General features: G+C 40.6%; 29 protein-coding genes, 1 long non-coding RNA gene and 1 other non-coding gene across 43 annotated transcripts; 19 read left to right on the top strand and 12 right to left on the bottom strand.

Annotated features, from left to right (window-relative positions):
• Window positions 1-8,882: 8,882 nt before the first annotated feature.
• LOC117826236 (cysteine/serine-rich nuclear protein 1-like) lies at window positions 8,883-16,610 on the top strand. The gene is made up of 5 exons (XM_034702168.1): window positions 8,883-9,016; window positions 11,378-11,580; window positions 14,187-14,449; window positions 14,531-14,833; window positions 14,969-16,610. Exons 2-5 carry the CDS (start codon window positions 11,379-11,381, stop codon window positions 15,947-15,949), a joined length of 1,749 nt encoding a protein of 582 aa, XP_034558059.1. The 5' UTR covers window positions 8,883-9,016; window position 11,378; the 3' UTR covers window positions 15,950-16,610.
• A 2,338-nt stretch (window positions 16,611-18,948) lies between these two features.
• LOC117827159 (Golgi reassembly-stacking protein 1-like) lies at window positions 18,949-25,932 on the top strand. The gene is made up of 9 exons (XM_034703656.1): window positions 18,949-19,138; window positions 20,558-20,638; window positions 20,853-21,056; window positions 21,175-21,261; window positions 21,367-21,497; window positions 21,717-21,846; window positions 22,148-22,265; window positions 22,891-23,034; window positions 23,111-25,932. The coding sequence occupies exons 1-9, from the start codon at window positions 19,076-19,078 to the stop codon at window positions 23,620-23,622; spliced, it is 1,470 nt and encodes a 489-aa protein (XP_034559547.1). The 5' UTR covers window positions 18,949-19,075; the 3' UTR covers window positions 23,623-25,932.
• A 42-nt stretch (window positions 25,933-25,974) lies between these two features.
• Window positions 25,975-40,413, bottom strand: LOC117827157 (WD repeat-containing protein 48). 5 transcript variants are annotated; one of them, XM_034703652.1, is made up of 18 exons: window positions 40,290-40,413; window positions 37,309-37,449; window positions 36,009-36,087; window positions 35,709-35,921; window positions 35,539-35,627; window positions 33,539-33,640; window positions 33,234-33,458; window positions 32,925-32,999; window positions 32,524-32,626; window positions 32,325-32,422; window positions 30,760-30,867; window positions 30,549-30,645; window positions 30,363-30,464; window positions 29,026-29,131; window positions 28,825-28,912; window positions 28,231-28,307; window positions 27,953-28,145; window positions 25,975-27,550 (listed from the first exon to the last, which is right to left on the bottom strand). In XM_034703652.1, the coding sequence occupies exons 1-18, from the start codon at window positions 40,335-40,337 to the stop codon at window positions 27,455-27,457; spliced, it is 2,040 nt and encodes a 679-aa protein (XP_034559543.1). In that variant the 5' UTR covers window positions 40,338-40,413; the 3' UTR covers window positions 25,975-27,454. The 5 variants fall into 5 exon arrangements, with proteins under 5 accessions (XP_034559543.1, XP_034559545.1, XP_034559544.1 ...); XM_034703654.1 differs by having other exon boundaries at window positions 30,369-30,464; XM_034703653.1 differs by having other exon boundaries at window positions 36,009-36,084.
• A 5,321-nt stretch (window positions 40,414-45,734) lies between these two features.
• Window positions 45,735-101,385, top strand: LOC117827156 (sodium channel protein type 4 subunit alpha-like). The gene is made up of 27 exons (XM_034703650.1): window positions 45,735-46,373; window positions 54,559-54,865; window positions 57,639-57,757; window positions 58,868-58,957; window positions 60,447-60,575; window positions 62,497-62,588; window positions 62,741-62,983; window positions 63,100-63,163; window positions 69,001-69,142; window positions 71,115-71,312; window positions 71,416-71,598; window positions 71,691-72,062; window positions 72,178-72,307; window positions 74,093-74,331; window positions 74,828-75,001; window positions 75,340-75,696; window positions 83,134-83,544; window positions 89,971-90,088; window positions 90,893-91,047; window positions 92,785-92,958; window positions 94,859-94,981; window positions 95,797-96,069; window positions 96,231-96,284; window positions 96,857-96,994; window positions 97,229-97,333; window positions 97,518-97,788; window positions 98,878-101,385. The coding sequence occupies exons 2-27, from the start codon at window positions 54,599-54,601 to the stop codon at window positions 100,107-100,109; spliced, it is 5,853 nt and encodes a 1,950-aa protein (XP_034559541.1). The 5' UTR covers window positions 45,735-46,373; window positions 54,559-54,598; the 3' UTR covers window positions 100,110-101,385.
• Window positions 101,386-109,160: 7,775 nt separating this feature from the next.
• On the bottom strand, window positions 109,161-114,388 carry LOC117826378. Its single transcript, XR_004634026.1, has 3 exons — window positions 114,305-114,388; window positions 113,818-113,916; window positions 109,161-109,278 (listed from the first exon to the last, which is right to left on the bottom strand). It is a non-coding gene; the product is annotated as an uncharacterized LOC117826378 (long non-coding RNA).
• LOC117826377 (zinc finger protein 665-like) lies at window positions 113,452-123,240 on the top strand. Its single transcript, XM_034702378.1, has 7 exons — window positions 113,452-113,721; window positions 116,899-117,101; window positions 117,208-117,300; window positions 117,539-117,634; window positions 118,945-119,055; window positions 119,144-119,273; window positions 119,851-123,240. The coding sequence occupies exons 1-7, from the start codon at window positions 113,709-113,711 to the stop codon at window positions 121,716-121,718; spliced, it is 2,514 nt and encodes an 837-aa protein (XP_034558269.1). The 5' UTR covers window positions 113,452-113,708; the 3' UTR covers window positions 121,719-123,240.
• Window positions 123,241-125,161: 1,921 nt separating this feature from the next.
• On the top strand, window positions 125,162-158,065 carry col6a1 (collagen, type VI, alpha 1). Of its 2 annotated transcripts, none has more exons than XM_034703217.1 (35): window positions 125,162-125,982; window positions 126,705-126,834; window positions 127,780-127,980; window positions 128,083-128,242; window positions 128,901-129,014; window positions 129,159-129,179; window positions 129,810-129,830; window positions 129,932-129,976; window positions 130,091-130,144; window positions 130,271-130,315; window positions 132,271-132,297; window positions 132,407-132,433; window positions 132,531-132,575; window positions 132,671-132,724; window positions 133,352-133,414; window positions 133,825-133,887; window positions 133,998-134,051; window positions 134,152-134,187; window positions 134,278-134,340; window positions 136,749-136,811; window positions 140,077-140,139; window positions 141,940-142,002; window positions 142,131-142,181; window positions 143,916-143,951; window positions 144,143-144,205; window positions 150,015-150,080; window positions 151,954-151,989; window positions 152,347-152,383; window positions 152,624-152,632; window positions 152,730-152,863; window positions 153,261-153,367; window positions 154,604-154,790; window positions 154,896-155,067; window positions 155,174-155,203; window positions 155,874-158,065. In XM_034703217.1, exons 1-35 carry the CDS (start codon window positions 125,904-125,906, stop codon window positions 156,476-156,478), a joined length of 3,024 nt encoding a protein of 1,007 aa, XP_034559108.1. In that variant the 5' UTR covers window positions 125,162-125,903; the 3' UTR covers window positions 156,479-158,065. The 2 variants fall into 2 exon arrangements, with proteins under 2 accessions (XP_034559108.1, XP_034559109.1); XM_034703218.1 differs by having other exon boundaries at window positions 125,176-125,263.
• An 11,462-nt stretch (window positions 158,066-169,527) lies between these two features.
• Window positions 169,528-187,734, top strand: col6a2 (collagen, type VI, alpha 2). Its single transcript, XM_034702704.1, has 33 exons — window positions 169,528-169,577; window positions 169,646-169,727; window positions 172,399-172,487; window positions 172,603-172,703; window positions 172,817-172,960; window positions 175,150-175,524; window positions 175,701-175,721; window positions 175,815-175,880; window positions 175,969-176,067; window positions 176,177-176,203; window positions 176,439-176,465; window positions 176,569-176,613; window positions 177,104-177,157; window positions 177,250-177,312; window positions 177,400-177,462; window positions 177,554-177,607; window positions 177,695-177,730; window positions 177,811-177,873; window positions 177,994-178,056; window positions 178,166-178,228; window positions 178,630-178,692; window positions 178,794-178,844; window positions 178,931-179,029; window positions 179,118-179,180; window positions 179,353-179,388; window positions 179,492-179,537; window positions 180,099-180,251; window positions 180,352-180,446; window positions 181,434-181,615; window positions 181,717-181,895; window positions 181,982-182,020; window positions 184,210-184,544; window positions 186,696-187,734. Exons 3-33 carry the CDS (start codon window positions 172,415-172,417, stop codon window positions 186,963-186,965), a joined length of 3,048 nt encoding a protein of 1,015 aa, XP_034558595.1. The 5' UTR covers window positions 169,528-169,577; window positions 169,646-169,727; window positions 172,399-172,414; the 3' UTR covers window positions 186,966-187,734.
• A 1,756-nt stretch (window positions 187,735-189,490) lies between these two features.
• On the top strand, window positions 189,491-195,059 carry zgc:162816 (uncharacterized protein LOC571260 homolog). 2 transcript variants are annotated; one of them, XM_034702706.1, is made up of 10 exons: window positions 189,491-189,580; window positions 190,558-190,713; window positions 190,848-190,977; window positions 191,365-191,515; window positions 191,615-191,795; window positions 192,799-192,917; window positions 193,136-193,262; window positions 194,366-194,428; window positions 194,506-194,611; window positions 194,694-195,059. In XM_034702706.1, exons 2-10 carry the CDS (start codon window positions 190,568-190,570, stop codon window positions 194,781-194,783), a joined length of 1,113 nt encoding a protein of 370 aa, XP_034558597.1. In that variant the 5' UTR covers window positions 189,491-189,580; window positions 190,558-190,567; the 3' UTR covers window positions 194,784-195,059. The 2 variants fall into 2 exon arrangements, with proteins under 2 accessions (XP_034558597.1, XP_034558596.1); XM_034702705.1 differs by having other exon boundaries at window positions 189,497-189,621.
• Window positions 195,060-195,728: 669 nt separating this feature from the next.
• Window positions 195,729-201,466, top strand: orc2 (origin recognition complex, subunit 2). 2 transcript variants are annotated; one of them, XM_034702492.1, is made up of 16 exons: window positions 195,729-195,862; window positions 196,142-196,213; window positions 196,369-196,524; window positions 197,241-197,324; window positions 197,441-197,530; window positions 197,617-197,648; window positions 197,752-197,809; window positions 197,899-198,206; window positions 198,292-198,401; window positions 198,489-198,621; window positions 199,586-199,682; window positions 199,767-199,913; window positions 199,989-200,160; window positions 200,255-200,316; window positions 200,416-200,534; window positions 201,082-201,466. In XM_034702492.1, the coding sequence occupies exons 2-16, from the start codon at window positions 196,144-196,146 to the stop codon at window positions 201,163-201,165; spliced, it is 1,722 nt and encodes a 573-aa protein (XP_034558383.1). In that variant the 5' UTR covers window positions 195,729-195,862; window positions 196,142-196,143; the 3' UTR covers window positions 201,166-201,466. The 2 variants fall into 2 exon arrangements, with proteins under 2 accessions (XP_034558383.1, XP_034558382.1); XM_034702491.1 differs by having other exon boundaries at window positions 195,730-195,862; window positions 197,238-197,324.
• On the bottom strand, window positions 201,435-205,171 carry cfap410 (cilia and flagella associated protein 410). The gene is made up of 7 exons (XM_034702493.1): window positions 204,942-205,171; window positions 204,757-204,775; window positions 204,557-204,603; window positions 203,233-203,462; window positions 202,926-203,076; window positions 202,069-202,168; window positions 201,435-201,960 (listed from the first exon to the last, which is right to left on the bottom strand). The coding sequence occupies exons 1-7, from the start codon at window positions 205,016-205,018 to the stop codon at window positions 201,796-201,798; spliced, it is 789 nt and encodes a 262-aa protein (XP_034558384.1). The 5' UTR covers window positions 205,019-205,171; the 3' UTR covers window positions 201,435-201,795.
• A 157-nt stretch (window positions 205,172-205,328) lies between these two features.
• rpl37a (ribosomal protein L37a) lies at window positions 205,329-208,269 on the top strand. Its single transcript, XM_034702494.1, has 4 exons — window positions 205,329-205,451; window positions 206,507-206,635; window positions 206,817-206,899; window positions 208,097-208,269. Exons 1-4 carry the CDS (start codon window positions 205,449-205,451, stop codon window positions 208,158-208,160), a joined length of 279 nt encoding a protein of 92 aa, XP_034558385.1. The 5' UTR covers window positions 205,329-205,448; the 3' UTR covers window positions 208,161-208,269.
• A 1,138-nt stretch (window positions 208,270-209,407) lies between these two features.
• pecr (peroxisomal trans-2-enoyl-CoA reductase) lies at window positions 209,408-213,717 on the top strand. Its single transcript, XM_034703095.1, has 8 exons — window positions 209,408-209,580; window positions 210,917-211,050; window positions 211,137-211,302; window positions 211,384-211,465; window positions 211,547-211,643; window positions 211,727-211,837; window positions 212,797-212,908; window positions 213,009-213,717. Exons 1-8 carry the CDS (start codon window positions 209,469-209,471, stop codon window positions 213,089-213,091), a joined length of 897 nt encoding a protein of 298 aa, XP_034558986.1. The 5' UTR covers window positions 209,408-209,468; the 3' UTR covers window positions 213,092-213,717.
• A 607-nt stretch (window positions 213,718-214,324) lies between these two features.
• Window positions 214,325-216,171, top strand: ndufb3 (NADH:ubiquinone oxidoreductase subunit B3). The gene is made up of 3 exons (XM_034703646.1): window positions 214,325-214,452; window positions 215,720-215,848; window positions 215,934-216,171. Exons 2-3 carry the CDS (start codon window positions 215,721-215,723, stop codon window positions 216,082-216,084), a joined length of 279 nt encoding a protein of 92 aa, XP_034559537.1. The 5' UTR covers window positions 214,325-214,452; window position 215,720; the 3' UTR covers window positions 216,085-216,171.
• Window positions 214,913-220,390, bottom strand: LOC117827149 (UDP-glucuronosyltransferase-like). The gene is made up of 9 exons (XM_034703642.1): window positions 219,854-220,390; window positions 219,059-219,122; window positions 218,833-218,981; window positions 218,600-218,727; window positions 217,399-217,492; window positions 217,133-217,258; window positions 216,977-217,064; window positions 216,668-216,887; window positions 214,913-216,580 (listed from the first exon to the last, which is right to left on the bottom strand). Exons 1-9 carry the CDS (start codon window positions 220,388-220,390, stop codon window positions 216,310-216,312), a joined length of 1,677 nt encoding a protein of 558 aa, XP_034559533.1. The 3' UTR covers window positions 214,913-216,309.
• A 1,537-nt stretch (window positions 220,391-221,927) lies between these two features.
• On the bottom strand, window positions 221,928-229,705 carry LOC117827151 (UDP-glucuronosyltransferase-like). The gene is made up of 9 exons (XM_034703644.1): window positions 229,190-229,705; window positions 224,312-224,375; window positions 224,089-224,237; window positions 223,830-223,957; window positions 223,521-223,614; window positions 223,283-223,408; window positions 223,127-223,214; window positions 222,818-223,037; window positions 221,928-222,730 (listed from the first exon to the last, which is right to left on the bottom strand). Exons 1-9 carry the CDS (start codon window positions 229,697-229,699, stop codon window positions 222,460-222,462), a joined length of 1,650 nt encoding a protein of 549 aa, XP_034559535.1. The 5' UTR covers window positions 229,700-229,705; the 3' UTR covers window positions 221,928-222,459.
• A 1,800-nt stretch (window positions 229,706-231,505) lies between these two features.
• Window positions 231,506-236,091, bottom strand: LOC117827150 (UDP-glucuronosyltransferase-like). The gene is made up of 9 exons (XM_034703643.1): window positions 235,478-236,091; window positions 233,896-233,959; window positions 233,673-233,821; window positions 233,410-233,537; window positions 233,101-233,194; window positions 232,863-232,988; window positions 232,707-232,794; window positions 232,396-232,615; window positions 231,506-232,308 (listed from the first exon to the last, which is right to left on the bottom strand). Exons 1-9 carry the CDS (start codon window positions 235,985-235,987, stop codon window positions 232,038-232,040), a joined length of 1,650 nt encoding a protein of 549 aa, XP_034559534.1. The 5' UTR covers window positions 235,988-236,091; the 3' UTR covers window positions 231,506-232,037.
• Window positions 236,092-239,240: 3,149 nt separating this feature from the next.
• si:ch211-227n13.3 lies at window positions 239,241-246,560 on the top strand. 3 transcript variants are annotated; one of them, XM_034703301.1, is made up of 6 exons: window positions 239,241-239,367; window positions 242,102-242,178; window positions 242,307-242,770; window positions 243,620-243,695; window positions 243,971-244,069; window positions 245,223-246,560. In XM_034703301.1, exons 3-6 carry the CDS (start codon window positions 242,341-242,343, stop codon window positions 245,611-245,613), a joined length of 996 nt encoding a protein of 331 aa, XP_034559192.1. In that variant the 5' UTR covers window positions 239,241-239,367; window positions 242,102-242,178; window positions 242,307-242,340; the 3' UTR covers window positions 245,614-246,560. The 3 variants fall into 3 exon arrangements, with proteins under 3 accessions (XP_034559192.1, XP_034559193.1, XP_034559191.1); XM_034703302.1 differs by having other exon boundaries at window positions 239,262-239,355; XM_034703300.1 differs by having other exon boundaries at window positions 239,323-239,450.
• A 3,313-nt stretch (window positions 246,561-249,873) lies between these two features.
• cxcr4a (chemokine (C-X-C motif) receptor 4a) lies at window positions 249,874-251,466 on the top strand. Its single transcript, XM_034703375.1, has 4 exons — window positions 249,874-249,909; window positions 250,017-250,225; window positions 250,329-250,612; window positions 250,699-251,466. The coding sequence occupies exons 1-4, from the start codon at window positions 249,895-249,897 to the stop codon at window positions 251,292-251,294; spliced, it is 1,104 nt and encodes a 367-aa protein (XP_034559266.1). The 5' UTR covers window positions 249,874-249,894; the 3' UTR covers window positions 251,295-251,466.
• Window positions 251,467-257,445: 5,979 nt separating this feature from the next.
• mcm6 (minichromosome maintenance complex component 6) lies at window positions 257,446-264,599 on the top strand. Its single transcript, XM_034703216.1, has 18 exons — window positions 257,446-257,688; window positions 257,868-258,014; window positions 259,577-259,687; window positions 259,855-259,942; window positions 260,248-260,409; window positions 260,498-260,663; window positions 260,774-260,922; window positions 261,021-261,171; window positions 261,273-261,414; window positions 261,528-261,669; window positions 261,757-261,864; window positions 262,132-262,287; window positions 262,735-262,863; window positions 262,956-263,120; window positions 263,316-263,439; window positions 263,533-263,739; window positions 263,832-263,971; window positions 264,101-264,599. The coding sequence occupies exons 1-18, from the start codon at window positions 257,591-257,593 to the stop codon at window positions 264,209-264,211; spliced, it is 2,496 nt and encodes an 831-aa protein (XP_034559107.1). The 5' UTR covers window positions 257,446-257,590; the 3' UTR covers window positions 264,212-264,599.
• A 1,217-nt stretch (window positions 264,600-265,816) lies between these two features.
• On the top strand, window positions 265,817-269,642 carry si:ch73-71c20.5 (DUF4748 domain-containing protein). Its single transcript, XM_034702255.1, has 3 exons — window positions 265,817-265,928; window positions 266,150-266,447; window positions 267,774-269,642. Exons 1-3 carry the CDS (start codon window positions 265,886-265,888, stop codon window positions 267,946-267,948), a joined length of 516 nt encoding a protein of 171 aa, XP_034558146.1. The 5' UTR covers window positions 265,817-265,885; the 3' UTR covers window positions 267,949-269,642.
• On the bottom strand, window positions 269,594-287,072 carry tmbim1a (transmembrane BAX inhibitor motif containing 1a). Its single transcript, XM_034702254.1, has 12 exons — window positions 286,721-287,072; window positions 276,804-277,151; window positions 274,838-274,905; window positions 274,334-274,398; window positions 274,181-274,234; window positions 274,041-274,091; window positions 273,916-273,955; window positions 272,728-272,765; window positions 272,554-272,641; window positions 272,308-272,403; window positions 272,167-272,220; window positions 269,594-272,084 (listed from the first exon to the last, which is right to left on the bottom strand). The coding sequence occupies exons 2-12, from the start codon at window positions 277,144-277,146 to the stop codon at window positions 271,935-271,937; spliced, it is 1,047 nt and encodes a 348-aa protein (XP_034558145.1). The 5' UTR covers window positions 277,147-277,151; window positions 286,721-287,072; the 3' UTR covers window positions 269,594-271,934.
• A 2,856-nt stretch (window positions 287,073-289,928) lies between these two features.
• On the bottom strand, window positions 289,929-300,614 carry casp8 (caspase 8, apoptosis-related cysteine peptidase). Its single transcript, XM_034702253.1, has 12 exons — window positions 300,432-300,614; window positions 297,810-297,966; window positions 297,169-297,344; window positions 296,959-297,064; window positions 295,408-295,537; window positions 295,242-295,288; window positions 295,092-295,155; window positions 294,849-294,910; window positions 294,640-294,748; window positions 293,486-293,613; window positions 291,219-291,610; window positions 289,929-290,412 (listed from the first exon to the last, which is right to left on the bottom strand). The coding sequence occupies exons 2-12, from the start codon at window positions 297,918-297,920 to the stop codon at window positions 290,277-290,279; spliced, it is 1,461 nt and encodes a 486-aa protein (XP_034558144.1). The 5' UTR covers window positions 297,921-297,966; window positions 300,432-300,614; the 3' UTR covers window positions 289,929-290,276.
• A 1,157-nt stretch (window positions 300,615-301,771) lies between these two features.
• Window positions 301,772-308,971, bottom strand: catip (ciliogenesis associated TTC17 interacting protein). The gene is made up of 9 exons (XM_034703287.1): window positions 308,875-308,971; window positions 307,122-307,307; window positions 306,973-307,028; window positions 306,588-306,674; window positions 306,189-306,356; window positions 305,981-306,105; window positions 302,448-302,524; window positions 302,291-302,358; window positions 301,772-302,214 (listed from the first exon to the last, which is right to left on the bottom strand). The coding sequence occupies exons 1-9, from the start codon at window positions 308,903-308,905 to the stop codon at window positions 302,047-302,049; spliced, it is 966 nt and encodes a 321-aa protein (XP_034559178.1). The 5' UTR covers window positions 308,906-308,971; the 3' UTR covers window positions 301,772-302,046.
• A 935-nt stretch (window positions 308,972-309,906) lies between these two features.
• LOC117826874 (caspase-8-like) lies at window positions 309,907-315,270 on the bottom strand. Of its 3 annotated transcripts, none has more exons than XM_034703281.1 (6): window positions 315,252-315,270; window positions 313,599-313,945; window positions 313,401-313,435; window positions 312,495-312,600; window positions 311,868-312,414; window positions 309,907-310,299 (listed from the first exon to the last, which is right to left on the bottom strand). In XM_034703281.1, the coding sequence occupies exons 2-6, from the start codon at window positions 313,936-313,938 to the stop codon at window positions 310,149-310,151; spliced, it is 1,179 nt and encodes a 392-aa protein (XP_034559172.1). In that variant the 5' UTR covers window positions 313,939-313,945; window positions 315,252-315,270; the 3' UTR covers window positions 309,907-310,148. The 3 variants fall into 3 exon arrangements, with proteins under 3 accessions (XP_034559172.1, XP_034559170.1, XP_034559171.1); XM_034703279.1 differs by lacking the exon at window positions 315,252-315,270 and adding an exon at window positions 314,964-315,241; XM_034703280.1 differs by lacking the exon at window positions 315,252-315,270 and adding an exon at window positions 314,046-314,174.
• A 284-nt stretch (window positions 315,271-315,554) lies between these two features.
• trnae-cuc lies at window positions 315,555-315,626 on the top strand. Its single transcript has one exon. It is a non-coding gene; the product is annotated as a tRNA-Glu (tRNA).
• A 1,549-nt stretch (window positions 315,627-317,175) lies between these two features.
• Window positions 317,176-326,754, top strand: LOC117826242 (interleukin-5 receptor subunit alpha-like). The gene is made up of 10 exons (XM_034702178.1): window positions 317,176-317,268; window positions 317,781-317,845; window positions 320,786-320,835; window positions 320,927-321,087; window positions 321,176-321,351; window positions 324,705-324,838; window positions 324,977-325,121; window positions 325,350-325,452; window positions 325,958-326,039; window positions 326,204-326,754. Exons 2-10 carry the CDS (start codon window positions 317,788-317,790, stop codon window positions 326,276-326,278), a joined length of 984 nt encoding a protein of 327 aa, XP_034558069.1. The 5' UTR covers window positions 317,176-317,268; window positions 317,781-317,787; the 3' UTR covers window positions 326,279-326,754.
• Window positions 326,755-328,243: 1,489 nt separating this feature from the next.
• LOC117826937 (SH2 domain-containing protein 1A-like) lies at window positions 328,244-334,442 on the bottom strand. Its single transcript, XM_034703365.1, has 4 exons — window positions 333,974-334,442; window positions 331,900-331,966; window positions 331,597-331,738; window positions 328,244-329,981 (listed from the first exon to the last, which is right to left on the bottom strand). The coding sequence occupies exons 1-4, from the start codon at window positions 334,189-334,191 to the stop codon at window positions 329,938-329,940; spliced, it is 471 nt and encodes a 156-aa protein (XP_034559256.1). The 5' UTR covers window positions 334,192-334,442; the 3' UTR covers window positions 328,244-329,937.
• A 389-nt stretch (window positions 334,443-334,831) lies between these two features.
• LOC117826151 (uncharacterized protein CXorf38-like) lies at window positions 334,832-340,768 on the bottom strand. Its single transcript, XM_034702022.1, has 6 exons — window positions 340,478-340,768; window positions 337,986-338,120; window positions 337,660-337,782; window positions 335,629-335,778; window positions 335,206-335,397; window positions 334,832-335,099 (listed from the first exon to the last, which is right to left on the bottom strand). The coding sequence occupies exons 1-6, from the start codon at window positions 340,682-340,684 to the stop codon at window positions 334,989-334,991; spliced, it is 918 nt and encodes a 305-aa protein (XP_034557913.1). The 5' UTR covers window positions 340,685-340,768; the 3' UTR covers window positions 334,832-334,988.
• An 11,945-nt stretch (window positions 340,769-352,713) lies between these two features.
• Window positions 352,714-418,115, top strand: LOC117827291 (protocadherin-8-like). Of its 2 annotated transcripts, XM_034703830.1 has the most exons (4): window positions 352,714-352,742; window positions 414,347-416,817; window positions 416,921-417,146; window positions 417,254-418,098. In XM_034703830.1, the coding sequence occupies exons 2-4, from the start codon at window positions 414,355-414,357 to the stop codon at window positions 417,607-417,609; spliced, it is 3,045 nt and encodes a 1,014-aa protein (XP_034559721.1). In that variant the 5' UTR covers window positions 352,714-352,742; window positions 414,347-414,354; the 3' UTR covers window positions 417,610-418,098. The 2 variants fall into 2 exon arrangements, with proteins under 2 accessions (XP_034559721.1, XP_034559722.1); XM_034703831.1 differs by lacking the exon at window positions 352,714-352,742 and having other exon boundaries at window positions 413,287-416,817; window positions 417,254-418,115.
• An 882-nt stretch (window positions 418,116-418,997) lies between these two features.
• On the top strand, window positions 418,998-433,104 carry LOC117827018 (leukocyte cell-derived chemotaxin 1-like). The gene is made up of 8 exons (XM_034703468.1): window positions 418,998-419,106; window positions 420,124-420,211; window positions 420,461-420,601; window positions 421,892-422,032; window positions 425,436-425,549; window positions 431,559-431,709; window positions 432,102-432,211; window positions 432,851-433,104. Exons 2-8 carry the CDS (start codon window positions 420,140-420,142, stop codon window positions 433,073-433,075), a joined length of 954 nt encoding a protein of 317 aa, XP_034559359.1. The 5' UTR covers window positions 418,998-419,106; window positions 420,124-420,139; the 3' UTR covers window positions 433,076-433,104.
• The last annotated feature ends 3,827 nt before the right edge of the window (window positions 433,105-436,931 follow it).

Here is a 436,931-nt window from a genome sequence, read left to right as displayed (position 1 = left end):
CTCTGTTACCGTATCCCATGCCAAAACTCAGCAGCAGCATTTTTATCTGCCCCTCATATGCTAAATGTATCATAACCTCGTTGTCACGTTCATTCAGCTGTCACAACATCACTCCTCTCTGCGCCGAAACAGATCATAATGTGAGAAGTAGATATTTTGCCACTACAGGATGTACTTAGTCCATAGAAAACAGCTGACACTGCATATAAATCTGTCCACTCATTTATGTTGACGACTGCAGTCTGCAAACGTTAAAAGGTGGAGTTACAATTCTATCAAAGTGTTGGTGCAGGAAATATGTCCACCAACAAAGGGGACTTTAAATAATACTCTGATTCAACACAGGCACCTTTATGTGAGTATAAGATTTGTTGTATTCATCTCTTCTGGTAAACAACTCACTTCGTTTCAGGATTCCTTTTAATAAGAGTTATGAGGAGATAACTAAGCTCAAAGGTATGACTGTCTTTGTGCCATGTATTTATTTAGGGGCTGCATTTTTTGTTTTGTTCACATCCAAACAGAGACCATTAAAATCCTTTTTAATGACAGAAAAAATCACAGAACTATAAGAAGTCTATCCAATCATGTCACTTATTTGTACACAGCTGATTTACCCATCCACCTTCCTGCATGACTGCTGTTCCTGTGCACTTAAGACATATGAATACAGGTGTAGTTTGATACGGTTGAAGATGACAGAAATGGGCTGCACTCCTTCAAAAGATCATGTTTTTGGGAAATGGCTTGGAAATTTCTCTAGTGGGATACTTGCTCATTGTAATAATTGTCTCTAAAAGTAGTGTGGGAGGTCAAGCCTTCAGTCATCATGCACCTCTCTTTTGGAATAATTTACCAGTCAGGGTCCGTGAGGCAGAGACCCTCTCTACTCTTAATGTACTCTACTCTTATGATAAAGCTTATCATAAAGGAGAAAGCTTAGCTAGGGCTGGCTCGGGTTTGGACCAGCTCTTAGTTATGCTGCTAAAGGCTTAGACTGCTGGGGGAACTAACACACTGTGATACCCTTACTAATCATAGACCTTTCTGGACTCCCTGAGGTCCAGTGTCTCATAGGTTCCTCTGAGTTGCTGCCATAGGTGGCCTGCTACTGTGGATGTTCCAGACTCCAGCTGCTACGTACAGGCCAACAACGTTTGTTGTGATTTAAGACTGATTTATTGATTACCATCACAGGGTTTGCAGTTCAGCTACCCATATATTGAAGGTCCCTGAAGTCAGGCAATTAGCTGGAAAAAATGTTTTTGAACTGCAACAATTTACTGTTTAAAGATTCGAATTCTGTCTGGATTTGAGAAAACAAAGCCGAGATTCCAGTGTAAAAGAAAAGTTCTGAATGTGTTCCTGAAGCTGACGTGTAAATAAAAGGAGTAAAATAAACTGAAAGAAAAGGAATCTTGTCAGAGTTGTGTTTGTCCGACAAATGAGACTGATAAACGACATTTTTTGTTGGTGTTTGGCTGCCTGTTTCCTGTCAAAACCCCGAGTCATCATGACTTCTCATGATCACGAACATGTTGACCTTAAGAGGTGAAATGATTGACTCCTTCCCTCTTATGGAGGAAAAGAAACCACGGCAATAGTTTTTAGCTTTAATGACATTTAGCTGCCAGGAGATGGCACCAAACAACATAAAACCCTGTCCACAGCTGATGTGGTTACAGGGCAATTTAACTGTGGGTTTGTTGACAAAACATTTGCAAATATAATAATCGAAGTAAGTGCACATGTGTGGCATGATTATAATGATGATAAAGGTATGTGTGGCTTGTTTTGTTCATATCTAATTCACTTTTATGTGATATTACAAATTAATGCTCAGTGCAAACCTACACAGCAGTTGTGGTCAGACCTCAAATAGAGAATAGTATTTGTGTTGTCAGCCTTCAGTGTGTGTGTTTCACTTGCTGCAATGAAAGAAGAGAGAGGCAATCAGAGAGTGATTGAGCATGAAGGAGAGGGAGGAGGGAGAGACAGGGGAGTCAGACAGTCTCACCCACACAGCTCCACAGAACAGTCAGTTCTGGCCTGAACAGCTGAGAACAGAGCAGGTCTCCTTCCTCCTCTTCCTCCTCCTCCTCCTCCTGCTGCTTCTGTATGCTCCTGTGAACCCTCACATGTAGACACATGTGACACACAACACACAGCAGGAGACAGTCTGCTGCGACTCACTGTGAACACAGTAGCTCCCTCTGCAGGCCTGAGAGAGGCCATATGAACAGGGCTGCGAGTTGGCTGCAGCAGGAGCACACAACAACTTTGTTAGTCTGCATAATAAAACGACAGATAAGTGAAGACAGATTTGTTTTTAACACGTTCCTACAGGGAGACGCCCTTTGTGCTCACATTGCATGACACAGGCCGGTTTGTATGTTTTTAAGAAAGGTCACCACAGCTCTCGGCTAATGTTGACAAGAGGCTCATTGTTAAAGGGGGAATGTCAAACCCAATCACACAGCTGCTTGGCTGTTAGAGCCTTTGCTGCTCACATGCAGCGACAGATAAGATCACTGCTGCTGAAAACTGCAGTTGTGTAACCTACTTTGCTCTCCGGGCTGCAGATTGACTTCCTTTTGCAACTGTAGTATAAATCTGATAATGCATGGATGATGTTTTGTAGGTAAACATCAGCACAATAATCCTTCCAGGAATAAAGAAGTCACTGTATAGTAGAATGACATACTTATAGTTAAATGTAGTAAAACAGAACATTAGTATAATCTTAGCCCTGCTGCTGAGTTAAGGCATTTAAATTACACACTGGAGATTTCAGCACATGCATCATTCATGCAGTTTACTCACTACTACACTTATATATCTGTATTATTTTTTGAGCCTGCACAGAGAGCTTTGTGAGTTCAGGATGTTGTATATCAAGCTACACAAATACAGTAACAGCCCTGGACCGGTCCCAGGATCAGGCAGCTGTACACCTGGCATGAGGCCATCAGGGCGCCACAGGAAGTTCTCCTGTGTCAGCCTTGAACTGATACCAGCGCACAGACAAAAGGACGGCGGTTGACACCTCACTTAAGGCGTCACTGTTGTGAAATTTTACCCAAAGTCTTTATCTGATGGCCTTTTCCAAAGTGGAGAAAGTGAGCGTCTCTGTTCAAAGTTTGACACATAGTAGAGGTGAAAGCTGTTTCAAACACACTTCCTCATCAGCAGCAGTGTGAGCACAATATTTGGGTCATTTAGTGATGTGCTGTTTTATGTGAGCTCTTTCCTTTGCAAGGTGCAGCAACACAGGAGTATGCACATATGAACTAAAACTAATGTTAACAATAAATAAGAATAATTTCTTTGCTAAAACTGTTTTTATCACACATTAAAAGAGATGCATCCACTTTAATGCTTTATTTACTTTTTTAATTTAATTTATTCATTTATTTATGTCTTAAAAATATCTTTAACAATGATTTATTGGTCTACTGTCTCATCACTTTATTCTGTTTAAGTTGCGTTTATTCTTGTTCATCTTTTGCACTGTATTTTGTTTTTGCATTGTTAGAATTTCTACACTTCTCTCTGTCTGTTAAAGGTTTATTTTGTCTTCCGAATCCTTCCATGCTTTTCTTGTCAAAGCACTTTGTAAACATTTGTTTTTAAAGGTGCTATACAAATAAAGTTATTATTAATATGATGATGTGTAGTGCTCCTTAAAAAAGATAAACTCACATGAGTTTGTAAGCCATAGTCAACTGAAGTGATCAGGGAAATGCAGATTAGAGTTTGCATCTTAAATACAACAGGTTCAATTAAAACTGATGACATGATGACATGACAAAGCTGAGCAGCAGTGAATAAAAATGATAATTAAAGTAATGTCAGGAATGAGTCTGGATAGACAGACTAATACAGTAAGTCAGTCAGCAAGTTTTTAGTGCAGATATCCACCGATTTATGGACTGGCTGAAGATATATTGAAAGAATAACGGTCCTTTCTTTGTGTAGCGGCAAACATCACTTTAACCACTGGCTGTTTGGGATTTTAGTGGATGATAATCGTTTATAAACCATTAACTATTATTGAAAAAGAGTTCATTTTGGGGAGGGAAATAAATAAAAATCCTCATATAAAAAGGATGGGATTATTATTGAACAGTGAGTCAATATTGTGTAACAAATCAGAAATCTATTACTTTTTCTTTTTTATATACTTTTTAAAAAATATTTTCATTTTAGAAAACAGTTATAGTTCAGTACATGAACATACAAAAACATTTTCAGGGGCACACAGGTCCTCTGAGCTTATTTGGTATGTCAGCTTTTTCATTATAAAGATATCCTGAATGATTTCAAACCAGTGCTCTTTCCTCGGGGGTTCCACTTTGTACCAGTTTCTGGTGATAGCTTTTTTTTTATTGGCTATGAGTAAAATTTTAAACACATACCTGTCTTTTCCTTGAACAGTCTCTTCAATGTTTCCCAAGTACATGACAGCACAACTGTTTGGTATCTTATAACCTGTAATGTCATTTATAGTCCTATTTACAACATCCCAGAAGGGTTTTTATCTTAGAGCAGTTCCAGAAAACATGTGAGTGGTTGGCTTCTTGGCCACCACAGAGCCTCTACATCATACTAATCATCATCCTTATGTAGCTTTTAGTCATTTTTAATCGTATGGTGCTATTTGTGCTTTTCTTTTCTTCTCTTTTTTTGTTTGTTTGTTTGTGTTTTGGTTTCTCCTCTACCTTCTTATTTTGATCTTATTTTACCCTATTTTATCTTTGTTTAATCTTGATCTTTTTAGGGAGCCTTTTTAACATCTGGCAAGGGACTACAGATGTAAACTAGCCTTTTGGCTAACTCTGGCATATTTACAGAATTGTTAATTAACATGCGTGGTCCTTTTAAATAATAAACAAATGAATAAATGCTCAACTACAGACAACATGAAGCATGAATATAAAAGTTTTAATCATAAATTGTTGTGAGTTTTTGTTCCTCACCTAAGCAGTATACATAAGTCGGCTCGAAACCAGTAAGTGAAAGCTGTGGGCTAAAAAAGTTCACTTTTTGATTTATTTATTTGTCTTTTATTTATTTGTACAATTTTTTGTATAAATATTAAAATATGTATATATTTAATCCACGGCACATTATCAGCTGTAGATTCATGATTGGATGATTTGAAACCTCAGGTGTGGATCCTTCCTGTTTTGGTGAGTTATGATTGTGTTCATGTTGCAACAGACAGAGATCAGTTATATTTGACTGGTGACGGGTCAGACCAATATGACATCACAGGCTGTTAAAGAAAGAGAGGTCATCCATCCATCTGTCTGTCTGTCTGTCTGTCTGTCTGTCTGTCTGTCTGTCATCGATCCATCCATCCATCCATCCGTCCATCCATCCATCCATCCATCCATCCATCCATCCATCCATCCATCCATCCATCCATCCATCCATCCATCAGATACGGTGTATAATTTGGCTCCTTCCATGACTTCCTGGCTGTAAATCTCTTCCTGATACTTTCTGATATGTTGATAAAACCCAACACGTTTGGGAACTAAAAAGAGGTTCAATCTCTGAGATAGTATCCAGAGAGAGGAAGGAGGAACTGGGCTACAGTTTCACACGCCTGAAGCTTTGTCAAATCATGTCAGTATATCTCTGAATGTGGGCCATCTCTGCTCACAGCTTGACTCAAGAGAAAACAGGGACACTCGAGCCAGTGGCAGCAACCTGAGAGGCAGCGCAGTGAATGTAGGTTGACTATGAGTTATGTAACGTGGACTCTGGACTGAAGGCACAGTGACAGTTCACTCTGGCAGATATGAACAGGATCATTTGAAAGAAACACAACATGAAGGACAATCATTTGGACTTCAGGAGATGTAATGATGAGGTTAGGAATTAAGGCTGGTCAGACTTTAAAGGCAGTAGGAAATAGTAATAGAATTTATTACTTGTATCATGACCACTGGTGTGCTTTAGGAGTGAAATATTAATTTATGACTGTGACTCATCTCTTTCTGTCTTCCTGCTGCATCAGTGTGGTCTGAGAAGTCACACTGTGCGTGGTAACAGCCTGCAGAAGGAACAGGAAACTCCAACTGTATTGCACAAAATATATTTTTGGACAGGCAGTGTGATGGTGCTAAAAATAGCCACATAGCCTCACGTAGCGCTTTGATCATGTGTTATTTGTTAGTCACAATGATATCACAGAGAGAGGGAAAAAAAACAGAGACTGGATGAATCCTTGGGCTGCAAAATCTGGCTTCACACACTCAACAAAGAGCGCAGCAGTTATTATACACAGCTTCAGCATGTCCTCTCCTGTCCTGCTGCTCTGCCTCTCCTGTGTTTACTCTACATGCAGGTCAGTGGGAGAGAAACACACATGCATTAAAGTGATCCCAGACTAAGTGGGTCCCACTTTCATAACACACCTCCACTGAGCACTGAGGTCACTCTCCTTCCTCAAGCACGAGTATTTGACACAGTTTTAGGTGTCAGAGCTGTTTGTTTTCTGTAAATCTGTGATGTGTAACACGGGGTCAAAGGTCAACAGTATTATTTTAGGCTTGTCCTTCTGTTAAGCCCTTGCTCTGTTGGTCAGTTTTCCTCCTTGCTGCACAGCGTCCTGTGATTATCTGTACTTGCAAAGACACAGGAATGTTAATTCAGATCCTTTCCACTGCTCCCCTGAGTTAACAGCTCAGATAGCTGAAGATGTATGTCAAACTCAGTGCACAAAGAATGCAACATAACAGGGAAGGAGGGAACTTTTTTTTTTCAAAGGCTTTACTTCAAAATCATTAATCCTGCGTCATCTAAATCTTCTCTGCACTGCAGGGAGTTTCCTGGAATTTAGGAGTGTCTGCCTCTCATCACAATCACAGACGTACAGCAGTGAGTCATGTTACAGTGATGTCAGATGAATACCTGGACGTCTGTGTCATATTTAATAGAGGTCTGATCTGCATTTGAAAAGGGTTCTCAATGCAGTTTACACAAACTCAAAAAGACCAGACAGTCTAGTGAAGTCATAACAGGAAATGAAGCGTGGCTGGAATTTAATGTTGAAAATTGAGGACCACAGAATTTGTATATTTTAAAATGAATCCCTACTTTTTTAAAAATGCCTTGTTAGAATTAAAAAGATGGAATGTCAGACTTGCAGAGTCAGTCCTGTGTTTTATGTCATTACCCAAGACACATTTTTACAGAAAAGCTTTTATTGTGTAATTTTATTAAATTTTAGCTCTGATTTTAAGGGTCTTTTTTAAATAAGTATGTATGTTTTTAAGTTTTTACTTAATTGAATTTTTTTTATTGCGTAATTTTGCTTTACATTTCTTCTTGTTTTTTATTGCCCACTTTGAAGCACTTTGTTACCTGTATTGAAAAGTGCAATATAAATAAAGTATTACTATTATTATTATTATTCTGTTACACTTCAAAATGATTGTTCAAGGTAAAACTTTTGATACGCCAACATATATTTAGTTTTATTTACAGTTTTAAGGCACATTTTAGTTTCTGGTACATTTTTCAACAAAATCAAACTACATGTAAAGTAAAGGGTAACAATATAGCTTTAATATGACCAATTAACTTGAAGCAACAACCCTGAGTCTCATTATTATTGTGTTCAAAATAATTACATTTCTTTTTCTATAGGTTAAATCAGGGGTTCCCAAACTTTTCAGCCCGTGACCCCCAAAATATAGGTGCCAAAGTTTTGCAACCCCCACTGTCCCTCAAAGTGATTTAACGTGGCTTAATTTAACTGGTCTCTAGAAAAGAACCTACTGCTACTGATGCTTTTGATAATTAACTGTTCACTAACCCTAAACTTAGGAGTCATCTGGCAAAAAGAAAGGCAGAAAACTCATTACATTTTCTATTTTCAAGGTTTTATTTCAAGTTTAGCTACTATTTTTGTCGATATTTTTTATTAGAAAAAGGCAAAATTGACTATTTTTAGATAACTTTTGTCATTCAACTTATAACTGCATTTTTTGTTCACCACAAGTTAACACATTACATATAAGTAATACAAAACCCAATAAAGAGAAGAGAAAAAAAATAAAGACAAAAAATGCAAAAATAATAATAATAAACAAATAATAATAATTAACATTACAAACAAAAAGGGAGATATACATAAGAAATCAAGGTAAATAAACACAAATGAATAATAATAATAACAGTGATAATAAATATTTTTAGATAACTTTAAAAAAAAAAAAATCTGGAAGACATCTCAGGACCCCCCTATTTGTGTCACTTTTTGGGAACCCCTGGGTTAAATGATAAGGCCTAAAGGAAATTATCAAAGTAAAACAGTACTCTGTAGGTCAAACTAGTACATGTACCCTCACTCGTTATATAACACTGGATGATTCTCCTCACATTATCACCCGCTGGATGTTAAAATGTTCTTTAATTTCCTATCACATCAGTGGTTGTAACGCAAACACAAAGAGCTCTGTGGGAAGCAGTGACAGTTATGTGCGTCTGCTGCCCCTGCGTGTGTCACCGTCTGCGTCAACGCAGTCAGGGGAGCTACGAAGATGAGATATGTGAGGCAAGATGATTCCCTGTAATAGCTACTTCCGGTTTCGTCTGGTGGAATGAGTCGAGATTTACGTACAGCTAAGATGAACTTGTGAGGTCATGTGTTTCCCCTTTATATATAGAAAAAGAAGCTATGTGTCATGATTTGCTTTTGTATTAGTTGGGTGGTCTATGTGAAGTTTATATGAAGGCTACATTTCAATAAAGAAATAACAGTTAGCTCGTCTGACAGTCACACGCATGCGCACTGAAGTTTTAAAAGAAGGTGTCATCTTGTTCCTTATCGTCTTATCTTTGGCAGCTCTGAGCCAGTCCTCTCATGTTCACACTGGTACTACTGTGAAGCTTCACATAAACACAGAGAGCACACAATGATCAGCTGGCTGGACTTTACTCATAACTTCGTGTCAATTACAACCTTCTTCTTTACTATGCTGCAGTAGTTTACCTTGTGGTGAGTAACTAACCAACAATCACTCTTTGAGTACAGTGATGTTTATTTAATGTGATAATGTGTTTTATTTCTAGCCTTATCCTTTTGAATGTGTATCAGAATTCGTATTGCGTTTACTTGGACAATGTTCGCATAGAAGTATGCGTTTCCATAAGAGGAGAGGGCAAATACTGAAACAAACTTTCCCCAACAACAACCAGACTGTCTGTACTTATAATTTCTGAAGTTTCCTCTGCTTTAAGGAGACTGTCAGTGTGCTAGACTATAATAAAGACTATGACAAAGAGGCTGACATACTTAGAAAGAGACAGACAGAAGGGGGTACAGACAGTGTTGTTATTGTGGTGGACCTGATCCCTGTGTGTCTGTGAGGGGTGAAGAGGTCACTCCTCGTGCTCTGCTCCTGTCACATCAGTTTTCATGTTCTGTTAATGGTTATGACATATTTGCACTTACTGTATTGCTTTTTTAAAATGCTCTTTATTTTGTACATGTCCTTTGAGGCATTGTAAAGCACTTTGTAACAGTTTTTGAAAAGTGCTCTTTAAATAAAGATTATTATTATTATATTATTATTAACGTGGGGATTTCAACACTACAGAGAAATTAACATGTACCAATTCTGCATCATGATTCTCAATTGCGTCACCATAAAAAAAGCCCTGCAGCCTTTGACAACTTCAGTGCTTTAATACAGTAACCTCCCCCCTCCTCCTCCTCCTCCTCCTCCTCCTCCTCCTTCTTGTGACTCACGTGAACGCGCCCGTGCACTTTGTGCTTTTGCTGCTTTGAACCTTTAAATTATAGATGTCTCTCAGTGGATACCCACGTGTACAGTAAGACTCCCCTGTCAGACATCAAATGTAATAAATGTAACATAACTGGGACGAGATTCAGCTAGAATAAGAGAGCAGTGCAGCATTAAGTCAAACTCTTCGCTTGTGTTTTTTTAAAGGAATATTTAAGAGTCATGTCACAGTGTTTTTCCTGCACAGATAAATCTCTTAACACCTCACTGCAGCCAGGATCATACAGTGTAAACAGTGTAACAGCACAAGAAGCTGTCTCTTGTTTCACCTCTTATTTGCTGGTGGATCCAGGAAGTGTCTCACACTGAGTGCACACACACATACTTTACACACACAAACACACACTGGTTCAACTATTTGCTCACTATGGACAATCAGAGGGTTCTTAGAGAGCACTTTGTCTTTTTCGAAAACACAGTTGCGGGACTGTTTTTCAGTGGCTCACATTTCTCTTTTGGACCAGAGGAGGGGTCAGTCCAAATCCTGGTCAGCTGCTTGCATTACTGTCACTCACTGGAGCATGGGGGAGTTTAAGGCACCTGAGGTCAAACTGTATGAAAGTGTGGACATTTTAGGATAGTTTAAGTTTTAAAACTTTGACACTGAACTCAGAGAGGAGAAAGAAAAAGTCATGACCAAATGAAGGTTTTTAAATGCTTTAACTGCAGCTAAAACTAAAGTGTTATGAGTTTTAAGGGGAAAACAATGGGATCAATCAAGAACATTGATGTACATTTGAATAATAGTTTATTTCTGATTTATCTGCATCCAATAGTCCGTACCATCCACTGTTCCACAAAAGGACTGAACAGTTTGCACACTGCTCACTTGTGTAACAGTCTATGTTGGAGCAGACTAATACCAGCGTTCTTTTGCTCAAACGGCTCTCTTTTACATCAAAATCCGCTTGGATTCTTTTCTTATCCCCATTAGCTTTGAGCGGCCCTGCTAAGGTTTGTAACCCTGAAATTACTCATGTTTGGATTTCTCTTCCTTGTTCACATCCAAAAATAGCAGCCACTTGAACCATTACACCCCCTCAGTCCTCAGCATGCAGCCATTGGACGCCCCGTTTCCAAGTATTCTCCACAAAAAACTTGAGGAATCATTGGAATGTTAATTACTCCGCTGGGGAAAAGAAAAAGATCTGTTCAGTTTTTTTTCTCTTTTACTCTCTCTTAAGTGCTCAGCTGGTGGTAAAGAGAAGTCAGGATTTCAGGTCATGTTTGTGCACTGAGGAAACATCAGTTTGTCTGATAAATGCTATCAAGATTTAATTAGCTTAAACAAACGTGTGTGCTGAAACCGGCTCAACCAGCAGAGTCGCAGCAGAAAGGAGGCGTCATTACTGCATTACTTTCGTGTTTGAAAGTCAGATTATTTGACTGTGTACATTAGGGCTCAAACAGCAGAGGAACCACATATTTCTTGTTGTGTTATTGGACATTTTCCTCATTGTTAATTCATTTATTTTCCTAGCAAAGCTGCTGTTTGGATGAGTATTGATCTGTGTGCGATGAATACTTAAACCTTGTTGTTTCTGTTTACACAGAATGTATTTCAACCACCACAGCCAAACAATGAGAGGCATCCTGAAGAGAAAGTTCACAGAGGTAGAAGACAATCCCTGCTACTCCTCCTCCTCCTCTTCTTCTCCTGCCTCCTCAGAATGGGAGTCAGATGGGGAGAGCAGCCCCTCTGCAAACAACCAGGATGTCACACCTCACAGCTCGTCCTCACCCACCAGTTCACCCCGTAAGTCTTTTAACCCGCAACCACCATGTCACTTTTTTTTCTGCCCCTCTTTCAAATAATGCAAACCTCTTCCTTATCAGGTCTTTTTTCCATCTGTGTTTTATAGGTGTGTCTCTTATCAGCCTGTGGCAGCGTGGGTATGAAAACCCAAAGCTGAGTGCGGCTCTAGATAATAATACACAGAGAATGACTCGCCTTGACTCTGTCCGCTTGGGTGAAGATCATTTGACTGAGCAATAGGATGTTGTGGAATGGATTTGAATAGAAGGTCCCTTTAAACAAGTAATATCAAATGGCCTCATTAAGATATCACAGGACTGCACAGAGGGCTTCCAATAGTAAAGTAGTCTGCAGGTATTGTTGTCCACAGTCTTAAGTACATGTTGGTTGTTTTCAGTCACATTGAGTCATGGAGCAAACAGTGCCACAGTGTGGATCTTTTCAGACTCACAGAGCAGCTGAGACCAGCTTAGTCAGCTGCTTTTGGAACCAGAGTTCAGCCTCAGTAATGTGTGAGGGTTAGATCATCTGTTGAAGTAAACTGTTAAACAAACAGTGACCAGAGAGATACTGAACACTGAGCTGAGGCATAATTAATAGAGTGACTCATTAAAGAATAAGTTCTCATCATGTTGTGGTTTAACTTCAGTGAACAGCAGGTAGAGCCTGGCTTTCTCATTTCCTCCCTGTACAGTTAATCTGCTGTACGGGATCCTCCGCCTGGTATTTCCTCCTCCTCCTCACATGTATGTTTTTAGACTGACCCAGGCCTCTGCAGGGAAACACTTCAAGTGTGTCACCTGGTGGCCACTCAGAGACCTGCAGAAAATAAAGCCAGAGCCTGTGTTTACCTTTTGTTGTGTTTGCGATAGTTGTGGTTTGAAGAGTTAGTCTGAGAGAAAAGTCGCTGGCCTTTGTCAAAATCATTTTTGTAATCAATCAATCTTTATTTGTATAGCACCAAATCACAACAAACGCTATCTCAAGACACTTTTACAAACAAAGCAGGTCTAGACCGTACTCTATGTTCTATTATTAACAAAGACCCAACATCAAGACAGGATAAGACTCATCTTAATCCACCGTGAGCATTGCACCTCACAGCAGCAAGGACAAACTTCCTTTAACAGGCAGAAACTTCAGGCAGAACCAGACTCGTATTAGACAGACCTCTGCCTCGACCAAGTTAGGGTTGGAAAGAGGGATAGAGGAGAATAAAAGAGAGAGCGAGCGATTGTAAGGACATTTATATCTCCTTGATATTACAATATACCAGAAATGTAAAACTACAGCCATTACTTGTTTTTAGTTATTGATTTTAGCAACTTTAACTGTTATAATAATAATAATAATAATAATAATAATAATAATAATAATAATAATAATGCATTTTATTTATTGGTGCCTTTCTTGACACTCAAGGTCACCTGACATCATTAAACCAGCTTATAACTGTATTACTAATGCAATAGAGGTGAGCTCTTGTACTATACTCTAGAAAAGGATCGTCCCCTCTTATCACTTATCATTATAATGAAGGAGAAATTAAAGAGGGAGGTATAGCTTGGAAAACTGTCACTAACACTTGGAACACGGACCTTTATGTAACAATTAATGATAGATTCATCTGAGTATCTTCTTTAATGAACTTAGTTTCATCCTCTGTCCTCCTATCAGGTTCTGAAATCTGTTTGTATTACGTATCATCGTTGCAAGTGGCTGAACATTTCTGCTCACGACTTACCATCTCTTTTCATAAGATCATATTGAGACTGCAGAATTTGAGGAATACATCTATGTCACTGTTTAATATTGGTAATGATTTGACATGTGATTAATAAATGTTTGCTAGAACTCAAAATTTCCATCTGCTGTTTAATATACAAAATACAATACAAATCAGTTTGCAAATTTAATCCAAAAAACTTTAATTTGTACGTTAAAATAATCTAGGATGGATGAATGGTAGCAGATAGCTCACTTGAACGTCAACTGACTGCTTCAAAATGGTGTGAAATCACAACCATTACACCCTACTAGGATCACATGGCTGTAATATAATAGTAAAAGCATACATGCTGAGTGAGAAGGCAGTGATTGTTTACATACACAAAATATTTTTCCTAGTTTATTGAAATGAATGTAGACTTTTTTCATGTGTTTAACACAAATGCTCACAATGTGATAACAATTAAACTATGATTTTGTTTTTGTGCTGCTCTCTCCCAAATCCGTGACTGTGTTTTTTTGTACAGATTTTCTGAAATGATGTTATAGTTGCCATAGTTGCAGGTGGCTAGTAATGTTTACCTGCCTGAGTATTTTCTGACCCTGCCTCACTGATTCAAGTCTACCTGAACATTTCGTTCTTATATAAATCTACCTGAACCCCCTCTCTTGTTGATTTTTATTTGTTTAGAAAAGCTGGTTCATAAATACTTTTATAATAAGTCCCAAAAGTAAGACCAGAATGCACCACTCAGATTGTTTTCGACCATGTTGGACTGATGTAGCAGAGTTGTGCAAGGAGTCTGACAGACGTGTTCATGTTTCGTTGACCTGACCTGACTCACACTTTTCTGTTTGTGTTTTTCTTGCACAATCAGTCCGGTCCATCCTGAAGAGGCCAAGACTCGCAGGCTCACGGAGCAACTTGCAGTTTGACCGGGTGACGGTGTTCAGTTTCCCGCGATGTCAGGGCTTCACCAGCGTGCCAAGCCGAGGAGGAGCCACTCTGGGCATGGTGCGACAACACAGCAGCCTCCAGAGTTACACGATAGCTGAACACGCTCTGGAGCAGCGGCACAGACACAGAGAGATCCTCCGGGAGAGAGTGAGAGCAGAGAGGTTCGAGGCTCTGAAACAAAAAGTGAGTTTATTTCACTTCTACTTCAGCTTTCATCGCTTCCCTATGCAACTGTTGTCTTACTTTATGTTATTCTGATTCCAGTTGATCATCAGCGGTGCCATTGACCAGATAGAAGCAGAGAGGCTCACGATGGATCAGATCCCAGGTGGAGATGCTGAAGTCCACATCAGTGATGCTGAGCTGGAGGAGGGAAGTTTCCTGCAGCCATACTCCTCCAGACAGCGGCAGGCTCTCCTCCTGGCGGCAGGGGTGAAGCGTGTAGACCGGGAAGAGAAAAGGCAGCTTCATGCTCTGAGAGTCTCCCGAGAGGCCTGCGGATGTGACTGTCAGGGCTTCTGTGAGCCAGAGACCTGCGCCTGCAGTCTGGCAGGAATCAAGTGTCAGGTATAACACAGAACCAAAACTCCATCATTCTCATATAGTTGGATTTGCTATTTCATCATGTGGTATGATTAAAGTGGTCTTTGCACTTGATTACCCTGAGCCCTGAGTTAATGTTGCTGCTGTTTTCACACGCAGGTGGACCGCTTTAACTTTCCGTGTGGCTGCAGTAAAGACGGCTGTGGAAACACTCAGGGACGCATCGAGTTCAACTCCAGACGTGTGCAGACTCATTACATCCACACCGCCATGAGACTGAAGCTGGAGAGGAGACTGCAGAATGACACACTGAGCCAGGAGGACCAGGCAGGACTACAAGAGGACCTTGAGAAGCATGTGGACCAGGAGGAGACCTGTCAGGTGCAGAGTGAACAGGAAAATATCTGTCCCTTTGGCTTCAGCATGGAGGAAGATGCCTTTCCTCTCACCATGCCTGCAACTCCTACCTATCATTTCAGCCCAGAGCGTTTGGTTGAGGAGAACAGCTGCAGCAGCGACATGACCGAGTCCTCTTCATCCTCCTCTGACTCTGACACAGGAGGAGGTATCAACGGGAGTCAGAGTCTACCTGGAGTCGACGAAGCAATGTCACACTCACTCGACATTTGTGACTCTGACAATCAAAGTTACTCGTCGTGCAGTCAAAAGAATCAAACAGGAGAACCAATATCGCTGCACAGCACCAACTCGACCAGCTACAGCACACAGACAGACAATATGCGACCACAGACGGACAGCACATCAACAGTGAACACAAACAGGAACTTACTGACCGATTACCTTGATGAGAACGCAAACCAATCCAGAGACTTCTTTGACGATGACTCTCTTGAGGGCTTCCCCCGCACACCCTCCCCCACTGTGGACTATTCCTCGGGTATGTACATGGACCTGAGCCTCTCCTCCGACTCGGACCTTGAGTTTTTCAACAGTGACTACACCTCTGGACCTCTGCACAGCTCTTTCAAAGCACACAGACACACAGACAGCTTTTACCAGCCTCAGCTGTTTAGCTCTGTTAGCCTGCCACAGTACGAGTCGAGCACCTACCTCCTGGAGTCTCTGATCGGCCTGACTGAGCCAAACACAGAGCAGGTCATCAACACTCAGCTTATGTAGCTGATCAGTGCATTCTGGTGACATTACAAGAGACTGGGTAAAAGATTTTAATGTATGAAGCACTGTATGTATTTGTAATATTTTAATGTACAAAGAACGATTGATGAAATATTTTTCATTACTGGATATTTTTTCTATTGCCTAAAAAACTGCCTTTAACCACACTTGAGAATTAATATATGTCTGTTTTTGTTTTTGTTTTTTTTATCCCTGAGTCTTTATAATGATCTCTGAAATGCTATTTAATGTCTTACACCACAGCCACAGAGAATATGTGGATTAGACAAAGGCCATGCATTACCTTCAAAGGAGTACTCTGCTCCAGTGCAGCTCTCTCATCATGGTTCATTATAAGTTCAAATACTTGTTGTTGGTCTCAATCTAAATTCTCCTTTTTAAAGAGGATCATATTTTTATTTCTTTTAAGTATTTATTCAGAACGTCACATTAGTAAAAATAATTTAAAAAATGTTATTCTGAGAATTATTGCCCAAGATATCAGAATTAAAGTTCACATTCTTCTGGCAGCTGGCCATGGTGTAAGAGGGATAATCCACTTGAACTGCCTGGCTGATTTTGAATTGTCAGACTTATGCTTCACAAAATGTTTGTAAGAACTCTACCAGAGTAAAACTAATAAAAACATTTGTATTTATTTTAATCACTGATTTGAGAGTTTTTTAATTACTGTTATTTTACTGTGCATGTCGAGTTCATGTGACGAAAACAAAGCTGGGAAAGCATCAAGTTATGGGAGCACTCATAATGACAACAGTGAAGACACTTAACTCCGCTTTCTGAGTCCAATGTTTGAAATCTGCTGTGAAATGTTTCAAGATGCAGAAGTCTTAAATAGACATGCATCCATTAATTTAATCTTGAAGTTAATCAGTCGTTTTCTTAACGGTGCAGTGTGTAGGATTTAGCAGCATTTAGCAGAAAAAACTTAGTAGAGATGGAAGATATTCATAAGTTTGTTTTAACAAGTGTGTTATCACCTACTGGTTTGTTTCTGTTACCTCAGTATGAATCATTTATATTTATTTGGAGCAGGCCCTTTCCACATAGGCTGCCATTTTGCACCGCCATGTTTTTACCTTAGCACAGAACAGATATACTATTACCAATTATTTTTATGTTCAGTGAGTGGCTGTGGGAAATGCACCAGTTGTTTTTGATAACTTGTAAACTTGACAAACGCAGGATCATCCTCAAAGGCCACCTTTGCTTCATTGACGTGAGGGGTGTGAGTAAGGGAGCATTGCAAACTAAAGTCTGACCCCAAGATATATCACCATTCCCATTTTTACACACAGTACCTTTAAGAGCTTGACTTGACTGGTATCCCCAGAGATGAGAAGGCACAAAACAAACATAGAGATAAGCTGAACAAACTCATCAGTGTGGGAAATGGCCACATGGCATAATGCAGTCTTGCCTTTTACAGTGACCAGCCTAGTCGGTTGTTTTACTAAGTCATCTTAAAATGATCCTGCTATCAAGAGTAATCAAGCTCTGCTGTCTGGAGATTACAAAGAATAAGTCATGGTCTTAAGAAAAACTAAAAAGGAAAAAAAACCCACATTATAACTGGAAATAATAATAATGATATGGAATTAAATGTAGGGATATGTATGTCCAAAGCAAAGATTCAGTTAACCTGCAAACACAATGACACCAGAACTGTTTCTCTTAACCCTCTTATTATCATTGGGGTCAATTGGAGCCCATTCAGTGTTTAACGTCTCTAAATTAATGATTAACTTAATTTTTTTTTGCCTTCATATTTCATGACTTTTCCTAAATCAATGGGGACAACTGGGTAAACATACAATTAAAATGTTGATATGTTCCAATTTCAAAAACAGTTTTTGCTGTATAAATCATAAGAAATATCAACATTTTACACACATTTGTTTTAGTTGTTTTGGATGATATTGAGGTCCCAATAAGATACAATGTTCAAACCTAAAAAAGCCTCCTTTAGAGCTTTAATCTAACGTAACCATACCTGGAACAGGAGATGGGATCAAACTGCCAACCTTTATATTGAGATATAATATTTCCAGCCACCATGTTTCTAAAGACAGTCATGATGTGTCCTGTGTCATACATTTTGATATCATAGAAACAAGGCAGGGCCGACGAGAGCATGACAAAAGTCCCTCTAAATGCTTTAAATTATGTTTATGCTTGAAATGTATTTTATTTAAAGGGCTATTTAGATAGTCAACAACAGTGGCGGTTCTGGGGAGGGGCCAACAGGGGCCAGTGCCCCTGTAAAACTGAACCTGGACCCACCTGTGGCCCCCCCTCCAAACCAAAATAATATTATACAATAAAAAAAGCTTCGGTATATGTTACAGGCAGAACACATGCGTGTGGCACTTGGTTCCAGTCCCTTAGAGCGCTAAGGGACTCATGTTGAGTGTAAACAGCCAAACATCTGCTGTCAGTCTGCATTTTGATATAGTACACAGTAGTATATATGTCTAGTATATAGGGATGCACTGATGTTTTGCCAGTTTGTTCTCAGCCAGTCCTCGCCCTTCTCAGTCTCTTTTGTCAGGGTTGAATGTGTCCCTCTGACAACACCCTTGGCCCCAGCCTGCCCCCCCCCCAGTAAAATTGGTCTAGAACCGAAACATAAGGTACCTGAAACAAAAACTTGGGTAACAATCAGCTTCTGGTGGTTTAAACTGCTGGGATCAAATTTACCCCAATGATAAAGATGCGACTAAATTTGAGGGTAACATGGTTAAAGGAGATTGAGTCATTTGACTTAAATGGAACCTGTAATTTCCTGAATGAGTCTACAGTGGTTCTTTTGTACATAACACGCTGAATATGTAAAAATCAAAAGGTAGCCCACATAGTTCCTGTTAGTAGAAGTTGCCTTAATATCAGTTTTTTTGTTCTTTATTTGTGAGATGGGACTTTATGGGAGGGACTTACACCGGAACTGTGTTGTTTGCGCATGCGCCGTGTAATCTCCTGCTCGATACCTGCGATGTTCGATTATTTTGGACTGCAGACAAGATGGCCGCGGACTGTCAGGCGAAATAATTCTCCCACTCTTTTAATTTTGTGTTAATACTGGCTAATATTTGACAGTTTCCGGCAGACATGGGTTTATCACAGAGTGCAGAAGTATCCGAGGGAGGGACGTATGGATACCACGTGCACGGCGTAAGAAACCCTCTCTGTTTTTGTGTTTGGGACAGCGTGTACAGCAGATTATCATCAAATCATTCTGGGTGCTATGCTAACCATCAGCTGCTGCTCACCAACCGGACTAACCTGATGAGCTGGCACTGTTCCCCTGAAGATACTGAGAGTTCACACAATGCAACACGAGATTCTGATGCATTAATGTTCATTTTTGAGCTTTTTGTAGAGAAAGACCAAATCTTTAGAGGAGTTTAATTTAAAATGCTCACACTCTTCTGCACAGTACAATGGGGTGCAATGCATTACGTAGTGCATAGATTTTGGTTCCTGTAAGAATATAGATTACAGGCTGTAAAAGGCTGGCATATTGTGCATTATAATTGAATAAGCATGGTCAGATTGATCACATTAGTTGTGCAGTTGATGCACAGAAGTTGAGTCAGTACATCTTGTACGACAGTAATTTGAATCCGAAGCTGACGTGTTTACTAAAACGATGGTTTTCATTATTAGATACTTTAGTTATATTAATGAAAGCTTTTATTGGCATGATGAATGGACTTCTTTAAGATCCTTTTATACTCTAGTAATAAACAAAGACAGCATTCTAAGATTACTGTATGTCACTTTAGTGCTGGATGATAAGCGAGTTGATGGAGAGAGATTAAGAAGCAGGTTTTACTGCTGTGTGATTTAGACAGATTTAACTTGAGTGTTCTTATTTTATTCTTATTTTGTATTATTGATTTACTATTTTATTATTGCATTGTTATGTTTTATTATTTTTTATTACATTATTATTCTTATTATTTTATAATTGTATTATGTTTTAGTATTGCATTATTATGTTTTATTTAATTATTGCATTTTAATGTTTTATTATTTTATTATTGCATTGTTTAAATAATATTTTTTTTCATGTTTTATTATTTTATTATTGCATTATTATGTTTTATTATTGCATTATTGCATTATTATACTTTATTATTGCATTACTATTTTTTATTATTGCATTATTGCATTATTATTATTTTGTATTATTTTATTATTGCATTATGTTTTGTTATTGCATTATGTTTTATTAAATTTTTTTTTCATGATGTTTTATTTTATTATTATGTTTTATTATTTTATTATTATGTTTTAATATTTTGATACTGCATGATTATGTTTTAATATTTTATTATTGCATTATGTTTTATTATTTTTTATTTTTTTATTATTATTTTGTATTTTTGCATTATTATTATTATTTTTTAAGCTACACATTTTATCTAGAAATTATATTCATTAGTTCAAGATTTAATCATGACTAGTTCCAGCTCATTACTGTAGCGGTGCAGTTATTCAGAAGGCTGATCAAATTCCAAATAGTAGTGATCCAAAGTCAAAGGGGGAGCACTACAAGTTGTCCTCATACTTGTGTTGGTTTGACAGGTGCAGCCGAGTTCTCCTGCAGAGAAGGCCGGACTGCAGCCTTTCTTTGACTTCATCCTGTCTCTGGACAGCAGAAGACTGGTGAGTAATAAAGGCTGGATAAGAAGAAAGAGTCAAAGGGATTTGCAAAAGTAAACTTTCCCCCTCCTTTGTAAACTGTTTTAATATTTAATCCAAACACACCTGTCAGGAATTTTATTTTAAATATCTACGATGGCATCTTTCTTTTTAAAAACTGTATGAAACTGTATTACACGCTATTAAATGTCTTGCTTTATCCTCCTCCTGTCAACAGAATGAGGAGAACGAGCAGCTGAAGGAGATCCTGAAAGCCAATGTGGAGAAGGCAGTGAAGATGGAGGTTTACAGCACCAAAACACTGAGAGTCCGTGAGCTGGAGGTGATGCCCAGTAACATGTGGGGGGGGCAGGGCCTACTGGGGGCCAGTGTTCGCTTCTGCAGCTACCAAGGAGCCAACGAGAACGTCTGGCACGTTCTGGTGAGTGTTTAAAATGAAGACCGTGGAAAATCAAACCAACTGACCTGATTCTTACATCAGCTTTTCACTCATCACCCCACCACAGCTTCATCTGCTGTTTTGTTTCTCTCAACAATAGGACGTTGAAGCCAGCTCTCCTGCTGCTCTGGCCGGGCTTCAGCCACACACTGACTACATTGTCGGAGCTGATCAAGTGATGCAAGATGTAAGCCTCCTGTTCATTTCCTTCTGATAGACTTGTTGTAAACCGTATCTATTCAGAAATGTTTGAAGGCTGAGTTTCAGTTAATCCAGAGCTTCTGATTTCCAGTCAGAAGACTTCTTCTCGCTGATCGAGGCTCACGAAGGGAAGCCTCTAAAGCTGCTGGTGTACAACACACAGACGGACGCCTGTAGGGAGGTGGTGGTCACACCGAATGGAGCATGGGGTGGAGAGGGCAGGTGCGTGACAGTACTGATGTACTCTAATAGACTTCCTTGAGAACTCACCTAAATGAAGTAATGTTTCTTTGAGCAGCCCTCATGAGAGCCTGAATGAACAGAAAGATGCATGCACACTGGATTGCACAGAGTCAGTCGGTGCGGCTGTTTCAGATCATATGGTGTGTTGAGAGTTAGTGCTATGGTGGATTTTTAATCATTTCAAATGTTTCCTCTCAGTTTGGGTTGTGGCATTGGTTATGGTTACCTGCACCGGATACCTGCACTCCCTGAAGCTTCCACAGAAACTCCCTCTCTCCCTGTCCCTGAGGAACTCTCTGCAAAGCTGCCTGCTCATGGATACACAGAGGTAAATCTTAATTAGTGCTGCTGCTAAAGAATACGCTCTCTGAATAACTCACTCATTTATATTTTGAAGTGATTAGTCTATGAACTAAAAAAGGAGATATACAAAAATAAACTGAGAAGCTAAAATCAACAGATGTTGATCTCCTTTGAAAGATTAACTGTTTATCTTCTTGTTTCATCTCCATCACATCAATTAATGTGTCTTTGCTCTCTCACTGCTAAATTATCTAATGACTGACTTGATGTCCTGTAAGATGGGATCAACTATTTGAAGAGAGAGTAACGCTCTTTATTGTTTTCAGGCACCTTTGTTGGCACCTTCATACCAAAGTGATGATGCTGATGATATGTTGGACCCGGAGCAGGTCACCCTCCAGGAAGCTCCTCTCCCTCCACCTGTGCAGAGAGTCATGGACCCCGGTCAGTTCACTGATTTTCTACCTGCATCCGAAGTTTTTAATACACACCAGGCATCTTGCATCAATAGAAATAACACAATCTCAACTCCACCCACCATAGATTCAAATCAAACCTTTATGTATAGATACAAATCACACTGGACCACTGCTGGGGAATGTAGTCCCCTAACATAAAGCATTGGACACACTGCACACCTGTGAAGTGTATGCTACCACATGACCTGTATTAACTGCTGCAGCTCGTGCAAAGTGTCAGCTTCTGACAGCCCGGTGTCTTCACACTGAGGAAGTGTAAAAGTGTGTCATCTTTTGTAAATTTGTTTTGTCCTTCAGGGCCACCGTAGTTTAAACAGAACTCTAAAATCATAGTGAAAGATGTGCACATGCTCCATCTAGGCCACGAGCCATGTGGAGCATGTAGGATAAAAAGGTGATACTTGCAGTGCTTGTGGCTCACGCTGCTTTTGAGGCTCTCCTGATCCGTTATTCTGGATGCTCAAATGAAATGGGAGGAGTTCTCTGTTTCACTGCTCACGTGTGCAATGACTAGGCATGAAAAATAATAAAAAGAAGCAGCGTTCATTCAAATAGATTCTCATCAGCTGTGTCTTGTTTTTGTTTTCCAGGTTTCTCAGACTCTGAGGGGGCAGTGATGAACCCTGACCCCTCAGACCTGATGGACAGACTGGATCTGTCCATGTCCTCCATCGACATGACCAACACTGCACTGGCTATGCATGAGGAGAAGGAGGGAGAGATCTCTGGTATTGGTAAGTTCAACCTGTTGTCCTGCGGCTTTGATTTGAAGATAATGAAGGGATTCTAAAGTCTGTATTTCTTGTACAGAGGAACTGGAGGACAGCGTGCTGATTTCATCACCAGCAGCAGCAGAAGAGGATGATCAGGCACTGGAGCTGAGCTCTGAAGCCGCCATGGACCTCTCCTCTGCTCTTGCTTCTAATGACACTTTGTCAGATTCAGGCATCCCCCCGGCTGAAACTTCTCACCTCATCCCAGAGTTCACAGACCCACCGGTCTCCTTGAGTGAGAGCAGCATTAGCCCACCTATGAGTGCATCATCTCCCCCCACTGAGTCCCCTGAGCCCCCTGCAGAGCCCCATGCAGAGACCCCCGCAGAGCCCTCTGTTCCAACTGAAGACCCTCCCTGCCCGTCCCCCCTTGACCTCCTCCCACCTTCTGCTGTGACTGAGCCGATGGCAGAGGACTCTCTCGCTCAGGCCATCGAGGAAGCAACTGGGCCTGCTGACGAGTCTGCAGATCCTCTAGAGTCAGATTGTGCTCACCACTGCAGCCACGAGTGCAGTGAGGAGGAAGCAGAAGAGCAGCATGTTGAGTAAGCTTGTATCAGGCCAGAAGCACAGTGCAGAGAGAAGCTGACAATCACTGGGGCTTTTTTTTTTTTTTTTTAAAGAAACACTAAAGAGAAAGAGCAGGAAAGAGTAAGGGAAGAACTGATAGTCTTACAGACACAGGCCTGTTTGCTCCTGGTATTAACACGTGTCCTGAGTGATCTGATCTGAAGTGGACAGCTTTGCACCCAAGACATACTGAGGGTTGAAGTTGTCTTGGCCCCATTTTTTAATCAATTTGTACAGTAATGAGTGCCACACTGAAGGGCAACCTAATCTCTTTTTATAATTATTTCTAACAAGTCTTCACTGTCTGGTGAAACTCTTTATTTGTCACATTCCAGTAGCTTAATAATTTAGCCAAACATAGATTGTTTACATTTTTAATGTTTGTATTGACATTATGCTTTCCTTGTCTGAGAGTGAGACAGCGCCTGGGATTTTACCCATGAGTGCTTCATCTTTATGAGTAATTTTATTTTATTTTTAAATAAAACATTAAAAAGTGTGTCAGTAATCACCTGCACACTGTCATTAGTTTTATGATTTTGTATTTTATAAAGCTTTGGGTTTATTTGCATCATGAGTGGTGATGTAAGATCTCATTCTGATGCCAGATTCAAACAGCTGCACTCTGAGGCAGTTTTTGAAACCACCTACTATATTAGCAGTGCGTACTGATTTGGCCAAAATTCTGTTTGTAGTATGTAAGAGCAAAATCTGCAGTATGCCAAAATTTTCCCGGATGTCTACTGATTCAGGAAAATTTCACAGTATGCATCGGACCAGTCTGCCTCGCGTACTGTTTCCCACAATGCACAGCGCTCGTTCTGCTTTTTATTTTTTCTTCTTTTTTGATGGGGGAACTCAGTTTTTAGGTACTGTAAGAATTATTAAATTACATAAAAACACTTCCTAACTTTTTAAATCATAAGTAGATGCTAAAGAAGCAGTTTTGCTATCAGCTTGGCCACTGTTTCTGCTTCCTGAAACTGAAAATTCTGTGACGTCTGACCCAGCATACTGCAACACCGATTGAACAGAACAGTCATACTTCCTACTAAATTCAAAAGCAGTATGTAGTGGGTAGTACCCACTGCCTGCTACATTAGTTGGTAGGATGTAGCAGGCTGTTTCGAAAACAGCCAGTGACTTTGCTCTAAATAACGGGCCCTGTAAACACGCTCCTCCATGGGCTCCTACCTGCTTTAAAGGCAAAGTACCCTTAGTCCTTTAGTCCCCCCCCGGTCCAATGTCCCTGCCTTCATAGCTGTCCACTTGTGACTGGACCACTCAGGACACACATTAGTACCAGGTGTTCACACTGATCAGTGAGAGGTTCCTAAGTCAGAACAGTTTCACAGAAACCAGCATTAACATTCAAGTAGAAAAACACAATTAGTTCTATGTGTGAGAATTTTAAGTTACTGCCTATAAGGTCAAAAAGTGAGCTATGTTTCCTGGTGCAAATTTAGAATTTATACGGGTGACAAAATTTGCCTCTGGTACAGTAATGTGGTGCATACTTAAACACTTCCAAAGAGAAACACTAACATTTATTGAGGCAAAGCACGACTGCACCTTCACGTCCAGAACACTATCAAGTTATAAAGCTAACAGGCTGTTGGCAGCTCAGACGAGCTGTTGTAGTCTGGTGCTGCGGTGATGCGTCTGCTGCCAATGTGTTTGAGAAGCTGATCATGAATCCAACATTAAAGTTTTTATATCAACAGCTGAATGAGAGGGAACTTTTCTAGTAGTTTGAAAACACGAGGTTAAGTGTTTTTTTTTCTGTCATGAGGGAAGTTAGTAAAAGTTTGAACCCCAGACTGAACGAGGTCAGTGTCTTTAAACAGTCTTTAGATTCATGAAGCCATGCATCCTGTGATCTGTGTGAAAAGATCTGTACTGCTTCTATCGCTGGAATTATGTCCCCTTCATCTCATTCATAACTATTCTTACTGTGTAATTATGCTGATCTATGCAACAGTAGACGAGTGCTGCCTCTGATTGACAGGTAATGCTATGACTCCGTAGGTAATAAACCTTTCATACACACTGAACACTAAGTCTGGAAACAGTGATGCTGCCGTCGAGTCACGTCTCTTTAGAGGGCTTCTACATGTTCTTCACAAAGTAGGTGCTAGTGTGTGAAATAATGAAAAGTATTTTTTCAGATATTTTATCAAGTAATCGTATGTTTTATTAGGAATGAGTGCAGAGTCTTCTGATGAATGTGAAATGGGTGAATCTGATGGTCAAACAATCATATCACTGAATTAAAAAAAAGAAATAGTCCCTTGTGTTTTTCTGTTTTCTTCACTCAAAAACCACGTCTAATTCTCATCAATCTGTCTTTGTTAAACCATTCCAATTTATTTCTTCCATTGCCTAAAATATACATATTTCACAAATTATTACAACAAGGGATATTGCAGTGTTATGGCCTAATTTCTGGTTCCCGTTACAGTTTTTATTTTGTTTTTTTTGGCCGACTAGAGCTCACTCGACGCGTCCCCTTTATGGCGTTACACACACTCATCATGGCAAAATTAACAGCAGAAATTTTACAATGAAATGCTCTGTGGTTCTGCGTGGCGTCACACCAAGACAGAAATGGTTGTTACTGTTTTATTTCACTTTGGTGAATTTCCCCCCGTGTGATTATTCATAACCTGCTGGATGAGATTCCCCTTCAAGTTATACTCATGATTCTTTGAAGTCCTATTGAAACTAAATGAAATATACATTAGGAACAGCCTCACTGCTCATGACCGCAGCGCAGAGCGAGTAAGCGTGAGTTTCTGTTAAAGATACATATCTTATATATTATTTCCCCTTTGCTAAAATGACTTGGACAACTACTAACATTCGGAAGAGTAAAACTGCAGTTTCAGGGTTGTAGTGAATACAACAAATGCAATTTTTTTTCAACATCCAAGATTTTCCTTCATGACCATGAATTTGCTCGAGGGATTTGGAAAAATAATTGTTGTTTTTTTAAGTAAACTGTACAACAACACAATAAAACTGCTGCAAAACCAAAAAAAAAAAAGTCACTTAACTCAAAAATGTTGTACATATATTTACAAAAACAGAACATTCAGTCCATTTAGAACAGCACAGCTAAAAAGAAAGGACAAAGACGAGTGCTTCCGTCAATGAGGTTCGAGCTCTGCAGTAATTAGAAGTCTAAGCCGAGGTTAAAGATCGGGTTAGGGTCACGACAGAACAGAAGGAGGACTTATTCGAGGAGGACTGTGATGCTACCCAGAGACAGAGTGAATCCTAAAACACGACGCTGCAGAGACGGCTGTGGAGTGTTTGGAGAACGAGGACAGTTTCTGGAATGTGCTAAAACAAACTTGAGAGTCTACTACACCCATGTGCATGAACACACACACACACACACACAAACACACACACACGCGCTCAGACACAAACAAGTACTGCAACATCTGTCGCTTCAAAATCAAATACATTGAGAATAGGAAAGAAAATAACAAATGTAGCAGTAAAAGAAGAAGAAAAAAAGAAACTGGTGAGCGCTGCAGGAAACTGAATCCTTTGTTCAAACTGTTTAAAAAAAAAAGAATCAAACACTTCGGATCACTTTGTCTCCCAGGTGTCTCTCTGCTGCTCCAGACTGTTCTGGTCAGTTCCCTATGATACACCGTGAGCCACATCCTCACACACTTGTTACTGGGTTCTCATTGACGCTGCGACTCTTGACCACACAATGGGGTTTAGGGGACTACATGTCAGAGGTGGGTGGTGATTGGCAAATGACGAAGAGTTCTTGGGTTAAAAATTTGGACTTTCACGTGGACTTCTGCCTATAGTGAAGCGTCAAGTCCCCTCCACTCTTCCAGATAAAATGTTTAACTGTTCGCAGGTCCATGTTGGGGTCCAGAACCTGGTTTTAAAGAGAAGAAAGGACACTGTTAATGCAGGGACTGAAGAAAGGTGGCTCCAATAACCAGAACAACATCCATAAAGCCTTAGATATCACCCAAATACACCGGTGGGTCGCCCAAGCTCAGTTCCAATACCATCGTTTATTTAAAAAAAAATGTCTGCTTATTTTTTAATTCTCCAAAACGGTCGACTACATAGCATTCGGTTGAGGCAGATGTCTGTCTAACATGAGTCTGGTTCTGCTTGAGGTTTCTGCCTGTTAAAAAGACGTTTTTCCTTGCTAAATACTGCGAGGTGCTCTGCTCATGGTGGATTATGATGAGATCAGACTGGATCTTATCCTGTTTTGGTGTTGGGTCTCTTCATAATTTAACATAGAGTATGAAATCGTCATGCCCACCTGGTCTTGACACATTAGTTCGATCTTCTCCTCGGCTAACATGGCCATGTCCTCCTCCTTCTCCTGCTCTCCGGGCTTATCGTTGGCTGAGGAGCTGGTCGTCTGGGACTCGTTGTCTAAGTTGATGATCTTCTCGTACACATGCTCCATCACCTTCCTCACCTGCAGCATGTCACTGGCCGACAGGCGGTCCCTGCAGGACACAAGGAGAAAAATCAGCTCTCTGTGTTGATGTTCTGTTCAATGCGTCACATGATAAAAGTAAAAGCACAACTCACTTCTTCAGAGTTTTTGCACCAGAGGAAGAGTGGGGCTGGAGGTAGAATGGGATTTTGTTGAACTTGGGCATATTTTTCTGGAACAGAAGAGAAAGAACGATAATGTGTGATGACAGGAGGGAACAATCTCAAGAGTATCTCCACATGTACACACACTGTGACTTCGCCCTGTCAGTCTAAATTCTGGTCTTCATTAGCAAAAGCACAGTCGTAAATAAAACGTATGGAGGCTGAATTCAATTAAGCTGCTTTAATGTTTGATCCCACTGTGCTGCATGTTGGCTCCATAGGACTTACTGAGGCACAGAACCAGAGTTAATATTTCCTCTACGGACACATCTGATATTCTCTTGTTTGAAGGGCCGATAATAAGAAACTGGAAGCCTGGCCTTCAACACCAAAACATAATCAAACTTCATCATGCTGCCATTAGAGATGTTCCATCTCTGGGTGTCCAACATAAAGTCTGTTTGTGTTACTTTGACATCACTATCATTATATAATCATAAGTGGAATCAGACAGGCGGTGGCTGTCGTGGCTAAATACTGGTACAGTTTTCAAAAAAACAAATACTTATAAACGACTGTACTCACATCTACAGTTATGTCAATGACCCACTGTGGGACCGTCTCGTTCAGCAGCATAGACTCGGTCTCTCCACCTGAGTCTCGACATAGCAACCTACAATACAAACACACATCAGAGGCAGAGCAGAGGAGCAATGAACCGTCAACAGAGAACATTTGATGTTTATGACGGTTATGTGTTGATACTGGAAGTTCATGAATACTTACCTAAACAGAGTTCTTCCTCCTGCTTCTCCAAAGATGACAGGTGTGTGTGGTGGCACTTGGAAATATCCATTTCCTTTCTGGACCCTGTTTTCCTGCTCTCCATTCACTGTGGGCACAAGAAAACACACCTGCTGTCAGACTAGCTGAATACACACCAAACACACCGAAATGTAGCAACCATATTTAAAAAAAAATCTTTGGCACTGATTATCTTTACTCATCTGAATCCTGCAGCAGCACAAGGAGACCCTGAGAGTTTATTCTGTGATGAGTGCTGAAAGTTGGGATTTTTTATTTGGTAAAGCGGCTAAAGACCCAGCTCTTTAGGAAGCACTATGCACTTAGCTAGACTGTTCTCCACTGTTGTCCCCAGTGGCAGATCGTGTCTTCCAGCTACAGTTGACTCGCACTGTCCTGCTCTACTCTGGGAATCTGTGTTCAGCTCTTGAGTGACCCAGCACTTGGTACTTTGGTCATTATTGTGATGTTAATTGTTGATGATGATAATGGAAGGTCTTAAATGGTTTGGTTGCTTCATTGTAGATGTTCCTTATTTTATTTTTTAAAAAAAGAAATCCCTTACTTACTTTTGTGCATTGCCTATTTCAGTTGTTTTGACCGCTTCGACATGTTGTTTATTTCGGGAGGGTGAGTGTTTGTGAGGAGATGCCCGGGTGGTGCCACGAAGGAGCGGTCCCCAGAAACATTTCCCAACGTTTCCCCTTCTCCTCATGATGACAGCATTTCAGTCACATTATGTCAATTTCCGCTATATTCCATGTTTAACAGATTCCATTTTTATTGGCCAATTCCGCAATTCTCTCCGCAATTCTGTGAACGCTGAAATCATAGGACCCTACAACAACCAATCAGTCAGTCAGTTTTTACTCATATACCCACAAATCATGAAAAAGTTCCCTCATAAGCCTCATCAAAAAGGAGCTCTAAATCATAGTTTTCGTTCCAGCAGCCAAGGACAGATGAATGCTGCTAAGTTCACACATATCCTCAGGTCTGTTCTCTTTCCCTACATGCTGCAACCTTCACTTATCCAGAGCAAGGGCAGGAACAATTACTCTGCCTTGTGCCAACTTTCTGCATGCGAAAAAAAAAGTCGTATCCTAATGCAGCCGCAGCATAACAGCTGAAAAATACTCTGCATCCTAAAGTGCTATCAAACGCTGTGAGCTCAGTGTTCTCAGAGCAGCTCAGTGTTTTCAGCTGGATGAAGGCTTCTCTGCAGACGGAGCCTTAATGTATCCTCAGAGCATCCCTGCAGAGGTTTGACTGATGTAGTTTTACAATCATTTGGCAGTGCATAAAACAATCAAGCTCACCCTTACCGTGGTTCACTTCGTTCTCCTCCTCATCCATGGGGTTGATGCGAGTTCTGGGCCAAAACTCCAGCAGAGCCTGTAGCAGCAGTCCGCCCAGGTTCACTGCAAAATAATGGAAGTGAGTTAGAAGACACGGAACAACAAGAAGAAGAAGACAGGTTATTTGTTTGAGGTCAGACATCTTACACTTTGGGTCTGATCCATCAGAGCTTGAAAACCCAGCATCCTTTGCAGACACCCAGGCGGCAAAGCAGTCGCTCTCATCCAGTGTGATGGTTAGCATCTGTAAAACACAGAACGCACAACTTTGAGACTACAACACAAGCCGTGGAAGGATTTCTGAATTTGAAACAGCTTATTTAAACAGCATATTGTTTTTGCCAGGGTTATGACTCACCCCAGTTTTCAGATCAACAGAGAACCAGTTTGGCACGTAGACCATCTTGAAGCGCTTCTTAATCTCTTCATCAAACTCCACCTTCCCCAAGTCTTCACCCTTACAAGCCTGAGGACAGAGTATGCAGAAAGTCTGTTCAAATCACCGGTGTATCAAACGAAGACTTCAGGGAAGTGGTAGCAATGGTTGAATGACTCTGATCACAACCATATTTTCTGTGATTATCAGGTCATTTGCTTCACGGGCAGGAAATCTGTACACATTAATGAAACATGTGGAGTCAAACTCACTTTGAAGTGTGATACATCGGTGTAGTTTTATTTGATGGGTAGAATATAGATAATTAGAAAGGGTCACAGCAGGGATAATTGGCCTAGCGGTCTAAGTGCGCACCCTATATGCATAGGCCACATCACAGCAGTCGCAGGTTCGACTCCTGGCCTCTACCATTTACTGTATGTCTTCCCCCACCCTCTACTCCCTACATTTCCTTTCTCTCTCCATCTTTCCTATCTCTGAAAAGGCAAAACATGCAACTAAAAAAAAGAAAGAAAGTGGTATGGTTATAAAGATAGCGAGCAAAAAACTGTCACAAGGAAATGGGGGAAATCTAACCCACCCACTGATGATATACGGAAAGAAATAATACATGAAGTATGTGTTGTGGAAAGGCCATCAGAGTCCACAGGGAGAGATTTTACTGAACTAGACTGAGTGAGTCCAGACTATATATGACTTAAAAGAGTAAATGTGAAAGAGGATGATTTTTGTTCTTTTCTTGCATCTGATATGACCTTTAACCTTTTGCAGTGGTGTAAAGGAACAAAGTAAAAGTCCTGGCGACAGTGGAGATACTGCCACACCACCACCTGCTAGTTGTGCTTCAGGAGAAGACGGATACCCGTGGCCATATCTAAAAAACCTTTTCGCTTTTGGCGGGATGAAATATTCATCCTACGAAGTGCCTCCTGTGTTAGCGAAAAACACAGAAATAATGGTAATAATAATAATGCAGTAATAAGTATGGATACCATATTGTCAATAGGCCTACTGAAATCGTTCCCTGCTGTCTGCAAGTTGTGTGTGAAGCTGAACACACCTCTGCAGCCTGTGAACGAATATTTAGCATTGCAGGACTCTCGCAATTTTGAAAACCAACTTCTGCTGAAGATGAACCACAAATTTGTGGGCTTGAATTAAGGAAGGGATGGAGCAGGGGGAGAAAAGGAGGGAGCAAGAGGACAGGGAGGGAGGGAGAATTAAACTTAATAAAGCTTGAGAGAGAAACAACTATTTCTAGCTGTTTTGTTTTTTTGTACTTTTACTTTTGATACTTAAGTACATTTCATTTGAGCTACTTTAAGACTTTTACTCAAATGTTTCTTTTAATGGGTGACTTTCACTTTTACCTGAGTAGATTTCAAGTAAGATATCTTTACTTTTACTTAAGTATGGCTTTCAAGTACTTTATACACCACTGACCTTTTGTATAATCTTAGGTGAAAGCCTTCTATGTTCACATGTTCATTACTAATGCCAATGAAGCTGAACAGGTTGGAGTTTACCTTCAGGACATCCCAAAAAGCCACGTTGTTGTTGGTATCTTTGGTGAGTATGTGTCTCTTGTCGTTCAGAATGTGGCACTGTATGATGCTGGCACCTCCTGCGAGCACAAAACAAAATGTTACTATATAATAAGACTTAAACAAAAACAGAACGAAAGAAAAACAAAAACTGTAGTTTAAAAAACAAACACTTCTTTACCCTTGATGACTTGTTCTGGCTGCGTACACAGAGGTGTCAGAGGGGTAGTGCAGTCGTTGTCATACTCTCCTGATGATCTGAAGTTGTGCATTCCCTTTAGAGACTGTGCACACACACACATACAAACACACGCACACACACAGGAAGGATTCAATATCACAGATTATCCTGGATTTTAATAATCGCTTCCTCGCTCTTCTGTCCAATCATGTAATGTAATTATGGTTTGTGTATCACCCCCCGCATCACAAAGCTGGTTTAAATTTTTACAATAATTACAGCAGGATTAACCATGAATGGCATTAGTCCACAGCACATGCAGGAGTTTCTGTCTGCACTGTATTCCAGAGTCATTCTGCTGACGGGTGAGCAGTGATCTCAGAGGTGTCACGCATGCTTACCCATTTATTAACAGATGACTTGGTGGTGGAGACCCAGATTGCTGGAGGTGGGTCAGCAGTTCTGTCCAGTTCCATCTAAGCAAAAAGAGGGAAACAAAGCTTGAGTGGCGTTGAATGGTCAGCAATGAGCACAGGGATAACTGAGGAGATCAAAATTCAACTGTTCTTTCCTGATTTCCTCTTGAAAGAGAAACTGTTCTATAAAGTTTTCCAGAATTTGCACATATCCTCAAAAGAAGCAAAAAACATCATACGAACTCAAGTATGTTTGAGCATCTGTGCTAGTTAAACAGCGTCCCAGCTTCTTACTTTGAGCACCGGAGCCTTCTCCTCACAGATGAGCACGCGGATGTCGGGGTTACGCAGGTCGGTGCAGTAGATCTTTTTGTCTCTGCCTCCAGAATAAACGTGTGTAAAGGCCTCGTTGACCTGCAGGGCCCAAACCCCTTCATCGTGCACCCGGTAGGTGGCGATACACCTCTGCTGGCCGAGTGACCACAGGCGGATGGTCCCGTCTGAGCTGCCCGACAGACACTGTGGAGGAAGACGATGGGCTTAGATTTCACATCGTCACTGTTGATCTCCTGACACTGCCTGATCACACGATCACTCACCTGAGTGCCGTCTCGATTCAGCAGCAACGACTTGACGTTGTCTGTGTGTCCTTTTAGCTTCATCAGTTTCGCACATGTTCGTGGATCCCACACTCTCAGAACCTGAAGAACAAAAGAATAAAAAGAGAGAGGGTAAGAGGGGCTTTCCTTCACCGCACTAACATTCATACTAGAGCCAGATTTCTGAAATTAAATGAAGTAAAGGAAGAGAAAGTGGGGTCAGTAGGCATCTGACCAGCTCCTGTAACCCCAGTTTGCATCCTATGTGACATAATTAATGTCCACACAGCCCACAGGAAACTGTTGTGGGTGAAACTAAGCAGGCAGACATGCAAAGGGAGAAGTATGAAAAACTAAATCCCCAAAAAAGCACAAAGCCACGTTAGAACCATCTATGACGTCAAGTCAAAAGGATATATCTTAAACAGTTACAAATTCAGGATCTCCTTTTTCTGCATCTTCTTCTTCTGATGCTATATCCGTTGGAGGTGTCTGCGTTCAACAACGCAAGTTCTTGAGAAAGCTGAGTAGTATTTGTAGCCTTGAACTTCTGCACGTAAGCTGATTTAGAGTGAGGAAGAATATGATCCATTGTATACCGGCTGTCTTAAGTCTCCTTCGTGAAGAAAAGGGATTGAGCGGACGCTGAACTAACACAGTCAGATAGAGTCCAAGGTCATTTCATTGAGAACTTGAAGCCCTTTATAAGCAATTTGCAGCAAGAAAAGATAACTGGAGGGATCTTCAAAACACTTTATCAACATTAAGGAAGGATAATCTTCTCACAACATCGTCATGAACAGCACTCCCAAAGAACAGAGGGTTTTTTGAAATGGGTAATAAATCAGGAGCTAGTCATGCACAGAAATGCAATCTGTATTTATGGTGCCCATGTGAAATCAAACACTGAACTAAACGCCTGCAATGTGTAGTGTTGTAATCAAGACCACATTAACCAAGACCAAGGCATGACTGAGACCAGAGTGCACCGAGACCAAGACATTTAGGGATTGAGACCGAGTCAAGACCAAGACCAAGGCGCGGCAAGACCGAGACAAGACCAAGACCATAAATATAAATGAGAGTTAACAAAATAAAAGACTTCTGTTATTTTATTTACGTTTGCTTTAAATACAATTAGCAGCAACAAGCAAGGTTTGGTTTTGTCGTTGTTTCACTTCTTTCTACGCTCTGTGAGACTTTTGACTCCTTCAGTTTTGTTCCTCATTGTTAGTTTAACTTTAGCTTTAGATTAGAGATAAAACTGTTTTCTGTTGCCTGCGATCTCAGGTGAGGTAGGAGGTCATAGTGGTCACTGCATAAGATTATTTTGTTAGGCCTTTTTTTCTCATTAGTTGTGTGCATTTTCTATTTTCTTTTTATTTGTAGTGTTTTTATTTGATGAGTTATAGGTGTTGACTGTGGTAATCCTGTGGGCAGGTTTTTAGCTGTGCCCTTCTCTCAGTGTGCCTCCAGAGTTTGTTATTGAATGTGTATTTATTGCTTAATTAAACATCTTAGCAGACATCTCTGGTCTCGGGCTAACAGACTCTCTCCTCCTGTCGTCTGTCTCTATTCGTTAACGCTTGAGGGCAGGGCCGTGTCACTCACAGTAGCACCACGAAAGTCACAGCCGTAACAGGTGGGAAAAACATTTATTGAGAAGGGAGGGGGGGCTCTTATGACAGTAATGACAGGGACACAGAGGGCATCAATGGTGGTCTTAACTGGTCTTGATTTAAAATACGGAGTTCCCCCAATCAGAGACCAGGCTGAGGAAAAATGCTTTCGATTCCAAGACCGAGACCTTAAACAAGTGGTCTCAAAAACCACGACCGATCTTGAGTACTACAACACTAGCAATGTTTAAGAAATGAGCAACTGTCACTTAAACTAAGTCACAAACATGTGAGAAATGTCCCAGATACAGTGATTACATGACTGTTGTGAACAATCAGGATGGATTAATGTGAGTGTGTCACACTGATGAAATCTCAAACCTTTTCTGTGGATCCAGATACAATGACTGTTCCCATCTGGTTCATAGCCAGACTGTAGATCGAGTCCTTGTTGCCACTGAGTGAGGAGGCTGTGGGAGACAAATGACGGTGAGTAAACTAATAGTGTGTATGGAGCTGCGAATGAGTCTACAGAAACAAACACTACTTACTGGTAACAGTGTTGTTGGAAGCAGTGAGTGCTGTTAGTGTGTTCACATCCCAAAGGAAGATCTGCCGGTCTAGACCTGCAGAGGCCACCAGCTCCTTGTCTTTAGCGTAGGCCAAAGCTTTCACATAGTCCTTGTGTGTCCGTAACGTTGACATGCAGAAGCCTTTATGCGCGTTCCATACTTTGACTGTTGTATCTGAAGAGGCAGATATCACTAAAATGGAAAACAAAACTGTGTTAGATTCCAAACGATGCTTGGAGCATGAATTAAAATGCTGCCCTTTGGGTAAACTGAACTCACATGTTTTTCCATTACAACAGAGAACTATGTCATTGACCCAGTCTGTGTGATGCTCCATCGAGGCAATGTAGGGGTCCTGCTGCAGAGACAGGAGAATTAAAGACAGCCGCAATCATTGAGAAAAAATAAGATATAGATTCCAGTTTCCCCAATTTCCAGCGACCATTTCCTGCACGTCTTCCCCTGCCCTCTACTCCTCACATTTCCTGTCTCTCTTCAGCTATCAAATAAAGGCGAAAAAGCCCCCAAAAATATAACTTTAAATAAACAAGTCATTGCCACCAAACTGATACATGTCTTTGACAGTGTGTTGGACAAAGATGTTCAAAATGTTAAAGATTTTAACGTTTTGTCACTCAATGTCCAAACTGGTTTGTTTGCATGTTTCACAACTGAATGCCTCCTACACCTAGCTGACTTCTTTTCAAGATAACTGACTGCTAATGTGTATGAAAGGGAAGAAACTGACTGAACTACAGAGACCAAGTCTTCACAGTCCATCTCTAAAAAAAAAAGCACCTAGATTTACACGCACATGAGGTTAAGTAATTTGGTGTATGTTGTGTATTTGCATGGGTCAAAAATGTAAAGCCTAAGTTACAGTAAGGAAAAAACAATCAAAGGTACAGCATGGAAGACGAACTTGGGAATTCCACGACACCTTGATGCTGTGTTTGGTCGTACCTGACAACTAGTTGGTCAGATTAGCAGACATTTCAGATACAGCTTATTGCAAAGCAATGAGTCATGGTATCTGTTGACAGTAAAATGGTGAAATCTGCATATGATGACTTACAGCAGGGCTATTCAATTAGGGGCCACATGTGGCCCGGAAGCAACTGCCGAGTGATTGTGACTTGGGTCCGGCAAGAAAAAACATCTTTTACTAACACTGACAAGTGCTGCTCTTTTATTGTGTTTATGCCCTTTTGGATGTGGCAATACATTAATAAACATCCAGTGTGTTTGTTATCTTATCTATATGTTTTTCTTTTAAATGGTTAACTTTGCTCACTGTCTGCTAAAAATGTCCAGCCCAGCTCATGTCCTTAGTCTGAAAATCCGGACAAGCTAGCCCATCTTGATCACAAAGACATATTCATCCAGAAACCAAGAGTCAGAAAATGTGCAAATTAAATTACTGAAAAGTCTTTTGGAATGGTAAAAGAGGAATGTTCCTGTTGTGTCCAAGAAACAAAGTGATTCTGAGGATTTCCCATACTACAGTTTTAATGACCTGAACTGTCATTTTAAAGCTGAGCCAAAGCAACAGACAAACAGACTCATTCAGGAGGTGTACCTTGTGCTGGTAGACGCTCCATATCCGGATGATGGAGTCCCTCCCAGCCGTGAAGAGCCGGTTCAGTGCGGGGTCCAGCTGGAGAGCATTCACCCCATTGCGGTTGTATTTCTCCACCTCATCTCTAATGACATAAGAAACCTGAAACACAAACATCAGTGTGAGAACTAGGGTAGCCAGGACATGCCGTATATTGGGCTAAATTGGTGTGTTTCATATGGGACCTCAATTGTCCCCTATATTGACTATTAACTCTTGTAAATACAGCAGACTGCACTCTACAGATCCTAGATCAGATAAAACAGCAGTGGCAGATCATGTGCCAATCACACTGCCTGTCATCCAATCACAGGCCCCCTCACACGCATCAGTTGTATGGTTGTATACAGCGCAGATTCAAGAAAGCTTTTTTGCCAAGTGAGCTTGCACACACAAGGAATTTGACTTGGTGAATGGAACACTGGTACTTAACAAGGACACAACGAGACTGTAGGGACAACAAATATATAAACCTAAACACAAATCTAAAAATTCTAAATAAAAATACTATCTGTACAAAGAAAAGGTAAAGAAGTACTTTTATGCGCCAAGTCCTACAAAAAAGTGTGGAGAGGATTTTCTCTCTGATGGCCTTTAAATGGTCAGACTCAAGAAACAGATGCAGCACAGAGCTGATCAAAAATTAACTTCAAATATCTGTAAACTGTGACTTGTCATGTAAGGACTTCTCTCTGGCTGTGCAAAAGGACAAATGACTGCTTGAGTCAGTCAAGAGCAGCAAAAAGTATCCATGGAAAAAGTACATTTGGTGAGTCATACTCCTCTTTTGCATTTAATTTTTCTTTCGACTGTTTTTTCATATAAAGAGCCAAATTGTGGTTTATTTGAAGTTTATTCATATGAGGTTACATAATGATACAGTAAGGATTAAAAGGGACTATACACACTTTCTGTATTTCCAGTTGAATCAGAATATGAATATACGCTGAATTCACACATCATGCTCACACCACCATGGCACCGTGCACCTGTCCCTTATTTAGTAGTGAGAAAGTCGGCAACCCTAGTGTGAGCACTGAGGCCAAGCCCGACTCTCAGCTGACCAGTGGTGGACAGTAACAAAGTAAATTTACTTAAGTAATTTACTTAAAGCTCCTGTGAGGAACTTTCTGTTTGCGTTGGCTTTGGCGCCCCCTGTGGACGAAGTGATACCCCTATCGTTGCTGAATTAATTATGTTTCTGACACGAAATCTCCTCCTGCTCCAATTAATAGTCAAATATTTCACTCATTAAGAATATTTGCTGCAGAAAAAGTACTAAAAGGGTTTTTCTTTGATGTGTTGTTGATCACCTCGTCTGACACCTACCCCCTCAGAGCTGTTTTAGGCTTTAAAAATTATAAAACAGAAACTGTTAAAATATTTTCTAATGGTTTTGATGAAGAGGCATGGTTGTTGATTTCCGCCTGTTTCATAACCACTCAAAAACTCCTCACAGGAGCTTTAAACACATTTTTGGAGTATCTCTACTTGAGTATTATTTTGTTGGGGAAACTTATTACTTTTACTCCACTACATTCAGAAGACAATTTTTGTACTTTTGACTCCTCTACATTTCTATCAGTGCTCTAGTTACTCACTACTTTAGCTTTGAAGTCAGCTCATGAATCTCCTTCTCTTTTCTGAAATCTGATTCCTAAGACAGTAAACTGTGTTTGTGTAGTTCTGTTCGTCTCAGTGGTTTAGTCGTACCTGTATGTCAAACACAGAGCAGATTCCACTCAGATCAGGCAGTTCATGTAGAGGTGGTAATGATGGCTATAATTCTCCACCTGAGCACCCACGTCCATATCTCTTCAGCCCATGTTAGAGGTTTTTTAAATGAAGAATGATACGTATCGTTTGAAATGTTCTCCCTGTTTCCCACTCTGCCCAAACATACATTAACAGTCCAACCTGAGAAAAGCATGTTGAGATACGTGACATTTGTTTAATTCCAGATGAACATTATAAACTAAGTTGTCTGTGCTTGGAGTAACTTAGTTGCTGTTTTTATTCCATGGTATAGTTTTTAGAGATTTCAAGTAATGGTTTCAAAATTAACATAATTTAACTGAATGTACTCCTATGTATTCTTGCCTGCCATCATTCTTTGTGAAAATACAATGTTTGGAAATATTTTAAAGATGACTTTGAATACTTCAGTATTTTTAAAAGCAAGTACTCCATGACTTTAACTCAAGTAATAATCTGACAGAGCAACTTTCACTTGTATTGGAGTAGTATTTGACCAGGAGGATCTATACTTTGACTTAAGTAATGAAGCTGTGTACTCTGTCCACCACTGCAGCTGACTGACCCCCTGCTCCATCACAACACACCCACCAGGTCTCAGGACTAACGGTTAACCGTCCTGCACGTCGAAGGTAACAAAACGGACAGTTAGCTCATGAAACATGAAGTAAATCATGTTGTAAAACACAGTTCTACATTATTTCACAATAATAATGGAAAAACTAAATACGCATGAAGTGCTGTCAGGGGGTAGCACTGTACACTAGCAGGATGCACGACAGAATCACCGTGAGAGGTTCGATCCTCCAGCAATTAGACCGAGCCCAAAGTCAGTGCAGCTAAGCTAACTTAAACGCCACGGTAGCAAAGAAATGCTATCCAAGCAGTAAATGCATGACTGGTGTTAATGACTCACCTATGTAACTACATTAGGACACATTTAGCACGTTCATGTTGGTCAACAGTTCTCTTTCAGACGCCAGCGTTAGCAGACGATGCTAATAACGAGCCATCTTGAGCTAAGCTAGCTCTGTTAGCCGGCTTGAGTCATGACTCATAACAGCAGCACTGTCTTTTTCAGAAGGCTCCTCCTGATCCTAAAGTATCCGTGAAACACTGATGATAGCTGCACACCCAGGTGTTGCCACTGACAGAGACTTGGTAATCATGCTGCTGTTATCATTTACCTGTACTTTTCTCCGCCCAGCAGCATTCTGCCTGTGATGCGTGGCCATCTTGCATGTTGACAGTCAATTCATGTGATGCTACATCCGGGGAAGAAGGAAAAACACATCCAGCTGAGCTTTATGGGTAATGTGGTTTTAAGTCTATCCTTTATTTTGATTGGTCATAAGGAGGCCCACCCCACCGGTCCGGTTTGGTTTTAGACCAGTTTCTTTTTGAATACTTTATTTGTGATTTGTTTTGTTTTCTTAACATATACACACTCACATACAATAGACACAAGACACCATGAAAAATAACACAGGCAGGGTATTGCAGATCTAAAGCAGGGGTTCTCAAACTTTTTGGAGCCAGGGACCCCTTACAGGTGAGAAAATTGTCCAAGGACCCCCTCATAATTGTAACACAGATTAAGCACATTAGTGATGTGTCATGATCAAAAGCTGCGGCTCTGAGAGCCGATGCTTTATAGTGAATCAGAAGAGCCGGCTCGCATTGAGAGAGAGCCGGCTCCCAGTTTTTTTCCTTTCGCTGCTTAGCTCTCACAGTGCACAGCCCCAGCTCTGCTCACAGCAGAACTTTGTTTTGATTGGTCAGCATGGCGGCCATGCAGCCAATCACATGTGAGGATAGGGTTAGGGTTAGGGTTAGGGTTCTTCTCAAAGACCGGGCAAATTCTCACTGAGAGGAGAAATCGGATCAGACCATACAAGCTGAGGCATCTGATTTTTCTCGATGACAACCTGCACTGAGGACCTTAATAATGTTTGCCTGAGTTTGGTTCTGGTTCTGTTTGCTCAAGTTTGGTTCTGGTTCTGTTTGCTTGAGTTTGGATCTGGTTTCTGTTTGCTTGAATTTTGTTCTGGTTCTGTTAACTTGAGTTCAGTTCTGGTTCGGTTCTGGTTCGGTTCTGGTTCGGTTCTGGTTCGGTTCTGGTTCGGTTCAGTTCTGGTTCGGTTCAGTTCTGATTCGGTACTGGTTCGGTTCTGGTTCGGTTCTGGTTCGGTTCTGGTTCGGTTCTGGTTTGGCTGAGTTTGTTTCTGGTTCTATTGTGTTTGGTTCTGGTTCTGTTTGCTTGAGTTTGGTTCTGGTTCTGTTTGCTTGAGTTCAGTTCTGGTTCGGTGCAGTTCTGGTTCGGTTCAGTTCTGGTTCGGTTCTGGTCCGGTTCTGGTTCAGTTCAGTTCTGGTTCCGTACTGGTTCGGTTCTGATTCGGTTCTGGTTCGGCTCTGGTTCTGATTCGGTTCGGTTCTGGTTCGGTGCGGTTCTGGTTTGGTTCTTGTTTGGTTTCGGGTTGGTTCTGGTTTGGTTCTGGTTCAGTTCTGGTTCCATTCTGGTTCGGTTCTGGTTCTGTTTGCTTAAGTTTAGTTCTGGTTCTAACCCTAATCATAACCTTAACCCTAACCCTAACCCTAGTCACAACCCTAACCCTAACCCTAATCATAAACCAAAACCCTAACCCTAATCACAACCCTAACCCTTATCACAACCCTAACCCTAAACCGAATCCTTACCCTAATCCTAACCCTAACCCTAATCACAACCCTAACCCTAATCACAACCCTAACCCTAATCCTAACCCTAACCCTAATCCTTACTCTAACCCTAATCCTTACCCTAACCCTAATCCTTACCCTAACCCTAATGCTAACCCTAACCCTAACCCTAATCCTAACCCTAATCCTAGCCCTAACCCTAAACCCTAATCAGATCCCTAACCCTAATCACAACCCTAACCCTAATCATAACCTTAACCCTAATCACAACCCTAACCCTAACCCTTATCACAACCCTAACCCTAAACCGAATCCTTACCCTAACCCTAATCCTTACCCTAACCCTAATCCTTACCCTAACCCTAATCCTTACCCTAACCCTAATCCTAACCCTAACCCTAATCACAACCCTAACCCTAATCATAACCCTAACCCTAATCACAACCCTAACCCTAACCCTGATCACAACCCTAACCCTAACCCTAATCACAACCCTAACCCTAAACCGAATCCTTACCCTAACCCTAATCCTTACCCTAACCCTAATCCTTACCCTAACCCTAATCCTTACCCTAACCCTAATCCTAACCCTAACCCTAATCCTAACCCTAATCCTAGCCCTAACCCTAACCCTAAACCCTGATCACAACCCTAACCCTAATCACAACCCTAACCCTAATCACAACCCTAACCCTAATCATAACCCTAACCCTAATCACAACCCTAACCCTAACCCTGATCACAACCCTAACCCTAACCCTAACCCTAATCATAACCCTAACCCTAATCACAACCCTATCCCGAACCCTAATCACAACCCTAACCCTAACCCTGATCACAACCCTGACCCTAACCCTTATCACAACCCTAACCCTAACCCTTATCACAACCCTAACCCTAATCACAACCCTAACCCTAACCCTGATCACAACCCTAACCCTAATCACAACCCTAACCCTAATCACAACCCTAATCGTAACCCTAATCACAACCCTAACCCTAATCATAACCTTAACCCTAAATCTAACCCTAACCCTAATCACAACCCTAACCCTAATCACAACCCTAACCCTAATCATATCCTTAACCCTACACCTAACCCTAACCCTAATCACAACCCTAACCCTAATCATAACCTTAACCCTAACCACAACCCTAACCCTAATCACAACCCTAACCCTAACCCTAATCACAACCCTAACTCTAATCACAACCCTAACCTTAATCACAACCCTAACCCTAATCACAACCCTAACCCTAACCCTAATCACAACCATAACCCTAATCACAACCCTAACCCTAACTCTAATCACAACCCTAACCCTAACCCTAATCACAACCCTAACCCTAACCCTAATCACAACCCTAATCATAATTTAAACCCTAACCCTAATCATAACCATAACCCTAACCCTAATCATAACCATAACCCTAACCCTAATCACAACCCTTGCCCTAACCCTAGGGTTAGGGTAATCACAACCCTAGGGTTAGGGTAAGAATGGTTTTGTAACAGAATAAATGCACAAAATTGGGCAATTATAAGGTTTCTCATAAAAACGCTGTACGTAAAAGGGTTTTCAACACACAAACCATTATTTTATGCAAAGTAAATTAAAATTAAAGTCAGAATTCCTACTTTAATCTCAGAGTTCTGACTTTTTTTCTCATAATAATAATAATAATAATAATAAAAAAAATAATTGGACCTTATTTTTTTCTTTTTTTTTCAGTGGCCCTAATCCTCTTCCGTAAACTACAGCCATCTCAACCATGAGAAAATAATCTAGTTTGGTTTTGTCACATAGTCAGCTTTATTTGACAGTTACAGGTTTTCTTTTTTCTAGTCGTACAGTCTCACAATAGACATACACAGGACAACACGTTTGACACTGGTATTCACTCACTAAACTACAGCTAATGAGGCCTTAGCCTACTGTTCATGTCGAATTGCTAGAAATAAACATTACTGTTTTGTACACAATGTCACTCACTCAGGCACCTGCCACAATGCAATTATTCTGCAGATGAACTGTGACCGAGAACACTATTTCCTTGGGTTGTTGAAACTCACAATTCGCCCAAAAAAACCTACAAAGAACTCTACTTAGCTAACACTCATTTCTCCGTCTGTCAGTCCCATTACCACCCACTCACTATGCACAGCCCTGCAGCTAATAGCAGAAGAAGAGATGCAGAGCATTCCAGTACAGGAGGAACTCTAACCACTGAGACAGGGGAGGATAGGAAGAATAAGAAGTGAGCCTCAGTAGCAACTTCTCATTAAAAGATGAGTTAAGAGATGAAGCACATTTCCCTCCATTGTGATTGCTGGATCTATTGGGGGCACCAAACGTAATCTTGCCTAAGGCGCTCCATTGGCTAAAGCCATCCCTCGTGTCAGCAATTTGAGGGCAGGTGTGGAGATATTTGCTCATAAATAAACACTAAAGTCCTAAGCACTTACTCCTACTGTTTTTCACTGTTTTTTATCTCCACGTGTGCAGCTCTTCAGGGCCGGCCCGTGGCATAGGCAGTATAGGCAAATGCTAGGGGCGCCCGCCATCCATGGGGGCGCCACTAAATGAGTGAGGAGGAAAGTTTGAAGATAATAGGAAAAACAATATTGTTTTATCTAATTTAATTTTGGATTAAATTACGGAATTATGCTAGTAAACATTTAAAAGCTTGTGATTCACTTTTGGTTTTTGAAAATAATGGTATGCAAATCAGCTTTTGAAGTCTTTAAGTGTTCATGATCTACCTGTTTTTGTTTTGTTGTTGTTGTTTTCTTTACACGTTGGAAGCTGGCTTAATTAAATAGAAAATGTAGTCTAGGCTTAAATAAGCATTTTTATTCTGTCTTTTCAGTCATCACTTAATACACTGTTGGTTTGTTGAAAGTGTCTGCACTGTGAAAGTTATTGTGTTATACAATGACTGAATAAATTCTACTACTATTACATTATGCAGTTTGAAATTGTATAATTATTTTCCTGCTAAATATCAGTGTTACCATTTTATTAATGTTCTTTTAGAGGTCATTTTAATTCATAGACTGTATGTTTTAATTTTAAAACAAAGGAAACCTGTAAAACATAAAGCTGGATGTCAGTTTTCTTTAAGTGTATATGTGATGGGTTTGTTGGAGTTGGTTACAATACAAGGGGCATCAGTTAAAATCTTGCCTAGGGCACCAAGTCGGTTATGTTTATTTATTTGCACAATTAAAAAAAAATAAAAAAATACACACAAAAAAGAGCAAAGATAAATGATATACTGTGCAGGAAGAGGCAGAAAACTCAGAGAGCTTATTTGAAGCCTCCACCCAAATAGTGTTCTAATATCACAAAACAATTAAAAAATATTAAATTGACACATATAAAGACAATAGTTGATACTAAAAATAAAATAAAATAAGACAAAATTAACAATTAATATAAATACAGTTATTACATCAACATAATTCAGAAGTACAAAATATGAATATGATGTGTAGGTACACATGTTCTAGAATATGTGATTGAGCATGATAAGTATAATTAAGTAACAGTAGTTAAAAGTTTTTTCAAGCATCCTTTATAACAGTTAGGGATGGCTCTGCAGCTCTTTGTCATCCTGAATTAGAACTGGGACTGTCTCTGTGGACAACATATTCTCAGGTCATTATTGGCCACTAGAGGGCGCAATAAGACATAAACACTGTACCCAACCCACTAAATCTAAATCTGCTGGAAACAGTAAAAACACTGACAGCTTGTGTTTAACCATGGCCTTTTAGTTTTTAAGTCAGATGTTGGGTAACTTCTACATTCAACAGCCTGTTTTCTGACCCAAACAAACACATGATAAAGGTAATATTTGTTGGGGTATTTTTCATAGTAGAACATTTACAATTCATACACTTAAAAACCTATTCGAATTCCAGGGTAGTCAATTTTAAAATGTATGTTTATAAGTACTAAGTCACTTAAGCCACAGATAGAAGATGAAGCCCTCCCCGCAAGGACCTATGGGTAAACTAATAACCTCCCTGTGTCCTTAATACTGTATGTTTTGCTTACTGTGTGTCAGCTGTTCTATACATCTCAGCCTCTCTGTAGTGTGACATGAGGCAGCTATAGGAGAGCTAATCCTCTGTGGTCCAGCTTCCTCCCTCCCTCGCGCTCCTGACGAAGGGCAAATCGAGGTGCTCATCTCCCCCTCGCGCGCAGCTGCTGGAGACAGCGCAGCATCCTCTGCACGCTCCACGGCGCGCGACCTCTCTCCTGTGGGTTGAACTCGGAAGAAGCACTCGGATGGACGGAAAGAGGACAACTTGTACGTCGCACCTGTGGCACGTTTCAAAATGTCCAACAAGGTGATTAAACCTCCGGAACTTGTCTAGAAGTCCATTTTTTGGCGCTAAACTTTGGATTCTGGTGATAAAGACGCACTTTTTTCCTTGTCCTGCTGCTGGGTCGGAGTTTTTGGATCGTCATGAAGAAAAAACACTGAGGATGGATTTTGCGCGGAGAGTTTGGCTGCTCTTTCTTCTAAAACTCGAACAACTCAACTCTGGAAATGATGCGGTAAATCTCAGAGTTTCACATGTGAGTATACTCGGGTATGAAATCAAAATGGGCATGGAGGATGCTCAGGGCTTTTATTGGGTATACTATTTTTTTTACAACAATATTAATAATAATAATTAAAAAAAACGTATCTATAATATAAAACGTTTTGTTTAGGATAAAACTAGAATTAAAAGCATTCATTAATTTCCCACATTTCATACAAAACATATAAAATGCCAGAGAAAGCATATGGTTAGAAATAATCAGCTGACTTTTTTTAAATGCAGCATTTTCCATTTGAGTTTCAAAAAAGTAAGGTTATTGATGGATCTCTCACAGTGATGACATTCCTTTGAATATGCCTGTCAGATATGTTCTGTACAGGACAGCAGTGCACAATGTTTCTTGGCTTCCCTTAATATGTCCAACGTGATGCCTGACACATTACATAATGAGGAGTGAGGCAGTGGTTGCATGTTTGAGTTTAGTTTCCTCCTCTGAAGTCAGAATAATTCTTAATGTCATGTCCAGGCAATAAAGATCTGTGTTTTCTTTTAAGATTGAAAAGAATGATTCAGGTAAGCACAACAAATCTTTCCTGAATTCATTACCCTGGTCATGGTAATAACTCCCCAGCTGTCTCATTTTGTAGCTTCATACCTTCTGTTTAAGCTATGTGATTCAATTACATTGAAAGGTTTGTGCAACAGAAGTAGGTCATCAGTTCAGTCTGCGCACCTATGATGATTCTGTGCAGCACAGACACATAACACGGTCCAGTAACAACAGGCAACATGTGCAATCCCAAAAGTTTCCCTGTCATTTGCTTCTCATGTTAAGTCTGCTTGTTCCTACAAGTTATCACATCAAGAAAATCAATGCAACATTTCTGTCAGCAGCTCCACATTACAGACTTAAATGTAACAATAAAGAAAAGGTGCAAAAATAGAAACACATTCTTGAAGCAGATCTTTAATCACAAATAAACATTTAAAACATGCAAGTTCTACGCAATCAAATTCATCAACAGTTTGCAGACCTCTGCAGAGTAAACCCAAGAGTCCTGCATGAAAGCAACAATTTAGGATTACATAATCAGTAAACATCAGAGAATAAAATAAATGCCTCTTTATGAGATCCTTCTGTCCTGATATAACCTCCTGCGATAATAATCTGTTCAAGTAACAATATTTATGTTGAGTCAAAGTAGACAAAGTAGACTTATAAATATGAATAAGTAGAACAGATATAGAGCCTGTTCTTTTAGACTGTTTATCCAGTCATGACTTTGTCACGTAACATTGTACATGCTAACAGTAAGACACTGGATGTTTTCCAGAGAGATGAATCCTTTAACCCCAGAAAAGTCTGACAAAGCTGAAAGGAGTTGAAGTGATGTGATGTAACGTGATGTGGGATTGTGGTCTTTTCTGAACTGGTTCAGAGACCAAGCTGCTCTGCATCACAGTCTTCAGATTCAAGGTGTTTTGAAAGGGAGCGCACTGTCATCATTTCTCATTACTTCTTCCATAAAACGATTCATGATCCTTCACTTTTATAAATCAAAAATATGAGACTGATGTTATATAAAGCTATGAAAGTTCAGTCTTTCTGGTTGCGTACTCAAAAAGTATTTAAAAATTAAAATTTGATTCCTTTCCGTGAAATGTGGACTCCTAAAAGACATAAGAGAAAATGTTCTTATTATTTCGGAAACATTTAGGAAATCCTAAGTCTTAACATTTCATCATTTTACACTCATATTAGAGAACATTAAGAGAGCCTGAACTGTTAGGTCAGAACATTTGATTTACATAACAGTTATTCCAAAAATCAAAACAAGGATTTAACATCCAACTGGTTTTGTTCAGAGACATGATGATTATTGTAATTAATAAATGGATTGATTATCAGTGTTAAAGTGTAACATGTGACACCCTTTACACTGTTTTAGACTGCAGGAAACCTTTCAGCACTATAGACATTCTGTACAGAGTCAAATCTCAGAATTCACTGAACATTACATTTCTCGGCTCATTTAAAAGCTGTATCTGTGATGCAGCAAAGTTTTTTAGTTCATATGCTCAAATGTCAAATGTTATCTTCATTATAGATAAGTTTACTGATACCTTTTCCAAAATCACTGTAAAGGTTATTAAATAAGAAACATATTTGCACCAATAGGAAGTATTTCATGACCCATAGGTGAGAGAAAGCGGAGTATTACCTTCTTTCCTGAGAGTTTTCATCAAACTGGTGTGTTGGGCTACTTTTAGGTATTATTATTTGACCCGTAACATTACATCACCTGCTGTCATCCCCTTTAATCCCCCCTGTAAAGTCTTAAAGGCAGCTCTATGTTCCCTTGTAAAAGAAGAAAGACCCGTAGAGAAGAAAGGTGTAGCATGTTCATGATGAGAGGATTTTAAAAGTTTTTTGAAACATTTCATTTATGTTTAGAGATTTAAAGTAGACGTCTATAACACCTACTTTCATAAAAGAAGAAAAGACGTTCATGGAGTCTGTGTTAGATTTTTGATGGCCTGAGATATTAACATCAAAAATAGCTTGCAGAACTCAGAACAGTTCGATGAAAGTTCAAACTTTGATTTTTGAATGCTGGATGCTCGTTCCATCTTACGGTGTTGTGTAATTTGTTGTTTGTCCCTCCATTATGAAAGTCTAAAACAGTAGTGCTGCAGAACATGTGTACTATGTAATGTGTGTGTGTGTGTGCGCCTGTCAGTCCACGGCTCTGCTCTACTTTCATTTAATTATCATAATTATCTGCACCGATAAAGACCGAATCACATCTGGCTGTTATTGGAATTAAATTTCATTCAGCTAAAATACTTTTTTTTTATCTGCTCTGTCTAATTCTTCTCCAATGTTTCCCAGCATGCCCAGTGGCAAATATTCATTCTGTGCATCTGACTCCAGATTAAAACTATTCATGTATAATTTTAGGTCACATACAGGTCATTGTTATTGCTCCTTTACTGACGGATGATATGTCTCGCAGTAATATCATTGCATTGAATCTGTTTATCTGCTGTGTGATGCTGCAAATAGACCTTAACCTATTTATTTTGATAGCAAATAGGAGAGTGCTGGATTCAGTGTATGAGACAAGCTGATCTGAGATCAACCTGGGCCAAATAAGCAGATCAAGTGAAAGCAGATAACTAGCGTCTGGCTGGACGTGTGAAGGGATCAATGCATTTCAGGACAGGAGGAGATGGAAAAGTCACAGAGCTTAGTCAATCTGAAAGGGATACAATGGTATTTCTATGTCAAAAAGGGAACATAGAAATGTAATCCTCTCTTTGGAAAGCATTTTCAGTTATTAAAATATCAGACTCCCTCGTTGGATGAAATGAGGGGGGTGGGATTTTTTTCTTTTTTTATGGAAAGCCTTTCAGTAATGTCTTTATTTAGACTGTGGCTTTATTCTATGATCAGATTACCTTTAAACTGTTTTTTGTGCCTTATTTAAATCCAGAGAAACAAAGTTTTCTGATAAGAAAAGTGTAAATCCTTGTCAAAGAGATTTATGCATAACATGGATAGATAGATGTACTCATTTTACATTCATTCAATAACAATTTGACACAAGGCGACCGATTAAGCTGTTCTTCAAAAGTGTAACGACCTCCTGAAAACATTAATTTGGGTCAGATCAGTTGTGTAGAACATTTATCTGTTTGAGGAGTTTTTGCTTTTCATAGATAAAAGATCCAAAGGCTGTGTGAGTCTAAAGGGGTCCCTCATAGTGATGATGTCAGGAAATCGGCCATTGAGTGAGAAGCTCCTCTCTGCTTTGTCTTTCAGCCAGCTGTTTTAGCTCATGGCCTAGATTTTATTATATTGGCTCTTTCTTACTTCTCTCATCCTTCTTTACAGCTGCAGAAAGGAGCAGTTTACGATTTTAAAAGCTCAGATAAATCAACACCTATAAGCACGCAGATGGCCCATATCAGCAGCTAGTCAGCAAACACAGCAATGCATCTAAATATAAGGGGCTGAGACTAAAACAGAGTGAAGACTTCTCTGAGCTTTCCTAAAGCCAGACTATAAAGACTGAAAATGTGGATCAGAGTCTGCGAGAGTGTAACAGGATGATTGTTTGTTAATTGCCTCACCAAAAGCAATTCTGAAGAGAAATAGGCCATTGTAGTCATGACAGCTTTGTGGGCTGCAGATTGCAGAAACAAAATATTGTGACATGACAGGCTCACTGCTTCATATTGTGAGAAACTCTTACAGTAATGTACTCAAAGGAGGGTGAGGTTCCCAAAAAAGCCCAAATGTAACTAAATTGTGTTTTTTAAATGATGCTTAAATCGTGACATTTATCCTGCAGTATCATTTTCAAAAATCTTAAACTTAAAGCTCCTGTGAGGATTTTTTTTTTTTGCAGTAATGTATCAGACAGAAATCAATATTAGTGCCTCTATATGAGCTGGAAAGCAATACTGATTATTTCTATAAAGTAATTTTGAATGCTTGTAAATGCTGCTGTGGGGTAGATGTTTGACAAGAAGGTTAATAACAATCTGCAGAAACAGCTTTTTAAAATCTGCACCAAATATTTATCATGAGTTGCATGTGAGACATTACAAAATAAAAAGGATACATTTTTTTCTCTTTTTTGTCCTTCATCTGAGAACACTACTCACATTTAACCCTCCTGTTATGTTGCGGGTCAAATTGACCCTTTTTAAAGTCTATTTTAGATAATATGTGGCTTCCAAACCAGCTAAATGCAGCAAAAAAATCTGGGCAGCATGTGACAGAAGAGGTGTTGTGTTGATTTATCAACATCACTTCATAAAAAAAATAAAATAAACATTTAAATAAAATAAACAAAACTCTGTCATGTAAAACTATTGTATTTATATTTAGGGCTTTCCAATGTACATTAAAAAAAGTTTTAATTTGAATTATAATGAAAAACAAGTGAGTTGCTGTTCCAGAGAAACGAACATACCAGGAGGGTTAAAAGGCTAGCTAAGAAATACATTTACTTAATTTGTCCACAGGGGACGCCAAATCCAACATATACCAACAGTTCTTCACCAGGCCTTTAAAAGATGCATAAGGGAGAATTCATTAATCGACTCCGGCTGCTAATAGCACCAAGAATTATGCATCATGTTCCCCCGCTATCTGCTCTGTCTAAAGGTGTAATTCCCAAATGGCATTCAAGCTCAAAACTTCCCACAGAGTTCTGCAGCTCTGTGCAATTTGCTCCAGTTTTGCCACTGACTGTGACTGGGATGAGCTGCCACGCCTCCTCTCTGTGCTGCACAGAGCTGCGCTGTATGCTGTTATCCTGATGTCACTAAATTCTATCCACAGGATGAACTGAATGGAGAGGGGAGTCCTTTCCATTGAGGGAGTCGTTTTATGACATACTGTATGTGACACAAATGTCAAAGTTTATAACTAGCTTACTTCCTGGAGCGAGCTTGCAAAAAGCAGCTTGTTCAAATGAAAAAAACCCCAGTAACAACAGCCTAACTTTAAATGTCTGAACTCAACACTTTACACAGTTTAGTCAGAGAGCTTTGGAGACATTTGGGCTTGAAGGGTTTGTATTAGTTAAAAATGTCATTTTAAAGGTAGCTGGCAGGCAGATGCTCATGCCCTGCAGTTTTCTTGAGTTCATCCGAGGAAAACAAGTGACTGCTGTCCCAAATCAGTGCTTGTGCTCCCCTGGTCAGGGCTACAGCCTGTGGACTTAATCCCTCTGACTCAGAACTACAGCTGGCCTAGTTTGACAGAAACAGTTGGATAACAGGAAGCTGTGGTCAGTGGTAAGGGTAAAACACATTTATAACATGTTTCTGGACCTCCCTCTGTGCCATCTTCCAATCAAAGTGTCAGAGGCCACCCAGCTTTTGACTTAAGCCTTTATACATAGCAATCACACAATGTTTCAAATTAGAAAACATGACAGAGCCTCAGTCATGGAGACCCAGATACCTGTGCCCTTGATAAAAAAACAAATATAAATTCTCAGTTTCTGTCATTACTGTCAATCTGACCTTTGACTTTTAGGGTTATACAGAGCCAATTGTATGTTGTAAGTAGTCTCTGTGTTTAATCCACAATGTTTAGAATATAATTATTTCATGTTTTGCTCCTATATGAAGTGAAATTCCATCTCACCAGGTCTAGTACTGCAGGAGCCAGAAATGTAAAAATGACCCACAAAGACGCTTCAAACCTGTAGAAATACGTTTTTTAGTCCCTTCAGGTCAGTGCTGTTGAAGTTGTATTGATACAGTCACCTCATAAGTAGGCAAACATGTGTCTATTATCTACACATCAGGACATGACAAAACATTAGTATTCTTTCTTTCTTGTTTGTGTCCAACAGGCAAGTAAATATCTGATATACACTCTGCTCTAAGCTTGGTTGTTTGTCTCAGCTGTGGCTGAAAAAAAGGGTCATGAAGGTAAAAATGGCATTGAACACTGAAGTTAAACCAAAACAATGAGCTGGAAGGAGCCAAAATATTTCATAGAACTCAGCGAAGTGTCAAGTTAGGTGGTGTTCAGTAAAAGCAACCTCTTTTGGCTTTTTTATACTGCAACTTCAGCCAGATTGAACACAGGAATATTGATCAAAGCAGTTATATGGTGGGGATTTGGACTAAATACAAAGTAAAGGGTGTTTTGGTGTACGGAGTAATGCATTGCTTTATTAGGGTTTATGTATTTAACTGCATCTTTGAGGACAAATCTGATCTGACTAATCTTACCATAGTGGCGTCTCCCTTCAACATCAGCCTGTTTGAATGCAAGCTGTCCTGAGACGTGAACAGTTTTCTACTTTTACCTTTACCTTCTGTGTACCTTTACTTTTGACAATATTGTAAAGGACATCGGAATGAAACTGTTGTGTAAACTTTGTTAGCTTAGTTAAGAGCGGACACTTCACATGGATCTGTTGGTCGCACAGAGGACTAGGAATTTCTTCAGAGAAGGATCAAGGATATTATAAATATTGGTAATTTTTCCCTCCGCTGAGTGACTGATAGAAGGGATTTTGTTGTTCAATGCCAGGTGATTAATAAAAGGACCTCATTTTTAACTTTTATCTACTTGGGGCGCTGGTTTGGCCGAGCTGCTACAGGCTATAGTCCTCAAGTATGCAGGGTTCAATTTCAACTTGCAGGCCCTTTCCCAAATATCACTCTCCACGCTCTCTTACGGTTTACTGCTCTATCCGCTGTCCTACCATTTCTAAATAAAGGTGCAAAGGCCCGAACATATACATATACAACATATAAAGCTAACATATAGCATAAACAATCAATCAATCAATTTGTATGTGAAATCTAAAGAGTGTGAAGATCATTTGTTTAAGGAACCTTCATCAGAAACTACCTAATGTCTGTAATCAAACTATCTCTGCAGCGGTCACAGTCAGCAGGCAGCAGCAGATACTGAGCTGCTACCACAGTAATAATGGCTAAGGTGGCAGCACACACAAACTGGTCACCTGATTTGTCTCTATGTGTAGTTTTATGTTACTGAATGCACTTTCTTTAATGACACTGCTGTATAGGTTAAGGCCTAATAGTTGAAAATGCACAAAAGCTGTAAACTCTCTGTGCAACACATTGTCCCTGTCAAATTCAGTTCCAAATATGTTGACACGCACAGAAGATTCTCTCTCTCTGTTGTCTGTCATTGCATTTGTGCCTCCTTCTAGCCACGATGACTGCAGCCATTTGTGCGTAACGCTGTGCCAGTGTGCACCTGCCTTTCAAACGTGCTATACACCTACCGCAAACGGTTGTTGCAGGTTTGATAAATCACATTGCGGGTGCTACATGATTATTTTTGCATCTCCTCCTCCCAGTATTATGGGTGTTCTGATAATCTACATGTATTCTGCATATTCATGATGGCACAACATCTCAATAGATTGCGCGTGCTATTTTGTTCATTTGACAGACGCAATCCTTGGTGCGCCCGGTTAGTACATCAGCTTTGCATGTGCTATCAAGTTTGTACGTGTTTTTATACATGTAAACCTTTAGTAGATCAGGCCCTTAGTTTGCTGACAACTTCTTACATGAAGAATTTGGGAAGGAATCTGATCTGTATGCTGATGTTTTATAATCCTTTATGTCTGAATCAAGTAACTTTTTCTCTCTCACACCTAATGCTATCCATTCTATGTTGTCGCTCCCTGTTTCCTCAGCTGTAAGTAAAATCTAGTACAGGAGAATCAGGATGAAAAGATGGCAACCATGCTGTTACCAACGGGTCCTGGTGCCTTGCGGCGGTTCACTCGCGAATCCTTGGCTGCGCTGGAGCAGCGGATTGCGGACGAGCAGGCCAAGAACACCAAGGATCGCCATGACGCTCACAGAAACGCTGAGCCACAGAAACCCAGGATCGACCTGGAGGCAGGCAAGACGCTGCCACGAATCTTCGCTGACATCTCTCCAGATCTTATCGGGGTGCCACTGGAGGATATCGATCCGTTCTACTACAAGAACCAGAGGGTGAGAGCAGATATGCGTGATTTCTTGAGTGGGTTAGATGAAGGTTAAATGGTGATAAGTCAAAGTGTTAAATACTCCTATTAGGTTGGTATGATATAAAACAGACAACTTTTTAAGACCTTACTAAAACTGTCTCACGTTACATTGTTTTTATACTGGAGGATGGCAGTTTAAGGATGTGGGAGCACCAAGTCTTTGTAAACAACTGGAGCCCAGACATAGAAAAGTAGTCCAGAAGAGATGTTTCCAGGCCTTGAATGGATGTTAAAGATCTTTTTCAAAGTCCAGAAACTGGACTATGAAACTTTGTCACAATGATTTTGAGGCCTCACTCTGCATCTAATTTGTCAAGTACAAGCAATGCACCCCTCCGGGCCGAGGGGTGCAGTGTTAATTTGTCACTTCTCTGCAACAAGTGTGTGAGTAAATCCTCACTGCCTCCTTGCATCTTTCTCATTTCCACTGATGAGTGTTTTGTATTTGACGGATGTATTTCTGGTGCATGTCAGTGACAAAGCAGTAACCAGCTATGGGGGTGACGTCAGTTCAAAATGATGGGTCTGACATTTTTTGCTGCTTACAGTAATAACTCTGAGTCAGATCTGTGATTTCTCCAAGTTTACATTAGAGTCATTCATTTAGTAATGATGTTTCATCGTTTTGATTAAGTCTTAGTCATCAAACATGAAGATGTATTTCAGAGTGATCTGAATGTCTGTCACATATAGGCCTGTCACCACACATAATGGTGATAACCGTCATACAAAGTGCAACACATCCATTTTCTTTATGAACACAATCGTGTGTCTTCATAGCAATTTCATTTGTAGTCAAAGAAATAAAATACAGCCACAGGAAATTATTTCTTCTTAACTTGGAGTAAGGCGGATTACCACTTTCAGCTGTGTACAATGCACAGCACAGCAGCATGGCATTGTGGGTGAGTCTGGGCTAACTGTTCTATATTCACAACCTTGAGACTTGTTTCTGATCATCCAAATGAAAGAGTTTAAAACTTTTTGACTGAGAAAGTAATGACTAACATGTAATTACTTTTTATTGGCTACAACTAGACTAAAACTAAGAAGGGAAAAATATACTAAAATGCTAATGACTAAGATGACATCATTATATAAGATGAAATATAAAAGAGCTGCTAAAATTAATACTAACTGGAACTCATTAAAGATACTTGGTTTATATGATTTTTTTTAGGCACTGAAAATGAAAGGTTTTATGCAGCATTACTAAGACCTCCATTGTGGCTCATCACAAAAACAAAGAGAATGTCATAGTTATGTTTTACTTCAAAAAGACATGCTGTCACATTTGAGGAGAAATGAGGAGGACCCAAGATGCAGATACCAAAATAAAAATGATTTAATAAACAAAACGTACTCAGAACATAATCGCTGGAGCACAGAAACACAAGGAACACGCAGGAGGGTAGACATACAATGATCTGACAAGAGACAGGGGAACTAAACACACAGAGTAATTAACACAGGTGTGGAGCACAGGACACAGGTGAAACTAATGAGGTTAATCAACAAGGAGGGAAACACAAGAGCAGAAAGTAAATAACCTGGAAACACAGGGGATTCAGAACTACAAAACAGAGACCACAAGACAAGACTAAGAAACACCAGAAAGTACAAAAAGAGACATGGATCACAAAACACACAAGGGACACAAAGGATAACTGATACCGAATAAACACAGGAGAAACCAAGGCATGAAACACATGGAAAAAACAAACCAAACAACTCATGACACATGCAGTTATGCAGCCACTCTGAAAAAACAAAGCCCTCATACTACCCAGTAACTACAGACTTATTGCTGAATGTCCTCTGTACTGGAAAGATCCAAAGCTTAACTTTGATACATATTTATCACTGTCTTTTATTGCTTATTATCTATAGAATGCCGAACATGAAAAGGAGAATTATCTCATCCAACAAAGACTGAAACACTAGAAATATTCTGAATATACTCCTTAGTTTACATTAATGTAGATGAAGGTTAAACCAGTCATTCTTCATCTGTATATAAGTAGTGTCAGGGATGTTATTGTACTGTTTTCTGGTATGTCTTCCTGCATGTTTATCTCACATCTGGATTTGTGAACATGATATGACAGTGATCCACTGTCAGTGTTTTCACTGAATTCAGCAAGTGGTGTTTTAGAGCGGCTCTTTGAGAGGAGAGGAGAGCGACTGCATCTCTTTAGATCTCTTGTGGACAGAAATAGGATTAGCAAGTTTTGATTTGCAGAGTAGATCAGGCTGCTGCCCGTTAATGGGCCGCTTACAGAGAGATGAAAAAGGACGTGGCAGTCATTCTCAGGGTCTCTTTGTTTTGGCATGTGAAGCGCTGCTGGATGGGAGGATTAACCAAAGACGAAAAAATATTTAAATAAATGCCACATCTGTTGGGGAAAGGTTCAGCCTGCTTTGGAGTTGCCTCCATTATCGCAACTGGCCTGGCATGTTGCGTGTATGTGTGTTCACTGCTTTCTTTGAGGCAGGAGTGCTTGTAGCGGAGGTCAACACAGATGGTAGACAGAGTGGTAGACTCAACACAACAGCAACATTATTATCCCTCTACTGCTGCCTACCTCTGCCATAAAGCTCCCATTCAAAACTGACTAATGTTTGAAGAGTTATTGTTAAAGAAGTATTTTCATCCTGATCACTTGTAACCATGTGTTTGATTTACAGAGTGTAAGCTATTCTATTCACTAATGATTCTTTTTCTGTTTTCTTTGCAGACTTTTATAGTAGTAAACAAAGGGAAGGCCATCTTCAGATTCAGCTCCACATCTGCACTTTACATATTATCTCCTTTTCACTTCATTCGGTCCATAGCCATGAAAATATTAGTTCATTCATATCCTTTTTGATTATACCACACTTGATATTTTTATGCTGAAGTAATGTGAATGTGTGTTTGAAGGAGTGACAAGAGCTTTTTCCTCTCACCTAAATTTGTGAGAAATGTGTTTTTTTGTTTTTTTAGATTTTTAGATTTTTGACTCATGTCAAAACACCATTATTTGGAAAAATGCTTAAATAAAAACAAAGTAGCATGAAGTCATTTGATTACTTGATAAGTATGAGTTGAGCCCTTAAAAAGACTCTAAAGTAAATTATAAATGTAAGTTTCCTTACATCTGTGATAAAACCAATATTAAACTGTGCATTAGGTGACATGTTTAGCACTGAGCATTCAGCTTCCAATCCTTCTACCTTAAACTGGCAGATAAGCCAATTTCTAATATTTACTGTTTTCCCCTGTAGGTTTCTATTGGATTTTTTCATAGTCCCATTTTTGAAACAGCTTTGTAATGGCCCTCTCTGGCATCGCAAAACAAATCCCCTGATATCCCTCTTTTAATCTCTGAAATGAAATAAGAGCAAGGAGATTTCAAATCATGTGACGGCTGCCTGTTAGTTCTCAGACAGCCCATTTGTACTTTACATGCAGGCAGAAATCTTTCTACTGGAGCTCCTCAGTATTAAATACAATAAAATAGCTCAAATTATCTCTTTGAGTTACATTTATTACGGATTGATTCTGTGTAAGTGATGAATCACAACAGCTCTGATCAGCATTGTAACCATCCTCATGGGCTGTTTTATTTTGTAAAATCAAGTATTCTCAAGGATTATTGAAACAGTTTTATCCTGAAATGTTCAGATATTAAATTTAGCTGTCATCAGATCTCTGTCATAGTTTCATTCCTCCATTAATAGAATGATATCAATTCGGATTTCATGAAAAATGGAATTAACTTACATTTTCTATAATCTGCATTTACTTTAGGTTTAATGCCGTTGTCACGCACTGATTCATCCTAATGGGTATACTGTATTTCACCGGATTACATTAAATGTTTTGTCGATGTATGATATGTGTGCTGGCTTATCATGAAACATGTTTGATTTTAAACTGTGAATGACCGTTTTAGAGGTCACTTTCCTTGACCTCTTCCCTCACGTTATTCAGCTTGTTCATAATGTTCACTATCCTGACCAACTGTTTCTTCATGGCCATGTCTGATCCGGCACCATGGACCAAATACCTGGAGTAAGTACACACAAAATTCACTATCAAAACAGACAGAATTAGAAACAGTGCCACCTGTGATCTAATGTTTGCTGGGTTTGTTTTGTCAGTGATGGTTCAGGATTCAGTCAACATGTAAGTTTACAACGCATGTAGTTTTCTGTCAGTCAGAACCTCTAATGGAGATTTTAAAAGGAGGCATGAGATGTGGAATGAAAACTTGCATTACTTCAGAATTAGTGTGATGTGCATGATATGTAAGACGTGTCTAAGCTGTCATCATTAGTGGTTTACAGGTGATTTGAGCATGTAGCATGACGAAAAGACTTTTCATTAACTGATTTACTTTGCATCTTCAGAAATGACTCCCTTAATGTGTTTGGAATAAGAAACAAGTCAGTTTTAGGGGTTAGGTGAAAATAATGGTAAAACTTCATATTTACACAATACCTGTGAAGCTACAACCACAACCTGATTATCTTAGCTAAGCTGAGTTTAAAGACTGAAAACATGGGGAACTGCTAGTCTGGCCATGTCAGTTAAAGCTGCTGTTGGTAGGAATGGTGTAAAAAACGTTTCTTTTTTTCTGCTGGGTTTGGAGAAAAGGTCATAATACCAATCGGTACTCATCTGTAAGTGAAGTAATTTGAGAGTATGGCGAAATCTCTGTGTTTTCCAATGCCTTTGTATCAAGCAATGTTATTATTCCCCTCGTTCCCGTTATCACGGACCAATCAGAGCTACTCCCCAACCCTCTGTCCTGATTGGTCGAGTGGCGGCCCCACTACGTCGCCCTGATTGGCTGGGAAGCCACTACTTCCTCATAGAACGCGCGCAATGATCTTTTGTGGGCGGGGTTACGACAGCAGAGAGGGGAGGGGTAGTGCTGACATTCAAAATCTCTCTCAGATCTGATGTTTATATCATGACTACCAACAGCAGCTTTAAGGTTAAAAAAAAAAGAAGCTGAAGCTCGACACATAAACACAATCTTATCTTTTGAACACTTCAGTTTGCCAAAAAGAAATTGTATATTTAAAATTTTAAACGTGTAGATGTTCAGAAAGAACTAGGCTAGCTGTTTCATGTTTTTTATGCTTAGTTAAGCTAGGAGCTTAATTCTAGGGCTTTTTGCACCGACAGACCTGGAGTGAATTGCTGTTACTGAATGTTTTAATGACTTTAACGTATTGCATGAGCCTACTTAACTTTTCATGTGATTTTATTTGGAAACATGACATGTGCAGTGAAATATATACACATAAATGCTTGCTGTATTATTTTTGAATTATGCATGTAATATTTAAAACTATTTTTAAATATTTTCCTCAACATGCTCAATGAACTCTGATCTGAGTGTTTGCACATTTTTTTATTATTTTTTCCCCATGCGTTTCCAAAAAGATTCTGTGTCTTATTTTGATGCCCAAGTTCATTGAGCCTGTTGATCTTTCACATCTCTGTCTTCAGAACTGACTTTGTTTTCTCTCCATGTCTGTGTCCTTTTCAGGTATACTTTCACTGGCATTTACACTTTCGAGTCAGCAATAAAGATATTTGCCAGAGGATTCTGTATAGTACCGTTCACCTTTTTGAGGGATCCATGGAACTGGTTGGACTTCTCGGTCATTGTCATGGCGTAAGTAACAATGTCATATTTAGTACACGTTAACAGTCACTGTCACTTTTACATTGTACTAATGTGTGTAAGAAAATGACCAGAGAGACATCTGATTTAAAGGTTTATTTAAATGGTCATATTCTAACTTGACTGTGATGAGGGGCAGTAAAGTGTTTTCTGATCTCTGTAATATTCTGGTTCAGTCAAAGTGAACATCATCAGTCAGTCTTTCTGAATGGTGATTTGAAACACCATGATGATAAGCCTATTGTCGAGGTCAGAGGTATGTGTGCCATGACTCAATACCCCTGATGCAGGCAGCAGATTAGACAGGGGACCTCTCAATGCATTAAAGCTGCACTGTTCAAGACCAATCATGCTGATAGGATGTCTGCTTTGTTTGAAAACAGCCAGACAAAATCCTTTTTACCTGCGGGTCGACACACTGAAAGCTGCTATTACCTGCAAAGATCAATCTGTGTTTGATGAATAATGATGTAGTCAGCTAATTCAGAGGTAATTTCTATTCGCAGGCACTAACCAGATACTTTGGTTTAATTTGAACTGTTATAGAAGCTTTTATTTCATTTGTAAACAATGTATTTGTGTATAACCGGAGTTCATTTCAGGATGAATCCACAGGAAATCATCTTCTGTTCCTCACTTTCAAGGCGTTAAAACAACCTAGCTCCTCAGTACCTCAATGACCTCCTCCAAACAATAATACCCACCCGTAGTCCCAGGTCCTCCTCTTCCATCCAACTCACCCTCCCACCTGCCCACTTGATCACCATGGGGTCAAGAGCCTTCAGCCGCTCGGCCCCCCCGCCTCTGGAACTCTCTCCCCCTGGACTCTCCTTTCATTTTTCTAGTATTGAATCTTTATTCTAATGTATTTATGTATTTATTTACTGTTGAGTGTTGCTTTTATTATTACTATGTTGTAAGGTGACCTTGGGTGTCCAGAAAGGCACCTATAAATAAAATGAATTATTAATATTATTAAAATACTGAAACCCAAAGCTCTATAGTGATTTAGCATCCTACAGCTAATTGTTTTGGTTGTTGGCAGCAACTTAACTGACTCAGTTTATCAAAGAAACCCTTATTAAGTTCATACCCCTTGTTTTTCAGTTAAATAGCGGACAAGAGATGTTGGCAAGTAGCTAAAAAACACAGTGAAGCCTCCAACAACCAGATATATAACCCAGGACAGTAATGCAACTCCAAATTAATGCTCATGCTATTTTGGTCTTGTAGTTTGACTCTGATTACGGTTAAGGACCTGTGTCCACTAATAACCTTTTTTGGCAGTGCATATTTTCAGTGCACCAAAAACAGGAGTTGAGAAGTTTTCATCACTCAGCGTCCTGAGCATAAAAATGCTCTATTGTTTTTGAAGTAGTTCAGCTTTTGGATCATGACCACACTTGTTAATGTCACATGTCCAATCAGAATCAACTAGGGTCAGGACCTGTGATATCAACCTGTCAACAACACTGGTAGAGTTCCATGCAGAGGAGAAATCAAACACACTAGTTTGTTCTGGTCTAGAGCTGCTGCTAATACCTTATTGGATTCCTGTTCATTGATTTTAAGTTTTCTATCTGTCCTTAAATTAATGTAAATACTAAGCAGACTTTAATAGACTTAAAGGTCATTATCAAAGGAACAGAAGCGATATGGGATAACTTTTGTAACTTTACAACAATGAACACTGTCAAGAAGTGCTCTGGAATAGAGGTTGTGGGCACTGCCAGCGCAAAAGATGCTGCAAGTGGACCCAGGCCCTTAAAGTCACATTCAATGTGGACGCTATTTTTGTAAATAAGTCCAAAGAGTTTTACTACAATCTCAGTGGCTTTAAATTAAGTGCCTCAAGTATGTCCGAACAATCTCCGTGCTGAGAGTTCTAAAAGCTCCTTTTATTACATTTCAGATATGTGACAGAGTTTGTAGACCTGGGAAACGTCTCAGCTTTAAGAACCTTCAGAGTACTACGAGCACTGAAGACCATCTCGGTTATCCCAGGTGAGACATCCATCAGCTCAAAGCTCTAACAGTGTGTCTTTGCCTTTTCCCTGTCTGAATCAACTACTGAGTCTTTTTCTACATCAGCTAAGCTCAACTCCATTTATGTGTTACCAAGACAATTGATTTTGTATCTCCTCTTTTCCTTCAAGGTCTGAAGACAATTGTTGGCGCTTTGATCCAGTCGGTGAAGAAGCTGGCAGACGTGATGATCCTGACCGTCTTCTGTCTCAGCGTGTTCGCCCTCATCGGTCTGCAGCTTTTCATGGGGTTGCTCCGACAGAAGTGCATCCGCAGCCTCTCGCATTGCATCAACTCCTCCTACAGCTCTAACGCATCCTTCATCTGCAACAACAGAACCTGGAGCTCTAGGACTGATTTCCTTACCAGCGAAGGTCAGCCAAACATTAAAAAAACAATGAATCCCCCAAGCATGATGATCTGAGTACTCTCTTCGGTGCATTCTTTGTGTACATTCATAAATTACACTAATTTTCCTCCTCCCTTCTAGATAATTTTTACAAAGTGGAAGGAGCAAAGGATGCCTTAATATGTGGATATGGAAGTGATGCAGGGTAAGTGAATGTTTGTCCTGCTTTCCCTTGTTAATCATCTGCAGACAATTACATAATACCTAAATGTTTAGTATAATGGCTTTCCATCCTGTGCATGCTATATGCATAGTTGGATACAGAAGCTTGAGCATCAGGCTTGGTGCTGAGACAGCCAGACAAAAAAAACGATGCAGCAATAGATGCTGTGATTAAGGCCCCATAAATAAAAGTGTGACTTAATGGCGTAATGTACAGAAGAATGATCCGGGTGGTTTAGCGTGTGAGAGGCTGTACTCAAGACGACATGTGGTATGGATAATCACCCCGCCTCACTGGAGCCCTTTTCTGAGTAGCATGGAGTTGCCAGCTGGAGGGAGAGGAGGGTCTTTGGAGATTTCATCATCTCAAAAGCTCTATGACATGATTAGGTTCCCCCGAGCAGATCACTTCGGATTGGTTTTCTGTTATTGTTAAGAAGAGATTCCGCTCTGACGTCTTCAAGTAGTTCCTCAGTTTGTTTCTTTGCCACTATTGGTTTTAGATTCAAACATCAGTTTAAAAAGAGACGGTCACATATTATATTTTGTCTACTCAGTGTCGGACTTTGTTCCCAATCAAAGCCACAGTGTGACACCATCCAAATATTGCCTACGCGGAATAATCCTATAAATCCAAATGCTTTTGAAACAAGCACAACAGGATGAACCTGCCTATGCCAGGCCCAGTTCAAGGGTTATTGTGAACTAAATACCCATCTGTGTGAATCCAAAATCCTGCGGCTTCAACAAATGGCTTCCATTAGGTGCTCTTGTTAATGATACCAGATAATGGGTGATAGCAAATAATCCAAAATCAGGATGATATTGAAACTAAATGAGAAGATTTTATACAGACATTTTTTCTAATCGTGTCCCCTTAATTCATGATGTAGTAATTTTACAGGTTTATTTGAGGAGCATTGGTGAACAACAGCAACAGAGGCTTGGTCCCAACCATAGACTGTATAAGTAATGGACGTTGTATCCGTGATGTCACCCATCTGTTCCTGAGCGCTGTTTTGAAGCCAATCGAGGGCGGCAGCCATATTGGAAATGCGGAACTCAACCTGGCATAGGGTGACGTAAAGAGGTGGAGTTTGAGCCTTCTAGCCAACAGCTATGTGTTCCCGTCCAGGAGTCAAGTCAGTCATGTCCTTATTTGGGCAAAAACTTGCGATCTTAATATCTTATGAGCCGTCATGTTTGAAAAAAATTCACCCCCTGTACAGTGTGTGCCGATAGAGAAACTAGCTACGTAGAGCCAAGCCGTTTTTTGAACCAGGCTGTAAACATGTTTATTAATTCTGCAAAGATCATCCCTTTTTGAATTGGTGTGTATGTGGTTTCCGGTGTTTCTGCAGCCAGCCTCAAGCTGGATTCTCAATGAATTGCAGTTTCTAACACTTCCACATGGGCTTCATACTTTGAGACTGGAGGTTGCCACTTGGTCCCAACTCCCCTCTTCCTCCCTTTTAGCTCACCTCGAACTCGCATAGCCTCTACCTTACCGAATGTTAGCTAGCATACCGTTAGCCACCACTAATGGAGGGGGCAGGCTACTCCCCTGAAATAGAAAGGAACATTAAAAGGACTTATAAAGGTGTTCTCACATTGCAAAAACATTCCCATGTGACTATGTGACCCACGGGTTCATTAGAAAGATGTTAACATCTCATTCAAAACATTCCAATGATGGTATGCTAACATTAGAAGGCTTACCATGTGGCTTTTACCTGTAGCCTCAACTGTCATTTAGCATTAAATGATAGCTAAAAATTGAGCTCATGATTTGTCAAAAGTATTAAATGTTAAAATGCTCATACTAAATTAAAATAAATTTATAATGCAAGAGATGAGAATAAATAAACTAGACTTCTGTAAGCCTGGGTTTACCAGTATCAGGGTAACCTCTCAGTTTATTCGCTTCAGTCCATGCTTACAGGTAAGTCGACAAACTGAGAGGATATACAGTATATTGATTTTTTTTAAAATGGCCTTTCCATAAAAAAGTTTATTTGATTTCAGGAAACCTGAAATCTCAAGGAGTGCTTTGTTTTAAGCGTGTTTTGCATTTGGCTAACATTGATATTAAAATGTATCTGATTTATTAGTAGAACTATGGACACAGTGAAGTTTGAACACTCTTATAGAATGCAGGCGAACCTTCAGTCCCTAATCTCCTTCTGTAACCTCTCCTACATAAACACAGGAACTTAATCTCCCAAGAAGAAAGATCTGATTCAGTGTTCAAGTCAAAGCTTAAAGTGGACATATTTGAGGGAATTCTTTGAAATTACATCATTATTCTCTCGTAAACAGTAAGCTAGGTCAGTAAGACTCGTAGCAGGTTGACCTATCCAGCTGTCCCAATGTTTACCTACCAGTCAGTGCAAGTGGATTGTTTCAGATTTGTTTGTTTTTGTCTCTGTGCCTTTTGTGGAGCTGTAACAGTGCACTGTGATCGACCTTTAGTTTGATTCAGTTTTTATCTGTCTTCTTTTACTTTAATGGGTGTGTTTATGGCTGATTGGACTTTAATGATACAAGAGGAATCAGGGATTTGTCTCCCTATAGTTCTAGCTTTGCTCTGTCATCACTAAGGATTGGGTAATTATTGATCTTTTCATGTCTTTGTGGTTAGATTTTGGTTAACCTGGAGACAGAGTGACACAGGTTTATGACAGACTGGCCTTGTTATAGATTAAAGTACGGTAGCTTATGTGTGTGTTGTGCCTTTTAGCTTCTGTGAGATTTTAGAGGGAAACTTTCTGAGGCTGGCTGTGGAGACGAGCAAGATATTAAGCAGGTCAGGATGGAGGACATAAAACATAGAGGATGCTTAATCTTTTGAGTGTATTCCAACAAGTAATCCCTGAGTAGATTTCCAAATTAAAGCTTTGGATACGTTATGATGGCACACACAGTCACACACATGCATGCACACAAACACACACTAACACAAGTGGGCACGCATGCACACGCATTTTCACATGATATTTTCAGCCTGGATGGTTAACAAGTTTGTGATAAATTATTTGCTCAAAGGACCAAGCTGTTTCTCATCGCGCCTACTGTTGAGTTCAGGCAAACGCTTATCCCTCACATCTTAAAGCCACTGTGCATCAAGGATTAGGACTTTCAACTACTGCTCTTGACCACACTGCTGTGGGCATGGAAACCTGCCGCCTCAGCCAGACAGAGAAAAAACACTTTGCTGCTGCTGACAGATGTTTCTCTGTTGTTTTGTTTAGAAAGTAGGAAAATGATATCCCGATCTACAAATGTGAGTTAAAGTATTTCTTTATGACAAACACTGTCGGTGTAAAGCAGAACTTTACACTCTTACAATCATAAAAAAGGTGGGAGTGTCACAATGGGAAAAAATAGAGAAAGACCCATGTGCAGAAAAATAAGGCTTTAATAATAAAAGAACAGAAGATGAAAACAAAACGTATTAAATATATAAGAAACTAGTTTTAAGATAAAACACTGAAAACAAGGATAAAAGAAACACACAGTGAACACGAGGAAGACATACAATGATCCAACCCAGGACAGGGGAAACAGAGGCTGTTTTCCAAACGGCCTGCTACATACTACCTACGAATGTAGTATGCAGTACTGCACACTGCACACTACATACTGTGTTTGAAGGTAGTATGTAGTATGACTGTTCTGTTGGATATGTTTTTGCAGTATGCTGGGCCAGGCGTTGCTTGATTTCCAATTTCGGAAGTAAACAACGGCCAAGCTGATAGCAAAACTGCTTCTATAGCATCCATTTATAATTTAAAAAGTTGAGAAGTGGTTTATATGGAATTTAATAGTTTTCATAGCACCAAAAAACTGAGTGCCCCCTGTCAAAAATAATAGAGGTCATGTGTTGTATGCTTTTTTGAACTGGTAGGTCTTGAGGTGGTTTTTAAATGACTGAAGTGAGTCAGACTTGCGGATGTGTGGAGGGAGAGAGTTCCAGAGAGCCAGGGCAGCGATTGCAAAGGCTCTGTCCCCCAATGTGTGGTGCTTGGACTTGGTGATAGGGGACAGGAGATTGGCATCTGATTCTACATATGGTTCAAGAGATTCAAAGGTCAGAAACATTTCCTGAAAAATACCTCAGGAAATGTAAAACCTGGTGAGGTTTGATGTATTATCCATCTGATGCCTCTCCTGTAGAATGCGTTTTATAGAAGATTAATAATAAATGTACAAAGCAGGACACCATTTGAATGCTTGGAGTAAAAAGCACCGTTATAAGGTACATACTCTGATGTGATCAGCTTCACTCTGGATAATGAGGCATGTACTGTATGTCTGGAGACTGATCAGGTCCCACAGTGGGAGCCTGTGGTCTAGCAGCTCTCCTCCAGGAGCTTAATGTCCTGAAGATAAACCTCTGCAGGGGCTGTCTCTGGGGTAGTTACTCTAGAAACCTGAGGGGCAGTAGTCCTAAAGGTGCTTTTGTTTTTACAGCATCTCAGTAACATCATCAGTGTGACAGTAAGTAACTGCTACAGGAGATGAAGGTGACTCAGACTTCATGAGTAGTTCCTGTTCTCAGCTTGGCTTGTTTTAGAAGTATTAACAGTTAGACTAAGAATCCTTGTCCTCTACAGATGCTTCTTTCTTGTTAGTTAATTGATCTACTTCAATGTACTTCTTAACTTGAAATTGAGCTTCTTAAAACTTTTCCTAATTTAACAGTGTCCATGAAGCTTTTGTTGTCCCTTTTTCAAATCATAGCAAGGAAACTAATTTATCAAATTTGTTTATATAATCATGCAACCTCCATTTATGTTACTTCAAAACTTAAAATGTAATGTTAAAATAGGGGTAATGCTAAACAAAACATGCATCAAGAATTCCTCAAGTCTTCTTCAACCCTCTGACTTCAACTCTCCAGTAAAGCAAAGCAAACAATCCTTTTGCATCGTTTTAATTTGGTAGTATCACTCATTTATCATAAAAAGAACCCTCATGTCAACTCCTGAATTAATTAACTAAATAATTGCAACAATCAAAAACGTAAGTGTGCCTGTATCAAACTCATGAGGCTGTGAATGAGTTCATATGTTCTTTTTATGTTCAAATGTATAGTTTTCTTGATAACCACAAGAACATCAGGTGCTTCACCTGGAGGTTCTGTGTGTACATTTTGTCATCCTTGATCAAAAGAAGGGAACAGGTGGAGCAGCCTGACAGGAAGATGTCGCTGGCCGCGTCCGTCCTCATGCTGAATATTAGCGAGCGTTCCTGCTCAGCTGGCTGGTCGGTGAGATCTACAGCTGTTCTCCCAGCCGTGCGTGGCTGCCCAGCTGTTTCCAGCCATTACAAAATTACTCCGCAGTCTGATTGACATGGGAGTCCAGCTTGCTCTCGGCTGCTGGACTTAAATATATGCTGTAATGCCACTGTACATACAATGAAGATGAGAGATGAAGGCATGGAAAGCTGAATATTTATATTGTATGTTATTTATTTCATTCTCACTGCAGTTTGAAATCCATCTGGCTCAGCGTAATCCTTTTTGCTCCAGTGCTTTTTAGTGCTCCTGCTGGGAACAAATTTCAAGTGCCCTCTTCAGTTGAAGTAATGGTGATGGTGACAGTGTATGTACTTACTGACTCATCCGCTTCTCTCCACTGCGGAGTCAAAGGCCACAGGCCGGCATGTAGGTACTAGGGATGTTTTTAACTCCGCTTGCACGCTACCTCAGTTGTATCTGTCCCAGCTGCTTTAGACTTAATTGTGCACAGCCTTTGTTCACGAGTGTTTTCACATATTCATCTCTACTTTGTCTTTTGACTGTGTGTCTTACAGAAAGTGTCCTGATGGATTTGACTGCCTAAAAATAGGGAGGAATCCAAACTACGGCTACACCAGTTTTGATACGTTCGGCTGGGCTTTCCTGGCCCTCTTCAGACTCATGACGCAGGACTACTGGGAGAAACTGTTTCACCAGGTAACATTTTGAAATCTTGGTTTTAACCTGCCATCACTCAATGATACTTTGCTGTTCTCCCTCTAATTTAAAACACTGTATGATCAGAATCATGATACATTTCAAGTCAAATGCAGCAGTAAATAATCTGTCAGATGTCGCATCATTACTCTTTTTTACAAATTGGGTTTTTATATTTTTCTGAAACTGATCAGAAAGGATATAAACAACTTCTTATTTTAGAAGATTTTCTTTAAACTTCCCATAAAATCAAATATATCGTTTGAAATTTGTATCATCTGTTTCATGCATTTATTGATACTAGCATGCCAGAAACTGTCTCAACAATGACCCAAAGGTCTGTTTTTTTATTTTCCAGAAAGCACAGAAACATGTCAGCTCATCCTGCACATGAGTGGTATACCAATTATACTATTTGTACTAATTAGGGCCAATGAAATGTCATTTTTATGTTGTCTATCCAAGATAATTATCAGTTAGTAAATATTTGTGACCATTCCTCTCACAATCTGCTTCAACAGACACATGTGAATAAGTTATAGCTGTCTGCTGTGTTAAAGACTTCAAGTGTCACCAAATGGACAAAGCTGCATTAATATACTAAAGCTTTCACTTTCATACTGTATTATAAGAGGTGACTGTGTTCAAGTTTGAAATGGGTCGCTCAGCCCACAGAGAATTATCATGCCACATTGTGTTTACCTTTAGCTCAGTGGTGGATAAAGTGTCCTTTACCTCAGTGTTTTGGTAATTTGATGATTCTATCAAAAAAAACAACCTTTGATTAATCTCTTTCACCTTGCCTGCCCAGCATCAAGCAGCAACAGGCAATCTCAGAAACTCACTGATAAAACTGTAGAGGGTTTAGCTGCTAAAGGGACACATAAAATAAATAATGGAGGTAGTATCCGTGACATCACCCATCTGTTCCTGCACGCTGTTTTGAAGCCAATCGGCGACAGCAGCCATATTGGTAATGCAGGACTCAACAAAAATCAACCCCTGTACAGCGTGAGCCGATAGGGAAATTAGCTATGTAGAGCCAAGCCGTTTTTTGAACCAGGCTGTAAACATGTTTATTAATGCTGCAAAGATTGTGTTTTTTGAATTGGTGTGTATGTGGTTTCCGGTGTTTCTGCAGCCAGCCTCAAGCGAATTCTCGATGAACTGCAGTTTATAACACTTCCACATGGGCTTCATATTTTGAGACCGGAGGTTGCCGCTTGGTTGAGACCAAATCTTGTGTAAAAAGAAAGGAGAGATTTGAACTTTAGAGTGTCAGAAGTCTGTATCTGAAATAACTTGATTGGTGTACTTTTATGCTAAATGTTTAAATTAAGTCTGTCATGTTAATGTGTTACAATCAATTAATCAATCACAGGAAAATCAGGGGTTAAAAAATGAAAAGATTGATGGCACTCTGACGCCATACATCACTGATCACGCATCTCTCGGCTTTGTAAATATGATGAAAACATGTGCAATAATTAGTAATGGCTTTAATTGCTAACACTTCCATCCATCCCATAGAAAAATAACCATCTACTATCAATTACACGTACATACATGTCTTAATGGTCTCTCTACTCCTCACGTACCTGTCGTGAGTAGGTCTACAAACACGCTCTACTGTGGCACTCACAGACATGCTCATGTCCAAACTCAAGCTGCAATCTTTACTGCTCAATGTAAATCTACACTTGTTGCTGTTATAAGTTTGTACAAAGATCCAATGTTATAAAAAAAAAAGTACTCTCTGTGAAAACTGATTTGTGACGGGAAAAACTTTGGACATTCCACTGATTAGGGGGGAGGGAGACAACAGAAAAAGGTGGTGAGACAAGCAGCTGTGTGTAGAGAGCAGGGTGTGTGAGGGGGGCAAGGTGATCGCATGTAGTTGAGTGGTGTGAGTGTGTGAGTACCATGAGAACTTGGTCATATAGTGTCCTGCTTTTACATCTGCCCCCCTCAGACTCTGCGCTCAGCAGGGAAGACCTACATGGTTTTCTTTGTGCTGGTAATCTTCTTGGGCTCCTTCTACCTGGTCAACCTGATCCTGGCTGTGGTGGCCATGGCCTACGAGGAGCAGAATCAGGCAACCATCGCTGAGGCCTGGCAGAAGGAGAGGGAGTTTCAGCTGGCTATGGAGCACCTTCGCCGAGAGCAAAGAGTAGGCAAAACACAGATTCAGCACGGATTTTCACTTTTCATGAGTGCTTTTAAACCTGAGACGAGATTGAAAAAGCATCTTTTGTTTTCCTTTCTGTGTAAAGTTAGCAAAAAGACAAGCACAGGAGACAGACTCTGTGTTGTCTCCAGAGATGTCGCCGTTCTGTCTGAAAGCAGGGAGCATTCGAAGAAGCAGCAGCAGAAGAAGACGGTCCTACAGGACATTGTCGGAAGAGACTGGCGAGGAAGCTGCTGAGGAGAAGTTTGACCCCCTGGATGAGCCAATGGTATGTCTCCTGAGATAGTCCAGCATTTACCCCACTCTGTGATCTTATGGTCTTCTTGTCACATGTTACATGTATCTTTTTGTTTTCTCCAGCCTCCATTGTCTCCCCTCCCAGCCCACCCTCTGCTGGCCACGCTCTCCTCTCACCCTCTTAGCACCCGGAGAGGAAGCCAAGTCAGCATCTTCAGCGCTTTCCGGGTACGTAACAACTCAGAGGCCGACTTCGGGGATGACGAGTACAGCATTCATGGGGACGCCTTTAGGAGTCGCGCCAATTCAACAGCAACACCCTGGAAAAGAAGGACGGGCAGTGTGAGGAGTCACTGCTCCCAAATCTTTACCACCAACGTCAACATCAACGGACGGCTCAACATCTCCCTAGACCAGAACGGAGTCACCACTACAGGATTTCCAACCCCTTCATACTTACCTGCCTACAGCATGGAGAGGGTCAGGGAAGACACAGTGAGTGGAAGAAGTTTCTATAAGGATGTAACTCTGTTCAGTCCTAATTAACAGCCCACCAAAGTACAGGAGGATGAAGTTCTGTTTTTGACGTATTGTTTTTTCTGTCTACCAGAAGCCATTTGGTACAGAGGAAACACTTCCCAAACTTATCCTCCAGCCTTCTCCAACCGTGACCGATCCTCCTCCAGTGACCAGGAAAAGAGGGCTGAGCTCTGTCAGCTTTTTCAGTGATGCCATGGAGGGTAAGTCCTTCTAAGCACAAAGTTACAGTAGTAACACTTTTTAAATTTCTTTCTAGAAAGCTGGATGAGAAGATCAGTACTATTCTTATATGTTTTAAGTATAAGACTTGTCATGAAAAAACATAACATTTCTTATCATTCATATGCAGACGATACACAGTTACATATTTCCTTCACATCCAATGATCTCAGTCCTGTCAAGCAACTACTAAACAGCATAAACGATATCAACTGTTGGATGACTTTAAACTTTTTAAAACTTAACTTATCTAAGTTCAATCTCATTAAAACACTGAGCAAGTCAGAGATCTTGGTGTAATTTTTGATTCCAACCTTCACTTTGAATACCACATTACCAATATAACAAGAACATAATTTTCCCATTTAAAAAACATCTCCAAACTCTGATCATTCATATCCCAAACCTATGCCGAAAAATTTGTCCACTCATTCATATCAACCCGGTTAGATTATTGCAACGCACTGTACACAGGTCTATCCAAAAACTCAATAGGACACACAAGAAAATATGACCATATTACCCCGGTTCTCAAAACACTTCACTGACTCCCCGTTCAATACAGAATCTACTTACAAAATCCTATTATCAGTCCATAAAGCACTCAATGGTTCAGCTCCCCAGTACATCTCTAACTTATTTATATTTATTATATTATGAATTATGGCCAATCTGTCGTCTCTGATGGACATTTCTTTCCTATATATATTCTTGTTGGAATTCTTGTACTGTACACCTTCTTGTTTGCTGCTGTAACTCCATGAATTTCCCCCGTTGTGGGACGAATAAAGGAGTTAATTATTTTATCTTATCTTAACTTGCTCAGTTTATAACCCGACCCAGATCCTAAGGTCAGCAGGTGGAAGTGTTTTAAATGTACCCAGAGTCAAATCAAAGTCCAGTGAAGGGGCCTTCAGTTACTGTGGTCCTTCTCTCTGGAACAAACTGCCTGCTGATCTCAGGTCCATCACAACTGTCTCCACTTTTAAAAAAAATACTCAAAACATATTTATTTTCACAAGCGTATGAATGATATGATGACTGTTGTGACTGGATGCACGTGCAGCAACAACTGCTGTTTGTTTGATTGCTGTGTCTGATGTATGTTGGGTCTATCTATTGTTTTTCTGTTTGTATTTATTCTATTTATTTTGGGGGAAAATGTTTTTATGTTTTTAATTCTCCATGTAAAGCACATTGAACTTACTTGTAATGAAATGTGCTTTATAAATAAAATTGCTATTGCTATTGCTGTAAATCTAACATAATATTTAATTCACCTACTTCATTTAAATACTCTATCTCTCTATGTGACTATCTCTTTGCTCAAGCAACTCTTGGACTTTTGTTGTCACACACCTCCTCCCAAAACTAGAAGTTGTTGTTAGTGGAGCTCAGTAAAACAAGATTTGTTGAAAAGTTGAATTATGTCAGTCGGATTATGCCTGGCCCAGCCTTTATGCTAAGCTAAGCTAACCAAGGGTTCACTGAAGCTTCACATTTACTGTACAGACAGGAGCCTGAGATCGACTTCATCTTTTTCAGCCAGAAGGCAAATGTGTTCACAGCCAAAATGCAGGTCCCCCTTCAAAGAAAGCTCTTTTAGCTGTGCCATGCCAAGATCTGTCACAGATTGAAGCTAGCATAAGATCTTCATGCTCAGTGTTTTTTCAATTGTTGTTTGAAAAGAAAGGAAAAGAGTTTTAAGTTGGGATTACATTTCATGTCAAGTCAACAGAGGAACATTTGTTGTTGTGTCTTTGCAGAGCTGCAGGAGTCGAGACAGAAGTGTCATCCCTGCTGGTTAACGTTTGCCAAGAAGTACCTGATTTGGGACTGCTCCCCCTGGTGGCTGAAGATAAAAGAGTTGGTGAAGTTGATGGTGATGGATCCTTTCCTGGACCTGGGTATCACCATTTGCATTGTGCTAAACACCCTCTTCATGGCCCTGGAGCACTACCCAATGACTGAAGAGTTCAACACCATGCTCTCAGTGGGGAACCTGGTAAGGAGATTTGAATGATGAGGGATGCAGGTTTCCAGGATTTGACACGCTTTCTGTTACGTGCTGTTAGGTTAACAGTGGAGAGGGTTGAAGTTATCTCTTAGAAGACAGAGGAAAAATGAAAATTACGTATTTTTATTTCATTTTGTGATTATCTTTGATGTAATATTTCTAGTATGAACTTGAACATCTTCTCTATGCAAGTAGAATAGAATAGAATGTACTTTATTAATCCCTGAATGGAAATTCAGGTGTCTGGCAGATAAAATTATAAAAATCACATAAAACAAGTAATTCAGGTGTCTGTCAGCTCATCTCCCATTGGCTAGAGAGTTATGAAGCCTAATGGCTGCAGGGATGAATGATTTTCTATATCTTATATATATAAAGCAGACAAATTGATGCAGTACTTTGTTATAAAGTGGCTTTACCAACATGTTTAATGTGTAGTTTTTCACCTCTGTGTTTCTGTCCTCGCCTTCTGTGTCTCCTCCAGGTGTTCACAGGGATCTTTACAGCTGAGATGGTGCTGAAGCTGGTTGCTATGGATCCCTACTATTACTTCCAACAGGGCTGGAATATCTTTGATGGTGTCATTGTTTGCCTCAGTCTGATGGAGTTGGGTCTCTCGAATGTAGAGGGACTGTCTGTCCTTCGATCATTCAGACTGGTAACAGGAATATTAAACTCTCTTTCGTACATAGAAAACAATTTTTTGTAATTGCGTCTGTATTCCTTTTAATGCAACGCATCAAATGAAAACTATTACTTTATCCAAAGAAATACGAAGAATGGTTCATCACATGTTTGTTTTTGTCACAGGAGGATAAAAAAACTAGAAATATTCCATGTATTAAACAGAGAGCTGAGAAAATGGAGAAAATTGGCTCATAATTCCTCAATGTTCAAATCCTGACCTCTAAAACATCTTACATCAAGCATCAACTTAAACAGATTCTTATGAAGAAGTTGCTTCGTTTGATTTCTTCCCCTTGTACTCTTTCTCAGTTGCGAGTTTTCAAGCTGGCTAAATCGTGGCCGACTCTCAACACTCTCATCAAGATCATCGGGAACTCAGTGGGTGCTTTGGGGAACCTGACGCTGGTGCTGGCCATCATCGTCTTCATCTTTGCCGTGGTGGGCATGCAGCTGTTTGGAAAGAACTACCAGGACTATGTGTGTAAGATCGCCATAGACTGTCAGCTGCCTCGGTGGCACATGAAGGACTTCTTCCACTCGTTCCTCATCGTGTTCAGGGTGCTGTGCGGCGAGTGGATCGAGACCATGTGGGATTGTATGGAAGTGGCTGGGCAGCCTCTGTGTATCCTGGTGTTCATGTTGGTGATGGTCATAGGCAACTTGGTGGTGAGTAATTGCATATTTTTAAATTATCTAAAACATCTGTCACCAAAATTTAAAGACCAAAACAAGACAAATATTGACTAATGCCATATTTTGCTTATTCTGGAAATCTTCCCTGATGTGCAGTCAATGCACTGTTGATGTGATGTGACCGGCTTGTGCGTTTGCTTGAGCAGAAAATGAAAGATGGACCCTCTGTGAATACTATTTTCTATTTTAAACACAGCTTTTTGCTCGTTGCAATGAGATAATGTGTCTGTAGCTATTTAAGATTATGGCAGTAATATGACAATGCTGAGACTGTGTCAACTTCGATTAAGAACGGGGCGCTGGTGGCCTAGCGGTTTAAGCGCCCCACATCGTAGCTATAGCCTTCGTCGCAGAGGTCGCTGGCTCGATTCCAGCCTTGACCATTTACTGCATGTCCTCCCCAACTCTCTACTCCCCACGTTTCCTGTCTCTCTTCAGCTGTACTATCCATAAAGGCAAAAAATGCCCCAAAATATAACTGAAAAAAACAAACTTTGTTTAAGAACCATTCATTCATTCCATTCAGCCCACAGTGATCAGATTTGGTTGCTAAATAGAGCTCAGTTATTATAAAAGTTATGATGAAAAGATATGGATAAGGTGCTACACCACCCTGTGAGTGTTGTATTCCCACTTTCATTGACTCCAGAAAGCAGATGTATTACGTACCTCTCAAGTAAGAGGAGAGAATACTCAGAGTTCATTTGTGTATCCTTTAAAATCTTGAAATTCTCACTGACTGTTGATCAACCTACCAAGCTTTGACTTATAATTTCCCCTTTTCTAAATCAGTCCGTTACTTCTGTCAACTCTCTGCTTTCCCATTCTGAAGCAATAGCTTTCTCTAAAATTCCTGTCTTTGTTCTTTCTCAAAGCAATGCCAAACAACTCCCCACCAATCTCTGTCAGTAAAAGTGTCAATGCGGGTTCTTTAGTTTGCACTCTGAAAATGTGCTTCTGAATCAGACCAGACTGAAAAGTCATTGCTAGCTGATGGTTTGGTTTGCCTTTATTGCAGGCTACATTTAGAGGCTTCTATGTACTCTGTACATTTTGTCTCAGTGCCAGTGAAAAAGTCCTTACAAAAGGTTACAGGTCAAATGTTCATCTTTCATAGAAGCAGTGGGCTCAGGACAGGCAGCTAAAGATGAGCCCGTTTTTTTGTGAAATGTCAAAAGACAGGCTAAGAGGTTGGGTTTTGTGCTCTCTTTATCGGATTTGTTGGCAATAACATAAATACAGGTTAATGCCAACCTTATCCTTTAACAGTATATGAAAACAGGAAGTCTGCCTCGAGAGAAATCCAATAGCATGTCAATTCAACCGACTGTAACTGCGTTCAAATCTAAATGATGATGTCATAAGTAATCAGGGATTACGTTGCATCAATGATGATTGGTGGTTCCATTTTCTGAGGACAGGACATCCTTGAACGGTTGTAGGTGGCTCGTCATGGTGCATTTTTGCAAACTCACACATCTTCGTAGCTGTTCTTGTTCATGCATCTCAACCTCAGTGCTGTTAGAACATTTGAGAACATGTGTCTGTTACAGCATCATGCTAACGGTCTTGCAGATTAGCATTAGCAGACTTCGAAACAGATAATGTCTGGACGACATGTAAGCCATCTGTTGTCACCACTAAGTATGTGTTATCTGCACATGCTATTGTGCAAACTGTAACCATATCACACACGCTCCCTGTGAGACCAGCTTTGCTGCACCATCACATCAACAGAGTTGAGTGCTTGATCCACTGCTAATGAACTAAGCCTGGTCCCTGCAAATGTGACCCAAGGACTGTGCAAAGGTCACAGTGTTCTCCAGCTATTTCAGCAGGTGTTGAGTTTCACAGGATCAGCACTGCTCAACCAGCATACAGGTGTTTCCATAAAAAAGTATATAATCAATGTAAAAGCTCTCATGCTGTGTCACAGCGAGGTTATGTATATATTCATCCAACCATATGGTACATGCTGTCCAGCTGTGTGTGTTAATCTAACATTAATGAGAACAGATAAAAACATCCTGGTAGTGCTGACAGCCGGGCGCCAGTCAGTTATTTATAGTCAGCGTGCCTTTCTTTGAATGTGGTGTCATTTTAGTGCATATTCTTGAAATTTATGTAATCACATGTCAGAGTGTCTGTTGTGTGTGTAAAATCTTTTCATCATTTTATAATAATCAGGGTTTTTTTTCTCTCTAATCCATTTTCAGGATTTCTATTTCACTCTATTTTGCTCAGCCTTGACGACCGGCCTGACCCATGCGTGTTATGCAAGTCTAGACGACAAATGTGCTATCTTACCTATGTTTTTTCATGCCTCACACATATCCCATTATAATTACACACTGAAATGTGAACATAAGCTACAACTCAATCAGTTCTATCTGTCACACCATGTCAGGCAAAAAATGGAGCAAGGCTTTGAGTGTGGAGTTATTGTTAGTTTCCAGCATGCCTTCTGTAACCTCAGCCGCATTTAATCCTGTGCTCTGAAATTCATCCGTAAGTCAGAAAAGATATTAAAACATTTTCGGTATCCATAATTTTTTTCAGTTGTGGCTCGATGATGCACGACTCTTTTTTAAAAAAATGTCATGTTTATTTAAAGGTACAGTATGTTTGATAGTTGGATCTATTGGTGGGATTAATGGTACATTGATTGGTCTTCATAGGAGAGACAGTAGCCAAAAAAAGATGATCAGAAAACAGGATCCCAATGGTTCTTCACACTTCTCTAGAGTTCTTTGGCCTCAAACATTCAGAAGAGAAAAAGTGAGAGGAGCAAATATCAGTTGGTTGCAATCTACAACTTCACAACACCAAATACCCGTAAAGCCAACACTCTGGTCATCTCACTAAAACTATACGACCTGATAAATCTACAGACCTGTTTAAAAAAACAGATGTCAATGAAAGGACAATCTGTAATTCAAGACAATAACATTTAAATCTACAGCGTTCCTAAGGTGGTCTTTTTTATATTCTTTGAAAATCTAAAATCATACATTATACTGGCATGTTTGCATAGATTATAAGGCTTTTTTACAGTAGTAACTTTTCTGGGAGGCCCATTTTGTTCAGGAGCTACTTGTTTTAGGCATCCACGACATCAAAACCTCGATGCTAGGTGTTTTAAAAATAGTCAGTCATGCATTTTTAAAACTTTAAGCCTCCTCTGCAGCATCAAGAGCCAAATATGTGTTTGAGGTATTACTTTGGCCCAAGAATTCAGTTTTCCTCAACTTCAAATGTCATTGAAAAGAAATAAACTGATTGAAAGATGTCGAAACAATACAACAACAATACAAATACAAGTTTCTCAAGGGTTGGGGTTAGGAATTAAGGGTTGAGAACAGTGTGCTATGATTTACTTCAGGGTTCACTCCACAGATATTGTTAAAACTACAACAACAACAAAAAAAGCTGTCTCTTCAAAAATTTCTGCGGCCCGTAATTTTAACTTCACACATGTTAACTCCAATATAAAATGAGACCATAAATGTATTAAGCTAACCCTTGAAACTCTTTTTTAATTTTCTCTTGGGTTCAGACTTTTGATATCAACAACTTAAAATCCACATGTTTGCGTTTGGCAGCCTCTTAAAGTTCAGAAATACCCTTATTAAGATTAAAGAGTGATACATTTTCCACTGTAGTCTCCAGCTATACCATAATACATCCGATCCACAGAGAACCTTTCTGCCTTTTGAGAAAGTTTGAGACCCAGCTTTGTGAACACCACTGCACTTGTAGTTTGGTGCTAGAGATGACTGCGATGACAATGGCCTTGATGATGATGATGATGATGATGATGATGATGATGATGATGATGATGATGATGATGATGATGATTATTATGGTGTCACTGATGCCTTGGTGGTAATAATATTAATAAAGCATAGCTGCTCTAAACACACTTTGCTTTGCCTCTAGCACTGCATGTCAGCACCTGTCTCCGATTAGACCAAGCAGCAACCTCCGGTCTAAAAATACACACCAATTCAAAAAAGACGACCTTTACAGCAGAAATAAACATGTTTACAGCCTGGTACAAAAGACGAGTGTAGTCTGGATAGCTCATTTCTCGATCGGCACACACTGTACAAGGGCAAATTTTTTTCTAACGCTGCAATTTCAAAGATATTTTCATTACGAGTCTTCCAATGAGAGGCACAGCTGACTTGATTGACAGGCGGGAACACTGTAGCTGTTGGCTAGGAGGCTCAAAGCCCGCCTCTTTACATCACATCGCTCGACAGCAGCACTATGGCTGCGGCTGCCGACTGGTCTCAAAACAGCGCTTCAGAAACAGATGGGTGACGTTATGGATATTACGACCATATTTTTTACAGTCTATGGTTTAGGCTTGAAGCAGTCTGTGGCATTTACTAACCTTGTTCCCTCTCGTCTAGATTCATATTTGTGTTGTACTTACTCAAATGTACATCACTTTGGGAAAAAGTGTCTGCTAAATGAAATTATAACACTGTAATTGTAAGATTGTAGCCCCTGCTAAGGAAACCACGAGTGGAAGAAGTGAAGAGTGGAAGAAGCTCAGTCTGTAGGGTCTCGGCCCAGGAACCAGAGTTGCTTGTACAAGTCTTGTTGCAGACCGAGTCTGAAAACTGGGCTGTAAGCTGGAGAGGTAGAAGTTTACTGGTTCACTGTTAAGGTGGCCTTGAGCAAGTTACCAACCCGTCTGTGCAGCCCCCTCACTCTGACATCCCTCCATTGGTGCATGTCAATAAGGTCTGGTTTGAGCATGTGTAAGGTTTTTATGTCTATGTGTGTGTGTAGCATGTTCTTGCTGCCTCACACATAATCATTATTTATAGTCAGTATTCTGTTTGATAACATGGAGCAGCATCAGCCAGCATCAAAATGTATTTTGCTTGTTAATTGCACTATAGCTGGCTATAACGCTCTTCCCTATAATACAGAAATATTGAAGCACTCTCTTAACCCTCCTGTTAGCCTCAAATCTACTAACATCTTTAGCTTTAGGGTCAATTAGACCCCAGCAATTTAAACCTCCAGAAACTCATTGTTACACAGGTACTTTATGTTTCTTTGTTGACGACTTAAAAAGCCTTTAAATAAAATTTACTTCAAGCATAAAAATAATTCAAAGCATTCAGAAGGACTTTATTTGCAAAACAGAACATCAAACTTCTGTGAGTTTGTCATGCTCTTGTCGGCCCTGCCTTGTTTCTATGTTATCAAAACATATGACACAGGACACATCATTGAATGTCTTTAGAGACATGGTGGCTGGAAATACTATATCTCAATCTAAAGGTTGGCGGTTTGATCCCAGCTCCTGCTGTCACATGCAGAAGTGTCCTTTGTTATAGTGACCTCAATATCATCCAAAACAACCAAAACAAATGTGTGTAAAATTTTGATATTTCTAATTTTATATACAGCTAAAACAGCCTGCGGTCAAATTGACCCCAAGGAACACCAATGCTTAATTTTTTTTTACAGGAAATTGGAACATATCAACATTTTAATTTAATGTTTTCCCAGTTGTCCCCATTAAATTAGGAAAAGACATGAAATATGAAGCCCAAAAAATATTGTTATTCATTAATTTAGAGACGTTAAACGCTGAATGGGGTCCAATTGACCCGAAGGATAATAGGAGGGTTAAGCATGGGTGAGAGCAAGATGGTAACTTAACATGTAGTTTAACACTGAATCTTTAAGGTCAATACATATATTGATTAATATTCAAGACATCATAAACTGGCTCTGAAAAATCGACATATGAGACAAAGTTTTCAACCAACTCTGTTTTCCTGTTTGCATCAGCTAAGACCAGTTAAGGCATTTTTTGACCGCAGGAACTTTACCCCTGAACTGCATGTGTTTTGACCGGAGGAACCAGGGTCTAAATTTAGTTCAGGGGTACATAATCTCCCCCCTGAGAAGCCCCTGCTTGGGGGGGTAGTACTTTTCAAAGGTCCTGGGACTTTCGGTTGAACGTAACAGCGTTTGTGGAGTTTACACAGTTGTTGAAACACAGAGGGAGTTCCTGGGAATGCATGCTAGTTTAGTTATTTATAAAGATTTCAAAATATTATTTAATATAATTGTTTTTCTCCATACGTCACTGGACTGATTTGCACAATCTACCCGGGACTTCAGCCCGCGGTCGAAACGCAGACAACAATGGGGGCACAGGAACCTTTTAGTTCAGGGTAAAGTAATTCTTGGGGCTAAAAGACCCCCAAACTCTTGGTCGAAATGCACCTTTAGCTGAAAATTAGCTGATGACTGTAGCTCTATGTTTGATGAGGAGAAAGAAAGAGTCTGTTTTTCTAGCTTTAAAAAAATGAAGATTAGTTGTTTTCAATGTTGTCAGGGTTATGGAGTGGGAAATCTGCCATCATTAGTCCTTGTGCGACGTGCCAGAAGATCACAAGGCTGGACAGGAGCAGAGTCTGTAAATAAGGAAGCAGCTTAGCCATATCAGCAGCAAAATGCTTTGTCTGCTGTCACTCTGACACCATCATCTATATTAACCCCAGTGGATTTAAACCAGATTACATCTCCTTATACTTTAAACTTAATATACAGTCTCCAGATAGAATCAGTGTTCATAGAATCCCCTTTCAGTAGCACTAAGAGGCTATGAACGCTCAAAGGAGTACAGCGCGTAAAGCAGTTCCTCCTGTTTGACATTACTGGATGCAGACACCTTCAGTGATTGTGTTGTCTTATCGGGGCAAAGAGCTGATCACAACAGCACTCCTTATAGAGTTTAATGGACACAAACCTCCTCCACACATGAATCGTGGGAAAGCTGTTTATCCAAGGGATTATCCAGGATGCTTAGGGGCGAGAAGGTCGTAGGGCATTCATCACTAATCATCTGCTCATGCTCCCCATCGCTGACTGGCTCAGTGGCTAAAGATGATCCTTAACAACTGTGCACATCACTCATGCACACAGGCAGTACACACACACACACACACACACACACACACACACACATACAAAGTGAGAGAGAGAGAGAGAGAGAGAGAGAGAGAGAGAGAGAGAGAGAGAGAGAGAGAGAGATACACACATGCTACTGTGCTGCTCTCTAAGCTAGTAGACGGATTACTTGGGAGTTTGATGTTTGGGGACTTGAGTTCAGTGTAGCTCAAAAAAGCCGGAGCCATATGTTTCTGAGAATAACAGTGTAAAATATCCTACTGAATCTACAATGCAGGATTTGTCAGTGTTGAAAATATAAATGGGATATCAATTCATACTTTAGGAAGGCTTACACTTTTGTTGACAGGCTAAACTTTGCCCTGCCTTAAAACAAGCACAATATATTCAGGTTAAATGGCTATAAAGTGATAACAGTTTTTAGATCTTTAATTCAAACCATGTCAAATTTTCTATCATCAGGTGCTGAATCTTTTTCTGGCCCTGCTGCTCAGCTCCTTCAGCTCTGACAACCTCTCCGCTCCAGATGAAGACGGTGATTTGAACAACATTCAGATCGCCATCGCACGCATCAATGCCGGTGTCTCCTGGCTCGTCACCAACATTTCCAACCTTTTCAACCGCAGTTTCAGGCGTAAAAAGCAGAAGGACAAAGAAGTCAGCCTGGACGTCAAGAAAGTAGGAAATCACGTGGAAAGCAATGGTGGAGTATTTGGACGCTACGGAGAGAAGTACGTCATTCCAGAGGAGGACAGCTACATAACAAACCCAAACTTGACTGTCATTGTTCCCATCGCGCCTGGAGAGTCTGATGTGGAGTTTCTAGAGGAGGAGGAGATTTCTGAGTCATCAGAGGATGAAGACAACAAACCTGTGAGTTATTATTTCCCACATAGGTACAGTATCTACACACTGTACCTGAAGACAGATATCTTAGAGTGAAATCATACTTCCTTCCTTGCTGCCTCCCTCCTCATAGGTTGAAATGTGTGAACATTTTCAGAATCAGAATCAGAATCAGAAATACTTTATTTATCCCCGGGGAAATTCAGTTCTTAAAGAATGCTTTTATACACAGTATGAAAAAGTCAAAATATTGATAGAAAGAAGGAATAAAATAAGATATAAATACGAATTAAATAATATAAATTGGATTAATAATAAGTATATACAGAAACCGAGAATAGTTACAGTTCGCTATGTACAAAAGCACTGGGAATGAAGGTATTATATAAAGGATGTTGAATTGGCAGAGATATTGCACAGAGTATTGCATGTTTTTGCACAGAGTACAGAATATAGTTCAGTCATCAGAGGGAGGAGTTGTACAGTCTCATGGCCACAGGCAGGAATGACTTCCTGTGGCGTTCTGTGGTGCGTTTAGAGGGGATCAGTCTTGCGCTGAATGTGCTCCTGTGATTTACCAACACGTAAACACAATATGAGCACAATATTATGCTGCACTTCAGACGTGTCAGAGAAGGTGTTTTGTGTCTGTCTTATGATGACTGTAACTGCTGTTACATCACACCTGTTGGTGAACAGAGGATCAGCACAGTCAGAGAAAGTTAATATGGCATCATGAGAAACAAGAATCCAAGTTAAACTGTATACTCCATGTTCTTGACATGGATTACTGTCTATAAAAAAAAGATCTGAAATACAAATGTATGGGTTGTGTTTAAGCTTCCTGGACTTGTAGACCAGGGGTTCCCAAAATTTTCAACCCACGACCCCAAAAATATAAATGCCAAAGACTTCAACCCCCACTGTCCCTCAAAGCAATTTAATGTGGCTTCATTTAGCTGGTCTGGAGAAAATGACCCTACCTATATGAGCATGTGGCTGTGTTTCCTGTGCCCTTATGAATTAACCTGCTGCTACTGATGCTTTTGATAATTCACAGTTCACTGACTCTAAACTTAAGAGTCATCTGGCAAAAAGAAAGGCAGAAAACTCATTACATTTTCTTTTTTCAAGGTTTTATTTCAAGTTTAGCTACTATTTTTGTCGATATTTTTTACTTTAATGGGTAAAATGTACTATTTTTAGATAACTTACAGAAAAAAACATTGTGGGAGACATCTCACGACCACCCATTTATGCCTTGCGACCCCCCACACTTGGGAATCCCTGCTGTAGACTGCTGCTATGTGGGCTAAACCACCATTATGCATCTTTTGGCTATTTGGATCATTCCTCATTTTGAAGCCCCAAGTATGGCGTTATGGCTGTTGCCCAGATGTGCATTTAGGCAAGAAGGTTTGGTGGGAGAGGAACAAGGGGTTAGAATTACACATGTCTAAGGCAGGACCAAAAGATGGTTAACTTGGTGGTAGACTGATTTTTTACCCTTTTTGTTGTGGGAGCTGACGGAGTTGTTTAATCATTAGACTATCGAAGCTAAGAGCGCATGTGGAGCGTAGTAGACTGGCTGCTCATTCACACATCTCAGCAGGGAATAGAAGCATAGAAGCATCAACAAACCACTCTCCTCAGAGCATTAAGAAATCAATGCATTACATACACTGACTGAGCTACAAGCGTATTCCTGCAAATCTTAACAATCTTACATTACTACTCAGCCAAAAACATGACTGAGAGTTTGATTTTAGTGACTGAATTAGTATGATGACACCTAGCAAGCGGTGGTGCCTCACAGCTAGAAGTTTCCTGGTTTGAATCCTCAGCTTGACAGGAGCCTTTCTGTGAGGAGTCTGCATGCCTGGGTTCTCTCCGGTTACTCCAATGCTCATCTAAAATCCTGCCTATAAATCGCCCGTAGGTATAAGTGTATGTGAATGGTTGTTTGTCTGTACATGTTAGCCCTGTGGTGGTAGACTCTAGCCTCCCATGACCCCAAATTGAATGAGCCGTATAGATAATGGATGGATGGACAGACACCCAGCAGACAGCAAGCATCAGCCACTTATTACTCAAAGTAACCAATCAGCTGAATATGTGTAACTGTAACCCTAATGTCATTTAAACATGTGAGGTTTACTATTGTCATGGATACACAAATTATACTACTATAAAGAACGTTTTTGTAACATTTCAATATGAGGACCAACGCTGAAAAATGAAGTCAATGCAGAAGGGCTAAAACCTTCAGGACCTCAAGTGTCCACTGACTCAAAAAGCCAAGGAATGCCCATTAAGCCACGTCTTAACAGCAGAATTAAACATGTTTACAGCCTGGTTCAAAAAACCTCCACGGTATCAATGGCTCATTTCTTTTCACACTGCACAGGGGTTGTACTTCTGTAACTCATCTGTCCTGAAGATATCCAGACCAAGAGATTTGCATAATAAGAGACATTGTGGTGGTTTGACTGACAGTTTGGTGCATTGTAGCTGTTTGCCAGAAGACTTAAGTGGACTCCAGTCCACCTCTTAACCTCATGTTTAGACTGATTAAAAGTTAGCTTGAGTCAGCATTTCCATTATGGTGACTGTCATGATTTGGGCTTTATATCCGCGCTTCAAAAACCAATGGATGAAGTCACTGAGACTGTGTACTTGTTCCAGGTTTGGAGCCAGCTTTTTAGTTGAATTGCAGTTTTCAGCAGTTCCTAGTTTGCTCCATTCTTAAGCACCAAAACTTGCTGCCTGTTGTTGTTCAGAATGAAATGGCAAAAAATTATTATTTGTAAATTTTTTAGCAAGTGTTCATTTATCAATTTTTTAAAGATACAACAGTAAAAATATCTTGGTAGTTTGTCTCACTGGATTATTGTTTCTCAATTTTCCAGATAATATTTGTGTAAATGTTATTACTGTGAGCATCTTGAAGGGGCATTTTCATCCTAAAATGCTAAAATATTATTTTATTATTGATTCATTATTTTAAAGTTGATGCTCATAAACAGTATTGACCTATCTTGTTGGTTTTTATGTTTTCTTTCTTGTGATTAAGCTTATTTTTTTGGTGTCATGGTGGGTGTAGAAAATGATAAAAATAGAGACGTAGTTTGTGTCGGTGCGTATTCTGCACATTTAAATGCATGTTAAGGCGGAGCAGCAGGTTGTATGCTGGCTCAGTGCCGCAGATATTTCCAGAAAATGTTCTCGAAAGTTCTTTCAAAGGCTTCATCAGTGCTCGGTGTTTGTTGTGACTCAAGTAAAAAACATCCACCACAAGTTGCAGGATCTAATCAGTTTTTAATCCTCAGCCTCTGATTTGTTGCTGCTCATGTCATTCAGACGGATGAGCGCGGTGTTGGGGGAGGATGGCGGGCAGCAGTGATGGAGGGGGTGGGCTGTGAAAGGGGCCGGCGATGTGGAAGCTTTTCCGGACGCTTAAGCTGTTAATCTGTCAGACAGTAAAGGTGAACTTGATAGAGACTACTGTTCTGTGTGAAACAGACATATCTTAGAAATCCAGATGTTTTATTTCAGTCTGGATTATCAGTTATCGTCGTGCATGAACATCTGGCAAAGCTTTCTTTAAGCTGAGTTGTGACAGAAAGGTTGACCATGATAACAAAAAGTGTAAGACGTTGCTCTTGACTTTATAAAAATCTGGAAATGACTTTAAAGACTCACAGGATGCATTGATATCTAGAAAGTTTTAATGATGGCTGAAGCCCACAGCAAGAGTCACTGTCACAGTGTGATGGATCGTTGATGATGATGTAAGCCAGCTTTCAACTTGACTCCTGTGCTCTTCCTAATAAATCTGGTTAAACAGCCTTTACCTGAAGAAGGCTTGAACACTCTGAGAGATTGCACCAACATTAAAACCCCCTCTTAGAGTTAGAATTGACTAAACTAAGCTGAAGCGCATGCGATGATAAAAATAATCATACATCATTACATGGACTTTGTTGCATTAAAGGAACTGTCGGACAGCAAACAGGAGATAGAGAGGGAAGTCATCTTGCAATAGTTGTTAGGAGAAGTTTTCAGTAACATGGGTTAGTATTTAAATTGGTAGTTATCGCACATGTGCTGACTACAGTCCATGTTTATATTGTGTTAGTGTTTTAGAATAATATACAGTAAAACCAAAGTGGGACACAGATGTTCTCCTTTTTATTCCCTTAACCCTCCTGTTATGTTGCGGGTCAAATTGACCCTTTTTAAAGTCCATTTTAGGCATTATATGCCTTCCAAACCAGCTAAATGCAGCATAAAAATCTGGGCAGCATGTGACAGAAAAGGTGTCATGTTCATTTATTAGCATCACTTCATAAAGAAAAAAATTCAAAATGGAAAATAAAATAAACAAAAATCTAAGTCATGTAAAACTATTGTATTTATATTTAGGGCTTTACAATGTACATTAAAACAAGTTTTAACATTAATTTTAATAAAAAAACAAGTGAGTTATCCTCGTTGAACAATGATCTGTGAGAATTAAAGAACACCAATGGACTAAATCTTAATTTAAATGGGTTTGTAATGGAGTTAAAAATTAGATTTAAAAAGATGTGTTTAGGGATTTTTTGGGGTTCTGACACTTTTCGAAAATTGGTCAAATTGACCCAGGAACATTATTGCTGATCCAGGGAAATGAACATAACAGGAACCGGTTAATGGCTGTTGATACTGACCAAGTTATTGATTGTGTGTTATCGCTTACCTGAAACAATAATCTGTTCTGAGATGATTATCAAAGTGTAGTATGACATTTAGCATTAGCTCTGTTATTTATTCCATTAATTTCATTACACAGTTAGAGGTTGCAGGTCATCACCGGCTGAGAACTCACAGTAAGAAATATAGTTTTGTTTTATTCAAAGAAAACTTTATTCTTCCTAAAGCTACGCCAACATGTTGTAGTTGTCTGTGGACTATCTGCTGCACTGTTTCTCAGGAATGTGCTTTTAGATTTGACATCAACAAGAGGTTAAACTTGTAGGTGGGTCGTGGTAAGGAGGAGTGAGTTTTACAAATGCTGACAGGTGCAATGGTTGCTGTTTTACAAAGCCACGTTTCAACCTTTTCCAGTCTTGGTACCAAGTTAAGCATACCAGCTCCTGTAGCTTAATAGTTCTGTTACAGGCATGAAGTAACACAAGTACTGAGTCAACTTTTAAAACACAGCAACTATTCTTTTAGATATCTCATTGACTGGCACAGTGATTGGGCATGGGAGCCCTGCAGTTTGCAAGTTTGTTATTGTTTGTTTCAGCATAACGTCAGAGACAAACCCTCGATATAAGACATATTTATGAATACAGGCACCTTGATTTGTGATTTTTGTACTCAAAATTAATAAGGTGGTTTTATTTCCTCTGACCTATAGCGTCATCCAGCTACCTTACTCTCATCTCTCTCACTTTTCCTCCATCAGGTGTTTTCACCCCTTCCTATACTCTCAGTCCCCCTCCCTCTTCCCCCTGGATTCCTCTGTCTCTCATTGGCTCAGTGTGGGGGTTTGTTGAGGTAGAGGGTGTGTCTCTGCTGTCCTCTCTGGCAGGCAGACAGCAGCAGGCCAGATGTGGAGCCAGGCCCTGCAGAACAGATTATACTGACACAGCTGAGCAGAGCCAGGCAGGGCCAGGCTGAGCTGAGCAGGCTGCAGTCTGGCGCTCTCTCTTCCTTTTTTCCCTGCCGTGCCCTGCTCCACACCACACCAGAATTAGGCATCAGGGAAAATGGAAATGAAAAACTAACCCTCCTTCAGCCCTCCATCAGCTTAACAGGCATCAGCAGCTGCTCGGCAGGAAAGAAGGATACGTTTTTCATATTTAGAGCTATGAATGCACACAAAATCTGGCAGATATCTGTAAATAAGATGTGAATAATGTATGAAAAATAAAAAGCTATATGAGACAAATCCATAAGCCTACTTTTATGTTAATGTTGAATCACTAAAAAGCCATCAGTGCACATCCTGTCTGCTCGGCCTTGAAGCACTCAGACCAGTAATGCTGGTAATCTTGTCTCCAGGTCTTCTGGATGTTTTTTTTAATGCTGGATTAGACTTCCTACCGGTTTACAGGATTGAAGCTGCACCTCTGTCCTTCAAATCACGTTAAATATGTTGCTGTTACAACACAAGAAAATCTCATCAGACTGTATAAAGAGATTGAAAGGCCAGGCAGTTACATCTAGGTGAGCTGGCTTTGATGGGATTAATACATGCTGGAAACAGGGTAGAAAGTGCTGCAACACTGGTTTAATAAGGTCTTAAAGTCAGTAGTGCATTGTAAACATCACCACGCCACAATTACTAATGTCAAAGCAGGTATTTAACCAGCTCATACAATGTTTTAAAATTAAAGATGGATCTATAATTAGCTTAAAGATAGGAACTAGTTGTTAACAGTGAGACTTTTTGCATTTCAGGAGGAGGTCAGCCTGTCAGAGGGCAGCACAGTGGATCTGAGGAAACCTGGAGATGAGATGGACAACTTTTCAGAGCTGGATGAAGAGAGCATGGAGCCGGATGAATGCTTCCCAGAATGTGAGAATGAAAAACAAAGAGTCCTTTTCCAAACAAAACCACTTACACACCAAACATGACATGTGATCAGAGCTGGTCAGCATGATTCCAGTGAATAGACATTTAAAAAATGAGGATTAGCCACTGGTGAAAAAGCGTTCAACATTGGTTCAAAGGTGAAAGTTTGAAGACAAAGTCTATCACAAATACACACATATGTTACAAGTGATTTCAAGTTGCTTCCCAGGAATAAAGTGGACTGTATAAGTGAGCAGAACATCACAGTTACCATTCAAACATGAAGTTCATGAGCTGGATCCTAAACCGTGACAGCTTCTTTCAGCTCTGGTCCTTAAGACGCTGGCCCATCACAGTCTCTTGATGTCACACCATCCATTAGATATTAAACAACAATGTCCTCATCCAGCGGTCGTTCTGGTGTTGAAGTCAGAGCTGTAAATGTTTCAAACGGCTATCTGAGTCTTCTTGATAACATCACACAGCCCACAATGTGCTGCAGTTAGGATGAAGTTGTTATTTGTAATGAAAATTAAATGCTCTGAAGTTATGTCTGCTCGGAAAGGATTCAACTCATTTTGAGTAAATACTGTTAGATAACCTATTTATCAGATTTATCAGACAAATGTGTCTTCTTACAAGTTGAAATCATAGTAGTATTTTAAACTGTTGATAACAGGTTGAAATGAGGTTCACAGTTATCGATGAAATCCAAGCTACTACTCACTTGGGCTTTGCAACATTAACAAAACATGTTGAAGTTTTTCTTTCATGTGTTGTGATACGTGATGTTTTGGTGTCACTCAGTTTGCATGAGGCACTGTCAGTGCTGCCACATCGACACCACAGTCGGACTGGGACAGGCCTGGTGGAGGCTGAGGAAGACCTGCTACCAGATTGTGGAGCACAGCTGGTTCGAGACCTTCATCATATTCATGATCCTGCTCAGCAGTGGGGCTCTGGTACGACTGCTACTTTGTGTGGTTCAATGCTACAGGTCTAATGATTGTGCTAACAACCAACGCACACAGTTAGCAGCTGTTTTGCTTGAGATAAAGCAGAAGAGTACGGGGTGTGTCTGGGTGCAGTATTGACAAACAAAACCATCATGGTTATAAGATATAAATCTGTTAAAAGTCAGCTTTCTGCCACCATGCCACGGGCAGAGCATTACAGCATGAGGGATTTTTCCACAGCAGAGTTACCTTGAGTGCTTTCTTGATAACAGCTGCAGGGTTTGTTTAGTTTGTATATGCATTGAGTTTATTTAGCCATACACAGCTAATGGGTCGTGAACAGTTAATAATGTGCTCATAAGAAGAGGTGACTGACAGTAAGGCTGGATTAGAAATCAATCAATCAATCAATCAATCAGACTTTATAAAGCGCATTTCATACAATGATATTGTAACAAAAAGTGCTGTACAAAAAAAAAAATTAAAAGAACCCCCCACCCTAATCCCAACCCAGCCCAACCCCGATACATTTCAAAGATTATAAAACACTAAAATATTAAACCATTAAAGGAAAATAAGATGCTATACTTAAAAAATAAATAAAATAGAAAAGAAAGTGACTAAAATTTGAACTAGATGATGAATAATTAAATAAAACTTATGGTTCAAAGGTTCAAAGCTTAAAATTAAAATCTAGTGCAGACAAACTCTGCCATGAACCATCAGATCTTACAGAGGAGAATTTATTCCAGACCAAAAGAAACTAAATCAGTGTGATCAAAGTCTAATCTCAGCTCTATGGGGTTTCCTTGTGATCATATAATCATATTAGTGCCATTTAACAGCTTATGTTTAAGCAGCATCTTTCTTATACCTGGGCCATACTGCATGAGCATGTTAAAAGTTAAAACAGACACAAAGAAAATAAAGAAGGCTCACCTGTTCTTCAGATTCAACATATACAGGAATATCGGCACATTTTTTCCTTTATCTCCAAAAATCCTGTTTGAGTTTAAGATTCCCCTCTAATCTAAACATATCAGGATGTTGTCTTTAAATGAGATGGAGCTATTGATTATGTTAAGTGTTGAGGAGATAGTATAGACAGGAGGCACCACACAACAGGACATGCTGCAGGACGGTTCAAAGGTGATCCAACAGTTTATCCTGATTGACAGGTGTTACATTTAAAACTATAATCTGAAATCACTCTAGTCACTAATTATTAGCTGAAGATGATAATACAGCTTGTTTCCTGCAATTTAAGATATCTTGAAGTTTAAATTACATTTAGATACTCTTATTTTTATGTATTTACTGTATGTTTTTTGTCTCATCATTTCCCCCTCTTATTTGAATTCAGTTTTGAAAGCAGCGTTGGATCTCCTTCTCCTTAAATGTTGAACCTCTTCACACCAGTTAGTTTGGACCTTTACATGAAGCAGTGATGTCAGTCTTTAACTTGGATACAGCCTTAAACACAAAAACCAGAGACCAGCAACACACATCAGCTGCCCTGCTAAAGTTGTTAAATGATCAACCAAAGAAAGAAAAACTCATTGCTGACGTTAGTTAACTGTCCAGACCATGAACTTGCTGGTTCATGGCAGCACCGTAAAACATTTTAAACAGTTTATTTGATGCTTTATGTCTTTGATTGCAAAATGAGATGAATTTAAAAGCTCAGAGGCTCAGAGACAGCCCTGTCTGTGTGTTCACTCTGCTGTCCCCCCTCTGCTGCAGGCCTTTGAAGACATCTATATTGAGAAGAGGAAAATAGTGAAGGTGGTGCTGGAGTCTGCTGACAAGGTGTTCTCCTACATCTTTGTACTGGAGATGTTCCTCAAATGGATCGCATACGGCTTTAAGAAATACTTCACCAACTACTGGTGTTGGCTCGACTTTCTTATCGTGGATGTGAGTGAAGATGTTTCATTTTTTTTGTTGCACTACATGAAAGTAGTGTATTTAGAACAATGACATGCTGAAAATTTAGGATGAATGATAATCCCTCTCGTTGTAGCTGAAAGAAGCTTTTTATGTTTGTGGGATTAACAGCTTGGTAAGTGTCACACTGTTTCTGATAGGACAGCACTTCACTGTTTATTCATGCTTTACAGTAAGGGGCTGCTTTTCGATTGAAATTATCCTTTCCCCGCTGTGAGCTAGTCCTACTCAAAGCACACTCTTCACAGTTTAAAAAGAAACACTCACATTGCTAAGATACTTACATTTGCTTTTAAAGCCGGATTCTGCCGGACAAATAGAAAGCTTAAGTAGACAGAAAACACTTTAAACTGTGCGGGGGAAAAGATGATGCTCTAAAGTGTGTAATCACAAAAGCACCTGAAGCGTGCCGCCTGAGGCCTGACTTGACCTCCTCTGATTTCGCCTGCTGTTACACAGATATCCACAGACCGCTCTATTTTTAGGGTAAGTTGTAGTTAGCAGGTTGCAGGTGAGTATGGGCTCTGGGATTGAAAACATCTGCATCCCAAATGCTTCTGTGTTTCTTCACTCGTAAGTGCTCTCTGCTGTGATATCAAAAGCCACCGTCTTGTCCAAACAAATGCACTTCAGTTGATGAGTGCTATAAAGCCACTCAACAGCCTCTCTTTGAACTACGTCATTCAGGACCTTGGCTTTTATATCAGAAACAAATGCAGTGCCATGTACTCTAAGGCTATCTACAGAAGATCTGGTGTTCTTTATTAATGTTTTTATTCTTTTTAAATGTTGCTGAACAGACATTTCTACTTAACTGTCACTTTAGAAATGCAGAGCTTAAATTCATGTCCGAACTTTTGTGTCTAATTCTTGTACTGCGTGTTATTTTGATCTGTTTTGACAAAAAGTCAAATCCTGTTGGTGATGAATATTTCGTTTTTCCTAAATCAGACAGCCACGTTACTTTCTGTTAATATGTTTCTGTATTTTATTGTCTTTATTTTTTGGAGCCAAAGACTTCTCTCGTCCGGAGAATAAATTCTGAGTATCTTCTTTAGATATATTGGACAAACACACGTGTAAATAGACTTTTATAAAGAAACGAAGACCATTGGGACCTTGTTGGTCCTAAATTGTTTATGATAAACTTATTTTATCAATTGGATGCAAATTGGGTGACAAATTTGGCAAAGACAGATATAAATTCTTTATAAAACTCACTCTATTTGATATATATACATATTTTTATATGCATATATAGCTGAGTATGCATGCATGGACACTATTTGTCTATGTGTGCATACTTGTCTGTGTTTTGTCATCATCAGTCATGACATAAACTTCTTCTTCCTTTCATTGATATCACATCATTTCCATTCATAGCTCTCATCCAAGGGTCATTCAACAGAGGAATACCATTTTGTTCTGTCCGTTTTGGATGTAGAATAGAGTGGAAGTCTAAATTTGTTCAAAGATGAAACCAAAACAAATCCAAATCTAAACTTCAAAATTTAAGTGACTGTGTTCCAAACTGTGGAATGTCCCAAAAATACACAAAAACTCCCAAATATGGCTCTTTAAATGCTTTTACGTCTCTTATATCTTATAAACTTGTATTTAATTTTTACTAAATGTTATTTCTTTAAGTTTCTAAGAGGAAATAGATGCACTTCCTTGACAAGCATGTTGATTAAACTTTATATGTAATAATGCCTCATCAGTGCTTCTTACAATTATCTTCCTCTTGTATTCGTATAAAAACAAATTGCTTCTTGTTCTGCAGAGGTTTAAACTGAGTAATAATTGAGTAAGACATCTGAATGAATGTTAGGATAAAACCAGTGAACATGTCTTTCCTCACTCCACATAGGTGTCCTTGATAAGTCTGGTAGCTAACTCACTGGGGTATTCAGACTTTGCTGCCATCAAGTCCCTGAGGACCCTGCGAGCTCTGAGACCTCTCCGAGCTCTGTCCAGATTTGAGGGCATGAGGGTGAGAAATACATCCTCTGAACTACACTGACACCAAAGTTAGCTGATGGAAGTTTTTTGAAACATTGTTTTCAAGATGGTATGTGTGGTCTGGTCATCTGTCAGTCCACTTCTTTGGTCTGAAATATCTTAAAAAGGACAGTATGAAATAGATTCATGCTCCCCAGAGGATGAATCCCAATAACTTTTGTAGACCCCTGACTGGATTCACATTACCTGTGTGTGTTGGATTGCCATGACATTTGCTCCTCACACATTTCCTGTAGAGCAACCACTAAGGCTAAAAACAGATACTACTCCAATACTTTGATGACGACAAACTACCTAAAGACATTCCAGTCAGCCTCAGCTGATGTACCTTTTGTTGTGCAAAAAAAGCTGATGCTAGTCTAACAAACTAGAATAAGATATTAATATGGTAAACAGTACAACTGCTATTGTTATAAGGTTAGCAGTGCATGTAAGAAAGTTTTTACAGGCTTTTTATCCATATGTATCAGTGTTCTTAATGTATTCGCAGCCTGACAGAGCTGTGAACATGGTTTTAGATTTGATCCTGCGGAGTGTGAAAACAGATCAATGGTTCAAACAGTCTTGTCATCTGATCAGCTCATGTTATTGCTGCTTGTTTAGATCCTTGCTTGTGTTGTACTTACCCTCAGATGTACATAACATCTGTTTAATGAAACTGTAACACCTTCTGCACATTGTAACCACCATCAGCGTAAGTCAGTGTCTCGCTGGGCTTCAGGTAACTAAGCCGACATATGTACTCTGTGTTCGTAGACTAACCTGTATCTCACCTGTGTCATTCAGGTTGTTGTGAATGCTCTAATCGGAGCCATCCCCTCCATTATGAACGTGCTGCTCGTGTGTCTCATCTTCTGGCTCATCTTCAGCATCATGGGCGTCAACCTGTTTGCTGGCAAGTTTGGGAAGTGTGTCAACAGGACGGGTTTCGTCCACAGCATCTCTATAATCAACAACAAGTCTGACTGTCTCAATATGAACGACACACAGTTCTACTGGACCAAAGTGAAGGTCAACTTTGACAACGTCGGACTCGGATACCTTTCCCTTCTGCAAGTGGTGAGTTTGAAAAATCTCCCTAACAGTCCTTCTTCTTAGCAATGTGGAATAAATGTGATCATGGCTTTGATTTTGTAATGTTATTCTATTTGATAAATTAAGTCAGTGGGTCACAATACAACACCATTGACACTGAAGTTGTTTAACATTGTGTGTTTTAGGCAACTTTCAAAGGATGGATGGAAATAATGCATGCAGCTGTTGATTCAAGAGGAGTAAGTGACTGTTTTTACTCTCAGGGTCTGTGTCATTAACGTGATTAAATCAAGCGGGAACCTCCGGTCTAAAAATATGATTTCAATGCGGAAGTGCTAAAAACTGCAGTTCATCGAGGATCCACTTGAGGCTGGCTCTGGAAGTACCAGAAACCACGTACACACAGATTAAAAAAAGCTGATCTTTACAGCAGAAATAAACATGTTTACAGCCTGGTACAAAAGACAGCGAGTGTAGTCTGGATAGCTCATTTCTCAATGGGCACACACTGTAGGAGGGGGGAATTTTTTTTTAACGCTGCAAATTTGAAGATATTGAGATTACGAGTCTTCTAATGAGAGGCACAGCTGACTTGATTGACAGGCGCGAACACTGTAGTTGTTGGCTAGGAGGCCTAAAGCCCGCCTTTTTACGTCACAATCGCTCGACAGCAGCAATATGGCTGCTGCCGGCAATTGGCCTCAAAACAGCGCTTCAGAAACAGATGGGTGACATCACGGATACTACGTCCATATTTTATACAGTCTATGGATTAAATAAACAACTGACGATTCAAACTGTTCTGTTTCAGGTGGAGGAACAACCCATCAGAGAAATCAACCTCTACATGTACCTCTACTTTGTCGTCTTCATCATATTTGGCTCCTTCTTCACCCTCAATCTCTTCATTGGTGTCATTATTGACAACTTCAATCAGCAGAAAAGAAAGATAAGTATTTACAACACCAAAGTCAGACCTGGGTCACCGGGTATCTGCAAGTAACTTTGTCTGTTAGATTGAATTTAGTGGGACTGAAAGAAGTATCAGGTCAAGCTTTTTAAAAATTCTGCACCAGTGTAAACACTTGTAGGCAAATACTGAGTGACCAAGTTTAGAGCAAAGTAGTAGTTTGTTTTGCCGTCTTCTGAATAATGGAATAATGTGAGGTGTTTCGGCCTTTACTTAGGTGGACAGGACATCTTCATGACTGAGGAGCAGAAGAAGTACTACAATGCTATGAAGAAGTTGGGATCTAAAAAGCCTCAAAAGCCAATACCAAGGCCTGGGGTAAAATAAATAGTCCTGAAGTGTGACACATTTTTCAAACCTAGACTCATTGTTATTTTAAAAACATTCATATATACTTTTATACATATTAATGTATTGTCTTGCCTGCCCACATTCTCCATAACACTTACCTAACAATGTGAAATCCTGTGACTGATGTGCGGTTTGTATTTTCCATTCCCAGAATATGCTACAGGCCTTCTTCTTCGATCTCGTCTCCAAGCAAGCCTTCGACATCATGATCATGATGCTCATCATCGTCAACATGGTGACCATGATGGTTGAAACTGACGAGCAGTCAGAGCGCTCGGAGACCATCCTGAATAAGATCAACCTGGTCTTCATTGTGATCTTCACCACCGAATGCCTGATCAAGATCATTGCCCTTCGATGTTACTTCTTCACAGTTGCATGGAACATCTTTGATTTTGTGGTGATTGTTCTGTCTATTGTGGGTAAGTAGAGAGACACTCCATCATTTCTTTTCATCTGCCAGAGGGGTTTAGTCTTTTCGACACAGTGGGTTATTCTGTTGTTGATCTGGGTGCTAGAGTAGGAGTGAAGGAAGAAACAAAGAATCAAGTACAAAGTATTCGTCAAGGCTGCGCAATCACCTCCAGTTTAAGAACTTTAAGAACTCTGAATGAAAAACATCAAAACAATGAAGAATATGTCAGAAACACATTTATCTGATAAGAGCCTCTTCCAGGCCAAACATCCCATTACCATACAGACCCCTGGCTGCGACTGTGACTGGTGCAGCCTAAGAGTCAGCCCTGAAACCACTGCTGGAGTGCTGGAGTATCTACTTTGCCCTCTCCTGACCGGACCTCACAGAACTGGTCTAAGAAAGTACTTGCTACAGGGGTTTGGCCCAATCAGGAGGCAGGTGCACCAAATACAGAAGCTGCTGTCCTTGACTCATCAGTCCTGAGTCTCTGGTTACTCCCAGACCCTACTCCCTTCTCCCCACATGCCCTGTCTTGTTTCAGCTGTCCTGTCTAATAAAGGGCAGATGCCAAAACAAGAAGAAAACCCTTGAGTCTTTCTCCCAAAGCTTTCCAAGCCTATGTGCTGCTCACTGAGGTTGCATGCAGTCTGTCTTGAGATAAAGCAGTCTTCTAATTTCTGAAAATTCTTGGATAAGCTTCCCGACATTGGGTGCCGGGCAAACAACTTTGTGAGTTTTTTTTTTCCTAGTTGGAGCGTAGAGAGCTTCCAGGCTGCATTTGAAGACACACCATATAACGAGCTTCTGAATAGCCGAAGTGTCCCAAAAAATGTGTCAAATGATATTAGACTGATATTATACTTGGGGTTGGGGTTAGGGTTAGCATGTGCTTGAAGGATCATGTCTTGTGATAAGCACTGCCTCCATGGGCAGGGAGAATGAAAAGGACTACAGATTGTCCTTGGCATTTAACATCATCCCTCCTCAACGTTTGCCCCCAGACTCAGAAGATTATACTTGCTGTCTTGTATATTTAAATGGCTTTAGCAATGACACAAACCTACTTTCTACCTTCCTGTCTCTGTCTTTTCAGGTATTGTTCTTGCAGACATCATTGAGAAATACTTCGTATCTCCAACCCTGTTTCGAGTCATCAGACTGGCAAGGATAGGACGTGTACTTCGACTTATACGTGCAGCCAAAGGAATAAGGACTCTACTGTTTGCCTTAATGATGTCCATGCCAGCTCTGTTCAATATCGGCCTCCTTCTTTTCCTTGTCATGTTCATTTACGCTATATTCGGTATGGCGAACTTTGCTTACGTGAAAAAACAGGATGGGATTGATGACATGTTCAACTTTGAAACCTTTGGGAATAGTATGATCTGCCTTTTTCAGATCAGCACCTCAGCAGGTTGGGACAACCTCCTGAGTCCTATAATGTCCAGCCCCCCAGAAGAGTGTGATGTAAACTTTGTCAATACTGGCACCAACACTCGGGGGAACTGTGGCAGCCCCTCTGTGGGCATAGCTTTCTTCGTGAGTTACATTATCATTTCGTTCCTCATTGTGGTAAATATGTACATAGCCATCATTCTGGAGAATTTCAGCGTTGCCACAGAGGAGAGTACAGAGCCACTGAGCGAGGATGACTTTGAAATGTTCTACGAGGTCTGGGAGAAGTTTGATTCGGAGGCCACACAGTTCATCGAGTTCCCCATGCTGTCGAGCTTTGCCGACACTTTGTCAGAGCCTCTGCGAATAGCCAAGCCCAACATGGTTAAGTTAATCTCCATGGACCTTCCCATGGTCAGCGGGGATCGGATCCACTGCTTGGACATCCTGTTTGCCTTCACAAAGCGAGTCCTCGGAGAGTCCGGTGAGATGGATGCCCTCAAGCAGCAAATGGAAGAGAAGTTCATGATGACCAACCCCTCCAAGGTTTCCCATGAGCCCATCACCTCCACACTGCGCCGCAAAGTGGAGGGGGTGTCTGCGGTCATCATCCAGAGGTCTTACAGGAGGCATCTGGTGCGGCGGCAGTTGAAGCAGGCATCCTACCTCTACAGACAGATCAACTATGAGACTGTGGTGGACGTGGAGTATGCTCCAGCAACAGAAGGCCTGATGGCCTCTTTGTTACATCACTATGGACCTGTGGGGCTAGAGGTTGTAGAGACAACAGAGGACCCTCTATTGTCCTCACCACCATCGTATGACAGTGTGACACGGGCTGCCGGTGACTTGTCTGAGGTTTTCAGATCAACGCCCAGAGACTCTGAACCTGCAGAGTCTGGTGAAAACTACGAAGAAACGTTTCTCTGAGACTCCTCTGTGCGGTGAGGGACGGCTTGGCTTCTGTCTGTTTTGTTTACAGAGAACATAGCACAGGAAAACTTATGGTCAGGGAGATGAACTTTTTTTATATGTTAGTCCAAACTAAAGAATGATGTAATATTTTTATAGATCTCAAAACCTCTTTTCAAATTCAGAAACCCAGAATTAAATTTTGTTACACAGTCACAACTTCCAACAGAGAGGGAGGACTCGGAGGTTAAACTTGTCCTCATATCCACTTTAAATTATATGTGTTATGGTTACTTCATAGCACCCAAAAAAAAAAAAAAAAACATTATATATGTCAGGAATGTTTTTCATACTTTATATAAATGGCAGCAAAGATGGGCCTGTCACATTACAACTCCTAGCAATGTTGGATGTTAGCTCAATAACGAGCTTGTATGCACTCAATTGATATTTCTGTTGACACAATTTCACATCAATCTCATCATTAACAAACACTCCTTAACATTTGCACAGTACCCTCTAGTAAATTATCAACTCAATGACAAGGACAGTGTAAAGGGACCAACAAAATTGAGCTAGCTTAGAAAGTAAAAAAGCTAACACAAAACGAGCTAAACATTTTATTTTAGAGAACATCACTTTTTCAGAATAACACTTTCAAGCTGTTGTGTCTGTCGACGTTTTTATACTCTCTGTCAAAGTAATTCAGTCTTGAGGTTTTGAAACACTTTAGCAGGCATGTTTCTCCCTTGTTGACCAGAAATCTGCTTTGAGCTAAAAGCAGAATATTGAACAGGAAAACATTTCCCACATAAAACCTAAACAGCTTATGGCTTATTCAGGTGTCACTAATATGATTTAACCAAAGCTAAACTTAAAACCACAAATTGAAGTAATACACTCAGACAACTTGGGAGCTAGTCCTGCAGAGATCTTAGCTTTTACAAACCCATTTCTAAGAAAAGATGTGGGCGCTGTGTGAAATGTTAATAATAACTGCATTTGTTGGTTTGCAAATCATTTCAACCCTTTATATAATTGAAAATATTGCAAAGACAACATATCAAATGTTGAAACTGAAATATGTTATTGTTTCATGAAAGATATAAGCCCATTTTAAATTTGATGCCAGCAATGTGTCATAACATTTGGGACAGAAGCATGTTTACCATCGTGTTGCATCACCTCTTCTTTTAGCGACACTCTGTAAACGTTCTGGAGCCGAAGAGTTTCTGGCGTTCTGAAAGTTAAATGTTGTCCCATTCTTACCTGATAAAGGATTTTAGCTTCTCAACATTTGTGGGTCTTCTTTGTTGTATTATTTGTGTCACAATGCACCAAATGTTTTTAAAGGGTGACACGTCAGGACTGCAGGCAGGCCAGTTTAGCACCCAGACTCTTCTACAGCAGAGGGACATGATGATATAATATGTGCAGAATATGCTTTAGCATTGTCTTGATGAAATATGTTCTTCCCTGAAATTTTTTTTGCCTGGATGGCAGCATATGTTGCTCCAAAGCCTGTTGTTCAGCATTATTGGTGCCTTCCTAGATGTGCAATCTACCAATGCCATGGGCACTTATGCATCCCCATACCACCATGGTTTTTGGTATTTGAACCGTGCACTGATAACATGTTGGGTGCTTTCTCTTTAGAGTGGAGAACATGTCCATGATTTCCAAATGAATGTCAAATACTGATTCATCAGACCACAGGATAGTTTTCCTCTCTCATATTCCACCTTAGATGAACCTGGGCCAAGAGTGGTTGCCTATTTTTCTGGATCATGTTTATACATGGCTTCCTTTTTTCATGGTACACTTTAACCTGCATTTGTAGATGGACTTATGTCCACAGACACTGTTTCACAGTCCAACCAGTATTGGTTTTGGGCCCTGTCCCTTTTGGACAGAGATATCTCCAGATTCTTTCAATCTGTTGATGATATTTTTTAGAGCTGTGGCAAATGTCTGTTAATCTGTTAATCATTTATTATCAGTGCTACATTTTTAAATTAACTTTAAATGTGGGCTTAAATATGAGAAGCAATAATCCAAACTTTTAACTTTCATTAATCTTTAGCTTCCATTGAATTCAGTTGTGGTCATTTTCATATTACCTTACTTCACTGCAGGAATGCAGCACTGTGGCAGCAGACAGCATAAAGCTGAGGTGGGGAGCATATAGTGATGTGTTGGTCTCAAACAACTCAGCTCAGCTTGGCCTTGTGAGGATATGAGTTGGTTCCTGTTTGAATTTAAGTAAGAAACATGCACACACATCAATCAGTGGTCCAAACAATGCAACAAATGGATGATTTAACAAAAGCCAAAATGGCTGAATGAAGAGCCGTTAGAGAGCAGAAAGAGTCAGATCTTGCTGAGCTGAGTGAAATGATCTGGATCACTGAAAAGAGCTGTTCAGTATTTACACTGAGGTCATTTACCTGAGAAAGAAGGAGAGTCTGAGCCCTGCTCTTATATAGTAAAATGTATCGCAGACAACTTGAGCAGGGGTATACAAGCCTTTGCAGATGACATGATTAAACTGTGCCCACCTCTGGATATCATGAACTGTATATGATGAAATCTACAAATTCTTTGCAATTTTATGCTGAGGAACAGTATTCTGAAATTGTTGAACTATTTGCTCACACAGTCTCTCACAGAGTGGTGAGTCTCCTCCCATCTTTACTGCTGAGACTAAAGATGGGAGCCTCTTACGAGTGCCCTTTTTACCCAGTCATGTTACTAACCTGTTACAAATTAACCTCATTAAATGTGAGATGTTCATCAAAGTGTTTTCTCTTCTTTTAGCATCACACTACTCATGTTGTGTTGCCTCTGTCCCAGATTTTTGAAATGTGTTCCTGGCATCAAATTTAAAATGAGCATTTATAGTATTTTCATGAAACAATAACATTTTTCAGTCTCAACATTTGATACGTTGACTTTGCATTATTTTCAATTAAATATCGTCTTTAAATTATTTGCAAACCATCTTAATCTGTTTTTATCAACATTTAACACGGCGTCTCAGCTCCTTTGGAATTGGGGTTTTATAATGTATGATTCTAATATGCAATTTGATTGAATGAAGGTGCTTTATATAAGAAAGTTATGGTTTAGAAAGTTAAGTGTATTCAGTTCATGACACAAACAGCGGATAGAAAAAACATTTATTTTTATGATATTTCTCATACAACTACTTATATAAAGAAATATATGTTTCTTGTGCACAATCTACAGTTTGTCATCATTTGTTCAAATGTAGCAGAGTACAAGTTTAACTTGTACTCATGTATGGATTACGAAGAGCGACTATGTGTACCTACACTCCCTGATTTATGTGCCTGATTTTTGACTGTTGTTCGCACACTTATCTGAATCTCTTTAGACTGTCAAATTTGATCTGGCGGATGTGGATCGGAAGAGCATGAATGCACCGTGAGCTCATTTTGTAATTAACTTTGTAAAGAGCTTTGAGGCTGTGTAATGTATATAAAGCTAATTTTTACCTATTTTTTGTAAGGTATTTATATTGAAAGAGAACTTCAGTGACTCACATGTCAGCCATAACAAGATATGATCAACATTATATAAATACAATGTGTCCATTTTATATATAAAAGACTATCCTAGAGAACCTGATTGTCTGTACTGCATTTAGGTGGATCATTTCATGATTTCATGAACTGTTTTATCATCTGGTAATAAAAGTCTTTTCCAGATAATATGGGGTTTCCAGCTCTTGGTGCAGTTTGTTGATAGATGTTTCATGTTTTGTGTTATTCTGAAAATTTAGCAGGTCTTTAAATTATTAACACAATGTAACTACCCTGGTGTTAAACATTTTTAAAATATGCTCTACCTCATGAAAACTGCAGCATCTCTCTGTTTTCACATGAGGAACCAGTTAGCTGATTTGACCTCATTACAAGGCAGGGCGCTGTTAAATCGCTCCCTGTGTATAAAAAAAAAACAGGACAGATGTGCAAACCTCTACATCTCTGTGGCTCTCTGTCCCTGTGAGTGTATTGCCCTTTAAAGCTTGAGTTTGTTTATAATTCCTCTACAGACACAGCACAATCACATCAAACCAGTGACAATGTGGCTGAAATGATCTTTGCTGTTTACACCTGTCAAAGTACTGGTTTGTTAAAGAGAGACTTTAAAGTGGGCAAGGTATTAATTTAACTTTTGTTGAAAAAAATACATAAACATAAACTGAATCAAGACAAAGACTGTGATTTTTTTAAATTACTTATTTTCTTTTTGCATTACTCTCCGTTTTCCTTCTCTGTGAGTCTTCTTTAAGACGTCAGTGAGTTATATCACAGTGATGTTTTACTACATTTAAATTTCAGTGCCAAACTCAAGTTAATAGTTGAGCACTGCCACATTTTCAGTTTGGAGAAAAAAATTACCAAGGGTGCCAATTTGGATTTAGCCCCAAAGAGATTTCCTCTCTCTGGTTGTCGGGGTGGTCAAATCCACCTCTGACCAGCTGGGATAGAGGGATAATCTGTGTGTAAAAAAAAATCACTTGTTTTAATTACACACTCAAAGACACACAAATGCACGCACTCTCTCTCTTTCTCTCTCTTTTTCACAAACAGACATGCATACAGTACATACATGCATTCACACTACAACACTCTTTCACGCATACACACACACACACACACACACACACACACACACACACACACACACACACAGAAACTGTACTTCTATCCTCATAACAGACAGATGCTTACTTGGAATTTAATTTGGGTGTATGCGTGAAGTGCCAGAGAAATGTGACTTGACTGAATGGGACTTGGTAATTGATCTGATTTTTTAAGCGTTTGGACATGTGGCGGGGATTAAAGCTTCATCAGAGAGAGCAAACATTTTTTAAAAAGATTAAAATGGCACTATGTCTAATTACAAAATGCACCAGCACACAGTAAAACACTACAAAGTCAGCACAGTGCTTTACAAATCATGTACATATAACGTGGGTATGCTAAACTCCATTACTAAAGAGATTTGATGGATTGCATGTTCTATATGTGTTATTTAACACGAAGTTAAAGGTCACTACAAGCGCCGTCAACATCGGTCAAAGGGGTCAGAGAGAATGCATTTCATTTTTCAACATGATGGTCTCTTCAGCTTTAAATCTATATGCTGCTGAAGTTGTTCTTAACTAATGGAATATGTGTGGACTAATCTTACTTTAATACTTTAATACTTTAATACTTTTTTATATTTTTTGTTAGAAAACACAATTTACTCATGAACAGGACAAAATCAGCAAAGACATAAAAGGCACCTCTTGGTCCACAGGGGGCGCCAGAATCAACACAGATCAAATGTTCCCCACAGGAGCTGTAACTCCTGATGGTATTAAAGAAAGTCTGCTACAAGAAATAGAGATAGCCGCTTGGCATTAAAGTAAAGCTAACAGAGAAGTGGCTTAACCCCCCTGTTACCCTCAAATTTACAAACATATTTTATCCTTGGGTTCAATTTGACCCAGCAATTTAAACCTCCAGAAACTGATTGTTACCCAGGTTTATGTGTCAGGTACTTGATTTTTCGTTGTTGACTACCTAAATATCCCTTTAAATAAAATATATTTCAAGCATAAACACAATTTAGAGCATTTGGAAGGACTTAATTTGTAAAACAGAACATCATGTTATCAAAACATATGACACAGGAAACATCATTGAATGTCTTTAGAGACAAGGTGGCTGGAAATATTATATCCCAGCTCCTGCAGTAACATGCAGAAGTGTCCTTGATTATAGTGACCTCAATATCATCCAAAAGAACCAAAACAAAATAAATGTGTGTAAAATGTTGATATTTATTATGTTTTATACAGCTATAACAGCCTGGGGTCAAATTGACCCCAAGGAACACAGATGCGTTCTTTTTTTTTTTCAGGAAATTGGAACATATCAACATTTTAATTTGATGTTTTCCCAGTTGTCCCCATTAAATTAGGAAAAGTCATGAAATATGAAGCCAAAAATGATATCAGTCATTCATTTAGAGACGTTAAACATTGAGTGGGGTCCAATTGACCCCAACAATAACAGGAGGGTTAAACCGTCATCCTTTCAAAAAGTCAGTGAGCTGTAAATACTTTTAGGTAATGCTGTGAATAACTTGTCTTTTCAAAAGCAGCATAATTTTCTCATTTTATAAAGCTAAGATTTAGAGTAATACAGTAAGATTTACAAGTTACTACCATGGCAGCCTCTCAGCAATCTAGTTGATCCATTTTTTCGGGCATCTGAAATCCTACGTCTACCAGACTGGGCTCTGACCGTGCTCAACCTCAGTGAAAGTGCCTCAGCAGAGGAAATATCAGACGCAACAGTGCAACTTCCAGCCTGTACCTTGTTAGCCCCAATTCTTTATTTGGCAGCTCGAGAATGAACACCGGAGAATTCGTTCAGGTCTCAGAAAACATTTATTGTGGTCACAGGTAAAGAGGTACAGCGCTGGTCTCAAATTGACAGAGATCCTGCAGGAATTCAGCAAAATGAGCCCAAAGTCATGGATATCAGAATCTTTTACAGAGATACATCTTGAAAGGTTTACAGTAAGTACGCAACCAACTCCTATTGGCCTGGAAGTTGGGTGTCGTACGCAGCCATCTCCGTATTGGCTCTAGTCTCCAACATGCGTACCTTAATCGATGCACATGTCTTCAGACAGGCTTTACTATTGTGCATTGTAACCAAGAAATGTGTGTGTATGTTGCTTCTCTGCCTGCAGCTGTCCTTGGAGCAGAGCTGATAACCACAAGTTTGTTCCTGCGTTATCAGGTGACGGTAACACAGTGCTCTCAGCTGACCTACTTAGAGTACTCCTTTAGGTAATACAATATGATGAGGCCTTTACTGGTCATCTCTATAAAGTATATAACTATTTCTATAGGCTATAAGATATTAACAAATTAGTCAAATTAAGTCAAATTATCGCAACCTGCTGTTTGTGGTTGCTCATTTTAATATGGCTTTGTCTGTCGGGATTTCCACTTTGGGCGACTGAAAATGGACACCTACATTATGTGCTAAAGGCAGCATATTTGTTGCCTGTTACCTTCACAAAGAAGCTCTACTCTCCTGGAGCTCTTTGGAAAACACTGACTTCCTGTTTGACATGCTAGCCTACCTGATTTAACACAGTGGGTCCTGTCAATGTGATGAGCTGGGCTAGCTAAGTAACAGCCAGCTAAGATTGACTGACACATGTACAGACAAATCAGTATTGAAATTTGACTCAGTGCATTAGGGATGTTTGTTTATTGGTTTAAACAGCAACAGCTAAGGAAATGACATTAATTGACACAGGTATACTACATAGACGAATCAGTGTCACAAGCATGGTGCATTGTTTGGGTATTTCAATTAGTTAAATCCAGGACAAGGATTGTTCAAAACCTGGACTTATTAGTGTTTTATAGATATTTGTTGAGACTTGGACACAGAGCTTAAAAATAAAAAAATAAGAATGTTAATACTGTAGCTGGCACGTATTGTTAGATCCTCGAGCAGAGGTTTACTGTGTGTTCAAAATACAAATGTGAAAACAAAAGGGGACAGAGCGTTTGCAGTGAAGGGTCCAACACTGTAGAACAATCTGCCCGAGGAGATCAGGACTGCTGAGTCAGTGATCTCTTTTAAATCCATTCTTAAAACAAACTTTTATCACAGAGCCTTTCCTTAATTCGGCTGAACTTTGTTTCATTTTATGTCATTATTTTCCTTCCATCCATCCATCCATCCATTGTCTTGACTGCTTATCCCGTTAGGGGTCACGGGGGGGGCTGGAGCCTATCCCAGCTGGCTTCGGGCGGAAGGCAGGGTACACCCTGGACAGGTCGCCAACCTATCACAGAGCTAACACAGAGAGACAGACAACCATTCACGCACACACTCACACCTACGGGCAATTAAAATTATCAATCAACCTGGTGAGCATGTTTTTGGACTGTGGGAGGAAGCCGGAGTACCAAGAAAGAACCCATGCATGCACGGGGAGAACATGCAAACTCCACACAGAAAGGCACCTACCCGATCGGGGATTCTAACCAGGAACCTCCTAGCGCTACCCACTGCACCACCGTGCAGCCCTGTCATTATTTTGTTATTTGAATTTAAAATATATTTTTTTTTAAATTACATTTTTAAATAATTGTATTCTTTTAAAGGAATGTCATGTTTTTTTTAAAGATGTTTATAGTTTCATGATCCTGCCTTGTGTGATTCTATGACCTGCTTATTTTATTCTGCTGCCCATGTAAAGCACTCTGTAACCTGGGATTTGAAAATTTCTCTACAAATAAAATTATTATTATTATTATTATTATTATTATTATTATTATTATTATTATTATTATTATTATTATTATTATTATTATTATTATGTTGTTGTGTCTTTGTTTGGGTCTTAGGGACAGAAGAAATGCTTGACATTGCATCAACAGTAAGTATTTGATAAAATGAATGTTTTATTTTTCTAAGTCTTTTCTGAGTCTTTATAGTAGCGTTGTTTAAGACCATAAAAAGCACTTTTAAACACCTATATTTTAAAATAGAAACACTGAGGACATGATTTTGTTGTCTGCAGCCCTACTCACCCCTTCTCCCTCCACTGTAATGTAGATTCATGGTAGTATATGCTTTTTGTTTCTATTAATAAGTGTACAATGGACTAGTGGTGGAGATCTAGTGGTTAGGATGCTGTAAGAATTTTACAGTACTTTCAAATTGAGCAGGAAACTGATCCTTTACAGCTACAGTAGCATCCTATATGCCTTGTGTTGATCGTTAGGTGTTTGTTCTGGCACAACAAAATAGGCTAAAAGTCAGATAAAACAGAAACAGAGTAAAAGGAAGTGGCCTTTTTCGGTACATGACGCCCCTTCTGTCAGTGACCATGCTCTGGGGGGATTTAGTTGGTGTCGTGGTGGCTAACGCTGCCCAGATGGTGTGATGAGTCAATATCTAATTACTTTTCCCATGGTTCCTCTTTTTCTGAGAAATACTTACTGACCTCCCGGTTAGAGAGCCTTCACTGCCACCAGCAGGAGAGTCATGCATCTGCAGACCAGAGGCAAGGACGACAGAGAATCAGCTCAACCGATGTATGAAAGTGGAGACTGAGGAGAGGATGAGAGCTAAAAGAGAGGATGCAGACATTATAAACTTTGGATTTAGGTGACTTTGGATCATTCTTATTGACTTTTGGTTGACTGGAGAACAAGTGGTAGACATTTTAGAGAGAGTGATTTTAGAACAGATAGATCTCCATAGATGAAAACAAGTTAAACAAGAAACAGAAATAGTGAACAGAGGAGAGGGAGATGTATTATATAAAAATCTGAGTGACATGTTTTTTCTGTAATGTTTTAAATGATTTTTCATGTTTGACATCTTGATAACGCATGTCATATCAACACAATCTGTGGGAAGAACTCCACACACACGTCACCTCTGCCTGTGAACACTGCAGCAAAAACATTATTTTCCATCTCAGGCTGCTCTTGACCGTCGTAAATAATGACAGTTAGAGGCGCAGATGTGAGAGCAGCCTGAGGAGCTACTGGACCCAAACCATCTCTCATAAGGAAATAAGAAGCAACATCCTGTGCTGCAGTCCAGGCAACAGCAGCACACCATCTCAAACTATAAGTGGCAGGGATAGTTAAAAGTAAAACCAAGTTTAAAGTAAAGTTGTGGCATCTGTATCTTTTGTGTTTAAAGGTTTGTCAACTGCAAAGCTCTGAGAAGAAGAAGGAGAGCTGAACAAGGACAGAAATATCAACATAAATATCCCTGCAGAATTCCTGTTCACCTTCAAACTTTACCTTCAGATGAAATGTTCAATGCATGTCAATTCATCCTGCAAAAAGCTGATTAGTATTTATTACAGACAGTGGCATTGGAGGGACTTTTATAAATCAATTTGAGCTCCTGTGAGAAGTTGTTTGTGGTGATTTGGTGCCCCCTGTTGACAAAACAGTACTTCTCATCTCTTTGCTGATTGTTTCAGGTATATGTGAAAGGAGTTTTTTCAAACAAAAACAGTCTCAGCTTGCTTCATTTTAACACTCACACTTATTAGAAATCTTTGTCATGAAAAGCTTATAAAAGAAAAGTTAGCATAGATCATCAACTTGTCACCTATACGTCACTGTGTTGAAAGCAGAAGTAAGAACAAAACGGAGAGTTTATATGAGAGAGAGAGACATGAGGATAAAACTCAGCCAGTATTTATTTTCCAGTATTAAAGAGAGGACCAAACAATGAATGGTCTTCTGTGTGTAGTATGATGTGATTGCTGAAAGAGTTAACGATTATGACGATGATGATATGATGATGATCCAGATGATATATGGATCAGCAGTTAGATCAGTTATGGATTATAGATGTATGTCTGGTGGATCAGCGGCTCCCATAGTAATTAAAAAGAGATGTAGTTCAAATCAAACCTCTGACAATGTGTAGGAAGGCCTTTTGTTCTACTCTGAAACTTGTCATGATGACAGAAATGGGAGAGGTGGTCCTAAACATTTGGTGACGCTAATTTCAGCCAATAGGCTCCTAAAATATGGAACAGCCTGCCGGAGGATCTGCTGGGAGCTGACAGAGATGTTAAGACCTTTAAACGTAAACTAAAAACTTATTTAGTCAGTCTGGCTTTTATGTAGGGTTTGACAATTGTATTACTTACTTTTTACTGTTATATTGATTTAAATGTTGCTTTATTATTTTACTAATTTTAACTGTTTATCTTATTTTATTTTTATCTATTTATTCATTCATTTATTTATTTTTGTTTAACTACTCAGTTTTATTATCCTTATCCTTACCCCTTTCTAAATGTATTTATTTTAATTATTTATATTCTTAATATTAATTTGACGCTTTTACTTAACACATCTGTTAAAATGCTCTCAATGCCTTGGCCTATTGGTGGCCACAAGAACTTCTGTATGGACTGTCCTCCTAAAAGGGGCTTATCAGAAACAGTGTTGCACACCCTTCAAGGGGCATGGGCCATATTGATAAAGGCAATGTATTCCACAGGATGCCCCAGCCCTGGAGAATGGAGTCTTCACCTGTCCTTGAGTGGTGAGGGACTCATACATCCCACCAGTGATGGACTCAAATCGTAAGGGAAATGTGCCTTCTGTCAAGGCAACCTGTGTTGGGGACTGCAGGCGTTCTGAGGACGATGGTGTCCTCACTGCAGTTGTTGAAGGGTGTCAGGAGGCTCAGGGCTCATCAGTTCCTTCTTAGAACCGGAAGTGGGTCTAGATAATCCACAGTGTGCCTGTTTTGAGCCCCAGGGAGTCAGTATACATAGAGCGGCTGTCAGACAGAGTTTCTGTTGCCAGGCTGACCAAGCCTTTGTGTGCCTTAAACAGGGGTGTCTGAGTAGACCAACGCCAAAGTCTCTTCACTCAGAGAAAACTGTTACTGTGTAACCTTTGAGGATGAAGTTGACGCCTGAGGCCCCCCATATGCCTAGCTCCCCAACGAACCCAAACTGTAAGAACTATAAAATATTTGTAGACATAGTTGTAAAAGAATTCCCCAATGAACGACATGAGTGGGTGTAAGCCAGTGAAGCCTGGCAAACACTGTATTTTTCAGCTTGCCTACTTATGCAGCTAGTCGAATAGCTTAAGGGATTAGCTGTAGTTTAACAGGCTTCCTCTAATCCCTGAAATGAGGATTGTTTTCCCCAAAAATACACCAATTTCACCAGGAAACAGCAGCAGCCTTGTAGCTAGCTAGCTTACGCTTTGCAGTGGGCATCGACAGAGGATACTTGGTCCAAAACTTTATTCACAAAGGTCACAGATGTTTTAAAATATAATTCAAACTCAAAAAACAAAACTAAGAAATTTGTATGTAGGAAACTGTCTCCTGTGTTATCAGTTTGTTGTCACAGTGTTTAAAATAGTTTTAACAATGAAAAGAAGAAAAGTTTTCAAAACGGGGAAAGTTTATCCATATTTACTATATTTATTTCAGTTTTTTCATACAATGATCAGAAGATTGAAGGTTCACATCAAGTTGTTAAACTTCTGGTGTTCTCTGACAAAGCTTCAGTCTAGCCCAAACTATGATAAGAAATAATGATAAATCATATTTGTCCACAGCACATAGACAATACTTTGTAAGAACCCTACAGGCTCTCTTTTAATTTTGCCTTTTTAATGCATATATCTTTCATCTAAGTTAAAGTTGTACTGAGGTAAAAAATATTTTTCTTGAGAGAATAAGCCAGAAAATAAGCATTCAGACACTAAAGACCCTAAAGCACATGAACCAGCCTCTGTTTTGCTATACTCAGTAGGCCTATACGTATTTATTAGTATTTATAGCTTATTTTATTCCTTCTGTTAATATTTTGACTTTCTTCCACTTTGTATAAGAGCATACTGTAATGACTGAATTTCCCACCGGGATGAATCAAGTATTTCTGAGTCTAATTCTGATAATGGAAATAATAGAAATACATCACTGCCTGATCACTACCAGTAATGAAGTTTGTAATTCTAAACTTTCTGTTTTTACGCCCCTAAGCTATCGAACTCTGCCTCTGGACGTCAAAACGGCGAGCTCTCTGGGTGTTTTTAAAGTTGAGTTGAGTTGAGTTGAGTAATTCATATCTAAAAGTAAAAAGGAATTAAATTGGATAATATATATATATATATATATATAATTTGTATTGTACCATTGGACTTGTACTGAAGAGGATTAGGGCCCATGGAAAAAATATAATAAAATTGACATAAAATTTTTGTTATTATTATTATTAATATTCTGAGAAAAAAGTCAGAATTCTCTTTAAAAAAAATTTGACCTTAATTTATTTTTTTCAGTTGCTCAACCTCTTCCGTATCTAAGGAAGAGGAAAAGGGGAACTGAAAAAATAAATAAATTAGGTCAATTTTTTTAAATAATTACTAATTCTGAGAAAAAAGTCAGAATTCTGAGATTACAGTCAGAATTCTGAAATTAAAGTCAGAATTATGAAATTAAAGTCAGAATTCTGACTTTTTCCTCAGAATAATAAAAATAAAAAAAAAATTATTTGACCTTGATACATTTTTTTCTGAGAAAAGGGTCAGAATTCTGAGATAAAAGTCAGAATTCTGACTTTTTTTCTCATAATAATAATAATGATAACAAAAAAATAATTATTATTATTATTATTATGATTTTTACCAGTGGCCCTAATCCTATTCCATAGACTTGTTTCAGTGTTTCAACATAAAATCAGGGGTAAATGAAAACCAATTATATGAGGTTTCCACGTTGCATGTTGTGTTTGTTATCGCACAGAGGGGCGGTGTTTCTCACGTTACCATTCACGTGAATTGAAGTCACACTCTCAGGGCTGCTCGGTGCAGCAAATCGAGCGTCCCCGTTTTAAGCTGACACAGAATGAACAAACTAGAATGAACAACGTGTTTCAGGAAGAAGTTGGCGCCTGAGGCCCCGTACACGGCTAGCTAGCACGCTACATCGAACGATGAAAGCTCGTCTAATGTTCTGATCTTTCTTCCCGTCTTAATCAAAGAATTTCACCATGAACGACATGGGTATGTATTATCCTACGAAGCTCGACTAACGCAGTCTTTATTAGTGACTTGTGCAGGAAGTGTAACAGCTAAAAAGAAGGGTTAGCTTTAGCTCACCAGGCCTCGACTAATCCCTGGAACAAGAACTGTTCTTCCCTGAAATCAGCCGGTGGAACCAGAGACATCAGCAGCCTGGGCTAGCCGGTTTGCACCTTGCTGTGGACACAGATAGAAGCTCCTCTTTATGTTTTGACACTTAGTTTGACTCCTTTATTAAATGCATTAAACGTGAAACAGCTGTTTGGTGGTTTAGATGAGAGATAAAGAGACTTACAGACATTTTGACACCTGATAAGCTAATAGTTAGCATTCAGTAATTATCAACGTTTTTAATTTACTCCTTTAATGTTAAACTGAACATATCCACACCTTGATACACTTCTCTCACAGTTTGAGTCACATTCAGGAGATATGTCAACCACACATGATAATAACATATGGTCAGGATGCTCATGTGTGGTGTATTAAATAACGGTGTTAACAGTGTAGGTTGTCTCCCTGTGGTGGAGATAATAACTGTGCAGAATGAAGTGGCTGAAGTTACCATGAAGTCAGAGACACCGATCAGAGAAGGCCTCTAACTAGACCAGGGGCGGTCCAGACTTTGAAGGACAGGGGGGCTCAACTGGGGCTCAAACTTTTGCAAGGGTGTGCTCAGCTCTTGAGTGACCCAGCACTTGGTACTTTGGTCATTATTGTGGTGATGTTAATTGTTGATGATGATAATGGAAGGTCTTAAATTGTTTGGTTGCTTCATTGTAGATGTTCCTTATTTTGACAAAAAAAAAAAAAAAAAAAAATCCTTACTTACTTTTGTGCATTGCCTTTACACTGCTTGGCAGTACCTGCACCCAAATTGACTTGAGGCACTTTGTTACCCGTACTGATCTTGTTTCCTCTTGTCTAAATCTTTGCTTGTGTTGTTCTTGTTCTCATATGTACGTCGCTTTGGATAAAAGCGTCTGCTAAATTACATTGTAACATTGTAACATTGTAATGCAGTAGTGGCTGTTTTTGAAACCGTCTATTATATTAGTAGTACGTACTGATTTGGCCAAAATTCAGTATGTAGTATGCATTGTGCCAAAACTACATGCTTCTATCTGATCACGCCTGCACTACTGTAACAGTCTTTTTAGCAACCTGCACAACAAATCCCTCGATTGTCTCTAGACTGTATAGAACTCAGCTGCCAGGGTTTTAACCAGAACCAAAAAATATGACCATATCTCTCCGGTTTGAGCGTCCTTGACTCCCTGTATGTTTTAGAATTGTTTTTTTTCTAAAGCTCTTCATGGACTTACCCCGAGCTATATTGCAGACCTTTTAACACTTACAAGCCGATGGGCAGAAGTTTATTGTGCCTTCCAGTTACAAAAATGAAAACGAAAGGGGACAGGTCGTTCGCAGTGACTGTGGTCAGTGGGCTCTTTTAAATCCCTTCTTAAAATACACTTTTATCGCAGAGCCTTCCCAGATTTTATCTGAATTTTATTTTATTTATCTTATTTGAACCGTCCTAAGAAATATATTTTAAAATAATTTTATTCCTTTTAGAGTTTTTTTAGGGGATTTCTATGTCTTTTAAAACATGCTTTATTTCTTTATTTTGTGTGTTTTTATTAACTGCCTGTTTTATTTTGCTGCCCATGTAAAGCACTTTGTAACTCGGTTTTGAAAAGTGCTCCACAAATAAAATTATTATTGTTATTATACTGAGTCGGGAAATTTTCTCAGTATGCAAAAGACCAGTCTCCCTCGCATACTGTTTCGCACAATGCACAGCACTAAGGTTCTGCTTTTTCTTTTTTCTTCTTTTTTGAGGGGGGGCACTCAGTTTTTAGGGGCTGTGAAAATTATTAAATTCCATATAAACCACCTTTTAAAGCTGGGGTTGGTAGTCAGATTTAGATACACTTTTTGTTATACTGGTTAAAATGATCTTTATGTCCCGATGGTAATCAATAGATAATGTGTTCTTAAAAAAGAACGAAAAGAAGCTGCTATCTACAGCCAGAGTAAACCTGGGAAAACACCAACCAATCCCTGCCATCAGGAGCCAAAATATGAAACCAATCAAATCCAGTCCTGCTGTTCTGCCCGCCTCCTGCACGTACATTTCATGTTTGTTTGTGTTTTTAACTTTCACTAAGATAATGTTTTGGTGTTGTCTTACCGCTGAGTGAGACATGAGTTGAAGTAGTTCAAAACACAAACAATGTGCTGAGGACCGGTTTTGAATCAGTCACGATCATATGGTCGCGAATCAGCGGCGCTCGTGCACGTGAGCGGGGGTGCCGTTTTGAAGGAGCTCTGAGGGGAGGGGGGTAGGGGTTAGAAGGAGTCCTGAGGAAATGCTACATTCAAATTCATGCTAGTTTTCCATGACTACCAACCTTAGCTTTAACTTTTAAAATTATAAGTGATGCTAAAGCAGCAGTTTTGCGATCAGCTTGGCAGTGTTTACTTCTGCTTTCCGAAACCGGAAATCCTGTTACTGCAGACCAGATCCAACAGAACAGTCATGCCACATACTAACTTCAAACGCAGTATGAAGTATGCAGTACATACTGCATACTACTTTTGTAGGTAGTATGTAGAAGGTGGTTTCGAAAACATCCACTGTGTGCATACGCAGAATCAAATGAATGCCACTTATTTACCCTTTCTGTCTCCACTTATCATACTTTAATTTCACACTATCATAACTGTCATACATACAATGAGCAACACACCGTACAATAGCTGTGAACTCTGCACCCAATAACTGTTATTAGTTCACCCACTAATATTCAATTACCGGCATCTACTCATCCATTTACTGGGATTGGAATAAGTTGAATATTAACGTATTGCAAAGTAATCAGTGCAATAACTTCATTATAAAAGCCACAGGTATTTATTTTCCCAAATGTAGTCGTGCTGCTGCTACACAGTGCTGAAAGGATTCCTGGAATAACTTGAGTTGCTCAATATTAAAAAGCCACAAGGCAAATCATTTTCTTTCTGCCTTCATTTTATTCCACTCAGCTATAAAACATAATGACGTACGAACATACGAACACATGAACCTCATAAGTGTGCACGTCTCGGCTCCCGGTCAGCGCTTGTTAAACCCAGTCTCATTTCTCTGTGAAGAATTCAACGTGCCTCTGTCCTCGCTGGCCCTCCTGGTCCCTCCGCTCCGCCTGATGTCAGCGGTGATGTGGGAGGTGGTCCGCCAGCGGAACATAAAGCACTATGGGAAACTGGAGGAGTTTGTGTCCATGGTAACGGATGCAGTTCCTGAACTGATGAGTAAAAGAGAAGGCAGACTGCTCTCACTGGGCCTGAGAGCAAGGGTGAGTTTTGTGTTGTGTGTTGATCCTTCACAGATGTAATGAGAAGTGTTAAAATGATAAAAACCCATGAGAGAGTTGTTAACATAATGAATTCCTTTACCTGTAGACGACCCTGGAACTGCTGCGTTCTGAACACCCTGAAGATCTGAAGGCTGTCGAGACTCACCTCAACAGAATCAGGACCTCTTGCATTGAAGAGGTGAGGCTTTGTATTCCATTTGTGTGTGTTATTTTTGTCTTATATTAAATTTGGGATCATTGGGTTTAAAGTTTAAAGAAACAATCCAGTTGAGGACATTTCAGAGAACTCAGAGTACTACCTCATGAATAGATCTTTAAATCACAACCCTTCACTGTTTGTTTCATATTTCTATGTTTTCACGTTCCTCTGCTCTCGGAGCTCAAAGTGAAATGTTCTGTTTTTCTTTCTAACCCAGACAAACGATCCTGTTATTGAAGCACCAGAGGCAAACTTTATGAAGCTTGTGCAAGGCCTCATTGAAGACACTGATGGCAGAGAACACTTCCTTAAGGTGAACATTTAAATTGGACTTCATTTGAACATGTAGTGAAACTAATCACATCATCTGTCTTAAATTCAAATGTTTTGAATCCTTCATGAAATTTGAGATTGTGAGTATGTGTGAATAGATAGATAGATAAATAGATACATAGATACATAGATAATAACTTTATTTATATAGCACCTTTAACAAATGTTTACAAAGTGCTTTGAAAAACAAAGCATAGTTTAAATAGCAGAGTAAACAATTTGACAGACAGGGAGGAGAACATTTTAACAATGCAAAACAAAATGCAACGCAAGAGCTTAAAAAGAATATACATCAATTAAACAGTATGGAGTGGTGTGACAATAGACCAGTGAGAGTTTTTTCAGGGGTAAATAGATAAAAATAAATAAAAATAAATAAAAATAAATAAAAATGGAGAAGTAAATAACAGCATTAAAAGGACAATAAAAGAGTTTTTCAGAGTAAAAGGACGACATCACATCGGGAAAATTAGAAAAAGTGCAAAGGATGAATTGGGAAAAATTAAAATAATAAAAGAAAAATAATAATTATAATAAATTCAAACAATAAATAATAAAATAAAATAGATAGATAGATAGATAGATAGATAGATAGATAGATAGATAGATAGATAGATAGATAGATAGATAGATAGATAGATAGATAGATGGATTGATGGATAGATAGATAGATAGATGAATGGACTTTATTGATCCCCCATTGGAGGAAATTTGTTTGTTCCAGCAGCTTACAATAGGGGACAAGAGAATACAACAATCTGCTTACAAAGTAAAAAAAAAAGAAAGTAACAATAATAGTAATAATGATAAGGTGAATATAAAATAAGATATAGTAAATATAAGAGAAATATACACTATGTACACTTCTACACTTCTATCTTATGATTAGATACTAAGGTATGTTATTACATGGATAAAATTGCACCAGGTTTTAATGAGCATACACAGTATGAAAAGCATACACAGTATGAAAAGCATACACAGTATGAAAAGCATACACAGTATGAAAAGCATACACAGTATGAAAAGCATACACAGTATGAAAAGCATACACAGTATGAAAAGCATACACAGTATGAAAAGCATACACAGAGCAATTTTAATATGAGAAGTTTAAATATGATATACTTACAGTCAGTTTGTGGGTATGAATCGTAGATCGTGACCCGGGAAGACAGAACATAGTGCAAGGTCACAAAGTATCGTCCATGTAGTGAAATGAAATGAAGATAACTAACAGAATATGTTGATGCTATGTGTGCTAAGGTGTTTGATTTCTCTGTGTAACAGAATGTGTTTCCAGTGGAGTATGGTCCTGACTTCGACACAGCTCTGGAGACACTGGTCAGTGAATTCTTCACCAGACTGGAGGAGCTGCTGCCGATTCCAGATTTCAAACAGGTGCCAAGAAGATTTCTGAAAGACAGGTTGAGAAATTGAACTGTTATATCGCTTTAAGTTCTGAAGTTTTTATGTCTTTCTCATGTAGACTGCATCCTGGATCAGTGCTGCTCCTGCTGTCCTGGAGGAGTACATGCAGTGTGTGTCAAATGGAGATGACCTCAAATTTCTTCTCCAGAGCAAGCAGTGTCACGGGAAGCTGGCTAAAAGTAGTGTTGGTGTGTACACAGCTTACATTACATACGAATAGGTCAACATGAGCGCTGTTTGTATCATTATATTTAAAAAATGATGTATTGATTCTTCTTTGGGCATCATATTATAGGCCCAGTTACCACAATTGTAACTTATTTATTATAGGATACCCCCTTGAGATGCAGCATCTCGTTTTCAAGAGGGTCCAAACCAAACACAAAGCAAATTAATACACACAAAACAGTAAATCACAACAAACACAATTACACAAACACAGACAGCTCTCCCCCTCCCTTACTCACTCCTGGACCCACCCAGAACCCCATCATTAAACAAAACCTTGAAAATTGACAGCATCAACCAAACAAAAAGGCATCAAAAAAGCACATTGACATATGTTAAAAACAGGAACAGCTTGTTTTTAAATGATAAAACAAATTTGATTTAAAGCAGTGGATGGGGTGAGGGATTTAAAAGAAGGGGGTAGATTATTCCAATCATATACATGTTTATAGATCAACTCACTGATACCACTTGTCAGCATGTATCACGTTTGTGAAAGGAGAATTGATCGTTTGCTTTGTCATTTTCTCCCTGCAGCTCCGTTTCAGTCAGATGATCTGCTCATCCCCTCTCTGTGTCTCCCTCCATCGCTGGAAGTGGCCATCGCTTCCCACCCGAGTGCTTGTGACGATGAAAACAATGATGTTCCTCAGATCGTCATGTTTGATGAAGAACTGTCCACAAACCCTTCCACATCAGCGGACTTTCCCGAATCCCCCAAAAGGACCGACATGTCGTCCTCTCCTCGCAGGAGACAGACATCGGGGCTGCACAAATGCTCAGAGTGCGACAAATGTTTCAAGCATCACTCGGTCCTCATCGAGCACCAAAGAGTCCACAGCGGGCTTCAGCCGTACAACTGCTCTGAATGTGGGAGGGCGTTCAGGACCGCCACCCTGCTGGCTGGTCACAGGCTGCGGAAATGCAAAAATGCTGCGTATCTGTGCATCAAATGTGGGAACAGTTTTCCAACCTCACTGGACAAATTCAGACACCACTGTCCAAAACGAGGCCGTAACTATGACTGTGGCCACTGCGGGAAGAGTTTTCAAAAGTCAAGCAGCCTAAAGGAACATGTGCTGACTCACGTCCAGAGCCGACTTTTCAAGTGCAGTCACTGCGGGGTGGGTTTCTCAGGAATAGGGGACCTGAAGTATCATCAGCAGGTGGATCATGATAAACCATTTCAGTGCAAACAGTGTGGAAAGAGCTTTATCTCCTCAAAGTGTCTGGCCAAGCATCAGCAGAGGCATGAGGAGCTCGGTGACATGGACACAGTCAAATTAATGAGTGGAGGTAAACATAGGAAGGGCAGCTCAGCTCATCGGACCTCATCTCTGTCCTCCAGAAAGAACCTCAAAGCGATGTACCCCAGAGGACGAGTCACGCACAACTGTCCGCTGTGTGGGAGGAGCTTCAAGTACCGCTTTGAATTTCTGGAGCACCAGAGGTTCCACACGGCGGTGAAGCCTTACAAGTGCTCTCAGTGTGGGAAAGCTTTCCGGACAGAAGCTCATCTGTCCGGTCACAGGAAGAGGAAGTGTAAAAATGCGTCCCACATCTGCACCAAATGTGGCTGTCAGTTCAGGTCCATTCACGAGCGGGTCAGACATCAGTGCGTCCAGCTGCTGACTAAATATGAGTGTTCTCATTGCGGGAAGACGTTCAAGATGGCTCACCTGCTGAGGAACCATCAGATGAGCGACCACCAGCTCCCCTACAGCCCTAACCATCGCTTCAGGTGCCGATACTGTGATGAGACGTTTCCTGGAATCAGTGAGCTCAAGTATCATCAGAGAGTGGACCATGAGAAACCGTATCAGTGTCAGGAGTGTGGGAAGTGCTTCCTGTCCGAGAAATGCCTCAACAACCACGAGCTGCGCCACAATGACGACCGACCAGAGAGCTGTCTGGTGTGCGGCCGCGGCTTCAGGAACCGCTACGACCTGAAACAACACATGCGCACACACACAGGGGAGCGACCGTACCAGTGTACCCACTGCTCCCAGTGTTTTTCCACCGCAGGAGGCCTGAGGAGCCACACCCGGGTGCACACTGGAGAAAAGCCTCATGTTTGTCCTGACTGTGGTAAAGCTTTCTCCCAGATGGGTGCAATGCGCACCCACAGGCTCACCCACACTGGAGAGAGGCCATTCAAGTGCACAGTTTGTGGAAAAGGCTTCACGATGGCACACAAGGTGACAGTTCACATGCGCGTGCACACAGGAGAGCGGCCGTACGTGTGCTCGCAGTGCGGGAAAGCCTTCTCAGATGGGAGTGTGTTGAAGCAGCACATGCTGAATCACTCAGGGGTCAGACCGTACCACTGCCAGATCTGCCCCAAGACCTACACCTGTCTGAACCACCTGAGGAGGCATCTGAAGAGCCACTCCAACATGAACTGACTCCAAGACAGACTGAAGCAAGAACTGTATAATGTTTTACACACTCACAGATGCAGCATTTGGCAGTGAAGCTACTAAATTCACAATGGACCAACTTAACTAAGCAATACATGAAGGTTTACCAGACGACCCTGTACAGCTGCTTTCAAAAGTAAAGTGAAAATTGAATTATTTCTCTACTATAAATTAAATTTAGTCACCTTAGCCAAAGTCTAGGACTACGTAAACACTCGAAGGAATGGTTTGTTAGGTTGAGAAAATGCACTTTTTCTGTTGTGGATAATTAAATGGGAAGAATGATACCACTCTGACTAATGTCTGTTAGAGTCCAGTGATTTGGGGTTAAAGTGTGAAAAACGCCCCTGGTTGTTGCAGCTGTTGTCTGTCTATCAGGTGCAGATCGGTGCAGCTGCACAATCTGGCAGACACAAGATGTGTTTGAAAAAGTGGGTGGCCATAAAAGAGTGCAGACTTCTGCTGCTTTTGCTGCCTTGCTTGCTAACTAGCCTCTCCTTTGATAAAAAAAACTGCACTATGAACATTGCAGTGAACGAAGCATCTCTAAATATGAGTGCAAAGTATGATTATTAAAACGTGTTTGGCTGAACGAGTTCTGTTCAGTCACTCATGTTTATTAGTGACAGCATGCAGCCAAAGGAATGCAACAGAGGGAGGCCATGTCTGGCTTTCACTCCACAATTCATCTGGGTACATATAGGCACTGCAGGCGTGGCACTTTACGCAGAAGAATTCAGCATTCTGAGTAAATACAGCACCAACTGAAGAACTTATTGCCTTATTGACTACATAAGCTATCACAAAATGTGGTGACATTTCCCTTTAAAGCTGAACCCAGGAGACCATTAGCTTAGTCCTTCACAAAGTCTGTCCTCAGGGAGAAATTGGGAACCATCCTCTGTTAGATTATTACAGAAATAAAGCCAGCAAAGAAAAAGAGCAGCACATTAAAACCAGTCTTTAGACGTATCCTGCATTCATTATGTGGCAGATTCATTTTGCTTTGAAGAGTCAGGTTAATCTGTTCTTGTTTTTTACCTCATATTTAATGGATGAATGAGAATGGTATCAATCTTCTCATCTAACACTTCAGGAAAATTTAACCAGGTTTTTCATTAAGTGCCAAACTCTCTCTGACATCACGCACTAACAAATGGTCCGCTCTTCCCTTCTTCCTTCACGGGGTGTTCTTCTTTACTCAAATCAGCCAGTTATGCATGAACACATGGATGATGTCCTGGATCTTGTTTTGATTGGATACTGTATGTTCAAGAGCTGTAATGAAGGTGAAAATCTATTTTTGGAAAGGCGTCAAAAGTTCTCAAGACGAGACTGTAAATATGCAGAGACAATTATCACAAGAGTGCAAACTAAGCTACTATGATGACCCTGTTTATTTCAACATGACAGAACTTTCTTCCTGCAGGCCTTTTATACGCACAACACATGGTTTGCAAAGACTGTGGAGAAGTTCAAATTAAAGACCTTGGTTATACCTTTTGAATTTTTGTTTTATTTATTCGGTGGAGGGAAAGAACTGTGAGAGATGGAGGAGAATTTAAGGTGTCACTAGATGGCAGTAGATCATTAAACCCCCCCCCCCCCCCCCCCCCCCCCCCCCCCCCCCCCCCGGCCTAGCGGTCTAAGCGCCCCACATACAGAGGCCACAGTCCTCGTTGCAGGGGTCGCCGGTTCGACTCCCGGCTGGTTGAGCATCTCCTGCATGTCCTCCCCCGCTCTCTGCTCCCCACATTTCTTGTCTTTCTTCAGCTGTCCTATCAAATAAAGGCAAAAAGGCCAAAAAAAACATGGATGCTGAACCTCCAAAAAGATCTTAGGAGCATTTTGTGCTCACTTCATAGTGTAGCAACAGGAGACTATTTAAAGATCTCAGAGGAGACAGAGATTGATGAGCATTTGTGCCTCATTTCCTGTCATTAACTTCATTTGGTGTGGTTCAGGATCTTGATTGGGCTGTAATTTCCTCATGTTGTGAGTGGCGCCTCTTGGTATCTAAAGCGGTTAAAAGTATGATGAAAGAATTCAGCCGTATTTATTTATTTAGTAAGCTTTTGGTTCCTCTATAGAACAGAAAAGTTGACTCTGAACCACCATTAGTCCAAGTACAATGTCTTCTAAGTTGTACCTCAGGCAGACAGTTTTTAAGTCTCATCCTAACAGACACATTATGATTTATCTCTTCCATCTGTGCTGACTTCTAAGCTTTCGCTGGAAAAAAAAGGAACTGTTCTCATTACCCTCCATTTCTCCCCTTTTTTCCATGTTTCATCTCATCCGTGGTCTCTATGCATCGTAACATCTGACTCACATTCTCTCAAATGAACCCAAAATCTCCACCAGTCACTTGGTGGTGGTGGTGGTGGTGTGTTAAATGTTGCAAGATGTGAAAAAAAAACACAAACCACAAACTGTAGAATACTGTCATGCTGGAGACACTGCATGCTCTCAGCTCTGTTTCTTCTTTCTCTCTTACTCAGAGGTGCTGCTAATCTTCCCTGCTGAACATCAGGCAGAATCCTGTGGAAACTCTGCCGTGTCCTGTATGCCAGCGGGCTGTGCCTGGGACGTTATGCAGACCCGCTCAGCTTTAGGAGGCCTAGTGTGTCTCTGCATGTTTATCTTCATGTAATGTGGCCTTGTGTCGGTCTTCTGAGGACACAACCTGGTTTTGATTCCTGTAGGGGAGGGGAGGTTATGATGACTTCTCTGTGATCTCAATCCCACCTGCCAGTTTTAGGACTGTAAAAGACAAAAGAGGGGGGGCTGCTTTTAAACAAGATCCCCCTAGAAACTGTGAAAACTGAAAACCCTCCAAACTCTGTGGTTAATAACTGTAATAGAGTAATGCAGTCCTGGTGTAGGGTATTGAGACATCTCAAAATGCATGCATTGCATTCAAACGCCCAACAACAGCTGCCAAAAACACAACAGATTTACTATGAGAGCTCGCTAATAAACACTGATCACTACCAGATGCACCCCTTCTCTTCTCCCCCTTCTCCTCTTTTCCTTTCGTCCTCCTTTCCTTTCCTTCCCCCATCCCTCCCTTCCTGCCTCTTCACACAATTTCTCTCTCCCTTAAACAGTGACCTCAGCGGAAAATCTGAGTCCAGGTGCAGAAATCCCCCAGTTTGAGCACAAACACAGAAACACACATGTAGGCTGTATGCATGGCAACGGTGCAACATCCACCCCCGTCCACACCTTGCCAAATTAACACCACACACGCCCACACCTCTTTTCCTTCCTTCGTGGAAATGTACCCCAAATTTTCCAACATCGCCTCCAAGATTTACGCACACTGAGCACTAGATGGCACTGTGTCTCTGTGTACGTTGGAAGAAAAAGGAGTGAAGAGCACCCCTCCTCCCCCTCCTCCTCCTCCTCCTCCAGCTTTTATGTTCGGGGTCAGGTCTGGACGCCGAAGTGATCCAGATGTATTAAAACTCCACCCACCCTCAACTTCCACGGAAAGACGGAAAGAGAATACAAAATGTTTCCAAGATGTACGTCAGCTGCTTTTCATTAAGTTTGATGGAATGACGCCAGTGTGCATCTATTCGTGGCTGCTTTGCTGAGTTTCCTCATTACTTATGTTACCTGGGGTTCTATGCATCTATGATTGAAACTTACACCCCCTAATGTTAAACTGTAAATATTCTGAATTCAAGAAAGTATAACAAAATCAGTGTCTGCAGGTCTGCACGCACTCTCTTCCCTGCACGCACTCTCTTCCCAAGCTCCTCCACAATCAGCAGGTTTACTGTATATTCCTCTGCGTCCCTGCGGACCCTTCTAAGGAAGAATTCTTATCTCTGATTTTGTGTAAACTTTTAGCCCGTGCGCGTTCGTGTCAATTCCCCTTGAGGAAGCGCGTGAACTCCTCCTCCTCCTCCTCTTCATTCTTCTCCTCTCCCTCTTCTTCTTCTTCCTCCTCCTCCTCCTCCTCCCTTCCCGTGCGTTCTGGTCCTCCTCTGCGCGCTCTGGGTCTTACCTCGGACAAACTGCGGCGGAGCGCTGGATTACTAAAAGTTCGTCAAATCCGTTTAGAGCGACCGGGTTTGGAGCTGGGGTGGCTCGGTGTCTCGTTTTAGTGTGCCTGGGAGTTTTATTTTTAATTGTTTAGTGATTTTTGCAGTTTAAACCATGGAGGCACTCAGAAGTCTCCTCGTTCTGCTGTGCGTTTTCCTGGCCGGAGCGCAACAGAACAAAATAAGTTTTGCGGGTAAGTTTGCAAAGAATGTCTTTTACTTTTTTTAACAAAACGCATTGAGTGTGTGGTGTTCCTGACATTATGCTGCACGTAGAGTTATCTTTCTGTGTCTGACGGAATGTGTCATCCACTGAAGTGGTGTTGGCTGCAAGAGTGAGTCCAGATGTTCCTTGTCTCGGGGTTACTTACTTCCCATAATCTGACGAGCCTTAGAAATCAGTTGCACAGATGCAAGTAGAACTGAAAGTATGAGCAGATAATGGAGGTAGCCAGAGCAGGCCCTTGTTGGGTACCATCATTGTTTTAATGGGCCTGATTATAAGTAATGGGTGTACTGCAGAGTAACATCTACCTGTAATGGGGATGCCAAATGGTACCTCATACCTGTTTCCCTGTCTGGGTGCTGAGAAAGTTGTTTTACAGGTGTCAATGAATGAAGCCATATTATGAGTTCAGATGGTCAGCACAGGACTGCACTTGTCAAAGATCTATGTGAGGGAAAATCAATCCGCCATGACACACTGAGGTACAGGATGCTTCATCAAGCATCATGTGGGCCTGATGTGTGATGCTGCTACAGTGAAGAGGATGCTGACATCATAGGATGATGATTTTAAATGAGTTAAGGATTTGTGGCAGTTCATAGACATTTAGAGTGCCCTTTGTTCATTGGATGCTTTTTGCTGACAACCACACCGTTTTTTTGTTTCTTGTTTGTTTGTCTTTGTGATCAGACTGTCCTGTTGACCTCTTCTTCGTTCTGGATACATCGGAGAGTGTCGCCCTCAGACAAAAACCTCCAGAGTACTACATCAACAAGATCAAATCATTCACCAACAGCTTCGTTGATGAGCTGAAGGACATGTAAGACACACACTTTCACCTGCTCACACCTGCTCACACCTGCTCACACTGCTCACACCTGCATATCAACAGTGATGTATTCTACTTAAAAGAGTAGCATTTGGAAGTTATGCCGTTTCAAGTCTACTTTCTGCACTTAAATCTTCAAGAGAAACTTAACTTTAACTTCCCTCCTTGCTACAAAGGTGTACAGGTGTACTTTTCGGCACTATGACATCAGATGTGGGTGTGGTTACTTGGGCAATACAGCACACCTTTGACCAAACCCAACCACACCCACTACTAAATCTAACTCTTATCCACAGGGGGCAGTAAAAAACAAGTTTTCAGCCAATGGGAAGTTACTCTTCAATTAAAAATACGACAACAAATTTAGTAACAAGCTAAATTGTACAGGATCTTAGGTAAACTTTGCTGCTGAGTTAGTCCTTTCAATTTCCCAACACTAGGTCACTTTATATATAACAACTAACTACTCTTTATTCATGTTAGTTTTTTCTACCCTAACAAGTGAATCATGCTCTTTGGCTCATCAGAGGTTTATTTTGTAAAATCAGCATATCCATGAAGTAACTCATGCTGATGAGTGCACAGGTTTGCCTCTGTAATGTTTTGGGGCACAAAGGTGCAGTACAGCCCCCCTTTCAGTGCTGAACTTACAATAAGGGCAGGTCTTGTGTAGATGTACCCACAAAAATCCTCCCTCTGCCTTTTAGTGTTACATTAATGATTCGTTTTTTGAAGTCTGTAATAAAGACATTCAAGTCAAAATAAAACGGTGCATAGTTTTATTTGTTCAGTGTAACCAGGAAGGATCAAGCAATGAATCCATACAAAGTAAAAAACCTTGAAGAAAATCAAACTTTTCACAAAGAGAGCAACCGTATAGATTTTTGGTATTGTATCTGATGACTGTTATTCTACCTCACACCTGTATCGATCCAGGCGCCATAGCTGTGACCGCATCTTGACATGGAACTCAGGAGCTCTGCACTACAGTGACGATGTGAAACTTGTGCGAGAGCTGAGCAACATGAACACCGACCGAGAAGCCCTGAAGAAGGACGTCAATGGCATCGAATACATCGGCAAGGGAACATACACCGATTGTGCCATCAAGAGAGGCCTGGCTGAGCTGCTCGTCGGGTAACAACAGCAAATACACTGTACTAGATTATCTATTAAAAAGAGTGCTTTTTTAAAAAAAAGTATGTGTATGTTTGTTTGTGTGTTTGTGTGTGTGTGCAGTGGTTCACACTACCATGAGAACAAGTACATTGTAGTAGTAACAGATGGACATCCCATCACTGGGTACAAAGAGCCATGTGGAGGCGTGCAGGAGGCAGCCAATGAGGCCAAACAACATGGAGTCAAAGTGTTCGCTGTTGCAATCTCACCCGACCAAGAGGTATGAAAACACACACACAAACACACACACATGAAAACACGAAATCTAGTTAACTCAAAAACACGAAGACACTTTAACTGGAAAACCTCATTCTCTACAAACAGATGCACAGTCCTCATTTATACCATAAGATACAACATACAAAAATGAATGAAGACTCATCCTAACAAAAACTCAAATCTTAGTTTGTGTATTTGTTTCAGTTCTGGTCATAAAGATGTCTTCAGCGTTATCAAAAGCCACTTTCAACTTACAAGTCCAGATAAACATCTTCTGAAACAGCCACTTATTTTCACCCTGACCACTGATTCCTAATATCACATAGGCTACGGCAAAGATGTGGACTACAGTCTCCATAGAATACACCCTCTAACCTTCGTTTTTTTAAACCAGAAGTCCAGTTTTCACCCTTTAACAGTCTTTATAAGAAGTTAAGAGTGATGAAAGGGGAGGATACGTGTAATCAAGTACTTAAAGTTAAGTAAAGAGAAGAGAGGCGATGGAAAGTGAAGTGAGTTTAAGTCAAGTTAAGTAAATGTTGATTGTCAACAGAAGAAGGACAAGAAACAACATGAATCAGTCACATAAGCTTTTATTAGAGAGCATATTTGAGGTTCTGCTTTCATGCATGTAATGATTGTGTTGTGTTTCTGTGCAGGACACCAGGCTGTCTCTGATCGCCACAGATCAGGTATACAGACAGAACTTCACGGCTGCAGATGATTCCAGGTCCACACACATGGGCACCATCAAGACCATCATCGAAATCATCGTAAGCTCCTTCTAATTTCTCCTTCTCTCCTTATCTCCTTATTTCTTTTCTTCCACTCTGCCCTTTTCTTTTCTTCACTTCTCTACAAACAGAATTTAACACCTGGATTTTGAAACTAATCCTGTTTTCTTTCCTTGTTTTCAGACAAATGAGACGAAAGACACGGTATGTCCTTTGAACACATCCCTCTAAGGTGGTAAAATGATTGTGTTTTTTACTTGTCAGAAAGTAATGGAGCAAGAATAACTGAATTGCTAATTTTTCATTCTTTCTTCATAGTGTAATGTATCTAAATTAAAACATAGCTTATGTTAAGTTTTGCTAATTCATTTTGAATCAGACCAAATGTTGTATAGCGACTAAATGGCATGACATTAAAATGTTCACAAACTTAATTGCTCCACTTAACCCAGTTTGAGGCTGCTGGGTTTGTTTATTTAGTGAAATAAATCTTTGAGAAATGCAGCTAAGTTGTTTACAGAGTCTGTTATAGGAACTTTCTCTGCTTCTAGCTGAGTCTCTGTTAAACTAAAACTCAGGAAACAAGGAGGGGTCAGGCTACAGGAAGCTGAAATGAGCTCAAACAAGCAAACTGAGATAAGACCGATACTCTCTAGATCTGGCCTTGTGTCTCCAACAAATCATTGCCCTTTTCATGTTGACTCTGGAAATATTGCCTTCAACAGCCTAAATGATTAATTAAAATAACAGTGTATCCAGATATGACCCAGAAATAGAGCTGTATCTAATAATCATCTAGGATGTCAATAACCACTGTTTTCTTTATTCTTCCAGTGTTGCACCTATGACTGCAATGTAAGTATTCCATTGATTAACTGTTACACACATACAATCTACTTTGTTGCTGTTTTATGAACAATTGTTTGACTTGTTGTGTTTCATCAATTTGTTTGCAGGCTCCAGGAGGGCCTAAAGGACCACCAGGAGAACCTGGCTTTAAGGTATGACTGATCTAATATGAAACATGCCACTTTTTTTTTTTTTCCCCATCAATTCAATGATGTTTCTCCAAAATGCACAAAGGTTAAGACCTCTTTTCTTTTGCATCCGTTCAGGGAGAATCAGGAAGACCAGGGATGCCAGGAGAAAAAGGAGATATTGGTGCTGTCGTAAGTAACAAGTGTTCTTCTCTTCTTCACCAACTCCACTATCACCATTTTATCACTTCAGGTTTCTTCATGTAGGCTTGATGGAGGTGTAATCCATATAATCTCATGTCTGTTTCCGTGTTTCAGGGCAATGTTGGAGATCCTGGTCCTGTTGGTTACAGTGGAATGAAGGTACAAAAGCCATAACTCAACATAGTTTATTGTAACACCTTTAAAACAGGAGTTGAAGTCATTTGTCCATATCATACAATGCAATATGATACCATATAATACATTACAATAGGATTCCATATATGATACAACAGGATATATTACACTAGAATATTAATGCTATGAAATTATACAATATGATATGATACAATATGATAGATTATATTACAATATGATATAATACAATATAAAAATCAATACAATGATATGATGTGATAAAATATGATACATTATGATTTCATTTGATCTGTTACAGTGCAATAAAATAATAATAGCAACACATTTTGTTTAATGCTTTTCAGAAGGTCACTCAAAGTCATTTTACAAAATCGAATTTAAAAAAATCTAAACACTCTAAAAAGTAGATAAAATTAGCCAGACAAGACATTGCATAAAATCATGATGACAAGGATCAGTGTGATCAAACTTAGTGTGCTAGTTTAAAAAATATGTTTTGAGACAGGATTTTTTAATTGAAAGAAAGTGAATGTAAAGGATGTCTGGTGGGAGGGAGCTCCAGAGGCAAGGGCAGACCCCATGGGGGTCAAGCAGGCGGATGGTGCAGTGAGGTGAATAGAAGAAGACCTGAGAGTGCAGGCAGGTATGAAACAGTACGATAAAATACGATTTGATATGATTCCATTAGATACTATACAATGTGATTTTGTACGATACAAAACAATATGATTCCATACATACGATATGTTGAGAAACTAAACGATACATGTGAATCCACACGTATGAAACAATACGATAAGGTACATTACGATACAAAACAAAACAATACGATACGATACAAGATGGTAAGATAAGATACGATACGATACAAAACAATATGATAAGATACGATATGAAACAATACGAAACAATACGAGAAGATATGATACGAAGCAAGACGGTAAGATACGATAAGATACGATAAGATACGATATGAAACAACACGAAACAATACGAAACAATACAAACAATACGAAACAATACGATAAGATACGATACGAAACAAGACGGTAAGATACGCTACGATACGATACGAAACAATATGATAAGATACGATACGAAACAATACTATGCGATACGATAGGATACGAAACAAGATTGTAAGAAACGATACGATAGGATACTAAACAAGACGGTAAGATACGATACGAAACAATACTATACGATACGAAACAATACTATACGATACGAAACAATAAGATACGATACGATACGAAAAAAGACGGTAAGATACGATACGATACGATACGATACGAAAAAAGACAGTAAGATAAGATACGATACGGAACAAGACGGTAAGATACGATACGATGCGATACGAAACAAGACGGTAAGATAAGGTACGATACGATACGACACGGTACGGTACGACACGGTACGAAACAACACGGGAAGATAAGATAAGATACGAAACAAAACAATACGATATTAAACAGTACTATAAGTTACGATCCATACCATAGGATAAGATATCATACAATACGATTCCATAAAAACAATACGATACAATATGATTCCATACAATACGATACAAAACAATATAATCAAATATGATTCGAAACAATATGATACGCTCCCAAACATTACGCTCCCAAACAATAGGATACTAATCAATACAATACAACATTATGTGATTTGATACAATACAGTAAATTATAATACAATGCATTTCACTATGATACAGTATGATAGAATACAATAGGAAGTGATATAGTATAATAAAACAGGATTCTATATGATACGATAAAATACAATAATTCTGATTTGATTGAATATGATGTGATACAAATTGATAGGATACCATTCTATGGTATAAGTATTAATTCAAGTAGTATTATAATACTGTTTAGTTATCGCTCCTTCTCACTGATCACTTTGTAATTGTAACAATCCTAATGTGTGTATTTTTCTGTCTCCAGGGAGATCGCGGTGGCGCAGGAAAGAAGGTATTATCAGAACACACAAGTACAAAAAGTATACAAGTACCTCATCCATTGATGTGCCCTGTAACTCATGGACATTGCTGACTCATATTGCACATTCTTTTCCCTGCAGGGTGAAAGAGGACACAAAGGTTACAAGGTGAGGGCTTCATACATTTATACGAAGCATTCCTATCATTGAGGGCTCTTAAAGCTAGATGATGATAAATGATTGTTATGTCCTCTCTCTTTTACAGGGTGACAAAGGTCTCAGCGGAGATGATGGAATTGATGGACGCAAGGTGAGTAACAGACCTGAAAATATAACAAGTGCTCTAGTTGTCTGCCTCAGATCTACATTTGTTTAATGCTTCGTCTGTCTGGTCGTCCTCTTTAGGGTGAAGCTGGTTTTGCTGGTCTCCCCGGCTGTAAAGGATCTCCAGGATCAGACGTAAGTCACGTATCATAAACTCAGATGAGTCCCCCTGACCCCCTTTGACCTTGACCGGAGCTCCACTCAGGCTTATGTCACGCATCACAGGCTGTTTGAATCACAACCAGATGGGAGACAATCACTTAATACTCACACACTCTGACAATGACATCAGGTTTCAAATACACAGATGTGTAGGACTGAAGACACACCCACACACACTCTGTGAATTTCTATTTTTGTGTCCTAAATTCTCTTTAGAAGCTCAGACAGCCCACTTCAGTCTCTCCCTGAGGCTCAGACATTGTTTACTGATTAGCTGTTAGGCACAGCCCCCTATCTCTGATCAGCCTCACCCCCGTGTCTGGGTCCCTGGGGGGAGAGGAGGACTGTGGCCCTTAGCGCTTAATCACTCTTTGTTTACATTCCCTGCTGTCAGATTGTTTAAATGGAGCCATATAGTCTCACTGTAAACAAACACACACACACACACACACACACACACACACACACACACACACACACACACACACACACACACAAACACACGTACATGAGTGTACATGCACTACAGCCTCAGAGTGTTGTGGCTTCAGCTGCTTATGATCATGCACTGAAACCACCTCTGTGTTTCTCTACTTTCAGGGTATGCAAGGAGAGCCAGGACCAAAGGGAGACCCTGGATCTTATGGACTGAAAGGAGAAAAGGTAAGATGTGAAAAAATGAATATAAATATGCTGAGGACCATGCTACACAAGCGAGAGTTAATATATGAGTTCAAATATTAAATGAACATTTCGGGAGAAGCAGGAGGAGACTCAGGATGGGGATCCCGTCTCAGCATTATTTCTGCCAGAGCTGATCTTGACTTAGGCTGTACCTAGGACTAGACAAGGCCGACGACAAGCTAGCACAAGTTGAGGAAAAGGGGATGAGGAAAAAGGTTAATTGAAGCGAGGAAGGGCAGGGAGGGTGGGTTAATGCATCACAGACAAACAGGTGGAGTAGGCTGGCTACATTAAAGTAGGCTTTCCAGGTGATTGAGAATGTGGTTAAGGCGTGGTCTCACTCCTGAATTGAAGTTCACACCTTAACTTAATTTATGCTCCTATTTCAGGGAGATCCTGGAAGAGATGGAGGACCAGGAAGACCTGGAAACGATGGCCCACTGGGACCTCAGGTAAACCCAAAGAGGAAGAACTAAAAGAGAAGGACAAAAACCAGATCTGTAGGAAGAGTCTCAAACTGAGCAAGAAACGTAGCACATATGAAATGTCTGTGTTGTTTCAGGGTGATCGCGGCCCCCGTGGAGGTGATGGAGACAAAGGAGAGCGCGGTGATGATGTAAGTGAGGAAGCTCCAGACAACGCCAGAAACAACAGCTTTGGTTATTTGAAATAACTCGTCTGAACTCCTGCTGTGTGTGTCTGTGTGTGTGTTTTAGGGTGAACCAGGAACTGATGGACTTCGTGGAGAGGCGGTAAGCCACAATAATAATGACTTTTAAGTGTTATCTTGTGATGTTATAGCCAAATATATGTTAACATTGTTTCTTTAAAATTCCTCACAGGGAAAAATAGGAGACAGAGGGGAGCAGGGTTCACGTGGAAACAGAGGACCAAGAGGAGAGGTGGTGAGTGACAAGGGAAATGAACACACACACATCCATTATTCAAGTAGAAGTATAAATATTAGTGTAGAAAACAGAGTCTGGTAAAAGTAGAAGTACTGAGTCAAGTACTTTACTGATGTAACGGTGACAAAGTCAAGGCTGTCGAGTACTTACAGTATAAAAGTTAAGCTAAGTGAGTTCTGTGAAAAGCTAGGGACACACTGCAAAAACTCAAATCTTAGCAATTATGTAGGTCTTATTTCTTGTCCAAATATCTTCTTAGACTTAATAGAAATCACATTCTAAAAAAGGCCATAAAAACATGTTACTCAAAGTTATTACAAGCCAAAAATAAGGCCAGAATTTCCTGTGGTGAGTCAAATTATCTGACAATGCAGTATGCAAAGTGTTCTTCAGAAGCTTTTTAAAAAGAGATATCACTCTTTTTCAAGAAGCTCATCAAGAACATCACGCTCTGATGTGACTTATCAATATACAGTGAGGGAAAAAGGTTTTCGGACACCCCAAGTATTGCATTGAGAATCAATCTTAGGTCTTCAAGTGCAATTTCTTTTAGTACAGTCACAGCCAGGTTTATTTCTTTTTTGTTCAGTTTTGAACACATTCTCTGTTATTTGTTGACTTTGATACTAACAATGTTGAGAACTGACTTAGTGAAACTGTCAAGGATTTAGCTTTGTTAGTTTTTCTTTTAAACATTAAACAAAAAATATATAATTTGTATTTGTTTATGTCTCTCTAATGCTTGAGATTGTGTACAATTTTAAGGGTGTCAGAACACTTTTCCCCACCACTGTATCAAGTGTAATGTGATGTTTGACTACACATTAGACAGATACACAAAGATTGGAATTCTTTGCAATGTGGATTCAGACTTTTTGAATGGGATGGCCCAACTGGGGCACTGACTCATGCAGGTGTGGCATGAATGGCACTAATTAACCTGTTTGGTCTCCTTTAATCATAACTTTAAATATTAACACAAGAGAGTAAGTTTGAATGTGTAAGGGATAAAAGGGATTATGTTTGTCCAATTTAAATTACTAACTAAAGAAGATATCAGCAAAATTATATTTTGGGGATTTTGAGGTGGGCGCATACCTCCCCAGGACACCCCTCTGGACACATCCCTGAACGTTAACTGAACCTCTCGTCATAGTTGGGAGAGAATTATTCTAATTTCACATAAGATGAAAAATTAACAATAGCCAAAAAATAAAAGATTAGCTTTAGCCTTGATTTGCAATTCAGTTGGATAGGGAACATGTTGCTGCGGATGGTTTGCTGTCATCCACTAAGCTACAGGTTCACTGAAATTACATTCGCTAAACACTTCCTCTCTGCGTTTTAGTTTCCCACTTCTCAGCTTTTTTTTCTATAGATACGCCTTTAACACTGTTTTCAGCAAGCCAGATCCGTAGAGAGTCATATTGAATGCTATACAACAAGACATCTTCTTTTTGACGTGTTATTGTTCCATCCTTTTAGGTTAAAATCTTGATGTTACGAAGGCAGCATACTATGTTGCAATAAATGAGGAATTAATAATACGTCTGAAATGCCTAAAAGATAGATAAACAGGCCTGAAACTGTAACAATACCTTTATTAACAATGCACTTTTTAAAATCCAAGTTGCAAATTGCTCCACAGAGGCAGCAAGATAAAACAATGAGGTTATAAAATTGTAAGGAACAGAGAAGAATAAGATTACAAACACTTTATAGGAAATTGACCTCAAGGGTGCCAGTTAAGCTCAGAGGTCAACCCCTGTACAAAGACTACAGTCCTCGACCCAGCGGTCTCTAGTTTGACTTAGTCTTTGCTACATCTCCCACTCTTTACTCCCCACTTATTTTGGGTTTAATAGTTGTCCTATCCAATGAAGGCAAAAACAGCAAACCTTTAAAAGGACATATCATTATTTAAAGAATATTTTAAGAGATTAAAGTGTTAAAAGGTAAAATATGTTTTTAATCAAGGAGTCACCTGGACATGGTTGACATTTTTAAAGATGTTTTGATTTTCCGGTCCCTTAAACTACAAAAAAAGTACCCACGTAATGATTAAACATTTTTAAGTACAATAACAGAGTATGTGTACACTCAAAAACACACTGTGGTGAGTGATGCAAATATGAAAAGGACTGCTGGAGATTGGACCCCCAGTAACTCTGGCTAAGTCTGAATTCAGCGACTCCTCCTGAGACAGTCATGAGAAACAGTTTTTGGCTTTTTAGTACAACCACAGGGACCCTAATAGATCTCACTGTTTTTATAAATTTGTTCTCCATGTTCTCCTGCTGATCTAACTCTGTTAGACACTTGGCTCCTTCTGCTTTTCATCTCTATTGTTACAGTCTTGACAGAAGTTTTGCTTGTTTTTCACATTTTGTTCTTTTCTTTGCCAGGGCGAGCCAGGACCCCGAGGAGATCAGGGGAGGGAGGGCTCAGCTGGCCCCAACGGAGACCCTGTAAGACACACTCAAAAATAATCACACACATTTATTTAATAGACACACACACACACACACAGGAGCTGCAGGATCCCTGTTTGTTAGGAGGGATTCGGAAGGAGAACCTTCCACCTTCTCTTTGGCAGCAGCCTTTTTTTCCACTTGGAGAGGAGAACTTGTCCCTGAGTGTGTGCAGTGTTTCTGGTGCGTGTGCACATGTGAGCTCTTGTGCATGTGCGGCCATATTTCATGTTGAAGGGGAGGCTTAAACAGAGGCAAACCTGGCTGCAGCCCCACAGTGCTGCCCACTCCTCTGCGCTCCAGCTCCCCTCTCCCATCCTTAGCTCCTCCTGGGAGTGTGCACACTCACTCTTTCCGCTCTGACTCAGTTCTTCTCTCGTCCGCTCCAGCCAAAGCCTCAGTACGGTTTTCTTAACAAGGCACCAGCACAGTAATAATAATAATACGTTACGAGCCTTATTTGTGGTAACCGCTGTGATGTCAGAACTTTCAATGGCTCTATTGTGCTTTCAGATGCACCTCCTTCTTCATCAGAGCTCACTGAATATTAACTGAACTGAGCAGAACAGAAAACATGGAAGAACTGACATGATGGGTTTACCTCACACAGGCAGGAAAATACTGTACCTCACTTGCAGTCATGTGCAACACTTCGTCAAACACTCCAAAGCTTGAATGTTCTGTTTAACATTCACACAGCACTGAACCACATTATGTTAGCAGAGTTTTTCAGCTGGTTTATAACTTGTGAACTGAAAAAAACCCACACTTTTATCAGCTTTAATTTATTCGGACAAATACTTTTTAACATTGTTTTACCTGGATCAAGGTATTTGTAATATTAACTTTAACTCTGCGTCCAGTTCATAGTTAAGTCTGGGTATGTTAGCTTAGCAGAGCCTCAAAACAGGGAAAAACAGTTTGCCGCAGTTAGCCATACACAACAGTAAGACAGCAGCCTTCCAGAAACACTGAAACATTTTTATTCACATAAATGCTGATAAGTGTAGATGTTTCTTTTCTTTTACATTGTCCTTTTATACAGTGTGAAAAACAGCTCTCTGAACTTGAAGAAACAAACCTTTTTTCTTTCTTATGTGTCACATGAGCTGCATACACTGTTAAACTTAAAGCTGCTGTTGGTCGTCGTGATATAAACATCAGTTTGGAGAGATTTCGAATGTCAACACTCTGCTTCCGTAACCCCGCCCACAAAAGATTGTTGTGTGCCTTCTATGAGGAAGAAGCGGCTTCCCAGCCAATCAGGACAGAGGGTCGGGGAGTAGCTCTGATTGGTCCGTTATAACGGGAACGAGGGGAATAATAACATTGCTTGATACAAAGGCATTGGAAAACACAGAGATTTCGCCGTAATCTCAAACTACTCCACTTAAAGTTTAGTACCGATGGGTGTTATGACCTTTTCTCCAAACCCAGCAGAAAAAAAGTAACGTTTTTTACACCATTCCTACCAGCAGCAGCTTTAAAACCTTAAAAAGGTTTAACTTTAACACATCTGTTTCCTCATGCTTTCACTTTCTGTGCTAAGCTAGGCTAATCATGAATCAAAAAAAATAATTAGAGGCTACAGCGCATTATACTGATGCTAGGTCTACACTGTGTAAAAACATGGACGTTGTCTAAGTTGCGTAATCCATTATTTCTACGAGTTTTTAAGCCCAATGATGACGCTCACCATTTTGGAAATACTTACTCGATCCAATTTCAGGCGATCAATCATGAGGAAAAGAGGCGGAGCTTAGGTGGTCCTTTGGCCTCCAGGCAAACAGATTCAATATACCTACCTGTCAGTCAAGTCAGCTGCGCCCCTAGTTATGCTCAATTGTCAAAACTTGTAGACTTTTCTCAAGGAGTGTTAAAAATTAAATCCAGCCTTCAAATAGTTTGAAAGAGAAATGAGCTGTTCAGACCACATTGTTTCGTACCATGCTGTAACCACCATGGTTATTTCTTCTGTAAAGTTGGATCTCTAACATGGTTAATGGGGTCTCCTTGGCTTTTGGAGCCAGCCTCAAGTGGACACTTGAGGAAGCGCAGTTTTCAACATTTCACATTGGCTTCATTTTCAACAGCAGAGGTTGCCACTTGGTCTGACTTTTAAATCATACAAAGTACAAATTAATATGCAAACTTTATTCACATGGATGTCTTTCAGACTTAGTTCAGACTGTTACCAAGCGGCAACCTCCGGTCTAAAAATATGAGTCCAATGTGGAAGTGCTAAAAACTGCAGTTCATCGAGGATCCGCTTGAGGCTGGCTCCAGAAGTACCTGAAACCACATACACACCAATTCAAATCAGACGATCTTTACAGCAGAAATAAACATGTTTACAGCCTGGAACAAAAGGCAAGTGTAGTCTGGATAGCTCTTTTCTCAATCGGCACACACTGTACGGGGTGAATTTCTTTCTAATGCTGCAATTTCGAAGATATTGAGATTACTAGTCTTCCAATGAGAGGCACAGCTGACTTGATTGACAGGCGAGAACACTATAGCTGTTGGCTAGGGGGCTTAAAGCCCGCCTCTTTACGTCACAATTGCTCGACGGCAGCAATATGGCTGCCGCCGCCGACTGGCCTCAAAACAGCGCTTTAGAAACAGATGGGGGACATCACGGCTCCTACGTCCATATTTTATACAGTCTGTGATTGTTACTCTCATGTCCACAAAAATAAAACTTTTACCCTTTTGATCAAACTTAAAATCAAACTAGCTGTCTTCAAATCTTCTAGCAGCTAATTATTTAATTCACTGCAGTACGGCTATGCTCAAACTGTAGCAAGTATAATGTTATCATGATCAATGAAACTTTGTGCCCATATAATATAAATATGACTTGTGTTGTAATGATTACACAATATGAGTCGCAACAGGCTGAAAGTCTTGTTTTAGTTGACCTCAAATGGTTAAACTTCTTTAGCTGCAGGTATGTACAGAGTTGGCAAAGTTGGATTCTGATAATAAAAGCTTACGATAATAATTACCCTGTTATTGTTTTAAAAGAACACATGGTGTTAAAAAGTGTGTTAGTTGGCTCTCCAGTACACAGAACATAACAGAAGTAATGAGAGCCTTGTGAAACTATTTTGAGAGGGAGGTGGGGTTTCTTTAATGTTTGTAGGTTGTGTTTGTAAAACGTTCTCCTTTGCCAGATTTCCTCCTTCAGCAGAGTGAGTTTAATGTCTTTGTTTTTGTTTTTTATTAACAGTGTCTCATTAAAGGTGTTGTTGTTTTTCAGGGTGTGCCTGGTAATGCTGGGCCTCCTGGCTACAGAGGAGATGAAGGCCCAGCTGGACCTGAAGTGAGTCCTACAGGACACACACACACGTACAAACATACACTCACACACACACACATGCACACACACAAAAGGATCATAGATAAGTGTAATTATATTTAACAGCCCTGAGGACCTGATTACTTTTTAAACTTTTATCATCTTGTTGGTGTCCTTCTTAAAAAGACAACTTTATGCCAAAGTTCAGTGCTTTATGTGGAAAAAGATAAGTTTCTCATACTCCTCTAATGCACTTGTTGGCGTATGTGTTGTGTGGAAAGTATCAGTGAATCATTCGTGTTACTTGCTTAATTTCCACAGTTAACAAAAGTTACCAGAAGGGAAAAGGGATTTTCGCAACATACACTTATTGAAAAATCTACTTCAGTGTTTCACACAAACGAAGAATCTTCAATCATGCGGTATAAGCAGGCTGAATAAACTAAATATATCAATCAATCAATCTTTATTTGTATAGCGCCAAATCACAACAAACATTATCTCAAGACGCTTTTACAAACATAGGAGGTCTAGACCACTCTATGTCAAATTATGAACAGAGACCCCTCAGTCTGACCCCACCTCAATCCAACATGAGCATTGCACATCGCAATATTTAGCTAGTTACAGTGGTGAGGAAAAACTTCCTTTTAACAGGCAGAAACCTCAGGCAGAACCAGACTCATGTTAGTCAGCCATCATGCCTCGACCGAGTTGGGTCTTGAAAGAGGGATAGAGGAGAATAAGAGACAGGTGATAGTGATGAGACGGGTAGTAGAAGCTGTTGCCACAAATATATAGTTGCTTTGTTTACTTTGGTTACAGTAGTTTACTCTCCTGCCAAAAAAGACAACTAAACGTCATGTAACACGTGTAAGAACACAAGCATCAGGTCGTGCACCATGGGCCATTTATTTCAGATGCTTTCATGAATTGCCAAGGGTGACTATAACATAGTGAGGGCAGGAAAAGGTGCAGGCAGCAAGAAGTCCCAGTACACCAAGGGATTGGATTTAGAAGTGGTGGTACTGCATTTGGTGGCACTACGGCCACCTAAAGCACTGGTTCTAACAGCTCTGGTTATTTTATTAGACATTTATTTGTATGGGTGATTTTGTGCGACCTGGTCTCACTCATTTAAATTGGGTGGAGCTCAGTTGGTATGTGGGGGTGTCACAAAATTCTGTGCACCAATAAGGATCAAGCAGTGTTGAATCAGACTCCAATGACAGTCATGAGTTGTCAAATACTCACAAAGTCATACGCATTTGATTAAACTCTGTGTAGATAGCAATCTTTGAAAACATATTATCTTATATTGTCATTGATATATTGACGTGTTGTCATTTTGAGTTTCAACCACTGAAAAAAGGAACTACAAATGTTTTTCTTTTAGCTGTGTTTGGCTTATTTAGTCATGAAAATGTGTTTTAAGGTTTGAAGCCTAAAGCATTAGAGAACCAACTTTTATGCAACTTGTTCTGCTCAAGAAACCATGAAAACATGCAGTTAAGAGTGTTAACTACAATGAAAAGCTGCTGTAATTATCAGTCATTTACAGAGAATCCATTAACAACAGATCATTTTAGTGATTTGTCACATGATCCGAACAATCAGTCAGTAATAACCTGTAACAGACTGTGCTGACTGACTGTTATGTAACCTTAGAAAACGCTCTGATACATGAGAACTGCTTTTGTTCCCACACACACAAAACACACACATCCAGCACACGAGCCTCTGACAGAATCCAAATGTTTTCAGCAAACACATGTCCCGCAACATTTCACATGTTTCTAATCTGATGTTCCTTTAATTTCACAGGGACCCAAAGGACCAAGAGGAATCAAAGGAGCTCAAGGAGACAGAGGCCCGATTGGGGAGAGGGTGAGTGTGCAGGACGGGGCGGGGGGGAAGACAGTTGTGCGCCATCCATCATATCCCCTGCTATGAGGTGTGTGTATGTATGTGTGTGTGTGCATAGATCTGTGAGTCTATTTCTTTGTTAATTTCAGGGAGAAGATGGTGTAGCAGGAAACGGCACTGCAGGTTGTCCTGGTTTCCAGGTATGTGTGTCAACCCTTTCAACTCTGCTAAAGTACTGAAAACTATGTAGGTGTTTATGCTTACTGTGACATCATGTCTTGGATTATCTTCAAATGCTTTAGTTGACTTATTGGTAACATGACCTGGTAAAAATGACACTCCTGAGAGGCCAAGTCTCTCAAAAGAAAAGTTGGAAAGAGACTACATGAGCAAGTAGTTAAACATTTCAGAATAAAGTTCCTGAGTAAGAACTTGTGGATTTCATCATCCACAGTACAGGATGTCATTAAAAGATTCAGAGAATGTAGAGAAATGTCTACACGGCTGTAAAAAAATACTTGATGGCAGTGATCTTCAGGTCCTCAGACATGACTCTGTAGTGGAAATCACTGCATGGGTTCAAAATCACTTCCAGAAACCACTGAATGTGAACACAGTTTGAAAAAAAAGTTGAGTAGCTGAGTGTTCTCTTTTTTGCTGATTGAGGTTATTAAGGCTATGTTCACACTGCAGGCAAAAGTGGCCCAAATCCAATGTTTTTGGGGTCAAGTGACCAGGTCAGATTTTTTAGGAAGCAGTATGAACACTCAAATCTGTTTTTTTCAAATCAGATATGTGGTCCTGAATCAGATACAGATCTGATTTTTTTCAATGCGACCTCAGTGTGAACGGCCAAGGCGGATTTGCTACGCATTTGATACTTTCACGTCACTTTATAGCGACACACGTCACAATTCAATTGAATAAACTCTGTCTCTGTGAAACTATTAACGTTGCAGACACATCACTCCTCACTCCGTGTCCACATCCACATAGAAAAAAGCCGAAACAAGCAATTTGGCTCTCTTTTTCCTTTATACTTGACCTCTTCCACACCTGGTCATTCATTCTCTGGCTCCCACTGCACAAAAGCTTTGTAACAAAGGCGAAAATGCTGACTTCCTCCATGTGTATGTTTGTGAAACAGCTGCATGTGACGTCATTGTTACTGTTCTTTTGCACATGCGGGGCAGTTCGGAGCCGCAAACAGTTCACACTGGAATCGGATACAGGTCTCATTATAGATGGTAAGGTGAACAGGCAAACAAAAAATGGGATCTGAGCAAAAAAATCAGAATTGAGCATTAAGCCTTGCAGTGTGAACGTAGCCTAAGAGTAGGACATATTTAAAAAGTACCCAAAATGATTTCTCTACATTTCATTGGTTGTAGACGTGTGTACCTGTTTCACTTTTTAAGACAAGTACATCTTTTGAGTGTAAAGGCTTTTTAATAGTTTCTTTTATATGAAAATTCAGCACCAACAACTGTTTTTCCTTATGTTAATGTTTTTTTTGAGTATCATTGATTGCATAATATTTAGATTAAACAACCAGAAAGTTATTCAAGTTTTGTTAAGTCATGCTCTAGCTTGTTTGGATTTTATTTTCCGGGTCTTTTTTAGCAAATGCATGTTCAAAGTCATGTGAAGAGAGCAGTTTGCTGCCACCCGATTGGAAATCTGTTTGTAATGAAATTTGATGACATCAAGTATCCTTCAACATGATGACAGACAGGGGCCTTTGCTTTCAGCAGCACAGAGAATGAAGCCTGTAGCCTTTATAGCTCTTAGTTCATATAGACTTTAACAGCAGCATGTATGAAACGACCTCCTGCAGCTGCCGGCAGGAGGTCAGTTTTCAAAGGGTACACAGTAGATCATGAGGGTCATGCTCTGCCTAAAATGTACAAACTGAACACTTTTCTCATTTTCAGGGTTATCCTGGGCCCCGTGGAGACGCTGGTGAGCCAGTAAGTAATCTTTCAAATTCCTCTTTAAGAAGTGATAGGCAGTATATTTAAGGTGCAGAGGATACAGAGAGTGGTGAGATAAATGGAACTGGAAAGCATACTTTAGATTTATACATCCATGTTTGACATTCACGACAGCAAGGTATGTTCGATTGTCATGGTCATTTGTCTTCTCAACCTGTGACCTCCAGGGCGGTAAGGGAACCCCTGGACCCAAAGGAGACGATGGAGACGCTGGAGATCCAGGCGATGATGTGAGTCTGTTTGTCTTCTTCTTGCTCTTCATCTCATTTTTATCTTCCCTCAGTTTGTTTTTGGCTGAGAGCGCCAACAGGATGTGAGTCACGTTTCTTGGTTTATGGGCACATTTACATATTTCTTTTTTATTGCTCTCTTTAAACACAAAAACAAATCTATAATAAGAGTTTTCTTCTTTTTAATTTCTGTCTTTCTTTTAGTGTCTGGTGTCAGCGTCGCATTCTTTACTTTGTTTATCTCAGTTCATCCATCTCACTCTCAAACTCGCCTTCTGTTCTGCAGCTGGAAATGCTTTCTCAAGTGTGTGTGTGTGTGTGTGTGTGTGTGTGTGTGTGTGTGTGTGTGTGTGTGTGTGTGTGTGTGTGTGTCATTTGGGAAGAGGGCTTTGAGCTGATGCAGCTGTGTATATGTCGTTGTCAAGGATACCAGGAAATGAGCAGAAACAAGAAGGGACTGCGTTACTCTTTTGGTGTGTGTGTGAGTGTGTATGTGTTTGTGCATGTGTGTACATTTGTGTGAGTGTGAAATCAATACGTCTGTGATCAGCCGTGTCCATATACCACTTTTAACATTTTAACCCTGGGATTAACTCAGTCGTGTTTACATTGACATTTCAGCATTTCCAGGCTCTTGTGTTCGGCGGTGTAAACATTTCAGCACATGTTTGTACTTTTGTCTGGTCTACACTTCAGTGCACTATGACCTCTCTTTTTTGTGAGAGCAGTCACATTTTTTGAGCCTCAGATTTACAGTCTCAGATCAGTTTACCACTCAGTGGGACTCTGCGTTAGATGCAGAAGTAAAATTCACCTCCAGTGTTTCCTTCTTTCAGTTTTTCATGCAGCATGTCTTTGAGTCAAAGCATCACGCAGGAAAAATCCAGTAACAGATCTGTAACGGATCTTAAGGAACCATAAATCATTGCTTTTGTAGAGTTCCCAAACCACCCACTCGATTCTTGTATGTCTAATGAGTCCGTTACAAGAAACCGTTTGTGAGTCCTCCATGAGGTTTCCGCTCCAGTCCGTTTCTGGACTAGTTTTCTAACTGATATATAAATAATGAAAGCAAGGCATCCATCAGGTGACAACAAGTGGGTTTCTTTGGAAAGTAGTGGTCAAAAAGTTAAATAAATGGGCTAAAACCAAGCCCACATGAAGTGGGCCGGGCTTGAAAGTTTATTTGACATGCTGGCCAAATGGTGTAATTACACCTTCGTCTTCAACTCTTGTGACTGAATGGTGGTGAAGTAGATGACGACCTGAGGAGAGGTCTGAACTGAAAATCAATGTATGTTCATCTGGAAATGTTTTACAGATCCAAACTTAAACTCAATCTCCTCAGGGAACACCTCATGTCCTTATTGAATACAGACAACCCAGGGTGGCTGCATTTCCCCAGACTGTTTTGTCATCCAAACTTATGAAGCATCCTTCACTGTGAACATATTTACAGCTGGATGTTGTCAGTCTCTAATTAGTTTACATCTATCACCCTCATAAGATCACATGAGATCATACAAGATCATACGCAGACATATGTTGCTGGCTCTGACACATACCTTTATCATATTGCATCCTGTAGTCAGTAATTATTTAATTTTTATTAATTATAGCACAATTATTTCTTCATTCTTTAGATTAGAAAGACGAGTTTATGTTTTGTGTCTCCTCATGTGAGTGACACAATCCAATCTCTGTATCAGTTAGATTCAACAGTCCTGTGGTCAAACTCTTCTGTCTTGATGTACCACTTAGCAGGTCAGATGAAAATGACCTCTGTTGCTTTATTCATTTTTCCTTTTTAACATAATCTCAACAAAGAAAAAAAAAACCTTCATGTCTAATATCAAATGCAGCTACAACCAGCATCACAGATGAAATGTGTGCAGAGGGATTAAAAATATAATACAGCATACTTTGTCCATCCAGTGGAAAAAATGAATCCGTTCCCCTCGGAGGTCTTCATCTTTTTTTTCTCTTTCTAACAGGCGCTTATATCTGTGTCCCAGAACAGTCTCTTGTTTGTTCCCACAAGTTTTACATCCGGCTCTCACTGTTTTGGACGACACAGGGAAAAAAAAGTCCCCAGCTCACAGCATTTTAGAGAATTTTATACCACTTTCTTCACTGAGAGTCTCTTGTAAACCAGATTTAAATTGTTTGAATATTTTGACACTGCACAGGCATGCAGTTTGTTGCCTGCATTGGCCAGAGGGGACAGGAGGCTATCGACAGGGAGTGTCAGGGAAGATGAAGGTGGAGACGGACCTTTTGACTTTTACACCTATTTAACTTTTAGCTAACGCACGCTCAGGATTGATGATACACACAGATTTGACACGGTACGACAACCAGTCACATCTGGCTGTGTGCCCGTCAAGAATGACGCTATAAAATAAGGTCAGGACATTTGTGAACGCACGCGCGCGTGTGTTTGTGTGTGTGTGTGTGTGTGTGTGTATGTGGATGATATGGCATCTTGTTCTTCTCATCAGCTTGTTTGAAGTTGAGAATGTGCTGCAAGTAATTGGAAACGTGTGTACATACGTATCCAAGGCCCAGAGCAAATATGTGCGTGTGTGTGTGTGTGTGTGCGTGTGTGTGCATGTGTGTGTTACAGACCAGGTGGTTGGCATTACCTTCTCTCCCTGTACCTCTCTTTAATATCTCCCCTCTGTAGGTCCTTAAATGGATCTGACTCAGATCAAAGAGCACAAAAAAAAAAACTTGTAATGATTTGTGACTTCACAGATCGAGCCTGACCTCTGACCTTTCTGCATCTCTTCTCTTTCTGACATGTTGAACGGCCCTCAAGTGTTTATGTGACAACCAATCAGATTGTATTTGGATCAGAAAGAGAATGTTTGCACTCCACAGGGTCAAGCTTGTCGTTTAATGATCTTTAGGGTGTCAGGAGAAAACAGTGACTTCATATGTACAGATGTATGAAAGCCAGGTTCTTGGAGAAAAGCACATTTAGCATGATATCTGCTCTCCTATGGGTATTTATTTGAATCTCTATGCAGCTGTCTGCAGTCTTTCATTCACCAAGAAGCCCACATGACTTTGAAGTGTATGTGTCAGAGTATCTGTGGGAACATGAATCCTGAAGACAGGATAATTTTCCTAAATTGATTTGCACTGTTAAGCCCTTTATTCTCCACACTTCAACAGTCAGGGTCACAATCCCACAGCAACCAGCGGCCAAATGCAGCAGCTGGAGAGGCTTTAGCTGACCTCTCTCCGGGCCAGACCCGGCCTTAAACTCAAATCTGAAATGAATTTGAGCTTTTTCTCAGACTCACTGTTCTCTTGGGAAGTGTTCTGATAAGCAGATTGCTTTTCTGAGAGGTTATATGTCTACTGATATAACCTACAGCCATGAAATACAATAAAAAAACAAACAAACAATTAAGTTAAAAGCACGACACTTCCATGCAGGGACATGCAGGTGTTTTAACTTATCCTGATTAGGTTGAAGTGAGGTAGAGCTCTGCATGAAGGCAATTATTGAAGTCATAAAGCTAGCAGTAAGAGTGGGACAGACGGGTTATTCAAGGAGAGTCTCTACACTCAGTCCTGAGAGGAGGTCCATCCAGGCAGGGAAGTGAAACACCTGTCGTGACATTGGTGTGTAAAATTAAAGCAAAAGAAAACTTCCATCAATAGTAAAATATATATACTCTTCAAAACAGCTCAGACAATTAGACTACAGCTAAAATCTTGTACCCTGTGAGTTTCATGCTGTCAGGAAGACTGAGGAAAACAAAAAACGAAGTGTAAAGGAACAGGAGGGAGATGAAGACAGCAGTCAGTTTAAAAAGGTCCAATACTTTCCTCTATTTCATTTGTTTTCGTAAAAAGTCTTCCTAATGTAAAAGAAAATTGAAATACTGGAGTACTAGTATTTTTAATTGTTTATAAGTACCCCATATTGTCACGGTAATAATAATTATAGTAATAATGATACATTTTATTTACAGGCGCCTTTCTTAGCACTCAAGGTCACCATACAGGGTAGAGTGTAAAAAAGAACAATATAAATATTAGGTTGATAAAATCGACAAGGCATGATACAGTGTAATTAATAAATAAAAACAAAATTAACGGGCGCTGGTGGCATAGCGGTCTAAGCTCCCCACATACAGAGGCTACAGTCCTCGTCGCAGGGGTCGCCGGTTCGATTCCCGGCCGGTCGACCATCTCCTGCAAGTCCCTGCTCTCTGTTCCCCACATTTCCTGTCTCTCAGGACAGGATCAGATACAGTGCAGTGACGAGGTGTAATCAGAGTGAAAGTGACAGTTGAAAAAGATGTGTTTTGAAATGTGATTTGAAAATGGAAAGAGAGTTGATGTTACGGATGTCTGGTGGAAGGGAGTTCCAGAGGCGGGGGGCAGAATGACTGAAGACTCTGGACCCCATGGTTGTTAAGCGGGTGGGTGGTGTAGTGAGGTTAATGTAAGAAGAAGAAGATGTGTTGATGTGGAGAAGTTCAGAGAGATATGGACGAGCGAGGGTATGGAGCGCCTTAAAGGTGAAGAGCAGAATCTTGAAATTGATGCGAGTTTTGACTTGTAACCAGTGAAGCTGCTGAAGGATGGGAGTGATGTGAATAATGGACCGAGTTCTAGTGATGATACAAGCAGCAGAGTTCTGGACCACTGAGGAGTTGTCAATGATAAGTGTGAGACTGTCGAGCTTTGAAATGGTGGATTTGGTGCCAATGAGGAGAATCTTGTTTTTTTCACTGTTTAATTTGAAAAGTTGAAGGTGAACCAAGATTTAAGTGAATGTAGGGACTATTTGCTTCTTTAAATAATCCAATGAGACACTTACAGTTGCTTCTTATGAGTGTTTTGAGATTGATTCATTCTTCTAATTGATCATTTCCTTTCTGTACAGCTCCTTATTGAAGACATGTTTTTTATCTGTGTAAATATACATCTCTATGCTGATGACACCCAGACTTATTACATTGTTTTTTATTATTACATTTTAGTGCTCTCTTACTACATGGAGCATGTTGTTGTTATTAGCTGGTCGAGTTTTATTCCATCTGAACACAAAAAATAGTGAAATCTAAATATAATTCTTCAAACGTGACCCTCAAAACTTTTGAACACAAACCAGTGTGGTTTCAATAAAGTGGTGTTGAGAACATACAGAAGTCTCTCTGGATTAACACTGCCTTATTTAGCAGAACTCAATAGTCTTCACATTTGTTTATGTTCAGGTGACATGTAACTCATCCACACACATAGTTGAATAAGTAGTTGACTTATAAGCTTTCTCTGTAATGATCAACTTCCATTGATACAGTATGTCCAAAACAGGATTGAGTTCTCGCTTGATGTTCTGGGCCCATGGCTGTTTAAGTAGTTCACTCTCTTAAGTCTGAAACACATCTTCAAACAAACTCTCACCCAGTTGTATTGCTGGCTAATGTCAGCCAACATGTTGCATCATGTCAGTGAGAAGTGTGACCACTGGATGGGATCTGTGAGGATACTCTTACGTGGACGTAATGCTGAAGAAAAGCAGTGGTTCATGCTCAAAGCTTGGCGGTCTCCTTGCAGTCGTATTCAGTCTTCTGAATTTGTCAAACACTTTTAAATGACATAAAGCTGTCATCTCGTCTTGAGTATGATCTCAGCTTATGGACAGACTGTGAATGATATTTTCACAGAACACATTCAGCTTTACGCTACATCAAACATTTCAGTTTTTAATTCATTTATTCCAAAGAAACTTGCAAGTAAAGGTTCTGTCTTGATCTCATTTCCTCATCTCTTTTTTTTACAGAACAGTAGTCCAGGACCTGTAGGACGTAAAGGGGCCAAAGGTCACAGGGGACCAGACGGCAGACCGGTAAGAAGACTGTGTGTTTGCATGCATAAGTGTGTGTGTGTCTATGTTGTAGGATTGTCTGCATGGGCATCGTGTTGACACTTTAGAGGAACTGCTGTTCACATGCTCAGAGGACCTTCTCACCTCACTCATGTCACTCTCTAAACTATTTACCTGCTCTCATATTCAGATGTAGTTTGAGGTCATTTTACATTTTTGTCCAAAATATTTACCACTGAGAGTAGCCTGCGGTCAAAGTTTTCCTAAACTTTGATTAGCCAAGCTTAGTCTATCTTTTTAATCTCTCTTTTTTTTAATTATTTGTTTACATATTTGTTCTAGCCTTCGACAGTTTTTTAGTAAACACTAGCCAGTAGCTGTTGTAGATTTAATATGCTGTAATTCAGGATGGGAAAAAAAATCGGTTAACATTTAGGGGGATGTTAACATGGGACGACAGCAGCCACACTGATGAGGCTGCCTGCAGTGTCTGCAGATGTTGGGAGCCCAAGTATCAGCCAATGCTGATCATTTCAAAGTACAGCTAATCAGCCCAACAAAATCATATGTAAATCTCCAGTTTGTACATCTGATTGCAGTCTAAACAAAGTCTGGTTGTCTACATGAAATAACAGATTATCCACTGCTACAGAGGAAGAATTGTGACATTGTTTGGAATTTCCTGAACAACCCTAATAACTGATAAACTGTATATATATATATTTTTAAACCAATCTTCATTTAAACCACTAGGTGATTTGGCTCGCTGCAAATTATAGTCTAATCGAGGAAAACAGTGTACTTCATTGGAACTACTTTTATCTGCGGATTGATACATGATTGGCACCTAAGTTGGTAAATACTGTGAATAAAAAATACCACAGTGCCTGTGTGTATAATAATGAAGTCAAGTCACGCAGAAAAAAGGCCGCTCTATGTAAGGAAGGATAATAGTTAAAGGGCTTTATCCAGTATGAGCTTTAATTAATAGGGCTGACACATTGTTGGTTTTTAAGCATCTGGTGAAATAAAAAATATTATCACCAGTTGTTTCATAATCAAATCGCTCATTAAGCCAAAGTGAGCATATCTAACCACTGAGCATGACATCAAACTGTGAGGAAATAAAATGATGGCTGCTTCTCTTAGTTGGCTCACAGTTTGTAGGAAAGACAGGGTAATCCCCTTTCACCAAATGGGAGGTCAGATCTTGCGGTGTTTCATCATGAGAAAAGAACAGCAAAGATTTGATCTAAATATAACACTGCACATGAAGACACGTTCTCAAACTCTGCCTTTTCACACTCTCCTTACACTCCGTCTGGCTCCTCCCTGTCCTCTTCTCTTTATGCTTCTTCTCTGGCTTTTGTCTCTTTTGCATATTTCTGTAAGAACTGTTTACGTCATGTGTTTTCAGGACAGTTTCTCCCAACTACAATTAAACTCTCTTCCCTTTCCTCTCTTTTTTCCTTTGGTGTGTGTGTTTTCCTTTTGTGCACACATGCAAGCTACGCTGGCGTCTTTGTCACAGAAAAGAATGCTCTTAAACTGAGTTTAATGTCTGTTAAAACAAAACAGATGTTTTTCCTGCAGCTGAGTAAAAAAAAAAAAAACGCTGTGGCAACGAACTTCTGTGAGATTCACATGTTGTTGCAGAAAGATAGCAAATGTGTGGGTGTGGATGTGGGTTCAGTGACTGACAGATTTTGGGTTTCAGTCAAAGGACGAATGGAATCCCACAGAATGACTTTTTCTTCCAGGACAAGCTCTGTCATCCTGAAGTCAGTCAAACCTTTTCAGGCCTGTGTTTTTAACCAGATAAACACAAGGATCAAGGGGATGAATCACTCCGACTCTTATCTTCTTTCCTCACTCATTCTCCTTTTCTCTGCAGGGACCTATTGGGCCTCCTGGACCACCAGGAACTGATGTAAGTATTAAAAAAAAATCCACTCAGTTCACTTTATCAGGACCCTCACTGTCTTTTTTGCTGCTCAGCCCCACAGGCTCACTTCCCTCCTTGAGGCTGCACTAGTTTTGACTCTGAATCTGATACTGTACTTTCAGTCCAAAGCTGCACATCTCATTTCCTGAATACAAAAACCCCTCAGCCTTTCAACGAGCAGACCTCTGAGGGAAATATCCCCGTTATCATGTTTTATTTTTTATTTTTAGAGCCGCCTGAAACAGTCACGGACCTGGCTGGGTGTGTTGTCTTTAAAAGTTATGTAACATGATTTAACAGTGTATAACCGAACTGTATTGCATTCTCCACCTCTCTCTTTAGGAATGTGAAATTCTGGATATCATCATGAAGCTCTGCTGTAAGTGAAACTCTTTCGGCTCTTGAACACACCCTCTCTGAAACGAAGCCACATGTACTCTACGTTAAACACTCTGACCTCTTCAACTCAGTCCCTGATTAGCCAAACATGCAATCTAAACTGGACGGATGTGAAGGTTACACAGGTTATGTTGTGTTACCTTTTCCTTCTGCTCTGTTGATTGACTTACATTTCTGTTTGTTTTTTGTCCTCCATCACCTCACACCTCACTCCTCACAGCTTGTTATGGTGAGTTTGAGCTCAATCTGGAAATCAAACATAATCATTTTTTCATGATCAATAGCTTCAGAGACACTTTGTGATATTTTGTTTTGTACATCTACAGAGTGTAAGTGTGCGACTCTGGACCTGGCATTCGTTGTGGACAGCTCAGAGAGTATCGGTTCCAGTAACTTCGCTCTCGCCAAAGACTTTATCATCACAGTCCTTGACAGACTGGTCAGAGACCAGCAAGTCAAGGTAGAGTCCTTCTCTTAGATCATATCCTGAATTTTAAGACCTTACCACCTTGTTCTTTAGTCTTTGCCAGTTGTCTGTAGAAGAACCCACATGTAACCCTGTAGATTGTGTTGTTTGTTTAAAATTATACCAAAAGTGTTGCAAAAAGTGTTTTCTGGGTTGTTCAGAAACTCAGCAATGAGAGCAGACCTCAAAATAGAATGTGTGAATGGGAGATGCTGTCTCTTGGTTTTGGAACTTGTTTTTATGTCTCTCCAGTGACTCTCCTCTTCCATTTTGGATATAATTAGTCAGGATGGGTGGGACGCAGAAATGTTGACAGAGGAAAACACATGCTTGTAGACGTAACACACACTCACCAAAACACACAGTCACCATGAAACTCTTTTCTTTCCAGTTTGCACGAAACGAGTCCAGGGTGAGTGTGGTCCAGTACAGTGGAGCCCAAACGCAGGAATACGTCGAGCTGGGCACCAACGGGACCACCCTCACTGACTTCAAACAGTGAGTTCACATGCACACAACCAGTCAGGCTTGTTGTCGGACTACACAGTGAGCCACTGCTGCAGAGGTTTGATTTCAGGGTTACAGGTTTCTAGTACAAATATTCTCCATGCCTCAACTTTACATCAATGTGACATTATTTCAAGGAAAGTCTCAAGTGATTAAGTGCTAAGCTCAGAATCTTCTCTTTTTTAAAAAATCACTCAAAAAGCTTATTGATATTCTTGCAGAAATGTTGCTAGGGGGCTGACAGGAAAAGTTCTGGATACAGTCAGGGGTAAAAATGTCAGCTGTTTGTGTTCACACAAGCAGCCAAACCTGAAGAAAATTTGTAGATTTAGGAGTTTGTGCAAGAGACAGGAAGTGATTAGCCTAGCTTAGCTGAGGGCAAATTAGCTAGCCTGACTTTTTCAACTTCTTCAACTAATTAACTTAACTTTCTTTGCCTAATTAATGTTTGACCTGTGTAATTACAGAAAAGTGTTGTGAGGGAGTCAGGAAAGTTGTTTTCAGGTTTGTTTCATTCAACGAATCACTTTATGTGTTTGCTCTGATTCTCACACACACAAATGAGCATGCAGGGAATATTTTTCAACAAAGTATTGGAAAGAAAGCAGTCAGAGAAAATCCCCTGCATGTTGAAGAGCCTTAACTTCATCTGAGTTAGGCTGGGTGATTTTCAGTTTTCTTTCTTTCTTTAATATAAGGATCTTGATTCCTAATTGAATTGCCTCAGTAATACAGGAACAAGTTGTGCTTTTTCATAACATCTGAGAGTACGTTCTGCACACAGCCTTACTGCAACACAAAAACATTACTGGATTTGTTCTTATCTGAAAAACAGTCAAACTGTGGATTCAAGAATAAAACAAGACAATAGATGTCTTTGTGTGGATGAATTGAAACACAATGATTCTATTTGTTAAACATCAATGGTTTCACACACTGTTGAAATTATAACTAGATAATGTTTTCGGCTGAAGCAAAGCTTGTAATAAAAAAATGTTTTCAATCAATAGGCATTTCATTCCTATCTCTTTGAACAGAGGCTAACCATTCCCCCCCTGCTCCCAATCTTTGTGCCAAGATAAGGTCCAGACCTACCTATGTAACTCTAATGGATGATGATAATGAAGATAATGCTCACACACACTGTGTGTGTGTGTGTGTGTGTGTGTGTGTGTGTGTGTGTGTGTGTGTGTGTGTGTGCGTGTGCGTGTGTGTGTGTGCGCACAGGAACGTCAAAAATCTGCGCTGGCTGGCTGAGGCCACTTACACTGGCGAGGCTCTTGGTTACACTCTGACACACACAGTCCAAAAGATGCGAGATGAAAACCGTGTCGTTATCGTTCTGACTGATGGACGTTCAGATATTATAAGAGACAGGACTCCTCTCACTATACTCTGTAATAGTAACGTCCGGGTGAGTTGAATACACCAAGATAGACCCCTCAAATACACCCATGCTAAACTTCAATTGCAAAACTGAAGTGCCCACTAACATAAAAACACATTTTCTCTTCTTCAGGTGGGCGGTGTGGGGATAAATGACTACACAGGACGTATGCCCAACCAGGAGCAGCTTGAGGACTTGGTCTGTAAGACTAGTACCAAACCAGGATTTACTTTTGTCCTGGACAACTTTGCAGAGCTGCTGGATGATACTTTCTTGCAGAACCTCACAGCCCAAATCTGTCAAGGTAAACATCCAGTCATAAATGCAGACATTGTTGTTTATTTCAATTCTAAGTCAAGTTTTTTGTATAGCAACTAAAGTGACTAAACCTCTGTTTCTGTCTTATCCAGATAAGAAAACTTCTGCCCACAAATGTCCCAGTAAGTCTGTTTTTAATCTTCAGATATTTACAAAGAGTTGTTCCAATGTGTAGTGTCTGTATTGTTAGTTTATTGGTTTTGACAATACGATACGATAAGATGTTATACCATCAAGCTGCAACCTCTGGTCTCAAAATATGAAGCCCATGCAGAAGTGTTACAAACTGCAGTTCATCAAGCGTCCGCTTGAGGCTGGAAACCACATACACACCCATTCAAAAAAGACGATCTTTGCAGCAGAAATAAACATGTTTACAGCCTGGTTCAAAAACCGGTTTAGGTCTAAGTAGCTAATTTATCTGTCGGCACACACTGTACGAGGGGTGAATTTTTTATAACGCGACTGTTCAGAAGATATTAAGACTACGAGTTTTGCCCATTTAAGGACATGACTGACTTGACTGACAGGCGGGAACACTGCAGCTGTTGGCGAGGAGGCTCAAAGCCCGCCTTTACCTCTAACAGAGTTCAGCATTTCCAATATGGCTCCCACCGGCGTTTGGCCTCAAAACAGCACTCAGATGGGCGATGTGTTTTCTGTAAACTGAAAACGTGCAAAATAATTAATATCATATTTGGGTGTTTACTCCCACTATCTCTCTAGTCTGTTCATGGGAATCATTGTAACTTCATATTTATCAGATTTGTCGTGGTTATTTGTGTGTTGCAGTCACTTTCTCTGCCAGTGCTGATATTTTGATGATGATGGACAGCTCAGCCAGCGTGGGCCAGAAGAACTTTGAGACTAGCAAGACCTTTGTACAGCGCCTGGCCGAGCGTTTCCTGACCGCTGAGAAGGAGAGAGGCGCGACCATCAGGGTGGGTGTGGCACAGTACAGCCGAAGCGCCAGAATGGAGCAGGCCTTGACCAACAACCTGACCCTGCTGCATAACAAAGCAGGAGAAGCCACCTTCCAAAATGATGGTACCAACCTTTTAGAGGCAATGGAGTTTGGGATGAGGAACTTACGTGGCCGTGGGGATGCATCTGGAGGTGGGAAGAAGCTGGTGCTGTTCTCTGATGGCAGGTCTCAGTCCCTCACTGAGGCCCTGTTGGAGAAGCGTGTTTCAGAGTTGTCATCCGCTGGGGTGGAGGTCTTTGTCATTGTCGTTGGCAATCAAGTAAACGAGGCCAATTTGCGCACAATGGTGAGCAGGGGGCGTCCGGATGACATCACATATGCCCATCGCCACCTGTTCCGTGTCCCAGACTACAAATCTCTGCTCCGTGGGGTCTTCCACCAAACCGTCTCCCGCAGGGTTTCCATGCCCTGAGTGGAGGGCTCGTGGCAACAGGACTCACACGCTTTAGATTTCTAATCCAATCATAAGTATTCAGTCTCACTCATTTTAAATACACTGTGTTAGAGTTATTTGGAGAAAAAATAAATGTCACAAAACGACAAATGATTGTGTGGCAGACAAATGGAAATGTCTTAATAAAAGCAGAGTGGGACTTTTTTTTACCCTGAATTTTGCCTTGAAGGCAGACCATCTCAGGCAGGGGTCATTGGGCTAAAAACAAAGTGATGGTGCTAACATAAACTATTTTAGAGTTTAGAGGTTGTTATGACAGAACACAGCTGGAAGTAAGAGCTTTCTATAAGGCAACGCTCAGGGTAAAACAGTCCTGAATCAAAAGAGGTAGTTTTGGTCCTGGAGAGCTGAAAGTAATGGCCACAAATAAAACAAATTTCTACATTTTTTTTAAAGGCATGGGGCTGATTCATCTCAGGTATAATGTAACCCTGTTACACTCTGAGCTCACCTGACGTACACGTTTAAGTGAAGCTAGTCTGGGTTAAAGAGGCTCATCAAAGCTAAACTATGGTGTCTCTCCAGGACTGAAGCTCCTTGTGTTTGAAGTATTTGTGTTAAGGGTTTAATGTGGACTCATTTGTGTAGCTCTTACCACTCTTTTAAGTGGTGTCCAGTTTGTGGTTTCTCAGTTTTACATAAAAAAAACAAAAAACAAAACACACTAGTAAACCAGCCACAGCTGTGAATCAAAACACAAACTCTTTGTTGCCATACCAAAAAGATTGTTAAGATGATCGCATACATTATTTTAGCTTTTGTCCTATAAAGATAATTCAAACCAACAGCAACACTGGCTGAAACACAAACCCAGACATCACTTGAAAGCTCTGTTAGATCATTAAACCGACAGCAAAAACAGGACATGACATCAGTCAGACTCAAACAAACCCATCAGATCTTCACCTGGTACTAATGAGGACTCACCAGCTGGACTCAACATGTGTGCTTCTGTCTGTGTGTCTGCATATCTGTGTGTGTGTGTGTCAGTGTGTGTGTGGAGGTGTCAACACGTCTGTGTACATCACATGTATACGAGTGTGTGTGGAGGTGATTTTTAATGTTTGGCCTTGGGCGACGTTTCCATAAACAGTTGTGCCGAGGTCACTGGTTCAAATGACAGAATGACAGAAACCTGTTCTTTAATGTCTGTGCAGGGAGAGGCCACACACACACACACACACACACACACACACACACACACACACACACACACACACCCCTTCGTACCTCTTTAGTGAGGTAAGAAAACAGCGGCCCCAGCTGATGGCTGCAAAAGAAACCTATTGCAACTGATGGAGTGATACCCGGCCTCACACACGCAGAAAACACACAAACGCCTTTAGATGCCACCAGTTTTAATTTCCACTCCTTCAGTTTTGTTTTCATCAGTGTCCCAGAGTCACTGTAATGTTGTTATATTCTGTGGTGCTATAAATGTCAGTGTATCAGCCTCTACCCATGTTTTAAAGAAGATATTTTTACCTGAGAGTTACAGCCTCAGTCGTGTTGTAAGAGCTCCTCCAATAAAGGTTGCTACACCAAGATGTCTCTGCTCATGTTTGTCCACACATGCACTCACACAGATTTGACGTACAGAGATGCATGTTTATGTGTTCAGTCATAAAAAATGACTGAAAAGATTATTTTGGTCAAGCAGCGAGTTCACCAGATGTTTTAACTCAATGTGTTAACTCTTACATCCAGTAACTAGGTGACTTCAGTGATAGCAATAGCGACCTAGCATAATGGATGAATCCATCAAACTTTGAGGACACTTTCCAAATTTGTTGAACAACTAAATCTCTCTTCTTCTTTTTTACTTTTTTTTGCTTAAAAAATATTAGCATACTTGCTAATCCAAACAAAAAATGGTGTTCATGATAAACATTGTACTTCAGGGCGCTGGTGGCTGTCGAAGCACCCCACATAGGCTATAGTCCTCGTCGCAGAGGTCACAACTTCAATTCTAGCCTTGACCATTTACTGCATGTCCTCCCCCTCTCTCTACTCCCCACATGCCCTGTCTCTCTTCAGCTGTACTATCCATAAAGGCAGAAATGCTCCAAAATATAACTTTAAAAAACAAACAAAACATTGTAGTTCAACGTAACAACCTTAACTGTTGAAAGATTAAGTCAGTGTGGACGTGTTAAAAACTGCAGTTCCTCATGTGTCCACTTGAAGCGTGCTCCATAAGTCAAGGAAGCCATACTTACACCAAGCAGCAACCTCCGGTCTCAAAATATGAAGCCCATGCGGAAGAGATCATTTCTCTACTGGCACACAGTTTGGGGGGTGAATTTTTTTATAACACAATGGTTCAGAAGATATTAAGATATTCTTATTTTTTTTCCCCATATGACGGGGCATTCAGTTTTTAGGTGCTGTAAAAATGATTAAATTCCATATAAACCACTTCTTAACCTTTTAAATCATAAGTGGATGCTAAAGAAGCAGTTTGGCCGTTGTTTACTTCCGCTTTCCGAAACCGGAAATCCGGCGACACCTGGCCCAGCATCCTGCAAAACAGATCCAACAGAACAGTCATACTACTACATACTACCTTCAAACGCAGTATGTAGTATGCAGTACGTACTGAATACTACATTTCTACATAGTATGGAGCAGGCTGTTTCGAAAACAGCCGGAGACTAAATACTCATAAGCGTAATCACACAGGTGAGACAAACGGGACACAGGTGGAAACATTCAGCACACAATCAAAAAGGAGGGCAAACACAGGAAGTAACACTAAACCAGAAAGACAGGGAGAAACAATAACTACACAAGGAATAAAGAACACAAGACATTGAACATGGGGAAAATGTCCACAATTAAGACCGAGGGAAAAAATAACACATCTTAACAAAAGCAACTCATGACAGTATTCACAGATTTTTGCAATATTCCCGGACTAATTGATTCTCCAGGATCACTAAATTTGAGACCAACTGCAGTATCTGTCGCAGAACAGTCATACATTTTTGCCGTTCTTGTGGTGAGGCTTCAGGACAGTGATGATTGGTCAACATCACTACCACTTATCTCCAAAGTGAAATAAGTGAGAGGTCGGAGATAAACTGAATATGTGTACGTTCATTACCACTCCCCTCGGGATGAATATAAAATATTTGGTGATTCCGTCACTTTATGTCCAGCGTCACAACAACATTGACTTTTTTAACCACATAGGACACTCCCTAAAACTCTGACAGAAGTCTGTACACTTACCATTACTTCAGTGGTGACCATGATCAAAGTTGATTTCTTAAACATCGGCACATGAACAGGGTCTTCTACTGAATGCTGGTATGTTGAGGTTTTCATTTAGCTTAGGCACCTTTGTGCTAAGTCCAGCCTCTTAAACCACATAAAAAGATGGCAGGAAAAAGTGGGTTTAACATTTGCAAACTATTGCACTCGTCAGACTGCTCTGTAACCTTTTGTCCTCTGGTCATTTGTCATTTGTCATGTTGTTTGCAACTTACTTAGTAACCACTAATAAAGGCAACAAGAATCAGTCTTTTTTTTTCCTGTAACATATCATAAATTCTTTGTCAGATTTTGGTGAAACTGTGACCTGTAGTAACCTAAATGAAAGTCTCAAGTAAAATTCACTTTGTCAATGACCAAGATGCCTTCCAGCAACACATAGCTACAGCACCAGCTCCAGCTCAGTCTGACCTTTGACCTCCCTAAAGGTGAGGGAGGGTGAAGGGAAAAATTCCCCCTGTAGGCATTTGGGCTGTGTCCCTGATAACAGTTGTTGCACTCTCAAAATTTGTTTATTCAGAAATATACATAAACACACAAATGTTTAATCATCATCCTGTCTGTAGAAACATGTCCATTACGTGCATGCGTGCATGCGTGCATGCGTGCATGCGTGTGGTAGTGTGTGTGTGTCCGTCTGTCTGTGCTTGTATATGCACTGTGTTGCATCTGTGATGTTTGATACATCTCTTCCTGTGTCTCACAAATTTTCAGTTACCAATCTGGAGCCTGAACTACACTTATCAGCTACCATGTACCACTGAGTCCATGCCTTTCTAAGTGCGCATTTGTGTGTGCGTATGTTTTTTAGCATGTGCATAGTCGTGCCCCCTTTCATGTAGATGCATATTTCCATGCAGGATTTACTGCATATTGCATTTACGATTTGAGTGTTGTGGCACATGTGTGGTGTGCATTTGGAGACTGCTGGTCTGAAATTTGTTTGGCTCCTTTTAAGTTTTTCTTTGCACCAATTTCCTCTTTCCCCCTGTTTTCTGAAGCCTACTGGACCTAGCACCACCATCTTACTCTCAGACCTTGGCACATTACTAAAACAGACTTTTTTATTACACACTCAGTCTTCAGCAGAATTTCTGCAGAATTTCAACAGAACAATCCCAGATTGACTTACTCTCCTGCCTTTTTTCTGTCTTCTTGATTCTGAGCCTTTTTTTTTCAATCTTTTTTGCTTTCTTTTGTGTGCTTGTTCCTGCAAATTGGACCTCACACCACTGTCTTACCCTCAAACCTCAGCAAAAAGGACATTTCCATTGAAATTCACTGGTGGAGTGACATCAGCTTTGCACATGGACTTGGCCCTGAGCCTGTCGGTGCACAGCAGTTTGTGTGTGTGTGTGTGTGTGTGTGTGTGTGTGTGTGTGTGTGTGTGTGTGTGTGTGTGTGATGCAGAGGTAACGATTCCCAGCTGCCTTGTCTGAGCAGAGAGCACATCTGGAGGAAAGGAGGTGAAAAGATTCCAAAAAGAAGCGGAGGAAAAGAGGAGTAAACGTTAGCTTATCATAAGTTTCATGTAATATCCTGTTTGTTTCTTTTTAGATATATCATCTTAAATTCAGGAGCTGCACTGGAAACATCTGGAAAAACTGAATCAGTGGTATAAACACACTGAAAAAGTCTGATTAGAAGCAATGGATATTTGTCTGTGTGCATGATGCTGACTGTATGCACATGCATCTGCAGTTTGACTGTTTGGATATGTGCATATTTATTTGCATGTACAATAGACTTTATTTCATGTTTCTATAGTTACCACATCTATGTGCATGTTTGTAAGTGAAGGGACAGAGTTGTTCATTGTGTGGGATTTTCTTGGAGAAAAGTTGCAGTGATGTTCAGAGATTTGAGCTGTTTATGATTCTGGAACTGATTACTCAGAAAATCCCCCCAGACTGAAACGCTCTTTTAGTCCATGTGAAAGAAATAAAGAAAAAATGAAAGAGTGAGAGAGAGTGCGTGTGTGTGCTTGTGAGAAACCAAGAAAGAGAGAGAGAGAGAGAGAGAGAGAGAGAGAGAGAGAGAGAGAGAGAGAGAGAGAGAGAGAGAGAGAGAGAGAGAGAGAGAGAGAGAGAGAGAGCAGAGACTGGTTTACTCTTTTTTGTGAGGGAGGTCATTCCTACTCTATGAGTCACACTTTTAAGAGAGACCAGAACCCCCCCCTAACTCCATCTCCCTCTGCCTCCACATCTCTCCATCATATGTACGTGCACACACACACACACACACACACACACACACACACACACACACACACACACACACACACACACACACACACACACACACACACACACACACACAATGCTCCACTCTTCTCTTCTTCTCTTTTTAAGGAAAAACCAAACCCTGGCCAAAACAGAGAGAAGAGCTTCACAGAGTAATAACTCTGTTCAACAGCTGCCCTCTCTCCCTCTCTTCCTCCTCCTTCTTTTCTGTCTCATCTGCACATAGTTGTCTTGAATCCTGTCCTTCCTTCATTAACATTAATGGCTGACTTCAGCTCATTAAAATTAAATGAGGGGATCATGAGGGATTGCCACATCAAAGGTTTAGTAAATAAACTCGTTACTGTAAGTGTAAGAGCAGAAATACCCGCATATCTTCAATTTAACAAAACTCTCTTAACCCTCCTGTTATTGCAGGTCAAATTGACCTCTTTTAAAGTAAAAAAAAAAAAAAAAGAAAATTGTTAAAAGTATTATTTTGCTATGAAACATATTCTGCTTGGCTTAATTAGTGTAAATAACATATACAATGAAAATGGCTAATTTCATACATTTGCATTGAACATCTGTGAGAATGAAAGAACAGCATTGCACTATATGGGCTGTGCGGTGGTGCAGTGGGTAGTGTTTTGCCTCACAGTTAGAAGGTTCTTGGTTCAAATCCCCGGCCAGGCAGGTGCCTTTCTGCGTGGAGTTTGCATGTTCTCTCTGGGTACTCTGGCTTCCTCCCACAGTCCAAAAACATGCTCACCAGGTTGATTGGTCAAAATTGCCCGTAGGTGTGAGCGTGTGCGTGAATGTTCCTCTGTCTCTCTGTGTTAGCCCTGTGATAAGTTGGCGACCTGTCCAGGATGTACCCTGTCTTCCGCCCGAAGTCAGCTGGGATTGGCTCCCGTGACCCCTAACGGGATAAGCCGTCAAGATAATGGATAATGGCATTGCACTATATATTGATTTAAATGGTTAATAATGAAATAAATAAAACAATTATTGGGATTTTCTGGATTATTAAATATGCCCCGGGCCAAGTTGACCCAGGAACATTATTGCTGTCCCTAAGAAACGTACATGACAGAAGGGTTAAACAAAGATATAGGTCTTCATCTCCAGTCATCAGTGGAATCTACAATGCTCATCTCCCTTTCCAAACCAACTGCATGTCATGTAAGGGGCAGACTCACCTGTAAAAGCTTGTTTCTCTGTGTTCCAGCCTGGATATCACATTAGTGATAGTGTCACTGCTTAATGCATTGGCAGCTCTGCAGGCCACGTCAGAAAATTCTAATGGACTCGGGACACTGACATAAGCAATACTTGTAAACTTCTGCAGAAATTGAGCACAGATTAAGTCTCTTTCCTGCCTTTTTTTCATCATGCTGTGTCTGAGCCACAGTTTTTGATGTTCTGTGCGTGCATGCGTGTATTTGTGTGTCTGTGCCCGTACATGCACTGTGTGGTGTCTGGGATGTTTGATACATCTCTTCCTGTGTCTCACTAATTTCCTACAATCTGGAGCCCAAACTGCACTTATCAGATACCATGAACCACAGAGTCAATGCCTTTTGTATTTGCACATTTGTGTGTTTATGTTGCCTTGTGTATGGGTTTGTAACCTGACATGATGTTGCATATTCCTGTGCACGATTTACTGCATAATGTGCATTTATGATTTGAGTGTATGTGGCGCATTTGTGGTGTGCAGTTGGGGAATGCTCCTCTAATATGTTTTGGCTCCTCTGAAGTTTTTCTCAGAGCCAATTTCCTCTTTCCTCCTGTTTTCTGAAGCTCTTTGGACCTTAAACCACCATCTCACTCGTAGGCACATTTTTTATACACATTCAGTCTGCAGCAGAATTTCAGCAGAATTTCAACAGAACAGGCCCAGATTGAGGTTTTTTTTCTGTCATCTCGATTCTGAACCACTTATTGATTCTCTTGTGCTTTCTTCTGTGTGCTCATTGGACCTCGCTGCGCACCACCAACTTATCCTCCAACCTCAGCACAACCTTTCTCCAATGAAATTCACAGGAAGAGTGACATCTGTTATGTTTGTTTTCCTTGTGTTAGAGCCTAAATATCACATTAGTGATAATGTTCCTGCTTAAAGTATTGGCAGCTCCGAGGGCCACATCAGAAAATTCCTGGGAACCAGGTGCAGGTTACACTTAGGGGTTAAAGGGATATTTCATTTTTTTTGAAGAGGGGTCGTATGAGTTACAGTACACTATTGCTCCTGGTAGCCACAATGCGTGCCAGTGAGCTCTTCCCCTTTAATGAGAAAATTCCCAGAGGACCGGCAGGTAAGCTAGGCTACAATTTTCTGCAGACGGGGCCGCCTATTTCGCGTAATTTCGCTAAAGTTGAGAAAACACGGTCCAGGAACTCATCACGGTGCAAATGCATGCACCAGTAAAAAAAAATTGGAGCTATTCAGTTTGCCGTCAGAAACCCCCTTTGGTTTGGCACTATTTTCGGACGCACCTCGCAGATTGGTGTTCTTCCGCTGCATGAGCACGGATACACACCGATCAGCTGTTTGGATCAACAAACACGTAGCATTTTTAGCAGAAACTTTCAGGAACAAAAACTACCAACTGCAAAAATGAGTGATTCTGACAGCGATGATGACATGCCGTTTACTGTGGACACAAGAGGATCCCTCTATGAACCAGAGTTTACAGAGCAAGAACTCCTGATGCAGACCCAACATACCGAAGAAGAGAGGGGAGAAAGTTCTGTGCTAACAAGTGAGCAGGAGAGATCCCATGTTACCTGGTGGTGCCCGTGTGTAAACTGTGAGCCCATGTCAACGAACCCAGAGAGCTTCTGCAGTCAGGAGAGGGACTTAGTGACAACAATACTTCAGCACCTTTCTGAATCAGAGGATACCAGCGGCTCACATCCGGCTCCAGTCTGCATCACTCATCATCCAGAGTTCCCTGCCTTACAGGAGGTTTGCTTGTTTGAACAGCCGGGATAAAGACAGATCCCATCTTTTAAATTTCACTCGAAATAATTAATTCACTCTAAAAACCGATACCGCTGCTCATGCAGCGGAAGAACACCGGTCTGCGAGGTGTGCTTGAAAATAGTGCCAAAAGTAACTTCTGACGACATGATGTTGCATATTCCTGTGCACGATTTACTTCAAAACGTGCATTTATGATTTGAGTGTATGTGGCGCATTTGTGGTGTGCAGTTGGGGAATGCTCCTCTAATTTGTTTTGGCTCCTCTGAAGTTTTTCTCAGAGCCAATTTCCTCTTTCCTCCTGTTTTCTGAAGCTCTTTGGACCTTAAACCACCATCTCACTCGTAGGCACATTTTTTATACACATTCAGTCTGCAGCAGAATTTCAGCAGAATTTCAACAGAACAGGCCTAGATTGAGTTTTTTTTCTGTCATCTTGATTCTGAACCACTTATTGATTCTCTTGTGCTTTCTTCTGTGTGCTCATTGGACCTCGCTGCGCACCACCAACTTATCCTCCAACCTCAGCACAACCTTTCTCCAATGAAATTCACAGGAAGAGTGACATCTGTTATGTTTGTTTTCCTTGTGTTAGAGCCTAAATATCACATTAGTGATAATGTTCCTGCTTAAAGTATTGGCAGCTCTGAGGGCCACATCAGAAAATTCCTGGGAACCAGGTGCAGGTTACACTTAGGGGTTAAAGGGATATTTCATTTTTTTTTTAAGAGGGGTCGTATGAGTTACAGTACACTATTGCTCCTGGTAGCCACAATGCGTGCCAGTGAGCTCTTCCCCTTTAATGAGAAAATTCCCAGAGGACCGGCAGGTGAGCTAGGCTACGATTCTCTGCAGACGGGGCCTCCTATTTCGCGTAATTTCGCTAAAGTTGAGAAAATACGGTCCAGGAACTCATCACGGTGCAAATGCATGCACCAGTAAAAAAAAATTGGAGCTATTCAGTTTGCCGTCAGAAACCCCCTTTGGTTTGGCACTATTTTCAGACGCACCCCGCAGATTGGTGTTCTTCCACTGCATGAGCACGGATACACACCGATCAGCTGTTTGGATCAACAAACACGTAGCATTTTTAGCAGAAACTTTCAGGAACAAAAACTACCAACTGCAAAAATGAGTGATTCTGACAGCGATGATGACATGCCGTTTACTGTGGACACAAGAGGATCCCTCTATGAACCAGAGTTTACAGAGCAAGAACTCCTGATGAAGACCCAACATACCGAAGAAGAGAGGGGAGAAAGTTCTGTGCTAACAAATGAGCAGGAGAGATCCCATGTTACCTGGTTGTGCCCGTGTGTAAACTGTGAGCCCATGTCAACGAACCCAGAGAGCTTCTGCAGTCAGGAGAGGGACTTAGTGACAACAATACTTCAGGACCTTTCTGAATCAGAGGATACCAGCGGCTCACATCCGGCTCCAGTCTGCATCACTCATCATCCAGAGTTCCCTGCCTTACAGGAGGTTTGCTTGTTTGAACAGCCGGGATAAAGACAGATCCCATCTTTTAAATTTCACTCGAAATAATTAATTCACTCTAAAAACCGATACCGCTGCTCATGCAGCGGAAGAACACCGGTCTGCGAGGTGTGCTTGAAAATAGTGCCAAAAGTAACTTCTGACGACATGATGTTGCATATTCCTGTGCACGATTTACTTCAAAACGTGCATTTATGATTTGAGTGTATGTGGCGCATTTGTGGTGTGCAGTTGGGGAATGCTCCTCTAATTTGTTTTGGCTCCTCTGAAGTTTTTCTCAGAGCCAATTTCCTCTTTCCTCCTGTTTTCTGAAGCTCTTTGGACCTTAAACCACCATCTCACTCGTAGGCACATTTTTTATACACATTCAGTCTGCAGCAGAATTTCAGCAGAATTTCAACAGAACAGGCCTAGATTGAGTTTTTTTTCTGTCATCTTGATTCTGAACCACTTATTGATTCTCTTGTGCTTTCTTCTGTGTGCTCATTGGACCTCGCTGCGCACCACCAACTTATCCTCCAACCTCAGCACAACCTTTCTCCAATGAAATTCACAGGAAGAGTGACATCTGTTATGTTTGTTTTCCTTGTGTTAGAGCCTAAATATCACATTAGTGATAATGTTCCTGCTTAAAGTATTGGCAGCTCTGAGGGCCACATCAGAAAATTCCTGGGAACCAGGTGCAGGTTACACTTAGGGGTTAAAGGGATATTTCATTTTTTTTTTAAGAGGGGTCGTATGAGTTACAGTACACTATTGCTCCTGGTAGCCACAATGCGTGCCAGTGAGCTCTTCCCCTTTAATGAGAAAATTCCCAGAGGACCGGCAGGTGAGCTAGGCTACGATTCTCTGCAGACGGGGCCTCCTATTTCGCGTAATTTCGCTAAAGTTGAGAAAATACGGTCCAGGAACTCATCACGGTGCAAATGCATGCACCAGTAAAAAAAAATTGGAGCTATTCAGTTTGCCGTCAGAAACCCCCTTTGGTTTGGCACTATTTTCAGACGCACCCCGCAGATTGGTGTTCTTCCACTGCATGAGCACGGATACACACCGATCAGCTGTTTGGATCAACAAGCACGTAGCATTTTTAGCAGAAACTTTCAGGAACAAAAACTACCAACTGCAAAAATGAGTGATTCTGACAGCGATGATGACATGCCGTTTACTGTGGACACAAGAGGATCCCTCTATGAACCAGAGTTTACAGAGCAAGAACTCCTGATGAAGACCCAACATACCGAAGAAGAGAGGGGAGAAAGTTCTGTGCTAACAAATGAGCAGGAGAGATCCCATGTTACCTGGTTGTGCCCGTGTGTAAACTGTGAGCCCATGTCAACGAACCCAGAGAGCTTCTGCAGTCAGGAGAGGGACTTAGTGACAACAATACTTCAGGACCTTTCTGAATCAGAGGATACCAGCGGCTCACATCCGGCTCCAGTCTGCATCACTCATCATCCAGAGTTCCCTGCCTTACAGGAGGTTTGCTTGTTTGAACAGCTGGGATAAAGACAGATCCCATCTTTTAAATTTCACTCTAAATAATTAATTCACTCTAAAAACCGATACCGCTACTTGATCCTGCTACATGCTTGTTGATCCAAACAGCTGATTGGCGTGTATCCGTGCTCATGCAGCGGAAGAACACCGGTCTGCGAGGTGTGCCTGAAAATAGTGCCAAAAGTAACTTCTGACAGCAAACTGAATAGTTCAAATTTTTTTTACTTGGATCATGCATTTGCACCATGAGTTCCTGGACCATATGTTCTCAACTTTAGCAAAATTACATGAAATAGGTGGCTCCGTCCGCATAGAATTGTAACCTAGCTTACCTGACGGTCCTCTGGGAATTTTCTCATTAATGGGGAAGAGCTCACCGGCACTCATTGTGGCTAACAGGAGCGCTAATGTACTGTAACTCATACAACCCACTTCAAAAAAACTGAAATATCCCTTTAAAGTATTGGCAGCTCTGCAGGCCACATCAGAAAATTCCTGGGAATCAGGTGCAGGTTACGCTTAGGGGTTAAATTGCACCCCAGAGGCTATAGTCCTCTAAGCAGCCTGTGTTTGATTCCAACTCACAGTCCTTTACTGCGTGTTATTCCCAGATTTTCTCCTTTCCCTTTGTTTTATTTTCTCAGTAAAAGCATAAAAAACAGAAAGAAAGTTCACAGGAATTGGTCTCTGACCTTCACAGTAGGCCTACATGCTGCAGCCAGAACATGATCAGCAACAATGAAATAAATGAAAAGACATGTGCTTTACATTGTCACAGTGTAAATGTAAATGCAGATGTGTACAGGACATGCTAAATCCTCTAAATGACAGACCTCCCACAATGTGCACAAACACTTCAACACATACAAATATGCAAACAGGCAGCTGCAGCACCTACACGGGTATAAACATAGTGAGCAGACTCATGGACAGTCTGTCGGTGTTTACAGCAAGGATAAACTCCTCTCACTCTGCCTACTAATTGCAACCAGATCACTCACAGCCCAGGGACGAGTGTGTGTGTGTGTGTGTGTGTGTGTGTGTGTGTGTGTGTGTGTGTGTGTGTGTGTGTGTGTGTGTGTGTGTGTGTGTGTGTGTGTGTTTATGAGTAAGGGGGGCAAGTCTGCTCTTTATCCTGTTCTATTTTATGGTAATTCCCCACATGTATTGCATTAACTGTGAAACCTCTTGATGCTAAATGTCAGGGACATAAAATCTCAGTGTGTCCTCATAGTGGCTCCATGTTGTACTTCGAGGGCCACATCTGTAACATTGTCTAAGTGGACAGTACAATCTGTGTGTGGACTTAAAGGCACTTACGAGGGGGGGATGTATTCTAAACTCCAGCTGTGCTTTGGCATCCTCTCTTGCTGTTGTATAGCACTAAAGTTGGTAGGCTACAGTATAATGCCATCGGTACACGCGCGCGCACACGGGCCCCCGGTTGCGGACCCATGGCGCCTCCCAGCGGACGCAGTAAGCACTGGGGTGCGTCCTGGTCCAGGAGGAGGGATCAGAGCTCGCCTCTGGAGCTGGACCGGGACAAGAGAGCAGGCGGGCAGCTCTTCTGCGGGTAGGGAACGCGCATCAAGAGCGTTATTTCCCACTTTCTTCTTCATTTGGACCCCTTTTCTTTCTCAGGTTTTCCTGCTGTGGATATGAGGACATAATCGACAAAGGAAAAGCGACCTACGAAGTGAAAAAGTTGTCTGAAAGAGTTCGGGTAAGGAGAACTTTTACGCATAACAACCTGGAAATGGTTCTATCCCTCTCTGTATTTCTCGAAATTTACATGCGTGTCTTAACCTGTAACTTTGTGGCACTTATGACCTCTTTGCATGTCTGAAAACTTACTCTCAACTGCTGAAATTGGGATTTTTTTCAGTCAAACTGAACTTTGAATACGCAACGACTTCAAATCCTCCAACTAAATCCTCTCCCAAAAGAAGGTCCATCAGAGCATCTTCAGATTTTCTGCATCAGATCTACCTGTGCAGTGTCAAAAGGTTTTAGGACTCAGTTACTCCTCTGTCCTGGACGGGGGATGAGGAGAGGGAACATCTGCAGGAGCGAGTCCTCCGCAGGTCTCAGCTTGTCTGTCCGCTGGAGGGAGCCATAACCACGGCAGAGTGCGTACAGACTCACAGGGCGTTAGTTTGCGTGCATTTTGAATGCTTAAAAGCTGAACTGGGGTGATTGGCCCTCATTAACTTGATATAAAACCAGTAGGCATGTGTAAGGGGACTGTGCTGCAATAAATAGTTTTGAGACTTTGATAAAAATGATGAATGAAAGTCAAGAGTCTCCACTGTTCAGGTGACATCCAATCAAAGTGAATGCATTTGATATGATGGTTGTCAGGGTTGCAACATCTGAGCCGGTATCAAAGACAATATTTATAGGCCCGTTAAACATGGCTGTATCATGGGACCTTCTCACATGAGGGCCCTGAATACTCAGACCCCTATTCCCACCTGGTGTGTCACCCTGAGGGTTGGCACTTCCAAGAGGGAGAGGTTTTCTGTCATTCTTTTCCGTGTGGAGGTGTAGATTTTTTTATACAGTGTACCAACAGGGTTGCTGAAAAAGATGTGAGCTGTTGGAGGCCCTGTGCTGGACCTTAGCTGGTCTACTGCTGATCTTACAGCCAATGTAAGGGGAGAAATGTTTGACCATGTACAGGTCTTGGTGTTGAATGTTGCAGTAAGATGCTCTCTGGAGATCTTACCCCTCTGTACAAGCGAAGAGACTGGATTTGAATGAGCAGTCTGAATTTTGAGGAGCCCTGACAGTCTCCTACAGTTTGTATCACTGATTGTTTTCTAGTTATTTGGTTGATTGTGTTTTTGTTTTGGAGGATGCAACCCTGAGATAACATAACCATCAATTCTAAGGCATGATAAGCTCACTTATGAACATGTGCATGCTGCATACTCCTGTACTTACAAACCAGGGTCAATGTGAGAGGGCACCCTGATGGGTTGCTCCGGCCATGGCAGCCAGTGTGACCCTGGTTCACTGTGCAGAAAAGGAGCAGCCTCTAGAGGGCAGCAGACTAAGGCCTGTGAAATCTTAGGGTGTAAAATCAATGTGTGACTTTATTTAAGCAGCAGCCTCCTCTGTTTGTTTTTTCTCATCACCAAAAACACAAATTTATATTGATTTTTGACTTTAAAGGACGAGATGCTGCAAGCTAATATACTTTTTTTATATCCCAGAATTTACACTACACACATCCCTATGCAATGAGTCCTTAATAACGTAAGGCGTGCAGAAATGTATTTGTTCTTATTCTTGTGTCCCTCTCTCCATGTGAATAATCATTCATGAGACTAAAGTGTCCCTGTGTTAATATGACTCACGTCTTCTAGTTCTCTAGTTTGTGTTTCCACCATTAAACACACCAGGCAGAGGAGCCATGTTTAACTCATGTCATACTCTCAAACCTATTACGTAACTCTGTGGCAGCCATTTTGTTCCCCAGGCAACAGTTGGTTTCCTCAAACGGTTCCTTTGAAATGAAACCAGCTGCAGAATCTGGATGAGGAAATTAGTTTTATTCTCGGATCATTTATTAATCAAAGAGCTCTCAAAGATAAAATCATTCGGTGTATTGATGGATGATTAGACTACAGCACAGTAGAAGGCTTTTTAAGTTGTGTTATTCAGAGAAAAGCTCCTATTCTTCTTTTTCCCTGATTTTGACATCAAACAGTCTCATGTCTTTCCATGTCCACGATTCCATGTTTCTGTTTTCAGCGTCTTTTACTTTCTCTACATGGTTCTTGTTTCCTTAACTGATTAAACTAAGAAATAAAAAAAAGTAGTGATAGATCGATATGTTTTTTTAGGGCCGATAACGATACCGATTATTAGTAGTCAAGGAGGCTGATAACCGATAATTGGAGCCGATATTCATTTGCAGTAAAAGGGAAAATATTGGAGTCAAAATTTTGACTAATACAAACTTTTAACTTAACTTTGTTTAAATGCCTTTAAGAATATGTTTATTAAACAAGGTTTTTTTTTAAATCTTAGACAATAGACATCTTTGTTTTAAAATTCTAACAAAGACTGCAGGGAGCTGCCAGGCTCAGCAGCATGTCTAATAAAGTTAAATGAAAACTTAAACAAACAAATAGCTCCCTAAAGTTTTCTACAGTGAATTAAGTTTTCTAAAATGTCAATATAACTGAAATGTTAATCTTTCACAACTGCAGGGAGAAATCAGCCAAAATAACCCAGTTTTAAATCGATCTCTTATTGGCCGTCGGATTTTTAAAAAAGGCTGATCCGATATACAAAATGCCGAATATCAGCACTGATAATCGGTTTATCCCTAAAAAAAAGCATATTGTTGTCTTATTCGTTTGTCCTGTACCTCTCTGTTTCAGACAGGTGAAGAGGAAGATGCTGGGGTTAAAGGTCGTCGTGCTCTGTCTTCTGTCTGGAGCCCTGACTCACGGCCAGACAACATGCAGGAGTGAGTGTTGAGAGACTGAGCCCTGGTTTCTTTAAGCTACAGTTACATGTTCTGTTCATTCAAATGAACTGTAAAACTCCTCTTCTGATTTATGTGTGGTTGCTTTCTCCTCCAGAGAAGAATGAGTGTCCCATAGACATATTCTTCACAATCGACACATCAGAGACCATCGCCCTGCAGGAGCCTCCACCTGGATCTCTGGTGGACTCCATCAAGGTTCCCCATTTATTAACATACTTTAATTTAATACTGATAATTTTACTTATTTACATTATTTCAAGATATTAGCCAAGTCGGCTTGTTAAACCATGTTGTTGTTGTTGTTGTAGGAATTTGTAAAGAAGTTTGTGAAGCGTTTGGAGGCTGCTGAGTACAGAGGAGCTGTGATGATCAACTGGAACGTAGGAGGGCTTCACTTCTCTCAGACACAAGTGGAGATCAGTAGCATCGGAACTAAGGAGAATTTCTTAAGTGTGAGTAACACGGACACAAACACACACAAACACACGTACGCATACTTGTCACCATCAAGTTAAAGATTACAGATGTCGATGATTAATTACTGCTGTTATGGGGTTTTGACCAGTCCATATCAAGTATTAGACACAAGTATTGAATACTTAACTAACCTATCAGTGACCTTTTTTAAGTATTTCTATTTGTACAAATATTTTTACAGAGAAGTAATAGTGAGAGAAAGCAAAGCCTAACACAGGAGTCATTTACTTTTTACAGCCGTACGTGTCTGCTTCAAATCAGCACAGGAATGTGTTCAGCTGCTACTTCATAAACTGCACTTATTATCACAATTGTCATCATCCATTTCTAATTATATTCAAAGTTATGTTTAATCCGCATCCCAGCTTCAAGACGATGTGATTCTGCTTTACATGTAGCACACAAACACCAAATCTTTTTGACAAAATTCAGGAAAGGAAAAAAAAGAAAGAAAGAAACACACTTTATTAATTCCCAGGGGGGGAATTCAATTTTTCCACTCGTGTTATTTTTTTGGTCATGCTTCACACACAGTTTGGTGTATATACATAAAATTTCATGCACAATCGTGCAGTGGACATGCACTTAGGGAGAAATGTCAGAGTGAGGATGCTGCCATCAACCAGCGCACCCCAAGCAGTGAGGGATTCAGTGTCTTGCTCAAGGGCAGTGCCCAGGCAAGTGAACCAGTATCTCTCCAGCCACCAGTCAACTTGCCAAACTTTGTAAATACTGGGACTTGAACCGGCGACCCTCCAGTTGCCACGCCAAGCCCCTATGGACTGAGCTACTGCCACCCCAAAAACTGTCAAGGAACCTTTTTATGGGTGCCTAACAGTTCTTAGCCAAACCAGTAGCAGCTTCATACCAAGCAGCAACCTCCGGTCTAAAAATATGAGTCCAATGTTGAAGTGCTAAAAACTGCAGTTCATCGAGGATCCGCTTGAGGCTGGCTCCTGAAGTACCGGAAACCACATACACACCAATTCAAAAAAGACGATCTTTACAGCAGAAATAAACATGTTTACAGCCTGATACAAAAGACGAGAGTAGTCTGGATAGCTTGTGTCTCGATCGGCACACACTGTGGGGGGGGCTTGATTGACAGGCAGGAACACTGTAGCTGTTGGCAAGGAGGCTCAAAGCCCGCCTCTTTACGTCACAATCGCTCGACAGCAGCAATATGGCTGCCAACGACGATTGGCCTCAAAACAGCACTTCAGAAACAGATGGGTGACGTTATGGATACCACGTCCATATTTCATACAGTCTATGCTTCACACCCATCATGTTGAGAAGCATCCCAAAGCTCTAATTGTGGCTTGCAGGAGAAAGGATTGAGGAGAGAGGAGAGGAATCAGAAGCAAGGGCGAAAAAATACTTTTTTGACTTCGGTGGCCAAACAGGGCATGAAAATGCCCCTGAATTTGGGAGAGATATAAGTGAGGATACACAAGAGAAGCCTTCAAGGAAGTCTTTTCACTGACTGACACCCACATATTGAATGCAACTCACCACTTGGATGCTGCAGTGCATCAGACTTCACTGAAACCTCACCAGAGCTTTTATAATGGAGAAAAGACAGACCTTAAAACAGACTCTAAGGGGGGCCTTGAAACAGACAATAAACATACATCGGTTTGTGTGATGAGATTAGATTAGATTAGATAAAATTGTTTTCCATGAGTATTAAGAACAAAATATTAAGCATAACTTTCATAAAATAAAAGGACATCTTGTGTCTCTTTAGACACATTTCCTTGTTCCTTACATCTCTCCATGCATCTATTGTGGGAGGGACTAAACCCAAGAAAAAGACACAAGTGGGGGATGCATGGATGCAACTTTAGAGAACTGAGACATAACTAGAGACGCACCTATTGTCATCCTCTACTGCTGCTCCTTCTTCGTCTACTCTGTTTTGTTGCTGGTGGCTCCTAGCGTGAAGAACCACTACAGCCCCCGACTATGAACCAATTATTTACACGGAATTACTGTCTTATTTTAGCACAATGTCAATATTTCATTTTTTAAAAAGATGGTTATCATTAATACTGAGAGCCCTAGTTGTAGTCCATGGACTCCAAGGTTTTTGGATCATTAAATAGTTTCCATTTTATGACCCAGCCTTAACAAAGTACTGTTTTCTTTTCTTTATTTCCAGAATGTGGAAACAAAACTTGGTAGAGACAAGTATCTGGGTAAGGGCACCTACATTGACTGTGCCCTCACCAACATGACCCAGATGATGATGCGCTCACCAACATCGCCCCCAGTCGTCCGGTTCGCAGTGGTCATCACTGACGGCCATGTGACTGGAAACCCGTGCGGAGGCATCAAAGTGGCAGCAGAGAAGGCTCGAGACGAGGGCATTCGGCTGTTTGCTGTTGCGGCAACAAAAAGCTTAGAGGAGACAGGGATGAAGGAGATCGCCAATTCTCCTGCATCGGTCTACAGAGATGAGTTCTTAGCTGTGGATCTGACTGGGGGCAGAGCCGTCATCCAGGATAGAACCATTGACCGCATCATCAAGACCATGGTAACCAAATCCTCTGAGCTAAAAATGTAACATTTACAGTTTGACACAAAAACTGAGATCAACCCTAAAGACAGACGTAGTAGACCATCTTTAAATTAACTTAACCCACAGCTGTCACACAGCTATGATGAATATGAAATCACCTCTGCTCACATCGTCTTTCTTTGTCTTCACAGCAACATGTGGCATATGAAGAGGTAAGACAACATACGGAACAAAATGATCCTATAACTTTATCTCACAGACTCAAACAACTCTAACTGTTTGTCTTCTTTTCCGGTGTGTCCCAGTGTTACAGTGAATCCTGTCTGGAGACAGAAGGGCCCCCTGGTCCTCAAGGCCACAGAGGACAAAAAGTAAGGCTCACTAACACGCTGTATAAAGAATTAGCATGCTACTCACATTTATCCTCACACATAACTCGCTGTAACTCGCTGTCTGCAGGGAGCTAAAGGAGACAACGGAGATCCAGGTCTGAAAGGAGACAGAGGTGGTCCAGGAGACCCTGGTATTGAGGGTCCCATCGGTCAGCCTGGTGTCAAGGTAAGACGCAGAACATAAACCAACCACACTATTCAACATGAAAAATTAAGGCTTTTATTGTTATTGTATATTTGTTACTGATTCTTCCATCATTCTCTCCTGTCTGTAGGGAGCGCCAGGTTACTTGGGCGACAAGGTGAGACTTCACTTTGCTTCTTTGTGGAACAAATGTAGGACGTAAAACTCTCTTAAAATTTCCTGTGAGGAAAATGTAACTAACAATAAAACAAACCGAGTATCACTTAATAATTAAGGTCCTGCTTTGTCCGTCATCACCAGAAACTAGAAACTTCCTCATAAGAGCTGTAAAAGTTCTGGATTTGAATTATAATTGTGCAAAAAATGATCATCTCTTTTCTGTCTGCCCACAGGGAGAGATTGGAACTCAGGGGAAAAAGGTAAGTTTCTTTATTTTTAGTTTTTTACAACCAGATTGTGAGTTATCATTATCTTAAGAAGTAGTGTGTCCTTCTCCTCTAACGGTCTCTCTTTTGTCTTTAGGGTGTAGGAGGTATCCCAGGACGCAATGGGACAGATGGACAGAAGGTAGGTGCAAGAAAATACAAATGAAGCAAGGCTTTAAGTTCGATTTAAACAGCTCGCAGATGACAATTGTATTCTACATACTTTTATGTTTTTCTTCAAAACAGGAAGCTGGAGGGACTTGTCAGGCGTATTAATTGGCCTGCATGGTAGCAAGCATTGCTACAAAGATAAACTCAGTGACAGCTCTTAACTGCTAGCTAGCTTGTAGGTCTTGTGCTTTATAGATGGGTTGACATAAACATTCAAGAAGTCATTTATTAGATGTGACATAAGTAAACCCTCCAGAGTGCAGAATGAGTCAAAATTATAAACTCTACAATATCCTTAAAAGCACCTCTTAAAGTGGTGTTACTGTGTTACTGTTTTGACTGTATTGTTTATTGTTTGTTGATTCTGTGAACAGACCCTTGTGGCATATGAATCCCCCCCCCCCCCCCACAGGGGATCAATAAAGTTCTCTAATCTAATCTACATGTTTTCTTCTTTTCAGGGTAAAATTGGACGGATTGGTGCTCCTGGCTGCAAAGGAGACCCAGGCGACAGAGTATGATTCCAATTATTGTCAAAAATGACAAAGTGAATTAGTACTGTGCTGTGTCATTGTCCATTCATTATTGTGTGATTCATGTTTTATAGGGTTCTGATGGTCATCCTGGAGAGGTCGGTGAACGAGGATCCCCTGGAACTGACGGAGATAAGGTGAATATAAATTTTTGTCTTTCCTGAAATACCTCATCCATCCTTTGGTTAAACTCTGTCTGACTGTCTTTGTGTCTTTGTCTTCAGGGTGATGCTGGTCGTCCTGGAAGATCTGGTCCTCCCGGCCTGTCTGGAGTAGATGGACCAAAGGTAATTAGAAACACAAAAACATTGAGGTTGTGTTAAATGATTCATGCAAAATAAGAAGTAAATCACTAAACTCTTGATTTCTCTTCCAAAGGGAGAGAGAGGAAGTCCCGGGGCACCTGGCACCCCTGGAACGAAAGGAAACCCAGTGAGACTCAAAGCCACAGACAGATATAAATATATAGATGGATATGATTTGAATGGATCGTTAAGCTCACCTTTTTTTTTTCCTTAGGGAACCCCAGGAACTGCAGGATTAAGAGGAGCACCAGTAAGAGTCACCAATTAACTTATGTTTCCCATATTCTTAAGTGTCTGTGTGTTGGTTCTCTGATTGTTCTTGTCTTCTAGGGAAGGAGAGGAGACTACGGGCCAAAGGGTAGTCAGGGGTCACCAGGAACAAAGGGAGACAGGGTAAGCGTCCAAGTATAGCATTGCACAAGTGTAAAAGATTTCTGTGTTCATTCTGTTGTGTTATCCATTCACATCATTCTTTGGCTAAGCTGAGGGTCTGAGCTATTCTGTATGTTGCAGGGTGAGAATGGGCCGGAGGGCCCGAGAGGGTTTCCAGGTGAAGAAGGAAGCAAAGGAACAAAGGTAAGACCTGTTTAACTTTATCATGCTTATATAAATATTACAAAGACTCAAACTCTTTAATCTACCTCCTTTTGTGGCACATGTTGTTAACTTTCTCTCCTCTGAACAGGGAGACAACGGTCTTCCTGGTCCCAGGGGACAACCAGGCGGTCCAGGAGAGCCAGGGAGAAATGTGAGTTACACTTACACACAGAGATGACAAAAAAAACCTACATAATTTTACTCAAGGAGAGGCGCAGATACCTTCTTACAAAAGACTCTTGTAAAGGTATAAAGACTCACTCAGCTAGCCCACTGAAGGTAAAGTTTAAAAGTACAGACTTTCATATCTACCTGCAGAGTAAAAATAAAAGTTAGTCCTCTGAATGATGTTTTAATTAGCCGTTAATTATTTAACTGAACCCTATGTGATATTTAAGTGACAGTTACACTTAATTGTTCAAACTCTAAATGCTTAATCAATCAATCAATCAATCAATCAATCAATCAATCAATCAATCAATCAATCAATCAATCAATCAATCAAACAATCAAACAATCAATCAACTTACTCTAACATTTTCCCTAACACAGGGGACCAGAGGAGACCCTGGTGATGCAGGACCAAGAGGAGCACCTGGAACAGCTGGACCAAAAGTATGTTTCTCATACCTATCGGTGTCATTGTGTTGACATATTCATGTGTTTCTGGCTGCAAAAATTTGTCTTCACTTTTTTTCTTTTCGTTTTTTTTTCAGGGAGACAACGGCAGACCTGGCTTTAGCTACCCTGGACCTAGAGGACCATCAGTATGACCCCATGTACTCCATCACTTTACATTTGCTAAACAGTGTGGCAGACTTAGCTTATAAGACTCTTGTTTACCTCTGTACAGGGTGAAAGAGGAGAGAAGGGAAACCGTGGACCTCGTGGTAGCAGGGGAGACTGTGGTCATAAGGGTGATCCTGGAAACAAAGGAACTCCAGGAATTTCAGTGAGTAGCTCCTTGTAGTACGACATTTTAGCACTGGAGCAAAAAGCGTCTGTTCAGCACAGTTAAGAATTTATTTTGTTTTCAATAGGGCGAACCAGGACCTGATGGTGAACCTGGCCAAAGAGGAGTAAGAGGAGAATTAGGACGTGATGTAAGTCCGAGAAATAAGGATAACTTGCATTCAGGTGCTGATCTAGCTCCTGGCAAAGAGCAAATGAAGCAAAACATTAGATGTTTTTTTACATGTGTACTTGAACTATTTTTGTCAGTTCCAAGGACATAATGAAAGACAAGATGTGATTTTATGTATTTTTTCTTCACAGGGAGACCCTGGCCCTTCAGGAGATCCCGGCCTCACTGTAAGAACCTTTTATCTACTCGCTGTTTTTCATTGGCACATAAACATAAACATGAAGACCAGAAGATGTACAGATATGAAAATGTAATGTTTTTTTCTTGCAGGAATGTGATGTCATGAACTACATCAGGGAAACTTGTGGCTGCTGTGGTGAGTTAAGTTACCACTGTGTTGGCACTCTGATCAAAGGCTGAATAAGAGGTGGACATAGCTAACGTGAAATCCCCCATGCTTTATGAGCTTGCTTTTTGACATTATGAAGCTTTTCATTTGTATTTTTTGTCATCCTTATATTGTTCTGAAGTAAGAAGGGACATTTGAGTAAAGTAGCAAAAGGTCAGCAAAGGCTAAGGTCATAGACTTTGTAAATAATGGACGTAGTATCCGTGACGTCACTCATCTGTTCATGAAGCCAATCTTTGGTGGGAACCGTATTGGATATGCTGAAGTCAACCTAACTTATGTCGAGCCAGTGTGAGGAAAGGAGGTGGGCTTTGAGTGTGTTGAATGTGTGTAGATTTAAAAAAAATTGAAGCTAGGAGTATTAATACAGCCCACTTTAAGGAAATACTCTCTTTTGCAGCCAGCCTCAAGTGCCCAGGAGAGGAACTGCAATCTTTGGCACTTCTCTATTGGCTGCAATTTCAGCCTCATCCTCAGCTTGGCCTCTATCAGCTTCCTCATTCTGATCGTTTTTGTTTTTTTCTGCAGATTGTGAGAAACGCTGTGGAGCCCTGGACATCGTGTTTGTGATTGACAGCTCAGAGTCAGTGGGTCTGACCAACTTCACCCTGGAGAAGAACTTTGTCATCAACACAATCAACAGACTGGGATCTCTTGCGAAAGACTCACAGGCAGATTCAGGTAGACCCACACATACATTGTTCCTTACCTTTTAAATGTCTTCATAACTTCACATGATGCTGCTATAGCTTGATGTTGACACAGTGTGTTGTGTTCGCAGGCACAAGAGTTGGAGTTGTTCAGTACAGTCACAGCGGAACCTTCCAGGCCATCCGGCTTGATGACCCAAAGATTGATTCACTGTCTGCTTTCAAGGTCTCATTCAGACACAGACACAAACACATGCACACTGCTTTGAAGTGTATTTTAGGCTGTAGCAAAAATGCTCTTTTGTCCAGATGTTTCTTGATTAATCAAAGCTCATGCGCTCTCAGATCACATGTGTGCAGCCTGCACATAAAAGCAGATGGGAGTCATCCCACATCTAGTCATCACTTGTGTACACGTTACTCTTATAATACTCGTGACATTAACTGATTAATATAATCTATGATGAAAAGGATGGTGGACCTACTTTTTGACTAGATAATTGAGTTTGTCCAAAAGTCCCATGAACATGCCAGAGTTGACAACAACCACTTTAAAAAGGGCAGCTTAAAAAGAGTGGTCAGTGTAGTCAAAGCCTGATGCAGCTTATTCCTCTAAAGCATTGGCTGCCATTGATATTCCTTTTTAACAATGTTTAACATATTTGACATATTTAACAGTAACAGTGAAAGTTGAACTAGTCTCTACCGAAATCTATATGTGTTCCATCTTCTCCCCAAGTTTTCACAACCTTGCTAGTGCCTCCTGGCGACCCCCCAGGAACGTCAGGACCCTCACTTCTAAACACTGAGTTAGACCTTGCTACCAGGATACATGTTGCTCCCCAGTTATGAGCATGAGCTCTGCATTTGAGTTTGAGTCACTCCCTCACATACACCAAATTTCCTGAGTTATGCTGCTTCTAAACAGACTGTTAGGTTATTGCAACAGCATTTGATGGATCAGATGGATAGCTATTACTGGCTGTCATTTCATAAATGTCTAGTCTTGTTGAAGGTAGCATTTATAAGTTTCAGTTTTTATATACTGCTGTTACTCCAAAACAGTTCACCGCCATGCCTGTTATCTTTTTATCAGAGACAAACCAAATCCACAAAAATGTTGCTGTGCCACCAAACTTCTGTTAAAGCATCTATTTAAAGGCGAAAGAAGCTCTATGCACATCGCTCACATGCTGTCTCCTTCACTGCACAGGATGCAGTGAAGCGTTTGGAGTGGATCGCTGGAGGAACGTGGACTCCATCTGCTCTGAAGTTCGCCTATGACAACCTGATCAGAGACAGCCGCAGAGAGAAAGCCAACGTCACCGTGGTCGTCATCACTGATGGACGCTTTGACCCCAGAGATGATGACTCACTGCTCAACTACCTCTGCAGGTGTGTCACGCTGGAGATACATCCTGAGATAAAAAAAATCAACATTTGTGTTGAGCGGAAAAGTCATCGCTTGTTTCTTTGTGTACCCGTGCACTGAGCAGTGATCCCAGTGTTGATGTGAGTGCCATTGGTATCGGGGACATGTTCGACCAGATCGAGGAGAATGAGAGCCTGAAGAGCATCTCCTGTCAGAGGGACAACAGAGTGATGGGCATGAGGCGCTTCTCAGACCTGGTGGCCGAGGAGTTCATTGACAAGATTGAACATGTCCTCTGCCCAGGTACACAGAAACACACATTATAGACAAGAGAATCACTTTGTTGACTTAAGTAAAGTCTGACGTGCTCTTTTTTATCTTTGCTTTAGATCCTGTCATCGTTTGCCCTGACCTCCCATGTAAATCAGGTAAGATTTAAACAAAACTGCATGATTCAGTGTTTTATCGCTATGATGGTGGGCTTTTTACGCTGTCATAGTGATTACCAAGACTTTGAATATTTCAAGTACCATGCAATTTGCATGTTTGAAGTACACTGAGGCCTTTACATTATTTGAATGATTAAATGGTGTCCTAATAACAAGCCAGGGTGCAAATATCACATTGTGTGATGTAATAAAATGCTCAAATTTCATACTTATGACTTTTGCACTCAAAATCAGCTCAAAGTATAACCAAGATGTATGAGTTTGTGTTCCTCCCACATTCGTAAGGAAAGCACAAATTATGAGTCCATTGATGCTTTATGCTTCTTTGCCAGAAATTATAGAAATTGCGTCCGACAGTAAGTTGGTCACACAAGAACTAGCATGATGTTCCCTACTGGAAATCTTCCAGCTCCACAACTAACATGCTAAATCCAGCTACCAGCTCATTCAAGGTATTGTTGTTATATAAACAGATCTTCCCGTCCAGGGACCACAGATGTAACTTAGCTCATTTAGCTAACTCTGTCTCAGCAGTTGTGTTGTGCGTGGTCCCTGCCAAATAAACTGAACTAAACAAAAACTAATATTGTGTGAATAACTCCTTATTTTAACTTAAATCAAATAAAAGTGAAAGAAAGCGACAGGAGTTTAAAGAAACCCAATATCCAACAGTTCACTGTTGTTGTCAATTAGCCAACACATACAACTAAACTTTCATAGCAGGGCCACTCAGAGTACGTCCAGCCTATCTGTTGGATTTGTGATGCGACGTGTTAGTGGGACCCTGCCCACACTGTTGTTCCGCCCACTTCTTTCAGGAGGGGGCGTCACTGCAGGGCAAGCCCCTTCCCCCTGGAAGCCTCTGGCTGAGGAAGGCAACCCCTCGTTAGTCCCCACCTCTTTGGAGGGCGTGGCCAACCTGATGAACGGCCTGAGTGAGCAGCAGCATGGGGTTGGAGTGGCAACCATGGCGTACACAGCGCAGAGAGCCAAACTCGCCCAGGGATCGGACAGGCAGCAGTGGACCAAGCTGTTCATCGACTCCTTCAAATATGTCTATGGAGACCTTATGGGAGACCCAGAGAAAGCCTTGAGACTCTGCTAATGCTAACACGCTATCCATGCTACCTCGCCATAATGGACGCCAATTACTAATCAGCTTACTGCTGGACATAGAATAGATTTTATTAAAACAGCGGGCATTATTTTAACCCAACAAGTGCAATACTCACATAGGCTGATTAAAAAAAGTGGCATGACCTTGAGCTGGTCCCGAGTTAAAATGACAGAGCAGCCGTATTTTTAGTTCTTGTAAGTGAAGGGCCAAATTCAAAATGTGGATTAATGATGCTCTCTTCTTTCTTAAATATTTCTAAATCCTTGTACAAGGAGCTGTTTCTGAGAAAAGTATACCTGATAGAATATGATTCATTAGAGTAGACTTTTTCCTTTCAAATGGAAAGTGGATGACATCCATCAGTTGAAGGCTGATTGATCTGTAGAGCCAATCTGTATACTGTACAGTGGCTCTTTGATGAAGCCTCATTTCCACTGTGAATCACAAGCTTGATGAGTCAGTTTTTATTTTATTTTTTTGCTGTTTTGCACATATCCATGGTTACAGCTGTAATATTTTTTTCTTGTGACTTAGTCATGGCGGTGAAAATGCCATTACACGTGGGAAATATCTGGTTTTATACATGTCTCAGTATGAGTCAGAGGTAGGAATATGTGGATGTATGGTTGACAGACTTGGCACTGACAATGAAAGAACTGTTATGCCCTTGATTGGTGCATGTTTTTTTTTTGCATGTGGCTTGGCTTGTAAGGAACGATGACAAGAGGAAAACTATGACAGAGTGGTTTTAACCAAATGTTTGGTATCATGTTAGCTCTGTGACTGCAACTTGCTGATGTGATCTATGTTGTTTTGTGTGAAGTGTATTCATTTTTTATAATTTTGTCAAGAGAATAAAACTTGAAGAGCAAACTGAAAAAAGCTTTCTTGATGAGGCCCCTGACAAGGTTTTTATGACTGCAGCAAGCATGTATGGAAGCACGACATGCTTATTTTTCCTGGTCCTCTGAACATCTGTGTTCCAGCTGCAGCTGGCAGAACATTATGTTTAAATCAAAACTTCATGTGTGTGTGCATTTGTCTGTTCCAGAGCCTGCCTTGGCTAGCTGTGTTCAGCGGCCTGTTGATGTGGTGTTCATGCTGGATGGTTCTGAGAGGATGGGACTGGAGAACCATCGCAGGGCCAAAGAGTTCATTGAGAACGTGGCTAACCGTCTCATTTTGGCCAAAAGTAGTACAGACGACAGGAATGCCCGCTTTGCTCTACTGCAGTACGGCAGCCCTGCAGAACAGAGGGTGGAGTTCGCGCTAACACACAATATCACGGTGATATCAGATTCACTGGCAGGGGTCACCTATATGGACTCCTCTTCTGCTCTTGGCAGTGCCATAATCCATGCTGTCAACAATCTGGTGATTCCACAGGTAAAACACTCATACACGAAACATGTAAAGAAATAGTTGAACACATTCATTCTCAAATTAGATGAGAAACTTGACCCAGGCCTCTCGTCTGGTTGGTAAACACAAAGCTATGACCAGCAGGCGATTAGCTTAGTTCAGCATTTTAGCTTAGCATAATCAGTAAGAACACAGGCAAACAGCTTGCCAGGCATTTTCTAAAAGTTACAAGATCCCATAGAAATGTAGTATCATACTTTAGAAATCAAGCGCTCTATAAATAGAATAAATGTCAATGAAATAGTTTGATTTTCAGGGAATTATGCATGGGACTTTTTCTTCATTGCCAGCAGCCAAGAATTAGTCCAGGAAATAAATGATATGATTTAAATATATTTATTTTAAAAGACAAAAAAAAAAACATGATAAAAATGCTATTTATGAATTGAATGGCTGTGAATCTGTGCTTTACCTCGCTGTTGTACCTGTGATAAGCCAAGCTAAACTAAGCTAATCTCCTGTCACTAAAATCAAAGTTACTTTACAGAGTATGGTCTTCTCATCCAAATAAAAAAGAAATGAATAAACAAAAAAAAGCCTTATTTCCAAAATGTTAAAACTATTCCATTAAGTATGAAGACAAAGCCTGAAGTGGTTAGCTTTTTTAAGCAAAAAGATTTGCAGCAAGGTATAGCAGTTAGCCTGCGTTACAACACTATAGACTGTATATATAATGGACAGTGTCGCTCTGCCTTTTCCCATTGTACGGTTATGAAGCCAAAATATCCAATTCAAGAACGGAGTTTCTCTCTACGGCAGCTGTCAATCAAAGTAAACCCAGATGTAAAACCCTGTTTTTTAAACTCTAATAACTAATGAAAACAAAACTTTTGTCTGCAGTTGGACAGAGTTTTTTGACCTATACTGCAGCCAGCCATTAGGGGGAGCAGTTTTTGTGGCAGCCTCACTTCGACCCGAGCAAGATGATGTCCATTTTATATACAGTCTATGTACAACACCTTATAACACAATATGCTCATTATGCTAATCTGTTAAAAAAAGAAGAAATTACTTATAATTGCACCACCTGTTGTTTTCTGCCTCCCATTTTAATGCTTAGCTTATCTCATTGTCCATGTTTACACAGCAGTTATTCTCAACCCATTATGCTGAGTAAGAGTTGTGCTGCTGTAATACAGGTAGCAAGCCATCAATGTTGGGAACGAGTCATATCTTTCTCTTTTTACTTCTCTCTCTTTGATCAATAACTGAGCAGGCAATAAAGAGTGACAATTCAGATTAAAAACAGGCCATAGTAAAGTATAAACAACACTTTTTTCAAAAATGTGAGCTTCAGTTAAAGCTGCTGTTGGTAGGAATTGTGTAATAACATTACTTTTTTCTGCTGGGTTTGGAGATAAGGTCATAATGCTCATCTGTACTCATCGGTAAGTAGAGTAATTAGAGACTATTGCGAAATCTCTGCGTTTTCAATGCCTTTGCATCAAGAAATGTTATTATTCCCCATGGACCCGTTATGACAGACCAATCATAGTTAATCTCCAATCCTCTGTCCTGATTGGTTAAGGGGTGGCCCCTACTACATCCTCCGATTGGTTATGAGTCCGGCACTATCATGGCTGCACACGCCGATCTGTGTTGGGGGGCTAAGAGGAAATCTGGTTGGGAGGGATAGTGTTGACATTCAAAGTCCCTCTCTCTGAACAGATGTTTACTTTGTGACTACCAACAGCCGCTTTAAACAACAGCTAATGCTTAAGTTCAGCTACTTCCCAGCTCAATCACTGTTAACAAAGAAACTGCTAAAAAATAACACTAGAGTCTGATAATATCAGGCTGTACAACAGAAAAGGGTTCAAATGTAGCTACTGTTACTGTTAGCTATGAGTGGCTGAGTACTAAATTACTGAAGTTTTCCACCACATGAAAGAGGACAGTGAAGACAGAAGATAGTGGTTAATGCTAACATTCGCTGCTGTCTGGTCACTAGTTGGTGTCAGATATGTTGTTTTTACACATGTTGCTTGATGATGTTGCCCCTTAACATTTTGATTTGGCCAACAGCACACAGATATGACACAGAAAATGATCCTTTACTCTTTCTCTCGTCACGCAATACGTTTATATTTTCATCCCTTCATTTTCTGTTTTTAGCGGGGAGACCGCTTGGCTCGGCGTAACGCTGAGCTGGCCTTCGTGTTCATCACTGATGGCATCACGTCCAGCGAGCAGCTGGAGGAAGGCGTGTCAGCCATGAGGCGAGCAGAAGGCGTTCCCACAGTCATCGCCATTGGATCAGACACAGATGAAGAGGTGCTGCGGAGGGTGTCGCTAGGGGACACGTCAGCCATCTTTAGAGGAGTTGATTACAACATGCTGAACAAGCCATCGTTCTTTGAGCGCTTTGTCCGCTGGATATGCTAGTCTGGAACTGTAACGCACTACACACCATAGAGTTAGAATCCACAGAATGAAAGAAGGGCCAGCTCCTTCACCGTACACATAAACACACACAGAGGCAACAGCAAACCTCTGTAGTCATCATCATCATTTATGGATATAAGGCAGTGAGGCGGCTACATATCCAGCTGATAAGGATTAAAAGTTATTAAGACAAGTTTACACAATCCAATGTTTTAAAGGCAAACACACAAGCTATTACACTCAAACACATAGGCATGAAACAACGTTCATTACTTGATTGTTTTATTTCTTCTAAATTTATGGTCAGCATTTCCAACCAAAGACATTCACAATAATGCAAGAGGAAAGGTGTTTTATTATTGAATGTGTACCAAAAAAAAGTGTAGGCTCTATTTTGTTTTGATGTTTTATTGATTTAAAGTTTGCAAAAAAGTTTTTCTCTCTCTGTCTTCACAAACCATGATTTACAGAAAAGGTGCTAAAGTAAAAATAAAGGACAAAGCCATGTGAGTGGTTCTGATGACTTTCTTACATCATGTTATGCTGTAATTACTGTAGGTTGTTCAGGGGATGAATACATTACACATGTTCTCCAGGGGGGAAAAAATGTTGCACATAGATATTATAAATGTCCCACAGTCAGCCACATAAGAACATACAAACACAAACATGTGATTAAAACGTAGTTAATTACAAATATACTGACTAACATTAAAGAGACACATTTGTGAACATGAAGTCCAAATAAAGCCTAATTTTGTGACCCCTACACTGTCTTTTTTTTTCCTGCAAAAATAGATGTTGGTTGTGCATTATGTTTTTGAACCATGTGCTATTTCACATCAAACCCTTTCAGCCTTAGCATCAAGAGATTGGCTCTCAAGAATGATTTTCAGAAGACTGAGAGTATAACATTTAGGAGCACAATGTGAGTCAGCACAAAACTTTAATGGTACTTTTTTGCTTTAAAACATTAACAGCTTTACTAGTGTGCAGAGTTAGATAACAGAATACGTTATATGAAGCTGGTGAAATGCTGTGTTATATATCGGATGGCTCCAAAAGTGTATTATTATGACACAACCCCAATTCCGAAAAAGTGAGGACACTGTAAAATGTTGATTAAAACATACTTTGATGATCTGCAACTCATTTAAAGCCTATAAGTAATCGAAAACAGTGCAAAGACAAATAATCAAATATTGAAGTGGAAAAATATAATTGTTTTATGAAAACTATAAGCTCATTTTAAATGTGATACTAGCAATATGTTTCAAAAAGTTGGGACATGGACAACTAAACACTGAAAATGTTGTGTGATGTTAAAAAAAAAAAAAGGAACATCTCCCAACTCATGAGGTTAATTTGCAACAGGTAAGTAATATGACTGGGTATAAAAAGGACACTCTAGAGAGGCCGAGTCCCTCAGAACTAAAGATGAGAAGACATTCACCACTCTGAGACAGTGTGGTGAAAAGAGTAAAAATTCATCTATCTATCATTTATGTCATGAAATCCTCTAAGATGTGAGTGACCACCCAGTCTGCCGTCAATGCACAGTTTGCAGGCCAGCATCCCTGATGGTATCAGGATGCACAAGTCAAGTCAAGTCATGTCAAACTTTATTTATAACGCACATTTTAAAACAACAGCAGTGGCCAAAGTGCTGTACATGCTTAAAAAGACAATCAACATTTCTTTTACATAATTAAATTTCCACCGCTAATGGCCACATTGATATTCATCATAATGTAGGAAATTTAGTGTTAGATGCTCAAAGGTTCCTGGGGGATGACCCCCAGACCCCCTCTTGTTACCTCTTCCTCAATATTTTAGATTAATCCTAAACAATGTGTATTAGGGGTATAAAAGGCACTTCTTTCTTTTTCACCCCCCTGAGTACGCACTGGACTGTGACGCAAATGGGGCACTGACTTACAGAGAGGGGCATTGAGTATGTGGTTACACACATTTATTTATCTGTCTCTGAAAATCATCTACCAAAGGTGAGAACAGGTATAATATAGAGAACAGTACTGTAGGAACTCTTTGTCAGTGCATATTACTCAAGAAGTTAATAAAGATTGTTTCAAAATATGCATATCTCTAACCAAACATAATGAAACAACTCCTGAGTTATTGAACAAGAAAACAGATGAATAATAATAAATATGATATATTTGACCTCTTTTTTTTTTTTTCAGAACTCTGAGATTAAAGTCCGAATTCTGAGACTAAAGTTAGAAATCTCAGAATTCTGACTTTTTTTCCTCATAATAATAACAAAAAATATATATTGGACCTTATTTTATTTTTTTTATTCAGTGGCCCTAATCCTCTTCCACAGAAAGCTTCCATTATATTCTGTATAATTATTTTTCTACTCTTGACAACGCCATTTGCTGACGTGGTTGTAAAAAATGAGAAGCATATACAAAAATGTTTATTAAAAAAACTCCTTTCTGTTGTTCATGTGACTGCAAAGGGATTTCTAACAGTGACGGAGTGATGATTGTCCTGTTTATCCCATAGACTGTGGTTTATCCGGAGGTTTGACCATCGGCGGACACCGTAGGAGGAGAACCGCGAACGCGAGCACAACATCCGCTTTTGGGGTGAGAGATCCTTAACTTGAGGACAGGGCTCTGGTCAAGCGGTGAGCTACCTCACTATTCTATATTAAAGTCTCCTGTTAATGTTCGTTTAGAGTTTCTGAATATAAATGGTGAATACTTTTGAAAGACTCATTTAAAACCATAGCTATATTGTTGCGTATTTGGGGAAAATTATACTATAGCCAGTGATTTAATTTTATTTGCATGACACTTTTGTTAGTTGTTCCTTAATATAATTTAAAGCAGATACGTATTCAATGAAAGATAAGAGTGGCTCAAAAAATCATGCAAAACATGCAAAACGGGCAAAGTTCAAAGTTCACTTTTTACATTGCACACCACTAAACGTGCAGTCAGGTTCAGTTTGCTTTATTTGTACCCATAGGTAAACCTGTTTTGCAGCCAGTGAGATGTTAGGTCAATACAAAATTACAAGATAGATGTCAGACAGAACAAACTACTTAATGTGCAAAACATACAAAAATATCCTAAAACCAATCTAACACTAAAAATGGTAAAATGAATAGACATGATAAAATGATAAAAGTGCTAAAGGTTCCATTTAAAATGCATTTCAGAGAAGAGTCAACCAATCAAAACGATAGAATCACATGAATAAAAAAGGCAGTCCGGGCTAAAGTCATAAAATTGGATGCTGACTGTGTGAGAAAATAAAAGCTATTGCTTGTTCAGCTCAGTAATAGCAGCAGGAACAAATCTTTTCTTGTGACGCTGTGTGATGAAGCTGTCATCATTTTTATATATATATATATATATATATATATATATATATATCATACATATTGTATATGACATACTATGATTAAGATACTAGTGTCCAAGTTGGACTGTATCTGAGTTAAAGTCAGTCATGCACATTAATTTAATTGCATGAGAACTATCCAGTGTGTGTTTGTACTTGTGTGCACATGCGTTCAAGTTTGTGTATATGTGAGTGTTTGTGTGTTTTGTTCCAGTGTGTCCAGTATGGAAGGAGAGCCAATCTCTGCTCTGTTTACCCCTGCTCTGGTGGTGGATGTGGACAAAGTGAAGAAAAATGCCCAGAGGATGATTGACCGCTGTCGGAGGATGGGGGTTCAACTTCGACCCCACATGAAGACACACAAAACTCTGTACAAACACACACACACACACACACACACACACACACACACACACACACACACACACACACACACACACACGCGCTGTGCATTTTAAGAACACTGATTTATTTTGTGTTTTTTGCTCTTGCCTTCACGTTTAGTGAGTGTGCTGACATCATGACTGGTGGATCACGGCGATGCGTCGTGGTTTCGACACTGGCAGAAGCCTGTTTCTATGCTGACCATGGATTTGATGACATCCTGTATGCATATTGTCTTCCCTTTGATAAGGTTCTCTGTCCACACACACTTAAAACATCTATTCTGTCCCTGCAAGCTTTCATTATGTATCTCAGTCATGGTTAGAACGTTTAAATAAATTTAAACTCACTATGCTTTAAAATCACTTTGATTTCTAAACACATTGTAGATCCAAACTTTAGTACCATCAAGCCTTCATTTCAGATGAAGTTCAGGCCTTCATATAAGAAGGATGAGAATTATTGATTAATTTGTCTGCTATTAGAACAGCCATTTATTATTTCGAATATAAACATGCAGTTTAATGTATTTTTATCTTCAGTTTTGATATAATGTCTTTGGAATATATAATTTTTTCTTATCTTCTGACTTAAAATTCACAGTTACTCTTAATCTGTGTGTGTCTGTGCGTGTCAGGTGGAGCGCTGTGCAGCCTTGTCAGAGAGACTCGACCTCTTCCAGGTTTTACTCGATCATCCTGACGCTCTGAAGCAGCTCAAACAGAGACCATTAAAAGACGGTCGACTGTGGCACGTCTGGCTGAAACTGGACTGTGGTAACGGGAGAGGTAAAGAAAGACAGAGAAACAAATAGACAGCTCTGCGTCACCAGCTGAGCTGTGAAATAAAGTTCACTTTCTTTGTCCTCTGTTTCTTTTTTTCTGAAGCTGGTGTCCTTCACTCTGAGCCCGAAGCACTCAGGTTGGCTCAGGCCATCGCTGAGACAGAGGGCGTGGAGCTAACAGGAGTGTACGCTCACTGTGGGAACACCTACTACTGCAGAGGGGTGGAGCAGATACAGGCTGCTGCGCAGGAAACCACCAGTTTAACCTTGCAGTTCATGGAAAAGTAAGACAAAGTGAATAAAAGACAAATGCATGAAAAGGCCACTCATGTCTCTGAGAATGGTTCAAATGAACCCTTTAGAAAAACATTTTCACATCAGGTCGATCATAAAGTTAGATTTTGTCATGTTAGGTGATATTTTTCTGTAGAAAAACACTTAATTCATATCGGTGCCTTTAATTTTACTTCAGAATCTGAGCTTTACATTTAAGGTTCATGTTATTTAACATTTAACATCTGACAGTGTACAGATAGTTTATAAGGTAGTCCAGTTGTCTTTCCTCTCTGAAAGGCACAGAGTCTTTGCATCACAAAACAAGATATCAGGGTAGAACAACAAAGAGACATTTAAAATTGATAAATAGCTTAAAACTACATAAATATTGTATACTGCATTTTTAAATCTCTATCTACAGTTTTGGTTCTTTAAAAAATCTCTAATAGATAATGGAATTTCTTACAGGATTATATGTGAGTATCTCTCTATAAAACCAGGAGAATCAGAGTCTACCTGACAGAGTATGCAGCACAGCTCCTGGTACAGGCTCCAGTAATATCCAGCATTGACTTCTGCAACTCTTTACTGGCAGGCCTCCCTGTATGCACATTCAGACCTCTGCAGATGATCCAGAACACAATAGTGTTGCTGGTCTTTAACCAACCCAAAACAGCACATGTCAGTCCACTGTTCATTTCTCTGCAATGGCTTCCTGTTCCCATTAACATCAAATTCAAAACACTACTTCTTGCTCAAAGTTGCTACAAAGATGGCCCCTGTCTACCTGGAATCCCTCATCCAGGTCTACACCCCTCCTCACCTACTACTCTCTGTCTTTGGAAGGCACCTGGTACTCCCATTACAACATGGCCCTTAAGTCATTAGCCAGACTCTTCTCTGCTGCCCCCCAGTGGTGGAATGAAGTACTAAACTGACCTCTTACATGAGATTTTCTCATGAAATGCTGCCTTGATGTGATCATTCTCCATACTTCCATGTTTCTTGCAGACTGAAGGCTGTTGGTATCACCTGTAAGTCCAGCATCGGCTCCACCCCTTCCTGCAGTCACCCGGTCAAAGACATGGAGCAGCTCAGTGAGGTCCATCCTGGAAACTATGTCTTCTATGGTGCGTGTGTGTGTGTGTGTGTGTGTGTGTGTGTGTGTGTGTGTGTGTGTGTGTGTGTGTGTGTGTGTGTGTGTGTGTGTGTGTGTGTGTGTGTGTGTGTGTGTGTGTGTGTGTGTGTGTGTGGAAGAGGATTTTTCTGTGATCCTGTTATTTGATCCTGTTTTCTGAAGAGAAGATTCACAGACTCGGAGCATGATGGTGTCTCTGATGTTCTTTAGATGTGCAGCAGTCTGTGATTGGCTCGTGCAGTCTTGAGGATGTGGCTGTGAGAGTTCTGACCAGAGTCATCGGACACTGTCCTCACAGGAACCAGCTCCTGATCGACTGTGGATGGGCGGGAATCAGGTTCTTTCATCAATGTTGCTTTTGTTTTGCAGACTAGAGTTTACAGAGAGTTCCTTGACATCCCAAGCTGACATAGTAGCTGGTGATGTGTTCCTAAGCATACCAAGGTTTTATTAGGGTGGTAAATTTAAGGGCAAGGTCTTAGATTTACAAATATGCCACCTATCAGTAAAATCCATGACTGGAGGTCTTATCAGGGCCATCTTCAGTTTTGTCTTGATCCAGTTGAACTCAAAATGAACTTGTTAGTTATTGTTTTGTATTAGATAAGAGTGACTGTAGATCTGTCCTATTGAAGTGAACGCATCATCTTCACAAACACCACCTTATCTTGACATATGTATTATTTAATTTCATTTGAGAGAACACTGCCACCTGTAGTGGAAGATCTTCCCTCCCTCTACCCCATGTGTTCCTGTTTGTTTTCTTTAGTGAGAGAAGCCCTCTGAAAACCACAAATGATTAACCTTCCCCTCTTAATGCTGGCCTACTTCAAATAGCATGCACCGAGCACGCCACCCCCTTCTGTGGCACTCCTCCACCAGTTCAGCATTTTTGGCTTACATCCTCTCACTGGCCTCCTACATCCTCTTTTCCCAGGGCATTGGCAGCTCTAGCAAGACCACCTGTGTAGATGTCTCAGAGAACAGCACTACGTCTGGCCTGAGAGTGGTCTCCATGATATTTTCTGGGAATCTGAGCTGCTTTCTCAGGTCTACCCTCAATTGCCAGTCTTGTGCTGTTCCAAGGAAGCCTTACTGGGCTCTTTGACAAGGTTTTGGTGGTTCTCCTGCTCGTACAAATGAGATCCAATGCCTAGGTGGTTGCTGACACTTCATCTGGCTGATGGCGGTGCCGATGGAATCAGCAACTACCTTTAGCACTTGTTCGTGGCGCCACCGGTAGCGACCCTCCACCAGTGCTTTAGGACAGCTGCCCAGAGGCCACATCGTCATAATTAACGAGATTCCACCAATTGGAGCAACATCTTTAAGCTTCTTTTCACACACCATTAAACATCAGATTTTCTAAGATGCCATTGCAGCTACAGTGTCTCTTGTTTTCATGTTTTCTTTACACCTGTTGTCTCTAACTGCTCTCAGTCTAGACGGGGCTGGAAAACTTCCCACTGGATATGCTATGATTGAAGGACATCCCAGCCTCAAGTAATGCTATCTTTACATCATTCTTCATACAAAAAGTTCATGTAACTGAAGCTCTGATGACAGAATTTTCGCTCCAGGTTGTTGTCAATGACTCAGGAGCACGGGAGAGTGGAGCCCATCTCAGGACCACTGGACTTCAGCAAATATCCTCTGGGCTCAATGCTCACGCTGATCCCTTATCATGTATGTACACTTGAGTCATTCTGTGACACTTGTTGTGACACTGTCTACGTGTTTCAACCACTTTTTCTGTTCATGTTTACAGTCCTGTGCTACTGCGATGATGCACTCTGAGTACCACCTGCACTCTGAGGGCCGCCTCCTGGGAAAGTGGAAGCCAACACGTGGGTGGTGAAAAGATGTCTTACAGTTCACTCATGCAGAAACTTAATCGGCAATCAGTGTTATAGCAACTGCACAACTTGGGTTAAATATTAAAAATATTCCTTCCTCTGTGTCTTTGAAAAAAATCAGAAACATCAGATATAGAAATCTGTTCCTGAAAAAATAGCATAGATGAATTCTATTTTTTTCCATAGGGGTGCCTATCTCCCAAGAGTTTTATATGTGAAAAAAAATGTAAAAACCTGTGTTCTTCTAAATTGTTGAATAAATTAAAATGTTATCACTTTGTTGTGAACTCATCCTTTTATCTATGCTATCTTGCTGTGTTTTTACATTTGTCATGAACAATTGGATTTCCTATGACTCAAGTCAGGAGATACAAATCAAATTAAATAGTGCTTCAGCCATTTCCCTATGTGTGGCATCCTTCTGAGACTTTTGTGTCTTCATTTTCAAAGAGCATGTATCCAAAGGTCTTTTATAATGAAAAATATAGTTAAGATTTAAAGCTGCAGTTGGTAAAAAAAAAGCAGTACTTATTTTGTGCTGTTTGGCAAAAAAAGTCATAACACTCATCAACAGCAGCTATAAATGATAAATGGTGGGGGTTTTACTACTACTAATAGTGCTACTACGACTTTGACTACTTCCACTACTATTATTAACTACTATTATTATTATTATGATTATTATTATTATTTATTTTTAATTATTATTATTGTTATACTTTGTATTATTATGTAGTTATTTTATTTTTCATTTTATTATTATTATTATTATTATTATTGTTATTTTTATTGCTATTATTATTATTTAGCATTGATTACAGGTTATCGATAACCACTTAAAAACTCATTGACGATTGAAACCTCTGCGGCATAGATGTCAAAATCCGAAGTGCATCTTGGGATTTGTAGTTTGTCCCATCACTACCGTTCTGATTGGCCACCGCATGACCTTTCACTTGTCACGTGGTTTAAAAACTTCAGCAGGATGGCGCGGAAAGTTGTCACAGCACCACACAGTGCAGCTCTCAGGCTTTAAGCTTTGTTTACACTTTCTCCTGCTCATACAAACATTAATTATCAGGTAAGTGACAGGTGTTTGGTTTCATCTGCTCTTTGTCTCACTCTCCTTTTTGTTGTTTAGAGTTCAGCCGCTGTTTATCGGCCATGCTCCCTTCTGCTACATGTGAATAACAACGTTACATAGACCTGCTCTGTGCTATTATTACTGAGTTAAAGGACCAAAACCATGATTGGAAGACATATTGCTTTACCAATCTAAATGTGAATGCGTTGTTGTTTCTAAGACAGTGTTCAGTGTTGTATCCTGCTCCTCTCACACTGGACTCTGTGTGTCTTTCAGTCATGAGTGTGTTGGAGGTGAAGTTTATTGGGGATGGAGATGCTCTGGAGCACATCGTGGACAAACAGGAGGGTATGGAAAACTCACCAGTGTTGTATATCCTGTTGATTTGTTTGTGTTAAGGAGTGAGTGTTGAATACCTGTCTGTGTCTCTGTGTCTCTGTGTCTCTGTCTCTGTCTCTGTCTCTCTCTGTCTCTGTCTGTCTCTCTGTGTTTTGAACAATAAGGTGTGCAGAGTCATGGTGGAGCTGTTCAGAAGATGGTGAAGTTTAAGAGCCCTGCAGGAAGACGGGTCAGGGAGGATGAAGAACATGAAGGAGATGAAAACGGTCTCCTCGATGAGCGGAATTACATCCATGCTCTGGGAACAGACAATGCAGAGGGTGAGGACACATTTTGAATATTCCTGCAGTGATCTGTAAACCCTGCTCCCAGTCTCTCTCTTAGTTTTTCAAATGTGTTTTAATTAAAGCTGCTGTTGGTAGTCACAGAGTAAATATGATTGGTCCATCATAACAGGAATGAGGGGAATAATAACATTGCTTGATACAAAGGCACTGGAAAACGCAGAGATTCTTGCAATAATCTCAAATTACTCCACTTACTGATGAGTACCGATGGGCATTATGACCTTCTCTCCAAACCCAGCAGAACATTTATTTTTTTTACACCATTCCTACCAACAGCAGCCTTAAACTGTTATTTAGAATGCTTTTATGAAATGCAATGCATCGTATTACCCATTGTTTTGTTCCTTTTTGAGGAGCGTTGGTGTATAAAAGGAGCCATACAAATAAAGCTGAGTTGAGAAAAGGACTTCTTATCTGCTGCTGATGTTTTTCCCCTTCATAATCCTGTTGTTTCTAAGTCCTACATCAGCTCAGCTTCACTTGATGACACTTTTGTGTTGATTTTGTTACCTATTGTATTACACTCAGGTGCTTCTGAATATATAGATAAACATAGATACAGCTTAATAACATCATACGAGTGCTGGAGTTTGATTATAAGCTTCCTCCTGTTTTTGATTGTTGCTTATCATGCTGAAATTATAATGTTTCAAACTTCTGTTTGATGATGTTTCTTGGCTCTACAGAAGATGAGGAGGGTTTGTCCAGAGTGGCTGGATCGTCCATTTTCACCTTTCAGAAAGCCAAACGAGGACACAGCATGGCCCAGACTGGTGAGAACCTTCCCCCTTTGTCAGACATTTACTCACTATCATGGAATTCTGACTTAAGCTGTGTAAACCAGATGATTATTAACTCTGTATTTAACTTTTTGTTGTTTTATTTATAGCAAGCGAGTTGGCTCGTACACCTGCCAAAAGTGTTACCTTCAGCGGGACCCCCAACACTGAGCCCTGCACTCCCACGCGGACGGGCCGCAGTGAGTTCAAACCTTCAACAAACCTTTTTTCCTACTTCTATTTTCATTCACATGAAACTAAATTTGTTCTTCCTCTCTTTTACTAGACACCAGAGGGGGAAGCAGGACGCCACAGAGGGTGAGGCTAGAAAGAGTGTCTTTTTATGTCCACTTCAGACCCAGAAACCTTATATGACATTGTGTTGCTGTTCTTAGTTTAACCTCTTCTTTTTGTATGACAGAGCAAGAAGGTTCAGTTTGTCTCCACCACTCCCCACAGGCTGAGGAAGAGGATGCAGAGTGAGTTAATCATGTTATAAAGGATTCTCTTATAATAACAGTGTTTAAAGTTTGACTGTATCTGTGATCAAGATCTTTTTATGTTCCAGCTCCGAGCTTACGATCAGACAGCGATAGTGAGCTGTCTCCCTCTGACTCTGGAGAGGACGAGGAAGAGGAGGATGGGATGGAGGAGGAGAAGAGCATAAAGAAAGAGGACAAGGAGAACTTGAAGACCCCAGTAAAGAGCAGTAAAAGTTCATCTGCAGCTCTCTACAAGACTCCTGCCAAGAAGAGTAAAGCTGCAGCTCCAAACCAGCCCAGTATGGTGGAGGAGTATTTTGAAGCTCATGGCAGCTCCAAGGTTCTGACGTCAGACCGCACACTGGAGCGTTTACACACGCCTAAACTGGACAGGGTCAGTAAATAACAGCCTCTGGTGTTAGTGTGTTCACTGATCTGTGTTCCTGTGTTGTTGAGGTAACTCTGATTTTAATCTGCAGGAGATGCTGGTCCAGCTCTTAGAAGGAAAGCCATCCTGCTACTCAAAAGAGATCCAGCAACTCCACCACAAACACAAACAGCACTTTAACAAATGGATGTTACAGTTACAGTGAGTGTCCTTCTTTTTTCTGTGCTATTCTTTTCTTAGTTTGAATTTTGGAGGGGGAAAAAGTGTTTCTATTTTCTGTCTGTGCAGGTTGGGATTTAGCGTGATTGTCTACGGTTTGGGCAGCAAAAAGTGTCTGCTCGAGGACTTCCGTGCATCTCACCTGGCTCAAGAAATCCACCTCGTGGTCAACGGATTCTTCCCTTCTATCACTCTGAAAGCAGTCAGTATACATGAACAGAACTTTTGAAAAAAGGAGCTTAATGCCAACATTTCTCATCAGCTTAACCCTCCTGTTATGTTCGTTTCTCTGGAACAGCAATAAAGTATCTGGGTCAAATTGACCCAGGGCATATTCAATTATCCAAAAGTGTCAGACCCCCAAAAAATCCCAAATACACATTTTTTTAAATCAATATTTCACTCCATTACTAACTATTTAAATCAAGATTTAGTCCATTGGTGTTCTTTAACTCTCACAGATCATGGTTCAATGAGAATAACTCACTCGTTTTTCATTAAAATTAATGTTAAAACTTTTTTAAATGTACATTGGAAAGCCCTAAATATAAAAACAATAGTTTTAAATGACATAGATTTTTGTTTATTTTATTTTACATTTTTTAAATTAATTTCTTTATGAAGTGATGTTGATAAATTAACACGACACCTCTTCTGTCACATGCTGCCCAGATTTTTAGGCTGCATTTAGCTGGTTTGGAAGGCATATATCGCTTAAAATAGACTTTAAAAAGGGTCAATTTGACCCACAACATAACAGGAGGGTTAATTGAGATGTATTCCTCTGTTGCTCCATTGTTATGCATTGTATATACAATACATTTTATTTTTATATAGTGTTTCAGAAAAGTCAAAGACACTTTAGAAATAACACACATTAAAAGACAGAATAAAATAAACTAAATACAAACACTGTGGATAGAGAAACATTAACAGTTAAAAGCAGGTGAGTTCGGATGGCACTAGTCAGCGGAGTTCAAGTAAAAACTCTGAACTTGTACCAACAAGGTTAGGGAACTTGAGAAGTGGATTCACTCTTAGTGGATTTTGTTGCTTTTATTTCTTGACAACATAATGATTATAAAAGAGAGAATACCTGAACATCAGCGGTACATGTGGAGCTTCCTTTGAGTCTTCTTCGCTCAGACAGCTTCATCTCGTTTCAGATCCTAAACGCTCTGGCTTGTGAGGTTCTGGAGCACCAGGGAAGTTTCCGGACACCCTCAGATCAGATCCAGTACATCACTCAGACTCTTAAAGACAGTGAGTGTGTTTACAGTTCATCATTTGTTTTTCTTTAGCCTTTGTCTAAATACTGTATTGTAAAACTGAAGTTTGTCCTCGCAGGCCCAGATCTCCATGTGTACCTGCTGATCCATAACATTGATGGACCAATGCTGCGAGGAGAGAAGACCCAGAGTGCACTTGGTCATCTGGCCTCCCTCCCCAACCTGCACATCGTGGCATCTTTAGACCACATTAACGCTCCTCTGGGTGAGTGAGCTTCATGAATAATGAGTGAGCTTTAATGAAATGTGTCACTGTGGCTAAACCTCTGTGTGCTCTCAGTGTGGGACCAGTTCCAGCAGAGTCAGTTTAACTGGCTGTGGTGGGAGTGTGTGACGTTCCAGCACTACGCAGAGGAGACGTCGTATGAAAACTCTCTCTTGGTGCAGCAGACCGGTGCTCTCGCTCTGTCCTCCCTCACACACGTGCTACGCAGCTTGACACCCAATGCAAGGTACCGTACAAACCCCTCTCTGATCAACTTTCAGAGCTGATATGTGGATTATAACTTGAGTTTTTCATTGTTGTGTGTCTTTTTCTATTTGCAGAGGAATATTCAAACTGCTGGTGAACTTTCAGCTGGAAAACAAAGATAATCCTTCATACACAGGTGCTTAGATACTCAAAACTACAAAATGATGCTGAACAGTGGGACTGGATTTCTGCATGGTTGTGATGTTTATCTTTGTTTTCCTTTCACTGTGTACAGGTCTCTCATTCCAAGATTTCTACCAGCGATGTCGAGAGGCGTTCTTGGTGAACTCTGACCTCACGCTGAGGACTCAGCTGACTGAGTTCAGAGACCACAAACTGATACGGACACGCAAGGTGGAGTCATGTTTCTCCTCATAACTCCCACTTTCACTGAAAGCCATTACTCTTTGCAAAGAAAATTTGCCTTTCTTCTTTATCAGTGTTCATCCTTGATTCCTTTCCTCGACTCCTCTTTTTGCATCCTGGTTTCTCCCAACTGAGATGTCAAAAATGTGAGGAGAAAGAAGTAATGTAGTGGCGTTTCACATGACGCCACATCTGAGCTTCCATCATTTAAAATTGATGACAGTTCAATATGTTTGTGCCATTTAAGCCCCTTTCTGGATTTACTGATCTTTGTCCGATGAGCGTAACCGTCTCATCCCAACTTTCATGCGTGTATTAGTTTTTGTATTCCATGCTGTGTCACTAATCTTGATAAAGATAAGTGTTTTCCTCACTAAAAGCCTCACCTGAAAGCGCCCTCTCTCCTCCAGATGCCTTCTTGGAATTGGGACATTATTCTTGTTGGCATGAAAGAAAGAGGAGGCAGAATTAGAGAAATGAACCCCCCCCCCCTGAAGCATTCCTTGCTTACATTTCTTTTCTAATTCTTCTCTAGGGTGCAGATGGAGTGGAGTACTTGCTGGTCGCTGTGGACGCGAGCACTTTGATGGATTTCCTGGAGAACGAGGAGTGTGACTGAGAAAAGAAGAGATGGTTGTGGACTTTGATCTCTTACACATCATGAACTGATTTAACCAGCTAACTTAGATTTGGGCTTGAACAGTGACTGATGTTCATTAAAAGGCCAAATGACATCTGATCAACACATGATATGATCCAAGCTGACAGGTTCTGCTCAGATAAACTTAAAGGCTTGGAGCTTCTTATTGGTGAAATGTTTTGACTTGTCATAAATGCCCCCCGTAGCACTGTGATGTTCACTTCCTGTGTTTGGTATTTCTTGATACACCTGTAAAAAATAAAATTACTTTCATTTGTTATTGCAGTTTATTCTCTTTAAATACAGAAATAGATTTACAGTTAGTAAAACGTACAATCGTTTGTTCTTTGAGGCAGGTAGGCATGCTGCTGTCGAGAAATGATCAGTTTACTAAGGAAGTCATATAAATTACTCGGTAAAGCTGGGTAACAAGGGAAGGAGCTCAGTCGAAATTACATCACATGCAATGTAAAGAGCGATAAAAAGGTAACGGGTTACAAAAGTAGCAAGTTCTTCAAGATGCTGTTTTGGAGTTCCAAGAAGAAAGCTCAGGTTAAAGCTGGAAAGAGAAACGGGAGGTTTGTCCCTGAGTGCATGCTGAGGAACAGTTCAGTGTTGGATGTCAGCGGTTTTCTGTGTCTGCAGTGAGCTGTTGAGTGTTTCTGAGTTCAGTGTGTAAGTCTGGAGTCTGTTTTGGGCTGCTGTGTATACGACGTGAAGCTCCTCTTCATCCAAATCATTCAGCAGAAGTAGAACCGCATCAAGAGTATGTGTCTGAAAATACAATGGATCACAAATCAATAGAGATTTGATCAAGATATTTTTGCTGTAGAGTATATTAGTACATTTTAGTTAAGGGGAAGGGTACAGAAAAGAAAATACCTTTTTCATGGTCAGTTTGATTTCTCTGGTGGACGGAGAGGAAAGAGAGGGGAACTTGTCCCTGGAGAGGAGCTTCATCCCTAATTCTTCTCTGATTTTGCTGAAAACAAGAAGAGAGAACTCTAGTTCAACAAAAAAGATGTCACCCAATGCACTTCTTAATTTCTGTCTGTGTTGATATCAGTGCACTTCAGATGGGAAGCACCAAAGATCCAACAATATCAATACCTAAAGTCAGGGTGTGATATTGCAATATGCAAATCATTACATCAAAATATATGACAAACTTTCAGATTTTTTACACAGCTAACAAACAAGTACACCTCTGATCATTTGAACGGAATCAAAATAGGATTTTCAAGTAGACAGACTGACCAACATAAAAACCTGCTATACATTTTGCATACATCTCATTAATGTGGTGCAGATGGCTGTCTAACATGAGTCTGGTTCTGCTCAAGGTTTCTGCCTGTTAAAGGAAGTTTTTCCTTGACGCTGTAACTTGCTAAATACTGCGAGGTACAATGCTCATGGTGGATTAAGATGAGATCAGACTCTTATCAAGTCTTATCAAGTCTTGATGTTGGGTCTCTGTTAATAATTTAACACAGAGTACGGTCTAGACCTCTATGTTAGTAAAAGCGTCTTGAGATAACGTTTGTTGTGATTTGGAGCTATACAAATAAATATTGATTGATTGAACGTATCAGTGTTGCACTTCATATAGTCAAGCTCAACTGAAAGTAAACGTGCTCACTTCTGTAGTGTTGCATGAATACTGGAAAATGCAACACATGCAGAAAATGTTCAGCAAACCCTCAAAGAAACTACCATGGATGTAAAAAAAACCTGCTTACTTGGTCTCCTCCATGTTGTAGTTCAGCGGGTCATTCTCTGTCTCTGCATCTTGAAGTCCATTTGTGGAGAGCTGGTTTTGAACACTGCCTGGTGGGGTTGTGACCTCTTCACCATTCATGAGCGCTAGTGCAATCTCATCTTCTGTCACTACTGCAAACACCACGCAACATTTGGTCACATAACAATCGTTTCCATCCCACTCTCATCACACACTCTCTGGAAAAAACAACGCTACATGCAGAGTGTTGCAGTCAGTGAGTCACTTCTAATAATAAGATTCAGAACACAGGATTACTATTTGCTTACCTTGGTTGTCAAGCTTCTGGAGGTGAGGGAGGCAGCGCAACACAGTGAGCCGATACTGACTGGAGTCAGGTCCACAGCAGGGGTTTTCAGCCAACCAGAGGACTTTGAGACGTGTCAGTGGGCGCAGGTGAGAGAGCTCAGAGAGTGAGGGTATCATGTTCCTCCTCAGGTAGAGCTCACACAGAGACAGGCATCCAGACAGAGGAGAGAGAGATGAGATGCTGTTCACACTGCAGAGAGAAAAGAGAGAACATTAAAACCAGTATTTAGTTTTATTTTCAACTCTTATCCTTACTCTTTTAAAAACTATTTTAACTATTTGTATTCTTAATTTTGATGCTTTAACTTATTTTAATAACACATATTTTATTGTTGGTGTGCATTGGTCTCTATTTTAGTCTCTATTTTATTCTATTTTTATTTTTATCTTTATTAGTACTATTTTTATTATTATCATTATTATTATTTTCCCTTAATATGTCTTGCCATTGTTTTACTTCTGCTTCTTTCTTGTTTTTCAATCACTGTAAAGCACTTTGGGTTGTATTTGATTTGTATGAAATGTGCTATATAAATAAAGCTTGATTGACTGATTGGGTGAGGATTCATTGATTGAGTGAACAAGCATCATGTGGATGTTATCAGTGGAAAGAAAAGCTAAAAATAAGGTAGTGTCAACAGGATCAGATGAATACAAGAAATAAATAGATAATTAAATAGGATAAATAAATGTTAAAGCAATATAAATTCTTTGAATGTGGCAAACTCAAGACCTACCTTTTTAGCTTTTAACTGAGTTTATTTTTATTCTTAATAGTTCTATTTAGTTATGTATTTATTATCTATTTCCAATTTAGTCACTTTTATTCTACTGTATTTATTTATGTACTTATTTATTTATTTTAAGTCTTGCATCTTACGTTATTTAAATAGTTTAATATTTTAGTCCTTTATTATCTTAGAAATGTATTTTACTTTGGTGATTTTATTTTCCTGTTTTGAGTTTTAACATCTTATTTTACCTCCAGTGTTTCCTCATTAAGATATCATGAGAGCGTTTCCTCTGTTCGTTCAGCAACTTCTTTTTTATTCTATTTATTTATTTTATTTTTATTGTTTTTATTACTATTGTTGCATATTGTGTTCTTAACCTTAGGATTATGAGGTGGGTTTGGGGTCAGGGCTGGGGGTGGGATCTTTTTCTTAATTTATTCTATTTTTAATTTATGTACAGCACTTCGTGTTACAATGTCATTGTTATGAAAAGCGCTTTCTAAATAAAGTCTTATTGATTGAAAGAATGCAAAGAGTTAAATAGACCAACCTGAGTGTCAGCACCTCAATATTTGGCATTTGAGAGAAGATTGAAATCTAACAAGAAATAAAGAAAGGATTATTTGGTTTCATGCATACATACATGAATACAATTTCCACTACATTAAGTTTTAAAAAGTAACTTTGAGCTAAAATAGCGAAGTCAGTGTCAGATCCAGCATTACATCTGTGAACTATTTGACTACTCACATCAGTCAGGTTGCATCCCCTATAGAAATAAAATGTTACATAACGTTAATACAATTTCAGGGAACATAATACAAGCAGGAATGTGAATATACATAACGTGTATAAACATAAACATATAAACATAAACATAATGTGCAGAAATAAAACCAGCATCATTTCTGGTGAGCTAAGAGTGAAACACTTACCAGCAGTTCAGTTTCTTCACGCTTTCTAAATCGGAGGCCTTAGCCTTACCGAGAACTAGTTTCCGCGTTAGCTTCATTGCATATCCACTGATGTAGTAGATAATAGAAGACTTTCACTGTGCTTTGTTTTCACAAACTACAAGGGCCGCATTATGACAGACGGAGTGGGCAAACATTTTAACTCCTCTGCAGCCGGGGTTGTTGTCGTCCATTGCATGAATACGCATGCGCGTAACCACCGAAGCGTCCTTAGTTACAGCCCCTTCCTGTAAAATAATTTCCTAATATCTCAAACGAAAACTTAATAATTTAATATTCCAGTATTAATTCTTGTAATTGGTAATGTCTCTTACTGTTTAATTTGAAAAATAAAATTGATTCATGTTTTTTGTCGCTGTATTTACATTCAGCAAAAACTCAAAGCCCCACAATGCAACGTGAACGACCGGGTAAATCGCGCCTGCGCACTGTGCACTCTCTCTTTGGACCTACGTCTCCTCTGAAACGATGGTGAGCCCGAATAGTCCCCTTCCAAATCTGTATCAATCTGCCGTTTCTGTGCTCTAAATAATATAAATATATATGTGGGAGCTTTACGGTGACATTTATCTATTAGATCCGTGTGGAATTGGGTCCGATTTGTGGTCATATTCACAGTAAAACGGTGTTTTAATGTCCCATTGAGACAGTAATGGCTGCCACCAGAGCTAAACACTCACTAAGTACCGGGCTTGCTAGCCACATTACTTGTTTGACAGTAATTCACAGAATATGTGCGAGTTTGAATAGCCAGTAGCTTTGAGGCTAAAGTGTGGTGGCATGTTCATGTGTTAATGTAGTTTAATAACCTTAAACTCCCTTTGAGGTTGTGCAATGTATACTCACTGAGCTAGGTGGCTAACTATGTGAGGAGAAGCCAATGCAGCTTCTTTGCTAACTCCTCTGGTGATACCAACTCATTCACCCCATGTCTCTTTGGGTATGAATCTAACTCACCAAAAACAAGATATATAATATTAAATGTTGTTCTCCTTAGTAATAATAACTAAGATTAAAATTCACCAGCTTTAGCATTGTATGCAGAGGGCCCCAGATATGGAATGAGCTCCACGATGGGTTAAAAATGTCACATTCCATCTTCATCTTCAAGAAAAAGCTAAAATTACAACTTCTGGCAATGTGTGATTAATTTACTGACCATATCAATGCATCCACTAATCTATGTATGTAACCACAATATTGGGATTGTCTGTGTGATTGTTGTCTATTAGTATGTTGTTGTATCTTGTCTGTTGCCACTTTATTTGTGGGAAATTGGGCCCCCTATTAAAAGCTTTAAATAGCTTCCTTGGGGTCACCCTTTTCCAAACATCCAACCATTGTGAAAATGTTTACTGGATATATATAGATGTACATTTGTGATGGTGTGTGAATAAAACTAAAATTAAATTAAACTAGTAGGATATATGTGGACGTAATTTCATCCCAGTCTGACGGGAGTGGTTACTGTATGTACTTCTCATTAGTACTGCTGTTAATGTTGCATTTGTTCACATTGTCCCCAGGCCAAGCGTACCAAGAAGGTGGGGATCGTGGGTAAATATGGCACACGTTATGGTGCATCGCTGAGGAAGATGGTCAAGAAAATTGAGATCTCCCAGCACGCGAAATACACCTGCTCCTTCTGTGGCAAGGTAAGAACAACCAGAAGAGTTTCTGTAATGTGCATCATTCATGCTCTTCCAGAGAATGCAGAGCAGTATTAGTTTGTGTTTTTACTGGTTTAAATGAATTCCATAAATGCCTGATGTTGATGTCAGGATAAACTGACAAGACTTTGTCACTAATGTCGTGCTCATATGTTTCAATCAATAGACCAAGATGAAGAGGAGGGCCGTCGGCATCTGGCACTGTGGGTCCTGCATGAAGACGGTGGCTGGAGGTGCTTGGACTTACAAGTAAGTTTCATTCCTGTAATCAACCTTCATCTGGCAAAATGTTTTATCTCCAAATGAACTTGATGCTGCAAATGTGTGCTTTGTCAATGTTTAAGTCTGCAGTGGCAAAACAAGTTAAAATTATTAGCCTGATTAGCTGAATGTCATTTATTTAATATTTAACAAAAGTTGTAAGTGCCACTCAGGTGGCTGGCAGTAAGTGATTAGCTTGTTTTGATTGGTGCAGTTAATATAAGAAGTTACAGGTGTCCCTTTTGAAAGCTGGAGTTGAAGTGGTGAGGTATTTGTAATGACTCTGTTCACAGCAGCAGTGTTTATTTTGGTGAATGAAGTGTCCCTTTGCTCCCATTTACAGCACATTAACATTTCCTCAACCATTTCAGCAAGATTTTGTAAATATGAACATTATCCAGCAACTACAGTTTAAAAGGAGTTCTTAATATGACCAGCAATAGGTTTACCTTGATGAGTTTGAAATGTTTGCAGTGTTTCCCACGTAATGTTGCTATACCTATAACGAGAACATGGCACTCTGCAGCCTGCCCCCCACCATCACCTACAGTTTCTCTTTGCTTTGTGGGTCTAATGTTTTCACAAAGTTAAGTTTAGAAAGATGTGTCAAGTACAACTTGAACTAGACTTGTTGATGATGATCCATTTGATAACTAAGGGTCCAGAACAACATTGACAACTGCACATAACTTAAAACAGCTGTATTAGAAGATTAATATTTAACATGAGATATCTCACTTAAATGTACACACTCCAATGTCAACTGGAGGGACATACTGTAGACCACTCTCTCTGATCACCTTCAGCAGAGCAAGTGTCAGGTGCTGCAGGTTATCAGACCGGAGGACGGAGAGCTACAGAGAAGTGTTCTAAATTGACAGTGGATGGCATTCTTATACAGATAAAAGACAGAGGAATGTAAAAATTTAAACTTGCACAAATATAGTTGGTTGGCCTGTCCTGGTGTCATCCATGTGTGAGAATGACTGAGTTGAGTTCTTGAATCTCAAACAGAATACAGATAAAGTAGAAACCCACAGTTACATGATCTAAACTTTGCATGTTCCTCACCTTCAGCCAAGTGCATCATCAGGGTGAAGTTTTTTCTGAATAAAGGAAGTCCACTGACGATACTAAAATGCTATTACTTAACAACTAACCCAGTGTTTCTGTTTTTCCTTTCAGCACAACTTCCGCTGTCACAGTCAAGTCAGCGATCAGGAGACTGAAGGAGTTGAAGGACCAGTAAACCACGTGCATCGATCACTGGTGGATTTGGGACTTAGTTGTTTTCTATAATTTAACCAACCGGGACATGACCAACTCAACATCCCAAAATAAAGTGGTCTGGAGCGGAAGTCTTTGTTTGTGTCTTTTTATGCATGTAAAATCTTCACTTTGTCAATAAGAACTACAAAAAATGTCTTCTGAAACCACCATGAGTGAAACACAAAAAGTTGCCAAAATACTAAAACATACAGAAGAGCTTCTCCTAGCCTGAACTTGGCTTTTGTGTGCATTAGATTATTTTCACTGACACAAGGGGGAGGTCAGTCTGTCAGTGAGCTTAGAAGTATGCTGTATTTTCACATGTGGATGATGGCGGACCTTGATGAACCTACAGTTTACAACCCATTAGCACGTTGCTGAGCCTTCTCATTACACCTGTAGATTTTGTGAAATCTTCAGTCAGGATGTCTGCTGTGTAGGCGTCTGATGCAAGTACCAAGAGGATCAGTTTTCTGTGAGCTTACTTAGAATTTGATGGACTTTTCTGACACAGTTCAGTCTGATTCCATAGATCCAAGCTCTTGTTTTACATGCTGATTGGAAAGTGAAATGTTATTGCATAGAGATCAGAAGTTGAACTGACTGGTTTAAAAAACAAACCTGAAGATGGCACGTAACAAACGATAATGAATTACTTTTAAAAAAATTCACATGGAAAAAATGTGATCAAGGGTTAAACAAATTAGCTTCTTTTTTGAAACTCAAATAATTTAGTTTCATTAAATAACTTTAAAAATTTAGTATTAGATTAAACACCCTTTTCATAATATGATACCCCATCTTTATAATTAGATGGCTCATTTTTACAGTGGTCCTGAAGTGCAAATAACAACGGCAAATTTAGAAAACACTACAACATTAACCAAACCGTAAGAAAAAGTAGTTTTCTGATTTGCCTTATTGCCGTAGTGTTTTCTGATTTGCACTTCAGGGTCACTACATTATTTTGCCAAAAACAAAACTGGCAAGTCAAGTATTCCTAAAGAATATTTGGAAATGTTTTACCATGAGTTATAAAAAATAACATCTTAGTTGTTGAATTACTCAAAGTATTATTCCAGGTTAACTTCACACCACTGACTGTATTTAAATATTTTCATGCATCATTTATGACTTTATATAGTTGAGCTGTAAGCTTGAAAAATACTCATGACACTTTTCTAACATCAACTATTTAGCAGCAAACTTGCACAATAAAGAACTGCCGTAAAACGTGCAGTAGGGGACGAGGTGTCGTGAATCTTCTCAGCAGGGTGAAGATACAAACATGGCGGCGGCCAGTGTCTTCAGACCGGGCTTGTTTACCCAGAAAGTCGCGATAGTCACAGGAGGAGGAACCGGGATCGGTAAAGCTATCTCTGAGGAGCTTCTGGAGCTCGGTAAGTGGATGTTTTGCCAAACTGCAGGAATTCGTAATCACTGTTGAAATAAAACAAACAAACAGCAGAGGACTGTCGTGAAGCAGCCAGGTGAACTTCGACACAGATACATGTCTGTAGGTGTTTGACCATGATCAGCAGTGTCTTAAAACTGTGTCAAAATGTGTAAGTGTGCGTGTTGGTATGGTTGGTATTGTAATGTTGTCTGTTACAGACAGTTACAGATGATTCCACATCTTCCTTTATTTCTCAATTGCTAGAACACGTCTTGACATCCACCAAGCTTTTCTCAATACTATAAGCTCAAAACCCAATTTTCAAACTACATTCACCAAACCTCTGACTCTTCCTGCAAAACCAAACAATGTTGTCAGATCACACCCTAAGTCAATCAAAATTAAAACAATACTGACCAGTCATTACAAACTACATACAAAAAATTGAAAACACCATGCTCAGAACATGAAGCTGTAGAAATACTGTTCATCACTCACAGTAGGCTAAATTAATTTGGCAAAAATAAATAATAAATCCTCCTTGAATGTAGCTCCTATTTCCAGTAAAAATAAAGTAAAACTAAAGTATAAATAAGAAGCACATTTGCAATCCACAAAATCAAACTGAAGTGCTTACAGTATCTACAATCATTCAGCCACAGCATCCGGTCTATGTGCTGGGTCAGGCCACAGAACTTCATCCACATAACAGGCCACATTCCCCCTGGTCAGGCAATGGGGGAAAAAAAACCCAGGTTTATATTGGTTTCTTCACATCATTAGCCACAAGTGTGATCAGTTTTGAGTGGTTGTGTTTAAGCTGTGACACCTGTGATTCAAATGTATTTCACTTTTGCTACCTGTGCTTACCATTATGCAACACAAGTGCATCACAGTGCAACATGTGTTTTAGGGATTGAGAATGTGTTTGCAAGTGGCGTCTAACCGGTGAAAAGTGCTTATGGTTTTTACCAAAAGAGTGAGAGATTCAATACATGGGTTCAGGCCATTAAGGAATTTGGTTCAGCCAATAGGGTTTAGTGTTTTAGCAACTGAGAAATACTGTAACAGTGCAGAATAATCTCTATATTATCTCATCATTACAAAGAAAGGCTCACTGAATTTGGTGCAACACCTTTGTAAAGTTTTGCTTTTGCCTTTGGAATAGTTTGTAATATTCAAATGTTCACCTTACATGATCATAAAGTGTTACTGTGAATTTCCCTGGGTATATTCAATGCAATGCTTCTTTCCATTAATGTTCAGTTTGGAGAAATTCAATTTTATAATGAACCGATGAGCTTGTCATATTTTGTAAATTTGAACCGTTTTGTCTTCAGGCTGCAGCGTGGTGATCTCCAGCAGAAAGGTGGACAGGTTGGAGGCAGCAGCTCAGGAGATGAGACAGAAGATCCCTCCATCCAGCCCTGCACATGTCACTCCTGTTCCATGCAACATCAGAAACGAGGATGAGGTTTGTCTCCCTCGGCCTCTGACACTGCCTCGTGTTGTCGGTTCACGATGGTTTCATTGGTCTATTTTTGATTCTCTGTGCGACAGGTGAAGGCTCTTGTTTCTACAGTGCTGAAGAAATACGGCAGGATAGACTTCCTGGTGAACAATGGAGGAGGTCAGTTCAGCAGCCCAGCAGAACACATTTCTTCAAAAGGCTGGAAAGCTGTGATCGACACGAATCTGACTGGTACCTTCCACTGCTGCCAGCAGGGTGAGGAACAGACCGCTAACACGTGTTCAGTGCGAGTGATGGAGCTCTCAATGTGACTGTGATGTTTTTCTATCCACACAGTCTACACTGCATGGATGAAACAGCATGGAGGCGTGATCGTCAACATCATCGCTGACATGTGGAAAGGCTTCCCTGGCATGTCGTAAGAAGCACCGTGCATGAATGTACACCTCACACATTCACTTCCTGTTCATTTTATCACTGAACGTCTTCTTCTCTACAGTCACACCGGAGCAGCGAGGGCAGCAGTGGACAACTTAACTAAGACTCTGGCCATCGAGTGGGCAGCCTCAGGAGTGCGAGTCAATGCTGTTGCACCTGTAAGGATAAATGAACAAAGATTGTGAACAGGATTCTTGTATCATGCAGTCATTTTAACACCTCTGTAACTGTCTGGTTGCAGGGCATAATCTTTTCCAAAACTGCAATGGAGAACTACAAAGAGTATGGCCCTGAACTCTTTAAGATGTCTGTCCCATTCAGCCCTGCAAAGAGGCTTGGAGTACCAGAAGAGGTGTGCAACAATGTTTTGTTGATTACAACATGTTAATGGAGAGAACACGTAAAACTAAGAGGATCTTTGTTGGTTATAAGATTTCTTTTTAGCTGCACTGAGGTAACCTTGGAAGCATAGCATGCAGAACAACTTGAAAACATCTATTTAGGAACATGTCATGCAGCTGAAGCCTCCATTTCACATACATGCATCTGAAGTCCATGCTTTGCTCAGATGAACACACACAAATCTGTAGTTACAGCCACAGTATCTGATCATTTCAGAATAATAGTCTATTAAATTGTTTGTCTCATTGAAATTTTTCAAAGACAAACCAAACAGAAAACATCTTATCACTTAGTGATGACCTCATCTCAGGCAGAGCTTTGTTTTGTGATTGTGAGAAGTTCCTTTGCAACATTAATTATACTCTATACTAAAGTGTTTATCTATAACACTTGAAGTGCACATTCAGTAAATACAGTAACTAATAACTAATTCCATCCACATACATTCACACACCAGTCTGGTTTGCCACCAGGAGAAATTAAAGGTTCAGTATTTTGCCCAAGAACACTTTGACATGTGGACTCAACATGAGGCTGAAGCACCAACCTTCTAACTAAGAGATGACTGACTCTACCACTGAGCCACAGTTGACCCAAAGTGCTTTACTAAACATTAGAGATTAACTATAAAATATGGAACAATGTAGGAAAATAACAGAAAGACAAATCAGTGTGATAGGAAATATAACTGTCTGTTGGAAGTAAAGCCATATAACACAGCACTCTGAGTTGCTGTCATGAGGTGTGCAGTCCAAACACCAGAAATAGAACAAAAGTGAGAGAGCTGTACGCTGTTGTGTCTCTTAGTTTCTTTCAATTAAATCAACAGCAGTAATTTTCTCTTCTTTTACTTCACTCTGATTTTTTGGTTGATGATCTCATCATAATTATTTCTTCTTTTATGTCCAGATCTCATCGACTGTGTGTTTCCTGCTCTCTCCTGCTGCCACCTACATCTCTGGGGCCACTCTGAGGGTTGATGCAGGACAGAGTCTGTATGGCTCCATGTGGGAGATACCCAGTACGGATAATCTTCCTTATTTCTCCACACCTAAACGCAGCACATTATTCCACAGTACAAAGCTTGATAAATTCATGTGTGTGTTCTTTTTTTCCCCCAGACCACAGTGCCTGGCCTGAGGCTCCAGAGGGGGAGAACATGGAGGCTTTGAGGGAGCTGCTCAACCCAAAAAGCAAACTATAATTCCATGTAGTGATTAGAGGATGATGCCAGTGTAAGGATATGCTTAAGTGTCATGGACATGGAGCTCTATGTGCACAACAAGCACTGCTAGAGAATCAGGATACCTGGTTATTAGATGTTGTGATTTCTATTGAAATTCAGGAACATAATTGTGTTGTGTGTGATCAGTTACCTGTATGTAAATGGTGTAAGTAAACAAAACAGCCTTGCTATATAAATAGAACAGAGTCCTTAACAAAAGGAGACCCAAAACATGTGAAAACAAACACATAAAAATGTCTTTTTCAAGGGGGGTAGCAATGAAGTCAAGATCACCTTAAGTTTTTTTTGTTTTGTTTTTTTGCCTTAATCTTGTTTAAGTCTCCTAAAGTGATCGGGGCATTTTTAAGCCCCACATCTGTATTTTTAAGGCCTTCTCATGAATAGCTCATGTTGACTGTCTTATGTACAAAGTAGTTAAGGTAATTACCATTTTACACATCATGTTGATACATTACAAAAAACACAACTTTCTACTTGTCAAAGAAACCATAAAATGCACGATTTTTTTTAATGTTATTTTTTCTTTTAAGAGTGTACAGTTGAATAATATGTTGTGAAAAAATATTAAAATAAGAATCAAGAAATCTTCATTGCCAAGTGAGCTCGCACACACAAGGAATTTGACGTGGTGAATGGAACACTGGACAAGACAGTAAGGACACAACAAGACAGTAAGGACAATAAATATAGAAACCTAAAAACTAACCTTAAAAATTCTAAATAAAAATAAAAATACTATCTGTACAAAGAAAGGTATAAAAGTACTTTTAAGACATATATAAATGAATTAGCTTAAGCCAGAGTGCACATTTCAGTGGATGAATATAATAAATAAATAATATGCAACTAAACTATTTTTCTTCCTAGTATTTGTAAGTAGATGAAAACTTGAAAGTGTATCAGCAGTATGATTGTTGAATGAGTTTCAGTTGTGTTCAAATAATATAGTTATATCTTGTCAACATTAACAGTTGACAATATTTAAAGGAAATGAATAATTATAGAATAATTTTACTTGAGGGTTGAACCTTATGGTGTAACATTCACTGTCACAGATCATAATCAATGTAGATGAGCGAGTGTGTTCATGAAAAAGGGAATACTGACTCGATATGTTTATAAACACTATAAATACACACACTGACTAAGAACAATTAGAAGTACACTCACAGTTTCACAGATAGTAAAAGTAATCCTCCCTGTATTTTTGCTTTGCGCTTGGGGAAAATTGTCCCTAACGATGTGCCGTAATTTGCCGTGAAGTAACATTCACTGTCGCAAATCCAGTCCGGCATCAGAGGTCACAACAAACCACTCAGGTACAGTGTTTCTTATCTACCATATGTATTTTTTACTGTATATTTCATTCCCCTGTTACAATGTGTGAATGTATAATCCTTTTACACATGCAGGGGGACATAATGCGTCTTTGAAATAAAGCCTGAAACGTGTTCGTCTTATGAGAGAACGTAGCTAGCTTACTGAATGCTAGATTAACGCTACTCACCAGTTTGTCTATAATTTAAGATTTAATGTTTCTCTAAATTGAATAGAGTAAGTAACCGTGCGATCATACAAGTATTGTTTGTTTTGTGACTAGTGATAAATATTTGATTTACTTATCTTATCAATGATGCCCAATGAGATGCTAATGTTTATGATGTTTATGATGTTTATGATGTGTAACTCAAGTGATCTTTGGCAGACTACAAATCAGCAGGAGTACAACCACTTTATGTCTTTGGGTCTTTATCAGAAATCATTATAATCAGTGACAACATTTGAAAAATCCAAAAGATACACCACAACTTTACCTTTCTTATTATGAAGAATGTAAAACTTAATTGTTTGTTATGAAAGAACAACACCATTCACTAAAAAGATGTCTGTGTGACTTTAATAGTGAAATAACTAGAATCCCTTCATTGACATTTTAACACTCATCTCTTCTTCCACTATAAACCTTGAGACTAAAACAGACCCCAAGAAAATAATCCTGAGGAATCTGGAATACCTAAAATATCTTCAGTCAGTGTCATGTAAAAATATTACTTGTTTAAAAATAGATCAGAAATCATTAAATTCTTCTTAGAATCAAAATAAAATGTGTTAAAGTTGTATTACTCATGTTCCAATCTGACATTAATCACCCATTAGCAGTCGTTCTTTCATATAAAAGCCCTTTGTATTGATTAATATCTTGATGTGACAGGAATTAAATACAGTGGTCAAAATGACATAAAATTAGATCAAGAGATACACAGCACTTTAAGTGTGGCATGCTTAATTTCACAGTGTCAAAAAAAGAAATAGAAAAAGACCTTCAACTTATATTTGATAAAGAAAAGATGGCAGGGAAAAAATAAGCAGTCAGTATTGTTTGGTGTTGGTTGTGATCTGTGATGTGGTTCAGGTATGGAAATGCAGCATGTTAAAATAAATCTAGACTTCACTTTACATCAGAAGAAATGTGTTTCAGCTGGATTATGAACTCAGTACTGCGTGTCTATTTGCATAAAATAATAAAAAGTGGTTCTGAGTGCCACAAAATAATGCTTCAATATGTATACTGTCATCTGTGTTTAGGATGGGAGGTGACCACGGCCCCAGCAAACTGGTGATACCAGACCCAAAGCAGTGGAAGGTGGAGGGAACACCGATGGAGTTCACACAGCAGAGGCTGGCAGCCAGAGGCCTCAAGGACCCATGGGCAAGGTCAGTATTTACACATCCATGGCACCTGGCTGATATGGTAGTTATTCTTCTTCCTGACCCTGCTTCATGTCTTTTCACTTTGCAGAAACGAAGTGTGGAGGTACAAAGGCGGCTTTGCCCGTGCTGTGACTCTGTCTGATGTACTGCTGAAAGGATTCAAGTGGGGCTTTGCAGCCTTTGCTGTCGCTCTTGCTGTAGAGTACGCTGTCTTCCCTCCCAAGAAGGGTGGTCACTAATCCTGATTATTGTACCTTAATCCCAGAACATGATGTATCTATTAATATTCTGTATTTTCTGTTAATTAAACATCCTTTCGATCAGTTCATGGCTTCCTGCATTCTTTTTACACATCTATCAATCAGAAACATCTCTACTCTCTACTATTTTAAATGATGACTTTCTCTCCCTTTCTCTAACAAAGGGAGTTGTAGCTGAGATGAATGTTCAAATGCAGCACCCGGTTATTCCTGCTTCCTCTTCCTGGCCAGTTTACGGAAGCACAGCTTGAAGCATTTTACAGTCACTATCACACAAATCAGCAGCACAGTCATTAGAAACGCAATCACATCTAGGGAGAAGTACTGGAGCCAGTTAAGGTCATGGACAGCAGGTCTGAGATGTTTTGCTCCTTTATGCCGCATCACAAACTCGGTCCAGTACACAGAGAGGTCTATGGGGTCCATTGGTCGATCTTTATGGAGAGCTGAGAGTCTCTGCACGTTCTCTTTGTACCTGCACATGAACAGATCAACCACACGAGTTAAAGAAGACAACATGTAAGACAAGTAGGCGGTAGATTGAAAACCCTGTTCCCCTCACCTGCTATCATTGATGACCTCATTCAGACCCTGCAGAAGGCTTTCTGTAGTGACAGTGAACAGGTCCATCACAATTCCCACGTCTCTGCTCGCCAACCTCTTTGCATTGTCAGGCTGGTCCCCCGCAATGGGCAACATCAACATGGGAACAGCGTGACACAGACCCTCATAGAGGCCGTGTGAGCCGGCATGAGTGATGAAAGCCCGAACTCCAGGTTGTGCTAACACACACAGATATCAGAAGTCATTGCATGTGACACATCTCTGCTCAGTTTTGAGTATTTTGTATATAATGTCAGGATTTACAAACCTAGTAGATCATTCTGAGGCACCCAGTGCATCATCTTCACATTGTCTGGGACATTATCAGGAACCTTCCCGCCATACCTCCATATAACCTATCAAAACATCAGCAGTGATTAATGCATGTTTGTTAGATTTATTCTACATGATGATACTCCTCTACCTTCTGAGGGATCTGTCTGAAGGCTTCAAGGAAGATGGACGTTGTCTCTTCTGGCATATCTGACACCATGCTGCCCAGAGTGAACACGATAAAGCCATCTTTCCCTGACACCCAGGACTCCAAATCCTACAACACACACACAAACACAGGGCCTGTAATCATGTCTCTCAATGTATCACTCTCCTTCCTCCAATACAAAAAGTAGAGGGATAAAAAAGGAAGATACGACATAAAGTCTACACTTTGACTGTTTTTTGAAGCCTTACTTTTGGCAGAGGATTTCTCACATTGCAGTTGATTCCACCAATTAGAACCATGTTAGGCATGAGAGGCCGCGGCAACTCCAGAGTGAAGTCAAACCTATTCAAACAAAGTTACACAAGATATTTATTTAAAAATTAGAGAATAATATTTTGTGGGTGAGATCAGTGGAGTGACAAGATGAATCGAAATGGGACAGCACTGAGCTACACTGTTTGTGTAGTTTTTTTATGTTATTAACTCTTGGCTGCTACCTTGGCCAGGTCTCTCTTTAAAAAAAATATTTTTAATCTAAATGGAGCTTCCTGCTTAAATAAAAGTTAAAGAAAAATAAATCATTCCCTCAGACGGGTACAATACACGACAGGACAGATTCTTGTGTTGATTTAAAGCAGACAGTTGTAGTAGAGTTTGTTGCGTTTCCTCTCGCAGTTCCTCCTCAACTTGGCTAATCCAGTAAAGAACACTGCAGGAACCTCTGAACTAACTACTATAAAATGAGAGAAACCATGTTTAAAACAAACATTTTATGTATGTAAGTGTATTTAAATTTTTTATAGTGGGACCATTCAAATTGGCAGTGTCCTCAACCTAAAGCTTCTCACCAATGTTAAATGTGTGCTGTAGTGTTCCAAAATTTGAGCAATCTTCTAAAGGCCTCTGACAGTGAATGTGTTTTTGGCCTGAGGATGCTGAGTGCTAAAAGCAAGTGACTTCATTTAGTTAGAATATAAAAAGATGCTGCCAGCACCAACATTGTGTAAAAGGACACAGCCCCTTACACGAAAACAAATTCAGCAAAGAGATAAAAGATCCCTGTGTCCACAGTTGCCAAAAGCAACACAAACAAAACGTTTCTCACAGGAGTTTTAACAGGTTTGTCATACAAGTCAGCTACTTTAAACAAACACTTATGGCTGGATAATTTTTATTTCAACTCCAATTGATTTTAACGTATGCCCTGCCTCTGAGAAGCCAAACAACCAGTCATCGTTTAAGGTTTTGGGGTGACACCTGGGGGGCCAATCAGATTTCATTTCAGGGGGGGAGGACGCACCCCTGCCTCAGGTGTTCTGAATACTATTAAAAAACATTATGTCACTATTCTCGCTTTCTAAAGCAGGTTTATCTTCTACATGTAAAGTCTAGGTTGAGGTGGGCTGTTCCCACAATTGTAACTACAGGGGAAACCGTTGGATATGTCACCTGAGCAGCCAGATAGCAGATTCAGACAGCACTTCAGCCATGCCCACCTTCTCACCCAGGAACTGATGGGCAATGTTGTCAAAGCGCCAGTACAGCAGTCTGCAGAACAGCGGCTCCAGTAAAGCCACCTGTAGGTCAGAAGTCAAAGAGAGAGGTAAAACTTTCATTTCATTTAATAAGCCAATAATAAAACAGTGTGATAGCTGCACTCATATGAGGCTGTATGTACTCACCATGGTGTTGAAAGTTCTCTCCTTGAAGTTCATTTTATCTGTGTACCCGGTAAAGAACCGGGGCACGTATGAGGGTGGGGAGGGGCAGCCTGCAGCCTTCATATCAAGGGAGCAAGGGATCCCCCTCAGCACATTAACAATGGGCAGACCTGAAAATGATTGATCACAGAAGGATGAAGAAATGTGCAGAGATACAGTATAAAACCACAGGTGTGACAGAACTTACCTAGTTTCCGAGCAATTAAGGCTCCTGTGGGCACTACAGGGTCTGTTAGGACAGCGTCAAATCCCTGCAGGGAGGAGAGATGCTGAATGTTCAACAAAGTGTTATCATTAAACATCCTGAAAACAGTAACACCTTCTATTAACTCCATGTCTATAGTGTATTAAGGAGATTCAGTGCTTTGCACTATAGGCTGAAAGATACACAAAATGCATTCTAATGCATCAGGTTATTTATCCTTTACAGCAAAAGACTTACCAATTAGTTATATACAAGATCTCTCTGCTTTTCATCAGGATCATGCTCACCCTGTCAGGATTCTAATCAGCATACCGAACCACCTACTCGATACAGGTTATCCCTGAAATGATTGATTGATTGTTCTATAACAATCTTTGTCTCATTAGAAATAATGACCCCAACAGAGGTAAGATTGAAGCTGAATGCATTACCTATCCATCCAAACACATCAGTTTTAACATTTACAGATAATGTCTACTTTACATTTAAACCATCAAAGGACACATTTAACAATTTAACTACCCTGCTTTGGATGCCTTTAGGCAGAGTAAGTAGAGATGTGTCAGATGCTATGCCAGCTTCACAGGGGTTGTAAACAACAACATGAACACTTCAGTGTAATTCACTCCAACACAGCGTCAGCTATCAAACAAGTACCTCAAAAGAAGCACACCAAGCCTGAACTAACACTATCATTTTAAAGTGCAGGGTACATGAAATGAATTGAATGAGATCTAAATCCTGTGTCTGGTGTCACTCCTGTGTGTTTCTTCTCACCTGCTGTCCTAGATGTGATATCAGAGTGTCATTGAATAGCAGGTTCTCTGCAGTTGTGTGGATGAGTTCTTGTATTTGCTGTAGGCGTGAGAACCGGTGCCTAATCTTCTCAATGAAAGACGCTGCAGATTTGTCCATTAGGTTCTTGTGTGAGGACATGAATTGATCGATGGTAGCCTTGTCGTAAGGAACAGGGTAGGTTAAAGTGTTGTAGTGTTCCCCTGGACCCATCCGCATGGTGACCTCTGGCATGACCACTGTGACTCGGTGTCCTCGGCGACCCATTTCTTGTGTGAGGGCCTTAATATCTACCCAGTGACTCCCATCCATGGGTATCACCAGTAAGTTGCCTGGGACAATTTGAGAAGCAGCTGGGGCACTTGTTGGACTTGTGCTGACAAATTCAGTCTCTTCTGTCTGCACATTTTCCACGGGTTTGGACGCGTCTGACCCAAATTCAGGTTTCTCATCTGCAGCAACGTTCACATGAACCTCCGCGTAGGACAGCAGAAACACAAACACAACCACTCTCCACATTGTTTACTTTCCCGGGTGTCCACACAGCTGACTCAATCCACACAGACAGAAAGGAGTGTCAACGTGAAAAATAAGGGAACATCTTGCACCCTGTCCTTTGAATGCTCCCTTTAACCACTCCTCTTGAAATAGCATGTGAGTTTTGTGTGTGTGTGTGTGTGTGTGTGTGTGTGTGTGTGTGTGTGTGTGTGTGTGTGTGTGTTCAAAGTCCTCTCTTAAACAAAGCTTGTGTAGTCAAAGTGAATCGGTAATCTCAGTTCTCAACTGCAGACAAAGTCCTTTTAACTGATGTGTTTACCTGCCGGCTTAAAATGATCCTCTCATAAAAGAAAGCACAATGCACACACAGTACTGCACCCCGTAAAGGGACTGGGGCAGAGTTCAATGGGGGAAACTTTTTCTTTGTTTATGTTGGGGTGGTTGGATTTCAAACCCAGCTTTTACAGTTAAGTACCCACACACAGATGATCCAGGATTAGGGTCATGTGATTTCAGACCAATGATGGATCGCATAAAGGTGCATTATAATACCACCTTATAAGACCTTATTATACCTCCTTATACCACCTTATAACACATTGTAATACCACCTTATTATACCTCCTTATACCACCTTATAACACATTATAATACCACCTTGTACCACCTTATAACAAATTAAAATACCACCTTATTCCACATTGTAATACCACCTTATTCCATATTATAATACCACCTTATAACACATTATAATACCACCTTACACCACCTTGTAACACAATATAATACCACCTTATTCAACCTTATAACACATTATAATACCACCTTACACCACCTTATAACACATTATAATACCACCTTATAACACCTTATAACACATTATAATATCACCTTGTACCACTTTATAACACATTACTATACCACCTTGTACCACCTTATAACATATTACAATACCAACTTATTCCACATTATAATACCACCTTATTCCATATTATAATACCACCTTATAACACATTATAATACCACCTTACACCACCTTGTAACACAATATAATACCACCTTATTCAACCTTATAACACATTATAATACCACCTTACACCACCTTATAACACATTATAATACCACCTTATAACACCTTATAACACATTATAATATCACCTTGTACCACTTTATAACACATTACTATACCACCTTGTACCACCTTATAACATATTACAATACCAACTTATTCCACATTGTAATACCACCTTATTCCATATTATAATACCACCTTATAACACATTATAATACCACCTTATAACACATCATAATTCCACCTTGTACCACCTTATAACACATTATAATACCACTGTGTACCACCTTATAACATATAATAATACCACCTTATTCCACATTGTAATACCACCTCATACCACCTTATAACACATTATAATACCACCTTATTCCACCTGTTCTCCAGTTGACAGTCACCAGTGACTGCTGGTGTCAGACAGATGGCATGAAGTCATCTATTCATAAACTGTTAGTACGAGGAGAAAATCATAGTTGACACTATTAATATCAGTTTATATTTTTATTTTAGTCCTTTTTGCTCTGACAATCATGTTTACATGACAGAAGTAAAACGCAGAGATCACAATGAGATCAAAAGAGATCAGGAGTTACTCTGTTCTGATTGTGTGTAGTTAGCTAGCTAGCTTACACAGTTTCACTGAAAAAAAGAGAGGAGACCTTCAGGTTAGATTTAAAATCTGGATGTAAACAAAGATGGTAGCATTCTTCCTCCTGACCCTGCTTCATGTCTTCCCTCCCTGCAGAACCTCTTGCCCTTGCTTCAGAGTAGACACTCTTCCAACCAAAGAAGGGTGGTCACTAATCCTGATTATTTTCCCTTAATCCCAGAACATGAAGTATCTATTAATATATTCTGTATTTTCTGTGAATCATCTTTTTGATCAGCTCATGGCTTCCTGTATTCTTTTCACACCCTTCAATCTGAAACATATCTACTCTCCACGATTTTAAATGATGACTTTCTCTCCCTTAACAAAGAGAGTTGTTTCTGAGATGAATGTTCAAATGCAGTCCAGTTATTCCTGCTTCCTCTTCCTGCCCAGTTTACGGAAGCACAGCTTGAAGCATTTTACAGTCACTATCACACAAATCAGCAGCACAGTCATTAGAGACGCGATCACATCCAGGCAGAAGTACTGGAGCCAGTTAAGGTCATGGACAGCAGGTCTGAGATGTTTTGCTCCTTTATGCCGCATCACAAACTCGGTCCAGTACACAGAGAGGTCTATGGGGTCCATTGGTCGATCTTTATGGAGAGTTGAGAGTCTCTGCACGTTCTCTTTGTACCTGCACATGAACAGATCAACCACACGAGTTAAAGAAGACAACATGTAAGACAAGTAGGCGGTAGATTGAAAACCCTGTTCCCCTCACCTGCTGTCATTGATGACCTCATTCAGACCCTGCAGAAGGCTTTCTGTAGTGAGAGTGAACAGATCCATCACAATTCCCACCTCTCTACTCGCCAACCTCTTTGCATTGTCAGGCTGGTCCCCCGCAATGGGCAACATCAACATGGGAACAGCGTGACACAGACCCTCATAGAGGCCGTGTGAGCCGGCATGAGTGATGAAAGCCCGAACTCCAGGTTGTGCTAACACACACAGATATCAGAAGTCATTGCATGTGACACATCTGTGCTCAGTTTTGAGTATTTTGTATATAATGTCAGGATTTACAAACCTAGTAGATCATTCTGAGGCACCCAGTGCATCATCTTTACATTGTCTGGGACATTATCAGGAACCTTCCCGCCATACCTCCATATAACCTATCAAAACATCAGCAGTGATTAATGCATGTTTGTAAGATTTACTCTACATGATGATACTCCTCTACCTTCTGAGGGATCTGTCTGAAGGCTTCAAGGAAGATGGACGTTGTCTCTTCTGGCATATCCAACACCGCGGTGCCCAGAGTGAACACGATAAAGCCATCTTTCCCTGACACCCAGGACTCCAAATCCTACAACACACACACAAACACAGGGCCTGTAATCATGTCTCTCAATGTATCACTCTCCTTCCTCCAATACAAAATTTACAGGAATAAAAAAAAAATTTTTTTTACGCCTTACTTTTGGCAGAGGATTTCTCACATTGCAGTTGATTCCACCAATTAGAACCATGTTAGGCATGAGGGGCCGCGGAAACTCCAGAGTGAAGTCAATCCTGTTCAGAGTACAACAAAGTGTGAGTGAACATTAGAGAGTGACATTTTTAGTCTTGCATCCCCCCTGGGCACACCCCTGCCTCAGGTGTTCTGTTTACTATAAAACAACATGATGTAATTACATATGTAGGTTCTTCTTCTACATGTAAAGTCTAGGTTGAGGTGTGTTTTTCCCTTCAAATATCAATACAGGTGTAACCGCTGTACATGTCACCTGAGCAGCCAGATAGCAGATTCAGACAGCACCTCAACCACGCCCACCTTCTCTCCCAGGAACTGATAGGCAATGTTGTCAAAACTCCAGTACATCAGTTTGCACATAAGCGGCTCCAGTAAAACCACCTGTAGGTCAGATGTATCACACACACCAATAAAGTCCATATAAATTAAAGAGGTAAAACTTTCATTTAATTTGATAAGCCAATCGTAAAACAGTGTGATAGCTGCACTCATATGAGGCTATATGTACTCACCATGGTGTTGAAAGTTCTCTCCTTGAAGGTCATTTTATCTGTGTACCCAGTAAAGAACCGGGGCACGTATGAGGGTGGGGAGGGGCAGCCTGCAGCCTTATAATCAAGGGCACAAGGCATCACTCTCAGCACATTAATAATGGGCAGACCTGAAAATGATTGATCATAGATAGGTGAGACGTGCAGAAATGTCGAAATATGATCCACATGTGGTGGAACTCACCAAGTTTCCGAGCGATTAAGGCTCCTACGGGCACTAAAGGGTCTGTCAAGACAGCATCGAAGCGCTGCAGAGAGAAGAGATGAGGTGACAGGTATCTTTTTGTGCTTTGGGTCAACTCATCACTGAGGGCATAGCGGGGTGGTTTTCTTCACTCATCCTGTCTTTCAGCATAAGTACCTTGTGTTTTACTCGAATATTATTGTGTTGTGTAAGACACTTATGATTGATACAATGTTACAATGTCATTTAGCCGTGGCTTTTAACCAAAGCGACGTACATACAAGAACAAGAACAACACAAGCAAAGATCTAGACAATAGGAAACAAGATCAGTACGGGTAACAAAGTGCTTCAAGTCCATTTGGGTGCAGGTACTGCCAAGCAGTGTACAGTGCACAAAAGGAAATAAGGATTTTTTTTTTTGTAAAATAAGGAACATCTACAATGAAGCAACCAAACCATTTAAGACCCTCCATTATCATCATCAACAATTAACATCACCACAATAATGACCAAAGTACAAAGTGCTGGGTCGCTCAAGAGCTGAACACAGATTCCCAGAGTAGAGCTGGAAAGTGCGAGTCAATTGTAGATGGAAGACATGATCTGCCACTGGGGACAACAGTGGAGAACAGTCTAGCTAAGTGCGTAGTGCTTCCTAAAGACCTGGGTCTTTAGCTGTCCTTTGAAAGTAGACTCTGCAGATCGAATGGAGTTGACCAATTCATTCCACCATTTAGGGGCAACAGAAGAGAAGAGTCGAGCTAGTGATTTTGAGGCCTTGTGTGCTGGAAGCACTAGGCGCTTTTCAGAGGCTGAGCGTAGCGGGCGAGAAGGGCAGTAGACCTAGATGAGGGGTTCCAGGTAAACTGGAGCGGTTTTGGTGACTGCTTTGTAAGTCATGATTAGAGTTTTGTATCTGATGCGAGCTGCAACTGGTAGCCAGTGTAGCGAGATGAGCAGGGGAGTGACATGAGCTGTCTTAGTCTGGTTGAAGACCAGACGTCCTGCCGCGTTCTGGGTCATTTGCAGAGGTTTAACTGTGCATGCAGGGAGGCCTGCCAGTAGAGAGTTGCAGTAGTCAATGCGTGACATTAAAAGAGCCTGAACCAGAAGCTGTGCTGCTCGTTTTGTCAGGTAGGGTCTGATCCTCTTGATGTTATAGAGGGAAAAACACCCAAGTTCTGGGCAGATTTAGTGGGCATGAGGTTTTGAGATCCAAACTGGATATTGATCTGTGGGTCCGCAGTGGGACTGGCTGGAATTATAATAAGCTCAGTCTTGCACATGTTGAGCTGTAGGTGACGTTCCCTCATCCATTTAGAAATGTCAGCAAGGCAGGATGAGATCCAAGCTGAGATAGTTGTGTCGTCATGTGGAATAGTGACGTGTCGGTCGCGAACGATCCGGCTCTAAGAGCCGGCTCTTAGAAGTGAACGACGGGAGCCGTTTTTTGTTTTTTTTCTCGTCTTTTTCTGTTAAAGCCTCACGTGATTGGTCAAGACATGGTGGCGTCTTGACCAATCACGTGTCTACATTGAGCAGCACGGGGAGGGGAGGGGTTCCAGACCAGACACACACAGCACAGTGAGCACACCAACAGGAGGGAGACGAGAAGGAGAACATGCACGACAGAGAGAACGCACTGGAAAGGTGAGAAAACGAGTGACTGCAGGAAACGCAGTAAACTGTGGACGCATTTCAATGGCAGAGATAGTTCAAAGGCAGAGTGTAGACTGTGTGAGATGAAAATGTCATCAATTAGGTTCTACAAAAAAACCTGCAAAGGCACATTAGATCTGTCTGTGAAGGTTCTCAGTCATCCAGGTCATGGGCATTACAACTGTTTCTCCATCAGTGCAGTTGGAAGAATAAAGACAGTGAAGGGAACCTGCTGTTTATGAAGGTGTTTCAAAGTTTATAAATAATATACAGACATCAGAGATTGGACCTTTTTGTCTAATTGAGATGAGTCTTGTTTTTTGTACTTTATAAATTAATTTCTGTAACACTCTGCTCCATGTTGAGAATAAAAATAAAGCCTTTTAAATGATTAACATTTAAGTGTGCGAGTGGCCCCGCCTAAAGCCAGACTGATACTGATCAAGTAGATCATGGTTTTGTAAGTATTCTGAGAGCTAGTTGAAGACTGTGCGCTCCATTATTTTTGAAAGGAATGGAAGAAGTGAGGCCGGCCTGTAATTTTCAACTTGGGCTGGGTTGAGAGTGGGTTTATTGAGCAATGATCTGACCCTGGCTTGCTTGAATGTAGTAGGGAAAACACCAGTGGACAGAGAGGAGTTAATGATGTTTGTTACAGCCGGGCTGATTGTGGGCTCAAACGCCTGCAGGAGATGTGAGGGCAATAGATCAAGCGGACAGGTTGTGGGCTTAGAGGCAAGCAGAAGCCTGCATGATAACACGCCTTCTTAGCAGATTTTAAAGCAGAGGTGAATGAGGAGAGTTTTTGCTGATAGTCTTTCAAGTCAGTGGGTTGTTTGGATTTACCCCACTTTCTCTCAACCACTCTAAGCCCTGCCCTTTGCTCTCTGATCACCTCAGTGAGCCAGGGACAGGGTGGAGTGTTTCGGGCAGGCTTGGACACCAGTGGGCATAGTTTGTCCAGAGAGGAGGTCAGTGAGGAGCAGAATGAGTCTGTAGCTTCATTAGTGGAGAGTGTGAAGGACACGTTACATGAAGCCATAGCCGCTGAGACCTCATCAGACAGCTTAGTTGGGTCAAGTGACCGAATGTTTCTGCTTAATGATATGAACTAAGTAGTGGATTGTTGAGATTCTGGTAATCCAAGTGAAAACTGAATAAAGTAATGGTCAGAGAGGTGAAGAGGAGTCACACTCAGATCAGCTGTGGAGCAGTTGCGTATCAGTATCAGATCCAGTGTATTGCCAGCTTTGTGTGTTGGAGGCGTTGCAATCTGTTTTAAGCCAAAGGAGGATAATAGAGAGATAAAATCAATTGCCTGGGCTTTATCCATGTGGATGTTCATGTCTCCCATAACTACCAGTGGTGAGCCATCATCAGGTATGTCTGAGAGTAGCATGTCCAGTTCCACAATGAAGCTGCCCAAGTATCCCCTGGTGTGCGGTACACCACAACCATGTAAGCCTTTATAGGTGCAGTGACCTTTATTGCATGGTACTGAAAGGATGTGTAATTGCTCATTGGTTTAAGCTGGTTGAAGTTCCAGTCATCAGGTAGGATAATGCCTGTACCACCTCCTCGGCCCATAGAGCGAGGTGAATGAGAGAAGATTGCATCGACTGAAAGGGCAGTTGGTGTGACAGTGTTTTCTGGGTGGATCCAAGTTTCTGTCAGGGCTAGGAACTGAATGTCGGACAGTTTAGATACCCCTGGTTATAAACTAGTATGACTGATGTCATAACCAATGATGACTGCAATAACAACTAATCAACTATTGTAACGACTCATAGTCTACTGTGAGTCCAGAGTCAACCTTTTTTTTTATCTATGTGTTAATAAAAATACAATGCATACCAATGCCTCTACAATAATGCCAATGCATCCAACTGATGAAGTGTCATATATTTAGATCCCTTGCAAAGTATGTACTGTGTGGGATAACAAACCAGAGATCAAAATGTAGGAACACAAGTTAAAGTCGTCCAGAGGCCAGGGGGTAGCCATGGGTGGCCATGGCCAGCCCTGAAATCTGATTTGCAACCCCAATGCCCACTCTGTAATCCTAAACCATGATTGGCTGTTTGCCTTGTCAGAGGTGGTGCTCATAAACAAAATTATTATTATTATTTTTTGTATTGGCGGCATTACTCAGTTGTGTCAAATACTTGATTGTGATTGGTTGAAACTTCAAAACAACAGTATTCAGTTCTCATCTGCAAAAGTCACACCAATTACATTACATTTATCAATCAAATCAATTAGCATAAAGGAGTTTAGTGGAGCAAGATCCTGTGCTGAACTCCAGCAGCAGAACTGGTGAGAGGATCTCTAAGTTACTGATCACTACAAAGTAACTTTAACCATCAGCAGCAGTGATCTTAGCAACAATTTTTAAGGGGCGACATTTGCCAAATTTATGTTTTTGGTGTGTGAACTGCAAAGCTCTGAGAGGAAGGAGAGCTGAATGAGGACAGGACCATCAACATAAATATTACTGCAGAGGTCCCATCCACCTTGTGTAACGTTATCTTCAAGGTAAATGTTTGTTTAACGTGAATTACAACAAATGAGCAGACTAATGTTTGAACTTGGAGTTGACATGTTTCCTTAAAGAGGCTGATTAGAATCTGTTGCCATGGAATGGTTAACATTTGAGGAGTCAGAGGGAGTATTTTCTTAGCTGTATTAATAGGTCATTTTTAAATCAGTTCCATCATCTTAACATCAATATTTTGTGTCAACTTGTTTGTGTATTTTGTTGGTAGCTTGGTAATAAGCAGAATAATGTATAGAGAATGGGTGGTTATGCAAATTAGAATTCCCACAAGAGGAGACAAGACTAAGACAAGCAGCAATTCTAATTTGCATAACCACCCGTTCACTATACATTATCCCTGACATGATTGATTGGTTGTTCTGCAGGAGACAATTTCCCCTTGCACTTGTCACATTGTAATGTTTAACATAGATGACCCTATCATACCATCCAAACACATCAGTTTTAACATCTATAGATAATGTCCACTTCAGCTTCACAGAGGTAGTACAGAACAACAGTAACAGTTCAGTGTAATTCACTCCAACACAGCAACAGCTATCAAACAAGTGCCTCAAAAGAAGCAGATCCAGCCTGAACTTTAAGATGCAGGGCACATGAAATGAATTGAATGAGATCTAATTCCTGTTTCTGGTGTCATTCCTGTGTGTTTGTTCTCACCTGCTGTGCCAGATGTGATATCACAGTGTCATTGAATATCAGGCTCTCTGCAGTCGTGTGAATGAATTTGTATATTTGCTGGAGGTGTCCTATCTTTTCGAATAAAGATGCAGAATTATCCATTAGGATCTTGTGTGTAGTCAGGAATTGATCCAAGGTAGCTTTGTCGTAAGGAACAGGGTAGGTTAAAGTGTCATAGTGTTCCCCTGGACTCATCCGCATGCTGACCTCTGGCATGACCACTGTGACCCGGTGTCCACGGCGACCCATTTCTTGTGCAAGCGCCTTTACAACCACCCAGTGACTCCCATCCATGGGTATCACCAGTAAGTTACCTGGGACTATCTGAGAAGCAGGGTCATTTGTGCTGAGAGCTTCAGTCTCTTCTGTCTTTACATTTTCCACAGGTTTGGACGCGTCTGACGCAGATTCAGGTTTCTCATCTGCAGCACCGTTCACATGAACCTCCACGTGGGACAGCAGAAACACAAACACGACCACTTTCCACATTGTTTACTCTTCCGGGTGTCCACACAGCTGACAGAATCAAACACCTTTGAATGCTCCCTTTAACCACTCCTCTTGAAGTAGCGTGTGAGTTTTCAAACTTTTATTTGTGTGTGTGTGTGTGTGTGTGTGTGTGTGTGTGGGGGTTCAAAGTCCTCTCTTAAACAAAGCTTGAATAGCCAAAGTGAATCTGTAATCTCAGTTCTCAACTGCAAACAAAGTCCTCTTAACTGATGTGTATACCTGCTGGTTGATTACGGTGTGATTTGATTAACGTTATCCTCTCATAAAAGAAAGCACAATTCACACCCAGTACTGCACCCATAAAGGGACTGGGGAAGAGTTCAATCGGGGACACCTTTTCTTTTTTTATATGTTGGGGTGGTTGGATTTCAAACCCTGCTTTTACAGTTAAGTACCCACACACAGATGATCCAGGATTGTGGTGATGTGATTTCAGACCATTGATGGCTCTCATAAAGGTGCATTATAATACCATCTTATAACATCTTATCATACCTTCTTATACTATACCACCTTATACAACCTAATACTACCTTATACCACCTTAGGATACCACCTTATAATATCTTATACCAACCTATTATTATGGTTTGTACCAAATAATTTTAACCGAACCCAAAATGTAAACCACAGACGGGGGTTAGAGATTGTGACAGAGCGATTTATTCAGAACAGGCTGTTTGAGGCGGTTGAGAGGCGTTTGATGTGGCTGAGGCTGGGCAACAAGTGGTGAGGCGCTGAGGCTTGTCAGCATCAACGGCTCATCTTCCCCCCCCGGCCCCAGTCAGCCAAGGTGTCCCCCAAGGCTCTGTGCTCGGTCCCCTACTCTTCACCATCTACATGCTCCCACTCGATCAGATCATTCGTCACTACGGTCTTAATTTCCACTTCTACGCTGATGATACTCAGATCTATCTCAGCACCTCACCATCCACCCAGCTTCCCCCTCAGTCTCTGGTCAACTGCCTCCACGCCATAAAAACCTGGATGACAACCAAACTACTCAAACTGAACAGTAAAAAGACGAAGCTCATGGTTGTGGCCCCCAAGCCACTGCTCAGGAAGATTGGAGATCTCCTCCTCCAAGTGGATGGTTGTTCCATCTCCCCATCTCCAGAAGTCCGCAACCTGGGTGTCATTCTTGACTCCACCCTCTCTTTCCGGTCACACATCCAATCCGTCACCAAGTCTGCCTTCTATCACCAGAAGAACATCTCCCGTCTGTGTCCATCTCGCTCTGATTCAGTTGCCGAGACCCTCATCCATGCTTTTATTACCTCCTGGCTGGATTACTGCAATGGAGTCCTGTTCAGGGTACCCAGCAATGCCCTGGACAGACTCCAATATGTGCAGAACTCAGCTGCCATGGTTCTCATGCATACAAAGCCCTGGCAGCACATCATCCCCACTCTCATTCACCTCCACTGGCTCCCTGTTAAGTACCGCATCACCTATAAGCTCCTCCTCCTCACCTACGAATCCCTACATGCCCTCGCCCCCCAATACCTGGCTGACCTCCTCCACCAATACACTCCATCCCGAAACCTACGGTCTTCGGACCTGGGTCTCCTCTCCATCCCCCCGGACTAAGCTGCAGACTTTTGGAGACAGAGCCTTCGGTGTGGCAGTCCCTACGCATCGGAACATCCGCAGCGCCCCAACCCTGGACAGTTTTAAAACAGCAGTCAGAACACACCTTTTCCTCAAGGCTTTTCCCCATTAGATAGTGTTGAAGTCATCTATTCATAAACTGTTAGTAAGAGTAGAAAATCTTAGTTGAGACTATTAACATCAGTTTATATTTTTATTTTATTCCTTTTTGCTCTGACAATCATGACAGAAATAAAATGCACTGATCAAAATGACATCAAAAGAGATCAGGGGTTACTCTGCACTTAGATTGTGTGTGTATTAGTTAGCTAGCTTTCACAGTTTCACTAAAAGAAAAGAGAAAACCTTCAGGTTAGATTTAAAATCTGGATGTAAACAAAGATGGTAGCATTCTTCCTCCTGACCCTGCTTCATGTCTTCTCTACCTGCAGAACCTGTTGCTCTTGCTTCAGAGTAGACACTCTTCCAACCAAAGAAGGGTGGTCACTAATCCTGATTATTGTCCCTTAATCCCAGAACATGATGTATCTATTAATATATTCTGTATTTTCTGTGAATCATCTTTTTGATCAGCTCAAGGCTTCCTGTATTCTTTTCACTCATCCTTCAATCTGAAACATCTCTACTCTCCACGATTTTAAATGATGACTTTCTCTCCCTTAACAAAGAGAGTTGTTTCTGAGATGAATGTTCAAATGCAGTCCAGTTATTCTTGCTTCCTCTTCCTGCCCAGTTTATGGAAGCACAGCTTGAAGCATTTTACAGTCACTATCACACAAATCAGCAGCACAGTCATTAGAAACGCGATCACATCCAGGCAGAAGTACTGGAGCCAGTTCAGGTCATGGACAGCAGGTCTGAGATGTTTTGCTCCTTTATGCCGCATCACAAACTCAGTCCAGTACACAGAGAGGTCGATGGGATCCATTGGTCGATCTTTATGGAGAGCTGAGAGTCTCTGGATGTTCTCTTTGTACCTGCACATGAACAGATCAACCACACGAGTTAAAGAAGACAACATGTAAGACAAGTAGGCGGTAGATTGAAAACCCTGTTCCCCTCACCTGCTGTCATTGATGACCTCATTCAGACCCTGCAGAAGGCTTTCTGTTGTGAGAGTGAACAGATCCATCACAATTCCCACGTCTCTGCTCGCCAACCTCTTTGCATTGTCAGGCTGGTCCCCCGAAATGGGCAACATCAACATGGGAACAGCGTGACACAGACCCTCATAGAGGCCGTGTGAGCCGGCATGAGTGATGAAAGCCCGAACTCCAGGTTGTGCTAACACACACACACATGTCAGAAGTCATTACATGGGACACATCTCTGCTCAATTTTGAGTATTTTGTATATAATGTCAGGATTTACAAACCTAGTAGATCATTCTGAGGCACCCAGTGCATCATCTTCACATTGTCTGGGACATTATCAGGAACCTTCCCGTTATACCTCCATATAACCTATCAAAACATCAGCAGTGATTAATGCATGTTTGTAAGATTTACTCTACATGATGATACTCCTCTACCTTCTGAGGGATCTGTCTGAAGGCTTCAAGGAAGATGGACAGTGTCTCTTCTGGCATATCCGACACCATGGTGCCCAGAGTGAACACGATAAAGCCATCTTTCCCTGACACCCAGGGCTCCAAATCCTACAACACACACACAAACACAGGGCCTGTAAACATGTCTCTCAATGTATCACTCCCCTTCCTCCAATACAAAATTTAGAATAATAAAAACCCCATTTTTTTTACGCCTTACTTTTGGCAGAGGATTTCTCACATCGCAGTTGATTCCACCAATTAGCACCATGTTAGGCATGAGGGGCCGCGGCAACTCCAGAGTGAAGTCAATCCTGTTCAGAGTACAACAAAGTGTGAGTGAACATTAGAGAGTGACATTTTTAGTCTTGCATCCCCCCTGGGCGCACCCCTGCCTCAGGTGTTCTCTTTACTATCAAACAACATGATGTAGTTACATATGTAGGTTCTTCTTCTACATGTAAAGTCTAGGTTGAGGTGTGTTTTTCCCTTCAAATATCAATACAGGTGTAACCGCTGTACATGTCACCTGAGCAGCCAGATAGCAGATTCAGACAGCACCTCAGCCACGCCCACCTTCTCACCCAGGAACTGATAGGCGTTGTTGTCAAAGCGCCAGTACATCAGTCTGCACATAAGCGGCTCCAATAAAGCCACCTGTAGGTCAGAGGTATCACAATCCCCAGTAAAGTCCATATAAACCAAAAGGAGAGTTAAAACATTCATTTCATTTGATAAGCCAATCATAAAACAGTGTGATAGCTGCACTCATATGAGTCTGTATGTACTCACCATGGTGTTGACAGTTCTCTCCTTGAAGGTCATTTTATCAGTGTACCCAGTAAAGAACCGGGGCACGTATGAGGGTGGGGAGGGGCAGCCTGCAGCCTTAAAATCAAGGCCACAAGGGATCGCTCTCAGCACATTAATAATGGGCAGACCTGAAAATGATTGATCACAGATAAGTGAGACGTGCAGACATGTAGAAATATGATCCACACGTGGTGGAACTCACCAAGTTTCCGAGCGATTAAGGCTCCTGCAGGCACCATGGGGTCTGTCAAGACAGCATCAAACCCCTGCAGAGAGAAGAAGTGAGGTGACAGGTATCTTTTTGTGCTTAGGGCAAACTCATCATTGAGGGCATAGTGGGGTGGATTTCTTCACTCATCCTTTCTTTCAGCATAAGTACCTTGTGTTTTACTCGAAGGTTACTGTGTTGTGTTACACACTTATGATTGATACCCCTGGTTATGAACTAGTGTTTGGCTGATGTCATCATAACCAATGATGACTGCAAAAACTCATCTGAGAAATCTCCACAATCAACTATTGTAACGACTCATAGTCTACCTTGAGTGCAGAGTCAACAGTTTTTACCTATATGTTAATAAAGATTGATAATGACTGCAATAACAACTAATCAACTATTGTAACGACTCAGTTCTCATCAGCAAAAGTGACACCAATTACAACCGTATTACATTTGTCATATCAAATCAGTTAGCGCAAAGGAGTTTAGTGGAGCAAGATCCTGTGCTGAAATCCAGCAGCAGAACTGGTGAGAGGATCTATAAGTTACCAATCACTACAAAGTAACTTAAACCATCAGCAGCAGTGATAATAGCAACATTTGCAACACTTGTGTTTTTGGTGTGTGAACTGCAAAGCTCTGAGAGGAAGGAGAGCTGAATGAGGACAGGACCATCAACATAAATATTACTGCAGAGGTCCCATCCACCTTGTGTAACGTTATCTTCAAGGTAAATGTTTGTTTAACGTGAATTACAACAAATGAGCAGACTAATGTTTGAACTTGGAGTTGACATGTTTCCTTAAAGAGGCTGATTAGAATCTGTTGCCATGGAATGGTTAACATTTTAGGAATCAGAGGGAGTATTTTCCTAGCTGTATTAATAGATCATTTTTAAATCAGTTCCATCATCTTCACATCAATATTTTGTGTCAACTTGTTTGTGTATTTTGTTGGTAGCTTGGTAATAAGCAGGATAATGTATAGTGAATGGGTGGTAATGCCAATTAGAATCCCAACAGGAGGAGACAAGACTAAGACAAGCAGCAATTCTAATTTGCATAACCACCCGTTCACTATACATTATCCCTGACATGATTGATTGGTTGTTCTGCAGGAGACAATTTCCCCTTGCACTTGTCACATTGTTATGTTTAACATATATGACCCCAGCTTATAGGAGATAGACTGAGACAGAACATGTTTTTTTTCCTTCCTACCCTATTGCCTATCTCATACCATCCAAACACATCAGTTTTAAAACCTACAGATAATGTCGACTTTATATTTAAACCATCAAAGGACATATTTAACACTTTAACTAGACTGCTGTGGATGCCTTTAGGCAGCGTAAGTATGTGTCAGATGTAATGCCAGCTTCACAGAGGTAGTACACAACAACATGAACACTTCAGTGTGATTCACTCCAACACAGCAGCAGCTATCAAATAATTACCACAAAAGAAGCAGATCCAGCCTGTACTTTAAGATGCAGGGCACATGAAATGAATTGAATGAGATCTAATTCCTGTTTCTGGTGTCACACCTGCGTGTTTGTTCTCACCTGCTGTGCCAGATGTGATATCAGAGTGTCATTGAATATCATGCTCTCTGCAGTCGTGTGCATGTATTCGTGTATTTGCTGGAAGTGTCCTATCTTTTCAAATAAAGATGCAGAATTATCCATTAGGATCTTGTTTGTAGTCATGAATTGATCCACAGTAGCTTTGTCGTAAGGAACAGGGTAGGTCAAAGTGTCATAGTGTTCCCCTGGACTCATCTTTATGGTGACCTCTGGCATGACCACTGTGACCCGGTGTCCACGGCGACCCATTTCTTGTGCGAGGGCCTTTACACCCACCCAGTGACTCCCATCCATGGGTATCACCAGTAAGTTACCTGGGACAATTTGAGAAGCTGGTTCATTTGTGCTGACGGCTTCAGTCTCTTCTGTCTTCACATTTTCCACAGGTTTGGACGCGTCTGACACAGATTTAGGTTTCTCATCTGCAGCACCGATCCCATGGACTTCCACGTGGGACAGCAGAAACACAAACACGACGACTTTCCACATTGTTTACTCTCCCGGGTGTCCACACAGCTGACTGAATCAAACACAGACAGAAAGGAGTGTCAACATGAAAAATAAGGAAAGACCTTGTATCCTGTTCTGATTCTGATTCTGATCCTGTCTTTTGAATGCTCCCTTTAACCACTCCTCTTGAAGTAGCATGTGAGTTTGGTGTGTGTGTGTGCATTTGTGTATGACTGTGCGTGTGTGTGTGTGTGTGTGCCTGTGTGTGTGTGTTCAAAGTCCTCTCTTAAACAAGCTTGTATTGCCAAAGTGAGCGACAATCTTTAATCACAACTGCAACCAAAGTCCTCTTAACTGATGTGGTAGTTGCTTGAGTTACGGTGTAATTCAATTTATTGTTTTCCTGTAATAAAAGAATGCACAGTGCACGCCCATGAAGGGACTGGGGGAGAGTTCAACGGGGAAGCTTTTCTTTTCTCTTGTATGGGTGTGTGGAGCGAAGCTTTTCCAATTGGTAGCCCACACACACACATTTATAGTCATGTGATTTCAGACCAATGACGGCTCTGATGAAGTCGACAAGGCTTACTATTAAGTTCTTTTGTATTACAAATGTATTTAAGTTATCACAGTATCCTTGCATTTTATTTTATTTAAAACTCAAGGTACTCATTGAATAAAAGAAGAAGTTCTATTTGAAATGCAGTCACAGCTGATATTCAATCCTGCACATGTACAGTTACAGTCTCAAACTGAAATCTGCTCTTGTAATCTTCGATGTCCCTCTATCAGCATAGATGTAGGCATCAAGTTCTTCAAGTTTTTCAAAGCCATGTCTTTGGAAAAATCAAAAGACATAATCTTTGTAATAAAACGAGGGTTTAGAAAAGCCTGTTTCTCTAGATGTCAGAGCCAGTGTGTTTAGACACGTAGAAGGAGTGGAGTAACGGCAGTATTGGTGTAGGCCTACAGTATGTCTTAGGGGGGATTAGCATTGAGCTATTGTCCTCCAGTTATTTGATCATACTGTTTATGCCTGTAAATATCCTGAACTAAGTGCAGAACTTTTAATCTTTGGTCTACAACCTTTGTTAATTGAGTTTTATAGTTCTTTTCCTAAATATTATATTATTTTTATAGTATAAATATCACAGGTGTTAACAGTAGTGGGCTCATGTCTCTGTTCTTATGAAGTGTCTCACTGGGCAATTAAAGTTTGCCAGTATTAACACTGCCAGGACCCCGACACTAAAGAAGTTTATTACACCTGTGATTTTCACAACAGGAAACAATGTCTCTGTTGTAAAGCACTTTGGATCAACTTTGTTGTATGTAAAGTGCTATATAAAAAAGTTGATTTGATTTGATTTGATTTGTACATTGTTTTATACCTATGCTGCAAGTCTGTGCACATTTTTCACCGCATCACTGGTTTTGTAAATATTTGTAAATTGACTTATTTAGCTGTGTACACGTTCGTAAGATATGCTTATTTTTACTTATTTAATTTTAATTGCTAATAACTTAGTAAATAGTTGCTATATATGCAACCTGGTTAGATTATTGCAACTCACTGTACACAGGTCTATCCAAACACTCCATGGCACGGCTCCAACTCATCCAGAACACAGCAGCTAGAATCCTGACACATACAAGAAAATATGACCATATCACCCCGGTTCTCAAAACACTTCACTGGCTCCCCGTTCAATACAGAATCCATTTCAAAATCCTATTATTAGTCCATAAAGCACTCAACGGTTCAGCTCCCCAGTACATCTCTGACTTGCTCACAGTGTATAAACCGACCAGGATCCTTAGGTCGGCAGGTGGAGGTCTTTTAAATGTACCCAGGGTGAAATCTAGGTCCGGTGAAGGGGCCTTTAGTTACTGTGGTCCATCTTTTTGGAACAAACTGCCTGCTGACCTCAGGTCCATCACAACTGTCTCTACTTTTAAAAAAAGACTGAAAACATATTTATTTTCACAAGCGTATGAATGACGACTGTTGTGACTGGATGCACGTGCAGCAACAACTGCTGTTTGTTTGATTGCTGTGTCTGATGTATGTTGGGTCTATCTATTGTTTTTCTGTTTTTATTTATTCTATTTGGAAAAATGTCTTCATGTTTTTAATTCCCCATGTAAAGCACATTGAACTTACGTGTAATGAAATGTGCTTTATAAATAAAATTGCTATTGCTATTGCTATATAAGCTCTTTTTTACTTTATACTGTTTTGCACTGTCTACTTTGCTGCTGTAACACTTTAAATGTTTCCGTTGTGGGACGAATAAAGGACTATCTTATCGTACCTTATCTTAATAGTAGGAGTAGTCAAAGTTGCAGTAGCTGTAGTAGTAGTAGTAAAACCACAACCATATATCATTTAAATGTGAATGATATTTTTGCTGTTTGAAAATGAAGACACAAAAAACTAAGAAGGATGCCACACATAGGTTAATGGCTGTAGTAGTATTTAATTTGATTTGTATCTCCTGACTTGAGTCATAGCCAATTCAATTGTTCATGACAGATGTAAAAAAAACACAGCAACAAGCATAGATGAAATGATGAGTTCACAACAAAGTGATAACATTTCAATTTATTCAACAATTTTGAAGAACATAGGTTCAGACAGTTTTGACTTGGGTGGCCAAACTGGGGCACTGACTGTTGAAGGGGTGGCCAGGCGTGGAAAACAAACTTAAGAGCTTACCCCAAACCTAAGAGGGTTACTTCCAATAATCACATCTACTTTAACTTCTTTTATAAAATAATTTTAAAAATATTACATTTTTGTAGATTTCTAACGTTAACATTAAAAATGTAACGGTACAGAGTATCAACATTTAAATCTGCTGAACTGAACTCTTTACGGACTCAAAATGAGGATGATTGTCCAAAGTCAAAGCATCAACAAAAGTAATATTCAAATGCAAAGAAACTAGTTTCTCTGCAGCTTGTTGAAACACTAAACACAATAGCTGATTTCAATATAAGTAATGCCTCTGACATGGCAAATAGCCAATCATGTTTAAGAATTTTAGGGTGGCCACAGGGGTGTCAAATCAGTTTTTCGGAGTTGGCCCTTGGGAGATAGGCACCCCTATGAAAAAAAATAGAATACTTCTATGCTATTTTTTAGTTTGTACTTTTTTCAAAGACACAGAAGAATCTACTTTGCTGCTGTAACACTTTAAATTTTCCCTTTGTGGGACGAATAAAGGAATATCTTCTGTAACATGTAGTTTGAATGGCAGCTTCTCTGAGAACACGCCACTTGGTGGCGCCTGTGAGCAGCGTTAAGGCATCACTGTTTTAGAACACAGACGAAGAAGAGTCTACAAACCCTGCGCGCGCATCTTTGAGGACGTTATCCTGGAGAACAAAAAGAGCACGAGCGAGTATGTAAACAAGTAAGCGCCTCGTCGATTTGTAGTTTTTAATGTCTGTGAAAACATTCATGAGGGAGGTTAATCAACTCTGAACCATGTCTGAAGTAAGTGTGCAGTCTGAGGCGATAGATCCGGGTACTGGTTGATTATCATCCAGTTTCTGATTGCGAATTTAGCCTGTCTAATTTAAGAACATATACAGTGCTTAAATGAGCTAAACACTAGGCTTCTTTATGAATGATGTACATTTTAGAGTCATCTGTGTATACTGTAGATTAAAAGCTCCAGGGTCTCAGACTAGCACTGATAGATCCAAGTGCACATGTCTGTGTTTTTACCTCAGATTATTTTGGGGGGTCTTCTTCATCAGTTACAAACCTTCATGATAAAGCTAGCTCATCCCTCTTTGTTGAGGCCTTGTCTTCTGCAAAGACCTCATCTCATATTCTAAGCCATATGTGTCAAACTCAAGGCCTCGGCCCGCGAGATAATATCAAATTATTTATAGAGCTGGCCCATAGAGCAAAGGGAAAGACACAACAGAGCTTCGCGATACAAAGTTGCTGTGTGAAGTGGCGTTTCTGTGTGACATCACGAGCCATCTCAATGCGCTCAACCTGCAGCTTCAGGGGCGGGGCCGTGTGATCACAGACGCTGCAGTGAGGGCTTTTAAAACCACACCGTGTGGGACACGCAGATGTTGCAAGAAAACTTGAGCCATTCTCCGTGCTGCCAAACTACCTGTGTGAACAACTGTTCTCTTTGATTAGGTTAAACAAAACATCTCACAGGAATCGTCTTACTGATGAACACCTTCACTCAATCCTGAGGATTTCCTCAGCTCAGAGCCTGACCCCAAACATTGATAAACTTGCATCCAAGATGAGATGCTGAGTATCTTAGACTAGTGTGCATCACAAAGCAGCAGACTGAGCTTTAATGTTTCCTTTTTGCACTTTTTCTTGCTACCACAGGGCATTTTTTGTTTTCTTTGCAGAACTTTTTTTGCTAATGTTGTTGGCCTGTGGAAAAATATTTTCAAAAGAAATTAGTAAAGCTCGTTCATTAGATAAGCTGCAGATTGAGCAATAAGAAATGAATGCAACATATTTTTCATTTTTTAAATGTTTATAGGCAATAACTTAAGCTTTGCTAGTTCAATGTTCAATATGTGCAATAAGTTCATTTCAATAAGTTTTGCAATAAACATTAAACCAGTCCGGCCCCTGACTTGCACAGATTTTTTTATTTTGGCCCTCTGTGTATTTGAGTTTGACACCCCTGTTCTAAGCATATTAATACATACAGTGTATGTATACATACATAATGCATGTCCCTAAATACACTGCCTTGTGCCCAGACTAGGGTTGCAAAGGGGTGGAACATTTCAGGGAAGTTTCCTATTTTATACAGTCTATGGAAGTTTCTGGTTAATTTACATGGGAAGTTTAATTGCGGAATTTTTGAAATATTCCAAATTGGAAATTGTGGGAATTAATGGGAATTTAATAGAAAGGTATCAGAAATACTTTATTTATCCCGGGGGAATTTCAGTAAAAAAAAGTATCATATCCAAGCATAAATATTTGTTTTGTTATAAGCAGACATCCATCCAAAATAATTAATTTGTAAGTAGAACTTTATCAAGTGTTAAATATTTTATTGAACAATCAATTCATTTCAATTTCATTGAAAAACAAAAACATGAATGTTGAGTTAAATATTACTCATCCCCCCTGACCCAACCCATTCAAAATTTAACAAAAATGCAATCCCAACAAGGCCCCATTCAAAATGTTAAATGAAAAGAGCCCCTCTCCCTCCAAAAAGGTCAAAATCAAAATGTTAAATGAAAAGAGCCACTCTCCCTCCAAAAAGGTCCAAATCAAAATGTTAAATGAAGAGAGCCCCTCTCCTTCCAAAAAAGTCCAAATCAAAATGTTAAATGAAAAGAGCCGCTCTCCCTCCAACAAAGTCCCAATCAAGATGTTAAATGAAAAGAGCCACTCTCCCTCCAACAAAGTCCCAATCAAAATGTTAAATGAAAAGAGCCACTCTCCCTCCAAGAAAGTCCCAATCAAAATGTTAAATGAAAAGAGCCGTTCTTCCTCTAACAAAGTCCCAATCAACAAACAAATAAAAAGTGCATGTAGGGGGCGTGGTCTCAATAGCCCTGCAGTAAGCAGTGTGCTATGTGCATGTGATTGAAAAATAGCATAGATATTCAACTGTAGTTGCATGAAATCAGGTTGTTTTAGTCAGGATCATAATAAAATATATTTTCCCCAACGTTATTTAAGTTCCCTATTAAGAGCCAACCTTCAATTTAGTAAATTCCTGATTAATTCTCATGGAAAGTTTCCAACTTTGGAAATGTTGCAACCCTAGCCCTGACTTAGATTTGGTGCATCAAACACATCACTTCCTTTTTGCACTGTATAGAGTAAACTGTCCAAATAAATGTAGTTGATTTCCAGGTTTAAACCCTGAAAGATGTGGCACAGTCTCAGTGGATGAATAGACATATGTTGGTCTTTCTGGAAACACCAAAACTGAGGGTCACATCACATATGTGTGTGGGGGGGGGGGTTATTATGTGTCATAGTTAGCTGCATCAATGGAAACATGTATGTTCACAATGTAAGGAGTTAAAGCAACAAAGCAAACAACTCATGATAGTTATTCTGATAATGCTCTGTATTGTTCTTTTCCACTGTGTACATGTTTTTTCATCTACATTGTGTGTTGTTTTCAGATATACAGGCGTGTAACTAAGGCAGAAGGCCTGGAGCTGTTCATTAATAAATCGTCTGTAAGAATAGTATATCACAGGTAAGACTGTTCCCTCTCAGTTAAATCTTTGACTTCAATATAGCTTTGAGCCTGAATGTTCACATACCAATGTCTTACACTGCAAAAGTGCTCTTATTGCATGTCGTGACTTTTGTTCTATCTCACAGCTCGGTCCAGTATTGTTTAAAGCAGAAAGCACCCATGTATTCCCGACGCTCCTCCAGAACACCAAAGCATCTGAGCCCGAAGAAAGAAGTGACCCAGCACAGGAAGAGCAGTAAGAGACAGAAGAAGATGGGGCTGAAGAAGAGCAAAGCAAGCGACAGTGAAGTAAACACAGACAAGAGGAGAGATCTTGACCTCCTGGACATTATCGACCGTACGCATGGGGAGAAAGGTTTGCTTGAGGAGCACGACAGAGAGTGTGTGGAGGTAACGAACAAAGGAGTGGACCAGTCTGATGAAGAGTGTCTCTCAGTGAACAGCAGCATAGATTCTGGACCCTCCATCCCCTTTAAGACCAGTCCCGAGAAAGACAGGCCCTCACAGAGCTTGTGCTCAGCCTGTCGGAAACTCCACTCAAAGGCAAAGAGGATGAAAAGACCAATTAAAGACAAACTCTTAGACAATGGTAGGTGCACACATTTTTTTTTATGTCAGTGAGAAAGTGTCTCTGTCTGTGTGTGAGACATTTGGGGTGATTCTCCAGAAGAAACACAGGAAATGGACTGTAAAATACATTTCACCTAAAGTACAAAAAGCTCCATCCTTCCCATCTGACTTCCTGTTCGATACATCACGATGCTGAAGCTCTGTGATCTCAGTGTACTGCTAGTGTGCTGCAGATCTCCTGCTCTCTGGGCTTGGCACACACTGCCTGACAGTTCAGGTTTACATTTGGAACTAGATTTGAGTGGTTTTATTTATTAATGAACATTTCAGCATAGCATCCATGTAAATATGCCAGAGTTAGCCATAAGGCAGGTCAAAACAGAGTTCATAACAAACTATCAAGATAAATAAAAGATGGATACAACACATCATGATAGCCTGTCAATAAAAACAACAATTCATCATAAGAGCATATATGAGATATAAAAAAAGTTCAAATAAGTGCATTAAAGTGCTGTTCAGCATGATAGAGAGATATGTCCAGAGAGTAAAAGCGTGTACATTAAACCCTTAAAATATGTGAATATACACACAGAGAAAGAAACGGCGAGTGATTACAGACCTGATGTGTCTTCATCCATATGCAACAATGATTGTTAATAGATTCGTTACGCGTCCACGCGTCCACATCAGGAAGCTGGGAGAAATAAAATCGGAAATGTTTTTTTCTAAAGTGTCTGACTAATTTCACACCGTTGTTTCCAACATCAGTGAGGTGACAGCTGATCTTGATTTGGTAGGATTATCTAAATACAATTTGCAGAAGCATCCTAACATATTGAACTTCTCTTTCTGGGTCTTCCTTCAGATCCAAAGTCCCTGACTTGTGACCAGTGGGTTCTGATCAAGAGCTGGCAACCAAGCAGGCTGCCCAATCCAAGAGGGTAAGACTCTGTGTGTGTGTGTGTGTGTGTGTGTGTGTGTGTGTGTGTGTGTGTGTGTGTGTGTGTGTGTGTGTGTGTGTGTGTGTGTGTGTGTGTGTGTGTGTGTGTGTGTGTGTGTGTGCGTGTGTGTGTGTGTGTGTATATATATATACTATATCATATCGGGGCAGGGGCAGATGGAGGAGACATTTCCCATCCTGGAAGCTGCATCAGATAAGCTCTAGCTTTATGGTTGAGCATTAGTAGCCGTTGATTATAACTCTGTTTTCTTTCAGGAAGCTGTTACATTATTTAAAGCTGGTTAAAGGAAGACTTACATTGTCGAGAGAGGGGGAATCATCAGCCTGCCCGAGGCCACACACATTCCTCCAGAGGTAATGAACCTGGATCTGTCCATCCTATTTCTCTCCTCTAAGGGATAGTCTGTTTGTTTAATGGGGTTGTATGAGGTACCAGTAGTGCATGTAATACACACAGTAGATAAGAGTCAGCATGATGAAGTCCCTTCCTTCCTTTTCCTTCATTGTGTTTTCATCCATTTAACAGCCAAACTAACAATCAGTGTCCATGTACCGTATGCTGACACCGAGCTCTACTCCCTGACAGTGGCCTTAAACAGCAGTGGCTACCAGGGATGTACATTTTAATTATTCTCCCTGATCGATCTTTGGAAATGTTAACGAACAATTATTGATTAATCAATAAAAACAATAGTTTTCTTATGTCAGAAACAATGCCAAATATGTTGTTTTTCCCCCTAAATTAAAATTTTCACAGCAACTGGGGAGGGAAATTCGGGAAAGGAAGCGTACAGGTATAACAAAAACTCAAACTGAAATGTTTATTTAAATCTTTTTGAAGTGGCCGGGGCTTCTTTGTGAGAGCTCTGGACAGCTTCTATTAGATGCCACGGTGACTTTTGTCCTCTTAACATGGCGTACCAACTAAGTACTTTAAAAAAACTTCAAATATCCCCCAAAGTGTGCGTTTCCGGCATCATGTCTGCCTTCCCTGGAGGGTTTATACTTGAAGAACAATTTTCAAGGAGTAGCCTGTTTAACAGGCAGTTAATGTACTCTGAAAAAGATCATATTTCTTTGAAGTCTTTGCAGGATAAACATAAAAAAGAGTTCTGTGTGTTACAAATAAGAAAGGAACAAAATATCCACATAGCTCTTGTGTGACACTATTATTGATACACCGCTCATTTACAAATTCAAACATGTTTCATCTCAGGAAACCCAACCACAGTGCGGAGAATAAAACATTAATCCTGCGCTCTGCTTATTTCAGGGCCTTCTTTATTCTCAACATTGACGTGTCATTGTATGGTTGTTTTGCGGTTTAAAAATAAAAGCTGTATCTCGTCTTGATTGTCATCACGGGCCACGTTTTGCACATTGAATGCGAGACCCACAGCAATTCACGGACAGAATTATAAACAGCGAATAAAACTCCAGGAGACGGCATATTCAGAATATCCAGATTGTATCCTTGATTCTGAATAGCTGTCTTTATTTGTGTCAGGAACCTCAGACAGTGTGCCAGAGCGCCAGTGAAAAGAGTGACTAAGAAAAACAGGAAGAGGAAAAGAGAGGATCCATGGGGCTCACGTGCCACCAAGCAGAAGCGTATCCGCAACAACAATCAGCATCAGCGAGTTGATGCCGATGCTGATGCTGATATCAACGGTTATCACCCGACCAGCGCTCTCAGCAGCAGTCCTGCTCTGGAGGGAGGCAGCGATCAAGAAATGGACACTGTGACTGTGGAGTTGATTCCCTGCTCCCTCACTCTGGAGACCATCACAGACGTCCCTGCAGATCAGAACAAAGCGAGGAAAAAGGGCGGGTTCAGAGATCTGCTGGCCCAGCTGAGGGGCAACAGCAGCATGATCGTTAAAGAAACAGGTTATTAAAGACTTGTTTAAACTGCTGTAGTGTTATGGAGGATTGATGCAGCCTAAGCTGCTGGTGTTTACATTCAGTATTTCTCCACCTTTGTTTCTGTTCTGGTCACGTCATTAAATACTTTACCTGAAAAACCTGAACTGCAAAAACTAAAATCCGAGCATTTTTATTTTTCTGATTTCTGGTTAGAATGTGACACATTTTGACATTTAACTAAAGTCAGGAAATACATTTTAGTTCAAGGTAGAAGTCAAAAATAAAGCCTGAACATCAGGTAACAAGTGAAAGAATCTTCCAGTGTGATATTGATTTCTAGAATCCTTGCTTCTGAATGTGATGTGTTCAGTGTGATGGTTTCATGCTAACATTTTAGTTTTTGCAGTTTGAGTTTATTAGAAAAGTTCAGCTGAAGTTTCTTTAAAGTGAATTTTATTTATTTTTTGATACATTTCCAAATAACCTTTAAAGTTCTGTACACTGAAGTTCTTGTGTCTGAAAGGTGTGTTGTTGTTCAAGATTTTTATTTACCACTTTAGACCCACGTGACATTTCCATCCTCACCTGATGAATCATTTCCACTTACAGCTGTGTCACAATTTATTACAATTCCTTTTTAAAAGCACGAGTCGACAACATAGTGTCTTCAAACTAAAAAATATCACTTTTTTCCTTTTTCATGCTGCGTCCTCTAATGATGCATACACTGACTGATTCACTCACAACAGACAAACCTGAACAATCCTTCACTTGACACTGACACTAACCTTTGAAGTAGCAGCTCACATCCCGAGTGTACAAGGTGATTTATTTGTGTAAATAGAAGCGTAAGTTGTTTATTTTTTGTTTTACTTACGCCAAAAAAACAAAGATGTGCTGCGTATATTTAGTTGTTCATGTGAATTTTGGACACTTGTACCTCTGCAACATATAAATAAAAAATGTGTTTTAAAGAATATTAAATGAATAATGATTTGTTCTGGGGGGAAATTTAACAGGAGTTACATGTTCTGTAATCAGGTTGATCAAGTGTTGATTTCAGCTGCGGTACGTTACGTTGTACAAGAAGGGACAAAGCAGACTCTGCTCAGGACACTCAAGTCTTTTGGTGTGGAGGGGGCTCTTCTGAAGTCCTTGTTTGACTCTGTGGTGGCATCAGCCATCTTCTTTGGAGTGGTCTGCTGGGGAAGTAGCATCTCTGCTGCTGACAGGAAGAAGTTGAACAGACTGGTGAAGAAGGCCAGCTCTGTCCTGGGCTGCCCCCTGGACCCTGTGGAGAGCTATCTTCTCTGATGGACATGAGTCACACCCCCTCAAGGAGACCATAACAATATTAAGTAGCTCGTTCAGTGACAGACTTCTTCACCCACAGTGTCTCACAGAGAGATACTGCAGGTCTTTTCTTCCTGCAGTGGTCAGACTCTATAACCAATAATATATATATATATATATATCTTTAATTTTAATTTTAGTTGCTAATAACTTTATAATAATGGTTACTTTATAGGCTCTTGTTTGCTTTATATATGTCTTCTCTGTTTCTGTAACACTTGAATTTCCCCGTTGTGGGGCGAGTAAAGGAATCTCTTATATCTTATCTCTTATCTTACTACTGTTCAGTATGCCAGAGAAAAGAAAAGTACATACTAAATGATAGGTGCTTTTAATGTTTGCATACGTATTAAGGGCATCTCAAGAACGTCTTACAATTTGAAGACAAACTTGACAATGTGGAACCATATAGACTGTTTCTTCTCCAGAAGACCACATGGAGGCGCCACTTCATAGAGGACTCCTCTCTAAAGTTAATTCTTCATCAGCTCTGTCACATCCTTGAGATTTTAAACTTCTTTCTACAGAGAGAGAGGGAAGTTAATGTCAACAATCTGTGGCATGTAACACAATAACCAGAGCCCTCCACAAAGTACGTCTGAATGAAATGCAGTTAATAATGAATTGCTTTTCTTATTTAAAGGATTTCCAAACAAACTTGTTATTTTACTGAAGTTTGTACTGATAGCAGGAAGGGAGGAGGAAAAGAGAGATAAGACTGTGAAGAAGTGTGTCAGGGGATGTTGCTGTTTATTTATGGGATTAATGTGCTGGGAGAGGATGGTGGGGATTAGCAGTGAGAGCTGACTCTTCGAATAGTTTAACTATTTACTGACACATTTAGCTACATGAAATGCCTCTGAAAATTGAGTAGATGAATGTAAAGCAGAATTTTAAATTGTAGACGTGTTATCAAAGGCTCCTGTGAGTTTATTTTTTTTTCCATACAGACTGGATTTAATATTGATAATGTTTTTTTTATGACCCACACAGGCAAACTAGACCATCATCGATAAAACTGATCATAATGCATACTCATTTTTTATTTTGATATGTGTAATTGCTGCTGCCTGGTCAGGCTAAGTGAGATACAGCAAAGCAGCAACCTCTGGTGAGTCAGAAAATGATGCCAGTGTGGAAGTGCAAACACTGCAGCTCCTAGAGTGTCCACTTGAGGCTGACTGCAAAAGCCAAGGCCATCTTATATAATGTGGCCCATCTGTCATGATAATATAAAGCCAAGAGTTATTCATACATTTGCATAATTAGGGGTGTGGCTCAGTTGACAGATGTTTGCCAGGAGGCTAAAAGCTCGCCTCAGCTCCACCTCTTTGCCTGACCAAAAGTTAGGCAGTACAGCAACAGCCAGCGTCAGGCTTCATGACACCTGTCTATAAACCAAAGGATGATGACACTGAGACTACGTCCAAGTTTTACACAGTCTGTGGACATGGCATGTTGTTGAAGCAGCCTTTGAGTGGATTTGTGAGTGATACAGTTAACACAACCTTCAACTGTAAGACATTGGAGGTACTTCTCACAAGACTTACATATTAACACATACGTATGTACTTGTATGTATCCAAATATATACATACATACACACATATATACGCACACATCTATGCATTTATATACATAAACAGATATGTGTATATATACAGTATGTGTATACATATATACACACCTATATATACATATATATATATATATATTTATATGTTTAAATTGAAAGTCCATGATACTGTTGATTTGTTTCTTTTAAGAGATAAGATAAGATAAGATAAGATATTACTTTATTCATTCCTCAACGGTGAAATTCAGGATTCTACAATCCACATTTTAGAAGTGTTTGAATTCAGAGATGTGTTAACAGCCAATCACCTGAAGACAGAGTCTGGAGCTCTGATTGGCCGAGCTCCTGCGAACACAGCCTCTAAACCATTCAGAGCTCCTTCAGTAGCTGCTGAGTTTGTTATATGTAAACAAAATGTAAATTAATACCATTTTAAAACATTTGCTTTCTGAAAAGGAATATGATTTATTTACTTACATGTTTTTATTTTTATCTACTTTTGTGTTTTATATTCAGTTTTCAGTATTTGTAGTCACAAAACTTTTAAGTTGTTTGTTAAATCTAACACTGATGGTCATGGTCTTGGTGTACACTCCATGACAGCAGACTCCAGAGGAATGTGCTCCAGCCCACATCGTGTTAAAGCGTTATCTTTATTTTGTTCTCAGAAAGGTGACGCGCTTACCTTCACCTCAAACACTCTCGGTTCATTAACAGTGAAATATCAGTCGGGGTAATGGCAGACTGATAATCATCACACATTCCTCCTCCTCTCACTGCGTCTCTGTGTCTCCGTCTCATGTATGATCATGCAAACATGCATCGTTTCAAACAGTGACGTAAACACAACAAGTTCAATCAGACTTATTCAGGTTAGAGCTCAAAGTCCTGACCTAACAGAGCGTGTAGTAAACTTTTACACACACACACACACACACACACACACACACACACACACACACACACACACACACACACACACTCCACATTGTCTGATTCCCATCTGAAGATTTTTCTATTGCCAATAGATCGTGATAATCACCAGCCAGGGGTCTCAGGGCCAAAACAATTCAAATGCACACACACACACACACACACACACACACACACACACACACACACACACACACACACACACACACACAAACACACATACACACACACACACACACACACACACACACACACACACACACACACACACACACACAGTATCCTGTGATAGAACCACTATCAGCACCTGACACCTCGAAAACAGGAAAAACGTTTCAGCAGGAACACAGATGTGTTGTAGGGTTTGGAGGAGGGGCATGCACGCAGCTTTAAAACCCTGTGGACAGAAATCTCAGCTTCACTCCGTCCTAACAGCTGAGGGACCTCCGTCATGTCGTACTATGAGGTAAGGCCTTTGTCCAATCACAAATATGTGTTTAAGCTTAATTGTTTTCTTTCTTTGTCACTCTTCACCCCAAATCATCCTCTTCTTCTCTGTCTGTCTGTCTCCAGCATATCTATGTGGACTATGACTTTAATGACACCGGCTCAGGCTCTGGTTCAGGGGACCTGGGTGTGGATTTTGAGGAGCCATGTGATGTGGAGCATATAATGACAGCAGATCTTCAGCGGATCTTCCTCCCTGTGGTCTATGCTCTCATCTTCACTCTGGGCATCACAGGAAACGGTCTGGTAGTCGTGGTGCTGGGCTGCCAACGCAGGTTAGAAGATGAATGGAGGGTCAGAGGGTTAAAAGGCTTTGGATCTGATGAACCTTTGGAACAGTAAGGTTTTAACAGTTTGATTCCCTGTGTTTGTCTCCAGGTCAAAGTGCAGCCTCACAGACCGGTATCGTCTCCACCTCTCAGCTGCTGACCTCCTCTTTGTCCTTGCGTTGCCATTCTGGGCCGTGGATGCAGCTCTGGCAGACTGGCGCTTCGGAGCAGTAACGTGTGTTGGTGTTCATGTTATCTACACGGTCAACCTGTACGGCAGCGTGCTCATCCTGGCGTTCATCAGCCTGGACCGCTACCTGGCGGTGGTCCGAGCTACAGACACCAACACTGGAGGTCTGAGGCAGCTGCTGGCTCACAGACTGGTTTATGTTGGTGAGTGTTCCTGTTGAGTTTTTTGTCTCCTTTTTCTCTTCTTTCCACCTTGGTCCCTTACATTTTGATTTCCTCTCTCCCTGCAGGTGCCTGGTTGCCTGCTGGTCTCCTCGCCGTGCCGGATTTGATTTTTGCCAGGACACAGGAAGGAGGAGAGGGAGCCACTCTTTGCCAGCGATTCTACCCGGAAGACAACGCTCCTATCTGGGTAGCAGTCTTCCGCCTCCAGCTGGTCCTGGTGGGTCTGGTGATCCCTGGTGTGGTCCTCCTTGTGTGCTACTGTGTCATCGTCACCAGGCTGACCCGGGGCCCTCTGGGGGGCCAGAGGCAGAAGCGTCGAGCAGTCCGGACCACCATCGCTTTGGTTCTGTGCTTCTTTGTGTGCTGGCTGCCGTACGGTGCAGGAATCTCTGTGGACGCTCTGCTGCGGCTGGAGGTGCTGCCCCGCGGCTGCAGCCTGGAGGCCGTGCTGGGCGTGTGGCTGGCGGTGGCTGAGCCCATGGCGTTCGCACACTGCTGTCTGAACCCGCTGCTGTATGCCTTCCTTGGTGCTGGGTTCAAGAGCTCGGCCCGCAGAGCTCTCACTCTGAGCCGGGCGTCCAGTTTGAAGATTTTACCTCGAAGACGCCCCGGGGCCTCCACGACCACAGAGTCAGAGTCCTCAAGTTTACATTCCAGCTAGTGTTTGCTTGTTCTGTACATATATATGTGTATATACTGTGTATATAAGTGTGTGTTTGTGTGTAAGAAGGTTTAAACAAAGTATCAGAGAAAGCAAGGAGCAGTCTGCTGGCCCACGACTGTGATGGTTCTCTTGTAAATACTGGTAGAAGAATTGTTGTTTGATGCTGCTGTGCCTGTTTTTTTTTTTTTTTACTGTTGTTTGTAATAAAATACTCAAAAACATTCCCCTGAGAAATGTCTTCTCTTCTGAGATCAGATTTTTGTTTCCTGAGTGAAACAGTGAATCTAAGACTTGTACTTTTCTTACTGAACCACAGCTAATCTCATCCCCACACCCAGAGATCACGAGAGATTTCATTATGACCTTCATTACACCGTTGATTTAGAGTTTACAACTCTAGCTAATGAGATTGTAGACCAAAGGATTTCGGCTTTATCACAGAACACACATTGAAATTGGGACAGGAAAGGTGGAAAAGGAAATAATAGCGTGAATCAAATCTGTTTGGTCTCTTTTTTGGTTAGTTTGTCAGAAAACAGCTGCAAACATTGGTCCTGCCTGCCAGGCCTCATTGTTTTCAAAAATGTCACCACTTTACTTCCTCTCTGGCCTGCTTTTGTGGCAGAAGTCGATGGTTTACAGATACAGATTGTTTAGGAGAAACTGTCTAAATCAATTGGATGTGAGGGATTTGTTCTCCAATCTCTCTCCTAATCAGCTTCCCCTCCCTTTGTGTTGATTCAACGTCGCTCAGCCGACAGCCGCCTGAATCCACTGATCCAGAGTGTGAGCACAGTTTCTTTTCAAACATGAAACTGTGCTTTTTGAAACTGAACGTGTGAAAGCCAGGTGTATCTGAGTCACACGTGTGTCACAGAGTGTGCGTGTGTGTGTGTGTTCATGAGGATATTCGTGGACGTGTTTTGGTCGAGGTTGGGGGTCAGATTTATGTTGATGATATAAACAGTTTGCTTCTTCTACGTGAGAGAGAAGAGAGAGCAAGAGGGGGTCAGGAGGTCCATTTTTCCAGCGTTTTAATGCACACACACACACACACACACACACACACACACACACACACACACACACACGTATACACACATACATGTGCGCATAAAGTGCTTCCCACATGCCTACTTCCACTTGGAAGTGAGAGAAACAGAAGCTGGAAGTTTACTGTGTCCTGTTTCCTGGGGCAGAGAGAAGGAGGAGGATGAAGAGGAGGGTTTTAAGAGACGAAGAGGAAGAATACAGTAATACAGCACCACAATGAGCCACTCACTGTGTGTGAGTAACTCAGTGTATCACTGTTTCTGTATCCTGGCGTGTGCTTATGTGGCTTTAAATGTACTTTAATGTTAATCATTACAATCACAGTCGCTGAAGATCGAAAATGTTCCTATTACCTTCAACTGACTCTCTCTGTCTTTCTCTCTTTGTCACACACATACACAAAAACACACACTTCTCTTCTATTCATAGTGTATTCAAAACAGGAAAGACTTCCTGCGGCTCATTTTAGGAAAAACAAGCAGCTTAAACAATCAAACACCCCAGCAGCTCTGAACCCACAACACAGAGAGCTGTCATGAAATCAATCAGTTCAACAACACGGTGGAGAAACACGGAAGGTAACCAGGAATAAGCACTTACAGCAGAGGTGTGGAGACAGACAGCAGATCTTGATTTAAGAGATTGAGGGCAGGACATTGCTCCTTTTCATAACCCAAGCCAAGATTTTCCAACATCTCAATCCAAGCTTGAGGCTCAGTTGAGTGTGTTTCAGCAAGCATTCACCTGCAGGTTCATCCTTCAGAAGCAAAACATTCAAAATCATAAAGAACATAAACACAACACACCATATATGAACATATACAACATGAGGTGTGCATATATATTGATTAATTCAGCATTTACTTATTTATCAGATCTTAAAAGTACGATGTGTAGTGTTTAGCAGCATGAAGCAGAACAGAATAGGTAGAAATTGATTATTCATAAGTATGTTTAAATGGGTGAATAAAGACCTGAATATAAACATTATTTTGTTTTAGTTCACTTAAAATGAGCCTTTTATATCTACATTAGGAGTCAGATGTCTTTAGTAATTTTATACTTCTTTGTACTTCTTGTTTTAATTTCACTTAGAATTTTTTTATTTAGGTTTCTATATTTATTGTCCCTACTGTAGTACCTGTGTTCCATTCACACATTGTACCTTCAATACTTAAATATTGTATGCTGTTGCATTGCTAAAAGCCCTACTTTTGACTAATGTACAACTATATATTTGTTTTGGAATACCTTGTTGTAACTTTTCCTCACAATAAGACAAACACAGAAGACATAAAACCATGTACAGTTGCACAAAGTGACAGAAGGAAAGACAAACGATTCTCATGTAAAAACAGTCAAAAACCAACAGTGCAGCTGTTAATTAAAAAAGACGGTCCCTTCTCCTAAGAATATCCAAGATTAAAAAAGAAAGAACAATCACTGAAAAGTGCTTAAGATAAACCCTACATCCAAGCAGTTACACAACCAAAGTTGACACTCGATACACCTTGAAGAGCTGGTGCATTGGGCCACAAGACTTAAAGCTCAGTGACTTTTCAATTTTAAGACGCAGTTGTGAACAATGAGTCATTGCCTAAATCATCATAAAGTGTCATCTGCAAATACACAGGGACAAGACTCTTTAAACCATCTCCCTCCTTAATGCTCTTCATGGCTGGTTTTTAACTTGGAGTCATTTCCTTTTAGCACAGGACTGCATTATTATCATTATTTACACTGTTTTAGAATCATTTTTATTTATCTAATTTCATTCTATCTTATTACATTATATCATATTTGTATATTATTCTATTTTCCAGGTATTTCTCTGATTTGATTTTATTTATTTGATCGTAATGGTTTTAGTTTGAAATATTTCATAACACTTTCCACTTCCCTATTAGTGTTATTTTCTCTGTTCTGTTGTAAAGCACATTGGGCTGCATGCTTGAATGTATGAAAGGTGCAATATAAATAAAAATGAGTGGAGATGAGTTGAGTTGTTGTTCTCCTTTTACCACAAAATCTGACACAATCAGAGTTTCAATCTCTGCACAGACTGGTTTCATGCCTGCTGCTGTCTGATACGAGTCATATACATACGGGGGTGTAACTAGAGACTATGTTTGATCAGTATCAGATGTCCGTGTCTGGATACATTACAAACAGTAGGCCTATTGATATTAACAGTACTGCCTGTGGAGGAACATAATGGCAGTTTTATTACATTTAAAGCTACTTTTCTTTTGCTTCTCCATTTCATTACAGAAACGAAAGACACACTAACCACAGGATGGCACTTGTTCCCTTGTGGTGCATGTGTGTGAGTGTGAGAGTTTAATGTTTGTGTGTGGGCGTGTGTTTGTGTGTCTACAGATGGTCAGCTCCTTCATATTCAGTTTCCTGCAGCTGAACAATGGTGGGAAAACCAGAGGTCAAGACAAAAGGAGAAATAAAGAGGCAGAGAAAGACTGGGCTACATCCAAATGGTCCACAATAACTTCCTGCTTAGTTCCTGGTGGATTCATACAATGTGACAGGTGAAACCAATAGCCTGCCAGGAGTGTTTGTATTGACCCCGGCAGGTGGAGACGTGAGAACCATGTGGGAACAGGAATAGACACTTATGGAATAATAGAGAAGGAATCAGTGTTGAATAATCACAGATGGTCCTGGGACTGAACCATGCAGCAGCTGAGTGCAGTCTCATGCTGTAAAGTCAAACTGTCCTCGCATACATGTCAGGAAACTCCTGCTGTTACCTGTGAGCAAAGCACTGACCTCACGGCAGGGTGTTGGACTTCTCATTGTCCTTGAACAGTTAGGATTTGTTTTACACAACACCATAAACTCCAACTTCTGGACGGGTGTCCTGGCTGAGCAAAATAATCAAACCTATGGTCAGTGTGCATTTCCACTTAGTTAGGTACATCTTCCTACCAGCATTGTCTTTAGTCCATGCAAGGTTTCATTCATCTAATATGAAAGTCTATAATGGCAAATAACCACAGAACATATTCTACTAACACACTGCGGCCTGAAACGCTGACACGGTCAAAATTGTAATAGTTGCTCCCTCTGTAGGGACTTGGCTTCGGAGGTGGAGGGGTGCTGTTTCAAGTCCTGTTGCAGCCCAAGTCTGGTAATTGGGATGGTCTGATATGTATGCTCATTCATCTGCAGCCCGCTCACTTTGACAACCTCCAGTATTGCAAGTCCCTGTTTGTGCGTGTGTGTGTGTGTGGGAGTCCCAGCCTGTGTAGCATGTTTCAAATAATAGAGAGAAAAAATGAATTTCATCTTGGGGGTTGGTAAAAATATCCTCTTACAATCTGCTTCAAACACTTCTCAAACCCAGGCTTCACCCAATGTTAAAACCCAATGTTTTTAAAGTAACAGACTTTAATTTAGTTATGAGCACTGAGCAGACATAAGGACATAATAAGGTGTAAATCTGTGCTCGTCTTTAAATCATAACTCGCCTATAAGGTTTTTGATGAATGAATAGATAACAAGTCATACACAGATACACAATTAATCCGTAATAATCTTCAATAATACAGGAACACCGAAATTCCTACAATGTGTCATAAAGCATGTATTAACTTTATTAACTTTTCTTTATGACACAAGCAATCAATAATATTGAACATATGTTTATTTTTTTTTACTTTCAAATCTGCAACTAAGAAGTTATTGTTCAGAATGATGAGTATTTACTGCCCCACAGTGGACATAATTGGGAAATGCATGCTCCATCAGTGATACAGTGGCTTTTTAAATATAATAATCAGAGCGAGTTTTATGTGGATTACAGCCATTTTTTTTTCTCAAAGTGACCCCAGTATATTTGAATGTTTCTTCTTCCACACTTTAACTTGAGTAGATATTAGAAGTAGGATTTGAAAGTAGGACTCTGATTTGGCTAAAGAACGAGATTGGGGACTGGATTAAAGGAAGCTTTTTAGTAAACTAGAAACAGAACATGTTTATTACTAGAGCAGTGCTTCATATCTGCCTTGTCCTGAGTTAAAACATGTAATCAATTTACAGCAGATGCATGCACACTCATGTTACGATTCCCCCTGAACTTTGTAAATTTGAAGCTATAACATAATTCAGATTAAAGTGGTCCTCACATCTTCTGTCCTCAGAGATTAAAACCATAATGATTATTTTTTGAATTTTAATGCACTAAATTATATTGGTCTGGTGTCCACAGATGGCTGTAATTACACAAATAAAAGTAACTGCTATTTCAAATTTGTCCTCTGGGGTTCGCATAAAATCATAGTGCTGGCAGAGCGCAGCTGAAAGGCTGGAGCTGAGGGGTCCAAAATAGTCCACTTTACCTTCTTCATTATTATAATCTCTCTGATCCTTTGTAGTAAACATTATACACTGTGTCAGGTGAATGGGTAACCTGTATGTTTGGTGTGTTCGCAGCAGGTTTCAGGGCTTAAAGACTAAAATATTCGGCCCACTATGAGACTCATCATGGCAAAAAACACAACAGCTGTTTTTGTGGAAAGACAGTTCATTAAATGTGAACATTTTCAGAATGTTCTTGTACTTTTTTGCACTGACACAAAGGGAAAAATTTTGAGTTTTCATTATTTATGGATTATTTTATTATGATTTAACTGGTCGACCCACTTCAGATGAACTTGGGCTGTATGATGCCCCTGAACTGAAATGAGTTTGGCGCACCTGCTCTAAATCAAACTCGATTTTTTTGTCCCTGCATGCTCTTCTTTGTTCACCTTACAGTTTGTTTTAGTTTTTCCTAAATGGTGATTTGTCTTGTCACTAACATCTCAGTCAAGTATTTATATTAAAGCCATTTGATATATTTGTATTTCAGTGGGTAACATCGTTATTTCACTGTTGCTGTCTGAATATTTGATTACTTGTTTCAGTGTACATTTCCCCGTCCTGATTTGCTCATTTCCTTGTGTTAAATAAAGAGCAAAAAAAAACAACAAAAAAAAAAACTTGTGGAGCTTGTGTCAAGTAACTTACTCACTCCTGATTGGCTCAGAGCTGTGGAATATTTCAGTACCGTCGCTTATTGGTCGAAAGTGGCGCGCCAAAGATCACGTGTCCCAGTTTTCGCGCGAAACTGCTCCTCTGTTGTCCAGGCTCGTGCGTGCTGTGTGTGTCTGAGCAGCGGTCCGGATCTGTCCAACTTTTGACCCGTTTTTGAGTCTTTTCTCGCAGTTTGACGGAACTACAGGATGGACGTGGCCACAGCAACAGCGGAGAATGTCGGGGAGATGGTGAAGGACGAGTTGGCAGAAAAATGTCAGAAGTTATTCCAGGCTTTCTTGGAGGAGTAAGTCAGACAGCTTACAGGCGTCATTGTATTGTTGAGATGCACGAGTTGACTGATACTTATCTCTGTGCATTAGTAACTGATCTCTGTGCATTAGTGACTACTTTGATCCAGTGCTGTAGTGATCTAATGTGTTAACTTGTACACCATGTTCCTCTGCTGCCTATCTCCATGTTCAGGTTCCAGACCGGGGATGGGGAGGTGAAGTATGTCACGGAGGCCGAGGAGCTGATCCGGCCTGAGAGAAACACGCTGCTGGTGAGCTTCACAGACCTGGAGGGCTTTAACCAGGAGCTGGCCACCACCATCCAGGAGGAGTACTACAGGTGAGAGGTTATGCACTTCCAGCCTTACTCTAATGTAGGGGTTTCCAAAGTGTGGGTCGGGACCCCCTGGGGGGTCGCGAGACACAAATAAGAGGTCTTGAGATGTCTTCCAGAATGCTTATTTTTGTAAGTGATCTAAAAATACTACATTTCACCCATTATAGTAAAAATATCTACAAAAGTAGTAGCTTAACTTGAAATAAAACCTTGAAAATAGAAAATGTAATGAGTTTTCTGCCTTTCTTTTTGCCAGATGACTCCTAAGTTTAGGGTTAGTGAACAGTTAATTATCAAAAGCATCAGTAGCAGCAGGTTGATTCATAAAGGCACAGGAAACAGTCACATGCTCATATAGGTGGGCACATTTTCTGCAGACCAGCTAAATGAAGCCACATTAAATCACTTCGAGTGACAGTGGGGGTTGCGAGTCTTTGGCACCTATATTTTGGGGGTTGCGGACTGAAAAATTTGGGAACCCCTGCTCTAATGTGTGATCACAAGCTCAAAAAGTAACTGTGCAGTCTTATCAGCAACAATGCTGTTCTGCACTCACACTAAACACGATGCTCTGTCGGTACGGCAGAAGAATGAGATGTTTCTTTTCCACATTTGGTTTGTATTAACTTCCTGCCATTGCTCCTGTACAGTGGCGTACTCAGGCTGTTTGAGGGGCAGGGACGAATCAAAACAAATATTGGCACCTCCTTCTAAACACCTGGTACTCGCAGTTTAGGGTGAATATAAATGTATTGAGGCAGCATTAACAAAAGGGGGTCTGGGGGTCCTTACTCAGAAACCTTTGAGTAGCTGACACTGTAATCCCTTCATCCTGGTGAATATTTATGTGACCATTTGTGGGGGAAATTGAATTATGAAATAGGAAAACACAAAACTATTTATGTACTTCTATGTTATTGATTATAGCACATAATTAACACAACATAATGAACCACATGGGCAGCCAGAGGGCACTTTTTTTTTAACGTGTTATACACTTAAGGGTCATCCACTTTTTTCATAGTTTGGGCATCTAGAGGGCACTATTTCATACATTTCCTCTGAAAGAGCACCAGAGAAGGGAATTTTTAATGATTTAACTACTACATTTGAATCTAAGAGGGCATTTTAGCGCGTTTTCTTTCAGACATGGGGAGGAGGTTATTGCCCCCTGAGAACACCACTGCTCATGTAACACCCACATCTGAACACTTTACCTATTTATTGTTGAGTAACATGGTTTTTTTTAGCCTGAATTTGCAAATTACATTTTTTAAAAGTCGCCCACATTACAGTTTGAAATAAAATCCATGAGACATGAAACAGGCATCAAGTATTCAAGCTCACAAGCTAATCTAACTTCAATAAAGCAGATGCATTTCTCAGTTGTGTAGACTGTTTACACGGCCCTAAGTAAAACCAGTGCCTGAAACGAGGCATTAATCCCTGATACCTTATTTCAGCAGCATCAGAGATGTTTCCAGCTCTAGTAATAGAACACTTCAGGTGCATTAGCGTTCATGCAGAGGCTACTGTGAAGTTAACATGACTTACTCTGTTTGCAGAGTCTACCCCTTCCTATGTCGGGCAGTGCGCAACTTTGCTCGTGATCACGGAAATGTTCCCCTCAACAAAGAGTTCTACGTCGCCCTCGAGGATCTGCCAACCAGACACAAGTAAGTCACATGACCTGAAACCTGCACCAGGTGCTGGTTCTTGGTGTCAAACGTCTGCATGTACTCTGTTTTCAGTGAAGTTCAGACTGCTTTGTTTATCTTGGAGTGAGTTCACGTGCTGTAGTGGTCTCAGTTGAAATGAGGATTTTCTTATGTGTGTGATCCAGGATCAGAGAGCTGTCATCGATGCGTATCGGCACGCTGGTGAGGATCAGTGGTCAGGTGGTGAGGACACACCCAGTGCATCCAGAGCTGGTGAGACAACCTGCTGTTAACATGTGGACAAAATAACTAGAGGGAAACGACACATTGGTATAGACAGAAAGATTGATTGTATGATCAGTGATTTAACATCAATATTTTTAAAATATACTGGTGAATTAAAAGCACTTTTAAGTACCTTTATGGTCCCGCCATATATCCATAAGTAGCTGCTAAATTCCACTGAATTAAACCGATATAATAACAGATCCAATAAGGCTTTGATTGACATCCCTGAAGCAACCAGAGGTTTTAGAGGACAGCAGGATAACCATATTGATGTTTTTTCCTGGATGCAGGTCAGTGGCACCTTCCTGTGCATGGACTGTCAGACAGTTATCAAAGACATCACTCAGCAGTTCAAGTACTCTCCACCAGCCATCTGCAGAAACCCCGTCTGCAACAACCGCTCCCGCTTCCACCTCGACACGCACAAATCCAAGTTCATCGACTTCCAGAAGGTAACAGAGAGAGATGTGGTGTATTTAAAACATGTGCTGTTCCAGCTTCGGCTCAGGTTTCTGATTCAGTTGGACTCTGTGCATTCAGGTGCGCATCCAGGAGACACAGGCCGAGCTACCTCGCGGCTCCATCCCTCGCTCCCTGGAGGTCGTGCTGAGGGCCGAGGCTGTGGAGACGGCTCAGGCTGGAGACCGCTGTGACTTCATCGGGACCCTCATTGTCGTACCGGATGTCTCTCAGCTCAGCACTCCTGGTACGTTTGATCTCAGTTTAGATTTCAACTGTGTCAAGAAAATCCTCAACAATGTGTGTTTAACATTTTCACTGCACCTCATTGCTGACTGTTTGTGCATCCCCTCTCAGGTGTGCGAGCAGAGACCAGCTCCCGTGTCGCTGGTGGACGTCAGGGCTTTGAGGCGGAGGGTCTGAGAGGCCTGAAAGCTCTGGGAGTGAGAGAGCTGTCGTACAGGCTGGCCTTCCTGGCCTGTTATGTGGCCCCGACTAACCCACGAGTAAGAGACATGCACCGAAGCTGGAAAAGGAAAAAGAACATGAAGCTCTAAACATGCCTTCAGTTTGGTTTATAGGAAGTGTTTTTCTGTGGTTACAGTTTGGCGGTAAGGAGCTGCGGGAGGAGGAGCAGACTGCAGAGAGCATCAAGAGCCAGATGACGGAGAAGGAGTGGGAGAAAGTGTTTGAGATGAGCCAGGACAAGAACTTATACCACAACCTGTGCACCAGCCTTTTCCCCACCATCCACGGTCAGTGCTCCTCCGAGTCCTCAGATGTGTCGCTACCCAGGAAAGCTCTGTTCAAGAACACCGCTGTAAAGCTCTGTTTAACCGTGCCTTTGTCAATGCAGGCAATGATGAGGTGAAGCGCGGCATTTTGCTGATGCTGTTCGGAGGAGTCCCAAAGACGACGATGGAGGGGACCTCACTGAGAGGAGACATCAACTTGTGCATCGTTGGAGACCCCAGCACAGCCAAGAGCCAGTTCCTCAAGTATGTACCACAACTAGGACACATTTCCTCGAGACACTCAGACATAAACATTTTTTTTTTTTTAATTAAATGAATGAATAAGTCAGGTAATGTAAATTATTTGCTCCGTACAGGCACGTGGAGGAGTTCAGTCCCAGAGCCGTGTACACCAGCGGTAAGGCCAGCACTGCTGCAGGTCTGACAGCTGCTGTGGTCAGAGACGAGGAGTCCAACGAGTTCGTCATCGAGGCCGGAGCTCTGATGCTGGCTGACAACGTGAGTGTCAGGAGTCAGAGGAGGGTGGAGGAGTTTGTCTCTGAGTGCAGTCTGTGGTATTAATGATTGAATGTGTTTTTCTCTCAGGGCGTGTGCTGCATCGACGAGTTTGATAAGATGGACCTGAAGGACCAGGTGGCGATCCATGAAGCCATGGAACAGCAGACCATCAGCATCACTAAAGCTGGAGTCAAGGTATCATATCCAACAAATGCAGAACTTGGATCTTTTCCCTCCTTTTCACTGACTGCCAATCACACGTCCAGTTTTCTAGTAAAGTCTACCTCACTGGTCCAGAGTCTCCCTCTATAAGCCCTTAAAGAACAAACTTTTCTGCACCACTCTAATTAAACCAACTCAGGTGAAACAAGAGGTGCAGTAATAAGATAGACTATTCTACCCTGGAGGCCTTTCAGTCCTCTCTGCTGTAATATAACCAGACTTGACCTCCCTCTCCTCCAGGCCACCCTCAACGCTCGCACCTCCATCCTGGCTGCTGCTAACCCTGTGGGTGGGCGCTACGACCGCAGCAAGAGCCTGAAGCAGAACGTCCAGCTGACAGCTCCCATCATGAGCCGCTTTGACCTCTTCTTCATCCTGGTGGACGACTGTAACGAGGTATGAGAGTGTTCTTCATCCTTCCTTTATAAAGCAATGAATGGTTTAGGCCCAAAATACATTGCTGATCTGCTACTACTTTATGAACCACCTCGACCTCTGAGGTCATCAGGTACTGGTCTGCTTTCAGTCCCTAGAGTCAGAATGAAACATGGTGAAGCAGCGTTTAGTCATTATGCACCACATATCTGGAACACACTCCCTGAAAGCTGTAGGTCTGCTCCAACTCTCACCTCTTTTAAATAAAAGATTAAGACTTTTTTATTTGCCACTGCCTTCCTATGTTAGCTTATATTAATTCACTTTAAATTAAAATTTTAATGTAATTTTTTATATATTTCTTATTTTTCTTTACTTTTCTGTTTTATTATATTTACAATATTTATTTTCTTGTATATTCTTGTGAATCAACATGCTAACAATGTGTGTGTGATCTTTGTTCTCCAGGTGACAGACTATGCCATCGCCAGGCGCATCGTGGACTTGCACTCCCGCGTGGAGGAGTCTGTGGACCGGCTGTACTCTCTGGATGAGATCCGCAGATATCTGCTCTTTGCCCGACAGTTCAAACCAAAGGTCAGGCACCTCTTCTGATTGTTGGTGCACATAATCTTTGAGTGTCCAAACATTTTTATTTATTGTTGCATGTTTCACTTGTGTGCCGGCAGATCTCCAGTGAATCCGAAGAGTTCATCGTGGAGCAGTACAAGCGCCTGCGTCAGCGTGACGGCTCAGGAGGAGTGTCAAAGTCCGCCTGGAGGATCACGGTGCGACAGCTGGAGAGCATGATCCGCCTGTCAGAGGGCATGGCCCGCATGCACTGCTGTGACGAGGTGAGAACACAAACATAAGAGAAAAAACAAGCTCTTGATTGTGAGGATTTCCTGATTTTTTATCTGACATTTTAAAGAGTAAAGGATCATTTTTTAAATCTTGAAAAGCCACAGCAGGTTTCTTTTGTTGCAGCTGAGTTAAAAACAAGTGCCTGACAGAATGTTGACCTTTGCCCTTCCTCTGAACGCCTTCAGGTGCAGCCCAAACATGTGAAGGAAGCTTTCCGTCTGCTGAACAAATCCATCATCAGAGTGGAGACGCCCGACATCAACCTGGAGCAGGAGGACGAGCTGGAGGAGGAAGAGCAGCAGGAGGATGGTACAGTCTCACAAACACATGAATGGACCTGCTGCTCATGTTTATGTTCCCAGGCATCATGAGGTTTGATCTAATGTGAACTCATCTTTGCAGGAAACGCCATCCCTAATGGAGTGGACGGTACGAACGGCCATGCTAACGGTGTCAACGGGCACGCTAATGGAGTCAATGGTCATGGTAACGGCATGAACGGACACGATGAGCCTAGCAGCCAGCCCAAACCATCCCTCCGCCTGTCCTTCACCGAGTACAGACGCATCTCCAACCTGCTGGTCCTGCACTTACGCAAGATGGAGGAGGGTGAGAGATGTTCTCCTTCACATTACTGACATTACTTCAGCTCTTTTTTTTGTGTTTGTTAATCTGACCTTTTCATGATACTTGTGTTACAGTTGAGGAGGAGGAGGAGCTGAAGAAAAGTGCAGTGGTGAACTGGTATCTGAAGGAGATCGAGTCAGAGATCGACTCTGAGGAGGAGCTCGTCAATAAGAAGGGTCTGATAGAGAAGGTCCTCCACAGGCTGGTGCACTACGTGAGTACAGATACTATGATTTCAAACTTATACTATAAAGCAAGTTCAACACACCCTGAGTATTATATTATAGAACTAATTTAAGACCATGTTCAGACATAACTGATGATCTATGTGTGTTTTTTCCAGGATCACATCCTCATCGAGCTGTCCCAGACCGGTCTGAAGGGTTCAGAGTCTGCAAGCACACAGGAAGAAGTCGTTCTGGTCGTCAATCCAAACTACATCCTGGAAGATTAAAACCCCCCTCTGTTCCTTTTCTTTGCTCCTCTTCGTCTTTCATTATTGTTAAAAGAACATTCAAACAGTAAAGATGATGTTATGATGTATTTGAATGCTCATATGTAACATATACATAGCGGTAGCATTTGACATGTTACAGACTTGTTTTGTGAGTTTATCAGCTCTTTTGTACAGACTGTTGTGAAAGGCTCTTCTTAAAAAAATAAAAAAAGGGTTTCTTAGTCAAATTGACTTTTGTAAATAGGCTGCTGTCTCTTTCTTCCGGTTGTTCGCCGCTTTCCTTCAATGTGTCTGGCGTTCAGCAGGAGAGACTGCTCTGAAATGTATTATTGATGTTAATCCTGGACTGTGTTTTAAATACATACTGAGCTTACATCCCACCATGGATTAACATTGTATGTCTTTTTTTGTATACTTGCAAAAACTGAGTGTTAAAATAAAGTGTAAACGTTCTTCTAAAAATCTGTGTTTTCATGAGCATGATTTATTTCCAGCTGTACTATACATATATATACTATACTTTACATCCCCCCTCTGCCAACCTGACTACAGCATCCAATGTTCTCAACGCTGACATAGCCAGACTCCAGACAGACCACCAGAGTGCCCTCTTCCTGATCTCCGGGGACTTCAACCATGTATTTTCTACATAGCTTATTCTGTCTTGTACGGAAGAGGATTAGGGCCACTCGAAAAAAAATTAAAATTGTGGTCAGAATTCTGACTTTAATCTCAGAATTCTGACTTTAATCTCAGAAAACTGACTCTTTTTCTCAGAATAATCTTTAAACATTTCTAACACAATATACATGAAAATACAGACATTTTTGGCTCAACCTAAACCCTCATTAATGGAATGTACTCTGAAAATCTTAAAATGAAACATAAATGGTCTCTTTTCCATTCTTACAGTATCCTTTGGCACGAAGTGTAAATAAATCAGTAACTTTGTGATCTAGTCACATAAGCGACTAAATTAGCACACACATGAAAGCATGCAAGCAAGCTTTTCTATAAACACATGACAAGACATGTAAAATGTTAGTTATCAATACATCTTGTGTTTCCTTATGTTATCATTAAAGCTGCTGTGAGGAACTTTTGTTTTGTGTTGATTCTGGCGCCCCCTTGAGGACAAAGTGATACCTCTTATCTCTTCTCCTATACATGAAAAAATAGTGTTTTCAACAAAAACCTCATCCTGTTGTCTTTTAACAGTCAACTTTATCAGGCAATGTAATTATTTTCCATGAAATCAGTCAAATAAAGGCTGTTTCTGAAGCGAGATGTCAATCAGCTGGTCTGACACCTACCCCCTCAGAGCAGTTTCAGGCATTAAAAAAATACAACAGAGAAGGTGTCAGCATTGTTACTGATGGTCTTGTTTGCTATTGAAGGTCATAAAGAGGCATCAGTATCATTTTCAGTCTGTTTCTCAGCCAGTTCAAAACTCCTCACAGGGCCTTTAATATGTAACACCATGTCTGGAGTACTATTAATAAGTTACATTCAGCTTAAGTAAAATAATTCCTTCATTTTGCGATTGAGAATAAAGTATTTCTGATTCTGCTTTGACATAAAAGTGATATACTGACGTCATCCACTAGGCGGCAGCTGGCAGATATGATTAGAACGCAACTGCGCATGTCCAAGTGACATTATTCAACAAACATGGCGGCGCCCTTCATAACAGCAGCCAGGGCAGCACTGAAAGGTAAAATACAGAAAATTCAACATGAACATTCAGTTTAAAGTTATTTAAGTTGAGGGTTTAAATGCACCGTAAGAAGGTAGAGTCATTTACGTGACAAACGTCACTGCATTTTTAGCGACACAGGTGATATCTCCTTGTTTTATGATTCTCTCAGACAAGTCATCACATTAACCCTACACTGAAGTCATTTCAGCGAAATAAAACGCCATTTTCCTTCTCAGGTGTGCACCTTTCTCCATGTCGCTGGCTCCCGACTTCCAGGAGTCACACCCCGGCACTGTATCAGTGTCTGCGGCTGAATGCTCCACAATGTCGGCCGCTCCATGTCTCCCCTGCTGCCTCCCTGTGCAGCTCCAGGACAGAGACACAGAGGAGCACCCAGCCTCACACCACAGCCAGTACCAAGCCAGGTGACAAGAAAGCAGCCGAGGAAGAGGAGGAGGAGGAGGAAGACGAGGGTCCTGAGTATATCCCCAAGAGGAAAGCAAAGAACCCCATGATGAAGATAGGTTATGCCTGGTGAGTCTATTCATCCATGTGTCTTACTGTAGATGAGCAATGAGCAAAAACACCTCTTTATCAATGCACTTGAATGTACCATGAGGGATATTCACTGTTTTTTTTCTCTCAGCCTCAGATATGGATACTGGGATGTAACGATACACTCAAACCACAATTCAATTGGAATCCTGATATTTGGTTCACGATACGATTCACTCACAATTCTGTAACAATTTTCAAGAAAACTGGATTGAACTCAAAATTTAAATAACTATTATTTTATTTCAATTCTCCGATATGGACAGTTGCAATGTATATTTGTTGTCTTATATTTCTTTGTAAACAAAGTAATCCTTTTTCATATTTAAGGTGTGTTGTAACTCCAATAAAACCACTGCACACTTTTTTTCTAATAACTAAAAATGAGCGCACAAAAATTTCTTGCTGGAAAATATCAGAACAATTATAGAGAAATGGAAAGTGAACAATTCCCAAATGAAAGTATTTAATACTAAAACAAATAAGATTAATCTCTTTAAAGTAGGGATGTAAATTTCAAGTATTCTCCTTGATTGATCTTTGGAAATGTTAACGATCAATTATCGTTTAATCATTTAAAAAATGTGAACATTTGTCAAAAAAAAAAAGCAAAATGCGTTTTTCTCCCTAAATCAAATTTCCTTCACAACACAATGTATATTACTGACGGTATTAAACAGCTACGGATCATATTGAGGTGTTCAAAATGTTAAACACGCTGAATATCAACGTTTGAAGCAGGCTCATAAATCTCCACGGACGCATGGTCATAGAGTGAAGACTCAGACTTCAACATGTGGATTTACTGCAACAGGACAACTGAACAGGATCATACTTTAGACTCACAGAGTCCAGTTTTCTGTCTACTGGTTCTTATTGAGAAAAATAAGCATGTGAACGCGGTCATGTGTCAGCCGAGAGCGCAACAGGGTCATAATCAGTCCAGCAGCAGAGAAAAAAAGCGCTCATGGAGACCTGTCACTCAGCTGCAGTCACCAGCTGAGCATCTCCGCTGTGAGCAACACCTTTAGTCATCTGATTCTGAAACATGCTTTAAACTTAAAACACCTCCACTCAGCGAGAGACGAGAGAGCAGCGCAAGAGACTTAATGATGTTGAACAAGCGGAGTATAATGCAGATAGCGTCTTCTACTGTTTAAAATAATATCCCAATACAAATTATGTTGAATCGATTTGAATCCACCCTTATTTGTATCAGTTTTTTACCGATTTGTGATATATCCTTACATCCCTAATGGATACTGAAAGAGTTGCCCACTGATCAAAACAACCTCTTCTTTCCAGGATGATTGGCCTCCCCTCAGGTGTCATCGGCTTCGTGTTGGCCAAGAGGGAAGTAGACAAGAACCGCCTGAAGCAGCTTAAGATACGACAGAGGATGAAGAGGTCCAACGAGGGAGACTATGACGGAAGTCGCTACCGCAATCATCCTGCAGAGAACGTTAAACCAGACCAATAATGTACATGCAGGGCTGCGGGGATTTGCATCAAATCCTGAATGTCACTGAACCCTTCACTGCAGGACGAAAGACTCAGCAGAGACAAATGCTTCATGAGTTCAAACATCCAGTGATGCTGTTGAGATGTTGAGAAGTATGTGAATGTTTCCTCTTGAGGAAGGTGCTGGAGATGAAGGAGTGAATGAGCTGGTGACTGAGCCTTTAATCAGGACAGCAGGATCACAGTGTGTACAGGGAATTCTGCTTTTGAACTACTGACTTGCTTTATCATGATATTTTGGAGTAAATGACTATGATCAAGCTGAACTAGTTCGTCCAGTAGATCAGAACAACCATCAGCTTTGAAACGGTGATAATGGCCGTGACATCATCCAAATGGGAACATGTGCCCTGAGCAAAGCAGGTCCTCAAAAAGTGTCACTTAGATTGATTTATGAACTTTTGAACACAATGTGACCTTCTCTCTTTAGTCATTATGATTATTTTTTAACCACAAACAGCTGCATCAACGTTCATTTAAAGCCAACAGACTGCATTGACCTCTCCCTCTTTGCATCACTGTGTGACTTGTGTGTTTCACAGAAACTGTGTTGGATCCAAAATAACCATTTAAAAGACACAACACAAACAAGCTCTCTGACTGAGGCAGCTTTGACAAGCAACCCCTGTTTCCTGTAGCAGAAAAATGACTGTATTCTTTAGAGAAACCGATATCAAAGCTGTGATGGTATCAAGAAAGCATCCCACTCTTAAACAAAGAGCTCTATCTCTGTAGGGATCTTTTCTGTAATACTGTGACACATTCAGAATACAAATCTGAACCTGAAGTGACATAATGAGCTCACTAAGCGGGCAGACTTTGATCAGGTGCATTAGCCCCCAAAGATTATTTTGTAGCACGACAGTCTGCTACCAGCTGGAGAAAATACTGGAGCAGTTCCAAATTGCTTAAAACCCAAGCGGCAACCTCCGGTCTCACAATTTGAAGCCCATGCTGAAGTGTTATAAACTGCAGTTCATTGAGCGTCTGCTTGAGGCTGACTGCAGAAACACAGGAAACCACATACACACCCATTCAAAAAAGCTGATTCAGAAGATTTTAAGATTACGAGTTTTGCCCATTTAAGGACATGACTGACTTGATTGACAGGCGGGAACACTGTAGCTGTTGGCAAGGAGGCTCAAAGCCCGCCTCTTTATGTCACACTAGCTCGACAGAAGTTAGGTTGAGTACAGCATTTCCAATATGGCTCCTGCCGACTATTGGCTTCAAAACAGCGCTTCAGGACAGATGGGTAACGTCATCGATACTACGTCCATTACTAACATTATTTATACAGTCTATAATTAACCCCCTTGAGTTATTTACAAGTGTTTTAAAAAAGTTCCATGGTTTAAAACATCTGGAATTGCCCTTAAAGGTTGAACCTGTAAAATGATCACATATTCTAATCCATGAGATGATTGTTCTATAAATGCAGCAGAGGAAATAAATGTTTATTTATAATTGTTGCTCAGTTTTTATTTATATAACTCTGATTTATAACACAATGAAAACAGCAGGTGTAGACTTTACTCTTTGTTTATATAGTGTGGATTTGTAAATAACCACTGGTACAACATATGAAGTTTAAGAAGCACATAGAAACTCACAAATACAAATCTTTATTTGATAATAAAAAGCAACAAATCATCCTTGTTGATATGTATATTTACAAACACACTGACCATCTGTACTGCACATCAAAGTTTTGCCCCATATTTGTTTTGATTTCTGAGTTAAGGCTTTATGTAACTTAAACAGCAACATGTGGAGGAGCAGCTGTGTGGAGTTTTCAGGCGGCTCCACGTCGGCTGAAACTCTCTGCCAGTCAGGAATGTTCCAATCGTTTAACACCGCAGAGTTTACTAATTTATCTGCTCTGGAAAAACTCATCCTGCCAACACTCTGCATCTGAGCTCGATGTAAGATCTAAACAGGCACAAACAATTCAGAACTATAATATCAAAGTTAAAGAAGTACTGCACCTGGGATTCTTTAAGTGAAAAAAATCGAATCCCAGAAACATCGTGAAGGCACCGTAGTGTTAGAGACTGTTTATAGTCAACATAGCAACACATGGATATAAGACTGAGTGAGGAAGTGATTACATGAACACATGTGACACATGACACATGAGGCTGATGGTGCTGAGCTGAGTATCAGGGATGGGCAGAGCAGTCAGCGTGTATTCATACTTTTGTAACTGTGAATGGCAAACGTTGCATCATACACCAGGTCACATGATGCTTTGGGCACATTAACACTCTTCTTGGTGAAGCTGGGTTAACACTTGAACACTTTTTGAACTTTAAACATGGGGTGTCCTTATAATATGCACATATTAAACAAATCTTTTATAAACAAATATTTAAATACTCCAAGAAGTACAGTTTTGGTCTCTGCTTTAGAGTTAGATGAGATAATGGATGTACAGTATGAAAGCCACAGTGAGTCAGCAGACGTTTAGGTTAACTTAGCACAAAGATCAGATTCGGTGGAAACAGGTAGCCACACATGGTTCTGTCTACAGGTGACACAAATAAGGATGTTTGTTCTTGTTCTTTTTAAAGCTCAAGTGAGGAACCTCGTTTGTGTCTATTTAAGTTCCTTCTGTGGGTAAATCGGGATCTCTTTGCTTTAAGAACGACTAAGAAGAAAAGTATTCCCCTGCTTGCTGTAATATATCCACCACTGTGAGTCTTTACTCTGGGAAATATAAACAAAGGTTGTAAGGATTATAACTAAATATGACACCAACCCTCTGCCATGTGTTTCATACATTAGGAATAGTTGTTTAGAAATTACCAGCCTTCATACTGATTGTCTTGTTTGCTCTTTAGGTGATAAAGAGGACTCAATATTATTTTCAGTAGATAAAAAGTCCTCACAGGAGCTTTAATCAGCACTAAAAGCAAATCACAGACTTTAAAAGCATCCATTGGAGACTGAAGGACTGCTTGAGCCCAATTTCAAAACTAGCTTCTAAGTCCTGAAAACACAATTTGACGACACGTCTTTGTTTTTAAAGACTCAAACAACAGAGAATTTTAGAAATACTTTAAGGCAGACTATTTTATATTTTTACCTTTGCACAGAGCCAGGTTAGCTCTCCTGATTATTGTGCTAATCTAAGCTAACATCTTTATGTAAAATGAAGATGTGAGAGTGAGTCTTACCTTATTATCTAACTCTCAGTAGAAAAGAGACAAAAATCCTGAATGGTGTAATATTCCTTTAAATAACCACCAATTAATATTCAAAAATAAATGATCAATATAGATTTTTTTGGGGGGGGGGGGCTGTTATTAATTAGAATATCACTACACATTCCTCCACTCTAACATCACAGAAAACAAGCAGCTCCTTAAAATAAAATCAATCATTACTTGTATGGATATCATGCTCCCTGCCCAGGTGATGTGAACCAATTGATGGTCACTGCCCATCCCCACTGTGTGTAAAAGCCAACAGACAGGTAGGACTGTGTGTCAGAAAAGATTCAATAACAGAGTGAGAAGAGTTAGCTGTTTTTTCCACATGAATACAGAAGGACCCAGTTTATGTGAATCAGTACATCTACATGCAGAGGAAAACGTTTGAAGACACTTTGTGCCTTGAAGTGAATAAATGTTGAGTTCTTCTGTCCATATATATACAGTATATCTTTGCTGCATTTATATTGTAGTATAATATCATTTAATAACCACCAGTAAGCTGCAAATGCAGATATAAACAAGTATTGACCTCAGAAAAAGTGCATTTGTTGTGCATAGGATTGACCTATACTATGACAAAACCTCAAATTCAGCCCTAACATGATCTCTCTGGAGTGCATCGTGTTTTTGTTTTTTTTAAATGTTTCTGATTCTGACGAATGGGTGTAAAAGGCAGAGACAGATTCTGCACTCAGACGACCCAGCTGGTTGTGGACACTTTGGTGGATTACTTGGTGGTAGCTCCGATGATCTGCAGCAAGAAGAGGAAGATCTGGACGATGTCGACGTAGATGGAGAGCGCGGCGAACACATACTCCTCTGGACTGATGGAGTGCTTTCTGTTTCCCAACAGCAGCTGAGTGTGGTACGCCAGGAACTACAAGACACACAGGAAACACTCAGAACAACACCCTAAGGAGTGCTTCAGTAATATGAGAAAATTTGAGTGAAACACTCACCATGGTGAAGGCTATGGCACCCATGCCTGCATAAAGCATGTGAAGCCACAACATCTGCAACAACAAACCCCCATTACAATGATGGACAACATAAAACAAGTGATGCATGTTTTATTGACATTATGTTGTGATTAAACTCACATATTTGAAAGACAGCACGATGGCTGTGATGATGCCCGTCACGAACATTACAATCCCGAGGACACAGAAGAGACCCTGACACTTTGTGAAATCCACCTGGAAGAGAAAAGGAGAACATATAATTACAAGTCTGACTGAACAAATACAGCACAGCCACGTGAGGCTGATTAGTACTCACATACACACTGCCACACACACATTGCCACACACACACACACACACTACACACAGAGACAAACACTGTACCTTTGTTTGGAAGCAGAAGATAGTGACAGCAATGCAGACGACGGCAGTGATACCCAGTGCGAGAAACACTGCTTTTGTGTTATAGAAACTAAAAACAAAGGGGAACACACAGTGAGGCCTGCAGGAAAAAGACTCAATGTTTATGATGTGCAAAACACATAGTTAGATTTTTACCTGGAAACAGATCCAGTCATGTAGGACATAGCCAGAGTCTGTTGAATACAGAGAAGTAAAAATGTAAGGGGGTAAAAACAACATTCCTGAAGGGGCATTAAAAGCATTACAAAGGACTGGGAAGACACGGTAAAAGAAAAGAATAAAGCATGATAATTGAGTAATAGCATGTTAACATATATTCCAGTAATAAAACCATAACATATTGAAATGTGTCATCATTTATTCAGGCTCTAATGTAAATTCAAACAGTTTAATATGTAGACAGAAAATAGTTGTTATGGTCAGTCGGCAGCTTTTATGGAAAATCTGACCACAAAAAAAAAGATCACTGAAAGCTGAAATAAACCAGGTCATCACCTCGCCTGAGAGATGTTGTGCAAACACACCCTGAGTCAGTGTGGTGACTCACTTCTATTTTGTAACATCAAGCTAAAAAAAGACAGCTAAAGTAGTTGAAGAATGACGATGGTTTATCCTGTAGATTTTTAAACCTGCCAAAAGGTGTCCCACAAGGGTCTGGACTGGGTCCTATTTTATTTATACTTCACATCAGTAGTTTATGTTGCAATGCTATACATGTAAAGTTTTATTTTTATGCTGAGGATACTGTAATATATACTTCTTTGTCTTACTCAGCAAGTGCAGACTATGACCTACAAGCTACTTCTAATGTTGTCCAGATGACTAAATGACGAACCTCTCAAGGTCTCAGAGGACAGTTTAAGATGATCATCAGATTTGTACTTTTAACACAGAGGACTGAACGTGACCCTATAGACATCCGGGGTTTACTCCTTGAAGAAAGTCTGTCCTTCAATCATCAGATTGAGAGTGTCAAAGACAGTATTGGGTTTGTTCTTAAGAAAGAAATGTTGTTTTCTTTGGTTTCTTGGAAAAAAACTCATCAAACTATATTTCAATCAGTAGTTGACTGATGATTGATATTCTCTATCTGCATGCTTCCTCATCCTCAGAGTACCATGCTGGTTCTCTGATTCAGTTTTTCAGCATTTCAAGCATTGGTATAATTATTTATAAGGCCATAATACAGAATCTGCCTTTGTCCTTTCTAGACTTCTAAAACTGTTGGCAGCTGTAACCTCAGATCTTGTGGACACAATGTGTTAGCCGTCAGTAATGATGCGTTTCTGGACTTACAAGTCAACCACAAACCATGTGACTTACAAAGATAAGCAGCAGAATGATGTTCCAGGGGAACTTCCTCCTGCAAACAGAAATAAATGAAGTTTTAGTCACACTTTTCCTGTTACAACTCCTCAAAATGGGTCAAACTGAGCAACCACACTTGCCTGGGGCCCTTACAGCAGACCAGCACCATGTGGGTAATGAAATACACACCGCTGCAACAGAAAAGTATTCATTAATATTCACAAGCTTTCATTTATTATCTCTTTATAAAGTACTGATGTCACAACAGGGTCAGACTTACTATGACGCCCAGTAGATGGCTTGGTTCCTCTGTACAAAATACTTGACAGGCTCCCTGTGACACACAGAGGCACAGTTACAGTTTGATACACACTCAATCAAACAAACAAACAAACAAACAAACAAACAAACAAACAAAACACTGTTTACTCACACAAATGTGAACACGGCCACAATGGCTGTGGTGAGGAGGAGCTGAGCCGCCAAAATCATATACACCTGAAACACACACGCAGATTAAAGGGACATGACACCACATACAGTCAGGTTATGATACACACAACATTACTATTTGAAGAGTTCATTTGCAAAAACAGATATCTCCGTTTTTATACATTTTCAAAAAACACATTTCTTTTTAATGTAGATTTTTAATAAAGTTAAATTTGTAAGATACCTCTAATTAGTAATGTCATTTTGACTTAGTCAAAGCCACCCAACTTCAATTGATTGATAATACCTAAAGCTAGTAATACAAAATATATGTTTTTTGAAACACTTTTTACATTTTTTAAAAGTGAGTTATCTGTTTTTGCCAATTAATTCTTCATATGTGCAGAGTACAGCTGATAACCTCTGAGGTTTTTAAAGATCACATGGTGTTTGACGTGGAGTCAAACACTCAGTATGACAGAGGTTCATTTGGTGTGTGTTTTACCTTCCTGATGAAGGTGTGTCGAATGCTCATGTCATCCCAGCCGCTGTTGCTCGCCGCAAACTCATCTCCTGTGACATCAGCAGAACAGAAACATGAGAAGACTGACCACAGAGAAAAGAGGAGGCAACGGTCTCTGACTTAACAGAGCCAGGAAAGACACTCAGATCTTATAATGATGTGTCGACACAATGGATAAATACAATCATTGTCCTACTCCACCAAAGAGTTGAGAAGACCAACATCATACTTATGTCTGTTAAAATACAGCAGACAGGAGACAGTTAGCTTAGCATCAAGACCATAGACTGTATAAAATGTGGACGTAGTTTCCGTGACGTCACCCATCTGTTTCTGAAGCGCTATTTTGAGGCCAAACGTCGGCGGCAGCCATATTGCTGCTGTTGAGTGAGTGTGACTTAAAGAGGCGAGCTTTGAGCCTCCTAGCCAACAGCTACAGTGTTCCCGCAGTCAGCTGTGCCTCTCATTGGAGGACGCGTAATCTCAATATCTTCAAAATTGCCACGTTTCAAAAAATTTCACCCCTCGTACAGTGTGTGCCGATCGAGAAATGAGCTATCCAGACTACACTTGTCTTTTGTATCAGGCTGTAAACATGTTTATTTCTGCTGTAAAGATTGTCTTTTTTGAATTGGTGTGTATGTGGTTTCTGGTACTTCCAGAGCCAGCCTCAAGTGGATCCTCGATGAACTGCAGTTTTTAGCACTTCTGAATTGGACTCATACTTTTAGACCAGAGGTTGCCGCTTGATCAAGACTGAGGACAGCTTGCCTGGCTCTCTGATGAAAGAAAAATCGATCAACTCCAACACTAACTAACACATTAATAAACAGGCCGTCTGTGAAAATAAGAAAGATGTTTGAAGGTGGATTATTAGAAAGTTGCTTTTTGTATGGGTTAACAAACAAACAAAGTGAGCTTTAAGAAGTGTTCCTACAGATATTTAACTTTCATTATTTCCTACACTCTGTATAATTCCTACAGGCGACACAAGAACTGCTGGTCCTGTCTCTAGCTACTCGAGACTAAAAGTTGCTCAGTCTTGTGTCCTGTTAGCTGGCCTGAGTTATTGGATTTCTCTGATGAAAACAAACAGCTGATGTTCTGTTTCAGCTGCAGAGTACCTGTTGATTTTTCTCTGGTGAGTGGCAGGTTCAGTGTTTCTAGCAAGTAACACAGCCGCAGCAGTCTGGCTTACTACCGTGGTATGAACCCAACAGAACTAGCTGATTTAGTTCCAAAGAACAGATCAAAATGAAACAAGCAGAACTGTCATGATGTCAAATGTTTAAATTCATGAATCATCAGGAAAAGGGGAGAGGAAAGGTAATAACTTTCTATTACATTTACTCTCAGGATTGCAGGAAACTCTCAGCACTATCTGGCAATGTTGAATTTCTTGCTCCTGTTGAAGTTTTGTAACTTGTGTCAATACTTAAATGACACAAACTTGTTTTACATGTTGAGTGACTTGAGGATTTTGCATCGGTATTGGTTTGTATGTAATCTTAATGTGCAACAAGATGTTCTTTCCTGTCGGTCTGAACACGTAAAAAGATGTGCTCGGAGGTGGAGTGTATTACGCTTGGAAACTAACCTCTGTTGTCACTCTTGATGTTTATCTCTGGTTTCTGTCCTCATATTTGAAGTAGAGATGTAAGCCACACCGGTCTTATCATCTGATCCCAGACAAGTAAGTCAGAGAGGAAGCTACACTTAAACTCTTCCACTAAATTTAACTTTGATACGGAGGGATTTTTATTCGTAAAATGACGCACTCATGTTTTTCCCCAAACTGGTTCATCAAGCCAGAACAATATTTTCAAAAGCTATGACAATAAGCTTTTACGTTTATCATAAGTGTCAGAGCAGAGTACATATTTCCCTTTTTTTAAAAACAAGTCTTTCCCGTTATAAGAGACGCCTCACTCTTCAGTCCCAGTCTTACCTGAGCTCAGCATGTCTGATGGCATGGTTGGAGGGATGATTGGAGGCATAGGAGGGGGGTTTGGGTACCCAGCTCCTGGATGCCCACCATGGTGAGGCTGTCCTGGGTACGGGCCGTGGCCCCCAGGCTGGCCTTGGTACGGGCCAGGGCCGTAGCCCCCGGGCTGGTTTGGGTACAGGGGAGTGTTAGGACCGGCGGGGTAGGGAGGAGCTGGCTGGCCTGGCTGTGGACCACCGTAGCCAGGGAAGCCATATGCCGGGGGTGCTGGGTAATTCCCACCCTGAGGCTGGTACAGCGGGCCCCGGGAGTCGTCATACCCTGGAGGGTAGTCTGACCTGGACATGTCACCTGTGAAGAGGGAAGATAGAGAAAATACCATAAGTATGTTTCATGAACTAGAGCAGTGGTTCATAAAGTTGGAGTCAGGACCACCTGGAGGGGGTCATGAGACACTGATGCACGGATTCTTTCTCCATTATTGCAGCAAAGAAGCACAAATTTAGTTGTTTAAATCTTAATAAAACCATGCAAATGAAAAATGCATCGCAGGTGTTCTGCTTTTCTTTGTCGCCAGTGATCCCTGAGGTGAATACGACAGATTAACAGAAGCATCAGTGACAGCAGATCAATTTACAGCAGCATGAAACACAGCGACATGTGCATATAGGTATGCTAATATCCCGTAGACCAGCTAAATGATAATCTTTTGCTCTAAGCCAATATATGACTCATAGACATCACCAGTACATCTGCTCAGGAAGTCAGTAGCCTCTGTATGTCCGATCACTACAGTCAAGACTTGAATTCTGCTTTTCACCTTTTCAAACTACTGTGAAAAAACATGCTCTCTTCTGTTGGTCTGAAGTCTGTTTTTGGATTGATCTACTAAAGCTTCGCAACCATCATGGGGGACAGAGGGGGTCTCCATCTCTGGCATCGTTATTTAGAAAAGTTTTGGAACCTTAACTAGAGTCAACTAGTGCACCATCAAGGTGGTGCTAAAACAGAAACTGTTTTCAGATCAACTTTGTGAAAAAAGAATCACAACATAGCAGAAGAGGAAACATCTTGGTATGAAGAGGAAATATAATCCCACAGTAATTTTTCCACCAATCCACCCCAAAACCTGGCTAAGATCTTGCTGACATGAAAAAGACATCTGTAGTAACTGTTAAAGGAACCTTAGATTTACATGCAGGGCCATGTCTAAGGCAATGGTACTGAGTCTTCTTGCTTGGTTATCAAAGAACATGCAGAGATTACGTGTCGTTTTGAAATATGTATATGTAAATTTAAAACATACAAATATTAACTAAATACATTTAAGTTTAAGGTATTTCTGTAAAAACAAAAAGGATGTACAGTACTGATCAAAAATAAAGGAATTTCTGCAAAGTGCAGACAGAAAGTGTAAGTCTGTAGACTCACACATGGATGAAATACACTGTAACGCTGTAAAGTTAAAGGAAACTACCATTACAGTAGTAACTGAGTTTTCCTGAATGTCAGTGAATGCGTTAGATGGACGACATTGGAACATGAGATGCCTTAAGCCTGTCAGACGTTCCTGATACCTGACAGTGAGCTGTACAAGGTAGCACACCTGTGATTGGGTGAGAGGTAGAGAGGCAGCGGCATGCAAGTTTATTATGTGTGTGAGTGTGTATGGTGTGAGCCTGAAAAGTTAGAGTGATGTGCATAGACCGTATAATAAATGGATGAGCCCTCCTGACATCATCCACTGGTTTTTGAAGCAGTGTTTTGAAGCCTATCGTCAGAAGTCCCCATATTGAAATGCAGACTCAACCTAACCTTCAGACAACCAAAAGGCAAAGTCAAGGCAGCCTCCTCACGAACAGCTACACTGTTCATATCTTCAAAACTAATGAGTAAGAAAAAGATCCCACAAACACGTTTATTTTTTCTGTGAAGAAAGGTATTTTGAATGGGTTTGTATGTGGTTTGTAGTGCTCCTGAAGCCAGATTCAAGTGGACACTCCAGGAACTGCAGTTTTAAGCACTTCTGCATCAGCTTAAATTCACAAAGCTTGAGGTTAGCACTAATGTCCATTACTAAACTTAGCACAAAAAGTAAGGAAATATGTGTTTGGTAGATTATTTCTTTGTTGTATCAATACTTCTTGGTAATACATCTTATATACCGTTGCAAAGCTTGTTTATTTCCCTTTTAAATGGTAAAATTGCCAAATCTTCTCTGCCAATGTTAAACAGCTTGTTCTGCTAATGACTCTTGTGTTGAGCTTCTGGTACCACCAGGTGCTGCCAATCAGGCGCCTGATTGGCAGCACCTGTGAGCATGGGCCCTGCTACAGTGGTCAGCAGGTGTCTGCTCAAAGAATTGGCATGCCATGTTTGACTGATCTGGATCTAAGAGCTTGAAGTAAGGAACACCTACATTCTTTGCCTGTTCAGATTCTGCTGTCCAGCTGTTAGTTGGAGTCATTCAGCTCACTGATTTGGATTTACTGCAGTATCATTAGTAATTCTTTGGTTAGTCCTATAATAAATTTGGCAATTGTTTTCCCGTCTTCCATCCTTATCAAACCAATTTCCAAAGAGGAAATTATTTCAAAGTTGTGTTAGAAGTTAGTTGGGCTGACTGTTAGCATCATAACAGGACCATCTGCTGGTTTGAAATGACCGCAAATTGCATATTGTGAGTCCACACTCTCTGCATTTTATATTGATCCTGGAACGGTATAATGTTAGTGTCCCAGTGTATGTGCTTTCATTTTGCCTCACACTGTTGCAGACACAAATGCAATGTGAATAGTGGGAGCTCCACATCTACACACTCATGCTCACATCCTGTATCATTACTCTAATGCCTCTAATAGTGGTGCATTGTTTGGGCGACTTGGTCCCATCATCACGTAGGCAATACTGTACAGTGCCGTTTCCAGCATCATAGCTTTAACCACTATATTTCAAACATTCATAATGCCTTGTTTGATGCATATCTTGTTTAAAACCATGTATAATGATCAAATCAGATGCATTCTTACCCAGCGGTATGTAATATAGAAACAGTTAGTCTTGTTGCTGATGGTCCTGTTTGCTTTTGTTTTGTTTGGTCATAGAGAGGCGTCTGTATTGATTCAGTCAGCTTTGAAACACCCAAAACCCCAACATAGGAGTTGTAAGATATACATCACATTGATAGAGTGTTAGAAATCATTTCCTGTCCCAAACGGCAACCTCCAGTCTCAAAATTTGAAGCCCATGCAGAAGTGTTATAAACTCAGCACACACTGTACAGGGGGTGAATTTTTTTATAACTCGACAGTTCAGAAGATATTATGTTACGAGTTTTGCCCATTTAAGGACATGACTGACTTGATTGACAGGAGGGAACATAGTAGCTGTTGGCGAGGAGGCTCAAAGCCCGCCTATTTACCTCACACTAAATCAACAGCAGTTGGGTTGCATTTCCAATATGGCTCGCACCTACGATTGGCTTCAAAACAGCACTCAGGAACAGATGGGTGACGTCACGGATACTACGTCCATTAATTATACATTCTATGGTCCCAACACTTGTTCTTTGGTCTTTAACACTACATGGCTTTGAGTGATAGAATCCAAATAGGGGAGAACAGGGTTGGTTGTCACACGGGTTGGTTGGCACACTCGTTATATCTTGCCACCACAGGGCACTGTCTCTCAAATTGGGGTATGGCCATATCCAGAATTAGGATCAGAGCTCACCTACATAGTTTTCTCTGGAGTAAGACAGCTGAACTTGAGGTGAGAGGACTTTTTGTGTTTTTCATGTCAAATTGTAAATATTCAGCTCCTCAGTATTTTTCTTCTAGGCTTTTAAACGATGGGTTTATAACAAAACAAGTGTTACCCTTACAAAGTGTGAGGGGAAAGCTATAGTTTAGATTTTTATTAGCTAGCTAACTAGCTGTTTGATGGTTGTTAGCCTTGATGCTAGCAAAAAAATCCAGTTGGGGTTGGTCGTCACATTCTCTTTGGGGTTGGTTGTCACATGTAACAACCAACCCCTATGTTGGCAAAATCATGCATGGTGAAATTAGTTGGAGTGCGCAGACCCTACATTTGCCATCACAGTAACTCAGACAGTGACTGCATGTAGCCTAGTTGAGTAGGCCATTATTGTTAGGCCTATTTGTTGAGTTCTTTATGTTGTTATATTGGCTGGCCTAAAGATGTGTTTCCTGTTCATGTTCCTTGCTCATTTTATGTTAAAATGCATTAAGTTATGTAGGCCTATCACTTGTTAGTACAATTAAACTTCCAAATTTAGTTCTGCCTTCTTGCCTTTTTAAAAAGATTTTTCCCATTAAAATACCATTGTGACAACCAACCCCATAGTGTGTGACAACCAACCCCATAGTGTGTGACAACCAACCCCATAGTGTGTGACAACCAACCCCATAGTGTGTGACAACCAACCCCATAGTGTGTGACAACCAACCCCATAGTGTGTGACAACCATCCCCGTGAAGGGGTCAATATGTGTCAGAGTGTCTTTGATAGTTAATTGCCTCTTTGTTACAATGAGTCGGAAAATGAGAGGAATACACATTTCAAGCCAACACCTTAAGCTTCAATTTAATGTAGGAATTACTATTGAAAGATGTTTTGATGATGAGCAATCATCAAAACAGTAAAAAGTGTGACAACCAACCCCGTTCAACTCCTATGTCAGGATGCAGTGACAGATCCCCTCTCTGACAGTTTAGATATTTTCACACCAAATCTAACATACAAGATGTTAAAAAAACATGCGTGTATATATGCAGACACTGAGAACAAGTGCACACTGGCTAAAGTAAAGGTCTGTGTGTTGAGCTGCTGTCACTGTGTGTGAGTTTATGAGCACATGAACTGTATGTGCCCAACACTAACATTAGGCTGGATAATAATCATCATACTCAAAACAAATGTGGAGCTGAATCAGGCCTGACTGAACACATGTTTCTGCTTAGCTATGTGGTTTTCAAGAACCACCACAGGAACAAAAATCACCACATACACCTCTTAGGGAAACATTAATAATAACCTACATGTCCACTAACACAGACAGCTGCTCCATCACTGAGTTTAAGAAGAGTCACAGTACTTTAACAGGACACTTTGAGGGCTTTTTTTAAAAAAAGGCCTTTTACAATGTGACTCATTACAATTCAAGCGTGTCCCCCACAATGGATTTAACCCTTAGCAGATGATCTTCCTATTTCATGTCTTAATGGAGTCTCCATATTTAAAGAAACAGAGGTTTCCTTTCCCTTTGTTTTTAAGCAACACGTCCCCTGAGCTCTGTTTTCACTGGGACTTTTAGGAGACTACACACAGTAAAATAATTCAACAGCGGGCTCCACCTCGAGCTGCCATTACATCACAACCCGCGCACCAAGCAACAGGATAGAAAACACAACACGGAAAAAAGTACTTCAGAGTGTGTGCAGCCAAACAGTGAGAGAACACGACTCAGAGCTGATCACTGCTCCGGTCAGTGAGACGCAGAGGATTTAAGGCGTGTTTGAACAGCAGGGTGTAACTCTTCTGCAGTAATTTGACATTCAGAGGATGTCAGAGGAGACGGAAAACATTATGATGTCTAAATTAAGTTTAAGATGGCGGCTTTTGTAGATTTCCTACATAAAACACATCAACACAGAGTGATTATCTACATGTTTTTGAGTCCAAGTGGTCAAGTTTTCCCCTGTGAAAACACTGCCACAAGTTAGTTCCACTGGGGTCAGCCCTATGGTCCCACAGCCCAATTGTCCCACAGCCCAATTGTCCCACATTTCTAGGACATTTTCAAAATGAGGTCTTGTGTTCCTTCATTTACCTTCAAATTAAGCCCAATCCTCCCACACAATTTTTTGGAAGCACTTTATAGTAAATGAATGAATGAATGAGTAATTTTATTGTGATCAGCAGCAGCAGAAATCATGACAATCATTGCAAGAAAAAATAAAATAGGCTGATCGGAAAGGGTTTCGGCTGAAGCAGAGCTTATAGATGCTAACATGTGGGAACATGGGGTTGTGGGAACATAGGGCTTTGGGAACATGGGGCTGTGGGAACATAGGCACGCTCCCATTCCACTCACATAGCTTTAAAAACATGTCGTTACGTGTCACTGACAGAGAGACCTCGTAATGGTGAATAACAGAAATACCAGTGAGATAAAACCAGCAAGGACCAGTTTGACAAGTTCATTTTCACTTTGTACTTCTGACGTGTTCAGGTTTTGATCTCACCTGTTGATGTTTACATAACCTAAATGTGTGTTTAAACACAAGAATTTGACCTAAAATTAGGACACCATCTCTGCATTAGGCCTTTGTCATCATGACTTTTACCCTTGTCCTTTCAGAAGGGTGTGATGTGGCAATGTTTGAAAAAATATCCAACAATGTGAAAACATCCTGATTGTTAGAAAATGGGAAAAATGTAATTAAATTGTTATTTCTCTTGGAAATTTTGTAGTCTGTTCTTTTGATAGTCTAACACATCACTCATATCTCATAACTTTGCCATGGAAAACGTAACAGCCGACAGTTTGATAACCTGCTGTTCATCACTTTGTCTGCACAGGCGTCTGCCTTCAAACATTAGCACAAGCTATATTCAAAGTACCAATCTTGTCATTTAAGGTCTTGTTTGCTTTTTCATGCTGTAAAGAGGCACCAGTATTAATTTCAGTCTGTGTCATAGCCAGCGATAAACTCCTCAGAGGACTTAGACCACTTTAAACTGTCTAACTGTAGCTTCTATGTCTGTTTCTATACTATGTTCTCTACTGAAATCTGAATGAATGAACAAAGAGGAATATATCACACACAGCTGAGTTAGCTTGTTCATAAACATAAGAATAATTATTTGCCCATGGTCTTTTTGTGTTTTAGTTGAAAGGCACTCCAGGCTTAGTGTCACAGCTTACTGAGACACTTAAAAACCAGTTTCACATTAAGGTCAGTGGTGACTGAGCGTCTCCTGTTATGACAACCAAAATGTCTGCTCTAAACAAAATATCTAATCAGTGGAAGTGACTTTGTGTTGTCCTGCAGATGAAAGTAGAGCAGCAGGGTATGATAATAGTATGATAGGGTATATTTAGGCATACAGTCAGGGCCGGCCTGTACATAGGCAGTATAGGCGTGCCAAACGTCCATAGGGGGCGCCGCTTGCATCCTAAATGAGTGGGGGAAGAAATTTTGATGATAATCAGAAAAAGAATATTATTTTGCCTAATATAATTTGGAGTTGAATTGCTGAGTGATGCCAGTATACACTTAAAAGCTTTGGATTCACTTTTGTTTTTCAAGAGAATGGTTTGCAAAGCAGTTTTTGAAGTCCATAAGCATTCATGATTTACTTGTTTTGGCATTGTTTTTGTTTATTTCTTTATACTTGGGAAGCTTAGTTAGATAGAAAATGTAGGCTAGACTCAAATAAGCATTTTGCTGCTGGCTATGCCTTTCATGCAGGGGTGTCAAGAGGTCTGAGCCAGCTTCGGGCTGTGACTCGACACAGAAAAGATTCGATCTGTGAGTCTTCAGAAGTTCTGAGATGAATCGAATGATTAAAGGGTTCATTTTGGTTAAGACAAGATCAGTTGTGATCCTGTGTCCAGTGGGACAGTAAGACTCTGCAAGTTATGGACTTCAGAGCAGTGAAGGGGGCTGATTATTTGTAATAATCCCTCCTAATTTAAAGAAATAAAACATTATTTACTATGTACGCTAAGTTACATAAGTACAGAGAGAGAGAGAGAGAGAGTACATCAAACATAACTGGCCGCATATAAAATGTAAATGTTTTAAATGTTAGCTGTATGTTTTTATTGATGGTTACTGTTCTGGTTTTTGTTTTTAACTCTATAAAGCACTTTGAATTGCTCTTTGTATGAATGGTGCTTTATAAATAAACTTGCCTTTCCCTCAGTTATCACTTCATACATTACTCTTTCTTTGTTGAAAGGGTCTGTACTGTGAAAATTACTGTGTTATATGATGACTGGATAAATTCTACTACTATTACATCATGTATTTTGAAATTGTATTTTTTTCCTGCTAAATATCAGTGTTTTTACCATTTTATTTATGTTCTTTTAGAGGTAATTCTCATTTTAAAATAAAGAAAACCTGCAAAACATGCTGTATGTCCTTAAGTGTAAATCACGTGATATGATTGTTGGTGGAGTTGGTTACAATTCAAGGGGCACCAATTGAAGTCTTGCCCAGGGTACCAAGTCGGTTAGGGCCAGCTCTTCATTAAGTTAAAGCTGCTGTTGGTAGTCACAGAGTGAACATCTGTTCAGAGAGAGGGACTTCGAATGTCAACATTATCCCTCCCAACCAGATTTCCTCTTAGCCTCCCAACACAGATCGGCGTGTGCAGTCAAAGCGCCAAACTCTGGTCTCAAACTATGAAGCCCATGTAGAAGTGTTATAAACTGCAATTCATCGAGAATCCACTTGAGGCTGGCTGCAGAAACACCAGAAACCACTTAGGCAGCAATTAAAAAAGACGATCTTTGCAGCATTAATAAACATGTTTACAGCCTGGTTCAAAAAGTGTCTTGGCTCTACGTAGCTAATCTCTCTATCAGCACACACTGTACGGGAGGTGACTTTTTTTCTAACGCTGCGGTTCAGAAGATATTAAGATTACGAGTTTTTTCCCAAATAAGGACATGACTGACTTGACTCCCGGATGGGAACACATAGCTGTTGGCTTGGAGGCTCAAACTCCGCCTCTTTACGTCACACTATGCCTGGTTGAGTTCAGCATTTCCAATATGGCTGCCGCTGTCGATTGGCTTCAAAACAGAGCTCAGGAACAGATGGGTGACGTCACGGATACTACATCCATTATTTATACAGTCTATGGTGGAGTCATGATAGTGCCGGACTCATAACCAATCGGAGGACGTAGTAGGGGCTGCCCCTTAACCAATCAGGACAGAGGATTGTAGATTAGCTATGATTGGTCTGTCATAACGGGAACAAGGGGGATAATAACATTGCTTGATACAAAGGCATTGGAAAATGCAGATATTTCGCAATAGTCTCAAATTACTCCACTTACTGAGTACTGATGGGCATTATGACCTTTTCTCCAAACCAAGCAGAAAAAAAAGTAATGTTGAGTGACCCAGCACTTGGTACTTTGGTCATTATTGTGGTGAGGTTAATTGTTGATGATGATAATGGAAGGTCTTAAATGGTTTGGTTGCTTCATTGTAGAAGTTCCTTATTTTACAAAAAAAATTTTTTTTTAAATCCTTACTTACTTTTGTGCATTGCCTTGACACTGCTTGGCAGTACCTGCACCCAAATGGACTTGAAGCACTTTGTTACCCGTACTGATCTTGTTTCCTCTTGTCTAGATCTTTGCTTGTGGTGTTCTTGTTCTCATATGTACGTCGCTTTGGGTAAAAGCGTCTGCTAAATGACATTATAACATTGTAACTTTTTTTTTTTTTTCCAAAATTCCTACCAACAGCAGCTTTAAGCTCATATCCTCAGTACAGACCCTCATTGTGTTTAAGGTTCTCCAGATCTTTAAGACAGCAGTCTGTCTTTCTGTCAATGCAAATTCAATTATATTCTCCTAGGTTTACTGACTGTGAAACTACAGAGGCTGACAAACAGGCAAACATGCCCAGAGGACTGCTTTCACTCCACCCTGCTCACCCACAGACCTCAGCTCACAAAAAGCCTTTTCAGGTGTGACGGCGGGGCAAACACACCCACACTGCCATGAATAGACACACAATAAACAAGGCAACCATCACACCACCAGAAACAGTTTGAACCCCTATTTATAACATATGCCAGACATGGCTCAGGACTGATCATTCAGCCGCTTAGAACACCTGAAACATCTTTAAAATGAGCTCAACTCACCGATTTAAAGAACCCGACGTCAGAGACAACGTGCTCGTTTTTTTACTCCCAGCGACGAAAAGAGAAAACTGAGAGGTCTCCTGCTCTCAGACACGATTTCTTTTAGATATGAAATCCGTCCACAGAGCAGTAGAGGCTTGGTATGAAAGGTTTAACTTGTTCAGCAGCCTGTTGGTCTGTCCTCGGGTCGGTCCTGCTGCAGAGAGGAACATTTCCTGGAACAGTGAAGAGCAGCAGGGTGGAGTCCAGAGGAATCTGTCACACAAACAAACACACACACACACTCACACACACACACACACACACACACACACACACACACACACACACACACACACACACACACACACACCCAGTATGCGTGTAGGCCTGCTGGGTTTAGCTGACTCACTTTCAACAGGCCCTTCTCATGTTACTCATTCAAGGTGCAGTACAAATACACAACAAGTAGATCCTCTCGGTACAATCCTAAGCACTTCACTGCTTTTAGAGTGCACACTACATGTTACCTTATTTGTTTTCACATTAAATGTAGATGTTATTCTACTTGTATACATCTAAATTGTATTCTATCTTTATTTATCTATCTTTATTTTACTAATTGAGACTTTTTCTTGATTGTTCTTATGTCTGGGTTGCTGAAACAACTGAATCTCCCCCTGATCAATAAAGTAATATCTTATCTTTTCTTATCTTTTATATATATATTTTGTATTGAGTGTGCAGGTATAAATATATCAGTACATCCTGTGATTCAAATAATTAGTCATCTTGATTCCAAAGAATAAAAAATAAAATTAAAATAAAAACACAACAAACAAGCAACAAACAAACAAAACAAAACAAAACAAAGAAATCAAATTTCATTTCATAGATCCTGTGTTGTTCATTCACATTACAGTTACGTTAATTTGATCTCACAGGTAGTGGGTATCCCTTACACCCACTCTGATATGTTTACACTTGTCCACCATACACCTTCACCTACATATAGACTCACACCAACACCAACACCAACACCAATACACACACACACACACACACACACACCTTATCTTATCTTATCTTATCTTATCTTATCTTATCTTCAATGATCTCATTGTTGCCATCATCAGTATTCTAAATGTCTGTAACTGATGTTGTGGGGTGGGTATCATGAAGTGATGAACAGCACACTGCAGAAACAACTTTTTATTTCCATGTTGCCCGGCAAAGATACTCGAAGATGACTGATGAAGGAATGCAAAGGGAGACTATTTTAAATAAGAAAGCTCTCCTTACACTTGCACAAGACATAATCTGCAAAGTTGTGAGGTACTGCTTTATCCACAGGGGGGCGCCAAAATCAACACCAACAGATAGATCCTCATAGGAGCTTTAAATTCCCAAACCTTTATTTATATCAAACAGTGAATTAAAACCAATGATTTATCAGGATACGAGGGTGTAGATCAGACACACTGAATTATTTCCAGAAAAGGAGCAGGACAATTACTGTTTTTTAGGTTGGACCACTTTAGCTAAGGCAAGGCAAGGCAGCATTATTTGCATAGCGCATTTCATATACGAGGGCCACTCAATATGCTTTACATTAAAACATTAAAAGCATTGGAAACATTCAGACAAGCATAAAAGAGCACAATTAAAATGACAAATCTAAGAATAAAAGGTACACTAAGAGAAGTGCTATAATGTTTGAATAAATACAGTCTTTGCAGATTTGTATGTGTAGTTTTATCCACCCATCCATTATCTTATCCACTTAGGGGTCACGGGGGCTGGAGCCAATCCCAGCTGACTTCGGGTGGAAGGCAGGGTTCACCCTGTACAGGTTTCCAACCCATCACAGGGCAAACATGGAGAGACAGACAACCATTCACGCACACACTCACACTTACAGGCAATTTAGAGTGACCAATTAACATGATGGACATGTTTTTGGACTGTGGGAGGAAGCTGGAGTGTTATTATTGTTATTATTATTATTATTATTATTATTATTATTATTATTATTATTATTATTATTATCATTGTTTTTGTTGTTGTTGTTGTTGTTGTTGTTATTATTGATCTATTAAAGTCTATTATTTAGCCATTTAGATAGATATGTACTCAACTGTAATTGTAGGAAGAAAAAAAAACATTGTTAGGCAGCGGTTTGTACAGCGGCATTACAAAAAAATTAAAAATACAATAAATAGTCTTTATATGTGTGACTGTCAACAGAACAAATACAATGATCACAGTGTATAAATAAATTTGATATTTTACAGTGAATGAATAGTTAAAGTCCCTGTGAGAAGTTTTTGACAAAGATAAACTGTGTTTTTATGCCCCACAGAAGCAAACAAGATCATCCTTAACAAGTCTGACAATTTCTAAACATTCATTTTCTTTCAGTTTGTAACCGCTGTGAAAGAGAGGGGAGTAAAAGATGTCAATCTATAGCATGGTGAAGAAACAGCCTTTTTCCCCACAGCAAATACTCACAGTGAGTGATGCATTTCACTGTTAGAATAAAGCAGGATGAGCAACCTACACATTAGCAAAGACTTAAGAGCTGCCACTTTGTCCTCATTTACAGTAAATGGATGAACTGGCAGTAACAGTGAAGTGAATGAATAAATAAATAAGCAGTCATTGTTCATGATAAATAAATAAACAGGTATACAGTGTGTTTGATAAGTTAACAACTTTGGTAAAGTGATACATAAAATAGTGTTGTTTGTTGGGTAAACAAATTAATAGTTATTGTGCAGTAGTTTAAATCAATAAGTTTGTACAGTGAAAGGTTAAATTGAGTTATTGTTGCACAATAGAAGAGTGCAACATTTATCAGCTGTTAAATCAGTGTCTCATTGGAGAGGAGGAATATGGGATCAACAGTTTGTACACAAATTTGGGGAAAAGCGGTCTCTTAGACTGACTGTGTTAAAATTTGGAAAGATTACACCTTGAAAATATATAATACAAAAAAATGATTATCTCTTAATATTCAGTGTTAAAATCCCCAAAACAAGAAGATTTTTCCTGATGGGTGTGGAAACAAGATCTTAGCATGCACCTGTATTCTTTAGATTTACAGTGACTACTTCTACTGAAGAATTGAAATAGTTTCAACTCCATAAAACCACCACAGTCACTTGTGACTAATGACAAATCCTGAAGAATGATAATTTTAAGAACAATCAATCACAGACACCATTACTTGATTTTATTGTTTTATTGACTATACAAAAATATGCAGCTTTGAGTCACTTGCTGCATCAATTGCCTCTGCTTCACTGTGATCCCTAACATTGTGACAAAAGTAATCTTTTAAAAAGTGTCTTTTCTCCTGAATCACATGTAAATTATCATTTAAAAATAATATTTCATGCATATGGCTGCTGTAACGTTTGTTATCATGATACTTTTTTGTTTTCTGGATAATACATCATCTTCATTCAAATCCATACATCCAGCTGAATCACACAGAGACACATACACACGAACATGTTCATATGCACATTAAACAAGTCTGGTCTGTGAAACTTGAGATTTGGCACATCTGACATCAAACGTATTTGAGGACGAGCTTCTTAGTGAGGGTGTACTTGGGCTCAGGCATTTGCTTGTGATTTAGAAACACTCCTTTGCTGACCATCCTGTTCACACGAGTCAGCATGGACAGGACATCATCCATCTCCTGGCTGAAACAGAAAACATCAGAAACAACTGATTAAACATCATGTTTCTTTGTTGGGTTAAAGGGAAAATTTAAAACAAAACAAGGGGAACTTTGTAAAGACGAGGGCTCAGTTGTGTCAGACTGAGCAGATGTAGCTTCATCTTTAAACTTTAAATGAAGAACAACTTTGTGCCATTTTTTATTATTGTTAGGAGCTTAATTATTTACATAGACTATAAATATTGGACGTAGAATCAGTGATGTCACCCATCTGTTTCTGAAGTGCTGTTTTGAAGCCAATCGGCGGCGGGAGCCCCCCCCCCCCACAGTGTGTGCCCAACGAGAAATGAGCTATCCAGACTACACTCCTTTTTTGTACCAGGCTGTAAACATTTTTATTTCTGCTGTGAAGATCAGCTTATGGTTTCTGGTTCTTCCAGAGCCAGCCTCAAGCAGACACTTTATGAACTGCAGTTTTTGACACTTCTGCATTGACTTCATTTCTCACAGCTGGAGGTTGCTGCTTGTTATTTACACATAGCGGGTTTGGGGGCACAGATTTAGTTCACATTTGCAGAATATTTCAGCTTTCAAATCTCTTTTAAAAACTCACCTTTTTAAGTTAGCTTTTAATTTGTGATTGAACTGTTGTTTTGTTTGATCTGTGTTATTTCTTTTTTGCTTGTATTGATTTTAACAATTGTACAGTGTCTTTGAGTTTTTGAAAAGCGCTATATAAAATAAATGTATTATTTTTATTAGATTGAAGCTACTGGGCAAAGAGCTCAACACTCCTCAACCTAAACTCCTTGTGGAGTTGTGACTCACCTCCTTGCTGACTTATGGAGCTGCCTGCACAGCTCCTGGATGTAGATGGAGCCCGTGGAAGTGTTTCGAAATGACTTGCACGCTGGCACCGTGGCCATGCCCAGCAAGAAGTCAGCATCCCAGGGCACCGTATCATCCTGAATGCGACCGGCATCTTCTTCCAGGCGGCTCTGTCTGACCCCGCTCTGCTGGCTCGGCCTCGGGGGAACAGGCACAGATCCTCTCTGGTAACCGCTTCCCTGACATGCCTGGATGAAGAACAGTTTGGGCTTTCCTGCTAAGCTGGGAACTTGCCCGCTCGTGAAGGGAACAGTCAGCTTTTTGATAGGCACCTCTTTCTCATCAGTCCCGTAGACACTTCCCAATTCTCCGTGAGAAAGCACGCACACCACCTGAGGACAGAGGCGAAAAGGTTTTCAAGAGTAGTTTCACTTCTCAAGTAGCTCAACCATGAGATGGTTTTATGTGCAACAATCCCACTGTACCAAAGAAAGTTGTGGTCAGGTCAGAGCTACTCTAAACACGTCATCTTAAAGGGAGGTTTCAGGAAACATACTCTTACTGACAATTAAATAAGAAACTATACACCACTCTCATTTATCTGTAAGCCGCCTATGATTCTCTGGTGGGTTATCTCTATTGTCGCCCGAGATTCAAGCTTTTAAAAACAGGCTACAGATTATTCATGTCTGTTTCATAAGAACCCAAAAATGGACGGATAGTTTAACTGTTTGATTTATATTTGTAAGATCAGGTCAAATGTACTCTGACTCAAACTCCCCAACAAATAAAAAAATAAAACAAGAAGGGCTTTCATACACTGTCATAGCTGTCCAACATACTGTCTGCAAGTTTGGATACAAAACATGTTACATCCATCCATCCCTTATCTTCAACACTTATCCCATTTGGGGTGAGCCCTGCTGTCATTTGACGAGAGGATGGGTACACTCTGGACAGGTCGCCAGTCCATCATAAGGCAAACACTGAGCGACAAACAACCATTCACACACACACACACACACACACACACACACACACACACACACACACACACACACACACACACACCTACAAGCAGTTTAGAGTCACTAATCACCCTGACAAGCATGTTTTTGGACTGTGGGAGGAAGCCGGAGAGAACCCACTCATGCCAGCCAGGGATTCAAACCTTAACCACTGTACTACCATGTAGCCCCACAACCTCAAATAGTACAGAATATTAAAAGAGAAGTTAAGTCTTTTATAATCAAACTTTTTAATCCTGTATGAAACCTGCAATGACAAAACTTTTTTTGTTTTGTTTAATCTGTTGAATGCTGTCAGACAGGAGCTGGCCGACTTAGCATAATTTATTGAAACTGAAGGAAAAGGCAGCTGACTATCGAAAACAAACATTTTCGCTTTACTGCACTTTGAAACGTAACATTTATACAAGTTGCTTTTACAGCCTTTGAAAATGAAGAATTGTGTCTTTTACTTTCAGTTTATTTTCAGGCTTTTGTGCCTTTACTTTAAAGGAAACTGGGAAGAGAGAGTGGGGAATGACAAGGAGCCACAGGTCTGATTCAAAGCGGGCCACCTGTTTCAGAGAGTACAGTCTCTGAACACGAGGCGTGCAGTTTAACTGCTGAACAAAATCTACACCAAACGCTCCTGTGGATTGCTGCCCCTTATCTTTATATTTACCTTATTTACAGTAAACATGAGAGAGGTGATGACCTCATATAAGTCTGCTACAAAGCTAAACATGTATTTTCAAGCCGTCAGACTGTCATGAGTTGATCATGAGTTTTGCTTTCACCTTGTTTCCTCCCTGTCTGTTATGTATAAATTATCCTTCCATGTTGTATTCTTGTGTATTCTTGTGTTTCAGTCTATTTGTGTTTCCTGTTTTATTTTGTAGTTCTTTATCCCTGTGATTTTTACTTCCTGGCCTTGTGTGTTTCCCTCCTTTTTGATTAACCTGATTAGTTTCACCTGTGTTGATCACTCTGTGTATTAAGTTTATCTGTTTCCCCTGTCCTCTGTTGTCTTCCTTGTTTTCTCTGTGTGGTTCTTTTTCCCTGTGTTTCCAGTGTTTTCTTTTGGATTTAGTTCTTGGACATTTTAGTTAGATTGGTTTGTACCTTTTGTTCTTTCAGTATTAAAATCTTTATTTTTCTTCACATGGGTCCTCCATTTGTTTCCCCATCATCACACAGACTCCTCTTTTAAACAGGATTAAGTAAATTATACATAGTTGTGTTTGTTGTTACGGCTCTCACCAGGACATCCTCCGTCAAAAAACTCCTCTGGCTGAGCTCATTCACTTCCTTTAGCATGTCGTCTGCAGTCAGGTTGTGATGAACATTGACAGTAAAGCCCAGTTTGCCGAACACGTCACGCAGAGCCTCTGCATCACATGAGAGAGAGAGAGAAAAGTGTAAAAATAACAGAATATTTGTTTTATTTTACATCATCATATCATATGTGATCATCTCACGTCAAATAATATAAAGATTCTCTGCATTTTAAACTTTGTTTCATTATTGTGTACATCTTTTAAGGTCAAAAAGGAAGTTCAGTGAAGTATATTGCGGGGTTTTTTTGTGCCTCTGAAAAAGTTGGATTGACATACACGACCAGTCAAAAGTTTGGAAACACCTTCTCATTCAAGGGTTTGTATTTATTTTAATAATTTAAAACACTGTAGATTAATACCAAAGACATCAAAACTACGAAAGAACATATATGGAATTATTTAATGAACAAAACAGTGTTAAATAAACCAGAATATGTTTTATATTTTAGATTCTGTAAAGTAGCCTCCTTTTTCCTTCATGACAGCTTTTCACACTCTTGGTATTCTCTCAGTCTGCTTCATGAAGTGGTCTCCTGGAATGGTTTCTAATTAACATGAGCCTTGTCAAGAGCCCTATTTGACTACTGTTGTAATCCAGATTATGGCAAAACCAGATTATTTCATAGTTTTGATGTCTTCAGTATTAATCTACAATGTTGGAAATAATTCAAACAAATAAAAACCATTGAATGAGAAGCTGTGTCCAAACTTTTGACTGGTAGTGTAGGGAGTAGGAATTTTGAGGGGTTCATTTAAATGAGACATCTGACTCTTAAAGATGTGAAATTAAAACAAGGAAGGACAAAAAAGTAGAGTACAGATCCAAAGTGAAAGACCCACACATGCTGCATTTGTTTGTGTGTGCTAGACTTTAAAAAGAAAGAAAAGCTGAATTGTTGTTTTATTTAGTAAGATGCTGAATGGTGGCCTCACTGCCATGAAATAAGATGTGAATGTACACAAAAACCTTTCTCTGATATGACTCAAGAAGTGACTGTGAGCAGCATCCACTTTGTCTGGTGCAACATGAGTGACAGATGATCAGTACATAGAGAGATTACATATAAGGAGACATACCCTCATCCTTCTCAGACCCTGCTCTCTTCCCCAGCCCATTAGAGAAAATCTCATTGTTAAAGACAACACATTGACCACGAGGGTTATGAATCAGGGGGTAATAGTCCGTCTGAAGGGTAAAAAAAAACACACCCAGAAATACAAATCATGAACATTACTGATCTGTCGATGAATGGATGATGTGAATACGTGGTTGGGTGAATGATTACCTCATCAGGAAGAGAAGGAGGCTCTATGACTGGGTCTGCATCAGTAAAGATTTCTTCTTCATCTGATGAAGGAAAACAATGGAAAGTTACTTCCCTTGTGAATGATATTAAATGAACGCATGAGAGTGGAAACCTTGAGTGGAAGAAGGGGGGGGGGGGGTCTTAAGCTGTAAACCAGCCATTAGGGACGATCAATCAATGGCTGTGTGCTAAAAGGAATCAGAGAGAGACAGAGAGACTTACAGCTGGACTGAGTATCAGTGATGGACCCGGGGGGGCCAATGGCCTGAGGGGGGTCGTTGACCCTCTGTGGGGGAAAAAAAGAGTCCTCAGTACACTGGCTTATTATAAAATCAAAGAAACACACATTCAAACACTCTAACAAACACTCACCTGGTAATCCATGCTGATATGAGGAGGGACGACAGGCTGGGTTAATCCTGCAGAGAGAACAATCGCTTCACTAATTTCACAGTCAAACAACATTTATATTTTATATATATAGAAATATGTATATTTATATATACTGAGTGTGTGTGTGTTAAAGTGTGTGTCATACCTTGCATGTGGCGCTGCACAGTGGCTGCCAGTTGTTGGTCAAACTCCTGCAGTGTTGTGAGCAACAGATCAAGTTTTTGGTTTGACAGCAAACTTCTCCTTTCCATTTCAGCGAACACATCCATTGCTGTCTGTGAGGAGAAGTGTTTGTTCATTTAGAGGCTCAAAGCACTTTCAGTAGAGTCCTAGAGTATGAGTAATTAATGCACAAACAAATCAATTAGTTGAAATTTGATATCAAAGCTGAATTCACATGGTTTCTCCTGAGTAAGAGAGTTATTTTTTTCACCTCAGTGAGTTCACAAGCTCTAAGCTGTAGTTCGGGGACTAGATGGATGCAGTAAAGGAAGGTTTGTGTTGCATTTAATAGTTCAGAACATTGACTGTATATCAAATTGACAAAATATGAGCCCTTTGGCTTTGAAGCCAAAAGATTTAGAGCTCCCTCTGCTGCCTATTAGCAGTTTTTCAGACAAGCTTAGCTTTAATTATCTGACATTAAAAACAGGGGATGTGATGTCATGATTGACAGCTCTGACGACAAATCCAGGCCTCTGCAGCTTTCTGTACCAGATTAGCAGCATAAAGAAGGAACGGTGAGTCATTGAAGTGTCCAAAACCACAAGCATCTGCTCCAAGTCAAAGCAAGAACCTGTTCTGATGTAATTTCTTAATATATTCTATTTTAGGTTGTTTTAATGTACAACACTTTGTGTTACAATGCCATTGTATGAAAAGTGCTTTATAAATAAAGTCTGATTGATTGATTGATTGATTGATTGATTGATTGATTGATTGATTGATTGATTGATTGATAACTCCTGCAGCACCATGCTGCTTCAGCAGTCAAAAACTGTCTCCTGACACAGGTCACATACACAAACTCATTCCTAATCTGCCTCCACACTTGCTTTCATAAGACCAAAATGTCAGCTCCAACAGCTTTGATTACTTTTTTTTTCATCCATTTCATTTATTCCATGGTACTGAGTTAGAGGAGGTTAGGGTTGTTTTTATTCTTATGCTGCTACTTATTTGTGTATTTCTTTTTTTACCACTGGTTTTTGAGAGATGAGAGGGTGCCAGGGAAAAATGAATTTCATTGCATTGACAGTAGTACTCTGTATTATTACTCTATATGACCAACATACTGCATTTGTCAGCTGCATCTTCTTTTTCTGAGTACTCCAACACCACAGAGTTGAAGGGTCCACAGGATGCTAGTGTTCAAAATTGCTGAACTGAGGTGGATTTCAAAAGAGGACTTCATGGATATAACAAGACTATGGGCTCCATGTTTTATTAAGTCATTATGGTCCACGCTGGGTCTCATTCTGCTACTGTGGATCTATTTATCATAACGAGATAAACCCAAGTGGATCTGAGGAGAACCAGTAATAGTGCTGACCATGAGATAATGCAATGAGCACAAAAAGAGTTGACTGTTAAATATTCTGTGTGACTTCTGATCAGATTGCAGAATATAATAATATTGTGCAGCACTGGCTAAGGTGGGGTTCAGCCTAACAGGTGAAGGTGTGTGTGTTCTCACCTTGCATTTCTCAAGTTGTCTTTTGTCCAGCTTGCCGTCCAGAAGAAACACCATCTTGTCAAAGTTCATCTGAGTCATGTTCTGATCAGTCTCATAGAGCATCACCCTGACAGAAGGAGCAGAGGGGTAGAAATGAAGAAGGATCAGTGAAGCTTTAAGAATCACACTGACTGAATTGTAGTTCTTACATTTCATCTTCCATTCCTTTACCTGTAAGCTGACAGAAGGGGATTTGCGTCCATTTCTTCTGGTCGCCTGCTGTCCGTCTCGAGGAGGCTGAGGAGGTCTGCTCGACCGATTGTATGGAGCAGCTGAGACAGAAAGATGCCATTGTCCAGCAGACCTCTTTCCTCCAGCCTTAAGAAGAGCTGTTTAGCATCCTGGACCTTTTTGAGAACAAGAACAAACTTTGAATGAGATAAACCTCAAAAGGAAACATAATGCAGACCTAGAATTTAATCAGTGACTGAGAGCACATCCAATTCAGCAATAATACTACTATAAGCCACTGAATGCACCAGTTTTTCATTAAAAGAAAGGGATTCATTTTTGGAAGTAGAGAAGTTTTACTGTACAATAGATTCAATAGATGCCTTTCTACAGCTGTTACTGTCTTTACTTATTGTCTTCCACTCGTGTTCTTTCTTGACTTTGTCGCTGTTTGTTAAGTTTGTCTTGAACGTTGCTTTGCAGATAGTCTTATACATACATGAAAGAGAGGAAAACAACACTTCTACAATGCAGCATTTTCATTTTGGTGAATCTTACACTAACTTTAACTGAAACACTGACTTGTTCCTCTGAAATGGGGTTTTAAAACATACAAATAATAAATGTTTTCTGGTTCTCACCCCCTCCAGGCGTTTCCTGGTGACGACATCACTACACAAGAAGCAGAGGGAGGCCACCTCAGAGGAGTCCAGCTCCTCATCTATGCGGGACAGCTTCAGCCTGTCCATCATAGACCCCCTTCCACCTGCACGGGCCTGAAGATCAGCTCACTGAGCTCTGAAGGATAGAGAGACAAACATTTTGAAAAACTGAAGACATAAAACAATATTACAAAAAAAAATCCTGTTGCAAATTTGTTGACACCAAACCTTGAACTAAAGTTGTTATTGCACTACAAAACAATAACTCTAAACTCTCAACCAAATGCAGTGATATAAATATTTAACATATATTTCTCAACTCCATAAAGTATCAACTCTAGCACTTCCGTATTGGACTCATATTTTTAGACCAGAAGTTGACGCTTGCTCCATTCACAGGTTATTGTAGAAGTGTCCAAAGAAGTAATCAATATGATGAAAGTGTGATTTACACCCCTATGACATGTGTTTATTGTGGTTGAGTGGTGTATTGTCACGTGATCAATTCCCTTTTCTTTATTTGATTCTTTATCTGATGCCTAATGTTCTCTTGCTTTATCCAATTCATTTATATTTGACATCTGACAAAAACAATGTAGCCTTCTCTCTTCCCCTACTACTACATTAATAACATTTACTGCGTTGGCGTTTCTTGCCCATTTTGGGGGGGCTGAAGCACCCCTAAATTGAATTCAGTGCCCCTAAAATTTGAGAGCTTTTTTTTAACAAGATAGAAAAGTTTCAAAACCATACAGCACTTGGTTGAAACGTAACATTTTAACAACAAAAATACAGCAGAAAAAAAAAAGAGCCAGGTTCAGGTAAGAGTGTACGATCAAATGGTCTATCTATCTAGAATGATGTTGTAAGTTGGATCAATGTATCAGTTTATATCTCTTATTAGATATAAAACGCATTGTTTGGTTATTTGTCTTTTGGTTGACAGTACAAAAAGAGAGAGAGAGGAGCAGAGAGAGGACTTCATTTATTAGTATTGTAGTGGCTGTTTGACTTGGTCAACTTACAAAACTTAAATCTCAAATCAAAATCTGGCCACGGGGCATGGGGAGAGTGGATCTTACACGGTGTCCAAAAAAGTGTCAATGTCCAGCGAAGTATTCAGTCTTTTGGTGGTTTATTGCATAACAAAAGGTTCACTCAAACAAAAGGTAGCGTCTTGCTTTCAAATCTCCCGGTTAAAAAACATTCACCATCCCCGGTGTCTGCCCCTCCTATCTTACCTACTCATATATATAGACGTCACCCGGTGCAAAACTATCAACCTATAAAAGTGAGTAACGAAATATACTAATACCCCTATGGCATTAAAGTTAATTACCTTAAATTAAATAACAATAAATAAATCAATTGATTAAAGTAAAAATAATCCAACATACGAAACAATGTAAATAGCTCCAACCAGTATTATTATTAGTATTTTTAAAATGTTATGTAATTTTTCATCTAGTTGAATACAACCTATTTGTATTGTCAGTCCAAAGAAGGAGAGATGAATAAGGGGAAGGAGAGGAGAGAGTGCAAGATCAGGAAGAACCAGGTAAGAAAAGAAACTGAGAATACTCTGGGAATCTGTGTTCAGCTCTTGAGTGACCCACCATTTGGTACTTTGGTAATTATTGTGGTGATGTTAATTGTTGATGATGATAATGGATGGTCTTAAATTGTTTGGTTGCTTCATTGTAGATGTTCCTTATTTTATTAAGAAAAAAACAAAAACCTTATTTACTTTTGTGCATTGCCTTTACACTGCTTGGCAGTGCCTGCACCCAAATTAACTTTAAGCAATTTGTTACTCGTACTGATCTTGTTTCCTCTTGTCTAGATCTTTGCTTGTGTTGTTCTTGTTCTTGTCGCTTTGGATAAAAGCGTCTGCTAAATGACATTGTAACAATGTAACAATAGCGGCACGCAAAACTTATCAAATTATATAATACAGACAAGAAGGAAAAAGGCAGAGAAAAACATTGAAAAAGTCAAAAGTTCATGTGTTTTACGTTCTGTGCATTGCATTTCAAATCAAAGTCCAAAAAGTAAGTCCAATGTCATTTTTTTGTATTTTTGGTACTCACTACTTCAGAAACATACATGTACTGTTTATGTATATGTTGAGGAGCTGTGGCTCTGCATTTAAATAACCTTTATCAGATTTGATGGTTTAGTCACAGACTTTCCCCACAAGTGTTATACTTTTCTGTCACAAATGTGGGAATGAAATTACATCAAAATGTACAAAACAGTGAAATGTATTTTTTTTTTTTAATTTATTATTCATCTGATCCTAGAATCTTCCCTGATTTACTGTAATAATTCATATTTCACAGAAGTAATACAGGGATCATTGCAGCGTGGGTTTCTATCCTGGACTGACGTAAACACGCGGTGACGTCAGTCAAAGATAAAAACCCCGGACAGGTTTTCACTGTTTGAAAAGTTTCTCAAAGTCGATAAAAGTTACAGAAAAGAACACAGAGAAACATTTACTTTAACTGTAATTAATATACAGTAAGATAGACAATCAGTCATGTGACGGTATACTGTCGTTTCACAGGTTAGTCATAGCGAGCTTTAATCTACACTTACCAGAGCCAACCTCCGTCCAGGAAACTAATACACGCGCCTCCTGTGTTCCAGTAAAGGTGACTTCTGTTTCACACCGACCAAGTAAGACTTTTAGATGTGTATGGAGCAGTTGTCTTCAGGCGTACCCAAGTTTCCCTCTTCTGCTTCTTACTCAAACTCCTCTGTTCTCTTTCACTTTCAGAGGAACTGTTCTTTAAACCTTCAAAATAAAAGAAGCATTTTCATTAATAGACTACTCCTGTCCTCGTGCTAGCTGATGTCAAGATGCAGAGTGCAAATTGGACGACTACTATTTTGTTTAACCTTTTTTTGAAGAAGACTGCAGCTAGCCTTTATTTTTTCAACAACAACAAAAAATGTATACACTTTTATTTTGAAGACGAGAACAGTTCTACAATCCGGGTTTGACTCGTCTATGCTTCGAAGTGATAAACAAACTTCTCAGAGAGATGGGATTTAAGGCTCTTTGAAGGGAACCGGATCTTGAGGACGCGTTCCTTTCAAAGAGCCGTTCAAAAGACTGGCTCTTTGGCTCATTGTTATATTTATTTATTTTTTAAAAGTTAACCAGGGGTAACTCGTTTTTATCAAGGAATCAATCACTGGTAAGATAAGATTTGGATCAGAATACTACTAGAAACTTACACATTCCACCAATATATATACTCTATTGGTGGGAATTATTCTGAAATATTGATTATAATTTCATTAGGCATTGTAAACATTCCATAAGATGGTGCCATATTCCCATGCTTCCACAGTGAGATCACTATTTTGAATTTTCCCTCACCTAAAAAAATTTGTGGCACTATAAAAGCTACGCAGGCTACAGATAACTTGCATGCAAAACAACTCTACTGTAAAATTTTCCACACAAGAACATTTTAACAATACAGAAAAAAATGTAAAAAATAATAAATAAGAATAAATATACATGTATATAAAAAATATAAATACAACTTGAATAAAAATTAGGACATTATAAAAATGTGAATGCAAAATTGTACTACCCCACCTGGTATTTCTGCACCTGAACTACTTTACAAACAGGAGCTCAACTCCTTGACTCGAATCCACATCAAAACAATGTAAACAATAACAAAGCGTAGACAATAAGTGTGAACAAAAGACTCATGGGGCATGCAGGTGACAAGTGAAGGCAGCGTGGGCCATCTGCATATAAAAACGGCTCCCAAATGAACAACTCGCAACTGCGAATCGGTTCTCATTGTTCACATAGAAGAGCCGTTCAAAAGACCAACTCGCTCGCGAACGTCACATCTCTACTGTAAGAACTCTGTCCAGACATGAATGACAGTCCAAAATAAAAATGCAAAGACTGTATGGGGAAAAGCAGCTTTATTCAGAAATATAATGTTTTTCAAAGCAAAACCATACAGAACAGGTGAAGTTTGAAGTTTTTCTTTTGTTATAGTATATCCAACATGTTTTTTACTGTGACAGTAGTTAGGTGTGATCCTGGGAAAGGACAGTGCATGAAAGTAAAAAGCCAAACTTAGTCTCAAGTGAAAATATAGATTAATAGAAATCTATATAAAGATCATTTTCAAAAGGTGAGTTTTGGCCTCTGTGTGGTTTCTGAGCATCAGAGCTATTAGTCTGGGTTCTGGGAAATGGAAGCAAATGGGAGGAAGTACTCTCTGGCAAACTGGATGACGTCATCAGGTTTTCTCAGCAGCAGGAACTGCAGAAAGTCAGATATGAGCGCATGTACCTCTGGGTGCTGTCTGAGGTATGAGGCGTGGTTGGCCTTCAGCTCCTCCTGCCGTAACAAGACAAAAACACATCCATAAATTGTCCCTCTCATATTTTAATCATAGTACAAACAGCATTGTTACCTTTCTGTCCAAAAAAATGGAGCACATCTGCATGTCTTCCTCCCAAACCAGTGGGATCTTTTCAAAACCTTTAAATTCAATAAACACAAACATAAAACAACATGACTAACTCTGTTTCCAAACAGAAGACGATTTCAACGAGTGTAGGAATCATTACCTTTTTGTTGCTGTGATGGCAGCTGCAGAAGCCTCATGGTGACAGGAGAGCCAACCTGCATTCTGCTGGCCAAGTGCCTGATTAGGCAAGGCAAGGCAGCTTTATTTGTGTAGCACATTTCATACACAAGGGCAACTCATTGTGCTTTACATTAAAACATTAAAAGCATTTGAAACATTCAGACAAGCATAAAAGAGCATAATTAAATGAAAAATATATAAAGAAACATAGAAAAGAGAAATTACAAATATGTTAAAAAATAATAATACAAATTGCATTTAAAGAAAGTTACAGGAAGGCAGTGGCAAATAAAAAAGTCTTAGTCTTTGATTTAAAAGAGGTGAGATTTGGAGCGGACCGACAGCTTTCAGGGAGTTTGTTCCAGATATGTGGTGCATAATGACTAAAGGCTGCTTCACCATGTTTCGTTCTGACTCAAGGGACTGAAAGCAGACCAGTACCTGGTGACCTCAGAGGTCCAGATGGTTCATACAGTAGCAGCAGACCAGCAATGTGTTTTGGGCCTAAACCATTCAGTGCTTTATAAACCATCAGCAGGATTTTAAAGTCTATCCTCTGACAGACAGGAAGCCAGTGTAGAGATCTATGAGCTGGAGTGATGTGGTCTACTTTTTTGGTCCTTGTTAGGACTCAAGCAGCAGCATTCTGTATGAACTGCAGCCGTCTGATGGACTTTTTAGGGAGTCCTGTAAAGACACCGTTACAGTAGTCTAGACCAGGGGATCTCAAACTTTTTGGAGCCAGGACCCCTTACAGGTGAGAAAATTGTCCAAGGACCCCCTCATAATTGTAACACAGATTAAGCACATGTGATTAATGTAATTAGATTAGTGATGTGTCATGATCAAAAGCTGCGGCTCTGAGAGACGATGCTTTATAGTGAATCAGTTTTTTTCCTTTCGCTGCTTAGCTCTCACAGTGCTCAGCCCCAGCTCTGCTCACAGCAGAACTTTGTTTTGATTGGTCAGCATGGCGGCCATGCGGCCAATCACATGTGAGGATATAGGATATAGGTGATGGAGGGGAGGCTGTGTAGCGTGGCTTCATCTGTTCCTTCTGAGAGGGTTAGGGTTAGGGTTCTTCTCAAAGACAGGGCAAATTCTCACTGAGAGGAGAAATCGGATCGGCCCATCCAAGCTGAGGCATCTGATTTATCTCAATGCCAACCTGCACTAAGGACATTAATAATGTTTGCCCGAGTTTGGTTCTGGTTCTGTTTGCTTGAGATTGGTTCTTGTTCGGTCTGCTTTAGTTTGGTTCTTGTTCTGGATGCTTGACTTGGTTCTGGTTCTGGTTGCTTGAGTTTGGTTCTGGTTCTGGTTCCGTTTGCTTGACTTTGGATCTGGTTCGGTTCTGGGTTCGGTTCTGGTTCGGTTCTGGTTCAGGTTTTTTCAGTTCCGGTTCGGTTTTGGTTCGGTTCTGGTTCGGTTCGGTTCCGGTTCGATTCTGGTTCGGTTCTTGTTCGGTTCTTGTTCGGTTCTGGTTCAGGGTTTTTTCAGTTCTGGTTCGGTTCTGGTTCGGTTCTGGTTCGGTTCTGGTTCGGTTCTGGTTCGGTTCTGGTTGCTTGAGTTTGGTTTTGGTTGCTTGGTTTTGGTTCTGGTCCCTTTTCTTGAGTTTGGTTCTGGTTCTGGTTCGGTTCTGGTTCGGTTCTGGTTCGGTTCTGGTTCAGGGTTTTTTTCAGTTCCGGTTCGGTTCCGGTTCGGTTCCGGTTCGGTTCTGGTTCGGTTCTTGTTCCGTTCTGGTTCGGTTCTTGTTCGGTTCTGGTTGCTTGAGTTTGGTTCTGGTTGCTTAAGTTTGGTTCTGGTTCTGTTGGCTTGAGTTTAGTTCTGTTTCAGTTTGCATTAGTGTGGTTCTGGTTCTGTTTGCTTAAGTTTAGTTCTGGTCCTAACCCTAACTCTAAGCATAATCCCAATTGGGTAGGGGTTAGGGTTTGTGTTAGGGTTAGGATTAGGGTTTGGGTTAGGATTAGGGTTCGGGTTATGATTAGGGTTAGGACTAGGGTTAGGGTTAAGGTGAGGGTTGTGGTTAGGGTTACGGTTAGCGTTATGATTAGGGTTATGGTTAGGGTTAGGATTAAGGTTAGGGTTAGTGTAAGGATTAGGGTTAAGGTTAGTGTAAGGATTAGGGTTAGCCCTAACCCCTAGCCATAATCACAACCCTATCCCTAACCCTAATCATAACCATAACCCTAACCCTTTATCACAACCCTAATCCTAACCCTCATCATAACCTTAACCCTAACCCTAATCATAACCCTAACCCTATTCACAACCCTTACCTTAACCCTAACCCTAACCCTAGTCCTAACCCTAACCCTAATCATAACCCTAACCCTAACCCTAATCATAACCCTAACCCTAACCCTAATCCTAACCCTAACCCTAATCATAACCATAACCCTAATCCTAACCCTAACCCAAACCCTAATCCTAACCCTAACCCTAATCACAACCCTAACCCTAACCCTCACCCTAACCCTCACCCTAATCACAACCCTAACCCTAACCCTATTCACAACCCTAACCCTAATCATAACCTTAACCCTAACCCTAACCCTAACCCTAATCCTAATCCTAATCCTAACCCTAACCCTAACCCTTATCATAACCCTAACCCTAATCACAACCCTAACCCTAACCCTATTCACAACCCTAACCCTAATCATAACCTTAACCCTAACCCTAACCCTAATCCTAATCCTAATCCTAACCCTAACCCTAACCCTTATCATAACCCTAACCCTAATCCTAACCCTAACCCTAACCCTAACCTCAAGGGTTGGACAGAACACAGACAACTTTTAGAACTGTTGCTCCATTATGTGAAATTATTGTCCAACAAACTGACTGACTGACTGACTGACTTCAACATAATACCTCACAAATGCTTATCTTTAAATTTTTTGATCTGCATGTTAGGCATGGTACGTGTATTTATAAAGCACCATTCATGCAAGAGCCATTCAAATTGCTACATGGTACATAAATTAGCAGCAATCCCTAGAAGAAATGAAGCGACGCCTGTGAGCTAGTTCAGGCAGACAACTCAAGCTGCACTGCTATACACACGTCACATGTCCCACTCTCATAATCATCATCCAATCAGGCGCTCTGCCTCTCAATTTGGCGGTCTACTTAAACCAGGAAAATCTCCCATCTCTCCCTCTGCCTGTCAACGCTTCTGCTGCCCTGCATTCCTATTGCTGCATATTCTTTCATCCCCACCGCCACCCCAGAATCCACCTGCAGGCTCCAGGGTGTGTTCAGTATGTTTTGCTCATCACTCCTCAATGTCTGCATGTAAACTTATTATGCAGGGAGTGATGATGCCAGAGCCTGGGCACTGAACATGTAATATGGATTTGCTGCTACAATAAACAATTCAAACGTGAGTTGTCTGACTGAACTGTCTTCATGTATAGCCATCAGTCATACCCTGTTTGATCCACAGTGGGGACAGGTGAGAGGGTCAACAATGACAAGAGCCTGAGGCGGTTACGTTTTAGGCCTTACCCATCAGCCAGGAAGTAGCTCTGCCAGGTGGTGGGTGTGTCCTCCACTGAGTGAACGATCCTCTCCACCCCAAACACCTCCACGGTCTCTCCCCCTATCTCCAGCTCCTTCACACCCAGCTCACTCTGAGCACAGAGGGACAGATCAACAGTGTTCAACCTTTCAGTAAACAGAACAAATAAGAAGTCTTACAGTTACAATGACTCACAAACGTGGTGTGAATGATGTGCAGTCCCTGGTTCAAAGACACAAAGGACACTTTTTCTGGAACTTTCTTCCTCAGAGCAAACAGACGCATCATCAGTAGGTTTGAACCCTCGGTTACCAACCCTCTGAGGACAGACACGGGATAAGAAACCCTCTCCTTTGTCACCTCCTGCTCACACACACACACACACACACGCACACACACACACACACACACACACACACACACACACACACACACACACACACACACACACACACACACACACACACACACACACACACACACACACAAGATTACAATAGTTATTCAGAATTGTCAATTTGAATGTCACCAAGCAAGAAGTCTTTACATATGTATGCAACACTGATTTAAACGAAAATAATGTTCCAACCTTACCTCGCCTACAGTGGTAACTTTATTTATAACCATCTGCCCATCACTCTGCACCATGTGGCACCTCTTGTCCAAACTGTGACCCTCGAGCTGAAAAATGATTTGTACAAGTTATAAGGCAAGAAAATAAAAATAAAGGCTGGCACAGAAAAAGGTTGGGCTCTATGAGTGAACAGACATTGAGAACAAATATTCATATGATGCCAAATTGAGGACTTTAGACCTTTTTCCCTTGAATTTCATCACCCAACTTCACAACCTAACTTTAACCACACATCAACATGTAAATATGTCAGTGGACAGCTGGAATGGGACTAAAAGGTAAACAGGTGCAGTAGATGCCACATGTTTTAAAATGAGACACTATAAGAAACTTGCAATGACTCACCTTAACATACTCATGGTAATCTTCCTCCAGCACTTCCAGGTCTGCTGCTAGGTAAGCTTAAATTGACAAAGGAGGTGCATGAGGATACTGAAACATCAGTAAATAGACAAAACAATGGAGATGGGTCTGTCCATGCAGCCTCTCCTCACCTGTCACCGTTGTTCCACAGGGGGAGCCATCGATGGCCCCCTGGCTCTGAGCGTGCAGCAGCATACATGGCTTCTGGCCTCTGCTGGCAAACTCCACTTTAACTGTGAACTTCCCCAGGTCTCTGCCTCCTTCTGACACAGTCACCAGTGAGTCTGCAAACACGCATCTCTGCAGCTCTGCAGGCTCTGAGAGAAAAGGTGGAGAAATCAACTAAGAGGAAGTAGTTTCTTCCCAGCCAATCAGGGCAACATAGTGGGGCCGCCACTCGACCAATCAGGACAGAGGGTTGGGGAGTAGCTCTGATTGGTCCGTGATAACGGGAACGAGGGGAATTATAACATTGTTTGATACAAAGGCAATTGGAAAACACATAGATTTGGCCATAATCTCAAATTACTTCACTTACAGATGAGTACCGATTGGTATTATGAGTTTTTTACACCATTCCTACCAACAGCAGCTTTAAGTTGTAACATTATGCCTCCTTATTTTAAGTGGAATAACTGGGACTATTTTTAAAAAACTATATACATGAATAATTTCAAATCAATAAAATCTTCTTTTAAACAATGTTTTCTGCCAACATATTTGGATCTTAAGTCAGTAACCGTGTAGACTAATAAGCAGGATCATGTATGGCTATGGGGGTCTCGTCCACCCCCTTACCCCGTCAGGATCTATTTCCCTTAAGGTCTTATGATGACACCAACCTATTTTCAAGGCAGGATACATTTGTTTTTATTTCACAAAGAAAATTGATTCAGTTTGAGTTTGAATGGGTAATTTCAGAGAAGTTATGTATGGGGCGCCGTTTGTAAAGTTGTGCACACCGAAAATAACAGCAACATTTCTCCACATTTAGCTCCAAAACGTCATAAAAATGTAGAGTGAATTTTTGATAGTCACTTTTTTTTTTTAAATCACATTTAGAGGAATATTTGTGATGTTCTTCACATTTAATTTTGTTGTGAAAAATATATTAGGTTAAAATAATTCTTAAATCCAAATGTTAAATATAATTTTAAATATTAAATATAAATCTAAATATTAAATATAAATCTAAATATTAAATATAAATTCAAATGCTAAATATAAATCTAAATGCTAAATATAAATCTAAATGTTGAATATAAATTTAAATATTAAATATAAATCTAAATGTTAAATACAAATATAAATGCTAAATATAAATGTTAAATTTAAATATAAATGCTAAATAAAAATGTTAAATCTAAATGTTAAATATAAATGCTAAATATAAATATAAATGCTAAATATAAATATAAATGTTAAATATAAATATAAATTAAATAAATAAAATACTCATTCATTATCATTTCCAATTTGTGTCCTGATGTTTTTTTTTTTGTTGTTGTTTTTACCTATTCCATCAATTTATTCTCAGATCTTTTTATTGATTATCCAAATTGCAAATAATGTCTGAGCAGTCAAATTGACAGCTATGGTAATTCTAGCAGTTGCAGAATTCTGGTAAGGCAAAGTGACCCATGTTGTGATAAATCAGTTAGATCATATTTAATCAAGTACTAGTTGTATGAGTGACAGTATTCAATAATTCCAAATCTGATTTTTAAATGTCTCCTCAATGCTTAAATGAAACAAACACCACTAACTCTCTCAAGATGTGCCAAAACCAGGTGTAGCTTCCTCCCCTGCAGACACGCACTTTCTATAGGGGTCGACCCCTCACACCATACAAGCCTACAGCACCTCGACACTTAGACCACCTACCTATGCTGTCCATGAAGGTTGTTTTTCTCATTTTCTTTGGATTAGCCTTTTGCTGCACTTTTATCTTCAGTCTCCTTCCACATACGGAAAAGCAGACAAATCCGAGTTGTTATGGCAACGACGCTGCATTACCGTAAAGACGCTTGTACGCGCGCAGCTGAATCTGAAAGCAGGGTACTCCCACCCTGAGCCATAGACCGAGTGAACACATTTAATTCTTACACTTATATCAAAGTGGTTGAATGAAAATGTTTCAAAGTTTCCAATGAAGAACTTAAGGCAGGGGCGTCAAACTCATTTCAGTTCAGGGGCCACATACAGCCCAGGTTGATTTGAAGTGGGCCGGACCAGTATAATCATAACATAGTAACCTATAAATAATGAAAACTCTAAATGTTTCTCTTTGTTTTGGTGAAAAAAAGTACAAGCACATTCTGAAAATGTTCTCTTTAAGCCCTGAAAACTGCTGCTAACACACCAAACACACAGGTTACCCATTCACCTGACACAGAGTGAAATGTTCACTGCAAAAGCTCCAGCATGAACAGTGTGCTTGCTGGACAGTGTTGTATGCAGGAGTGTAGTGCTAGTGTTAGTAGTGAGTGGATCATCTTATAGTGCTCTAAAAAGTCTTCATGAATCTCAACCGGATTATGCAAACAGAAAATAATCTATTTTCTAAAGTCTAAAAAAAGTGCTGTTCTGGTGCGCTCCATCAGCACTATAATTTTATGCGACCCTCAAATTTAAAATAGTAGTTACTTTTATTGAAAAATTGCAGTTAATGTCTTCTCTGTATTTTTTTCACTTTACAGGCCGGATGGAACCTCCAGCGGGACGGTTTTGGCCCACAGGCCGCATGTTTGACACCTCTGATTTAAGGTGTAGTTCATTTGTAAATGAATGAATATGAATATAAATATGAATGGGGAAAAATAACTTTCTATTTTAATGTATGTGTTGCGTAAATGTCACCTTTAGTATGTTAAAGTTGTTTGGTCACTCACCTTCAATAAGACATGGAGTCACCAGTGATAAGAAATTAAGTTTATTCTGCAATAAAATCAATTTGAAGACAATTATCCTTTTTTTAATAGAAAATATAAAAAGTTGTCAAAAAGTTGTATATCTGAGGAAAACCTCACCAGAGTTTATTACATACACTAAAATAAGAAACAGAGAATATAGTGCTCCAGTATTCTTTCTAGAATAAAGGATTAAAATCATGAAAAATATAGTGCAGGTTATACAATTTAATTTGCGGTGACATGGCTTTAGTTGTGATGTGGTGACAACACAAGTTTCTTCCTCAGGGTGAATCTGACTTCAGGCATCTGCTTTACTGTGCCAGGTTGGTTGCGGTTGCCCTCTTTCTGACTTACTTTGTTGTTCACGCGATGGAGGATGGTGACGACGTCCTCACCCCTGAAACAACCAACAAGGTAAAAGCACACATTACTATCACAATGCTGAGTCAGTTGAGCGTACAGCACATATAAGGGTCATAACACAAGACCTACCTTTTTAGTCTCGCTTTTAACTGAGTTTCATTCTTATAACGGTTTCATTTATTCATTTATTTATTATCTAGTTCAAATTTTAGTCACTTTTATTCTATTTTATTTATTTATGTACTTATTTATTTTATTTATTTTAAGTATATCATCTTATTTTCTTTTGATGGTTTAATATTTTAGTGTTTTATTATCTTAGAAAAGTATCTTTAGATATTTAGAAAATTTATTTTTGTGATTTTAATCTCCTGTGTTGAGTTTTAACATCTTATTTTACCTCCAGTGTTTCCACATCAAGATATTATGAGAGCGTTTCTTCAGTTCGTTCAGCAACTTCTTTTTTTATTTTTCATTTATTTATTTTATTTGTATTGTTTTTATTACTATTGTTGCATATATTGTGTTCTTAACCTTAGGATTGCGGGGTGGGTCTGGGGTCGGGCTGGGATCTTTTTTAAAATTTTGTCTATTGTAGGTTGTTTTTATGTACAACACCTAGTGTTACAATGTCATTGTATGAAAAGTGCTCTATAAATAAAGTCTGATTGATTGATTGCTTGATTGCTTGACTGATTGATTGGTTGATTGATTGATTGATTGATTGATTGATTGATTGATTGATTGATTGATTGATTGACCTTCTTAATAATTAACATTGCTGATCTTTTTGATGACCATGACTTTCTCATTTCACTCTGATGTCGGGTTTAGAGTGGAGAGCTTAATTGTTTTTGGAGCATGGTACAGTTGTGTTTCAGGTTGTAATTCATATACATTTTAAGTGAAAACCCAGAGGGAAATTTGGCCATGTTTCGACTTAAGACACACCACATAAGCTAATATCAGACAACAGCTAACGTAAATGCTAACAGCATTCAAAACTTTTGCAGTTAGTGTTACAGTTAATTTGAAAGTGGCTTATAGTGCTCTTTCCTCGTTTTACACAATGGCAAAACCAAATTCCTGGCTAACACAATGTTAGCTAATGTAATGTTAGCTAGGAAGCGTTTATTAAACAACATTTTTTCTTAACTTAAAACTTTTTCTCTTTTTCAGTTGCTCAATTAACATGGAGCAGGGGAATGGTAGCAATTTTTCATGTTTAGCTAGCTGTAACATTATGCTGAAGATGGCTTTCATGCTTGTCTGACTGAAGTTAGTGGGTTATCAAATATATTAAACATCGATATGCTCATGGTGGTAGGGTGGTGAATGCCAAGTGCTTTTGAGTTCTTAAAGGTTAACTGTGACTTATCAAATATGCTGTATAGTCTAACATAACATATTTATGGAGTTTAACAATTTAGGATAATTTTTAATACTAATCATGAATCAAAGTAATGAAAACGATTTGTCAGATATCAAACATGTATAACTCACAGCCTGGAAAACAGAAGTAAAACATTGTAACAGTACTTCAATTTTCCCAGAGTAAAATGGTCACATGTAGTTATGGCAAGTACTAAATCTGTACATTACCTTGGACAGCCATCCTTAAGTTCCTCACACAGGGGCTGAATGAACCATGACCCATCTATTTTGTGTCTGATTGCTGCACAGTCTTCAACAGTGGCCATTGCAACAAGGACATCAGCTTCTTCAGGGATATAGAGTGACTGACAATCATCAGCCTGCAGATCTTCTGATAACACCCCTCCTTGTATCTGGCCTCCCTGGCAGGCCTGGATCAGGAACACTTTTGGCTTTCCAGTGAGAGCTGATTGGTCCGTCGCCTTGAAGGTTCTGGTCATTTCTTTAATAGCAAGGGGCTGTCCATCGATCCCCAAGACTACACCTTTTCTTCCATGACTCAAAATACAGCAGATGAAAGCATCACCATGCTTAGCACCTCCTTGAAAATCAGTGAAACTGCCCCCGGACCACTCCTTGACATCCAGCTGCTGCAGCTGAGAGAAGTCCCTCACAGAAGCAAAGCTCTTCAGAGTGTGATCCATCTGGTCCCTGGTTTGGTCTTTACACATCAGCACTCTGAAGCCCAGCCAGCTGAACACCTCTGCCAGACTTTCTGTAAGACATGTCATTGAAAACTTTTGTCTTCAACCACTTATAAAGAGGAAAAGTAAATGTATCTAACGTGTAACATACCAGTGTCTCTGCCGGTTCCATGTCTAACATCGCCATCCAAGAAATTCTCATTGTTTATTATGAAACAGAGACCGATTGGCCGGCTGTTCAACCGATACTGATCGCCCTGGAAACAAACAAACAATGAAGAAACTTTTAAGAATATTTTCCCTTTTTATTATTTTGTCCTCTAGATGGAAGCACAAGTCCTAGAAACCTGCTGGTCCTCAGCTGAGAGCCACCCTTATTTTTCGCCCCTTTGATCCCAGGAAATCTCCAGGTGGTGGGGCAGTAGTAGGGACGTCTCCCTACCGCTCCCTGCAGCTGGCCCTAAGATCCTTCTCTGCCCCACTTAGTGTCCTTCCTGCTGAACCAGAGCCAGAGGTTTCCTTTCTCAGCCTCCTCTGCCAGCTTCCGCAAAGCTTTCCTCTGCTTACATCCAGTGACTCCTGGTATTTTAAGGAGGTACTGGGTGCAACCCACTTCCACAGGGTAGGTGGATGCCCTCCACCCTGCTTCTGTGCATGCCGTAGCAAGTTCTAGACTTTAACTCTTAACTGGGTTTAGTTTGTTTTTCTCTCCTAGTTTACATTTTTGAGTTATATCAAAGCTTTCATTGTACATTTAAATGCTAGGGGTGTCTTGACTTTTATTCAAAATCAAAATGAAATAAGCTTTAACTTTAGATAGTTGAAAATTGAATTTCCTCAGCATTCATTTTCCTCACTCCCTTTCATTTTTACACTTTGAAGCATTCCAATAAAAATAAACATCATGACTAACCTTTATAGTTTACCATTCAGCTGCTTACACTAGCTCTGCTTTTTGAGGCACATTTAGCATATGAGTTTCCTGAGAAACACGTCTCTTAAATATACTGTAAATGTTTTTTCACACATAGCGTTACATTTTAAATTAAGACCTCACCTGCTTCTGCCTCTTGCTCTCCAGTGACTTATCATCTGAGGAAATCAGAATAAAACAGAATTACACCTCACATTACATTACACCTGTCTGACATTTTTGATTTAGCCTGTGGACATAAACTTCAGACACACACAAGAGGCCGATACATGATGAATACTGGACACAATCCTTATCACAAAATGATGTATGTTAACCTACCAACATCGTCAGATGAACTGGCTTGAACAGGCATAGGTAGGAGGCAGGGGATGTTCAGCTGTATGTTCTTCAGCTCTGGATAAGTCTCTTTAATGTCTTCATCAGTTTGCAGCAGGTTGAGGAAAGCTTGGCAGCTCTCCTCTCCTTTATTCATGATCTTATCCACAAGCTCAACCGCATGTCCCTCCAGGGTTTCTTTGTTGATACTTTTAAGGTTGTTGTACTCACGTCCGGTGATCAGCTTCTGCTCGAGAACCTTGTTGAGGATCAGCGTGTAGTCTCCACACAAAGTAGTCTGAATGACTATCTTATTACGCCTCACTGTGTCTTTGGCTGACATGGTGACTCTGGTAGCATACAGAAAAAAGGGTAAAAATAACAGCACTGGAAGTGAAAGGAAGCAAAACAAACAAGTATAGTCATATGTGAGTGATTTTTGTTTCTTACATGCTAATATGGAAATGTTATTTGGCACAATGGCCTATGTTTGTATATGATCTGGTTTGGCTGGGTGTCGTCCAATTCCAGAGAAAAGTTCTGGTAAAACTGCTCACCGTCCTACTAATCAAGCCTACAAGAATGATGGACAAGCATCTCTTAAAAATAAAGAACTAGTGAGTAAGCCAACCCACCCTCCTCCTCCTCCTCTCCCCACCCTGTAGGACCAATAAGCAGCGAATTTGGGGGTGGCAGAGCTTCGTCCAAATCCCTCCCCAAACAGATATGCAACTCCACTGACCTACAAACATTCAAATTCCATCTCAAAACTCACCTCTTCAGAACTGCTTTTAACTGTTAGTGTTTTTACATCCACTGTTTCTATTTTGTTTCTTTTATTATGTATTTTATTGTATGTTGTTTGTGAAGTGTATTTGAGTTTTTTTGAAAGGCGCTTTATATATATATATATATATATATATATATATATATATATATATATATATATATATAAAATGTATCATTATTATTATTATTATTATTATTATTATTATTATTATTATTATTATTATTATAACTTGCACGCATCCCAGGAAAGACAAATAGTAAGTGAATAAAGGAAAACTTTTACCAACACTAACTTTATCCCCATTTGTGACTTATTATCCGGTCCAAGGAAGAACCTGGTATCTGGTCTCTACACCATTCTTCTCATGGACATCGTGTTGGGTATTTGCACCTTACATTTTAAAATGGGTTCAATTAAAGAAAACGTCTATTTCCTCATTTACATCAGCCACACCGACGTACTCCACCCAGCTAGTTAAACTCCTTCCTTTGATAATAAGCAACATGTGTACCGTCTAGATAAGAATATATAACTTCAGCCCTTCGGCTGTTGTTAAACAATAATAAGTTTTAACTCACAGTAAGGATGAGTTCCCTCCAAATTACACGAGGCTGTATGTTCTCCTGTTCTTTCTGTATCCAAAGCGTGGATGTCTGGTTTCGTTTTCAACCAGCACACAGAGGGATTGAATGCATTGTACCGCACTAAAGGGCCATGCTGCATCTACAATAACAATATTTATTTCAACTTTCCTTCATACTAACTGGTTTAATCATTCCATGTGGTTAAAAACAAAAGAGTCTATGGTTTAATTTGGTTGTAAAGACAGACAATGAAAGTGAGGGACAGTGATGCATGATCACCACCTAGTGGAAGAAAGTGTTGGCCGTGGAGACTGAGGTGTAGAAAGGGTGAACAGGGTGCTTCAGTGGCTGAGAAGAAACAAAGACCCCAGAGACGGTCTCCAAACTTCAGGCGCAAAAGAAGGCGGTTTGCACGGAGGAGGGAAGAAATATAACACATAAGAGTCTATTCTGATTTATTGGTAGTACGTTTATTTTGGAAAGCGGAAGTGACCAAAATAGATAAGTTCTAATGAAAGAAATATTCGAAGACAGACTCGAATATTCTTTGTTTATATCCACAATTTTCGACTGCTATTTGCAACTTCCCTGGTGGTCTAGTGGTTAGGATTCGGCGCTCTCACCGCCGCGGCCCGGGTTCGATTCCCGGTCAGGGAACTACCTTTTTCTCTTTCAGAAGAGAGCTCTGATTCACATAGGTTAGCTGCCATCCTCTCATATGGTCGACCCATACCACAGCAGAACATACCAAAACAATGGCCTACAGCTAACGTCTATTCTCTCTTCATTACATTTCTATCCAGAGCTGCATTTGTCAGCATTGAAGCATTATACTTCCTTTTTATGGCATCAGAATCAGAATCAGCTTTATTGGCCTTTATTTATTCTTGAAGACACAAGAAATTTGACTTTGGTAAACTGTGCTCTCTTTTTACAAGTCATAAGAATAAGACCTACAAATAAACATAAAATAAAAATAATAACAATAACATCAGCTATAAATACAAAAGAACAACAAATAGGCATGACTAATATGTACAGGCTAAAATAATATGATAAAGTGCAGTGGTGAGTAGCAGAGGTAGTTTTTACATTATAAAAATAGAAGTTAAATAATACAAAAAATAGAAATATGGAATTCTACTTGGAGAATTTTTGCATTGTATATCTACATGTATATTTACAGAGAGTATTGATCTGACAGGTATGACACTGTTATGGTTTAGTGTTCATCAGAGTAACAGCCTGGGGGTTGTTTTGGCGCACAGTGATCTGTAGCGCCTGCCGGAGGGGAGGAGAGGAGTTTTAAGAATTTGTGTCCAGGGTGTGAGGGGTCAGCGGTGATGCTACCTTCCCGTTTCCAGATAAAAGATAAACATCTTGGAAAAATCTACAGGATAAGAACAAACTGATATGACAGAAAGTATCACCGCTCCCTCTGTCTCTTATTCTCCTCTATCCCTCTTTCCAGACCCAACTCGGTTGAGGCATGATGGCTGTCTAACATGAGTCTGGTTCTGAGGTTTTTGCCTGTTAGAAGGAATTTTTTCCTTGCCACTGTAACTAGCTAAATATTGGGAGGTGCAATGCTCATGGTGGATTAAGGTGGGGTAAGACTGAGTCTTACCCTGTCTTGAAGTTGGGTCTCTGTTCATAATTTGACATAGAGTGGTCTAGACCGCCTATGTTTGTAAAAGCATCTTGAGATAACGTTTGTTGTGATTTGGCGCTATACAAATAAAGATTGATTGATTGATGTATGAGAAAAATGTATTCAAATGTAATCACCCATTGACTGTATAGAATTTTATTTACAGTCTGTGGCTTTGAATGGGTTAAGTTACTAGCATTTACCATTGACTTCACAAAATATTTGTTTAATCGCTGAAAATAAGGTGAACTTTGATTTTACAGTTTGACCTATGGCTCATCTGTCAACATTGAGGAGTCCAGTGTTATGAACTAAAGCCTACAGCAACAAGTCAAAAGGGGGGTGGGGGAATTTTTTTTGCTATGCCTTGTTGTTTAGTGCTGTCTTTGAATAACCATCCTGTTTCATATAAAAGGCAGTAACCTTTGCCTGGTTTATAGTCTGTTTACATTTGAAACCACAAAAGCTTAACTCAGAGTGTTGACATCTGTTCATCTACTGGTACATGAGACATTTTTAAAAAAGAAACAGGAAGAAAGCCATGGTTTCCTGAAGCTCTGTACAGTATGTGACGTCACACTTCTTCTTTCCCCAGAAATGTTTCTCTGTCTTGTGTCAGTGCCTGACAGAGTGGAGACACAGCAGCAGGTATCGGCTTCTGGTTAATGCTATTAACAATATTAATTTCATATTAATGTAGTGTAGGATGATTTTTTGATAGATTTAAGTCATTGTAAAACTTGCACCTGGAACAGATCAACTTGTGTATTTATCACTTATATGAATTGTAGAAAAGGAGTAGTGTAGCTGAGTCTTTCAACAAAAAATAACTAATAACTTTTTCTGTCCGTCTTGTGCTAAATGTTAGTACATTAGTAAAAAAGTTAGTAAATGTAAGAATCTGAAATGTGTAGCTCACAATATAGAGCAGAGTTAACTCTCCTGTAGGAAAGCTTTTATTTGTTTCAGCTGCTATTTGAGATGTTTTATTAGAGGTCAGAATCTTTGTGTAGAAATTTGAAAAGAGGAAGTATGAACAGTCAGGAAATTACCGAGTGTGGATGGGGACATCTTCTCTCTGCCCACTGTATGTGGTGAAATGCTACGCTGAGGGTTTGTGAGTGTTTTGTCTCTCTCACCCGCATGTCTGATACCTCAAGGCTGGCTATGGAGCTGCTTCCTGTCCTTTTGATGGGTTTGCTGGTGTTGCTGTCCTCACAAACTGGTGGGTAACTTTTAACATAAGTAATGGATGTTTGAATTAAAACATCATGCTTGATTTGTTAACAATTTTGGCTATGTTGTGGTGGTGTCGAAGTTTTGAAACTTTTTCAAACTGGTCAGGAGGTCATTCTGGGTTCTCTAAGATAAAACAAAGATTAGTGTAAAGAGCATTGAACCACACATAACGGAAACAAGTAGTTTTTTTTATATCTTACAGAAGCATTGTGGTTGTTAGACAGCATTCATATGTTTACATACCAAGTAAATGAAAAAGTTCAATATTTTCTTGCCATTTTTTTGCACATTTGACTTTTTGAAAGTACAATTAATATTGGACAGTACAAAGAAAATGCAAATAAAATTCTGTTCTTTGTTGTTTTATTTGTAATTATTGCTGGGCTGTGTTAAATACTTGACTCTGATTGGTCAGTTATCTGTAGCATGCGGTCTGTTATTTTTTGATAGCTGACCATTATTGTGAATAACACACATTTGCTGTGGATGCAGCTCTAATCACAGACTCTGGAAAACTGACTGAAGTCATACCAATGTGCAGTTCATGGAGGGAAGACCAAGAAAAGAGATGATTATTTATAGATGAATGAAATTATTTAAATCTAAATTAATTAAGTAGCTGTAAATTAAGTGAGAGAATGTATTGGGTTGTTTTGTTCAGAACAGGTTCAAGTCTTAGAAAGCGAATTCATTCGATTCAGATCCTGTCAAAATAATCTCAAATTATTGATCTGTTTGTTGGTCGAACCGGATGATTATGTAATTATTAGAATCCCAAAAGGCTAAGCAGAACTCCTATGCTTCTGCTCTCTGTCAGGATTCTAATTCACATAACCCCCTGCTCACTATACATGATCCTCCTTATTACCAGGCTAACAAACAAAAGATCCAAACAAGCAAACACCAGGTATCCATGTCAAGTAGATTTAACAGTAAAGTCAAAACATCAATGTTTTTTCATTGACATTCTTAACAGATGAAGAAAATAACAGCCTCACCCATATAAAGCCCTCTTCCCTGTAACGTTTGTGTTGGTATTTCCTTCCAGTCCTGTAACTCTGCCAAAGTCCACACCATGCTGCAGTTTCAGAATGCTTCATGTCTGGGTTTTTTTTTTTAATTTGGCTGACGCCTCTTTAACACAGCTCTTTGTGTGTTTAAACATTGTGAACAGGAAGAGGTGAAATGATGGACTTTATAAATGCACTGGACTCCTGTCTGTAGATTGATTTATTATTACGTTATTGTTTAGAACAGGTTCAGGCTTTTCAATTTGATCCAGAAAGTTTAAAATAATCTCAATTTATTTATTTGTTCAAGTTCAAGCTCATGATTATTGATATTTATAGACTGATATTCAATGCATTGTTTCATGCTTTTTCAGAGTAACCCAGCCAAATGAGTGAACTTGAACACATTGAACACAAAACTTGAACCTGAACACCAACCTCATACTCTAGCCACTCTTCTAGGTCTAGTAATGTTGGAATAGGAGTGCGGATGGGATTCACGAATCTATGGAAGTTGGCTCTTAAGTCATGTGGCAACTTAGACAGGAGGCGAGACAAATGTGAGCCACACTGTAACTCTGTCCAGCCCTGGCCTCCTAACTGATGCAGCGTGCCAACTAATGCCCGAAGGACCACATTTTGTAGGAGAGAAAGTGTGGATCTATGGTGTGGCAGCAATCACCTCAGGGTGTCGGGTTAAAACACAATTATGATGTTCAGGTGAGAGTTGGGGAATAAACATGCTGAGTCCAGGGCTTAGTTTGTATATTTATCCAAGTTGACTGGAATACAATTTAGAGTTGAACTTCTTTACACTGTCGTCTGAAAGTGTGTGTGTTGTGTATCATGGACGCACACACGGTAGAAAAAGTCCATCACCGACAGCTTTAATCTTAATGCTGCATCTAAACTTGTCCAGGAATGTCCATTAGATGAGAAACTTCCTTCACGTTGTTTACTGATGCTATCGGAAAATGACTTGTTGGCCACATTTTGAACAGGAAGAGGTGAAATGATGGACTTTATAAATCCCCGGGCCCCTGTCCGTAGATTGATTTATTATGATGTGCGTGATCCGGTTGTCCTTGGCATTCATTGCTATTTAGAACAAAATACCCTTATGCAGTTTTGACCAATAAGAATCGAGTATTTAACACAGCTGGGTGATTGTAAGAGAGAAAACTTCACTGACCATACTTAGACTTTCAAACCTTATTTGACAGAAACATAAAAGTATCACTTTGCTGTTGCTGACCCTGAGAAAAGCTCAGATTGACTGATTTGTGCCGAACAGATTCAGGCTTTTTAATTTGATCCAGAAAGTTTAAAATGATCTCAATTTATTTATCTGTTTAAGTTCAAGCTCATGATTATTGATATTTATAGACTGATATTCAATGCATTGTTTCATGCTTTTTCAGAGTAACCCAGCCAAATGAGTGATCCTGCTTGGTGCCTTGACACATGACAAAAACTTGTATTCCTCACATTGAACACAAAACTTGAAGCATTGTTTTATGTTCATGTCATCTCGCACAAAAGTGTGACTTTTAATTTTGACATACATTTTGTTTTAATTTGGTATCAAATACAGTTTTGGTGTCCTTGGTAAGGCTGATATTTGATGCCAGTGCCACCCTGCAACCACAGAAAAGTTACAACATAACTCTGAGTGAAAGATGAATAGTTTCACATGCCTCTACTGTCGGTGTAAATCATGAAATGTCACTAAACTAGAAAATGGCGCCCTAAGCTACCTGGTAATTCTGTTTGTGAGCCTCAAGCCAGCCCTGATCACACGAACAGAATGTAACTGATCTTATGAAGACGTTTCAACATTTTCTTTGTTGCATCAGCATCATTTTCTCTGAGTATGTCTTGTGCTCTAACTGTAGATATGTGTTCTCTTTGAACAGAGTCAGAGGCCAATGATGCAGATGTCTGTGGGGAAGCTACTCCTGGTGTTGTGAGAATCAAATCATTTTTTAAACTCAAATAAAGATGTATGTTTTTGGATTTTCTTGATTCTGTCATTAATATGTGGAAACCTCTTTCAGCTGTTATCACAGGATTCTTCAGTTAACGGGCTCATGGTGGAGAAAGCTGCAGTGAACAACGATGAAAGCTTCCGCTGCCTCCTTTACTCAACAAAACAACTCAACTGTTCCTGGTCTTTTCTCACGCTACATCAGGACGCTCATCTCTCGGTCATTATCAGGTATTTGAATGTTTTTTACAACACAGGTTTACTGAAAAATACATGAAATATTTCAAGCACATTTCTCTCCTTCTGTCTGTTCTCGCAGCATTTGCTCTGAGGGAACAACAATTCACTCTCTGAATCAGTCGTCTGTGGAGAGGGTCGGATCAATGTCTCTGACTCTGTCTGAGCATGACACAATAGAAGTCATCCTCCAGTTTAACATAACCCTGCATGACAACTGGACAGTCTACTTGTACGCATATGAAGTGCAAGATATAGGTAATATTCCAACATACACAGTTGCATACACTGTAAGACATTTCAAGCTGTTTTAACCTGGAAATATAAGTTCCCCTGCTGCCTTGAAAATGTAAGTTCATTCAACTTCAAAACTAGCTTTGTCTTAAATCCAAAATTAAAGTTCAAAAAGTTTATTTAACTATAATGTACTAGTTGTCACAATATTGTAGTTTAAGTTATGTATGTTAATTAACTTTTGATATTTCATTCCTTCAACGTTATACTGCAAGTTAAAACAATGAATTATATAGTTTTATTGCAGTTATAAAACTTGTCTTACCTTGTTGAACAAACACATATTTCTCTGTTATTCAATGTAAATTTCATGTTTTTCTGAAGGTAAAATAACTTGACTAATGTGTTTTTACTTGTCTTTATAAGCTAGGAGAATTTCTGTTTATTTTTTTTTTAACTTAGCTGCATCAGTTATTTTGACAAATGATTGTAAGTATGTATACCAGTTGGCTATGTTAAAATCCATGAACCACCAACATCGGGGTTTTCAAGCTTGCATTATTGATCATGCAAACTAGCTAGTATCAGGTAAAACAGAGATAGCTTCACAAAGAAAATAATATCGTGCACCCTTTTACGTTTTTTTTTCATATGATACAAATGTTAAAAGATAAGATAAGATAAGATAAGATAAGATAGTCCTTTACTCGTCCCACGACGGGGAAATTCAAGTGTCACAGTAATATATATATACATATATATATATATATATATATATATATATATATATATATGTATGTTGTAGATATGCTTATTTTTTACAACTTTTTAATAATTGTTACTTTATAGGCTCTTGTTTGCTTTATATATTTTTTCTTTTATTGCACTGTCTACTTTGTTACTGTGACACTATATTATTGGTTATAGAGTCTGACCACTGCAGGAAGAAAAGATCTCAAAGGAACCAAACCAAAAAGGTTGTGAGCAGGAAGGTGGACGAAGAAGAATTGGGTTAACTTAAAAGCCTCCAACCTTTCCATTCGATAAACTATCAACAGCACTACATGCAAACTCCTACAACCAAAGGAAAAAGTGTAAAAGAACATAACAGAGAGAAAATAAATTCATCTTAATACATAGATATAAACTTATATCAAAATACTGACGTTGTATTTCCACAGTTCTTTTATTTTTTAAACTTAGAACTTTAAAAAGCTAGTTCACAGAACATGTTCAGGTATGACAAAATATCTAAATTGTCCAGACAATTAATTATTGCAATTTTTACATTCGACAACTCATATGGCCTAGTTCAAAGTCTAAAACTTCTTCAGGCTCATTGAGTTAAAGAAAAAACGTTAATGGATATAACTAATTGGGGCTATATGTTTTACAGTGTAGTGGATATTAAGTCTTTATATGTCAGCTCCTTTTTAAAGGTAGTACACAACTTCCATTTGCTTTTTCGAATTGTATAATAAAAAACAGAATGTGGTTGTTTCAGAGCCTCTTAGGAGATGACATGGTAGAAAAATGTTGTGAGTGTGGTAGGTTGGAAGTTGGTTACTATGAGTCAGCCTACTAAAACCAGTGTTCTGTGAAGGGTAAAGCATGTAGTTAGAGGTAAGGAGTTAAGATGTTCCCTTTGAACCATTCCAGGTTTGAATCAGGCAAAGTACATGTGATCTGAACCTGAACTGTATTTGGATTTGTTAGGCGTTATTCGACCAAAGGGACTTTACCCGGAAACTAGGGACTTTACCCCTGTGCGTTTCGGTGGACCCAGGGTCTAAATTTAGTTAAATTCAATTAAGTTTAACACGCTCTTCACAGAAGCTGCTAGCAGGACTTGAGTGTGAACTCCACTCTAATTTGGTGTACACACTGCATACATGTGGTGTAAGTGTATGGTAGTGTTATTTGTACGCAGATTAAGGAGACTGAGTTGGTTTGTTTCTCAAATATGACCAATACACAGTACAATGCACTGGAGATAGTGATATAGGGTGTGGCTTTCTTGTGGTTGGATAGAGATGTTGTAGTGTGTATCTGTTCTCCATATTTGGTCTAATCTGGCAACAGAAGAAAAAAGAAAAGGTAAAACATGAGGGTTGTAATCTCTTTTTACAGGTTCTGCATCAATATACAGAATGTTTGGGTGCAGGACTGGGTTTTCGGGTTTTCTTTGAGTCTTGTTATCCACCAGCTTGTCAAAAGAGAAACAGTGAAGTGGAGAGCTAAGAGCAGGAACACAATCTGCTTAATGCAATCAGCCAATCATGCCTGAAGCAGATCATTTAGATTGTGTATTTAGCTTTGATAAATGTATATGAGCCGATATCTGCTTTAAGTGCTGGTAAAAAAACGCTTTTTGACATCATGTCTCAAAACAAACTCCATTCACAAGTCTCCAGTCAGTGGATCATCGACTGTGAAAAAAGATGACACTGAAAACAAAATCTGGGCTGGAGGTCTTTTATCGCTAACTGCTGATTACAGCAGAAGCCCCAGGTGTGTCTGTTACTCTCAGAGGCATTTTTCTTCATCAGACAATCACAGATGGGCTCTGAGATTGTGATAGCAGTTGTTGATGTACCAATGGGTGCCATCACAGTTGCTGTATCCCCTTTATATGTATGGTCTGTGGATTTGAGCTAAATCCTAAACTAGCATAGCCAGATTCTGACGATGCTTATACATGCTTTATTCTTTCTTTATTCTTTATTCAGATCCCCATTAGCTGCCACTAACGCAGCAGCTACTCTTCCTGGGGTCCACAATAAACAAACATAACATACAAAATATATATAAAATACAAAACTAAAAATTCTACAAACATTACAAAGAAAAACTGTGAATGCTATATAGAAATAAAATACAAAAAATAGAAAAATGCTACAGACATGAAATACAAAAACAGAAACATGCTACAAACATGAAATACAACAACTGAATATACTGCAAATGTAAGATACAACAACTGAAAATGCTAAAAACACAATGTAGAAAAACTGAAAACTGAAAATGCTACAGACATAAGATAGAAAAACTGAAAATGCTACAAACAGAAAATACAGCAGCTAGAAAAGCTACAAACATAAGGTAGAAAAACTGAAAACTGAAGATACTACAAACATAAAATAGAACAAATGAAAATGCTTCAAACATGCAATAAAATAAATAAAAAAACAAAACAGGATGTTCACTGCTTACATAGCATTCCCCCCTTAGTAGTTCAGTTTTCTTCAAGCCTAGAGTGGAATGCATGAGATTATTAAGTGTGTTAGGTGACTGGTTCCTCTTGGTTCAGATTTTAGGTTGAATATTGTACAACCTGAAGGAATTGTTAATCACATCTCTATTGTTTTATGTCCCAGAGGTCCTGCCTCCACCACGAGATGTCACTGCATCGATCAAAGGTGGAGGCGTGTTGGTGACATGGAGTAAGCCAACAAATATGGAGGACTCTGGGCCCTGGTGCTTTGAATACCAGCTGGACATGGGCAACCAGGTACAGTATGCCTGTGTGAAATGTTTTAGGACTTTTACAAAAAAGAAGATATTCATTAAAAAAAACCCACAAGTCTAAAAAGTTGAACCTTGATGTGTAAACCCATTGAGTGTTTTCTGATGGATCTTTCACAAACAGGGAAGACTCATACACGTAATAACCCAGCTGAATTATACAGAGCCCAATGCAGATCCCAGCCACACCTACAGAGTGAGGATGAGGACAAAGATAACAGACACATGCATTGAAAAGTCTCACTGGAGTGACTGGAGTCATACTGCCAGTGAGTGCAGCTTGTTCAAACCATCTCAAACATTGTATGAACCAAAGACTGCTGACTTTTAAATGTCTTCATCTCCAACTGCCAGACTACACTCTTCTTTAATTGTATGAATACATGAGCCTGACTGAGCTTCTGTGTGTGTGTGTGTGTGTGTGTGTGTGTGTGTGTGTGTGTGTGTGTGTGTGTGTGTGTGTGTGTGTGTGTGTGTGTGTTTGTGTTTGTTTGTAGCTGTGGAACGAACAGATAAACTCAGCCTTCTCCTCATCATCTCTATTTCACTTGGACTACCCATGATCCTCCTTGCAGTGCTGCTGTTGGTGCGCCATCAAAGGTATCGTTTTTGTATGACTATCCGACTCTCTATTAAAGCTTGAATGTTTTATAACCTCAATGATGATGTTTGTCAGGCATCGTGCAACAAACTCTGTCCTCTCTTGTACAACTTGACCTAAATGACAGCAGAAGCAAAGGCGTGCAAAAACTAAGATGCATAAAGGAGAAGTGAGAAAAGTGTTGGGGCGTGGTAGTTTTTTTTTCTTGAAAGCTACTGCAAAACATCCACCCTAAACTTCCTTTGTGTGCCGACACAAACTCTAAAAAACTAAAATAGTCTGAGAGGGGGAAACAGTCGCAGAAAACAAAAGGAAGCGCAAATGAAAGAAACACTTATACCATTCTTTCTTTTGCAGTTTCACTTCTTTGTTGAATCAAAACTCAATAGATATCAGAAATATGATTTTATCTATTTCTAATTACAGCTAAATTAGTTAAAAGGAGAGTTGGTACTGTTGTTGACGGCCCATTGAGTGTGTGTTTTTTTGTTTTTGATGTTTCAGAGTGTATGAGGTCCTGTTTCCTCCGATTCCTCGCCCCCCGCAAAAGTACAAAGGTTTCCTGGAGAAAAACGAGACATTGAATGTAGGTACAGGCCCAAACCCCCCCCCCCCCCCCCCACACACACACACTAACACACATACACACACACACACACACACACACACACACACACATACAAAATGCACACATTCTGCCACTCACAAAAACCTCAAACACTTGATTACAGCTGATGTTGTCGTTTTCAGTTCTTCTACCCTGCCACGTCAGCTGAGCCGGTGGAGGAGATCACAGAGGTGGAGGACACAGGGAGGACACTTTGAAAAGTACATGAGAGGGACTTTTTCGTTGAAAGAACAAACAAACAAACAGACAAACAAACAAACAAACAAACAAATACCTAAGATAACATCCATTTGCCTGCAGAGTGAGGCCTACTTTAATTTAACATCCCCGTATGAAAATGTGTTGTAAGTGTTGAATACATTTAGAATGTGTGTGTGTGTAAATGTGTTTATTTTGTTGTTATTTTGTATTTAAGGTCACACATTGCATTTATCATAATATGAACATGTTAAAGGAAAGAAAATATAACAGCAAAGTCTGCTCAGTATATCTCTGCCTATATGCAGCTTACAGAACTTTTAGTAATTCAGTCCAAACAGATGTTCATCAGTGAGTCTTGATGAAATACAAGTTCTCTGCTTGAGCTAGAGGGTCAGTCTGTTTCTAAAAATAGATCCAAAGCGTTTAATATGGAACACCTGTTTAATATGAAATAAAGCTGAGTAACACTGTGTATTATCATCTGTTTATTACATTGATTTGTGTGAGAGATCAGGTTGTCACTGACAACAATGCCATTGAGAAATAAATCACTTTGTTATGGGATTTAGACCAACAAGAATCAAGCTTTTAACGCAGCCGGGTGACAAAAAGGGCACAGTTTTTGATGTGCATTTGAAAGAATGTATGCAGAGTATATAAAATAAGTTAGGTTATACAATTAATACTGTCGTAATGCAACTCTGTATGTTAATGAGAAGACTAATGGCAGATAAAGCTCAGACTTCCCATGAGCTCCCTTGTCTCGTAGATTCCTCTGAGTTGCAGCCGTAGACAGCCTGCTGCTACGGACGTTCCAGACTCCAGCTGCTACAACTACTACTATCAGTCTCACCACTATCATCACCCTCTCTCTCTTAATCTCCTCTATCCCTCTTTCCAACTCCAACTCAGTTGAGGCAGACGGCTGTCTAATATGAGTCTGGTTCTGCTGGAGGTTTCTGCCTGTTAAAGGAAGTTTGTCAAAGTGCTCTGCTCATGGTGGATTAAGATAAGATCAGACTGAGTCCTGTCTATAAGAGGGGATCTTATCCTGTCTTGGTGTTGAGTCTTTGTTAATAATAGAACATAGAGTACACTCTACACCTGCTCTGTTTGTAAAAGCATCTTGAGATGATGTTTGTTGTGATTTGGCACTTTATAAATAAGATTGATTTATTTATTGATTGATTGACAGTGTTTGAAAATGTCTTACCAAAGACAAAAAGTGAGTAACATTCACAGCTCTGCAGTAAAAACAAACTGTGAGGGAGGAGCTTCTATGAGAACGTGTCAGATGTGGAGTTAAAGCCAAAGCAGCTCTGACCATTGGGTGACAAATGAAACACTCGTTGTTGTACGCAGCGGATGCACAAGAACCTCTGGTGGATCAAATATCAGGTCTGCCAGAGTAAAACTAAAATGAACTGAAGTTACACCATCAATGAGTTTACCCACAATAGATGATTCACCTCTCCTGCAGTTCCTGTTCTGAGACACAACTTTAGATAGATAAAGATGTGTGAACAACCACAGAGATTAGATACATCATGATAATCAAGAGACACGGCATCAAACAGATACAACTTTTTCGGTCACGCAGACAGTCTCTGTGTATTCAAAGAAAATAAACACAAAAGAAACTTCTTAAAAACCTCTGTCTTCACAACACAACACATATTATTACACATCTGTGTATTGAAGACACCAGAGCAATCACATGTGACTTCACACAATGCATGACAGAGTGACGCTACCACAGATAGTGTGAGATAAACAGCTCCATATCTTCCTTCAGTTCTTTAAGACCGTACAAATGTGATATATTCTAGCATCACTCTCAAGTGTTTTTTGTTTTGTAATTGATAAGTATGGCATATAGCTTGAACAATTTAAAAATACATATCTGAAAATATTTGAATATTATTTTTTTTTTAACTTAATTTTTATTCATTTTTCTCATCAACAGTACAATGTGAAAGATATGTCTTTTTTTTCTTTTTCCAGCTGTATACTTACATTCAGACATTATGACAGAATCAGATAACACAAATACAATAAAGCAAAATGTCCACTCCAGAGAATATACATACAAACAATACTACACACAGACAAACAAGTATTAGAATAAATGTTCGTATAAGTAAAGTAGAAATTAAAATCATAATTAGATATTGTAATCATGAAGAAATACACAATCACAGTCACGGGAAGACTGCTAGCGTGACAGTTGTCAGTAGACGATCATCGGCACACACCACAAGGAGGTTAGACCACAGAAGCTCTTTGCTGCAAAGGCGGGTCGGAAAGTGTGGTAGGAAAAGGTGCACAAGCAAAAGGGATGACTGCAGGCTTGCAAGGATTGTCAAGACAAGTCGAGTCAAGACCTTTGGAGAGCTTCACAAGGAGTGGACTAAGGCTGGTGTCGGTGTATCAAGAGCCACCACGCCCAGACGTCTTCAAGAAAAGGACTGCAACTGTCACATCATTAATATCAAAACACTTCTGAACCAGAGGCAACGTCAAAGAGTCTTACCTGGGCTCAGGAGAAAAATAACTGGACTGTTGTTGCGTGGTCCAAAGTCCTCTTTTCAGATAAAGTTAGCATTTCATTTGTAAATCAAGGTCCTAGAGTCTGGAGGAAGTGTGGAGAGCTACAAAATTCAATGTGTTTGAAGTCCAGTGTGATGTTTCTTCTGTCTGTGATGATTGGGGATGCTGTGGCATCTGCTGGTGTTGGTCCACTGTGTTATATCAAGTTCAAAGTCAACACAGCATCTAACAGCTTCATCTGCTGGTGTTGGTCCCCTGTGTTATATCAAGTCCAAAGTCAACACAGCATCTAACAGCTTCATCTGCTTACCAGCTTTATGGAGATGCTGATTTCCTTTTTCCTGCCCACAGCACCAAAACTACCACCGAATGGTTTAGTCACCATGATATTATTGTGCTTTATTGACCAGCCAACTCCCTTTACCTGAACCCTAAAGAGAATCTGTGAGATATATGTCAAGAGGAAGATGAGAAGCACCTGACACAAAACTACAGACGAGCTGAAGGCTGCTGTCAAAGCAAGCTGGGCTTCAATACTTCAGGAGAGCTAGCAAGGCTGATCGCCAACATACTAAACTGAGGAAGTAATTATTGGTAAAGGAGCCCCAAACAAGTACTGTATAGTGAATAAATGGATAGATCCTATGAAATTTTAATATTTTGAGATGTGTATTTTTACATTTTTCAAGCTGTGGGTCATAATTATCCAAATTAAAATACAAACACTTTGAAACACTTTAGTGTCATTGCAGTGAGTCTAGAATAAATCACATTTTTGTGTCTTAAAGAACTGATGGGAAATATCAAACTTTTTCAGGATATTCATATTTACTGAGATGCTGTATACAGAGCATCTGACCCCAATAAAGTAAATAAATAGAATAAAAAGACATGTTCCCACGCTTACTTGGACACCAAATGAAAAAGAACACTGTTACACTTTGGTTTTAAATTGAACTTAAGATTTGAAAGTTGTTTTTTACCAACAGCGAGGACAATCCAGGCAGTTCTTTCACCCAGTATGATAAAAAAAAACTTCAGTCCAAGCCTCGTGTGCTAGTCAATACACAGGTCATTCATGTTTCTTGGCCATCTTTTCGTTTCCTCAGTAGACGGAGCTTCTGCTGCATGTTTCCATGTAAATGATCTCTGTGGATGACACCATCGAAACTGTGTTAGAGTTCAGACAAGCAGATTTCTCTCAGTCTGAGTAAGCTCATAGATCGAAAAGGAACTCTTTGATGTGCGAAAATAAATTGTGTCTGTCTGTCTGTCTGTCTGTCTGTCTGTCTGTCTGTCTGTCTGTCTGTCTGTCTGTCTGTACACATGTGTTTGCCTCCATGCAGAGTTTTCAGCTGGCCATGAAACAAACTGAAATGAACACTAACATCAAACCCTGATCATTTCATTACGGTTATTTTTGGTCTGTGATACCGCTGCAGCAGTGTACTGTAGGTGTGAGATGAGGCTATTAGCAGTGTGCTGCTTAAACAGCCTTTATTTTCACTGCAGAGAGATATGCAAGAGATATGACTGTTTAAAGAAAGCAGGATGAAATTTGACATCAGAAAACAATACCTACAAATACTACAAGACTGACGAAGAGATAAACTTCTTTGTCAATAGGAGGCTCCAGATTCAACACAAATGAAAAGTTCCTCACAGGAGCTTTAAAAACACTTTGAGTTAAAGTTTGTTGAATTTTAAATTCATGGGCCACAAAAATCCAATTACTTCTTTGTTGATATTTATTTAAAGGATTATGTAATTGTATAAGCAAAGGTATGAACAAATAACGTTTTTATACTTTAACCCTCCTGTTATGTTGCGGGTCAAATTAACCCATTTTAATGTTCATAAATGTTAAAAGTATTATTTTGCATTTCTAATGTCACAGTGGATGAAAGGCTAGTGGTATTCAGAGGTTCCTTCCATCTTAGGTAATATATGCTTTTCAAACCAGCTAAATGAAGCATAAAAATTTGGGCAGCATGTGACAGAAGAGGTGTCTCCTGTTCATTTATCAACATCACTTCATAAAAATAAAAATAAATAAAAATGTAAAATAGAATAAACAAAATGTAAAACTATTGTATTTGTATTTAAGGCTTGTCAATGTACATTAAAAACATTTTTAACATGAATTTTCATAAAAAACGAGCGAGTTATCCTCATATAACCATGATCTGTGAGGATTAATGAACACCAATGCACTAAATATTAATTTAAATTGTTAGTAATGGAGTTAATAATGAGATTAAGAAAATGTGTATTAGGATTTTTTGGGGTTCTGACACTTTTGGATAATTGAATATGGCCCGGGTCAAGTTGACCCAGGGACATTATTGCTGTCCCTAAGAAACGAACATAACAGGAGGGTTAATACAAATGGCATATTGCTCAAATATTATGCTGACTAGGTCAAAAAGCGAATGTTAATTATTGAAAGGAAACAGATTTAAAATCTGGATGTTTTTTGGGGGGGTCGTAAGCAACATCTGAAATAGCAGGAAAAAAAGGGGGTTTATTAAAAAATCACATTCATCAGTAAAATATAAAGATTCCTTTCATTCTACAGCTTTGATCCATTTTCTGAAAAAAATATTTTTCATAAAAAATCTGCTTTAAGGATGGTGTATGAAGTTTGACAAAAGGTACATTCTGTGTGTGTGTGTGTGTGTGTGTGTGTGTGTGCGTGTGTGTGTGTGTGTGTGTGTGTGTGTGTGTGTGTGTGTGTAGGTGTGTGTGTGTGTGTGTATGTTACCTTGTCCGGAGCTGATGTTGTGTATCTGTGTCTTGTCCAGCGGCTCTGTAAGGGCCACTATACTAATTTCAGAGGATGCTCGTCTGTACGTCTTTATCAGTCCTTCCAGAGTCCTGAAAGTCTGCTGCCTGACCCTTGAATCCTGAAAACCACAACACACCAACCCACACATTTAGAATGAATTACACATGCATTTGTGTATTTTAGTGTGTGTGTGTGTGTGTGTGTGTGTGTGTGTGTGTGTGTGTGTGTGTGTGTGTGTGTGTGTGTGTAGTTTTTTACTGCATGCAAAAATTAACTCACCTCAAAATGAAGATACCAGCCGTTGGTGGACTGTACAAGCCTGTAGGTATGCACAAACGGTGTCTTCCTGTGAAACACAGAGTTCAGGAAATTAAATGATTTCCTGGTAACGTATGAAATCTGAACCTACACTTGTATGCAAACATGTTCCACCTTGATGATTTAATGTAAAAGAGAGAGAGAGGGAGAGAGTGTGTGTGTGTTTGTGTACGTGTGGCAGATGGTTTTTGGTTTGAGAGGAGACAACACCTCAGTAACGCTTTTATAATCTCAAACAGAAAGTTTATTTCTGTAACACTTTAAACACAAGCTTCACAGAAGACAGCAGAAGAAGCACATTAAAAGAGGACTTTAAAATAAGTAGATTCAGCCTTTAAAAATAAAAAATAACTAACAATAAAAACAGCATAAAGATTAGAGTAAAATACAATGAGACCGTTTTCAGATATAAGCATAAAAGTCAAAGTTCAGTCTGTTATGATTAAAATAGGTACTGAAATCATTACTTAAAGTAATCTAATAAAAGGCTGTAAACAGGTGAGTCTTGAGCTCTGACTTTCAGATATTTAGAGCATAAACTGAACACTGCTTCTCTGTGTTTGTTTGATTCTGCGGACAGAGAGCAGACCTGTGCTGGACGACCTGAGCGCTTTAACACCCAAAGAGCCCTCTGATTATATTCTTATGGTTTAAATGATCAAACTCAAATTCAAACTGTATTTCAGACTCTGGATCTATAGATAAAAATGAATCAGAGAGATGACAGCATAGTCATAATATGAAGATAATATCTCGTTGTTTTTTCCTGAACAACATTTTTTTTAAGAAGTTTTAGATTTGTTTTCTCTTTCTCAGCTGGGTTTATGAAATTATTCATGTGAAAATTCTAATATTTGATCTGCTCATAAATTTGGAATTTGAGGTACTTGTACTTTGAGTGTTTTCAGTGGAATCAGCTTTATATTCTATTTTACTCTATTTTTCTCATGGCTTTAGTTATTAATATTTGTTCTGAACAGGATTTTTAACATCAAACTCTCTCTTGGTTTATAAACTGTATTAATTAATTTCTTAAAATATATATTTCCTCCTCAGTTAGATTAAGAATGCATGAATTTACCTATTTTACCAACTTTTTATCTTCTGAATGTAACGCTGCCAGGCGCTCAGAATATCACCAAAACTTTTATTTTTTAAACAAAAAAAAATCATATTAGTCATGATAATAAATTCAAATATAATCATGAATCATTCAAAGTTGTAAAATATATTAAAGAACTGTTTATATATTATTTGAGTATGAACAGAGGCAGGACAGTGACAGAGTAACTCGAAGTTACTGTAACACAAAAAAATCTCTGACCTCAGCTTCTCCATAAAAGGCTGTAAACTCCAAAACGCATTACAAACCTAACATCATATCTTCAATGATAATACATGGTATGGACTCTGTCACAGCAATGGGAAGGTGCTGGCTAAAAGCAAACCAGAGCTGACCTCATTTTTGGCTCCTGTGTTTTGAATGAATCATATTTATATCATATTTTGATGTTTGTACTGCTTCATTATGGCTTACGAATTCAGCTTGATCTTCCTGTCTGGAGTTGTATATGGTTTATTGTTACTGAATTCTGTATATCACGCCGTATATGTAAAGGTCCAACTAGAGACAAGCGTTGAAAATAAACAAAAGCTATACGTGCGGCGTGAAACACATCCGTTTCATTTTCTGTGTTGGAATGATGTTATCCAAATTGTGTCATCCCAGTCAAATAAAACAAGTCTTATCAAAGTAACAGAAAAAAGGGAGACGTAACTATGATACAGGTTGTTTATATATAACGTACGTTCATTCCAAAGTGAGTCATTTCTTTCAAAACTGTTTTATAACGCTGACTTTAGTGAATTATTGTTAAAGAATGTAGCACAACCTCCAAATTCTTTGTCATCTTATGGGAGATAATGCTTAAGTCTTCTCCTTTTCAATGTATAAACTGTGTGATTAACTATCAATTATAAGCATCCTGTTTATATTCACTGGTTAACTTTTAAGAACGTTGTGCTCACAGCTCACCTCACACACAGACAGAAGGCCCCCTGCATGCTCTCGCTGTCTCTCAGCAGAAAGCTGCCTTCCCGTCCGAACCTCTCCAGCAGCCTCTCCGTGGCCTTGCTTCCAATCCTCCCGTAGTAAATGGAGCTGACCAGCCTCCCCTCGCTCTCCATGTTGCCTCTGAAGCAGGCACTTGTGTGTGTCTGTGTGTGTGTAAGGGTGCAGCAAGCGGGGAGCATGCAGACTGAGTGTGAGAAAAACGGTGAGGCAGGAAAAGCTTTCTGGTTTGGTTTTCACACATTTATGTGATGCAGCTGCAACTCACGTCAAGCTATATGTCTAACCTAAGAAGTGGCATGTGTCTAATGAGAAGTGAAAGTATGTTTTTGCCTCTATTGGTTTATTGCCTTCTGAATTTGGTTCCTGTTTGCACGCCACAAAACATGAATATAACAAAACCGCTCATTTTTGTGTCTCAATCTGGCTTATCACTGCTGTGCCATCTCCCCCCCCCCCCCCCCCCCCCCCACACACACACACACACACACACACTCACCTCATCCTGCTGTCATCAGTGTTTGCATAGCAAAACATCTAAACTCTAAATGTTAAGGATATAAAGTATTGTTTTATTTTAGGGTAACTGCTTCTTAACATGATAACATTACTTTCTTATGGCATTTCAGCTTATTGACCCATAGACTCTGGATCATAGACACAGTCGTTTAGAGCAGTAGTAGTGACATGAGGCATAGAGAGCAAAATTAATTTGTGTATGTGACTGTTAATCTTTTTAAATTTGCCTGTAAAAATGCTCATTTAAATATGGACACCTGAGGACCTTCTGGAAGTTTACACTTGCTCCAATTACAGACATCCTTTTTCTTTGTTTTAGAACATCTCTTTTAATGATGGCTGTGCAGGAATAAAAACGAGGATAACAAAAAGTGTATCAAAAATAAATTAGATGGCCCCATTTTTTTTAAAGACAGTGCACAACATGATCTTCATCCTCTTTGCCACAGCTTCATTCTTCTTAATAAACGGCCTCTAAAGAGTTAATAGTTTGGAGCTCTGCAGAAAACCTCTCACAAAGATCTCTGTTGTTCTGCAGGAAACCAGCCAGCCTCTTTAACTGCTCAGAGTCCTGAGGAGGAAACACAGAGGAAAATAAAGTTATGTGACAACGTTCTTGGTTTGTATTATGTCTGAGTGTGCAAGTGTCTGTGTGGATCTGTATTTATGCTCCCCACCTGTGCTTCTGTATCATCATCAGCATAAAGTAACTCCTGCAGCCTCTCTTGCAGCAGCTCGGCCTCCCATTGGCTGATTAAGTCAGCGCTGAATTCCTGTTTGCTGACATTATCAGTCTCTAATCCAAAAAGGTCAGCAGAATCCATTCCGTCAAAACCAGAGACCCATATGGACAGATCAACAGTCAGCATCTGGAAAAGCAAAGGAGCACACACACAAACTGTGACACAGAACAAGACCAATGAAACAGCTGTCACTTCAGAGCCACACACACACACACACACACACACACACACACACTCACACTCACACTCACACACTCACTCAAGCACACACACAAGCAAACACACACACACACACACACACACACACACACACACACACACACACACACACACACACACACACACACACGTGCTCACCTCCTTGATCTCCCGTCCAGCTTCTGCCATCTTTGGAACATTTCTGAACTGAAGCAGGAAGTTTCTCAGAGAGGTCTGATACTGCGTCATCCATTCATCTTTAACGCCTAACTCACAGTTATGCATCAACTCGTTCCTGTGACGGATCACCTAGAAACACACAACACACACATCATTAACAAAAACAAAGCAGTGCCTTCATCTTTTCATATCCACTTCAAACAGTATTTCCATGCCTCTCTGAATCAGTCATTAAAATGACTCTTTGTCTAGGTCTAACTGTGTATGAACCGGATATGAAGTGAGGAGCTTTGTAAAAAAGGTGTTGAATTAAACTTCTAAATTATTAATCCTGTGTTTTTGTGTCACATAAATCCAACAAACCACACTATCATCTCAGTTTTCCTTCTACACACACAGTGTAGGGTGGGGCATTGCTACTTGTGTACTCTGTGTGTAAAAGCAGAGGAGTGTGTGCTTTTGAAACTGCCCATGCAGGCTAATTTCACCATCTAAACAAAGCCACTTAAAAGGTGTTTTTCCACCGCAGGAACTTTACCCGTGAACTATGTGCTTTTCAACCGGAGGACCCAGGGTTTAAATTTAGCTCTGGGGTAGTTCATCTCCCCCTAAAAAGCCCCTGCTTAGGGGGGGTAGTACTTTTCAAAGAACGTGTTTGATTGGTAGATTACCTGCAGTGTTTATATTTCACCCGCTGTCCACAAGAACATCACACACACCATTGTTCTATTTTTTTGTGTGTGTACTTTTAAGTTTGTTATATTTAAAAAAACAGCTCAGTGTACTCATCTGTTTATTACTCGGTCCTTATAGTTAAAAAACAATAGATATGTTGTCCAAAAAAAGGAGCTTTAATTTGGTTTACTTGGTTTAATAGCTTAGTAACAGTAGTCTTCTCTGAGCCCACAGCAAATGCATCTCTCCAGGTGTTACGGTTTTAAAAGTGACCCTGTAAACTGGACACTTTCAGCTGAACGTGTCAGTGTTTGTGGAGTTTACAATAGCTGTTGAAACACAGAAGGAGTTCCTGGGAATGCATCCTAGTTTAGTTTTTATTAAAATGCTAAAAGCCCCCAGAACTCTTGGTCGAAATGCACCTTTACTGCACCACAAACTTCAGATCTGTTTTTAGGCAATGGAACAATAGCCTTTTAGCTGCCCCAAAAACAGCAAAGCACCACCAACAGAGCCCAACTATGCATGACTGTTACAGTGCATGCTGACTAAACATGACCAATTTGCTGAATTTCATACCGCGCACCTCTGCTGCTCACTTGCTATCTAAGATTTACAGTCTTTTAATGATAAAGCTCAACATAAAGAGAGAGAAATGCTGTTAAAAAGTGTCTCTACTAGCTCAGTTTGTGAAGCTAGGTATCCCAGCATGCTTTGAGCAGAGAATCAGACAGTTGTATAACACAACGAATAGGAACACATTTTAAAAGCGCCTCTATTCGCTCTCAGTGAGTACACACTGTAACACCAGTAACCGTGGGAACACTGGATCTGAAAGTTATATATTTCATTCAGGGCCAAGCACCGGCTAGTTTCAAAATGCTGTAAATGCTAAATATTAACAATGCATTAACAATGTAAGGTTAAAGGATTTAACATGCACTTCATTATCTAAGTGGTTTGTCAAATGATGAGTGCCACAGCCTGACCCATGTATGTGTTGGCTGATCTTAATAGGACATAATTACCAAGCACTGATATACTTCCCTTCATATATAAAAGTGTAAACAGGGATTTAGAAACGGTATCAACCAGCTGTAGGCTCATCATTAAGAAAACTCTCAGCACTGTCTTAAGCACACATAGGAGAGCGTCAGAGCTGAACAGACCCTGCTACAGTTGGTTGACAAAGTGCATTAATGTCACATATCATATAAGTAGTCTCCTGAGTGCCTTTGCAGTTTTTGTATCAATGCAAAATCCACAGATTGATTTACAATCCAGATGAGCGAGAGCATTATGAGATCAGCTTCTTTAAAAACTCTCAGGGGTTACCTCTCTCACAACTGTATGATCCACAGAATCAAACCAGTCACAGAAGTTGATCAGGTTGAGCAGAGCAGAGGCGTCACACTGATCTGCACTCTTCACTTTGCTCTGACCCCGAGGCATGTAAGCCTGCACAGATGGAGAGAGAGATAGAGAGACATGGAGAGAGGCAGGGTCATTAGTATCACACATTCAGATCAATCTTATTATATTAATCTTATATTTAAACTGCTACATAATGTAGGCTAGGAATTGTGTTACGGCGATTATTGAGCAGGTTATTTAATTTGTGTGTGTTTTTGTGTGGAGGACTGGAGGTGTGTATAGAGTACCTTGGCCAGTTCCCAGGGATCTGTTCTCCATCGTGGAGGGAAGCAGTTGTCCCAGTTCACTATAGGGTCTCTATGTCTGTGGTGTTTCAGGATCTCTTTCTGCCACTCTGAACATGTTCTGCACGCTGAGGTAAGCTGCACAAACACACATAAAACTTACTGTCAGAACATGTAAGGACCATGCCATTATCACAGGATTACATCAAAGGGTCATCCAGAAGCATTGTGGTAAGACTGACCATCATGTCTCATCTGCTCCTCTATCTAAAGAGAAAAACACAGATTCTCACTTTGACGATACAAATGTTTCTCAAAAAGGTTTTCCCTTTGAGGGATGTGTTTGTTGGAAGTTGGAGCCCTGCCTTGATTGTGATGGTGAAGTAGTGCCCTTTTTATTTAATTCATTCATTAACTTCTATCTTATTTATTTCTATTATTTATAGATGTATGTATTACTTACGCTTATTTGTTAATTCATTCATTTAACGGAATGTCTTTTATGTTTTGTTTATTGTAATATTATATTTTATGAAACTATATAGCAAAAGATACAGAAAAGATGTATAAAGGACTGTTTAAGTTGCCTAAACCAAAATAAAAACTAAGTTAAAAAAGGGTTTTCCTTTAATAAGATAAATTCAAGTGTAAAAGAACATTTTCAAGTCATAAATGCTTCTTTTAAAACAAATGATGTTCATTCTTTCTCAACTTGACAAACAAACCATTCAATAACTTCATGGATCCTCTTAGTTGGACATAGGGGCAAGTAAAACACAATACATATTATGTTTCTACAATAAAGCAACAAAATGAGTCCTAAAGTCAGGGAATATTTAACGTTTTTAAGTTTGTTTGTTTGATTGATTTAAAGACAGATCCAAGTGTTTAAAAGATTTGGGGGGATCAGATTCTGAAATAATTTTCAGAAATGTTAATGCTTAATTAGACTGTCTAATTTCTGTTTAACTCCCTTATGTGTTGATGTCAATGTATCTTTGTTTGATATGTAGCACTATTAGTGGAACATATCAATCTGTAATGCATTATACAGATGCAGGAACCATTCCTGTCACACACACACACACACACAAACACTACTCATACTTTTGTTGTTGTTTTTATATTTTCAATTATTTCTGTTTAGACATCCTTACTTTGATAACATAATTTTCTGTCTCTGTATAGTTCTTACATGGTGTATGTCATTAAATGCGGAGGCTTTTGCAAATTGTCTGTACTCACAATTAAAGTATGTGAGAGACCAACACAGTCACAGTACCCGGCAGGCTGTTCAGGGTTATTTAGTTAAGCAAAGACCAGAACTGATGCTGTGTGCAGATCTATAATGTATAGAGCCATCTCAATTTGGAATAAATGAACAGTTATCATAATTGAAGCACCCAGTTTTAAAAGTCTCTTAAAGGAACACTTTAACATCAACCCTAACATTAATGAATTTCAGTGAACACTTATGATTGATCTTAATTAGATGTGATGATATGTAATGTTTATTGATATTAATTGATGGGAACGTGTACATTACATCCATTATGTGTATTCTTTGAATTGGTTGTGGTATTTGTCTGTTTTTGTATTTCTTGTATATTTTGTATGTAATGTTTGTTTAATGTGGACCCCAGGAAGAGTAGCTGCTGCGTTAGTGGCAGCTAATGGGGATCTGAATATAGGAATAAAGGCTTTAACCCTCCTGTTATGTTGTTGTTTCTTAAGGACAACAATAATGTTCCTCGGTCAACTTGACCCGGGGCATATTTAATAATTCAAAAGTGTCAGAACCCCAAAAACCCCAATACACATTTTTTAAAATCTCATTATTAACTCCGCTACTAACCATTTAAATCAATATTTAGTGCATTGGTGTTCTTTAATTCTCACAAATCATAGTTCAATTAGGATAATTTACTTGTTTTTTTTATGAAAATTCATGTTAAAACTTTTTTTATGTACATTAGAAAGTGATTGGGGTGAAATAGGTCACACAGTTGCAAAGAAACATTTAGTATTTGACACTTCTGACCCCTTTTAGCCTCCACTTTGACTGTAGGTTCAAATTGACCCACGAACAGTATCAATGTAATAGAAGCATGCAGGGGGGGACTACAAATGTGTGAAATGAACCATTTTTGTTTTATATGTTGTTCACGCTAATTAAGCCAAGCAGAAGAAGTTTCATGGCGAAAAAATACTTTTAAAATTTACATTTTTGAACTTCAAAAAGGGTCAATTTGACCCGCAACATAACAGCAGGGTTAAATGAGCCCTGCGTTTCACCTTTGGGCCTTTCTGTATTTTAAAGTTTGTAATATTTAAATGTGTTGAAAGTCAAATATTGACTGGAGACGGCCTGTGTCACAGTTTTTAGTCTGTATATCACTGTGTTAGCTCCTAAAGAGAATATCATTCAAAGATATTTACAATACAGTTGACAAAAACATATCCCAACCCAATATTTTGAGGCTTAGTCATTCCACCTGATTCCCTTTCGGTTTGCATGCAGACGTGGAGCACGGTTTCCTGAGCTGGGTGTTCTTGTTGAGAAGGTCCCCGTGGAAAGCTCTCATGTCGAGGCTGATGAAGGGATGAAGACCCTCCTTCAGGATGCGCAGACACTGACCCGCCTTGAGCCAGTTTTTATATTCTCTGTTGTTCAGACGGCTTTTCAGATCCTCCAAAACCATGTCTGCTCTACTTCTTCAGGACACAGGTCACAACAAAGAAACAAACTAGTTCAGACAGAGTCCTAATGCTTGGCCCCGCCCTCTCTGTTCTGACAACAGCGACCACAAGATGGAGCTGTCTACCTTAGAAACTCCAGACTGTCTCTGTCGATTTGCTGAATGTGAAAGCTCAAGAAAATAGAGACATGAGTTATTTTCTGGTTACGCCTCAATACTCTCCCTTAGTTAAGGCGGCTGTCACATACAGAAATCCATTTACACGACTATTCAAAACTGCTTTGCTTCAGTTTTTCTACATGAATCCATAAGAAGGATGGAACTGGGGACATCTTGTCCACCTTGTTTAACTTCAACATCATTTCATATGTCCAGTTTAAAGCTGCTGTTGGTAGGAAGGGTGTAAAAAACGTCACTTTTTTTCTGCTGGGTTTGGAGAAAAGGTCATAATGCCCATCGGTAGACTATTGCGAAATCTCTGCGTTTTCCAATGCCTTTGTATCAAGCAATGTTATTATTCCCCTCGTTCCCGTTATGACAGACCAATCATAGCTTATCTCCAATCCTCTGTCCTGATTGGTGGAGTGGCAGCCCCTACTACGTCCTCCGATTGGTTATGAGTCCAGCACTATCATGATTGCACACGCTGATCTGTGTTGGGGGTCTAAGAGGAAATCTGGTTGGGAGGGATAGTGTTGACATTCGAAGTCTCTCTCTCTCTGAACAGATGTTTACTCTGTGACTACCAACAGCAGCTGTAACGTGAATAATAACAACCATGTATGATCATTAAAAAAAATCTGTTAAATGTGAGTTACAGCTAAGTCAGCTTATTTTATGTTTAAAGTGGGATGTTAAAGTTACCAATAGTCAGTGAACTACCCACAAGGGATGCCCTTCAGTTCGACCCAACATGTCATTGTCCTGTGAAAGGCAGACAAACACCATAGACTGTAAACTAACTAACTAACTAACTAACTAACTAACTAACTAACTAACTAACTAATTAACTAACCCTAACCCTAAAACACATGGGTTAGCATTTAGCGCAATGTGGCATGCTGACTGCTATGTAAGTCAATGAAAATGTGCTAATTAGCAGGGTTACCAACTTTGAGGGTCTGGCTGGAGTGAGATTTTTATGAAATGGACCTTGTCACATATAATTGCATTTAATCACATGCACTTATTTTGATCACATTTTGAGCATATAAGTTATAACGCTTAATTCCCTGCAATCTGGTGAATATTTATGTGAACATTTGTGCTGGAAATTAAATTCCCTTCAAATTCAAATCCCTGAAAGAAGCTTTCCTTCTAGTAAAATTTGATCTGTTTTTTTCTGATGAGGTCTCTTTAAAGCTGAGTAGTTCAATTCAAATCAAATGTGTAAAAAAATTAAAATTAAACTCTGAAATCAACAAACTCTTTCTGGGGTCAATCCTTCAGGTAGAGACAACAGCGATAGCTTAGCTAAAATAAGGGATGCTTTGCAGCCTTTTCGCTTTTAGTCCAGTAGTTTGGCTAAAGCAAATTCATTGCACTGATATCGTACGGCCTTAGATCACTATTTGGCAGCTACCAGAAATTTTAAAGTGGAGTATTTCCTGTTATGTTACTTACTCTGAACGAGTTGACGTCATGTGTCAATCATGCCTCCTTAAATGTCAAAATGATGACTGACCGTTGTGTTCGTTTTTAATCATCACGATCATTGTCTCTGACAGAAGTTAATCAGAGTCAAAGTAGGGCAGGTCAGAATCATATATTTAAACAGCTGATCGATAAGCACAGAGATATAAACATTACACACCACAGAGTTTTTATGGTGTAGTGTTTTGGGGTGAGATTTGTCTGTGCAGACTGACGGTGAAAGCGTGTGTCACACTCCAGGGGCGCGAGAGTTGGCAACCCCGTAATTAGTATAGTGTTCACTTCAACAAGTCAACTCAAGTCAGACCTTCATTAAATTAAAAAATATATAAAATTGAACCTGTCTGCAGAAGCTGATTGCCGAGCTTCATTGCTGGTTTTCTGCCCAATCTCTCACCAACAGGGCTGATCTAGCTGGCATGTCCTGTTAGTATACTTAGGTTACTCCTGACAGTACTTCATATAGCCCCACTTCATAAATACTAAGAAAGTCCAGAGACTAGTAAGGACACACATCCAACAGTAGAATGTAACAAATGTAATTATGAACAAACATCTAAAGCCCCCGAACACCTATCCTTAGTTGAGTAGCTCCTAATGTTTTAACTCTGTCTCTTCCTTGTGGGCATCAAGGCGAGAACAGCAAGTTGACAGAGGACTACTCGATGAGATAAACAGCAAGCAAGAGGTTGGACAGGAGTACATCTCAAGCTCACAGACATCATGCTGCTTTTGTATTTTTCACTGAGCCAAACAACCCGTCATATTTCTGTGTATGTGTGTGATATTACACAGCATGCCAGTGTTACACACAGGGCTACTAGCTCCAAGTTGAGATAAAAAAAAATGTCCTTGGAAGATGTAAAATCCAACTGAAGTGTTGTTAGCTGTAAAGATGAAAGGCTGGCTGATGAAGGCTGCAGCTGAGAAAAGTCTTTAGTGTAATTAAGGTATAGAGCGCTGAAAGAGGATGGATGTTTGATAGTACAGTCAACTACTATGATAAAAACAACAGTACACTAAAAAGCTACAACCATAGGTGGTGTCAAGACACAGATTGTTAATCTAAACATCCAGCTTGTAGCACAGTTTTGGTCCCTATCAACCACTGAGGGAAACATCTGTATCTTTAGGGGCTAAATGTTCTGTATCACACACCAGCTAATTGCTAGCTTTGACCTTCCTGCTGTTTTGTGATGGATGGATATTGTACAGATAGTGTTTAGAGATTTATGGCTGAAAGAGCTCACAAGAGAGAGGTGTGAGTTAAATAAAACTTAAAAACTGCAGATGGGAAAACCAAAATTCTGAGTTGAAAGATGCTAAATGTGAGCTGAGGCCACTGCTTCTTTTTGTTTACAGTCACCATTATCTTGATTGTACACAGAGTCATTGAGGATGTTGCTAATAAAGAAAAACACTGACTACAGCAGCTTTTAATAAATATTATGAAATCTTGCAATACTCATTCTTTTTCAAGCTTGTCTATCATATTTACTCAGTAATGTAAAGTGATATCTGAGTCAGAACCGCTGGAGACGGTGCATTGTTCTGCCTGGAGGCAACCCCGTATGAGAGGTGGCATCACCAGGCTGCTCCATGCACTGTGAAGAGGAGGGGAGGAAAACCCAGCAGATGAATGCTCTGACGTCCCTGAGGCTGGTGCTGGAGGTGTTCATCAGGGAGGAGCTGGAGTTTCTGACAGTTTCCATGTATCATCTGAGTCTGGAGGCCTGCAGAAGTAAGAGGAGGCTGAGACTTCGCTCTGACTATTTCAAGCCTGAGCAGTATGGATAGACTACAGTGAGTGCTGATAGAAAATACTAGCTAACAATCATGAAAAAGGTATTGACATTGCATCATCTATCTCTAAGCCTACCGTGTTTGGTGTATTTTTTCTCATTGTGGTAGGTAACTGCTCAAACTTTTTTAAACTGGACTAAAGATCCATCACAATATAAATATCTCCACAGATATTAATTGTATGTGGCAAAGTAGTGTTTCAGGTTATTCATGGCTTTTTAAAGATTTATTAAGCATTAGTATAGTTAAGAAATTGTTGTGGTAAAGCATGTAAGAATTATAATTAGATCTGGTTGTTTAGCATACCATTTTAGGTCCTTTTTTGATGAGAAAACAGTCTTTAATATAATATATGACACTGATGGAACATCAAAATAAAGTTGTTTTAGTTTTTACAACAACGTGTAAACCAGGACTTCCAGCTAGCAATGCAGTTTTGTCAGCTACATTAATGACTCATTAACTGTCAACAGTCAGTCATTTTTATAAGGACTTTTCCCCTCAAGAATAGTGTTACTTTTTTCCCCTAGTTGAACTCCAAAGTAAGACAAAGTGTCTGTGAAGGTTCTCAGTCATCCAGGTCATGGGAATCCAAAGCTTGATCCGTAAGGCAACTGGACTGGTAGAAATTCTTGAAGACGTTTCACCTCTCTACTGAAAGGCTTCTTCAGTTCTGACCACACTGGGGAAGAGCTCGAAGATATAAGCCACTAACAGTCGTGGGTGTGTCCAGGAGTCACAAAGGGTCCTAAGTGGGGTCGTTAGTCTAGTTCCTGACAGTCGTTCAGTACCTCCTGACAATCGTTAACCTAGTTCCTGACAGTCGTTAAGGCGATGGGTCAGCTGTGAGTCGTTAGAGTCACATGGTCTCTGGTGTGAGTATGGTCTTACTTGTTTTGAGAGAGAATTCAAAACAGCATAGTATGAAGGAGACAAATGGTGTCTAAGTCCACCACCTCTGTTAAGAGAAGGGTGTTCAAGCTTAACATAGATGGCTTCCTTGACCCTTCTTTCATACCAACGCTCTTCTTTGTCCAGCATCTGAACCTTGCTGTCCTCAAAGGAGTGTCCCTTGTCCTTAAGGTGCAGATGTACAGCTGAGTCCTGACCTGAGGAGCTGGCTCTTCTGTGTTGGGCCATGCGTCTGTGGAGAGGTTGTTTAGTTTCACCAATGTACCATTCCCTGCAATCTTCGTTACACTGCATGGCATAAACTACATTACTCCGTTTGTGCTGAGGTGTAAGACAAAAAGTAAGACAAAACTGACGGAGCATCAGAAGGGTAACTAAGTTAACAAATTACTGTAAAACCGATGCACATTTTTCTTTTAATATATAAAGTGGGCTGCTCACTAAACACCAGTGTGATCAATATATCGCTCTAAAAAGAGGTAATCAAATATGTTACAATATTTTAGTCAGCAGATGGTTCTATACTAGCTACAGCTTGGTCTTGAGAATGCGCCGTTATGACCTCCCACGCAGTTGCCACCTTCACTGACTGCACCGACCTAACACATCTGAAAATTAGCCCCCATTCAGTGTGTGTTTTAAGCAGTAATTGTGCTGCAAAGCACGCTGGGGTACAGACACAGCTGGTGGTGCCACTTGTTAACAGCTTTTCTCCCCCATCAGGTCATAATCATGCATGTAAAGAAAATGGTGGTAAATAATTAAGTAGTGCCAGTTTAATTGAAATTTCCAATAATTTGAAGACATCATGTCACCAGCTGGGTGCTGAGGTGGGTGGCCCGACAAATTTGTCGCAGAAAGTGGTCAGTACCTCACCAGTATCATAATTGCTGTAGGCTGAGCTCGGCTACTGTATCAGTAGATAGTGGGATTGCAAATTCCACATGGTGAAAACAGAAGGTGCAGACAGAGCTACACAGCTGCAGAGAAACTGCACAATGTTTTCCAATAACAGATTTGACCGCTGTATTGTTTTTGTTAATCAATATGTAAACAGGTATCAGAACTGGTATCAGGAGGGAAGAATTGGTAAAGGACCATCTTTATTTATGTGAGTCTGACTTGTCCTCTAATACTCTCATCCACCCAAAATTTAGAGTCTGCTTCAAGTGTCTCGCCTGCAGACACAACACACAGCTCACTGAAGAGCAGGTGATTAATGGAGGCACATGAGGTGTTCACCAGGCAAATAAAACATTCTTCAGGAGTGTCCTTCACACAGAATTAAGAGAAAAAAGATCTTCTATGTAGAGGCCTTCTGTGCATGTAAGGGATAATGTACTGCATTTAGTGAGTGAAATGTTAAAACGTATTGAAATGTGCATGCGACTGAAAATCATCCTGCTTATTTCATGGCTACATGAATATTTGTATTTAAATAAATTCATAGATATTAAAATAATTATATTTTGCAGACTGATTATAGGCCGCAACTCTCACATTTTTGAGCTGTGTCTGCAGTGAAAAATGAGAACTGAGAAACCTTAGCTGTTATTACTCACACTAAATTGAACATTTCCTGTGATGATGAAGTTGAACAGCAGGAATTCAAGCTGCATCTGGTTAAATTTTACTGCCTCGTCCCTGTCAGAGTCTGTCACATTTCCTTTTCTATTTATCAGTCGATAAAGACACTGTGAGGAGTTTCATATTGTGTTGATTTTGGTGCCCCCTCTTGAACAAGAAGACTGCATTTCCCATGAGCACCATTACCCAAAGTGTGGCTCTTGCTAAAGCATACATTTGTTGTTGAAGCAAATTAATGGAAAAAATAGATATGAAGTTATGAAGTTAAGGTGTTAACTTAAATTCAGGAGCAGGGCCACGCCTAAACCACACCCTCTCAATCACCTGACAAGCCTACTTAAATGTAGCAAGCCTACTCCAACCGTTTGTCTGTGATTCTTCAACCCACCCTCCCTCACCTTTCTCTGCTTCAATTAAACTTTTTTCCTTATCCCCTTCTACTCAACTTGTGCTCGCTTCTTCTGTGCCCTTGTCTAATTCTGGGTACAGCCTGGGGTCAAGATTAACTCGGCAGGATAACGCTGAGACGGAACCCCCATCCTGAGTCGCCTTATGCTGGGCCACACGAAGCACAACTAACTCAATAAATGTTCAAACTTATATCCTTGTGTGGCGGCGTCCTGCCTGGTGAACTTCTTTTTAATTCTTCTTTTCTTTGTACAAGTCAACATTTTGCAGGACGCAGAGTGATGAGGTCATGTGATGATCTGTAGCTACATACAATTATTAACTGTAACGTAACAACGACTAAATGTAGTAAACTCTGATTTATTTGCATTAGTTAGCTTACAAAAGGTGATAGACGTATCGCTTTAAGTGCAGCCATCTCAGCCCGGTGTCATGATGTGCTCCTGGTGTCCCAAAAAATGTCTGAATAACTTAAAAGCACACAGTTTTAAGTGTTTCGTCCTCATGGAGCAGCAGAGCATTCACACATTGGTACCAACATTAAATCCTGTTCATACTCATTTTGCTCTTTTACTTAGCAAAGCCCTGATTGTAGAGATTGTCTGTCTAGAACGATACTTCAGCAGAAAATGTACAACTATTTGATAATCCTGCTCCAGTATCAGCCAAGACCAAAACGATGTGTAAAATCAAAATTTAAGAAAATAAACTGTTCCAGCTTGCTAACTTACTTCTCACAGCCAAACTTTACCAGCAGCATTCATAAACACTTCTGGGTGAGTGAATATCGACTTTGCTTTTTCCATGAAGAGCCTAACAGAATTCAGTACAAATGTAGGTCATGAAAAGGCATCAGAATAAGAGTGAGAATATTTCAAAATCAGATAAAACTCCTCAGTGTCTAAATGTACTGTATTCAGTTAAGTGTTATTTCTCACGCCGTCTTTAATTCTGTTGATCTCTCTGTCATTGCGTACAGTTTTTGTGTCTTTAAGCTCTCCAGCCCTATTTTAACACAGGAAATAAAACAACAAATTAAAGCTGCTGTTTTTTTTCTGCTGGGTTTGGAGAAAAGGTCATAATACTCATCTGTAAGTGGAGTAATTTGAGACTATTGCAAAATTTCTGCGTTTTCCAATGCCTTTGTATCAAGCAATGTTATTATTCCCCTTGTTCCCATTGTGACGGACCAATTATAGCTAATCTCAAATCCTCTATTCTGATTGGTTAAGTGGCGGCCCCTACTATGTCCTCCGATTGGTTATGAGTCCGGCACTATCATGACTGCACACGCCGATCTGTGTTGGGGGGCTCAGAGGAAATCTGGTTGGGGGGATAGTGTTGACATTCGAAGTCTTTCTCTCTGAACAGATGTTTACTCTGTGACTATCAACAGCAGCTTTAACCAACTTATTTTGCCAGATAGATATGAATCAAGTGAGTCTGCTACTCTTGTCTTTGATTAAAGTAGTAACCATAGCAATGGTTTGCCATAAAGAAATAACGAATCCTTGAAAGGGAGTTTTGTTCACTCAATTTGTTGCTAAACTTTCAAATACAAAGACTCCTGTATATAGACCAAGACCTGCATCAGAGGTCGTCGCTGATATAGATCGTAACATATCGTGTCTTCTTTATGTTTCAGCGCTGGAAGACACTTTCAAAACAAACAACTCTCAAGGAATGAAAAATCTTCAATCATTTTTTTTGCTTGTGTTCTTTGTTGGCTCTTTGATTGACTGCCTTCTGCCCAGTGCATGCTGGGATACGCTCTACCCCCCACATGCCTGACCTGGAATAATGATAAGAAGGGGGAAGAAGAGAAAAGTGCAGTGCGTCCTGTGTTTTTTTTTTCTGGTTGTAAAGGATAACAGACCTTGAAATGAAATGAAGCAGCTGGATTAGGTAGGAACAGTCACAGGATTCCCAATTAAAAAATATTACATTACAATTATGAAAATGAAAAGAGGTTTGTGTTTTATCAAATAATTTCATCTTTACATGAAAATTTAATTAGTCTTTTAGGATGCACAGAGAAAAACAAATATCCCTCCATCTTTGTAATTGGATCTCTATGGATTTGACGATAGTTAAAGTAGATTAGACGCCCTGGAGTAAGTGTGTGACTGTGTGTGTGTGTGTGTGTGTGCATTAATAAGGCCTGCTCAGCAGTCAGTCGAGGGGACAACAATATTAATGTGGGTGTGTGTACTTGCAGGTATACACATGCGTGTGCAGGCATGTATAAATACATATGTGCATTTGTGTGCTTGTGTTGGAGTGTGTAGGAGTGTGTAGGAGTGTGTGTGTGTGTGTATGCCCACAACCCCAGCAGGGTGTTTTTTTTAAGCAGAGGAGATCAAAGGGACATTAGTATTCTGAAATAAATCACATGCTCGGGCCTCACTGTGTGGGTCCCCAAACACATACACTGGAGACACACTCTCTCTCTCTCTCTCTGTCTCATTCTCTCCGTCTCCTCCTTTCTCTTTCCTCTACCATCGCTCTCTTCAAAAGACACCATCAGCCTGCACCACCACCACCTCCCCTTCACCCTCCTCTCCCTCCCCGGCCCCTAGCGGCCTTCAGAGCTATCTGCTTACTGCCTCTGAATCCTTTGTTACATCCTTTCAGTTTCTCACGTTCCGACTTGAGCCCCGTCTCCTCCCTCCGTCTGCAAATAAGCAGGAAAATGCTTTGTCAGAGGAAACTGTTGTTCATCGCTGAGAAAGTCAGAAACGCAAAGTAGGGGATTTTGACAAGTATATCCTTAGGGAGAGACCTCCATCTCCCTCCCTCTCTCCATCTTCTTCTTTACTTCCCTTGCACTCTTCTTTTTCACACCTCTCCTTCACTCTGCCTCTCTTTCTCCAACTCGGAGAATCTGTTTTTTGGTGCGTGAATATCTCTTTGGAGCACTTCTGAGACTTTAAAAAATTTTACGACTCACTCACAAGTTCTGCAGTAATGAGAGCCGTTCTGCTGGGCAGCCAGCGTCGGCCGGACTTTACTTTGCTTCCAAAAAGATGGTCGCTGCTTTTGCCAGGGGGAAGAAAGAGGGGAATGGAGGGAGTGAAGTGAAAGGAGAAGGAGCGAAATGATTGACATGGTGCAGCTCGGAGTGGAAGAAGCTCATTTTTAGCCACAGAATTAGAATGAGTTGAGCATAAATGCCCCCTGTGGCTCCCTGACAGTTGCAATATCCATGAGATTCAGGCTTTTCTTTGTGCTTTGTTGTCTGTGTGTATGTGTGTGCATGTGGGCACGTGAGTGGGATGGATAAGTTTAGGCCAACATGTACATGCATGTACTTTGCCATGTGCGCGCATGTAGCTGTGTGTGTGTGTGTGTCATTCTGATAGCCACCCACATGAATATGCAGATCAGTTTTAGAGAGCGTATGTGCTCAGCATTAAAGCCCACTCTCCACTGCTGACCCAATTACACACACTGCAGTGTATATGTGTGTGTGTGTGTGTGTGTGTGTGTGTGTGTGTGTGTGTGTGTGTGTGTGTGTGTGTGTGTGTGTGTGTGTGTGTGTGTGCACTTGCTTATCAATGCATTTTGCCAGGCTTGGAAAGATGTGTGGTTAAGAAGCAGGATGGTAAGTCTGGGTGTGTGTTTTTGTGTGAATTTGACTTTGAGTGTTTATAGTTTTTAGAGTAAAAGTAGTGAGACAACAGCAGCAAGTCTCATCCAGCATTTACACATTCACAGTTGGGTGTGATGAAAATACACTGATACACACGGACCAAACCCCAAACCTCTACAGCCAAAACCACTTCATGCTGGCTCTTGGTATGTTTTATTCCTCTCTCTCACACACAGGGTTCTGCAGCTTTAGCGCCTGCTTCAGTTTCACCCCAGCCTTTAACATTTAATGTTGTGCTATTTAACAAAAGACAAGACTCTAAAGATTAGAGGGATAGTTTGACATTTTTGGGGTATGTGCTTCTTTTGCCATGAATAAGATGAGTGAGTGTAGAATAAGTTAGGGATAATACATAGTGAGCAGGTGAGTATGTGACAGTGTCGGTCTTCTCCATCCTGGAGAGACTCTGTTTAACATAATCACCTGCTGACTAAACATGATCCTACTTGTTACCTGACTATCAACTAAAGACAGAAACAAGTCCACACTATGAGAATGAACTGGTTCAAATAGGATTCACTTATAAAGCTAAAAAGAAAATAGACCCTCAAGTTCAACCGTCCATGTCAACAGATTTGTATAAGTCTACTTGTGGGGCCAAATTAACTAAAGTATAATGTTTAAGTAGCTTGTGTCTCACCCTGTCATGATTCTATTTGGCATAATCACCAGCTATACATTATCCCGCTTATTACAAAAATACACACTAAAGCCAGGTTTATACTTCATGAAATAAACTAAGGTCTGCGTAGCTCTTTTTTGACACAGAAGCCAATGCGTGTCTCCAACATGTGACTAGTCATTGAAACAAGGTAGACATCAAGCCCTGTGATTGGTCTTCTCAACGGCATTGTGTTTCCTGCATTTACAGCACTTTCGGAATCGCCACTCATTGGCCATGCATTTCATCTCCTCCCACGTCTCCTCGATATTCTTCCATGTAATAATTAATGTAACATTAACCTATGCGTATGGGTTGGCCCCCAAGCGTTTCGGCGTTGTCCTGCAGAGCTACGCAGACACATCGACACAAGTAAGTAGCGCTCACTCAGGTTTCTATGTATCAGTCGGTAACTTTGAAATGAATTAGCTAGCTCTTCTGCCATTGCCTGGATTGCAGGAAGGATCCAATGATTAAAAATATTTGAGATGTTTTACATACCAATGTTTTTGCGTCAGTCATCAAGCAGACCAGTCTCTGGCGTTGCTCTTGTTAATAAGGGTTAAAAACACTGTCAAGCTGTTTTGACCAATCACTACCAAGTATTTAACAAAGCTTGGTGATTAGTGGGAAAGCCAGGGAATGAATGAGAATCCACAGCAAGCAGCTGGCTTGGATAGTTTAGTATAAAAGCTAAAAGAGGAAACTGTCCGTCTGGTTATCAGTACAGCCAGGCGGACCACTTGAACTGTTAAAATCATCAAGAATAGTTTCAATCATTGAGCTAATTCCTGACTAAGCCTGTCACGGGGTTCTCTTTCCGGACTCAAAATAATGTGGGAAAAACCCTGGCGTTATCGGAGGAAGTAAGTGTGATTGTTTAATCGGCTGCCGGCCTCCCCAGTGCAATGGAAGGAAATATTTAAAGTGAAAAAAAAAGAAGATAATTTTCAATTGTTCTCGTCAGTACATCAGTGTCGTCGGAGTACTACTTACTTGACACAAACGAAAACAGTGGTTCTTCCTCAGAAACACAAACAGAGACGTTATTTGCTCAGTAACTTGACTCAACAACCAAGAGAGCTAAAACTGGCTGGTGTCTAGCCCCTCCCACTGGGCGTTGGTGATTACATAATATTTCCCCAAACAATTATATTCCACTATTAAGGTCATTTAGGGCGATTAACATACAATCAAAAGAATAATGTAAACATTTCCACAGGCATTTACCTTACCTAATTCAAACACATAATTTAAAACAAACAAAAATATTAATTAAACACGGTCACGTGGCCACACTTGGCCGCCATACATCCACATTTATGCTGCGCACCAGGTGCGCTCTGTTTGCGCAGTCCGGATACGACCTGGTTGAGCTCGAGCCGGTAAGTGCAGCAACCCAAAGACAAAGACAATGTATGTTTAAACGATGTTAGAGCTTCAAAGTGTGCACCCTGAGAATCTCTGAACGGAGAGGGAAAGAAGAATGTTGGCGCGTGAACCGGAATGAATGAAGTGCTGTTAGGAACGGGAAAAGTTTGGTGCGTGTGTATGTCGGTGTCGGTGTGTGCGCGCTGCCCGCTGTTAGTGACGGTGCCACTCCGTCACTAAGCCCCATAACTTTTTCCTGCTTTCAGTACGAACATGTTTTGACATTTTTTTTAAAGCTAATTAGCTTTTTTACTAACGGTAACATAAGAAATTACAGTACAAGTTTCTTGTCTATGCATTTCAATGTTATTTAACATGTTGCATTATAAGTCTTTGACATGCAGGATGTGATTAAGTTGACCTCTGTCATCATGGTTACAGTAATGGACTGGAGGTTGAAACTGTGAAATGATCAGACATCATCAGTCACATACAGGCACAAAAACTACTTGGTGAGATTCTGGAGAAGATCAGGGTTTGAGTTTGGAGAAGTTCTCTTGTTTTGCCATGGTATACATGCTGGCTAGGGATGCATGATGTGGATTTTCTTGAGCAGATACTGATATAAGCCTCTTCTGCTGTTCTCAAATGCCCGTTGAATTGATACACTCGCCATTTTTATCAGGGGTAATGCTGCTTCGTATTCCTACAATACATCTTCATTGTAATTGCAACTATTCAGGTGACTTGAATGATTTGTTGTGTTAAAACTGAGATAGATCTGTTTTCTTCTCTCAGAATTCCTGCAATACGTATTTGGCAAAATGCAAGTGTTTTGACTCTGGCTGCAGCTGCACTTGTTTTTCTTCTTCTCTATGCTTAAAAGCTGGTCACACCACCACTGTGTGGAAGGTTTGTTAGTAAGTGAATGAAAGCATCTGTTGTTGGTTGGTTTTATTTCATAAGATTGTGTCATTGAAATAATAAACAATATCAAAATACTTCCATTGTTGGCAAATCAGACTGACAAACATATCGTGAATCCCAGGTATGAGGGTATAATGATGGCGGGGCCTCATGCAGTGTGGGTTGGAATCTCAGTGTTAGAGAGTTTCAGTGATCGAAGACACTGATCTGTCGATCTTTCACCATTTGTTGAGACCAAGCTGAATAAAGGGTCAATACTATTGGCAGGTCTTGGTGCTTCCACATACTACCATCAGATGCTTAGCTTAGCATGGTGACTGCTAGCTGCAGGTAACAGTTTGTTTTTGGGCTTTGTGGAAGTTTGTGAGATCTTAAGTGTTTAAAAAACAAAAGATGTGGTGTAAAAAGGTGTTGGACTAAGTGAAGTTACTCCCCAAGAGATAATGTCTTATGGGTAGCTCTTAGGGCTGGCTGTATTGGAAACACCTTGAAGCCCCATCAAATTAAACATATTTACAGCCTCATACAAAAACTGTTTGGATCTGTATGGTTTCTTTCTTTATCCATGAGAACTGCCCAGGGGTAACATTTTCTTATAACTCAGATGTTCTGACTAAATTAAGGCTAAGAGTTTTACATAATTATGCATAATTAGGAGTGTGGCAGAGTTGACTGACAGGTGGGCACGTTGTAGCTGTTAACCAGGAGGCTTATGGCAGCCCTCAGCTCCATCTTTGCCTTTGGATAGGTTGACCAAAATGTTAGTCAGAGTCAGTGTTTCCAATATGGCAACCATTGTTAGCTTGAAAAAAAAAACCCCAGTGGGTGATGCCCCTGAGACTACGTCTATGTTTTATACATAGTTTCAGACTTTATGCTTCGCAGAGCCAACAGAGAAGAGATTACTATTGACTGTTTAACCCCTAAAATGTCAAACTTTTCCTTTGAACGTACATTTCAAAATATAAAGTCTCCTCTGACTTAGTGATAACATTACTCAACACCCCAAACAAACAACAATTTTCCAATAGTCCCAAAAAATGTTTGAACAGAAGCTTAATCTGTGACTGACTCCAAACTTTTGAAACACACGAGGTGAAAGAAAGGTTTTTGGTGCTTGTAGAGTTATTTCAGACAAAGCATCATCATCAACACCTCCATGGTGTCGACTCAGCAGTACCAGTCAGCAGAACCGTCCAGCTCGAAGCCTACACTCCCTGAAGCCACCAGTAGATGGAGACATTGAGTGGCGGGAGGCCCTGAGGCAGAGCTGAGGTAATGGCTCTCTGCTCTATTGTTCCCTGTATTCATCCTCCTCACCCTCCATCCTCTCCTCCTGCCTCCCAGTCTAACTCCCCCCCTCACGGACTTCAAAGGAGAGGAAGGAACTGGAAAATAAGGTGAATTAATTCGCCCCCCACTATCCCATGCCTACATGTTGCAGCGGATGTGCTTTTTAATTGCTTGTGCTAAATACATAACCTATTTTTGTATCCTTTACAAAAGCCAGCATGATGATTTGGGTGGAATCTATGCAAATGCTGGAAGCCCTCATAAAACATTAACATTACCTCATACAAGCGAAGCACCTTGAAAACAAGGAGCCTGACAGCGCACAGCACAGCTCGACCCGCGTTCAGCTTAATAAGATCTGGCACCCAGTGCTGCAAACTCTGACAGACATTCCTCGGCATCTTTAACCCTCGGCCCAGCAGCCTCGGTGCAGACTGAACTCTGTGAAGTAGATCAATGGGAGGATTATCGCAGGACCAAGATGCCAGTTATAGAGCAGCTCTGTGCTGCCTCAGTGAGGGGAGAAGATTGAGAGGCTTTCCTTTGATCTTGTGCTGGCGCATCTGAGAGGGCCCGCTGCTGATGATAATGATGCTGAGGCCCCGAGCAGAGAGAGTCAGGCCGGGGCTCGGCCTCTAACTCGCTCCCATTCCTCTGCTGGTGAAATAAAAGACCAGTCTGTGGAGGGTTGGATGGGACAAACGGATTTAGTCGGATTCATGTGAATTTATCCCAACAAATGTTTTTTTCTTCCTGGAAAGAAATGTTATTGATGCTACAGTGATGAGGGATTGTGTGTATGTGTTTGTGTGTGTGAAAGTGGGTGTGTATGCTCCAGTTGTTTCCTCCGTCACATTAGATCCAGCTGAACACCTTCGTCCTCTTTCAAGGACACCCCTCCCTCCTGCACGTCTCCGTCCCTCAGCCTCCCTCTCCCTCTCTCACACACTTCACACACACGCTCACACTTCCTCTCTCTCTCTCTGTGTGACAGGCCACACTGCTGGAGACGGCTGCTGACATTCTGGACAGTAAAAGGCTTAAGGTGGAATATGTGTGTGTGTGTGAGTGTGTGTGCGTGTTATAAGCAGACAGAGAAACCTTACACTTCCTCCCTCACTGTTGTCACACACAGAATCTCGAACAGTAACATCAGAGCTGGACCGCTGCTGTCATTTTATCGACTCCTTTCTGTTTCTGTTTGACTGTTTGCCAAAGCTGAACGATTATGATAATAGGATGTGAGGTCAATAATCTCTTAATTAGTGCTAAGTGGGAATTAGATTAGGCTTTAGTTCATTTCAGAAACAGCTCTAGTTAACCAGATTAGCACACAGTGTGGATTAGGCTCAGGATGAGGACAGAGTGACACATCGGCCTCAGGTCAGAGCCAAGCTGACCAGGAACACATTATCTGATCTGCTGTCAGTCAGGTGTGGTGAAAGGTGTCGGGACGGCCTGTAGAGACCGAGCGAAATTAAATCTTGCTCACAGTGGAGGGTAAAAAAGTTCATTGCTCTTCTTTGACTTTGCACCAAGTGAAAGTGTCTCCTCGTCAGTTTGGTCTGCTAGACATCAGGAGAAGGACAAAAGCTGTTGTTGTTTGGTTTGAAATCGTAAAAAACAGAAAAGGTTTTATAAGCATCAAACCGAAATAATGAGACTTTAAAAAGACAAAAGTGGAGACATGAGACATCAGCAGGAAAAATGTGAACACTGTGACCCTGACACTCAGCTGTAACTCCCTATCAATCCAAACCAACAGTCTGGTCTGGAATATCTGTAGCCCTTTTAGTATCCCGAGTCCACCATGGTGGTGCCATTGGGAAGCTCTGCATTTGGGTAATATTGGTGCACCAGTATCTATGTTTACATGTAGAGTGTTTCTTCAATCTGATTAAAATCATTCTGATTAGGTTCCATCTTCACTGTTTTTTCACTCTGTGGGTTTACATTAACACTTTTTGCTATTTGGATAAAAATCTTTCAGATTGAGAATTCTGCGTCATCCGTCTATATGAGACATGAATCTATACTGATCTGGTGTTTACATGCTCAAGTAGCTGATCATACCCTTAGGAGCATGCCATCATAGCAGTGTGACACAAAGGAGTGGAGGTTGAGTGCCTTAATCAAATCAATCAATCTTTATTTATAGGATGCCAAATCACACAAACATTATCTCAAGACGCTTTTACAAACATAGCAGGTACTCCATACTCTGTTAAATTACAAAGACCCAACATCAAGACAGGATAAGATCCAGTCCCATCTTATAGACATGACTCAGTCTGATCTCATCTTAATCCACTATGAGCAGAGCACTTTGCAGCATTTAGCAAGTTACAGTGGCAAGGACAAACTTCCTTTAACAGGCAGAAACCTCGAGCAGAACCAGACTCATGTTAGACAGCCATCTGCCTCGACCGAGTTGGGGTTGGAAAGAGGCATAGGGGAGGTGAAGAGAGAGAGATGATAGTGATGAGACAGTAGTTATAGCAGCTGGAGTCTGGCACGTTTGTAGCAGAAGGCCGTCTACGGCAGCAACTCAGAGGAACCTATGAGACAAGGGAGCTCAGGGACTCAAGAAAGGTCTATGGTTAGTAACTTTAATGTGACAGGGAGAGTTAAAGTAAGTGATAGGCAGAGAGAGAAGAGTGTCAGTTCCCCCAGCAGTCTAAGCCTATGGCAGCATAACTAAGAGCTGGTCCAAGCCTGAGCCAGCCCTAACTATAAGCTTTATAAAAAGGAAAGTTTTAAGCCTACACTTAAAAGTAGAGAGGGCATCTACCTCCCAGATCCTGAGGACCCTAATTTCTTGTGTTGTGAAACCCAATGATGGCTGCCATATTGGAAATGTTGACTCAATATAACTTTTGGTCAACCTAACAAGCTGCAACTTAGCCACGCCCCCAATAATGCATGTGGGCACTGACCAAAGCTCATGGCTGTAAGGGTTGGAACCAAGACGAGTAAATCAAAAGCTCAGCTCCCTCTTCATCAAAATGATCTTGTGCAACACCTGCATTACTGCTGCAGCTGCACCGACACATCTGTCAGACTCATGATCCACTTTTCCCTCATTAGTGAACAAGACTCTGAGACGCTTAAACTCCTTCACTTGGGTTTAGGAGTCACCTGGAAGGGGCAATACAGCTTTTTTCCAGCAGAGGACTTGGACTTGCTGACCCTCATTCCAGCTGTTTTGCATATGGCTGCAGACCGCCCCGGTACCTGCTCGAGGTCCCAGCCTGAAGACTCCAACAGAACCACATCCTCCGCAAAAAGCAGAGATGATATTCTGAGGGCTCCAAGCCAGAAACCTTCCTCCCGCAGGAGATGAAATATGCTGAATTTAAAGCTTTAAAGTGGGCTCTGAAAACCAACCTTTAAATTACACTTTTACACACTTTTACACTTTGCCTTTTGATTTTTACCTCAAACAGGACAATCTTTCCAAAAATGACCACCATGCTGTAATGAAGACGACTTGGCTGAGAAGTACGTTTATTTTCTCATCTTATTTCATGCTATCAAGGTTCTTTGAGCAACCATGAAGTCGCCCGCTGCTGTCCATGAGAAAAGAAATCTAATTTAAAGCACTTGACTTTAGCTTCATGAAACAAAGATGTTATTTACACTTCTTATAAACAATCTATGATCTGAAGGCAGCACAGTTCCACAATGGTGATTCAGGAGAAAATCTGTTTTTTGATGGCTTGTCTGACTCCTCAGTAGCGGAGCCTATCTAACACGTCTCTCACACATCGTCACAGACTCCTCTCCTCTTATTTCTTTACGCTCCTCTCTCCCTCTCATTCCTTCGCTCATAAAGAGCTTTTCTGTTCAACTGACCTCCTGTCCACTTCATTTGATGGACCCCCGCAAAGAGGACTCCATCCTCTCTTTCTTCCTCCCTCTCTCTCGTCTTCCTCCCTTTTTTCTCACCATCCTTTCTCTCTTTCACTCTCTCATCTTCATCCTCCCCGCCTTCCTTCCCTCGCTGCCCCCATCTATTCTGTGGCCCAGCGTGGGTGGCTGAGTTTAATGAATTCTCTTTTCTCTCTGCAGCCAGGCGCTGATTTCTGATTGTGAAGAGGTGTGTGTGCGTGCTTTTGTGAGAGCACGAAGCACACACACACACACACACACACACACACACACACTTTACTAACTCACTTTCACCGCCATGACGTGATCCTTGTGTCAGTCTAAATAAATCTCGGCCTTTATTCCGATCAAGGCTTCAGGTTGCATTTCCTCTTTCTTTAAGGAGAAACTCGCAGACTGTCACATTTAAAATAGATTTGCCCCAGGACGCGTCTGTTGTTGTTGTGAACATTACCTGCTGTCTCCTGCAGCCAGAAACATGAGTCTCAAGTCTGTTTGTCCTTCGTCTGTGATGTCTCACTAATGCACAGGAAACAGAAAAACAGCTGATGGCTGCAGAAGCATCTCAGAGCACACCCTGGATGATTTCTATTGGTACAGATTGACTTTTTTGTCCATGAGTTTAAATGTTAAGGCTGCTTAGTTTGGAGGGGTTTCATACAGATGTGGAACATGTGCCTAAAGATGGTGCTTATTTTGTGCCAATGGAGCAACAAGAACGTGATGCAGGGAAGTCGTTCTCAGTCAATGTAAAGTGTATTTGTCATACTGTGGTGATCTGCCATAGTCCTAATTAACTAACTGTCTGCATCGCCCTGGGGGCGGTTTATATGACTGTGCCTGGAGCGGGGTGGCTGATGATAGTTTGTTTGAGCTGGTCTGCAGTATGAAATGATAATGAATGTGGAAAAACTCCACAAAATTTCTTCAAAAAAATGTCAGGAACTCTGTCCCCAAAATGTAGCTGACTTGAATGTTCACACATGAACCCTCACAGCGTGAAGGCTTCCCTGTGGGACAGGCGGGGGATACCAGGAGGCTCATCATGGTGTCATGGTGTTTTTTCCTTTTTTTAACTGCATATGTTGGCAATGAGTGTATGGTTAAACGATGGCATGCTGTGAGTGCATGTGTGTGATGTACATTTATTCATTATCTATTTTTAGATTTATGGATTGAGCCCAGTCTTGGTGTATAAAGTACTTGAAAGCCATACTTGAGTAAAAATAAAGGTATCTTACTTGAAATCTACTCAGGTAAAAGTGAAAGTCACCCATTAAAAAAACACTTGAGTAAAAGTCTTAAAGTAGCTCAAATGAAATGTACAAAAGTAAAGGTATAAAGAAACAAAACAGCTAGAAGTAGTTGTTTCTCTCACAAGCTTTATTAAGTATAATTCTCCCTCCCTCCCTCAACTCCCTTCTCCTCTTGCTCCCTCCCTTCCTTAATTAAAGTCTACAAATTTGCGGTTCATCTTCAGCAGAAGTTGGTCCAGATAATCCATACATCATGAGACAATTATATTCACATTATATTTTTTAGCGTGTAAAGACGATGACAATATAAATGTAGCAGAGTAAAAGTATCATCTTTTCTTTTTAAAGTAGCGGAGTAAAAGTGAAAGTTGCAAAAAATATAGAAACTCGAGTAAAGTATAGATACTACCCAAACCAACTTAAGTACTCTAACAAAGTACTTTTACTTCGTTCCTTTACACCACTGGTCTTGGGTGCACCTTCATTTTGTGGTATGTTTTGTACAATGACAATAAAGAATCTTATCTTACCAAATAGACGCTAGTCAAGGTGTAATGTTTTAAACTCTTATCCAAGATTAAAACCGATGATTCTTTGATTTTACTGTTCATTATATTTTAATTTACTCTATACATTATTCTCTTTATTTATGGCTCCCTCTCAACCCCTGGTTCAAGTGTCTGTTCATAAATTCACAGCTGTGTTATTGTCAATGATTCCAATTAAGAATGTTTTTTTAATTGCAGACAAAGAAAGAGTCTGGTACTTTTATAACAGCTTTATCATCGTGATGGGTTGTTGAATGTATCCGCAGGATGAACAAATGACTACCATTACGGGTTCACGCCGGTATTCTATGGAATAGTGTTTTTTATCAAGATGCGCTACTTAGTAGCTCTGCACATACGTTGGACCAGAATCCAGTGGGAGTATTAAGTGATAGAGGACATCAGTCTGCGGAGGTACGATTCTTCTGAAATCTTAGTGACAGATTTTGTGATAGAGTATCAAAACCAGTCCAACCACTTGGACAATGCAGATGCAGAGAGTATAGGTGTGATAAAAAGAGATTCTGAACTGGGAGCATTATTAGAGAGAGGATATTGGTTTCCGCGGAAACACCTCTTCTCGAATTCTATGTCAAAGTTTAATTTTAGAGAACCAGCACATGTTCACTTATGGCTCGTTTCCACCAAGCGGTCTGGTATGGATCAGTACAGTTTGGTACAGGTCGGATCAGTAACGCCTGATCCCCTCAGCTAACCGTGCCTTGGTGGGTGGCGTGTAAGCCGGATGCTGATAGCCGCGTCAGCTACGTAGTAGCGTGATGTCATGGCAGCGCGACACAGTGTACCCCGCTAATAAATGCAACGAAGAAGAAAAACGCGAGGAAAGTCTGCACCTCCGCGGTCGACCATGGAACGCTGTTTCTTGACGCCATTTTCCAAACAAAAACATCCCTCTTACCTCTGTCCATGACCTGAAAACATTGAGAGAATAGAGTTAAAACTGCAGTTCATCAAGCGTCAGCTTAAGACTATCGGCACACACTGTACAGGGGTGACTTTTTTTATAACTCTGTATTTTCGAAGATAGTAAACTTACCAGTTTTGCCTAAATGAGGACATGGCTGACTTGATTGACAGGCGGGCACCCTGTAGCTGTTATTGAAAAGGCTCAAAGCCCGCCTCTTTACCTCACACTAGCTCGGACAAAGTTTGGTTGTGTTCAACGTTTCCAATATGGCACCCGCGGATGAAAGGCTTTAAAAAAGTGCTTCAGGAACAGATAGGTTACGTTACGGATATACGTCCATTTTTTATACAGTCTATAGTCTCTGCCCCACAACAACCAACACTGCCATAGGTTGAGCCCCCATAGTGGTAGCTAGTTTTAATATTAGTTATTTGATGGTAAAAAAGGTGATTGATTAACAGCTATCGGCAAGCAGAGTTAGCACACATTGAACTTAGCACTCAATTCAACACGTATGTTCTGGACTGTATCCACCTGATGACCTCTGATGTTTTGTCTATAATTTAAATCTGTGTTTCGGTTAATGGAAGGGATGTGACGTCAGTCCCGAGGCTCCACCAGCCATGTGCTACTATGTACTGTATACTTTGACTCCACCTGTGCAATATGTTAGGCGGCCTTTTGTCTTCACATCTCACAATTAGAGGAGATGGAGGCACTGTCCATTATATGTAGTCAATGGTTTAAAGCAACACTGTGTTTCAGTCTTACAGAGAAGCAAGCAGGGCTTTAGTCTCTGCTCATATTCTTGCAGCTTACAAGAGCAAGTGGTTTTAAAGCGATGCTGGTTCAATACCCTGTTCCAGTCAGACAAACGAGGGTCAGGGATATTTGCAAAAAAAAGTAATTTTTTGGAACAGCAGACGAAAAGCCCGACTAAACCTGACTGTGTTTGTGATCCAGCACCAGAGAGTGAATCTACAGTATTACAACAAATCAGAACTTCTCTTGGAAAGTGTTGAGTTCAGTCTGCTCCTCAAACAAACATGAAGAACAGTTTGTAAACTGGGTTGCATTCCTCTTCTCATGCCAAACGTGAGGCTTCAAACAGATGAAACAATCCTCCCCTGATTCCTCAAAAATGGATCATCTCCACATCCCCACATCTGTCAGAGGTCAGCGCGGGGAGCAGGTGCTGCTGCCTCCGTCCTGCGTGCTGATTGGACGGATGGATTAGGCGCTTAACGAGGTTGAATTTGTTTAATCTGATAATTGTCTCTGCGATGAAAACATATTCAGTAATTCTCTGTGGCCCCTGTTTTTCTGTCCTCCTGATTAAAGACACTCTTATTCTGGCACACACACATACACACATACATACCAGACACACACACACACACACACACACACACACACACACACACACACACACACACACACACACACACACACATACACACATACACACATACATACCAGACACACACACACACACACACACAAACCCATACAAATAATGGAACAGTTGTTGTTATGACCAGAAGACAATGCTCTGAGGTGTGCTGGCACACACACACACACACACTCAACGCACCCACACATATATATACACAGTAACACACACAGTCCCAAGTGTGTAGCCCCCCTGTGGTATGGTAATGAGCTGCTAATCTCTCTGGTTTACACAGCCTGTGTGTGTGTGTGTGTGTGTGTGTGTGTGTGTGTGTGTGTGTGTGTGTGTGTGTGTGTGTGTGTGCGCATTAAGGTGCAGTGTGGAAAAGCCGGAGGAATTCTCTTAGGCCGTCAACCTTCTGCTCTCACTTGGGCGCAGGCTGTCAACACATTAAAGAGGGGAATCTGTGTGTGTGTGTGCGACAGAGGGAGAGAAATAGGAAGTGAAAAGTCGACAATAATATACTGTAAGGCGAAAAAAAGGGAGAAATTAGGGTGAAAACAGAGCAGCAACAGCGTGGATCAGGCAGCATCAGCCGGTTTGTTTACTTCCCTTGTAAATGTGTGCTTTCTTCATCTGATCTGTAAATCCAGACTCTCCTCTAACTCTCTCTTCTGTGTTCCTTTTATTTTTTTGTATTTTGATGCCGCATTGCTGTGTGTGTGTGTGTGTGTGTGCGCGTGTGTGTGTGTGTGTGTTTATTTATTACGGCGAAGTCACATCACTAATTAGTCCCTGGGAGAAGCCCGAGGCCATTTGCAAAATCCCACTGATTAAAAACAAGTCCAAATCCAACCTTGTGTCGCATACACACGCACGCACGCACGCACACACACAGACACACACACACTCACACACGCACACCCGCACGTATGCATTAGCACTCACACTGTATCCATGCAGCCATGTATGTACACGGAGGAAAGCTACTTACTGTCAAGGCTGGAACACGTGTGGGCGAGTGTTTGCATGTTGAACGGCTGTTGAGCGGCGTTAGAGAGCTGTCAGTTGTTAAGGCCAGTTTAATATTTAAACTTGCCGTCTAAAGTTATCATACCTCCAGGGCTGGCTCCTGTCACACATATACACACACACACACAAGCACACACACACACTTGGACGCACACGCTCAAAGCCTTCAGGAGCTTCAGCTTGTCACAAATCACACTCAAGATGTCAAGGGCATCGTGCTTTAGTGAGTGTGACAGACAGAGGAAGACACACACACACACACACACACACACACACACACACACACACACACACACACACACACACACACACACACACACACACACACATGCACGATAGAATAAGAGAGAGAGAGAGAGAGAGAGAGGGGAAGGGGGTGTTTCCACTTTATTTTCTTATCATTATTTTGAATAATATTTACATTTGACACCTTCTCCAACCTGCTCCAGCCAAAAAATTAAACACCATCCGATTAATCCTATTTGGATTTTAATTCCAGAAAAAAACAGGGATTTGATGGATGGAGAGAGAGGAGTGAGACTGGAAGGAGGAGAAGAGAAGGAGGAGACAGTGACAGCGTGTTTGGGGAGAAGGGAGAAGGAGTAGGAGGGAGTGAGGGATGATGGGAGATGAGGAGGAGAGGAAGAGGAGGAGGATGAGGAGGAGGAGGGAGATGGTGATAAATTGCTTTGAACTTTAATGGACGTCTCAGATGCTCCTCTGGTGATGTGTTCGGACAATACACAACATTACTGGCACACGTGAGGGCTGATTGTAGCTGACAGCCAAAGAGGCCTGTCCCCGTTGACCTACAGCATGCGCACAACGCACACACACTCGCAGGCGTGCACACATGCATCACCAAAGTCAGCTAAAGGAAGGAGGCAGGGAGGGAACTTCCTCTTAGCAGGAAGTGCAAGAAAAGGAGGGGAACAGATGAACTGTGAGTGAAGGAGGAGAAGTGTAAGGAAGGAGGAGAGAGAGAGAGAGAGAGAGACAGAGAGAGGAGGTGTTAAGTCCAGAGAGAGAAAGTGAGGAGGAGAAAGTGGAGGGGAGGAAGAGGAGTCGCTGCCATATGGTCAGGGTTGGGTTCAGACAAATAAAATGTTGCCTTCCCTCCACAATGGTTAACTACACACAAATGAATCACTAATGGAGCTCTCATTCACAGCGACACAGACATATACGGTCATGCGTGCACACACACACACTCGCGCTCACATACACAATGGCTGACATGTGAATGAAACTGGGAGACATTCACACAGAAGGAGCAATAAATGTCGACAGAGGTGGGCGGGCAGGCGGGGAAGGATGGAGGGTTGTTTGTGAGGTTCGAGTTGTGTGTGTGTGTGTGTGTGTGTGTGTGTGTGTGTGTGTAGGTGTGTGTGTGTGCGGTGCAGTGCAGTGTATCGTTGTAGCCGCCCCTCTTCCCTTCCACTCGGCTGACTCTCTGTGAGTGTGTTGATGTGTGTGTGTAGGACCGTCTTTGTGCGACTTGAATGGGGGGTTTGTCCCTCAATCTGTGCCTCTCTACTTTGCCAGATTTCTAATGATTTTCCAATGATGATTCAGGGTGTGTGTGTGTGTGCGTGTGTGTATGTGTGTGTATGTGTGTGTCCAAGCATTTACTCAACCCCTCTCTCTCTCTCCATTCTCTGCTAAGCTTTTCTTCAATGTGCTGCTTTGTGTTTCTTTCTCAGTGTCTCTCCACCACACTGATACCATTATCATGTAACCTAGCAACGAAACATCTATCTATCTATCTATCTATCTATCTGTCTGTCTGTCTGTCTGTCTGTCTGTCTGTCTGTCTGTCTGTCTGTCTGTCTGTCTGTCTGTCTGTCTGTCTGTCTGTCTGTCTGTCTGTCTGTCCGTCTGTCTGTCTGAAGCTAATTCTAACTTTGATTTGTGTGTTCATCACTTTGTGTTCCCCGCTCATCATTTTCTAAAGTTTACTGTAAGATTTCAGATTAATTTCCTCCCTTCCCCACACAGCTGTTGTTTTTCATTCATTTTAAATAGAATCCAGCTTGCACAGGCTTACCAGCTTCAAAAAGGTAAGTAATTACCGAGAACATTTTGTCAGCCACATTTTCCAGGTACTTTTAAAAACTTTTCTTTCAAGGTTGCTCGAGCAGCCAAAATGTGAGCTTTGGCAGAGGAATAAAAAAGGCATTTCAGCCTGTTGCTGAAGCATCAAGCCGACTAACAACAAGCATCCTTTGACAGTTCAAAGAGGATGAATTGAATCAGATCATTACTTACTCAGAATGATGAAAAAAGCAACCATGAAAGATCTTAGATTTGTTTATGACAGTCTTGATTATCTCAGTGTTCCCTAAACAGATCACATTCAAATCAATGATCAACATTCATCGCCATCAGAGGAGGATTCACTTTGACTTTAGTGGTCTTCTGACTATCTTTGTGTTACCTTCAGGTCAAATTTGTATTATATCTAAATACTTCAACATCTACATGATGTAATGTCGCAAACTTTTTACACAGAGATTCATGGTTTCCGGAGGATTTACTCTCATAGCTGCGATGATGCTTAACTTTTCTTTAAGAAATCCAATGTGGTCAACCCAGTGGGAAACCTCTAGTGATAAAAAATGAAGCCAGTGCAGAAGTGCCAAAAAACATGCTGTTCTTCAAGTTTCCCCTGGAGACTGGCTCCAAAAGCCAAAGAAAGCCCATTTACAGACAAGTTTAAAGGCTCATTTCAGAGAAAAATAAAAGATGTTGGTGACCCCTCTGCTTTGCCTCAGGGTCTTGATCACCCTGTCTGGATTCTAATTTGCATAATCACCCGTTTACTATACATTATCTCTTACTTAATATGCATACTTACATAACATTTAGCATATAGTACTGCTGTACTTCAGTAGCCAAAGATGCATTGTCTCCTTTAAAAATGTCTCTTGTGGACTGTATTTGACTATTTAACAAAACTATTAGCTCTCATTCAATGTTTCATATTCAATGTTTGATTCAACTCTGGAGTGGGCTGGAGTGCAAATTATCCCAACACATTTGACTTTGTCCATTGATGGTTCATGGAAATATTGGGTGTTTGTTTTGGGCCTCATGTAGCCACATCATCAGGTCCAAATGTTGCTTTAGTCCTTTAGGCTGGTGGTCTGCGTGTGTGAACACAGACAACATTTTTATTCTAAATTTACCTGGAATCTTTACCACCAGCCAAGAAGCTGTGTGAAGTTAAGGGTGGCTGAATGCAGAACATGTTCAGGAAAATTCACATGAGTCAGGGGGCGGGGAGGATGAGGCTTATATCATGTGACCAGTGTTCTGACAAATTTTGCTGCTTTGTTGAATTATGCTAAGATGGCCTGAATCAATACTGGAGGCTGTCACTATTTATCAACATTTGGTTACAAGCACAGTTTTCTTTTGATGACGTAACTAATCTCTTGTGACGCCCCCACCCTCCTCCGTCCAGCAGGGAAGAGTTCCTGCTTTCTAGAAAATGTCCAGAGTGCATGTATAAAAAAACTGCTCATGTTCTTGGTTTTTCGACATACTACCTGTAGAACTGCTGATTTTTCAATCAGGTTTTACTTTGTCATTAGTGCTAATAAAAAATGGTAGAGTGCTTACTTTGAAATAACATGGTGACCTTGGTTTTCTATATGTCTACCAAACAATTGTATGTTAAAAATGTCACTGTGACCATGTTTACCATGCTTACGTTAGCATGTAGCTCAAAGCTTAGGAGGCTGTAGACAAGTACCCCTTTTCCCCCAACGCAAACCTGGTTGTAGTTCCTGGTTGGTGCTCGCTCCAGTTGGGAGCTGGTTCACCTTGCAAACCAACTCGGCACCAGTTTGTTTTTCCACCTTCTCGAGCCGTGATAGAGCCACGTTATGATGTAACTTCTCCGTGACCGCTTCTCCCAATAGCACTAGCATGTACTTCCCTCACAGTAACAACGATGGTGGACAACGTAGCATGCTTGCTGGTGTTGCTCCTGGTTTTTCGTAATTACATGGGGTCCTGAAGAGAACTTATCCAACTTTACCAACACTTCAGTGCTACTCATAGTTCTTTACATGGAAAGCTACCTCGCCCCTCGCGCCTGATATTCGCAGTTCGCAGTTTGCAGTTCACAGTTCTAGACCAGCAAAGAGTTGGTGCTGCTCTGGAACCTGTTTTCCTGGCCGGGAACTGGTTCTCTTGCAGTCGAAACACAAAAAACTGGTTCTCAATTGAGCACCGGCTCCGAACTGGCCCTGAAAGTACCTCGGTGGAAAAGGGATAACATTGTCTCTTTTCAGAACCTCTCAGATGGCCATTACTTTACCAAATAATGCTATCAGTGACTCTCACAAAATGCTGTGCAATGATTTGTTAAAGCCTTTTGAAGTAAATAGAATCAAGCATGTACAACCCGTCTGTTTTTTTTGACTGCATGAACTGGAACATGTCTGCAGTTCTCTATAAGTAGGTCAGAACTTTGAGGGTTTAACAGCACATTAAACAACATGGCGACTCAGTGTGACACTTGTGCTGGTGGAGGTGGCAGACCGGCCCTGAGGGCTGAGCCACAGGCGAACGTTTGGTTTCATGTGCATCGAGGATGAAAAACATGTATCAGTCTGAACAGGAAGCTGAATATTTCATAGCAAGACAATAGGGATATATTTGTGTTAATGTTTCATAAGTGCACATTTATCATGGCATGAAGGCCCCCGTGTGTGATGGTGTGACACACAGGTGTGTGTGTGTGTGTGTGTGTGTGTGTGTGTGTTGGTATTTGTGTATTAGGTAGACATTTCATCGGAATACACACCACACTGCACGGACATTTTGAATTATGAGGACATGTCCAGAGTCCTCATAATTCGGACACTGTAGAAGTGTTTCTATAGGTTAGGGGAGCTCTAATTCAAATTTTCTCCAAAAGTCCTTTTAGTACACAAAACACTGATTCTGTGTATAATCTGTGTATTGAAAGTGCGCTCGTACTGCTGGATTTTGGTACTGCACCCGCTCATGAATATTCACACATGTGTATGATTCGCGGCTTCTGATTGGCTGACGGCCGGAAGTCCCCATAATGTTGGGTTTTGTCAATACTGTGTATTAACCGAATTTCATCACAGACTCTTGTCTGCTAGAGATTGATAAAGCAGCAGACTTTTCCTTTTAAAATAAACCAATATAATATATTAAAGTGTAGAAGTAAGATAAAACCATATAGGAACAGGGTAATCCAGACTGAGTAACAAAAATCTTATGACATTTTTTGCAATTAATTAATTACAAAGCCTGTAATTTGTCATATTAATTTATTATTTTTTACCGTAAATACAACTGTCAATGTAACTGCCACTATTACTTTTTACTAAGCTTTATTTTGTAAATATCTTATTGTACTATTGTTATTATATTAGGCACTGTCTTTTTGCATCACTCCGACGGCCCACTGGCGGGCCCTGCCGACTTTTTTCTTTCAGACGCTTCTGTGGGCTGAGTTTTAAAGATACAGCGAAGATACTGATATCATATGAAACTAGAAGACATAAGGAATCAATTAATGAATCAATTAATACCAACCATGCCATGATAGGAAGGGAAGTGGGTTAACTAACGCTCCAAAGTTAGGCTAAATTTTGGCTATCAAAAAACTTTTCAAAGTGGTCCCCTGACCTCTGACCTCAAGATATCTGAATGAAAATCTTTCAGTGGGTTCCCACAAGTCTCCTCTTTACATACATACCCACTTTATGCTATTCCCATTCAGTTTGAGGCAAAAACAAAGCAGGTTTCTGCATGCAGTACAAATGTGTTTTTTTTCGCCTAGTCTAAAATGGTGTTTCTGCATACTGGGGTCCCTAAACAGTGTTTGATTTGCATACATGTGATATCACTGGAAAGCTGAGACTCTTGTGGATTCAATCCCTATTGTATTCATGTGTGATGATATTAGAGCCCACAGTAGCCTTTTCTCTTAGTGAGACCAGTTTTTGAAACCTCGAGATCACTGTATAAAATGACCTCTTGTGACCTCTAGGATAATCACAGCCTCATGAAACTTTACACACATAAACTAGAGACACAGGGCTCTCAGAGGATGTATGGCTTTCCTAGGTATGTTGACAATAAGGGGCTTTCTCAGCAGCCTCAAGAACAGAGGTGCTCACCAGCCAATCGTCGAAAAATGCGATTCTTGCGAAATCTCCAAATGATGTAAACCACTTCTATGTGACATATACTGTTGACCTGTTATCTATCACTGAAATTACCCGTCTTACACCCTATATTACCATTAAAAACGCCCGGAGTGCTAAGAGGTTAACTTCTATACACTCTATATTGTATATTAAACTTATATTTGAGTTATTTTGTAACTTGGAGCAACCTGTTCTATTGTATTTTATTCTATTAATCTCCTGACAACAGTAATTTAAAGACACATTTTTTTACTATTCTATGCAAGGAACTTTTGAAATAAAATATATCATTGAAAAGAGTAAATAAATAAATAAATAAATAAATAAATAAATAAATAAAGACCCCCCACCGCCCAAACATTTTGGATCCACCTGACTCTTTCCTCTTCCTGCTGCCTACGTCTAGCCTGGCATGGCCAGAGAGATTGCAAATACACCTCAGTGTGGAAACAGTGCAATGTCTATGTCAAGGGGGCGTTATCAACAGGCACAGACCAAAATGCTTACAACCAATCAGAGCAAAGAAACGTGACCTGTCACTCAAGGAGCTGTCACTGAGCGTGGTGGTGAGAAACATGGCTGCCTGGTCACAAACGATCTCAAATTACAGCTAAACAGTACACTAAAATGTGATTCTGAAAACATTTGAGGTGAGAAATAGGCAATGCAGTAACGGAATCTTGATTCAGATATGATCAGCACTGCCTAGTTTTACAGTTTGATCCGAGTTTCGGGAGCTGGATGTGTTGCACTGGAGACAACTGCAGACTAACAGCACCTACAACCAATCAGAGCAGAGAAACGTGTCTAGAACGGTGACTGTGATTGGCTCGTCTGTTTCTGGAAAAGATATCTCCGAGTAGAGGAGACTGTGTACGTCCAAGGAGGAGACGCACCGCATCTGCTGCAGGTAAGACAGGTGACGAAGTCTGAATCACACATATCACCGCTAAACTTTAAGACTAAATACTACTATGAGCTTTTCATGCTATTTTAAATGACTAGTCTCTGTTTTTACAGAGATGATCTGTGGCTGAGTTGTTCAGGGAATATTTTACCTCAGTAGTATACTGATTTAACAAATTGCCATCATGTGGAGATGTTAAGGGGTTAACACTTCGTATTGAGTCCCCTGTTGCACTGTTTACACACCAGTCAAGGAACAACAGTCATACAGTTTGGAGGATACAAGAGATTTTTTTTTTCTGTGTAAAACGGACTTGGCAGGAAATTAGGACCACTGTTTGTATTTAGAAGTATAGATGAACTGTCCTCATAAACCTGCGAGGTTACTCACACTGAAGACTGTGTATTTGTATTTAGAAGTATAGATGAACTGTCCTCATAAACCTGCGAGGTTACTCACACTGAGGACTGTGTGTTTGTATTTTATTGGTCTGTATGCTAGTAAATCCTCACATTCTTTAGTTGATAACTCACAGTATCACCTGTGTTATCTACCATTCTCTAAATAGATAGTTGTGTTACAAGCTTAAAACATCAGCATGTACTTCCTTGGTGTGCTTAATAATGTTCAGTGATTTAAGTTTTTCATTTTTTCCCCACAAGATTTCACCTGAGACAGACCCTCAGCTGAGACCGAATGGTGGCATTCAACAGGTGACTTATTACATTATAAGTTTTAGAATAGACAAGGCTTTTTTTCTAAGATGAGATGTACTTTAATGTGGCCATAGGGACATTTGTTTTGAAGTTTGTTCTGAAGGTCCACAGAGGGTAAAAAAATACATTCTCTAGAGAGCAACACATACGACATGTTCTGTCATCTTATGTTCTTGTCGTGTCAGCGTCTGATGATTTTGAGTTCAATCTTTTAGGATGGATGCATACTCGAGTTAAGAATCATTTTTTTGAACTTTGCTCACATTTTTCCACTTGGTTACAGAAGAACCCCTGCAAGGCTTGGTTAACAAATGTTACTTTTTTTCCAATTTATGAATATAATGAAATGCTGCCTAAGTTAAACACTTAATTTGCGTTGAATTATTGCATACTAAATGTTGCTTCATATTTCACAGGGGACTCCAGACAAGGAAGGCCAAGGCCAGGCCAGCTCTACGGCAGAGGATGCAATGGGGAAGGTAAATGTCTGTGAGGTGTGCCTCTGACCCGTGGAAATAACTTTAGTATTTGGCAAAATAGAATTAAAATGTATTTATTGAGTAGATTTAATCTGTGATAAATACCTACAGACCCATCAGTTTTATTATCTGTGTTTAAAACCAGCTGTGTAAAACGGACTTGGCAGGAAATTAGGACCAATGTTTGTGTTTATAAGTATTCATGTAAGGTCCTCATAAACCTGCAAGGTTACTCACACTGAGGACTGTGTATTTGTATTTAGAAGTATAGATGAACTGTCCTCATAAACCTGCGAGGTTACTCACACTAAGGACTGTGTATTTGTATTTAGAAGTATAGATGAACTGTCCTCATAAACCTGCGAGGTTACTCACACTGAAGACTGTGTGTTTGTATTTAGAAGTATAGATGTAAGGTCCTCATAAACCTGCAAGGTTACACACACAGAAGACTGTGTATTTGTATTTAGAAGTATAGATGTACGGTCCTCATAAACCTGCGAGGTTACTCACACTGAAGACTGTGTATTTGTATTTAGAAGTATAGATGTAAGGTCCTCATAAACCTGCAAGGTTACACACACAGAAGACTGTGTATTTGTATTTAGAAGTATAGATGTACGGTCCTCATAAACCTGCAAGGTTACACACACAGAAGACTGTGTATTTGTATTTAGAAGTATAGATGTACGGTCCTCATAAACCTGCAAGTTTACACACACAGAAGACTGTGTATTTGTATTTAGAAGTATAGATGTACGGTCCTCATAAACCTGCGAGGTTACTCACACTGAGGACTGTGTGTTTGTATTTAGAAGTATAGATGTACGGTCCTCATAAACCTGCAAGGTTACACACACAGAAGACTGTGTATTTGTATTTAGAAGTATAGATGTACGGTCCTCATAAACCTGCAAGGTTACACACACTGAAGACTGTGTGTTTGTATTTTATTGGTCTGTATGCTAGTAAATCCTCACATTCTTTAGTTGATAACTCACAGTATCACCTGTGTTATCTACCATTCTCTAAATACATAGTTGTGTTACAAGCTTAAAACATCAGCATGTACTTCCTTGGTGTGCTTAATAATGTTCAGTGATTTTAAGTCTTTCATTTTTTCCCCCACAAGATTTCACCTGAGACAGACCCTCAGCTGAGACCGAATGGTGGCATTCAACAGGTGACTTATTACATTTTAAGTTTTAGAATAGACAAGGCTTTTTTTCTAAGATAAGATGTACTTTAATGTGGCCATAGGGACATTTGTTTTGAAGTTTGTTCTGAAGGTCCACAGAGGGTAAAAAAATACATTCTCTAGAGAGCAACACATACGACATGTTCTGTCATCTTATGTTCTTGTCGTGTCCTCCTGAAATCCTAAAATTTTATATATTTAAAGTTTAACATAAAAAAAATCATTTTGATTTAAAATTGGCTTAACTCTGTTTTTCTTACTTGTCTGAAGTGGTGGAGATCTTAAATTTGACATCACATATTCTTGTGTTCCAATCAAAGACTTAACAAAACTACAGAAGTCTGACAAGTGAAATTACTGAAACTGCTCACACTTTGACATAAATTGATGCATTTATTTAGGACTGTACCCTTGTTAGTATGATATAGTAAGAAAAAGACTGTAGGTTTCAGTGCTATTTAAATCACATTTACATGTCAGAGCATCTGTATATCTAATAATGTGATGAACTTCCAGGTCAACAATGTTTTTGTAAAGTGCATTAATGAGGGGATTTAAGTCCAGTTCTTTAGATTTGGTTTAAAGTAGGCAAGGCTTTGTAAATATAGCGCTGTATGTCCATGAACAACTTTATCATATTTTGGAGCTGCAATGATGTCACACTTTATAAAATGTTAACATAGAACAATTCAGACACACACCCACCCTATATTGTTGTACAAGCCCTTTACCACAAGCTAACAGCCAGTTAATGATGGGCAAATCACCAATTCTGTTTGTGACATTCATGGACAGGATTTCAAGGCGCAGCCGGGGGGAGTGTCCAAAACATACGGCCGCAGATCAGATGATACGACCACAAAGTCGATCATCGATCTTTGGCCTAGGGTGTTCTGGTACCAAGTACACTTATGAACATTCCTATGTTCGAACATGGTGTTTGTTATGGACAATCCATGACTAGCACAGAAGTCCAATAACAAAGCACCATTCGGGTTCAGATCAGGCAGGCCGTTCCTCCCAATCACTCCCCTCCAGGTTTCTCCGTCGTTGCCCATGGGAGCATTGAAGTCCCCCAGTAGAACTATAGAGTCCCCAGGCGACACCCGTTCTAGGACGCCACCCAGAGACTCCAAGAAGGCCGAGTACTCTGAACTGCTGTTAGGCGCATAGGCACAAACAACAGACAGAGACTTTCCCAGAGCGACACGAAGCCTCATCGAGGCGACCCTCTCGGTCCCCGGGGTAAACTCCAAAACTGTGGCGCTCAGCCGTGGGCTTGTGAGTATTTCCACACCCGTCCGGCACCTCTCACCCTGGGCAACTCCAGAAAAGGCAAGAGTCCAGCCCCTCTCCAGGAGTTTGGTTCCAGAGCCGGTGCTACGCGTGGAGGTGAGCCCAACTATATCTAGCTGGTATTGCTCCACCTCCCGCACCAGCTCCGGCTCCTTCCCCGCCGGAGAGGTGACATTCCACGTACCAAACGCCAGTCTGTGCTGCCAGGGGTCGGCGCGCCTAGGTCCCCGCCTTTGCCTGCCACCCGGCTTACATTGCACCCGACCCCGAAAGCCATCCCTGCTGGTGGTGGGTCCACAGGGTTGCTCCGTGTAGCTTCTTCGGGCTTGGCCCGGCCAGGCCCCATGGGCAAAAGCGAGGTTGATTATCATGGTACTACCACAGAGAATACAGCTCTTTGAGTTGAACGTGAGTCACAAAACACCACAAAGGAAAGGACAAACCAAATCCCTGCAAAGCAAAATAAAGGATAATTGAATCTGCAATTTTAACTGTACGTCTGTTTGAGATGCTGAAGAGATATTGCCAGAGATTGTTCCTCTATAAAGAAAGTGTAGAACAGTTTGGGATTATGAAATGTTTGAACATATGACACCAAACCATTCATATTGAGTTTTGTTTTTCATGCTGCAGGATTGGAGACAGCTAGCTGTCCTGTTGAGGAACCTCCAGGCAGCTCAGACGGTATGACCATCAACCTCAGTTCAGCAGCCCAGTGATGTTTGAATATTATGACTCAGCAATCACAGCTTAAATTCAATTTATGTGCGGAGGTTGTTTTGCAAAGCTTACAGGTTTTTTTTAACATGAGATATTTTGACACTATATATTGTAATGTGACAACTTTGGACATTTAACATAATTACTAATGCTGTTTAAAATAATTGTTGAGATATTGGCCCAGGTGAAATGATCAAATGACCATTCATATTGAGTTTTGTTTTTCATGCTGCAGGATTGGAGACAGCTAGCTGTCCTGTCGAGGAACCTCCAGGCAGCTCAGACGGTATGACCATCAACCTCAGTTCAGCAGCCCAGTGATGTTTGAATATTACATGTGGTCATGTAGACTACACACTGCTGCTGTTTGTTAGGGTGTATTCAATGTGTACTTCTCCATTCACAGATTGTGACTCTGCCCTAGAAGGGACATCTCAAAGTATAACAAGAATTAAACATTTTGAACTGCAGAGCTATGGTTAAAGATATGTAAATGTTGACAACAACACATTTTGAAACTTAAACAAGTTCCATTAGTCATCATCTTGTAAGCAATATTTTGCAGTATCTATGAAGTGTTGTGATCTTCCTTTCTTGATGGTTTTATATATATATGCTCATTAGCTGTAGGATGCTCTGAAGCTGTTAAAAAATACAGTTTAGATGGTTTGGAGATGTAGATTTATAACATCCTGTAAATGACATAGCAGTTAAGATGACAATTAAATGGTAACCTTAATGTCAGGATTTAAGATATTTTACTAGTTTCTCCCCTCTTTTCAGCAATCAGCAAAAAGACTGTTGGGAAGTGCAAAGTGCCCAAAAGAAGAGAAGAGCAGGAACCATTAGGTAAAAGCACAAACACAAAGGAGACTACAACCGAATCATGTTGATCGATTTTTCTCGTTTTTCACTGTTTTTTGCATTGCTTATTGGCAGTATAAAAGCAGCATAAAGACAAAACAAAATATATAGTTAATACTGAAATGGGACATGTAGCCTCCCCGGCTGAATGATGCTCTGACTCACCAACGGATGGTTCACAAATCTTAAATTTTTTAGAATGTAGCTCCAAAGAGCATGCTGTGACCATTGTGTGAACACACCGTCAGAGCTACGGAGAAGACGAAACAAAATAACAGATTACCATTTTAAACTTGACGAAATGACAAGCTTTGATAGAGTGCTAAATATAAGCATATTTATCTGTAAATGAAATTATTAGCTTCCTTTTAAACTAACATTATCAGCCAGGTGCTAAAACAAAGAATACAATTTCGACACACTCCGTTTGGGAGACATTTGTGTGGTTTCAAGTTCGTCTATTTTGTCCTTTTTTTACCGAAAGTCTGCCTCTACGATGTAAATAAACATAAATAAAAGCACTCATCTTAATAATGTAACTTACAGGAATTTACACAATGAACAAATATGAAAACAAGATTATGCAAGGACCATGGTGAAGGTCATTTACAGGACATCAACCTGCCTTGTTTTCAACTCAGGAAATGCTAATCATAAACTGAAACATTATATGCTCTTAATCATACCCACTTCAAACAAATATTCTTCTGTTGTTATATTAGAGTGATGTAGAGCTAGAACCTAAACTAAACAGTACTTTATGATATAAGCTGACAATGCAGATGAAGGCACTGTAAACCTAGAATATATTCTTTTTATGGCAGCTAACCGTTACGAGATTATTGGCCCAAAACAAATAAATCAGCCTTTTGAGGCCTCAGAAAGTAGGTATGTTACTGTAGGCCCCAGTACTGAACAGCCTTTCAGAGGGAGAACAGTGAGCTGGAATACACAGGTGCTACCTGAACAGCTCACAGAAATGTATTGTGTTATCCAGTGATGCTGCAACTCTTCCAAAACACTGCTTAAATACACTGACTCTCTTTGTCTTGATTAAATAAAACAAATGTTATTGTCCAAGGCACAGTTTCACACATACACACATGCCTATTTTTCTTCAGGCTGATTGGCATTTAATAGAGACTAATCAAACAATTATCATCTGATCGTTATAGGTTGCAGATCAATAAGAGCACACTTAGTTTTAACAGATATAACGCAAAAAACATTTTATGTTACCTTTACAAATACAGGAACAATGAGCTCTATGCAGTTAGGTGTGCATAGTTAGATGTGTTATCACATTTTAAATATGGGAAGGGAGAGCATTGGTATCTGATCTGCACCTTGAATCCAGTGCCATGATCTGGGATATCAGAATATGTATCAGGAGATACATTTTTTTATTTACATTTCTTTGAAATTGTAATTTTAGTATTTCACAAACAAATGTAAAGTCAATGAATCTCTTTTCCTCTTTTATAGAGTTACTTGAAGAAGCTGCTGAAAGGGACAATCCTCGGAGGAAACAAAAACAACAGTGGTCTCTAAAAGAGGTCTCAGCGGTGATCAGACACTTTAAGAACCTTCCTAAAAAAGAGAGTGAAGTCCAACTCCCTTTGTGTTTGTTGTTCTCAGCCCTCTGATGATGGCTGCTGTGCGGCCAAACAGGGAACTGACTGTCACTGTTTTCAAAACAGAAATAATTAAACATGGCTTCTTCTTTACTGAGTATGCTGTGATATGTTCTCTTGTCTATTTAAAGATCATACTCAATGTAGAAAAACAGTCATATGACACATAACACTATATAAAAATCACTACACATACAGGTTTGGTTATATTGTCTGTTACAGTAAACCAGCTCTGCATTACAGACATACCTCATGTATGGGGATATACTTTGTGTTTTATAGAACAGGCAGTCCTCATATATCGGGTGTGTCCTTTTAAAGCACAATGTCTTCACTGTAGTGTGTGTGTTTTCCCGTTCCATTAATTCATGTTTGACCCTTTAATACACTTCAGTGCCGTTTTTGTGTGTTGTATAGCCACTGTCCTCACAAATGGTGTTAGTCCTTATAATAACACTTTATGTCATGGGTGGGGCTTATTATCAAATTAATTATTGTCCACATAATGATGCATATTGTCAGGTTGTTATATTTCCAGTTGTGTTGTGTGTATTCAAACTCCGAAGTGAGATCTGTGTTGTTGGGCTCAAAAAAGAATTTTTGATACCACCCACATCTCTGTGGGGCAGCTGGAAAGGGGTGCTCCCCTAATACACCACCAGACTGGTTTGGAGAGATGTGTCCTTGTAATACATATAGGCGGGTATGTGTGTGTGTGTGTGTGTGTGTGTGTGTGTGTGTGTGTGTGTGTGTGTGTGTGTGTGTGTGTGTGTGTGTGTGTGTGTGTGTGTGTGTGTGTGTGTGTGTGTGTGTGTGCTGGCGTGTGTATGTGTACCCGCCCCAGTTTTAATGTTTAATGGAGGTTGGAGTTTTGTGGAAGGAGGTGTTGTGCAGTTGTTTATGCCTCGGTGCGTCCTCTTTGGGTTTTTATTCACAGGAGGATGACCTGTGAGCTCCAACGTGTGGCAGCATCTGTGTGTGTCTCATAATATGTGTGTGTGTTTGTGTGTGTATGTGTGTGTGTATGGGCGGGGCCTCTATGGGGGGACCAAGGGAGCCATAAAATTTTCAGCTCCTCCGGCTGTATTGTTGCGGGGATAACAAATGCTTCCATTTAGTGATCATGCATGAGTTATAACTCACAGGACATAGCTTATGCTGTTTTCCTGTGTGTGTGTGTGTGTGTGTGTGTGTGGTGTGTGTGTGTGTGTGTCTGTGTGTGTGTGTGTGTGTGTGTCTGTGTGTGTTTGTGTGTGTGTCTGTGTGTGTGGGGGGGGGGGGGCTATGTATGTGTGTATGTGTGCGTCTGGATTTGTGTGGCCTCATGCTTTCAACATGCGGCCAGACGCTGAAGAAGAAGATATGAACAGAGCGGAGTGAGAGAGCATTGTGTAGTCTCTGCACAAAAGATCTCTGCATGCTGTGAAGAGGTTTTTATGCCTCAGGTGAGCACAAAGACACTTTTCTGCCATCCGTATCACAGAGTTCTGTCTGATTCTTCACACACAGATGGACACACGCAGATAAAACCAGACACACACATAGGCTATACACACACAGAGCTCTATTATGCAGGAGACCTCTCCATCCAATTGATCACAGGCATGAATTTCAGAACAAAAGGGAAATATTCCACCTCAAAGAGCAGCCAGTTTCTAACAGAATGTGTAAACGTGGCGTACTGTCCTCCCCGTACACTTCTGAAGCCTTTGTAACACTGAATGAGTAATAAAGACAGGGTGAGACAATGTGTGTGTGCATGCGTGTGTGTGTGCACGTCCACAAGGGTAAGCTGCTGAGCACTTCAAACCAAGGGCCTAATCAGCACCCCATAGCCCACCCACACAACCTCTCTGCTCATCTTACTTTCATTCCCTCACCCCCTCCTACGGACTTCTCCTCTGCATTCCTCCGCTCTCCACTTTTTTCAGGTCTATACTCTTCTTCCTGCTCCTCCCTCGAGACGGGAGCAGCAGCAGCAGCAGCAGCAGTGGAGGTGGGATGGGAGGTTGTATTTGGGGGACTCCTGGGAGTGTTGGGGACAGCGTTGGAGGTCAGCTGAGTGCTCCCCCGTCCTGCTGCTGATGTCTGGGGGTGAGGACGAGCCGGCTGATCCGGGATCTGCGTCCCCAGGGAGCAGGCGGTGACAAGGCCGCTGGCGAATGCTATGACGCTGCTGAAATATTAAAGCTAATGGGATCGTGGCGCTGCGTGTCGACACATGAGTGTGTGTGTGTTTGCGAGTGAGTGTGTCTGTGTCAGAGCGAGTGTGTGTTGCAGCTACTTGAAGTGAAGTGGTGTGAGCAAAGTGGAATAGAGATGGATAATGCATCACACTCTAAACAACGGCACGGAGTTTGAGGTGGAAGAGAACAAAAACCTGCGACTGAGTGTGAAAAATGATGGAGGAGATGAGAGCAGATAGGAAGAGAGGAAGGGAAGGAGGTAAGTTAGGAAGGAAAGTAGCCAAAGAAAGGAATATAAGAAGATGAGATGGGAAGTGATGATGGAAGAAGACAAGACAAAAGGACAGGTAGGACAGGAAACAAGGAGAGGGAGATGGAGAGGAGAGGACAGGAGAGTGAGTACAAAGTTAGAGTAGGAAAGGAGGAAACAAAGAAAGAGAGAGGAGGAGAAATGATTTATAAAAGGAAGAGACTCAAAGATACAAAAGGGAAGGAGGAGAGGAGAGGGTAAAAAACAAGAGGTGAAATGGGACATAAGGAAAGATAGAGAAAGGGAAGAAATGAGAAATAAGAGAGGAGGGAGAGGAGATGAGACAGGCTGGGAGGAAAGGAAATTGGATGAAATAGAAGGAAAGAAAGGAGAGAAAGAAGAGGTAAAGCAAAGGAAGGGAGATGAGGCAGCAAGAAAATGGGAAAGAGGAGGCCATAGATTGAAAGGAAGGAGTAAAGAGGAGAAGAGAAGTCCAGGAAAGAATATGAAAGACAAGATGGGAAGAGAGGAGATGAGATTGGGGGAAATGAAAGAGGGGAAAGGGAGAAGTAAGATTGGAGAGAAAATGAGAGAATATGTTGGAAAAAAAGAAGAAACACATAAAGAGAGAGAAATGGAAAGATGTAGAGAGGAACAAAGTGGATGATAGAAAGATAAGTGTTGAAAGGACAGAAAAAAAGAAACAAGAAGAAAGAGGAGAGAAGATAGAAGAGATGGAGAGAAAGAACAGATGTGGGAGATGATATTAAAAGAGAAGAAGAAGAATGAGAGAGGAGGGAGAAGATATGAAGATAGGGAAGACAATAGGTAGGGATCGAGGGAGGAAGTGAGATAAGAGGAGGAAAGAAAGAGAGGAAGGAAGAGGACACATGGAAAGGAACATGAAAGGTACACAAGGGGAAGGAGAGGAGAATGGAAGGAGATAGGAGAAGAGGAAGGGAAGGAACATAAATAAGGAAAGAGGACAGGAAGAAGGAGTTATGTAGAAAAAGAGGAAAAGGAAATGGAAAGTGAGAAGAGGAAAGGGGAGGACATTCAAACAGATGAGAGGAAACGGGAGGAAAAGGAAAGGAGAGGAAAGAGTAGGAGACAAGAAATGAAAGAGAAGAGAAGATAGGGAGGTAGGGGAATAGAGAGAATGAGATAGGAAGGACAACTGTAAGGAGAGAAGATGGAAGTAAAAAAGGTGAAAGGAAAGGAGTATAGTAAGGAAAAGTTGAGATGAGTGGAATGAGGGGAGAGGAAGAAAAGAAAGGAGAGAAATATGGATAGACACAGATAAGGAAAGGAATTGAAGGGAGGGAAGAGGAGATTCGGGAGGAGAAGCAAGAGAGTTGGCGAGGGGAGGGTAAAAGTTGAGGATGTGGGAAAGGAGAAAAGGAGGAAGACAGGAGGGGAAATAGGATGGAAGGGGAGGAGAAGAAAGAAGAGGAGAGAAGTTAGGAAAAGAGGAGAGTAGCACACAAGAATTAAAAAAAGATAAGAGACAGTTAAGATCCCTCAGCTGCCACAAACACAAACACACACACACACACACACACACACACACACACACACTCACGCACTCACACACACACTCACACACACTCACGCACTCACACACACACACACACGCACTCACACATAGAGCGCTGCTTCAAGCTATCATACACATCGCCTGGAGCACAATACAGCTCGTTAGTGGGAACACGCTCTCCCTCTCTCAGCCCCTCCATCTCTCAAGCAGTTGTCAATGTTATTATTTCCAAATGAATACACACAAATGCAGCACATTGTCTGACAGAATATGCTATAAATACCCTCTGTGTGCCGTATGACAAACACACAGAGGAGGAGGAGAAAGGGAGAGGGCCGCGCTGCACACACACTCCACTGTACTGTGTGCGATACAGTGTGTTTGGGGGAGGGAGAACAAGAACAACAATTAAAAATACAGCAGCAGGATGAGTGAGTGTGAGACCTGAGAGGAGCGTGTTGAAATCAGTGTTGCAGTGTGCAGCTTGTGGGCATACACTTAAATTATGGATTTCAGCGCACTCTTTGTCACACACACACACTCACACAGAGACACTCTTTTCTCTAACAGAAGGCGGACGCAGGATCTCGTTGCTGTAAGATATAGACAGAGCGAGAGATTTTTTTTCATCACAACCACTGTGATGTTAATTAAAATCAGACAGACGTTTGCAAAGAAATAAGTTGAGCTCATTTCCATTCTGCGTGAGGGAAGGAGAGAAAGTAGGCCACGCTTTAGAGACGCGCCACCTTCACTGTCCTATGGATGAGAAATGAGTGACAAGCTGGAAGAGGTGAGGAGAGGAGAGGACAGGAGAAGGAGACGGCCTCCTCTTGTTTTGTTATCCTCTTGACAGTCCACACAAGCAGCAGACCAGCATGTCAGTGTGTCACACAGTCGGGTTGTCACCTATCAAGCTTCTAAAGGGCAGAAGTGGGCCACACAGTGGACTGACGGTGATGCTCAAGTACCAAAATCTGCAGTTCCATGATTGGCCACTAGAGGCTGGCTGCAAGTGAGTCTGTCACTGTTAGACATCATTACAAGAAGGCAGATTCGTCAACAACAACAGAAACTGCCTTTGTCTCTGAAGCTAATTCCTCTTTTCAGACAACTGTACAAGGGCATTGTTTATCAAGCTAACATTTAAAGCTGGGGTTGGTAGTCAGATTTAGATCCACTTTTTGCTATAGGGAAGAACGGAGTTGGTTGTCACAATTTTTACTGTTTTGATGATGAGCAATCATCAAAACATCTTTCAATAGTCATTCCTACATTAAATTAAAGATTAAGGTGTTGGCTTGAAATGTGTATCCCTCTCATTTTCCAACTCATTGTAACCAAGAGGCATATTGTGCCGGGGTTGGTTGTCACACACTATGGGGTTGGTTGTCACAATGGTATTTCAATGGGAAAAATCTTTTAAAAAAGGCAAGAAGGCAGAACTAAATCTGAAAGTTTATTTGCACAAACAAGTGATAGGCCTACATAATTTAATGCATTTTAACATAAAATGAGCAAGGAACATGAATGAGGAGTGTCGCCCGAGGAAATGCTACATTCAAATTCATGCTAGTTTTCCATGACTACCAACCCCAGCTTTAAGTTGGATTAGGTCTTCGAGTCAGAACAGTTACGGCCAAATTCCACCAGATCCGTGTCCGGTCCATCTCCGATCCATCATGGCACTGGATCTAATAGGTTTCTACTCTAGTCAATGTGTTAAGCCCCACTGGGTCTGTTCTGTTGCGTTCCTGCTGAGTCTCTGATCTGGCAGGTCGGAGCCCTCCGGATCAGATATGCAAGACTTCTATTTTTGCCAGAATCTGATGTATAACATGGCTAACTGTGCGGTTCCAATAAGTCTGTTGGGAAGCTTTGGTGGTATTGTTTTTACTTTTACATGAGCATTAATTGGCAGCTACAGTATCTGTGTTTGTGCTCATAGTACCCAGGTCAATGAGTAGGATATAATATAGTATATCTGGTAGTGATCAGATCATTGGATTCAGAATTTTTGTTGTCTCACCTCATAGACTTCATACTTTTATCCACTCCTAAAAATTGAGCTCTGCCTCCTATATTTACCAAAGTTGCTCGTCCACACGTCTCTCACAGCCAGACGTCTTCCCCGACGGACGAGTGGGTTGGTGTGCAGGGGGCACAAAAATGAAATGATTCTTTGATTTTAACCTCAGTTGTTGTTTTTTTTCATCCTGCTACGTGTCGAACGTCTGGGTTCGGATCAGTTGTTTGATATAAATGTCTTTACCCTCACCTGCTCACTTGCAGTACATTTTCCTGAATATTATCCCATTAGCTAACCAGACTTCAATTTTACTTTTTCAGTAAAGTCAGAGTAAAAAATTCAAATGGTCACATTCACACTTTGGCTCATTCTGAATATTTTGTGAAGCTTTCATGAGTTTTGTGCATATGTGAATACAGCTTTAAGGTACTCAGTATAAGTGCTGTCAACCTGCTGCAAGCTCTTTAACCTGATTTGGCCCTGCTTCTTTGTACGAGCTGTCAGCATCTTTCAAGCTCATGTGAGGAGTTTTCATGGTTATGAAAAAGACTGAAATAAAAACTAACAAAGGTGATCAAGATAATCAGCAACAAGACTGTTTTTTTTCTCCTAATTTATTTTCAATGTCTAAAACTGCTGCCATGGGGCAGGTGTCATATGAAGTAACTGACAGCAGGGTGCAGTCAGCCTTTGTTTACACGTTCTAAAGCAAAGATTCTTGATGTAATACATTTGATTTTAAAAAGAAATCAGGGTGAATATTTGGTATAAAAAAAAATACTGACAGGCACCAGTTAAACATATTGGTTACATTATGCGCCCCATGTATGGAGGCCACAGCACTCCAAATGGCGGTCCTTGGTTCAATTACCGCCTTTGGACCTTTGTTGCATTTCATTTCCCTCTCTCTTTTCCCTGTTTCCAACTCTATCCAATGTCCCATCTCTCGATAAAGGTAAGAGAAAGCCTCAATATTAATATTTGCTGTAGACAAAACAAAATAAACAAACCCAAATGCTTCAAGAGGGACGACTTTGTCCCCAGGGGGTGCCAAAGTCAACAAGGACCACAACTTCCTCACAGGAGTTTTAATCATCTAAATTAAAGAACTCTATATAGCTGCCAAGACTAAAACAAATCTTTCTAACATACATGGTAGTTAACAAGCTCATTTGCCAGCTAATGGTCGCTAATTAGCCACCAACACAGACTGATGAGCTTTAATAACTTAGCATCCGCCAACCCCTCGCTCCCCCCAACACCACTCTTCAGTCCAAATATGGTCCCTTCTGGCTCCAGATCACCAACATAGAGGTCACATGATTGCTGAACTAGTGTAATGTCCCAGTGGCTGCATACATTATTTACAGTCTATCGTCCCTGAACAGCTCGTCCTGATACTGAGCAGAGCTGTCTGTGTCCCCTCACATGAGACCCGCTGAGTGCTCTAATGATGGTGAACTCTCCTGCTCAGCCCTGATGGAGCTCTGTGGTTTGTAAAAACACTGATAGAGCTGCACATTAAAACTGCGTGAGGAACCGTTGTATCGTCCCTCAAGTTGGTCACACGAGCTCATTTGCATAAGCTGCCTTTCATTAAACGACACGCACACACGCTACCACCTACAGCAAACGCGCATATACTGCAAACCTCCCATCAACCCTGAGGGAGACACACATACACACACCTAATTTCCCAAAACCCGCCCCTACGTGCCTGCTGAGATGCAAGGATTTAAAGGAATTTGCCTGCCAAAGGGATCCGTGCTGGATTTCATCATTCAAATATGTTATTCCTGCGCCTAAGGACACTTTGCTCTGTATTAGTGAGCGTTCACTACTCGTTTCCATTGCCAGGAACTAGATAGAAAGTTTCCCGCTCCTGTGCATCTGTGGATTCACACTGATGTATGAAATAAAGAGGAAAAGGTCACTGTGGCAATAAAAGGATTTTTCTGCAGATAACTGTGTATTTTCTGGTTCACAAGTGATAGATGATGTCAATTTCACTCAGATGAAAACATATTCCATTATTCTGCCAACTTACTTTCTCCTGTGCTTTATCAAGGAGGTGGCTCCAGGAGGTACACTGTCTTTTTTATTCTGTGTAGTTCAGGGTTTTGGCAGGTAGCCTTTCATCTCAACACAATGTTATCATTATCAACATATAATTAAATACAAATAGGAATATTGCCTGGCATGTTTAAATCTAGTGAAAGGTGTAATCTTTGAAATTGGTTTTAAAGTTATAACTGCTGTTATTCTTTATGATTTTAAGTTTATGACACTCTACTACACTCGCTCACTCTCTACTGTCATTCTGTTCACCACATTTATCTGCAGCTTGTTATTTCACACAGATATATTCTATAAGCCTTCAGACATATTAGCTTTTAAAATACATGCAGCATTAAAGTTTGACTTCACAACAATTATAAAATAGACAGAATAAGAGAGAGTATTTTAGGAACTATAGTATTGGCTAGTTTGAAATAGAGTTGGATGAGAAGATTAATACAATTGTCATAAGGTTCATTAAATAAGAAGTTATGGTTTGTTAGGAATGAGGAGAAAAGCTTGCATTCATTTGTTCAAATCACTGACTTTGTAAATAGTTAGACAACATGTTTGTCATTCCTCTGGTTGTACAAAAGTGAAGCTAAAATAACCCCCAGGCAAGCGTCAACACCTTTCACTGGTGACGTTGTTTTGGACAAAAGCATCCACTAAATGAAAAAGCAACAGCATAAAACTGATGCTTTCAGAGCCTGGAGGCTGGTTGAGCTGTAGTATTTACATCCCGCCCCTTCACAAACATCAATTTGACTGACCAATGAAACAGCAAAGATCCCTCAGGCTCCGTCCACAACTGAGCAGACTTTCGAGATGATTCGAAGCAGACACTGACCAAGTTCTTTAAGTGGGCCAGTATGCAGTACAGCCGCTTCTAAATTTAACCCCATGGCATTCTGGTACTTTTTTCCGCGTACAGGGACTTCTTACTGGCTGCCAGTATCCTTCCCTGTATGTCCTCTCCATAACACAGTTTCTTTTGGCAATTCATAATGGCACTTAAAATACATTCCCAATGGCCCACTATGTGATGCTTGTGGCCTTTCACATGATGCTCATTTATCTGTTTTTGCTGAGGTGTAAATTTAAATTGCCTCAAACTCTTCAGTGTTGAATTGAGTAAGAAAATATGAGTACAAAGAAGACAACAGCAATGTTGGCCTGGCTCCAAAGGAGCACAAAGAGGACATGAACCCCCGCAGAGCTGGATGATGGCACAGGTCTGTAGAAGTGTGGAACCCAATACTAATGATTAACTGATACTGGCTGCACAATACACACACCAACAAGTGAATAAAGGGAGTACCAGCACTGATTCTTTCTACTTAGGGCACTGCACACAAGCTAGAAGGCTTAATGGCTCTTGTGTTGGATTTTGTGACATCTTTTCCTTTACTCCGCTGATCTGCAGGTGCGCTGTCAATCATGGCCTTTTCAACCTTTTTTAAAGCATCAATTCCCGAATGTAAACTAAACTTCTGAAATGAACACTGAATTAGCATTACAAGAACTAACTGCTACATTAGAAAGCATGTTTTAAAAGAAGTACTTGATGTATTTACATTTTCTACTTCAAACCATGTCTCATCTGTTTCAATGGAGGAGGTGGCCCTTTTCCCCCATTACTGCAGCCAGTCAGCAGGGGGAGCTCTAATGTGGTATTCACACCAACCGCAAACACTCGCTTAAATTGCACGTAGACAAACACCAGAATGTTTTGTGTTCACTCTCTTCACACAAATAACTAGCTCAATTTGCATGCACCCAAAGATGAGAATTTTGTGAGAGGGGAGTGGTCCCTTCAAACGCCACCCCATTCTGTTGTTATCAAAAAAGGTTGAGCTTGACTACATTGAATGGTGAAGCTGGTTATGCTCGAGGCGGCAGTGCTAATTTCCTAGTAGGGGAGAACAGGGTTGGTTGTCACATTTTTTACTGTTTTGATGATTGCTCATCATCAAAACATCTTTCAATAGTCATTCCTACATTAAATTGAAGCTTAAGGTGTTGGCTTGAAATGTGTATCCCTCTCATTTTCCAACTCATTGTAACAAAGAGGCAATGAACTATCAAAGACACTCTGACACATTGTGACAACCAACCCCATCACAGGGATGGTTGTCACACACTATGGGGTTGGTTGTCAAAATGGTATTTTAATGGGAAAAATATTTTTTAAAAGGAAAGAAGACAGAACTAAATTTGAAAGTTTAATTGTACTGACAAGTGATAGGATAACTTCATGCATTTTAACATAAAATGAGCAAGGAACATGAAGAGGAAACACATCTTAAGGCCAGCCTATATAACAACATAAAGAACGAAACAAATAGGCCTAACAATAACGGCCTACTCAACTAGGCGTTACATGTGACAACCAACCCCAAAGAGAATGTGACGACCAACCCCAACTGGAATTTTTTGCTAGCATCAAGGCTAACAACCATCTAACAAGTAGTTAGCTAGCTAATAAAACTCTAAACTATAGCTTTCCCCTCACACTTTGTAAGGGTAACACTTGTTTTGTTATAAACCCATCGTTTAAAAGCCTAGAAGAAAAATACTGAGGAGCTGAATATTTATAATTTGACATGAAAAACACAAAAAGTCCTCTCAGCTCAAGTTCAGCTGTCTTACTCCAGAGAAGACTATGGAGGTGAGCTCTGATCCTAATTCTGGAAATTTCCATACCCCAATTTGAGAGACAGCGCCCTCTGGTGGCGAGATATAACGAGTGTGCCAACCAACCCGTGTGACAACCAACCCCATTCTCCCCTACAACCTATAGCTGAGATCAAACGATAGACAAAAGTTTTCACAATTTACCAGACATACCTGTTTATTCCTGATCCCATATAACAAAGTTAGTGTCACAGAGTTTGGGGAAGCCACAAAGAGATACAATCAATTTGTCCTGTATTTTTCAGATGATTAGCGGAGGATTAGCCAGTGGTTGGCTATCGTGGTTTGAATGATTTGCTGAAGTTCTGATATTTCAACTCTTGCCAATAAGCAAATGAAGCGAGTGTAGAATTGTTGATTCGCGTATTTGCGTCATTCAGGCTATTCAGGCCGCCTATCAAGAACTTGTATCTTTACATTGACTTTACATGTAATTCAGTTGAGGTAACCTCAGTGTTTCAGAACTCCTTTTGGATGACTTTCTCTTTACTTTTATTCTTTTAAATATGTTTCTCATGGCGGTGGTGATTAAATTGTTCTACTTGAAGTGTCTGGCTGCCTCACTTTTTAATATTTGACATGCTTAGAAGAAGAAATGAACACCAGCAGATACAAGTTATACTTTGATTTTATAGTTTGATCCATGTCCCGTCTATTATCAACGAGGAGGCTGGCTTTGTGATCTGTACTGCAGTCAGTCAGCAGGGGGAGCTTTAAAGGTATTGGCTTCATTTTTAGGAAGCTGTCTCGTCGCCCATCTTTTCATGCAGGCTATGTTCCAAATGAGCCGACATCTAAGCTTCCACTTGACAATTAATTAAAAAGTTGAGTATCTTTACACAAAAACGTAACTTTCCTAAAACCTTTCCCCTATTTATTTATGTATTATCTATTTTTGAATGTTATGTTCTGGACTTAAGATCTGAACAGTGGCTTTCTGAAGTCTGCCAAGAAGTCCTTCCAATAATACCCTGCTATACCAGACTGTTTAAGACAAAAAAAAATCTAGGTTTACATTTTAACCACACAAAAGAATATGATAAGCGTTAATAAGATAGCTTTAGTAGTGCATGTAGTCCCCCCCCCCCCCCCCTTTGTTAGAGCCATGTCAGCTTTATACTAAACAGAGCTGGTTGTCTTTATATTTATTGTTGGCCCAGAGGCATGAGAGGTGGATCAATCTCATCATCTAACTCTCAGCAGGAGGAAAATAAATGTATTCATCAAAATGTCAAACTGTTGCTTTATAATTAGACGGCAACTTAAGCACATGCAACAACAAAGGTACTCTGATGCTTTATATATTACCTTTTCACAGGTTAGAAACTGAAAGGGTCTTTTATCTGGATTTAATGCTTTTGACTCTGAGATGTTGCGAATCACACGTCCATACTTCAGCTTGGTAACTTCTCTATTTCTCTATGAACAGAGGGACTGATTTTGATGTAATAGTTTAATAAGCAGAACAAATAATTATAATCTTTATCCTGCTCTTTTTGGAACATGTGCCGTTCACTCTGTTCTGAATTTGGCAGCTGTTGTTTAGGTTTACTTTTCAGTGTTTCATTCGGTCTCCTTTTTTTAGTAACACTTTTGTTTAGTAGGTGACTTTTCAGCAAACTTTGTTGATGAATAATATAACATTAAAAACTTCATTTAAAAACATAAGGGGTGGATAAGGAGACAACACTCAATATTCTTCAGACTGGTTGGACATAAGTGTAGGCTATGTGTCTGTTCATCCCATAGACTGTATAAATAATGGATGTAGTATCCGTGACGTCACCCATCTGTTCCCAAGTGCTGTTTTGAAGCCAATCGGCGGCGGCGGCAGCCATATTGGAAATGCGGAACTCAACCAGGCATAGTGTGACGTAAAGAGGCGGAGTTTGAGCCTCCTCGCCAACAGCTACGTGTTCCCGTCCGGGAGTCAAGTCAGTCATGTCCTTATTTGGGCAAAAACTTGTAATCTTAATATTTTCTGAACCGTCACGTTAGAAAAAAACTCACAATTAGCTACGTAGAGCCAAGCCATTTTTTGAACCAGGCTGTAAACATGTTTATTAATGCTTGGTGTCTATGTGGTTTCCGGTGTTTCTGCAGCCAGCCTCAAGCAGATTCTCGATGAATTGCAGTTTATAACACTTCCACATGGGCTTCATACTTTGAGACCGGAGGTTAGGGCTGGGCGATATGGCCTAGGAATAAAATCCCCAGTTTTTTTACAAAAAAACTGAATTTACAATTTTAATCGATTTTGTGTTTTTCTCCTGAAAATAGTAATAAAAGCAGTATAACTTTCAGCCAGATGTGCAGCTTGAAACAAAGCTACAGTACAACTTAAAGAGACTTAATTTTCCATCTCATGAAAGTGATCACTTCTTTGACTGTGACATTAAGCACCGTGAACCAAAACTACTTCAAAGAAGTAAAAATAAAAGTACCTCCTCTGGAAAGAGGTTACAGAGAAAATCTAGATTTTCTTTTTTTAAATTGCCTGAAACCAAAAACTCTAATTGATCGATTAAATCGATTTATCGTACAGTCCTACCGGAGGTTGCCGCTTGGTGCATCCACAGCTACAGCTCAACTTTTTAGTTTTTATGAATCACTGTCTTCCTCTTAGCAATGACTCTTTCTTAAGTGACACCGACTCTTGAAGGCTGATTGTGCAACACGCCGTGTTTTGGAAATCTCATAATAATGCTCAAAGATTCTTATGAGATGTTTATTATTCCCCAGTACTGACACGACCATCCCCCTGAAAAACATACCATACATGTCTCTGAGGCTTCATCTGTCTCGTTAGAGTCTGAAGTGAACTGTTGTCTGGTTAGCCTGCTGCAGTCCACGGGGGTTTACATCCACAATAAACCTCCTGCTGCTCGGACCCATTCTGCACCGTTTAGCGAGGAAAACTCTCTGATGGCTTTTGTCTGGTATGGACTAATGGTAAAATGGCTCAGCAAGACGCGCCTTTGATGCTTTTGATGCGGCTCATTAACAGTTTAAGTTTACACCTGCCTCACGCATTCCTGCGGGATCCCTGCTCACATGTGAGCGCTGTTTGTTCTGTGCAACGAGCCTGAGGAACAGCTCGCTCTCTGAAGTCCTAATGAAGTCGCAACATAATTACTTCAGCATAGTTTTGTATGTGCATGTGATTCCTGGTCTGGATGTCCATTTCTGCACTAGTGATGTTCGATACCACTGATTTCCTTTTCAATCTGATACTGAGTAAAAGTCAGGCTGGTATCGGTGATACCGATCCGATACCAATACTTTTTGCAAATACACCTAATGTGTCTGGTAAATGTAAAAAAAAGGAGTGTATTTCTGAGTAAATTGTGTTTTTATTTATTTTAAACTCCTAAGTATATCGAGGTAGCGGCCTCATTTACAATATAGCCAAACTAATATGACAACAGAAAAACCAAACAGAGGACACAGTCATACAAAATATGTGAAAATTGTGTTTTAAAACACACAAAAAAAGAAAATAAGTAAAATAATTAAACCACTAAAATAAATTATTGTTTAATTATTAAGAACTAGAGCTAGTAGTTCCATCCAACCGCGTATCATTTGGACAAGATCTTAATGGTTTTGTTACTTTCCACTGTGTTCCTGTTAATAATATACATTGCCTCAAATGACTGAAGTATCAAAAGTATCGATATTTTGATTTGAGAATCGATTTTAGAGCATAAAGATCTGGTATCGGAACTATCGATATTTCAGAATCGATCCACACATCACTAGTATTCAAAGTGTTCAAAGTATTCAAAGCTATTCAAAAATTAAAGTCTAACTTATCTTCACTGTTCGTATTTCGATGCCGACGTATGACGGTTTGATTGCCTCCAAAATGTTGAAAAATGAAGTTCTATATGAGACTGAACACGATTGGTTTATGGAACGTTGAGATAGGTGGAGTCAAACGTTGAACCCGCCCCAAACGTTGAGCGCTGCCCATAGACTGTAAAAAATATGGACGTAGTATCCGTGACGTCACCCATCTGTTCCTGAGAGCTGTTTTGAAGCAAATCGACGGCAGCAGCCATATTGGTAATGCGGAACTCAACTAGGCAGAGTGTGACGTAGTGTGAGTCTCTTAGCCAATGGCTGTGTGTTCCCGACCGGGATTCACGTCAGTCATGTCCTTATTTGGGCAAAACTCATAATCTTAATATCTTCTTAACCGTCACGTTAGAAAAAAATTCACCCCCCGTACAGTGTATGCCATTAGAGAGATTAGCTTCGTAGGGCCAAGCCGTTTTTTGAACCAGGCTGTAAACATGTTTATTAATGCTGCAAAGATCGTCTTTTTCCCATTCATATCTATGTGGTTTCCGGTGTTTCTGCAGCCAGCCTCAAGCGGATTTTCGATGTATTGCAGTTTATATCACTTCCGCATTGGCTTCATCGTTTGAGACCGGAGTTTGCCGCTTGGCGCTGCCCGAACTGCGCACTGCAGTCAGGGTTGCTTGGCTCCAAAGGGCGTTTCCAGTGCAAATGGTCATTACATCTTGCAATATTTTAGCCTCACTTACAAGTGGACGTAGAGAGATGCAGTCCATCTTCATATCAAGTTATTTGCCAGCAATAGAAACAGTAAACCCAGGTCACTGGACAAAAGAAGGCTTTGATATGATGATGAGATAAAAAACAAAGTTATCAGGATTTAAACCTCAGAGGGTCACTCTAACATCTACACACTGATGAACACACACGTCTAGAACAGAAACATTAGTATGCTTTATTTAAAAGTCTTATTCTGAAGCTATTTCCTATGATTTTTATTATTATTAATTATGTGTTTTGTTATACATACCCAGCACCCAGCCATGAGGACATTTTTAATGGACAGGCCACAGTTGTTCTTTCTTATCATAAAAGCATAAATATAATCATTAAAATAAATGTAACAGTTTGAAAACATGTTAATTTTTTTTAATTCTTTTATTAATGTGGGACAGACTGGAGCAACCCGGAGAAAACCCTCTCAGTTTGGGTCGTGCAGTCTAAGTGGGTCTCCAGCCTTGCAGTTTTCTGGCTCAGGACAGCTGTTGGATGCAACACTGGGTCCGTCTGAACTCTCAGCTTGAGATCTGCTCTTTACATCCCCCAAACCTTGATGTTCTTCGTGGAGCTCCTGGATTTGGGAGAGGAGAACTGAAATCTCTCGCTCTGTCGTCTCCTTCGTAGACACCATGTCTTGATACTCCTTTCCCATGTTCTTCTGTCTCCTGAGCTTGTTGCGGAGATCCCCAGACTGTGTCATCAGGTTCTCCTTCTCAGCCTGGAGACGGGCATTCAGGGCTTTGAGGTTGTCGTATCTGTCAAGCCATGGTTTCACGATGTCATACTGCACTTGCAGATCCGATGCTTGACAGAAAAGATCATAATTCAGCTTACTCTTCTCATTTCTCTCTACTTTCAGCCTGGAGTATTCAGCCGTCATCTTCCCTTCATCTTTAAGTTTCAAGGTCAACTCCTCCACTTCCTGCTGTACCTTGAAGTTTTTCTGGCTCAGTTGTTGGTTGACAGACTTTGTGGTCCTGATTTTCTTGTCCAGCTTGTCTTGAGTGGAGACTTTCAGGCGCAGTTTCTTAGCCTTTTTCTCCAGCTCAGTGTTCTGCTGCAACAGGCTTTTGTTTTCTTTTTGGACAACCTCATATTCATCCTCCAACTTTTGGTGGTCCTTAAGATTTCTCTGCATTGATGCAATGTCTTGCTCAAGAGTTTTCTTGTTCTTCTCAAGGTTTGCCTTTTCCTCCTGTACAGCCTTACATTTCTCCTCCAAGGCTGTCTGAGCCTGGAGTTGAAGGTGCATCAACTCCACCTTGCTTTCAAGGAACTTGTTCAACTCAAAAGCTGCTTTTCTTTGTGCTTTGAGCTCTTGGTATTCCTGCTGTAAGTCTTTGTCACTTGTTAGCTTTGTGTTCAGCTCAGCTATTTGAGAGGACAAGATGTCCTTCTGCTTTTTCATGGCTTCTGTTTCCGCCCGTACTGAGCTACACTTGCTGAGGAGATTCTCCTGTGTGTTTTTGCTCATACCAGCCCTGATCTTCTTGTAAATAAACATTTTGAGTTGAGTTTTTGTCTACTGCTTTCTCCTGCTGTGAATAATATCTGTGAATAATATTGACTGTGCAACACTATCTGAGACTGTACGCAGAAGGAGATATGACATCATAACATACTGCAGAACTGTTATCTCCTCTCACAATTCTTAGATACTGTGATGTCATAATGGTGTAGACAGTATAAAATATGGACGTAGTAACCATGACGTCACCCATCTGTTCCTGAACACTGTTTTGAAGTCGATCGGCGGTGGCGGCCATATTGAAAATGCAGAATTCAACCAAAGTGACGTAAAGAGGCGGGGTTTGAGCCTCCTAGCCAGCCTGTCTGTCAAGTCAGTCATTATTTGGGTAAAAAATTGGAATCTTAATATTTTCTGAACCGTTGCGTTAGAAAAAAATGCACACCCCGTACAGTGGCTACGTTTACATGAGACTTTTAATTCCTCTTGAATTCAGAATAAAAATTCAATACTCTTTAAAAAGATTAAAAATTACCTTGTAAACACCTAACTCCGAATGAAAATGACCAATTCGGATTAAATTTAAATCCGAAGAGGCTGGTTTATTCTGATTTTAAATCCGAATAGAATAATTCCTCGATCATGTATACATTCATTCCGCTATAAATTAATTCCGGTCGTTCTGCGCATGCTCTTTCCCTTGTCCTGTCGCGATGACGCACATATTCCGCGCTGGCGGGCACATATTTCAGGCTGAGGTAGAGCAGCCGTTGCACTAACCGGCTTTGATTCGCCAAAGTACGGTCTTCCGCCTCCCTTCTCCGGTCCTCTATCTCTCTTCTCCTCCTCAGCTGACGAAAGTGAATCAGTATGTTTGTGTCCAGCTGCTTATTCAAAATTATAATCAGGCTGGGCCAAGGGTGTTGTCAGAGGGACACATTCAACCCTGACAAAAGAGACTGAGAAGGGCGAGGATCAGCTGAGAACAAACTGGAAAAACATCAGTGCATTCCTATATACTAGACATATATACTACTGTGTACTATATCAGAATGCAGACTGACAGCAGCTGTTTACACTCAACATGAGTCCCTTAGCGCTCGAAGCTTTTTTTTATTGTAAAATATTTGTTTGGTGTGGAGGGGGGGCCACAGGGGGGTCCAGGTTCAGTTTTACTGGGGCACTGGCCCCTGTTGGCCCCTCCCCAGGACCGCCACTGGAAGTATGATATTTTGATTCAAGAATCGATTTTAGAGCATAAAGATCTGATATCAGAAGTATTGATATTTCAGTATCGATCCGCACATCACTATTCTGCACCGTGTGCGCCTTAATAATGTAGATAGTGTATTGTCTTCCCAAAGTGGCTTTACATGCCGATTTAAAGCAGCATGGGAAGTTTAGTTGCCTTACTTGGAGTTATAGAGCTGCAACATTCCTGTTAAAATAAGAAGTAATAATAGCCCGTTGTGTGGAGGGTAATTTGACTTGATTGATGCAGATATAGACTCTCCTATCGCTAAATAGAGGGTAATTTCAGTCCCTCACTAAAGAATTCACCCTGAAGGGAAACCCTGGCCGCGGGTTCACCGCTGGGAGCTTTTATTCTCGGTTAATAAATGCAAACATTTGTTCCTGATGGCTCACTTAACCTCTTAATTTATGTATGACCACCAGAGCCCTATTCAGAGGAGAGCTATCGGTCAAACAGGCTGCACAGAAAGGCACCGCATGGCCTCTCCCCTTCTTTCATCACCGCGTGTTTGACGCAGCAGCCAGCGCCGCTGCGCAGCCAGAGCTCGCCTCAAACGCGCCTAATTGTCCTGCGTATTGACTAAGTCGGTTCCGGTGTGTTACTGATTTTCCACTGCTTCTTGACAGGGCTGTGCCTGAGTTTGGGACATCTGTGGGGGGTCAGGGGTGAGGGCAACCCCGGAGCTGCGTCCATCTGCCCAACAAATACCCTCCACTTCAGACACAAGCGTGCTAAACACCTCTAATAGCCTGTATTACATTTGCATTATTAGTCCCTAATGAGAGCCAACCTGAATAGACATACAGCCCATTAAGTTATCAATGAAACACCGCCTTTAATAAATGATTGCTACAGAGAGAGATGGAAATAATGACATAGTGCACATTCCTCTCCATTATCTGGGCCCAGAGCTGTGTGGCTTCTTTGTGCAATCAAACGATCTGAGTCTGAATCTAGGACACAGACATGAAACACAAACTTGGAGATGGTTTCCTAATCCTCTAATCTTTTTTAGGAGGACAACTCTGAGATGTGTCCTTAAACTCAGAGTGTGTTTTTTTTTTTTTTTAATATTCAGCCTCTCTGCCTGCTGGACTTAGTGCCACTCTTAGAAATATAAATACATGTGAGAAATAAACACACTGGCTCCACTCTCCATACTCTCACTAAATCCCTCTGATCATATTGTTACAGCTTTTTGAACGCTGAGTGACCTGTATAGTGAAGGCTGTTTTTAAATAGATGAAAATAATTAAAATTCAAGTTATTCAAGCTGTTTAATAACCATGCAAATGACAAAAAAGACTCTTACTGTATGGAACATCATACAGACAGTTTAATGCTTTACAATTTAAGTACCGTACCCAGATTAAATACACTGCATGTTATTTATTTGTAGGTTGGACTCAAAACTTACCATATGATGTGCTATACTTACTGCATTATAGAGAGCTTCACTGACCTTTAGGACTAAGCAATGAATATTACACATAAGGACATGAAAGTCAGCAGCAGCCTATATGTAGTAAAAAAAAAAAGCAGGTAATTATTTTTTAAATAACCATAAGAGTCTTTTGTCTCAAGTCCTTGATAGTTTCTGCTTGTCTTATTTCTCCTAGCATTATTGATAATCTGCTGATCAAATAGTGCTGATTCAAATGGATCCACTGCTGGTTTATTAAACTTGTTTTCATAGAAGAATTTCACTGCTAATGACGCTTTGCAAACTCAGCAACAAACACATTATATTTACTCTAATTTCTTCACTCTTAATGCTGCAGACTGAGACTTTATCAGTTGAACAGCAGCCTGCTGCAGCTGGAGACGATACGGATGAGATGTCACTGAATCAAAACAGAGTCATTAGGCATCTCTAAAACATAGATCTTGACAGTGCAAAGATATTCTGCAAAGTTGAGGGGAAGCAGGAGGTAAATCTCTGATAGTTTGAGCTTTGAGCAACCAATTGACTGCACAATAAGATGGACATTGTGTGCCTATCTCCTCTCATTGTACAACAATAAAGCCAAAATGCTTCTGTGAAAGGCGCTGATACACTGCACATTTTTAGCCAGCAGACTGCATCTTTCTTTCACGGACCAGAACGCAAATTTAGCTCAAGGGCACCTCGGCACCTCTCCAGCCACCAGTCCACTTGTCAAACTTTGTCCATGCTGGGACTCGAGCCGGCGACCCTCCGGTTGCCAAGCCAAGCCCCAATGGACGAGCTACTGCCATCCAATACAAAAAACAAAGCAGATTTATCAATTCCGAAGTTTTACTAGCTACTACTTTGGTAATTTGGGATTGTGGAGACATAGCAGAAAAATCAGACGAGGTAAAGAACAAAAAAAAGGAATATTAAGATTATCATGCAAATTTGAACAGACCTGTCTGACTAGCCAAACTGATTAACTTCAAAGAGAAAATGGTGGCAAACATTAAGAGCCTGGAACCAAATTGTCCAGTATAAACCTTCAGTGACTCTTGGGTTTAACTTTGATCTGCTAATATTATATTAAAGTAATTGTAGGGGAACATTGTTTTCCTGCGCTGAGAAAAATGATTGGCGCCATTTTGAGTGTTTGAACCCCAAATAATGAGGCGCAGTAAATCTGGCTTCACTGCTGCCATGTTCCCAACATGTCTGGTCACATGACCACTTTGGCTTTTTTGTCGCTGTTTCGCAATGTTGCTGTATTCCCAGATCCCATTGAAATGAGTGAAATAAGACTGTAGTTGAAAACAAGGCTGAAATTGAATTGAAATTACTGCACTGACGAGATGAGTGGATGAAATCTTCTGACAAAGATGTCTGACAGTCAACTAAAATGTTATGCTTCCTTTGTGGGACAGCGTGGGAAATACAACACCTGTTTTACTTTTCTCTTTGAGTCAGATATCAATCTGGGTCTGTGCCGTGATGTAATAACTGGATTAAACCATTTAAGGAGGAGCTGTGGAACTTTAAATCCTGCAGGGTTTCTTATGTAGTGCATTTTGTACTCTGTAGTCTGCTCTGCTGTTGTGAAATCCAGGTTTTGAACGGCCCCAGCCAACCCCACCCACCAAACACAAACAAAAGGGCTCTTGCTCTGGCGGAACGAACCGAGTTTGGCCCACTCATTGCGTTTGTTAGCCCCACAGAGACCCTGAATATAGAGCAGCTATTCTATCTAATGAGGCAGAACTTCATGGCTGCCTCTATAAAACTTTGTCAGCCTTCTGTTCTCTGGCAACAAAGCCTGAATTTTTTAAAGTTTCACCCATTTTTTTCCCCAGTGACACACAAACTGTTAAGATGAATCGAGCGCGGGTTTTTTCCTCTCGGTGACGCTCGACAAGTGTTGCAAACAAAGATGACTATGTGGAGAAATAGGGCGCTTAGACGGGAGGAGCGATCAAGAATAACGCCTCCGCAGGGAGCGCTTTGATGACACGGGGTTGTAGTTTTATGAAATAGCCTACATTTGGCTTTGTGTCGAGGGTCTGTGAGGAATTGTGACAGAGGATGTTTTCTTCCACTTTTTATACTCTCATCTGTGAAGATACTTCCAGAGCCAATACTAATTTGACTATTCCTCATTTATTGTGAGCAAAGATAATTGGGTGATCCCTGCTGTGTGTGTTAGTGTGCCTGCAAGGATCTTTGTGTTTACTTAGCTTGTTTTTTCTCTCTGATGGCCATGGAGACACAAAATGTAGCACACTAACAGCTTTTTTTTTATAATATTAGACCTTCAATTTATAGTCCTGCAGCCATGCTATTTTATTATTTTAGCATTTCATAAAACAAGTGTGAAGACAAAAAGGTTCTCAGGGTGAAGTGAAGATGTGGGATCAAAGATTTAACTTCACAATAAGAGATGGTATAAAAATACGTTTAGCAATTATGGAGGTTAAACAAAAAACAAAACCCTCCCCAGGGTGAGCACTGCATAATGGCATGTCAAAATAAAGTAATAGTGTTAATATGCACAACTTATTCACCCCTGTATCCTAATTTAAACCTGCATATATTTAGTAGGAGCCTCACTTTATACATCAAAGTTGGTTCACATGTCTTGGGGAGCTCTACTGCGTGTGTGAAAAGTGTTGGATGAAGCCTTTTGTGGCTCCAGAGGGAGTTTTATGAAATCTTGCAAATAGATGAAGTCAACTGACACTGCCTCAAGTTACATTGAGTCAGCATCAGTTGGGATTGAAGGCTACAAGTTTTTAAAATGTACAGAAAACAGATGTGTGTGGATGTCAGAAAAAAGTGTGAATCATAAAGAGCAAGCGTAGCTACTCTGAGGTCAATCTTTGATTTGTGGACTGCTGTTTTGAAGCCTCTCCTCAGGCATTGACATAGTTGTGTTGTTTTATTTTGGAGTGAGAAGTGACCACATTAGACTTAGATTAGGGGGTGGAGCGAGAGGGAAGGGAGAGTTCAACAAATGCTTTTTAAAGTTATACAATTATCAGTCTTGGAATACAATCCTGTACATCAAACAATAATAAAAGCCTCTGGGGAAGTGACCAACATCTCTGTGTTTCCATTGTAGCCAGCAGTGTGCAATAAATAAGACTTTCTTTTCTGTGTGCTCATGCACATTGCTACTAAATCAGCCTTGGCCATAGACTATATTTTGTATAGAATTTTTCTTGTTTACTGACAACCAACTCTAGATGTTAATTTATTTTAGAAACCAGAAGACTAGTGGAATAAAGAAAGCTTGCCAAATGCTTACACAGCCCTGGTTTGGAATTAATTAATTTATTATTAATTTATTTATTCAAAGGGACAGTGCATATTAATGAACAATTCAGCATTTGCATCAATGTAAATATGCCAGAGCTAGCCATAAGGCAAATTTTCATCCGTAGTCCGTAGAATGATTGAAACAAAATAGTTTAACGTTTAATGTAACGTTTAATAGTTATGGCCAGCTACTTTATCTTTTCACAGGAGGCCAAAAAAACAAATCTTGGCTACTACGCCCTTTAGGACCAACATTTTTTTTGTACCAGACTTTAATATGTCTAAATCATAGACTGTAAATAAAAATGGACAGCGTTGCTTCGCCTCTTCCCGTTGTACGGTTCTGAAGCCAAAAAATCCCGCTCCTGGGCGCAGCCATTGTGCAGCCAGAGCCTGCGAAGCCACTGTAATGAGCTCCGCCCTACAGCGTAGCGTCACAAGACGCTGTGTGTCCTTTGAAGTTTCCCTCTACGGCGGCTGTGAATCAAAGGAAACCTGGAAGTAAAACCCCGTTTTTTAAACTCTAATAACTAACGAAAAAGAAACTTTTCAGGAAAAAGAGGCCTTGAACACAAAACAGTCAAATAATAACTACATATCACCACAGCATACAGATGTGAGAAACATTCGTACGACGTTTATTTTTTTTTTTAAGTTTGACTGCTCACCCATTCAAATGAATGGGGGAGACAGATTTTTTTACCTATACTGCAGCCAGCCACCAGGCGGCAGACACTCTGCTGAAAGCTTCACTTCCAGCCAAGCGAGATGCACCCCTGGTCTAAATCTGCAATAAAGACTGGCATTTTAATATTAGGCTTTTTTTTCCTTTTTTGTTTTTAATGTAAGTTATATTTTTGGACTTTTTGCCTTTATTTCATAAGACAGCTGAAGAGAGACAGGAAATGTGGGTAGTAGAAGGCGGGGGAAGACATGCAGGCAATGGTCATGGCCGGGAATCGAACCGGCGACCCCCTGCAACAAGGACTGTAGACTCTGTATGTGTATGTTTATTATTAGGCTTAAGGGTGATTGACTCGCATGTGGAGTCAGCTTCTGGTGGTCAGTTTAGGAACTGAAGTTTTTGGCTCATTGGTGCTGCTTTTATTTTTACACAATGGAGGTTGCTGCTTATCCTCACAGATTGCATCAAACATGGACGATGTGTCCCATTGGATTCTGAAGAGGCGTCATGCGGCCTTAAACTGTTGCTCCAGCTAACTTTCAGCTAATTTTAAAACTGGCTAAGAGGTGGAGCTACGGGCTATTTTGTATGCCTCCTGGCAAACAGCTTGCCCATTTCTCAAATAAATCAGTGACAACCATAGACTGTAGAAAACATGACATTATTATATTTTGCACTTTTGTGTTGGTTTCATTTACTAACAGTGGGGTTGTTGCTTGATTGCTTGCTTGCTTTCTACACTACATATCTAGTGTGGATAAAGCCTGATTTATACTTCTGAGTTGAATCAACGGCGTAGCCTACACAGTAGGTCTGCGTAACTCCCGTAAATTTGCAGAGGCCTACGCACGTAGCTGACACGCACCTCTTACAAAATGTAACTACGCGTTGAATCAACGCGGACCACAAGACCTGTGATTGGTTCTCTCGGCGGCATTGTATTTCCCATATTTACAGCACTTATAGGATCCCAACCCATCGACCTTGTATTTCGTCTCCTCCGATGTGTCCTCTCTATTCTTCCCTGCAATCATTGCTGTATGATAAACAGCAACATGTATCAGCTGTAAATTAACATATTACGCTCTGAATCGCTGTGAAAAAGCAAGCAGGGCCGGAAACAGTCAACCCGACTATCAGAGAGACCACACTGCCCTCAAGCTTGTGGGCAGAGAACTGCTGTGCGATCCGGACACATCGATGAACACTTATGTCGTGCTCATGTACACATCAGCCACTGCTGCGTAGGGGCGACACAGAAGTATAAACCAGCCTTAAGTGGTAGTGTAGGTCGTCTCTCAATCTGAAGGTTGGTGGTTCAATCCAAGGTCCCGCTGTCCACATACAGAAGTGTCATTGGGTAGGCCTCTTAATCCTGAACTGCTCCCTGGTTGTGCCATTGGTGTGTGAATTAAATTAGTAACAAAAAATCCAGTGTATGAATGTAGTGTAAATGGGTGAATGTGACATGTTGTATAAAAGTTCTTTGAGTGGTCAGAAGACGAGAGTAAGCGTTACATAAACTAAGTTCATTTACCATTTTAGCTTTTGCTGCAACTAGCATAAACACTTACATTTCCAACAGCATTGTCTGCATTTAAGTTGCATTGTGGGTTGTACAGGCACATGATTTCTTGATGACATTGTCCGTTCTGTTGCACAACTATTTAAAACTCTGCACGGAGAGTTGGACAGTGTTTTAACATGCAATGCACATGTACATTTAATGTACAGCAATTACTAAAACCTTATTAATTAACAGAGCTGTTGTTATCTTTAAAGGCATAACTGCTTTTAAATAGACTTTTAAAATAATGGTTGTGCATATTATGATGGAAATTTGAAATGTTACTAAGAGAAAAATCAAACCACAGAACATTTTTGCTACTCCTAATCTTAGCTGTTTGATCACAGTGCCTGATGTTTAAATATTTACTTTTTCTAAAAGTTTAATTCGCCATTCAAAGGTCTATTTGTGGTAAATCGCACTTTGATTTAAATTTCATGACCCCCCGCTTTTGATTCTGTGTCAATCCATCAGGTGTCGTTTATTTGCATACCCTGTTCCCCACATAAGGTACGAAACAAAGTGTGCCAACAACAAACAGCATATGAGCTGTGAGCACTCTGACACAGCAGATCAGAGAGAGAACCACATCTGTGCCCTCTCACACAGGTTCGGCTCCTCGTAAGCTGTCATGCTGAAGGTCTCAAGCGGTTCACTTCAGTAACGTCTCATCCTGAGCGGAGCGTGACTGATCCAGCAGATGTGAAGGATCATTTCGTCCTTTAGCAGATAGCCTACTTTGGTGAGAACATTGTCTTTGCAGCTCCGCCTCATTAGCCCTCTCATGGCCTGCATGAACAATCAGGGCCGCGCTGCTGAAATATTGATTAGCTCTATAGTGAGAGGAGAGATTCTTCAGCTTTTTTTTTGGTCTGAGGCGTTTTGGTGCATATAGACTATTTGTTGAATATTGTTATTTGTCTTCTGCGGTTCCTTCCTCCCAGGGGAAAACAAAGCCTTCCCTTCAAAGAGTTGCAGAGAGGACACACTCTGCATAATACTGTGTGTGTGTGTGTGTTTGTGTGAAGCTTGTGTACTGTATGCGTGGGTGTGCGTGGTGTCCCCTCTTATTTTGCGTTGTTTTATATGGAGCATGTGCTGTAACGTTCAAAGGGAATTATATAGTGTTATTTATGGAGGGTGACTCCATAAACAGGGGAGCTTTAATACTCTGTGAGAGAGGAGCCACACAGCTGAGTTTACTGCCAGCTGGACCGGTGTTACCTGTACAATCCTCTTTACTCACATTAATACAGCCCTGTGCTCTAAATAGAGCCTCAGCACAGAAAATGTGGAGGAAAAGAGAGAGAAATAAGAAAGAAGGTAAGATAGGAGAGGAGTGGGAGACGAGATAAGAGTGAGGAATTACAAAGTAAGTGAGAGTGGGAGTTCTGTTGCCGATCAAAAAGGCAAAGACGCGTTTCCACCTTGGCTGCTAATGCACTCAGTGATTGTCTTGTGTGACTCACAGAGTCTATAAAGTAGGTTAGTGGGTTATTGCTTAAAGTTAAAGAGCTAATAAGCTTCCCAATGTTTTTATTCATGATGGGAATTCAAGTCTGTGGCAAAGTTTGTCTATGATAATGAACTGTATCATAAAAATGAAATGTGGTGAGCATGCAGAGTAGGAAAAGATGACTTATTTGTTTGTTTGTTTGACTCCAGATAAAAATCTTTGATCTCTTCAGCAGCATTTTTAAGGCTCTGATCAGGATAAAGATGACAGGTGAGCAGAGGAGATCCTGTTTTTAGAAAACGTGTGAGTGCGGATATCAGATAAGCTTTTCAAGAGTCAACAGAAAACACACATACTAGTGTTTTGTATCTGAGGAATCAAGACCCCAAAGCCAATAAGTGGATCCTTGAGTTAAGAAAACTCTCGTGTAAGAAGGAGGATATTTTCTAGGATTAGTGAGAGTTTGTAGGAACAGTGGCCCTCAGTCTGATGCGATGTTAAAGCCCAAAACATAAACCTTACCGAGTGACTGAACTTCACCAAACTGTGCCTGGGTTAACAAATGAAGCCTTTAAGTCCTATTGTTTCATGTAAAGACCAAATATTGTGACAGTCCTAATCTAGAGACCTACGTTGATCCATTTGTAATATTATGTTTGATTTCAGGATTGATAAATAATAAGATATTGAAAATTTGTAGGAAGTCTAATCACAGCTGCATCCATACCAAGAGACAATAGACTGCATAAATGATGGACGTAGTATCCATGACGTCACCCATCTGTTTCTGAAACGCTGTTTTGAAGCCAATCGTCAGCGGGTGCCATATTACAAATGCTGACTCCACCTAACTTCGGCCTAGCTAGTGTGAGGTAGGGAGGTGGGCCTTTACCCTTTTCGCTAACAGCCCACCTGTCAGTCAAGGCAGTCATGTCCTTAGATGGGCAAACTGGTAAATTTAATATCTTTGAAAGTATCGAGTTATAAAAAAATTCACCCCCGTACAGTGTGTGCTGATAGAGATATTAGCTACGTAGACCGAAGCTGTTTTTTTTAACCAGGCTGTACACATGTTTATTATTGCTGCAAAGATTGTCTTTGTTGAATGGGTGTGTATGTGGTTTACATTTTCTGCTGTTTCTGCTGCCAGCCTCAAGAGGAAGCTCCATGAACTGCAGTTTTTAACACTTTTGCATGGGTTTCATATTTTGAGACCGGAGGGCTCCACTTGGTTGCAAGGTGTGATGGGCAAAGTGCATCATGTCATTATTTGAGTCAAAGCATATAAACTGTTCAAATACAATACAAGTGAAAGTTGCTCAGTCTGATTTACAAGTACAGAAGTACTTACTTTTAAAATTACTTATGTATTTAAACCAGTTTTTCCAAAAGAATCTCCACATATTGCTGTATTTTGATAGTGCATGAGTGCAGTCAAGAGTACTTGGGTGTGTTTATTTAAACTCAGATTCTACAGATTTGTAGCTGCATAATAATATGAACAATCAACCATAGAAGAAATACTGCAACTAAAAGTCAATGTAAGCTGAAGATATGGTCATGGGTGCTTAGATGGAGAATTTTTGACATTTAATAGATAATAATAATTAACAAGACATATATAGCCCTTTTATAGGTACTCAAAGACGCTTTACATGAAGTGCTAATATTTAAAAATGAAATATATAAAATACATAAAACCGAGATGGGGAGGGCTTAGAGGTCCTATGTTTTTTGAAATGGTAGGTTTTGAGTTGTTTTTTAAATGATTGAATAGAGCCAGAGTTGAGGAAGTTTTGGGGGAGAGTGTTCCAGAGAGTTGGGACAGCAATGGCAAAAGCTCCATCCCCCAAGGTGCAGTACTTGGTCTTGGTGATGGGGGACAGGTGATTGGCATCTGAGATGGGACATGTGTTGGTTTATCTCTTGTTCACATGTACTGGCACATGTTTGTGCATATTCTCTTCATTTTAGTGGGAACAATCTGTTTCTGCTTTCAGACAAACTTAAAATGAAGTACTCCAAACAGTAGACTTCATATTGGTGCTAGAGTAAATGTCAGGGGATCACTGGAGGGCCTTATCCTCACAGGAACATTAATTTCAGTACGAGTAATTATTGAGATATTATTCAGTCTAGACTGAAGTTTGCTGGCTGTCTGACATTAGATTCTGGCTGTATGAAATTTGTGAACACAGCTCTCTCAGAGCTACTTTTTCAGAGACTATCTCACGCGTGTCAGCTATAAATAACTGCGTGTGATAGAACTGATCTGTCTCTGCAGCTGCTGTTGTAAAGTTAAAGTGTTTTTCTTTAATACTCTTATATAAACATGGATATAGAGCTCTCAGTTTAGATGTTTATCCCTCCTTAAAGCAGTGATTCAGTTTGTTATTTATATGTTACTGCTGTGTCTGCAGGATGACTTTTTCTCATCACATTGAAGATGTAAAGTGAGCCATTTGGCCAGTAAAAGTCCGGCCTATAGATTTCCTATAAGCCTCAGATAAAGTCGCATTGATTGATGAATTACCACAGGCACTTATAGCTGCATCCACCTGCTTTTGGCTCCATCAGCCTCACACATCACACGCAGCTCATCGGCATGCTGAGGACTCTTTTTTTTTAATGCACGTGGACCAAGAGAAGAAAGGGAGACATAACTTCACATGAGTGATACGCAGACGTCCGCCCACCCCCTCTCTCCATGCTTCTCTTAACTCATCCTCCACCCATCTGTTCCTCCACAGCACGGCACAATCTGGCGCTCTGCGACCATCAGGTGTGCGCACACGCCGCCCCCGAGCGTCATAACCTCACGCGTTAACTTGAAGTTCCTCAGCAAAATAAGACACAAGCTTACATTCTCCCCTCCCCCTGTTTCTCCAACTGCAAGACAGAATCAGGGGCCGTTAACCCCTCTATATATGTTCCCTTTATTCCTGCCTGATGTGTGAATCTTTATGTGCGCTCCTCATGACCTCTCCTGAATTCGTGAGTGCCAGTGATGGAAACAGCTCCAAAACAAAAGCAGATCAGACTCAAAAGCAGTGAAAGGGAGAATAAAAATGGGAGGTGGGAGGAGTTGTTTTGGAGGGAATCGGGCCTGTGAGCTTTTAAATCATCATTGGAAAGTCATTAGAAAGCTGGCGGGGCCGGGCGGAGTCGGCCGCACAGATTGCGCGCTCCCGAGCACAATACTGGTAATGAAGTGGAAGCGCAGAGGGAGTGTCCCGGGACAGATTTCTTTACACTGGTTACTCCTCCGGCCCTAAAGTTTCCCAACATCGATGTCTGTGGTGTAAAAAGCTGCTTTCATGAGATGTTAAGCGCTTTGTTTGTCGGGAGGAATTTATTCAAAGTGTTGCAGCTCTCCGCGACAGATGGGTGGAGGGTGATGGATCGGGGCAGAAGTTAACTAAAAGAAACAAAGATGGAGGCAAGAGAATAAATGTTTAATGTAACTGGACGTTATCAATCTGGTGGCGTTCTGGTGCCAGTCCAGGCCTGCTGCTGCATTCAGATGTGGCTGTCTCCAACTCACTGTGGGAGCAACTTCAGTGAAGACTGTTGGAGTCCTGCTGCTACACTCACGATGCAAATCACTCTGTTTAACCGAGCATTAGATCTATCTGTTCTGTTGTTTCCTTGAAACAAGCATATTCACTCTGCAGTTTGGCACAGATTCATCCCGCAAGCCTTAATTAACACTCATTACTCATTCTACACTTTAACTCATTTAGAAACAGAAAATTTTTTTTTGGAGGGTTGAAGGTCTGACTCTTTGAGGAGAGCAGAAGAGTCTTTAATTAGTCTTTTGTCCACAATTCCAGAAATTGGGGTGAGGTGTTGTTTATTTGCAAGAGATTCTCCAAGCAGAATTCACATATTTTCATTTCTTTTATTATTTAACTATCACCCACATATACTTTTTAAATGTAAAACTACCTCTGCACTACTCACCACTGCACTATTATCATTATTTTTTTAGCCTGTACATATTAGTCATGCCTATTTGTTGCTTCTTTTGTGTTTATAGTTGATGTTATTATTATTATTATATTTATATTTTTATTTGTATGCCTTATTCTCATTCCTTTGTACAAAGAGAACACAGATTACCTAGACAAATTCCTTGTGTGTTCAAGCATACCTGGCCAATAAAGCTGATTCTGATTCTAATTCTGCAGAGTTTAACAGTAACTTATTACCCAGTTGTAATAGAGACTTGACTCTGATTAATCAAACCTCATAACAACACCAGGGACAGGCAGACCACATATCATATCAAATCAATCCAAGGAAAAGAGCTCTGGCACTTTCACCTCTGCCTGTTGACACTGTGGCAAAAACAGTATAGATTCCATTTGCGGCTGGTCTTGAGAATTGGAAAATAATGTTAGCAGGGACAGATGTGAGAGCAGCGTGAAGAGCTAATGAGCCAGAACCATCTCTGATAGAGAAGGAGCAACATCATGTGCTGCAGTCAAGTAAACAGCAGATGAGCTGGTGAGAGCACCTCTGAGATGCATTTCACTAAAAGGGACTTTAACTATTAGCAGTAGTGATAATTGCAAAAGTGTTAAAAGTTGTGACTCATATGTTTGAAGGTGTGGCAGCTTCAACGCTCCAACAAGAAGAGCTTAATGAGGACAGAAATGTTCTGATCACCTTGTGTCAGCTTGTTTATGTCTTTGGTTGATAGCAGGGTAATAAGTGGGATAATATGCGCTGGTGTTCCTGCTCACCCTTTGCATAACAGCCCGCTCACTATACAGTATCCCTTGCAGTTTTGGTACAAGTGTTGCAAATATCATCGTGGCATTTTGTGGGAGGTTCAAAGAATACACTGAATCTTCTTATTTTCCCTTATTACCTATTAGTTTATCCATTAATTACTCTGGTCTACTACAAAGTATAATGTTTATTTAAACTTATCAAAGGTGGCGCCTTTCAATGAGTTGTGTGTTATTTACTAAGACTACATGGTATGGAAAACAAAGAAACGCATCAAGTTGGAGCAGGAAGACTTTTCCTTAAAATAAACATATTGACAGAGAATATCCAGAACCTAATTACTGGGTTCAGGTGTAAAATGAAAGTATTAATAAGTCAAGGGAGGTATTACCAAGACAACCACAATGATGATATCCTCTCAGTCTCTTATGGACTGACAGATATCCTTGATAACAGGTCTTTTGTAAGGAAATAACATTTTCTGTGACAAACATTTCGAATGGAATTGTGCTGTGAATTGTTGTGACCCTAACAGGAGTGCCATTCACCATACAACCTCTATTTAAGCAAAGAAAAGAGCCTAATTAACCTGAACACCACTCCATCATGTTTTCATTTTCCTCTAAGAGATCAGGAATAATACAGACTGAATGAGATGTTCAGCCCTGTGTGGTTGAAGTGTGATCTTTCTCTAGAAGGCCTCTAAACAGAGGCCATGGCACAAATCTCTCAAGTGTTGTACTCTGGAGCTTGATGGAAGCATTCAGTCCTAATCATCTTCATCAATAGTGTCGAGGAGGAGGCCATTAAACAGACCAGACGAGCCCTGGAGTGCGGCGCTCCGGTGGAGAGGCGATAATTGGATAATTAGTGCTGGGAACCAATTAGGGCTCTGCACTTGTGATGGCACGCGAGTTAAGCAAAGGTTAGCTGAGAGATGGTAGGTTGGGTGTGGGGGCTGATCGATTATCTTAGACCCCCCTCTCCCTCAAAGACAAACACACCATACATCCCTCCTTTCTCACCCTCGCGCTCTCTCCCCTTCCAGTGCTTATCTGACGGACAAAAGAGACCAAATCGCCTATTTCCATCTGAATGAGATAAGCCCCGGCAAGAGGTACGGATCGGCCGAGCGGCTTCAGACCCCAAATACCCGACGATCACTAGAGCAAATGGGTGCACAATGGAGAAGAGAAGAAAAGAAAGGAGTGGAGGGGGGGTCCTCCAAAGATGTATTTATATATGTTAAAGAAAATGCTAATATGTCTCGTGAAGAATAGAGGGGATTTTGGAGACTCTCTCTAATTCTGCTTTTGTTGAACTCGCGTGCAGACGGGCGAGAGTGACACAGTGATCACGTGAGGGTATTATTTAGCTTTTTTAGGTGTGTGTGTCCTTCACATGACAGATTTGCATTGGGGGGGATGGTTAGGATGCTGGAGCCCGTCAAACATCGGATAAGAAAGTCTCCCTTGTCTTCTCTGACGCGCGCGCACGTGCACATGCAGAGTTTTTAATCCTCGAGGCGAGACTGAACATATAGTGTAATGTGTCTTTGATTGCTCTGTGATTGTGTGTGTGTGAGAATGCTGACAGTGTGAGAATAGCATCAGACTGATGAGACCATAAAGAAATGAAAACACGCTGAGTCTCACAGCAGAGGTCACGTGATCATTATTATCACTGAGGAGAAATAAACCCTCCGTGGGCTCAGTTTGGACACAATGAGCTCTCCATAAGGATCCAGAGTGAAGGAAAGAGACGTTAGATCAGATCTGATGTGTCTGGATGTCTTCATATGGAGCTACTTTGCACTTTATTAAGCATCAAGTTTTGCCTAAAGCACTTATAACCATCAACAACAACACATTTATTAGGCTGCCTTTGGCTGGTTGTGTTCACTGAGTTAAAATTCAGTTAAAGCATTAATATGTGTTCATAAAAAGCTTAATAATGACTTATTCAGTTATGATTTTTGTCTAGCTCAGCCTGTAAGCCCTGATTCTATGAGGTAAGGCCTCTGAGAGTGCAGATGGATCTGCAAACACATATTTTAAAAGTTAGAGACTGTATACAAATCCTGCACTGGAAAGGGGTGGAGAACCTTATGTTTATCAGAATGTAAGAATCCATCCAACAATATTTTTTGTTTTAACTTTGTATATTAAAAGCTCTTTATGAATCGTCCCAATAATTCCGAGTCATTATTAACTCCTTAAAAAGATACAGAACTTTTGTCTTCTGCAGCTGTTGAAATACAACATTCCGATGCCACAGCAAAATTTGTCTTTTTGATGAATCATCACTTTATATCAATATAAGAAAAAAAGAAAGAAACAAAGAAACAAAGAACAGGAAAGGATCATTGTTTGGATTTTTCAAAATGAGTTTTTCAAATTATACAGCTCCTGTGATGAATGGTCTGCTTGTGTTGATTTTGGCTCCCTTGTTGAAAAAATAACACCTCTCATCTCTTTGCAAATCTCACCCTGTACTTGTGTGTTGTAGTGATTTCTAACAAAAACTCTCCTCCTTTAGTCTTATAACAGTCAGACATGCATCATTGTGCAAATGTACTGTAGAAAAAGTTAAAAAGGGTGTTTCTTCAGTGTGCTGTCAGTCACCTAATCTGACACCTCCCCCTCACAGTGTTTACAGCAGGCATCACAAATTACAACATAAAACAGTCAATCTTCATGCTGATGGTCACATTTACTTTTGTAGCTCATAAAGAAGCATCACTGTTAGTTTCAGCCTGTTTCATAACGCTTAAAAAATCCTCACAGGAGCTTTAAGTGCAGTGCACAGAAGTTCATGTTCCAATAAAGCTGGAACATGTTCTTTTTGGATGCACCTGTCGACCTACAAGTTTACTAAAGTTCGTTTTTCTGGATTTCTCAGGTCAAGAGAAAAAAACAGTCCCACAGCTAGCATCCTGAAAAAAAGGTGAAACCATTTTGTCCAAGTCCCTGAATGATACAGTTCACAAAGTGACGACTCCAAATGTTAATAAGTGATTTATAAAGTGTTATTAATGATCTAACAGCTGTTAATAACATTATCACTGACAAATGATAAACACTTAGAAGTTCAGAGAAGCATGATTTAAAAAAGAGCACAAATATTTTTTCATCACATTCAGTTATCCTCTGTTGTCCCGGATCTATCTCTGAATGAAGTCTTCTTAGGACAAGCCTGACTGTGTCTAACTCTGCAAGCTGCCTGACACCATGTTGTCCATTCAGGTGTCTCCTATCTGACTTTCTGTGGCAGATGGGTTCTTTATAGAACATGCCAACTGATATTAGCCTCTACTGCAAGTGTTTCCCCTGAACAAGTGAGAGAGAGGGGAGAGGGAGGGAGGGCGAGAGAGAAAGAGAGAGTGATTCCAATGGGAAGAATGAGAAAATCTCTTAAAGAACCGTGACGGGGCCCCGGCCGCTCTCTAAATGTATTTTAATAGGAGGGACCCTGATGTCGGGGCCAATTCATCTCTCATCTCCTCGTAATGAAAGGAGTCGTGGCCGGGACCAGGGCAGGTCCGGGGGAGGGAGGGGGTGAGGAGGGTGAGTTGGAGGGATGGTACAAAGGCTGCATGTGGCTCTGCCTCATTATGCTGCAGTTAGGCGGAGGCCTGCGTGGAGGCAGCAGGGGTGAGGGTCCCCACAGACCGGCTCAGGGGCCACAATGCAGGCATGGACGGCTGCAAAGGGAGACCCTGCCATGCCATTATCCCTCTGCTGCTAACGAGGGCTTCATACGCCTTTGATATAATCTCACCATAGAAATCCTGATAAATCCCCCCCGCGTTTACAGCCAAATCCCATTTGTAACGGTTACGTGTATGCCTGTGTGAGCGCGCGCATGACCGCTGCTGTGTGTGCATGTGTGTGTAGTCTTCACCTGCGCCTCTCTGTTCTGGCAGCCGAGGCCAAGCAGTCTCATGTCAACCCGGGCCGTTACACCAGCTTTAATTAAAAAATCCCCTCTATCTCTCTCGTGCGCACAAGACATCTCGTGAGCCGATCTGGGCTGGGACTGAATTAGAATAAGATCAATGTTTAAGTGGATATCGTCCTTTTCCCAGCCCCAGATATGATCTGATAGGCAAACAGTTACTGGATTACATCACACTTGGGAGATGAATAATAGAAGACAGGGCAAATTTATGGAATTTATTAATGAGAATAAAATGATGCTATTACCACCAGTTACACCACATTCCTGCCATTATTCTGCGGGTTACGCTGCATCAGCACTCTGTGAGCTCGATCATGAGTCCATTATATGAAATCTTATCTGTGTGTGTGAGTGGATCTGGGTGCTCTGAGGTTGGAAAAAAGAGCACAAATCACGTCAGATTCGCGCGTGCATGAAGTTATGTCTCGATCAGAGGTACAGGGAGGTCACCGGGACAGCTCAGCCTCACTCTCACTGCTTTTACTCAAGAGAGGGACACGCGCGCAGGGATCCAACAGAACAGTGTAAGCATAAATCTCTTTACACTCAGAGCACTCCTATAGCATCCTGAGCAGATACTCCTATTCAAATGCTTTGTCCTCTAGCTCAGGGACACTGCGCATCTCTGTGCTCCCCCATGTGCCGGTGCGCAGACTCATTTAACAGCCCGAGGAACATAAACAAGCAACGGAAACTATAGTATTAAATCAAGCCGCGCGTTTAGCCCATATATTGGGTGCCAAGTTTCTGCGCACAGTCCAGGAATCTCTAAACAGGGTTTAGAGGTCTTTCTGAAGTCCCCCTTTTTCCCCCTCTAAAGCCCGGATTGGTCACAGTGCGGCTCATTTGCATGCCTCGCCGTATAAACCCTCCTGCAGACACTGCAGCCCTCTTGCGCTGAGAGCAGCACACCTCCAGTAGAGAGAGAGAGAGAGAGCGGAGCGCATCAGAGTGCGCATTGAGAGACATATGGAATATTTATTACTGGCTTTACACAGAAAATAAAGAAGCAAGGGAGTGGACAAAGCAAGGAGGGGAGATACTTTTTAGGTGCTTTTGTTGAAACTTTAAACCGGACTCAGAGTGGACAGTTTTCTGAATTTCACAATATTTTGGAGTGAAGGTGTCAAGATGGGAGGAAAAGGGTGGAACGGGCGGTTGGTGCTAGTGTGCGTCTCTCTGGCGAGCCTGGCTGCTGTAACCCGAGCAAAGACGGTGAAATATCAGACATTTGAGGAGGACGCACCGGGGACGGTGATAGGAAACTTGGCCAAGGACATCTCATTCTCAGCCTCCTCCTCGGGAGGCTCCAGAAACAATTTCAGGATGATGAAACAGTTCAACTCGTCTTTTATCCGGCTGAGGGAGAGCGATGGACAGCTGAGCATCGGGGAGCGGATAGACCGCGAGAGGATCTGCAAACACACCCTGCACTGCCTCATAGCTTTTGATGTGGTCAGCTTCTCCAAAGAGCAGTTCAAACTCATCCACGTAGAGGTGGAGGTCAAGGACATCAACGACAACTCCCCCGAGTTCCCCCGGAAAGAGTCGAGTATGGAGATCTCAGAGAACACGGCGGTGGGCACGCGGATCCCGCTGGACTTTGCTGTGGATGATGATGTTGGGGTGAACTACATCCAGAGCTACCAGATCTCCGTCAACAGCCACTTTTCAATCGACGTGCTCAGCAGGGCCGACGGGGTTAAATATGCGGAGCTGGTGCTCATGAAGGAGCTGGACCGGGAGACGCAGGCTTCTTACGCGCTCGAGCTGGTTGCCATGGATGGTGGCAACCCGTCCCGCACCGGAACCACGCGCATTAACATCAAGGTGAAAGACTACAACGACAACAGTCCTGTGTTTGACCGGACCAGCTTCTCCGTGGACCTGCCCGAGGACGCACCGGTGGGCTCCCTGCTGCTAGACCTGAACGCAGAGGACCCGGACGAGGGTCTCAACGGTGAGGTGGTGTATGGGTTCGGCCACCAGGTGCCCACAGAAATCCGGCAACTCTTCAAAGTGGACCGAAAGACCGGACGGCTCACTTTGGAGAGCCCGATTGACTTTGAAAGTAAGAACACGTATGAGTTTGATGTCCAGGCCACGGACCTGGGTCCGAACCCGAGCCCGGCCATCTGTAAGATCGTAGTGCAGGTGCAGGATGTCAACGATAACGCACCGGAGATCTCCATCACCCCCATGACGTCCATCACAGCGGGGATCGCGTACATCACAGAGGCGGCGGCCAGAGAGAGCTTTGTGGCTCTGGTCAGCACCTCGGACAGAGACTCGGGCGCAAACGGGCAGGTGCACTGCACGCTGTACGGACACGACCACTTCAGACTGCAGCAGGCGTACGAGGACAGCTTCATGATAGTGAGCACGAGCCCGCTAGACCGGGAGAAAATCCCTGAGTATAACCTGACAGTGGTGGCGGAGGATCTGGGCTCGCCCCCATTCAGGACCATCACTCAGTACACCATCAGACTCACGGACGAGAACGACAACGCGCCGGTGTTCAGCAAACCAGTGTATGAGGTGGCGGTGGTGGAGAACAACGCACCAGGTGCGTACATCACCACAGTGGTGGCGCGCGACATGGACCTGGGGTCAAACGGGAAGGTCAGCTATAAACTGGCGGACACGTACTTTATGGGCTCCCCCATCTCCACCTTCGTGTCTCTGGACCCCGCCAGCGGCTCCCTGTACGCGCTGCGGAGCTTCAACTACGAGGTGGTGAAGCAGCTGGAGCTCCGCATCACGGCCAGTGACGGAGGCTCTCCGCCCCTGTCCGGCAGCGCGAGCGTCTATGTGAGGGTCGTGGACCAGAATGATAACGCACCGGTCATCACTCAGCCGCCTCTCAACAACGGCTCCGCTGAAGTCCTGCTGCCCCGGGATGCACCGAGCGGCTACGTCATCACGCGTGTGGAGGCGCGGGACGCAGATGAGGGCGTGAACTCGGAGCTGTCCTACGGGCTGGCCACTGGTGAACCCTCGGTGTTCTCCGTTAACAAAGCCACGGGGGAGATCTACCTCAACCAGGTGCTCAGCCACGACGTGGATGAGACCCTGAGCCTGACCGTGACGGTGAGCGACAACGGGAGGCCGGCGCTCACCTCCACTGCCACGCTCCACTTTCTCATCATCGCGGGCTCCCCGCCGAGCGACAGGACAGTGTACCAGGCCGGCAGCGGGGACGAGACGCACGCGCAGTGGGACCTGTCCGTGGTGATTATCGTCGTGCTGGCGGGGAGCTGCACCCTCCTGCTGCTCGCCATCATCCTCATCGCCACCACCTGCAACCGACGCAAGCGGGACAAGAGCGGAGAGGACAGCGACTCGTATGGGGAGAAAGACACGCTAGAAAGGGGCAGGAACCATGTTGGGGACAACCCGCTGCTGCCTCTGCACGCGTCAGGTGCGGGGGGAGAAGGAGGCTTTGATGGACACTCGTACAGCAGCCAGGCTGGAGGGTTCACCTCCGCTCACCCTGGGGGCAGCGAGATGTGCTCGGCCTCGGAGGATGGCAGCGAAGTGCCCTGCGTCTACGACTCAGACTCTAACAACAAGCCCAGGAGCAACAAACATGAGGTGAGAGGCACCTTCGGGACACCAAGCAGGGTGGGGAGGGGATACGTTGTGCTTTGTTTTTGTCCAGCAGACATTAACCTCTGCTTTCTCTCTCCTCATGCAGGGATACTCCACTCTGCCCGGATATGGCAACGGAAAAGAGGCAGTGAGACCCATCACAATCTGGAAGGGGAACTCTTACACCACCATCTCGGCCCGGGACCCCGCCTTCAGTGGTAAAGACAGCGGCAAGGGGGACAGTGACTTCAATGACAGTGACAGTGATGTCAGTGGAGACACCCACCTAAAGAAGGATGGGGTTGTTGTCCCTCCAATGGGCGGGCAAAATGGTAAGAAAAAAGTAATTTCAAATTAAAATACCTATACTAAAAAAGGGAAATACTTAAATGACGTCATTTTGGTTCCAAATCTCAAACCAAGTCTTCCTCTCTTTCAGCTCTATGGGCGTGCACCAGTGAATGTAAGGTCCTGGGTCACTCAGATCGCTGCTGGAGCCCCTCAGCAGTGAGAGCCAACGCAGCCCCCTCTCCGGCCCCCACCCTCTCATCCTTCAGCAGCCTCTCCAAGACCGCCTCCCTGCCCCGGGACCCCCACCGCAGGGACAACTACTACCAGGCCCACCTCCCCAAAACGGTGGGCCTGCAAAGCGTGTACGAAAAGGTGCTGCACAGGGAGTACGACTACGTGCTGGTCACCCCTCCCCGGCCTGTGAGGGTGCAGGAGATCACTGATGTAACCCTGCCAGTGTACACCCCCACCCCGACACACTGTCCCAACAACGACAGTGTGTGAAACTGACTCTGCACACATACATACACACACTTGAGCTCACTCTCAAAGAAATGTATAAAGTTTTAATTTATGACACATGACAATGAGAAACGTGTAAGATTTTGTTGCTGTGGAGAGTGTGCATCCAAAAGTTTTATCTCCTGATATTTGTGTTTGTTTGATTGTAAAAGCCACATTTGATGTCCATTCAATCATTTTATGAGACATTTTGCTGGACATGAAGTGTACCATATGCAAGTTTTGTACATATAGAGATTCTATTTTTTATAAAAGTAATAATTAAGCAAAGATATGTAAATATAAATTGTAATTATTGATCTTTACGCACGCTGATTATTTAAAAAATGGCCCCAGAAACTGTGCAGTTTGAAGGGCGGTTGACCCATAATGTATCAAGTTGATAACTGATGTATGGATTTATTTGAATGCAATAATAAGTAATTGTACAGATTCTTTTTTATCATCACGGTATTCTGAGAGGAAATAAACTTTGAAATACTGTTCTGAAAACAAGCGTTTGTGTGTCTTGGTGAAGAGATTGAGCTCCAGGTGAGCCAAGCAGCACGTTTATGCAGAAACATCAGTCAGGTAGAAACGAGAACAAGCCAACAGGCGTCGCTGTTATTGCAGTAGAGAAAGAGACTGTCCTTGCAGCCCACCGGAGAAGGTCAGTTAGTTTTTTCTTCAGAGAACATGATTTTTCTGGTGAGATGCCAGAACAGTCGCCAAGGTTTTCCTGCAAATCACTCTGTCTCTTCGTTCATTTCAAAAGAAAACCTTCGCTGTATTTTATTTTTTTTTATAATTTCACAAACTTCTTGACTGCATTTGCTGGCTATAAGAGCTGCATGTTAAAGGACAATTAATGCTGTGCTTAGGTTTCTGCAGCATAACTAATTTCTTCCTGAGACTTTCGCATAAAAGCGACGAACATCATGAGAATATCTGTGCGTAAAGACGCATACATTCTGTTCATCTCCAAAAAAAAAGCTTACAAGCAGGGGATGGAGTTTAACTGAGGATAAATCTGATAGGCATCCAAACTCAGGTGAATCTTGTCAAAGAACATGAAGTCCTTGTGAGCAAATCCTCCTGCTTTCCTGTCAGGATGTTTTTTGTCGATCTGCCAAATGCGCACGCTGCGCCCCCTTACGTAATCTCCCCATTATCATTCATGGATTGAGGGCATTTTTTCAGATCAGAAACTCGACTCTAGAGTCTGAAATAGAGAAATGAGAGGAAAGCCTGTAAGACAGCGTGCAGCTTTTTTGCCCGCATTCATGTAAAATATACTGTCTGCCAGCTGGAGACAACACGCGACATTCCGCCAGAGTCACCTTTGACCTGCAGCCGTCTGAGGAGGCACTGAGAGAGGAAGAGGAGGGAGGGGGCGAAGGAGTGCGCGCGAAGGTGATGTGAGGAGACACCCTCACCTTTCCTTTATCATCGTGTTAATAACTGAAAACATCTGAGTGTGCCCTCTGAGGCTGTCACGAGGTTTGTATAAAATTCAGAGGATCATAGCAGGAATCAAACTCATGTAAGTTACATGAGCAGCTTATGTGATCTTCAAAGGGAAATACTGATTAATGCTTTTTCTCAGAGCTTAAATAAGTGGATGCTTATAAAGTGTGGATCACACCTCTACCTTTTTATTTCACTTCATCAAAGTTGCAGTGGCTCGCGCGCAGTTTCAGCAACTTGAAACGACCTGCCTGCAAGTGTCCAACCTCCTCCTGAGAGAGAGAGAGAGAGAGAGAGAGAGAGAGAGAGAGAGAGAGGGATAGAGAGAGAGAGGAGAAAGAGAGAGAGAGAGTGTAAGGGGGAGATAGAAGGGGGAAGAGAGAGAGGGGGGTGTAAAGAGAGAGAGTTAGGGGGGGGGGGGGGAGAGGGGGAGAGAGAGCGTTAGTGGGGGAGGGAGAGAGTTAGAGGGCGAGAAAGAGAGAGAGAGTTAGAGGGGGAGATAGAAGGGGGAGAGAGAGAGTTAGGGGGGGAGAGAGAGGGGGGAGATAGATAAAGAGAGAGAGAGAGAGGGGGGGGGAGAAAGAGAGAGGGAGAGAGAGAGTTAGAGGGGGAGAGAAAGGGGGGGGGGTAGAGGGGGAGAGAAAGGGGGGGAGAGAGAGTTAGAGGGGGAGATAGAAGGTGGAGAGAGAGAGAGTTAGGAGGGGAGATAAAGAGAGAGAGAGAGAGAGGGGGGGGAGAGAGTGAGTGAGAGAGAGTTAGAGGGGGAGAGAAAGGGGGGGGGGGAGTTAGAGGGGGAGAGAAAGGGGGGGGAGAGAGAGTTAGAGGGGGAGAAAGAGAGAGAGTTAGAGGGGGAGAGAGAGAGAGTGTTAGAGGGGGAGATAGAGGAGGGAGAGAGAGAGTTAGAGGGGGAGAAAGAGAGAGAGTTAGAGGGGGAGATAGAGGGGGGGAGAGAGAGAGTTAGAGGGGGAGAAAGAGAGAGTTAGAGAGGGGAGGGAGGGAGGGAGGGAGGGAGAGAGAGAGAAGTTAGGGAACTGACCGGGGTCTCCTCAGGTGTTTGTCTCCAGTCATGTCCGGGAGCTCAGAGAAAGTACCGATCGCCTCGGCGGGACCAGAGGACCTGCAGCAGTTCATGCCCCCGGTGAGTGTTTACGGTGCAGCTCAGTTATTCCGGGATATGGAGGTATGAAGGATTATGTCGTGGGGGTCAGTCAGAGGCCAAAGTGTCCAGTTATTGACCCTTCCGCTGGATAAAGGAACAGCTTATAACTTATCACTTTTGCAGGAATATGTCACAGCCATCCAGAGCATCTAGGCCATGTGAGGATACTCGTTTATCATCATGTTATCTAACACATCTATGTTGTGTATGTTATTTGTCTCACTGTAGGCCTACTCCGCCGTGGCTGTGAAACCGGCCGCCACCGGCCGCCTCCTGAAGGCCGGTATCGCGGTGCTGATCGCCGGAGCCCTGCTGCTGCTGCTGGGGGCAGTGGGAGCTTTTTACTTCTGGAACAACAATGAAAAACATGTAAGACTCATGTGTCTTTATTCTTCTTATTACACTGCAGATAATGTAGAGAAGATGGGGCAGAAAAGGGGGGTGGTGTTTAAAGTTTTTCTTTGGTTTCAGGTAAAATTTGAATTTTATTTTAGAGCCTTTTTAAAGTTTTCATTACATTTTGGGTCAACCACCCTTGGAAATACTGTTAGCAGGTACATTCAAATCCAACAGCCAACTTTCTTTTGCAGTATGGTCCATGAATGTACTTTTATAAAAGCAAAAACAACATTTTTGAGTCTCTATCAGTTTTCTTATGTTTATCCACTATCCAGTTATTACAACTTAAATCAGTTTTCTGACATGTTGGGGAGTATGATCCAGTTTTTTCTTCTAGTAGTTCACTGAAAACACTGATAACTCTTTTTAACCCAGTGATCCCAGTCATTGTCATACACCCACTCAGGATTTTGAATCAAAAATCAAACCCAAAGAGGTCTATGCTGGATCATTCCTTTTGTTGCAGTTTTAAAACTTTCAAAAGCAAGAAGCACCTCTATGAAAGAAAACAACAATTTGACTGTAAGCCATAAAAGATAAAGATACTTGATTGAAGGAATGAGAATGAAGATAGAATTTTTCTCATCAATGGTAAAACTGTTTTCAGCTGGTTTACATTTAAGACTACATACAACAGGAACATTCCTGAGATGGATTTTTTTTACAGTGTGCAAACAGTAAATTGTAAATTAAACACTGCAGGTCCATGGTGCAGTCTTGGTGAATGGAGGCGTTGTGTGTATGTGTGGTGTGTGTGTTGAAGGATCCTGGAGAGGGTGGGTTGGGGGGGCCTCTGTGGTCCGGCTGATGCTCCGGGGGCAGAAGGTGGAGGAGATGAGAGGGAGCATGAAGCTTTCTGTGTTTTTCTTCCAATATGAAGTTAGAAAATGCTATTAAGACATGATGAAAGGGCTCTGTAGAGGCAGAGCTGCACAGATTGTTTTCTTCTGAACAAGTTTGAAAGAAAGTGTCGACTGAAAGAGAAAAAGCTGAAAAGAGAAGAGAGGTGGATGTGTGAGGGAGAGTCAGGGGGGGGGGGGGCGGGAGGAGGAGGAGGGTGAAGAGTGCTGAAAGAGAGAAGGTGGGGGTGGGGTGACTCTCAGGACTCTCATACCTTACATGCCAGTCTGAAACCCTGTGTGTTGTGTTTGTGTGTGTGTGTGTGTGTGTGTGTGTGTGTGTGTGTGTGTGTGTGTGTGTGTGTGTGTGTGTGTGTGTGTGTGTGTGTGTGTGTGTGTGTGTGTGTGTGTGTGTGTGCAGGTCTACAACGTCCACTACAGCATGAGCATCAATGGTAAAGTGGAGGAGGGCACGATGGAGATCGACTCGGCCAACAACATGGAGAGATTCAGCACGGGGAGTGGCGCAGACGAGGCCGTGGAGGTCCATGACTTTGAGATTGTGAGTCAGACCTGAAATAATCACAAAAATCAGAAGGTCCAGGTTTAAGAAAGCAAATGATCAGACTTACCGGATCAGTAGTAGTTCAAAACATTTTTTTTCCATCCACACTCACTGGACTCCTGAACATTTCTTAAAAGTCCAGGGGCCTCATGTGCAAAGGGTGTGTACGCACAAAAACGTGGTGTACGCTCTTTTTCACGGCAAAGTTCAAATGTTTCAAGAGTGAAATGACCGTAGAAATGTGCAGTGCCTCATGCCAACTTCCTGATTGGCGTAGCCACTTTTCTACAGCTGTTGATCCTACGCACAGATTCATACATCTGGATATTTTTGTGCGTACGCCGTAATCTGGATTTGAGCGTACGCCATGTTTCAGGAGGAAATCAATGCAAGTCTTTGTACATGAGGCCCCAGGTGTGGTGCATGTGGGAACACACATGTCCAAATCCAAAAAAACCTGATCTGATAGAGACTTTTACGGGGTCTAAAGGTTTCATGAGGGATAAAAGTCCCACCAGGTAATAGTCCGTAACATCCACCCTGAGCGAGTGGACCGATGATGTTCATGTTTACATTGAGAGGAGTCTCTCTGCTGTACAGCTCAACTCAGCAGTGTTTGGTTTCCTACAGATACTGATATTGATATCATCATTGATATTACCTCAGAATCTGTATCTGTCAGTAGAAAGTGTATTATCCACAAGGGATCCCGGTCAGCTCAGCCCCTTTGTTGAACTGGAATGAAAGTTAGATCACATACGGCGGCAGTCTGCAACCAGAGTTCCCTGTTCTACTGAACACCTCTGCGTTTGTTTTTACCAACTTTCTTAAATGAGAAAACCATACAAGCTAACTGGAAATGTGTCTTTAAAGTAAGTGTTCAGCTCTCACTGTTTTTTATTGAATTATGACACAACCCATGATGTGTATGATATTTACCTCATCAAGATACACTGTGTTAGCTGTTGATGAGTAGGACTGAGATGACATAAACTCTGCAGACATTACTGTGTCCGCTGGATAATCTAAAGCATTTGGTGCTCTAAGTTATGTCAAATAAAGATGCAAAAAAATATAAAAATTCACAACATATCAGTGACTTGCACATCATGAGTGTGCTGCAGGCGGATGAACACGTCTGAGAACAGCTCAAAAAAGAAAGGGCTTTCTGACGTCAAATTAAAGGGCTGAATAATGAGTAAATAGATCGTGCACTTACACAGAGAATGGTGCCTTGGTTTGAGTTGGTTCAAATGAGCCGACCACATATTCAGTGGTGGATCACCTAGCTTAACTTAAAGTACTTTGGTGATATTATAAGTCAGTTTGGCACAATATTAATCATATTACTTATTTCCCTAAACGATGGCAGCAGTAAACAGGAAGACACTGTGACTGCTTAACTACAGTGTGCCAAAAGGGACAAAAGAGCACAGGATCTTTTACAAGTGAAAGGTATCACTTATTGTGAATATTTTAGCATTTTTAAAAAGGATATTTCTTCAGCATGGTGTGAATTGTCCTGTCTGAACGTTACCCTGCAGCAGGGGTTACCATCATTATACATGACTGAGGAATAATCAGTCTCAAAGCTGATGGCTTCATTTGCTTTTGCTGGTCACAAAGAGGCATCAGTAAATATTTCAGTCTTTCCATAACCTTAAACCCCCAATATCCATGTTTTCATATGCACTGCTAAAAGGAGTGATGTCATGGTTGGGTCTTTCTCAACTTGATGAATTCATTAAATCAGTCAAAGCTTAAACAAGAGAGGTTTGTAAAAACCCTAAACAACTACAACTGGCTCCAATTTGGAACAACACAAAGGGCAAACACAGACTGATTAGTTACCATGTGTTTATTTGGGTCAACACAAAACAGACACCAACAGAAGAAACGTGTGCATCTGTAATATCAGTGGTGTCGTGGTGTCTGGGTGAGTGTATTATGTAGTGTAAGGAAATAATGTCAAAAGAGGAAAAGAGAGGAGACGTCCTCTCCCATGCCGAGCCAGCCAGAGTAAGAGAGCTACTGAAGGCCTGCAGCACCTTTTGTATCTACTGGACCAGGGCAGGTGGGCTCAATCAGCCTGATTAGCCAACCTACTACCCAGGGAAAAAAAGAGGGAGACATAAACACAGCAAGACAAGCCCCAGGGTTGTCACAAGTACCATTGGGTAGTCAGCGTCGAATTATCAATCAGTACATACCAAAGCAGCAACTTTCAGTCTTAAAATATGAAGCTCATGCGGAAGTTCTAAAAACTGCAGTTTGCAGTTCAGCGAGCGCCCCCCTTGAGGATGGCTGAGGAAACACCGGAAACCACATACAGACCTTTTCAAAGAAGACAATCTTTGCTGCCAAAATAAACATCGGCACACACTGTGTGGGGGTTAATTTTTTTATAACTCAGTATTTTTGAAGATTTTAAACTTACGAGGTTGCTGAAATAAGGACATGGCTGACTTGATTGACAGGCGGGCATCCTGCAGCTGTTAGCAAAAAGGCTAAAGGCCCACCTCTTTACCTCACACAAGCTCAAATGAAGTTATGTTGAGTTCAGCATTTCCAATATGGCACCCGCTGATGATTTGCTTCAAAACAGCGCTTCAGAAACAGATGGGTGACGTCACGGATAGTACATCCATTATTTATACAGTCTATGTAAATACCTCAAACACACCTGGAGAAACAAGTGTCTCAGTCATTTTCCAGTGGGTTCGTGTTTTTTGTGCCAAGGCCAATGTACTTTGTGTCATGAGTTTTTCAATGTTTTAATGTGTTCTTGAAACGATTTTAACATTAACCTGCCAAAAACTGCAGAGGGACACAGCCCCAGATTGGCTAAATCAGCCATGTTAACATGTATGTATGTCAGTGCTTACATCAATTAATCTGCACTGTCCCCTCTTTAAAGAGATGACCTCAAACACTGATCAGCTTTGTCAGAGTACATCAGAGCACTACAAAAGAGCCGATCAGTTCTGTTGAAACCCCAAAGACCCTCACGGGGAGGTTGGCTCATTGTAGCAGCGGGCAAATTAAGAACAAGTGGACATGTGATCTCCCTTTGGGCCAATCAGTGTCAGGATGGATTGTCCCTCTCCAGTTTTCAGTAAATTCAGACTGGTGGTTTTTGACCTTTAATTAAAGAAGCCCAATCAGGAGAATCAGACCAGTGAAGCAGGAATTTTGGCCTTTTAACTATTGAAATTTTAACCTTTAATCACAATCTCCCTGTTAGTGTAATCTAAAACGCAGTGACAAAAATCAGCAACACCCAAAGATGTTTCCAAAATCAGCTGTGATGAAACCAGATTTCCTCTTGTTGTACGGAGAACAAAAAACAACTCATGATTTCTAACTTGGAACTCCCTCTTCATCCTCCCTGCTCTTCCAGGGGATCACAGGGATCCGGTTTGCAGGAGGAGAGAAGTGCTACATAAAGACACAGGTGAAGGCCCGTCTTCCTAATGTGGAGGCTCTCAACAAGGATTCCATGACCTTTGACCTGGTAGGTTGTACACTCCGTCTTGTATGTCCTAAGAAAGCAGGTTTTCTCAAGGCTGGAATTTGCTTTTTCAGGGAGTTCATGAAAAGCCTCTTTATACCACAGGAACTCGAGAAGCTCTGGCACATTACAACGAACTGTGAGAGATATAACTGGAATGTTTAAAGGGAGAGTTTGACTTTTAAGGAAATCTGCTTCTTCTCCAAGGTAAAAGTAAAAGTACTGCCAGCAGCCTAGCTTAGCATCTTGACTGAAAACAGAGGGAAATAAAAAGCTTAGTTAAACGATAACAAAATCTATCAAGCAGCATCTCTGACAAACATTAATCAACACGTTTCAACTTCATTATTCTGGTGTGAGGAACAAGTTCTCAACTCAGCAGTGATTTTTCTATTACTGCCAGATTAATTCAGAGAGGTCTCACTTCTCCAGTCGATCCCTTTAAATAAAGTGTTTCTCTAAATATATAACTCTGGTGTCTGGTGCTTCGGTACTCAAGCTTTTCTTGTGTTTCAGGATATTTTACAAACCATGAGGTCGTTTTTGAATTTCCACTCAACAGTGCACATAATGATCTTTTATTTCTCGGTTATCGTGTTTCATCTTTCTATTACTTCCCCATACAGGCTGAGTGATATTGTTATTGCTGCTATATAATGAGCAATTGTGTGTTAAATAGCTTCATTTCTAACCCCCGACTACCGCTCCACGTGATCAGTCTCCTCTCTCCAAAACACTCACACATACACGTCAGCCTTTTTTTGCCTGAGCAATAAGAGTTCTCCATTGTTTTATTATTATTTCTTTTAAGGATAGTTTTTACTGGTCAACACAAATGCAGCACTTAAATGGTCAACAACAATATATGTTTAAGTACCTGAAACTTGTGTCGTATTTTTCCTCCTGAGCGGTAACAAAACTCAGCTCCATGAACTCGTCCCCACAGCAGCAGCAGAGTGCTGTGGAAATAAAAGCAGAAGCCGTGACAATGACTGCACATTATGTTTGGCTAAGTTCCTGTTTGGAGAAGAGCTCGGAGTGCAGCCTGTAGGGGAAGCCAGTGTCTGTCTTCTCGCTCTCCACTCGGCTCTTAACAACTTTTGGATGGACTGCCATAAAATGCTGATAAAAACTTAAGTGTAAGGCTGAGTCTGAAATTCTTCTCGCATAACAACAGCAGCTGTTTACAACATCAAAGAAAAGACACAAGTTAAAGAGAAGATATAAAAAGTTCATAAAATGGACATAAACATTCAGTTTGAACACTCGTTCTCCAGAGGAGGAGTTGGACTGGTCATCTTTATATCCACACTTGTGAATGTGTCCAAGATTAGGTTTTGAAATAGGCAATCTGCAAAGCTAACAGTCAGCTTCGGATCTTCTTCATGAACTATGATCAGGGCAAATGTTGTAGGAATACACCCACTAAAAGAGAGAATATGGGTTACATTTAATAAGCCTACTATGCAATTTATTTCACTCACCTTTATTTAACCTGTAAGTCCCAAAGAGTGTCATCTCTTTTACAAAAAAGAGACACAAACAACCAAACATGGGGAAGTCACAAACAGCAGCTCTAAAAATTACGTTAGCACCGTCTATGTTAGCAATAGAGCCTGCGTCCAATGTTTCTTGAGCTGGCAGCGCTTATTTTTTAGTCAGAAACCAACGCTGTCCAGAATCTTCAGCACTGAGTGAACAAAAACATCCCCAGTGTCATCTTTAATCACCAACCAATCAAAACCCAATTGGGGCGGGACTTCTGATATCAACTTTGAGAAAGAAACTAAGGCCCAGTCTCAATGTCCTCCCTAAGCCCTAAGCCCTGAGCCCTTCTTGACTTAATTGACGTCAGCTGGGAAGTGATTGAGGGCAGGAGGCTGTAAGGGCTCAAACTGTAGAACTGGAATGGGACAACACTTAGTGACTTCTCACGTAACCTGCATGACGTCACCAGCTCACCATTTTTTATTGCACCATTTTTACTTTCCTCAATGTCAAGGCGCTTAAGGGACAGACTGCCATCTGATCCAGGCTCTTACTGTACAGCCTGATTAATCACAACATTTAATAAATAGGCTGTATAACTATAAATATATTAATTATACTGTAACACATATGTGTGAAGATAAATAGATGAAGGCTGTTTTCTTTTTTACAGGCAAACTTTTTTCCTGTAAATTTCATTGCAACTTTCATGCTTCTTTTTTACTGACGCACTTTTTAAATTCCATGTTATGGCGCATTTATTGATTAGGTAGGCTTGTCTTCCTTATACAACAGAAGAATGGAGCACTGGTATGTCTTTCTTTATAAGGCCATACTCCAGGAGCTGCAGTCTTATTTATGCTGTTTATTGATTCCTAAAGTTGTCAGTGGCTGTCATCTTCGGTCCCATGGACAAATTCTTTTTGTCATTCCTCGGACTCGCTCTGCCTTTGGTAAAAATGCTTTTAATGTCTTTGCTCCCTCTTCTTGGTTTGAGCTTCAGGGTCGCCTGAAACTGGATTCTTTAATTTGATTGGAGGATTTTAAAAGTAGGATAAAGGATCATCTGATCAGCTTGTGCACATGTTTTAGAGCTTAGCACTGCTAATTTATAAATCGATGTCATAGTTACTTGTCACTATATGTTTTGTCCTGTTCTATTTGTGAAACTTTTTATGCTGCTGTCTTAGCCAGGACTCCCTTGAAAAAGAGACTTTGTATCTCAATGGGACTATTCCTGGTAAAATAAAGGTTAAATTAAAAAAAAATTAAAAATTAAAAAATTTGACAGTGGGACAGCCCTGAGCCCTCACTGACTTAGCGGGAACACGCCTAAAAGTCAGTGAGTGCTTGAAGGTGGACATTGACAGTGGACACTCTTTATGTTGAGGGTACTCATTATAAGTTTTTGGCAGCTGCCAATGCTAGTGTATGATTTCTATCAATTTTATTACATTTGTTTGTAAAACATCTTTCAACAAAAGCAAATATGAAGAATACAGAGCAGTTTAAAAAACAGACTGAACGCTCACTGCTAAGGACGTGTATTAGGTAACAACATCTGTAACCTAGCAACATCTAGCATTAATGAGAAGCGCTCTGAACTTGAGGTCAGGGCGTCAGTGGATACAGACTGTTATTTATATATCATTGGCATTAATCTTATTATCAGTGTTGGAGACAGACTTTCCTTGACTGGGGTGGCCAACATACACACTAACTTCTGTAGCTGTGGCCAGGCGTGGAGTGGAGGATTATCTCCACTAATCACATCTACTTTAAAGCTGCTGTTGGTAGTCACAGAGTAAACATCTGTTCAGAGAGAGGGACTTCGGATGTCAACACTATCCCTCCCAACCATGTTTCCTCTTAGCCCCCCAACACAGATCAGCGTGTGCAGTCGTGATAGTGCCGGGCTCATAACCAATCGGAGGATGTAGTAGGGGCCGCCCCTTATCCAATCAGGACAGAGGATTTGAGATTAGCTATGATTGGTCTGTCATAACGGGAATGAGGGGAATAATAACATTGCTTAATACAAAGGCATTGGAAAACGCAGAGATTTTGCAATAGTCTTAAATTACTCCACTTACCGATGAGTACCGATGAGCATTATCACCTTTTCTCCAGACCCAGCAGAAAAAAGCAACATTTTTTACACCATTCCTACCAACAGCAGCTTTAACTTCTCAAGTAAAAGAATCAAACTTTTTATATTCTTGAGTTTCATTTTTCACTAATTTTCAACAGAGAAGTAAAATTCAAACCTGCTGAACCTGCTGAGTTTGTCAAAAGTGTCCTTTTAAAGTACCAGCAAAAGAAAGTGTTCCACATTAAATCAATCTATCTTTCTTTGTACATCGCCAAATCACAACAAACATTATCTCAAGACGCTTTTACAAACAGAGCAGGTCTAGACCGTACACTATGTTAAATCATGAACAGAGACCCAAAATCAAGACAGGGTGAGACTCTTCCTTACTCTAGTCCTATCTCATATTAATCCACCATGAGCATTGCACCTTGCAGTATTCAGCAAGTTACAGCGGCGAGGAAAAACTTCCTCAAGCAGAACCAGACTCATGTTAGACATCTGCCTCGTAAAATGAGCAGAAATCGTTCATGAAACAAACAATTAATCAATTTCAACACTCCATACATTTTCTTGACACCATTTCCAATTAAAAATCGGTCTTAAATGATTCGCAAGCAATCAAATTCTGTCTTTATCGACACTTACCACAGCTTGCCAACTTTTTGGATGGATGTAGTCCAGGAGGGATCAGATAAGCATAGCAGCTAATGTCCACCACAGATTCAGACACATCAGCCTTGGATTTCAAAGTGGTTCTCAACAGGGATAACTCGGCTACCAACGGGAGCTACAAGCATCCTGTTGAAACACAACCCAAATGGTTGATTTCAATGTAAGTGAAAGCTGTGACCTTTGTGTTTTCTAATAACAAAATAGCTTTAAATGATATTTAAATGCCCTGGTGGAATTTACAAGAAGGGACAGGTCAAAGCTTGCACATCAGACATTGTTATCACAAAACCTCATGTTGTGGATTTTCAATGCAGAGGTCAAAGCTGTAATTGCTGCATTTATAAAGGCTGTAGTTACACCTAATAAAGCCTTTACAAAGTCTTCTTTAGTAATGTTGAAATGTTGCACTGTTTTGTATTCCCTGCATTTTGGAGATTTATGATAAGGTTTCACTTTTCAAATGAAGCTGTTAGCATGAATCACTGCAGCCGATAATCTACGAGTAACACCTAAGTGATTTTTATGTGTGGGCTCCCATCATTAAACAGCTTGCTGGACTGAGTACACCATATGTGTGTGTTTGTGTGTGTGTGTTTGTGTAGACTGCTATCACAACACACCAACACCCGGGCCTGTGATTGTTCAATTGAGGCGGTGTGATAATTAAAATCATTTAGCTCTGCATAGGCTTCACATCCACATAAATCCACATCACCAGAATCGCCCTCGTGAACGCATATGCATTTACACAAACACACACACACACAAATGTACACACACAGACACAGACACGCACGCAGACTCACACACACACAAACACACACGAGGAAGCACACAGTTAATTATCACGCAGGGCTGCTCTTATTGCCTCTCTCTGCTCATAAAGGATCATTTATTTCACGTTTGCTCTTTTCTGTGTGTTTGTGTTATTGCCTCTCTTTGCCTCATAAATGATCGTTTGGTTCATGTGTGTGTGTGTGTGTCTGTGTGTGTGCGTGTGTGTCTGTGTGGAGACAGGGAGATGTTGTTATAATGGTTGCTGCAGGCTGGTCATTTGCTATAATTTAGAGTGATGGCAAATATGGGTTAGATAAGCATGCACACACACAGATCTCCCCACACACACACACATCCAGGGAGAGTGGGTCAGATAAACTCTTATCGGCGGAGCGGTGGAGAAGGACCCCCACTTTTATTTGTCCCTGCAGCAAATCATTTGAGCTGGAAAAAAAATCGGAGAGGTTGGAGGATGAGATTCCCTAAACATGTGTGTGGCTAGTGCAGAGCAGCCCGCAGGAAACAAATGCCTCTGGGCAAAATCCTCCCTGCAGAATTCCCCCTTTTACCTGCAGGCTGTGGATTCAGAGTCTGTATGTTTACACTGTCTGTCCTCTGAAAACCTCATTAGTTTCTCTGCAGAAACCTGCAAATTTAGGCCATCCAATCTCTCCTCCCTTTCAGATCCTGATGAGTCTTGACATTGTGTGTACAGCTAACTGTTAGCGCTCAGAAAATCTGTATACAGAAGCCTCCAGGGTGTCTTTTTACTACTTGATTCTATGTTGTTATAAGGAGCATTAACAGCGCAGCATTAATGCAGATTAGACTCGGACAGGATGTAAACACTGTGGGCTATTTAAAGGGAGAGGCTGGTAACAAGATCTGTAAACAAGTGTGATGATACGCCGCCAGCAGCCAGGGACGGCTTCAGATGTTTTGTTGTGATTTTTGTTTTTCTCACTTTCTTACCCCTGAAGGAGGATGAAGTGATGCCGGCCAAATTTGAGGATGATCTGATCTGGGTGGCGGCTGACACTCCCCTCTCGGACTCGGCCTTCCTGAGCAACAAGATTAAGGACCTGTGTGGAGATCTGCCAATCTTCTGGCTCCGTCCCACCTACTCCGCCAGTAAGCAACCAGACAGCTTGTCAAAAAACTGAAAGTAAAGCACAGATTTCTTAAGGCTGAGGGAGCTTTTTTTTGTAACAAAACAAAGAGGATGCAGGTCAAACGGTCTCAATAATTTCCATTTAACATCGCAGTTGTTCAAGCCACAGGAGAAAAACAGTCTCACAAAGAAAAGCAGAAGTCCTTTTGAAGTTTCAGAGCTACCGAGAGTACAATTTTTAGCATGCTGGGAGGTCAAAAGTTCTCAAAACACAATTTTTATTCTACTTCATCTGAGGACTTCAAAAATGCTGCCAGAGAAATGGCTGTACCATCAGGAGCTGAGCCACATTAGAGCCACAGCGCTCCTAAATTTGGTCTGCTGTCAGATACTGAGAATGTAATGTGTGCAGGCGGCCAGAGAAAGAGGAGGGCCGCCGCCCGCCAGCGCCGGCAGGCAGCCGTGGCCGGAGAGGAGGAAAAGGACGTGGAGGCAGAGTTCAACCCGGAGAACCCCTATCAAGTGAGTCACACAAACACAAACACACATATTCTTCTTCTGGTTTGTTTACAGCGTCTGAGGCTGTCTGTTTGCATCTGAAGGCTACCTGAGAGGGATTTTTCTGAGAAGAGTTTCTCACAGCTGTGTGAGCGGCAGCAGATGCCGGGGTCACAGCGGAGGGGCCCGGATTGTCACTGCAAATCTGAGTGTATGCGTGGCTGTGTTTCCCTGCATGGGAGGCTGTCCAAAGCTTTCCTTTCAGCATTGAGGCTGTATGAATAATTCCACAACATCCCCCCTCATCTGTGCAGCCCCTTTGCCCTGCTGAGCACACACAGACTCCTATACATACACCGCCCCGTGCCCTCCGTCCTCACCCCATATGTTGGGCCTCTTTTCCCAACCCCCCCCCCCCCTTCCCCTCTCTAAGCATCCCCTACATCTCCTTCTACACACTCCTGACAACCACTGAGGGGGGTAAACAGCATGCTGCATGCTGAAGAAGAAAATATTTGACAACAAAAACCCACATCTGACAACATCCCCTCCTCCCCCATCCTGCCTGTCAGAAATCCATTTTTAATTGGTTTGAAATGAGCACTCTTCTCCATTAAATACGTACAGCAGAACGTGATCCACGTCTCTTCTGTCTCATCACAGAGAGGTCTGGAGGGTGAGCAGGGCACCATGAACATCGACCCCATGCTGGACCACCAGGGCGTGTGCTGCCACGAGTGCAGACGCGGCTACACCCACTGCCAGAGGATCTGTGAGCCGCTGGGAGGCTACCACCCCTGGCCGTACCACTACCAGGGCTGCAGGGTGGTCTGTAGGGTCATAATGCCCTGCAACTGGTGGGTGGCTCGCATTATGGGGCTGGTGTAGACACCCACTAACACCTGGGAGAAAGTAGAGTGAAGAGGGGGGAAATGAGGGAGGGAGGGGGGGTTCAGGGGAGGGGAAGGTGGCTTCTTATCGTCACAGACTGTAGTTACCTGTAGTTACTACAGCTACCTGGTCCAAGCAGATTATCAAGACATGCAATCAACACATAAAAACATGACACACAATCTAGATTAAATTAAAAACAACTCACATAATGTTAAATTTCACTACTATAACTAACAACACACTCTCTGTATGCACCACACTTCTTTATCATCATGTAAACATTTACCTTGAACCAGTTTTTAGGAGGCTGGTGACAATAGATCTACTCATTGATTGGTATACATGCTGATACCTGACACCATTTTTCATGCAGTGTCAGAGGCTGACACCAACCTGCATTGATTTCAAGTATTTAAAATGCGACATATTTATCTATAGAGAAGCAGGAAAGCTTGTATTTATAGAAGCTCTCTCTCTTTGCCTCTTAATGTAAATAAATGAATGTGTAGGTAGCTGAGTATTATAATAACAGTCTGCTTGCTTTAACTGAACCTGCTCTAACTGCTAGAAAGAAAAACGTTCTTGACTCTTTCCTTTTCTCCATCATGTCTTTCTGAGAATCTTTTATTAAAACAATGACCTGTACGCATTCTCTAACAAACTTCCATCTAAGTGTTTTCCATTGTTCATTTGTTGAAGAATCTTTTCCAAAGTGCAATATCACTGAATAAAAGTTTTTTATGTTTTATGTTTATGTTTTTATGTTTATTTATTTGCACAATTAAAAGAAAATACACAAAAAAAAAAGCAAAGATAAAAAAATATACTGTGCAGGAAGAGGCAGAAAATTCAGAGAGCTTATTTGAAGCCTCCATCTAAATAGTGTTCTCATATCACAAATTAATTAAAAATACTAAATTGACACATATAAAGTAGTTATATAGTTATATATATATATATATATATATATATATATATATATATATATATATATATATATATATATATAAAGTATACAAATAGTTGATACTAAAAATAAAATAACATAAGAAATAGCAAATTTACGGGGCGCTGGTGGCCTAGCGGTCCAAGCGCCCCACGTAGAGGCTACAATCCTCGTTGCAGGGGTCACCGGTTCGATTTCTGTCCGGTCGACCATTTCCTGCATGTCTTCCCCCGCTCTCTACTCCCTACATTTCCTGTCTCTCTTCAGCTGTCCTATAAAATAAAGGCAAAAAGGCCAACAAATATAACTTTAAAAATAAAGAAATTAAAAAATTAAAAATTAAAAAATTAAAAATTAACAATGAATAGAAACAGCCTCGTAACCTCCCGTTTGGACTATTGCAACTCCCTTCTGTTTGGCCTATCCCACAAAACCCTCCATAAACTACAACTGGTTCAAAATTCAGCCGAACAGTAACCTCACATGCACCGCCTCCATCTAACACATCACACCCATCCTGCAACAGCTCCACTGGCTCCCCATCACAGACCTGATCAACTAAAAAGTACTTCTCCTCACCTTCAAATCCATACACAACCTCGCCCCTCCATTTCTCTCTGACCTCCTTCATACTGCCACACAGATCCTCCTCCTCCATCCAGCTCACTGTCCCCCCTGCTCGCCTTGTTACCATGGGGAGCAGAGCCTTCAGCCGCTCTGCTCCCCAGCTGTGGAACTCTCTCCCACCTGACCTCTGTAACACTGACTCACTCCCACATTTTAAATCTAAACTCAAGACTCATCTGTTTAGACTGGCTTACTCCACCTGACCACAACTCCACTGTCCATTCACTTCAAACTTTTTAAATTGTGTTTTATTTACTGTTTAAACTGTTTGTTTTAATGTTGTAAGGTGACCTTGAGTGTCAAGAAAGGTGCCTATAAATAAAATGCATTATTATTATTATTGTTATTATTATTATTATTATTATTATTATTATTATTATTATTATTATTATTATTATTATAAATACAGTTATTACCTCAACAGAATTCAAAAGTACAAAATATGAATATGATGAGTATGTGGTTGGGCATGATGAGTATAATTAAGTAACAGTGGTTAAACGTTTTTTCAAGCATCCTTTATAACATTTTAAAGATATACAGTTTTCAGCCACATTAGAATAAATATTCCATATTTTTCTGCCCTTGAAACGTATTGAGAATTGACTTCTACAGGTAAAACATTTAGGAGGATGAAGAGATAAAGTTTGACGAGTTGAATAAGAGTGGACCTGTGAATTTAATTTGAAGTAAGACTTGAAGTCATCAGGGATATTCCCCTCATGTTGTATTTTATACAAAAAAACCCCACATATTTGAGAGATATTGATGTTATAGAAATTAAGAAGCTGGAGTTTCTGAAACAAAGGAGCAGATGAGACGTGAGTCTTCGATCGAGTTGCCATCCTAACACAACGTTTCTGAAGGAGCAAAATTTTATGGAGAGTCGAAGGAAAAGGACTATCCCAAACTATATTACAATATGAAAGATATGGATAAATTAGGCTGTAATAAAGAGTAAGGAGACAGTTTGTGATAATGAGTTGACTAATCCTTCTTACAATGTTACAATGTCATTTAGCAGATGCTTTTATCCAAAGCGACGTACAATACGAGAACAAGAACAACACAAGCAAAGATCTAGACAAGAGGAAACAAGATCAGTAAGAGTAACAAAGTGCTTCAAGTCCATTTGGATGCAGGTACTGCCAAGCAGTGTCAAGGCAATGCACAAAGTAAATAAGGATTTTTTTTTTTTTTGTTAAATAAGGAACATCTACAATGAAGCAACCAAACAATTTAAGACCTTCCATTATCATCATCAACAATTATCTTGTCATCACCACAATAATTACCAAAGTACCAAGTGCTGGGTCACTCCAGAGCTGAACACAGATTCCCAGAGTAGAGAAGGACAGTGTGAGTCAACTGTAGCTGGAAGACACGATCTGCCCCTGGGGACAACAGTGGAGAACAGTCTAGCTAAATGCATAGTATTTCTTAAAGAGCTGGGTCTTTAGCCATCTTTTGAAAGTAGAGAGGGACTCTGCAGATCGAATGGAGTTGGACAATTCATTCCACCATTTAGGGACAACGGAAGAGAAGAGTCGAGCTAGTGATTTTGAGGCCTTGTGTGCTGGAAGCACTAGGCGCTTTTCTGAGGCTGAGCGTAGCGGGCGAGAAGGGGTGTAGACCTGGATGAGGGGTTCCAGGTAAACTGGAGCGGTTTCTTATAATACCAAGAGATTTATTAGTTTTTCTGCTAACCCAATCGATTTGTTCTTTGTAAACTTCAAGTGGCTTTCTCTGCTCTTCTTTTTGCCTGAATGACTCAGTAACCTTTCTGTGAATATATGAAACTTACTGTTCTGGAAATTTGGGAAAACCCTCTCTCTCTCTCTCTCTCTCTTCCTCTCTCGCCCACTCAAAGCTCCTTTCCAGTCCTGACACGTGTCACATGTGGTAGCTGCTCCAAAGGGATGAGCAGAAAGAAGTTTCCAGAGTTCTTTAATGTGAGAGTTGAAGCTCTAGAACTCTTTAATGAGACTAAAGACTCTGTAGCCGTCACGCTCCCAGATCTTACCCACGATGCAAAGCGCTTAGCTCCTTTTGATGTCACAGAGCCGCCTCAGGCAGGGGTAGGGGGTAAGGATGGGGGCGGTGTGTTTGTGCGTGCGTGTCAGGGATAGTAGGAAAGTGTGTGTGTGTGTGTGTGTGTGTGTGTGTGTGTGTGTGTGTGTGAGTGTTGTGAAGCTAAGAGTTCCATCCAGAGCCACAAACGGGCATTTGATCGTCACGAGAGATGAAACGATGTGTGATGAATTTAACACTTAACTC

This window comes from Notolabrus celidotus, chromosome 15 (assembly GCF_009762535.1).
Source record: "Notolabrus celidotus isolate fNotCel1 chromosome 15, fNotCel1.pri, whole genome shotgun sequence".
Taxonomy (NCBI): domain Eukaryota; kingdom Metazoa; phylum Chordata; class Actinopteri; order Labriformes; family Labridae; genus Notolabrus; species Notolabrus celidotus.
The sequence above is the reverse complement of the archived record's forward strand: the minus strand, read 5'-3'. Positions and strand labels throughout refer to the sequence as shown.

Bases quoted from the DNA above. Each gene is read 5' to 3' on its own strand.
- LOC117826377 (XM_034702378.1), top strand. The intron at 117,301-117,538 runs GTGAGGCTTTGT...TTTCTAACCCAG, and splicing joins GGACCTCTTGCATTGAAGAG to ACAAACGATCCTGTTATTGA. The intron at 117,635-118,944 runs GTGAACATTTAA...TCTGTGTAACAG, and splicing joins GCAGAGAACACTTCCTTAAG to AATGTGTTTCCAGTGGAGTA.
- col6a2 (XM_034702704.1), top strand. From the start codon at position 172,415: ATGCTGGGGTTAAAGGTCGTCGTGCTCTGTCTTCTGTCTGGAGCCCTG. The intron at 172,704-172,816 runs GTTCCCCATTTA...TTGTTGTTGTAG, and splicing joins CTCTGGTGGACTCCATCAAG to GAATTTGTAAAGAAGTTTGT. The intron at 179,181-179,352 runs GTAAGTCCGAGA...TTTTCTTCACAG, and splicing joins GAGGAGAATTAGGACGTGAT to GGAGACCCTGGCCCTTCAGG.
- si:ch211-227n13.3 (XM_034703300.1), top strand. The intron at 242,771-243,619 runs GTAGGTGCACAC...GTCTTCCTTCAG, and splicing joins AGACAAACTCTTAGACAATG to ATCCAAAGTCCCTGACTTGT. The intron at 244,070-245,222 runs GTAATGAACCTG...TATTTGTGTCAG, and splicing joins CCACACACATTCCTCCAGAG to GAACCTCAGACAGTGTGCCA.
- catip (XM_034703287.1), bottom strand. From the start codon at position 308,905: ATGAGAAAAACAACCTTCATGGACAGCATAG. The intron at 307,308-308,874 runs GTAGGTGGTCTA...CTTTTCTCTCAG, and splicing joins AACCTTCATGGACAGCATAG to AGCCTGCAGAGCTGCAGAGA. The intron at 302,215-302,290 runs GTAACAATGCTG...TTGTTACGGCAG, and splicing joins CCATTTTTTTGGACAGAAAG to GAGGAGCTGAAGGCCAACCA.
- si:ch73-71c20.5 (XM_034702255.1), top strand. From the start codon at position 265,886: ATGGCGGCGCCCTTCATAACAGCAGCCAGGGCAGCACTGAAAG. The intron at 265,929-266,149 runs GTAAAATACAGA...TTTCCTTCTCAG, and splicing joins AGCCAGGGCAGCACTGAAAG to GTGTGCACCTTTCTCCATGT. The intron at 266,448-267,773 runs GTGAGTCTATTC...TCTTCTTTCCAG, and splicing joins ATGAAGATAGGTTATGCCTG to GATGATTGGCCTCCCCTCAG.
- orc2 (XM_034702491.1), top strand. From the start codon at position 196,144: ATGAGTGTGTTGGAGGTGAAGTTTATTGGGGATGGAGATGCTCTGGAG. The intron at 198,622-199,585 runs GTCAGTATACAT...ATCTCGTTTCAG, and splicing joins CTTCTATCACTCTGAAAGCA to ATCCTAAACGCTCTGGCTTG. The intron at 199,914-199,988 runs GTGAGTGAGCTT...GTGTGCTCTCAG, and splicing joins CCACATTAACGCTCCTCTGG to TGTGGGACCAGTTCCAGCAG.
- ndufb3 (XM_034703646.1), top strand. From the start codon at position 215,721: ATGGGAGGTGACCACGGCCCCAGCAAACTGGTGATACCAGACCCAAAG. The intron at 215,849-215,933 runs GTCAGTATTTAC...TTCACTTTGCAG, and splicing joins CTCAAGGACCCATGGGCAAG to AAACGAAGTGTGGAGGTACA.
- LOC117827291 (XM_034703831.1), top strand. From the start codon at position 414,355: ATGGGAGGAAAAGGGTGGAACGGGCGGTTGGTGCTAGTGTGCGTCTCT. The intron at 416,818-416,920 runs GTGAGAGGCACC...CTCCTCATGCAG, and splicing joins CCAGGAGCAACAAACATGAG to GGATACTCCACTCTGCCCGG. The intron at 417,147-417,253 runs GTAAGAAAAAAG...CCTCTCTTTCAG, and splicing joins TCCAATGGGCGGGCAAAATG to CTCTATGGGCGTGCACCAGT.
- casp8 (XM_034702253.1), bottom strand. From the start codon at position 297,920: ATGATGGACAGGCTGAAGCTGTCCCGCATAGATGAGGAGCTGGACTCC. The intron at 293,614-294,639 runs GTATGTCTCCTT...CATGTGATGCAG, and splicing joins AGGGTCTGAGAAGGATGAGG to AGGCTCTGCGTGACGTGTTC. The intron at 290,413-291,218 runs GTGAGTCACAAC...TTTCTGTTTCAG, and splicing joins CTCCATAAGTCAGCAAGGAG to CCAGGAGATGGATGATGTCC.
- LOC117826151 (XM_034702022.1), bottom strand. From the start codon at position 340,684: ATGGTTTTGGAGGATCTGAAAAGCCGTCTGAACAACAGAGAATATAAA. The intron at 335,779-337,659 runs GTAACCCCTGAG...GTGTGTTTCTAG, and splicing joins ATCATACAGTTGTGAGAGAG to GTGATCCGTCACAGGAACGA. The intron at 335,100-335,205 runs GTGGGGAGCATA...TTTCCTCCTCAG, and splicing joins ATGATGATACAGAAGCACAG to GACTCTGAGCAGTTAAAGAG.
- LOC117827018 (XM_034703468.1), top strand. From the start codon at position 420,140: ATGTCCGGGAGCTCAGAGAAAGTACCGATCGCCTCGGCGGGACCAGAG. The intron at 425,550-431,558 runs GTAGGTTGTACA...TTACCCCTGAAG, and splicing joins ATTCCATGACCTTTGACCTG to GAGGATGAAGTGATGCCGGC. The intron at 431,710-432,101 runs GTAAGCAACCAG...TAATGTGTGCAG, and splicing joins CCGTCCCACCTACTCCGCCA to GCGGCCAGAGAAAGAGGAGG.
- cfap410 (XM_034702493.1), bottom strand. From the start codon at position 205,018: ATGAAGCTAACGCGGAAACTAGTTCTCGGTAAGGCTAAGGCCTCCGAT. The intron at 203,077-203,232 runs GTAAGCAAATAG...TGGTGTTTGCAG, and splicing joins CCAGAAGCTTGACAACCAAG to TAGTGACAGAAGATGAGATT. The intron at 201,961-202,068 runs GTATTTTCTTTT...TTGTATTTTCAG, and splicing joins TCAAACTGACCATGAAAAAG to ACACATACTCTTGATGCGGT.
- mcm6 (XM_034703216.1), top strand. From the start codon at position 257,591: ATGGACGTGGCCACAGCAACAGCGGAGAATGTCGGGGAGATGGTGAAG. The intron at 263,440-263,532 runs GTACAGTCTCAC...TCATCTTTGCAG, and splicing joins GGAAGAGCAGCAGGAGGATG to GAAACGCCATCCCTAATGGA. The intron at 263,740-263,831 runs GTGAGAGATGTT...CTTGTGTTACAG, and splicing joins CTTACGCAAGATGGAGGAGG to TTGAGGAGGAGGAGGAGCTG.
- LOC117826874 (XM_034703281.1), bottom strand. From the start codon at position 313,938: ATGTCAGCCAAAGACACAGTGAGGCGTAATAAGATAGTCATTCAGACT. The intron at 313,436-313,598 runs GTAGGTTAACAT...TGATTTCCTCAG, and splicing joins CAGTTCATCTGACGATGTTG to ATGATAAGTCACTGGAGAGC. The intron at 310,300-311,867 runs GTAATGTACAGA...TGGTTGTTTCAG, and splicing joins CTTAAGGATGGCTGTCCAAG to GGGTGAGGACGTCGTCACCA.
- LOC117827150 (XM_034703643.1), bottom strand. From the start codon at position 235,987: ATGTGGAAAGTCGTCGTGTTTGTGTTTCTGCTGTCCCACGTGGAAGTC. The intron at 233,822-233,895 runs GTGAGTTCCACC...AATCATTTTCAG, and splicing joins CTTAATCGCTCGGAAACTTG to GTCTGCCCATTATTAATGTG. The intron at 232,616-232,706 runs GTTTGTAAATCC...TGTGTGTGTTAG, and splicing joins GCCTCAGAATGATCTACTAG to CACAACCTGGAGTTCGGGCT.
- LOC117826236 (XM_034702168.1), top strand. From the start codon at position 11,379: ATGTATTTCAACCACCACAGCCAAACAATGAGAGGCATCCTGAAGAGA. The intron at 14,450-14,530 runs GTGAGTTTATTT...TTCTGATTCCAG, and splicing joins TCGAGGCTCTGAAACAAAAA to TTGATCATCAGCGGTGCCAT. The intron at 14,834-14,968 runs GTATAACACAGA...TTTCACACGCAG, and splicing joins TGGCAGGAATCAAGTGTCAG to GTGGACCGCTTTAACTTTCC.
- col6a1 (XM_034703217.1), top strand. From the start codon at position 125,904: ATGGAGGCACTCAGAAGTCTCCTCGTTCTGCTGTGCGTTTTCCTGGCC. The intron at 133,415-133,824 runs GTAAGATGTGAA...CTCCTATTTCAG, and splicing joins ATGGACTGAAAGGAGAAAAG to GGAGATCCTGGAAGAGATGG. The intron at 134,188-134,277 runs GTAAGCCACAAT...AATTCCTCACAG, and splicing joins ATGGACTTCGTGGAGAGGCG to GGAAAAATAGGAGACAGAGG.
- LOC117827151 (XM_034703644.1), bottom strand. From the start codon at position 229,699: ATGTGGAAAGTGGTCGTGTTTGTGTTTCTGCTGTCCCACGTGGAGGTT. The intron at 223,409-223,520 runs GTAAGGCGTAAA...TGTGTGTTGTAG, and splicing joins TGAGAAATCCTCTGCCAAAA to GATTTGGAGTCCTGGGTGTC. The intron at 223,215-223,282 runs GTAGAGGAGTAT...ATGTTTTGATAG, and splicing joins TCAGACAGATCCCTCAGAAG to GTTATATGGAGGTATGGCGG.
- LOC117827159 (XM_034703656.1), top strand. From the start codon at position 19,076: ATGGGTTTATCACAGAGTGCAGAAGTATCCGAGGGAGGGACGTATGGA. The intron at 20,639-20,852 runs GTGAGTAATAAA...TCCTGTCAACAG, and splicing joins CTCTGGACAGCAGAAGACTG to AATGAGGAGAACGAGCAGCT. The intron at 21,057-21,174 runs GTGAGTGTTTAA...TCTCAACAATAG, and splicing joins AGAACGTCTGGCACGTTCTG to GACGTTGAAGCCAGCTCTCC.
- pecr (XM_034703095.1), top strand. From the start codon at position 209,469: ATGGCGGCGGCCAGTGTCTTCAGACCGGGCTTGTTTACCCAGAAAGTC. The intron at 211,051-211,136 runs GTTTGTCTCCCT...TCTGTGCGACAG, and splicing joins ACATCAGAAACGAGGATGAG to GTGAAGGCTCTTGTTTCTAC. The intron at 211,466-211,546 runs GTAAGAAGCACC...TCTTCTCTACAG, and splicing joins AAAGGCTTCCCTGGCATGTC to TCACACCGGAGCAGCGAGGG.
- rpl37a (XM_034702494.1), top strand. The intron at 206,636-206,816 runs GTAAGAACAACC...TTCAATCAATAG, and splicing joins CCTGCTCCTTCTGTGGCAAG to ACCAAGATGAAGAGGAGGGC. The intron at 206,900-208,096 runs GTAAGTTTCATT...TTTTCCTTTCAG, and splicing joins GGAGGTGCTTGGACTTACAA to CACAACTTCCGCTGTCACAG.
- cxcr4a (XM_034703375.1), top strand. The intron at 250,226-250,328 runs GTTAGAAGATGA...GTTTGTCTCCAG, and splicing joins GTGCTGGGCTGCCAACGCAG to GTCAAAGTGCAGCCTCACAG. The intron at 250,613-250,698 runs GTGAGTGTTCCT...CTCTCCCTGCAG, and splicing joins TCACAGACTGGTTTATGTTG to GTGCCTGGTTGCCTGCTGGT.
- zgc:162816 (XM_034702706.1), top strand. From the start codon at position 190,568: ATGGAAGGAGAGCCAATCTCTGCTCTGTTTACCCCTGCTCTGGTGGTG. The intron at 191,516-191,614 runs GTAAAGAAAGAC...TTTTTTCTGAAG, and splicing joins GGACTGTGGTAACGGGAGAG to CTGGTGTCCTTCACTCTGAG. The intron at 192,918-193,135 runs GTGCGTGTGTGT...GATGTTCTTTAG, and splicing joins TGGAAACTATGTCTTCTATG to ATGTGCAGCAGTCTGTGATT.
- LOC117827157 (XM_034703651.1), bottom strand. From the start codon at position 40,337: ATGGCCACGCATCACAGGCAGAATGCTGCTGGGCGGAGAAAAGTACAG. The intron at 33,000-33,233 runs GTAAGAAGCTGG...CTTTTTGCTTAG, and splicing joins AGAAGGCTCCGGTGCTCAAA to ATGGAACTGGACAGAACTGC. The intron at 27,551-27,952 runs GTGGGCATGACG...CTTTAAAACCAG, and splicing joins AACTAATGTGTCAAGACCAG to GTTCTGGACCCCAACATGGA.
- LOC117827149 (XM_034703642.1), bottom strand. From the start codon at position 220,390: ATGTGGAGAGTGGTTGTGTTTGTGTTTCTGCTGTCCTACGCGGAGGTT. The intron at 217,493-218,599 runs GTGACATATCCA...TTGTTTGAATAG, and splicing joins TCTGCTATCTGGCTGCTCAG to GTTTGACTTCACTCTGGAGT. The intron at 217,065-217,132 runs GTAGAGGAGTAT...ATGTTTTGATAG, and splicing joins TCAGACAGATCCCTCAGAAG to GTTATATGGAGGTATGGCGG.
- tmbim1a (XM_034702254.1), bottom strand. From the start codon at position 277,146: ATGTCCAGGTCAGACTACCCTCCAGGGTATGACGACTCCCGGGGCCCG. The intron at 272,766-273,915 runs GTAAGTCACATG...TGTATTCAACAG, and splicing joins TCATTCTGCTGCTTATCTTT to ACTCTGGCTATGTCCTACAT. The intron at 272,404-272,553 runs GTACAGTGTTTG...TTTCTCTTCCAG, and splicing joins TCTTCTGCTTCCAAACAAAG to GTGGATTTCACAAAGTGTCA.
- LOC117827156 (XM_034703650.1), top strand. From the start codon at position 54,599: ATGGCAACCATGCTGTTACCAACGGGTCCTGGTGCCTTGCGGCGGTTC. The intron at 96,995-97,228 runs ATAAGTATTTAC...TTCGGCCTTTAC, and splicing joins TCAATCAGCAGAAAAGAAAG to TTAGGTGGACAGGACATCTT. The intron at 97,789-98,877 runs GTAAGTAGAGAG...CTGTCTTTTCAG, and splicing joins GATTGTTCTGTCTATTGTGG to GTATTGTTCTTGCAGACATC.
- LOC117826937 (XM_034703365.1), bottom strand. From the start codon at position 334,191: ATGCTCCCCGCTTGCTGCACCCTTACACACACACAGACACACACAAGT. The intron at 331,739-331,899 runs GTGAGTTAATTT...TGTGGTTTTCAG, and splicing joins GCTGGTATCTTCATTTTGAG to GATTCAAGGGTCAGGCAGCA. The intron at 329,982-331,596 runs GTAACATACACA...TGTCATCCACAG, and splicing joins CAACATCAGCTCCGGACAAG to AGATCATTTACATGGAAACA.
- LOC117826242 (XM_034702178.1), top strand. From the start codon at position 317,788: ATGGAGCTGCTTCCTGTCCTTTTGATGGGTTTGCTGGTGTTGCTGTCC. The intron at 325,122-325,349 runs GTGAGTGCAGCT...GTTTGTTTGTAG, and splicing joins TGACTGGAGTCATACTGCCA to CTGTGGAACGAACAGATAAA. The intron at 326,040-326,203 runs GTAGGTACAGGC...TGTCGTTTTCAG, and splicing joins AGAAAAACGAGACATTGAAT to TTCTTCTACCCTGCCACGTC.